Source organism: Giraffa tippelskirchi, chromosome 4 (genome assembly GCF_054371585.1).
Source record: "Giraffa tippelskirchi isolate mGirTip1 chromosome 4, T2T-mGirTip1v1.2.pri, whole genome shotgun sequence".
Lineage (NCBI taxonomy): Eukaryota > Metazoa > Chordata > Mammalia > Artiodactyla > Giraffidae > Giraffa > Giraffa tippelskirchi.
In genome coordinates, this window is record NC_137278.1 from 53,510,553 (window position 1) to 54,083,970 (window position 573,418).

The following is a 573,418-nucleotide window of genomic DNA, read 5'->3' on the forward strand; positions in this document are numbered from 1 at the left end:
GTTTTTGTAGGTTTCAGTCACTGAGATTTGGGGGTTTGTTACTGCAGTGTAACTGACCTTATCCTGATTGATCTAAGAGTACAGAGAAAGGACATCAGGACAGGTTTCACAGAGATGCTTGGAAAGATGAAGCCAAGGAGCAGCAGAAAACAGAGAAAGGGACATTTTGGAGGTGGGTGGGGTGTAGAATCACAGAGCTACACAAGCCACTGAGGTGTGATGTGGCTGTTGTACAGAGAGGAAAGGGAGTAGGGAGAGAGAGGTTGCAGGGAAACATAGCGGCCAGATGGCAACAAATTTTAAAAATACACTAAGAAGTTGCAGAAAATGAGGCTCCAACACAGGTATCATTGAGTAAAACCTTAGTAGGATTATATATATTAGGAAAACAACTAGTTGCAGAATAGAAAGAGAACAGAGTGGGAGGAAGAGCAAAGACCAGTTAGGAGGTAACTGCCAGTTGAAAGTAAAGAATCCACCTGCAATGCAGGAGACACGGGTTTGATCTGTGGGTTTGGAAGATCCCCTGGAGCAGGAAATGGCTACCCACTCCAGTATTCTTGCCTGAGAAATCCCATGGACAGAAGAGACTGGAGGGCTATACTCCATAGGATCGTAGAGTCAGACATGACTGAAGTGATTTAGCACAGCAAAGTTGTGAGTAAAGTGATGAAGGCCTAGATTAGAGATTGACAACATTTTAAGCTTTGTTTACCATGCAGCCTCTGTCAGCACTATTCAGCTCTTCCGTGGTAGCACAAAAACCACCAGAGACAATATGTAACAAATACACATGGCCATGGGTTTCCTAGGCGGCGCTAGTGGTAAAGGATCCAGCTGCCAATGCAGGAAACAGAAGAGAGGCATGTTTGATCCCCGGGCTGGAAAGGTCCCCTGGAGGAGGAAATGGCAACCCACTCCAGTATTCTTGCCTGGAATGTCCCATGGACAGAGGAGTTGGTGGGCTACAATCCAATGGGGCCTCAAAGCGTTGGACACGACTAAGCGGGTACGCGCACGTGCACACACACACACACACACGCACAGCCATATTTCAATAAATCTTTATTTACAAAAAAGGAAGTGAAGTGAAAGTCACTCAGTCATGTCCGACTCTTTGTGACCCTGTAACTATATAGTCCATGGAATTCTCCAGGCCAGAATACTGGAGTGGGTAGCCTTTCCCTTCTCCAGGGGATCCTCCCAACCCAGGGATTGAACCCAGGTCTCCTGCATTGCAGGCCGATTCTTTACCAGCTGAGCCACCAGGGAAGCCAAAAAAAAAGGTAGGGGCCATATTTGGCCTGTGGGCCACTGTTTGCCTAGGCTTGACCTAAAGTAATAAGAGAACAGCTAGCATTGAGATCTACCATGTAGCAGGCAGTTCTCAAATATTATTGCTGATTCTCCCAACCTTGCAGAGAGGGATTATTGGCTCCATTATAAAATGGAAAAGGAAACTGAGGCTGAGAGATGCCCGAGGCTGGTATATGGCAAAATCAGGATCCAAGGTCAGGTTCAACTCTAGAGCCCAGGTTCTCATCCCATGCCACCTAGAGGCAGACAAGAAAGAAAGGGTAGGGGATAAACAGGACTTGTCATTTCTTTGTGCCTGAGAGACTTCATTCACTCAGTCATTCATTCATCCATTCATCCCTTCAATAGATATTTTGCTTTATTCTGTTTGTGAGAGTTCCCTGGACTGCAAGGAGATCAAACCAGTCAATCCTAAAGGAAATCAGTCCTGAATATTCATTGGAAGGACTGATGCTGAAGCTGAAACTCTAATACTTTGGCCACCTGATGCCAAGAGCCAATGCATTGGGAAAGACACTGATGCTGGGAAAGATTGAGGGCAGAAGGAGAAGGGGACGACATAGGATGAGATGGTTGGATAGCATCACCGATTCAATGGACGTGAATTTGAGCAAACTCCAGGAAATAGTGGAGGACAGAGAAGCCTGGCGGGCTGCAGCCCATGGGGTCGCAAAGAGTTGGACACAGCTTAGTGACTGAAAAACAACAACAAAAAATTTGTGAAATACGAGGGATTCGATGATGAATGGGATGTGATTTCTGTCCTTGAGTATCAAAGAGCCTAGCATTTGAATCTATAACTAGATGTGAGTGTGAAGAAAGGGAAGTGTGATTTATCAATAAGATCAAGGAGGTAAAATATCTAAGTCACTTTCATCCCAGGCTTCTTCTTTCCTCTAAGCATCCCGAGAGTCCTCCAATTCTTTGGGATCAGAAACACCCAATATTTTTATATTCTAGCATGAACGTGTAGGTGGTTTACCATGAAACTATCGAACCTTATGCTTTAGGGTTCCTGGCTCCCTAAGACCCTGTGTGTAATTTTGTATTTCTTTCCTAAGAGTCACCCCTCAGAAACAGGTAGGCCTCAGGCTCCAAAATCTGGATCTGCCTTTGAGTGAATGTTTCTCAGAGACAGGTCTATAAAACACTGTTTTTAGCAGCAGCCAAGGATCCTAGTTTGGGCTCTCAGGATTTCTCTCAAGGCAACTAAAAACCTGGAGGCTGCCCTCAATGTCATAGGTGTGGCCAGTTCAAAGTCATTCCTATTACATTCATTCTTCACTTAATACCAGCTGGCTCGGGGCTTCCCTAGTGACTCAGTGGTAAAGAATCTGCCTGCCAGTGCAGGAGACACAGGTTCAGTCCCTGATCCAGGAAGATCCCCCTGGAGGAGGAAATGGCAGCCCATTCCAGTATTCTTGCCTGGAGAACCCCATGGACAGAGGAGCCTGGCAGGGTACACAGTCCATGCGGTCGGTCGCAAAGAATCAGACACGACTTAGCAACTGAACAACAACAGCAAATAGCTGGTCCTGCTCCCTTTGCCTTTTAAATCAACCCGGGGGCGCTGGGGGGTGGGGTAGGCAGCAAGCAGTGGTTTCTGATGGTTCATTGTTTTGGAATTTAAGACACTCAGGAATTAAAAAATCCTCCCAACAACCTCTCAGTGGGCCACTGAGGCAGGAAAGTATACAGACAATCCTATCGGTGCTGGGGGTGGAGCTGAGACTGTGCGGGAACTGAGAGCTACTAAAGCCAGGCTTCTGGCCACCACAGGGCTTACCAGGCCAGGGATATTTGTCCAGCTCATCCACAGGTCCAGAGGAAATCAAACTCTGAAGAATTGGCTGTTTTACACTCATCTGAGTCATTGTTGTTGTTCAGTCTCCTAGTCATGTCCGACTCTTGTGACCCCGTGGACTTGAGCACGCCAGGCCTCCCTGTCCCTCATCTGAGTCATAAGTGGCTCAAAACTAGAATGTTATTAATGTGAGAACAAAAGGCCTAATTGCAAAATAATTGGCTCTGGCCATTTGCTCAGAGTCCTCTCCCCTTACCAGGCCAGTCCACAAAGGGTTCCTAATTACAGGCTGGGAACTGAGTGAGTGAAAATGATGCTGAGACTCTTCAAGGGCAGGTACTATGCTTGTGTTGCCCACTGTTACCTCTCCAGCAGCTGGTAGAGCCCCTGACCCATGGGAAGTGCTCCATAAAGACTTATATAAAAGAAAGTGGATGAGCTGTTATCAGGATATACAGCCATTTCTCCTAAGATGAATTGGCTGTCCTTTGAACAATTCTCTCTAAATGAACAGCTCTGACCAATCAGAGCATCTTTGTCCTTGGACAGTGTGGGAGACATACTATAATTTCTAACCTTGTGGTCACCCTTCTTCTGGATTCCGCAAGCCTTTTGTTATGACTCATTGCCTGCGGAGCACTCACCTTATTAACTGTTACATTCCAAGGCTCTTTTCCAGAGCTTGTTTTAACTCCTTGATGGGTGTGGGGGGAGACAGGTGACACTCTTGAGAGGCCCGGCCAGCGGCAGGGGCTGACTCATCCATTTGGTGTGGATTGCACTCACTTCGCTTTCAAAGGGTCACATTTTCCGACTTTCCTTGCAGCTACTCATTCTCTTTAAGTCCCATTCTTCCCAAGATCTTCCTAGGTGGGTTTGTGAGGTTTTTAGTTAGCATATGATTTTTTGGCAAAGTTGAAGCAGGAAAGGTTCTCATGAAGAATTCAGCGGCCTGTGGGGATAAACTATGATGTGAGAGGGGCAAGTGTGGACCTGGGGATCAGGACACCTGGGCTCGTTTTGGACATATCAGTCATTTCACAAATTAGCACCCCAAACCCTCAGTGGTGGCCAAGTGCAGGGCTGTGCTCACTCCCTCCCAAGGGTGGCAAGCTAGTAAAAGGGAATAGTTTCATTGTAATCATGGAGAATTACAAAATGAATTGGGAGCACTTTGTGGGGCTAGTCTCCAACTGTGCATGATGGCCAGGATCCTCATGGGTGTTCTTTCAAATGCAGATCCTTGGTCCCTACCACTCAGAAATTCTGATCCAGTAGGTCTGAGCAAGTGTTCATCCCCACCCCCACCCCTGCATGAAGGTGATTTTACTGAAAGTGGCCCTAGCACGCCTGAAGGAAGGGGACAGGAAATAGTTCACAAGGGCAGGGGTCTACTGTTGTTTTGTTGTTTTCGGCTGCACAGCAGCATGCAGCTTGTGAGATCTCTGTTCCTCCACCAGGAATTGAACTGGGGGCCTCGGTAGTGAAATCGCAGAATCCTAATCAGTAGGCCATCAGGGAACTTCCTCTTTGGCTGATTTTTAAGGGAAGATATAGAAACTTACTCGGCACAGAGGCACAAAATGGTGTGATGTTACTTTTACCTTTGATTTTGAGAAAATGAAGCCCAAGAGACATAGCTCTACCTAAACTGATTTTAGTTCTTCACTTGGGCTCCTCCTCTCTCCCACTTAGGCACAGACAGGAACACACACTCAACACACATACATCCTATCCCCTAAGCCTCTAAACACACTGGAGTCTCCCCCATCCTCCAGACCATAAGAACCGCCCCTTTCACTCCGGACCCCTCCATTTACCACCTTTTAGTTCCCATTTCTTTCATTTTAAATATTTTATTTATTTGACTGTGCTAGGTCTTAGTTGCAGCATGTAAATCTTAGTTGTGGCTTGTGGGATCTAGTTCCCTGACCAAGGATCGAACCAAGGCTCCCTGCATTGGAAGTGCAGTCTTAGCCACTGGACCACCAGGGAAGTCCCTCCCATTCATTTCAGTGAGAAGCTTCCTTAAACATACAAGAAAAAAAAAAAAGAAACAAACAAAAGGGCAGGAGGCAAACGGGCCCTTCTGATTCCAAAACCAGTACATGTTCACTTTAGAAAATTTCAAAACTCAGGGAAAAAGGCCCTTCTTAACCACATCATAAGCTCTCAAGACACTCTGAACACTTACCACAATGACAATTCAATTTTTTCACTAGAATGTAAAGGCCTTGAGAATAAGGACATGATTTTCTTTTTCATCCTTGTATCCTCAGTAGACACAGAAGAATCCCAATAAAGATGTATAAATTGAACAAATAACATAAATCATTTATATTATCCATCCAGTCTTTATGTATTTGCTTTACTAGAAAACAAAAATGACATCGTGCTATATATACATCATTTAGAAGAGGATCAGTGTATGTTTGAAGTCTGATTTTCTTATTGAAAACATACCACAAACATATTTCTACCTGCTTTGAGTTTGGATAAACCATAATTTATTTAGGTTGTCTTCAACCTTAAATATTAAAAAGAACATTGTGATAAACGTCCTTGTATCTAAAATCTTTGCATGTATCAATCATGATTTAAAGAGACCAAGTGGGTCCAAGTGGGATTGCTGTACCAAAGACTGGGCAAAACTCTACAGCTCTTTGAAATCCTGTTTTGGAATGGTTGTAATAATTTATGTGAATTTCTATTAATAAAATAAACAAGACTTAAAAAAAAAAAAACCTGTGGTGGGAGGAGGACCTTATATCAGATAAAGTGGTCAGGAAAGGATTCCCTAAGGAGATGACTTTAGGTTAATGCTGTTCCGAGAAGAATGAGGTACAGACGTTCCAGGGACAGGAAAAAAAAGGAAACTACTCTACAGACAGATTGAGGACAACCTAAATAAATTATGGTTTATCCAAACTCAAAGCAGCTAGAAATATACTTGTGGTATGCTTTCAATCTGTCTAACACGAATTATATAGTGGAGGCAGACCCTGTCAGGACTTATACCTTGGTAGGAATTTGAGTGATTTTAAGAGATGAGAGCATTGAAGGTAAACCATTTGAAGGGCTCTAAGCTGTGGAATGAAATTAAAAGACGCTTGCTCCTTGGAAGAAAAGTTATGACCAACTTAGACAGCATATTAAAAAGCAGAGACCTTACTTTGTCAACAAAGGTCCATCTAGTCAAAGCTATGGTTTTTCCAGTAGTCATGTATGGATGTGAGAGTTGGACTATAAAGAAAGCTGAGCACGGAAGAATTGATGCTTTTGAACTGTGGTATTGGAGAAGACTCTTGAGAATCCCTTGGACTACAAGGGGATGCAACCAGTCAATCCTAAAGGAAATCAGTCCTGAATATTCATGGGAAGGATTGATGCTGAAGCTGAAACTCCAGTACTTTCGCCACCTGATGAGAAGAACTGACTCAATGGAAAAGACCCTGATGCTGGGAAGGATTGAAGGCAGGAGGAGAAGGGCACAACAGAGGATGATATGTTGGATGGCATCACCGACTCAATGGACATGAGTTTGAGTAAACTCCAGGAGTTGGCGATGGACAGGGAAGTCTGGCGTGCTGCAGTCCATGGGGTTGCAAAGAGTCGGACACGACTGAGTGACTGAACTGAACTGAAGCTGTGGAATGTCTTCCCCAGTAGCTCAGCAGTGAAGAATCCACCTGCCAATGCAGGGTTCAATCCCTGGGTTGGGAAGATTCCCTGGAGGAGGAAATGGCAACCTACTCCAGTATACTTGCCTGGGAAATCCCATGGACAGAGGAACCTGGCGGGCTACAGTCCATGGGAGTCTCAAAGAGTCAGACCCATGCCTTAGTGACCACAGCAACAATAAGCAGTAATATATGATCCATCTGTGACCCTGAACTATAGCTCTAGTAAGAAAATATATCATAATATAACAACATCAGGACTTCCCTGGTGGTCCAAGGTTAAGACTCCATGTTTCCAACGCAGGGAGTGTGGACTCTAACCCTGGTTGGAGAACTAAGATTCTCATATGACATGTGGCCAAAAATATATATATGTATATAACAATGTTTAGACTTCCCTAGTGACTCAGTGTTCAAGAATCCACCTGCCAATGCAGACCAGGGTTCAATCCCCGGGTAGGAAAGATCCCCTGGAGGAAGAAATGGCAACCCACTCCATTATTCTTGCCTGGGAAATCCCATGTACAGAGAAGCCCGGTCCATGGGGTTGCAAAAAAGTTGGACATGACTAAGCATCTAAACAATATAATGGTATTTACCTCTGGCTGGTAAGTTTCTAAGTGATCTTTATTTTTTTCTCTTTACACTTTTCTGTATTGGCCAGAATTTCTCCAATGTGTATGTATTACTTTTGTAGTTTTAGAAATTTAGTCAAAAAAGGAAAAAATAGTATCTAGAAGTGCAGATGGTAAAGAATCTGCTTACAGTGCAGGATACCCAGGTTCGATCCCTGGGTTGGGAAGATCCTCTTGGAGAAGGAAATGGCAACCCACTCCAGTATTCTCGCCAGAAGAATTCCATGGACAGAGGAGCCCCTGGGCTACAGTCCATGGGGTCGCAAAGAGTTGGACTGAGCGACTAACACACACACACACACAAAGTGGCACAAAGGAGAGACAGGAGTATGCATTTGTGATCAGGAGATAAGATTCACTCTGAGGCTCAAGGAGGGAAGGTAGCAGCCTGGAATGGTTTGGTTGCCATGGGAATGAAAAGGGATGAATATGACCAACGTTTAATGGGTAGAATCCACTGGTGACTGATTGGCCATGGGAGATAAAGGGAAGTCTAGATGATGGTTGGATTTCATCTTGGGTGACTGACTAGGTTGATGACGACTCTGCTTAATCCAACAAGGGATCCAGGAAGAGCAGAGACATGGGAGGGAAGATGAGAATAGTGTCATAGGAAATGAGATTGGGCTGCAGCATCAGAAGCCAAGCAATCAGATGAATCAGGTTATAAAGCTGAGGAAGAGGAGCTATAGTTATTTTAAGAAGCTTAGCTACGAAGAGAAAGAAACAATCAGGTGGTAACCAGAGGGAGTGTTGGGTTGGGGTGTTTCTCAGCCAAGGGAAGTAGACTAACCGAGGCTGAGTACTTGAAAGTATATATGTCAAGGAAGTGGCTGAAGGAGTCTGATCTGAGATGTGGTGAAGTGGGATCCTAAGCAGAGGTGGGATTGAACTGGAAAAAGGACCTCTCAGTTCTTCTGGGATGGGAGTGAGAGCATGAAGCAATAGGATAGATATGTACAGATTCCTTTGGGGGTTCACTGTGGGAAGGGGAAGAAGTTCTTATTTTGTGAACTGCACTCCCCCTGTGAATTGGGTGAGGTTATCTACTGGGGTTATGGATAGGTAAGTAGCTGACACCAGCTGGTAAAGGTCTAAACAAATCTGAGAATGACAGATAAGAAGTGCTCAAAGGTACTGAGGTCAAACTGCAGCTGAATCCACTAGATTTTTCTAACAGATTCCCCCCTCCATTGCGCAACCCCTGGCTCCAACTCCATATCTTTCCAGCATATTTTACATTGTATTCTGAATGCCAATCAAACATAGGTGGTGATGGTGTGCAGAATCATTGTGCAATTGATTCAGGATTGGGAGTTTACCGTCTAAAGAGTTGAAGGTCATGAATGAGAAGAGTTTTAGTTGACAACAGGGAATGCACTGGTCAAGAAGAGAATGGGGAGTTTCCCTGGTGGTTCAGTGGTTAAGAATCTGCCTTGCAATGCAAGGAACGGGTTCAATCCCTGGTCCAGGAAAATTCCACATGCCGTGGCTCAACTAAGCCTGTGCAACACAACTATTGAGCCAACATTTCTAGTGCCTGTACTCTGCAACAAGAGAACCCACCACAATAAACCCAGGGACCACAACTAGAGTAGCCCCGCTTACCTCAACTAGAGAAAGCATTTGCACAGCAACAAAGACTTACCGCAGCCAAAAAATAAACAAATCTTTTGAAAAAAAAAAGAAGAGAATGGGGTTAAAAGGAAAAAAAAGTCAAGTGGAAATATCAAAAGATTGAGGGCCTGAAAAAGTAAAAGAATAGCTTTAATTCCAGGATAAGAAAACCCGGTGAGAAGGAAATGGCAACCCACTCCAGTACTCTTGCCTGGAAAATTCCATGGACGGAGGAGCCTGGTGGGCTACAGTCCATGGGGTTGCAAAGAGTCGGACACGACTGAGTGACTTCACTTTCACACTTAAGAAAACCAGAAAAGTAGGCAGTCACAGTAAAACAGGAAGTTGTATACTAGAGTCTGGGTGTGGTCCAGAGAGAGGAATGGGTGGCTGAAGCGCAGGTGCACGTGGTTAGATTGTTAGAAACCAAGGCATTGCAAGGCTGTGCTTGAAAATACTCAGGGTGGCAGAGTCTGAAATGAAAACTGGAAATGAAAAGTTGGAGGCCTCTCTGACTCTTGCCTAGTGACTGTGAGGTCAGTGGAGAGCACAAAGCAGGGACGTACCAGATAGCACCAGCCTTTCCGCCCCTTTCTAGGCCTCTGGGAAGGCGGCAGAAAACTGTTGGCAGCAGGACCTCTGAAACACATGGGGGTTCAAATCCTGACTAGGTACGTGGCCAAGTCAATTAACTTCTCTGTGCCTCACTGGTCTTAGGAGTAAAATGGAGATACAATAGCACTGACAAGCAAAGTGCTTATCACAAGGCCTGCCATGTGTACCAGAGCACTACTTGAATGTCAACATCATTATCATTTCCTACTTGAACAACGAAGGGGTTGTAAGTCTCTAAGGCACAGACTCTCAAACTTTTTGGACTCAGAATCCCTTTATGCTCTTAAAAATTATTGAAGACTCCAAATAACTTAAAAAAAAGCCAAACGTATTATATTTACTGCATTTTAATGAAAATTAAAACTGAGTAAAAATTTGATAACCCATTTCCTAGTATTTTTAAGAAAAAATAATTTTTCAAAGTAAAAAGTATTTTACATCTTTGCAAGCAATATCTTTAATGGCTGGCTTAATTGAAGACACCTGGATTCTCTTAGCTGCTTCTGCCTTCTATTGAGCTGTGCTGTTTCAAGTATTAACATATAAGAAAACCCAAGCAACTCAAGGACCCTTTGAAAGGGTCTTGAAGACCCTGGACCACACTTTGAGAACAGTTACTTTAAGCTTTTATCCAACTTCATTTTTTAAATTTTGTCTGTGCTGGGTCTTTGTTGCAGCTAGTGGGATTAGCTGCCCTGCGGCTTGTGTAATCTTTCGGATCCTTAACCACTGGACCACCAGGTAAGTTCCTTTCTTCTTGCTTTAAACCATTCATTCATTCACCCATTCAACACTACTGGATCCCAGAGACAGAAAGAAATTGTGTGATTGCCTGTTTTGGAGGAGATTAGCTAAGAAACAGATGAAAACTAAAAATTATGCACAGCATAAGTGAGCATGGGGAGGAACTTACTGATGGGACTGAGAGGCAAGGGAAGGCTTAAGAGACTATAGGCAATTTGAATTTGGGCTTGAATTTCTTGTGCTCCGTTTAAGCAGAGGGAACAGCACGTGCACAGGACCAGAGGCAGGAAGCAAAACAGTACAACAAAGCACAGGTTTAGTTAGGTACAATTTACACAGAAGTAGAATGCAATGATCTTTTGTTTATAGACCTGTAAGTTGTGACAAAGGTATACAGAAAACACTAATAAAACCAAGACAATATGCCCATCACCTCAATAAGTTCTATGTAGCCAATGCCCAACCCTCACCTTCTCAGCTGCAGGTAACTATTAATCTGATTTCTGTTTTTAGTTTGTTTTTGTTTTGGGCCATATCACATAGCTTGCAGGATCTCAGTTCTCTGACCAGGGACTGAACCTGGGCCATGGCAGTGAAATCCTAACCACTAGGCAACCAGGATATTCCCTAAGTTTTTACTTTATAAATTTAACTATACACTCACAAGAAGTTGCAGAGAGAGCCCATATACCCTTACCCCAGCTCCATCCAATGGTAACATCTTACAAAACTACAGAACATATCTAACCAGGAAACTGACATTAGTGCAATTAACTACAGACCTTATTCTGGTTTCACCAAAGTTAAGCGCATTAGCTTGCTTTAGGAGAAGGCAATGGCACCCCACTCCAGTACTCTTGCCTGGAAAATCCCACGGACGGAGGAGCCTGGTAGGCTGCAGACCATGGGGTCACTAAGAGTCGGAAACGACTGAGTGACTTCACTTTCCCTTTTCACTTTCATACATTGGAGAAGGAAATGGCAACCGACTCCAGTGTTCTTGCCTGGAGAATCCCAGGGACAGGAGAGCCTGGTGGGCTGCCATCTATGGGGTCGCACAGAGTAGGACACGACTGAAGCGATTTAGCAGCTTGCTTTAAGGAACATAATTAGGCTTCCCTGGTGGCTCAGATAGTTAAGAATCTACCTGCAATGCAAAAGACCTAGGTTCAATCCCTGGGTCAGGAAGATCCCCTGGAGAAGGGAATGGCTACTCACTCCAGTATTCTTCCCTGGGAAATCCCATGGAGAAAGGAACCTGGAGGGCTTCGGTCCACAGGGTCGCTGAGTCAGACATGACTGAGCGACTAACAGCAGGAGGTGATACACGTGTGCTTATCTGGCACAGTGCCTGTAACTTAGTTAAATTCAAGAAATAATTTCACCATTTTTCTTATTATAAAGGGAAATTTGGGTGACCACCCCGACTTGTGAGATTACTATAATTTTTGAACATGCCTGTCATGAATGTTTTGATGTATGCACATTGCTTCCCTGGTAGTTCAGATGAAGAATCTACCTGCAATGCAAGAGACCCAGGTTTGACTGCTGGATCAGGAAGATCCCCTCGAGAAGTGAATGGTTCCTCACTCCAGTATTCTTGTCTGGAGAATTCTATGGACAGAGGAGCCTGGTGGGCTAGTCCATGGGGTTGTAGAGTCGGACACAACTGAGAGAGTAACACTTTCACTTTGAAGGAACATGTGCGGATGTGCTAAGTCGCTTTAGTCTTGTCCGACTCGCTGCGAGAGGTGAGAGGTGGGTTCTTTACCACTAGTGCCTCCTGGGAAGCCCCTAATATGGATTTAGACATGGAAGGAGAACTCAAGGAAGTGCAGGGAAAGGACTGGAGGAGACACTTGTGAAGAACAAACATCATTTGATGAACAACTTGGTATGAACGTCTACATTAATCCTTTGGCAAATGGAGTCTCCTATGTGGCAGGAGAGCAAGCAGGTTGTTTTAATTGAAGGGCTGACTCTAGTTGAACTGAGGATATGTTTCGTCCAGTCATGAAAACCCTGAATAATCATAATATTCCTGCTTACTCTTAACAAAGAGAAAAAACTGTATTTTAATCAATTCTTCATTTTCTTACTCTTGTCTGATTGAAAACAATAACTGTCAAACATCTGATATCCCTTTCAGGTTTAGACAGTCATCTGTATGCATTCCTTAATAGGATTAGCTAACAATTTCCCAAACCGAAACACTCTTACTCCTTCCTGGAGTTCATCAGTTGTATTTCTGTCAGCTCTCCTACCTGCTCCAGCATTTTGTCTGACTATATTATCGATAATGCCTTAATCTCTATCACTTAATATATTTACAGACATCATTTACTTATGACAGGACTATAGGGTGTTGCTGTCTTTTCTTTTATAGCCCAAGGGTACTAAGAGTTTGGTACCCTGGATCACACACACACAATACCCTAAAATGCGTAGAAAGTCACTGGCACGAGACAATCATCAGTTGATCTTAGTTATCCTTGATGGAAGCCCTATTTTTTTTTGCCACGACACAGGGCATGTTGGAAATTAGTTCCCCAACCAGAGATGGAACCATAGTCCCCTGGCTTGGAAGCACGGAGTCTTAACCACTGGACCACCAGGGAAGTCCCTGGAAGCCCTATTCTTTCTATCCCACCAAACCCCATTAGGGCCTTGATGAACCTCTTCAAGCTGTGTGGAACTGGACTTCGGCAAAAGCTCCATACATGCATTGGAAATATTTCTGGTGACAAAGTCCTCATTTAAAGCCCTGTTTGTTTAAACCTTAGTTTGGCTGATCATTAATTACCACCAAACACACACAAGCCCTTGGGTAGAGCTGAGTGACCTAATATTTATTTCCTTGACTTTAAGACAGGCATTTTATATCTTTGAAATCAAGCCGCCTCTTAAATCAGATTTAAGAAATACTGTAACAAACTGCTTTTACTGTGTCCCCTGCTAGTTTATATACACTTCAGCTCTTAATTCACCAACTACTTGCTGTTATTATTATTATTATCATCTGTAATCACGCCCATTTTTTTTTAACGCCCATTTTAAAGATAGGAAAGGCACAAGAAGGCTCTCATTTTCTCCAGATAACACAGCTAGTAATGTTGGAAAGCAATAAGAATAATCCCAAAGCAAGAAGTACTTTAGAATCCAATTTAGGTAGACTTAGCCAAAGGACATAGTTCTGGTTTTTGCACACACACACAAAAGGAATTTCAAATATAAAAGGGTAAATAACAGTCAAAAACCAAACAAAAGACAAGGAAACGGGGACTCAGCAAGGTCAATGAGCTTGTCCAAGGTTATGCAGAGGATATCAGATCCAGAATCCATGGCAGATCTGTCTTGATTCCAAAATGCGGCTTCTTTCCACCAAACCACGCTGCCAACAGACACGTGGTAAGGGGATGCATAAATATTTGATGAATAATGCCTGAAAACAAAGTTAACAAGGATGATGGTAAAAATATAAAAGATAGATTAAAAACGGAAAAGTAGTTCAGGAACTGGAGAAAAAAAAAAAAGAATCACACACACAGACACACACACCCCAGTAGTTTTCAGAGCGGAGCATTCAGGCTGAGCCAAGATGCTGGAACAAACTTTGCGCGGGGGCCGCCGGACACCTGGGCAGGCGGGAGCGGAGTCTTCCCCCGGGATGGTTCCCAAGGAGCCAGCCGGCCGTGGGGCACAGCAGCCAAGCCCAGCCGCCTCCCGGCTGGCCTCCCGGGCCCACGCCCTCCCGACCGCCGGTCACCGGGCTAGGCAACGCGGGACTACGCCCGGAGGCCAGCCGCCTTTCCTGCCGGGCCGCTGGCTTAAACACAAACACGTGTCCCCGGCCGGTGCGCAGCCTCCCGTCGGGGCTGAGGGCAGCAGGGCGCTTCCCGCGGTCGGCCCGGCAGCCAAGCGCAAGAGGGCGGGAGCCTCCCGCGGTCCCAGCTCGCTGCCGGGAAGCACCTGCCGTCGCGGTCGGCCCGGCCCAACGGCGGAGCGCCTAGGGCTCGGTTCCGGGTAGGCCCCAGGCGGGGCTGAGGGCCACGCGGGCCGGCCGTACCGGCGAGCGCCGGCGCCCGGGCGTTTCCTCTTCCTCCCTACGCGAGGCGCGGCGGCGCGGCGGTGGCCAGGCCGAGGCCGGGCTCGGGCGCCCGACCGCGGCCTGCTGGCGAGCGCGGCCAAACGCCGCGCCCCAAGTCGCCGCCGCGGCTGCCGCCGCCACCGCGGCGCCCCCGCCGCGCCCTCCGGCCGCGGGGCTCCGGACAGCTGGGCCCGGCGCGGGCAGCGAGAGGCGGGGCCGGCGTGCGGGCGGCGGAAGGAGGCGGAGGAGGAGGAAGAGGAGGAGGAGGAGGAGGCGGCGGCCGGGAGCCGGGGAAGAGGGGCGGGGGGTGGGCCGGGGGAGGGGAGGAGCGGGGTTTGCGGAGAGCGGCGCCGCAGCCGGGAGCCGGCGGGCCCGAGAGTGACCGAGTCACGGCGGGCGCCGGCGGAGCCGCGGCGTCGGACCCGCCTCCTGGAGGAGCTCAGCCCCGGCCAGGCCCGGCCCCATTCCCGCCCCGCGCCGCCTCTCCGCCGCCGCCGCCGCCGCCGCCGCGGGAGCGCTCCCCTGCCCACCCCGCCCCCGCGGCCGAGCCCGGGAGTCGAGTGGGAGTCGGCCGGCCGGCGCGGGCAGCGCCGGGACCCCACAGGGGACACTGCAGCCGGAGCCCGGGAGGGGCCGCGCCGCCACCGTCTGAACTAGGATGTCCCGACATGAAGGTGAGACGAGCCCCCGCCCCCACCCCCACCGCCCGGGCCTCGGCCTACCCCGCCCGGGCCGGGCGCCGCGGAGGGCGGCCGGGAAGCGGCGGAGACTTCGGCCGGGCCCGAGGCGGGCCCGAGGCGCCGGGTCCGAGAGCGAGCAAGCGAGCGAGGGCGGAGAGCCGCGGCGCCGCCGCCGCCACGGCTGCGGCCCTGAGCTGGGCCTGGTGCCGGAGGCGGGGCGGCCGGGCCGGCCGGAGGGTTTGCACTGTCATGGGGCGGGGGAGGGGGAGGGGAGGCGGCGGGGCCCGTTACCGGCGGGAGCCCGGTCCTCGGGACTGATACTGGACGCCGTGGTCTGGCCGGCCGGCCCCGGAGCCGCGGGGCCCCGGCGCGGCCTAGAGCTCCCGCCGTCCCGGAAGGGCCCGGCGCGGCCGCCGAGCGGGGCTGCGGACGGCGGCAGGAGGCCGAGGAGCCGACCCGGGACCCGGCGGGTGAGTCCGGTCGCCGGGAGACGACGGGGAGTGCCTGTGCCTGCGGGCGACCGCGGGGCGGGCGGGAAGGCTCTGCAGCCGGGGAACGAGAAGCCCCCGTCGCCTGGAGCCCGCCCCGGCCTCGCGGCTAGGCCTCGGCGCGTCCCTGGGCTCGGGTAACCCAAGTTCCCGGGGCGGATCCGGCCCGGCCGGGCGAGCAAACTCACTGCTCGGTCACTGGGTCGGAAGAGGACTCGCTCCTGGCGGGCGGCGGGCCCCTTGCCTGGCATGCACGGTCTCCTGAACCAGGTTTTAGTAAAAGACCGTGGTGAGGTCTGGTAGTGGTTAGGGGGCGTTTGGGACTTTGTTTTGTGATTTTAAAACATGGGGGTACAGTTGCAAATCAGCAGACTGTTCTAGCCCGATCCCAGGGCACAAAGAAAAAAATGTTTAGGGCCGAGGTCTAGGCGTTGAGCTGATAAAAAAAGAAGTTAACTTTAATTTGCTGCCATATGGTTTAGAAAAGGGGGAGGGGGTTGTGTTTTCTTTGTTTCACTACCACAGGTCTTTAAATAAAAAGTCTTACGAGACTTGGCGGAAAAGTTTATCCTGGTAAGGTTAATGCAAGACTGTAGAAGTGGTTTGAAGACATTTTGTACTCTTGATGTTAAAATCCTATATAGGTGATGTAGGAGTGGAGAAAGTTTAGTGAGTCAGATTCGTGTGTGTGCACCACAGCGTTGCAAAGGTATTCTTAGGGAAATATAGGCCTTAGAATTTCAAGATTGAAAAACTCAGATTGATCAAAATTATGTTTAGAGCAAGTTTCAGGATTTGCATTACTAATTATAATGTAATTTGAGGTTGAGTCCAAGAATATATTGTGTCCAAGGATTCTGTATTCTAAAATCACAAAACCAATAGGAAATATACTGTATTTTCTTCACTTACTGTGTACTAGTGTTGGACAGTTTGAAATAATAAGGTACATAGGCTCATAGAAATATTTAGAAGCTGTGCCTATTCCCCCTCCCCCACTTTTTTTTACTTAATGGAAACATTCTTGTCTTGTAATTTAAAATAAGTTGTAATTAAAGTGATAATCAGATTTTAATTTGGGATGTAAAGTTTATCTTAGACTGAAGTCGTGTGTACGTTGACCACCTTCAGGACAAAATGAAAGTGAGCAATGGCTGTAGGCTCTCTTACTCAGAAGGACTGGGAGAGTTAAAGTTACAGAATCATAGCAATGGAAGAAGGGTGTTTGAGACCCATTCTCCTTGCTTCAAGAAAATATCCGGCTAGTTGCAGACTGAGTTTTGTAATTGAATGGTGTCCTGGGAAAATTCCTTTACCCTCAGTAATCCTTTAGAGAAATTAACATCCCACAGTGTGAACATTCTTGAATGTAACACAAATTCTGTACTTTAAGCCTGTTTTCCCCTGTTGGGTCCTGTGGAAAGACATGTGGTCATGAAACTTACATTTACCTTTTAGTTACTTGAATATTACTGAACCCCTCAGCACAGGAGTAGCACACCTTTCCTGTAACTTAGAGCATGCCAGATGTTTCTAAAAAAGGAACATTTTTACCATACATCAGTTGAAGATTTATAGTACAGTATTTGTCAAATGATTACTTTTTAAGGGTCTAGCTAATGGCCTAAGGCAGGAGTGACAGTCTCCTTAAGAATCACATTTAATTCATTAGATATATGGTGTGTGGAATCTTCGTTGGGGCTGCCAGTTATTTTCATTGGTTAGAATTTAACCTATCAACAAATGTAGAGATTGACACCCTTGGTATTGTAGTTCTTTTCTCATCCTTTCTTCTTTGGACCAAACTAATCCCATTTCTTTAGTGGTAGGATTTTTGAGCTCTTTTAATCATCTGTCCACCTCCAAATTCTCTGTAGTTCCCTTTTCCTTTCAGTAGTATGACCTAGAACTGGCTGTAGTAGTCTGGGAAGAAATCTGAACTGTGCTGCCCGCCTATAATGTGCTTGCACTGTGCTTCCATTTCAGTGCGTTCCGTATGCCAGTGCTTTGTTACTTTGTCTTGGGCCCACCCTCATGAGTTGCACTATATTGTATGTAATGATGTAACTTTGGACAACAGAACCCCAAGGTGGACATCTGTCAAGCTTTAGTCTATACCTTGCAAAGCAGTGGACTACCTCAGAGAAACGAGGTGCAACTGGAAGCACAGAGAAATGTTCTAGGCATGTTCTAGGGGTCAGCATGCTTTTCTTCTGTGAAGGGCTGGGGAGTAAATATCATAGGCTTGGCAAGCCTATGCCCCCTCTGCCGTTGTAGTGTAAAAGCAGACAACATGTAATGAATGAGCACAGCCGTGTTCCAATGAAAACTTTCTTTATGGACTGACATTGAATTTCATATAATTTTTATGATTCTTTCTTTTTACCATTTAAAAATGTAAAAACCATTCTTAGCTTGAGGGCTGCACAACACTGGAGGTGGCCACATTTGGCCCATTTTGGCCTGCATGCTATCTATCATTTGCCTACTTTAGCTCTAGACTTTAGTTTTAGAGTTGATTGAACTGGAATTGTGGAGAGTCCAGAAAGGGCCCACTCTGCTTGGTATTCCATCATTTCCTTTGGGGTATGGGGAGTGAGTCCATGGTCTGAGCTGGTTGTGTACCTGTTTCCAGCAGCACTATATAGATTGTGATCAAAGTTATTGTTCCTGCGGCAGGAGAAGCAGACTCCCCACCCACCTTTCCAGACACTGCCGGAGTGGAGTTGGTGGTACTCTACATTGTCTCCTGCTTGCCAGTCGTGACTTTCACAGCCAGAATTCCAGGGCCTTTTAAAATTCACTTTGTAACGCTCTTGTCACATCAACAAACATTTTACAATGTCAGTTCCTAGTCACTTTATGTTCACCCTACCAGCACCATCTAGTTCCATGTTATACACGGTGAAACCCATCATTTTCTATTTCGTTGGTAAAAGTTTTTGTTTTTTTTTTAATGTTTCACTACATGCTTTCTTCTTCGATACATTTAGAGTATAAATATGTTACTCAGAGCTTAAAATCCATTTAATAGCTTTGCAAATGTTTTAAAAAACATATATCAAATTACTCAGTGCTTGTTAGCTAAAATGAAATTATAAATGTTCTTGCATAAAGTGGAGACTAATTGATTACCTAGTTAGGAATATGTTTTATTACCTTAAATCATTCACCCTTTTTACATTTGCTTCTATGTATAAGGCCCTGGGCTAGGTACCAAGGATGAATGAAGCAGAGACAGCTCCTCACCTTAAGTCTAGTGGGGAAGATGGAAGATGCATGTGTGCACAGCTTCTGCAGCACAGTGTGAGACATGCCATAAGGAAGGGATAAACAAATTGATGACAATATAATTATCAACTTTTTTCTTACTAATTTTGCCCAATTTCAGAGAGGGAATCTATTGTGATTTCTAACTACTTTTTCTTGAGTGCCTCCTAGCTTTTTTGTGGGCTACTCTTCATTTTGGATAAAATCATTTGAGCTTTCAAATAGAGTTCCTATTTGAACTAATCTCTACTTGATTTATATTTCCCCTAAGTTTTTGAAGATTTCCATATGTAAGCAATGATAGTGAATAAATGGGCAAGTGATCCTAAAATGTTATTCTCAAAAGCATCTGAGACTGTTTATTTTCAGAATTTTAAGTACAACAATAGGTAGGTCATTACTCTGGTTCTTGAAAGGTGTACCATTTTTTGAAGTTGTATCACTTTTTTGTTAGATTTCTCTTCTCTAGGAGTGCTATCTAATGTTATAAATGAACATGCAGACAGTCCCAGAGGGACTTGCAATAATTTTGCTTTCAGAATTTGGGGACTAGAAAGCCAGGATTGGCAATTAGCATGGGATTTTTAACGTGGTGACTTTTGCCTTCCTGTGGCAAAGTAAATTCACTCCCACTGAAAAGTTCTTTGCTATCATGTCGGACAACTTACTTCACTAAGTGATCTGTTAAAAAGATTATGACATTCTTACCTGACTTTAAATTTCAGTGAATCATTTATTACATTTACTTTGACTTTCCATAAAGGATAGAACATAAATATTTTAATTTCTGGAGTCTTTGATTCCATGATTTTGTATAAAGTTGATTTTGAAGTCCATTCTCCTCATCTGTTGATGTCCATGTGTAAGTTAAAATACAACACAATATAATTTTCTTGTTTTATATTAGAAACTTAATTTGAAAAGAATTTCTGTTAGTCTTAGAATTTTAAGAGTTTATTAACAGCAGTCTTGTTTAAAGATTGAAAACTTTCACAGTGAAAATTAGGAAACTTCTGATGTGAAGTGACCAAATTCCTTCACATCAGGTTTGCAACATTTCAAAAAAGAAATCCATGTCCTTATGAGTCATAACTTAATTTTCAAAACATCAGCTTTATAACATCTAACATATATATTTGCTGAGGTTTGGATTTTTTTAGAGTGGAGGTTCCAAAAATTGTTTTTAGTGAAGATTAAGGTATCATTTAGGATATATTATCCTAAAAATAGTATGTTTTTAATTTCATAAGTACTGCTGTCGGGCTTCTTTCATGAATACGGAAACATTTCCTACCCTTCATACTCATAAAATTTTTTTTTTTTTCATACTCATAAAATTTAAAAGTAGTGCCATTCGTAATTAAAATCTTTGTTGATGAAAGTTTAATTTCACATTAATTTTAGCATTGTGCTAGGAGCCATGATGTTTTTCTTTTCCTTAAAATGGTATGTATACTTTTTAGCCACTGATAGACAGTCCGTGGGGTTGCAAAGAGTCGGACACGAGTGAGCAACTAACACACACACACATACTTTTTAGCCACTAAAGTTATTCATTAAAATTGAGGAAAGAACCTGTAAGAGATATATAGATTAGAGCATTTTTTAAAATGTAATTTTTATATATTATCTGTGTCCTTACTGATGATGGAGATGTTGGATAAGGCAGAAGGTTTCCAGAGGAACACATTGCCTATGTTCCATGGGAAGGAAGTGAGTGTTTTGCATGAAAAGAGGGTTTGGGCGAGGGTGAGGACAAGAGACCAGGAGGGTGGTGGCAGAAGAAAGTTAGGCAGGGTTTCACGAAGCTTGGGAAGGATCTGTACCCACGGAAAGTCAGAAACAGAAAACTCTCATGCCTGATGAACTGGGTACCAGGAGGTAAAAACAGGGTCCTGTGAAACTAGCAAGAGATGAATTGCTTGTTAGGCACCTTCCCGGGTGCCATCCTTGCTGCTTTTCTAACTGCCCTCCCACATGTTTGTGAATCCATGTTTTTAACTGTCTCTCTGAATAGTACCAAAGCAGAGTGTGGGTCCATCCTGTTCACGTACATGGTCTGTTTATCTCTTCAGGGCCATGGTACCAACCAGCAGTCCAGCAGACTTGGCCAGTAGCCACAAGAGGTATCAGGGAGAAAATATGGATGGATTCTTGCAAATCCATCACTGCTGTGAGAAAAATCCAACTGAAGTCAATCACAGGAGTGGGTCAGTCAAGTCACCTTCAGCTTGGAGGGACAGACATTAAGTGGGTGAAGCCTCTTGACATCATGACTAATTAGGTTTGCACATTTTCTTCTGCTGGAATGTGTACGTGTGTATATTTTCCTTCTCTTGCCAGTAGTCAGTGCCACTGTCATGAACTTCAGATTTTTCTGTAGTCAGAGGATCTTCATTCAGAGAGCCACTTTAGAGTGGCTTGATGAGTTGACCATTAGAACAGTTGCAGGTATATTAGACTGTAATTTTTGGTTTTGACTTCTTTTTCCTTTGTTCCCTAGGACTCTGTCACCCTCCCCACCCACCCAGCAAAGATAAGTCCTTCCAATAGCACTCGTGCATCATTCTCCAGGCACTTTTTTATGCTGTAATTGTTCACTTGTCTGGCTGCCCCACATAGGTTTAGTGTTATACTTACACCTTTGTATGCTACCACCTAGCATAGTGTCTGGCCTTTGGGAGGCCCAGTGAACATTTGCGGGTGACTGTTAGAGATGTTTAATACTTGTCTTAAAAAATGGTAGGACTCGAAAGTGCATCCCTGCTTTTATATGGGGGAGCTGGTTAGAAGGGAAAGTAATTATAGGAAAGAGAACTTAGAACTTTCATAAAAGTAAGAGGGAATGAGTAAACTCTGTGTACATAGAAAGAAAATAACTTAGGGTAGCTGACTCCTTGGGGAATGGCCTGGGACTAGACACCAAGGTGCTGTTTTGTTCTCTCTCTGGCTCTGGTTTCAGATGAACTGGCTGTGAAGATCTGCATGTTAATTGCGCTGTGTGTGAGTTTCCTGCTTCATTCAGTCTTTCATTCAGAGAATATTTATGGCTACCTACTCAAGTACCACTCGAAGTCATCTCCAGAGCTGGCCGCGAGTTGTTGACCCTTGCTGCAGGATGATAATATTCAGTGGGTTAGAAACACATGTTGGGGAATTAAATTCTTTCCTGTTGCATAGGTTGTGGCTCTTTTCCAGTGTGCTCGAATTAGTCCTTGAAGTTCATATTTTATGACAGGGTAATTAAATCATGTAAGTGTTTTAATGTTTTGGCAATATTTGCGCCCCCCTCCTTTTTTTTTAAACATTATTTTCATTCAAGCTTCACAATCACTTCTAATTCTGCCCAGCAGTACATTTCTTTCTCTAACAATATTATCCTTAAACTGAAGGTCTCAACACACGTCTGCACATGTTATCTTTTTGATACTTAGCAAAGAGAGCTCAAGGTATTAAACTTTTTATATTCCGTATAGTGGTTTTTTTTTTTTTTTTGTGGCGTCCTTATGGTTATATAGCAACTGTTGGAGTGAGTAACTGGACCCTACTTCCTTCTGGTATTCTTCCTCAACCAGCATTCTCGTTTGGTGTCCTCTGGTATTGTAGAGTTTTGACAGTGAGTGCAAGGAAATGAGAAACTTTCTAAATCAGGAGTTAAAGACACTGAAATAAAATGGGCAGGGATTATATAAAGGAGCTGTTAGAAGTGTGTCCCTTCTCTGTAAGAATGAAATACATGCTGGGAGGTCGGGGGTGGTGGGAACCAGGTAGTTTTCATAGTCAGAGATCATGTTCATTCTTATTAACACTGCTAGCAATTCTAATACAGTTAATTGCAATTTGAAATGAATTTCATGTGTTTGTATAGCTACAGATATGAATATACATAGTAGTCACTGAGAACTTCCCTGGTGGCCCAGTCGTAAAGAATCCACCTGCCAGTGGAGGAGACACTGGTTTGATTCCTGGGTGGGGAAGATCCCCTGAACAAGGAAATGGCAACCCCCTCCAGTATTCTTGCCTGGGAAATCCCACGGACAGAGGAACCTGGTGGGCTACAGTCCTTGGGGGGTCTCAAAACAGTCAGACACAACTTAGCGACTAAACACACATGGACAGTAGTCACTGAGGTGGAACTGATCTTCTTTCCCCTGGGAAAAATGGTGATTAGAACCTCAGGTTACAGTGGATGAGCATCTGGCCTGAGGTGATCCTGTATTAGGCCAGGATCAAAGAGCTTCACGCCATGTCAGACATACTGTATATCTGCATGCTTATTCATTGCTCCCTATCATTTTCTGCAAGCTTTTTAGAAACTACCCAAAGGGAAGAAGAGATAGTAAATCTTCTTGCAGAATTGGGCTGCATGATCACATTGTCTAATAGAAATCTAGTTTCAAGTCACATGTAATTTGAAATTCTCTGGGAGCTACAGTAACAAAACTAAGATGGTGAAATTAATTTTAATAATTTAATGCTTTAACTCAGTATATACAAAATAACAGTTCAGCATGTAACCGATACACAAATTGTTTATGAGGTATTTTTACGTTCTTTTTTCTTTACAACACTAAAAATCTAGGTTATATTCCACACTGAAACTTCTTAATTCAGATGCTCAATTTCCATAAAAAAAATTACTTGGTCTTAGCTGAGAAACACTTTAGACTTCCAGACACATTGGAAGTCTGCTAATTCATATTTTGATCATAATACTGTCTCTTTTTGTAAGTACATGTTGATGCAGTATTGCCATCTACTTAATTGTCCATTCATGACCTTTCTTGATTTCTGTTTCCTGAATTTCTCTCCTAAGAAGTTAGATTTTACCCTATTTTTTGACCTTAAAATTATTTTTAACCTACTTTAGCTACATAAAACCATCAGAGTAGAAACCCACTTTACTAACAGCTACAAATGTATATAAATTCTAATTCCTCTGAGGGCTGTTCAGATTGATGAGGTGTAAGTAATGGCTTTGGGGTGGTTTTAATGTGAGTTTGGGGGGTTATTTTGAAGTCCCTGGAGTTGACAGATGTAGACTTTGCAAAAAATTGTTGCTAGTCCATTTCAAGTTTTATTATGGTGAATTCATCATTTGGAGAAAATGAACTCTAGGCTTGGTCATTTATTGTGCATGTATTTTGCTGGGCTTCCTGGTGGTTTAGATGGTAAAGAATCCACCTGCAATGCAGGAGACACAGGTTCATTTCCTGGTTCAGGAAGATCTCCTGGAGAAGGGAATGGCTACCCACTCTGGTATTCTTGCCTGGGAAATCCCATGGACAGAGGAGCCTGGCGGGCTACAGCCCATAGGGTCTTAAAGAGTTGGATATGACTCAAGTGACTTATGCCAAGGATGTATGGCCTGTGACTTGGCCCACTGCCTGTCTTGGTAAATAAACTTTTATTGGAGCATAGCCACATCTTCTCGTTTCCATATTCTCAAAGTTGCTTTGTGCTACATTGCAGAGTTGAGGAGTTATGACAGAGAAAGCTGAACATATTTACTCTCTGGCTCTTGACAGAAAAAGTTTGTGAATCTCTGAAAAAGACCATAAAAGAATAAATAGGTAGTAGAGTGTTAGAAGGTGACAACTGTTACAAGAACCCATACTGCAGACTGGGAATAGAGAATGGAGGCCTCCTTTAGATAACGATGGTCAGGGAGGGCTTTTCTGAAGATGGAACTTTGAAAGAAAGAACTTGAATTAAGGGAAGGATGTGAAAAGGAGGATCAGCAAGTCCAGAGGCCCGGAGACTTGGAATGTTCTGGAAACAGCACTGAACTCCCTGTGGATGGAGGACCGTGGTTGAGGGGGAAGAGGTAGGAAATGAAGTTGGCGTAACTAGTCCAGACACAGCATACTCTGTATTGTGGCCTGCGGTGAGGATGTTTGATTGTGAGTGCTTGGAGAAATACGCTATAGAAGCCCTTCTTTAGAGGGATCTTTTTGGCTTACATGGCAGAGACTGGAAGCTAAACACCTGATGTAGCCATTCCAGCATCTCTAAGAAACACTGCTTTATGAACTCTCCCCAACACTCTTTACTTCAGGGATGGCCACCAAGTAAGAAAATGGCAGAGAGTAGACTGCAGAGCTGAGAAAACAAGAGCATGTTAGAGGTCTATGGGACAGTACTGAGAAGACCAGGGTTTCTAGAACAGGAGACGCCCATATGTAAGTCTTGACTTCTGAGTCAGTGCGAGAAATTTGTTTTCTGTTAAAGAAGGATGCAACTGCTGTTTTGGCCTCTTTCCAAGGGTCGCTGTGGAGATGAAATACCAGGGCATGTAGGGATATTTTCTAAGTTGGATGAAGCACTGCATAAATATAAGATGATGGTAGTTTTTTATTTTGGGAGATAAGATTAGAAATGAAGACTGGAGCAAGGTAAATAGGGAAGGATTTGATTGCGACACTAAGGTCAGTCTTTCCCTTTTTCCATAGAGATTATGGGATGGAAAAGGGGTCAAAGTTTGAAGCAAAGAAAGAGTGTGATGATTAAGTTTCAGGAAGATTAGTGTGGTAGTGTGTGTGGAGTAGGTTGGTGCTTGTGGCAGAAACCATTCAGAGACTGTTTGGTGACATGAGCTTGAAGTTGAAAGGACTTGACTTTGTCAATGATGGTAGGAACAAAAAGAAAAAACAGCAACACGATTTGAGATAAAGTCTCATTGCAAGAGAGCAAGGACTAAAGTATAATTTCACGATGACCAGTCAACATGCTGGAAGAATAGCAGGTTCTTAATATTATTTAGGGAAGAGAGGAAGGGAGAGGTGGAGAAAAAAGTAATTTTTAGCTTTTGACATTTTGGATTTAAGGTGATGGTAGACCATTAGGTAGGCTCTCCTGGTGGCTCAGATGGTAAAGAATCTGCCTGCAATGCAGGAGACCCTGGTTCAAACCCTGGGTCAGGAAGATGCCCTGAGAAGGTAAGGCCATTAGGGTGAAATCAGGAGTTGAGAAACACTGCACTGGGGCTCAGAAGAGAGAAATCTTGGTTAGAAAAAAGAATCTTATAGCCCCCTACATTGAAGTCTGGGGGTAGGCTAGATTTCTGAGGAAGAAAGTATCTTGAGAAGAGACGCTCAGAGAGTGAGCACAAGGTTGTTATGACCCTCTCACCCTCCCCTTAAGGTGTAATTGCACTTATCATGCAAGTATTGACTTACTCCTTTAGATCTAGGCTTTTTTGAATAGGGATGAGAGGTAGCATAGAAGGGGAGGTGGAAAGGGGAGAAACTACTGCTAAGCAAACATCTGTGCTGTAGTAATAGTAATATTTATGGAGTGCTTACCATCTGCAAGGCCCTGTGCTCAACATTTCACAGGTACCAACTCATTTAATTCTCACAACAGTTCTATAAGATGTATATTATTAAAATTATCCCAGTGTAATGAATGAGGAAATTGAAGCACTGAGAAGTTCTTCATCACACAATCTGTAATGGAGTCGGAATTCAAATCCAGGCCTGGTTTCTCAACATTGTTGTTCAGTAGCTAAGTCATGTCCGACTCTTTGCAACCCCATGGACTGCAGCATGCCAGGTTTCCCTGCCCTTCACCATCTCCCAGAGTTTACTCAAACTCATGTCCATTGAGTCAGAGATACCATCTAACCATCTTATCCTCTGTCATCGCCTTCTTCTCCTACTCTCAGTCTTTCCCAGCATCAAGGTCTTTTAAGCTGCACTCTGTACCAGGCATTTTATAGACTGGTTCCTACAGCAGGGATCTCAGTTATAAGGCTTAGTAAAATTTCAAAACAATCCAGCAAGATATGTTACCACATTCTACAGATTTGGAATTTGAGTCTAAGTAAGAGAGGTTGACACAACTGAAGCAACTGAGCATGCACACATGCAAGAAAGGTTAGGTTATTTGTCGTAGGTCATGCAGGGCTCAGTGGTAAAGACTCTGCCTGCCAGTGCAGGAGATGCAGGTTCCTGGAGGAGGAAATGACAACTTACTCCAGTATTCTTGCTGGGAAATCCTATGGACTGAGGAGCCTGGCAGGCTACAGTCCTTGGGACTGCAAAGAGTCAGACACATCTGAGCAACTGAGTGCATACACGTGCCAGGCAGTAAGTGGTAAAGCCAGGACTTGAACTGAGTTCTGTCACATCCAAACATCTGTGATTGTTTTATTTCATTCAAGTCAGTACACTTTCTATGCAGGACTAGATAGCAAGTATGACTTTGCAGGCCATATGCTCCTGACTGCAACCACTCTACTCTGCTCTCCTGATTTGAAAGCAGCCTTAAGACTAAACGTAAACAGATAAGCTTGGCTATGATCCAATAAATCTTTATTTGTGGATACTGAGATTTGAATTTCATATATTTTTCAGGCATCACTGAATATTCCTTTTAAAATTTTCTTCTCTAAACATTTTTAAATGCAAAAACTGTTCTTAGCTCACAGGTTGGACAAAAACAGATGGTAAGCCAGGTTTAGCCCATGGCCCATGGTTTTCTGACTTCTACTTTCATCCATTCATTTAATAAATATTCACTGAAGACCTTCTCTATGTGGAGTCATTGTGTTGGGACTTGGGACAAAACACAAGGGAATTCCAATTCCAGCTTTCTAAGATGAGACATGTAATTTGAATACAAAGTGTGAACTATAACGTATAGTTCATCGTAGTATGAACTGTAATAAATTTATACTTGCAAGGTACAGTGAAGGAATCTATATGGGAGGGTGCTCAGTTTCATGGGTGAATTCATGAACACATCCCAAAAGGAGTTATGTGTTTGAGTTGTCTCTGATGTTGGGGAGAGTATCCCATGAATAGAGAGATGAGCAGAAAGGATTTTCCTTTGAGGGGAAACCATAAGAAATTTAACATTATTGTAGCAAAAATGGAGGGGCTGATGCCAGGAAATGAACCTTGTCAATAGGGTAGATAAATGGGAGTGAGTTTTTAAGAAATTTCAAACCAGTATGATTTTTGTGTTCTAGAAAGAGATGCTCTGAAGGATGGATTTGCAGAGGGCAGGGTGGGGAGACGAACAGGTAAGTTACCACTAGAGAATTGCTGTAGTGAGTGCAAATTGGATCACAAAGAATTAGACATGACTGAGCGACTGGGCACGCATGTGCACACATGCAAGTAGGAGACCTGTTTGGGGAACAGTGAGGCGTGGGGATTTTGGAATAGTGAAGTGTCTAGGAAAACTCAGGGTTTGGGCTTGATTAGTTGGGCAGTGCCGTTTATCAGAATGCATGCTTTAAGGGTCAAGGTTGGAAGCAAGGAAAAGTGAAGTGGCTTCCATTTTTAGCATGTTTTATTTGTGGTACCTGTGGGACATCGGGTAGAGATATCCAAGGACAGCTGAGCATGTGGATCTGGAATTCAGGTGGAATAAGTCTGGGCCAACATAAATCCATAGTAGTAAGAGTTGATTGTTCAGGGATGGTTAGAACCTATAGATTACAATGGGGAGACTGATCATTAAATTTAAGGAGCAGGAGAGACTGGCTGAAGAGAATACCTGGAGAGTAGAAGGAGAATCAGGAGAGAGTATTGTCATTGAAACTTAGGAAGGTGATTTTTCTGGAAGGAGGATGTGGTCAGTGTTGCTGCAGAAAGGTCAAGAAGATAAGAAGTGAGTGTTCTTTGGCTGTGGCTATTGGAGTGAGGAGGGTTGTAGAACTTAATGAGCATAGGCTAGAACCCAGATTGCAGTGTATTCAATTCCAAATGAACATGAGAAACTGGGAACACTGTTACAGATTTAGCTGTGAGGGAAAGGAGAGGTGTGCCACTCAAGGGTAGATGCTGCAGACTGATACTGAAGACTGGGAAAAGTCGTTCCCTCAATAAATAATGTGCCAGGTACTGGTGTTGAAACTGGAGCTAGAGTAATGAAAGGTAAGAGGAAGTTCTTATTGTAGAGCTTACATTTTAATGGGGAGGGGGTAGAGAAAAGGAACATATAATTTAATTTTGGTTAGTGATAAATATTCTGAAGAAAATAAAGCCTACAGGAGGATTAAGGATTGACTATGATGGGAGGTGAATGGATGATCTGTGGGTTTATTTTTAAAAGCTTGGTCAAGAAAGCCTTCCACAAGAGGTAATACCTCCTAAGCAGAGACTTCAGGTATAAAAGCTCTGGGGTCAGAATAAATCAGGTTATGTGAGGAACAGAGTGGCTGGAGCTGACTCATTGAGGAGGAGGGCAAATGAGGTACAGGTGGGGCTTTGTAGGAGACGGTGGGGCACTGGGGTTTAGTCCTCTGAACGTAGAGCTAACAAGATACGTGCCAGCCCACTGTGTGAGAGGAGGGCCACTTACTGAGATGCAGAGGGGAGGTGCATATTTGGAGGCAGAAGTCAAGAGTTCGTTTTCAGACATGTTAGGTAAGAGATGTCTGTTAGATGTTCAAGTGAAGATGTGTGATGAATAAACTGGAGCAACTTGAGTGAGTGAACAAACACACTCTCAGCAATATCATTCAGTTTAGTTCAGTCGCTCAGTCGTGTCCAACTCTTTGCAACCCCATGAATCACAGCATGCCAGGCCTCCCTGTCCATCACCAACTCCTGGGGTTGAGAGAGATGGCCATCCAGCCATCTCATCCTCTGTCGTCCCCTTCTCCTCCTGCCCCCAATCCTTCCCAGCATCAGGGTCTTTTCCAGTGAGTCAACTCTTCGCATGAGGTGGCCAAAGTATTGGAGTTTCAGCTTCAACATCAGTCCTTCCAATGAACACCCAGGACTGATCTCCTTTAGGATGGACTGGTTGGATCTTGCAGTCCAAGGGACTCTCAAGAGTCTTCTCCAACACCACAGTTCAAAAGCAGCAATTCTTTGGTGCTCAGCTTTCTTCACAGTCCAACTCTCACATCCATACATGACTACTGGAAAAACCATAGCCTTGACTAGACGGACCTTTGTTGACAAAGTAATGTCTCTGCTTTTTAATATGCTGTCTAGGTTGGTCATAACTTTCCTTCCAAGGAGGAAGCATCATTTAATTTCATGTCTGCAATCACCATCTGCAGTGATGTTGGAGCCCGAAAAGATAAAGTCTGACACTGTTTCCACTGTTTCCCCATCTATTTCCCATGAAGTGATGGGACCAGATGCCATGATCTTAGTTTTCTGAACGTTGAGCTTTAAGCCAACTTTTTCAGTCTCCTCTCTCACTTTCATCAAGAGGCTTTTTAGTTCCTCTTCACTTTCTGCCATAAGGGTGGTGTCATCTGCATATCTGAAGTTATTGATATTTTTCCCGGCAATCTTGATTCCAGCCTGTTCTTCTTCCAGCCCAGCGTTTCTCATGATGTACTCTGCATAGAAGTTAAATAAGCAGGGTGACAATATACAGCCTTGACGTACTCCTTTTCCTATTTGGAACCAGTCTGTTGTTCCGTGTCCAGTTCTAACTGTTGCTTCCTGACCTGCATACAGGTTTCTCAAGAGACAGGTCAGTTGGTCTGGTATTCCCATCTCTTTCAGAATATCATTAGGGATCTTAAAATCAAGACTTGATGTCATTCTGCTGCCCTTCTTTCTAGTTTACTGTGGCTTGAGTCCCCAAACCTTTTATTAGGTAAATGTCTGTGTGGGGGCCTGTGAACCTTGTTTTCCTCACCAAAGTGCCATGAGAGAGGGAACACGGAGGTGGCAAGCCCAGCGAGTCTCCTGCGCCAGTGTTGCAGTGGTACCGGTCCAGACCAGGAGAGCTCAGTGTGGGAATTAGGCCAGTTTGGCAGCTGGATAATGAATTAATTTATTTTAGTCTTTTTCTCTCCAATAAAATCAAGAGAGGATAGAATAATAGACCTTTTGGTCCAGAAGGAAATCAACCTCCTTTTTTTTTCTTTTCCAAATAAAATTGCAGTCTAGAAAGGCTGAGTCATACTATTTGAGATCACAGGGCTAAAATTCAGATCTCATGACTCTTATTCCAGACTCCTTTTGTACTGTCTATACTGCTGAAATGAAATTACCCCAAACTTTAGGATCGGAGGGTTTGTTAGTTTATAGATACTTGGAGGCTAGATTTCTTCAGTGGATAAAATTTTCTGTTTACTCAAGTGTTTTCTAAGATGCTGAATAGTAAATTTATCAGTGGGACTTCGGAGCCAGACTGCTGGTGTTCAGACCCAGTCTGGTCACTTACTTTACAAACTGTGACCATGAGTAAGTTGTTTACCTCTGTGTATATCATTTCATGACGAAGGCGTAATGCTAAGGTGGTTGTATTTGATGGTTTTTATATATAAGATGTTTATAATAGTGCCAGACATATGGCAAGCATTCATTGGGCCATCATTATCATTTTCATCTTGGATATACAGAACAGTTGTCTACCACACTTTTAAGTTCTGTGCATATAATTTGAGTGTTAATGTTATACAGAATATATGAGAAGATGCAGGAAGTAAGGTAAGATCAAGTATATAAGGTAAAATATTGTCCCTGCCCTCAAGGAATTTGCATTATAATGGAGGAAGAAGTCTTACACAATCCGGGAGGCATTGTCTATTTAAAATGATTGGACAATGAAAGCTATGAATGGTCTCTTATCTTCTAGCATTCTGTGAATCTGAGTATTCAGAGGAAGGCAGAGGGACTAAGGAGAAGAGGTTTGAGCAAGTTTTGTGGGTGAGGGATTTGTCTGGGTAGAGTAGAAGCAGACATTCTAGACCAATAGGATGGGCAGAAATGAGTATTTAATAAGGCCAAGGTAGGTAAGCACCGGGGAGAATTTTTCAACAGTAAACAGTTTTGCTAGAGAAAAGGCCCGTGAGAGATAATAGTGATTAGGGTACATTGAGGATATATATACCAAAACCATGCATACCAAACTTAACTCTTTTTTGCTTGGGCTTCTAAATTGGTATATCAAAATGTCACCATAGGCCCTGTCTTTCACTCAGGTGTATAAAGACTGTCATTGTCATTGTGGACAGGATATTTGATATATTAGAAGATGATGTCAGAGGAGTGCATCACTGATGGAGTAGCTCACAGAGTGTTGATCCGTAAGTTAGTGGCAACCTGAAGTAAAGAGGGGCTTCCCTGGTGGCTCATCTGGTTAAGAGTCTGCCTGCAATGCAGGAGACCCAGGTTCGATCCCTGGGTCGGAAAATCCCCTGGAGAAGGGAATGGCTACCCATTCCAGTATCCTTGCCTGGAGAATTCCGTAAACAGAGGATCCTGGTGGGCTACCATCCATGGGTTCACAAAGAGTTGGACATAACTGAGCAACTAGCACTTTGAATTTTTCAGAGTAAAGGGAGGATTGGAGATGATTTCTGTGTATCTTTTCTGTTTTGAGTTTTTTTTTTAATTGAGGTTTAACTCATTGGTAATGTATCCCCTGTTCTATTTCCCAGTTTCAGCACATTAGCATTTTGCCATTTTTATATCAGTTTCCTCGGAGAAGGCAATGGCACCCCACTCCAGTACTCTTGCCTGGAAAATCCCATGGATGGAGGAGCCTGGTAGGCTACAGTCCATGGGGTCGCACAGAGTCGGACACGACTGAAGCGACTTAGCAGCAGCAGCAGCATATCAGTTTCCTACTCACTTCCTTTAGGAGGGTTTGAACATTTTTAAAGCAGATCTGAGACCTGTGTTTTATTTTACCCACAGATGTTTCAGTATTTATCCCTAGTTGCTAGGGATGCACTACATAGGCACACAGGTGCCACCACATCATTGTCACTCCTTAAAGAGTTAGTAATTCTTTTATATTATATAATACCCGATCATTCAGTTTTCCCAGTTGTCTCAGAAATGAGTTAGTTTGTTAAAATCAGTATCCAAAAAAGGTCTACATAGTTACATTTGGCTGTTATGTCCTTCAAAATCTCTTTATAACTGTCCTTCCCCCCTTTAAAAAGGCTGTTTATTTGTTGAAGAAACTGAATCATTTCTTTATGGTATTTCCTACATTCTGGTTTGCATTTTTATGATGTCATATTAGCATATTTTTTCATTCCCCATACTTCTTTTAAGTGGTCATCATATCTAGAGGGTTGATTCAGATGTTTGCTTCATAGAATATTTTATAGGTGCTGATTATTTTATAATACTTATTACCATATCCTATTAAGATGACCATAATGACTGGTTGTCTCAGTGGCTTCAAATGTCACATGTCCCTCCATTTGCAGTTACTAATGTAAGCTGGTTACATAGTGGTTGCAGGGTGTTGATTTTTCCATTTTTATTTTTCCTGTGTTTATTCATTGTAATTTATAAAGAACGCTGATTCACATACTTTCAAGAAATCACTATAGGACTTCCTTGATGGTCCAGTGGCTAAGACTCCACATTCCCAATACAGGGGGCCTGGATTCAGTCTCTCGTTGGGGACCTAGAACCCGCATGTCACAGCTAAGCCCTGGTCCAGCCAAATAAATAAAATAAACATTTTAAAAAAAGTAAATAAAAACCATCAATGAGTAAAGTTGTTTAAAAATCACTGTAATGCCTCGTAAAGGAGAAATGAAGTAATTTATAGTAAAATGTTTTTCAAGATGTAAATTCTCAGACATAATTGAATTACAGGAGATAAAGAAGAGGTCAGATACTTGTACCTACATATGACTCACTGAAATGTGCGTGTATGTGTGTGTGTTAGTCGCTCAGTTATGTCCAACTCTTTGCAATCCCATGGACTTTTAGCCCTCAGCCAGGCTCCTCTGTCCATGGAATTCTCCAGGCAGGAATACTGGAGTGGATTGCCATTCCCTTCTCCAGAGAACTCACTGAATACCTAGCTTCAAATGCTGATCCATAGTAGACATGTTGTGTTCCAGATTCACGTTCAACAATGTTGCCATCAGTGTTTCTTTTGAACAACTCTTGGTGTCAAGTTTTAAACAGTTTTCCCAAACAGTTGTATTACTGGTGATTTCAGTGTGTGTATTAAAAATCTTAGAAAAGATACTTTGTAAAATTCAGTTAGCTTCTAAGTTGGGTCACACTCAGTACACTGAGTGTCATTGGTTGAATCATCTGCCTCCTTGTTTCTTGTTTCTGTTTATTAATAAACTTTTTATTTTGTAGTAATTTTAGATTTAGAGAAAAGTTGCAAAGATAGATCCCATGTGTGCTTCACACAGTTTCCCCAAGTGTTGGTGTGTCACCTTGACACATTGTTGTCCTAAGAAACCAACATTGGTATATTGTTACTCTGGAAACTATAGACTTAGTCAAATTTTACCAGTTTTTCCGCTTATATCCCTTTCATGTTGTGGATCCAGTCCAGAATGCAACGTTTCTCTTTGTGTCTCTTGGTTTGGACTTGAGTCTCTCTGTGGAAAGCAGTGGGCTCCTTCTCTGCACTGGATCTGTACAGAGCCAGCATATCCTCTCCACACTGCCTGCACTTTGCTCTTCTGCCCACTAGTTTCTAGACCTTTCATCGTTTTGTCAATCTACTGTATTTGTTTCTCCTTTTATTTTTAATGTATTGGGCTGCATCGTGTCTTAGTTGTGGCACCCAGGGTCTTCCTTGCAGCCTGTAGAATCTTTTGTTGTGTGCGGACTCAATAGTTGCCCCAGGACATGTGCAATCTTAGTTCCCTGACCACGGGTTGAACCCTTGTACCCTGCATCGGAAGGTGGATTCTTAACCCCGGGACACCAGGGAAGTCCTCTCAGTTTAAAACAGGACACCAAGAACTGAGTGCAGTTCTTCACATGTGGTCTGACAGGAGCAAAATGTTGTGGAAATGCTGCAGTTGTGTATCTCACATGGCTGTTAGTGTAGCCTAAGCCTGTTTGTTTATTTCCTGCCTGTTTCTTTTTTTTTCTTAAAGCAACTGCATCCCGTACTGATCTAATACTGAAGTCGAAGATCTGCTTAGTTAATTCACCCAGAGTTTGTTTTTGTTTTTATATCATATGAATTGCTCTTTAATCCAACAACAAGACTTTATGTGAATCCCTTTAAAAATTCATCTCATTTGTTTTGGCACACCCATTCACCTCTTTGCATTTCTATTCTGTCCTCCAATGTTTTAACAGTTTCTTTTATGCAAAGCTTGTCAGTATGCTTTCTGTCATTTTCTAAAATGCTAATAAAAATATCTCATAGAGCAGGGTCAAGTCCAGGACCTTACCATGGCACAAGATGGCAAGTGAAAAGAAGTTATAGCAAGCATTTGACTGTATGAGGAAGCTAAAAAGTGCTGTTACCATAGAGTGAAGGCCTTGATTCAGTCTTCCATGTCAACTGGGGTGGTGTCTAAGCTAGAGAACTCTTGCAGAATGGGAGCAAATGAATTTTTGGAGGGCCAGTTTTACCTTTGGAGAAGCCAGCTGTGATTCATAAGATTGTTAGCTTAGCTTTCATTTAACTGAACATGCCTGCTACTTCTACTTTAAGATTGCACGAGCCTTTCTTGAATTAGGCCTTTTTATGAATGAAATTGAAAATTTTGGAGGGCTTTAGAAGCACTTTTTTTGAATTACCAAGGATGTATTTGAATGATACTTTTCAGTAGAGCCCAAGTCATATATCATTTCCCATATTTCTTTTTTGTTTTTCATGTTGGTCTTTTTCTTAATCTTTAAGAGCCCATTGTTTGTTGTATCTGTTGGCAGATTATCTTGCTCCATCTGTTGTAGTTGACTTTTTTCTGGCTCTTTTTCATTGTTGAAGTTTTGTACTTACCTATTATCAAATTTACATTGTGCTTCTTTGCCCCGTTTATGGTTTCAAGTGTTCCCTGCATTGCTTAGAAAGTTCTCACACACCAAGAGGTAAAAGAAAAGATCCTCTTACAGTTTCTTCTAAGAAGTTTGTAGCTTTTTCAAAAAATTGAAACATATTTGCCATTTTTAAGATATACACCAACCAGTCAGTCCTTTTCTTTGAGAAAGGAATTTTTATGCATGTGTGAGAAATGTGCCATGCATTCAGAAGTATGCAGTATGTCTGTATTCACTAAAAAGACAATAAATAATATCTATGTATATTAAAACATAGACCATCTCACAGAAATGTCCATAACCACTTATGCCTTCGCCTTGATCATCCTCTTGCCTTCCTCTTTAGTTTTACTCCCAGTAAATCTCTTCCTATCTGAGCAGCGTAGTCTTTAGTTATGAAGCACAGAGTAACAGATTCAGAGTGCACTGTGTGAGGAAAGGGCAGTTTGCACCGTTGGACACAAGCTCGTAGGAGAGCAGAAGCTGAGCTCCATCTGCCTTCCGCCTCCCTGGGAGCTTCCTAGAGACCCTTTGCAGAAGTCAACTGGGCGAAGTCTTGAGTGAGCCTTGAAAGCTCAAGACTACCACACGGGGGATTTGCCTGGGCCTTCATGTGGACCAGGATGGATCTCCAGCAGATACGTGGTCAGAGGACAGCTGCTCCCCTTGGTCAACCCCCAGCTCTCAGGAGCAGGTCAGAGCAGAATTGTGGGGGTGAAGCGAGGGTCCTCAGCTGAACCTCCCTCCTGAAGGGGAGAGCAGGAACGTCATCAGCCAAGTCCAGGGGAGCAGCGGAGCCTGGACCAGACTCCCCAGGCATCCTCTGTCCTCATGTCAAAAAGCAAAAGTGTATGATTGTCTCTCTCTCTGTGTAGTTGATTCTTGTTATTCTTGGTCATTGTATTCTCTAAAGTTGCCATGAACACTGAATTAGCAAATACTGAACCAGAGATTCTAATGGCAGTATACAACTGGGTTCCTGTGAGCCTTTGGTCACACTTTCATCAACATATCAATACATAACCTTGTTTTCTGTTGAAAGACACCTTATTTATTTATTTATTCTTTATTTTTTTTGTTTTTTTATTTTTTATTATCTTCTCTTGAAAGACACCATATTTAATGTACAGTTGATTCTTAAACATAGAAGTCATAGCTAACAGCACTGTACCTCATGGCTAAACAGTTTATCTAACACATGTTGTCATGTGGCATTTAGTGGCACTTAGAAACACTAGACAGCACTTCAGTGCTTCATCTGGGGCCATTTTAAACAGTGCAGTCACCTATAAACAGTACAAAAAGTTGAAATGCATGACAGTACATAGACCATGAAAAGGATGTTTATTTGCAGGATGAATTGAAACAGGAAGGCAGAGCAGCCGCTTGTCTGAGCTCAGCTAGGAATGTGCCAATTGGTAACTCAGATGTGCACAAGTGACTGTGAAAGCACTGCAGGTATTGCTTTGTATGTATGCATGTTTATATATATATACACACAAAGCAGGGAAAATTATTCCAGGGTGTTAAATGTCAGGATAGTAGCTTGGGGTGGTTACTAGAGGGGGCATGAGAGAGACTTGTTCTGTTTCTTGATCTGGGTGTTGGTTACACAGGTTATGTTCAGTCTGTGAAAACCAAACTGTGTGTTTATGATTTGTGTGCTTTTCTAAATGGTGTTTCACTTCAGTAAACAGCGTAAAACAAACAATACTCTGGCCCCAGGATCTGGGTGATGACCACTCAGTGTGCATGGCTCTTGAGTGTTAGCACTCCAGTGTGGACAAGTTGTCCTCAGCTGCAGCATGGCTGTCATTCTGGGGGTTCCCACTTTACCATCTTCCTGGTGATTTTAGCTGCTTCTCTCTTATTTTGGATTTCCTGTTTTCCTAGATTCGATCTCCTCATTATTTCCTCCTCTCACTCTTCATTGTTTCTCAAGAAGGGTTCACTGGGAATAATTTTTTTTAAACTTAACATTTGCTAACACTTCATATTTGAATGACAACTTTCCAGAGTGTATAATTTTAATGTGGAAGTTCTTTCCTTTGGAAGTTTGATGACATTAGTGCATTACCTTTTACAGTCCAGTGTTCCTGTTGCACGTATCTGATTCTTGATCGTGTGTGACCTCTAGTCACTCCTTCCTCATTAGTGTCTTCGTTTTGTTCAGCTAAATACTCAGGAGTGGAATTGCTGAATTGTATGATAGTTCTAATTTTAATTTTTTGAGGAATTTCCGTACTGTTTTCCATAGTGGCTGCACCAATTTACATTCTTACCAACAGTACATGAGAATTCACTTTTCTCCCCATCCTCACCAGGACTTATTATTTGCTGTTTGTTTTTTTATTTAATAATAGCCATAGTGACAGGTTTGAGGTGATCTCATTATGGTTTTGATTTCCATCTCTCTGATGATTAGCGATTTGAGTGTTTTTCTTCATGTCCCTGTTGGTCATCGGTATATCTTCTTTGGGAAAATGTCTATGCAAGTTTCAACCAGGCTTTTTTTTTTAAATAATGTTTTGATGTTGAGCTGTATGAGTTTTTGGTGTATTTTGGATACTAACCCTTTATTGAATATGTCATTTGCAAATATCTTCTCCCATTCCCTAGGCAGCTTTTTTGTTTTAGTGATATTGAAAGAAAGTGAAGTTGCTCAGTCGTATCCAACTCTTTGCGACCCCATGGGCTGTAGCCTACCAGGCTTTTCCATCCATGGGATTTTCCAGGCAAGAGTACTGGAGTGGGTTGCCATTTTCTTCTGGAGTGGGTTGCCATTTTCTTCTCCAAGAGATCTTCCTGACCCAGGAATTGAACCCGGGTCTCCTGTATTATAGGTAGACGCTTTACCATCTGAGCCACCAGGGAAGTCCAGTGATATTGATACTTTTCTTTGTTGTGCAGAAAAGCTTTTTAATTTAGCATAGTCCCATTTGTTTACTTTTGCATTTGTTTTCTCCTGCTTGATGAGACATATCCAAAGAAATAAGATTAAGACCAATGTCAAAGAGCTTACTGCCTGTGTTTTCTTGTAGAAGTTTTATGGCTTCAGGTCTTACATTTAAGTCTAATCCATTTTGAATTTATTTCTGTGTATAGTGTGAGAAAGTAGTTTAATTCTTTTGCATGTAACTGTCCAGTTTTCCCAACAGCATTTATTGAAGAAGCTGTCTTTTCTCCATTGTGTATCTTTGCCTGCTTTGTCATAGATTAATTTCCTGTATTTGTGTGGGCTCATTTCTGGGCTCTCTATTCTGTTGCATTGATCTTTGTGTCTGTTTTTTGTGCTAGTACCATACTGTTTTGATTACTGTGGGTTGTTAGTATAGTCTGAAGTCAGGGAGCATGATTCATCCAGTTCTTTTCTCTCTCGAATTGTTTTGGTTATTCAGGGTAGTTTGTGTTTACATATAAATTTTAGAATTATTTTCAGTAGGTCTGTAGAAAATGCCAATGGTGTTTTGATAGGGAATAAATCAAATCTGTAGATTGCCTTAGGTAATGTGGTCATTTTAGCGATATTAACTTTTCCAGCCTATAAACACAGTATATCTTTCCATCTGTTTTTGGTGTCTTGAGTTTATTCCATCAGCATGTAACAGTTTTCTGAGTACATGTCTTCTACCTCTTTAGTTAGAGTGATTCCTCTGTATTCTTTTAGATGTGATTTAAAGTAACATTGTATTCTTAATTTCTGTTTCTGATGATTGTTAGTGTATAGAAATGCCAGAGATTTTTTTTTTTTGTATCCTGCAACTTTACAGATTCATTGATGAGTTGTAGTAGTTTTTCAGTGGTGTCTTTAGGATCTTCTGTGTATAGTATCATGTCATCTTCAAGGAGTGACAGTTTTACTTCTTCCTTTCCAATTTGGATTCCTTTTTTAAAAATTATTTATTTATTCATGGCTGTGCTGGGTCTTTGTTGCTGTGTGTGAACTCTTCTCCAGTTGCAGTGCACAGGTTTCTCATTGTGGTGGCTTCTTGTGTTATGGAGCACAGGCTCTAGGCATGGGGCTTTCAGTGATTGCAGCATGTGGGCTCAGTAGTTGCAGCTCCCAAGCTCTAGAGCACAGGTTCAGTAGTTGTGGTGCATGGGCTTAGTTGCTCCTCAACATGTGGAATCTTCTCGGACCAGGGATCAAACCCATGTCCCCTGCGTTGGTTCAGTTCAGTCACTCAATTGTGTCCGACTCTTTGCGACCCCATGGACTGCAGCACGCCAGACTTCCCTGTCCATCACCAACTCCTGGAGCTTGCTCAAACTCATGTCCATTGAGTTGGTGATGCCATCCAACCATCTCATCCTCTGTTGTCACCTTCTCCTCCTGCCTTCAGTCTTTCCCAGCATCAGGGTCTTTTCCAGTGAGTCAGTTCTTCACATCAGGTGGCCAAAGTATTGGAGTTTCAGCTTCAGCATCAGTCCTTCCAATGAGTATTCAGGGCTGATTTCCTTTAGGATGGACTGGTTGGATCTCCTTGCAGTTCAAGTGACTCTCAAGAGTCTTCTCCAACACCACAGTTCAAAAGCATCAATTCTTCTGTGTTCAGCCTTCTTTATAGTCCAACTCTCACATCCTTACATGATTACTGGAAAAACCATAGCTTTGACTAGACTGACCTTTGTCGGCAAAGTAATGTCTCTGCTTTTTAATATGCTGTCTACATTGGTCATAGCTTTTCTTCGAAGGAGAAGTGTCTTTTAATTTCAGGGCCACAGTCAACATCTGCAGTGATTTGGGGGCCCCCCAAAATAAAGTCTTTCATTGTTTCCCCATCTATTTGCCATGAAGTGATGGAACCGGATGCCATGATCTTAGTTTTCTGAATGTTGAGTTTTAAGCCAACTTTTTCACTCCCTCTTCCACTTTCATCAAGAGGCTCTTTAGTTCTTCTTCACTTTGTGCCATAAGGGTGGTGTCATCTGCGTATCTGAGGTTACTGATATTTCTCCCGGCAATCTTGATTCCAGCTTGTGCTTTGTCCAGCCCTGCATTTTGCATGATGTACTCTGCGTATAAGTTAAATAAGCAGGGTGACAATACAGCCTTAATGCACTCCTTTTCCAATTTGGAATCAGTCTTTTGTTCCATGTCTAGTCTAACTGCATTGGAGGTGGATTCTTATCCACTGTACGACCAGAGAAGTCCTGGAATTCTTTTATTTCTTGTCTAATTGCTGTGGATAGACTTCCAGTGCTATACTGAATAAAAGTGGTGTGAGTGGGCATCCTTGTCTTGTTCCTAATTTTAGAGGAAATGCTTTCAGCTTTTCATCACTGAGTATTATGCTTATGTGGCCTTTATTATATTGATGTTTGTTCCCTATATACCCACTTTGTTGATAAGGTTTTTTTTTTTTAATTATAAATGGATGTTGAGTTTTGGCAAAAGCTTTTTCAGTATCTATTGAGATGGTCATGCCATTTTTATTTTCCAATTTGTTGATGTATACCACATTGATTAATTTGTGGATATTGAGCCATCCTTGCACCACTGGAATAAATCCTATTTGAACATGGTGTATGATCCTTTTAATACAGGAGTCCCCAGACCCTGGGCTGCAGACCTAATAGGAACTGGGCCACACAGCAGGAGGTGAGTGGCAGGTGAGCCAAGCACAGCTTCATCTGCCACTCCCCTTCACCCGAATTACCATCTGCACCATCCCACTTTCCCTCCCCCCAATCCATGGAAAAATTGTCTTTCCATGGAACCAGTCCCTGGTGCCAAAAAGATTGTAGACTGCTGTTTTAATGTATTTTTGGATTAGATTGCTAATGTTTTGTTGAGGATTTTTGTTCATCAATAATATTGATCTGTAATTGCCTTCTTTTGTGTGATATCTTTGTTGGGTTTTGGCGTCAGGGTGATACTAAGCTTGTAGAATGATTTCAAAAGTGTTTCTTCCAATGAAGCTTTTTTTTTTTTTTTGATTAGGTTGAGAAAGATAGTTGTTAATGTTTGGTAGAAATCACCTATGAAGCTTTCTTGTCCTGGACTTTTGTTTGTTGAGAATTTTTTGATTACTGAATCAATTTTTTTACTGATGATTGGTCTATTCATATTTTCTACTTCTTCCTGATTCAGTCTTTGCAGATTGTACATTTCTAGGAATTTGTCCATTTATTCTAAGTTGTCTATTTTATTGGTGTATAATTGTAGTAATCTCTTATGATCCTTTGTATTTCTGTGGTGTTGTAACTTCTTTTTCATTTGTGATTTTATTGATTTAGACTTTTTGTTTTTTCTTGATGAGTCTGGCTAAAAGTTTAACAATTTTGTCTATCTTTTCAAAAAAAGTAGCTCTTAGTTTCATTGATGTTTTTTCTGTTTTTTTTTTTTCAGTCTCTTTCATTTATTTCTGCTTTCATCTTTATGATACCGTTTTCTTCTACTAACTTGTCTTTTGTTTGTTCTTTTCCTACTTCCGTTAAGTGTAAGATTGCTTTCAGGCTAGTGAAACTTGAGTTCCAGTTTTCTTCTCTTTAATTTTCTATTCTCTTTTCTCTTCACCTTCTCCTTCTGAGAATAATTTAGTTATGATTTAACACAAACTATTCTCTTTTCAGTAAACTGCGCATATTACTCTCTTGTCAACAGTGCCTTGAGTTCCCTAGGTCAGAGGCCCTCTGTTTTACCCTTTAATGAGTAAACTTCTTGTTTCCACTTGAAGTAGAGGATGTCTGAAAGGCAATGTACAAATTTAACTGCTTCTGGAAGAGCTTTTTACATCTTTCATCTTCAGACAGGTCTCCTCTCTAACCCAAGTTCCAGCGATACCTGATACTGCCAGTCCTGGACACTTTGTTGAATTTGTATTGAATATTGGGTGGTTTCTCTGCTTTCTCCTTTTCACCCTTTGCTTTTACCTTTTTATGAGGATTCGTCTTTTTCTGGCCTTCTAACTCAGTTACCACTCATCCGTCTGCTTTCCAGCTTTCAGATTTTTGTTGCTATTGTTTACTTTTACTCTCTTTATCCTTATGAAATTGTCTTTATAAGTAAGGTGAAAAGTCAGCCTTCAGAATTGGAGAAAATAATAGTAAATGAAACAACCAACAAAGAATTAATCTCCAAAATAGACAAGCAGCTCATGCAGCTCAACACCAGAAAAATAACCCAATCAAAAAATGTGCCAATGAATTAAACAGACATTTCTCCAAAGAAGACATAACAGCTGGCTAACAAACAGAGGAAAAGATGCCCAACATCACTTATTATCAGAGAAATGCAAATCAAAACCACAATGAGGTACCATCTCACACTGGTCAGAATGGCTGCCATCAAAAAATCTACAATGAATGCTGGAGAGGGTGTGGAGAAAAGGGAACCCTCTTACACTGTTGGTGAGAATGCAAACTAGTACAGCCACTATGGAGAACAGTGTGGAGATTCCTTAAAAAACTGGAAATAGAACTGCAATACGACCCAGCAATCCCACTGCTGGGCATACACACTGAGGAAACCAGAATTGAAAGAGACACGTGTACCCCAATGTTCATCGCAGCACTGTTTACAGTAGCCAGGACATGGAAGCAACTTAGATGTCCATTGGCAGACAAATGGATAAGAAAGCTGTGGTACCTATGCACAATGGAATATTACTCAGCTATGAAAAAGAACACATTTGAGTCAGTTCTAATGAGGTGGATGAAACTGGAGCCTATTATACAGAGCAAAGTAAGCCAGAAAGTAAAACACCAGTATATTAACGCATATATATGGAATTTAGAAAGATTGTAACAATGACACCATATGCTAGAAAGCGAAAGAGACACATATAAAGAACAGACTTTTGGACTCTGTGGGAGAAGGCAAAGATGGGATGATTTGAGAGAATAACATTGAAACATGTATATTACCATATGTGAAATAGTTTGATGCATGAAACAGGGCACTCAAGGCCAGTGCACTGGGATGACCCAGAGGGATGGGATGAGGAGGGAGGTGCTGGGGGGTTTGGGACGGTGGGGCGGGGAGGACCACATGTACACCTGTGGATGATTCAGTGTATGGCAAAAACCACCATAATATTGTAATTAGCCTCCAATTAAATTAATTAAAAAATTCCAGTACTAAATTTGATGTTCAGAAAAGAACAAAATTAGGTCTTACCTTATCTGTTCTAGACCTTATTGTCACAGAATTACAGCTCAGTCTCAAATACCATTGTCCAGTGCACTTTGTGAGACTTTGAAATAAGGCTGTGGAATTCAGTGTGGAACTGAATTTTTATTATTATTATTATTTGGTTTGGCCATGCTGCTCAGCTTGCAAGATCTTTGTTCCCCAACCAGGGATCAAGCCTGCACCCTGTGCAGTGGAAATGTGGATCCCTAAGCACTGGACCACCAGGGAATTGTCTTTATTTGATTTTAACAAATTACATTTAAATGATCACATGCAGCTAGTGGCTAGCATATACTGGACAGTTCAGGTCCAGAGCTGATGATCTTGGAGGTGGAATGTAAGTTCTAGTCAGTGTATGTACTACATGGAAATTTTTTCCTTCTCCTTGACTTATTTATTTATTCATTTATATCAGTATGGATACATGGATTTCTGTACTTGCCAGTGGGCATTATTTTTCTTTATTATTGATTTTGATGCCCAAATTGTCCCAGATTTGAACCATGGAAACCTCATTTAGATTTCTTCTGTGTCCTTTGACATGTCTCCATTGTTCTTCCTGGATCATTCATTCTAGAACTAGACATTATAGCCTCCTTATGAGCTTGCCCTGCTGTAATTCCTCTGGAGTCATCCATTTCTCCAAGGAGCTCTAGTTCCTCCATCCATCCAGTGGAGAATGCTGTTTGGAAACCAGATCTGGTTGCCTGGTAGGCTTGTTACTGCTGGACCAGCACTGCTTCTAATATTCTGTAAGCTGACAAGGGGTTTTTACAGATTTTATAGAGCCTGGTGGCTGTTATATTGGACAGTACAGATAAACAGATATTTCTGTCATTGCAAAAAAGAAAAAGATGGGGGTACTAGAATTTTAAGAGTTCAGAGACCCCTACTTCCCTGGGCTTAACTCAGCACAGTTGGTACTTGGCGTCTGGGATATAGCTTGTTGGTGATGAGAATGCCAGAGCAATTGATGCTAGAACCCGTCTACTGGTGGAGGGATGCTCTGTCTCCCTCTCTAACCTCCCATTGGCAGATGTAAACCGGGAGCCAGCTGCCAAGGGGATATGAATAATTGACATTACAGACCCTAGATCATTGCTCCTCAGCCTCAGCACCATTACATCTTGGGCCAGGTGGCTGTCTCATGCTTCATAAGATGTTTAGTAACATCCCTGGCCTTTACCTACTTGATTCCAGTACCCACCCCACCCCTAAATGTTTCCATACGTGGCCAGATATCCCCTGGGGAGGCAAAATGACCCCATCGAGGACAACCTCCTGGGCCAGTATTGTAGGAAACAATATAGAACGGGAGGCTTGGAGCTGAGAAACAGTAGTACTGACCAGCACGCTGCTTTACTTCACACAACTCTGGAATGTGAACGAGGGGAAGAGAAGTTAACACTCGCATGCTTGTTACAATCCTGCAATACAGAGATTAGTATGTGCTTTTTTTTCTCTGGTTGATGAGGAAAGCAAAGACCAGTTAAGTAGTTTCAGGCAGGATTCACATCCTTGCTGATAAAGTTATTTATTTACATCCTCTTGAAGTTTGCACTTGAGTTTTTAGCTTGTAAGGCTATGCCTTATTGCCATCCTTTTTAAGTGGGGGAACTGTTCTTTTGAGTGTTGCATTTTCAAGTCATTATGGATATATTGTCAACCTGGGTACATCTTCTGAATGTTGCCCTACCAGAGTCATGCTCAGAACCATGGCTAAAAATGTTCACAAGTGGAGGGAAGAAGAAACATGAATATTTGTGAGGGAATTTTCTAGTGGTCCAGTGATAATGCCCTCTCACTGCCGAGGGGCCTGGGTTCTATCCCTGGTCAGGGAACTAAAATGCAGCAGCATGACGCGGTCAAAAAAAATTCATGTTAAAGCCAGTGTTTGGTTTTTTAGTTTTGGATACTTTGAGTACTGTTTAACTTGGTTTCCTAGAGATTTGCTTCAAGCTGTACATGCACTGCTTATTTTTCTCATTTGCTTTTATGCTTAGTCCTTTACTTTCTTGTGTTCCATACGGTTGTGTATCACTCTCCGTAACAGAAAGACATGTCCTCTCTCAAAGGAAATCTCCCAGAGATCAGCCTAACAGTTTATAGTATCTTTCCTGTCTCATCATCACTTCAGATCTAACATCCAAAGTTAGGCTAGTGTGTGCTAAGCCAGGCATAAACTGCTTCTCTTCCATTGCTGGAGCGTCTCTGTACTTTGTATTATTCCTAGTCCTCTCCAGAGTTTCATATCTGTTATAGGTCCCTTGGGTTCAAAATCAGTGAAGGAACTAGAGCAGACATAAACATAACCTAACAGTTGAAGGCAGGATTTTTGAAGACCTATTAGGTTTGAAATTGGTCCACCAAGAAAAGAGGAGGCAGTGACTTGATTCTTGTCTTAAGCTACGCATGGGTTTCTGAGAATGGATTTAGAGTAACTGCTCTGTATGGAAGAAACGTGGAACAAAGGGACCTGAAGTTGTTCTTCAGTGTTTTGAGGAAAAGGTGCTCAGGGCCTGGTTGGTATGAGCATTGTGTCAGGGTGGTGCTAACTGTGGGGCTCTGTTGTACCCTCTCACCAGAACAGATCATCTTGTGTTGCTCTTATCTGTTGATGTGTTCCCATAGTTCTCTGCCACTCACTCTTCATACTGTATTTTAATTGCCTGTTTACTTGTCTTCCCCTTTAAACTTTAGGCACTAAATGGGTATTGTAGATGCTCAGAAACTTGTGTTCATTGAGATAATGTTGTTATAGTAATTTAATGCAAAATTATCTCCTAATATCCATGCAGGACAAATCCTTTACACTCTAGTAGATCTGTCACATACAGACCGGGAATTTATCACAAATAAGTGTGCAGACATTTCTAGCTCAAATAACCATTAGGTAGTATGTTTTCTGCTCCCTCTCTATTCATTTAGTGGTTTTCTTCCGCTTACCCTAAAACAGTTGCAGAAAATCAGATTTAAAGGGTTTAAACTGTTTTACCCAAGGCGGGGGGCACAAATCCCATTAAGCATGTTTCACCCTTTAGTTGTGACATTCTTCTCTCTAACAAATATGTGTAGTCTGTCTTTCCAGGAAAGGCAGAAAGTCCCCTACTGCTCCTTGTACTGCGTTGGCCCTGTGTGTGACGGGAAGGCTTTCTGAATGGCAGCATGGCCTCGTCACTGCCCTCTAGTAGGCTTTCCGTGTTGTCTGTGTGGGGTCCAGCATGCCCAGATGATGCACTGTGCTTGGGAGAAGTCCTTCTGTGAACGCTTAGCTTGAAACTCAGTGATGAGTTTATACTTTAGCAAAAATTAACACGTATGGGATACAGAATCCATCTCTGGGGCCAAAAAGATGTTAGTTGTATTCTGTAATTGCACTGGGTCAACTGTTTTACCCATTTATACCTCAGTGTAAAACCAGCCATCGTGACACCTTCCATGCTCCTGTACAAGTTGAGATGGGATGGTGGAGTTTTGTCTATATTAGGTTTTGGTGATTTTTTCTTAATGAAACATTGAAAACATATAGAAAGTGCTGATGTGGACAGCTTCCACTTTGTACCCTTTCTTGATTCCATTCTGTTTCTTTCCTTTTTCTCCCTACCTCTCAAAGGTCATTGTTTCTTGGGAGTTGGTGTGTATCCTTTCCATCCACATTTCAGCACACTTTCTACATAAGTATGTGTCCACTCAGTTCAGTTCAGTCGCTCAGTTGTGTCCGACTCATTGCGACCCCATGAATCACAGCACGCCAGGCCTCCCTGTCCATCACCAACTCCCGGAGTCTACCCAAACTCATGTCCATTGAGTCAGTGATGCCATCGAGCCATCTCATCCTCTGTCGTCCCCTTCTCCTGCCCCCAATCCTTCCCAGCGTCAGGGTCTTTTCCAATGAGTCAACTCTTCGCATGAGGTGGCCAAAGTATTGGAGTTTCAGCTTCAACATCAGACCTTCCAATGAACACCCAGGACTGATCTCCTTTAGGATGGACTGGTTGGATCTCCTTGCAGTTCAAGGGACTCTAAAGAGTCTTCTCCAACACCACAGTTCAGAAACATCAATTCGGCGCTCAGCTTTCTTCACAGTCCAACTCTCACATTCATACAGGACTACTGGAAAAATCATAGCCTTGACTAGACGGACCTTTGTTGACAAAGTAATGTCTCTGCTTTTTAATATGCTATCTAGGTTGGTCATAGCTTTTCTTCCAAGGAGTAAGCGTCTTTTAATTTCATGGCTGGAATCACCATCTGCAGTGATTTTGGAGCCCCCAAAAATAAAGTCTGACACTGTTTCCACTGTTTTCCCATCTATTTCCCATGAAGTGATGGGACCAGATGCCATGATCTTAGTTTTCTGAATGTTGAGCTCTAAGCCAACTTTTTCAGTCTCCTCTCTCACTTTCATCAAGAGGCTTTTTAGTTTTTCGCTTTCTGCCATAAGGGTGGTGTCATTTGCATATCTGAGGTTACTGATATTTCTCCTGGCAGTCTTGATTCCAGCTTGTGCTTTTTCCAGCCCAGCGTTTCTCATGATGTACTCTGCATATAAGTTAAATAAGCAGGGTGACAATATACAGCCTTGACGTACTCCTTTTCCTATTTGGAACCAGTCTGTTGTTCTATGTCCAGTTGCTTCCTGACCTGCATACAGGTTTCTCAAGAGGCAGGTCAGATGGTCTGGTATTCCACTATAGAGCATTGTGTTGTGTAGTTTAAAACTTACATAAGTGCTTCCATGTGGTATGTATCCTTTTACGACCTGTTTTTGTAGGGACTTACACATGTTAATAGCAATTTATTGGAGCACACTGTTCTAGAATTTCGTTATACAATTATGTCATGTGTGATAGGCTGTTGATTCCCTTGTCTAGAAATGTATGTATGTGTATTTCCTTATACATTTGACAAAAACAAAATTAAAAATAAATTATATATTTGAGAATCACATTGATATTATGCTGTGATTTGAAAGAGTGAGGCCTGACATGTTTCTTGCTTACTGAAATTTTAAACAAAGGAGATAGTAACGTTTTCAAATATTTACCACTATACGACATGGATTTTCAAAAAGTTAAGAGAACAGTACTCTAGAATAAGAACTTCTAAATCACTGACTTCAGGTGGAGCTGTGTTTGACTGATTATCAACCTCTGGAAATAAATAAGCAAATATCTATTAACACCTGCCTTGAAAGTAATTCCTCACACTCAGAGTTTCATTTTAGAGAAGTTATATAATTGGTAAAATTAAGCTCGCTTAGAAAATAAAGAATTAAGAGAAGAACAATAAACGTGATATTAAGTGTGTATCTCTGTGCCATAGTAAATAAAAAGTTCTAAAGACATCTATTTCTGAAACAGACACACAAATAACAGATTTGCTGTTATCAGAGGCTCCGTTTGTCACTTCCTGACTGTTTGCCTTTGGAGCAGGTCACTTAGTGCTTGTGGACCTCAGTTTATTCACATGTAAAAGAGCAACAGTTCAGTGACAAGCCCTTCGCAGGTGCCTGGGACATCAAGTTCAGTTAAACACTAATTGGTTAGTGAAAGATCAAAGCTGTGTGGAGATGATCTGAAGGAGAGTCTCCAATGGCATTTTGTACCTGTTTTAAGGGTTTAATTTTTCAGACCGGCCCCAATTGGTTTGAAACGTTAATATATTTTTTACAGGTGGTGCTAGTGGTAAAGAACCCACCTGCTAATAAAGAAGACATAAGAGACTCGGGTTTGATCTCTGGGTCAGGAAGATCCCCTGGAGGAGGGCATGGCAACCCACTCCGTATTCTTGCCTGGAGAATCCCATTGACAGAGGAGCCTGGTGGGCTACAGTCCATAGGGTCGCAAAGAGTTGGATACAACTGAAGCTATGTGCAAAATGCTTGTGTGATCACTAGATATTTTCTTAAAAATCACCACCCTCTCCAAGGACACTTGTCTTTTGGGAGGGCTGGAGCTCTCTGCCTTGCCACATAGGCCTTCCTGGAGGGTCTTTGATGGGGAGGTAGGTGGGATGGGAGTTCAGGATGGGGAACATATGTAAACCCGTGGCTGATTCATGTCAATGTATGGCAAAAACCACTGCAATATTGTAAAGTAATTAGCCTCCAATTAAAATAAGTAAATTAAAAAAACAGGGCAGTGATTCTGATTAGTGTGCATTGTTTCAAGCAACTTAAATGGAGATGCACACATATTTCAAACTACTGGAGGTTTTATTTTCAGCTTTTACTTGTGAAATTGTCAACACAAAATTGTGGCTGACAAAAAATGTGTTTCTCAAGAACAACCACGTCGCTTATATGGCTGGCAGCCAAGTCTTCTGGGCTGATGCTGCCGAATGGGGGCTCATGCCTAGAAGTATTTGGCAGAGCATTTTTACTGACTTAATTTTGTTTTCTCCTACGGGAAACAAGTACCTGTTGTTCAGTCCTTTCTTTTCCCCCTACTTTCATCACTGAGTCATTCTTATATCAAGAAGTCTATTATGGACACGCATTAATCCCTGTTTCCCTTCTCTCTTTTTAGCTCTTAACTAATTACTCTGGGAGAATGTCCCTTTTTCTTTTCATCCACTTCATTCATTCAGCAGATGCCCACTGAATTCCTACTTTGTCCCAGACATTCCTTACACACCTCTTCTTCCTTCATTTTATGTGTGAGTCAGAAAATAGCTCTAATCATGGCTGAGTATAATAGTAGATTGAAGCTTCTCTATTTCCAGATAAGAGGTTCTGAAAGACTATTCCTTACTAAGCTTGCTCATGAGCAAGTTCATTGTTACTAAGATGGGTTTCTGTTCTCAGGCCAGTATTGCATTTCTGTGAAATAAGAGCATGAAACAGGTCTTTAAAACTAAGCAAGATATCCAGTTGTTCCAAAATGGAGCAAATTCTGCTACACTAAAAACTTTTAGAAATGAATTAAACTTCCCTCTTTGACAGAATGCATAAGGAAGGAATGCCTTAAATACAATGTCCAGCCCCTGACTTTCTGTCCAGTTTGTTGGGCAGATATGAGCCAGCTTTGAATCATCCATAACCATGAAAGAAGTTTTATCATATTTTCCAGCTACCTCATGACTTTGATGTGAAAATTAATGCAGTAATGAAGAGAATTCTTTGGGCTACAATAAGTAATGATAGAAATTGCTGCCAATACCACTGGAGTATTAGCTCTGTGTGGCACAGGCCTTTACTCAGTGCTGTATCTTATACATAATGGAAGGATAGATGGATGCTCCTTGTTGTGACATTCACCACACTCATGGAATTCCACTTGAAAACAATAAAGTAAAAAAAAGCTAAATCCCAGTACAGAAAAGGTTGTTTTAAATGCCCAGCCAGGTAAATGTATCACAGGTTCAAGCAAGTCTGCTAAGTGTGAAGAACACACTGCACAATCTATTTACCAAACTGTTCCATGTTTTCCCGTTTTCTAAAGTTCCCCTCCAGCACCCAGGCCTCTTTCTTTTGAATCGTACCCTCCCCAGCTGTGTACTGTTTTTCTCATTTCTCTTTCTCGGCCCCTGGAATCCCTTTAACTATAGGTCTTTTCCTGAATGGTATATTTGTATGGGTCTCTGTACCCAATTTTCTCTACTTTTGAGTTTGCCTTTGTCATATGACATTAGTTGTTTTTTTTTTTTTAAATAAACATGTATAGAGTTATGTGTATATTTAATTGGCAGGGGAAGATTCTGTTCCTAAGTCTAAAAATAAGTAGGGATTTTTTGTGTTTTTTTCTTCAAAAAGGAATGAACTCCTAGAGTTACTTTACCTGTGCAATGCATGGTTGAGTGTATTTCCCCCTGTACTTCTTAATAGAAGGGGAAAAGCTTTCTACTCCTGAACTAGGCTCCCAGCTTGGGAAGCATTATAAAATTTGTCTTAGGTTCCAGTGGTTTTCTTTCTAGTAATATCCCTTGATCATTGTCTTTAATTCTGGCTGCTGCTGCTTTTCACTGAGTTACCATAGTTCATTTCTTTATTTGCTTCTGTGTTCACCTGAGAACCTCTTCAAAAGATTGCATGATTTAACCTCTTTGGGAATATAACATATAACACACACACATTCATTTTTTAAAAGTCACACTTACTTAAACATCCATAGGCCCTGAAGAGATGATTGACTGGAGTAAAAGGAGGACCTTCACTCCAGATTGTGTGGCATCTGGAATTCAGGATAGCTTGTCAGTGGCAAATGCTAACTAATCCCAGGGCTTCAGATTAGGGGTAGAGTCTCTTCCTGTTGTGTTCTTTTCACTGTTTATCTTAACAGGTAGCTTTCCCTTTATCGACCGTCTCTTCACACTACTTCTCTATTAAGGAAAAGCTAAATCAACTTCTGGGTTTTTCTTTTAAAAGATAAATAAATGTATGTGTAATGTACATGTTATATATATATATGGAAATAAACCTTTATTTTAGAAAATTAAAGAAGAGATGACTTTACTATTTCAGTGGCTTTTTAAACATCTCTTCCCTCTAGAGGGCATTCTTTCCTTTAATTTTAGTTGATAGGTTTTATGTATTTATTTTATAGAACTGCTAAATATAAAAGTGTTGAGGATATGAATGTGTTTAGATACACCTTTTATAGATAGGAGTCATCAAATATACACCATTCTTTTTATGTAAGTTTCACATGTGGCAGTGTCAAAATTGAGGTTAAGCTATATATATATGTATGTATGTATGTATATGCATATATTTATAGGTAGGGGTCATCAAATATACACATGTTTCACACATGGCAGTGTTGAAATTGAGGTTAAGCTATATTTCCCAGCATTTTTTTTTTTGGCTGTGCAATGCAGCATATGGGATCTTAGTTCCCCAACCAGTGATTGAACTTGTGTACTCTGCATTGGGAGCATGGAGTCTTAAACACTGGGCCAAAGGGAAGTCCCTTACATTTCCCAGCATTTTTGTTTGTCTTGTTAGGTGAACTTGATCAGATGGGAATCACAAATATCCTACCATAACTTTAAGATGTGGCTTGTGCAGGTGTAGACATGGGGGGGGGTGTTTGTACACAATGGAATATTACTCAGCCATGAAAAAGAATGAAGTAATGTCATTTGCAGCAACAAGGATAGACCTAGAGATTATCATACCAAGTGGAGTATGTCAGAGAAAGACAATATGGTATCGTTTATATGTGGAATCTAAAATATGACACAGATGAACTTACCTATGAAACAGAAACAGACTCACAGATACAGAGAACAGATTTGTAGTTGCCGTTGGGGAGGGGGTTGGGGAAAGGAAGGATTGAGAGTTTGGGATTAACAGATGTAAACCATTATATATAGGATGAATAAACAACAAGGTTCTCCTGTACGTCACAGGGAACTATATTCAATATCCTGTGATAAACCATAATGGAAAAGATAGGAAAGACTATGCATGTATATAACTGAATAACTTTTCTGTATAGCAGAAATTAATACAACATTGTAAGTCAACTATACTTAAAGTAAAATTTTTTGAAAAAAGATGTAGCTTGTTGCTTGTTTCCATTTTACAAAGTAATAATTGTCCGAATTTGTTTATGATGGTATGGCTAAAGCCAGATTATTCAAGGGTGAATATTTTATTATTACATTTTTTATTATTTGGTTAACTCAGTTTTTGCAGGGTGTATATTGTATAGAGTCCCTGGAGAAGAAAATGGCAACCCACTGCAGTATTCTTGCCTGGAGAATGGCAGTACCACCGTCCACAGTTGCCTTAAGCTTTTTAACATTAAATAACTGTTGCCCCTTCAAGGAACTGGGGTTCAGGCTTCCCTGGTGGCTCAGTGATAAAGAATCCAGCTGCCAATGCAGGAGACACGGGTTCGGTCCTTAATCCAGGAGGATCCCACATACTGTGGAACAGCTAAGCCCGTGTGCCACAACTGTTGCTCTTGCGCTTCCTCTAGAGCCTGGGAGCCACAACTACTGAGCCCTTGCGCTGCAACTATGAAGCCTGTGCACCTAGAACCTGTACTCTGCAGCAAGAGAAGCCACTGCAGTGAGAACCCCGTGCACTGCAACTAGAGAAAAAGCCTGCCCAACAATGAAGACTCAATACAGCCCCCCAAAACACAAACAAACAAAAAAAAACCACCATTAAAGAAATGGAACTCTTTTTAAAAAATTACTATTTTTGAGTCATTTTGAAAATGTATGTTTTCTGGGAATTCCCTGGCAGTCCACGGTTAGAACTTGGTGGTTTCATTGCCATGGGCCTGAATTCTATCACTGGTGGGGAAACTAAGATCCTCCAAGCCTCCTGCCCACCCCACCCCCACCCCCAAAGTATATTTTTTAACTTCTTAAACACTGAAAGACATGTAACAACTTTTGTGATTCAAGATCACTGTTTTAAACAAAAATATATATTTCAGTCAGACCATTAAATGTTATGTTAGGTAAATTCTCAGCAGGGTTTCTCACAATACAAGTAAAAGTAACTATAATTATCCATGGTGGCAAGTATATTATATGGGATGTGTTTTGGTGATGAGTGTACTATGAATAAGAAGTCAGGGAAGTAAAAATATTTTCTCACATATAGTTTTACATATATCCTGCTACCCCTTCTCGTTGTTAATAGCTCTGCCAATTTAACACTTCTAATTTGTCATCATAAGCTTTAGACAGTATTTGACTTGAGAGAAGATTCCATACCACCTCTCTTGATAATAGCTCAGTTCAGTTCAGTTGCTCAGTTGTGTCTGACTCTTTTCAACTCCATGGACTGTAGCACACCAGGCTGATAGTAGCTCAGAGTCTCTAAAAAGCATGAAAGGAAGCATGCATAGACTTGCTACAATTTCTCAGTAGCAATCCTATCTCTCTCTGCCCCCACCTGAAATGATTAAATCTCATTTAGCTTAGAAAAGGACCCCAGATTTCTCAGAACAGAATCTCTTTTAAGTATATCTGTCAGAATGCACTTTATAACACACACTAACAAAATTTGCTCCCTTCCTGTCTACCCCAGGTGCTTTCCTAGCAGGGAAAACAAGCCAGCTCTTCAATGCACAGTTCCTTGGTTAATAGCAGTGTTCTACCTGGTATCAAGAGGCTCAGGAAATCTGAAACAGAGCATACATGTGGCATATGTAGAATGATCAATTCCTTGATAGGAAGAATGAAATTACTTCTGGTGATGTTGATAATATTTACAACGCTGAAAACCAAAACTCCTATAGAAAAAGTATCATGTTATAATAGAAACAAGAGTTCAAATGTTGTCAAATAAAATATCACCTTAAGAGCCAAGGCTGTAGGGCCACTAGATGATAGCACTGAGGTCTCCTGGATTTAAAAAATGTTAGGTTTCGTTAGCTCTATGCAATATGCATGCATACTAACTCCCTTTGGTCACGTCCAACTCTTTGGGATCCCATGGACCATAGCCTGCCAGGGTCCTCTGTCCATGGGATTCCCAGGCAAGAATTCTAGAGTGGGTTGCCATGCCCTCCTCCAGGGGATCTTCCCAACCCAGGAATCGAAGCCATGTCTCTTATGTCTCCTGCACAGGCAGGAGGGTTCTTTACCATTAGCGCCACCTGGGAAGCCCTTGTGTCAGATGGGACACTCCAAAAAGTTAATGTTCAAACCTGAGCTTACCTTTCTGGCACCCTAAAGAGATGTAGCTTAGTTCACGCTACATTTTATTTGGCAAAGTTGTTATATCATGTTAAATTAAACTTTCATTTGTGAATCTAAATAGGTGCTTGCCCCTTTTCAGTATCTTCAGTGTTGTGCATTGTCATGCTTGGAAGCTGCTTTGAATAGGCAGATTTCGAACTAGTCCATCTTTTTGCTCATCATCCTTTCAGTGAGCTTTCTTTGTCCACAGTTTATCCTTTTTTACTTCTTTTTCTCCATGGCATGTATCTTCTAACTTGTTTTATAACTTAGTTTGCTTTTATGCCTGTCTTCACCCACTGTTTTAGGCTGTCGTTCATTATTCTTTTTTTTTTTTTTTTAATATTTATTTGTTTTGGCTGCACTGGGTCTCCTTTATAGCTCGCAGAATCTTCCTTGTGGCAAGGAGGCATCTTAGTTGGGACATGCCAGATCTAGTTCCCTGACCAGGAACGAACCAGATCCCCTGCATTGGGAGGTTGGAGGCTTACCCACTGGACCACCAGGGAAGTCCCCATTATCTTTTAATTCATTCCATAATGAACTGTCTGATGGGCCTTTGGGTTGTTAACAGCCTTTTTATTCAGTTAAAAAAACCACTGTGAAAATTCTTTTACATTCTTCTGATTCTCCTGGGCAAAAGATGCCCCAGGGAATGATTGAATTGAATTGCAGAGACGTAGTAATTGTACACATTTAACTTGACTAGAATGTGAACAAAATTTGCAAAATGGTTTTGGTGATACATGTCCCCACCAGTAGCATAGAGCATAGTAGTCTGTTGCTCCTTGTCTTCACTAGCACTTGATATCAAGAGGCTTCTAGGATTTTGCACAGTGGATGTAAAATAATGGCTCATGGTGTTTTTATTTGCACTTCTTTGATGAGTAATGAGATTGAGTGTTGTTTCGTGTATCTATTGGTCAATTTTGCTGTTCTTTATAGTGCCCATTGAAGTCTTTGCCCATTTTCCTATTGGATGTTGGTCATTTTCTTCCTAATATATTTGAGTTCCTTAATGTATCCTGTATACCTAACTCTTGTCTGTCGTGTATGTTGTATCTATCACCAGATTCTGGGCCTTGACTTTTCCATCACTCTAGGATATTAAAAGTGAAGGAAAAGTCATAATTTTAATGCGGTTGAATGTATCTCTTTATTGGGCTATGTGTGTGTTAAGAAAATGATTTCCTACTCTGAGTTTATAAAAATATTCAGAGATTTATATTGTCTTCAGAGATTTTTCTCACTTCCCTTTCACACTTATCTTTAAACCATCTGGAATTGATTCTTGTGTGTGGAGTCTGTGGATGGAATTGATTCCTGTGTGTGGAATCTGTGGGTGAGATCCAACTCTGTTGTCCCCGTATATGGCAGGGAGATCACCTGTCTTAGTACCATTTACTGTCTACTCCCTCTTTCCCCCACTGATCTCTAGTGATCTTACTGTTGTGACACAGATTTCAACATGTGTGCATCTGTTTGTGTGTGTGTTAGGTACTCAGTCATATCCAACTCTGCATCCCCTTGGACTGTAGCCCATCAGGCTCCTCTGTCCATGGGATTTTCCAGGCAAGAATACTGGTCCAGTTCAGTTCAGTCACTCAGTTGTGTCCAACTCTTTGCACCCTCATGGACTGCAGCACACCAGGCTTCCCTGTCCATCACCAACTCCGGAGCTTGCTCAAACTCATGTCCATTGAGTCGATGATGCCATCCAACCATTTCATCCTCTGTCATCCCCTTCTCCTCCCACCTTTAATCTTTCCCAGCATCACGGTCTCTTCAATGAGTCAGCTTTCACATCAGGTGGCCAAAGTATTGGAGTTTCAACTTCAGCATCAGTCCTTCCAACGAATATTCAGAACTGATTACCTTCAGGATTGACTGATTCATAGGAAGCATCACTACAAACAAAGCTAGTGGAGGTGATAGAATTCCAGTTGAGCCATTTTAAATCCCAAAAGACGATGCTGTGGAAGTGCTACACTCAATATGCCAGCAAATTTGGAAAACTCAGCAGTGGCCACAGGACTAGAAAAGGTCAGTGGAATTCATTCCAATCCCAACGAAAGGCAATGCCAAAGAATGTTAAAACTACCACACAATTGCACTCATCTCACATGCTAGCAAAGAAATGCTCAAAATTCTGTAAGCCAGGCTTCAACAGTATGTGAACCGTGAACTTCCAGATGTTCAAGCTGAATTTAGAAAAGGCAGAGGAACCAGAGATCAAATTGCCAACGTCTGCTGGGTCATCAAAAAAAGCAAGAGAATTCCAGAAAAGCGTCTACTTCTGCTTTAGTGACTACGCGAAAGCCTTTGACTGTGTGAATCACAACAAACTGTGGGAAATTCTTCAAGAAGTGGGAATACCAGACCACCTGACCTGCCTCCTGAGAAATCTGTATGCAGGTCAAGAAGAACTGTACGTGGAACAACAGAACGGTTCCAAATCAGGAAAGGAGTACATCAAGGGTGTATATTGTCACCTTGCTTATTTAACTTATATGCAGAGTATATCATGCGAAATGCTGGGCTGGATGAAGCACAAGCTGGAATCAAGATTGCCGGGAGAAATAGCAATAACCTCAGATATGCAGATGACACCACCCTTATGGCAGAAAGTGAAGAAGAACTAAAGAGCCTCTTGATGAAAGTGAAAGAGGAGAGTGAAAAAGTTGGCTTAAAGCTCAACATTCAGAAAACGAAGATCATGGCATCTTGTCCCATCATTTCATGGCAAATAGATAGGGAAACAATGGAAGCAGTGACAGACTTTATTTTTTTGGGCTCCAAAATCACTGCAGATGGTGACTGCAGCCATGAAATTAAAAGACACTTGCTCCTTGGAAGAAAAACTGACCAACCTAGACAGCATATTAAAAAGCAGAGACATTACTTTGCCAACAAAGGTCCATCTAGTCAAAGCTATGGTTTTTCCAGTAGTCATGTATGGATGTGAGAGTTGGACCATAAAGAAAGCTGAACGCCAAAGAATTGATGCTTTTGAACTGTGGTATTGGAGAAGACTCTTGAGAGTCTTTTGGACTGTGAGGAAATCCAACCAGTCAATCCTAAAGAATACTGGAGTGGGTTGCCATTCCCTTCTCCAGGGGATCTTCCCACCCAGGGATCAAATCTGGGTCTCCTGCATTGCAGGCAGATTCTTTACCATCTGAGCACCAGTTTAGGGGCTTTCTGTTTTGTTGCTTTGGTCAGTTTGTCTCTAAGCCAGTATCCTACTATCTAAATTACTGTAGCTTTATAATAGCTCTTGCTATGTTAAGCAAATCCCTCCATCTTGTTACCCTTCAGGAATGTCTTGGCTATTTTTACCCTTTGCAAATTGTGTAAAGATTTGAGTCAGCTTATTATGTTCCACAAAAAATTCTTTTGTGATTGTTTTTTTTTTTATTAGAATTGTATTAAATCCACCGATCGATTTAGGGAGAATTGGTATTATGGTGAACCTGGTGTTTTTATTTTTTTTAAAGCTATTTAATGTCTTTGAACACATTTTTACTAATTTATTTCATAAAGGGCTGCATGTCTTTGGTTAGGTTTATTCATAGGCACTTTTCAGGAATACTACTATAAATGACGTAATTTTTTTATTGTGGTAAAATATGCACAACATAAAATCTGTCATTTTAACCCTTTAGCATACAGTTCAGTGAGTGGAATTAGTATATTCACATTGTTGTGCAACTATCACCACTGTCCATCTCCAGAATTTTTTCATTATCCCAAACTGGGATGAAACCATTAAACAGTACTCCCCTCTCCCCTTCCACCCAGCCTCTGCTAACCACTGTTCTGCTCTGGGTTTGGGAGGGACTTGTTTTGTTCTTTGTGAATTTGGCTAATCTGGGTACCTCATATGGGAGGAAGACATGGCAACCCACTCCAGTACTCTTGCCTGGAGAAATCCATGAACAGAGAAGCCTGGCGTGCTGCAGTCCACGGGGTCGCAAAGAGTCGGACATGACTAAAGCGATTTAGCACACAGCACATGAGTACCTCATATAAGTAGACTCAAATGGAATTTTTTTTTTTTAATTTATTTATTTGACTACACCTGGTCTTAGTTGCAGCTCGTGGGATCTTTGGTTGTGGCATGCAAACCCTTGGTTGCAGCATGTGGGATCTAGTTCCCTGACCAGGTATTGAACTCAGGGCCCCCTGCATTGGGAGCATGGAGTCTTCACCACTGGACCACCAGGGAAGTCCCTCAAATGGCATTTTTAAAATATATTTGTCTTTTTGGAATGAAAAATCAATCAGTATTTTATTAAATTGGTGTTTGTGTTTGGCTAGCTTGTTTAAAATACTTAATTCTAATAATTTAGCAGGAGTTTTCTACATAAACAGGCATATCACATGTAAATAAAAGGCTTTCTTGCTATTATACCTGCCCATTAAGTTTCACATTTTGCATATCGAGATATTTGGTTCATTTTCAAATATGTTGGTTGCCTCTTCTTTTCAAGCTCCTCTTTGTTTTAAACTGTTAGTATTTGATATTCAGTTCTGCTATCAACTTTTTGCCATTCTGATTCTGCTGCTTGCTCTTACAAGCTTCTTTCTGGTGGTATCTAGGTTTTTGTTGGTATTTTGTGCATAAACTGTCATTCCTTGAAATTTTATTTCTGTCTGATGCTTGGTGCCAGTGCTTATTTAGGACTACTCTAAATTCTTGACCTAAGAACCATTTGGAAGTCTGAATTTGAAATTTTCACTTATGTGAAATCTGGACTGGTTTCTTCTGATAGTTATAACTTTTCAGGGTGGTGGTGGTGGTGTTTTGTGCAGAGGAGATTTCAGGGGGCAAGTTTTGTAATCCCCTAAGGATTGCTAGCTCACACGTATAGTGAGGGTGTATTAGGGTCTCACCTTTATGAGAAATTGCCTGTTCAGACCCCACCATGGGAGACCTGGCAGGTCTTGGCTACCTGTGCTTTGTCCTGCAGTGCTATGAACATATAAGCTCAGACTTTCCCAAGTTGCCCACCTCCCTAAGTGAGGCCAGTTACTCACTCCTCTTTCACTTGACTGTTGCCCTCTTGCTAGTTCATCGAAACGTTTTAAAAGTTTTCAAGTTACTCCTATGAGAAGAGTAAATCGAGGAAACAGAAATTCCTATATGATTTTACATTGTTGTATTCAGTCAGTTTGGAAAAGAAATCTGGGGTTATATGTGCATCTTTTTATTTATAAAAATGAAATGAAGAGTGGCCATTTATAACTGCTAATTAATGATATTTCTTTTTTTATAGGTGTCAGCTGTGATGCATGTTTAAAAGGAAATTTTCGAGGTCGCAGATACAAGTGTTTAATTTGCTACGATTACGATCTTTGTGCATCTTGTTATGAAAGTGGTGCAACAACAACAAGGCATACAACTGACCACCCAATGCAGTGCATATTAACAAGGGTAGATTTTGGTACGTATTTAAAATTTTAGTGAATTATCATTTAGAACTTTGTGTACGTGTATGAAAAAGTAAAGGCAAAACGTTCTAAAACTATCCCCATTGCATAGGGAGGCTCCAAATTCATTAAAAATAAAGCAAATCTTACTTTTTATTCTAAGTAATTTTTTCTCTTATAGTTTGCTTATGAAAGCCATTCAGAAATAAATATAGCTGGCAAAGTGTGAAATGAAAGAGTGCCTCAGTAAAGAAGGAGTGAAGTTTAAATTGACTGTTCTTGCTAACAGTACAGAAATCTTCATGCTGTAGTTATCAGGAAGCAGATTATTTGTACAGTTGATTAGAAGGCACTGTTAGTGCATAAGAAAACCTTTAAATGTTTCATGCTATAATTTCTTACCTAGTCAACACTTGTTATTATCTGTCTGACTGTAGACATCTTAGTGGATGTGAAGTGGTAGTGTCTCATGTGGTTTTGATTTGCATTTCTCTGGCCAGTGATGCTGCTGACTGTCTTTTCTAGTGCTGATTAGCCACCCGCATATCTGCTTTGCAGAAATGTCTGTTCAAATCCTTTGCCCATTTTTTAATTGAGTAATACGTCTTTTATTATTGAGTTTTCATAATTCTTTGTGTATTCTGTATACAAGTTCCTTACAGGTGAATGATTTGCAGAAATTTTCTCCCATTCTGTGGGTTGTCTTTTCACTTTCTTGATGATGTGTTTTGAAGCACATAAGTTTTGATTTTGATAATGTCTAGTTTATCTGTTTTTTTTCCCTTGTTGTGCTTCTAATGTCATATATAGGAAACCATCACCTAATCCAAGATCATGAAGATGTAAAAATATATTTTCCTCTAAGGTTTTATGATTTTAGTATCGACATTTAGATCTTTGATCCATTTTGATTTAATTTTTGTGTGTGGAATGAGGTAGAGGTCCAACTTCATTTTCTCGCATGTGAATATCCAATTGTCCCAGTGTCATTTATTGAGAAGATCCTCTCCCCAGTGAATTGTCTTGGCATTCCTGTTGCAGATCAGCTGACTAGAGGGAAGGGGATAATGGGGTGTTGTTAGTCAAAGAGTACAAAATTTTGTTATGCAAGATGAGTAAGTTCTAGAGATCTAATGTAGCATGGTGATCATCAGTTCAGTTGCTCAGTCGTGTCCGACTCTTTGTGACCCCATGGACTGCAGCACACCAGGCTTCCCTGTCCATCACCAACTTCTGGAGCTTACTCAAACTCATGTCCATTGAGTCAGTGATACCATCCAACCATCTCGTCCTCTGTCATCACCTTCTCCTCTCGCCTTTAATCTTTCCCAGCATCAGGGTCTTTTCCAATGAGTCACTTCTTTGCATCAAGTGGCCAAAGTGTTGGAGTTTCAGCTTCAGCATCAGTCCTTCCAATGAATATTCAGGACTCATTTCCTTGAGGATTGACTGGTTTGATCTCCTTTCAGTCCAAGAGACTCTCAAGAGGTTTCTCCAGTACCACAGTTCAGAACCATCAATTCTTCGGTGCTCAGCTTTCTTTATAGTCCAAATCTCATATCCATACATGACTACTGGAAAAACCATAGCTTTGACTAGATGGACCTTTGTTGGCAAAGTAATGACTCTGTTTTTTAATATGCTGTCTAGGTTGGTCATAGCTTTTCTTACAAGGAGTAAGCGTCTTTTAATTTCATGGCTGCGGTCACTATCTGCAGTGATTTTGGAGCCCAAGAAAATAAAGTCTGTCACTGTTTCCATTGTTTCCCTATCTATTTGCCATGAAATGATGGGACAAGATGCCATGATCTTAGTTTTCTGAATGTCGAGTTTTAAGCCAACTTTTTCACTCTCTTTCACCTTCATCAAGAGGTTCTTTAGTTCTTCTTCACTTTCTGCCATAAGGGTGGTGTCATCTGCATATCTGAAGTTATTGCTATTTCTCCCGGCAATCTTGATTCCAGCTTGTGCTTCATCCAGCCCAGCATTTCACATGATATACTCTGCATATAAGTTAAATAAGCAAGATGACAGTATACACCCTTGATGTACTCCTTTCCTGATTTGGAACCTTTCTGTTGTTCCATGTACAGTTCTAACTGTTGCTTCTTGACCTGCATACAGATTTCTCAGGAGGCAGGTCAGGTGGTCTGGTATTCCCACCTCTTGAAGAATTTTCCACAGTTTGTTGTGATCCACACAGTCAAAGGCTTTCGCATAGTCAATAAAGCAGAAGTAGATGCTTATCTGGAACTCTCTTGCTTTTTTGATGACCCAGCAGATGTTGGCAATTTGATCTCTGGTTCCTCTGCCTTTTCTAAATCCAGCTTGAACATCTGGAAGTTCACAGTTCACATATTGTTGAAGCCTGGCTTGGAGAGTTTTGAGCATTTCTTTGCTAGCATGTGAGATGAGTGCAATTGTGTGGTAGTTTTAACATTCTTTGGCATTGGAATGAAAACTGACCTTTTCCAGTCCTGTGGCCACTGCTGAGTTTTCCAAATTTGCCGGCATATTGAGTGCAGCACTTTCACAACCTCTTTTAGGATTTAAAATGGCTCAACTGGAATTCTGTCACCTCCATTAGCTTTGTTTGTAGTGATGCTTCCTAAGGCCCACTTCACTTCACATTCCAGGATGTCTGGCTCTAGGTGAGTGATCACACCATCGTGGTTATCTGGGTCATGAACATCTTTTTTGTATAGTTCTTCTGTGTATTCTTACCATCTCTTCTTAATATCTTCTGCTTCTGTTAGGTCCATACCATTTCTGTCCTTAATTGTGCCTGATGGCTCATATGGTAAAGCATCTGCCTACAATGCGGGAGACCCGGATTTGATCCCTGGGTCGGGAAGATCTCCTAGTGAAGGAAATGGCAACCCACTCCAGTATTCTTGCCTGTAAAATCCCATGGACAGAGGAGCCTGGTGGGCTACAGTCCATGGGGTCACAGAGAGTCGGGCATGACTGAGCAAATTCGCTTTCACTTGCATGAAATGTTCCCTTGGTATCTCTAATTTTCTTGAGATCTCTAGTCTTTCCCATTCTGTTATTTTCCTCTGTTTCTTTGCATTGATCACTGAGGAAGGCTTTCTTATCTCTCCTTGCTTTTCTTTGGAACTCTGCATTCAGATGGGTATATCTTTCCTTTTCTCCTTTGCTTTTAGCTTCTCTTCTTTTCTCTGCTATTTGTAAGGCCTCCTCAGACAACCATTTTGCCTTTTTGCATTTTTTTTTCTTGGGGATGGTCTTGAGTGCCGCCTCTTGTACAGTGTCATGAACCTCCGTCCATAATTCTTTAGGCACTGTGTCTATCAGATCTAATCCCTTGAATCTATTTGTCACTTCCACTATATAATCGTAAGGGGTTTGATTTTGGTCATACCTGAAAGATCTAGTGGTTTTCCCTACTTTCTTCAATTTAAGTCTGAATTTGACAATAAGGAGTTCATGATCTGAGCCACAGTCAGCTCCCAGTCTTCTTTTTGCTGACTGTATAGAGCTTCTCCATCTTTGGCTGCAAAGAATATAACCAGTTTGATTTCAGTATTGACCAGCTGGTCATGTCCATGTGTAGAGTCTTCTGTTATGTTGCTGGAAGAGGGATCATAGTTGTATGGTGTATGGTGTTGTATGGTGATCGTAGTTAACAATATTGTGTACTGGAAATTTTTGAAGAGGATAGCTCTCAAATCTTCTCAACACATATACATACACACACAATGGTAACTGTGTAGAGGTGATGGAAACGTTAATTAGCTTGATTGTGGTGATCTTTTCACAGTATACACATACGTCAAAACATCATTGTATACCATAAATATATACAATTTTTATTTGTCAAAGTATATCAGTGAAGCTGTTAGAAAAGAAAATCAATTGACCATAAATGTCACTTTTAATTTCTGGACTCTCAGTCTGTTCCATTGATTTGTATGTCTACATGCCAGTACTATAGTGTCTCAGTTACATAATAAGCTTTGAAATCATAAAGTATGAGTCTTCCAACTTTGTTCATTTTCAGGCTTACTGTGGGTATTGTCAATCCCTTGAATTTTGTGTGAACTTTACAATCGGCTTGTGAAATTTATGCGAAGAAACCAACTGGGATTTTGATAGGAATTGTTTTGTATCTGTAGATCAGTTTGGAAAACAATGATAGTAAGTCTGCTACCCTGTTAATGCAGGATGTCTTTCTGTTTATTTAGGTCATCTTTCATTTCTTTCAACAAAAGTTTATAGTTATCAAAGGATAAATTTTACACTTCTGTTGTTAAATGTATTTCTAAATGTTTTATTCTTTTTGAAATTGTAAATGAAATTTTTTAAAATTTTTGTTCTGGATTGCCCACTCCAAGTTACAGAGAAACAATTTGTGTCTGTCATAGATCTTTTATTAAAAAAAAAAAAACTAACAGAAGTTTGGTAACATGTCTACCTTCTATATACATGGGTGATGCCCAGGAAAACAGTAACTCCCTGAAATGGCCCAAGCCTTCATCTTAAATACCATCTCTAGCTAAAGACAAAAGATTTGGGGGAGCTGGGTGGGGAGGAGGCCATTTATGGGAGGTAAACAAGGGTAACTTTGTTTTGCAGAGTTAAGTTGTTATGTGAATTCAAGTCCTTGCCTCTCCTTTCATAGAGGCTTCTAGAGGTTTAGCGCTGAACCTCTTCTCTTCCTGGTACAGATGGAGGTTTATCTCATAATGTAGATATCTCTTACAAAAGGTAACTTCTCAGTTTTCAGCGCTTCTCCTGTGTCTGCTGTTTTGTTTGTTTTGTTTTTATTTTTATTGAAGTATAGTTGATTTACAGTGTTGTGTCAGTTTCAGGTGTACGTCGATGTGAATCAGTTAAGCGTATACATATGTCCACTCTTTTAGATCCTTTTCTATATAGGTCGTTACAGAGTATTGAGTAGAGTTCCCTGTGCTATACAGTAGATCCTTATAGGTTATCTATTTTGTATACAATAGTGTGTATATTAATCCTAGTCTTCCAGCCCTCCCACCGCAGGTATAGATCTTGTAACCTGTAATGTCACTGAGCTCGTTTCTGAGTTCTGCTAGTTTTTTAGTGGATTCGTTAGGATTTTCTATATGCAGGATCCTGTCATCTGCTAATAGAGTTTTACTTCTTTCTTTCCATCTGGATGCCTTTCATTTCATCTTCTTGCCTACTGTGATTAGATTCTCCACTAAAATATTGAATAGAAATGGCCAGAGTGGCAATTCTTGTCTTGTTCCTGGTCTTAGGGGAAAGCATCCACCCTTTCACCAGTAAGTATGATGTCAGCTTGGGGGTTTTGTAGGTGCCCCTTATCAGGTAAGGAAGTTCTGTTCTTTTCTTTCTTTCTTCTTTTTTTTTTTTTTCAAGTACATTTATCTTCACCTACCCCAAATTCACCTGGCAAGTCTTATACATATAATAAATGGTCAATATATATGTAATGGGTTTAAGTATTTTTAAGGTAGTTGAAATCGCCCAAAGAATGAAGAAATCTGTCATGTAATAAACACTTTCGTTCATTTTCTCTTCTCACAGAAATGATCCTATCCTCTTAAATTGGGAATTTGTTTCATGTTAAATAATGAGATGTTTGTAATGAAGTGATATACTAAAAAAATAGGTGTATGTGGTCGTTGTGTCTGACTCTTTGCAACCCCATGGACTGTAGCCTGTCAGGCTTCTCTGTCCATGGGATTTTTCAGGTAAGAATACTGGAGTGGGTTGCTATCTCCGTTTCCAGGGGATCTTCCTGACTCAGGGATTGAACCCAGGGAGAATCCCATGGGCAGAGGAGCCTGGCAGGCTGCAGTCCATGGGGTTGCAAAAGTGTCAGATATAACTGAGCTACATTTTTCTGTATTTTTAAAAAATCGGTAATTATTTCTCAATGCAGATCCGCTCTGTTTTTCAGATTTGTACTATGGTGGGGAAGCTTTCTCCGTAGAGCAGCCACAGTCTTTCACTTGTCCCTATTGTGGAAAAATGGGCTATACGGAGACATCTCTTCAAGAACATGTTACTTCTGAACATGCAGAAACATCAACAGAAGTGGTAAGTGAAGCAGCCTTATCTGTAAATCATCCGGTAAAGTACATTGTTTCTAACACAAGACAAAGCCCTGTCACTGTTCTGCCTCCTGCTAAGTGTACTGATACTGTCTGCATGATAATTGTTAAAATTATCTCTTAACAGCAACTTTTACACATCCTGGGAAGCTGCATGTGTACAAGATAGTGCTCCCTTCTTGTCCCCACTAGCCTTTCTTTCCCTGTTGCTGCTAAAAGCAGTGTGGCATCTTAACCAAATTCAGGAGCCTTTAGTAAACGCTTGGTGAAAAGGCTCCAATTTGCAACAAACAACTCTCTCTCTTTTTTAAAAAAATTTACTTATTTATTTATTTATGGCTGTGTTGTGTCTTTGTGGCTGCGTGGGCCTTTGTCTAGTTGCAGCAAGCAGGGGCTACTCTCTAGTTGGGGTGCTTGGACTTCTCAGTGCAGTGGCTTCTCTTGTGGAGCACAGGCTCGAGGGCTCTCAGGCTTCAATAGTTGTGATGCATGATCCTAATAGTTGGCAGCTCCTGGGCTCTAGAGCACAGGGCCAGTAGTTGTAGAGCATGGGCTTAGTTGCTCTATAGCATGTGGGGTTTCCCAGTCCAGGGATCAAACCTGTGTCTCCTGCATTGGCAGGTGGATTCTTTACCACTGAGTCACCAGGGAAGCCCAGCACATTGCTTTTTATAGTATTCTTGCTACCTGGTTGATTTCTTTTCTCTAAGGAAACATTCATAAGGAAATTTTAAAATCTTTAGTCACATATTAAGTAGTAATCCACTGTCACATCTCACTGTAACATATCATTGACCTTACTTGGTTTTCATCAGACCACATCTCTTGCTTCATAGGTCAAAGCTTTGAGCCCCTAGAAGTTCCTCCTACTTTGTCTTTCCCAGTGGCCAGGGACTCAGAATAACACACCGAGTCTTGCCTTGAAAACATTGTAGATATTTTACCTAACATCTGAGTCAGCATATTTCCAACTTCAGGAAATGATGCGTCACTCCCAAAGAGTCTGCTTCCCTCATTTCTCATTGGTACCAGTAGATAGAGTGAGCCGGGAGAGCTGGGTGTGTGGGATGGGACTTGGAGAGGTTGGCATAAACAGCTGCACACTGCTTTAGTGCAGAAGCCCCTGAACGTACTCAGAACAAATTAAGTGAAACTTAAAGGCAGAACCAGATGTTTGAGCTCAGCCAGAGCCCCTCTGGGTTGTAGAGTCCCTACTTAGCCACTGTCGTATTCCATCTCTGCTACAGCCCTGCTGTTATAGCTGTGAGGTTCACTCTTATTGCCACGTACACTGTTAATTTGATGCTAAAGTTGTTATAAGGTTTATAGTCCAAACAGTTGGTAAATTTCCATTATGTAGTTCTCAAATCAAATCTTACTAACAGCTCATAAGTGCTCTTCCATCTACACCTTGCCTAACCTCAGAACACTATTGTCACATTTGACTTAACTTGTTCTTTTTATTCTGCAAGGTGATTTTGCTTCCTTCTGGAACAGTCCTAGATAACAATGGGAAGGATGATGATTTGACTGCGTGTCTACCCTGGTTGTGTGGAAAAGTTAGAATAATTTCTCTTTGGTTTAAATTCTGTTATGTTTGAATATTTATTTGTCATAAGGCAGGATTTCCCGGTTGTAAACCAGGCATTCTAAAAATCATTGTGTTAGCCAATAGACCCTGATATAGTACTGTACTTTCATCACCCCACTGGGACAGGACAATGTGTCCATTTTCCATATCTAAAATTGGAGAGTCTAGTGAAAATTCAAATCCCCTCCATGAGTGAAAAACTAATTGTTCATTTTTAAAAATTAGAATTAACCACCAGCAGCTTTGCCTTTTATTTTTTCCAGAAAGTAAATACAATTTATTTATAGTCCTTTGTACCTGATACACAGTTTGAAAATTAAATACCATCTACACAATGGTTTTGTGGTCTCTCTCTCATAAGTTGTATTCAATCATATGCCTTGCTTTAGTTCCCCAACTTTGGGAACATAGCTCAAGGCAGTGGCCATACTATTTTTTTCATATTTGTATTTGTGGAATACTTTAAGGATTTCTCCCTCCTCATCAGCTCTTAGTCTACATGAACACTGCATCTACCTCTGTTCCCATTCATAGAATACCAGACATTTCAAAGTGAAAAGTAGCAAGCAGACAAGAATCTTTGGTACAGGCGTGCTTGATTCTCTGAACCAAGTAGGTCGTGTCCCAGATTCAGGGCTGCGTTCAGCAGGTATACCACATGTGGCATACTGCCGGCGGTCTGTGCTTAGGGATCACTGCTGATAACATGCCAGTCAGGTATTTTGAATGCCTCTAGGTAAATATGTGAAGCATGTTATGAGCTCTGATGTGTTACAGTTATATGTAAATATCCACCTGATTTTATTATGTGTCCCCTCGCAACACCCTCCCTCCCTCTCTTTTGCCAAATCATGGTAAATCAGACATTTTTGAATTCTGGAGTTCAGTAGTGACTCATGTCATTCTGGTAGGTAAGGAATTAAGAGTCACATAATAACTGTATCTCCTTTTCTATTCCTGCCTATATTTTTCTTTCTAAATGCTCAATATGCTGTCCTCCTTTGCCCCTGTATTTATTGCACCTGTCCTCTGCACCACCAGCTTGTACCATCCTCTGGGACCTCACTCCTCTAACCATCATCCCTTTGGAACGTTTAGGGGCAGGAGGGTATATCACTGCAAATGTTATTGTCATCATTAGTGAGTGTTCACTGATACCTGGCATAGCTAATACGAAAGTCTGTGGAAAGTTAATAGCTTTGTAGTCCTTGTCTGTATTTTTGCCTCGTTTTTTTCAACTTAGGACCTTAAGGACCTCACCTAAGATTCGCCTCCCTTCTTAAGGTTAATTTCCGATTACTTGAGCTTTTGATGTGAGGATATGGAGGATTCTTCAAAACTAGGTATCATGAAAAACAACACCTGACATAGAATGCATAGAGAAGCTGATTAAAATTTTAGAATTGGATTGGGTATAATCTCAAGAGTCTTTTTATAAACACCAAATCTGATAAACAGTGTGATTTTTGAAGTTAAGTGCAAGTTCTTAAAAACCCTCATAGTTATGAAATCAAGTAGATTGGGACAACTAACTAGTTTTTGATTGTGGGAAGAAGTAAGAACGGAAGTAGTATGTAATTATCAAACTCTATCAGCTGGTAGTAGAAGTGAGCACTAGAGGTCAAATGGGATTGCAAACGTGAAGGATCTGCTGAGGAGGTGGTCAAGGAGTGTGGAAGAAACGTGGTAGGAAAGCCTTGAACATAAAAACGTTAAGTGTGATTCCTGATAGTTTTCTTAAGTCTTACATTTGCTGACTAGCACTGCAGCTTATTAGAAAGCCTTCAGGGATTTTTATTGTTGTTGTTTAAGTAAAATGTACCTTTACCTCTAATTAATGATATATAATTAATCTTTCAGTTCTTTGTTTAATAAATTCTTGCAATTTTATATTAAGAATGTTACTTACATTTTAAAAGGTAAAAGTACTTTTGGATTCACCAAAGTTTTCTTCTCACTTCTAGAAATCTGTGTTGCAATATATTACGCTGTTCATAGTCACGTCAGTTCTCTAGTATTCCCTGCTGCAAGCTTTCTGATTTTCATTTGGTTTACTGTTTGTTTTCTTCATCTTCAGAAAGGAGCATAGGGCAGTCTCCAGCTTTGAGGTGCTCTTCATGCATGAAAGTGATACAGTCCCTCGCTTTTTAGTGAAGACCTAGATATTTTTGTAATAATAGCATGATTGTATTGTGTTCCATTTATATCAATTTGATAAAAAAGTAACAGTCAAGGAAAAAGAATGATTTCAGAAATTTTCCATAATCAGACTTTAGACAGTTTTATTCTTTGGGGGAAACATGATGACATAAAAGGTCTTTTAAATCTTTTTTAGTCAAAATAATCTGTTTTAGCTGATAATTTATTTAACATTTAGACAATTGAATGTCAATTAGAAGGAATCATAGAGCACAGAACAGAAATTATCCTCATCATTGTGGCATTTTATGTATAAACAGTTAGATGCATTTGATTCCTAAATTAAACAGGCAGGAAAATATTAGATGAAATATACTGCAAACTGAAACAATGTGACAGATATGGTTTATACATCAGAGCTATGAGAAGTTACATATTTTTTAGTTATATATGAGACTTTTAAATTTTGACCATCAATGTACTATCTGTATTTCATTGAAAGGCCATTTTAATATGTAGACATATAGAGCTGATAACTTCCCAACACAGGTATTTCCTTATTAGGAGCAGTAATAGTGATGTAAGCCATAATTTTTACAAATCTGCTGATACAATCTTGTATGTTTTCTTAAATACTATAATTGACTGTTGACTCTTATAAGCAGGTAATCAAGAAAAATAAGGATTTAAAAGCCAAATACACTTTGTTTTAAAAATAGGCTTTGACTGACTGTTACTGCTTGTGTAGTCTGCTTTTCTGTGAACTAACAATGGTATTTTATTGAATTAACAAAGCACTTGAAAAATACCTCTGCTGCAGACAGCTATCTTGCTGCTGCTCAACTGCATTTAGATAGATTACAGAAGACTGGTATTTGGTACTTTTACCATTTGTGCTTTTCATTACCTTTGATGCAGAACACTTTCTATTTTATAAATCACTTTTTTCTCTCTCTAGTATTTGGCTAACTTTGCACATTTTTAATAATAGTTATTTTGAGCACATTTACTTGTTTAAAATCAGACAGTAGTGATATTCTCGCTTATTAAGGGTGGTATCTTTTTGCCTTTTCATACTATTCATGGTGGTCATGCATGGAAGTGCATGCATGTGCACTTCTCAAGTGCAAAAAATGGACTTCTCAAGGCAAAAAATTTGGAAAACTGCTCAGCAGTGGCCACAGGACTGGAAAAGGTTAGTTTTCATTCCAATCCCAGAGAAGGGCAATGCCAAAGACTGTTCAAACTACCACACAATTGCACTCATCTCACATGCTAGCAAAGTAATGCTTAAAATTCTCCAAGCTAGGCATCAGCAGTACGTGAACCACAAACTTCCAGATGTTCAAGCTGGATTTAGAAAAGGCAGAGGAACCAGAGATCAAATTGCCAGCATCTGTTGGATCATCGAAAAAGCAAGAGAATTCCAGAAAAACATATACTTCTGCTTCATTGACTATGCTAAAGCCTTTGACTGTGTGGATCACAACAAACTATGGACAATTCTTCAAGAGGTGGGAATACCAGACCACCTTACCTGCCTCCTGAGAAACCTGTATGCAGGTCAAGAAGCAACAGTTAGAACCAGATGTGGAACAACAGACTGGTTCCAAAAGGAGTACATCAAGGCAGTATATTGTCACCCTACTTATTTATTTAACTTATATGCAGAGTACATCATGTGAAATGCTGGGCTGGTTGAGGCACAAGCTGGAATCGAGATTGCCAGGAGAAATACCAATAATGTCAGATAGGCAGATGACAGCAACCTTATGGCAGAAAGCGAAGAAGAACTAAAGAGCCTCTTGATGAAAGCTGAAAGAGGAGAGTGAAAAAGTTGGCTTAAAATGCAACATTCAGAAAACAAAGATCATGGCATCTGTTCCCATCACTTCATGGCAAATAGATGGGGAAACAATGGAAACAGTGACTGACTTTATTTTTGGGGGCTCCAAAAGCACTGCAGATGGTGACTGCAGCCATGAAATTAAAAGACACTTGCTCCTTGGAAGAAAAGCTATGACCAACCTAGACAACATATTAAAAAGCAGAGACATTACTTTGCCGACAAAGGTCCATCTTGTCAAAGCGATGATTTTTCCAGTAGTCATGTATGGATGTGAGAATTGGACCATAAAGACTGAGCATCGAAAAATTGATGCTTTTGGACTGTGGAGGAGCCTCTTGAGAGTTCCTTGGACTGCAAGGAGATCAAACCAGTCAATCCTAAAAGAAATCAACCCTGAATATTCATTGGAAGGACTGATTCTGAAGCTGAAACTCCAATACTTTGGCCACCTGATGCGAAGAACTGATTCATTGGAAAAGACCCACATGTTGGGGAAGATTGAAGGTGGGAGGAGAAGGTGACGACAGAGGACGAGATGGTTGGATGGAATCACCAACTCAATGGACATGAGTTTGGGCAAGCTCCAGGAGATGGTGAAGGACTGGAAGCCTGGTGTGCTGCCATCCATGGGGTCACAGAGTCAGACACAACTGAGTGACTGAACAACAAAGGGTGATATAGCCATTGGTTTCCCAGTAGATTTTTGAGTTGATATTGATAGCAGGGAAGGAAATGATAGGAGGCGTGTTGGGGATTCTAGGTTGTTCTAGGATAATTCTATTTATATGGGTGTCATGATACTTTAAAAGATATTTCTGTGAGAAATTAGTTTCTTTAGGTGATGTGAAAACCAGAAGGGGAGTCATTTAAAATATTATGAGAATCAGATGATGATAGCTTTTCCAAGAAAGTGTCATGCCTAATATTTCAGAGTATGTTGTTTCCGTGGGTAGGGTTTTTTTTCCTCTGTACCTTCCTCTGTGTTGAAATAAACTCCCATAGGGGAGATGAGTAGGCTGTTTTCAGAATGGGAAAAGCACCCAGTATGAAGGGGAGGGCTGGTAAGAGAACAGTGCGTGTAGAGACATTAGGTTTGAGTTCTTTTTTTCTTTGGCCACTGGTTTGATTTTTTCTTTGTCCTGTGAAACACTGGTTTGTCTAGTTCAGTGTCCAGACAGCTAATTTCAAGGTAGTGCATAGTAATGGAGCTTCTTTTTGCAAGGCATGCGGAAAAATTTGTAGAAAGTGTGGTATAAATTAAAGATGGGAGCCCCCTGACAGCTGTTGGCAAATTGTAAGGTAGCTTAGAAGTTCCTTAAGTACTTTTCCACCTTGTCTCTTCTTCTCCTGGTACCCCTTTTATCCCCATTGTGCTCCTCGGGTTAAAAAAAAAAAAACTGGTTAAGAAAATTATTTGAAGATGCCAATCTTGGTATTCACGGCTGAGGTGATTTTTTTCTGGGAAATCCTACCAGACTCAGCCTCACTTAACATCATTAAGCTCTGGAGAAGAGGAGCCTACAGAGCTTCTGTCATTGTCAGACTCTTAATTTCAACTCATTATAAGCAATATAAACCCTAACTAACTTAGGTAGAGTCATTTGTGAGTTTTCACTAAAATTGCCTCTGGCTTTGGGTCCAGCCTCCCTATACCTGTCCCCCTGTGGCTTAAAGGTGCTTACCAACACCACTCAACAACACAAGATGCCTCTTTCCTTTTCTTTCTCTAAGCCTGCAGGTGAAATATGTAGCTTACCCCAGGATGGATGGAAACAGTAAAGCTTTGTTGTTGTTTAGTCGCTAAGTCATGTCCAACTCTGCGACCCTGTGGACTGTAGCCCACCAGGTTCCTCTCTCCAGGAATTTTCAAGGCAGGAATACCTGAGTGGGTTGCCATTTCCTTCTCCAGGGATCTTCCCAACCCAGGGATCAAACTCAAGTCTCCTGCATGGGCAGGTGAATTCTTTATCACTGAGCCACCGAGGAAGCAACAATCAACCTTTCATTGGGGTTTTTCTTCTAAGTGTTCATGGACATAATTGCTCACATTCAGAGTGACCTGTGAACAGGATAAAGAAATAGGACTGCTCTGACCACTTTGGAATTATTTTTCATTATGGCTAAATTGATGTTTTTTCAAGTTTTATGAGTTCCCAACACATCAGTATACACGTAGAATTTAAATTAATGTCAGGAAACAAGTTTGAAACCAAAACTTTAATTATTTAGTACTTTTAAACCATAGATAAAAATGTAGGGGAAAACTGAAGTTTTTATGTTCAACAAAAACTCCCTAACATTCTAAATGCTGCTCTTTGGAAGCAGGCGACAGTCCCAACCCAAGCATTAAAATGGGAAAATGGAACTGAGGAGAAAAATAAATTCACTATGAAGTAGCTCATACTTAATTATAAGTTAATTTGAGTGTTCCAGTGCAACAACAGAAAGCGAGATTATAATTGAGTTAAACAGTATGCTCCCTCAGCTCTTGAAAGAATCTGTATCTGTGTTGGACAGATGGCTAAGGTGCACGTAGCTACAAGCTAGATGCTTCTAGAGAAGGGCCCAGAGGTTTATTGCCCATGTAGCACAGATTTTCCACTTTTTGTATCTTCCCAAAGCAAAACTTCACCCTTCAGTCTTATTTTCATTATATATGCAATTTTGAAAAGATAAACTACTTTTTAACTTGGCAAGAGAGCCAAAACCCTGGAGTTATCAGTTAGCCTTAGCAGTTGTTAGCTCAGTAGAATGTCAATTCTGTTTTTTCTATGAGGATTAAAATGTAATGCATGTAAGGGGTTTTGTGTGTCATGGTTTTAAATTCTAATAGTTTCTCCAGGATCATCACTTTTCAGTAAAAGAAACTTTGTTAAAAACACCCCCACTGGGGACTTCCCTGGTGGTCTAGTGGTGAAGACTCTGTGCTCCCAATGAGGGAGCCAGAGTTCGATTCCTGGTTGGGAAACTAAATCCCACATGCATCAGTGAAGATCCTGCACAGAACAATGAAGATCCTGCACAACGAAATAAGTAAAAACAAAAACAGAAACACCCCCATTGTACTGCAGATGACCAGAAAATCTGCCTTACAGAATAAGCCTAGGTTATTTCTAGAGGTGAATTTAAGAGTCCCTTAAAAAGGAAGACACGAAGTGTGTCCCAGACATGCTGCTCAGATGCTTAGTCGTGTCCAACTCTTTGCGACCCCATGGACTGTAGCCCGCCAGGCTCCTCCGTCCATTGGGATTCTCCAGGCAAAAATACTGGAGTGGATTGTGTTGCTCTTCTCCAGGGGATCTTCCCAGCCCAGGGATCGAACCTCCATCTCTTACATCTCCTGCATTGGCAGACAGATTCTTTACCACTATCACTGCCTGGGAAGCCCCAGACATAAATTGTACCTGAATATTTACTCAGTAAATACTTAATTAGCTAATCCATGTAGCAAAACTGTACAGTATAACAAATATAACCAGTCAGAACTTCAACTTTACCCGCTTGTCTGGACTTCACAGCATAAGTCCTTTAACTTAACGGAAATTAGGACCCAGTTGAAAAGAGGAGCACAGAAAGAAGTGTGCTTAATGTGCTTCCAGTAGTTGGCCCTTTTTAAACGACACACACAAGGCTTTACTTAAATGTTTTATTGGAATTTACTACATAATCTGTCTATATATATTTTGTTTTAAAAAAAGGAAGATCCATCCCAACTTTTAAAAGAGACTATTTTTGTAAATGTCCTTTAGACACCTAGTTTGGAACTCAGAGCATGATAAGCATATAAGTTGGCAGAACACATCAAGTGGTGAACTTTGTTTTTTGTTTTTTTCACGCAGTGAACTTTGATTTCAAAGCTAGCTTGGGAAGGCCTAAGTACTAAGTAACCTTATGCTAAAAAGCTAGTGTAGTATTAACACAGGAGAATTATGTGTTCTTTCTTGTCTTATTATTGGAAGGAAAAAGCACATTCACATAAAGAAGAAATAGGCAGAGCTTTTCTGAAGACAGTAGAGTTATGGCAGCAGACAGTTTCTTCACTGCACTTTCATTTTGCTTTAGAACTTGTAAATCCTCAGGGACAAGGGTATTACTTGTGATCTTTTCAACCATGATTAACTTCATAAGTTGACTCACCGCTGTGATAAAGGAATGAAGAATGGAAAAGGAGTTTTCAAGAAATGACAGGGAAACATGGGGCAGGGGCTGCAGAAGGCCTTGTGTATGAGAAAAAGTGGGGGCGCCTGAGCAAAAATTAACTGAGTTGTTAGCTCTAATTGAGGAAACCGATAGAACACAGTTTTTACTTTACTCCACTTCTTTGCCCCCAGACAGATAATGTCAGAAGAAAGGCTGTTCTAGGTCATGCCTGGGTCACTTATTAAGGACAACTTGGACAGGGAAGCATTTGCTGGTCTTTCTCAAGACAGTGTATGTCCTTGTATGTTCTCAGTGTGTCTCTCCAAGCATTAACCAGGAGCATTGCTTCTTATATGTCATATGAAGTAGCGCTTTTTGAAGTCGTCAGATTCTGGGAGTATAAAGCACGATGGCTGTCAGCATAGTAAACTTAAAACATGCACCTTATGGCATGTCTAAAAAGCAAACTGACTTTTCTGACACAACTGGAGAAAAATGCCAAAAGGAGCCAGGGTTTTGTGAATTGAGGTAGCCCTTGAGAATGGGTGTTATTTCAAAAAGTGGACAGAATGGGAAGGAATGGCATTACTCGGAGGGAAGGGACCTGAACCAGAATTCAGGGATAGAAAGAACATGGTAGGTGGAGAGGATAGAAAGTCATTGATGGTTGTGGACTGGGGTGGGAAACAAAATCAAATGTACCAAATGGGGCCAGATAGTAGAGAACCTTTAAAACCAGAGTATTTGTCCGCTTGGTCTGGTGGACAGTGAGTAGAAGTGTTTGCCCCAGTACAAGGAACGACCTTTCTCCACCCTCATGCCATCTCGGCTCTCATTTGGGAAGAAAAGGATAGTAGGGTTTGAGTGATTCTGTAGTTCTTTTGAAACATGATGAACTTAAACATAATGATTATGTGAATGAACATGAATCCAGAAAGGGCAGAATTTACCCCGAAGCATTTGCTCCCTGTTATAGGAGCATAATCGTCAGAGAAATGATGCCTCAGACATCCAGTGTCATCAGAAAGTAACAGTAGAAGATGATGTAGGGAAATCACAGCCTTTGAACCCGTATCCTCAAAAGGAAAATGTTTCTCATGGATCTAAAATTAGAACAGAAAAAGAAATCAAGCTTGTGATCCAGAAACCTAGTCAAGAAGTGCTGATTGCCAAGGCAGTTATTTCACTTAAGGCATTTGCTGTTGAGAAGAAGGATGGTGTCCCAGGATATGAGATGAAGGGCAGAGTCCAGGGGTCTGGGAAGATGGTGCATCAAAGTGGATCGTCCGGCTGGTGAAGAAGCAGCCTGGCTCCTCAGCGGGTGCTGAGTGATTTGGTGAAAGACCAGTTTCTCTAATGCTGCAGTCTAGGTTCCAGACTGCTGGATCATAAGCATTTTTTTAAAGTGCATTTTTCTGTAGCAGTAAACAAAATGGGCAAAAAACATATTGTGAAGTCTATCCAAAAAAGGGGAGGGAGAGAGGAAGAGAACTTGCCACATCATGGGAACTTAACTCTTCCTCTCTTGTTTTAAAGCACTGAACAGAGCCAGACAGAGAACACCATCTGGAGGGGGTGTTCTAGTTCAAGAAAGAGGCTGGGGGAAATCCAAACTTGCTTTAGACTGGTTGCTAATTGTAGTGGGGGCTGGCTTAAAAGCAAGCTGATTTTATATTTTTTTTTATGCACATAACCTGTCATAGGGAAAAAGGTCTTGTAAGTTCAGTAGTGACTTATAGCATTTTACCTAGTGACTTCAGGAGGTGTGTTCTAGACACTGGTTACACAGGTGACCACCCATGTTAAGGATCTGCACTGACTGGTTGCTTGCTGGCCATCATGTACTGGGACCATATGGAAAAATGGAAACTCCGTTATGTTTTTGGCATGGGGTCTTACCTCAGCACATTGGTAAAGACTCCCACAGGTGCTGCAGATAAAAAGCAGGACTGATGGTGACTCTCAGTGGCAGGATGAAGCGGAGGGGGAAGACTTGAGGGAAAGCAGACTGAGAATATCAAGGACGATTGTGAATAAGGAGGTGGGGGGGTAGCAGGGGACAACATTTGGTGTTTCACACAACAGGGTAAGTATTATTTTGCAATACCATTGTATATTTAAGCAGTGTTTACCAAGCTTTCTAATTATAAACTAACTGGGATCCTTGTCAAAATAGAGATTCTCAAACCTAGAATCACTTTCTAGGCAGGGGTCTAGGAAACTCTATTTTTAACAAATGCTCCAGATGAATGATATATCCTTAGCCAAGTTTAGGAAACACTTAGGCCAATTCAATCAGCCTTAATGTCAGCAAATTGTTGTGATTTTTTAAAAATTGTATTTTATTAAAGTATAGTTGATTTACAGTGTTGTCATAATTTTGAGTTAATGTAAGTTAATGGACTTTTCTTGTCCTAGTGATAGATACTTCTGTATCATGTGGCAGTAGAAGTATGATAAATATCAGTGTTGACAGACTCATAATTTTAGGGTCAGTAGCTTATCCTTTGTGTAGCATTTGCCTGTCTTGTAAAAAATATTAGGTGCTGCCTTGGGGAAGTAAAGATGCACTCAGAGGTATGCTGCATTTGTGCTCCTGGGTGCACAGTGGTGTCTGCTGCTTTCCATTCTCACCTCATCTCTGTTCCTCTTGCCCCACTTCACTCTTGTTTTTGCCTCTTCCTCTAGTTCGCTGCATTGTCTCAGAAAGTACAACCTTGGGTTACCAAAGTTTTTATCCTGAAATATGAGTTTGCTTGCTCAGTATAAAATGTAAAAACTTGCAAGGTGACTGGGCCTCTGGTCCCATCAACACTTCATTTTCCCTTCCAGGTCCTCATTTGAGTTAGCTTCATGTGACCCAAGGGTGGCAGCATCTTCCACTTGGTTCTCATCTAGTCTCCTGATTCTCCTGTGCCGGCTGCCGAGCTAGGTGGCCCTTCCACCCCAGTGATTCTTTACCCCTGATTACTAGGAAGTGTTTGTTTTATTTCTCTCTGGATGGAGCGGTTTGTATACCTTCATCTTGCCTTATCACTATAGTAAAATCTAAAAGATTCTAAGTCACATAACTAAAATTCACAGTAATATGTAGAAGGATCTTGATTTTTCTTTCTGTTTTACATCTCTAACTCAAGGGTGCTTTTCTAGTTTGCAGGAGATTGTCAGTCTTACTAGGACATTCCTAGTATGTTTGGTATCTGTGCTTCCCCATTCTGTCTTCCTTCCAGGAATGCATGTTTTCAAGGAGACTTGACTCAGCTGAGTCCATTTACTTGCATCATCAGAGGACTGTAACTTCTGTAGCTGTCTTCCTTGTGCAGTTCAGGTTATGCGTAGATTTTATCCAAAGGCCGATCTAAAGGGAAGTACCTTAGAAGGAAGATGCCTTCCTTTATTTTCTCTTTGGATAAAAATCTTATATGTGCAACTGGATATTGTTTTTGCTTGTCTAAACCATGTCAATCTTTTTGCTTTTAACAAATCTGGTCACAGTTCCCACAAAGAAAGAAATCACACTGTCCTGCATTTCTCAAAGAGTTTACAATCTATAGACAAGGCAGAAACATGTGAAAAGTAAAATAAGTATATCAGACTCTACCCCACAGTGTCACACAGCACAGGAAGCTACACAGTAAAAGCCAACTTTCTGGTAAGGAGAGAGTTGATTATCTATAATCATCAACAGATCCAGTTGCTTTTCTCTCTGACACAGAGAAAATGACCACCTTTCTGGCATCTTTTGGAAAAAGCATAAGCATGTCTGCCTGCTTCTTTCTCTCCTTTGCCTCAGAGGTACATCCCATCGTTACCTCTCTCCTCCTTTTGCACACTGCCGTGCTTCAGTGTTTTTTTCCTGAGCATCTTTAGGTCTTCTTGAGGCTGTTTCTCAGAGTCCTGAGGCAGATCATCAGGACAGCTGGTGGTTTGCATATTAGGAGGAACTGGATCACAACAGTCTCCGGGACTTTCGATTTCTAGTCATTAGAGACAGGGATTTGTGTTCGCTCAGGCTCTAGGAATCAGACTAGTTTGTCTTCCACCCATATCCTAGTACTTTCTTTTCAGGTCTCACCTTTCTCCTGCCACCTCCTCTCCAGTGCCTCTCCTTTGCCACTCTACTGTGAGCCTGCAGTAAGGTCAATCAGGTGCCTGGTTTTACTCCCAGTGAAAGAACTTAGGCATATGACACATAGAATGGCAAAGTTGAATCTCGTATCCTCCCCTCAGCTCTCCTGTCCGTGGAGGGGCACAGGCCAAAACCTTCCACCGTCCAGATCCTGGGGCTCCGTTTGGTTGTGCTTCTTAGCTCAGACCTTCCTTCTTGGCTCTGTTCTTTAAGGTTGAAGTTCATACTTCAGGGCTTGACTCCCACTTTTAGGCCAACATCTGTCCAGTTGGATTTCTGAAAAAGGGCCTCAACCCTGAAAAGTCCACGTTCCTTCTGTCCTTCCCTTCTCCTGCCTCCTATTTCACCACCTCTGTTGAAACTACTGTTTCAGAAACCACACTCCCAACCTCTCAAGCCTCCTCTGCTCTGATCTCAAGCTTTTGTCCTACCTCCCATCCCTCTGGGAAATAAAGTTCTAAAAATTATCTCTACCCCCTTTCCCCCGGTAGAAGTCCCATTCATGAACTAATAGAGCATATATGCATATTGTCAATTGTCATTGTCTGTCTTACTGTACCACATTCAGAGTCTTTAAGTTTGTACAGTTGCATTTTTAATAAGAGCTGTGCTGTCTTGTTTGGTGATTGGCCTTCAAGTCTAGGCTACTTTAGGGAAGATTATGTCTCAGCGTTTACCAGTCAGTCGGGACTTAGACATGAACGTGCACTAAATGGCACGCTGGAAAACTTTCTTCTGGAAAATATTTTGCTAGACCATGCAGATGAATTTGCCAGAGCTCCGATTTGACCTGTGTGTTTAGAACTGTCTGTCTGACCCTGACAAATGGTCTGCTTCAGTGGAAAGTCACCGCATTCAGGCCTGCGGCTCTTGTTCAGCCTCCACGCTGTACACTAGTTCAGGATCTGCTGTATTTTTGCCTGGTTAAAACCTGGTCAAGGTAAAAATTACAATAAAATATTCATCCAGAAAGATGTCTGATCAGTGTTCATTGATAAGTAAATCTGCTTTCTCTGCTTTCATTTCAGATTTGTCCAATATGTGCAGCGCTACCTGGAGGCGATCCTAATCATGTCACGGATGACTTTGCAGCTCATCTTACACTTGAACACAGAGCCCCTAGAGATTTAATATCCTTTTGAGATGCAACAAGGGAAAAAATTGTTTGTAACAGTTGTCACTGTGATGATTTTTAAGGGCAGTATCCCCAAGGAAAAAACTAACCTCCGAATTATCTTAGTTTATTTGACATTTTCCTAAAAGTGATACAGTGTTGAGGTGCAATTTCTTATTTCTCTTTTTCCACGCTGTGACCATTACATGAAAAGTGCTCAGTAAGTGAAATTCACTTGCTCATTATCTTCAGTTCTTTGCCATCAGGTTTATTATTTTTTTAAGCCAATTTGACCAAGTTACAAGTCTTCAGGGGGGTGTTTTCATACAAAAGCGGAAAATGCTAATCCAAATTAAAATCTCGTTAGTTCATTAACTGTATGGATGATGTACTTGCTCCCCATCCGTGTTCTCTGTTGCCGTAGTCTCATAGGCTGGATGATGGGCAGGTGTGCCCTGTGGGGCTTCCTGACCATCTGAGTAGGACATCATAAGGTCAGATCCAGTTCTAAATTTCTTTCCCACTTTCATTTCTGCTTCCCCTCCCAAGCCAGTCTCATGATGATTCCTGACAGTATTCTCTATGCTCTCCAAGAGATTACTGGCCCAGAGTACATTTATTTGTAAACTCGGTGCTTCACGTTTCAAGTTATGAATTGTTTTTCTAAAACTATCACCTATTAACTTAGGGCTCTGTGCTCATGGGAAGGAAGTGTTCATTGCAGTCTGAAGCAATCAAGAGCTAATCACAACCTTTCTCCTTGCCAGACTCCATTCTGATACCTTTGCTTACCTCCTGGCAATCATAAGACAACCTTAGACTTGGTGTTCCTGTCCTTCAGCTCTCAGCCCTTGATCACAGAACGTAATTTTCTTATTAGAAATTTGACCCTTTAGAGTTTGGGGGAAGATAAGTGGAAACTAATGGAAAGCTTCCCTGGTGACTCAGATGGTAAAGAATCCACCTGCAATGCAGGAGACCAGGGTTCAATCCCTGGGTCAGGAAGATCCCTTGGAGAAGGGAATGGCAGCCCACTCCAGTATTCTTGCCTGGAGAATCTCACAGAGGAGCCTGGCAGGCTGCAGTCCATGAGGTAGCAGAGAGTCCATGACTGAACAACTAACACTTTCACTTTCAAATGGAAACTAATGGAAAAATAAAGCTATGGGAACCTTCCTGAGAAATGAGAAGATCAGCCTGGTCTGAGCCAGTCTGGGGCAAGTACTGAATGAACAGAGGAGCCCACTCTTCCTCCCTCCTAAGTGCTGCTGCTAAGTCACTTCAGTCGTGTCCAACTCTGTGCGACCCCAGAGACAGCAGCCTACCGGGCTCCTCCGTCCCTGGGATTCTCCAGGCAAGAACACTGGAGTGGGTTGCCATTTCCTTCTCCTCCAATACATTTAAGTGAAAAGTGAAAGTGAAGTGGCTCAGTCGTGTCTGACTCTTCGCAAGCCCATGGACTGAAGCCTACCAGGCTCCTCCGTCCATGGGATTTTCCAGGCAAGAGTACTGGAGTGGGATGCCACCTCCTAAGTGCAGGGGACACTAAAAGCAAAATGAAGAAAGCAGTGCTTACTTATTTTTTGTTTCCCCCAGGAGAACATGAAAATCCAAGTGGGCCAAGAATACTTTTAGCCTGTTAGTTACTTCCCATTTTGTATAAAAGAATTCTATAACAATACCCGGAAGAGTTATACTTGATCCATTCTTCACTCCATCTTCATGGAGAAGCTAGGCAAAAAATTTTTTAAAACCATGCCATTATCCTGCACTTCTCCAGCAGGTTCAAGGGCCTCCAGTGAAATCAGCATCCATTCAGTAGAATGTTCCATGTCATCCACATCCATTTTTTGTAGATGTGTACGAATCTTTCATTACCAAGAAAAAATAAATTATGTAAAATATGAGAATAAGAGAAGTCATATGCTGCATTTTAGATTACTAACAACTATTATCTTTAAATTCTAGAAAGTAAAGTATTGTCATAGCAGTTTTCCTGGAAATATAACTAATTTGTCAAGTTCTTCAATTATCACTATGTGATAATTTTGTTTGACACGAGAGAGTGACTTGTTTCTACGCCTTTTTGTAACCAGGCTTTTTTTTGGCTACTTTGATAGAACTCTTCCTAAAGTGTACTTTTTATTATTTTATTTTTTATTTTTTTAAATTTTCTATTTATTTGGCAGGGCTTCCCTGATAGCTCAGTTGGAAAAGAATCCGCCTGCAGTGCAGGAGACCCCGGTTGTGTCGGGCTCAGTAGTTGCGGTGTGGGCTTAGTTGCTCTGAGGCATGTGGGATCTTAGTTCATCAACCAGGTATTGAACCTGTGTCCCCTGCACTCCAAGGCAGATTCTTAACCACTGGACTACCAGGGAAATCCCTAAAGTGTACGTTTTATACTTTTACAAATAAAGTGTGATGATCACAACATCACTTTCTGTAGAGCCCAAGCCTATGTCATGAATACCATGAAAGAGTGTGCATTATGGATGCCCCCCCGCCCCGCCCCCGTCCCCACATGACTCCTGAACTGGAATCCAGCACAGAAGTTAGCCTGTATTATGTAGCTGTTCTGTTGGCTGCTTTTTTTGTTTCTGTTTTGTTTTGGGAATTTTTTGTTTTAATTGGTGTATAACTGATTTACAATGTTGTATTAGTTTCTGCTGAATAACAAAGTAAATCAGTTATACATATATCCCCTCTTTTTAGAATTCTTTTCCTATATATTGGCAGCTTCAAAAGAAAATCTCTTCTGCTATAACATGTGGCTCCCCCGGTCCCCCCTCCCCTCCCTCCTCCTTGTACATTCACACTTGCCTGTGTAGAGACGCAATGTTGTCTTCACAAGTTTTGGCTGCTGTTTGCTCCTCAGGGCTTTCTTCAGTTTAACTCACACACATGTGTATAAGATGGTTTGACTTCTTGATAAATGTGCTGTTAACTCTCTGTGTGTCCACTTAACACAAGAAATTCACATCTGGTTTTCTGCTTAACAGCAGTATTGGGAAAAAACCAACAAGTTGACAGATTAAAACTGATAGCTGAAAGGAATCTTTGACTCCTGAATTTAAATTATTTGTACTATTCCTTTCTTGTTACAGATGGTCACTGAGATTTGATTAGCCTGTATGTTAGCATAACTCTCACTAAATATAAAAACTGATGGTTATTATTTGTGGTTACTGTGATATGAATGTATATGGGTAAGGGAATATTTCCCTCTGGGTATCTGACCAGGTGGCACCTTTCACCTTGTCAGGTGATGTTAACTCTGGCCCTTGTAGCTGGAACCTAGGAAGAAACTTCTTCCCATCTGGAGAAACTTTTTTTTCTCTTTGAAAACACACACACATATACAATATACACACACAGTATACACATATGTTGCTTTATATTCCAGTGTCCATTTTTAGAGTTAATAGCCTTCATAGACATGGTTGTGCCATTTGTATTCTAAATGTGCTGTTTTAAAATGCTTACAATTTGGGAAATCTGCATGCTTATCTTGCAAGGGCTCAAGTGATTTCTTCTATATATGTATTTTATTCTTACTATGAAATACCCGAGTCCTTTTCTTAACTTTGGAGTTATGATGAGTCGAGCGGTGTCCGACATGTACGTAGAATGTTTCACCCTGGCCGGGGGTTAGGAGGTCCTCGTGCACGCAGATCAAACATGCACTTTACTAGCAGTTCTACTGGTGGACTTTCTTCTTCTCAGAGTTCATATTCTCCAAGCAATAGGGAAGCCATGGATCCTATAGCTGGTAAGTTAGTTTCACATCCTTAAAGGAAATGGCTGGGTATGGGGGGCTCCCTTTAAATTTGGGGAGTAGGATTTATGTTCTCAGTCTCTCATCATACTCCTTGTTCCTTGACAGAATTCTCTGAAATTCTGTAAGTGTAAAATATGTTTAAAGTAGACTGTATGAGGAATTCCCTGGTGGTCCAGTGGTTAGGACTCGGTACTCTCACTGCTGAGGGCGCAGGTTCGATCCCTAGTCAGGAAACCAAGATCCTGCAAGCCACATAGCAAAAAAATAAAGATACTAAAGGTCGAGTAGACCATGTAAAGTAGTTCATATTATTCTGGCATTTCTTTAAGTACTTAGAGGTTTAAAATGATAAGGAACATCTGTGTTCTATTTGTGACCTCCAATGAAACCCAAGAAAAGCATAGAAGATTTTAGAGTTGAAAGACCTCCAGAATTCTGTGGTTCAGCCTCCTTCATAAGCACACAGATAAGAAAACTAATTGACAAGACTAAAGAAATAAACTCTTCTCATGGAATGAAGTCAAGTAGGAATGTTTTGTACTTGTCTTAGTTTGAGAATTATATTGTTATGAAACATTCATGTTCTAATAGCTTGGGAAAGTCTTACTTAAAAAAAATCATTTGAACATGTAATTTGTACCTGGATCGAATGCATGGGCAACCGGCAGAATAGCACAAGGTTTGACAGTCAAAATGTCAGAAGTTGTTGTAGCCTAAGACCCAGCACGGGCAGGCAGTAAGAGTCCAGGAGCCTGTGCAAGACCAAAATGTATGCACACAGTGGGATTTGTACCTGAAACGTGCTGAGTGTAAATCTGTCACCAAAAGTAGGAACAGTATTACTCATAGAATCTTCTCTAAGTTATGAGATATTCAGGGTAAAATCTAATTCCAAATGTGCTTTGGGCATTTGAATGTACAAGAAGCCCCAGAAAAACTTGAGTTTGGAGGATTTTAAAAAACACTGCTTCATCCAAAAGGAATATATTTACCTGCTGTCTTTGGTAGCAGGCTCTAAACATTAAGTGATTTCTGGGGGCAAAATTCAAAATTGAGACATTTTCTCTAATCAGTTTTTTTCTGTCAGTGAAAATTATGTTAGTAATGGACTATATGAAAAAATGGTGTTAAGAACCTCAGGGATTAAACAACAGTGAGCAGTAAGGCAGAAACCTGCCCTGGAAATGAGTTTTAATGATGAAGAGCTTTGCCAGCCTGGGAATGTCCAAAAGGCAGCCAGCCATCAACTCCACACAAGCCATTGGGAGAAGGCAGGTGCTGCACCTCCCTTAGCTGACAGGCTCCCAGTGAGCACAGCCTTGTGCAAACAGGAGTCTAAATAAAACTGGCTATGCGGTTGAGAGCCAGTCAGCCTCAGCAGTCGTCACTGCAGCAGTGCCCTGCAACTCTGAGAGAGCAGTCCCAGAAGGTTCGAGAGAAAGAAGGCAGAGCGACCACAGTGAGAAATGATGCCAGTCTCTCTCAGATTTAATTCTGAGAGTCATTCAATCATTACATCAATATTGGAGTGCCTGCTATGTGTCAGGCACTGTTCTAAGAACCAGGAAAGCCATGAGCAGTAGACTTGATCCCTGCTTTCATGGAGGTCATATTGAGAAGGTTTATATTTGCTTGGGCTAGTGGATGGAACACCTTAAATACTAAATACCAGGAGAAAGTATAACTAAATCAGCCCATTATGCAAACAACTGAAAAACCAGTTTGCTGTGTTTTACTTAGAAAGAATTATATGTGAGCTAATAGTCATACGTATGTTTGCATTTCCCTCATGCAACTCCCACCTCCAGAAGGCATCCTGAAAGGTAGTAAGCTCCAAGCTGAGACTGTATGTTGCCCCAGGTTACCTTCTCGTTGATGATCGCTTTGAATGTTCGTCTGGTAAAAGGATGATGGTAGCATTTTGTTTTCCTCCTACTGCAGTGGACATTAATGTCTTCATTTCCTCTGACAGAGCTTTTGTCTCAGTTATCGGGAGTGAGACGTTCTGCAGGAGGACAGCTGAACTCCTCTGGCCCTTCCGCTTCTCAGTTACAACAATTGCAGATGCAGTTGCAGCTCGAACGGCAGCATGCCCAGGCGGCACGGCAACAACTGGAGACCGCACGCAACGCAACCCGGCGCACTAACACAAGCAGTGTCACCACTACAATCACGCAATCCACAGCAACAACCAACACAGCTAACACAGAAAGTAGTCAGCAAACGATCCAGAACTCCCAGTTTCTTTTAACAAGGTAATTCATTCATTAATGTGACTTGGAGAAGTACTTTGTTAGCACTGCAGTCTGAGATGACCTTTGCTTTTTTGTCCTTATGTGTGTTCTCGACCTTTGCTCAAACCTTTAAAACTCACAGAAATCTAATCAAATTCTGTATTCAGTATTGCCTCAAAAATAAGAAAAATAATTGTTTACTTTAGATCAACTGGGCTTCCCAAGTAGAACTAATGGTGATAGCCCAGCTGGTAAAGAATCCGTCTGCAATGCAGGAGACCCTGGTTTGATTCCTGGGTTGGGAACATCCCCTGGAGAAGGAAATGGCAACCCACTCCAGTATTCTTGCCTGGAGAATTCCACGGACAGAGGAGCCCGGCAGGCTTTACAGTCCATGTGGTCGCAAAGAGTCAGACACAACTGAGCAACTTTCACTTAGATCAGCTATGAATGCTGATAACCTTGTTCTAACAATATGTCATCATCTGATAGGAATTTCCTTTCCCACATTGCCCATAAAACGTAAACACAGTGTCATTACATATATGGGACATATTAGGTATAGTTACTGTCATAATTAACATTGCTTTCTTTTTATAGCCAGTTTCAGTCTGCTCTGAAATATCCCAAAGTACAAGAGAAGATTTTATAGTGTGGTTTTCTTCTGAGAATTTCTAAAGAAGTGGAATTTAAATGTTTGTGGTTAGCATACACAAAAGTAACTGTTTTAAAAAATGGTTTAGCACAGTGTAAAATATACTTAAAACACACAGTAAATGGCTCTGCTGGATGGAATAGAGTTCACATTTGTTCTGAAAGCTACCATTAGCAACTGAATATGTTCCTCTGCCGAGACCTCATGGGCATTTTATGTCTTTTAAAAATAAAAGAATTTTAGAAAGACCAGTGATGAGTAGACACAGGGTCAGCAGATAATGAGCCTGGTTCTAATTTGGACTTTTAATGAAATAGATAGGAATATAAAGTAAAAACTGTAGAAGGAAGAAAATTAGTGGAATATAGCAGTTACCTCCAAAAAGTAATGTATGTGACAGACAGATGTTAGAAAGATGTGACAGATGAAGAAAACATTATTTCCGTGTATATTTCTTTTATCTCATGCTTTTAAACATCTCTTGTTAGTATAATGGCACATGTGTATAGTTGTAAATAACATATTGTGGATGCAGAATAAAAAATATTTGCCAATTCATGCAAATAGGACCCCTGTCAAGAGCCCTAGCTTTTACCAGTTTGGACTTTAGGCAAGTCACTTTACTTCTCCGGACTATAATTAAGTTCTATCTTAATATCCCTTGACTTTTGCCTCATTTGAGTGAGAATTGTTTCAAGGATGAAATGGGAGCACTGGTATGTGTATGCTCTGGTTCAATGTCTGGCATATAATAAAGGCCCAATTAACAGTACTTATTATCATTTGTTACGGATCTAAGGAGGAAATTTCAAGTGAGAAATTTACCTCTGGATTATTTCTGCAAAGTGAGTAACTATGCCTGATTATTATCAGAAAATGTTGCTTCAGCATAGAGCAATCACAGATCCACAGGTGGATCTGTCTTTCTGCCACATAACTTACCAGTAGGGACTGACAGACTACAGGCTTCCAGCTTGCCAGGTTGGGTACCGGCCTCTGAAAGGAACCCTACCAGTGTGTTGTCTGATGCAGGTTTACTGGCCTATGGGTGGAATGAGTGTCCTGTCCCACTGCCCTTCAGAAGAGACATCTTCCACCTCTGTTCCACTCTGGTTTCATTTTGTTTTTGGAGCTCCAGCCTCAGTGAGCTTGATCTGGGACTTTTCTCTGTGCAATTATTCTGCACCACCCCCACCCCAGCAACAGGGAACAGTGCAGTGGCCTCTGAGTGCTCTCCTTAGATCCTGGTGGTAGCTTCTGGAAGGCCCCCTAATGTCATGTGATACTGTGCATTGCATTGTACCTAGCAATTGATAGACCACTTTCCACATCTTTCATTGTGTCATTAAATTCTGACTCATAAGGTTTATCTAAGGCAGCATTTCCTCCAAAATATTCCCTGGAACTTTGTATAGTCTAAGAAATATAAATAGTTATTTATGTTCAAGTTTTTTTCCTGGCGAATAAGCTTGGGCAACACTTAAGTAAAAAAATAGTTTATCTACTGTTGAGCGTCTTCCAACTTCAAATATATTAATGTGCACACTGAGAATCTTCAAGGCCAGGAGAATGGCTGTGACATTTCCAAGTGGAAATCTTTGTCACTGGCCCACAGCTGTAATGTGATACATGTGGGGCTCAAGCCTTGTCTTTGGTCTCTTGACTTGGGGGAAATTCCTGTTCCCATTGTCTTGGAATTGATGGTGCAACACAGTTTCTTTGGGATCCAACAATGGTGGACCTTTCAGAAACCAACTGTGTAAGTGCCTGTGTCAGATTCCAGTCTCTTGGCAATGGAAACAGCTAGTTTTGCTCACCCCCAATCTGAAGCTTCTTACAAGCTTTGCAATTACTTCCAGATCCCAGATGAAGATTGGCCCACCAGGAAATCTAGCCCTAGTGCTGTTTTTATCTCCCCCGCCCCTTCAGGAGTAAAATATATTCTCAGTTATTTCTTAAAAATCAAAACTGTAATATTAGAATTACATGATTTCCAAAGGTTTGAGGGGCCTCAGCCTGCATGTTTCTAGTTTGCCTGTTTGCTATGTAAATAGTTGTCTGTGCATCTTTTCTCTTGATAATAGGTTTGACTTCAGTTTATTTTTCTTTTTAAGGCTTTTTCCAAAACTAAGAATGTGGAATGTACTTCATTTCTTAGCAGTTTCAAAGTTTTGATTGAGAATATGTAGCTTATTGCTCAGTCTCCTCTTTCAGTATATACTCTCTTGTAGCTTTAATTTGATTTTAATTATAAATGTCATCAGTTGTTTCCTTTCAGTGTGAATTTAATGTACTTACTTCCAGATCCTTCTGTGTTCTTGCAATTCTGAAATTTAGATCTTTTGTTTTCTGAGCCATTAATCTAATGGTTGAGTGGTTTGAACTTGATAGCTGTGAGATTTTTGAGCATCACTTAACCTCTTCAGTTTCTTCTTCCCATAAATTGATAATAATGAAACCTAACTTGTAGGGTTAGAAGAGATCATTCATACAAAAAACACTTAAAGCCCATAGTGAGTGTCCAGCACATCTCCTCCGTTGCTACTTTGAGATGCCCCCGTGCCTTCCAGCCTAGGTGGGACTGCAGACAACAGGGGCTGGGTGCAGGTGGGCATGGGCTCCAAGTGCACCTGGCCACGCCTGGGGGTCACACGTGCCTGTTGGACCTCCCTTCGCTGTTACCGTCTTCCTGTTTGATACTTTTCCTACCCCAGTGCTTCAGTCAGTTTCCCTTTCTTTCTTGGACACTAAAAAATGTAGATAAATAGAATTAGCAATGAAACTAACCAGGATATTGCATAAGTCATTTAACAGGTTAGTAATAAGAACATGCTAATATCTGTCCCGTCTCCGTGTTGATGAACCAGGTTTCCCAGCATGACACAGGTCTCAGAAGTATATGTGTCAGTTGAGCATAGTGGGCCATTATAAGTCTCAGGTCAGCCTTGTTACAAGGTCCTTCGTAGGAGAAGCGTAGGTGCACACATCCATGCTCGTGCACGTGTGTGTTTGTACATGTGTGTTTGCACGTGTGTGTTTGCCCTCTCATGCTCCTGGATTTATCTTTATTTCAGAAGAATTAGGTAGAAATAATAGAGAAAGGCCAAGAGAACTAGGATTTATTTTCAGTTGACTATTCTAATCGCTATAGATTTTGTTTTTAGGACCAATGTTGCTACTTTTCCTCTTTTTACTACCAACTGGTGACATTCTGGTTAAGGAAATTACTACTTCCCCGAGCATCTAATCTGTTAGAAATTTTGTTTTCCTAGGAGGTTTTTCACCCCGATTTTCTCTGTAGGGAGTATGAAAAGTCCAAATGTGTTTTTTCTCATTGAATCTAATTGAAGCATAGATTTGCACCTCAGGGTAACAGTATTGTTACAAGTGAGGGGAATTCACAGCCACATAATTAAGGAGGTAAATTAGAGCAAGGTGTTCCAATAATATGTCTTAGACTCTGTGGAGCTCACATAACATAGGACATTGTAGAAACTGACCATGCCATTGTTCCTTGACTTTTTACCAATGAGATCTTTTCTTTTTAATTTACGCAGGTTGAATGATCCTAAAATGTCTGAAACAGAGCGCCAGTCCATGGAAAGTGAGCGCGCAGACCGCAGCCTCTTTGTCCAAGAGCTCCTTCTGTCCACTTTAGTGCGCGAAGAGAGCTCGTCCTCAGACGAGGATGAACGGGGGGAAATGGCAGATTTTGGTGCTATGGGCTGTGTAGATATTATGCCTTTAGATGTTGCTTTAGAAAACCTAAATTTAAAAGAGAGTAATAAAGGAAATGAGCCTCCACCACCTCCTCTTTGATGACATCCCAATTCGCAGACAATGTCCTCTGTGCTGTATTTGCCAATGAAAGTGGACAACAACTATCTTGGGTTTGTTTGGTGATTGTAATTTCAGGTCTGTCACTCTTGTTACATTGTGTACATTCAAAAAGGAAGAGAGAAAAATATATATGATAATCATTTCCACTTAACTAATTTTTACTTCTAGCAGGTAAATGTAGGTAGCAGTGCAGGGGGGATCTCTGCTTCCTGCACCCTGACATGCAGAAGGCTCTCGTAATACTCCACATTCAAACTGAAGAGGAAAATGGAAATCTCTAATGAAGCTGCTGTGTGTATTTATGAATATTAATGAATAAAAACTGCTTGGATGGTTTACCTTAACTACTGCATGAGGTTTTTTGCAGCGTGCATGAGTTTTAGTGACCTTGTTATTTAAGAAATTTAAATACAAGGAGTAAAACTTAAAACAAACATAAAAGCCCAAAGCTTTCCCAAACATTATTCAATGGTTACCAGGCAAAAGAGTTCCTTGACGAAGTAGCTTTTGAATAATGTCTGCCTGAATCACCTTTCTTTGTGTGCCTCCTACGCACAAGCCAGCTCTGCAGTGGAACCTGGGGTCGTAGCCAGTGTCGCTCCGCCCTGTGTGACTGTCCCGTCGCCCTGTCAGTCATCTTGCGTGTGGAGCTCAGCCTGTCTAACTCATCCATAGAAGATACACCAGTACAGCTGCTGTGGGAATCTGCTGCAGGCGTCTGTGTGTCCTGAAAACAAGTCCTGTTCTCTTTGTTTAAAAAGTTCTTTTTGTGGTTGTTGAAAATTTTTTTCAATTGTTAAATATGTTCTATTCAGGTGTAGATGAATTTCATTTATTCACTGTTCAACAAAGTTAACTTGGATTATGTTGTCTTTGTTTTTGAAAATCTCACCTTCTCAATCATATGTTGCGTTATTTATGTATTTGCTTCATAGTTTTGCTGAGACAGATCAGTATCAGGGGAGCTTTGAGGATTTGCCTTCCCAGACTTTGTCAATGTATTACAACCAAATTCTTAATGCTAACTTTAGCACCTTTTTATTTATTGGGTTTTTTTTCAAGCATACAAAGTAAAGCCTTTTAATTGAATCATGCCACCTATATGCCTATATTATTAATCCTATGTGTAAAAAAAAAAATGTACAGCTTTTTTGGGTTTGTTTTGGGGTTTGAAGGGGCCGGGATATTTTTTATTTTCTGTTCCAGTTTTTGTGCATAGACTTTCACAATAGCTCCAAGGCAGGGACAGTGGGTTTGGGGGTTGGGGGGGGCAGTTTTTGGAATGTAAATTTAGGACTTTTAAAAAAGGTGCGCACAGCTTCTGATAAATTTATAACTAGACTTAACCTAATCATGTCTTGTTCCAGTGCTTTCTCTCCTCCAAGCCCTTCCCTCCGTCTCCCCTCTCTCCTCCCATCTGTGTTTCTCTGTTTCTTCAACAAGCATACAGACTCGAGCACCCTCCGGTGTTCTCCTGAGAACTGTGACGTCCATGCTCATTCAGATGTAACCAAAAAAGATGTCACCCCACATTTCTTAAAAAAAAAAAAGCAAAAAAAACCCTGTGGCTTCTCCTCCTCTGAAACTTCAGCCTCCAACAATTTCCAGATAACCCTAGCTTTGTTTTCTTTAGTCTCTGTGATGGAAAATGTTTTAAAAGGAAAATTTTACATAGGCTTCTGGTTATACTAGAAGTCCAGTACAGTAGGATTTTTTTTTTTTAATCGGTTGTTAAGACGTTTCCAAAACCAGTTTTCAAGCTGTGGTCTTTTCACACACATCTTCTGCACATACGTCACACATTTCAATAAAGCATTTTCAAGACTGTTGGCCACTTGGATTTCTTTGGTGTTGGTGAACTAGCCTAACCATTATTCAGAGATTATATATCTCTAACCTAGTTTTTTGTTTTTGTTTTTTGTTCTCTTCATGCTTGACTTTGGAGGTCCTGATTTTGTATGAATGCATTACTTTGGATGTGAGAAATAGAAATTGTCAATTATGTGCTTTCCCTTTTCTGCACAAATTCTGGGAAAATGTAAGATCCTTCCTTTTTTTAAACATGGTTTGAGGGAACAACTGTTAAGTCTAGTCAGGGCAGTTTAATTTAACTTAGACGATCAATTTGACACTTCAGAAGACCTAAAGGTTCATAAAATTCCATCTCATACAGAATACTGTATATTATTTTTTACCAGATATTTTACAAATACCTCACCTCATCCTGTATGTAATCAATAATAATGTATTAGGGTAGAAAGACACAGATATCAATATAAAAAATATATTTAAGCCCTTCAAATTCTTGTGTCCTTTTCTTTAGTTTCTTAATTAACATCGTATTATTGGAATTACTGAATAAAAATAATTGCGAAGACTGTGATGTAGAGGAGAGAAAATCAATATACCATTGTTTATCTTGGCTATGGCTTCAGGTTTCTAAGAACTAGATCCTGAGTTTTGAAAGGTTTTGGTTTGGTTGAGTTTTGAGTGAGTTGTCTAGCGTATGAGTTTGTAAGTGTTCTGCAGTACTTTACTTCCTGTATGGAAATAATTTAAATCTTTCTGCTCAAGATATTCTGGTAGAAATTTAATATCATGACTCATATAGAACACCTTTCCTCCCCCATCCCCCCAAAAAAACTAGTGAAGAGGAAGACCTGCAGGGGATGTTGAAACTATATTTGTTTCTATTTCTGTGTAATATATGGACTAGAATATACTGTGTTTTAAGAATCCAGAAGTAATTCCTGTTAAATTGTAACTGTGGGTAGGGGTTCGTGGGCTTCCCACTCCTGGATATTTAATCACAGAGAACAACAGAATTTTGAAATTTGACTGAAATTGTAGAATCTACCTCATGATGTCCTCAGGTGGTTTTCATTCATTTAGTTTTCTAAAATACTAAAGCTCTCTTGAACAAATAGAAATGCCTATTTTTTTTATGGCCATGGTCATAAGATATGAGTTCTATGATTGGTTACAGTGAAATATTTGGATTTGTATTTAGATTGTATCGGTCTTTTGTTTATTTTCTTTTTAAACCATAGAGTTGAAGCCTAGGTTATGTAGTAGATTCTTATTTCATGTATAATTAGACTCAGGCAATATAAGAGAAGGCCCCTTTCCCTATGAATGACCCACAAAGAAATGTAGTTTAGGAAAGCAGGTTTGATTACTAGACTAACAGAAGCAATACAAAAATCCATCCGTTCCATTATCCTCCCTCCAGTTTTTTCCCTCTTGATACTTGAATTTTCAGTGACATACAAAAAGATTTTATAATAAGCCTCTTTCTGGTCTGTGGGCCATAGTTAAAAGTAAGGAATTTACAGAGCTCTCTCGATGGCCCCTCATAGCAAGTGAGCCACTTTACTTGTGTGTTTTATTCCATGGCTCTTGGGAGCCTTACACACTTCAAAATCTCATAACTCTTTTTAAGGCTATATAAGGAAAGGTGGTCAAGAGGAAAGATAGTGGGAGGAAGTGGTTGGCGAAAGGGGTTCTTCTGAATGAAGTCCCAGCCACTGAAAGTGTCCGATAAAACAGGTAAGTTTACTGTAGCTGGAGTCTCATATGGTTAGCACAGTAATGGGTAAAAAAACTATCCAAGTGTAACAGGAGTGGGTGCTAGAAGCTGTTTAACAAGTGTATCTGTAGTAAAAAGCCCAACATCAGGGTTTAATGTATGAGAGAGCTGCCATGTCTCCCTTATTTGCAGACACAGTTTGGGAGGTACATGCAAAATTGATTTCATGTGCAATAAGTAAAGTACCAGGTTTGAAACTTTCCCAGAATTATATGCTAAAGTTGGTGTTAATTCTGGCACAAGGGTCATGCTTTTCCATGCTCTTTATTTATTTTCAGAGGGCAGGGGATCGGGGAACCTTTGCCATGCGGCTTGCAGGATCTTAGTTCCCCAACCAGGGATTGAACCTGGGCTCCGGCAGTGAAAGCGGTGAGACCTAACCACTGAACCGCCAAGGAACTTCCTCCATGCTCTTTTTGAAGTGCCACTGGGCACTTAAAAACCCAAAATAGCACTCTCCCTGAGACATGGTTAACTGAAGCCCCTGGCCCAGGCTGAGGTGGGGAGAGGTTGAAGTTGGAACATAAGATGGAGCAGCAGTTTGCAGACTTGCCGGTCATTTGTAACAATGTTATGAGATTCTTTGGCTTTTAAACATGGCCTTAAGTTCATGCCAGTATCCCAAAGCCAAATTTAGATGACTTTGTTTCTCAGAATAGTATAAAAATCTAATTCCTTGTGCCCATTGACCTCAACCATGCCTAAGCAATGCTTTGTCTTTGTTTCTGATTTGTACTCTAATTTTCAACCCGTCTTTGTCAAGTAATTGTTCTATAAATAAATACATGAGCTTGGGAAGTTCCTTCTTTAAGGAACCCTACAGCAAGCCTTGATAACTTGGTTAGCAGATTCAAATATGAGAGATTATTCATCTCAGAGAGGCTGGTCCAGAACATGACATCTTAGTTGCCATCAAGTGGGTAGTGCCTTGGCTAGCCTCCTCAAATTACAAAGAACAATGCTCTCCTCAAGGTTTCAGGTCTCATAAAGTCAGTAGAACTTCACAGCAGAAGTAAAAAAGATGATTCGAAAAAAGAAACCCTTGAGTATGATTTTGTATCCCTGGTTAGCTGTTTTTGGTGTACAGATTGTGCACAAAAGTTGAATGTGTGTGTCTGACCTGAAGCCCTGTGGTCCAAGTGTGCACACACCTCCTAGAGTTGCTTTCCTCAGGCCTAGACTGATGAGTTCTAGTCTGAAGAATTCACTGATCCCTTACGGACCACCAGGAACCTAGTACTTCGGCTTTGCAGACAGTGGGTGTGGCCTGCTCTGTCTCCATAAACCACCATCACCCCTGTCTTCTCATTCATACATGCTTACTGAGCTCTCAGTGAGTCCAGAGCTTTGGTCTAAACCTAAGCATAATTTACAACTTGTAGTTTTTACAGACGTTCCCCCTATAAGAGGATTCTTCAGAAATGATCCTAGAAGAGACTTCTACTTGGGAGTGTTTTCAAAGGTCACCAAGCCTGTTGCATTTGGTAGAAAATGTGACCAGTCTGATCTGGTGAGTGAGCTACTCCTTGAAATCTTGTTGTCAGACTGGAGTGAGTGTGTTTAGAATCCTGCTTTAGACATGAAATATTAGTCTGCATTTGAAAGCAAAAGTGTTGGTCACTTCAGTCCTGTCTGACGCTTAGAGACCCCGTGAACTGTAGCTCACCAGACTCCTCTGTCCTTGGAATTCTCCAGGCAAGAATACTGGAGTGGGTTGTCATTCCCTTCTCCAAGGGATCTTCCCAACCCAGGGATCGAACCCGGTCTCCTGCATTGCAGGCAGATTCTTTACTGTCTGAGTCACCAGGGAAGCCCTTTGATAGCAAAGCTGCACAAAAACAGTTGGGACATCCTATTCTGTAAGCTTGGATGAAGTCCCAGCTCCCTCCTTTTAGATCTTCTGCTTGCAAATATAAGAGATATAAACACTTGAGGTAGAAGCAGCAATATTCTTAAGATTTTGCAGTACTCCTAAATCAGCAAGTGTGCCAGACCAACTAGGAAGCAGGCCTCAGCCATGCTTTCTTTGAGTTGAAGATTTCATAGATTTTATACACCCTAGTCACATAAGCTGTTCTAGCCAAGCACGACTCTTTTGCGACCATATGGATTGTAGTTCTTTACCATTAATGCCACCTGGGAAGCCCCAACAGGACACTAGTTTCACCAATAAAAACATTTTGGGATATACAGCATGCTAATGAAAGTTTGCTGCATCGCAAAAGAGCTTGAATGGACCCAAATGAATGGCAGTGACCGTGTTCACTGACAACTCTGAATTAAAGTTTTTAAGTAAATTACATTGTAACATGCTCCCAGACTAATTTACACTGAATCCTTACATGGATTATCTTTTATAACATCATCACTTGGTCACCCAGCTTATCTGTGTTCTGATTTGAATACATTTTGGGTTACATATATATATATAAACAAACTTCCCATTTCATTCATGGTGGAGCTTCAGCGGGTGTGTTGCTTCCATCTTCAAGTAATGCTCAACAACAGACATTGTGGCATCAGTGTCTTAACTGTTCTATAGGGAACTTTTGTAGTTTAAAATGCCCCAATGGATCTCTTATTCTTGGCCCTCTCTGCTTCCTCTCCTATCGCCTCTGTCTTCCATCTGTGTGTGTGTTTTGTTAGTGTTTCCAGTGACACCTGAGGCTTTAGCTCCATTTGCCTGCAGAATTTTCAAGGACCCACCCAAGTTAGCCTAAGACCCATTCCTGATGGCACTTGGGATGACCATGAAGACTGCTGAGCCAGAGAGGGGAAGGTGGGGCCTCTGCTCAGTCCAGACAAAGACCTTGGAATAGTTACCTACTCACAGCCTCACAGGACAAGTGAGACTACAGAGACAGAACTGGGGAGGAGACCCCAGAACTTTATCTGCAGAGCACAAGTCCCACCACCAGAGAGAAGGTTCAAAGCTTGCTCCTCATCAATTTTTCCCCCTTCAAACTCCCTATTGGCTTTATATATATATATATATATATATATTTACTTATTTTTGGCTGTGCTGGATTTTCGTTGCTGAGCAAGGGCTTTCTCTGTTGCAGTGAGTGGGGGCTACTCTTCCTTGCAGTGTACAGGCTTGTCATTGCAGTGGCTTCTCATTGCAGAGCACGGACTCTAGACGCATGGGCATCAGTAGTTGCAGCACGCAGGCTTAGTAGTCACGGTACACAGGCTTAGTTGCTTTGCAGCATTTAGGGTCCTCCCAGATCAAGGGTCAAACCCATGTCCCCTGCATTGGCAGATGGATTCTTAACCACTGGACCAACAGGGAGGTCCCCTGTTGGCCTTTTGGTTGCTGTTGGCTTTTCCCTTTTTGAACAGCCACATGATGTTCAGCCTCCAATGAATAAAACTGAATTGAAAGTGATTGGTGAAAATCATAAAATTTTGGCATCTCCCTGAACAAGAGCCTTTCACTTTAGCCTAGGGTTCTAGGGGTTGAGACTATTGGCAGGGGTAGGAGGGTCTCTGGGAGGGAAGATGGAGTGTATCTTTTAAGAACACCTTCAGTATATTTCAATGAGTCTTTTGATTCTTTGTAGTGTTTTTTCCAAGTGCTCACCATTCTATGGTTGTTTGTTGTTCAGTCACTCAGTTGTGTCCTACTTTTTGGAACCCCATGGACTGCAGCACACCAGGCTACAGAGCACCAAACAGGCCCATCTGATTAAACCATAACCCACTGCATAGATTTCTAGGTGTTTGTCCAGTGACCATGGTGCCAGACATTCTTTTCACCCTGCCCAATCTCAAATTGCCTTCCAGGCACCCAAGGATTGGCTAAGATTTGTTAAAAGTTGCGACAAAGATTACTTTTCACACCTTACTATGCTGTTATAAGGTAGACATTGTTATAGAGCATTTCACTTAGAATTTAGGGCAGTTTCGATGAAGTATTTTGAAAATGCTCAGCTTTTAGAGGGCTTCCCTTGTGGCTCAGTTGGTAAAGAAACCTCCTGCAATGCAGGAGACCTCGGTTTGATCCCTCAGTTGGGAAGATCTGCTGGAGAAGGCAAAGGCGACCCACTCTGATATTCTGGCCTGGAGAATTCCATGGACTATACAGTCCATGGGGTCGCAAAGAGTTGGATACTTTTCACTTTCAGCTTTTAGATGTTTATAAATTCTTTAACTGCCATAACAGATGGTAGTTAAGAAAAAGAATGGAATAAGATTGGTGGAAACAAAAAGTGTTGGAAAGATTGCAATGAACAATAAGAATGTATATGAATGTTCAGGGGATTAGGGTTCAGGACTCTCCTGGTGGTACAGTGCATAAGAATCTGTCTGCCAATGCAGGGGACATGGGTTTGATCCCTGGTTCAGGAAGATTCCACATGCCTTGGAGCAACCAAAGCCCACAAGCCACAACTACTAAGGCCACATGCTGAAGCCTGTGCACCTCAACAAGAGAAGCCATGCAATGAGATGCCTGTGCATTGCAATGAAAGAGTAGCCTCTACTCTCCACAACTAGAGAAAGCCCATGCACAGCAACAAAGACCCAGCACAGCCAAAAATAAATAAATACTTTTTTAAAAGAGAAGAAACTAGGGTTCAGTTCATGACCTGAATTTTCTCTCTCCCACCTCAAAAGTACCCAAGTCAGGGAATTCCTTGGCAGTCCAGTGGTTAGGACACAGTGCTTTCATTGTGGGGGTCCAGGTTCCATCCCTGATCAGGGAACTAAGATCCCACAAGCTGCGTGATATGGCCAAAGGGAAAAAAGTACCCAAATCATGACTGGACTAGAAGACAAGTCCTTGGCAATCATTGGTCAAGAGTCTGAAATTTGGGGGGATTCCTTGGATTAATGATGTTGCTAACCTCGAGGGTGTGGGGAGATGATGGTGTTCCTTAATCAAAGGCTAGAACTTGAAATTCACCGCATGGATTAAAAGATGCATCCTTTCAAATCAAGAACAGTGGGTGGGGCTTGAAAGGGAGTTAAGTTAAAAGTGAAGTTTAAACCTGGAGAATGGACCTGTAGGATTAAAGTTCAGAGTTGGAAAAGTCCGATTGCCCTCTGAATGCAGGAGTTCCCATGGAAACACACCTTAAAAATGACAGGGAGTGGAGAAGGAAATGGCAACCCACTCCAGTACTCTTGCCTAGAAAATTCCATGGATGGAGGAGCCTGGTGGGCTACAATAGGGTCCGTGGTGTTGCAAAGAGTCTGACACGACTGAGCGACATCACTTTCATTTTCACTATACAGTTAAAGGATATAACAAACCACGGCAATAAACAGTATGGCTTTTAAAAAAAGTGACAGGGAGAAGATAAACTGCAGTGGGTACAAGCACAGATGTGGGTTTCAGTTCTAGATCCACCACTAGCTGTGTGAGCTTGGTTGAGAGAATTAACCTTCATTAAACTGTGCCAGTTTCCTCACTATTAAATGAAACTAATAATATTATTAAATAATGTGCTCAGTCAGTGCCTGGCACAAAATAATCACTCAATAAATGTAGGTGATCAGTCAGGTGACAGAGAACAGCATGAAGATTCCCCTGAGCACATATCCCAGACAGAGGAAAACATGAGCCTCTGCAAAGGCAGCACATTGGTTAACGCTTGGAAGAGATTCTAGCAACCATCTCCATTGAAGCTCAGTGACCTAGTAAAAGCCACAAAAACTCAAGAGTCTTTAACTGAAGAGTCTGCGAGAGGATGGAGGTATCCCTCTCGGTCAGGTGACCACAGGTCTAAAGAATAAGATTAACCAAGACCCTCCTAAGCACCCTGCCACCTGTCCATTGACTCAGTGTGTTGAGCCCTCTCACACACAGTGTATGTGAGATCTTATTTCCCGGACCAGGGATCGAACCCGTGCACCCTGCAGTAGAAGCTCAGAATCTTAACCACTGGTCCACCAGGGAGGTCGTCAGTCTGCTTTCTCTTCAGTTGCTTAGGGCAAAATCGGCTGGAATCATTTTCTTCTCTTTGTTTCCTTGTATTTCACATCCATTTATTTTTCCAAGTGCTTACCATGGCACTTGAGGTGCCATGAGGCTGCCATAACAAAATACCACAAACTCAGTAGCTTGAAGTACCAGAAACATACAGTCTCACACTTCTTCCTGAAACCAGTGTCAGCCACCACACTCCCTCTGGAGGTGCTCTGGCCCCTTCCTCGCCTCTCCCAGCTTCTGGGGGCTCCAGGCATTCCTTGGCTTGTGGCCGCGTTGCTCTAGTCTCTGCCTCCGCCTTCACCCTGTGTGTCTCCACAGCCATTTCATCTGTAAATCCTGCTGACTCTAATCCCACAGCTTGCCCAGGAACTGACCCTCCCTCACCATCTCCACGGCTGCCTGGGCCCAGGCCACCACCATCTCCCGCGAGGCCATTGCCGTGGTCTCACCACCAGCATCCCCATCTCCTCAGGATCAGTCCTCAACGCAGCAGCTGGGCCACCTTGTTAGAACCAGGGGGGAAGATGCGGTCCCTTCGCCTCTCAAATCCCCCCCAAGGCACCCTTCTCTCCCAGAGTTCTTGCCGTGGCCCCCGGGCCCTGCAAGATGTGGTTAGCATCACTCTTCTGTGCTCATCCCATGCTGCTCTCTTTACTCCCTGGCCTCAGACTTGCTGGCCACCTCCATGTCCTCAGGGGACCTTTGCATTCATAGTTCCTTCTCTTGGGAGGTCCGCATTCCCTCACTTCCTCCTCTTTGTCTGTGAGACCTTTCCTGATCCTTCAGTGATTCCCACACCCCAGACTCCCCCAGTCCCTGCCCTGCTTCATTGTTTCCCCAACACTCCTGTCACCATCTCACTCCCCCTCACACACACACATATATATACACACACATATACACGTACACATATGCACACATGCACATACCTAAACACACATATATTAGGTTAGTACAAAAGTGATCACAGTTTTGGACTGTGAGTTTTAAAATCATTATAACTAGGCTCAAATACATCTTTATTGATCAAAATAGGAACCATTAAAATCAACACATTTTTGCCAATAAGAAATAAGTTTGCTTATTCCTGTAGTGTAAAAATCTATGCTTTGGGATTCAACAAACTCTTGGAAAGCATTTTCTGCCTCCTACTAGTTATGGAAGCATTTTCCCTGCAAAAAGTTTTCCAGATGCTTGAAGAAGTGGTAGTCGGTTGGCGAGAGGTCAGGTGAATACGGCAGACGAGGCAAAATTTTGTAGCCCAATTCATTCATCGTTTGAAGCCTTGGTGTGTCACATGCAGTTGGGCGTTGTCATAGAGAAGAATTGGGCCCAGTCTGTTGACCAATACTGACTGCAGGTGTTGAAGTTTTTGGTGCATCTCATCAATCTGCTGAGCATACTTCTCAGATGTAATGGTTTCACTGGGATTCAGAAAGCTGTAGTGGATAAGACCGGGAGCAGACCACCAAACAGTGACCATAACATTTTTTTGGTGAAAGTTTGGCTTTGGGAAGTGCTTTGAAACTGCTTCTCGCTCCATCCACTAAGCTGGTCATCACCAATTGTTGTAAAAATCCACTTTTCATCGCACATCACAATCCAATCAAGAAATGATACGTTGTTGTTGGATAGAATAAGAGAAGACAACACTTCAAAACAACAATTTTTTTAATTTGCTGTCAGCTCATGGGGCACCCACTTATCAAGCTTCTTCACCGTTCCAATTTGCTTCAAATGCCAAACAACCACAGAATGGTCAACACTGAGTTCTTTGGCAACTTCTGTAGTTGTAGGAGGATCAGTTTCAGTGAGAGCTCTCAATTGGTCACTGTCAACTTCCGATGGGCGGCCTGCGCTCATCTTCAAGGCTCTCATCTCCTTTGCAAAACTTCTTGAATCACAACTGCACTGTACGTTTGTTAGCAGTTCCTGTGCCTAATGCATTGTTGATGTTGTGAGTTATCTCCACTGCTTTACAACCCATTTTGAATTCAAATAATAAAATCGTTTGAATTAGATTTTTGTCTAACATCATAAATATAAAAAAACAGCAAGTAATAAGTCATTAGCAAAAAAACATAAAGCAAGAAATGCACATTAAAATGATGTATAACATCACATTTATTTAAGACTATATTCCAATATCAAACAGAAAAATTCAATAATGCAGGGCCACAATTACTTTTGGTCCAACCTAATGTATACATACACATGTGTATATACATACATATACACACAGATATTCATACACACATACACACATATACAGACACACATGCACATAAACATACACCCATATATATGCATGTGTATATACACACACATATATACACACACACATACCCCTATGCACATACATAAACACATATACATGCACACACATGAGTCCCAGCTTTATGTCAATATTATTTGTCACTAAATCCCTACATGTACAATGATGTTTGGGACATAGTAGTTGCTCCATAAATATTTATGGGATGAAAGGATGACTCGTGAGGGCCACATGCTATTAAGAATGATTTTTATTATTTTAAAGGTTCACACCATTATAAAATACTCAGCTATTGTGGTTAAGAGTTTGGTAGTTTCTCAAAAGATTAAACATAGTTACCGTTGTTGTTGTTTAGTCACTCAGTCGTGTCTGATTCTTTTGCAATCCCATGGACTGTTGCCCACCAAGCTACTCTGTCCATGGATTTCCCAGGCAAGAATACTGGAGTGGGTTGCCATTTCCCTCTCCACATGACTCATTAATTCCACTCCTAGGTATATACTCAAGAAAATTAAAAACATTTGTTCACACAAAAACATATACATGAGTGTTCAGAGCAGCATTACTCATAATAGCAAGAAAGTAGAAACAACCCAAATGTCCTTTAAGGGATGAATGGATAAATAAAACAGGCTATATCTGTGCGGTTGAGTATCATTTGACCATAAAGAAGAATGATGTTCTGACACATGCTACAACTTGGATGGGCCTTGAAAACTTTAAGGCAAATGAAAGAAGCTAGACTCAAAAGGCCATATGTTGTAAAATCCCATTTAAATGAAATGACCAGAATAGACAAATCCACAGAGACAGAAAGTGGATTAGTGGTCACCAGGGGCCAGGGAGACAGGAGAATGGAGAGTGACAGCTAATGAGTGCAGAGTTTCTTTTTGTTTTGTTTTGTCATTAATGTTTGTTTATTTGGCTGCATCGGGTCTTAGTTGTGGCATGTGGGCTGTTTGATCTTTGCCACGAAGGCTTAGTTGCAGCATGTGGGCTCTAGTTTCCTGCTGCTGCTGCTGCTGCTGCTAAGTCGCAATTTCCAGGGATCAAACCTGGGCCCTCTGAACTGGGAGCACAGAGTTTTAGACACTGAACCACCAGGGAAGTCCTCAGAGTTTTTGAAGTGAAGAGAATGTTCAGAACTAGGTAGTGGTGATAGTTGCACAATTCTGTGAATGTACTAAAACACTGAATTGTATACTTTAAGATGGTAAACTGTATGTGAACTTTCTCTAAATATATATATATATATATATACCTGTGTTAGATATTCTTTTATCCCTATCTTACAGATGATGAAACTAAGTGCCCAGCAGAAGCTCTGCCCTGGTACCCCTCAACTGTACTCCAACCTGCGTCTTGCAGGACCATCCTGCAGTAACTTAGGTCAACAGGAGGTGAGTTGCCTAGAGAGTTGCTGCCCTAAGGCCCTTTCTAACCTCTTATTGTTATTTAGTCCCTAAGTCATGTCCAACTCTTTGCAACCCCATGGACTGCGGCCCACCAGGCTTCTCTGTGCATGGGATCTTCCAGGCAGAGTACTGGAGTGGGTTACCATTTCCTTCTCCAGGGGATCTTCCTGACCCAGCAATCAAACCCTGCATCTACTCCTGGCGGGCCAGTTCTTTATCCCTGAGCTACCTGGGTCTCCCTACCATTCAGGAGCCTGCTGTGAGGCCATTTCTCATCCACGCCCTGGTTCCCACCTGTCTCCTTGGCTTTCAGAAGGATGTGTCTGCAGCCCCTGAGTCAGTCCATAAAACTGCTTGGCTCAAGCTGAGACTGGGCTTCTGCACAGCAGAGCAGCCCACTGCCCCTGCCATCTGTCACTCAAACCACCACCTCACGGTTGTCCTGTAGGGACACCAGTTGCTGACAACATGCTGATTTTGCTTTTGCTGTCCGTGTGTGTAACTTTTGATCTAAATCCACATGGGCTCAGTACCTCCTTGCAGCCCAACCTGTGGAAGTGTGGCCGGCCAGCCTGGCAGCTGAAGCGGTGATCCTCATTGCCCTGTCAGCTACCATACTGCTTTCTGGGGAATGCTTGACACTGAAAAGCAAGGATGAAACAAGTTTCCCCAGGCTCCACCACTGCTGGAGCTGAGAAACTGACCAAGTGGTCTGACTCGAATTAGACAAAGGAAAATTCATCTGGCGTGACAGCTAATGAGACATGCGTGCATGCTAAGTCACTTGAGTTGTATCCAACCTTTGAGACCCCATGGACTGTAGCCCGCCAGGCTCCTCTGTCCATGGGATTCTCCAGGCAAGAGTACTAGAGTGGGTTGCCATGCCCTCCTGCAGGGGATCTCCCTGACCCAGGGATCGAACCTGGGTCTCCTGCATTGCAGGCAGATTCTTTACCATCTGAGGCACCAGGGCTATTGCCTCTCAAATTGCCCTTGATGTTTCCAGAGGCTGGAGGTCATCACCATGAGGAACACTAAGGTCATGACACGTCACCTAGGCCTTCTTCATTTGCCAGACTGACCTTTCGGCTCCCTCTTCCGTCCTCGAGATGGACAAGCTTGCCTCATTCCTGTGAAGTTGAGGCAGCAGATCTTGCAAAGTTTCTGCTTGTCCATGGTGGAAGGGATCAATTCCACAGCCATGGGAGGGATGGAGGTGGTGGCAGGGCTGCAGGGCCACTGTGAATGGACTCCAAACTGACGAAGAGGCAAGGAGGGCTGGGAAGTGCCCTGTCGGGGAATGAATTCCAGTGCTGGATGAGGCTAGGATTTCACAACATCTTTCCTCTGAGCCTGACTCTCCTGCTCTGTGAGATCTGGGGATGAATAGCTTCCTCACAGACCAGCTGTGTCAATGAGCAGGCATCAAGTCTATGAAGTCACCTGGCAGTTTCACAGCAAGAAGCCCCAACAATGGGTCCAGTGAGGAGAGGTCTGGGGCAAATGGATGCTTCTATGACCCCACCCATGGAGAAGTCTGTCCTTCCGGCTTTAAGAGCAGGCAGGCACTATCTGATGAGAGATTTTTTTTTCATATATATATATTTATTTATATTTGGTTGCACTAGATCTTTGTTGCTTGTGTGGATTTTCTCTAGTTCTGGCGAGCAGGGACTGCTCCCTAGTTGTGGTGCACAGGGTTCTCATCGCAATGACTTCTCTTATTGCAGAGCACGGTCCCTAGGGCTCAGCAGTTGTGGTGCATGGGCTTAGTGGCCCATTACATGTGGGATCTTCTCCGGCCAGGGATCGAACCCGTGTCGCCTGCACTGGCAGACAGATTCTTAACCACTGGACCACCAGGGAAGCCCTGGTGGGAGATTTCTGAACAGTCTCAAAATCAGCTCTGAGCCAAGTTTTGCATCATTTGAGCAACTTTTATCCTTTTACTCAACTCTGTGTTCCAGTCGAGCTAGCAAAAGAACCAAGCAGAGTGACTTCCCTGATGGTCGAGTGGTAAAGAATCTGTAAGCCCCTGAGCCACAACTACTGAAGTCACACTCCTAGAGCCCCATGCTCCGCAACAGGAGAAGCCACCGCAATGAGAAGCCTGTGCACCACAACGGAGTAGCCCCCGCTCGCCACAACTAGAGAACGTCTGCCAGCAGCGGCAAAGACCCAGCACAACCAAAAATAAGTATAAGTAAATAAATAAATATTAAAAAAACCCGAGCAGAACATTTTTCAAGGAGCCTTGAAAAGGGAGTGGCCTCATGTTGAATATGGATTCTGCAGAGGTATCTCCCTATTTACAAAGAAAAGAACTAAGCTTGCCAGCACCATGCATGTGTGCTAAATTGCTTCAATCGTGTCTGACTCTTTGCAACCCTATGAACTGTAGCCTGCCAGGCTCCTCCGTCCTCCTCCTCCATCCATTCTCCAGGTAAGAATACTGGCATGAGTTGCCATGCCCTCTTTCAGGGGATCTTCCCCACCCAGGGATTGAACCTGCGTTTCTTACACCTACTGCACTGGTAGGTGGATTCTTTACCACTAGTGCCAGCTCATGTTTATTGCATCCTTAGTTTGTGCTCAGTTGCTTCAGTCGTGTTCAACTCTTTGAAACCCCATGGACTGTAGCCTGCCAGGCTCCTTTGTCCATGGAATTATCCAGGCAAGAATACTGGAGTGGGTTGCCATTTCCTTCTCCTTTAAACCAGGAATTTAGTTGTATAATTTCATCATCTCATTTAATTCTCATATCATTACCCCATTTTACAAAGAACCTAACCCTGAGACCCAGAAGGGTTACATAACCTGCCCCAGGTCACACTGGCCAGTGGGATGGGGTATGTTCCAGCAGGGTGAGGTTGGAGGTTCTTCAGGCAGATGCAGAATCTGGAGAGCCAACCTGCATTCAAGAAATAAGGATGAAGTTCAGGATATGGCCACCTGGGGGCAGTGCATAAACACCAAATGGAAAAGCTACCCCCTGTCCAACCCTCTTGGAGGCCTCCAGGGGGTCCCTTTGTATACTTACTTTACAAATTTCTGGAGCAGTAGTGGGAATCTTTCCTCCTGTGCAAGGGTTCTCTCAAAAATGGGCCAGGAAGGACTACAAAGCAACAGAGAATAAGTGGCAGCACTTACCACCTGAACCCCAGGGGTTGCAATAATCCCTGCAAGCACCACGGTTGATGTGGCAGCCAGCAATGGGTCAGAGCAGAAGGGAGCTATGGAGATGGTGATTGAAACATTTTGGCATAGCCACGGACAAAACAGTTGGTTAGCCAGCAAGAGCAGTACTCAAACTGAAAAATCCAGGAAGACGCTGATGAAGTCACATGCGTGCTCAGTTGTGTGCAAATCTTTGTGACCCCATGGACTGTAGCCCACCAGGCTCCTCTGTCCAAGGGATTTCCCAGGCAAGAATAATGGAGTGGGTTGCCATTTCCTCCTCCAGGGGATGTTCCTGACCCAAGAATCAAACCTTCATATCCTGCGTCTCCTGCATTGCCGTTGGATTCTTGACTGCTGAGCCACCAGAGAATCCCTGATAAAGGCACACCCTCTTGCCTATTTCTACACAGAGCCAGTTTTTGAACCCAGAATCCACTGACTAAAGAAGAGGCTGGAGGGAACCCTGGCAGTCCAGTGGTTAGAACTTGGCATTTTCATTGCCATGGCCTGGGTTCAATCCCTAGTCAGGGAACTAAGATCTTGCAAGCACTGCAGCATGGCCAAGAAATAAAAATTAAAATATAAAAGAAGAGACTGGAACTCCAGGCGGATGGCCCTGGTGATGAATGGCAATTGAATATGGTAATGATTCCTTTTGGCTTTCTCCCAAATGGGATCTATGGCTATTAACCTGGGTAATTAAGCATTGGGAAATACCTAAAATTTGGAAAAAATTTGCCCACAGATTCCAGTTGGCTTTGATAACCTGAGATCCATGGCCCCTAAAGGACAGGAGCCTGTAGGGCAAGGGAGTAAATGGGAATCAATGGAGTTCTAGCCATTGTTCACTTTGGAGCAGGTCCACTGACGTTGGTAGAACCCCACGGGCATTTCCTTTGTCCCTGCTGTGTGTTGGAAATACACTTGATAGTTGGCTTAATCCCAAGAGTTCTTTTAATTATAGTGATTTGAATGGGGATATAATGGCCTCTCAATGTGGTTTTAATTTACTTTTCCAAATTGACTAATGACATTCAACATCTTTCACATGCTTATTAGACACTCATATATCTTCTCTGGTGAAATGTTTATTTTGCCCATCCATATCTTGACTGGTTTGTTTGTCTTCTTACTGGATTTGGTTTCCCATATATTCTGGAAACAAGTCCTTACCACATTTGTGTAAATAATTTCTTCCAGTCTGTGGTTTATCTGCTCATTCTCGTAATAGTTTCTCTCACAGAGTGAAGGGTTTTATTTTGATGACATTCCATTTTTATTGATTTTAAATTCACATAATATAAAATTAACCATTTTCATTATTTTCCACAGCAGCTGCACCATTTTACAATTGCAGCAACAATGCACAGTGTTCTAATTTCTCCACATTCTCGCCGACACTTGTTATTTTCCATTTAAAAAAAAATCCATTTTAATTTATGTGAAGTGGTATCTCATACTGGGTTTGGTTTACATTTCCCTTATGGCTAGTAATACTGAGCACCTTTTCACATGCTTACTGGCTAACTGTATATCTTATTGGAGAGATGTCAAGGTAAGCCCTTTGCCCATTTTTAAACTTGGTATATGATTTATATGAAATATTTTCTCTCATTCTGTGGGTTGTCTTTTCATCCTCTTGATAGTGTCCTTTGATGTACAGAAGTTTTTAGTGTTGTCTCTTAATCCATTTGACTTAACTTTAAAATATAAGGCATGAAGTTCATTTTTTTTGCATATGGATATAGAATTATTCCAGTATCATTTGTTGGAAATATTGTCCTTCCTCCACTAAACCAATGTCAAAAATCAAACCTCCGTTTTTCTTTCTATCCCATTTCATTGATCTGTGTATCTAAATGTTCACCAATAGCACGTTATCTGGGTTATTTAGGGCTTCCCTTGTGGCTCAGCTGGTAAAGAATCCGCCTGCAATGCAGAAGACCTTGCTTCAATCCCTGGGTTGGGAAGATCCCCTGAAGAAGGGAAAGGCTACCCATTCCAGTATTCTGGCCTAGAGAATTCCATGGACTGTATAGTCCATGGGGTTGCAAAGAGTCGGATGCAACTGAGTGACTTTCACTTTTCATTTTCACTGGGTTATTTTAGCTTTTTTTTTTTTTTTGTCTTCACCACAGAGCATGTGGGATCTTACTTCTCTGACCAGGGATCAAATGCATGCACGCCCCCTGCATTGGAATCGCAGAGTCTTAACCAGTGAAGCACCAGGGAAGTCCCTATTTTACACTTTAAAATGGGTACTGTAACTCTTTCCATTTCATTCTTGTTTTTCAACATTGTGCTAGCTATTTTTTGCCTTTATTTATTAACTTTAGAATATCATATCTATGTCTATAGAAATTCTGCTGGGATTTTTTGTTGAATTGAGTTTTAATGAATTTGTTGTTGTTGTTGTTCAGTCACCCAGTTGTATTCAACTTTTTGCGACCCCCTGGACTGCAGCATGCCAGGTCTCTCTCTCCCTTACCATCTCCCAAAGTTTGCCCAAGTTCATGTCCATTGTATCGGTGATGCCATCCAGCCATCTTATCCTCTTGACACCCTCTTCTCCTTCTGCCCTCAATCTTTCCCAGAATCAGGGACTTTTCCAATGAGTCAGCTGTTTGCATCAGGTAGCCAAAATACTGAAGTTTCAGCTTCAGCATCAGTCCTTCCAACACGTGTCCAGGGTTGGTTTCAAGATTGACTGGTTTGACCTCCTTGCTGTCCAAGGGACTCTGAGGAGTCTTCTCCAGCATCACAGTTAGAAGGCATCAATTCTTAGGCACTCTGCCTTTTTTATGGTCCATACGTGACCCTACGTGGCCACTGGGAAGACCATAGCCTTGACTAAACGGACAGAGAGTAATGTCTCTGCTTTTCAACACACTGTCTAGGTTTGTCATAGCTTTCCTGCCAGGTAGCAATCATCTGATTTCAGGCTGCAGTCACCATCTGCAGTGATTTTAGAGGCCGAGAAGAGGAAATCTGTCACTACTTCCACCTTTTCCTCTTCTATGTGCCATGAAGTATGTGAATGGAGGAGGATAAACGCGTCTGGATATGGGACCAGATGCCATGATATTAGTTTTTATAATATTTAGTCTTAAGCTGGCTCTTTCACTCTCCTCCTTCACCGTCATCAAGAGGCTCTTTAGTTCCTCTTCACTTTCTGCCATTAGAGTGGTGTCATCTGCATATCTGAGGTTGTTGATGTTTCTCCCGCCTATCTTGATTCTCGCTTGCAACTCATCCAGCCTGGCATTTCTCATGATGTTCTCAGTGTACAGACTAAACAAACAGCAGACATCCCTGTCGTACTCCTTTCTCAATCTTGAACCAATCAGTTGTTCCATACAGGGTTCTAACTCCTGCTTCTTGACCCATATACCAGTTTCTCAGAAGACAGGTAGATGGTCTGGTATTCCCATCTCTTTAAAAACTTTCCACAGTTTATTATGATCCACACAGTCAAAGGCTTAAAGAATTTAGGGAGAATTATTATCTGCCAACTCATGAACATGGTATGCCTTTTTATTTAGATCTTCTTTGATGACTTTCATTAGAGTGTTATAGTTTTTAGCATAACAATACTGTACACATATTAGATTATGCCTAAGTATTTTATATTTTTAATATTAAAAATGGTATTGATTTTTTAAAATATTTATTTATTTGTGTTTGGTTTTAGTTGTGGCATGCAGAATCTTTGTTACATCATGCAGGACATGAGGGATCTTAGTTCCCTGACCAGGGACCTGCCTCTCCTGCACTGAAAGTCAGATTCTTAACCACTGGACCACCAGGGAAGTCCCGGTATTGATCTTTCTTAAAATTTGAGTTTCCACTTGCACAGTGGTAACAAACAGAAACATAGATTTGTGTGTGTGTGTGTGTGTGTTGTCCTTGTATCCTGTGACTTTGCTAAATTCACTTATTAGTTCAAGGAGTTTCTTCTGGGGCGACCCTTAGATTTTCTATGTAGACAATCACATCATCTGACCATAGAAAGCTTTATTTCTTTTTTTCCAGTCCTTGCCTTTTATGTCTTTTTAAAGCTGTTTCCATTCATAACATGTCTAACACCAAATTTGTACATTTTTCCATGTCAACAACCAGCTCTCACACCAACTGGGTATCCTACAATTCAATTCAGTTCTGACACTTTCTACTGTAAGTTAGCACAGACCCCACAGGTTAAGGGCTCAGTCCCACAAGACTGTCCTCCTTGCCCCACCCCACAGATGCCAGTCACAAGTCCCAGCATTGTTACCCGTACTTCTGACAAACCTGATAAATTCTGATAAATCATGGGTTTCCATGGCCTCCTTATCAGGTTCACATTTTGCTAGAATGGCTCACAGAACTCAGGAAAATACTGCACTTATTATTATGAATTTATTATAAAGGATACAACCCAGGAACAGCCAAGTGGAAGAGATGCACAGGGCGAGAGATGGTGGAAGGTCTCAGAGCTTCCGTACCTTCCCCAAGTGCACCACCTTCCCAACACCTCCATGTTTTCATCAACCTGGAAAGCCATGATTTTGTGCTTTTATGGAGTTTTCTCTCTTTTTTTGCACTGTGCTGGCTCTTCCTGGTGGTGCACAGGCTGTTCATTGCACTGCATGGGCTTTCTCTAATCGTGGCACACATGAGCATTTCTTGTTGCAGAGCATGGGCTCGAGAGCACACAAGCTCAGTAGTTGTGGTACACAGGCTCTCTAGCTGTTGTGTGTGGGTTTAGTTGCCCTGCGATGGTGCAGAAGAAGACTCTTACGAGTCCCTTGGACAGCAAGGAGATCACAAGGAAATCAACCCTGAATTTTCATTGGAAGGATTGATGCTGAACCTCCAATACTTTGGCCACTTGATATGAAGGGCTAACTCACTGGAAAAGACCCTGATGCTGGGAAAGATTGAGGGCAAGAGGAGAAGAAGGAAACAGAGGATGAGATGGTTGGATGGATGGCATCACCAACTCAACGGACATGAGTTTGAGCAAACTCCAGGAGACAGTGAAGGACAGGGAGGCCTGATGTGCTTCAGTTCATGGGGTTGCAAAGAGTCAGACGTGACTCAGCAACTGAACAATGAATGTGTGGGATCTTAGCTTCCCAACCAGGAAATGAACCTGCGTCCCCTAGAACCTGCATTGAAAGGTGGATTCTTAATCACTGGACCACCAGTGAAGTCCAGCTGAGGTTTCGTTATGTAGGCATGATTAATTGAATCATTGGCTATCGTGATTAGCTCAGTCTCCAGCCTCTTCTTCCCCAGAGACTAGGAGGATAGAGCTGAAAGTCCCAACCCTCTAATCATGCCTCTGTCTTCCTGTGACCAGCAGCCACCCTGAAGCCATCTAGGGGCTGCCAAGAGTTGCCTTGAAAGAAGAAAAGGTTGCTGTTTCTTCTACCAGAAAATTCCCTGGAATCTGGGAACTCTGTGTCAGGAATCAAAGACCAAATACATATTTCTTATTGTATCACAGGTTACACAACAATTCTGACTTCCACCTTGCAGGCACCCCCTGTCTCTCTCACTTGCTTGTTCTAGGGAAAGCCAGATGACACATTGTGAGCTGCCCTGTGGAGAGGTCTCCATAGCAAAGAATTACAGTAGACTTCTAGCCAACAGCCAGAGGAGACCTGAGACCTGCAGGACAATAGTCTGGAAACAACTGCTTGAGAGAGTTTGAAGCAGATAGTTCAGCCATAGCCAAGTAGTGAATGAATCCTTGAGTTCATCTCCATCTCAACAGCAGCAGAGCGGGGCTGAGAGAGGATAATGACAGAATCGGGCCCTCAAGAGGGAACCATGGGCTTCACTGTAAGAAAGAGTGGTCTCCACACCAAGCAAGGCAGGGGGACTGGGACTTGGTTAGGACTTGGTCCTCAACCATGCCCCATAGTGAGGGGTCAGCAAGCTGGTTGGGCTAAAGACCTGGCGTGATGCTGTTGGAGGACCAGGAGGTTACAGTCAAGCTTTGGGGTCAGGACAGTCCTACAGTGGCCCCAGAGGGACAGGGAGGGGAATTCAGTGACCCTGGGAAGTCAGGTGGAGGAGGATGGCCTGTCCACAGGCCCTGAAGGTCTGCAGCACAGTGCTCATGGGCAAAGGATAAAGGTGGTAAAAGCTGCACAGGACCTGAGGGGCCTGAGTGGTGGGCCATGTCCTGAGCCAATAGTTTGGAGTCATAACCGAAACTAGCACCAATTCTGACACCTGGGCCTGGGGAGATGCGGCCCCAAGTGGCTTGAGAGAGACAGAAGCAGGGGCTGAGATCCCAACCAAGGATCAAACCGAATGCCTCTTGCATTGGAAGCGCAGAGTTTTAACCACTGGGCCAACAGGAAAGTTCCAAGGCCTTCTTGAAAATTCGAAGGAAAGAAAATAGTCTGATTGTTCAGGGGCCCTAACTGTCCTAGGATCTTCATCCTCTCGGCGAGAGGAAGCACTGGGTCCTCCGCAACGTTGTTAATCTTTAGTCACCCCTCTCCTGGCCAGACCTGCTGCAGCTATGCTCAGCATCTCTGCTCACCAGCCTCTTCCATAAGATAAAGTTTGGGCTGGGAGCCAGTATGATTGACAGCTGGAGCTCCTATGGGGCTCATTAAGAGAACTGGATGAGGGAATCCAATAGAGTTTGCCCTCTCTTGCCAACCCCAGACCCATCAGCGGTCTGGGAGCATGGAGAAGAGTTCTCCTGGGCTAGATGCTGTCTGCATCTTGCCAGCTCAAATCCACTGCCAAGAGTGGCTCTGCTCTTGCCCAGCAGCTGGCCTGGAATATTCCTAAGTACCAAAACTTCCCATCCCTGGGACCGGGGATCTCCTCAGACCCCCAGCATGCCCCTCACTGCTTTCCATTCTAGGGACCCCATGAGCTACTTTGGACCACTCCCAACCCTTCTTCCTCCCCAGCCAAGTGCTTTTCTTCCCTGATTTCCGAGTCTCATGACATCCTGAGCTGGGTTGTCATGTTTCTGATTGGCTAATTTCATTTCCAAAGACCTGCTTATGATACAGAGTGTTTAAAACCTAGCTGTAGACTTCATGCCCACATAACTATGTCCAAACGTGGGCTAATTTTCCTTTTCTGTTTATACTCTGCATTGTTCTAATATTTTTATGGCTCTTTTGTTACTTGCAACCTCTGGCAGAACAAAAGATACTTCCAGTTTGGAAGGTCATTATTTTCTCTCCAGGTGATCAAGAGCAAGGACTCTGGAGGCTGTGGTATTTGAATTCCTCACCTGGGTGAATCTGGGCAAAAGACTTCATCCCTGTGCTTTAGAATTCTCACCTGTGAAGCAGAATCAATAACCATTCCTTCGGCAGAGGATTGTGGTGAAGATTAAATGAGTTAATGGGTATAAAGTTCTGACTGTTATACACTACATCTTATAAAGGGATTTTTTTAAACAATATTTTTATTTGGCTGTGTAGGGTCTTAGTTGTGGCACATAGGATCTTCTGTCTTGATGTGGATTGGGGGATCTTTAGCTGAAGCACGTGAACTCTTAGTTGTGGCATGTGGGATCTAGTTCCCTGACCAGGGATTGAACTGGGGCCCCCTGAATTGGGAGCAAGGAGTCTTAGCCACTGGTCCACCAGGGAAATCCCCACAGCATATTCTAAATAAATATTTTTTAAATAAAAATTTGAAATTCAGCTCAGCTGTCACTGAAAGCAGGTGAGTCACGGGGTCCAATGGCTCCCATGTCAACCCCTGCTTCTGTCTCTCCCAACCCACTTGGGGCCCCATCTTATCCTCTCTCAGCCCCGCTCTGCTGCTGTTGAGATGGAGATGAACTCAAGGATTCATTCACCACTTGGCTATGGCTGAACTATCTGCTTCAAACTCTCTCAAGCAGTTGTTTCCAGGCTGTTGTCCTGCAGGTCTCAGAGAATAAAGAATCTTCCTGCAATGCAAGAGTCTTGGGTTCGATCCCTAGGTTGGGAAGATCCCATGGAGAAGAGAATGGCAACCCACTCCAGTATTCTTGCCTGTAGAATTCCATGGACAGAGGACGCCAGCCTGCTACAGTCTATGGGGTCACAAAGAGTCGGACATGACTGAGTGACTAACACTTGTTAGAATCAAGGAACTAAAAAAAAAAAAAAAAAAAGAATCAAGGGACTGTGTCTAGCCCATGTTCCGTGGGACGTTATTACCCAAAGATATAAATTGGGAGCCATTTCAGAAGCTGCCTACCAAGCAAGCATTCTTAAAATTCTCTTCTTCTGAGGATTTGTAAACACCACACTTGCCAACTCCTCCCCCTTGCTGCCTTCAGAGATGTTGGTGGACCTCAGCTGTCTTCTGTTCTCACACCACACCTTCTTCCTGACTGAACTCAACAATCTCATTACCACTGGAGACTCTGGGGTTCACTCCATTAGAAGTACTCAGAGGTACATGGCTCAATGACAAGACAAGACTTGTAAAAAAAAAAAATACAAAGAATAATAGAGTGAGCAGTCATGTATTCATCACCTAGTTTTGGAGAAGGCAATGGGACCCCACTCCAGTACTCTTTTGCCTTTGTAACATGCAGGATCTTTTCTTTTAGTTTGGCATGTGGGATCTAGTTTCCTGACCAGGGCTCAAACCCAAGCCCCCTGTATTGGAAGCTCGAAGTCTTAGCCACTGGACCACCAGGAAGTCCCTTCAACCTACCTCTTAGAAGCAGCGGCTGTTCTCAGTTTGGTGGTGTATTACATATTATGTGTTTCTTCATACTCCTACTTATTTATGCATTCCTAAGTCATACTTGCTGTTGTTCTGCATGCTTTAGTCTTTATGCAAATGTGGGCTCCAGAATCACTGCTGATGGTGACTGCAGCCATGAAATTAAAAGACGCTTACTCCTTGGAAGGAAGGTTATGGCCAACCTAGATAGCATATTTAAAAGCAGAGACATTACTTTGCCAACAAAAGTCCATCTAGTCAAGGCTATGGTTTTTCCAGTGGTCATGTATGGATGTGAGAGTTGGACGGTGAAGAAAGCTGAGCGCCGCAGAATTGATGCTTTTGAACTGTGGTGTTGTTATTGGAAGGTCTGATGTTGAAGCTGAAACTCCAATACTTTGGCCACCTCATGCGAAGGGTTGACTCATTGGAAAAGACCCTAATGCTGGGTAGGATTGGGGGCGGGAGGAGAAGGGGACGACAGAGGATGAGATGGTTGGATGGCATCACCGACTCGATGGACATGGGTTTGGGTAGACTCCGGGAGTTGGTGATGGACAGAGAGGCCTGGCGTGCTGCAATTCATGGGGTCGCAAAGAGTCGGACACGACTGAGTGACTGAACTGAACTGAATCATATTATGTGTATTTTTCTGCAAGTCACTTTTTTTGCTCACATTATATTTGTGAGATTTATCCATATTAATACATGTAGCTCTAGTTTGTTCATTTCCATTGCTTCCTAGTATTCCATTGTTTCCTAGTATTCCATTGTATACATATACCATAATGTATGCTTTTAAATGAACATGGTTTCCAATGAGTTCTCTTATAAACAAAGCATGGTGGATGTTCTTATACTTGTCTATTAGGACATGTGTGGAAGAGTTTCTCTAGAGTATATACCAAGAATAGAATGTGAGATATGTGCAACTGAATTTTTCTAGATAATAACTAGCTCTCTGATGTGGCTGTCCCAATTTATGCTCCAACCACTAATGCATAAGAGTTTAACTTGTTCATGTCCTCAACACATGAAATATCAGGTATTGAATTGTTTGCCACTCTGATAGGTGTGAAATTGGAATCTAATTCGGCTGTCAGCACTGTAGTGGACTAGAAATTCTTAGATGACCTCAAACAAATACAAAAATCATTGTTTGTACTGTTTATCTGGGTTTGCAAGAAGCAGAGAGAAATCTTCAAGGGGAAAATTCCTGAAAAGCAGAGTTGCCTGGACAGGAAATGCTGACAGCCCCGCAGTCAGGAGATCAGACCATCAATAAAAGGGCTGGATGGGGAGCTGGGCCTGAAACTCTGATGGGAGGGTATAAAGGGGGCTGAAAGGGACCCAGGAGACTGGTTGTCTGACCCCACAGCATAAAGAAATGCAATTTTACTTGGAGGAAATCTTCCCTAGTGTAAACCCTTGGGATTTCCCCCAGATCAAGATAAGTCAAATATGAGCTCACAATCTCTTATCACTACAGAAACACAAAAATGAGAGAGCAACAGGAGATTGTCAGTTACATGGCAGTTTTTGAAGCAAATTAAGTAGAATGTTTGCAAATTTAAAATCTAATTGGGGGAGAGAGAAATTAGGAGTTTGAGATTAACACATATACACTACTATATATAAAATAGATAACCAACAAGGACCCGCTGTAGAGCACAGGGAACTCAATACACTGTGATAACCTATATGGGAAAACAATCTGAAAAAGAATAGATATATGTAAATGTGTAACTAAATTGCTTTGCTGTACACATGAAACTAACAACACTGTAAATCAACTATACTCCAACATAAAATTAAAAAATTCTGAAGTATAATGGTTGAAATAAAAACTCAATAGGTAGACAAATATCCCCCATGAATCCAAATGTAAAATCCTTAACAAATATTAGCAAATAGAATTCAGCAATACATAAAAAGAATGATGTCCCATGACCAAGTGGAGTTCTAGGAATGCAAGGCTGGTTCAATATTCAAAAGTCAATCAATGTGATCTACATGTTAACAGACTAAAGAAGAAATATCACATGATCAGATCAATTGATGCAGAAAAAACACGTAAAAAGTTCAACATCCATTCGTGATTTTTTTAAAAAACACTCAGAAAAATAAAGGGATGAATCTTCAGATAATTATGCTGAGTAGAAAAAGTTGATTCACGAAGAATATACACTATATGATTCCATTTATATAACATTCTTTAAATTCTTCTTAAAAAAATTAAAGAAGGAGGATTCGATCCCTTGGTCGGGAAGATCCCCTGAAGGAGGGCATGGCAACCCACTCCAGTATTCATGCCTGGAGAAACCCCATGGACAGAGTAGCCTGGCAGACTGTAGTCCATAGGGTCACAAAGAGTTGGACACTACTGAAGCAACTGAGCATGCACACAGGCATGTATGTTATTATGTAGCTTCAGTTAACCACCATGGAGGCACTTGAAATGATCCTCTAACTTCAGTGTCCATCACAATCCCTCAGGAGTTTCTAAAAACTGCATTCACTCCCTCCCATACCCAGGTGTGCTGATACAGTGGGTCTGGGACAGGGCTCAGAAATGCAGACTCTCAAGGCATTCACACCTGAGTGACTCCCCTTGGAAGGGGTCCTGCCACTGAGTGTCTTGGAAATGAAGTCAGATTATAATTCTGGCTCCATCTCACACCTGCAATTCACTTCACCCCTGTGGGCCTCAGTTTCCTGGTCCTCAAAGCAGAGATAATAATGTCTGACTGCCTTCCTCATCCTATGTTATGTAGACCAATAGAGATGACAGCTCAGAAAATCTTGGTAAACAACCAGGCACCCTCAAGATATAAGGAAGGACAGTGATGAGTCAAGCTGCATAATCAGTGGCAGTGTGTGTTCAAGTCCTATCACAGGCCATGTGATACCGCATGGCAGAGCATCTCAGATAATAAGATATAGGGTTTGGACTGAGTGGTTCTCAACCTTGTCTGACCAACAGACTCACCTGCCGATGACAGGGGCCACCTCCGGAGTTCTGATCTAATAGGTCTGGAGTAAGGCCAGAGCATCCGTGTGTTTTAAGACACTTGCTGCCTGATTCTCATGCAAAGCCTAGGCTGGACCACAGGCTAGGTGATCTGAACAGCCTCTGCCAATTCTAAAAATGATCCAGGGCCATCTGGGGCTTGCCAAGCCAGAGAAGCAGATGGTGGTACTGGATGGGCTGGGGCTCCACTGCAGTCCTCAGCTTCCCCATCCCTGCTCAACTCCAGTACGACCCTCTTCCCCACCAGCCAGCCCCTCAATTTGCCAAGGCAAGAGCAGCTTAGGGTGTAAGGGATCACAGTTGTGCACTGGGCAGGCAGCCCCAAGACACAATCCCATGCAGTCTCTGGGGGGAGGGGCAGGCAGCTGTGGGGGCACAGGGTGAGGGTGTCAGGTGTCTGGGGGAGGGCCAGCTTGTGGTGCTGAATCATTTGCCGATCTTGGGGAATGAGGGCTTCCAGCTGGGGGGTGCTTCATTTTTACAAACTGTTTTAGAGTCTTTTCATTTCATTAAAGTAGCACTTGATCATTATCTTAAAAAAAAAAAAAGCCTTCAAAAATATATAACAAGGAAAGAAAAAAAGGAAAACTCAAAATCACATGTAATGCTATCATCTGGTGATAAACTCTGTTAACATTTTTGAATATTTCCAAATGTCGGTTCATGTCATGACCCTGACAGTGATGTGTTTACATTACAGTAGGAGAAAGCTGGGCCTCGTGTGGATTATCTCATGAGATCGGAACAGGACACAGGGGTCAGTACTCCTGTGACTCCATTCTCACAGGTAGAGAAATGGCTAAGACACCTGCCTAGGAGCTCCAACACTTGACTGCTCACTCCTCCCAATCACTAAAGCAGATGCAGTGCACAGTAAAGGTATCCTTCAAAAGAGAAAGCCTGTGTCCTTCTTTCCCTTAATATCTTCTGACATGTCCCCCCAAATCATTGAAATGCTTCTTTTGTTTACCAATAACCAAAGAAAAGCAGGGGAGGGTGGGATGAACTGGGGGATTGGGATAGACATATATGCATTACCATGTGTAAAATGGCTTTCCTGATGGCTCAACAGTAAAGAATCTGCCTGCAATGCAGGAGACTTGGGTTCAATCCCTGGGTCAGGAAGATCCCCTGGAGGAGGGCAACCCACTCCAGTATCCTTGCCTGGAGAATTCCATGGACAGAGGAGTCTGGCAGGGCTACAGTCCATGAGGTTACAAAGAGCTGGACACGACTGAGCAACCACTAAATAGATAGCTAGTGGGAAGATGCTATAATGCACAGGGAGTTCAGCTCAGTGCTCTGTGATGAACAAAAGGGATGGGAGGGAGGGCCGAGAGAGAGGGGATATATGTATACATATAGTGATTCACTCTGTTGTGCAGCAGAAACTAGCACAGCATTATAAAGCAATTATATTAAAAAAAAAAAAAGATTAGACATACAAGCAAAAATAAAAAAAAGCAAATCAAAGGAAAATACCGTTTTCACATAGAACCCTGAGAACTTTTTGATGTATCACACACATGCATATGTTCAAATGCCTTGATTCAGTAATCTCATTTCTAGGAATCTATCCTAGGGAAATGGAGATGTAGTGGAAGGTTTTGTTACTTTCAATGCAGCATTATTTAGCGCTGTGAAAAAGGCTGCGGGGACTTCCCTGGTGATCCAGTGGTTAAGAATCTGCCCTGCAATGCAGGAGACTTGGGTTCGATCCCTGGTCAGGGAACTAAGATCCCATATGCTGCGGAGCAACTAAGCCCGAGTGCCACAATGAAAGATCCCACGTGCCCACAACTAAGACCTGATGCAGCCAAATAAATAAAATTTTTTCAAAAAGGCTATGGAAAATTATTTGAATGTATACTCTGCAGACTTTTCTTTCAGAAAATTAAGCTACCACTAAAAATCATGTTAAAAGTGTATTCACTGGCACGTGAAATTATTTTCAGGATATATAAAGAAAAAAAAAGGGATATGATCTCAATTTGTTAAGTTTGCAAAATGCGTGTGTGGTTAGTTGTTAATTCGTGTCTGACTCTTTGAGACACCCTGGACTATAGCCTGCCAGACTCCTTTGTCCATGGGCTTCCCCAGGCAAGAATACAAGAGTGGGTTGACATTTCCTCCTCCAGGGGATCTTCCCAGTCCAATGATGCAACCCACGTCTCCTGCATCTCCTGCATTGGCAGGCAGATTCTTTTAGCACTGAAGCTCTAAGTTTGCAAAATGAATCCATATGAAATAAGCAAAAGTTCGGTCTTCTTGTTACCCCACTCCCCCCAAATTAAAAGGGTGTGGGGGGGTGCAGAGTCTCTCCAAATGTGTAGGGTATGTTTAAGATGAACTGAATTCAGATATAAGATCATGGCATACTCACAATTCCCTTTGTGGGTGTGAGGAACTGACAGTCTGAGCAGAGATAGACAGCTAGATAAGTTGGAGGGGACACCTGTATGAGAGCCAGAAGGGACCTGCCCGGGTAAAATCCTGAGTCAGGGCAAAAAAACTGGTTTCAGACATGTAACCCAAAGCCATGGTGCCAAGGACAGAGCCTCCTTGTTGTAGATGCCAATTTGCAAGCAAGTTACTTCTCCCATAGATAACCGTGAGGTTCGGCTCCTCAGAGAGTAGCAGAAGGCTGTGTTTATGTAATGATGGCTAATGACACCTGAGGAATGCTGGATGGGCCAGGGTTTGCAAACATGAATAGGAACAGCCCAGAAGAATGGTTCACTGTTACTAACTGTATCTCTGAGTGGTGGGATTAACCAATAATTTTATATTTTGGCTATTTCTGTATTTTCTACATTTTTTATCCTGAATAAGTATTACCTAAAAGATTCTTCTTAAGGAAAATTTCAAATATACCAAAAGCAAAGAAACTACTAACATGAATTTTCGTCTGTCTATTACTCAGCTTCTACTATATTCAACATTCTGCCAAACATCTCATCTATTTACACCCTAACTTGGTTTCTTCTAGAGGAATTTATTATTTTATTTTTTGGCCATGCTGCACAGCTTGAGCAATCTTAGTTCCCCAATCAGGGATTGAACCAGGACCACAGCAATGAAAGTGCTGTGTCTTAACCATTGGACAACCAGGGAATTTTCTTTCTGGAGTATTTTAAAGCAAATTCCATTGTTCTATCTTAGGCCAGTGGAAGCCCCGAAAGATTGTCTCCTGTGCCCTTTTAAAGTGGCTCCATTAGTCTTTGACAGTTTCTGTGCTTTCTGACAGAAGATGTCCCCACTTATGGTAGACTTAAAATTGGTCATAAATTCCTTCCATTTCTGTATGCATGCCCTTTTGTTTATTTATCTGTTTTTGGCTGCCCTGAGTCTTCATTGCTGCACGTGGGCTTTCTCAATGCAGTAGGGGACAAAAGACATAAAAAAGTACAGTTTTGTGATGAGAAACACTTAGGAATGAGTTTTACATGGACTGGTAATTTGAGGTGTTCTGTTCCTTTCTGCACTGTCTGCACCGAACTGACACATTCAGCAATGGCTCTGTCTTAGTCCATTTGGGCTACTATAATCAACAATCAAGGGCTTCCCTGGTGGCTCAGTGGTAAAGAACCTATCTGCCAATGCAGGAGATGTGGGTTCGATCCCTGGGTTGGGAAGATCCCCTGGAGAAGGAAATGGCAACCCACTCCAGTCTTCTTGCCTGGAGAATCCCATGGACAGAGGAGCCTGTCAAGCTACAGTCCATGGGGTCACAAAGTTGGACACAACTTAACGACTAAACAATACCAACAATTGACTATCATAGATCAAGTGGCTTACAAACAGCAGAAATTTACTTCTTACAGTTCTGAAGGCCGGGAATTTTGAGATCAAGGCACTAGCAGACTCAGTGAGACCCGCGTCCTGGTTCACAGAGCCGTCTCTTCACTGTGTGGAAGTGAAGGGGCAGGGGAAGGATCTCTTTTATAAAAGTAGTAATCATTCATGAGCGTCCTGCCTTTGTGACCTAATCACCTCCCAAAGGCCCCACAGCCAAATGCCATCACATTGGGCATTAGGATGTAATGCATGAATTGTTAGGGAACACATTTAGTCTAGCTGACTCCAAAATTTAAAGACACTTACCTACAAACATGTAGATAATGCTGTGAAAGTCCTGCACTCAATATACCAGCAAATTTGGAAAACTCAGCAGTGGCCACAGGACTGGAAAAGGTCAGTTTTCATTCCAATCCCAAAGAAAGGCAATGCCAAAGAATGCTCAAACTACCACACAATTGCACTCATCTCACACACTAGCAAAGTAATGCTCAAAATTCTCCAAGCCATGCTTCAACAGTATGTGAACAGTGAACTTCCAGATGTTCAAGCTGGATTTAGAAAAGGCAGAGGAACCAGAGATCAAATTGTCAACATCCATTGGATCATTGAAAAGGCAAGAGAGTTCCAGAAAAGCATCTACTTCTGCTTTATTGACTACGCCAAAGCCTTTGACTGTGTGGATCACAACAAACTGTGGAAACCAGTAGTCATGTATGGATGTGAGAGTTGGACTATAAAGAAAGCTGAACGCTGAAGCATCGATGCTTTTGAACTGTGGTGTTGGAGAAGACTCTTAAGAGTTCCTTGGACAGCAAAGAGATCCAACCAGTCCATCCTAAAGGAAATCAGTCCTGAATATTCATTGGAAGGACTGATGCTGAAGCTGAAGCTCCAGTACTTTGGCCACCTGATGCGAAGAGCTGACTCATTAGAAAAGATCCTGATGCTGGGAAAGATTGAAGGCAGGAGGAGAAGGGGACAACAGAGGATGAGATGGTTGGATGGCATCACTGACTTGATGGACATGAGTTTGAGTAAACTTCAGGAGCTGGTGATGGATAGGGAGGCCTGGTGTGCTGCAGTCCACGGGGTCGCCAAGAGTCAGAAACGACTGAGCGACTGAACTGACTGACTGACCTACAAACAACAGCTATTTGACAAGTAAAGGGGCTAATTACTGTACATGGCTACTAGAACCTTCAAATAGGTCTTCCCTGGTGGTTCAGTGGTAAAGAATCCACTGGCCAATGCAGGAGACATGGGTTTGATCCCCGATCCAAGAAGATCCCACATGTGAAAAAGCAACTAAGCCCAAGCGCCACAGCCATTGAGCCTGTGCTCTAGAGCCCGGGAGTTGCAAATACTGAAGCCTTCGCACCCTAGAGCCTGTGCTTTGCAACAAAAGTCATCGCAATGAGAAGCCTGCCCACTGCAATGAAGAGTAGCCCCCACTCTCTGCAACCAGAGAAAAGCCTACACAGCAATGAAGACCCAGCATAGACAAAAATAAAAAATTAATAGATAAAATTTTTTTAAAAGAAGAGATTAGTAGTTACCTTGGGCTGGGGTGGATGGCGGTGGGGGAGGGGGTGGGTTATAGCTAAAGAGTATTGAATTTCTTCCTGAGATGATGAAAACTTCCTAAAGTTGACTGTGATGATAGTTGCGTACACTTGTCAATATACTGACAATCACTGAATTCTACACTTGGAGTAGGTGAAGTGCATGGTATGTGAATCATATCTCACTAAAACTTTAAAATTTTGTGCAAAGGAAAGAAACCAGTTAATTTCAAAAAAGCTTAGCTAAGCTTACCTTATTTTTTTTTTTCAAGAATGTTTAGGGCCTTCCCAGGTGGTCCAATGGCTAAGACTCCGAGATCCCAAGGCCTAGGTTTGATCCCTGGTCAGAGAACTAGATCCCGCAGGCCACAACTAAGAGATTCTACAGGCCTCAATGAAGATCCCGAGTGCTGCAACTAAGACCCAGCACAGCCAAAGAAATAGATATATAAATGAATAAATACTTTTTAAAAAAGAATGTTTGGCTAGAAAGTAATTTTTACTTTTCAGTGGGGAAAAAACCACACATACACATATCACATCTCATTAACATCTAGTATAGTAGAAATTTGTAGTAAGACTTCAGATCTTTTTGTGTTGTGTGCTAAGTCACCACAGTCATGTCTAACTCTTTGTGACCCAATGAATGGTAGCCTGCCAGGCTCCTCTGTTCATGGGATTCTCCAGGCAAGAATACTGGAGTGGGTTGCTATTCCCTCCCCAGGGGATTTTTCCCAATGCAGGATCGAACTCGAGCCTCTTACGTCTCCTGCATTGGCAGGCAGGTTCTCTACCACTAGTGCCATCTGGGAAGATCTTTTTGGATAATGTTAAATACTCATGTAGGAAACTTTTTTTTAATGAAGGTTAAAACTTCCCTTACCTACACTAGTGATTTGCACTGGAGTTAATATTCTTTGTGACTGGAAAAACCACAAAAGAAGATTGTGCTAATAAGTTAAGCAAAATGCACACTCCCCAGGGCAGGGGAAAATAGTATTCTCTACTCAAAAGAGCAGTCAATTATTATTGGGCGATTATATGTACATTTTACAAGCAAGCTAATGTACCATGAGCTGTAGGTATAATTTTTATGCAAGGTCCCCTGGGACCTAAAAATAATTGTAAGAGTTCCTCTGGAGTAACAAGACTGGCAAAGATTGCTCTATAGTAACAATTTATGCTTTCATTTTTTCTTTACAAAAATATCACCAAATACATTTGCATACTCATATTTCCATATTTTTCTTACCCAAAGGACAGCATTCTGTGCACCGATCTGTACCTTGTTTTTTTTCTCATTGAGCAATATATCCTGGGATCACTGCATAGAGGTAGGTAGGTATCTTAAGCAGCTTGGACTACCACAACAAAGGCACTTCCCTGGTAGTCCAGTAGCTAAGACTCCAAGCTCCCACTGCAAGGGGCCTGAGTTTGATCCCTGGTCAGGGAACTAGATCCCACATGCCATAACTAAGAGTTCACTTGCGGCAACTAAAGATTCTGCATGCAGCAAAGAAGATAGAAGATCCTGTGTGCTGCAGCTAAGACCCAGCGAAGCCAAATAAATAAATAAATAAATAAATATTTTTAAAATACTATAGACTGGGCGGCTTATACAGAAATTAATTTTCTCACAGTTCTAAAGGCTGGGAGTTCAAGATCAAGATACTAGCATGATGAGTTTCTAGTAAGAGCTTTCTTCCTGGCTAACAGAAGGCTGCCTGATCACCGTGTCCTCACATGGCAGGGAGAGTAAGCCCTTCAGTATCTCTTCTCATAAGGGCACTAATCCCATAATGAGGGCCACACCATCATGACCTCATTTAAACCTAATTACCAAAAGGCTCCATTTCCAAATATTAATATTATCACAATGGGGGTAGGGCTTCAACATAAGAATTTTGAGGGAGGAACACAATTTAGATCATAGTAGTGGAGATTGTTCTCATTGCTTGTTAAAACTGTATAGTACTCCACTTTTACAGAGGCAATATTCAACCAGATATTTGCATTGTTTACAGACAGTGCTGCAATAAACTCCATGTTTGTATGTCATTTCACAGCTTTACCTGTGACTCTCCAGGTGGCACTAGTGGTAAAGAACCCACCTGCCAATGCAGGAGACAAAAGAGACACAGGTTAAATCCCTGTATCAGAAAGATCCCCTGGAGGAGGGCACAGAAACTGACTCCAGTATTCTTGCCTGAGAATCCCCATGGACAGAGAAGCCTGTCTAGCCTGTCCATAGGATCGCAAAGAGCTGGATACAACTGAAGCGACTGAGCAAGCATGCACTCTGTGATAGATTCCTAGGGTTGCTAAATCTAAGAGTAAATGTATATTTAATTTTGCTAGATATTGCCAAGTTGCCACCCATTAAGATTATATCACTTTGCATTTCGTGAGTAATGGGCGAGCCTCACTTCCTATATCTCACCATCAGAGTATGCTGTCAACTTCTGGATTTTGCCAATCTGATAGGGGAGAAATATTATCTCAGGGTAATTTTAACAAGCATTTCCCTTATTAACAAGCATTTCCTTCAGTCTATGAAATAGGCTGAGCATCTTTGCCATTTGCATTTCTTTTTCTACTATGTATATTTTTCTTGTTTTAAAAATCAGGAACACTTCATATATTAGAAGTATTAGCCTTCTGTGATGCAAGCTGTAATACCTTTTCCCCATTTGTCAATTTGTCTTTTGAAAATGTATGGTTCTCTCTCTCTCTGTGTCTCTTTATCTAATTTATCTCGCACAAAGCATGTTTATGTTTTTTCAGTGAAAGTTATCAATTTTTTTCTCCTACTTCTTCTGATTTGTGAAATTATGAATGTTTACCCCACTCCCAGGCTATAAAGAAATGCTCTCAGATTTTCTTCTAGTATTTATGTGTTTTCATTTTTCATAGATAGATCTCTTATTCATTTACCATTTATTCCAGCTTATCAAAAGAATGAATCTCATGTTACTTTTTTCCATATGGTCTCAATATCATTTGTTAAAAGTTTTTTCCCCACTGATTTGAAATACAACCTTTTCTTGTATGCCAAATCTCCTTTTGCACCTAGGTCTATTTCTGGATTTCTATTCAATTCCAGTGGTCTGTCTGTTCATGTGTCACTTCTATGCTGTTTTAATTGTAACATTTAGTTATAAAATTTTAATGTCTTTGAGGGCTAGACTCTACTTTTCTCTTAAGGAATTTTACTAGCAATTCTTACTTGTTTATTCTTTCCTTTTGGAAGAATAAACTTTGTATAATAAACTTGTTCAACCCTACAAAATAAACAATCAAAACCCAGTGATAATTTCCACTGAGATCATGACTAGTAAGTACATCACTTAACTGACAGAGAATTGACAACTTTACAAATTGAATTTTCCAATCCAAAAGGGAGATGCATCTATTTGTTCCAGTCCACTTTTGTGTCTTTCATGTGTGTTTCATCGATTTTACTCATAGAGGTTTTTCACATGTCGTTTAGATCTACAGTAGATACTTTATTTTACTTTTGCTATTTTAAATGTATCTTCTCTTTCATTATATCTTCTGATTGCTTAGTATATACATGAAGGCTACTGATTTCTACATGTTAATTTTATATCATGTTACTTTACTAAATTTTTTTATTGTTTGTGATAGTTTTTCCTTCAATCCTTTTGGGTGTTCCAACTAAACAATTGTCGACAAAGAGAGATAGGGCTTTTGTTTGTTTGTTGCTGCAAAATATTAATGTTTCCATTTGGTCTAAGGCTTGAGAGAAGATTCCAGCTGCCTAGTGGCTACAGATACAGGATCAGGCTGAAGCTCTGACATTAGGTGGGGAGGAGAGAGACTCCTCAAAGGCTGCTGGACTCCAGTGACTCCTGGTCCTTCTGGAAGGTAAGACTTTTCAAGAGATACTCTCCCAGCCCAGACTAGAGCTGGAGAGCCTGCAGAAATTAGTCAAGTGGTGGTCCAACTACTTGATGATGAGTTTCGATTGTTCATCCAGGAAGTAGTTCTCCAGGAGGTCACAGAGATGGGGTGGGGGTTGTGTGTACCAAGCCCAAGGCATGAAAATCCCCACAAGCCTAGTTCAAGTTCTTCTCCAGGGCCATAGAGTCTTCCATGGTGTCCAGGGTTTTACACTTTTCATTTCGAGACAGCTTTTGCAGGTCCTGAAGAGGGTGTAGTCATTGTGCTGATTTTCCCTCTTCAAGAGGCATGAGGTACCCTGGTGCTTCTTCTGGTCAACACTTGGAAGAAGGATCTTCTACCTTCTAGAGCCACATCCTTGTGGTCAGAAGTCCAGAAAGAAGTGGGTATAAGAGGCCAGCAGATGCAGGTTGACCAGGCCATTGACAATGGCCTCCATCTCAGTGGAATAATCCTGATGAATCTTGGAGCTCCTGGTTGGTGGGCAACAAAGGGCTAACCTCAGGGTTGGTTGGTTCCAGAGGCAGGGAATGGCCAAGAAGATGGTCTCGGACTTGTGGCTGGAGAGGAGTTTGGAGGGTGGTCAGAGCATGGGGCCCTAGGTCTGTTCCCTCCAAACAGTGTTGAAACAAGGGACAGATCGACGGGACCACTGGGCACGCTGCTAAATAGAGATTGTTTTATCTCTTTCTTTTCAATATTATATTTCTTTTTGTTGTTGTTTTTACTGAAAAAGAGTCAACTTTAATTGTAACTGACCAGCCTGTACCCAGGAATGTCTCTGAACAATTGAACAAAATCAACACGATAAAACTGTCCTGTTGAAGAAACCAAGAGCTTCTGTTGGCCCCAGAGGTTCTGAGGGCTAGGCCGAGAGCAGCCCATTCCCTTTCCTGAGGCTGGCTCTGTGCCCCACAGAAGTTTCTCGTCCCACAAGGAGGGTCGGGGTGGGTGAGGGACCAGTCCCCTCCTCCAAGCATGCAGGGGTCTCTCAGAGTCACCGGTGGGGCATGCCTTTCCCCCCACCTCTGTCCTGTCCTAAGGTAAAAGGAGACCCTTTGGGCATTGCTGCCAAAGCCAGGGAACAAGGTGAGGCAGCTCAGGTGCCTTCCTGGACTCTCCGCCAAAGTTTTACTCCAATCTGCTCGGTTGGTGCCGGATGCCCAGGGTGCGGATTAAATAAGATATGTGCTAGAGGAAAAACTCACATGCCCCATCATCTCCACGGTGCAAGTCACAGAGCAGAAGAAAGAAAACCAAAACCATGGCCCTAATGAGAAGCAACAGCAGCCGGCCTCAGAAGACGCGCTCAAACACCGTCTGGTTGGTGGTGGGGATTCCGGCTCTGGTTGGTGGACTGCTGGGTGATCTGGCTGCCCTTCTGGCGTGGAGGGGCCAGGTACTCGAACATGGAGGTCAGGTGGGTGGACAGCAGGCCCTTGAGGTCCGAGGGCATGGGGTCAGACCAGAAGAAGTCGTGGTTGAGGGCGTCTTCACTGTTGATGCGCTGGGCGGGATCCAGCACCAGCAGCTTGTCAATGAGGTCCAGTGCGTAGGGGTCTCACACGTAGGCCTTCAGCCTGTCCTTCACCTTCTGCTTCTGGCCCTTGACCAGTTCCAGTTTCTTAAACAGCTCGTACTTGTCCACATTTGGCCACACGTCAGGGGTGATGGAGCTGCAGAGCTGGCTGATGAGGGCGAGCTGGTGCTGCTCCGTGTTGCCCTGCATGATGGGGCTGCGGGTCCACATCTCCACCATGATGCACCCAGCACCCCACAGATCAATGAGAGGGCCATAGTCCCGCTCCCTGAGCGACAGCTCTGGGGGCCGGTACCAGAGGGTCACCACACGGTTGGTGTAGCGGTTGGGCTGGCTATTCTTGGCCAGGCTGAAGGCCCAGGCCAGCTCAAAGTCTGCCAGCTTCAGAACCCCATCACGGGTGATGAGCACGTTAGCCACCTTCATGTCCCAGTGCAAGATCTTGTTCCTGTGGATGTAGTAGAGGCCGTTAAGCAACATCTGCATGACCCTCTTGATCTCAGGCAGTGTGAACTTGACTAAGATGTTGCTCAGTAGCCCGGCAAGATCATGCTCACAGAAGTCAAACACCAGGTATATACTGCCTTTGCAGCGGTTATAGGGGGAAGCTTTGGTTCCACAGATCTCAATCAAGTTGACCACATTCTCGTGTTTTAGAAGCTGGAGGATCTTGATCTCCCACAGTGCTGTAATGGTGAACCCCTCTTTCTCGTTCTCCATCAGTACCTTCTTCAGGGCCACCTTTTGGCCGGTCTTGCGGTGCTTTGCCTTAAACACCTCCCTGAAGGTGCCTTGGCCGATTTTAGCGAGCTTCTTATATTTGGTCACCTCATCACAAAAAGGGCACTCCACCAAGCTGTACTGCTTTGCCATGGCTGACTCCAGTGCGCCGCCGCCACCACCTCCAGCCACCCCCACCGCCGCTGCAGCTCCCAATCCAGGTCCTGCTGTCGTGCTCCAGGCCCCTTGGCCTCAATATTATATTTCTTATCTAGTATGCTTGCCCTCGTATAATATGTGTTGGCTAATTCAGCCAAAATGATGTTAAACCATAATGAAGATAGTAACACTGTTTCTAATTTCAATATTTCTACATTAATAAGATAAGATGCTAAATACTGGGTAGTTATATATAAAATCAAGTTTGAATTGTGTCGAGTGCCTTTTTTACATTATCTTGTAAGTTTCCCTGAAAACAGACAAAGGAATCTGTGAAAATAGCTTTGGGGGAGGGCAATCCCAGGGGAAGAGAGTGAGGACTAAGAGTAAGTGAAACAGGTGGACTTCCTTGGTTGTCCAGTGGTTAAGAATCTGCCTGCCAGTTCAGGGGACATAGGTTTGATCCCTGGCCCGAGAAGATTCCATATGCCCCCAGACAACTAAGCCTGTGACGCATGACTACTGAAGCCCCCACTCTCTAGAACCCAAGCTCTGCAAGAAGAGAAGCCACCACAATGAGAAGCTGCCCTGCAACACAGGGTAGCCCCTGCTCACTGTAACAAGAGAAAGCCCTCATACAGCAACAAAGACCCAGCACAGCCAGAAATAAATAAATACTTTTAAGTTTAAATATTTACCTGTAGTTTATTTTGGTTTTCTAAATAGACAATCTCACCCAAAGGCTTTTTTAATTTTAATTGAAGGCTAATTACTTTACAATATTGTGGTGGTTTTTGCCGTACATTCACGTGAATCAGCCATGGGTGTACATGTGTTCCCCATTCTGACCCTCCCTCCCACCTCCCTCCCCATCTCATCCCTCAGGGTCATCCCAGTGCACCAGACCTGAGCACCCTGTCTCATGCATTGAACCTGGACTGGCGATCTATTTCACATATGATAATATATGTGTTTCAATGCTATTCTCTCAAATCATCCCACCCTTGCCTTCTCCCACAGAGTCCAAAAGTCTGTTCTTCACATCTGTGTCTCTTTTGTTGTCTTGCATATAGGGTCATCATTACCTTCTTTCTACATTCCATATATATGCATTAATATACTGTAACAATAGGATTTTTGTTTCAACCCCAACCGCCAATTCCTTACAACTTTTTGTTCTCACATACTGGCTAGAACTGCCATTGCTGTTGTTGTTTAGTTGCTAAGTCATGTCCAACTCTTTGCGATGGACGTAGCCTGCCAGGCTCCTCCATGGGATTTCCCAGGTAAGAATACTGCAGTAGGTTGCCATTTCCTTTTCCAGGGGAAAAAATAATTTTTAAAAAAAGAGTAAGTGAAACAGAGAAGAGGGACAGCTAGTACATGGATGCATTAACAAATTGGTCACAATTATCTCCTGCAAAAGGGAATGGCTACTCATTCCAGTATACTTGCCTGGAAAATCCCATGGATAGAGGAGCCTTGCAGGTGACAGTCCATGGGGTAGCAAAGAGTCAGACACAACTGAGTGACTAATATTTTCACTTTTACTTTCATAGGTAACTAACACTTGATTCTGTGGGACCATCTGAGAAGCCATATGAAATGTGCTTCAGAACCATTTACCAGGTAAATAAAGAGAGAAGCTTTTATCCACTGGCTTTTATCCCCCATTGACCAAGATACCTCACACTTCAGGGCTGTAGATGCATGAATGCTGAGAAGGTTTCTGCAGGTATCCCATGGCACTATGTCACAAAAACCCTGCAGCAGACAGTAATATTTATTATCTCACAGTTTCTGTGGGTCAGGGAGCAGGAGTAATTTAGCTGGGTTGTTCTGGTTCAGTATCTTGCGAATGGTTTCAGTCAGGATATCCACAGACCCTGCAATCACTTGAAGTCTTAATGAGGGTTGGAAGATTCACTTTCAAGATGACTCATTCATGGCTGTTGACAGGAAGCCTCAGTTCCTTATCACATGTGCCTCTCCATTGGTTGTTTATGTGTCTGCTCACAAGCTGGCCACTAACTTCCCTGAGAACAAGTGATCCACAAGGGGAGAAAAATTAAGCTCCACCTCCTGGAGCAAAAATATGAATGAATCTGAGGACATATTTTAAAGTCTGCACACCATCATAATATAGGCCAATTAGATTAGGACTGTCTGGGGGACTTCCCTGGTGGTTCAGCAGCTAAGACTCTGAGCTCCAATGTGGAGGTTGGGGATGGGAGGAGTTGAGGGGCAGAGGCGGTTCAATCTCTGGTCAGGGAGTTAGATCCCACATACTGCAACTAAGAGTTTGAATGCTGCAACAAAAGACCTGTATTATTGCAACTAAGACCTGGTTAGTTGCAGAATAAAAAGATTAAGATTATCTGAATATCCTGAAGTGCACCACATTGGTCCATCATGTCAATAACATCATATTTATTGGATGAAGTGGCAAGTATGTTGGTGCCTTGGTAAAAGACACACTCTCCAGAGAACGGGAGATAAATACTAGGAAGATTCTGCAGGCCTATCACATCAATTAAGTGTTTAGTGATCTGTTGAGAAGGCAGCACAATACTTGGTAGCTCCTTTGGGTTCTGGAGCTAGTAAGTCTTATCCTGGGGAAACCTGCTCTGACCTGTTTATTTGGTCACATGGAGGACTGACAAATTTGAGTGGGGCCCAGAGCAAGAAAGGGCTCTGCAACTAACTGATTCACGTGACATTACAAGCAACTCTGCCACATGAGCCATGTAATAAAGAAGATTGTGAAAGTAGAGATTTCTATAGTGAAAAAAAGATCTATAAGGGGTATAATATGGCAAACTCAAGATAACTATATGCCACTGAATAAACAGCTCCTGGCATGCTCCTGTATCACCATAGAGATGCAACTGTGACTGTGTGATATCATGTGACCAAGTGGCCTACTGTGAGCTTGATTTCTAGAAGACTTACTAGGTTACAAGGTTGAGTGAGTACAGCAGCAATCCTATATAAAACTGAAGTATTGGGACTTCCCTGGTGGTCTAGTGGTTAACAATCCACCTCCCAATGCAGGGGACACAGGTTTGATCCCTGGTCAGGGAACTGAGATTCCACATGCCAAGGGGCAACCAAGCTCATGTACTGCAACTACTCAGCCCGCATGCCACAGCTTAGAGAGAAGCCTGTGGGCTGCAACGAAGGTCGCGCGAGCCACACGTAAGACCCAAAACAACCAAAAATAAATAAATACATGTTTTTTAAAATTGAAGTATTGCATAGCACAGAGGGGCCAAAGACAAAGTAATCTGCACATGCAAGTGGTCTAAAACACTGTGTCATCGTCCACTACTGCACTCACGCCTCTTCCTGAGTTTGCTTGCGGGGTGGTGAGACAAAAGTCCAGGACTGACTCTGGGGTGAACTGTCTGGATATCCCGGTGCAAGCCAAAAGTGGGTTGCTGATACTGTACACTGTCACTCAGGGGTGATCCTCAAAGAGGATTGAAGGGAAACCCTCCCAAGGGTCAGAGTTTTGGGTGGTATATCTGGTCATCTACTTTGTGTGGAAAGACAAATGGCCCAAGAAGAAAATGCATACAGACTTAAAGGCAGTGGCACATTAGATCAAGGACCTGAAAGGAAGAAGATTGGAAGATTGTGGACAGGAGATATATGGAGGTATGGAGATCAACAGCCTGGAAACTTTTTCTATAAATGGTCAAGGAAGTATTTTAGACTTACTGGCCATATGGTTACTGTTGCCACTATTCACTCTGCTGTTGTACAAAAGCAGCCATAGGGATGATATGTAAATGCATGAGCATGGTTTTGTTCCCATATACCTTTTAAAAAAATGTATTTATTTATTTGGTTGCACCAGGTCTTAGTTTCGTCATGCAGGATCTTTTAGTTTCGGCATGCAGGGTTTTTTTTTTTTAAGTTGAGCATGCCAACTCTTAGTTGCAGCATGTGGAATCTAGTTCCCTGACCAGGAATCAAACCTGGGCCACCTGCATTGGGGGTGCAGAGTCTTAGCCATTGGACCATCAGGTAAATCCTCTCATAAACCTTTATTTACAAAACAGGCAGTGGTGGTTTTGGTCTGGGGGCTTTAGTTTGCCAATTCCTGGTACTGATGAACCTAAGGAAGGGGGCAAAGAATGTGAATGTCTTTGTACCACATTTCAGTATCTATCCCTAGAAGAGCCATCAGACAGAACACTTCGATCAGTGGACGTCAGTCAGCCCCTGTTTTCACCCATCCCAGTGCTGGCACAATCAGCTCAGGGTTGGAATAGTCATTGTGGAAGGGTTGGTGGCTATAAATGAGCCCAAAAGCATGAACTTGCATCCACCATAGCATTACTCTATGCGATGCCCTGTCTACCAGCAGCAGAGGCCTATGCTGGGTCCTTGAGATAGCACCATTCCTCAAGGAGACCAACCAGCCACTTGGAGCCAAGCTGACAACTGGACCCCTCTGGAAGGTGCATTGCTTCATCTTGATGGGAATTAACATTTGTTCCAGATTACAGTCTTGCTTTTCTGCCTGCAGTGCCTTTGGAAGCACCCTATCTGATGACTTAAGAGTGACCTGCCAGTAGGCAATTCTGCATAACATCCCCTCTTCACCTCTGACCAAGAAACCTAACTTATAGCAAGGGAGGTGTAGAAATCACTATGTAACAATGGGACCCACTAATCTCATATAACACACACTACAGCACTCAGAAGTTTCTGGACCCCTAAAGTGATAGAATAGCATTCTGAAGTTACAGCTGAGGTACTAGCTTAGAGATGATACCTGACAGGAATGTGACATTGTCTTCCAGGATGCAGTATATACCCTAAATCAATATTCATTACATAGTACTGTGTCTGCAATAGACAGACTACAGGAGTTTGGAAACCATGAGATGTAAGTAGCAGTGGTCTCACCTGCTCATCACTCCCATTGGCCCATTTAGGGAATTTAAGTTTCCCACTCCCTCAATTAAAAAAATTTTTTTTTCATTTATTTTTAGCGGGGCTGGGTCTTTGTTGCTGCATGGGCTTTTTTCTAGCTGCAGAGAGCAGGGACTACTCTCTAGTTCTGGTGTGCAGGCTTCTCATTGCAGTGGCCTCTCTTGTTGCAGAGGACGGGCTCTAGAGCTTGCAGTCTTCAGTAGTTGCAGCTCCTAGGCTCTACAGCACAAGATAAATAGCTGTCACTCATGGGCTTAGTTGCTCTGTGGCATGTAGGATCTTCCCAGACCAAGGATTGAACCCTTGCTTCCTGCATTGGCAAGCAGATTCTTTACCACTGAGCCACCAGGGAAGCCCCACATCCCCTCAGTTTTCAGTCCCAGAGATCTGGTTTCCAGGGGGGATTGCTTCCACCAAAGGACTTGGTAAGAGTTCCCTACACTACTGTCCATCATTTTGGGCTCCTCATGCCAAGAAACTAGCAAGAAAGGAAAGGAATAACTATACTGTCAGGAGTAATTAAATGTTTGTGATCATCAGAAGGAGGTAGGGTTACTGTTACTCAATGGAGGTGGGAAGGAATGCATTTTGCACCCAAGTGAGTGACGAGAAATCTTTTGGTACTCCTTGCCCAGTATTTACGTAAATGGACAGGGATGCTGCCAAAGTCTAAGAAAAGTAAAGTAACTGTGGGCTCAAACCACCCAGCAAAGAGGCTCTGGGCCACCCATCAGATAAGCTATCTAGACTGAAGATGACAGAAAGCTGGAATTTGAGACTAGAATGTGGCTAGACTAGAGATTATGGCTTGAGATAGCTGAAGCAGTGAGGGGTGTATTTCGTCCCACTAACCTTTCTCTCAAAGGTTTCCCCAGGAAAGAAGATAACTCAGAACCCTGGAGCTGTTTCCAGATGAAGCAAACTGACTATACAAAAGAAGCAAATCCAAGTGGTGCGAGGTATAGACTGTAGTGGATCTGTGGTGTGTCACACAAAATTTCCCCTTTAGGACTGAAATGCTCTTTTCCTCAGCTGCTAGAAGTATTGGCTACCAGTGGCTCACAGCTGACTCTTTCTTGAGAAACTTCTCTGGGCAAAAGAGAGATATCTTGCCCAAGATTGTGCCCCTACTCTTTTGGCAGTCCATATTCAATGACTTCACTGCAGCTTCCCTGGTGGCTCAGATGGTAAAGAATCTACCTGCAATGCAGGAGAGCCAGGTTTGATCTCTGGATGGGGAGGATCCCATGGAGAAGGAAATGGCCACCCACTCCAGTATTCTTGCCTGGAGAATCCTATGGACAGAAGAACCTGGTGGGTACAGTCCACAGGGTCGCAAAGAGTTGGACATGACTGAACGACTAAGCACAACACAACACAGCACATTCAATGACTAGTCAGTATGAGAGCACAAAGCCTGGCCTCTTACCTCATCTAGGGGCAAGTCTAAAGGAATATTCCAGCTCGAGGGCTCCAGATCTAGAGATCAGCTGAGCCCTCTGTTGCAACTGCTTTGCAGTTCAACATTTCCATCTGACTCAACTCTGCCTCCTTCCCTAACTTACAGATGTTGCGCCTGAGATTATTGCCCAATGAACCAGCACACAAATCACCTTCTCAGAATCTATTTCCTGAGAGCCTAACCTAAGACTGCTCTTGTTGCTTTCACTCTCCCAGTCTCCCTTGCAGCTATGATACAGAATATACAAGTTGCGCTTTGACAAATAGACATGTCCACTTTGGAACTGAAATGAAGATGAAGGCAAAATTAAGGAAACTACAGAAAACCAAAAACGGTGAGAATTTATTGCCATCAGACTTTTTCTGGAAGAAACGTTAAAGCAAGTTTCTTCAGGAAGAATAAGAATGATCCCAAGTAAGAGCATGATGAAACAGGAAGTAATGAAAAGCATCAGCATAGATAAGGATATGGGCAAGTAAATATAAATGACTACTGATTGTTTGGAACAATAATCTAATATTTTATGTGGTTTAAAGTACATACAGAATTAAAACATATGACAACAATAGCACAAAAGGCAGATAGCAGATAATGGAATTAAACCGTACTAGGATTGGGACTTCCCTGATGGTCTAGTGGCTAAGACTCTGTACTTTCACTCCAGGGGGCAAAGGTTAGATCCCTTTTGTGTCACAGCTCGGTCCCTCCCACCCCCCAAAAATAACTATACCAAGGTTAGCTGAGATATTGTAAAAGTATTAATTTAAGGTTTACTCTAGTAATTCAAGGATACATATTATCTTCTTTAGGATAACACTCACAGAATAATTAAGGAACATGTTACTAAGAAAGTGATGAGCAATAAAGAGGAAAAATATTAAAGAACAAATGGGAAAATAAAAGTGTTAAGATGGTAAATCAAAACTAAATGTATTGGTACCTCTATTAAATGTGAATTATTGGGCTTCCCTAGTGGCTCAGTGGTAGACAGTCTGCCTGCTAAGGCAGGAGACATGGGTTCAATCCCTGGTCTGGGAAGATCCCACATGGTGTGAAGCAACTAAGCCCATGTACCACAACTACTGAACCTGTGCCCTAGAGCCCTAGAACCTCAACAAGAGAAACCACTGAATTGAGAAGTCGGACAACTAAAGAGTGGTCCCGCTTGCCACAATTAAAGAAAAGCCTGAACAGCAACAAAGACCCAGCATAGCCAAACATAAATAAATAAATAAAATCTTTATGTAAATTATTAAAATACTCCAAATTTAAAGATAAAATTCTTAGATCATATTTTTAAAAGGCAAATATACGCTGCTTAAAATACCTGTACTTGTAATCTGAGGGTGTAGGGAATTGAAAGTTAAAGGATGAAAGAAGATAAAGGTGAAAACACTAAAGAAAGATGATTCCTCTATGCTAACATTAGAAGGGCTTCCCTGGTGGCTTAATAGTAAAGAATTTGCCTGTGATGCAGAAGATGCAAGAAACGCCTCGGGTTCAATCCCTGGACCAGGAAGATCTCCTGGAGGAGGGCATGGCAACCCACTCTAGTACTCTTGCCTGGAAAATCCCATGGACAGAGGAGCCTGGCAGGCTACAGTCCATAGAGTTGCACAGAGTCAGACACAACTGAAGCGACTTAGCATGCAAGCATACAGAAGCAGAAGATATTAAGAAGAGGTGGCAAGAATACACAGAAGAACTGTACAAAAAAGATCTTCACGACCCAGATAATCACAATGGTGTGATCACTGACCTAGAGCCAGACATCCTGGAATATGAAGTCAAGTGGGCCTTAGGAAGCATCACTACAAACAAAGCTAGTGGAGGTGATGGAATTCCAGTTGAGCTATTTCAAATCCTAAAAGATGATGCTGTGAAAGTGCTGCACTCAATATGTCAGCAAATTTGGAAAGCTCAGCAGTGGTCACAGGACCGGAAAAGGTCAGTTTTCATCCCAATCCCAAAGAAAGGCAATGCCAAAGAATGCTCAAACTACCACACAATTGCACTCATCTCACACACTAGCAAAGTAATGCTCAAAATTCTCCAAGCCAGGCTTTAGCAATACGTGAACCATGAACTTCCAGATGTTCAAGCTGGATTTAGAAAAGGCAGAGGAACCAGAGATCAAACTGCCAACATCTGCTGGATCATCGAAAGAGCAAGAGAGTTCCAGAAAAGCATCTACTTCTGCTTTATTGACTATGCCAAACCCTTTGACTGTGTGGACCACAACAAACTGTGGAAAATTCTGAAGGAGTTGGGAATACCAGACCACTTGACCTGCCTCTTGAGAAATCTGTATGCAGGTCAGGAAGCAACAGTTAGAACTGGACATGGAACAACAGACTGGTTCCAAATAGGAAAAGGAGTACGTCAGGGCTGTAGATGGTCACCCTGCTTATTTAACTTATATGCAGAGTTCAGTTCAGTTCAGTTCAGTCGCTCAGTCGTGTCCGACTCTTTGTGACCCCATGAATTGCAGCACGCCAGGCCTCTCTGTCCATCACCAACTCCTGGAGTCTACCCAAACCCATGTCCATCGAGTCGGTGATGCCATCCAACCATCTCATCCTCTGTCGTCCCCTTCTCCTCCCGCCCCCAATCCTACCCAGCATTAGGGTCTTTTCCAATGAGTCAACCCTTCGCATGAGGTGGCCAAAGTATTGGAGTTTCAGCTTCAACATCAGACGTTCCAATGAACACCCAGGATTGATCTCTTTTAGGATGGATTGATTGGATCTCCTTGCAGTCCAAGGGACTCTCAAGAGTCTTCTCCAACACCACAGTTCAAAAGCATCAATTCTTCGGCACTCAGCTTTCTTCACCGTCCAACTCTCACATCCATACATGACCACCGCCTTGACTAGATGGACTTTAGTTGGCAAAGTAATGTCTCTGCTTTTAAATATGCTATCTAGGTTGGCCATAACCTTCCTTCCAAGGAGGAAGCGTCTTTTAATTTCATGGCTGGAATCATCATCAGCAGTGATTTTGGAGCCCAAAAAATAAAGTCTGACACTGTTTCCACTGTTTCCCCATCTATTTCCCATGAAGTGATGGGACCAGATGCCATGATCTTAGTTTTCTGAACGTTGAGCTTTAAGCCAACTTTTTCACTCTCCTCTTTCACTTTCATCAAGAGGCTCTTTAGTTCTTCTTCACTTTCTGCCATAAGGGTGGTGTCATCCGCATATCTGAGGTTATTGATATTTTTCCCAGCAATCTTGATTCCAGCTTGTGTTTCTTCCAGCCCAGCGTTTCTCATGATGTACTCTGCATATAAGTTAAATAAGCAGGGTGACAATATACAGCCTTGACGTACTCCTTTTCCTATTTGGAACCAGTCTGTTGTTCCATGTCCAGTTCTAACTGTTGTTTCTTGACCTGCATACAGATTTCTCAAGAGGCAGGTAAGGTGGTCTGGTATTCCCATCTCTTTCAGAATTTTCCACAGTTTATTGTGATCCACACAGTCAAAGGCTTTGGCATAGTCAATAAAGCAGAAATAGATGTTTTTCTGGAACTCTCTTGCTTTTTCGATGATCCAGCAGATATTGGCAATTTGATCTCTGGTTCCTCTGCCTTTTCTAAAACCAGCTTGAACATCTGGAAGTTCACGGTTCACATATTGCTGAAGCCTGGCTTGGAGAATTTTGAGCATTACTTTACTAGCATGTGAGATTAGTGCAATTGTGCGGTAGTTTGAGCATTCTTTGGCATTGCCTTTCTTTGGGATTGGAAAGAAAACTGACCTCTTCCAGTCCTGTGGCCACTGCTGAGTTTTCCAAATTTGCTGGCATATCGAGTGCAGCACTTTCACAGCATCACCTTTGAGGACTTGAAATAGCTCAACTGGAATTCCATCACCTCCACTAGCTTTGTTCACAGTGATGCTTTCTAAGGCCCACTTGACTTCACATTCCAGGATGTCTGGCTCTAGGTGAGTGATAACACCATCGTGATTATCTGGGTCGTGAAGATCTTTTTTGTACAGTTCTTCTGTGTATTCTTGCCACCTCTTCTTAATATCTTCTGCTTCTGTTAGGTCCATACCATTTCTGTCCTTTATCGAGCCCATCTTTGCATGAAATGTTCCCTTGGTATCTCTAATTTTCTTGAAGAGATCTCTAGTCTTTCCCAATCTGTTGTTTTCCTCTATTTCTTTGCATTGATCACTGAGGAAGGCTTTCTTATCTCTCCTTGCTATTCTTTGGAACTCTGCATTCAGATGGGAATATCTTTCCCTTTCTCCTTTGCTTTTTGCTTCTCTTCTCTTCCCAGCTATCTGTAAGGCCTCCTCAGACAGCCATTTTGCTTTTTTGCATTTCTTTTCCATGGGGATGGTCTTGATCCCTGTCTCCTGTACAATGTCACGAACTTCTGTCCATAGTTCATCAGGCACTCTGTCTATCAGATCTAGTCCCTTAAATCTATTTGTCACTTCTACTGTATACTCATAAGGGATTTGATCTAGGTCATACCTGCATGGACTAGTGGTTTTCCCTACATTCTTCAATGGGAAAACTTAATATTGTAAAAATATTAATTCTTTTCCAATTGATCTATAGATTCAGTATACAAAGCTAATAAAAAATTCCAGATGTTTTTGTAGAAATTAACATGCTGACTCTAAAATTTACATGTATACTAATCATGTTTTTTATTTTCTGTATTTTATGATGCTTTCATATCTTGGGGGCCTTGCTGATCCCCAAGGAGAGACTGCCCCTCCCAAGGCAAGCTAATTTCTAGAGATAGCAAATGACCATCCCCATGGATGAGCCTTTCACATGCAAATTAACCAACCCAAAGCCCCCTCCCCCTTCCTCAACTACCATCTTTACTAGGTTCTCACTGGCCCCAGAGAAGGGAATGGCTACCCACTCTAGTATTCTGGCCTGGAGAATTCCATGGACAGAGGAGCCTGACAGGCTACAGTTCATGGGGTTGCAAAGAGTTGGATATGACTGAGTGACTTTCACTACACTTTCACTGGGCTCTTAAACTCTACACAATAATTCTCTGTCTTATTCATGCATTGGAGAAGGAAATGGCAACCCACTCCAGTATTCTTGCCTGGAGAATCCCAGGGACAGAGGAGCCTGGTAGGCTGCCATCTATGGGGTCGCACAGACTCGGACATGACTGAAGCGACTTAGCAGCAGCAGCAGCAGCAGCAGCAGCAGCTAATCATCCCAGAGCCAGGAACCAGATAGCTCAAGACAGATTATATAGTCTGGAGCTTGCTGAACTTATTCAAACAAGCCAATCCCAAACCTGCTTAGCTTGCTTACCCTGTCTCAGCTGTTTTTTTTCCCATGAAAAACCACAATAAGTCTTCCTGCCCATGGTTTCTCCTTGCTCCTTCTGCCTCCTAATCAACCCTGGTGCTTCTTCATGTGGCCCTGCATGGCCTTGCCTGCCCCACCCCCTTGGAACTTTGAGTAACAAACTATCTTTTCAGAGAAAGTCATCTCTTGATCTGTTGGCCTCACTATGTGAAGTGAAAGTCTGTAAGTCCTATTTGACTCTTTGTGACCCCTCCCGGACTGTAGCTTGCCAGGTTCCTCTGTTCATGGATTTCTCCAGTCGAGAATACTTGAGCGGGATTGCCATGCCCTTCTCCAGGGTACATCAGTAATAATAAAACCTACATTTTGAAACAATATGGTGGGACTTCCCTGGCAGTCTGGTGGTTAAGATTCTGCTCTCCCACTGCAGGGGGCATGGGTTCAATCCCTGGTCTGAGAACTAAGATTCTGCATGCTGTGCTGTATGGCCAAAACAAAACAAAAAACCAACATGGCCTTTAAAAGCCCCAAAATAAGATATATGATCTTGAAGAACAGTCAAAGGACTTGTACTGACAGATTTCAAGACTTTTTACATATCTATAACATGTCATTGGTGCTAGTTTAGGCAGATGAACTAAGGGAAAAGTCTAAAGACAGACCCACAATTACACTTTAGATTTATGATAAAGACTCCATGGCAATGAAAGGGAAAAGGATGGCATTGGCAACCATACATATGGAGGGGAGGACCTTGACTTCTCATTCAAGCCATACACAAAGATGTGTTTCAGATGGATTGTAGATCTAAACTTAAAGTAAAACAACAAAGTTTCTAGGACATAATAGACAATTTTTTATGATTTTGGTGTGAGCAAAGATTTCTTAAATAGGAGCCAAAACACTAACAATAAAAAGAAAGAATGATAAAGCAGATTATATTAAAATTAAGATTTTTATTCGTGTGACATCATTTGTAAAGTAAAATGGCAAGCCACAGACCTGAAGAAAATATTTGTATTAGATATATCTGACAGGATCCTCATATCTAGAATATACGAAAAGAAAGAAAGTGTTAGTCGCTCAGTCATGTTCGACTCTGTGAGACCCCATGGACTGAGTCTGCCAGGTTCCTCTGTCCATGGGATTTCCCAGGCAAGAATGCTGGTGTGGGTTGCCATTTCCTTCTCCAAGAATATACAAAGAACTCGTACAAATAATCCGTAAGAAAAAAATTAAACAGTTCAAGAGAAAAATTGATAAAAGACTTGAACAAGTACTTCATAAAAGAAAATATCCAAATAGCCAAGAAGCATGTGAAAAAATAGTCAACAAGATTAGTCATTGGGGAAATATGAATCAGCAACCATAATAAGTTTCTAATATACACCCACCAGAATGGCTAAAGCTAATAAAATATATATTGACAGCACCAGATATGGAAGAGAATGTAGAGTGATAGAACTATTGTATACGATTAGTAGGATTGTAAATTGATATATGGTCATTTTGTAAAACTCACTGGCAATATCTAATAATGCTGAACAAATGCATATTCCATAACCCAGCAATTATACTTCTAGGACTCAAGAGAAGTGAATATCCAATGAGATAGAAAACAATGTTCCTAGCAGCATCATTTGTATTGGCCAAAAAATGTGAAACTACTCAAACATGGACATCACCAGATGGTCAATACCTAAATAAGATTGATTATATTCTTTGCAGCCAAAGATGGAGAAGCTCTATACAGTCAGCAAAAATAAGACCAGGAGCTGCCTGTGGCTCAGATCATGAACTCCTTATTGCTAAATTCAGACTCAAATTGAAGAAAGTAGGGAAAACCACTAGACCATTCAGGTATGATCTAAATCAAATCCCTTACGATTGTACAGTAAAAGTGACAAATAGATTCAAGGGATTAGATCTGATAGACAGAGTGCCTGAAGAACTATTGACAAAAGTTTGTGACACTGTATAGGAGGCAGTGATCAAGACCATCCCCAAGGAAAAAAAAATGCAAAGAGGCAAAATGGTTTTCTGAGGAGGACATACAAATAGCTGAGAAAAGAAGAGACATGAAAGGCAAAGGAGAAAAGGAAAGACATGCCCGTTTGAATGCAGAGTTCCAAAGAATAGCAAGGAGAGATAAGAAAGCCTCCCTCAGTGATCAATGCAAAGAAATCAGTTCAGTTCAGTCGCTCAGTCGTGTCCGACTCTTTGCGACCCCGTGAATCGCAGCACACCAGGCCTCCCTGTCCATCACCAACTCCTGGAGTCTACCCAAACCCATGGCCATTGAGTTGGTGATGCCATCCAACCATCTCATCCTCTGTCATCCCCTTCTCCTCCTGCCTCCAATCCTTTCCAGCATTAGGGTCTTTTCCAATGAGTCAACTCTTCACATGAGGTGGCCGAAGTATTGGAGTTTCAGCTTCAACATCAGTCCTTCCAATGAACACCCAGGACTGATCTCCTTTAGGATGGACTGGTTGGATCTCCTTGCAGTCCAAGGGACTCTCAAGAGTCTTCTCCAACACCACAGTTCAAAAGCATCAATTCTTTGGATCTTAGCTTTCTTCACCGTCCAACTCTCACATCCATACATGACCACTGGAAAAACCATAGCCTTGACTAGATGGACCTTTATTGGCAAAGTAATGTCTCTGCTTTTAAATATGCTATCTAGGTTGGCCATAACCTTCCTTCCAAGGAGGAAGCATCTTTTAATTTCATGCCTGCAGTCACCATCTGCAGTGATTTTGGAGCCCAAAAAAATAAAGTCTGACACTGTTTCCTCATCTATTTCCCATGAAGTGATGTGACCAGATGCCATGATCTTAGTTTTCTGAATGTTGAGCTTTAAGCCAACCTTTTTTCTCTCCTCTTTCACTTTCATCAAGAGGCTCTTTAGTTCTTCTTCACTTTCTGCCATAAGGGTGGTGTCATCCGCATATCTGAGGTTATTGATATTTCTCCTGGGAATCTTGATTCCAGCTTGTGATGCATCCAGCCCAGCATTTCTCATGATGCACTCTGCATATAAGTTAAATAAGCAGGGTGACAATATACAGCCTTGACGTACTCCTTTTTTCTATTTGGAACCAGTCTGTTGTTCCATGTCCAGTTCTAACTGTTGCTTCCTGACCTGCATACAGATTTCTCAAGAGACTGGTCAGATGGTCTGGTATTCCCATCTCTTTCAGAATTTTCCACAGTTTATTGTGGTCCACACAGTCAAAGGCTTTGGCATAGTCAATAAAGCAGAAATAGATGTTTTTCTGGAACTCTCTTGCTTTTTCGATGATCCAGCAGATGTTGGCAATTTGATCTCTGGTTCCTCTGCCTTTCCTAAAACCAGCTTGAACATCTGGAATTTCACAGTTAACGTATTGCTGAAGCCTGGCTTGGAGAATTTTGAGCATTACTTTACTAGTGTGTGAGATGAGTGCAATTGTGTGGTAGTTCGGGTTCCCTTGGTATCTCTACTTTTCTTGAAGACATCTCTAGTCTTGCAAGACTAGAAAAGGTGGCAAGAATGCACAGAAGAACTATCTAAAAAAATCATGACCCAGATAACCACGATGGTGTGATCACTCACTTAGAAACATTACCCAAAAGAAGATAAAAAATACTGTAAGATTCCACTTATATATAGCTCAAAAACAGGCAAAAGTAATCTCTCGTGATAAGCATCAGGATCTGGACTACTTTTGGGGAAAGGTAAAGATGAGAAGAGCATGAAGTTTGTTGTTAATCTTAATCTTGGTGAACACCATGTTCCATTGGTGAAAATTCATTCAACTGTGCACTTACACTGTTTTGCAGTTTTGTGTATGTATGTTTGACATGTTGTTAATGAAGGGAGTTCAAACCATTGTTCTGTGACAACCTAGAGGAGTGGGAGGTGGGAGGGAGGTTCAAGAGGGAGGGGACAGAAGTACACCTATGGTTGACTCATGTTGATGTTTGGCAGGAACCAGCACAATATTGTAAAGCAATTATCCTCCAATTAAAAATAAATAAATTTTAAAAATAGGAAAAAATTACTTAATAAAAGATCTTCCCTCTTTACCTATAACCCCAAAGTCCCTCCTGGTTTCCTTATATTTATTTATTCAGTTTTAATTCTTTTTTGGCTTTGCTGTATCTTCGTTTTTTCTCGCAAGCCTTCTCTAGTTGTACAGAGTGGGAGCTACTCTCTAGTTGTGGTGCACAGGCCTCTTATTGCAGTAGCTTTTCCTGTAATAGAGCACGGGTTCTAGAGTGCAGGCTCAGTAGTTGTGGCGTACGGGCTTAGATGCCCCTTGTCATGTGGGATCTTCCAGGACCAGGGATTCAACCCGTGTCCCCTGCATTGGCAGGCAGATTCTTTACGAGTGGACCACCAAGGAAGTCCCTGTTTGTCTATCTTACATACAGTAGTGTGTACCTCTTAAAGAGGTACAAACTCCAAATTTATCCCTCCCTTCTTCCTCTTGGGGAACCACAAGTTTGTTTCTTGTGAGGTAACCCTCATTCTTACCTTCCTCTTCCACATGCAGTTCAATAGTCAACCCCAGGAAGACCTGCCGGCCTTCACTTCATGTTAAATAAAATAAATAAAAATCAGGTTAAGAGGATTTTATTTAACATTTCCCTATTGGGGGACCTTGAGGTTGTTTCTAACTGTTCACTGTGATAATGACAGTTCTACAGGTTTCCTCATGTACCTGGTTATTTCCTAAGTATAAAATCCTAGAAAACAGAGTTGAGTCAAAGGGTTTACACTTTTAAAGACTTTTTTCACAGGTATTGCTACACCTCTCTTCAGAAATATTACACAAGGGCATGCCCAGGAGGTGTATGTTTCTCAGCACAGGGGCCAAAGCTGGGTGTTGTTATTCTTTTCTACCTTTGCCAAATGATAGATGATAAATGTTTGCTGTTTCAATTTGCATTTCTTCGAGGTTGATGGGTGTGGTAGGTTGATAATGGCTCACTCTCAAAGATATGTCTATGTACTAATCTCTGTAACCTGTGAATGTGACCTTATAAGGAAATGGGGTCTTTGCAGGTGTGATTAAATTAAGGTTTTTTTTTTCAGTTAAGGATCTTGATGGGGAGATTAATCAAGATGATCTGGGTGGGCCCTAAATGACATCACAGTGTCCTTTCTTGTAAGAAGGAAGCAGAGAATGAGATTTGACAATGACAAATGAGAAGGCAACGTGACCACAGAGGCAGAAACTGGAGTGATGAGATGGCAAGAGCGACAGCAGCTACTAGAAGCTGGAAGAAGCAAGGAGTACCTTGTTCCCGGAGCTTCAGAGGGAATGTGATCCTGCCAACACCTTGATTTTGATTTAGTGTAACTCATTTTGGACTTCCAGCCTGGAGAACAGTGAGAAAATACATTTCTGGTGTTTTAAGCCACCAAGTTTGCAGTGACTCGTTATAGCAACCATGAGAAACTGATGCAATGGGTTTTTCATATATTTCTGGACCACATGAAAAACCTTCTGACTTCTAAAAACTTGTAAAAGTGAAATATCATGCAGTAATATGAACCATATAATTCTATTTTCATGAGAGTAAACATATACAGTATGTTTGAATATGTGTTTGCATGCGTATATAACTGCTTAAGAAACTATCTGGGAGGATATACACCAAACTAGTAACAATGATTAACTGCAGGGAGGTGTGGGACGGAGGGAAAGACTAATTTTAACTTAAAAAAAAATTTTTTTTAATGTTATTTATTTGGTTTTGGCTGCGCTGGGTCTTCATTACTGCTCAGACTTTTCTCTAGTTGCAGCGAACCCAGGCTACTCTTTATTGAGGTGCTTTGGCTTATTTGAGTGGCTTCTCTTGTTTCGAAGCACAGGCTCTAGGTGGGTGAGCTTCAGTAGTTGTTGCTCAAGGGTTTTCTCTAGTTGCAATGAGCAGAGGCTACTCTCTAGCTGAGGTGTGTGGGCTTCTCACTGTGGTGGTTTCTCTTGTTGCAGAGCACAGACTCTAGGCCCACTGGCTTCAGCAGTTACAGCTCTTGGGTTCTAGAGCTCCAGCTCAGTAGTCGTGGCCCACCGGCTTTGTTGCTCCTGGGCATGTGAGATCTTCCCCTAACAGGGATCAAACCCATATCTCTTCATTGGCAGTGGGACTCTCAAATATTGGACCACCAGGGAAGTCTGAAGTCTCACTTTTTACTCAAGACACTGCTCATAGATGTAGCTCTGTTGTTTGAAGAAGCTTTATCCGACTATATTTATGTATTAATTGTGTGAAAATATAGGTAAGTCATATCTGCTTTCTGTATATAATAAAATATGTAGAAAGCAGAAAACAAAACTGTCCCTCTTCTCTCACTTACCCTTTCCCAGAAATATTTATTGATAATAATTTGGTGTGCATCTTCTCACAGTTTTGTCTATGAATAAACAAATGCCAGTATGTCATTTTTCAAGAACAAAAATGAAGAGGGGGTACCATATACATTTTTACTTAAGGGTGTTTCTTCACAATCATTTCTGCATCCTTACCTGCTTCATTCTCCGGAGCTGGTTTTTGCACAGCTTTTCACTGTAATAAAGACCCAGAACTCTTTATAAACCTTCCTGATGGTTTCAACTTCCCAGGTGGCACAGTGGTAAAGAATCCACCTACTAATGCAGGAGATACAGGAGAGGCGGGTTGGATCCCTGGGTCAGGAAGATCCCTGGGGTAGGAAATGGCAACCCACTCCAGGATTCTTGTCTGGAAATCCACGGACAGAGGAACCTACTGTCCTTGGGGTCGCAAAGAGTGGGACAGGATTGAGCAATTAAACACACAGAGCTGCTTGGAACTTTCTTGTACCTGTGACTTTGACCATATGTGTACACGTCGTCGCTGGAGAAAACGCCTCTCAGTCGTCTTCAGAATTGTTTTAAGCATTCCCATTCTGCCTTTTAAAACAGATGCTCTCACCAATAGTTCCCTACTGCGGAAGACACAAGATTCACTTTTTCAAACTTTGCTGAACGGGGTGGAGAGACGATACTTGAATGTTACACAGGAGGCATCTGGCATTTCTTTAAGCATGAGGCCGGCTGGGCATTTTTCATACGATCACTGGCTCCCAAGGCAGCTTCGTGAACGCTTCAGAGGTCACTGGGTCATTTTCCTTCACAATGAATCAAATCCGAATTCTTTCTGAACCCAGCACCGCGAATTACTCGATTAAGCACCCGGTCCGGAACTATGGGGCGAAGGTGATTTTGGGGATTTCAGCCTGGGTGACTCTGGACACCTGAACAAAGCTGAAAACCTGAACTGGGGCGGGGGGGGGGGCGCGTTGGAACCCCACAAGAAAGAGAGGAGCGGCAGACCGCCGGGCATATTCCGGGGTGCCGTACGTTTCCCTAATCCTCTGCCCTAGGCAGGAGAGGGCGATCAAGCCGGGAGGGATCCAGCGCTTCGAGGACTCCAGGCACCGAAGGTCCCGGCGGGTCTGCGGGTCCGAAGCTTTCCCGCAGGGGGCAGTGCCGCCCGCTAGCGCGCGGATCCGGTGGGAGGGGGTGTGGAGCTGCTGCGGAGTTCTGGGGGTTCTCGGGAAGAAAGTTAGGGGATGCCTAGGGGTGGGGGCGGGACCTGAACGGTCGGCCCAGAGCCGGGCGGGGGGCAGGCCCGCGGGAGTGTGGGATGGGGCTCGGGGAAGGGGTCCGGGTGAGTCTGGGGGCCAGGGCGTGCGCGCACTGAGGGGAGGCGCAGCCCGGGAAGGTGTGAGCGAGCGGCGTGCGAGTGTGAGGGCGAGTGTGTGCGCGCCGGGGCTCTCCGCGTTCCGCGAGGCGCGCGGGTGTCAGCTTGCAGCCGGGGCTCCTCCCTCCGGCCCTCCGGCCCCCCTGCCCCGCGCGCCGTTCCCTCCTTCCTTCCCGGCTCGCCCCTCCCCAGCGGGCCAGGCGCTGGGACGCCCCGGCGGAGCAGGCGGCGGCGGCAGCAGCGAGTTGGGGAGCCCCGGGCTCCGCGCTGCCCTAGGGGCCCGAGCCGAACCGCCCCCGCCCCCGTCCGGTCGCGCCGGCCCCGCTTCCCTCCGGGCCACGCCCTGTCAAAACTTTGTTGCTGCGGCCGCCGGGGCGGCAAGCGGAGCAGGCCGGCGAACGGGAGGGAGGGAGGGGCGGGCGCCGGGCCGGGCCGGGCGCGGGCGGCGAGGGGCTCGGAGAGCGGCGGCCCCGGCCCGCGGCCCCACCATGCCCCAGCTCGGCGGCGGTGGCGGCGGCGGCTCGGGAGGAGGCAGCGGCGGCTCGGGCGCCGGGGCAGCCGGCGGAGGGGACGACCTCGGGGCCAACGACGAGCTGATCCCCTTCCAGGACGAGGGAGGCGAGGAGCAGGAGCCGAGCAGCGACAGCGCGTCGGCGCAGCGGGACCTGGACGAAGTCAAGTCGTCCCTGGTCAATGAGTCGGAGAACCAGAGCAGCAGCTCGGACTCGGAGGTGAGGAAGCCCCCGCGGCCGACCCCGGGGACCCCGGCCCGGCGCCCGCTCACCCGCCCTCGCCTTTGTGTCTCCTTCGCAGGCGGAGAGGCGCCCGCAGCCCGCCCGGGACGCTTTCCAAAAGCCACGGGACTATTTCGCCGAAGGTACGTGCGGGTCCGGGCTGCCCCCCGCTCCCGGCCCCGCTGCGCTCGGCGCCTCGGCTCGGGTCGCCCTCGGTCCCCCTCGCCCCGGTGGCCGTGCCCCTGCTCTTCGCCCCCCGTTGGCCTCAGCCGTCCTGGGGCGCGCGTGGGGGGCGCTTGGATTCCCGGTCCCCGCCCCGGACCCTTACAGCGGCCCTGTCCCGAGGGCGCCGGCCTCACCCCCGCCTTGGTCTTACCGGCAGTGAGAAGGCCCCAGGACGGCGCGTTCTTTAAGGGGCCCCCCTACCCTGGCTACCCGTTCTTGATGATCCCGGACCTGAGCAGCCCGTACCTCCCCAACGGACCCCTGTCTCCCGGAGGAGCGCGCACGGTGAGTGCCCGTCCCGCCGCGCCCAGGCGCACGGGCGGCCGGGGCTCGAGAGATGCGCCCCCGGGCTCGGCGACGGGGTGGGGGATGGGGCCGTCCCGGGAGGATCCCGGGCAGAACTTGCTTACGGAGTTGAACTACTCCGGCAGTGGAGGGTTAGGCTGCGCTGGGAGTGCCTGGAACGTTCGCTTACACTCTCCGCTTTGGCTGAGGAGCCGCTTTGGCTGAGGAGCCGCTTCGGGGTCCACTTCTGGCGTTCTCCTTGGTGTCCAGAATTCTTTGCTCGCGCTAAAGAAAAACTTGGATTTGTGCCGGTTGGGCGGGAGTGTGTGTTGAGCGGGCCGTGGAGGCGGGGGGTGGGGGGGTGGTCTTGCTTTCTTCCTGGAAATCGGTCCGCTTTCCCTGGCAGTTGGGCAGTGGGGCCTGGGGAGGTGGGTTGGCGACGCTGCCCCGCGACTCCAGCTTTGCTGGGCGGCACTGAGTCGTTTCCTAAGAAACCCAGTATTCGTGGCGGGTTATTCACACACACACATACACACACCCCCTCCCCACCCCCATCCTTCGAGCTGGGGCCTCAACTTTTCTGTAGAGGTCGGGATTTTAAACTCGCCGAGATGATTTCGAGGGCGAATCGAGGCTTTCTTCAAGTTGAGGAACTTGGCTTTTTCCCCTTTTGTTGCCGGCTTTTCTCATTTAAAGCGAGCGCTGCGACACTTTAAACCTGTTAATGGGCGCGCATTGTGTGCTGTGCGCTGGCATTTAGAGCGGTGATTAAGCAAATTGACCGGGCCCCAGACGAAGTGCAAATGAGGGCGGATTCCTTCGCCCCCTCCCAGGCTCTAATTCCCGCCCCCCGCGTCGCGAGGGCTGCAGCCCCTTGGGCTGGCCGGGTTTTGTGTGTGTGTGTGTGCCCTGAGCTGCCACCCCACCCGAGGGCCCCCAGCCCAGGTGCTAGGTCCACTGGCAGATCTTGGGTGAACGCCTACCTACTACGTGCCAGGCTCTTGCGCGCTGCTTGGGCGCCTCGCACAGCACAGTGGTTCTCTTTGCTTCCTGCCCAATTTCCCAGCGCCTGCCAGTTCGTGCTTGATTCGGGGTGGGAGGTGTTTGGCTCCTTAAGAGCTGGCCGGACAAACTCACTTTATGGTCAAGCTGCCCTTCAATGACGATCACAATTAAAGGGCTGCCTGGGAAATGCTGGTGCTGAATGGACCGTCTCTGCTGTCGTGGTCCAGCGGTCCGTGGAGAGCGGAGACGTGCGGAGGTTCAGAGGGATCGCTCAGCAGGCCCCTGGGGCGTGCAAGTGGAGGCTGAGGACTCGGACCAACCGAGAGCGGAGTGGGGCCACACAGCTTCCCCTTTCAGGCAGGGAAGACCCTGCATCCTTGGCCCTGCCTTGGAGCATCCTGGGACTTCCCAAATATAAGTCCTGACTATGAGCTGAAACGGGGCATCTGGCTGTTGCTTTTTCTTGTTCATACAGAAAAAAAGAAGGTGTGAGTAAAAGTTGAGCAAAACAAGCCTTTGTTTAGGTTTTCACAGATTCTCGTCGGTGTCCGCAGATGTAGTTCAGTTCTGAAGGTTTTAGTAGGGTTTCTGTGACTGTGTGTGAGGTCACACTACCGCAGTCCCTTTTCTCCCTTTTACCTTTAGATGTCTGGGAAAAGGAGTTTGGCATTTCTGTGAGTCAGCACCAATCCAGATCCATGTCCTGATGCAGATAAAGTCACCAGAAATGTTCCAAATATGACCAGTTATTTGACTGAATCTGGCTCTTTCTTTCCCCTTTGTCACTTCATGCTAAGTAGCTTCATTCGTGTCTGACTCTTTGCCATGGACTGTAGCCCGCCAGGCTCCTCTGTCCATGGGATTCTTCAGGCAAGAATACTGGAGTGGGTTTCTGGTGACAGAATGATGACAGCTCCCTGTTTTCCTATGCTGCTCGTCCCCTCCCCCTCAAGAGGCCAAGTGGGACAGATTTTGTTTGTGTCAGTCCCCTCCTTCCTGCTACCATCTTTTACCACCCTTCTTTCTTTCTACCATCTTACGTCTTCTTTTACTAAGAGTTCCCAAAGGCTGCTTCTTTTTGGTCCTGGGGCTTCCTGATTACTATATCCAGACCTGCATGGGACTTCTGGAGTCCTCCTTAACAGAAGCCAAACTTTCCCCTCTGCATGCTTTTGACTTTTCCTGCTCATCTCTTCAGCTGTTCCTTGCCTGACCCCATGTTGCCATCCTGCTTTTTCAGCCTCCAAGAACACTCACCCTCTCCCTGTTACCCTTCATAAGAGACTTGGTATGTCTCATCTCACTCTTCTGTTTCTATCTTGCCTCCCCGGTGAATTGCCCTTGCAGAAGTAAGTTCAATGCCTCCATGATTCTTTGCCCCTTATGTGTCTGTCATTGGGCTTTGACCTGCCTGGTTACAGAGTTCATTGAAGTTTCCTGCATTTATATCAGCTCAGTAGAACCTGCTAATTTGATCCTATCTTTGGGCATCGGTGACTGTTAGTGACTGTCGGGACTCTAAGACTGAGATGATGCTTTTCCTCTGAATGATTATATTAATGAAATTAATGTGATTCTCACTGTAGGCAAACTATAGGTGCAGACAAAATGGCCCTCTGTGGGGATCCCTGCCTGGTAAAATGTTTTAGGTGGATATTGGGAGGAAAGAAGTGCGAGGAAGGTGGCTGAAGGGTGAGGGGAGTGGTGCCTGGAATGTATGACCTGTTCTCTGGTTTAGCAGCTTTGGTCTTTTTTGGTTTCACCTCCAAGTTTCACAACCCTGGGCTGGCTGCTCTAAGGTCTATAAGTGGTATAAAATCAGGCGACCTCAGGTCTCTTCTGCTTGGAAATACCAAACCAGAGGCAAAAATGAGATTTGGCTGGAGTGTTTTCTGGGTATTAATTGACCCTAGGAATAGCAAACAGCAGGGCTGCAGCACCCTCACCCACTGGCAAAATTCCTTCTGGGACAACTGGGGGCCAGCCAGTCCTCCAGTCTGGCTGTCTCTTCCCCACACGTTGTTACCTTTGCCCTCCACTCTGGCTTGGCTGGGAAGTGGCCTCTTCCTGAGCCTCTTTAGAGAAGAGGTCCCCTTAACCTGGGGCGTGTGCCAAGCCTCCGAGCCGTGATTCATTCTCCTCTGGAGCCCGGGGGACCCTGTGGCCTGTGAAGAGAGGACTAACTGCCGCAAACCACCTTTCACTCCTTCCAAGAGTCACCCAAAATTATACATTCATTCATGAAAAGACTTCACCAGTTTACTAAACCACCTCGGAGCTGTTGACTAGAATTTTGTTAGGAAAATATAAGTCAACACAGAAAAAAGCAGACGTCAAAAATAGTCTGACGAGTCAGAACCAAAGAGAAAACGCAGAGTGTGGTTCGGCGAGCGAGCTACAAAGTGATAGAAGTTTTGAGTGTGACCATAGTGTGAGTGCTAATGACATTTTGGAAAAGAATGGTTGCAGGTAGAGTCGCTGAGGAAATCGATAGTTTGGGGTCCTATTTATAAATTTTAGAACTACTGTTGTACAGCTCAAGCTCCAAGCTATTCATAACATTTCTCAGGCCACCACAACTCAAATTTCTGTATGCAATTCCTCTGTCTTCTAAACATGGGCCCATTTTTTAAGTCCTTTGCATCCCATTGCGTCCCATGGGCAATTGCTGATATCTGATACAGAGAAACCCAAGCAAAAATCTTTGTGTATGTATAGAGAAGTTTTCTGGGTTTTTTTGGAGTTGTATGTAAAAGCCCAGTCAAACTTTTTCTTTTGGAAGATCAGTATAAAAGATCAGTATAAACATGCTGCTTTTGGGAAAGTTCTTTTAACCCATTTCATCTAAATATAACTTCTGTTCCATTTTTTTCTAAATATAACTCAGGGTTTAATGAGGGCTTTTCACATGGAATGAGCATTTACGAGGGCCCTATCTGTGTTGCTGAAGTTTTGGCACTTAGATAGCTGGGGTGACAGTTGGTGACAGACTCTGTGGAGGGACTTTTCTTTGGGTGGGTGGATCCAGCAGGGAATACCTGCTTGCTCTGTTATAATTTTGGAAAGTTTTAGGTTGGTTTCATTCTTCATTGATCTCACTTCTAGGGAACCTTGAGGAGAAAGTAGGTTAGTGCCTATACACACACACACATCTAACCTACAGTGCAAAGTGTCCCAGGCTTTACAGTGATGTGCAGAGTTACCCCAAAAAATTGTGGCATAAAAAAGGAATTTAAATGATTATCTCACTGGAAAATTCATTATGCAAAGATCCTACTTATATTCCAGGTTAGAGTCCATTTTTACTGGCTAAGCTGAGATTGGCATCCTTAAGATAAGGGCGTAACTCCTCTACTTCATCTGATATTTATTGAGGACTTATCATGGGCAGTGACTAAGGGGCTGTGAGAGTTCGGATGGATTAGAACCAACTTTGCCCTGAAGGACTTAAAAAGTGAGTTAGGAAGAAGTAATGTTAGTAAAGACCATTAGGAAGGTTCTTGTTAAGAGTCAAGATAGCTCAGGGGAAAATTTGAAGAATAAAAACAGTAGAAAAAGTGTTTTGGGCTGGCATGGTCAAGGAAAGCAGGTAAAGCAAATTGTTTTAAATTGGTCCCTGTCATTCACCATTCTTTAGTTCAAAGTAGTTCTTGTTGAGGGACTTCCCTGGTAATCCAGTGGTTAAGACCTCACCTTCCAGTGCAGAGGTCATGGGTTTGATCCCTGGTCAGGAAGCTAAGATCCCATATGCCTCCTGGCCAAAAAAACCCAAAACATAAAATAAGCAATATTGTGACAAAGTAATTCTTGTTGATAATAAAAAACTTAAAAGTAGTAAGGTGGTTAGAATGAAAAGTGGAAGTTCTGCACCCATGTCTTGAGGTTGAAGACAGCACAGGGAGAGCACAGGCATGGAGGAAGGGAAAGGTCAGGGCCATTTGGGCAATGCAAGTTCTTCCATTGGTCTGGAAAGATAAAGGGCCAGACCTTGAAAGCCAGTGAAGGAATCTGGTCTTATTTAAGAGGCAGCAGAGAACCATCCAAAGTTCTGCTGGGAGGCAATGTGACTTGTACTTGTGCTTAAAAGGATAATAGTGATTGTGGGGAGAGGACCTGGGAGGAGCTAGAATGCTTGGGACACTCAGGGGAGTCCAGGGGTGAGGTGAAAGGAAAGGAAAGGAAAGTCGCTCAGTCGTGTCCAACTCTTTGCGACCCCGTGGACTGTAGCCTGCCAGGCTCCTCCGTCCATGGGATTCTCCAGGCAAGAACACATTTCCTTCTCCAGGGGATCTTCCCGACCCAGGGATCGAACCCAGGTCTCCCGCATTGGAGGCAGACGCTTTAACCTCTGAGCCACCAGGGAAGTCCGGGGTGAGGTGAAAGGGGCTTAAAATATTTGAATGAGAAGGAAGGGTAGGATGTGGGAGACTGGCATGGTTGCTTGAATTTGCGCTTGGAGAGATGGTAGATGGAAGGATGGAAAGGAGGGAGGGAGGAAGGGAAAGAGGGAGGGAGGGAAGGAGTGGGTGGCTGATGTCACAGGTAACTGCTAATGTCTGAGCCTGGATGACCTAGGGGGTGACTTGGAGCAGGTAGGGCCCTGCTCTCCCATCTTTGCCTCCCCAGTGCTGGACAGATGCTTATAGTGAACTGTTGGAACAATGAAAGCCCACACGAGTTTATCAGAGGCTCTCACTTGGAGGAACTGCTTAGTCTTATTGACGACACCTTGAGTTTGAGGGGATATTAAGGGAATAGTTGAAACTGAAGCGATAGGATGATGCAGGGGGTGGGAGAAGAAAGGAAGGGAAATATCAGAGCAGAGGAGTCACTGAGGGCAGATGGAAAGGAGCGCTTGCCAAGGAGGGAGGAGAGCTTAGGTACTGTGATGGCACAGAAGCTGGAGGGAAGAGAGAGGGGAGGGGGGTGTCCTCAGGGTCGGATGCTACTGAGAGAGGCGATAGATAAGAGGACTGACAAGTCAAAAGGAGCTTTAGGAAGTCACTAATCGGGAAGTAACTGGTGCCCACAGAGAGCAGTATTCAGGTGTGTGGTGATGAGAAAGGTAGGTAGGGGACTTCCAGGGTCCAGTGGTTAAGAATCTGCCTGCCGACGCAAGAGACATGGGTTTGACCCCTAGTCCAGGAGAGATTCCACATACCAAGGAACAACTAAGCCCGTGTGGCACAGCTACTGAAGCCCGTACACCTAGAGCCTGCGCTCCACAGCAAGAGAGGCCACTGCAATGAGAAGCCTGTGCAACGCAACTGGAGAGTAGCCCCCACTTGGTGAAACTAGAGAAAGCCCAAGTGCAGCAAGGAAGATCCAGTGCAGCCAAAAATAGAGAAGTTAAAGAAAAAAAAAGGTAGGTAGTCAGGGATAGATACTAGCTTCAGGCTTCTCAGTCAGGCGTCCAGGTGCTATCACCAGGACTGGTCATGCAATGTGGCCCATCGCTCATCCCTCAGCCAGAACCCACACCAGACTCTCTGTGTGTGCGCACGCGCGCGCGCGCACACACACACACACACGAGCAGCCTTCTACCCTATACATTTCACTTCCAGTCTACCATACCTGGAAGGTGTTGGAAAACCAGACCCTGGACAGATGCGCTGTGGCAGATAGAGGGGAAGAGCTGCAGGCTGTGGAGAATCCTTGGAGGATGCTGGAGAGGGAACTTGTTTGTTCAGGGTAGGGTGGAGGGTCAATGGGAGAGAAGAGGAGGAAAAGATGAGACTGAGAACTTTGAGAAGAAGGCAATCTTCTTCCCTCATAGATGAAGGATGCTGCGCAGCTCCATCTACCAAATCGTAGGGGTTGTCCTCCTGACTTGGCAGGCGAGCCCAAGAGTTGAAGAGGATGTAGAAAAATGCAGAGGTGGAGTTGCAGAAATTGAGGACGGAATGCATTGGTTGGCTAGATGGCTTTGAGATTCTCAGAAAAACCAAGGGCAGGTTGGCTGGGGTTTTTGTTGGCAGTAGGCAAACCACGGGCCCTTTCTCTGTACCCAGTTATAAAGGCAAACTTGTTGGGAACCTTTTAGCTACATGTTAATAATGAAATGTTTGTGCACTGATTGAAAGATATGACACACACTTGGGTAATTTTTCCTCTTTTTATTGTCTGGAGCTGGCTGACTTTGATGGGGGACAGAGGTGGGGGACCAAAACCCAGCTCATTTGCAGTCAGGGCCAGATGTTGGGACGTGATAAGTAATTGGGGATGGGAAAGGACTGACCACATAAAAGCTTGTAGAAAATTGCCCCATGTTGGCTAATCTAATAATGTATTTTTAGAGGAGGTTTTTATATGTTCCATGTTTTATTGTCTTCTCCCAAACTGGATTGGATTAAGGGAGCAATGAAATAATTGCAGTTTCCAAAACCTTGGCATTTGGGAATGAGGGAACATGAGGGCGGTAAAGGGGGCTTGCCTTTTCCTAGATACTGTGTGTGCTGCCCAGGGAACATCTCTGGGCTACGGGGCAACTTCTTTCTGACCTACTCTGAGTTTTCCCTCAATTTTTCAGGCACTTTAAGGTTCTAAAGGCTTTAGGTTCAGAATCCTAAATCTTTTCTTTTCATTAGGTGTATTGTTCAGTCACTAAGTCATGTCTGACTCTTTGTGACCCTATGGACTACAGCACACCAGGCTTTCCTGTCTTCCACTGTCTCCTTGAGTTTGCTCAAACTCATGTCCATTGAGTCAGTGATGCCATCCAACCATTTCATCCTCTGTGATTGCCTTCTCCAGCCTTCAATCTTTCCCAGCATCAGGGTCTTTTCCAATGAGTCAGTTCTTCGCATCAGGTGGCCAAAGTATTGGAGCTTCAGCTTCAGCATCAGTCCTTCCAATGAATATTCAGGGTTAATTTCATTTAGGATTGACTGGTTTGATCTCCTTGTGTATAGCCTTTAGATTTTCAGGGGGAAAATGACCTCTTAGTTTAGAAATACACTTCAAAATTTGAAAGTTAAATCATAAAAATGTTTCCCAGAACATGGCCCTTTTCATGAGTTTTTGTGGAAGTAGTAAGGGATGAGACCTAGTCACCTGGAGTCCTCAGGACAGGAAATGAAGTCACAGGCACACTTTCAAACCATGCTAGCAGTTTAGAAATCTATTGAAAGTGAAAGTTGCTCCAACTTTTTTCAGCCCAATGGATTATACAGTCCACAGACTTCTCCAGGCCAGAATACTGGAATGGGTAGCTGGTCCCTTCTCCAGGGGATCTTCCCAATCCAGGGATCGAACTGGTGTCTCCTGCACTGCAGGTGGATTCTTTACCAACTGAGCTTCCAGAGAAGCCCCTTAGAAATCTATTGGATTGGCCAAAAAAAATCGTTTGGCTTTTTCCGTAAGATCGTACAGAAAAAGCCAAACAAACTTTTTGGTCAACCCAGTGTTTCATTCAAAAGGAGGAAGAAAACTCCAACTTTTCATCCCGGTTGAAGAAAATAAATATAAAATAAGTATAAACAAAAAATTCAGAGAAGAAATGTTGAATGTCTACTAAATTTGTGAATAGTTAAAAAAAAACACCATTTTTTGGCCACCAGAATAACAAAGGTTTTGTCTTACTAGGACTGTTAAATGGCAAATGTGTGGTGAAGTGGGTGTTCTTAGTTGCTGTTCTTGAAGGCTGTTGACAGCCCACCCACCAGGAAAGCACTTGGCAACGGTTGCTAAAACTTGAACACTTGTCACTGCTTCTGACCTGCTAAGAAATAAATACTTGCTCTTCCCATTTTGCTGCTGGGCAGACAGATTTGTAGAGGTCAAGTGTCTTGCTAAGGTCACACAACTGGTCATTGACAGCACAAAGATTTGAACTTGGTTGTAAGTGCAAAGTCTGGGTCTTTCCATTCCACCCTTGTGACTTTCTACGCATGCCTGATGCCACTAGCAGCTCCTCCTCTTGGAAGAAGGGCAGGTGACCTTTGTCTCGCTGTTCAGGAATCGGTGAGTTACCAGTTCGAGTGGAGGGCGGGTAGGTTTGTTCCAACTTGGACCTGAGAAGGTAACTTCCCAAATAAATAGTTGTATAAGTGAGTGAGCAGCTGTGGTTCAAATTCTTCCTCTAGTGCTGTTTATGTTCCACAGGTGTTAAGCAACCTTTAGAGGGCAACCCCAGGAGCTTCACTAGCTTGTTACCTTCAGAGAAAACAGTGGCTATCTGCTAATATAGACATGAACTTTTCTGAACGGGGTTGGGGGACTGTCTTTTCTTGTTGAAATCAGTTAGGCTTGGAAGAATACACAAGTGTGTCTTGCAAGGAAGGAGGCGGGAGGAGCAGGCTGGCTCCTACCCCTGCGATTTGGATTACAACATAGTTTGGTTAACAAACCGAGCTCTGGTGAACCGAGTATGCAAATATTATTTTCTTATTGTGCATTTTGTAAAATATTTTGTAGATTGATTGCTTTTAAACAAGTTCTTTAGAAATTAAAAATCCCCCCCAATCACTTATAACTCTTGGAGTAAATTAACTGTGAAAGAAGTAAATGCTAAATATTTACACAGAGATTTGCAGACAATGTGTTAGTCCCCATCACCACCCCTTTTCTGTGTGTGTGTGTGTGTGCGCGCGCGTGCGTGTGTGTGTGTGTAAGATGGTTTAAAATTAGGAATCAGGTAATCTGATACATTTTCATTCGCTTCCCAAATTTACCTTCTAGGCGGTCTCTTTCTGACAACAATAGCATGGTGGAAAGAGTAATAACGGGCTTCCAGGGGTTGCAAAGAGTCGGACATGACTGAGCACTAACTGCAGAAGTATGGTTAGTTGGGGAGGCTCCCGAAGTCCTAGCTAAGCCCTCCTGGGAATTTGCATATTACACGGCACTAATCTTAGTGAGATAAATGTCTTATATACTTTGTAAAGTAAACAGGGCCGTTATTTGTAGAAATGTCTATAGAAAGTATGTTGTGTGGAAGAGCAGAGATGTAAATATGAGATAGTAACTGTGATTAAGAAATAGATGGATCTGGTGATAAGGAAGAAAAACAAAAGAAATAGGAATCGTGGTATGAAAAGTTCAGTTTGGGATTGACGTGTACACACACTGCTGTATTTAGAATAAATAACCAACAAGGGAGAGAAAAGGGAAAAGAAAAGCTGATCAATTTATGAATCCAGATTTGTTGGCAGTAGTGATTTCTGATGTTTGGGACTATACTCTTCTCTGTAAATTCCAAAAAGGATATACCAGAGTCACTAGAATCCGATGGATTTATAACACACCCCTTCTAGGAGTGCACTGAGATTCTTGTGCAAAGACTCTGCTTGGGTACCCTGCAGCCCTCTGAGCTAGGAGGGACCATCCCGCTCTCCCAGTGATATGCAGCACAAGCTCAGGGAGATGGTTGGCTTGCCCAAGATCTTGGACAGTTATGAGCGTTGAAAACAGGATGGGGGCTCAGCTGTATCCCCTGGAGTTTCACCCTCTCCCCTACTCAGGGAGATCCACAGCAACTCTGGTGGAAAGCAATGCTGTGGAGAAAATGCACCTCAAAATATTTCTTTGTTAAACTTGAACACCTGACCCATGATGCATAATTCATAGACATGTGTTGAATGTTGACAGCATGAATATTTAAACCTCAATATTTTTAAAAAGCAGCCTGTAGGCACCTGTAAGTGTTGCAGGGTGCTCTGTTATACCATTTACAACTGGTACCACGTTTGATGGTACAATCTCCGTTTTATGCACGAGGATGCTGACACTGCGAGAGTAAGTAGAAGAGTCCAGAGTCACCTCTCCTGAAGGTTGTAAAGCCATCATTCCAGCCACAGTGCTGCCATTTCCCCTCTGCTGAAAGTGGACAGCCAAATTAATGTAAAAATGCCATTTGGAGCAAGATACAAAGAAATGGCGTACAAGTGAAAAAATGAGTAATAAGCAATGCCTCTACATTCATTCTTTTCAGTGGCATCCCCAGCCCTTTAAGAGGAGGAATTGTAATCACTGCTTCTGCCTGGGGTAGAGTCAGAGCCTTAATGGTTGGTGTCTTCATAGTTTCAGAGACGATATTCATTGCAATCTTAATCTTTCTTTGCTTGTCTTTGCTGTGCAGCTCCATGTGATCCGCTTTTTTTCCCTTTCAGTTTCCCTTGTGTTTTGCTTTGACATCTTGAGGAGGTAAACTTGGGTCCTTAGATAGCGCAATACACGGTATTGGTCTGTACATCTGGTGACTTGGTCTACTGCCTACTGCCACTCCTGACCAGCCCCCCCTTGCTTGTACATGTGTGAGTATTTGTATGCAAATTAGATACAGCCATTACTTATTAATCATATCATCTATTTAAACATTTCTAGGTGGGTTGCATAAAGGAGAGGTATAGTGGGAGTCTTAGGGATATGTGAGATGAAAACACATCATATTTAACTTACAGCATAACGTTTCTGTTAATAAAATGCTTGTCAGGGAGAGAGACATTGGTCTGAAGCTTTGAAATGGGAAAGAGATCTTCACCCATGTGTTCCCAGGCCCTCCTAAGCAGAGTTAATACAGGAAGGGGAGGAGAGGGTACAAGAGTCTACAGTTAGCCAGAGTCCCTTAATAAGTGTTCCTTTCACCTTGCACTGAAAAGAGAGAGGACCGGTGGAGAGAAGCCCAAGGATTGAAGGGTAGAAAAGCATACTCCAGTGACCGGCGGTGTATGTGGCTAAGGGGTCTGCGACGGGGTTTGGCTGCAGTCAGACCTTGGACCCTAGCCCAGCCATGGTCTGGCTCTGTGCCCCTGTGCCCCAGGGCCCTCTTAGGCAAAATAGGGTTAGTGGTAGTATTTGAGAGTCACTGAATTAACATTTTGGCTGAATGGACTACGTTTTAAAACCAGGATTTGTTCAAGGCTTAAATTAAATAGCAACATCATAGAATGAGTCTCGGATATACGAAGAAATGTCAGTATTATTACAATTTTATTAATATGTTTAGTGACCAAAAATTTTAACTAATATTTTAATACATGGATACTTCCTTGCAGTATTTTTAAATGTTTTTTAGGAAACGATGAAATGGTATCATCAGGGGAGAACCAGAAATGCTTAAACAAAGTAGTTAGTACCTCAGCTTCAGTACTTAGTGCCGGGTTTTGAAGTTTACATGGTTATCAGTTCCCTTTGAAAAGACTTATATATCACTTTCAAAGGATTATGGGCTTGGGGACTTCCCTCGAAATCTGAAGTTAAAGCTTACCCCGCTTTCAGTGTAGAGGGTGCGGTTCAATTCCTGGTTGGGGAGATATACCTTGTGGCCAAAAACCCAAAAAGTAAAATAGGAACAGTATTGTAACAAATTAAGTCAAGACTTTAAAAATGGTCTGTATCAAAAAAACAACAAAACAGATTAGTGCTTTGTGTGAGTTCTTCATCTAGCAATAGGATGATGTGCATACAACTAATTCATACACACACGCAAGTTTTAACTTTTTATTTTGGAATAATTTTAGACATAGGAAAGGATGCAGACTCATACGGAGAATTTCTATATACTTTTCCCCAGATTTCTCCAAATGTTAACGTTTATTACATTTTAAAAATCTTTCTTTCTGTAACTTTTTTTCTGAATCATTTGAGAGTAAGTGACAGACTAGATAGCTTTGTGTGTTTGTTCTAAAACCAAGGACATTTACCATGATATAATTTTCAAAATCAGGAAATTAACATAAAGACAGCCCTGTTGTCTCAACCAGAGACCTTATTCAGATGTTGGCTGATTGTCTTCCTAATGGCTTTTGTAGTAAAAGAAAATGTTAAAAATTTTTGGTGGGGAAGGGAGGTGTCCGGAATGTGCCTAAGACCGTTCGCTGTACTTAGTTGTCATGTATTTTTAGTCTCCCTCAGTCTAAAATAGTTTTTTTTTTTTAATAATTTTATTTTTAGTCTCCCTCAGACTAGAAAAGTTTAAAAAAATAATAATTTTATTTATTTATGGCCCTGCTGGGTCTTCATTACTGCACAGGATTTTCTCCAGTTGCAGCGAATGGGGGGCGTTGCTCTTGGTGGTGGTGGTGCTTGGGCATCTCATTGCGGTGGCTTCCCTTGTTGCAGAGCACAGGCTCTAGGACATGTGGGCTTCAGTAGCTGTGGCTCTGGGGCTCTAAGGCATAGGCTCTGAAGTTGTGGTGCACAGGCTTAGTTGTTCCACAGCATGTGGGATCCTCCCAGACCAGGGATCCAACCCCTGTCTCTTGCACTGGCAGGCAGATTCCTTACCACTGAGCCACCAGGGAAAACCCTAGAACAGATTTTTGAACTGTATCTTGAGAATACAAGCCATTTATTTTGTAGGACCTTGAACTTTTTTTTCCCCTAATGTTTCTTCAAGTAGATTTTGGGCAAGAATACTGCAAAATTGATGTCCTTCTCAATGTCCTAAGAGGCACCATCTATTTTTCCCATTCATAGGTGGTGTTAATTTTGATCATTTGGTTAAAATTTGGTCTACCAGATTTATCCAAGAAAGTTACTGTTTTTTAATGTTTCTTCTTTATGTGTGTATATGTGTATTTTAAATTTATTTTTAATTGGATGATAGTTTCTTTACAATGTGAAAGTTACTATTTTTACTGTTTGTGATTATGGGTATCTTGTAAGGAGATACTTTGGGACTATGTAAGTATAGCATTGTTTATCACTTTCAACTACTGGTTTTAGTATCCACTGATGTTTCTTACCAGAAACAGTTATCACTGTGATAGTGGCTAAATTTTTTGTTTTATTTATTTATTTTTATATTTTTGATGAAAATTGTATGGTGGTTGGATTTTTAAAGTTTGTTATTTTAACTCAGGAACAGTTTCTCAGCTCTGTAAGTTGCTGAATTGTTTAGCATATTTGTGAATACTAAGATGAAGGAACAAGATGACTTTGGTCCTTTTTAAAAAATACTAGTTTGTTCTTCATAGTTTTTATGAACTTTATTATGTCAACATCAGTGATAAATCAGTGATTTACCAAGAACTTAACGGCTCACGATTTTGAGATCTTGTGAAATATTGAGGTAGCAGAGTTGACATTTTGTTCTTCGTTCTTCATAGAATGTAAAGAAGTTCCTAATTGGGATTTTTAGGTTCTTATCTGATGACTGGAGTTTCTCATAGTCTGTCTATGATATTCTTAAATGCAACCCCAGGGGTCTTTAAACCTGTTTTTCTGTCTCCTGTATTTCTTGAAAATCGTTAGCTGGATTTAGATTCTTGATCAGGCTCCAAGGTTCTCTCTCTCCTTTTTAAATTTATTTTATTTTTTAATTTTTGGGGTTCTGTAAATTGACCTTCATAGACTTTCTTTTACTTCTTACTTTATTTTTGCACGACTCTTTCATAAATGTCCTTTCACGGAGAGGCACTGAAGGTCTGCCTGTCTCTCTGTGGTATTAGCAACCACTGATGATCATCACCCGTATCACCTGTGAGCAGTTTCAAAATGGCCATAGTCTGTTTGTGTTATTGCTTCTCCATCTATCAGCTGTAACATTTTTAAAAAGAGAAATTACCTTTCATCAAATACTAAGTTACCTTAGATCAGAGATCAGCAAACTAAGGTCCACAGGCTAAATCCAACCCAATGTTTATTTTTGTAATTAAAGCTTTATTGAAACAGCCATGCCCATTCATTTGCATATTGTCTATGGCTGCTTTTGCACAGTTGAGCAGTTGCCACTGGGGCCATAAGTGGCCCATGTGTGCATGTATGCTCACTCAGTCGCTAAGTCATATTTGACTCTTTGTGACCCTATAGACTGTAGCCTGCCAGACTCCTCTGTCCATGGGATTTTCCAGGCGAGAATACTGAAGTGGATTGCCATTTCCTTTTCCAGGAGATCTTCCTGACCCAGGGATCAAACTTGTCAGGCACAAGTTTGATCCTGCTTGTCAGGCACATTCTTTACCACTGCGCCTCCTGGGAAGCCCTGTAAGTGGCTCACATTGCTGAAAAGATATGGCCCTTGACAGAAACAGTTTGCTGACCCCGGCTCTAGATCATATGGAAAAAGCAATTTAAATGTTTGATCCTTTCTCCAGTTTTCAGTTGTTGTCCTATTATCCTGCAAAGGTGACCACTGAAGTTTTTGTTTTTTGTTTTTAATATTGTTACAGATTCATGGATGTAAACCTATTTGGTATAGTTCAACTGACTTACAAGTATTATCTTTATTGAAACTCAAATTGCCACATCTTTAGCCAGCGGGAGCCTCTTCAAGTTGGTTCCTGAGTTTTTGTATATACAATCTTAGCGGTCTTTGATGCTTCCGGGATTACTGGTATGGTTCCAGGTTCATCTTGTGGATTTCCTGCCATAGACCTGGGGCCAGATATTTCTAGGACCTCTGCTTCCTTTCAGTGAAAGATGTTATTTAGAGACCATAGTCTGAATGCTAAGGATGCATATATAAAGCTCCTAGAGGATGTTCTGTTTAATGTTACGAGTGCATTAACTAATCCATAGAATTTGAAAATAGAATGTAATAGCTGTGATTTTAAAGCACATAGTCACTTTTTTGTTCTAAAAGTATGTAATGTTCTCTATTTTTTTTTTTTGGTATTTATTTATTTATTTGGCTGTGTGGGGTCTTAGTCATGGCATGGGGGATCTTCCTCATGGCATCACGCAGGATCTTTCCATGTGGCACATGGACTCTAGTTGTGATGCTTGGCTCAGTAGTTGTGGTATGCAGGCTCTCTAGTGTTGGCTTGCAGGTTTAGTTGCACCTTATCATGTAGGATCTTAGTTCCCCTCTGCAGGGATCGAACCTACATCCTCTGCATTGGAAGGTGGATTCTGTACCACTGGACCACCAGGAAAGTCCTAATGTTCTCTATTTTTAATGTCTTCCTAATAAAATTGTTAATAACCCTCCTATTAGTAATTGTAGTTGTACATTAGAATTGTTTTCTATCTTTCATGCTTATATTATATTCTTTCAGTAAAATATATGCTTATCTATTTCTGCCAGCCATTAGCATTTCACTGGATAAAGCTCACAAGGAGATTTCCACTCAGATTACATGTAGAATGCTTTCCTGTTTTTGAAAGGGTTTGTTCAGATAATGACAGCAAATCCAAACATGCTTCATTTCTCTGTTTCTCGCATTGTGACACTAATTAGATATATTGGTCACCTCTGTGACCACATGCTCATCCATCAGGCAGAAGTACAGGTGTTCTGAAGACTGAAGCTGAAACTGTACAACAGATTTACACTGAATGTTGAGGCTGAGGCCATATTTTTATATATTCCTAGGACCTACCTCATAGTTGCAAAGATTAAATAAAGTTTTTCAGGAGCATGTAGAACAATATTGAGTACGTAGTAAGGACTTTGTTGAGGTAACCTCGTTGTCAACTTTGGTGGCCTTGGCTTTTCAAGTCTCCCTAGCCCCTATGAAATTTAGTCTCTGTGTTGTACCATTCCTTGTATGAACTTGTGTTCAGTTTTGGATTGCTGGTTTTCTAGAACCCATATTCTTAGCAGTCCTGGCTGTCATATTTCCCTTTTGATCACCGTCACCCCTAGCACAGTGCCTTGTACACAAAATCTGTACTATATGGTTATTTGTGTAATTGCACTTCCCTCATTTTAACACAACCCACTCCAGTACTCTTGCCTGGAAAATCCCATGGATGGAGAAGCCTGGTAGGCTGCAGTCCATGGGGTCACTAAGAGTTGGACACGACTGAGCGGCTTCACTTTTCACTTTCACGTGTTGGAGAAGGAAATGGCAACCCATTCCAGTGTTCTTGCCTAGAGAATCCCAGGGACAGGGGAGCCTGGTGGGCTGCCTTCTATGGGGTCGCACAGAGTCTGACACGACTGAAGCGACTTAGCAGCAGCAGCATTTTGACACATCATGTATAATAAAATAAACAGCAAAAATCTGGCTTCCTGCTGGACATTGTTAGGCTAACAAGGAAAATTTATCATTCACTTTTGAGAACTTTCAGGTGTGATCTTTTTTTTTTTTATTAATACTTGGTATTATCTCTAATTAAGTACAAAGGCTTTTCCAGACACATCACATAGAGATCATTTTATCCACTGCTCGGTTTGGCTGCCAGTCTCTTGTCTCTCTCCTCAGCAATGGTTAAGGCAAATACCCTTTCCACGGGGAAGAGAGATCCACAGTTTGTTGCCTTTGCCAATAACGAAACTGTTCGAGAGCCGTGTGGCAAAGCTGTTGCTGTTCGCATCTTTCACATGAACTACATCAAAAGAGCCTGGGTGTCTCTCCTGGTTTGTAATTGCACCAGTTCTTCCCAGGTTAGCACCTCCAGTCACCATGCACAGGTTACCAGTGTCAAATTTGATGAAATCAGTAATCTTGCCAGTCTCCAAGTCAATCTGAATGGTGTCATTCACCTTGATGAGGGGATCGGGGTAACGGATGGTACAAGCATCCTGGGTTACCAGATGAGGGATTCCTTTTGTCCCCACAAATATCTTTCTTTGCACAATTTATACTTGGCCTCCTCAGGTGTAATACGATAAATAGCAAAGCGACCCTTGGTGTCATAGATCAAACAAAAATTCTCTCCAGTCTTATCAATGCTGATGACGTCCAAAAAACCAGCAGGGTAGGTTATATCTGTGCAGACTTTGCCATTGATCTTAATGAATCGCTGCATGCAAATCTTCTTTACTTCATCTCCTGTTAGGGCATAGTTAAGTCTGTTCCTTAGGAAAATGATTAGGGGTAGACATTTCCTCAGCTTGTGGGGGCCGGCAGATGGATGAGGGGCAAACACACCAGTCAATTTATCCAGCATCCAATGTTTTGGAGCTGCTACGAGTTTCAGGTGCTTCTTGGGACCCTGAGCCATGGCTGTGCTGGACACAAAAAGAGCTCAGGTGTGATCTTTGTTTTTTTAAAAAATATTTATTTATATTTATTTGTGTCAGGTCTTAGTTGCAGCGTTCGGGCTTTTCTAGTTGTGGTGTGTGGGCTCTGGATTTGAGCCATGAGGGCTCTCTACTTGTAGTGTGTGGGTTCTAGAGCAGGGGTCCCCCACCCTCGGGCTATGGTGCCAATGGGGGGCCCATTAGGAACTGGACTGACAGCAGGTGAGCAGCAGGTGATAAAGTGAAGCTTCATTTATAGTTGCTCCCCACCCCTAGCATTTTCACTTGAGCTCTGCCTCCTGTCAGATCAATAGTGGCATTAGATTCTCATAGGAGCACGAATCCTACTGTGCTTGAATCATCCCCAAACCATTCGGGATGGGTGGAAAAATTGTCTCCCGTGAAACTGATCCCTGGTGCCGAAAAGGTTGGGAACCGCCCTCCGAGAGCACAAGGGCTCTCTCTAGTTGTGGCTTGCAGACTCAGTTGCCCGCGGCATGTGAGATCTTAGTTCCCTGACCAGGGATCAACCCCGCATCAACTTTTATTGAACTTGTTACAGTATGGCTTCTGTTCTGGTTTTTTGGCCACGGGACCTGTGAGACTTTGTTCCCCAACCAGGGATGGAACCCACAGTGCCTGGGTTGGAAAGGGGAGTCTTAACCACTGGACCACCAGGGAAATCCTGAGGGAGGTCTTGTATGAAGACTTCTTCCCTCAAACTGTACTGCTAGTTAAACACATTTCATCCCCATTTTCCCTATGAACAAACCAAGGCAAAGAAGATAACTTACTTTTAGGCCACAAAACCTGTAAATGGAGGAGCTAATTCAGACCCACTCGTGACAGAATTTGCAATCCTTGACAGCTTCTTAACCACTGAACCACCAGGGGAGTCCTGGGTGTGATCTTTGATACGTTGATCACTGGTGGTTGATCGTTTTAATTTTCCTTTAAAAAAAGTTGTTTGTCTGCACTGGGATCTTCACTGTGGCACTCAGGATCTTTAGTTGTGGCATGTGGGAACTAGTTCCCTGACTAGGGATTGAACCCCGGCCCACTGCATTGGGGGCATGGAGTGTTAGCCACTGGACCACCAGGAAAGTCCCTTAATGTTACTTTTTATGAAGATTTCTTCAGTTCATCCCAGTTTAAGGCTGTACATTCTTTTAAAAATGAAGCAGATATCTGTGCTGGAGACAGAGTTCCCACTGGTATGTAGCTGTGGACATTCCTTCATCTGTAATACTGGGGGTATGTTAGCAGTTGTAGAAGCCATATGTTTTCATAGGCCTTTGCCAAGGAAAATACTTTAGAATTACATTAGCAACTCCAAGGTATTTTGGCTGTTCTGAGAGGACACATGGTAGTTTTCCAATTATACAAACAAGAGCTTTTGTTTTATGCTGAAGTTTCTTACAGGCTATGGGAACAATAGAGCCTCTATCAGCATTTTTCAGAGTAACATCCTAGGGATGTTAAGAGGTAGTACTATTGCTTCATTTCTGCAAGACTTTAACATGCCGGTGTGGTCTCTTAGCGGGGCCTGGTGGGCTGCCGTCTATGGGGTCGCACAGAGTCGGACACAACTGAAGCAACTTAGCAGCAGCAGCAGCACTGGTGTCTTAGAGGGGAGTGTACTATGCAGGATTCCTCTGGCTTATTTGACCAAGGCTTTCCTTGTGTTTGGAATACTACCATCCACCCAGTGTCCCTCACCCCATGCACACATTTCACTTCATAGTCCCTGGCTCCCAGCCTTAGAAGTGGTCCCTGATGCAAATGCTGAGCTCCCTGTACTTGAGCACATTGCTCTGCTGGTAAATATGTGACTTAACAATGATCCAATAGGCGCTTGTCTTCTCTGGAGCCTAATATCACTGAAGAACTTGGGGAAGGGGCCTGTTTTCTATGTGATTCTAGCACCAGGCATTTATATTTTTTCATTTATTTATTTTTGGCTATGCTGGATCTTTGTTGCTACACAGGCTTGTCTGTTTTGGTGAGTGGGGGCTACTCTCTAGTTGCGGTGCTCAGGCTTCTCACTGCAGGGGCTTCTTTTTGTTGTAGATCACAGGCTCTAGAATGTGCGGGCTTCAGTAGTAGCGGTTTCCAAGCTCTAGACCAGGGCTTCCCTGGTAGCTCAGATGGCAAAGAATCTGCCTACAATGCAGGAGACCTGGGTTCGATCCCTGGGTTGGGACGATCCCCTGGAGAAAGGAATGGCAACCCACTCCAATATTCTTGCCTGGAGAATTCCATGGACAGAAGAAGCTGGTGGGCTACAGTCCGTGGGATTGCAAAGAGTCAGACACGACTGAATCACACACACACACACACACACAAGCTCTAGAGCACAGGCTCAATGGTGGTGCATGGGCTTAGTTTCTCTGCAGCCTGTGGGATCTTCCCCGACCAAGGATCGAACCCATATCTCCTGCTTTGGCAGGCGGATTCTTTGCCACTGTGCCACCAGGGAAGCCCAGCACCAGGCGTTTAGAACGTTCTTCACAAATATTTGTTGCATGAGTGAAGGGTCTGTCGATCCCTTCATTTTGAATAGGATCTCATGGGACCAGAGCTCTAGCAAACCCACTTTAGGAATCATAGCTTGGTCTTCACTTTCAGTGTGAATAACTGGAATTCTGGTAGACCTTCATAATGCTACTGAATGTCCTCAGTGCATCCACCTAGCAAGGAAAACTGTCAGTATTTTTAAAGATGATGCTCAGTCTTTGAAATCTCTTGTCTCAGCGGCACATAGTAAATCAGCTGCGATAGGAACTTTCATTTCCTGATACCTGTCCCTGGGCCCATTATCCCCAGACAGCCTGCAGCCCCCTCTCACATTATTAGTTACATAAATGGGAGTTGGTGTTCAGGCCATGGGGGAGGGAGAAATCAGATGCCCCTTTGTGTACTCATTAACGCAGGCAGAACAAAAGGCCCAGCTTCGTTTTCAAGTTCAAGTTTGGCTCACATGTGGTTCTCAGTAGAGATTATGATCTCAGGTAAATTAAAAACAAATGTTAAAGAAGTCATAATGAGGTAGACGGAGTTCAGGATTCTTGTTTTTCAGCACTGGGGTAAACAGACCCCTCTCTAAAGCAGACATTCACCTCCCCTCTTCCACTTTATCTCTCTGCCCATCATTATGATTACTGTTCACTTTTACTTCAGTTAACCAGACAGGTAGGTGTGTTCATACGGTCTCATTTCAGTGTACTCAAGTTTGTTCACCCATCTCCTTGTTTTTCTGAACCAGGCAGGTAGACATTTAGTTCATTCTACTATCGCATCAAGTAAAAAGGGAATTGCACATTTGACAAAATGCCCCCTTCCTTGGGCAAGGCCCCCAGTGGCCTGCTCAAGGGAGCTCAAGGCCAGCACGTGAGGCGAGAGTACCCACAGGATCCCCCTGTGTTCTCCTCCCCCAGGCCGAGTTCCCAAGCATATTCTTGACTGGAGCTGGGGAGTCTTGGGGCCCGGTGATTTTACGCACTAAATGAGACTCTGTATGTCTGTGCCAAATTAAGTCTGTGGGCAGTCTTTACGAGCACAGTAACCGTTTTTACAGATGTAAAGAAGCTCAAAAGTACTGTGTATGTTTGTAGTCTCAGTCCCTGTAAAGTTTCCATGAGCACACTGCAAGGGCTCTGTCCACGGAAATTTAGTTCTTCTGTTCTTACCCTGCCTGCCTCGTCACTCTGTCAAAGCACATGTCATATGAATGTGTGTGTGTGTGTGTGTGTACACGTTTAATTCTCCAGTGGGGGCAGTTTTGTCCCCCAGGGGACAGTTGGCAATGTCTGGAGACATTTTTGGTTGTTACGACTTGGTGGTGGGGGCGGCGGGGAGTTACTACTAGCATCTCGTGGGTAGAGGCCAAGAATGCTGCTTAACATCTTAAAAGGTACAGGATAGTTCCTCACAGCAAAAAAGTTATATTGCCCCAAATGTTCATAGTGCTGAGGCTGCAAAACCCTGGTGTACAGACAACATAGTATATCATACATGAATAAACCCATATGCATGTGTGTGTATGTTCATAAACATATGTGGCTATGTGCATGTGCATATGTGATTATATGTGTATATGCGTATACAAGGGCTTCCCAGGCTCAGTGGGTCAAGAATCTGCCTGTCAATGCAGGAGCCAAGTGTTCGATCCCTGGGCTGGGAAGATCCCCTGGAGGAGGGCATGGTAACCCACTCCAGTATTCTTGCCTGGAGAATTCCATGGACAGAGGAGCCTGGTGGACTATAGTCCATGGGGTCGCAAAGAGTTGGACACGACTCAAGTGACTGAGCACTCACACACATGATGCATATACATGCCGCACGGCATGGCCAATAAAAGGAAAACATAGCAAGACTTGTACCTGAATTTCTCTTCTTTCTGAGCAGTACTTTTTCGCAGAGATAGGAGTCTATTTTTGAGGGTGTTCAGTGTCCCAGAGGAGTATTGCATACATTAACTCACTTAATCCTCAGAATGACCCTACAGGTGGGCACTGTGGTTATTCCTGCTTTACTCTGGAGGAAATCAGGGCTCAGAGAGGTCAAGATCTTTGCTTTAGGCCACTCAGCCTTCCACGGGCGGGGAATGATTTAGAACCCACTTTTGCTGCCTCCTCCCACAGGGCACCACCTCCCACTAGGCCATGTGGTGGTGGGAGGGGCTTTGTGAGTCTGAGGGACATGGCCTGGACACGGCCTGTACAGTGGAGACGCTGAGCGGGATGGCCTGTGGGGCTCCTTCCAGTGGTTGCATTCTGAGGTTGCAGTTTGGAAATGGTCAGTTGTGCCTGAGCATTGTCTCTGAGAAGTCCTGAACCTATGAACCTGAGACACTATGAAACCTATAGGGTTTTTTGGACCCACAGCCCCCTGCTGGGCCCATAGCACTGGCTTGGAGGCTTCTGGTTGGGGGCAGGGGAGAGTAGGAGGGATAGTGGCAAGTCAGCCTGCCTGGGCCGGGGGAGCTGGATGGGGCAGGACTGGAGAGACCCTGCTGGTTTTCCTGCCTTCCCCTCCTTTGTCCCTCCTTTCCTGCTCAGGAGAGGCCTGGGGCTTCATAGGAGGTGAAGGGGGGCGGGCAATTGGTGGTAATTACTCACCATTTGCACAGACAGTCGGTGTGGCCTGGTGCCTCCAGGGATGGCTGAAAAGCTAATATGAGACTTCCCTGGTGGCTCAGTGGTTAAGAATCTGCCTGCCAATTCAGGGGGTGTGGGTTCGATCCCTGGTCTGGGAAGATTCCACATGACGGGGTGGGGGGGGGTGGGGGGGGAGGGGACGGGGGAGGGGACGGGGGAGGGGACGGGGGGGCGGGGGACAGCTAAGCCCATGGGCCACAACTACTGAGCCCTCGCTCTAGAGCCCAGGAGCCGCAACAGAAGTCAGTGCTCCGCATCTGGAGAGTAGCCCTGGCTCTCCAAAACTAGAGAAAGATTGCACATAGCAATGAAGACACAGCACAGACAAAAATAAATAAATAAAAAATTTAAAACAAAGTGTTAGAGGAAAGCAAGCGTTCCGTGGGAAGTAAGGAAGGTGCAGAGTAGCCTCCTAGGGGAGGGGGAGTTAGAGGTACATACTCTAGTATCCAAAATATACAGTAGTCATGTACTGTTGTGCGAGTAGGACCGTAAGGAAGGCTGAGTGCCAAAGAATTGATGCTTTCAAACTGTGGTGCTGGAGAAGACTCTTGAAAGTCCTTTAGACAGCAAGGAGATTTCCTAAAGGAAATCAACCCTGGATATTCATTGGACAGAATGAAGCTCCAATATTTTGGCCGCCTGATGTGAGCAGCTGACTCATAGGAAAAGACCCTGATGCTGGGAAAGATTGAGGACAGGGTGAGAAGCGGGTGACAAAGGATGAGATGGTTGGATGGCATCACTAATTTAATGGACATGAACTTGGGCAGACTCCGGGAGATACTGAGGGACAGGGAAGCCTGGCATCCCATAGTCCATGGGCTCACAAAGGGTCGGATGTGACTTAGCGACTGAGCAAGAACAATAACAATCCAAAGTATAAACAAGGAACCAGCCACACTGCCATTTAAGCGCCTGCTTCGTGGGCAGCAGCTGGAAAGCTGGCAGCCACAACATCTACCCAGAGGTTCCCTTAGCCTGGCCTCAGAACCCCAGGAGCTGAGCAATGAACAGGGTGTGTTTTGCTGCCTTGTCCCCTCTGGCATGGTTGCTTTAGAATATAGGCACCCATTGCCCTCTGTCTGGGACCTCTCTGTCTTTCTGGGTTTGGTACCCGAAGACCATCTGCAGACTCCGTGGGAAGCTGAAACCCACCCAGACCTCCAGGGTCCAGCTTTCCTGAGGGCTATTTCAGCACTTTTCAAATGTATTTTGCTGTGGGAAGATAAGAACCTGTTTAAAAATAAAGTCTGGGACTTCTCTGTTGGTCTAGTGGTTAAGAATCCACCTGCCAATGCAGAAGACATGGATATGATCCCTGGTTCAGGAAGATCCTACATGCCACAGGGCAACTAAGCCCGTGTGCCACAACTACTGAACCTGTGCTTAACAGTAAGAGAAGCCACCACTATGAGAAGCCCTCGCACTGCAACAAAGACTGGTCCCAACTTGCTGTAACTAGAGAAAGCCCACGCGCAGCAACAAAGACCCAGTGCATCCAAAACTAAATTAACAATTAAAATTAAAAAAATAAAAATAATGTTATCCAAATCCTGTGCTCAGAGAAGTTTGGGTACAGAGAGAAAGCACCACCTTGCAAGTCCTGAGAAAAATCATTGTGTCTGGATTGCCAAAATCACTCTAGGTTAGGTTAGAATAGTTTTGGGAGATGATAAAGTTTCCTGTCTCCTTTCGGGGGAAAATAAAAAAACAACAACAAACCACAACACTCTGGGGTTTTCTACTCTTGATGCATCTTGCATTTGCATGTCCTGCTCTAATGAAATGTTGTCATGCCTCTCTGTAAGTGGGTAATTGAGTAGAGCAGCATGCTAATTTCTCTGTCAGTCAGGCCTGCAATGAGGCCTGGCTCTTTGGAGATGGTCCAGAACCGAATAGCCGGAGCTCACCTGCCGAAGAGCCTCCTGGCACCAGAAACCCCCCGCCACACCTTCCTGTCTGTCCTCCGAAGGTGGTTTTCCACCCTAAGAAAGATCTCCGTTATTGAAGGACCGTGCCTTTAAATCTGCCTGCATCTCCATCTCTGGTACAAATTGTCTTCCCTCCGGGCGAGTTTCTGTCTCCAAGTTGGCTGTGAGGAGGTGGAAGCACAATCGGGCTTTGTGTTGGAGGAGGGCTCTGCAGCGCCCTGGAAGGTGGGATTCAGCCTTGTGTAAATAAATAGCAGGAGGCACCCGCATAAGGCCAAGGGGATTCCTGGAACGGGAGAGAGGCTTGTGCCGGAGACCAGAAACTCTTTCTGGTGTTTCTTCTGCAGCCTCTGTAGCCTCTTCCGCCCTCAGGAGCCTTTCAAATGGTCTCTGGGAAGCCCTGGAGCCCATTCTCTTGGAACCACTCTGGACTCCTGGAGCTCCTGGACCAACCACTGACCCTCAGGACCCCGGTCTGCACCCCTTTTGTGGTCCAGAGAGATGTGCCTTGCCCCTCAGGTTCACTCTGGGCTGCTCAGGTTTCCTACGGAACCAGTGGGCAGACAGACGCCTTCCCTGCTTCAGCTTTTCCTCAGCTTTATGCGTCGGTCATTGTGCGCATGCCCAGTGAGGTCCTCTGCAGAAAGAACCCTGGAGGCTGAGACAGGCACCAGTAGCTGCCTGCATTTTGGAGCTCTCATGGGGTGGGAATGGAGGCAAGTTTGGCCATTATACCACTTTCCGTATCGGGGCCTGCCCTCTTGACTGGTTTGGGGGCTGGGCCTTTTGCCATCTGAGAAGGGAGAAGCCCTGAGAAAATTAAAGGTCTTATTCAGGCTTTCTTGGCCCACAGCCCATGGAAGCCTTGATGAAAGGGATGCCTGGGGAGAAGTGGGACATCTGGCTCCTCTCCAGGACCCCTCACAGCAGGCCTGGGCCGGGACCAGGCATCCCCCTGGCCCTGCTGCCCTGGCAGCATCCTCCTGCCACGTCGGCCAGTTTCCTTCTGCCCTCCAAGTCCTTCTCTGCTTCCTCTCTCCATCTGCCACTTAGGGGGCCAGCTTCCTCCCGCAGCATCTCTACTGCTTCCCTGGGATCTCGGCGCTCTGAGCGCTGGTCACTGGGTTGCTGGGTTTCCGAGCCTGCCTGCCACTCTGACGAGAGCTTTGCTTAGTATCCACACGTGCTCGGAGGGATCCGGGGATCCCAAATGGCTCTGTGGTAAAGAATCTGCCTGCCAGTGCGTGCCAACTGGAAACGTTGGTTCAATCCTTGGTCAGGGAAGATCCCCTAGAGAAGAAATGACAACCCACTCCAGTATTTTTGCCTGGGAAGTCCCATGGACAGAGGAACCTCGTGGGCTACAGTCCATGGGGTCTCAAAGGGTCCGACGTGACTTAACAACTAAACAACAATACATTTCACTGGTACGAGATACAAGCATGACAATGAAGTCTACTCAACACCTCTGCCTTCTTTTGTACTTTATTATAATCGAGCTGAGCCCTGAGCACTTCTCTAAGTCAGCGTCAACCCAGCCTTCCTCCCCATTCTCAGCTGCCTCTGTGCATCAACATTTTTTATCTATTGCAACCCTGTTTTCCTGCTCATCGTAAAAATGCCTCCCTTAGCCCAGTGCTTCAAAATTATGTGTTATAGGAAGAAATAGATGAAGTCTAAGTTGAAAAGAATGTTGTGTGTAACAATAACCTTAGACTGGAGATTGCCCAAGGGAGAAAGACAAGTTGAAAAAAAAGTGCGCAGGAAACTCTTGACAGTGGATTTGAGCTCATCTTTTTGACGTCTCGGTGCATTTTTTTTTTAAGTTAAGAGGCTTAATTTTATTCCAGAAGATCGTTTGCTAGTCATTTGTATCGAGAACCCACAAATCATTCCTGTTTAATTGGAGTAAGACAGGGTGTGGTTGTCAAGGGCTGTCTGGGCTCCCCAAGCCCGTGTAGAAGAATGAGCGCCACAGACGTGTTCCATCAGCTCGCAGACGTATGAATGCCTTTACTAGGCTGACTTTGGGGAACATGCCAGCATCCTTCCAGCTAAGGATTTGCCAACCACCTTACCCTCAGAAAAAACACCCACTTCCCCTGCCCGCATCCTTCTTAGTACTGTGACAGCTTTGACTCGCAGAAATTTTTCTCATTTAATGAAGTGCTGATTCCAGAGTCTCCAGGAGAAGTTACAGTTGCCCAATTTCCTGGTAAATTTCCAGGTTCCTTGGTGGTTTGGAAGCAGGGTATATTTTAAGGTAAATAAAGTCTATAAAATGTGATTTGGGTGCTTGGTTTTCAGTGCCAGGGCTTGAAGTGATTGGCCTTTGTGAGACAGGAACAGAAGACAGTCTGAAGGCTGTGGTCTTCTCTAAGTCAGGTTCTGAGCTGTGAGTGAGGGGAGGTGCGCCCAGGTGGATGGGGATGGTTCCCTGCGCTCCAGGCCCTCCTTCCAGCCCAGGACTTGCCCACCTTCTGGGATGCCTGCCTTCTGGAATGGGATGGTTGACCACCAGGGAAGGAATGACTTCCATGTACAAAGAACCCTACACCCCTGTTATCCTGGTCTTTGTGGGGAGCCCTGTTAACACATGAAGCACATGGGACATACAACAAGCCCCCATTTGTACCCTCGTGTGTGCATGCATGTTCAGTCGCTTCAGTCGTGTCTGACTCTTTGTGACCCTATAGACTGTAGCCCGCCAGGCTCCTCTGTCCATGGGATTCTCCAGGCAAGAATACTGGAGTGGGTAGCCTTTTCCTCCTCCAGGAGATCTTCCTGACCCAGGGAGCAAACCTGGGGCCCCTGCACTTGTGCAGATGCAGCTCATGTGAAAGGCTGAGAATGAAGTTCCACACTGCGGGTTGAGGGTTTGTGGTGATGAACTTGGGCAGGGGGCCTGCACTTTGGGGCAGCCCCTTGGCTAGGTTGGTGCTGGACTCTGGCCTGAGAGCAGGAACAAGACCTGGAGGGGGCCTGGGCCTGGTGGGGTCCTTCAGGGAGAACCCCAGCTCCTGGATCAACCTTCCGGGGTGGGGGCCAGGTGAGCACCCCTTGTGGGAGACGGAGACCGAGGATCTAAGTAGGCAGGCCCAGCAAGGCAAACCAGTGGTGGACCACAGGCCTGGCCGACTGCCCTCAGAAGCAGGTTTGGAGCTCAGAGCCAGGAGTGCCCCTGAGGTTAAGAATTACCCATCAGAGATGCTAAATTTATAGAACTGCTAATCTAGAATCAAGCTTATCCACTACTCCTAGGTGTTTATTAAAAGAGAAGTTCTTAGGGAGTCTGGGATGGACATGTACGCACTGCTATATTTAAAATGGATAACCAACAAGGACCTACTCTATAGCACAGGGAACTCTGCTCAATGTTATGTAACAACTTAAATGGGAAAATAATTTGTAAAAGAATAGACACATGTATATGTATAACTGAATCACTTTGCTATACACCTGAAACTGTGACAATATTGTTGATCAACTATATTCCAATATAAAATAAAAAGTTGAAAACAAAACAGAGTTACCCATCAGAATTCCAGGGAACCCGTGGTAAGTTCACATGCCTAATACAGGTGCCCGGAATCTCTAGCTTGTGGAGCTCCGAAACATGTACTTATTAAGAGCTCCCTTTTAAATGTTGGTGCGTAGAACATATAGAGACCCCCCTGCCTCGGGCACACATGGGATCTGGAGGCTGCTCTGTGGGTACAGAGAGAGCTGGGCCCAGGTGGACAGTGAGTGAACAAGGAGATGGGGCAGTGCCTTACCCAAACCAGGCCACCCCTTCTTAAATCCCTGATTCGCAGAGCAGTGGTCTCACATTTTCTCAGTCTCTGCAGATGTGTTATCTCCTCTATTTCTAGCTGAACAAAATCATTTCAGCCTAGCACGGATCAAGCCTTTCCATGCTCTTTTGTCCTCGTGGAAGACACTCTTGTTTCTCCTTTAAGATCATCTCTGGGGTCACCTTCTGTTGCTTTAGGGGTGATGTCTTGACCTCTTGCTCCCATATACACCGCAGATGGGGTATTCCCACTTTAGCAGCTGTCTGTTTATTTCTGGAATGAGGCTAGGCTTCTGGAGGTCTAGATACTGGTCTCTATTTCATCTTTGGGTTCCTGGCATGTAGGAGCTTCATTTATTGTTGTTAAGTCATGTCTGACTTTTTTCGACCCCATGAACTACAGCGTTCCAGAATTCCCTGTCCTTCACTACCTCTCGGAGTTTGCTCAAACTCATTTCCATTGAGTTGATGATGCCATCCAATCATCTTATCCTCTGTTGCCCCTTTCTCCTCTTGTCCTCAATTTTTCCCAGCCTCAAGTCTTTTCTAATAAGTGAGTTCTTCGCATCAGGCGATCAAAGTATTGGACCTTCAGCTTCAGCATCAGTCCTTCCAATGAATATTCAGGAGCTTCATAACCAAAGCTCATTGAATTAATGTTTTAATGAAGAGGCAAAAGTCTTTTTAAATTTCCTCCCCTCTTTGTCACCGTCCCACTGTTCATGAGAATTACTCATTCACCCAAACCCAGTAAAGGCGGCTGTGGTCTGGACCTAGAAACCAGCCCCAGGCAACCCCCAGCACGCTCCTGAGAACCACTAAGATAAACACGGAGTGCACTCTCACCGAATTCTGAGAAGGAAAGGCCTTCAGAGGTCATAGGGTCCAGAGGCTCTCAACCCGGGCTACACATTAGAATCATCTGGGGAGCTTTTAGAAATTGCTCTGGCCCAGCCCCCACCCTCAAGATTTTGATTCGGCTGGTCTGGGGTGGGGCTCGGGTTTGGGTGGAATTTTCTTAAAGCTCCACAGGGGCTTCTGTTGTACAGCCAAGTTTGTGAACCACTGCCCTAGGCCAGAGTTCCTCACTGAATATTTGAATCAAAGGATTAAAGCACTCTCTGCCTGGTGAGTTGATGGTTCCTCCAAAGCCCGTGGGCTGGAGGTAGGTTCACCAACAGTGACCCCTGGATTCCCCGAGCCCCTCCATCATCTGGTCCTGTCCTTCTTGATGACAGACTTGGCCTCAATCATCCTTCCTGCCCAGGGACCAGAAACCAACTCTGATCAGAATGTAATTTCAAACTGATGAGTGGCACATAAGAAACAGAACTGGATGGGCTCTGAGTGAAGGCCTTCCTGTTTTCAAGCCATATATGTGACTTTGAATGTTATTAACTTGCCAGGGCAGCTGTGAAAAAAGTGCCATGCACTGGTTGGCTTAAACAACTGTGTCACAGTTTTGGGGACTAGAAATCTGAAACCAAAGTGTTAACAAGGCTGATTCCTTCTGAGGCTGTGAAGGAGCATCTCCCTGGCCTCTCTCCTTGGCTTTCAGATGTCTTCTTCTCTCTGTGTCTTCACAGCTTCCCTGGGTATGCGTCCGTGTCTAAATAGCCCCCCTTTAGAAGGATACCAGACATACTGGATTAGGGCCCACTCCAACGACCTCTTATTAACTTGATTCCCTCTGGAAAGACCCTATCTCTAGACAAAGTCATACTCTGAGGTCCCACTGGTTGTAAAGAATCTGCCATGGGTTTGATCCCAGGGTTGGGAATGTTCTCTGGAGGAGGGCATGGCAACCCACTCCAGAATTCTTGCCTGGAGAATCCCATGGACGGAGGAGCCTAGCGGGCTACAGTCTGTGGGATCGCAGAGTCGGACACGACTGAGTGACTTAGCGTGCATGCCTCTTCAGCTGACTCAATCAACGTGAGTTTGAGCAAACTCCGGGACATAGTGAAGGACAGGGAAGCCTGGCATGATGCAGTCCATGGGGTCATAAAGAATCGGACTTAGCAACTGAACACACCTCTTCAACCTTGAACTACTACTATCCAAGCTTTCCACCTTAGCTGCAGCTGTTTTTTTAAAATTTACTTAAATATTTATTTATTTTTGGGTGCATCTTAGCTGCAGCAAATGAGATCTTTCATCGAAGAGCGAGGGCTTCTCTCTAGTTGTGGGGCAAGGGCTCAGTATTTGTGGCACACAGACTTAGTTGCCCCGAGGCAGGTGGGATCTTAGTTCCATGACCAGCAATTGAACCCCTGTCCCTGCATTGGAAGGTGGATTGCTAACCATAAGGAAAGGGACCACCAGGGAAGTCCCTTAGCTGCAGCCTTTAATCTGTAAAGCTGATAGTGTAGTTTTTCTTTATATCTATTCCCACTCTCAAATCACACAGAGCATGAAGCCCAGGGCTGGTGATTTCTTAGCATCTAGCACTAACTTGCCAGGGTCCTAATATCTGGTCCCCTGGTTCTGGGTACACTTGGAGTATGATGGTTTACGTTCAGGCTCCCCCAGAGATGGTGTATTTCCTCACAGTGGCAGGAGCTAGTGAGAAGCTAGATGAAGAGGTGAGCTATGTGGGGTGGGCCTCCCAGCCCCAGGTAAAAGCTGGAGTCAAGTGCTGGTGTTAAACATCAGTTTGAGTGGATGCATGAAAATTCATTGGATGGAGGCTCTATGTTGGTGGTGGGATGTCTTTGGAATGTACATACGTCATCATGTGTAATGTATGTAAATGGTAAATGGTGAGGGAATGATGGGGGTGTGGATAGGAAATGTGTTTCATGGCCCTGCAAGTCATACATCAGCTGCTCACACCTGAGGTTCTTTGTCTGTTTTTTGTTTTTGGATTTTAAATTTTTTAATTAAAGAATTTTTTTGGTGTTAGTTGATTTTCGGTATAATTCAGTTATATACATATGTATGTATATGTGTATATGTATTCTTTTCCATTATAGGTTATTGTAAGATACTGAGTATAGTTTCTCGTGTTGTACGATAGGTCCTGTGGTTAATCTATTTTATATACAGTACTGTGTTTCTGTTAATCCCCAACTGCTATTAATTTATGTCTCTCCCCACTCCTTTCCCCTTTGGTAACCATAAGCCCGTTTTCTATGTATGTGAATCTTTTTCTGTTTCTTTAAATAAGTTCATTTGTACCATTTTAAAGATTCCATATGTAAGTGATGTCATATGATATTTGTCTTTCTCTGCCTGACTTCATGTGGTATGATAATCTCTAGGTCCATCCATGTTGCTGCAAATGACATTCTTTCATTCTTCTTATGGCTGAGTAATATTTCATTGTGTATATGTACCCCATCTTCTTTATCCATTTATCTGTTGATGGACACTGAGGTTGCTTCCATGCCTTGGCTACTGCAAACAGTGCTGCAATGAATATTGGGCTGTATGTATCCTTTTGAACCATGATTTTCTCGGGATATATGCCTAGGAGTGGGATTGTGGGATCGTGCTAAGTCTCGTTTTTTAAGGAACCTCCATACTGTTCTCCAAAGTGGCTGTATCAGTTTACCTTCCCACCAACAGTGTAGGTGGGTTCCCTTTTCTTCACACCCTCTTTTGCATTTATTACTTGTCGACTTTAATGGTGGCCATTCTGACCAGTGTAAGGTGATACTTCATTGTAGTTTTTGATTTGTATTTCTCTAATCATTTGTAATGCTGAGCATCTTCCCATCTGTATGACCATCTGTATATCTTCTTTGGAGAAAAGTCTGTTTAGCTCTTCTGCCTATTTTTTAATTTTTTTAAAATATTAAGCCCTATAAACTGTTTATACATTTGGGAGATTACTACCTTGTCAGTTGTGTTGTTTGCAAATATTTTCTCTTATTCTGTAGGTTATCTTTTCATTTTGCACCCCTGAGGTTGTTAACATGAGGCTACCCATGGACAAAATTCAAGGGTGGCTCCAAAAACTTTGATAGAAAAAAGTTACATTTTATTTTCACTATCTGAAAGTTTGCATTTCCTTCGATTGGGAATGTAGACAGCAAACCTTGGTGATGTTAGCGGTATCATGATTGCCACCAGTAGGAACTGCTGAGATTTTGTTTTAATGTTTGAGATACTTCAGATACTTTGAATCTCTTGATGTATCATTATCCTCATTGGTACTTCAAAATTAAGGTGGCTGTGGTACTCACCACATATTTATTTTTTAATATTTATTTTGCTGCCCTGGGTCTTAGTTTTGGTACTTGGATCTTTGATCTTCATTACAGCATGCAGAGGGGCTTCCCTGGTGACTCAGATGGTAAAGAATCCGCCTGCCAGTGCAGGAGACTTGGTTCGATCCCTGGGTCCCGAAGATCCCCTGGAAAAGAAAATGGCAATCCACTCCAGTATTCTTGCCTGGAAAATCCCATAGACAGAGGTCGGTCTACAGTCCATGGGGTCACAAAGAGTCAGACACGACTTAGCGACTAAACAGCAACAACAAGGGCATGCTAGATTTTTTTTTGCAGCATGTGGGATCTAGTACCCTGGCCAGGAATCGAACCTGGGCCCTGTGCATTGGGAGAGTCTTAGCCACTGGACCACCAGGGAAATCTCTTACCATTAGGTCTTATTTAATGTGTTAACAACCATAGCACAATTTTGAAATATTTTGATAGCTGCGTGTTTCTGTAATCGGTTTCCTGGGTAATGCCATGTATTTAGTTTGTGCACTTATTATTCTGAGGAGGGTCCACAGGCTTCTCCAAGCTGCTGGCGAGGGTGGGAGTCTGTGGCACTGAAGAGGTTTAGAAACCTTGGTTTGTGTTTGTCATAACCCCTCATGGTCCCCAGTGGGTGAGTAAATCCTATAAATGGAAATAGTTCTAGCTACAGTCTTGACAATCACTGACTTAGGTAGTATTTGTAAACTTTATTTATGGCTTCTTGGGCTAAGCTGTGTATACACATGCACTCACATGGACTTGGACCCATCTTCCTTTCAAAGACATCAAGGATTAGGAAGACATTTTAGAACAAACCCAGCCTTAAGTTTGCCCTTCAGTCCTGTTGGGTCCTGCTTGGGGAAGCCGGTCCCTGTCTCTTGGGAATGGGACTGAGAGTGGCTTTTGGTGAAATAACCATCTACTCTTCCCAGAGCTAAATACACAGGGGCGTGTTCTTCTTGGTCACTCTGGAAATGCACCAGCTTTGCATTCATGCCTGAGCTGCCCTTGTTGGAGAAGAGACCTGGCCTCGGAGGACCCGTTCCAGGTCACCTGGAAAAACAACATGGTGCCAGCTCACAGACCCGGGGGGTGTGAAAATGATCTGATCAAAGGTGATTAGGGTTATGGGGTTCTGGAGTGTTTTTTTCACTTTTTACTTTTCTTTCAAAATAATTAGACTCACAGGTAGTTGCAGAAAAAGTGTATAAGGGTCCTGGGAACTCTTCCAACAGTTTGTCCCTGGATAACATCTTAAAAGGGCTTCCCAGATGGTGCAGTAGTAAAGAATCTACCTGCCAATGCAGGAGACACAGGTGATGCAGGGGTCGGGATCCCCGGGGTCGGGAAGCTCCCCTGGAAGAGGACATAGCAACCCACTTGAGTATTCTTGCCTGGAGAACCCCATGGACAAAGGAGCCTGTTGGGCTACAGTCCATGGAGTTGTAACGAGTTGGACACGACTGAAGCAACTTAGCACGCATGCACAACATCTTATATAGCTCAAGTTCAATATCAAAATCAGGATATTGATTTTGGGGTGTGTGTTAGTCGCTCAGTCGTCTGACTCTTTGCAACCCCATGGACCGTAGCCCACCAGGTTCCTCTGTTCATGGAATTCCCCAGGCAAGAATACTGGAGCGGGTTGCCATTTCCTTCTCCAGAGGATCTTCCTGACCTGGGGATCAAACCCGAGTTTCCTGCATTGCAGGCACATTACTGTTAACTAGATTACAGACCTTGTTCAGTTCGCACCACTTGTAACACATCTTTATGGTATGTGTGTGTGTGCGTCTATACAGTTCTACGAGGTTTTATAGATTTATGTAACTACCCCAACAGTCATGATACAGAACAGTTTACGAAGCATGTGCTAGAACTTGGTTGTGCAGCACATAGTGAATTATTATCAGTTGTTCCATTAATCAGAGCACTATCAGTCTCAGGACTGGAGGTAGTAATTTGACTTGTCCAGAGACCTTTGGAGCATTTGGACTCCAGTGCTAGGTGTGGTTACCATTTACAAGGCCCAATCTGGGCCTGGAGCCCTGCAGCAGGAGTCCTGGCTGGCAAAGTTGCTTGCACTATGTTGACACAGCTCCCCGTGTCTTGGGGATCAGAGTGTTTCTCTGGGCTGGGGAGAGGGAGTAAAGCAAGAGAGAGTCAGGATAAAAGGGCAGGCAGATGCCTGGGGAGACATGATGCAGGTTGTGGGGAAAAGCCATCGCTTGGTGGGTGTGGGGGTGCCCAGGGGCCCTGCTCATCCTTTCCCTGTGCCCCTCAACTGACTGTGCTGAGCACCTGCTCTGCTGGGCATGGCTTCTGGAGGCAGGATGAGAATGTTAGTCACTTCACTGCTGGTGCATTGTGATGTCATGGTAGAAGGAAAGATACTTGATACAAATTCCAGAGTACACTGAAAACAAAGATGGTAACTTTTTCCCCAAAGCCAGTCATGTGTTTATTGTAACTTCGGCATTTCCCAGCTACAGGATATCTGATTAAGCGGAACACTCCATTCTCCAACCACGCAGGACAACAGTGCTTACTGTGTCTGTGGGCTTCCCAGGTGGCACTAGTGATAAAGAACCTGAATGCAAATGCAGGAGATGCAAGAGATGCGGGTTCAATCCCTGGGTTAGGAAGATTCCCTGGAGGAGGGCATGGCAACCCACTCCAGTATTCCTGCCTGGAGACTCTCATAGACAGAGGACCCTGGCGGGCTACAGACCATTGGGGTCGCAAAAGAGTCGGACATGACGTAGCAACTAAACAACAACAGTAACTTAATCTTTAGAGTCAGAGAGGATACCCTTCTCGAACCCTGCAGCCACAACCTCTGGAGGATGATTCTGGCAACATGGAGCTGCCTGGGGGTAAGAGCTAGTACACAGTGCAAGACCAGCTCCCGAGAGTGAGTGCTGGGAAGCTAGATGGAAAAAGATTTGGAGAAGGTAAGAGAGGGCAGGCTGGTTCAGACAGGCAAGCCCCACACAGACACTGAGAGGCTCCAGGAGCCCAGGCAGAGGTGGTGCCAACGCCCAAAGGAGGAGGGTAGCTCAGTGCCAGGGAACCGGGGGAGGCTACATGGCTGCCAGCATAAGCACCAGCTACTGATTGGCAAAGCAGGGGTTTAGGCGGAACCCAGGAGCTGAAGCCACACGCACGTTGTCAGAGGAGGGCCTCAAATGTTTTTGTAAATATAATTTTTGAAACCAAATTTGGTGGAAGACTAAGGTCGCTACCATCCCAGGAAGGAAATCTGATGGAGATGATGTCCTGCCTCTGTACCTTTCATTCAACACACCTGCCCTATACTGTCAGATCCATCTTCCTAAACCCTGTCATCTCATATACCTTCATTTCCAGGAAAGCAGCAGTTGCTTCCTTTCCCTTCCACATCTGACCTCACCCCATCAGGTCAATCTTCTTTTTGTTTGGTTGCATTGGGCTTTCTCTAGTTGCTGAGAGCAAGGGCTACTCTTCACTGCAATGTGAGGGCTTCTCATTGAGGTAGCTTCTTGTGTTTCAGAGCATGGTCTCTAGGGCAGGAGGGCTCAGCTCAAGGGGTTAGTTGCCCCTTGGCATATGGAATCTTCCTGGAGCAGGGACCAAACTTGTATCCCTTGCATTAGCAGGAGGATTCTTAACCGGTGGACTACCAGGGATTCCTTACTGGCTCAGATGGTAAGGAATCCGCCTGCAATGCAGGAGACCTGGGTCTGATCCCTGGGTCAGAAATATCTCTTGGAGAAGGAAATGGCAACCCATTCCAGTATTCTTGCCTGGGAAATCCCATGGACAGTGGAGCCTGGCGGGCTACAGCCCATGGGGTCACAAAGAGTCAGACACAACTGAGCAACTAAGCATGCATGGACCACCAGGGAAGTCCACAACCTGTCATTCATCAGTCTCTGAGCCCCACCCCTTCCCCACACTTAAAGTGTCTCTGCTTCCTTTCCAGATTTCATCCCATCACATCCTGTCCCTTTTCTAACCCTGCCTGTGATGAGCTGAACTCCAGATTAGCCCAGTACCACATTTTATTCTTGTGTATCTCACAATCAAACACAATTGGTTTGTGATATCCTGGTAATTTATTTTCATAGCTTCTGTATGTTACTTATGTCTATATGATCAGTGAATAAGACAAAGCATATTGTGTTCTTCCCTAATTTTTGCCTATGTAGGCCATGTCTCCCTAAGTAGGGGGAGGGCAGGGAGCCTATGCAGTATATTTTGTTCACCTTGGGTACAGCCAGCTCCCATCATGAAGTGCCTGACAGCTCTGGTCTGGGTGCTTATCCTGCAGGCTCTAACAAAGCAAACTGGAATTTATAACTACTGGCTGTCTACTTAGTAGTCATTAGCCTGGAATGCAAGGAGCTGGCAATCAGGATATTTTAGGGAATGGTTAGGTTTTGTTTGAGTATGAGATAGTCAGCTAAAGTCTTTTGGAGATAACTGAAAGATCAGAATTGGAAAGAAAATATTTTCTTGGAGTTGAAAGTTGATGTAGCTGAAACCTGATTTCTGCAAACTCAAATCTAGAGCAAATCTAGGGCAAGTAGACTTGGGGGATAAGAATTTCAGAGGGTGAGAGATGAAATCCCAAGGGCCAAATATTTGTTGACTCTCCTGAAGGCTCCCTCAGCTCAGTGAGGGGCGATGTCCACACTACCTTCCCATCAGTGTGGAGAGATGAGCTGACTTCATTATGCCGTGTCATCTTATGGTTGGGGCGGAGACCATATATTCTGTACACGAGCCTTATTTTCAGAAGCAGCAAGTCTAGCGTTTTGAACAAAGTGAGCCATATCTGACTGTAGAATTAAGTCAGTTTGTGGAGAGAAAGTCATACATATTCATCAGAAGGGAATTTGAGCCATAGAGAAAATTGAAATGTTAAAAAAAAAAAATGAGAAGCAAATAACTCTGCTTCTGGTTTGGAGTGCCTCATCATGGGTTGTTCCAGCCACCATCACACTCTGTTCTAAAACCCGCCAGGTGACCTTCCTGGTTGCCCAGTGGTTAGGACTCTGGGCTTCCTCTGTAGGGTCGTGGGTTCCATCCCTGGTTGGGGAAGTAAGTTCCCACGAGCCGCTCAGTGCAGCTAAAAAATAAATAATTAAAAATAATTAATGAAATTTTAATAAATAAAATAAAACACTCCAGAATTTCCAGTTATAGCCAGTTGTTTCTTCTTTGTCACTTTTCCCACCATCTTTCTGCTGCTGTCCAGACTTTCCTTATAGTGAATGGAAGTTCTATCTGATTCTTTCTACCTGTCTGTCTGTTAACTGGAGCAGACAGAGCTTAGTACTGAACATCTCAGGAAAGGAACGTGGTGCCCGGGAAACACACCCAGAGTGGAGTGTTGAAAATTAGTTTTTCCCGTCTGCCCAGGAAGCCAGGAGGTGTGAAGGTCTCACTCCTTGATGAGACCCTCAACTGGAGGACGTGCAGGTGGCCTCTGGACAGAGAACTCCCTTGGGTTTTCCTGTCTAGGAACTCTTTGGAAAAGGCACACTTTGAAGTTAGTTTCGTTTCCATTTGCCAAAAGAATACTGAGGCAGTTGGGTTTTCAGACTTAGGGGGAAGAATTGTGTCAGGGTGATGGGGAGCAGCTGCCTGGACTTGGCCCCAGGGTGTTGTGATTCAGGTAGGCCTGGGCTGGGTGTCTGGAGGACTCCTAGGGTGACTGTGATGACAGTTGTTGTTGTTCAGTCGCTCAATCATGTCCAACTCTTTGTGACCCCATGGACTGCATCACAAAGGCTTCCCTGTCCTTTACCTTCTCCCGGAGTTTGCTCAAACTCATGTCCATTGAGTCAGTGATACCATCCAACCATCTCATCCTCTGTTACCCACTTCTCCTCCTGCCTTCAATCTGTCCCAGCATCAGGGTCTTTTCCAATAAGTGGGCTCTTCGCTTCACATCAGGTGGACAGAATATTGGAGCTTCAGCTTCAGCGTTACTCCTTCCTCCTGAAACCTTGTGATGTGTGCTCCCAACTCACAAAGGCTGACAGTAGACTTGAATGAGAAGTGTTGTCTCCTTCAAGAACCTTCAGCATTTCTGTTATGAAGTGCCAGGCCTCTCCATATGAAACTACCTTTCTTATAATTCAAAAATAGTTGCTGATCAACAATTCCCTATGACTGGACTGAGAGAAAGGCCCCAAAAGGAGGACCACCTGGGGTTGGAGCCAAGCATCCCCCTTCTCCTAGCCTCCTAGCTTTGGGCAGGTCGTTTGGCCTTTCAGCATCTCTGTCTTGTCACCTGGAAGATGGGGCTTGTAAGGTGTGGAGATCATGCGTATGTGTTGAGGGGCTCTGTTAGCAGTAGCTCTGCTTTTATCCTCTCGGGATAACTTCACCCACTCCTCACTCTGAGGCATGTCCTGTGCTTAGGTCCCAACGGTACCTTGGGGAGACCAGTGGTCAGTCTCCCCAGCTCCTATGTATTCCCCTGGACTATCCATGGAAATGTCTCCTGATGTTGCCACATTTGGTCTATCCATTCATTCACTGGTGAGCATTTCCAATCTTACTACTTTTTGGCTGCCACTGAGCCATGTTGAAATGTCATGAAAGGCTTGATGCTGAAGGGGCTTCCTTGCTCCTACATTGGAGGGATGTGGCCCACCTCCCAGGTGGGTGTGAGGATCTGCAAAGGTGTAGACATCTCGTCTAGCTAGGTTGTTGTCCACTCTGAAAGTGAACCTTTCCCACTTCTGTGGATTTTCTGTGCTGGTGTATGATGTGTATGATTATCACAGTGTTCCTCTTCTTTGACCTGTGAGTCAAATTTGGACTCTCCTTCCTACCCTCCAGTCTCTCTACTTCTGCCCACCTGGTTTCTCTACAGTCAGCTCCAAGGTCCCAGCGCTCCCCAGCTGTGCCCTCCCCTGCCAGGCATCCTGGGCTACTACTACAGCCACCACAGGTCTTTTTGACATTACTACCTCAAACTGTTATTAGTAGTAGTAGTAGTAGTAGTCAGTCAGTTGTGTCTGACTCTTTACAACACCACGGACTGTAGCCTGCCAGGCTCCTCTGTCCACGGAATTCCCCAGGTAAGAATACTGGAGTGGGCAGTCATTCCCTTCTCTAGGGGATTTTCCTGACCCAAGGGTCAAACCCAGGTCTCCCATATTGCAGGCAGATTCTTTACTGTCTGAACCACCAGAGAAACCCACTTCAAACTCTTACCTGTGTTTAAATGTGTTTTCTTGTTACTGTGTATTTTTTCCCCCTTTGGTGTTGTTGTCTTGTGTCATGGCTTCCACTAAACCATAACTGCTACATGGCCAGACTGTTTTGTAGCAGCCTTGTCCCCAGCATTCCCCAGGCACAACTCACAGTGGGTTCTCTGAATGCCGGCTGCTTGGGTGTCTAAGAGTTTCAAGCCCTTTGCCATGTAACTGGAGAGGCTGGAAGGGTGAATGGAGGTAGCTGCTCCACTGTACAATGATCTTTGGAGGGGGGATCAGGTTCAAATCATTGCAAATCCTGCCATTGTTGATTCCTGAAAATGTGTGACTGAACTCGCTAAAAAGTAACCTGGATTTTTGTCAATACTTTTCTTGGTAACCCTGCCCATCTGCATAAATTCTGCAAAACTGCAGCCGCTACCTGGGCACCATTCAGTGGGACCTTTGATAACTCCTGTTCCCTTCCTTATTGGCCACAGATGGGAGCATTTAGTTAGGCTTGGGGGTCAGGGGGTGACTTGAGATAACTGCAGCCATAACAATGAGGTCCGCCCGCTCTTTGTCCATTCCCGTTCTCTGTTTTCCACATGGCTCAGGTAATCCACATTAGCAGGTAACTTGGTTTTTTCACTGCCCCTCTGTTCCTCTGTTGTCTGATTTCATTGTCCGCTGAGATAATAGTGAACAGAATAAGAACAACATTAAAATAGGAAGCTGGGAAGAGCAGGAAGAGAATCTGTAGGCCCGGTAAACAAACGTTGGCTGTAACAGAAGCCAGGATGTGGAAGCCGTGACCAAGTACTTCTGACTGTCCGGGCACAGGCCCCCTGCACTTTCATTCTGGTTGGCTTCTTTCCTGTCTCTCTGTTACCAGGCCTGTTTAGGTCAGCTCTTTTGGAGGGCAGAGGGTGGGGGAGGTGGGGAGCTGCTATTCTTGAAGAACAGGGAAGATGATCAGATGGATCACTTAAAATCGGAGTTAGAGACTGGACAGCTAGATGGGGCAGTTCCAATGAAAACAGATTTCATTCTGATGAAATATTGACCAGCTTTTGTAAGAAACCATCTCTTCCTCTTTGCCTCTAGTGAGAGGCACTCTCAACCTTTCCCTCTCATGGGAAGGGTATAACATGATGATATTTGTAGGGTGTACTGGGATGAACAAAAAGGCTGCAGCCAGCCAACCCCAGAGGCTCAATTGCCTCAAGTGTACCTTAGCCCATCATGAGGCCAACAGGCACCAACTGACCGGAAGCTCTGGTGTGTTGGTCCAGGCCCTGTGAGATCTGGTTTGGGGCTCTGATCCTCCTCTGACCGTGTGTTTACCTAGAAGCAGACAGTGGTAAGAACCGAGGCATGGAGGCAACTGAGCCCACCAGTTCCCACAGGGAGATGATTGTGCAATGCCTTCCTCCCCACACATCTGCATGGTCAGGGGACCAGGGTTTGGCGGTAACTTCCGCTGTTGGACAGCTCCATTTCTGGGGGAGTTTCTTCCTTGTATTCAGCTGTTATCTTCTTACTCTGGAGTCCCTCAGTGTAGATCCCACCTTCCTCTTTATCCCCATATGTCAGACTGTGGTGTCTCAGGGTGGCTTGTCTTTACATGGGCTGTGCCCTTCTCACTCCCACACCATTCTGTCAAATACAGTTTTCTGCAAGTTACCTGTTACAAAGGAAGATCAGTGGATCCTGGAAGCCTGATATGTCATGTATATATATGACATATCATTGTCTACTGAGATAATAGTGAACAGAGAAAGAAGAGAATTAAAATAGGGACATATATAGGAATATTAAAATAGAAATATGTGTATATATGGACTTCCCTGGTGGCCCAGCCAGTAAAGAATCCGCCTGATCCCTGGGTCAGGATGATCCCCTGGAGAAGAGCATGGCAACCCACTCCAGTATTCTTGCCTGGGAAACACCATGGACAGAGGAGCCTGGCGGGCTGTAGTCCATTGCCTCACAGAGTTGGACACGACTGAGCAACTAACACACACACATACACACACACACACACACATGTATCTGTATATTTTAAGCATGGGGTCAATATCTACTACATTGTAGAAAAAAAGGATGATAATTCCATCACCTAAACCAGCCTGTTTTCATTTGAGTATTTCCTTTGTCTTTAGTCTGATGAATCAAAAAATCACTGCAGATGGTGACTGTAGCCATGAATTTAAAAGACGTTTGCTCCTTGGAAGGAAAGCCATGACAAACCTAGACAGCATATTAAAAAACAGAGACATTACTTTGCCAACAAAGGTCCGTCTAGTCAAAGTCATGGTTTTTCCAGTAGTCATGTATGGATGTGAGAGTTGGCCCATAAAAAAGGCTGAGCATCAACGAATTGATGCTTTTGAACTGTAGTGTTGGAGAAGACTCTTAAGAGTCCCCTGGACTGCAAGAAGATCAAACCAGTCCATCCTAAAGGAAATCAATCCTGAATATTCATTGGAAGGACTGATGCTGAAGCTGAAACTTCAATTCTTTGGCCACCTGATGTGAAGAACCTACTCATTAGAAAAAACCCTGATGCTGGGAGAGATTGAAGGCAGAAGGAGAAGGAGACAACAAAGGACGAGTTAGTTGGATGGCATCACCAACTCAATGGACATGAGTTTGAGCAAGCCCTAGGAGATAATGAAGGACAGGGAAGCCTGGCATGCTTAAGTCTATGGGCTCGCAAAGAGTTGGACACAACTGAGCAACTAAACAACAACAACAAATCAGTACAGTATACACAGCTTTGGTGGTTTCTTCATTCACTGTATAATAATTTCCCCCACAGTTCTAGGCATTATAAAACCAAGACTTAAGAACACAAATGTATTGCAGCTGCAATGAGCATTGAGATGGGTGCACCTCATTCAGAGGAACAGACCCAGAATCATGATACTGCCTAGAGAACAGTTAAGTTGGGGGCCCCTGTACCTAGGAGGAAACAGGGACCTTAGAGGCAGGGGAAGAATCGGTATGAGGTAGGGCTACTTTCGTGGCTTCCAGGAGCATCACCACATGTAGGGAAAGGAGCATGTTTGGGAACCATTTTAACCTTTTAGAAGAGAGGGAAAAAGAAAAACAGTGCCCTTTTTACATACTTTCTGGAATTTGCTGTGTTCATGTTAGGTGGTTACTGTTTTGGCTTCTTTCCATGATAGTAAGCACCGTCTGTTTTGTTAGCAATTTCTTTTCCCTTCAAGTACCGTTCCTGATCAATTCTGTTTGCCTGAGTCATATATAATCGCAAGGCTCTTTGCTTCCATCTCTCTCCCCTTAATTTATCGAATTCCCACTGTGCACTTAAGGTTCCAGAAGGGACTATTATGGGGGGTGTTGAGGGACAGGGGGCAGCCTTGTAGGAGGGCAGTGGGTGCTGGAATCCTAGCATCCCACCCTCTCAGAGGGCTGCTCTCTCCAGGGCCTGAATGCTGTCATATAATGAACTCTTCCTAGACAGTACTTTTTCCATTTTATAGATAGGGAAATCAAGATCGAGTTACTCACTAGAATCAGAGGTCGGCATGGCCTCGCTAGAGCCTTGGCTCAGCTGTGGCTGCCAGCCCTTCTGTCTGAGCTCTGAGAGCCCCAGAGACAGATGGTGTGGGCTGAGGAAGGGGTCACTGTGGAGGTTCAGCCAGCTCTGCTGGTGTCTATTGTGGGTGAGTTGGGCTTGGGTAGAGGAGATAGTCAAGGAGAGGGTGGAGGGACCTCCATGGCGGTCTGTTGGTTAGCTTTCACCTTCCAATGCAGGGGGCACAGGTTCAATCCTTGGTTGGGGAGCTAAGATCCCACATGCCTTCTGGCCAAAACACCAAAACATAAAACAGAAACAATATTGTAATAAGTTCAATAAAGACTTTAAAAATGGCCCACATCAAAAAAAAAAAAAAAGAAAAAGCTTAAAAAAAAAAAACCCAGAAGAGAGCAGATAGGAGTAGATAGGGGCCAGTTAACCCAAGATGAGAGAAAGTGGCCACCCACGGGGTGAGGCCTTTCAGAGGCCCTCCTGGGGAAGAAAGGGATTCTGGCAGGCTGAACTGTTATTGGACAGACACGTGGAGCTGCCTTCCCTCCAAAGCCATCCGTGTTCTGCAGACATTGTTGTCTTTTGCTCTGTAACAGCAAAAAGAGAGTAAGTAGATTTTGTGCCTGCTCAGTCGTGTCCGACTCTTTGTGATGCCATGGACTGTAGCCTGCCAGGCTTCTCTGTCTATGGGATTTCCCAGGCAAAAATGCTGGAGTGGGTTGCCATTTCCTGCTCCAGAGGATCTTCCCAACCCACGCATTGAAGCTGCGTCTCCTGCATTGCAGGTGGATTTTTTACCTGCTGAGCCATTGGGTAAGTCCCTTGCTCCCATCTTCACACCCAAAATCCAACACAGTCAGTGTGGTAGAGAGCCATGGTCTAAACAAGAATTTATTTTCTTGCAACATAGAGTAGCCAAGAGACTGGCTGAGTTCCCTGCACCCCAGCCTGTCCCTCCCCTGAGGCTGAGCCCCTCCCGTAAAGGTTAGAGAGGGCTGAGCGAGCCGGTGCAGAAAAGCTCACCGTGGCCATAGCTCCTCTTAGCATGTGAAATCTGATGATCTAAGCATTTTCTGTGATAAGTGCATAAAAAAGATTTCTTATCCTTTTTGGAAAGAAAGAAATATGACATTTCTCTTGAGTCATAACTACTGTTAGATGCTGAATGAGAAAAGACAGTTAATGCTCTGTTCTTCTAAACAATTTTCTCTGACTTTCTTTTGCTCTTAGAAGATCTCGCGAGTTAATTTTTAAAGACCTCGAGTGTGTGTGTGTAGGGGGAGGCCCACTCTTCTGTTGAAGGATGTCACTGGTCAGAACGCGCTGGGGAGAGGGTCAGGAGACCTCCTTCGGGGCAGGAGGAGAGATGTGGGGCTGGGAATTTCGTGTTGAGTCCTGAGGCTTCCAGTTTGCAAAGTGCTCTCTTTGGTTCACTTTGGAGCCTCAGTGTGTAAGCCACAGGTGTCTCTGCCAGTAGGGTGTTTGCTTGCCCGGCCCTCAGCCATCTCAACCTCATAGCCAGAAACCCAGCTTGTTAGCATCTCCTCTCAAATGTGCTTCGAATCCCCATCCAGGTCAGTCTTCTCACTTGTCCATGCCACTGTCTTCCTTGGCCCTCACAATAGTGACTCTCCAGTCTCTACAGAACACCGTTTGTATTCATGCCTCTGCCACCTCCTTAGGTTGCTCTTGTGTCTTGCCTGGATAATTATAGTAGTTTGCAGCCAGTCTCCAGTTTCTCTCCCTCCCTCCCTGCCCTTCCTACCACCACTGTATTGCCATCCTAGCACCTTCTGGGTTCAGGCTGCTCCCCATGTCCCCAGGGAATGCAAAACCTTTGATGGCTCCCCATGGCCCATGAGAAAATTCCAATGTCTTTGGCATCTTAGCTTTCCTATCTGGGTCCGTCCTGTCTGGCCAGAGTAACAGCATGGATGCTGCTGAGGGTCTTGACAATCCTGATTGCTTCTGGATATTAGTTGCAGTGCACATTGCGGTGGTTTCTCTTGTTCCGGAGCTCAGGCTCTAGAGAGTGGGCTCAATAGTTGTGTTGCATGGATTTAGTAGCCCTGCTTATGGAATCTTCCTGGACTAGGAATCGAACCTGTTGTCCCCTGTATTGGCAGGCAGATTCTTAACCACTGGACCACCAAGGAAGTCTCATTATGTCATTTTGATAGAGAACATAGGAGCTTCCCCACATCTATCTCACTTTTGTAAATAACAATCCTGAAACCAGCACAGAGGGTCCAGGTCTGGGTCTGGGAAGACTTTTGGAGGGACCCCCAAAGCACTCTCTTGCCCCATTGAATCACTTGGAAGAATACTGAGTCAGGGTCACAACTCAGACTTTAAAAGGGTCTTAGACAACTGGAGGTTGCCTATGGAGGGGTGGTCAGGGTGTCATGGGTCTAAATCCTTACCAGAAAGAAGATGCTTTGCTTAGTTCTGGAGGGAAGGAAGAGAGAGAAGGGACCACAACTGAGTGTTGAGGTTTAAGGATGTTGCAGTGTGCAAATCTGGCTTTTTATAAGGATGACCAATCCAAAGATCAGTCTGTCCAAAGGTAGACTAATAGCCCAGTATCAATAATAATAGAACCTTGTTTCTTGTGGGATATTTTACAGTTTGCAAACTGTTTGCATGAGAGGCAGCAAGCCCTTCTTCTCTGGAAGGATTCAAGTTCAGGAACGGGTGTTGTTGAGCACATTCAGGCCCTTCTGAGAGTTAGTTGCCTCCGGATGGATGTTTTCCACATGTGCATCAGAACTATGTGGGGTGCTACAGATTCAGAGAACAATCTAGTGTTTACCAGTGGGGAGAGGGAAGGAGGAGGGTCAAGATAGGGCTAGGGGATTAAGAGATACAAACTATCATATCTGAAGTAAACAAGCTACAAGGATATATTATACAGCACAGGGGATATAGCCAATATTTTGTAATAACGATAAATGAGGTATAACCTTTAAAAATTGTGAACGTCTATGTTGTATACTTGAAATTTACAAAATACTGTACTGCGACTATACCTCAAAAAATTTCACAGTGAAAAAGGAAGAGAATTATGTGGGATGCTTTGAAAAGATCCTGGACCCCGGGGCTTGCTCAGACCTGTTGGGTCAGCATCTTTCAGGGAGGGACCCAGGCAGCCAGTGTGCCCGGCATTCCTAGGAGAATGTCCACCACACATGGCAGGGACCCCTGCCTGTCATGTCCATCATGGAGTCCCCAGGGCCTGCCCCACAGCAGGAGCGCGACAAATGTTTGCTGAGTCCATGTGCTGACACTAGTTAATGTAATTGCCCTGACCTCACCAACTGCCTTTTCACCATGTCATCTACAGTGTGTCTACCCCAGACTCCTTTCTACTCTTTGAACAAACACACCACACACGTCCACTTTGCCCAGCCTTTGCTCACCCTGTGTTCTCAGCCTGGATCACTCCTCTGCTTATTTGGCTACAGAAGCTGCACGTTTTTGCTGCATGCGCTATGCGGTGTGTGTATATATTAGTTGCTCAGTTGTGTCTGACTCTGCGATTCCATGGACTGTAGCCCATCAGGCTCCTCTGACCATGGGATTCTCCAGGTAAGAATACTGGAGTGGGTAGCCATTCGCTTCTCCATGGGATCTTCTTGACGTGATTCTCCCATATTGCAGGCAGATTCTTAACTAACTGAACCAAACAGGGTAGCCCCATGTGCTATGCTAGGTGCCACTAAGCCTTCTAGCCAGCCCACCACATGTACTTGCCCTTTGTCCTTGAAACCCACTCCCTTCAGTTCAGTTCAGTTGAGTCGCTCAGTTGTGTCCGACTCTTTGCAACCCCATGGACTGCAGCATGCCAGTCCGTCGCCAACTCCCGGAGTTTACTCAAACTCACGTCCATCAAGTTGGTGATGCCATCCAACCGTCTCATCCTCTGTGATCACCTTCGCCTCTTGCCTTCAATCTTTCCCAACATCAGGGTCTTTTCCAATGAGTCAGTTCTTCCCATCAGGTTCTGCTTCAGCATCAGTGCTTCCAATGAATATTCAGGACTGATTTCCTTTAGGATGGACTGGTTTGATCTCCTTGAAGTCCAAAGGACTCTCAAGAGTCTTCTCCAACACCACAGTTCAAAGGCATTAATTCTTAGGAGCTCAGCTTTCTTTATAGTTCAAATCTCATATCTGTACATGACTACTGGAAAAACCACAGCTTTGACTAGATGGACCTTTGTTGGCAAAGTAATGTCTCTGCTTTTTAATACGCTGTCTAGGTTGGTCATAACTTTTCTTCCAAGGAGCAAGCGTCTTTTAATTTCATGGCTGCAGTCATCATCTGCAGTGATTTTGGAGCCCAAAAGAATAAAGTCTGTCCCTGTTTCCACTGGTTCCCCGTCTATTTGCCATAAAGTGATGGGACCAGATGCCAGGATCTTAGTTTTCTGAATGTTGAGTTTCAAGCCAACTTTTTCACTCTCCTCTTATACTTTCATCAAGAGGCTCTTTAGTTCTTCTTTGCTTTCTGCCATAAGGGTGGTGTCATCTGTATATCTGAAGTTATTGATATTTCTCCCAGCAATCTTGATTCTAGCTTGTACTTCATCCAGCCCAGCGTTTCTCATGATGTACTCTGCATATTAGTTAAATAAGCAAGGTGACGATATACCGCCTTGTAGTACTCTTCCCGATTTGGAACAGTCTGTTGTTCTATGTCCAGTTCTAACTGTTGCTTCCTCACCTGCATACAGATTTCTCAAGAGGCAGGTCAGGTGGTCTGATGTTCCCAACTCTTTAAGAGTTTTCCACAGTTTGTTGTGGTCCACACAGTCAAAGGCTTTGGCATAGTCAATACAGCAGAAGTAGATGTTTTTCTGGACCTCTCTTGCTCTTTTGATGATCCAGCAGATGTTGGCAATTTGATCTCTGGTTCCTCTGTCTTTTCTAAATCCAGCTTGAACATCTGGAAGTTCATGGTTCACGTACTGTTGAAGCCTGGCTTGGAGAATTTTGAACATTACTTTACTAGCGTGTGAGATGAGTGCAATTGTGCGATAGTTTGAGCATTCTTTGGCATTACCTTTCATTGGGATTGGAATGAAAACTGACCTTTTCCAGTCCTGTGGCCACTACTGAGTTTTCCAAATTTGCTGGCATATTGAGTGCCGCACTTTCACAGTATCATCTTTTAGGATTTGAAATAGCTCAACTGGAATTCCATCACCTCCACTAGCTTTGTTCGTAGTGATGCTTTCTAAGGCCCACTTGACTTCACATTCCAGGATGTCTGCCTCTAAGTGAGTGATAACACCATCGTGATTATCTGGGTCATAAAGATCTTTTTTGTACAAGTTCTTCCATGTATTCTTGCCACCTCTTCTTAATATCTTCTGCTTCTTTTAGGTCCATACCATTTCTGTCCTTTATTGTGCCCATCTTTGCATGAAATGTTCCCTTGGTATCTCTAATTTTCTTGAAGAGATCTCTAGTCTTTCCCATTCTATTGTTTTCCTCTATTTCTTTGCATTGATAGCTGAGGAAGGCTTTCTTGTCTCTCCTTGCTCTTCTTTGGAACTCTGCATTCAAATGGGTATATCTTTCCTTTTCTCCTTTGCCTTTCGCTTCTCTTTTATTCACAGCTATTTGTAAGCCCTCCTCAGACAACCGTTTTGCCTTTTTGCATTTCTTTTCCTGGGGGATGGTCTTGATCCCTGCTTCCTGTACAATGTCAGGAACCTCCTCTGTCCATAGTTCTTCAGGCACTCGATCAGATCTAATCCCTTGAATCTATTTGTCACTTCCACTGTATAATCATAAGCAATTTGATTTAGGTCATACCTGAATAGTCTAGTGATTTTCCCTACTTTCTTCAATTTAAGTCTGAATTTGGCAATAAGGAGTTCATGGGCTGTACCATAGTCAGCTCCCGGTCTTGTTTTTGCTGACTGTATAGAACTTCTCCATCTTTGGCTGCAAAGAATATAATCAATCTGATTTCAGTGTTGACCATCTGGTGATGTCCATGTGTAGAGTCTTCTCTTGTGTTGTTGGAAGAGGGTGTTTACAATGACCAGTGCATTCTGTTGGCAAAACTGAGTCCCCCTAGGAGCCTTCCCTCATACTTATATGTAAAGAATATTTGCAAACTTATAAAAAAGAAATCTATATGACTGTATATACACATGCATACTTTTCCAAAATAAAGAAATCTGCAAAATTGAAATGTGTTGAATTAAATTTAATGTTTAATTAAATGACTTCTAAATGTAAAGTCTTCATTGACTATGCTAAAGCCTTTGACTGTGTGGATAATAACAAACTGTGGAAAATTCTTAAAGAGATAGGAGTACCAGACCACCTTACCTATCTCCTGAGAAACCTGTGTGCTGGTCAAGAAGCAACAGTTAGAACTGGATGTGGAACAACTGACTGGTTCCAAATTGGGAAAAGAGTACTACAAGGCTGTATAGTGTCACCTAGCTTATTTAACGTCTATTCAGAGTGCATCATGCAGAATGCTGGGGTAGATGAATCACAAGCTGGAACCAAGATTACCCGGAGAAATAGCAACAACCTCAGATATACAGTTGATACCACTCTAATGGCAGAAAGTGAAGAGAAACTAAAGAGCCTCTTGATCAGAATGAAAGAGGAGAGTGAAAAAGCTGGCTTGAAATTCAACATTAAATAAATTAAGATCATTGCATCTGGTCTCATCACTTCATGGCAAATAGAAGGAGAAAAAGTGGAAACAGTGACAGATTTTATTTTGTGGGGCTCCAAAATCACTGTGGATATTGACCGCAGCCAAGAAATTAAAAGACATTTGCTCCTTGGAAGGAAAGCTATGACAACCCTAGACAGTGTATTAAAAAGCAGAAACATCACTTTGCCGACAAAGATCTGTATAGTCAGAGCTGTGGTTTTTCCAGTAGTCATGTACGAATGTGAGAGTTGGATCATAAAGTGAGCTGAGTGCCAAAGAATTAATGCTTTTCAAATTATGGTGCTAAAGTAGACTCTTGAGAGTCCCTTGGACTGCAAGGAGATCAAACCACTCAATCCTAAAGGAAATCAACCCTGAATATTCGTTGGAAGGACTGATGCTAAAGCTCCAATGTTTTGGTCACCTGATGCGAAGAGCCAACTCATTCGAAAAGACCCTGATGTTGGGAAAGACTGAAGGCAGGAGGAGAAGGGGACAGCAGATTATGAAATTGTTAGATAGCATTACTAACTTGATGGACATGAGTTTGAGCAAACTCCAGGAGATAGTGGAGCACAGAGGAGCCTGGCATGCTACAGCCTGCGGGGTCGCAAAGAGCTGAACAAAACTTAGCAATTGAACAACAACAAATGTAAGATCATCCTTGCCAGCTTGGTCAGTTATTACTTGACTTAACTCCACGGTGTGGTATCAAAAGGATTGAGCTTCACTCAGCATCATTCTTGTGGAGTTCTCCAGATGCTCTTCCATGGAGGTCAGGAGTTGTAGAAGGTTATGTGGTCATGAGCTCCCCCTTGGCCTTTATCATGGTCTCTGCTCCTTGCCTTGTGCATTTTTTAGAGGTTAGTGACCTCCTGAAGTGAGGCTTGAGGAAATAGTAATAACCATAATAAGAGTAAGAGCAGGCCCCTGAGGAGCACTTTCTATGCACTGGGAGCAGTTTTTATGTATCAGGTGCTGGTCCAGGTGTCTGTAATTCCTTCGTGTAATCTCTGGCGCAGCCCTAGGAGGTTAGTATTACAGCTGGGGAAACTGAGGGATTCTTTGGGATTTGTTCAACGCTTGCAGCCAGCAGATAACAAGCAGCTAGACCGCCTGTATGCTTGCAAGTCTGAAGCAACTGTATCCCACACCCAGCTTGCTGAGAGCTCCTAGCCACCCTTCCCCTTCTGCCTGCATGTGGCTGCTCAACTGGGGCAGTCAACTGTTTCTCCTGATGGAAAATGAGAGGAGGAGGCTGGTGGTTTCAAGTTTCATAAATTTCCGAGCGAGCAGTGTGCCCTGAGGCCGAGGGGCTTGGCTCTGAGCTTCTTTGGGGGCAGGGGAGGGTTGAGGAGGAGACTTGCAAAAGAGAGATGTACTGTGAGCAGGGGGCCCCTAAGAGAGACCTGGATCACCCAGTGAGCAGACCTGCCCAACAGGAGTAGCCAGCAGACATTCGGGTGGGGGAGGTTGGAGGGAGCACATTCCTTGTCCAGTTTGATGGGTGGCCAAAAACCCAAGTGTAAGGAAGGAAGCCACATCCTTTCAGATTGCCCAGGGAAAGGCCCTGCTTTGGAAGGTAGAGGATGGATAGGAGGCTCGCAGAGGTATATGTGCTTCTGCCCTGGGCCTGGGAAATTAATAGCTCGTAGAGAAAAAGACTAGATGGCAGAGAGAGTTTTCAGTACAGCAGGGAAGCCTCAGACAGATCCCAATCTTTTATGGGATTGAATAATCGTAGAGGAACATAGAGGCCGACTGGAAGAGAAAGTCCGGGGCCACAGTGTGTGTGCCCCCAGCAAAGAAGCCTCGTCTGTCTGTGTCCGTGTATCATACATCTAGGTTCCTTGATCCTGCGGGTGTATATACATCATCATGGGGTTCACCTGGCATGGCCATTCTCCCCAAATCTTACCCATCAGTCAGGAAAGTGTGACAAGAGCTCTGTGTCCAGTACCAAGTCCCAGGGTACGTGGGAGGCATGCAAACAGGATCCCCCTCTCCAAGAACTGAGTTTTAATGGGAAGACACAGAACTTGGTATAAAGCAGTAAAAATGGCATGAGTGGGCTCAGCGAGATCAAGGGCCACAATGAATGTCAGATATAGAGGGTCTAAGGACACAGGAGCAGGGAAAGCCAGCTGATTTGTGGATAAGGCAGGATGTGGGGGAGACATTGAAGAATAAATGGGGTTCTCCTGGAGATGAAAGGGGAAGATGGCGAGGAGAGACCAAGTCTCATGTGTCATGGATGGAAAGACCGCCATCCAAGCCTCTGAAGACAGCCTGGGACCCGATTTGTTCTTCAGCCATAGCTGCTGGCCTTGCAGGGGCTGCAGGCACAGTGTCAGTGTGTGTGTGTGTGTGTGTGTGCCAAATCGCTTCAGTCATGTTCAACTCTTTGAACATGGATTGTCTTTGAGACACCAGGCTCCTCTGTCCATGAGATTCCCCAGGCAAGAATACTGGAGTGGATTGCCATCTTCCAGGGAGGAACTCCCGACCCAGGGATCGAACTCGCATCTCATGTCTCCTGCGTTAGACGGGTTCTATACCGCTAGCACCTCCTGGGCACAGATGTGGGGTCTGAAACCCCCTTAACGGATGAACAGGTGGATGCTGGCCTGGTTGCCAGGCAGCCTGTGGCAGTCAGGAGGACAGCAGGGCGGCAGGAATGTGTTAACTCCAGCGGATGGCTGCTATCTGATCCTGGCCCGGCAGCGACTTCCGCTTCCCCCATTGTTAACATACCAGCCAGACTGTGAATGAATGAATGAGTGGGTGGAAAGGGTTCCAGTGCAGGCTCTCACAGCCAACATAAAATAGCCTCCGCCTGCTGGCTTACCAGCCTTTGACATTGGAAAACCCCAGGTGACGTGGACAGACTCGCAGCCTGGGGATTGTAATTGTTTTAATTGGGACAGAAAATCTACTTTACAAAATAACTTCCCAAATGGCTTAACACAACATTGGTATGAAGGTTTATTCCTATATCCAGCACAAGCCCAGAGCTTCCCGTCTAAGAGCTCAGCCGTCTTCTGGAACTGTGATTTCCCACTTTGAGTGTGTATCTAAGTCCCCTGTGTCTTCAGTTATGTCTGACTCTTTGCGACTCCATGGACTGTAGCCCGCCAGGCTCCTCAGTCCATGGGATTTCCCAGGCAAGAATACTGGAGTGGGTTGCCATTTCCTTCTCCAGGGGATCTTCCAGAATCTGGGATCAAACCACGTGTCCTGTGTCTCCTGCATTGGCAGGCAGATTCTACCACTGCGCCACCTGGGAAGCCAGAGGGCTTATTAAAACACAGATTGCTGAGCCCCTACAACACAGTGGGGAGCCTGAGAATTTGCATTTCGAACAAAGTCCAACTGCTGTTGGCCCAGGGACCACACTTTGCAAACCACCGTTCTAGGGTGTCCATTGAAGCTTCTGCATCCAGCCAGGAGCTGAGGGATGAGAGGGAGAAGAATTCAGTCACAGCGGCTGCACTTAACTCAAAGAGAGCCTGAGAAACAGAGTCATCCTGTGGGCCCAGGAGGAAGGTAAGATGGCATCGTCTCTGCCACCATCAAAAAGGGCAACACAGATCCTGATCTCATTGGTCTCTGCTTAGAACAGTAGATTTCAAAATGCTTTACAGATGCGTGGAGAAGGTCAACTAAGATTCGCAGTTAATCATGGCTCCAGGCTGGAGAGGGAAATAGCAACCCACTCCAGTATTCTTGTCTGGAAAATCCCATGGACAGAAGAGCCTGGTGGGCTACAGTCCATAGGGTCGCAAGAGTCGGACACGACTGAGTGACTAAATAGCTACCACCTCCATGGCACCAGAGCCTTTCAAGAAGGCCAAACCTTCATGGAGCTCATTATTGAATGTCTAACTGGTTCCACTGTGTGAGTCATTTGAGACTCAGGTTCCTGTGTTGGATGGTCGTTGGCATCCCCAGTCCAGCCTTTATAGCTTAGGCCTATGGAAGCAAGCTGCAAACAGGAGCCAGCTTGTACATGGTGGGCTTTTTTTTGCATCTTCCCAGTTACTGCTCAATGTCTAGCTTCATTTTTATTGCCTCATGACTCTCAGAGCCTATAACCCTGTTGGCTTGTATAGGGCAGAAGGTGTTGGGTGTTTTGTGTACAAAGATGTATGCTTAGTTTTTTTTTTTTTAATGGTTGTGCTGGGTCGTCGTTGTTGCACATGGACTTTAGTTGCAGCGAGTGGGGGCTACTCTCTAGTAGTTCCGGTGCTCAGGCTTCTCATTGTGGTGACTTCTTTTCTTGTGGAGCACAGGCTCGCTTTACCGCTCTTGGGCTCAAGAGTTGTGGCGCATGGGCATAGTTGCTCCGCAGCGGAGAGATGGAACCTGTGTCTCCTGCATTGGCAGGTTGTTTCTTTACCACCAAACCACCATGGAGGCCCCAGCGAGTGTTTTGTAATCAGAATTTAGCCATGGTGAATAGGCATGTTATGTAGTTCAGGCCCTATTTGGGATAAAATCAAAGTGAGTGAATCAGCAGGTGTTACATACCTGTCCGTGCTGGAGGATTCAAGAGAACATGCTCCAGGCCATTCTTGATGGCCTTATCTCTTTGTAGAGCCCAGAGCAATGCAAATACAGGCATTCCTCATTTTATTGCACTTTGCAGATACTGGATTTTTTTTTTTTTTTTACACATGGAAAGTTTGTGTCCACCCTTTGTCAAGCAAGTCTGTTGGTGTCATTTTTCCTACGACATTTGCTTACTCTGGGTCTCCGTGTCACATTTTGGTAATTCTCACAATATTTCAGACTTTTTCATTATTGTTACAGTGTTCTGTGATCTGTGATCTTTGATGCTACTATTGTAATCATCTGGGGGTACCAGGAATTGTGTTCATATGATGGCAAAGTTAATCCACAAATGTCTGTGTTCTGACTGTTCCACTCACTGGTTGCTCCCTCATCTCTGTCCCTCTCCTTGGGCCTTCCTATTCCCTGAGACATAACAATACTGAAATTAGGCCAGTTAATGACCCTACACTGGCCTTTAAGTGTTCAAATGAAAAAAGGAGTTGCAAGTCTCTCATGTTAAATCAAAAGCTAGAAATGATGAAGCTCAGTGAAGAAGGCGTGTCCGAAGCTGAGGGAGGCTGAAAAGTAGGCCTCTTGGTCCAAACAGTTAGCCAAGTTGTGGACTCAAAGGAAAGGTTCTTGAAGGAAATTAAAACTGCTACTCCAGTCAACACATGAATGATAAGGGAGTGAAGCAGCCTCATTGCTGATATGAGGAAAGTTACAGTTGTCTGCAAAGAAGATCAAACCAGCCATAATGTTCCTTTAAGCCAAGGCCTTATCCAGATCAAGGCCCTAACTGTCTTCAGTTCTGTGAAGGCTGAGAGAGTTGAGAAAGCAGTAGAAGAAAAGTATGAAACTAGCAGAGATTGGTTCATGAGGTTTAAGCTAAGAAACCATTTCTATAATAAAAAGAGCAAGACAAAGCAGGAAGTGCTAATACAGAAGTTTCAGTAAGTTATCCAGAAGTTCTAGCTCAGATAATCAATGAAAGTGGCTACACTAAACAGCAGATTTTTCAGTAGACAAAACAGCCTTCACTTGGAAGAAGATGCCATCTAGGACTTTCATAGCTAGAGAGGAGAAGTCTGTGGCTGGTTTCAAAGCTTCAAAGGACAGGCCAAATCTCTTAGGGGCTAATGCAGCTGGTGACTCTTAAATCAAAGCCAGTGCTTATTTACCAGTCTGAAAATCCTTAGACCCTTAAGAATTATGCTAAATCTATTCTAATTGTGCTCTATAAATGGAACAACAGAGCCTAGATGACAGCACATCTATTGACAACAGAATACTAGATAGTTCAAGCCCACTGTTGAAACCTATTGCTTAGAAAAAAGATTACTTTCAAAATATTACTGCTCATTGATAATGCACCTGGTCATCCAAGAACTCTGGTGAAGATTTACAAGGAGATTAATGTTGTTTCCATCCCTGCTAATGCAGCATCTATTCCACAGCCCATGGATCAAGGTGTCCTTGCAACTTCAAAGTCTTACTCTTTAAAAAATATATTTTGTAAGGCTATAGCCATGATAGATAGTGATTCCTCTGATCGACCTGGGTGTAGTAAGTTAAAAACCTTCTGAAAAGGATTCACCATTCTAAATGCCATAAGAACACTTGTGATTCATGGGAAGAGGTCAAAATATCAACATTAATAAGAGTTTGGGAGAAGTTGATTTTAACTTTTATTGATGACTTTGAGGAGTTCAAGACATCAGTGGGGGAAGTAACTGCAGATGTGGTGGAAATAGCAAGAGAGGTAGAATTAGAAGCCTGAAGATGTAACTTAATTGCTATAATCTCATGAAAAAACATTAACGAATGAGGAGTTGCTGCTCATGGATGAGCAAAGAAAGTGGCTTCTTGAGATGGAATCTACTCCTGGTGAAGGTACTGTGAAGATTGTTGAAATGACAACAGAGGATTTAGAATATTACATAAACTTAATTGATAAAGCAGTCACAGGATTTTAGAGAATTGATTCCAATTTTGAAAGCTCTCCTGTGGTCAAAATGCTGTCAAACAACATTGCATGCTACAGAGAAATCAGTTATGAAAGAAAGTGTCAGTCGACGTGGCAAACTTTATTGTTGTCTTATTTTAAAAAATTGCCATAGCCACCCCAACCTTCAGCAACCACCATCCTGATTAGTCAGGGGCAGCCATCAACACTGAGTCAAAAATCCTTTGCCAGCAAAATGATTATGATTTGCTGAAGGCTCTTATGGTGCTTAGCTTTTGTAGCAATAAATAAAGTATTTTAAAGGGCTTTCCTGATGGCTCAGTAGTAAACAATCTGCCTGCCAATGCAAGAGACATAAGAATCACGGGTTTGATTCCTGGGTTGGGAAGATCCCCTGGAATAAAAAATGGAAAGTCACCTCAGTATTCTTGCCTAGAAAGTTTTGTGGACAGAGGAGCCTGGTGGACAGTCCGTAGCGTCACAAAGAGTCAGACATGACTGAGCATATAGCACACACACAAAACACAAAAGCATTTTAAAATTAAAGCATGGAGACTTCCTTGGTGATCCAGTGGTTAAGAATCTGCCAGCAAATACAGGGAACATGGGTTCCACACCTAGTTGGAGAAGATCCTACACGCCACAGAGCAACTAAGCCCATATGCTACCATTACTGAGCCCATGTTCCACAACTACTGAAGCCTGAGTGCCTTAGAGCCTGTGCTCTGCAACAAGAGAAACCACCGTAGTGAGAAGCCCAAGCACCACAACTAGAGTAGCCTCCACTCTCTGCAACTAAAGAAAAGCCCACATGAAGAAACGAAGACCCAGCGCAGCCAAAAATAAGTAAGTAGATATTTTAAAGAATAAATAAAAATGAAAGTATATGCATTGTCTTGGGGGTTACATAATACTATTGCTCGCTTAATAGACTCCTGTAGAGTGTAAACATAACTTTTATATGCCCAAGAAAACCAAAAAATTCATGTAACTTGCTTTATTACAATATTTGCTTTATTACAGTGGTCTAGAACCAAACCCACAGTATCTCTGAGGTCTGCCTATGAAATAAGGGAAGGCTCAGTGGGGGCTACGTGTGTCCACTGGTCAAATCAGAGAGCCCAGCTCAAGGTGGAGAATGGCCCTGACCACTCGGTTCTGCTCAACCTACTTCTAGAGCTTCCAGCTCAGTTCTGGAATTTGCAGTGCCAGCAGGACTGAGACAAATAGATGATCGGGAGGGATCTGTGGGAGGCCCTGGCCTGGGGAAGATGGAAGGTGATGGAGCAGGTCAGCTGTCATGACCCGTGTAAAGTTGGGCTGTGGATATGGGAATAGAGTTGACAGAAATGTTTGGTTCCTGGGGGAGAACTGGAGCTAAGTGGGAGCTCAGCAGAGTAAGGGGGGGAATCTTTGACTCAGGGTGTGGAAGGAGAACTTTTGCACTGTTGTGCTGGTCTGAAAGCACAGGATGCTACTGCCTTACACAGCACTGGAACTATTCACTTGGGCAGATTTCACGTTCAGACAATTTCTTCTTTTTTAAAAAATATTTATTTATATATTTTGGCTGTGCTGAGCCTTAGTTGTGGCGCATGGGACCTTTGTTGTGGCATGCAAGCTTCTTAGTTATGGCGTGCTGGATCTAGCTCCCCAACTAGGGATTGAACCCAGGCCCCCTGCACTGGAAGCATGGAATCTTAGCCACTCAACCAGCAGGAAGTCCTCCTAGGCGATGTGTTTGGGAGAGAAGTTGAATTAGAAGAAAAATAAAATGTCTCTGGAGGCTGGACATTTGGAAGGCCTTTTATTTTTTTGTGGAGTTGGTCTTCAGCCAAGCTGTGAAGGCCAGGCAGGATCTGGGTGGATAGAAGGAGGGGAGGGTTTCAGATATATATGTCAATCACATCATTGCATTGTACATCTTAAGCCTATACAGTATGTCAATTGTATCTCAGTAATGCTGAAGGGAAAACGAGGAGGGGCTGGGCCTTTCAGTCGGCAGACAGGCGTGGGTGGGCCCAGAGGAGAGGGCCCGAGTAATGGGCCAAGCTGGCCTGGACAACAGAGAAGCAGGGCTGGATCAGGCCTGGCGGAGCCAATGTTCTGGAAAGTGGAATCTGACTGTGGGATTTTCCAGGGTGAAGGTGACCTTGAGGTGGAAGTTTGGTGGTGAATGTCCAGCTTGGGTTTTGAGAGAGAATGAAAGGGACAATGGGCAAATTTAAGAGCCAGCTTTCAGGGGACATAAGTCTATAGTGCTTGGGAGTTCTAGTATCTTCGTGATGGTGATTATGAAGAGGGCTCCCTGCAACTCTGTCCCTCGGAGCATGAAGGTTGTGAGCCTGGTATAAGTGATCCCATCAGCATATCCCTTTCTTGGCCTGTCCTGGCCATGTGTGAGGACAAGCCTGTAGTACTTGAACCCTCTCTCTGGGCTTGGACTGAGAGGGCGGTCCCATTGATGCTTCTGTTCTGGGGGATGTGGGGCGGGGCAAGGTGGACTCTCAGAGGCTGTGTTCTGCTATGTAAGCACCCAGACCTGTGCTCTCCTACATGAGCCTACCTGTGTCAGGAAGCTGAGCTGTTGCCCTCTGATTCAGCCCAGGAGCTCTGCTATGGCCAGGGGTGAGGGCTGTCACATGAGTCTTCCTTCTGATCCCCTCAGCATCTCAGAGAGGTCAAGGGCCTGCCCCCAAGTGTCACAGTGCAGTTGAGTGACAGGTCTGCCTGTGTCTCGGTTTCCTGACCTCACATCTGGAGTTCGTCCCAGGGCTCAGCATCCTTCACAGCCCTGGATGAAGAATTTCACGTTCCTTAAGAATGCAGCTGCTGTAGCAGGGACAAGAGATGCCTGAGAAATCAGCTTTAGCCAAGTATGCATGAAGGTGGGAAGTGAAGTCACAATCACCGGCTTGTACCAAGGGCCATCATTTTGCCGACAAAGATCCATATAGTCAAAGCTATGGTTTTTCCAGTAGTCATGTACAGATGTGAGAGTTGGACCATAAAGAATGCTGAGCACTGAAGAACTGATGCTTTCGAACTGTGGTGCTGGAGAAGACTCTTGAGAGTCCTTTGGACTGCAAGGAGATGAAACCAGTCAGTCATAAAGGAAATCAACCCTGAATATTCATTGGAAGGACTGATGCTGAAACCGAAGCTCCAAAACTTTGGCCACCTGATGCAGAGAGCTGACTCTTTGGAAAAGATCCTGATATTAGGAAAGAGGGCAGGAGGAGAAGGTGGCTACAGAGGATGAGATGGTTGGATGGCATCACCGACTCAATGGACATGAGTTTGAACAAACTCAGGGAAATAGTAAAGGACAGGGAAGCCTGGCATGCTGCAGTCCATGGAGTCACAAAGAGTCAGACACGACTTAGCGACTAAACAGCAACAACACGAGGGCCTAGGCCTGCATATTGACTTGTGAATTTGCATCACAGTATTTTACAGAGGAGGCAGCTGAGGTTCAGAAGGGCTGGGTGGGTTGCCCAGCCCCAAGCAGCAGCCACATTCAGGAGCCTTGCACTTAACCTCAGGCCATCCAGGGCCCTCACCAATTAGCTTGCTGGGCTTAGGGCAGCCTCAGCTCTGGAGAGCGTTGACATGTCTGTGCTTGTGAGTTTTCTCTGGAGCCTGCCTTGAGGGAGAGAATGACTGTGTCTCAGCCTGAGGTGCCACCTGCATTAAGGTGTGGCAGAGCTCATGACCTGGTGGAAGGTGGGCGTTTGTGACTTGTTGGTGGAAAGAAAGAGAATCAGACTGGGAGACCCCTCATGGTGCCTGTGGCCCACGTTGGTTGGGGTCCTGACTCCTTGTTTGTTTTTGTGTTCTATCGCTTCATTTAAAATATATATATTTATTGCATTTATTATTTATTTATTGGGTTGCCTCGGATCTCAATTGTGGCAGGTGGGATCTAGTTCCCTGACCAGGGATCCAACCTGGGATCCCCTGCCTTGGGAGCACAGAGTCTTGGCCCTTGGACCACAGGGAAATTGCTCTTTGCTCATTTTAACTTGAGGATCATATCCTCTGAGGAGAGAAGTATCTACCTGCCAATCAGGAGAGAACACAGGGGAAATGGCTTCAGGGTCCATTCAGAGTGGCAGGTTAAAACCTAGGGCTTGCTCTAAGCCAGTGGTCCCCAACCTTTTTGGCACCAGGGACCAGCTTTGGGGAAGACAGTTTTTCTACAGATTTGGGTGGGGAGGATGTTTTGGGGGTGATTCAAGTGCATTACTTTTATTGTGCACTTTGTTATTCTTTGCTGTTGTTCAGTTGCTAAGTCGTGTCTGACGCTGTAACCCCATGGACTGCAGCATGCCAGGCTTCCCTGTCCTTCACCAACTCCCGGAGTTTGCTCCAACTCTTGTCCATTGACTCAGTGATGCCATCCAACCATCTCACCCTCTGTTGTCCCCTCCTTCTCCTGTATTATTCTTACATTGTGATATACAATGAGATAATTATACGACTCACCATAATGCAGAATCAATGGAAGCCCTGAACTTGTTTTCCTGCAACTACATGATCCTATCTGGGGGTGATGGGAAACAGTGACACCTGAAGTGTGTTTTATGTCCTCTCATCTCCTGCTGTGCAGCCTGGTTCCCAACAGGCCATGGACCAGTCCTGTCCTTGGTCCAGGGGTTGGGGAGCCTGGCTCTAAGTGACTGTGGCTCCTCCTTGCCTTCAGGGGGCGCCATCGAGACCTGCTGCCTTCTCTCTGAACATTCTTCCCAGGTTGATGGGATAGCAAGCAAATGGCAGCTATAGCTCCCATGGACCGCATATCCTGGATTTAAGTTTTTCATAACAGTTATATGCATGTTACTCAGGTATATGAGGTAGATTTATGGTTTGATTACATGACCCTATGGCTTTTATGGTGCCTTCTGAATTAGCATAGGTGAAAATTTTGTTTCTACAAAGTTTTAGGGTTGAAAGCACTTGATTGTTTTTGATTCTTTGGAAGTTGGTGGAATACCCACTGTATCTGTAATGAGAATTCTCCAAGAACAAGTCCCTCAAAGGGCATTTGCCTAAGTAGTTCTGTTAAATAGCTACGTAAAGAAATAAGAAACTCAGGAAGGAAAATACTAGATAGGAAATAAATACAACTTCCTTACTGTTATCTTGATTGGAATATAAATTCTTTGTTTTGCCCTAGAGTTGTGCTTATATTAATGAGGGAATATCAACCCCCTCCCACAATCCCCTGATACCTATATACACACTCTTCTTGTCTTTGCATATAAGTTGGTCGATACCTTGGATGGATGTCTGCTCATGTTGGGTAGGTGTAATTTGGTGAAAACCCATGATCACCACTACTGTTGCTAGTTAGGTCAAACCAGATAGATTTTGGGAGAAATGACCTTGGCATTATCAAGCAGGTGGAACTTGTCAGGATGCTGTCTTTTTTCCTCTGACTCTTTTTCACCCTCCTCTATTCTCCAGGTGCTTAGTGCTTTTTTCATTTTACATCCTTTCAGAGCCCCCTCTCAGCTCTCAGTGGAGATACTAATTCACCCCACGATTTAAAGCTCATGTCTTATCTCCCAAGGGAATTTTGTAGATGAGCTTCCAAGCCAAAGGTATGACTATCTAATAGTGGAATTTCAGTCGTTTGGAAGAGAGCAGAGGAGAAGATGTAATGAGAGGTATTTCCTGGTGTTGTGTGAATAACTGAGCTCAGATATCTCCATGTTTCCTGCTTTTTTCTAAAAGTTTAATAGTTTATGTTTTAAGTCTGTGATCCATTTTGAGTGACTTTTTCTATCGGTATGGAATTTTCATGTGGGTGTCCAGTTGCTCCAGCATCATTTGTTGAAAAAGTCACCTTTGTCATTGAATTCATTGCACAGTATAAAATATCATCTGGGCATATTTGTGTGGGGCCAATTGTGAGTTCTCTATTCTGTTAATCTATGTGTCTAGCCTTCAGCCAATACCATGCTGTCACAATTACTGTAGCTGGAGAGAAAAGGGATAACTTTCAAAATTATTTGGTCTCTTTTAGGGCTTTTCACTTATTTTTACAAAGAAATTTGTACACGAATGATCATAGCACCATTATTCAAAACAAGCACAAAATAAAAGCTACCCAGATATTCTTCAGTGGTCAATGGTTGAACAAACCATGGTATATCTTCATGTACATGGAATACTATTCAGCTATAAAAAGGGACAGATGATCAATACATGCAACAATGTGGGTGACCCTCAAGGAAATTATGCTGTGTGAAAGAAACAAATCAATCTCCAAAGGCTACATACTGTAATAGTTTGTTTATATAAGTCTTGAAATAATAAAATTGGACATAGAGAACAGCTTAGTGGTTGTCAGAGGTTAATGATGGGAGTGAGTGATTGGTGTCCCTAATAAGGGATACCCTGAGGGAGTCTTGTGATTGTATGGTGTAGTATCTTGATTGGTTACACAAAGTTGCATGTACACGCGCGCGCACACACACACACACGAGTACTTGTAAAACTGGTAAAATCTCAATGAATTCTCTGGGTTGTGTCCATGTTGGTATCCTGGTTCTGATTGTGTTGTTGTTGTTTTCTTGTTGTTGTCGCTGAGTTGTGTCCGACTCTTTTGTGACCCCATGGACTGTAGTCCCTCAGGCTCCTCTGCCTATGGGATTTCCCAGGCAAGAATATTGGAGTGGGTTGCCATTTCCTCCTCTTGACCTTCTTCCTGACTCAAGGATTGAACCGGGTCTCTTACATGGCAGGCAGATTCTTTACCCTCTGAGCCACCAGCAAAACTAGTAATTACGCCAAGGGTGCATGTCTATCTCCATGTTATCTTGATCTATTCACTGAATTAGTCTTCACATTTAATATTTCCGTAGTATAACTACTCAGTCACAGATGTATCACTTCTTCCCATGAATTAGTAACTCTGGGTCAGGAAACCTAAGAACGCAATTCATCTTTTTTATTATGACAAGCTAATTTAATTTTAATTGCTCATTATAGAATTGTATTATGAGGAGGAAACTATCTTTAATTATCTTTTTGGATGCTAGTTTCTGAAGTAATGTGATGTGGGGAGCTGAGAATCATCCTTTCCCAAGTGGCCATCTGACAGTGGGCTTAAAATATTTGTGCACAACAGTGTAAATAGACTTATCTGCCCCCCATGCCCACCCCAACTCCCAGCACCCCCCTCTCCCGCCCCCGCCACTGTCAGAGCCTGCCCTCCCCTTGAAGCAATTAAAAGAATTCCAGGTGGGTGGCTCCCCATTCCTGGTCCTATTTAAAAATCCAAGTGTCATTTCAGAGATTTTTTTTTTTTCCGTTCCTGGAAAACACCTACCAAGTGACACAAGAATGGGAGACCAGGTTTCTCCGATCCTCATTTAAATATTGTCCATGTCCTTTGGAGGTAATTTTTCTTGGTGACATGTTCAGCGATCTCAGGTCAGCTGGAGTTCTTGAAGGTCACTGTGGGTATCAGGAATGCAGTGCTAACCAATGTACATGACAGGCTTGTGGAGGCACCCTATACAGCATCCCTGGCCCAGAGCCCCATCTTGCTCTTCCAGAGAAATGGACTCTGTTAATTTGTTGTTTGCTGGATTTTCATTTCGACCTGTATCTGTCACAGCTTTCTCCACTGAGTGCCATCCTCTGCTGCCTTCAAGGTCTTGGCTGGAGGGGGCGGGGGCGATGCTTGGCCATTGACACCCAGAGGATGCCATTGAAAACACAGAGATGTCTTCACACTGCTCTTTGTGGTGGGACGGCCTCCCTTCCCGTGGGCAAACCCTTGGGGCTGGAGCCCTCCCGGCTGCCCAATGGCTTTTGTGTGTGTGCAGCTTTCAGCTCCTGTCCATCAGCCTGAATGGGCCCATTCAAGGGCATTCATGCGCCTCGGAGACCCCGGCCGCCTGGACACAATCAGCTGAGAAGGGCGCCGTGGGCCCCGCACATGAGAACGAGCTGGCTCAGCCTGCCTCCAGGAGCCCCCGATTGTTCCACCGAGCCCGGGGCCCAGGAATGAGCCCAGAGGGGTGATACTGGGCAGCCATTTGGGGCTCATTCATTTGGTGCAGTTGGGGGCTGGGGAAGCAAGCAAGGGGAAGGAACACCTTGCCACGAAGGAGGAATGTGCAAGCTTGGGCTGGCTCGAGCTTATCTCTGGCTCTGACCTTCGGCCTTTATCTGTGTACCACCCATCTGATCCCCTACTTAAGAATGGAGACCTTGTCTTTTTAACCATCACAGCCCTGCATACCCGAGGGTATTAAGGTACGTGCATGCTCAGTTGTATCTGACTCTTTGTGACCCCATGGACTGTAGACCGCCAGGCTCCTCTCTCCATCAAATTTTCCAGGCAAGAATACTGGAGTGGGTTACCATTTCCTTCTCAGGGAATCTTCTCCATCCAAGGATTGAACCTGCATCTCCTGCATTGCCAGGCAAATGCTTTACCACTTAGCCACCTGGGACGCAACATACCCGAGACAATAAATGCTTGTTGAAGATTAAACTTCCATTTTGGCACAGGGCACGCGGTGCTTTGGTGTGTTCTGCCCTAGAGTGCGGGCAGCCTACTGGAAGAACTGGGCTCACTTCATGTTTGGAAGGACAGTAGATATGAGACCCTGAAAGGACATAGGACATTTTCAAGGTGGGATATGGCCACAGCAAAGGGCCCTGTGGCTGCCAGGTACCTGCATCTGGAATTGGAAAGGTTGTGTAAGGAGTGCCTGAGGCCCCTGCAGAGATCAGCCTCAGGCCCTTTGCAGAAAGGGGACGTTCCTTCGGCTGGTTTGGAACCAGTTACAGTAGATGTGAATTTGTGAGCTTGGACTTAATTGATTCTCTGTAGCTTGTACTGGGCTTCTTGAGTGGCATTAGTGGTAAAGAACCTGCCATGGATTCTATCCCTAGGTGGGAAAGATCCTCTGGAGGAGGGCATGGCAATCTACTCCAGTATTCTTGCCTGGAGAATCCCATGGACAGAGGAGCCTAGTGGGCTACAGTCCATAGGGTTGACAGAGTCAGATACAACTGAAGCAACTTAGCACACACAAGCACACACACACAGCTTGTGCCATATGGAGCCAATACCTTCAAAGACTTGCTCTCATTTCTGGCTTGTGCCCTCACTGAGGCTCAGACATCCTAGGACAATGCTGAAAACATTCAGGGAATGAAAAGGACTAGCCAAAATGCCAAGGAGGCTTAGTGCTCCCCAACTTTACAAAGCTGTCCAGTATAAACTGCAGACAGTTGCAGCAGTTAGGCAAAGAAGTGGTACAATCTTCTATGTACTGGGAATTTACTGAGCTAAGTACTTTGTATATAATACTTCATTTGACTTAAGCTGTTATGCTGTTGTGTATGCACCCACCCATTTGTAAAATGTATACATTGTGTGCATTTTAAGTACTTTAAGATTATTATTCCCATTTACAACTGGAATAAGTGAGGCTCAAAAATATTGAGTACCCAAGGTGAGCAGCAGAACTTCAGTGGAAACAAGAGCTCAGTACAGCGAAGGCAATGGCTGCTGCAAGCGTTACTCTGGTGCAGCGAACCAAGTTATCATCATAATTTTAACCTCTGATTTAAGTGTTAATCAAAAAGGAAGAAAAGAAAATAACATACTTTGATTAGAACCATGATACTCAAGAAGTAGACATCTTAAAAAATCCCATGGACAGAGGAGCCTGGCAGGCTACATACAGTCCATGGGGTCACCAAGAGTTGGACACGACTGAACAACTAACACTAAGAAGTCTTGAGATTTAGTTGGAGAAATGCAACACACAAACAGAAATACTTTCCAAACTACCAGCAGCTGGGGTGGCAGCTGCATCTGTGCCAAGGACATGAAGGGACACGCGTCACATAACCTTGGGAGGTGGTTGAGAACCCACTAGGACAAACGTATGGTCTTTTCCTCCTGGGGAAGGAGAAGATTTGCTCCATGGCTACTGGAGGGGTGTGGACCTGCTTACCATGATGCCAACTTCAGAACATCTGGCCCCAAAAGCTTGTTCTGAAAGGCGCAGGTACTCCGTGAGGGTTCCCAGACCTGGGTCCAAGATCAGCACAGCCTGGGGTAGGTCAGAGAATCTGGCTGTGAAATGCGAACCCTCCTACGGTCAGCAATGGAGTCAGAGTATGTGGTCAATTCTCTAATATTTAGTACCTTTTGTGCATGCTAAGTCACTCAGTCATGTCCGACTCTTTGCCACCCCATGGAGTGTAGCCCGCCAGGCTCCTCTGTCCATGCAATTCTCCAGACAAAAATACTGGAGTGGGTTGCCCTGCCCTCCTCCAGGGGATCTTTCCAACCTAGGAATCAAAACTGCATCTCTCATGTTTCTTAACATCTCCTGGATTGGCAGGCGGATTCTTTACCACTAGCACCACCTGGGAAGCCCTTAGTGTTTTAGAAAAGTCCTTTCTTTGTTGAATGTGTCTCAGGAAGGGACAAGACTTTATATTCAGCTCCATAAGGAAAAGCTCTTCTTGACAAGGGGACAAAAATTCAGCCCCACGCCACCAAGAGAAATCATCTTGCAGCATGGAACTTGGTATAGTTTTTTTTTTTAAGTATATATTTTGACATATTTTTAAAGTTAATTAATTTATTTGATTGTGTTGGATCTTAGTTGTAGCACTCAAGGTCTTTCATTGTAGCACATGGACTCTGTAGTTGTGGCGTGAAGGCTTAGTTGCTCTGTGGCATGTAGGACCTTAGTTCCCCAACCAGGGGTCAAACCCACATCCCCTGTGTTGCAAGACGAATCCTTAACCACAGAACCACTAGGGAAGTCCCCATGGTACAGTTTTGTTTCCACTGAGGTCCCCTCTTCCTAGAGGATTCTGTGCTGTATCCAAGGCTGCTGCAGCCTTGGAGATTTGGCTCCCCTCTAATCTAGGGCAGGTTTCCCTGGTGGCTCAGTGGATAAAGAATCCGCCTGCAACACAGGAGACGCAGGTTCAATCCCCTGGTTGGGAAGATCCCCTGGAGGAAGAGGACACGGCAGCCCACTCCAGTATTCTTGCCTGGAGAATCACATGGACAGAGGAGCCTGGAGGGCTACAGTCTGTGGGGTTGTAAAGACTCGGACTGAAGTGACTGAGCATGCAATCTAGGGCACTTATTTCAGCCTAGGGAAGATTAGTCAGATTGGGAATGACAAGGTGTGTTTTCTTCCCTCCTTATTTTTGAGTTTAAGTATTGAAAGACCTTGAGTAGATTAACTCCTACAAACTCAGTTTCTTCATCTGCAAAAGGGGCGTTAACAGTGGAAATGGGCAGGAAGGGGGCTTAGGTGAGATGATGCACTTGACAAATAACAGCACTGACACCTAGTAAAATTACTAGTAAAATCACTCAGTAAAATTAGCTTCTCTTTTTTCAATTGGTTGAATCATGTCCTTGCCAGGGGAAGCGGTGACCTCACTGGTTGATTGCCTTTAACATACAGAGAAGTCACTAAAGTTCCCGTGGCTTCTTTGACCTTTTATTCTCATGGGTGAGGAAGGGTGGAGCCCAGAGAGGAAAGGGCTTATCCAATCTGGATGGACATGTCTAGAAACTGGCAAGTCCAGTCTGAGCATTGTTCAGTTAGGATTGATTCCTGGACCATGGGTTTGTTCTATTTCTCTCTCTCTCTTTTTTTCTTGCTTTAAAGGACATTATTGGGACAATTGGCAACATTTGAATGAAGTCTGCAGATTGGATGATAGCATTGTATCAGTGTTAATTTCCTGACTAAATAATTAACCTGGTAATGGAAGAAAATGTCTTTTTAAGGAAATGCACGCTGAAGTATTTACAAGCAAAAGGGTATCTTCTGTGCAACTTAGACTAAAGTGTTTCTGAGGGAAAAAAGCTCTATGGAGAGAGAGGAGGATAAATGAAATGTTAACATTTGGGGTATTTAGGTGGAGGGAGTTTATTTTACTATTCTTGCAACTTTTCTGTAGGTCTGAAATTATTTCAAAATTTTAAGTTAAAAATAACCCTCATGTGATTAGGGCTCATGTAAAATAGTAGCACTTGGGTGTCAGAGTTTTTGCAGAATAGGCTCACTCTTTCTAGAAACGTTTGCCCTGTGTTTGGTGGGGGTACTTAGCAGCAGCAGCAGCAGGGTATGCATATGAACGGATAGAGGGCCCAGGACCGTGGCCTTTAGGAGTGGGGGGATGAAGACTATCTGAGTGATGCGAGAAGAGGGTAAATAAACTGAGAGAGAAATGGTCATTGAACATGGGCACTTTCCACCAAAATAGGAGGGACCAGAGTCTTACTCTGAATATTTTTATCACTAGGGTTCTTAGTTGCAAGCAGTAGATATCAACTGACTGATATCAGCAGAAGAGGCATTTCTTTAAGGGACCTCAGGGTGGTTCCCAGACTTGCTAGGAAGGCTGTGGATTCAAACTGTGGAAACTAGACAGCAGCCAAGGCAGTGGCTACAACTATGCCACCAAACCGGAATGGTGAGGACACTGCCCCTGTCTATTTGCAACCTTCAGGGTGAGAGGTGGATCCTGCCTCCCACCAGGACTCATAAAGGCAGCAGGGATTCCTAAACGTGGGAAGGGAGTTTAGATGCCAGGGGGCCAGATTTCTCCCTGAATAGTATTATTCATGCATGTCAGCACCCCCAGAGACAGCTCATCTCATTCTTTTTCATGGTTGCATAGTATTCCCAAGATGGTCTCTGGCTCATTGGACCATTCCCCTGGTGACAAACTTCTAGGTCGTTTATGCTTTTTTGCCCTATTGCAACATGCCTCGCTGAGCATATTTGTATCTTTACACTAATGTGACATTTCTGTCAGACAGATTCTTAAAAACAAAAAGGATAAATGTATTTTTCTCATTATTTTTCAAGTTAATATTTCTTATATTCTGTGGACACTGAAAGACATTGTGAATATAAATAAACAGTATTTTATTTTTTAATTTCAATTTTTTTATTACTGTGCTGGGTCTTCGTTGCTGCACATGAGCCTTCTCTAGTTGTGGTGCATGGGCTTCTCGTTGCTGTGGCTTCTCTTGTTGGGAAGCACAGGCTCAGTAATTGCCTCACGCAGGCTTTAGTTGCTCCGAGCCATGTGGAGTATTCCCAGGCAGGGATTGAACCCATATCCCGTGCATTGGCAGACAGATTCTTAACCACTGGACCACTAGGGACATTCAATAAACAGTATTTTAAGCAGGTTTTTAAAAATTGTGGTAAAACACCCATCACATAAAATTTACCATCTTAACCATTCTTAAGTGCACATAAGTTAGTATAGTTAAGTATATTCATTGTGTTATTTGACCGTCATCACCATACATCTCCAGGACTTTATCTTTCCACACTGAAATTCCACACCTATTAAACAATAACTCCCTAAGGCAACTCCCCACCTACCTTGTGTCTCTATGAATCTGGCTGCTAAACAGTTTTCAAAGTTTTATCACAGAAGTCATCTGCACAGGGAGGCTAAAAGATATTTCTGATTGGGAGCTTGAGCATTTTTAAAGACAGGTAGGAGGAAGGACTGGAGACACCAGTGGTAACAGCTTGTATTTTTTGAGCACATCCCTTGGGCCTGGCATTCTTCCAGTGCTCTGCAGGCAGTGGTTCTCAGTCCAGCTGTGGGTTAGAATCAGCTGGGAGCTTTGACAATCCATCACCTGGTGGTGGGACCCAATCACCAGGACTTGAAAAGACTCCAGGTGATTCCAGCATGTAGGCAAAGTCAAGAACCACTGCTTCTAGATGGCAGTTCATCACCACCCCCACCTGGAATCGGCATTGTGATTATTCCTAACTGACAGACAGGAAGCCAAACCACAATGAGTGAGGCCTTCTCATCACCCAGCACACATCCCAACGCAGTGATTCCACTGCTGCCTTCCTGGATGGTCATGATGGGAGGTGGGGGGAGCAAGCCCCTCCACAGAGGAACCCCCACCTCATCCTCAGCCCTTCATGCTCCCAGCCTCATTAGCCTGGTTTCAGATTGTCCAAACCCCTCTGTTCCTGGCACTCAAGCTTGGGATTTGCTTTGCCTAGAAGGTTATTACCCTCACTTCTCACTTAGATAACTGATTCCCACTTACCTGCCCCCCACCCCGTTCTTTTTTCTTTGGTTGTTCAGTCTCTCATTCATGTTCACCTCTTTGCGACCCCATAGACTGCAGCACACAAGGCTTCCCCATCCTTCACTATCTCTCAAAGTTTGCGGAAACTCATGTCCATTGAGCTGCCATCCAACTATCTCATTCTCCGTCACCCCCTTCTCCTCCTGCCCTCAAACTTTCCCAGCATCCGAGTCTTTTCCAGTGAGTCGGATCTTCACATCAGGTGACCAAAGTATTGGAGCTTCAGCTTCAGTATCAGTCCTTCCAATGAATATTCAGAATTGATTTCCTTTAGGATTGACTGGTTTGATCTCCTTACTGTCTTTTTTCTTTTTAACACTGGAAGCAACACATGAATATGTGCATATCTGTTTTGATTTCCCAGCTGCTGACACTAAGTAGACATTCAGTATGAATGGAGAGAAAGCAGTGATGAGTAGGAGCACACTCTCAGGTGGAAAGTCAAGAGAGCTCGTCCCCTCCTCTGACAGTGGTGAGGAGTAAGAACAGACATTCGAGTGGTGTATTTTCAGGTACACTTGAGGGAATGGAACAGCTGAGCATGATCCTGCTCACAGTTGGGTTAACTTCTGAAAATGAGACGAGCAGGATTAGAACTGTGGGTCTCAAGCCCACCACACGTTGGAATCACCTGGGGAGCTTAGTGGGCTTCTCAGGTGGCTCAGTGGCCAGTGCAAGAAGTGCGTGAGTGGTGGGTACGATCCCCTGGAGGAGGAAATGGCAACCCACTCCAGTATTCTTGCCTGGAGAATCTCATGGATGGAGGAGCCTGGTGGGCTACAGTCCATGGAGTTGCAAAGAGTTAGACACAACTGAGCAACTGAGCATGCGTGCATGGAGAGCTTAGGGGCCAGTGATGGTGGGTCCCTGCCCCCCGACTCAGATTGAATCAGGTCTTTGGTGGGAGATGAGGCTGAGAGACATGACTGGACTATCAGAGGGACCAGAGCTGGGAAGCCATATCAAGACCTGGGTTCTGGGACCTTGTGGGAGGCTGGATTTTGAGACCAAGAGCCTTGCAGGGTCATCTCATGGTTCAAATTCTTCTCTGTGGGTCTGGTGTTTTGAGAGTTGCTCAAACATTGGACTGGATTTTTTTTTTTTTTAATTCTCTTTTTACCAAGTAATCAAAATAAAACATGTGTGATTAAATATTCCACATTTCAATGTACTGGAGACCACCAGTGTGCTGATGGAGCTGCCAGGGAGGTTCATGTCAGGGTAGGGGAGACCCCTGCCACTTTCTGTCGGTATTGGAATTCCTTGTAAATGTTGTGTTGGTTAGGATGCTTGTAGCTCAGCCCCAGTTTCGTTCAGGGTTCAGGCATGTGCAGTTTGCTCTCTGGCCGTCATCTAGACGCTCACACCTGCCATTGGTGAGGTTGGCTTGTGCGTCTTCATGGTTCAGTGGCCAGTCTGCTAAGTGTGGTATGTTGCCTTGTGTAATTGTCCCCTGATGGATGGTTTCAGGCTTGTGGCAAGTTTGGGGTACATCTTATTTGACTTTTGTATGTCTAATGAGGAAATAAGCAGTTGTTGCAGTAGCACGGGAAGCCAGCCTTGCGTGATGGTTCAGGGTGTGGAGACTGGGCATGAGTCCCTGTACCACTTGTGTGGTCTTGGGCAGGTCACCTAACCTCTCTGTGCCATAATTTCTTCATCTTTTAAAATAAGGAGGGACATCCCTGGCGGGCCAGTGGATAGGAGTCAGTGCTCTTGCTGCCCGGGCTCCTGGTCGGGGAGATAAGGCCCCATAAGCTGCACCACCAAAATATAAGGGTGATAGTAATGATATTACAAGGCTTAAACAAGTTTATATATATATGCGCTTAGAACAGCATCTGACAAATAATAAATACCACATAAGAATTTTCCATTGTTGTCTCTAATATTATTAACGACTCTTTGAAACAAAAATTTTCTATTGTTATTTCAAGATTTGGATCCAGGGACTTCCCTGGTAGTTCAGTGGTCAAGAATCCGCCTTGCAATGCAGGGGATGCGTGTTCGATCCCTGGTCAGGGAACTAAGATCCCACAGACTGCGAAGCAGCTAAGCTCTCTTGCTTGCCCACATGCGCTAGACACCACGCACCACAACTAGAGAGTCCATGTGCCCCAACTAGGACCCGACACAGCCACATAAATAATAAAATAAATGAATGAATGAGTAAATATATTTTTTTTAAAAAAGAGATTTGGATTCATTGAACTCATGCATTCTCAACCAGAAAGATATTATCCCTGAGGAGATGAAGAAAATTTAGCGATAGTAATGGCACATGGCCCTCCAAAGGGTCGCTGTATGTAAACAGATGCCCAGTGTTTCATGGAAGAGGGAAGGGCACAGTGAGACAAAAATGTCCACCACAGCTCCTTAGAGGGGTGGGCAATAATGAAAGAAAGGCTGAGAAACACTGGTTTAAGTAAAGACCTTTTTAAGGTCCGAAAGCAGTCTCCTAAAAGCCTGTTAGCATTTGCTACCACTTATCTGTGGAAATCAAGATTTTTCTCAACACTCTTCCATTAAAAACAAGAATCAGAAATAAATTACTAGGTGATGTGACTGATAGAAGACAGCGCCCAACCTTATAACCATGGATGTCAGGACACAGAAAAACACACTTATCCTTCTCACTGACTTATCTGGTTTTCATGTAGAGGATTTGCATTCCTTAACCAAAAGGTTTCCTTCCCTGCAGGTTTGGCAGCTTCCTGGTTGGGTGGAGTGGCCAGCTTTGGGGCAGGGGGTCCCTCTGGCTCTTGTGGAGGCGGCTGCTCAGGTGAGCAGAGCTGGGGACCTCCACCCAGAGCCCTGGTGGGGTCACAGGCCTAGAGAGGGGCGTGCAGTGGTCCTGGGTCTGCAGGACTCCTCAGAAAGGTTCAGGCCCTTATTTGCTGCGAGGAAAGACAAAGATTTTCTTTATTGAACAAAGGTGGATGGGGGAACTGAGGCCCCCAGATGGTGTACAAGCTCAAAAACCCAATCAAGTTGACCAACAACCTCAGGTTACAGTCACGTGGCATCTCCATGACTCCTGGATTTCCCGTTTGGGGTTTTATTAGCTTTTCGTCAAAGGCGACATTGTGAAGAAACCCAGATTAGCATTCAACTTATAAAACAGCTCAGTGAGAGAGAAAGAAGGGCCAGAGAATCATCGAGAGCTTCCTCAGCAAGATCAGAACCCAGACACCCGTTGTGTGTGTGTCTGTTTAGAGCATAGGGGAGGTGGAGGCGGCCGCCTCGTTCCTGGTCTCAGGGGTGCCTGGTGGGTTCTCGGATCAGGGAAGAATTTCCCACAGGTGGGGGCTGGATGGGGGCCCGGACAGCCTCCCACAAATAGACTAATGAACAACACACACTGGCTGTGACGTTGCCAATTGAAAACAGCTTTGGGGCTTCTAAAGAAACATAGAGCCTTAAAGCAGACCTGACGTGGGTTTCACCAGCTTAGGGAAAAAAATGAAAATCAGACAAGCAGTGTTCTAGGTAGATGAGCACTTGAGAGGTGGCTTACCTGGGATGAGGAAGTGAAATAGCCTCATCTTCCCAGCCTTTTAAGAAAAAGGCTTTGTTGTCGGGGGAGGCAGAAGGGTGGCTCCATTTAACCAAATCCAAAGGTCAGGTTGGTTGTAGTTTTCTCAGACTGAGGCTCCATCCATCCTCCATCCTCCTGGGCCAGCAACACCAATGCCGAGTGGATGTTCCATCCGAGTCACTAAAAGAAGTAAGTTAAGTTCCCAGGGACTCAGCTGTAATTCAATCTCCACCCCAGCTCACTATGGTGACGTTGGTGTGTGTCTTAGCCATTTTGTACTTCAGATTCTGTCTGTAAAATGGCAACCTGCTGATCTTTTTTTTTTTTTAATATAGAAGAGACAATAAAATCCCAGCTCTAACAAGCCAGAAACTGTGAGCCATTTAAATTTTTGTTTGTCTCATGTTTATGAGAAAGGATTAAATAACAGATATCTAAACCAACACCAGGGACTCTTTTGAAAGCTCAAATTCTAGGGCAGCCAGTTCTCAGTTCTGTCTGTGCATTAGAATCAACTGGGGAGTTTTTTGAGAACCAGTAGTCCCTAGGCCCCACCCCAGACCAATTAAATCGCCACCTCTGGGGAGAAGGTTCAAGCATTGGTGTGTTTTTAAAAGTTCCCTGGGTGATTCTAATGGGAGGCCAAGATTGGGGAGCATTGTTTTGGGGTATGCCAGTTGGTTGTAAAGATTCAGGCTTATTTCCAGAAATATTGTACAAGATATTTTATCTCATTCCTTTAATGGCTTGAAAATCCTATTTATTTACTTTATTGAGATATAATTTACATACCATAACAGTCACCCTTTTATTAAAGTGAAAAATTTCATGGTTTTAGTATGTTCACAGAGTTGTGCAACCATCACCGCTATCTAATTCCAGACCATTTTCATTCCTCCAAAAAGAAACCTAACCCGTTAGTAGTCACTCTCCCTTGTCTCCTCCCTCAAAGGCAGAGAGGGGAAAGGAAATGGCAATCCACCCCGGTATTCTTGCCTGGAGAATTCTATGGACAGAGAAGCCTAGTTGGCTACAGTCCTTGGGATCGCAAAGAATCGGACTCGACTGGGTGACTAACACTCCCTTGTCGCCTCCTTCAAACCTCTGGCAACCACTCATCTACTTTGTGTGGAGCTGCCTATTCTGGACATTTTGTATAAATGGAATCATAGAACATGTGACCTTTTTAACTGGCTTCTTCCACTTAGCATAATGTTTTCAAGGTTTATTCATATTGCAATGTCAATCAGTATACATTTCTTTTTTTATGGCTGAATAATATTCCTTTGGAGGAATATACCCCATTTTGTTTATCCATTCATCAGTTGATGAACGTTTAGATTATTTCCACTTTTTTGTACTTTGAATAGTATTATGAATACTTTGAATATTCATTGGAAGGACTGATGCTGAAGCTGAGGTTCCAATACTTTGGTTACCTGATGTGAACAGTCAACTCATTGGAAAAGACCCTGATGCTTGGAAGGATTGAAGACAAAAGGAGAAGAGGGCAGAAAAGGATTTGATTGTTAGATAGTATTACTGACTCATTGGACGTGAATCTGAACAAACTCTGGGAAGGATAGGGAAGCCTGGTGTGCTGCAGTCCACAGGGTCGCAAAGAGTCGGATACAACTTAGCGACTGAACAGCAACAATTATGAATACTTATGTTTGTGCAGGGCTTCCCTGATGGCTCAGTGGGTAAGAATCCACCTGCAATGCAGGAGACAAAGGAGACTGGGATTCAATCCCTGGGTTGGGAAGATCCCCTGGAGGAAGAACTGGCAACCCTCTCCATTGGGGTTATATTTGTGTATAAGGTTTTGTGTGTTTTTAATTATCTTGGGTATATATCAGTGCCTAGGAGTGGAATTGCTGGGCCATACAACAGCTCTCTGTTTAAAATTTGAGGAAATGCCAGTCTGTTTTCCAGAGTGGGTCTACCATTTTACATTATCAGCAGTGTATGAGGATCCCAATGTTCTGCATTCTCACCAACACTTGTTACTGCCTGTCCCTTTGATTATGGCCACCTTAGTGGGTGTGGGTGGATATCTCATTATAGTTTTGATTTGTATTTTCCTTGTGGCCAGTGCTGTTCAGCATCTTTTTATGTGCTCCTTGGCCACTGGCACGTCTTCTTTAGAAAAATATCTGTTCAAATCTTTGATCTTTTAAAATTGGATTATTTGTCTTTTTATTATTGAGTTATAAGAGTTCTTATGTAATCTAAATGGGCTCAGATTCTCAGTCATGTCTGAATTTTTGCGACCCCATGATCTGTAGCCTGCCAGGCTCCTCTGTTCTTAGGATTCTCCTGGCAAGTATCCTGAAGTGAGATGCCGTTTCCCAACTCAGGGATCGAACCTATGTCCGCTACATTGGCATGCGGATTCTTTATCGCTAGCACCACCTGGGAAGCCCATGCACTGTAAACAGTAGATCCTTATTAGACTTGTGAGTTGAAAATATTTTTTCCCATTCTGTGCGTTGTCTTTTCATTTTCTCGATAGTATTCTTTGAGGCACAGAAGTTTTAAACATTGATAATTTATTTTTTTCTTTTGTCATTTGTGGTTTGTATGTAATATCTAAACAACCATTGTTTAATCCTGTCATGAAAATTTATGTCTATGCTCTAAGAGCTTTATTGTTTTAGCTCTTACATTTGAGGTCTTTGGTTAATGTAGGGGGTAGATTTTTTATCCCATGAAGGAGGGCATGGCAACCCACTCCAGTATTCTTGCCTGGAGAACCCCATGGACAGAGAAGCCTGGCAGGCTACAGTCCGTGGGGGTCAAAAACAGTTGGACACAACTGAGCGACTTAGCAGGCAGACAGGCAGGTTTTTATCATCCCCAAAAGTTAGGGCTCCAGCTTCCTTCTGTGCAAGGCAGTTTGATAATCTTAGAACAGTAGAGCAGGCCAAGGGACCTGAGGGCTTCACCCTCCTACTGTAGTGGCAAGAAACTTAAGGTACTGAGTTATTTTAACGGAGAGGCAAATATGGACCTTAGGATGTTATAGAAAGCTAAAATCCTTCCTTACTCTTATGAAAGGGCAATAATGAAAGAAAGTTAGTGTGTATTCTCCAAGATCCGTGAGTTTCAATAGCATTTCTCACATTTGAAACCTAGCACTCTGCCTCAGGTACTGTGTCCATCTTAATATCAGATTAACTAAAATGACCAGAACACTGCAAGTCACTCTACCACAGATGAGACACTAACTCAGTATCATATTTTTAAAGATATTAATTCTTGGACTTTCCTGGTGGTCCAGTGGTTAAGAATCCACCTGCCATTGCAGGGGACATGGGTTTGATCCCTGGTCCAGGAAGATCCCACATGCCTTGGAGCAACTAAGCCCGTGCGCCTGGACTACTGAGCCCACATACCCTAAGAGCACATGCTCCGGGACAAGAGAAAGTGAAAGTGAAAGTCTCTCAGTTGTGTCTGACTCTTTGCGACCCCGTGGACTATACAGTTCATGGAATTCTCCAGGCCAGAATACTGGAATGGGTAGCCTTTCCCTTCTCAAGGGCATCTTCCCAACCCAGGAATCGAACCCAGGTCTCCGTAATTGCAGGTGGATTCTTTACTAGCTGCGCCACAAGGGAAGCCCCCGCAACAAGAAAAGCCACTTCAATAAGAAAGCGGCTCATTGCAACTAGAGATTAGCCCCGGCCTGCCACAACTAGAGAAAGCCTGAGCAAAGCGTGAAGACCTAGTGCAGCCAAAAATAAAAATAAATAAATAGCATTTAGAAAATGAAGATATTAATTCTTGAGTAGCTAGACAGCCCAGAGTCACTGAAATGCAAGTTCACATTACGGATAGATCAGATTCAAGACTAAATAGGAAATGAAGAAAATTCCAAATGGATTAAAATGTTAGAAGTTTAAAAGAAATTAAAAGGTACTTTTTAAAGTATAGTAAAGGATGTTGAAGTGTCTGTAAAACCACAGCAAGTGATAATGATGTGATAATGGACTAAAGAACTCAAAGAGGCTGAAGCACATAGAGAGAAAAGGACGCCTTGGAAGGGGGAACTAAGTCCCTATGTCATGCTAAAATCAACTATATATGAGGTACCCCTAAAGAAAGATCATTGTAAATGAAATAAAAGAATCAACATCTAAAAAAAATAAAATAAAATAAAATAAAATCAACTATATCAACTGGATTAAAGATTTTGTTTCATCATTTTTTATAGATTTTTGTAAAAATATTTATTTATTTATTTGGCTGTGCCAGGTCTTATTTTTGGCATGCAGAATCTTAGTTGCAGCATGTGGGATCTAGTTCCCTGACCTGGGATCAAACCCGAGCCCTCTGCATTTGGGAGCACGGAGTCTTAGCTACTAGATCACCAGGAAAGTCATCATCATTCTTTTTTACATTTATAAGAGTCATGCATGCTAATTGAGGTAAAACATTCAAACAATACAAGGGAAACAAAATTCTATCTTGACCTCTTCTTCCTTTTTCTCTCTTTCTAGTTTCATTTTACTCCACACTCTGGGCTTCTAGGCTGGTTTGAACACATACATACAGTTGTTCTTCTGTTATCTGTGGTAGGTTTGTTCCAGGATCTCCTACTGTGGATCACAAAATTGGAGGATGCATGAGTCCTTTATATAAAATGACATACAGGCTTACCTTGTTTTATTGTGCTTTGATTTATTGCACTTGGCAGAGTTTTCACAAATCTTGTTTTTTGCAAATGGAAGGTGTGTGGCAACCCTGCATTAAGCGAGTCTTCTGGTGACCTTTTTCCAACAGCATTTGTTCACTTTATGTCTCTGTCACGTTTTGGTAATTCTAGCAGCATTTCAAACTTTCTCATATTTGTTTTGGTGGTCTGTGATCAGTGTTCTTTGATATTATTGTTGCAAAAAGATTACAACCTGAAGGTTCAGATGATGAGCAATAAAATTTTGTTGTTATTGTTGTTGGTTTGGCCGTGCTGGGTCTTCAGTGCTGCTCAGGCTTTTCTCCAGTTGCAGAGAGCAGGGGCTACTCTCTAGCTGCTGTGCTGAGGCTTCTCTTCTTGCAGAGCACAGGCTCTGGGTAGGCTCAGGAGTTGCAGCTCCTGGGCTCTAGGGCACAGGCTCAATAGTTGTGGTGCACGGGCTTAGTTGCTCTGAGGCACGTGGGATCTTTTTAGACGAGGGATTGAACCTGAGTCTCCTGCATTGGCAGGTGGATTCTTTACCACTGAAGCCAGAGTAGTTTTTAATTAAGGTATGTACATTTTTTTATAGATAAAATGCTATTGTACACTTAACTGGACCTCAACACAGCTTTTATATGAACTGGGAAACCAAAAAATTCATGTGACTTGCTTTATTATATCATCTGCTTTATTTATTGAGTGATCTCAAACTGAATGCTTAATATCTCCGAAGGTATGCCTGTAATATTTGTGTATAACCCATGTGCATTCTCTCTTATACCTTAAATCATTTCTAGATTACTTATAATACTTACTACAATGTAAATGCTATGTATAGGACTTCCCTGGCCAGTGGTTGAAACTCCACGTTTCCACTGCTTGGGGCATGGGTTCAATCCCTGACCAGGGAACTAAAATTTTGAATACCGAGTGGCTTGGTGAAGAAAAAAAAATTCTTTTAATGCTGTGTAAATAGCATTTGCTGGTGCGTGGCAAATTCAAGTTTTGCTTTTTGGAACTTTCTGGAATTTATTTTTTCCTCAGAATATTTTTGTTTTGCAATTGACTGAATCCTGAGATGTGAAACTCAAGGATATGGAAGGCCAGTTGTACATAGCTAGTATGATTATTTCATAATTTTTTTTAACACAAAGAGAGTCATATTATTCATACTCAGTAACGTCTGTGTGTGTGGTTCCACTTAGTGTATCTCAGAGACCTTTCCAGATCAGTACATATGGGTCAACCTCATTCTTCTTAGCTGCTGTGTTACATTCCACAGTAAAGATTACCTTGGAACCATTCCCGTTTTGATAAACATTCAAAAAAAAAAAAAAAGAAAAAAACCTCTTGTACATGTCTCTTTGTGCCCATAAGTTAGTCTTTCTCTAGAACAGTTCCTAATAGCAGGTTTACTGGGTCTAATGGTATGTGTGCATTTTAAATTTTAATAAATTTGGCCAAAATGCCATCTAGAAAAAGACTTTCTGTAAATAGACATGTGAATAGAAATTATACTTCTGTTAACAGCATGGCAATGACTTTCCATACTCTCAACAACTTTTTAAATTTAAACTAAGTCAACGGGCAGAATTTGTACCTCATTTTTTGGTTTTCTTTATAACAAGGTAAAAACATCTTTGTTAAAGGTATGCTTTAGGTTTTTTCTTTAATCTGTACATAGAAAACTACCTGGAAGTTCATGGGGTTTGGAGAACTTTTCATTTTCTAAATTTGCATCATGTTTCAGGTTGTTTTAAAATAATAATAATATACATATTGCTTTTGTAAATTGAAATACAAGAAAGATGTTTTTAAAAACAATATCCGACAATGGCCCCTGGCCCTTATAGGAAGTTTACTGCCCATTTCCCTCTCAGTACAGTGCTTGCCTTAGAGCTGAGGGCAGCGGGAAAGGTGTGTATTAAAAGTCTTTGTTTTCTGGCAGCAAAGATACCACACATCTGTAGAACTGATTGTCAACCAAAGGTTGAGTATTTCTAGTCTTGAAGTGATAGATTCCTGTACAGATAAGTTGTCATGAGCCTCTACACTCGGAGGCGATGAATATATTGATAGAAGACTTTGGGGGCAGCAGACAGGAGTCCTTGTCAACTCCCATCCTAATGACTTCCCAACTCTAATGGATTTTAAGAACAATGGAGGCACTTCCTTCATGGTTCAGCATTAAGACCCCGCTTCCAAGGCAGGGGGCACAGGTTCAATCTCTGGTTGGGGAGCTAAGATCCCAAACGCCTTGTGGTCAGGCCAATAAATAAATGTTGTTTAGTCACTAAGTTGTGTCTGATTCTTTTGTGACCCCATGGACTGTAGCCTGCCAGGCTTCTTGTCCATGGGATTTCCCAGCAAGAATACTGGAGTGGGTTGCCCTTTCCTTCTCACAGAGATCTTCCTGACTCAGGGCTAGAACCTGTGTCTCCTGCATTGGCACATGGATTCTTTACCACTGAACCACTTGGGAAGCCCCAATCAATCAAACAGTGGACAGTATGTAAAAATTAAATGTTAGCACTTTAATTGGATCCTGGGATTGATAAGTCATTGATAAGGACTATCACCTACTTTGATGTTGTTGTTTAGTTGCTAAGTCATGTCCGACTCTTTGCGACCCTGTAGATTATAGCCCACCAGGTTCCTCTGTCCATGGGATTTTCCAGGCAAGAACACTGGGCTGAGTTGCCATTTCCTTCTCCAATCACCTACTTAGAGGCTTTCTTTTCTTGGTATGCTGTCTACAGCTGACCTTCTATCACTGACAGAGAAGGACATTTCCAACTGAAGGTAAACCCCTAGGGGCATTAAATCCCTCCTGTTGGGCTCCGGTACTCTGGCCAGAGAGTCTTGGGGCAGGGGCCATGGTAGAAAACGAGAGTGTATTGTCCAAGGGTGACCTCTCCGTTGGGATTGCCTCCAGCTTGCGGGAAAGTTGGTGCCCTTTCTCCCACCCATACCACACTGACTTGTCTTGTTGGTGGCCCTTTTATCACTGAGACCTTTTGCATTAGTTTTTAACCAGACTGGCTGCATTCCTCCCTGACCCTATGGGGCTATGTGACCACAGAATGTGTTAGTGGGGTTTAGGGTTGTGTGCCAAGTCAAGATTCTGGTGGACACTTAAAATGACAATGCAAAAGCTACATGAACAATCATGGTTCTGTCTGCATTTTAGGGACAAAACAGTCACCCCTGCCACTTACCAATTGACTGCCAAGCTAGCCCCAGGCTTCAAAATGGATGCTGTTTGTAAGTTATCATTTCATTTAATTTTCTGGAAAATCAGTTCCAGAGCCTGAAATCCTACAGCTAGCATGAGGCAGACACCAAATTGAAAATAGGATTTGTGCTAAACCAGACCAGGCAGAGTCTTTAAACTGAGGCTCTTTGATCTCATTAAACTTGCTTTAAGGCTCTTTTCTGGGCCAGCCACTATTCTTGGTGCTGTGAATCTAGAGTTAATATCTCCCTTCAAGGAGCTAATAGTTTAATAAGGAGATTCTCATTCATTTTATGCAATGAAAATTGTAGCATGTATTGTAATTTTAGGAGGAGAAAATAAACCCCAGGAAACAACAACAACAAAAATACAAGATATTTTGCCCTAGTAACAGAAAATCCAGTCTTCTAAGGATTTGTCTTTAAGACTGAATACTTGAAACCCAGTCCCTTGAACCTGAATGTGGACTTGACTGTCCAGCCAGAAACATCATTCTGAACGATGGTGTGAAGGGTGGTAGTCTGTCACCAAAAAAATGTTTAGCTACATTACTCCTCATTCCAAGGTTTTCTCAAACATTTAAGAAGCACCTTCACAGATACAGAAACAAATGGGGATTTCAGCCCATATTTTGATAATGAATTTTAGTACTCATTTATGGGCTTCCCAGGTGGTGCTATGTAGGAGACGTAAGAGATGCAGGTTCAATCCGTGGGTCGGGAAGATCCCCTGAAGGAGGGCGTGGCAGTCCACTCCAGTATTCTTGCCTGGAGAATCCCATGGACAGATGAGCCTGGCAGGCTACAGTTCCTGGGGTCACCAAGAGTCGGACACGACTGAAGTGACTTATCTGCATGCACACACACACGTATATGGACTGATGGGCAGATGGACAAGGGTCCTTCACTGGGTACATTGACCTGTCAAGCACTTTCAAGGTACTGGGTATATAGCAGGGAAGAAAATGTCAGCTTTTAAGTTGCTTACCTTCTGGTTGAAAGAGAGACTGAATAAATAAAACAGTGTGTCAGGTATTGATGAGGAAAATAGAACAGAGCAAGAAACTGAGAGTAAAGGTTGGGATGCTGTTGTATGATAATGTTAGGAAATGCCTCACAGACGTGACCTTTAAGCAGAGACCTGGAGGAGGTGAAAGTGTGTTAGTCACTCAGTCATGTCTGACTCTTTGCCACCCCATGGACTGTAGCCTGCCAGGCTTCTCTGTCCATGGAATTCTCTGGGCAAGAATACTAGAATGCATGCCCGTTCCCTTCTCCAGGGTGTCTTCCTGACTCAAGGATTGAATCCAAATCTCCTGCATTGCAGGCAGATTCTTTACTGTTTGAGATAGCAGGGATGGCCGAAGGAAGTGAGGGAGTGAGCCATATCTCTTTTGTGGTTGAAAAGCTAAATTCTTACCATTGCAGATTTTCAGAGTGATTTCTAGATATGCGTTTATCTGTCACACAGGCAGTTTTAGTTTTTTCACATATCTGGGGCCAAATACAGTTTGCTTTCCATATCTGCAGGTTTTGAATCACCAGTTTGACCAACTACAGGTTAAAATATTCAGGGGGAAAATTCCAGAAAGCCCTAAGAAGCAAAACTTGAATTTATCACACAGTGACAGCTTTGTATATAGCATTTACCTTGTATTGAGTATTGTAAGTAATCTAGGCATGGTCTAAAGGATACAGTAGGATGTGCCTAGGTTATCTGCAAATTCAAAGCTGTTTCTTATAAGGGCCTCAAGCATCCATGGATGTGGCTCATGAACCAATCCCCTGCAAATACAGAGAGAAAGATTCTGGAATGCTTGGAACTCCCTTTTTTTTGTGGAAGGGACAATTCCAGGAAGAAAAAAAAAAATGTTTATAGGCTACATTTTTGCTATCTTCAGTTCATTTTTTTATTATCTTGAGGAAGTGATAGATTTTAAAAAAATGAATTTTTTTCTTCTTCTCCATGGGAGTCAATATGAAATTAATAAGAAATTGCTAAAGGTTATTTTTTTCAAAATATTCTGAGCTTGGCAGGTTCAACCCCATTTGTATGTCATCGATTTCTTTTTCCTCCATATCTTTCGTAGGTTTTACAGGAGTCATTGAAAAGCAGGGTTAAATATTTCTCTTAATCTAAAAGGTGCCACAGGGTGAACAGGTAAAGAGGGTGCTCTGGTTAGGAGAGTTTTCTCCAAGCGGGACAGATGAATGTGTACATCCAAGACCCGTGGGAAGGGCCTGGGTGTGAATAAGGAATTCAGTCCCCAGGCAGCAACCCAGAGGAGCATGGTGATTGGGGGACCCCAGTGTAGGACCCAAAAAGGCACAGAAACCCATGGGACATCTCCTTCCTTTGCTTGAGGCTGTGACCACAGGTGCACGTGAAGCCAGTTGGCACTTGTATGAGTTGGAAGAGCTTCGTTGGATGTTCTGTAGCCCTATCCATCCTCCGTAATTGGAGATGGGAGATGCAATGTCTGGAGTCACTGGTCAGCCTGCTTCTTTTCCTGTGGTCTGTCCACTGACTGGGAGCCTGTGCTCCTGAAGGGAGCTGCTCACAGTTGAATGTCTGGGAGGGCCTCCTGGGTCAGAGGAGGGAGTGGGGATGTACATGGTCAGGGGCTCTGAGCCTGCAGAACCCTCAGGACAGTGATTCTCATAGTGTGGTTCCAGACCTCTGCTCCAGAAGCACCCTGGGTGCTTGTTGAAATGCAGATTCCTGGGCCATCCCAAAGAGTAGAAGAAGATACAGCACTGAGATGGAAGGGCCATCTCCAGGGCTGACACAGGGTCTCGGTGATACGAAGCAACACCTTTGCCCAGAAACCTTCAGCTGCAACTGTTCTGTTTCTAAATTATGAGATGATTCCCGTCACATATATGACCGATATGTCCAGTCCTTGAAGGTTAGTAGACCTAGGGTGGTCCTAGACATGGAAATCAGTGAGATTGGTTTTGGGGTTTTGTGTGTGTGTGGGGGGGTGTGTGTGTGTGTGTTTGTTTTTGTTTTGGCCACATTATGCAGCATGCAGCATCTTAGTTCCCCAACCAGGGATTGAACCCACGCCCCCTGCAGTGGAAGCAAAAAATCTTACCACTGGGCCACCAGGACAGTCCCAGTAAGATTGTTAGTGAGTTAGGAAATTGTTTACCTTCTTTAATGGGATCTCCCACTTGAGACAGGGTTGTCTCTTGTTTTTGTTTTTGTTTTTTTTAAAGGCATTTCCATCTCCATATACCTAAAATCCTGGAGGGAGAGATCATGTAGAAGACCTTGTCCTAGGTGGTGTCTATGGGGACAGGGCGTAATCTTCACAGGTCAGTGCTGATTCAGCAGCACTTTGGGTCCTAGCCCTTTGTCAGGTCCAGTAGGGGACACTGCTAGCCACAGGACCATTATTGGGTCCTATAGTGACCTCAGCCCTGGCTCTCCTCTGCCTCCCGAGAGTTTCCCTTCCTGCCTATCCCCTGCTCCACAAGCCCTGAGTGTCCTCATTCAGGGGTTGAATTCCTACTTTTCTGGGGAGCTGCCCACCCTGCTGGGGCAACCTTCAACCTAGCACAGCTGCAGCCAGTCCCTTACTGAGACCTCCAATTTCTCCCCCTGGCAAGCATCTCTAGTGGTGACCCCAGGTCATTGCCAAGTAGGGCTTTCTCCTTTGAATAAATGACAAATGTGAAGAGCTAGGAATGGAGAGGGGTTGCATTGACACAATAGCCACGACAATAAAGATGGTACGTAAAACGATCCCTGTTTGCAAATCATCTACCTGGAAAACCCAAGAGGATCGCGCAAAACCCGCCATAAAAAATGAGACCCAGCTGAGACCCATCCAGAGAAAGTTCTCTCTAGACCGTGGAAGGGAGCATCTGATGGCAGTGCGAAGGGCTGTGTTCATCCAGGCTCTTCCTGACTCTTTGACCGAGTCTGTTAGGACCTGTCCCTTCCATGGAGGGTGGCAGAGGTACCTTGATAGGGGTTCTATATACATTTATATTTAAGTATTTATTTATTTTTGGCTGTGCTTGGTCTTTGCTGCTGCCTGAGGGCTTTCTCTTGTTGCAGTGAGCAGAGACTACTCTCATTGGTGTGGCTTCTCTTGTTGCAGAGCACAGACTCAGTAGTTGCAGCTCATGGGCTCTAGGGCTTAGTAGTTGTGGTGCATGGGCTTAGTTGTCCCGCATCATGTGGAATCTTCCCAGACTAGGGATTGAACCCAAGTCCCCTGCATTGCAAGACAGATTCTTGACCACTGGACTACCAGGGAAGTCCTGACATGGGGTTCTAAATACTAACACCACTCTAGAGGTTTGCCACATGTCAGTTATGGCTATAAACACAGATTTCAACTAATTTAACCCTCAGAACAGCCGTGAGTTAGTGAGCACTATTAGTTCCAGCCTCATCATCCCTGTGTTGTAGGTGGGAAGCTGAAACGGGGAGGAGGCAGAGACTGGCCCAGATCTCATGGTGCACGAGCTGTGGAACCCAGGATCCACCAAGGCTCTGTCTGCACCGGGCTGCCTCTGGCCACACGGCGTGAGGGGTCTATCCCCTGAGACACCTTGCTTTTCCACTTTGGGACCCCTAACCCCCACCCACCAAGGGGTTTAGCAAACACTGCTGAGTAATATTGCTGAATAAGCCTTTATCTCTATGGCAGTGTTCAGTCTTCAAGGCAGACAGGACGGCCCCCCAGACTCTGAGAATTTAGGTATCCAGGAGTCGGAGTACTTTATTTCTTACTGAGAGCCTTTCAAACATAAACAGTCCCCTCAGTAATTAATTTAAGAATTTATGGGAATTCCCTGGCAGTCCAATACCCTGGCCACCTGACGTAAAGAGCCGACTCATTGGAACAGACCCTGATTCTGGGAAAGATTGAGGGCAAGAGGAGAAGAGGGCAACAGAGGATGGGATGGTCAGATGGCATCACTGACTCAATGAACATGAGTTTGAGCCAACTCTGGTAGATAGTGAAGGACAGGGAAGCCTGGCATGCTGCAGTCCATGGAGTCACAAAGAGTCAGATACAACTTAGCGACCGAATGACAACAACTTTGGCAGTCCAGTGGTTAGGGCTCTGAGCTTTCACTGCCAGGGCGCGGGTTTGATCCCCTATTGGGGAACTAGGATCCCACCAGCTGTGCACAGCTCAGTCAAAAAGAAAAAAATTAATTTCTTTGCCGGAACCATGGAGATAGAACACATCAACAGTCATTTACAAGTGTTCCCTGAGCTGGAGGGAAGCATGCAAGGGGTTGTCTCTAACGCCCGTGCCTTTAGCTGAGAAACCAAATGCCTCAACCATTCACCATCTGCCTCTGTTTAAAAACAATAAAAAAAAGCTAGGTCAATATTACCACCCCAACAGGTGAGGACTACATGAGCTGCTACGTGGAAAATTCTAGAACAGCGTTGGCACCTAGTGGGATTTCTATAAGGGCAAGTCCATCTCCCCCCCGCCACCCCGTTCTTCCCAAGAGGCCAAGAGGCTATGGAGGATTTCACAAAACATGATGAATTCTAAGCCCAGCTCCCTCTCCTCACTTAGCTTGTAAATTTGGGAAGTGCCAACTGAAACCACAGACACAGAAACGAGGATTCCAGTCCTGGAAGGCAAGACCCCACAGGGCAGTGCCTGGTGAGGTGCAGGATGCGCTGTTCTCAGTGGGCATGGCCTGTGCCCTCTGGCCCAGTTCCATCTCAGACGCAATTTGGGGCTAGAACAGTGATTTTACAAAGTTTGAAAATATGTAACATTTTTTGAAAAATCCACCGCCTAGCAGGGCTGGCCTCAGATTCCTGCAAGGTAACAGGTGGCGGCCCCCCTCCAATGGTCTGTGCCCACTCCTCCAGTAGAGCCTTGTTGTGTTGGGGCTTCAAGAGCAAGGCTGGATTCAGCACTGACCCCTCCACTTGGCTTGGGCTGTCCAGGTTGCACTAGGGGTAAAGAACCTGCCTGCCAATGCAGAAGACATAAAAGACGTGGGTTTGATCCCTGGGTCAGGAAGATCCCCTGGAAGAGAGGGCACAGCAACCCACTCCAGTATTCTTGCCTGGAGAATCCCATGGACAGAGGAGCCTGTTGGGCTACAGTCAATGGTGTCGCAAAGAATCAGACATGACTGAGGCAACTTAGCATGCACAATACCATCACTTAGCAGTGGCATGACCATGAGCAGGTTACTTGACCTCTCTATGTCTGGGCAGTGGCAGCGTCCACCTTGTAGGATTGCTGTGGGCTTCAGTGCTTAGTCCATGTGAAAGGCCTGGGCTCAGGGCCCACCTCACAGGAAACACCAGACAATGATTATTGTGGCTTTTATTATCAGGACTACCCTGTGCTTGGTCTTAGGAAGCATTGATGAGTTTGACCCGTGGTTCCAAGGAAGGAAAGCTCATCACAGTCGGGGGTTTTGATTTTTCTTTTCTTTTTTTTTTTTTTTTTTTGAGTTGTCTTTTGACTCAAGTCTGAACTTGGAGAGTGAGGAGAGGATACCAGACAGGGGAACAGCAAGGGTAAAAGCTTGGAGGTAGGACGGTGCATATTGCTTTGCTGTTGTTTAGTTGCTAAGTCCTGTCTGATTCTTTAGACTGTGGCCCGCCAAGCTCCTCTGTCCATGAGATTCTCCAGGCAAGAATCCTGGAGTGGGTTGCCATGCCCTCCTCCAGGGGAGCTTCCCGACCCAGGGATCCAACCCACATCTCCTGCTTAGCAGGCACATTCTCTACCACTTAGCCACCATTCAGCCTTCTTTCCATCTGCTGAGTTTTCTCACCTCCTTCCGTGTGCCTTGTTCAAGGTTTGGGGCCAGATGCACCTCTGTACCCTCAGGTCCTGGAGAATGATATGCTCAGTCACAGGTTGGCCACAGACACTCCCCCTCTGGACGACAACACCACCCGCTCAGCAGATTGTGCTCGGGATTACTGTTGGGGTCCCAAGAAAGGTATGGGAAGAGTCAGAAGACTCTCCCATGTCAGTTGTTATTGTCAGTTGCTCGGTCATGTCTAACTTTGCAACCCCATGGGCTGCAGTACAGCAGGCTTTGCTGTCCTTCACTATCTCCCTGAGTTTGCTCAAACTCATCTCCATTGAGTTGACGATGCTATTCAACCATTTCATCCGGTCGCCCTGTTCTCCTCCTGCCCTCAGTCTTTCCCAGCATCAGGGTCTTGTCCGATGAGTCAGCTCTTGGCATCTGGTGGCCAAAGTATGGGAGCTTCAGCTTCAGCATCAGTCCTTCCAATGAATATTCACGATTGATTTCCTTTAGGATTGACTGGTTTGATGTCCTTACAGTCCAAGGGACCCTCAAGAGTCTTCTCCAGCACCACGGTTCGAAAACATCAGTTTTTCAGCACTCAGCTTTCTTTATGGTCCAACTCTCACACCCTTGTCAGTTACCAGATTAGGAAATAGACCGGCCTTTAGAACTCCAGAACTAGAACAGGACAAAACTCATCTCCCAGCCCAGGAGAATCTGTTTGATTCCAGGAGGAGTTCTGGCAATTGGTGGGGAGGGGTAGGTGATGAGGCAGAAGGTAGTTGTATAGGCTGACACTGGGGAGCTCAGGAAATGCCTCAAATGGGAAACCTCCAGTTTTTCTCATGCCAGGGACCAGGGAGGGCTTTTAGGACAGGGAGTGGCAATGGGCCCCAGCTCCTTTTTGGACCAGAGCGCTATCATAGAAGACTGCATTCAAAATGCTGAACTTGGGAGTGGCCTGTGTTTTTGTCAATTTCAAATTCTGACCTTCTCTAGCAGTCCTCATCACAGATAACCAGATATAGGCCTACCAGTCAAGAATATACTATAAGGGAATTCCTTAGCAGTCCATTGTTTAGGGGTCCATGTTTCCACTGTTGGGGGCCCAGGTTCCATCCCTGGTTGGAGAACTAAGATCGCATAAACTGCCCAGTGCCACCAAAAAATACACAGGAATGCTAGAATTCCACTATTTCCATTTCTTCAATTATTTGTTGCATGTAGAAGTCATACCCCAAAATATCCTTTGTGGCATTCTGTGCTCCACAGTTCTATTTGGAAGATAAGCCACTGTCTTTATGTGTCAGCCGTAAACACTCGGATGAGAGCATGAATTCCTGAGGATCTGCCACTTCCGGCTGTTAGCACAAGCTCCTTTGGAAGTGTCCTGTGTCATAATATGCCAACAGATTTAGAATTTTAAAGCAGTCATGGAAATAAACAGGTGCTCCGAGTAGCTAAAAATAAGCACCCTGGGAAGTGAAATTGGGGCAGTGCCAAGGAGTTAAGGTGAGCACCCCTGTGCTTTGGGCCAAGGTCAAGACTCTGGGGAGAATGCCAGCAAAAGAAAATCCTGCCCCTCTCAGCGCTGTGCTCAGGGCACGTTCCGGTTGCGCTGGCCTTTTTTGCATCACCTCCACCCCACACTCACCCTGCCTAGCTTTCCTGTCCAGGTTTCTAAGTGGGAGGCCCACACCTGCATGGGGCCCATGTGCATGGATGGTGAATGGGCACCTCCTCTTGCCCAAGTGGGAGACTACTCCCCTCTCTGCCCCTCCCCTTCCCCCGCCAATCCAGGACCTCCTGGACTAGTGAGAGGGTGAGGAACAGCTCAAAGTGGAGGGCGCTCAGAGCCCAGACATTCCGACTGGGTAATCCTGCTCCTCGCCTTGAGAGCCCCCAGCCACATCCTCCCTTTCCTCCTGCACTTCCTGAGGGGTGAAAGATGTTGGCTGTCACCGGGTGAAGGATGAAGGGTGACAAGTGGGGTAAACACAGCCTGTTACTACCAGATTCAGTTACCAGCAGTGCCCGAAGACAAATGGCCGGGGGCTTTTCCACCCCTTGAGGACAGGGCATCTTAGACACCATGAACAGGGCACTAAGAAGAGGAATTCCAAGTGTCATGGAATCGGCTTGCACAGCTGGTGTAGGGGAGAGCACTCATCGTGTAACCTCAGGTTGTGACTGTTGATAGTTTTGAATTGGGAACCTGGGTTTGACCCAGAGAATAACTAAAACTGCACAGAAGACATGCCTTTACATCAAAGACACACTGTGTGAATCCGTGTGCTCAAAATCAAGCAAACTCTCTATGGTGATAAAGATTAGAACACTTGCTATCTTGGGGGCAGAGGAATATTGGCTGGAAGGGGACATATGAGAACCTTCCAGAATGGGTTCTAGAATGTTCCATAATTTGATCTGGTGGCAGTGACACAGGTTTATACAGATGTAAAAATTAATTGAGCTGTACATTTAAGATGTGTGCATATCATATAACTGCATGCATGTTATCTGAATAAATAAGTTTAAAAAAATTTAGACATGCATTAAAAAGGACGGCTACGGAGAAAAGTACCTTGGCAACATTTGAATTAGCCTAGCTTTTACCACACTTGGAGTTTGCTGTTCCATGGCCCCAAGTCTTAATAGTTTGACTTGGTTCAATCTAGAAATTTAAAACGCCAGCCACTTTGGAGGAATAAAATCATGACAAGTCTCTTCCAAGCTGATAGTCGAGAGAATAATTTGGAAACTGCCAGCCCCTCCTCCTGAATCAGAGTCTCCATCACTGCACAATTTAATGAGATTGTTGGGGCGTCAGTTTCAAGCTGACTCAGCTGTGGAGTTGCTATTTTGCCTCCTACCAGCCCTGGAACCTTCTAGAAAACCATTGTCCCCTCTCTGAGGCTCAGTTTCTTGGTCTCTGCTGATCTCCTAAGAGTGTTCTTCAGTGAGGGAGAACCTATAAAGGATCCACTGGGTGCTCAGTACTTCACAAGTGATAATGAAGGTTAATGCTGATGGTGATGATTGTTTTTGTCGCCACTGTCACCAAACTGTGCAAAGTTCTGGAGAGCTCGGGGAGGCACAGGGCTCACCAGCAAGAGCACCGGGCACCTCTGCAGTGGCTCCTAACAGACAGTTCCCACACGACCCAGCTTTTCATACAGTTGGGCTGGCTCCAGGGCGCGAAGGCCCCCTCTGGCTTGGCCGGATTCTCTGGCTGGAGCCTCTGCCGGTTCTCAGAGGAGGAGCGTGCTCGAGTTGGACAGCCTTGTACCCATGTTGAAGCAGCTGTGGCGAACATCTGGCTCTGATTATCTGGCTGGGAATGGCCGGGGGTGGGAGCCTGGTGATTTATAGATTGCTCCCCTGGCTGTAAATCCCATCTGTAATTGTGACTTCTCTGTCCCTAATTGTTTGCAGAGAAGAGCGGAGTTCCAGGGCCCACAGTCCCTGGCAGGGGGGGGTGAGGTTTGTTGCTAGGACACCGCCGTCTTTGTTTTGGTCCCTGCTCAGCAGTGTTTTTAAGGCCCTGTATACATTTCTCTGTATTGTTAATGTAATTTGTTCAGGCAGTGAACAGCCAAGTTCAGCCGAAGGAATCCGATACTCATAACAGAAACACCAGAGGCCAGGTTTTTGTGGTCAAATTAGGGTTTGGAGGCCTAGGAAGAGAATGGACCGCTTGAGCCGGGCCAGGGGGACAATCTGCCTTTCTTTCTCCTGTGTTCATGCTGGCCGGGGTTCAGCTTCCTTGCCGAGCTTGGCCTGAGGGGCTTCATCATATTCAGGGCTGTGCTGGGTGGGGAGCGGGGCTGTCCTCCGAGAAAAGGAATGCAGACTTTATTCAGACAGGGATGAAAGGAAACTAAAAAGTATGGGCAAGTTGGACCCCTCTCTGCCCAGCCTTCCCCTCACGCAGGTCTCCAGGCACCTTCATCTCCTGCCACCACCCCCGCGGACCCCAAGCCCTCCCACCCCTCCCTCCACCCGCCGCCACCCTGCTCCCGCCCTTGGATTATTTGACTGGTGCGGAAATCCTAGTTGGGATCCGTTAGGAAGGTATGTGACTGTGCAAAATGCAATTTGCCCGTTTCCGTTGCCCGTGAAGACCCACCAGCCCACTTGCCATCTGGGAACCTCGCGTCCTGCTGTGCTTCGAGTTTTCGGAAATGATGGATTCCAAACGACTTCCAGTGAGTGGTTAGTGATGTTAACTCAGTGCGTTTTTACCCTCTTCACTCTGCCTCGGAGAATAAAATAAATCAAAACAAACATACCAGCCCACAAACATTTTCCATGCTTTCTTCTGCTTCTAGAACGTGTACATGTGGTGAAATTAATCAGGCCAACATTATCAGCCCCCTTGCTTCCCACCTGCCTTGGAAGAATGCCTGGTGTGCATGCATCCGTGCATCCATTTAACAATTACAGAACACCTTCTGGGGTTACCAAGTAGAATCTGATAGGGTCCCAGCCCATGGGACCTTGAAAGGCAGGGGGGACAAACAGGAAAACCAGTCCTTACCGTAAAGCAGAGTGAAACGTCACCTGGAATATGTGTGATAGGAGCGGCTCAGGCTTGGAGGGGTAAAGGGGGCCCTGATAAGGAGGTGTGTGAGCCGAGCCCTGCAGAAGAATACTAAGTATCAGTTCTAGTTGTAGCCAGGGTCCCCTGAGCCTGCTGCCATTCCAGTGACAGGAACACCCTGGGGAGGGGAGGGAAGAGAGCTGCCTTCTTCTTAGTGGCCCTGTTGTCCCTAGAGAATACTGGGGATTCACCAGCCATTTTCAGAGGCTAACCGTTTTAATTCAGAAGGTGAATCTCATGACTCATGTAGACACCTTCTGCCCTAACTACTTCCAGACACTGACATTATCTTAGAACAAGCTGATGCATTAGGGGCATATTCACTCAGCAATAAGTGTTCATAAATGACAGGGCCAGCTAAGCCAGTGAACTTCCTATTCTTTTTTTAAAAAACAGTTTTTATTTTGTATTGGGTACAGCCTATGAATAATGTTGTGATGTTATGATAGTTTCAGATGGATAGCGAAGGGACTCAGCCATACATATACATGTATCCATCCTCCCCTAAACTCCCCTCCTATCCAGGCTGCCACATAACATTGAACAGAGTTCCCTGTGCTACACAGTTGGTCTTTGTTGGTTATTCATTTTAAATATAGCAGAGTGTACATGTCCTTCCCAAACTCCCTAACTATCCCTTCCCACCCCACCGCCCCATCCCTTCCACCAGCAACCATAATGAACTTCCTATTCTTGATGGTTATTGACTTCTGTACCCCTCTCCACCATTGTCTATACTAGCATCAAATAGCACCAGTCAGTTTATATTAAAATCATTGTTTTCTTATTTGTCTCCTTCATTAGATCATTAATGCCTTCGTATCAGAAATGGTCTTCTTCTCTCCCCATGCCTAGAAGTGTACCCAAGAGGTGTTCACTGTGTATTTGTGGGGTAAAAAAAATTTCATGTATATATGTCTTTTATTCCTTAAGGAATTTGGTTTTCTAGACAATAAATGCTTGTTTTTCAAGACAATAAAATCAGCTTTAGCCAATTTTTGATGGGAATATTCTAAAAGACATCCTACACTCCTCTAACTTCTTAAATTTTGTTTCTGATGACTCAGGATCAGCCCTACAAATCTTAGTTTTGACTAGGACCAATGTAAAATGAATTTTTTACTGGCTTTTATGGTATTGTAGAACCATAAAGCAGAGACATCTCTTCGCCAACAAAGGATAAGATGTCATGATATCCTCACAACCACATATATACAGAGGAAGGTAAACATAAAGCAAAATTTGAAAACATGGTAATGATGATTAACCTGGTTGAAGGAGGAATGGATTTTCATTCTTCTTCTCCTACTATTTTCTTGTAAATTTAGAGTTTTTCTAAATAATAAAAAGTTGGAGAAAACACTCAAATTGAGTCTATAAATTGTGGATAATAATAGTATATATGTAATGAGTATAGAAACATGCAGAGGCATGATAAATAGCACACTGGGACAATAGTTATTTCTGAGAAGGTGGGGAAATAGATGGTTGAGGTTGGGTACTTTAGCTGGGTATCAGTGACACTTTATTTCTTTAGAAAAAAAGTCAGGAGAACTCTGAGAGATCATTATGAGAAACTGTTAAATTATTCAGTATGAGTAATGAGTCCACTGATGTTTCCAGTTATTTTCTCGATTAAAAAAAATATCATTTATAGATAGTTCCATAACTAAAAAGTTATGTTTTTTCCAGAGACCTAGGTAAATGATATAGTTTTATCTTTAATGAAGAATTATTGTAAGAAAGTGTTTTGTGCTTAAAGGATTGTGGACTACCTCCTTCTCTCTGATAGACACCTGTCGAGCATCTGCCTAGTTGTCTCCTCACGGCACACTGGGATTTCAAAAGTTCCTAGGGCAAGATGGGCTATGGACATGACCGCAGGAAAAGCCCAGTCAGCTTTAGGCCTGGCCCCCTTGAGAATAGCCATCCACCCAAATCACTGCCAAAAGGGCAAGGCACACTCAGTTTCCATCCCATCCCAGACCTAAGCGTGTCTGAGCACGCAGTATTCCTGGACGAGCAAAGTAAGGTCAGATATCTGCTGTGGATGATGCTACCTTTTTGGTTTGCTTTGATCCAACTCAGGATTGGAACTGCCCCAGAGTAGACAGGGTGTCATGCCTCCAGCTGAGGGCTGGACAAGCTTAAGTCCCAGGGACAGAACCAGACTAGAAATCAGGAGATCTTGGCAGAACCCATTGGTTCAAACACAATTATTTATATATCCCCGTGTGTGAAAGTGTTAGTCACTCAGTCATGTCCATCTCTTGGCGACCCCGTATATTGTATCCTGCCAGGCTCCTTTGTCCATGGGATTTTTCCAGGCAAGAACACAGGAGTGGGTAGCTGTACCCTTCTCCAGGGGATATAACCAACCCAGGAATTGAACCCAGGTCTCCTGTAGTGGGATATAACCTGAGAACACGGAATCCTAACCACTAAACCACCAGGGAAAAGATATAACCTGAGGAGCTAAAGAAGAAGGTATATACCCCAACCTCCCCCCCCCCCCCCCAAAATCTTGAACTGTTTTCATTAACCAGGTTGATGCAGTGGTATTAGTATTGTTATTCTGAGTATGTTGTGTATGTATTATGAAAGGAGTAAATGAGTAATCATGTTGGTGTCACTGAGAAAAGAATTTTCAATGTGCTGAAAAGAGGTACAAATGGAAGATCAAGAAGGCTGAGAAAAAATTTGTAATTCTGAATGCAAGTTGGAAGGACTAGTTATAAACTCATCATCTATTTTCATTAGATTAAGAGAAAATTTCTTTCCTAACCTCTTCACTGAAAAGTCCTAGAAATAATCATCGTTTGAATAGCAATGACTCTCTAGTGCTTAAATTGTGACCTCTTAATACTATTTCCCCCTGAAATACTAATAGCCTCCTACAAGAGACTTGGGTACTAGGGCCACTAGGTCAAAAAGGCTCAGGAGTCATTCTGAACAAGAGAGAAAAGAGGAAATAGTTTGAACATCAACAACATATTTATTTAAAGCTTTAAATTAATGACTTGAAACTAAACAAAAACTCTGATCTCCTGTGGAGGATTAAAAGGAGCCGTAGTCAATATTTCAAGCCCGATATATGAAAGGAAAAGATCAGACTTTTCTCCCACCTGTGCCATATGCTGTCTGTTATTGGTGCACCCAATAGTAGTGAGAAAGATTTATCTTTATAGAAGTATCCCAGCTACTAAGGAAAGAAGAAGTAATTTTGTTTCCTCTCCCTAAGATAAAATAATACTAAACCTCAATTTGATGAAGCCTCTAGATCTCGTTATTAGTTTACAAGAAATACATAGTTCAAAGGAACGTGGTAAATGACATCCTAAGGACCCCCTGGACTGCAGCACACCAGGCTTCCCTATCCATTGCTACCTCCTGGAGCTTGCTCAAACTCTTGTACATGGAGTCGGTGATGCCATCCAACCATTTCATCCTCCCATCACTGCCTTTCTCCTGCTGCCTTCAATCTTTCCCAGAATCAGAATCTTTTCCAATAAGTCGGCTCTTCACACCAGGTGGCCAAAGTATTGGAACTTCAGCTTTAGCATCAGTCCTTCCAATGAATTTTCAGGGTTGATTTCCTTTAGGATTGACTGGTTTGCTCTCCTTGCTGTCCAAGGGACTCTCAAGAGTCTTTTCCAGCACACAATTCAAAAGCATCAATTCTTCAGCGCTCAGCTTTTTTTATGGTCTGACTCTCGCATCCGTACATGACTACTGGGAAAACTGTAGCTTTGATATATGGACCTTTGTCAGCAAAATGATGTCTGTGCTTTTTAACATGCTGCCTAGGTTTGTCATAGCTTTTCTTCCAAGGAGCAGACATCTTTTAATTTCATTTCTGCATCACTGTCCACAGTGATTTTGGAGCCCAAGAAAATACAATCTGCTACTGTTTCCACTTTTTTCCCCATCTGTTTGCCAAGAAGTGATGGGACTTGATGCTTTTATCTTAGTTTTCTGAATATTAGGTTTCAAGCTAGCCTTTTCACTCTTCTTTTACTCCCTCATCAAGAGGCTCTTTAGTTCCTCTTCACTTTTTGCCATTAGAGTGGTATCATCTGCATATCTGAGGTTGTTGATTTATCATTTATAGGAATTTTATATTTATCATTTATACTCATTTTTTAAATGTCAGTCTTCTTGAGATACTCAGTGTAATACTTATCGACGAAATGTTGTGTTATTTGGGCTCTGCTTCACAGTAATTTGGCTCAGGGTGGGTTGGCCCTGGAGTGGATGGGGTTAGATGAGCCAAGATGGACCATGGCCTAGTCATGGAACATGAGTGAGGGCTTGACCAGCTTCATCGTATTCTCTCTCTACTTTTGTATATGGTTGACATTTTTCAAAATAAAAAGCCTTATATAGTTTATTTTTATTCACCTGGAAGTATCCAAGATAAGAGTTGGAGTGCCTGCCAGACAGTTGAATGTTTGATCAGGACCAGTAAAAATGAGGGAAGGAAGAGAAGGGCCAGCAGGCAGGCTCAGGAGACCTGCAGGAGAAGCGTCTCCAAGAAACCATGCAAGGGTGTGGACTTCTCCACGAGGACTGGATTTGGGTGTGCCAAGAATGAGAAGGAGGGATAAGAAAAAAGGGAAGCAAAAGCTGGGGGAAAGTGCACAAGAGACTGCCAAATATGGGAGGCTGTGCAATTTCACACAGCTCGCCAAGTAAGAAGTCCTTTAATCCTTAAAGCTAACCCCCTTGTGAGGAGCATGATATTCTTTTTTTTAATGATAGATTTCGTTTATTTTTTATTGATGTATGGTTGGTTTCCGATGTTGTGTTTATTTCTGTGAGTGATTCTTTTTCTTTTTTTTTTGTGGCTGCACTGGGTCTTTGTTGTGGCACGCGGGCTCAGTAATGAGGTGTGCAGGCTTAGTTCCTCTGCAGCATGTGGGATCTTAGTTCTCCGACCAGGGATCAAACCCACGTCCCCTACATTGGAAGACAGATTCTTAACCACTGGACCACCTGGGAAGTCCCAGGAAATTGATTCTTGATTCTTGTCTTAAGCTTGATGAAACAGTCATAGATAAATTACTTGCCTAAGGTGACCCATGCCTGTCAAGGCAGGAATTGAGCCTGGACAAACCTGGAACCTGGGCTCTTAACCACTGTGCTCTGCTGCCCTAGATCAGGTCAGTGCCACTGTAGTGTTTTGGCGAAATCTATGACAGTAAATGTTTCCCTTCCCAGCTTCTCTATTCTCCCATAGTTGCCGTTCTCCCCATCACCCAAGCTCTCTGTCTTCGGATCCTCATTCCTTCATGTTCCATAAACACCATTCAGTCTCCAGGTCCTGTTGATTCTGTGAAACTATCCTCCAACCCCAGAGACACCCCAGAGGACATGGTGTGGACATCAGGCCTGGCTCACTGCAGTGGTGTCCTGACTTCAGCTCTTGCCTCCTGTTTATAGCCATGTTTAAAAAACCTTTGATGGATACCACATTCTTTATATCATTGTCCTGCTCAGAAACCTTCAGAGCATCCTCATTGACCATACATTAAGTGTCGGGGCTTGTTGCCAGGACAGTGAGTACAAAGGTGATAGAGGTGGACCTGGATTCGAAAAGCATCTCTGTCACTTTTTACCCTGAAACTTATCTGTGTTATCTTCTCTGCAAAATGGGGGCTTTGAGATGATCAAACATGCAAAAAAATACAAAACATCAAGTGCCTGGGACAGTATAAGCTCTTGGTCTCCAGAGTGAAGGAATGCTTAAGTCTTCGCTCCTAAGCTCTTTTGCTGTTTTTCCAGCACCTTATGATTTAAAATGTTAGTCGTTCAGTCATGTCCAATTCTTTGCAACCCCATGGACCATAGCCCACCAGGATCCTCTGTCCATGAAATTGTCCAGGCAAAAATACTGGAGTGGGTAGCCATTCCCTTCTCCAGGAGGTCTTCTCTACCCAGGGATTGAACCTGGACCTCTTGCATTGCAGGTGGATTCTTTACCATCTAGCCACCATCTTATGACAGCTCTCTACAAAAAATTACCTACTGAATATCTTTGGACTTCTCTTACCTGCATCCTTTAGAGCTTTCAGCTCTCATCACTGACTTGGTCTCTCTGCTTTCAAAATTCAAACTCATCCTCAGAGATCAACTAACAGAGCATCCCACTCAAGCTGGGGGTTCGTTCTTCCCACAAAGTATTAGAGTCTTTACCACCTGGATCCTACTCCTGGGTTTGCAGGACAGTCAGATTCCAGAAAACTTGGGTAGGGGAAGGGGTTGGCAGAACAACATCAGCTTGTATTTTTACCAAGTAAGGGTATTAAAAGAAACAGCTATCCCCTACTATCTCATTTCAAAAAGAACAGTTTAATAACAATAACCAAAAAAGAGAATAAACTCACCCCAGACTAAAGGACAGTCCTTTAAATTGTATACATTTAACTTCTCTCAGTCCTTTTTTTTCCTACCACTTTGACAGGAACCACTGGTGTGTGCCATGCCTTTGAAAGCACATGTGTCTTATTTCCCATTTTCATTATAACTCTTTGAGTTCTTGGACTCTCTCTTTATTGAGAAGTTATTCATTCAACATTTGATACTTGATTGGCTTCAAAATCAGTCATAAATAGTTCGATGGTATCTGGGCATTTCTTTTCATTTCAGTAGGTAATCATTGAGCAGCTCCTTGCAGTCTAGCTATGTTTTAGGGACTGAGATATTAAAAAAAAAAAAAAGATAGTGTCCCAGACTTGGAAATACTGCATTTTAAGGGGGCAAGTGGTCCATATCAGTGTCCATTTACATGTAAGGTCTTCATGCTGGAGAAGGGCAGCCCAAGTGAGTGATGAATCCTTCCTGCCTTCTAGGAGAACTTGAAGGGAGAAGGTTGGGAGGAAGTCGCTCGGGACATTCTTCAAGGTTCACATCTTGACTTGAGGCTCCTGAGGGGTGCAGGATGGTTTGAATTTAGTGAGAGCACGTAAGGAAGGAAAGGTTGAAATGGGCTGCCAAGGTCACAGAGATCTTAGAAATGAAGACCTTATTTTAAAGGAAGCTGAGGAACAAGTGGGAAAATGTGATATAATCCCACGCTTGTTTAAATTTTTAAAAAGAAGAAGAAAAAGGAGGAGTCATGTGTGACATGTATACACTGCCTTATTTAAGATGGATAACCAACAAAGACCTACTGTAGCACACAGGGAACTCTGCTCTGTATTCTGTAACACCCTAAATGGTCAAAGACTTTGGAGAAGAATAGATACATGTGTATACATAATGTGAAACTGACACAATATTGTTAGTGAACTGTACTCCAATATAAAATATAAAGTTTAGAAAAAGATATTTATTAGACAGCTAAGCCAGTCAACTATGAAGAGTGTCCCAGATGACCCAGGACAAGGACACTTAGACTTGATTTACTGAATTAGTATTTGTTGGCTCTTTGACTTTTTTTCTAAAGTAAGTTAATTATATGTTTTTTAAAAAATTAAAGCCAAAAGTAACCCTTTTAACTACATTGAGTTGCATTATATTTACACATGCCAACTGATTCTGTTAATAACATTTGCTAGAATGTAACTAAGCTGTTAGAAAAGACCTTTGTTAATAAATAAAAATTTGTATTTCCAGAAAGAAAAAAAGAGGAAGAAGGGGGAAGAGGAGGAGGGAAGAGTCAGAAAGATGCGAACTTGTGCTTGTTTGTTTATACATGGCCGTGCATTCTTTTTTTAATATTTCTTTACTTACTTGGCTTGCTCATGTCCTAGTCGTGGCAGTGGGGCTTCTCTCTAGCTGTGGTGGTATGGACTCAGCAGCTGTGGCTCTCGGGCTTAGTTGCCCCCAAGCATGTGGGATTTTAGTTCTTCCACCAGGGATCGAACCCATGTCCTCTGTGCTGAAAGACGGGAAGTCCCTGACTGTACATTTTTGAAAGAGGATGGGAAAGATTGACACCAGACGATGGGGAAGCACATAGAGAGAGAATATTTCCTTGTTTTAGTTGTGTTACTCTAAGAGAGAGAAAGGGAGAGAGAAGCATGTTTATGAAAGAAAATACAGAACTTGGGACAAGATTTTTTTTTAATGCCCCCTTAATCCTGTCACCCAAGTATAATCATTTAAATATATTGGTCCAATTTCTGCTGGACCTTTCTTCTGATGCGTAAATTATGTACTTGCTTCTCTTTTCAAACATCTGCATCTCCATACTGAGGGAGATTTTGATGTCTTGCTTTTTTCATGTAATATTTAGTCACAGGCTTTGTCTCCAGCTGATAACACTTAACCATTCCCCCGTTTTTAGAAACTCGGGTTTTTCTGGTATTTTACTCTTATAAACCGTAGTCCAGTGCAAGTCTTTTGTGTGTGAAGATTTTTATAAATTTAGGATTATTACCCTAGATTCCCAGATGTGGGATCAGGGAGTAGAAGTTCAGAAAACATTTCAAAGTTCTTCATCATGTTGCCGAAGTTTCTTACAGTGGACTGAACCAGTTTATACATGGAGCTGCCTTATTTCTCCCTCACCCCTGCATGGCACTCCAGTTCTTTGGAACAGAATCAGTAGGATTACAAAGCCTTTAAAAAAAAAAAAAGCTTCAAGTTATCTCTGTTTTCACTGGTTTTCCCAGGTCATCCACCCTATACAGTCAACTTGATTGTATTGCCAGAGGAAAAGCTTAAGAGGTGGGTGAATATCACTCTTTAAAATTTTTTCAATTATTTATTTTTGGCTGCACTAGGTCTTTCTTGCTACCAGAGGGCTTTCTCTAGCTGTGGCCAGCGAAGACTCCTCTCTAGTTATGGAGCACAGGCTACAGCACCGGCTTCAGTAGTTGCAGCTCATGGGCTTAGTTGCTCCGAGACATGTGTAATCTTTCAGGACCAGGAATCAAACCCATATCCTCTGTATTGGCAGGCAGATTCCTAACCACTGGACCACCAGGAAAGTCCCTGGACATCACCTTTTAATTTGCTGTCTCATGCGTGCTAAGTCGCTTCAGTTGACTCTTTGCTACCGCATGGACTGCAGCCCGCCAGGCTCCTGTGTCCATGGGATTTCCCAGGCAAGAATACTGGAGTGGATTGCCATGCCCTCCTCCAGGGGAGCTTCCCAACCCAGGGATTGAACACATGTCCCTTTCGCCTACTGCATTGGCAGGCGGGTTCTTAACCACTAGCGCCACCTGGAAAACCCTAATTCACTTTTAGTTTGTCATAAAGGAACAAATGTCTTAAGCTTTCCAAACCTTAGTCTTAGCTTGACTTTTGAAATCTTGGGGATTAATGCTGACCCATTATAAGGTATACTGAAAATTCTTTGAAACATTGGCAGAAATCTTGCCGATGGACCAGGTGGCTGAGGCAGCCAGAAGGAACAGCCCCTGCCAGTTGCCCACCCTTGGGTAATGTGGGATCTGTCTGGGTTCTCTGAGGAATTGCATCGCCGACTCAGGCCCTCAGGACACCTCTCCCCAGCTCTCTGCCACCGCCTCCCAGCAGCCTGGTTTGCATTTCTTCTTTGAGTTAGAAGTGGGCTTTTCCATTCCCCACTTGATCTCAGAGACTTAAGCATCATTTCGCATCTGAGAATAATCCCTCATTGGCTGAGAGCAGAAAGCTGTCTGGTCCAACAACTTGTTGTCTGGCCTCTGCCTGGACACCTGCAGCGATGAGAGCAGCGCAGAGCAAATGAAATTCCTCCTTGTCCACATGACAGCCTGTCACTTTCAGAAGACAGCCTGCCTGTGTTGTCTTCCCTTCACCTTGACCGTTTTCCAGACAACAAAATTTTGAATGACCTTGGCCTGCCACTCCACTCTGGACCAGAGCATCATTTTCTGGGCACTGGAGAGGACCCTCAAACACTGAAGCAGCTTCCTTTCTCGAGCACCATGGGGAAAAATTGACCCACTTCCATGCCCTTCCTACCCTTTGCCTTGGGATATCTATGAATGTAGGGCTTTATCTCTGTGAACCTTTGTCTTCGTGGGTTTATCTCATTTTTTCCAATAGTGTAGGGGTTATGCATGCAGACTCTTGGGTCAGGATAGGTTTCAGATCCCACTCTCGGCTAGTTGATAGCTTCCTGGTGCCTCGGTTTTCTCACCTATAAAATGGGACTAACACTTTCCGCCACAGATGATTGTCTTGAAGATAAAGTGAATTAGGTATAGTAAACTGCCTGGATGTGTGAGACAATGGAAATATTTGACTTGTTGAGATGCTTTGAGATCTTCACTGTGTTCCCTTCAGGTTGGCCTGGGGAGCCTCTGAGTTCCTACCTCACACGTATTCATCACTCACCAATACTGACTATGGTATTGTCATATGCACGTGGGTGCCATCTTGTCCTGGCCACTAGGGCCACCACAGTGCTGAGTGCTGGTGACACTGCCATTCCAGGGATCAGGATAGACATCTGTATGCCTGATCTAAGGCTGAGGGACTTCTGTGAGGTCTCAGGGACCCTCTGTGCAAAGAATTTGAATTTGTTCTTCCTTGTTCCGCTTATAGACACTAACCCACTTGAGACCGTAACTATTTTCTTTTCATCCTCTTTCCACTGTTTTCTCTCCTACTTACTAAGCACTGTTTCTTCCACTATTATTTTTTTCTTCCCAAATCATACTCAGGAAGAGAAGGCCTCAAAAAACAGCAACAAGACTTCACTCGCCCAATGCAGTCAGCACGGGCTTGATCCCTGGTCGGGGAAGATCCCACATACCATGTGATACGGCCAAAAAACAAACAAAAAACGAGACGTGCTTCAGTTCCTGAATATATTCCCCTTTACCTTCACCTGGTTAGAGATAACAGCAACTGGGATTATAAAGAGTGGGCTGCACTTAGAGCTCGGCAGGTCTTACTTAGAACAGAGCAGATTGTTTATTGTTTTATCCTAACCTGGAGAGTCGGTATATACTGTTTCCTTACTTGTTCTCTAAAAGACTCAATTCAGATTTTTTTTTATAATTTTGTTTATTCATTTATTTTACTTTTGCCTGTGCTGCATCTTTGTCACTGCAAGGACATTTCTCTAGTTGCAGTGAGCAGGGGCTACTATCTAATCGTGGTGTGTGGGCTTCTCATTGCCGTGGCTTCTCTTTTTTCAGAGCATCGGCTCTCGGGTGTGTGGGCTTTAGTAGCCGCGGCACACGGGCTCAGTAGTTGCACCTCCCAGGCTCTAGAACACAGGCTCAATAGTTGTGCTTAGTTGCTTAGAAGCATGTAGGATCTTCCTGAATCAGGGATCGAACCTGTGTCTCCTGCATTGGTAGGTGGATTCTTTACCACTGAACCACCAGGGAAGCCTCAAGTTTGTTTTTTTTAAACATACTATAAAATTCACTCTTTGTGGAGTACAGTTCTATGGGTTTTGACAAATTGTACCACTAAAGTAACACAATAGAACAAGTCCATTCACCACCAGATTCCCCATGGGCATCCCCTTGTAGTCAACCCCTGCCCTGTAATCAGTCACAAATCCTGGGAACCATTGATCTGTTCTCCATCCCTATGGTTTTCCCTTCTCCAGAATGACATATAAGTGGTTTCATACAGTGTGTAGCCTTTTGACTCTGGCTTCATTCACTTAGCAGATTGCATTTGAGAGTTATTCTTGTCACTGTCTGTATCACCATTTCCTTTTCATGACTGCGTAGTATTTCACTGCATGGATGAGCCAGTATTTGCTGATCCATTTACTTGTCAAAAGATATTTTGATTATTTCGAGATTTGGGTGGTTATGTATTAAACATTCACCTAAAGTTTTTGTGTGAGAGAATACTTTTTTCCATAGGACTTTTTAGTCATTTAGTCATTTTATTTTTCACTTCTATTGTTCCACTCTGACTAAAAAGACTGTGGGAGTTTTGATAGAATCTATGTCTGATAATTTGCAGATGGCACTGCATTTTATAGAGGAATGTGCTCCAATTCTTTTGGGAAAAGAAAAAAAAAAAACAGGATTTCAAGAATTCCCAAACAAATGCTGAAGAATTTCTCGCCTCTAGGAGGTACTGGTTTTGAACCACATTCTCCATCCACTGGAATTTATTTTATGCTCCAAGTGGATCCATTCTTTGCCTTTGGGTTGATATATTTCTAAATCACAAAAATGCAGCGATGCTGAGCAAATGATTGAGATACTCAAATTCCGGGAATCTCAGATTGAGGGTTTGTCCTCAGCTTTGGACACATGGGAAGAAAAGCGAGGTGAACAGGAGGGTGTGGACGCTGCCATTATCCTCGTACAAGGGGGAGGTGATGGGGGCGGATTTCAGTGAGGCTTGGAGATTTAACTTGCCTCTGAAGGGCATCCCCAAATCCTGCTCTGTGATAATTCCCCAATACCATTTAATCAGCTCCATTAAACCCTGCCCTGTCTAGTGCACTGTGCTCCAGACAGAGCTCTCCTGGGCTCTCAGTAATAGCTCAATTGTGTGTAAGTGGCTATGAAGAGGCTCTGTGTGCTGGATGAATAGGCCCCATCTCCATGGAAACCAGCTCTAGCTGAGGGGCTGACCTTTGACCCACTTGTTGCCACCATACTGTTAACTACTGGTGCCTCTTGGGTGGAGAAAGAATGCAAGGAAATGACTGTCAGAGTTGTTTTCATTTTCCCTTAGTTTGGGTCCTGGGTCCACATGAAGTTGACATAACACACCAATATTAACTCAGAGCTCTTGGATGTTAGGAGATTAATTTACCGACAGATTCTGTCTGTCCTTCCCTTGCCCTCCCCTTAGCCTTTTCCTTATCCTATGATGTAAAACTCAGCCGCAGTGGTAGAATTGGCTTGTCATCCCCGCTTGGGGAGTTGCCCCAGAGTATAGTTCCTAAGGGAAAGGCCCCTGTGCTGGGAGTCACTTTGGTGGGACCATGGGCAGAGTCCCTCATCTGTACAACAGAACTCACACCCAGGACTGTGTGAAGCTCAGATAGCCTCTCTACTAGCTCAGGCATTAGGACCTCAAGCACAAGGGTAAACCATGCACCTTTTTGGCTACAAGGCAGCCTTGCAGATGGGCCAAGATGGATTTCGAAGCACTACAGTGATTCTTCACCTTACGCTCTGTCTATAATGGTAAACACTTTAGTTCCCGTGGCATTCTGAGTACAAGCAGGTTTTTTCTCAGCCTCCATCTTCTGCTCTGAGCTGACTTGGGTTGTCATAGTTGCCCTGGACCCCATGAAGACATCACAGACAGAATCAGGCTTGGCATCCACAGGTTTCCCTATAGGGAGGGCCCCGGATGGGGTCAGACCCCCAGAGCTCCTCTCCTAGGTATGTGGCAGAGGCTTCTAAATGGGACAGTATAAACATGCTAGTTTGTCCCTGGAGACCACAGTGTAAAAGTGAATATTTCAAGAAAAAGCTGACTTGTCAGGTTTCTGGCTAGGGCTCCCCCCATCAGACAAGTTAGGTCATCCCTTGAAAAAGAATCTTTTTATTCCGTAAGTGGAAAAGGAAAGCGACCCTTGATTCCTGCAGTACTAAGATCTGGCATGAGGTGAATTCGGGGTGGGGGGAGGTTGTGTATGTTTATCCCTCTGAGAATGTGTCACCCTGGAGAGTAGTGGAAACGCAGGAGGTAACAAGAGCTACAGACCAGTTCCTTGGAGAAAGTTAGTCAGAATGCAGAGTAATAATCCTTTGTAAGAGACAGAAGTTCCATGGCTTTCCAGGAATTACAGGAATTGTATTCTTCAGACCTCAAGTCACTATCTTGAATTCTTTTATTTGTACTTTGATCTTGTGTGATACACACTGGTCTGGAATACCTCCATTACTACAGAGGCTAATGAGGGGGGTGCTTTCGAGATGTTTCTAATTTGATTTTCCCATCTGGCTTAGAGCATGGTCAAGGAGGCAATCATTTGGAGGCACCTTTTAGGATTGGAGAGGTCCAAAGTACTTAACCGGGATTTATTTATTCAGTTAGTTAGTTTGTTGTTGTTGTTTAGTCGCTAAGTTGTATCTGACTCTTTTGCCACCCCATGGACTGCATGCAGCCCGCTGGACTCCTCTGTCCATGAGATTTCCCAGGCAGGAATACTGGAGCAGGTTGCCATTTCCATCTCCAGGGGATCTTCCTGACCCAGGGATCGAACCCACGTGTCTCCTGCATTGGCAAGAGGGTTCTTTACCATTGAGCCACCAGAGAAGCCCAGTTAGTTAGTTTAGTTCCAAGATATTTGGACAGTTTGTCTAGTGGGTCTTTTTTCTTTTTTTTCCTTCAACTTGCCCACAACTTGGTCAATCCTTGGGTCCTATGATACTCAAACAAGGATGCCATTGCAGTTGTCCCTGGATGGACCCCAGGTCACCTGGAGGTCTACGGTATGCCTACCTTTCCATTGCTTATTTCACGGCGCTCAGGTGGTGCGGAACAGCTGCTGCGGTCTTGGGTGGTGGAAAGGCAACCTGAGTGGGCTGGTGTCTGCGAGCTCATTTACTGTAAGCGGTTCCTCGTTTATTTCCAATCCTTCGAAGGTGCCGTCATCAGCGGACTGACTATTTACAGGAGCCTGGGTTGGGGTAGCAGTTCCATTGCCCCAGGTTGTGGGGAGCCGGAAATCTACATATATTAACCCTGGGCTTGGGGAGCAGAGAAATGAGCGTCCCTTCGTTCTGCAGCTGTGTAAACAGTCCAGGGGGAGAGGGGGAGCTGAGGATAATGGGAGAGGAGGGAGGGTGCCCCATCGAGGGGCCTCCCTGGGGGCCCTGGGAGGACTCTGAGCCAGGTGGGGGAGGGGCGGGTAAGAGTGTGAGGCATAAAGGCGGGTGTACACGAGCTCTGGGCTTTTTCTCATGCGGAGGACACAAGTAGGGGTGATGAGAAGTCATGAAAAGCCCAAGTGGTCTGGGCCTCCTTGAAGGAGAAGGAAGGAAAGGAAAGTGAATGGGAATGGTGATGGGGGAGGGGGAGGGGCAGATGACAGGCCCTGCGCCTGGGGTCAACGTCTGGAAGGGCTCTCCTCCGATGGGTTGTTTGTTCCAGCCACCAGTGATTATTAGGTTCCTGCTGTATACCAAGAACAGTTCTCAGGACAGTTCTGTGCAATGGCAGTGGGCAGGGGGTGGAGACTCCTTTGTAGTACTTGGGCTCTATTCACAGAGAGTCCATTAGCTGGTGGGGAAGAAAGGCCAGCACACAAATTACTCCCCTCCTGGCCTTTTGTGTCCTTGGAGGGGGTGTCGGGGAGAAGGAGGGAGCAGAGGCTTCAGGGAGCTGTGGGGGGAGGGGCGGGGAGAGTTAGTGCCTTGCTGGGGCCTCTCTTCCAGGTATGGGAGGAAGAGCTGGAGCAAAAAGGCAAGAAACAGTGGCAGTGCTGGGAGGAGCCAGGTGTAGAGTCAGGTCTGGATTTAAACCTGGCTCAGTGGTAAAGAATCCACCTGCCATGCAGGAGCCACAGGAGACCTGGGTTCAATTCCTCTGTTGGGAAGATCCCCTGGAGAAAGAAGCGGCAACAGGCTCCAGTATTCTTGCCTGGAGAATCCCGTGGACAGAGGAGCCTGGTGAGCTACAGTCCATTGTGTCACAAAGAGTCAGACACAACTGAAGCAACGTAGCATGCATGTCTCACTAGGCACTGTCCAATCCGAACTCTTGCATCTCCTCTGAAATGCAGATGATGGCAGCTCCCAGGGTGCCCTTAGAGACATCACATTCGGAGTAGATGGGGGTGGGGGGCAACACAGATAAAACACCACCCGTCAGTAATGACGTGCTGGGCAGAGAATAAAACTGGGCAGCACATAGTGTTTGAGGAGCAACTCTAGATTGGAAGGAGGAAGGTTGTTGAGACACCAAAGTTGAGATGATGAGATGATGGATGTCCCAGACATCCACGTAAGAGTGTCTCTGGCAGAGGGAACAATTAAAAAGGCCATGGGAGGCCATGCAGTGGGAAGTAGGAGGCAGAATCAGAGAGGAGGGTGAATGTCAGATCAAACTGTCGAGTTTGGATTTTACTCTGTGTGCAGAGAAATGGGTTGGAGAATTTGAAGTGGGAAGGTGTGACTTCAGCATCAACATAAATTTCAAAACAGTTCTGCAGCTACTGTGTCAAAAGGGTACGGAAGGAAGGGACAGGAGTTGGGTCCTTTAGAGGTGCCTATTTTGGAGGTGCATGTACCCCAGCTCCTTCATTGGATCCAGGCTGAGGTCCCCTTGTCACCCCTGTGCAGGCTCTGACCCAAGCAGGCGGTCAGCCCCCGCCCCTCCAGGCCCTTGTATCGTCTTCCCCCTGTGCCTCCGACACACACAGACAAAGGGCATCCTTCCCCTCCTTCCTGGGCACAGTGCAGGCCATCTTCCATCTATGTGCGAACACGTGTTAGTTACTCAGTCGTGTCCTGCTCTTTGCGACCCTATGGACTGTAGCCCAACAGGCTCCTCTGTGCATGGGATTCTCTAGGCAAGAATACTGGAGTGGGTTGCCTTTTCCTTCTCTGGGAGATCTTTCTGACCCACGGATCGAACTCAGGTCTCTTGCATTGTAGGCACATTCTTTACCATCTGAGCCACCAGGGAAGCCTATCTATGTTCAAAGCTCTCCCCAATTCCTGAATCCCTAGGAAATTCTGGGCCTCCCAAATGCAGTAGGAGGTCTGCCCTTGTTCCAGTGGATGAGTTTGCATGGAGCTCTCTAAGGCAAAGCTGCCCAATAAAAATACAAGTGAGCTCTAGAGGTAATTAAAAACTTTCTAGTAACCACATTAAACAAGAATTAAAAGGAAACAAGTAAATGGACTTGAATCATGTATTATATTTAACCCAGTTTATCAACAATATTATCATTCAAGGGCTTCCCCCGTGGCTCAGTGGTAAAAAATTCACCTGCCACTGCAGGAGATTCAGGAGATGCGGGTTCGATCCCTGGGTTGGGAAGATCCCCTGGAGAAGTGAATGGCAATCCACTCCAGTATTCTTGCCTGGGAAATTCCATTGACACAGGAGCCTGGAGGGCTACAGTTGGCAGGGTCGCAAAGAGTCTGAAACGACTTAGTGACTGAGCACACATATTATCATTTCAAGACATACTCAGTATAAAAAGTTATTCCCAAGGTACTTTATACTCTTCTTCCATATTAAGTTTTTTTTCTTTTTTAAGTTTTTAAATTTTATGTCAGGTTATAGCCAATTAGGGTTTCACAGACAGCACTAGAGGTAAAGAACCCACCTGCTAATGCAGGAGATGCAGGAGACTGGAATTCAATTTCTGTGTCGGGAAGATCCCCTGGAGGGGAGGGCATGGCAACCCACTCCAGTGTTCTTGCCTGGAGAATCCCATGGCCAGAGGAAGAGGAGCCTGGCGGGCTGCAGTCCATTGGATCGCAAAGTGTCAGACACGACTGAAGCGGCTTTGCACACACTCACGCACACATAGCCGATTAACAATGCTGTGATAGTTTCGGGTGCACAGCAGAGCGACTCAGCCGTACGTCACACTGAGTTTTTGACGTGTGTTTTCCAGGAGCACCATCATTTCAGGTGCTCAGAAGCCACATGTGGGAGTGGCCTCGTGGCTCTGGGAGCCTCCCTTTCCTCTTCTACACAATGGAGATGAGTCCCTCCCTCAGGAGGCTGTTGTGAATACAAAGGGGAGGAAACCTGAGGACTGCGATGGAGATTTAGGATCTTATAAAGGTGTGGATGGGAAAGCCAGAGTAGGAGTAAGCGGGCCGATGTGGGACTCTCCCTCCTGATTCTAACAGTCACCGTGTTAGTAGTGAGAAAAAACAGAAGCACACATGGACGATTAAAACCATAAATCGCCTAAAATAGCACATATACTTAAGGACTAAAATTACTCAAGAGACAGAATTTAGCTTCTCACTAAAATCTGAAAAAGCAGTCTTTCTGCCAAAGAAAAAAGGTGTATTTTTTTCCCTGCACCATGGTAACAGTGTGTGTGATGCTTTTTGTTAGGTTGTATTTTAATGGAAATATTAAACCTGCGGCTTTTGTTTTTGTTTTTAAGGAAATGGAGAAAGGAAGGAAGCTGGGAGCTTTAAATTCGTTATGCTAGCTTTGCATTCTGCGGGATCAGGAAATCAGAAAGTACAAGTTCTCAGGGCAGCGACATTTAACTTGATTGGGAAGGGCACACCCAAGGTCACCCCTTTAAAGGATTTGTCTTCCTTTTCAACATTTTTCACAGTGTGTCTTTTGGAGCTCAGCATTTTTTTGTTGTTGTTATTCTTTCTTTGGCAGTGTGGGAACAGAAGTTGAAACACTAGGGTTTTCTCACTTGACTCTGCCAGTGCCCTGTCCCCCGTGCCTCCTACTTGGTAACTCTCAGCAGAAGTGTGTTGAGTGACTCACAGACCAGGCCTCAAGGACCAGCAGCACTGGGGAGGGTCCGCTTCTCCTTCTTTGGCCCAGAGGACTCATGTGTTTATAAGTAGTCCCTGTTCATAGGAGATAATTCAGGTTCCAGGTGTATTTTTATCTTATTGGTTCCTTTATAAACTTAAAAAAAAAGTTAAATACAGTCACTGTTTTTAGTATTTTAGTATTTCATATTTTTAGTATTTTAACTGACCTCTCCTAAGCTTTAGGAGCTGGATAACTACATGAGTTTTGGGCTTCCCAGGATGGCACTAGCAGTAAAGAACCCTCCTGCCAATGCAGGAGATACGAGAGACTGCGGGTTCAATCCTTGGGTCGGGAAGATCCCCTGGAGGAGGGCATGGCGACCCACTCTAGTATTCCTGCCAGGAGAATCCCCATGGACAGAGGAGCCTGGGAGCAAACTCCGGGAGTTGGTGATAGACAGGGAAGCCTGGCGTGCTACAGTCCATGGGGTTGTGAAGAGTCAGACACGACTGAAGCGACTTAGCACACAAGCACAAGGAATAGTTTGCTTCTATTTCTCTATAAATATTCCTTTCAGGTTTCTTTTTGTTTTGTTTCTTTCTTATGGCCAGGGAAGGTTTTGAATCGCCCAGAGTCTAAAAACATTTATCTTTTAAGAAAATGAAGAGAAATCCTCCACTATTTATTTCAGTTCAGTTCAGTCGCTCAGTTGTGTCCAACTCTTTGAGACCCCATGGACTGCAGCACACCAGGCTTCCCTGTCCATCACCAACTCCCAGAGTTTGCTCAGACTCATGTCCATTGAGTCAGTGATGCCATCCAACCATCTCATCCTCTGTCTGTCTGCTCCTCCTGCCTTCAGTCTTTCCCAGCATCATGGTCTTTCCCAGTGAGTCATTTCTTCATATCAAGTGGCCAAAGTATTGGAGCTTCAGCTTCTGCCTTCAGTCCTTCCAATGAATATTCAGGACTGATTTCCTTTAGGATTGACTGGTTTGATCTCATTGCAGTCCAAGGGACTCTCAAGAGTCGTCTCCAACACCAAAGTTCAAAAACATCAAGTCTTCAGCACTCAGCTTTCTTTATGGTCCAACTCTCACATCCATACATGACTACTGGAAAAACCAGAGGTTTGACCAGACAGACCTTTGTCAGCCAAGTAATGTCTCTGCTTTTTAATATATTATCTAGGTTGGTCATAGCTTTTCTTCCAAGGGGTAAGCATCTTTTAATTTGAATCACTTCACTATTTGAATTGCTTCAAATCAAAGCAAACATTTATCTACAGGCTCCAGAGGGAGGGAGACTTACATGTCTCCCAGCAGGTCTTCTCCATCTCTGACACTTATGCTTTCACAGATACCATAAGATTTGACAACCTTATGGCTACTAGCTTCTCCAGAGCATTCCTGCTACCCCTGGGCTGCCAAATGCAGCCACAGAACCCATGTCACCTAAAGCGCAAGCCCAGTACAATGCCAACAACTGTCCAAATCCACACTAGTCCATGTCTAAACACATGCATGTAAGAATTCCTTTCCCTTCTGTTTCTGCGGAATGCCTCAAAGAACAGAAAGGACGGTGCTACACTGCCTTGAGGATTTGTCAGCTTAACTTTCTTCTCCAAAATCGACCACGCCGTTATAACAATAAGAACCCAAACCCCAAGTCTCGGGACCTCAGAAGGTGCAGTGGACTCTGTGTCCTTCTCCTTAAATGGGCTCTGTGTTGCAGCTTGTAGATGGCAAGCATGAAGCCTTGTCCCTGGACTCATGTTTCTTGGAGACATTCCCCTTGAGCCTCCTGCTTGCAGCTCCCCTCCATGTGGGATGTTTGCTTCATGCCATTTCTTCTCTTTGCAAATCTCTAGTTCTCTGTCTCCTGCAAGAAATTTCCCCAACACCTCTCTCTCCCTCTTTCTTAACCTCCCTATTGTTAGAAGCAGCTATTTTGCCTCAGACTTTACTGATATGCTGTTGCAGTTTTTTTAAAAGCTCTTGAATGAAAGTGCATGTTTTCCTTTCTCCATTTACATGACCGATTTCTCCAGGTAAAGCCTCCTACAAGCCTTACAGACTTCAGTGTGGCCAGATATCAGCACACAGTAGTCATTCATCAATAAGCTGGGGCTTCCCAGGTCACATAGCAGTAAAGAATCACCTACCAATGACAGAGACTCGGGAGACTTGGGTTCTATCCCTGAGTTGGGAAGATGCCCTGGAGAAGGAAATGGTAGCCCACTCCAGTATTCTTGCCTGGAAAAATCCCATGAACAGAAAAGGCCACAGTCCATGGGGTCACAAAGAGTCGGACACAGCTGAGTGACTGGGTAAGCACACACAAAAGTACATAGCTTGAGTTGGCCTGCAGCTGAACTTCATGGGTCTTGTAACAGGGCAAGACTGGTATGCATTCAGTTCCAGGTTTTCTACCTTCAGCTTTTTTCAAAGTTGATTCATAATCGCTTGGCATATTATTGCAAAAGACCTGATTCTAGAAAGCATAATGGTTATCCCTCGGGGTCATGAGGCACTAGAGATCCCCTTAGTGTCTCTTCATGTTTTGATGGAGGGAACGTTGAACCTAGATGTCACCCAGAGGTGAGTAAAGAAGACTGAGTGTTTGTAGCTCATTGCCAGGGATGGTGACTCCAAGTGGAAGCTTCTCAATAGCTCAGATGGGTTTGCTCTGCTTCATTCTGAGTTCCTCAAGGGTCAGTTTATACCTTACTCATGAGGAGGTAATTGTGACACAGCACCCACCTCTGCCAATGTTTAGGATAAGGCAATAGAAATGAGCGAAGGGCCTCTATGCGGGGAAGCTGTGCTCACGGGCTCGTCACAGGGGACCCAGGTGTTTGAATAGAAAGACAACCCATTTCTCCTGTGAAGCCGTACTGGGGGGTAGTTTTTCAGTAAAGATTGAAGGGAGCCAAGTGTCTAGCCACATGGAGAGAAGGGTATTCCAGGCAGAGGGCACAGCAAATGCAAGAGTCCTCAGGCAGAGCCTGGACGACTTGTTTGAAGACGCAAGGGAACCAGTGTAGCTGGAGCAGTGAGGACAGGGTCAGTGGGTGCAGTCAGAAAGGCAGCAGGGGGACTTCTCTGGTGGTCCAGTGGTTGCACTTGCCAATACAGGGCACACGAGTTCGATCCCTGGTCTGGGAAGATCCCACATGCTGCAGAGCAAGTAAACCCATGCTTCCCAACAAGAGAAGCCACTGCCGTGAGAAGCCCATACACCACATCTAGAGAGTAGACCCCACTCTCCATAGCTAGAGAAAGCCTGCACACAGCAACGAAGACTGAGCACAGCCAAAAAGAAATAAATAAAAGCCTGCAGGGAGCCAGTCGTGGAGGCTCTGTAGAAGGTGGCGAAGACTGGAGTCTTTTTACTCTGAGACGAGGAGTGTTGGAGAGTTTGAGCAGAGAGGTGACATGATCTGATCTAGGTTTCAACAGAGCTCTAGAGCTGCTGTGATAAAAAAACTGAAGAGGGACAAAGGTGGAAAACTGGAGACAAGTTAGGGGATCAGTGTGGTTTGGATGGTGGCCGTAGAAATGGGGGTGGGACAAGCTGTTGCATTCTGGATCCGTGTTTAAGGGGAAATGTCGAATTTGCTGGTAGGGTATGAGAAGAGGAAAATAGTCAGGGATGTCTCCTGAGCGACAGGAAGGATGGAAATGCCATTAACCAAAATAGGAAAGACTGTGGGATGAGCAGATGTGGAGAGGAAATCACCAGGAGCTCTGTTTAGGAAACGTTGTATTTGAACTGCTTTGGGGACAGTCAGTGGACTTCCCTCATAGCTCAGTTGGTAAAGAATCTGCCTGCGATGCAGGACGGAGAAGGCAATGGCACCCCACTCCAGTACTCTTGCCTGGAAAATCCCATGGATGGAGGAGCCTGGTAGGCTACAGTCCATGGGGTCGCTAAGAGTCGGACACGACTGAGCGACTTCACTTTCACTTTTTCCTTTCATGCACTGGAGAAGGAAGTGGCAACCCACTCCAGTATTCTTGCCTGGAGAATCCCAGGGATGGCGGAGCCTGGTGGGCTGCCGTCTATGGGGTCACACAGAGTCGGACACGACTGAAGCGACTTAGCAGCAGCAGCAGCAGCGATGCAGGAGACCCTGGCTCAATCCCTGGGTTGGGAAGATCCCTTGGAGAAGGAAAAGTCTACCCACTCCAACATCCTGGCATGGAGAATTCCATGGACTGTATAGACAATGGGATTGCAAAGAGTCAGACACGACTGAGCAACTTTCACTTGATGAAATAGTGATGGGCAGTAGCATCACTGATTTCAGGGAGGAGTGCCTGCGTGTGTACTAAATCACTTGGGTCATGTCCAACTCTTTGTGACCCCATGGACTCTTTGTAGCCCACCAGGCTCTTCTGCCCGTGGGATTCTCCAGGCAAGAATACTGGAGTGCGTTGCCATGCCCTCCTCTAGGAGATCTTCCCCACCTGGAAATCGAACCTATGTCTCTTATGCCTCTTGCATTGGCAAGCGGGTTCTTTACCAATAACGCCACCTGGGAATCCCTTCAGGGAGGAGGCCTGGGTTAAAGAGAGAGAGAGGTTCACAGTCATCGGCACAACAGTGGTACCCAGACAGAAGATCTCTGGGGTGTGAGGGCTGAGATAAAAACAGGCAGAGGGCCTAGCCCTGGCACGGCAGCTTTCACAAGTTGGAGAGACGAGCAAGAATTAACCAGGGAGACTGAGGGGAGCAGCCAAAGAGCTAGGAGGAGAGCCTGGAGAGTCTGGAGTCCCTGAACCTAGGAAAGGAGTGTGTGGACGAAGAGGGAGGGATCACTCAGGTGCTGCTCACAGGCCAAGTAGGATAGAGCTTGAGCTGATGGAGTCAGGTGCCGCTCATAGGCCAAGTAGGATAGGGCTTGAGCTGATGGAGGTCCTCAGGAGCCTGGTTGCCATGGAGTTCACAAGATGGACGTAGCACCCTGCTGGAAAGCAAGACAGACTCTAGAGTGGGACATCCAGGCAGACACCGGGCAAAGGAGGCTCTTCCCCCAAATCCCAAGCCTGACTGGCCACTGAGGAGCCTCAGGAGAGACCCTGGAATCTGCACTGGACTCCCTGATCCGGGGAGGTTGGTGTCATCCTTGGGTGAGTGTTGGACTCCCACAATGGAGAGGACTGAAGCTGCTTGTCCCAACTGGTGCAATGGTGAAGACCTCACCTGCCAATGCAGGAGACTTATATAAACATGAGTTCCATCCCTGGGTCAGCAAGATCCCCTGGAAGAGGGCATGGCAACCCACTCCAGTATTCTTGCCTGGAGAATCCTATGGACAGAGGAGCCTGGCAGGCTACAGTCTATAGGGTTGGAAAGAGTCAGACATGACTGAAGCGACCTAGCATGCTCTCATGTGGTCCAGGACTGACTTAGGAGCCTCGGATCTAGGGGACTGCTTGGAGGGTCAGCCATCCCTCCCCGTGCAGTCTTAGATGGAGTGAATGGCTAAAGAGGCTCCTGGCTGGACACAGTGCAAACGAAGAGCCCCAGCTAGGAAACTAGGAACCACAGTGAGAAATCTTTGAGCTCTAGGATCAGGCCCAAGGTGGCCTCTTTAAAACAAACCAGCGACTATAATACGCTGAAAGGGATTTGTCAGATGGGTTCTGTTGGAGGACAGCCATGCCCCTCATGGACAGAGCAGTGCTGGCCTTGGTTCTCGAGTGACTAGCCAGCTCAGCTGTCTTTCCCCTAGAAAGGTCTCCATCTGAGAGATAGCCAGGCATTCTTTCTGACCAGAGGCTCAGGCAGGACCATCCATACTGCTGAGTCGATGCAATAGTATTATCTGAGGTGGTGCTAGTGGTAAAGAACTCACCTGCCAATGCAGGAGACATAAGAGATGCAGGTTCAATCCCTGGGTCAGGAAGATCCCCTGGAGGAAGGCATGGCAACCCACTCCAATATTCTTCCCTGGAGAATCCCATGGGCAAAGGAGCCTGGCGGGCTATAGTCCACAGGGTCACAAAGAGTCGGACACAACTGAAGCAACTTAGCACGTGCTGCCACTAGTGAATGAGGTTGGCTTGGCTCTGGCCTCCAGATGTAACAAAGCTGTGCAGAGAGCTTAAGTCATGCTTGGAAGAAAATTGATGATGAGCTTCTCAACACAAGTGAGTGGGGTGGAGTTCCAGCTTCCAATTACTCATAAGCTTCACAGGCTTAGAGAAACCTTAAGCTGCCCTCAAAAGGAAATTCAATTAGATGAAAACTGGATTTAGTTACTTAAGAATCCTAAATATGTTAAATGTAAAGGCAAATTTGTCTGAGGGCCTGGGAGGGGGAAGTACTTTGAGGAGCATCACATGTCTTTTCTGACATGGAAGAAGAAAATGCCCCCAACACACCCAACCTCACCCATGGAAGTGCCAGATTATCTCCAAGGTGCTTGGATTCCTGGCTAACTGACTTACCCAAGGACTCACATCCATTATCTCATTTGATCCTCCAAATAGTTCTAAGAATTAATCAAAGCTGGTGTAATCACTCCTGTTGAATAGGCGATGAGCTGAGGCTTATCCAGCTGACGAATTTGCCCCTGGCAGGGCCAGACCCTCCACCTGGGGTCTCCTGATTTCCACATCTGGTGGGGAAGGATGGATGGGGAAGGGGAAAGGAAGTAGCCCCTCTGACAAGTGTATTCACAGATATTGCCACCGGCATTTATTAAGAACAGATGGGGCAAGGCTTCAGCAGAGTTGCAATGCTAAGGACTCCTCAGCATTTAACTCGCAAGATTTTTTTTTTTTAATCTCATGAAATCATGCCATCCTAGTCATAGTCTGATACATGCAACCCAAGCGCATAGGATTTGACCCATATCTACTTGGTGGATGGGGATGAAAAGCAACCTTCCTTCCTTCTTGGTCACGTGTAGGAGCGGATGGTTGCCCTGTGGCTGTTGTCACCATAGGCCCTGACTACCCACCATTCTCTGTAAAGAGTGAATGCCAGTAGCTTTCAATGAGATATATGCCATTTGAGTGGGAGGGTTTCTTAGTTATTTCCTTCATAACTGAGACAGTTTTTTAAACTTGACTGACATTGCTTTCAATGTAGTGTTAGTTTCTGCTGTACGGTGAAGTTTGTATACGTATAAATACAAATATAAACTGGAGCTGAAGCTCCAATACTTTGGCCACTTGATGCGAAAAACTGACTCTTTGGAAAAGACCCTGATGCTGGAAAGATTGAAGGCAGGAGGAGAAGGGGACAACAGAGGATGAGATGCTTGGATGGCATCACTGACTCAATGAGCATGAGTTTGACATGAGTTTGAGCAAGCTTTGGGAGTCGGTGATGGACAGGGAGGCCTGGCGTGCTGCCGTCCATGGGATCACAAAGAGTCGGACACAACTGAGCGACTGAACTTAACTGAAATGCAAATATAAATACGCCCCCTCCCTCCTACCCCCCACCCCCATCCAAACCATCTGGGTCATCACAGAGCACCAAGCTGAGCTCCCCGTGCTATATACAGCAGCTTCCCACTAGCTAGCTATTTTACATGTGATAGTGTATATATGTCAATGCTACTCACTCAGTTCATCCCACTCTCCCCTTCCCTCCACCCCTGTGTCCACAGGTCTGTTCTTTACATCTGCACCTCTATTCCTGCCCTACATATAGGTTCACCAGTGCCATTTTTCTAGATTCTGTATCTGTGCCCGTAACTGAGACGATTAATTGATTTCCTCTTACCAATTCTGTTTGCCACACAGGGTTTGGCTTCCCTGGTAGCAATGTGGAATACCCAGGTTTGATCCCTATCTAGAGGAGGGCACAGCAACCCACTCCAGTATTCTTGCCTGGAGAATCCCATGGGCAGAGGAGCCATGGGATTGCAAAGAGTCGGACACTACTGAAGCGACTTAACACACAAGGCAATATTTGGAGACCCTGCGTCAAATCTATTGCGATCTTTGTTTTTAACTTACAGAACTTAAAAAAATGGATTTTGTTCCCCTATTGGCAGTGTTTCAGGATTCACAGTAAATAAAATGAAATTCAATCTCCTTCTCAAGCAGCTAAATTTGAATTTTAGAAAAAATCATGAGGGGTTGAAAATTGACCTTAAGTTTAGAGCATGCCCATGGTGAGGTTTGCGAGTCCCTTGGCTCTGTAGAATGAAGCATTAAATGTTGTAGCCGGATTCTATTCCTTTGTGAACATGCAAATTAACACTCTTTGGTGGCTCCCTCTGCCTGCATTCTTGTATTCCAGTCCCCAAACATGTTATTTGTTATTAAAATCACCATATTTATGTGTGGGGGTTTGTGGTGACCTCCCCAGATGTACAGACCCTAATTGTAACCACACAGGTTATTCAGACATACTTAACTATTTAAAACCAAAGAGAATCTAGGCTGGCGTGTGCTGTTTGGTGGAGAGTAATGTAGAAGTGAGAGTGCCTTGTGATCTCTGATCATTTCTGCTCATCTCCAAGAAGGTATCTTCCAGTGTTGATTAAACAAATGTGCAATCGACCTGGATTTTCCTGGGTGACTTTTTTTCTTTTCTTTGGCCATACCCTGTGGCATGCAGGATCTTAGTTCCCTAACCAGGGATTGAACCCGCATCCCCTGCATTGGAAGCACAGTCTTACCCACTGAACCAACCAGGAAAGTCCACCAGGTGACTTATTTGTAAGTCAGGAGTTACAATATCATTACCGGTCTTTAGGCTTTCCTAATACTTGCTTTTTTGTGAACGAAAAATCTAGGGAGCCTGCTCACTGGCCCCCTGCAGTATGGAGGACAAGTGTTCCCCGAATGTGACTTTAAGGGGAGCCTTCAGGGTTTAATGACAACTGTTTGGGCTTCCCAGTTGGGGCTAGTGGTAAAGAACCTGCCTGCCAATGTAGGAGATGCAGGTTTGATTCCTGGGTCTGGAAGACTGCCTGCAGGAGGGCATGGCAACCCACTTCAGTATTCTTTCCTATAGAATTCCATGGACAGAGGAGCCTGGCGGGCTACAGTTGATAAGGTTGCAGAGTCAGACAAGACAGAGCACGTGTGGTTAGCACGCATGCACGTGTGGTTAGCACGCACGCACGTGTGGTTATCTGGTTGATGCATTTCAAACTTGCATGTGCATGGGGATCTCCTGAGGAGCTTGTTGATTTCATGCAGGTCCTGCTTCCATGGGGCTGGGGTAGCACCTGACACTCTGAATCTCTAACATAATTCCAGGTGGTGATGATGCTGCTAGTCCATGGAGCTCACTTTAAGTAGCAGGGCTCTGTGTGTGCGTGTATGCTCAGTCACTTCGTCTCAGCCTCTCTGCGATCCTATAGACTGTAGTCCACCAGGCTCCACTGTCCATGGGATTCTCCAGGCAAGAATACTGGAGTGGGTTGCCATGCCCTCCTCCAGGAGATCTTCCCAACCCAGGAATCGAACTCAGGTCTCCTGCATTGCAGGTGGATTTTTTACCGTCTGAGCCACCTAGAAAGCCCCAAGAGCCAAGTAAACGCAACCCAGTTTCCAAACTCGAGAAGATCAGGTCCCCAGAAGACTGTTTCCATCGGCCCTAGATTTTCCTAGCCTCTCCCCTCTGGTGCGTACACATTGACTTTTGCAGAGGAAAAAATGGTGAACATCTGACAACATTTGTTTAATTTTGATTGTTGTGGTGGGAGTTGAGGGAAAGGAGAGCATCCCAACCAGCCCCCAGTCCCCTCCCCAAAGTCATCAAGATTGTGTGCATTGTGCCTGTATTTTTCCAAAAATGTGCATGATTAGGGCGGACCCACCCATTTTGGCCTTATGATAACAAAGGCCACTCAGCCAGAAGGGAGTGATTGGTCCAGAATAAACCCACCCAGGGTGGCAGTCAGTTCTTCATTGCTCTGTTTAGACCTGGCCTGAGGATTGACATTTCCTTTTACTGTCTCGAGTGAGTGCTATCCTGGGCTTCTTCCAGCAACCCAAGTCTCCTCCCAGACCCTGCAATCCTGTGGTCACTCCATAAATAGTTGTTGACTGACTTGACTCATTCCCTGGGCAAAAAAAAAAAACAAAACCAGGAGGAAGTCAAGAAAAGGGGAGTTGACTTGGTTTTCTGTCTTTCCTAAATATCCTAAGGAAAGGCCCAGCCCACTGTCTGATTGTTTGCAGGATATGGCTATTTTCATCTTCTGAAACAGTGTTAAGAAATGTAATTTCTGTTATTCACCAATTGCAGTTGCTTTCTTTGGATGCTTAAAGGCAGAAAGCGGTTCTCTCCAGAATTTTCAACTGGGAACCCAGCAGGAAAACCCACTTCCACCATCACCACCACTGCTTGGAAAATAGGGCCCTTTACTGTCCTGTGATGATGTGGGCCCTGTTTCTTGCAGTCACGCTTGCGAGGATGAACAGAGACTTGAAAGTGTGTGTTTGCTCTGGCGCCTCCCAGGTTCTGGACGCTTTAAGGCTTGGACTTTTCCCTGGCTGTTCGGCTGTGAGAATCTAAGGATGTGTTTGTTCTCTCATAATCGCACACGGTGCCCTCTTCCTTTTTTCTCTTCCAGACTTGGAAGGGGTTTCCCTGGCTTGACAAAGTGAGCCAGGAGAAGGGGGCTTTGTGACAAGGGGCCTGTTGTATTGCAGACACCCCTCTTCTCAAGCCAGCCCAAACTGCCACTCCACTGACTTTCCTGGGGTCTCTGGAACCTTCCTCAGAGCTTACATAATTTTTGTCACTTCCAAGAACCTTTCCTGACCCAAAGGCCTCCATAAAATTATTTGCTTTTGAGTCTGAACTCTGCTGGAGCCTTTCTCTGAGTTTTTTTTTTGCACTTGAGGGACACTTAGGCCTTTTCCTGGGACAATAGAAAACCCTTGGGCTCCAGCAGGGGAAGGAAGAGAGCTCAGTTTCCTGCACTGAGAAAAGGAGAAGATAAGAAGATAGTAGTTCTTGACTCACACTGTTGTCTTAAGGATTAAGTGAGTTTGCATATGCAAAGACTTAGGGCAGCGCTGGATGCAATAAGTTAACTGTTATTATTGTGGGTTTTATGGCTTTACAGGTGGCTCAGTGGTAAAGAATCCACCTGCCAATGCCTCAGATGTAAGAGACTCCAGTTCGATCTCTGGGTTGGGAAGATCCCCTGAAGAAGGAAACGACAACCCACTCCAGTATTCTTGCTTGGGAAATCCCATGGACGGAGGATCCTGGTGGGCTATGGTCCATGGGGTTGTAAAGAGTAGGATATGACTGAGCACACACATACAACACACACTGTGGGTTTTGTGTGGCATTATCAGTGTTATGAGCTTATTTTTTTTTCTGTATTATGAGCTTATTCCACTCATCTGGGTTCCAGAGTCTAATGTAGTGGAAATTAATGATGGGAGGGATGGGTTACAAGCATGATGGGCTGGTAGATGTTTAACAACCTGCCCTGGGGGTGAAGGGAGCCCTGATTTGTAGTGTCTGTCATTTTCCATGGTGTTAAAACTCCCACCATGACTGATTGCAAGCTCCCAGAGTGGCAACAGTGAACCCTGGGTTGGGAAGAGATGATAATAACCCAGGGCCAGCTGACTGTCTCGCACTGCTGGGAGGTGTCTATGACAGACAGAAACCACAAGGCTGCAGTCGCCCATGGCCTCTTCCCTCTACCACATATAGGAGTTGGGAATTTGGCCTTTTTAGAAAGTACTCAGTGATAAGATCTTAAAACCGTAATTTAAAGTGAGATTAAAAAAAAAGTTTTATTTATTTGTGCTCGTGCTCAGTTATGTCTATCTCTTTGTGACCCCATGGATTGTAGCCTGCCAGGCTCCTCTGTCCATGGGATTTCCCAGGCAACAACACTGGAGCGCGTTGCCATTTCCTCCTCCAGGGGATATTCCTGACTCAGGGTTCGAACCTGCATCTCCTGCACTGGCACTGGATTCTTAACCGCTGAGCCACCAGAGAAGCTGTGCTGGGTCTTCGTAGCTGCAAGGGCTTTTCTCTAGTTGTGGTGAGCAGGGGCTACTCTCTAGATGCAGTGAGAGGCTTCTCACTTCAGGGGCTTCTCTTGTTGCGGAGCACAGGCTCCAGGTTGTTCATGCTTCGGTAGTGTGGCTCCAGAGCACAGGCTCAGTAGCTGTGGTGCACAGGCTTAGTTGCCCTGCAGCATGTGGAATCTTCCCAGACCAGGAATCGAACCCAGGTCTCATTCATTGGCAGGCTGATTGTTTACCACTAAGCCACCAGGGGAGCCCTAAAGTGGGATTTCTAATAAGCCTGTGCAACTTCGTATTACACTGCTTTTGTGTTCTGTGTTATGTCCAGAACCCCCAGGTTGTGCCGTGGTCTCCCAAAGGAAGCCCAGCATGCACAGAATTCAGCAATCTGGGGGACAGATAAGTAACCTTTTAGAGACCTTTCTGAGCAGACTTAGAAAAGGGAAAGCAGAAAGAAGAGGCCCTGGAGGATACAGAGTGTTCAGCCTGAGCAGCAAAAAGGTGGTAAAGGAGTAATTAGCACATTTCTAAATAGCAGCTAAGAGTTAGGGGCCAAAGGCGAGAGAGCATGGCCTGAGGCCACCACAGGGGTAGGGAGGGAGGGAGAACCACCAGCCCCCACTCTCCCCCCACCCCTCCGACCCCCCCACCTCCCTCACCCCGCACTGCACTGCACCTCCCTGCCCCATGTGGGAGTGAAACAGATGCTGGTACCCAGGTCCTACTTTGTCTTTAGAAGTTTTGTTTGGTTTGTTTGTTTTGGGGGCTTGGGTCTAATTGAACAATTTAGGAGTGGAAAGAAAAATGAAGCAATTTCTCCTTGCTGTCTGAATAATGTTTTGGAATAACCAAGAATAGGTTAGTGTAGCAAGTGGGTAGGTCATGGCCCAGCTTAATGACCCATATCTGGATGGGATTATTGTCTGGAGTGATGACCAGCCCTCGTTCTCACCACACACAAAGAGCAGGCTTACCGGGAAGAAATAAAAAGGCTCCGCCTTTTATTGTGCACACAGCATATAGTGTAAACAGTGGGTGCTTAATACATGTTTGTCTCAATTAAGGCTTTTTCTAGCAGCTGTGCTCAGCGAGGGGTGGGACCCGCCTGAAGTCACACTGCTAGTGGGGCAGAGTTGACCGAACCTAAGTCTCTGGCCCCGGCCTGATGCTGTTTACTTCTCTCAGCACCTCATAAGGGACCAGCTGGACCTAAGAGGCAGTGGAGGAGAGGACCAGACAACAGCTTTGTATTAGATGCCTGCCCTCCATCTCTAGAATCACTCTGGCAGGTCTCTGCTTCTAGACTGTTCCCTGTGACTGGCATTTATGTCTGCTGGCCCCTTAAACTATCAGACAGTTTCCCATTCTAGTTCAGACTGCAATTAAGAGAAATTCTGAAAGTTTCCCTACGGGAGATGCTCTGTGTGTGTGTGTGTGTGTTGGCAGGAAGGAGATAGTATAACAGAAAGGAATAAAAGTGATTGATCATTTACAGAAACAGGAAGCCCCAGGTTCGTTCACACACACACACACACACACACACACAGGTTCGCCTGTGCCTCTGGTATTCAGTGATTCTCAGCTAAGAAACACTCTCTGCCTGCTACTGAAGCCATAGCCATGGGCGTGAATTGGCAGCCACAGGGTCTGACCCCTATACAGTTGCAGGACTTATAGAGAATTCACAGACATGGTCACAGACACATCCTTGTTGTAATGTGCAGACAGCTCTCCAGGCAGGCCCCACAAGCAAATGTGCACTGCCTGTCTCCTTGCTATTTCACCTGAACCAAGCCTCAGGGGAACCCCTTGGCAGGACCCCTCCAAAGGAGGTCTCCGCTCGGCACTGCCCTTGCCTGCGGGTTTGGGGAGTCCCTGGCTCCAGGGAGGGACTGGTGGAGCAGAGACAAGAGGGGAGAGAAAAAGCCATGAGAGAGCATATGTGTAATGGAGCTACTGGTCCCTCTGACCAGAGTTCCAGAAGTGTCTACACACAGTGTCGCCTGAACGAGCATGTGGTTCCTGAGCCGCCTGCCCCACAAGCTCCCCCAGAACTGTGGGCATCTGCCTGCCCAGCCCTGCCCTACCTGCTCAGCCACTGGTATCCAGCTCTACAGGAAGCTTTCCTAGTGCTAGTCCTGCTGCTCTTGGTGCCCAGAAGAGCAGGCTGAAACTTCAGGGCCCAATGGATGACAGCTCAAACCAACGCAGAAGACACCGGTTCGATCCCTGGGTCAGGAAGATGCCCTGGAGGAGAAAATGGCAACCCACTCCAGTCTTCTTGCCTGGGAAACCTCATGGACAGCAGAGCCTGGTGGGCTACAGTCCATGGGATTGCAAAGAGTTGGACATGACTGAGCACGCATTCAGTGCAAACCAACAGAAGTGCTTACTGATTTTAAAACCTCAGAAAATCTAAAAACTTCATCTTTGTTGCCTACTCCAGGAAGTTAAGCTTGGGGAAGACAACACAGCAGTTTCTCAGGAGGCCTAAAATTAGACCAACGCCACCCCAGAAGAGATCATCCTGTCAAAAAAGTCTGTCACAGCCTAGGAGAAGGTGGTCCCTTATCTTATGACCCATTTCTGTAAGAACAAAGTAGTATAGGGACAGTGCAAAAAGACTATTAAATGATGCATTCTGTGTCACATTAAACATAAACATTAGAGGTTCATGCTTCTGAAGAAGAATCAGCAGGCCTCTGAAACTACAGAGATTTATAATTACTCATTGTGTGACTGACATATCACTTAGTGTTTGATTTTTTTAAAAAAATATGTTTATTTATTTATTTATGGCTGCACCATGTCTTAGCTGCCACACACAGAATCTTTTAGTTATGGCATGTGGGATCTAGTTCCCTGACCAGGAATTGAACCTGAGTCCCCTGCATAGGGAGCACTGAGTCTTAGCCACCGGACCACCAGGGAAGTCGCTCTTTTGTGTTTGATTTTAAAATACAGTGTTGGTGGTCATATGCATGAAGAATTTGGCACCAGATCAGAAGTGCAATTCCTCTTTGACAGGTGTTTTTAAGGACAGAAATAGCACCTGCTTACAGTGGAAGGGAGGTCTGATCTGCACTGCCACTAGGCCCACCTGGTTATGGGGTCCATACTTCACCCTGTGTTGGCTGATGCTTGCTGGAAAATCAGCCATAAGTACCCAGCAGCTTCGTACTGCCTGCAAGCATTGAATGGAACATCACAGGGAGTCCAAAGATGAGGAGGACTGTGACCTTAGACTTCCTATCTGCCTAACTCTCCGGGAAACAAGACTAGTAGCAGAACTGACCTAAAGGCAGAGAAAGGTCAGTGTCTCAAGGGAAGAATGATGTGTTTTGAGGGTCAAAGAAGAAAGGGTGTGAGACTAGCCTCCCACCTTAAAAAAAAAAACAAGATTCCATTTTTTATTATCGTTATAGGAGCCAGACTCTATGCTTGCCAAACTTTAACGCAGTTATGCCCCAACACAGGGACTTCCCTGGTGGGTCCAGTGGCTAAGACTCCATGCTCCCAGTTCAGGGAGCCCAGGTTCAATCCCTGTCCAGGGAGCTAGAGTTCTCATGCCACAACTAATAAGACCTCTCATGCCACAACTAAAAAGATTCCACGTGCCACAACTAACACCTGGTGCAGCCAAATAAATAACGAAAAACAAACAAACATGACTCAGGGAACTAAAACCAGGGCTCGATAACAGCCTAGAGGGATGGAATGGGGAGAGAGGTGGGAGGGATGTTCAAGTGGGAGGGGATATGGGTAAACCTATGGCTGATTCATGTTGACGTTTGGTAGAAACCAATGCAATGCTATAAAGCAATTATCCATCGATTAAAAATAAATAAAAAACAAAAAAACCTCAACACAACCTTATGAACTGAGTTATAGTGATATCTTTTTAACAAGTGGGAACCAAAGCTAAGAAAGGGTAGCTTTAGACCAAGGTTCATGGGCTTCCCTGGTGGCTCAGCAGTAAAGAATCTGCCTACGAGTGCAGGAGATGTGGGTTCGATCCCTGGGTCAGGAAGATCCCCTGGAGAAGGAAATAGTAACCCACTACAGTATTCTTGCCTGGGAAATCCCATGGATAGAAGATCCTGGTGGGCTACATTCCATGGGGACGCAGAGGTGGACACGACTTAGCAACTAAAATTCAACAACAATACAGTTCATAAGGGGTGCAATCAGGATGCATTTTTATCACAGCCAGACCCTGCTATGGTCTATGACCTTTAAGGGGGTGGGGGTGTCCGCAGGATCCCTGGGGTCTTTGGGACATTTAACCTTTAGAACAGCCTCTTGCTGTTAGGAGCCTGGAAGAGGGCTCATGGGTTGGAGCAGGTGGAAGGGCAGAAAGCGGTGTGGAACACAAGGGCGGCCAAATGAGTGCTTTATTTGAGGTTGCTTTTAACATCATCTTGTTTGGGATAATCATTTGCCACTGCAAATCATAAGCCCTGCTCAAATTTCCTCTGCAGCAATGACCACGAGGTGACTAAGGTACTGCTAAGGGATTAGCAGTACCCAGGAGCCAGGGTGGCACTGCCTGGAAACATAGTTGGTTTGGTCTCAGGGTGGAGGTCGGTGTGAATTAGGGAGTCTAATGAATTATAAAGTTCTTCCGAGGTGGCTCAGTGGTGAGAGGAGACATGGGTTCGATCTCTGGGTCAGGTATATTCCCTGAAGAATGGAGTGTCAACCCACTCCAGTACTCTTGCCTGGAAAATCCCATGGACAGAGGAGCCTGGTGGGCTACAGTTCATGGGGTCGCAAAGAGACCCAACTGAGCGACTGAGCATGCTGATTAGAAAACCTTTCCAATGGAGCACAGCTTTACTGAACTTCACTAGGAATTTGAGCCAGGCTGGCAAAGGCTTCCCCAAGGAAGGATCTATGTGTGTCCGTTGCAGGTCAGCGGTTCTTCCGCCTGCATCTGGGGAGTGCAAAAGTTGTTTCACAGCCTTTTAAATATCCCCCATTGCAGGCTTGTTTGCAGTTAATTTATACTATCTGTAAAGAAAGGGTTTGCCCAGTGAAGGTAAACTGCAGCACCTCGACCCACACTAATGAGTTTTTGCCTGTGTAAACCCTGTTAATTGTGCCTGTTGCCTTTTAATTGTCCTTAAATTTCTTATGTGTGATCTGCCCCAGGGCTGGAACTCTGGTTTCTGTTTCCGTTGGGGGCTCTGTTCTCACTCCAGTCCCCAAAAGTCTCACCAATCTGCACCCTGCCCCCACCCACCCTCTGTCTGGTATTAGTACTATGAACAGAATGAAGGTCAGAAAAATAGTCTTGCTGGCCTGGACTAGGAGCCAAGGGCCTGCAGGGAAAATAGGAGTGGAAGCCAAATGGTTTTCTCAAGAAGCCCAGAAACTTCCAGGTCAAGAGAAGAGGGACTGGATTGTCACAGTATCGTTTCCATGTAAGGAAGGACTGGGATGGCTGCCTTAAGAGCAAAGGGCTCAAACTGGGGACTTCCCTGACGGTCCAGTGGTGAGGACTTCGTACTTCCACTGCAGAGTCCACGGGTTCAATTCCTGTTCAGGGATCTAAGATCCCACTTAAACTAAAGCCAGGTAACTAACTGCTCAGGGTTTGGAGAAGAATCAACCTCCTGGTGGATATGGCCATCTTAGTGCCTTGGACAAGCATTTCCGAGGAGCTCCTTAGAAATGGAGTGTCTCAGGCCCCACCCCAGACCTACTGACCCAGAATCTGCATTTAATGAGATCCCAGGATGACACATATTAACAGAGGTGCCGCTTTTCAGGACAAGGTGACATTAGAATCATCTGGAAGAGAATTTTTGCATCCTGAGGCCAGGCCTTTATCTTGTAGTGTGAGCTGAGGAGCCACAAATTTTAAGAACCATTTCCACACCTAATGGGGCTTCCCTGGTGGCTCAGATGGTTAAGAATCTGCCTGCAAAGAGGGAAACCCAAGTTCGTTCTCTAGGTCGGGAAGATCCCCTGGAGAAGGGAATGACTACCCACTCCAGTATTCCTGCCTGGAGAATTCCATGGACAGGGGAGCCTGGTGGGCTACAGTCCATGGGGTCACAAAGAGTCAGACAGGACTGAGTGACTAATGTTTTCACTTTTCCACACCTAATACTCTTGTTCTCTCCCCTACCCCTTCCCTCCCCTTCTGCTTCTCTTCCATGTTCATGCAGGTGCACCTGCACGTGAACATCGGAAGATGGCTTTTACATGACAGTGTCTGCTAGTCGCCTTAGTCAGGGCTTAAGGAGAGGACAGGCAACCTTCCCTGGGAGCCTTGGGGCAGGGGCCAAAGTCATCTGCTTTCTGCTGCTGCATCCCCCGAGAAACCAATTTTGCCAGGAGAAAAGCTTAACTTGGTGAGCTGGAGAGCCAGGCCTGCCAGAGGGCCCCCATTCCCTGGTCGCTGCAGGCCTCTCCTATAAGCAGGGGTTTCCTTTCAGACTTCAACTCAGTCTCACCAGGCCAGCACATCCTGATAGGATTGGATGGGGGTACTTCCCAGCTTCTTTGTTGTTTACTCCTTAAGTTGTGCCTGACTCTTTGAGACCCCATGGGCTTCCCTGTCATTCAGTATCTCCTGGAGTTTGCTCAAACTCATGTCCATTGAGTCTGTGATACTGTCCAATCATCTCATCCTCTGTCATCCCCTTCTTCTTTTGCCCTCAATCTTTCCCAGCATGTGGGTCTTTTCCAGTGAGTCTGCTGTTCGCATCAGGTGGCCAAAGTATTAGAGCTTCAGCTTCAGCATCAGTCGTTCCAGTGAATATTCAAGGTTGATTTCCTTGACGATTGACTTGTTTGATCTCCTTGCAATCGAAGGGACTCGCAAGAGTCTTCTCCAGCTTCTTAGGCCCTTGCTCTAGCTTCTTAGGCACAAGCTCCGAGTGGTGCCTGTCTGGGAGCCCCACCCTATGTAGGCAGTGGTTAATGGGCAGTGATTGACTGGGCCTGGGGCCCGAGCCTTTGTTTGGGCCCTTGCCTGAGCCCCTTGCCTCCCTCCCTGGAGCCCATTGTCTGGGTTAGTGGAGGGTGTTAATCCATAGCCCCTGAGAAGCTGCCTGGCAAATGGAAGGTTAATGTGCAAACAGCAGGGAGTGTTGTCAGCTTGTGAAGCTGGACAGCAAGTGGGAGGGAAATGGTTAAATCTCCTATTCACGGTCCCAGGGAGAAGGGAGGGGTGGGCTCAGGAGCAGGCCTGGGCCTTGTGCTAATCTGGCTGGAATGTAACCAGTTCGGGCGGTTTCTGGCTTAGGCGTGCCCCCACCTCAGGGCTGGCGCCCCCCTCTCCCCCGCCCAGTAGTTCCCTCCACCTTGTGTAGACCCAGGAGCCCAGGCACCCAGGGGCCTCTCTTTGTCTGCAGCAGCTAAGCTTCAGAGGGGTCCAGGTTAGGCTGCTTTAAGACCGGAGGATGGGGAGAGGTCCCCGCAGCCCTCTCGGCCCCCTACTCCTCTCGGCCCCCCACTCCTCAGGGCCGCCTACTCCTCAGGACGGCAGCTGTGCTGTCCTCCATGGAGGAATCACAGGCTCTCTATCCCTTGCAGGAATTGGATGGGGGTGGGGTGCGCAGGAGAGAATGTTCTAGGAGAAAGACCCCAAACCTGTTTGGTCAGGCTGTTTTGCTGCCTGAAGGCCTGGGAAGGCTGAGTAGGGGGGAGCCCCCCGCTTCCGGACACACTGAATTATAACAGTGGGGCCTTGTGTGTGGAGGGGGATGCTGGGAGAGGGGGGTCAAAGGGGGGTCAGCTTACACGTCCTGTGTGAATGCTTTACAAGGAGAATGCGTTCATGTGTTACTTCTGCAATTTACAAGCAATTTTTAAAACATTATCTCGGTCTGGGTGGTGGTTACATAATATTATACCTATTAAAAATTCATTGAGCTACACACAGGTTTTGGGCACTTCCCCATATAAGATGTATGTGTGCGTGTACATGCGTGCTCAGTCGTGTCCGACTCTTTGCAACCCCCCAGACTGAAGTCCTCCAAGCTCCTCTGTCCATGGGATTTCCCAGGGAAGAATACTAGAGTGGGTTGCCATTTCCTTCTCGCCAGGGGATCGAACCAGCATCTCCTGGGTCTCCTGCATTGCGGCGGATTCTTTCTTGCTGAGCCATTGGGGAAGCCATAAAATGTATACCTTAGTTTCAAAAGTTTTAAAAAATCAATTTTGAAAAAAAAAAAAGAAAAATCTTCCTTCCTGACCTGCAAGGCCTTGCCAGGCTGGCACAGGTTCGATCCCTGGGTTGGGAAGATCATCTGGAGGAGGGCATGGCAACCCACTCCGGTATTCTTGTCTGGAGATTCCCATGGACAGAGGAGCCTGGCGGGCTCCGGTCTATGGGGTCGCAAAGAGTTGGATATGACTGAAGGGACTTGGCATGCACACAGGATATTGTATTCATTATCTGGGGATGACGGTTAACTTCTAGCATTGTCATAACCACAGGACGCTGTGTCTCATCCATCGTCCAGCAAACTGAATTCTTCCATGTACCCATTGTCACTTTTAGGCTGGCCAGGAGGGACCCCTGCCATGGCTCCCCAGGAACCAGGGGAGTTCCAAGTCCAGGGCCAATTCCAGTCTCTTGCTTAGGTCCCTCCTCCTGTGTGTGCCCTGAACATGGTGTGTACACCCCTAGATTGAGGGGGTCAGGGTTTTCCTAGCTTGCCTGAGGCTGAGATGTCTGGAGGTGTTGCCATGTGTGGTCCTGAGATCTCATGTTACAGGTTGGAACTGGGAAGTGGAAGAGAGAGGAGGGGTCTTGGGTTAGGCCCCTCTCCACCACATTCTGGTCCAGAACTCAGAAGTCTAGGAGGTCTAAATTTTAACCCAGCCTTTCATAACATTTGGAGAAAGAAATGGCACCCTACTCCAGAATTCTTGCCAGGGAAATCGCAAGGACAGAGGAGCCTGACGGGCTACAATCCATGGGGTCGCAAAGAGGCGGATATGACTGAGCGACTTAACACAAGGCTTTTCATAACATTAGGAAGGCATGTTTGTCAAGGCAGAAGGATGGAATATATTTAACAGTTTGTTAGCCTGAGTTTTCAGTTTTAAATGTTACACATGGGTTTTCCTTTACATGGGCTTTCTTGTCATGGGCCCCGAGATCTTAGAGCTGGCCCTGCCTGTGTGCCCCCTTTTCCGCAGTCACAGCTAGTGACCTCTGAGACCCCCTCCATAGCTGTCTTGAAAAAGACATTGTCCCAGATCCTTCCCATTCAGAAGATTTGCATATTTTTTAAGACACTAGGTCTAGAATAGAGCCCTGCTCTGTATAAATTGTCCAAGTGGCAACCTGTACTCTGCATGCTTCAAAGTCTAGGTCAAGTCCTACCTCTTTGCCCGCATTACTTATTGACATTTATCACTTGGGGCACAAGTCCTGTCTTCTCTACTGGGCTGACACCATCCCAAGCCACGTTGTCTCTCTGTCCCCATGTCCCCACACGGGGTGCATGAGCACGGTAGGTGCACAGCAAGTATTTGTGGAATGAAAGGTGAGCTGCCTGCAAACTAATTAGTGTTCTGTGGGCCTGTGTTGATTTTTCTCAAACTGCTGTGTCAGTAAGCTCCCCCTACCCCATGTCAACATATTCAGACCCTAAAGAAAATCAGGCACCCAGCCTCTAACAAGCCGAATCAAACCCAACCCTCATTTTTATTATCTTTGGGGTGGGTTTGCTTGGGAATTTGTATCTGCTGAAAATCTTAGCGTTTCGCCGCTGGGAGGCAAATTTTTTGCATTCATTTATTCTGTCAGTGGTTTGGCCCTATAAAGTGGAGGGCCAGCCTGAGGGAGAATTGTGAAAGAGCCCGAGTTAGTCTTCAGTGGTAGGAATTAAATGGCTTCTCTAGGCCTTGCCTTCCAACTTCAGCCCAGTTTACTATTGAACATCGTGTCTCAAGGGGGTTAAAGAGAGCCGTGGGATCATACAGACTGAAAATTTTTGAGATGTATCCATTTTGTTCTCTCTCTCTCTCTTTTTTTTTTCTGTTGGAGAATAATCTTTTGGGAAAAACTTGGATGGAGATCTTTAGAACCGCACAATTTTTTTAAGTTGAACTCAAGCCTCAAGTCCTGGCTTGATTCATTTTTTTCTGAACAATGGACAATAAATGCTGGTGGAGAGGCGTGAAATGCCGGGAAGAGAAAGGAGGCTGGGTGTTCCTGGGCACAGACTGGGTCACCAGACGTGTGAGGGAGGGGCCTCGGGGGGGACGGCGCACCCCCAGCAGACCTCTGGAGCCTGCCCCAAGCTGCAGGATTATCTGGTTTCTACATTTCTTGGACTATACATTGAAGTACCTGGAACTAAGTCGTCCACAGGAATTCCTTGGCTGTCCAGTGGTTAGGACTTCAAGCTCTCACTGCCAAGGGCCCAGGTTCAATTCCTGGTCTGGGAACTAAGATCCCTCGCGCTGTGTGGTCAAAAAGGTAGGGGAAAAAAAATCCCCCAGGACAAGCCTTGCAGACTCAACCATTATTTATTAAGGCAAACCCTGCTCTGTCCACAGTGCTATAGTAACATCAACAAGAAGAAATGATACTGGGACTTCCCTGGTGGTTCCCTGGTGGTCCAATGGTTAAGACTCGGCACTTCCAATGCAGGGGGCACGGGTTCAATCCCTGGTTGGGGAACTAGGATTGCACATGCCTCTCGGGGTGGTGAAAAAATTAAAAAATTTTTTTTAATTAAGAAAAAAGAAGATGATGCTGGTGGCTAATGGCTGTTGAACATTTACAAGGAACCAGCACTTGACGTGCCTTTCCTCATTTAATCCTCAGTATAACCGTGTGCAGTAGGCAGTGTTACCATCCTTGTTTTACAGGTAGGGAGGCTGGACTTAAACCGAAGAAAAGAGGTCCATGCTTCTGATTCATCATGTAAAGATGATGTGATGGGCCTGGCCATTGTCAGCACCTGTTTGAAAGATGTTTCAGTGGTCGTTTGGTAAAGATGTGTTGAATATCATGCTGTGACCTGTACCACAGATACAGGCACATCCAAGTAGTGAAACCCTGAAATAGCAGTCCTCAACTCCAGGATGTGGAAGTAGCTCTGTTGGGATTTGGAGATTTCATTATAATCGCTAAGCATTTGCTCACTCTCAGGTATCCTGTCTTCTCGTGACAGGCCCTGTTCACAATCTTCTGAGCTCCTTCTTGCCTGTAACCTTTCTCCCATTTCTAATTAGTACCTTTGTGGTTTATAGTTACTGTGTAGTACTTGAATGTATACTCAAGAGCATCGTTAGAGTTTTTAACTACCTATGGAATTACTGCTGGTGTGTGTGTATTTATGTGAGGGGGTGTATTCCAAAGCCAAAGCTATAAGATGTACTTATAATAATATCAGTACGGGCTTGGTGGCTCAGTGGTAAAGAATCCGCCTGCAATGTGGGAGATCTGGGTTCAATCCCTGGGTCGGGAAGATCCCCTGGAGGAGGGCATGGCAACCCACTCCAGTATTCTTGCCTGGAAAATCCCCATGGACAGAAGAGCCTGGTGGGCTGCAGTCCATGGGGTCGCAAAGAGTCGGACACGACTGAGCAACTAAGCACAGGGTCTTCCCTGGTGGCTCAGTAGTAAAGAATCTGCCTGCCAGTGCAGGGGATGTGGGTTTGATCCCTGATCTGGGAAGATCCCACATTCCTCAAAGCAACCAAGCCTGTGGGCCACAACTATTGACCTCCTCCTCTAGAGCCCAGGAGTCACAACTGCTGAAGCCTGAGAACCCTAGAGCCTGTGTTCCACAACAAGAGAAGCCCATGCAATGCAACTAGAGAGTAGCCCCCACTCTCCGCAACTAGAGAAAAGCCCTCACAGCAACAAATGTCCAGAACCTCCAAAAATAAAATAATAAATAAGTAATTTTAAAAGTGATAATAATACCAGTAGAATTATTTTGTCCCCTCAAACCCACCATGAAAATTAACTAGAATACCTAACCATGATGTTAACTATAATGCCTATATATGAAGACGTTTTGATTTCTTTGTGAGATGTATCACAAAGGCCAGTCCTCTAGATTTCCACTCCTGTGGCCACTCTATATTTGTGTGTGTTAGGAGCTCAGTCGTGTGCAACTCTTTGCGACCCCATGGACTGTAGCCCTCCAGGCTCCTCCATCCATGGAATTCTCCAGGCAAGGATACTGGAGTGGGTTGCCATTCTCTTCTCCGTGTGGCCACTCTATGCAGGCGTTTAAGGAAGGGGCATTTTCAGTGGGTTTGGGATTATGAAGCATTTGAGGTTGGGCCCACAGCCATCCCCCTGACAGTGTGGAGAGGATGTTGAAAAGCCAGAGCTGTATATGATTCCAACAGCACCCAAATGTCTTACCAGAGTTTATAAGGAAAGGGCGAGATGGTTTAGTTGTGACCAAAGCCAGCCTGAGCAATCAGGGTGAGTTGAAGCCGGCTTTTTCAAAGCTACAAAGAGTATGCTGTGAGCTCAGGGCTTTCTCTCGGAAGACGATCTCCCTGTTCCCTGGAGCCTCTGATGAGCCTGGTGCAGCAGGGGCTACTCTCTAGTTGCTGTGCATGGGCTCTAGGACACATGAGCTTCAGTATTTGAGGCTCACAGGCTCTAGAGCTGTGGCTCTTAGTTGTAGGGCACCAGCTTAGTTGCCCTGAGGCATGTGGGATCTTAGTTCCACGACCAGGGGTCGAACCTGTGTCCCCTGCATTGGCAGGCAGATTCTCAACCACTGCACCGCCAGAGAAGTCCCCCAAAAAAGACAATAAGGGAGAGATGGCAGCACCACAGGGACTTGCCCAGCTGTGGGACACTGGCCAACTGCACTGATTTTCCTGCTTTGGGGAGAAAAATGGAAATTGAGAAGAAGAAATTAATGACCCATTTAATGACCCATTTCTTGCAGTTTCATTCAGTTGGTGTTTAAGTACCCAGACCTCAAGGAACTGATAAGTAGTGTGGGGCATTTAGGAATGTAACACAGAAAATAAAGGTGGATCAAATAGAAACTTTGGCCAGCAACCTACCAAAATCGTTCAGAAGAGCTGAAGTTAGCCAGTCTGGCTCTGTGCATCATAGATCCTGGGACATGGAGATGGCGCTGTCACTCAGTTCAGTGATTGCCTTTCAGAGTCAGTGGAGCGGAACCAGGGCCTCAGGAAGGAAGTGGCAGAAATATGGAATCTTGGGGTCATCAGATGCAGACCCTGAATGAAGCCTGATCGCCTCCCAGCCCCACTCCCTAAACAGCTGTAAGCAGCCTCACGCCCGGGCTATGCCTAGAGTCGGTGTGCTGCCGGGTCACTTGGGAAATGACATGTCATTCGAGATATGTTTCTAGGGCTTCTGTGCGCTGAAATGCATCCCCCTGCCCCAACCCAACTCGCCTAGCCCAGATACTTGAAATTCCATAAAGACCAAGCCCTCGATTTGGTTGGAGTGGTCGGGGAAAGTGCTACAGCCGCTCTCCCATCTCAGCACTAAGGCACGTCTAGTGCTGAGGCCAGTAAGAATGTTAAAGGATGCTGGCTGTGACAGTGAATTTGCCCAGTGACATCAGCCGGAATCACAGTATGGGTGTCTCCTGTCTAAACTTCTGATGATTAATCTGTTAGACTCTGCAGTGGATGCTTTCAGGTTGAGGAGTCTCCATATTTTCCAGACACTTCCTCTTTAAGCTTTATCCATATAATGGTTTCTCTGTAGCAAAGGTATGTTCTGGGTAAGGATATAGGCAAAGGTAAGACAAGGTACCTGGCATACAGTTCCGTTAAGTTCAGCCGCTCAGTCGTGTTCGACTCTTTGAGACCCCATGGACTGCAGCATGCCAGGCTTCCCTGTCCATCACCAACTCCTGGAGCCTGCTCAAACTCATGTCCATTGAGTCGGTGATGCCATCCAACCATGTCATCCTCTGTCATCCCCTTCTCCTCCTGCCTTCGATCTTTCCCAGCATCAGGGTCTTTTTCAATGAGTCAGTTCTTCACATCAGGTGGCCAAAGTATTGGAGTTTCAGCTTCAATATCAGTCCTTCCGATGAATTTCAGGATTGATTTCCTTTAGGATGGACTGGTTGGATCTCCTTGCAGTCCAAGGGACTCTCAAGAGTCCCAACACCACAGTTCAAAGGCATCCATTCTTCAATGCTCAGCTTTCTTTATAGTCCAACTCTCACATCCATACATGACTACTGGAAAAAACCATAGCTTTGACTAGATGGACCTTTGTTGCAATACAGTTCAGTTCAGTTCAGTCGCTCAGTTGTGTCCGACTCTTTGCGACCCCATGAACTGCAGCACACCAGGCCTCCCTCTCCATCACCAACTCCCAGAATTTACCCAAACCCATGCCCTTTGAGTCAGTGATGCCATCCAACCATCTCATTCTCTGTGGTCCCCTTCTCCACCTGCCCTCAATCTTTCCCAGCATCAGGGTCTTTTCAAATGAGTCAGCTCTTCACATCAGGTGGCCAAAGTATTGGAGTTTCAGCTTCAACATCAGTCCTTCCAATGAATACCCAGGACTGATCTCCCCTAGGATGGACTGGTTGGATCTCCTTGCAGTCCAAGGGTCTCTCAAGAGTCTTCTCCAACACCACAGTTCAAAAGCATCAATTCTTCGGTACTCAGCTTTCTTTATAGTCCAACTCTCACGTCCATAAATGACCACTGGAAAAACCATAGCCTTGACTAGATGGACCTTTGTTGACAAAGTAATGTCTCTGCTTTTTAATATGCTGTCTAGGTTGGCCATAACTTTCCTTCCAAGGAGTAAGCGTCTTTTAATTTCATGGCTGCAATCACCATCTGCAGTGATTTTGGAGCCCCAAAAAATAAAGTCAGCCACTGTTTCCCCATCTATTTGCCATGAAGTGATGGGACCGGATGCCACTATCTTAGTTTTCTGAATGTTGAGCTTTAAGCCAATCTTTTCACTCTCCTCTTTCACTTTCATCAAGAGGCTTTTTAGTTCTTCTTCACTTTCTGCCATAAGAGTTGTGTCATCTGCATATCTGAGGTTATTGATATTTCTCCCAGCAATCTTGATTCCAGCTTGTGCTTCCTCCAGCCCAGTGTTTCTCATGATGTAATCTGCATATAAGTTAAATAAGCAGGGTGACAGTATACAGCCTTGACGTACTCCTTTTCCTATTTGGAACCAGTCTGTTGTTCCATGTCCAGTTCTAACTGTTGCTTCCTGACCTGCATACAGATTTCTCAAGAGGCAGGTCAGGTGGTCTGGTAGTCCCATCTCTTGAAGAATTTTCCACAGTTTATTGTGATCCACACAGTCAAAGGCTTTGGCATAGTCAATAAAGCAGAAATAGATGTTTTTCTGGAACTCTTTTGCTTCTTCGATGATCCAGTGGATGTTGGCAATTTGATCTCTGGTTCCTCTGCCTTTTCTAAAACCAGCTTGAACATCTGGAAGTTCACGGTTCACATATTGCTGAAGCCTGGCTTGGAGAATTTTGAGCATTACTTTCCTAGCGTGTGAGATGAGTGCAATTGTGTAGTAGTTTCAACATTCTTTGGCATTGCCTTTCTTTGGGATTGGAATGATAACTGACCTTTTCCAGTCCTGTGGCCACTGCTGAGTTTTCCAAATTTGCTGACATATTGAGTGCAGCACTTTCACAACATCATCTTGTAAGAAGCATGAAAAAAGTGTTTAAAGGGTGAGTGGGTGAATGCTGCCTCTGAGGGTAAGAAGAGTGTCAAAGGAACAGGATCAGATCCTCAGGGGTCATCTTTTTTTTTTTTTTTAATAAATAAGTATTCATTTACTTATTTATTTCTTTGGCTGTGTTCAGTCTTAGTTGCAGCATGAGGGCGCTTTAGCTGCAGCATGTGGGATCTAGTTCCCTGACCAGGGATCAAACCCCGGCTTGCTGCATTGGGAGCATAGAGTCTTTGCCACTGGACCACCAGGAAAGCCATCTTTGAACTAGAAGCTCAGTGAGTAGAAACTGCTGGAAGTTCTTAGGGGGAAGGGGTCGTTAACATCTGAGGATTACTTTGAGCTCACTTTAGCAGCACCTGGGGAGCTTAAAGAAAGAGGAGGGGATGCTCAAGCTCTACCCTAGAATAGATGGGATGGGGGACAAAAATCAGTGTTTTCAAGCTCCCCCAGGCAGGTCCCAGGGAGGTCTGAGTTCCAGTAGACTGGGGTGTCTCCAAAGCCCTTTCTCTCTGGCCGAAATAGAACCTAAACTTGACCCCTCTGGGGCACCCATCTGTGTTCAGTCGGGGAAGGAAAACAGCTGGAGGACATGTCAAGGGGCAGGGCCTGTGGAGTGGGACGGAGTGTGCAGCTGGCGGTCACCACTGGCCTAGCACATCTTGCTCTGAGACAAGTGGAGATTCTCAAGGGGCTGAGATCACCGCTTTTATACCCCAGTGGGGATGGTGGGGGAGAGTTGTCAGGGGCAGGATCCGGTTCAAGGAAAAACAGCCTTTAGGAATTCGGAAATGAGAGACTGGAGATTTGAATGTAGACCTTACTGATTGTTTGGGGGGGGGGTGTCAATTTTATTTGTATCTAAAATTTCTAATTAAAAAGCAATTCCCTTTGCCTCTAGTTGTTTTTACATTTTAAAATCAATATATGTGTAACCAAAAGAAGAAGCTTACAAGACCCATTATCTCGTCACCCAGAGCTAAGTTCAGCTCACCTCCTGATGTATATATATCCTTCCAGACTTCTTTTCAGCACATATATACTTTTTTCAAAACTAGGATGCTGTACCTGTTTTGTAGCCTGCTTTTTCATTTTAACAGCACAGATGCTTCTCCACGTCTGTGGAGATACTTCTCCATTCACCTACTTCATAAGCTTGGATATCATATTTGTAGCGTAAGGTACTGAATATCCTTCAGCTATCATAAATAGCTCTTCAGTGCACATTCTTGAACTATATTTGCTCACATCCTTCATTATTTCCTTAGGAGTCATTCCTAAAGGGTGGTAAGCCTTTGGAAAGCTGGGTACATATACCTCCAAATTGCACAAGAAAGCTTTACTAATTTACTCTCCCATCAACAGGGTATGAAAAGGTGCCCATGGTAATTAAAGAGGGAAAGAGCCTTAGCCGATTTCACAGAGAGTATTTAACTCATTAGGAGAAGGCAATGGCACCCCACTCCAGTACTCTTGCCTGGAAAATCCCATGGACGGAGGAGCCTAGTAGGCTACAGTCCATGGGGTCGCTAAGAGTCGGACACGACTGAGCGACTTCACTTTCACTTTACCCTTTCATGCACTAGAGAAGGAAATGGCAACCCACTCCGGTATTCTTGCCTGGAGAATCCCAGGGACGGTGGAGCCTGGTGGGCTGCCGTCTATGGGGTCGCACAGAGTCGGACACGACTGAAGCGACTTAGCAGTAGCAGCATTTAATTCATTATTGAGTTCATAACGTCTTTATCTCAAATTCTGCATACAAATGGAAGTGGAACCCAGAGATTTCCCTTAACTTTGGGTTAGTTTGGGTAAGTACCTAGCCCAAAGGAGCTTTACTGCCTCTGGGATTTCTGAGGCTTTTGCCTGATGCAGTTTTCAGTGCTTACCACATGCTGCTAAGTCGCTTCAGTTGTGTCCGACTCTGTGCGACCCCACAGATGGCAGCCCACCAGGCTCCGCCGTCCCTGGGATTCTCCAGGCAAGAATACTGGAGTGGGTTGCCATTTCCTTCTCCAGTGCATGAAAAGGAAAAGTGAAAGTGAAGTCGCTCAGTCGTGTCCGACTCTTAGCGACCCCATGGACTGTAGCCTATCAGGCTCCTCCATCCATGGGATTTTCCAGGCAAGAGTACTGGAGTGGGGTACCATTGCCTTCTCCTCATAGATCCCCATCAAAGCCTTTTTTTCAGGCTCCTCCTTATCCTGGCCGGCTCCCAGGAGTGCCTGGGAACCACCAGGGGGCAGTGGGGAGCTACCGCCACACTAGGAATGTCTGGATTGGCCAAAACACAACCTTGAATCATACAATTATTCCTTTGTTATGTGTTATATCACTTCTGCTGATTGGCATTCATAATATTTATTTTTTCTGCATAATACTTCATCCCTTTCCAATTATTTTTATATTTTCCTCTATTGGGTTATATGTTGGTTGAAAAAAAATAAATAACCTGATCCATATAAGCTCGTCTGCATCTAAGGGTCAGGATGCCTGGGTTGTTCTAATCCCAGCTCTTACAGGGCACTTATCTGAGAAATGCCAGGAAGGGCTGTTAAAGTGGTGTGTTTTATTTCTTTTCCAACATTAGTATAATGAAAGGGTTAAGAATATGGCCTTTGAGGAATAGGACTTTAGCAAGTTACTTAAAGTCTTTGTTCTGTGAGGATAATAATAGTATCAGCTTATAAGGCTATAAGGGTTAAATGAAATAACACATGGAAATAGCTTGTTACAGTGCCTGGTACAAGGTAATGTTATGTTTAAAGACATCGATTTGCTCTTCCGTGGAGTCTGCTGTCCATAGGCTTTTGCACCTACTTGCCTGCTTATGTGAATGGTAATATCAGACAGAATATGAATTCCAGAAATGTATTGCACAGCAACACTGGGCAGGACAACCCTGTGTCATCCTCCCCTACAGAAGAACTAAGATATACCAGGTTATTTTTTGTGATCAGTGTATAAAATCTAGAGGGAAATGTTAAAATATTTGGAAGCAGATATATCAGTGAATTTTTTTTTATTTAATCACTCTTATTGTATTAAGAAAATGGAGTCTTTATCAACTGGTAGATCCAGGTGGCTCAGTAGTAAAGAATACGCCTGCCAATGCAGGAGAGGCAGGAGACTCAGGTTTGACCCCTCAGTTGGGAAGATCCCCTGGAGAAGGAAATGGCAAGCCACTCCAGTATTCTTGTCTGGGAAATTCCATGGACAGAGGAGCCTGGTGGGCTACAGTCCGGGGGGTCGCAAAGAGTCAGACATGACTGAACCCAGGACCACCCACTGCCAGTGGATGGACCCACTGGCTCTATCCACTGTCTTCCCAAAAGGCTGTGGTTATCCTTGCTCTTGTCCTAGGCCAGCAAGAGTAGGGTCTTCAACTTCCACCTAGAACTGGTTGGGGAGCAACACTTAGAGGGTCAAAGCACATGTGTGTCTGATTCTGTTAACTCTGAAACACCCTGCAATAACCATCAAGCACCTCTCAAATGACGTGCTGTGCCAAGGACTGTGGCCACCCAGAACACAAACAAGTTTTAGTTCCTGAGCTCTAGAAGCTTCAGGGGAGATCAGGGAGCATCCAGGAGCCTTGCTATCAGCAGAGAAGTCAGTGAGGGTGACAAGGTGTGCACATGACTTGCAAGAGGGGCTTGGAAGCCATCGCAAGGTCTGGGATGGTAGAGATGGAAAAAGTACTGAGGTGGCCCATGAACAGAGCTTAGCCAGCAAACAGTGAGGAAGAGGGTGGAGGGAAAGATTTCTGAGGTTTTGACCTGGGAGAGTACAAGAGGATGGTGGGCCTGGGTGAGAAGCATTTGGGAATAAAATAGTGGTGTGTCTTGGGCCATGTTGACTCCAGGGTTTGTGTGCAGACCTCTGCCAGTTCCTAAGGTTGCTGCTTGAAACTTGGTATAACCTCTGGATGCCCATAAACACGTGATTCTCCATGCGTTCCTCAAATGTCCCTTATTTGTATAATCTTTACCACATAGCACCTATGGCATTTACTTAATATTTTTCTTTGAACTGACTCACTTTATCTGTACTTTTTAAAATGGAATTTTGTTGAAAGCAACCATGTCCAAGAAACCAGTTTTCCATATCTATATATTGGGCTGGCCAAAAGTTCCATTGAGGTTTTTCCATAACATCTTAACGAAAAAAACCCAAACGAACTTTCTGGCCAACCCAACAGATATATATATGTATATATTCTAATGTCTATTAAACTATTCATTTTAATAATAAAAATAGAGGTTGGAACTTCCCTGGTGGTCCAGTGATTAAGACACTGCAATTTCACTGTCGGGTGCTGGACCCCTGGTTTAGGAACTAAGATCCCACATGCCTGCGTGCAGCCAAAAAATAGGAAAAAAATGTTGTTGTTGTTGTTCAGTTGCTCAGTCATGTCTTACTCTTTGCTACCCCATGAACTGCAGCACACCAGGCTTCTCTGTCCATCACTATCTCCCTGATTTCCTCAAACTCATGTCCATCGAGTCAGTGATGCCATCCAACCATCTCATCCTCTCTTGCCCCCTTCTCCTCCTGCCCTCAAATCTTTCCCAGCATCAGGGTCTTTTCCAATGAATTTCACATAAGGTGGCCAAAGTATTGGAGCTTCAGTTTCAGCAACAGTCCTTCCAATGAATATTCAGGGTTGATTTCATTTAGGATTGACTGGTTTGATCTCCTTCCTTTCAAGGGACTCTCAAGAGTCTTCTCCAACACCACAGTTTGAAAGCGTTAATTCTTCAGTGCTCAGCCTTCTTTATGGTCCAACTCTCACATCCATACATGACTACTAGAAAAACCATAGCTTTGACTATACAGAACTTTGTTGGCAAAGTTAAGTCTTTCCTTTTTAAAACTGTCTAGGTCTTTAAGAATAATAATTAAAAAAATAAGCAATTTTTTAAAATAGAATTGAGATGGGAATTGGGAATGAGGTGCTATAGTCTTTCATGAAGTGAGGAGGAGGAGGCATGAGTTGGGTATTGCGATCCTGTGTGCCTGCTTAGTTGCTGAGTCGAGTCCCACTCTTTGCAACCCCATGGACTGTAACCCACCAGGCTGGTCTGTCCATGGGATTCTCCAGGCAAGAATACTGGAGTGGGTTGCCATTTCTTCCTCCAGGGGATCTTCCCAATCCAGGGATCGAATGCGTCTCTCCTGCACTGGCTGGTGAATTCTTTACCACCGAGCCACCTGGGAAGCCCTGTGATAACGCACATGAAGTATCAAAATACAATATACCCACCAGAAGCATTACTTTCTTAGCCCTCCCACTATCCTGTTCTAATTTCCTCCACCTTTGCTTCCATATGAATGTGAAATCATTTTTGGTTCCCTCTACGTGACTAACCCACTCAAGCACACACAGCAGGGTCAGATGCAGGAGCCGGCCTCCTGGCTCCTTTATCAGGAGTCACTGGGTAGAGGTGGCTGATGTGGCCTTATTATTCTCAGCATCCTCTCTTGCTGGTGGGGTCCGACGTCTCTCCCAGAGCTGCCTACCTATTTAGGGACCTCCTCAGACATTTCCCAGTTCCTGGTGCCCAGGAGTTGTTGATTTTGGCCAGCTGCTGGGCTTGCGGGAGCCAGGGAGAGGACTTCTGGAGAGAGGCCCTTGGAGCTCAGTGCTCTGGGAGGCAGCTCTGACCCGCCTGGCTGTGCCTTTGTGTTGTGTGCTTTATTGGCCCCAGATAAGCACTTCCTGTTCCCCATTGATTATCCGCAGATCCTGCTTCCTGTCTCCTCAATACCTGGGATGCCTTCCAGCTTCTCCTCCCACAGGGAAAATCCATAAACTTCAGAATTCCCAGGCCTGCTTTTGGTCAATGGGCTTTGCAGTCTTTACTGGTCTTGCTGTCCAGTCATATTGTCTGTGGCTCCTTCCCCTCTGTCTAGGAACTTAGTTTCTCATTGTGCCAGCCAGGAGGACAATGTTCATGAGGCCTGGTCCCACCTCTCCCTCTTGCCAGCCGGAATGTCCATGTCTACCTTCAGGCTTAGATCAGAATAAACAGACTGCACCTCACAGATCAATTTTAACCAAGTGTTAGTGGAGAAGGCAATGGCACCCCACTCCAGTACTCTTGCCTGGAAAATCCCATGGATGGAGGAGCCTGGTAGGCTATAGTCCATGGGGTCGCTAAGAGTCGGACACGACTGAGCGACTTCACTTTCACTTTTCCCTTTCATACACTGGAGAAGGAAATGGCAACCCATTCCAGTGTTCTTGCCTGGAGAATCCTAGGGACGGTGGAGCCTGGTAGGCTGCCGTCTATAGGGTCGCACAGAGTCGGACACGACTGAAGCGACTTAGCAGCAGTAGCAGTGGCTGCCTGGTGTACTGGGTTGAGGATTCTGAGGTCTTACCCAACATTAATTGGGAAGAGTGACATGATCTATTAACAGTGTCTGCCATGGGTTTGCGAGGGGTGTGGCAGCACCCATGTCCATATTTGCTATCCCAAGATTGTTGTTGTTTAGTCACTAAGTCGTGTACGACTCTTTGAAACCCCATGGACTGTAGCCTACCAGGCTCCTCTGTCCATGGAATTTCCCAGGCAAGAATAACAGAGTGCATTGCTATTTCCTTCTCCAGGGGATCTTCCCAACCCAGGGATGGAACCTGTGTCTCCTGCATTGGTAGGTGGATCCTTTACCACTGAGCCACTTGGGAATCCCAAGATTCCAAGACCAAATGGAATCCTCTAGAGGAGAGAGAGCATTCCCTGTACTCTTGGAGTTGTATCATAAAAGTCCAAAGCCCCATATTTCCCATGCCAACTGGACCAGCAACTAGTTTATGACCTTGAGTAGATCCAAGAGTGTTCAGCAGGCTCAGTTTCCCCCTATTTATTTTTTTAATATTTTTTTATGTGGATCATTTTTAAAGTCTTTATTGAATTTATTATAATGTTGCTTCTGTCTTACCTTTTGATGTTTTGGCCAGAAGACATGTGGGATCTTAACTCCCAGACCAGAGATCAAACTCGCACCCCCTGCACTGGAAGCCTAAGTTTTGGGGTGTTTTTTTTTTTAATTTATTTTTTAATTGAAGGATAATTGCTTTACAGAATTTTGTTGTTTTTTTGTCAAACCTCACTATGAATCAGCCATAGGTATACATATATACCCTCCCTCTTGAACCTCCCTTCCATGTCCCTCCCCATCCCATCCCTCTAGGTTGACACAGAGCCCGTGGAGGCTAAGTCTTAAGCACTGGATTGCCAGGGAAGTCCCAGGAAGGAAGGGTCTTTTTTTTTTTTCTAACAAAATAAACAAGTGGGACCTAATTAAACTTAAAAGCGTTTGCAGAGCAAAGGAAACTACAAAGAAAAAAATGAAAAGACAACCCACAGAATGGGAGAGAATAATAGCAAATGAAACAACTGACAAAGAATTAATTTTCAAAATACACAAGCAGCTCATACAACTCAATACCAGAAAAACAAACAACCCAATCATTAAGTGGGAAAAAGACCTAAGCAGACATTTCTCCAAAGAAAACATACAGATCACTAACAAACACATGAAAAGATGCTCAATATTGCTTATCATTAGAGAAATGCAAATCAAAACTACAATGAGATACCAGCTCACACCAGTCAGAATGACTGTCATCAGAAAGTCTATGAATAATAAATGCTGGAGAGGGTATGGAGAAAAGGGAACCCTCTTGCATTGCTGGTGGGAATGTAAGTTGACACGGTCTTTATTGAAGATGGTATGGAGATTCCTTTAAAAAAGAAAACTAGGAATAAAACCACCATATGACCCAGCAATCCCACTCCTAGGCATATACCCTGAGGAAACCAAAATTGAAAAAAACACATGTATCCCAGTGTTCATTGCAGCACTGTTTACAATAGCTAGAACATGGAAGCAACCTAGATGTCCATCGACAGATGAATGGATAAAGAAGAGGTGGTACATATACACAATGGAATATTACTCAGCCATAAAAAGGAATACTTTTGAGTCTAGAACCTATTATACAGAGTGAAGTAAGTTAGAAAGAGAAATATAAATACCGTATACTGACGCATACATATGGAATCTAGAAAGATGGCGCTGATGAATTTATTTTTATGGCAGCAATGGAGAGAACAGACCTATGGACACAGCGGGAGGGAGGAGGGAAAGGGTGAGATGTATGGAGAGAGTAACATGGAAATTTACGATACCATATGTAAAATAGCTAACCAATGGGAATTTGCTGTATGACTCAGGGAACTCAAACAGAAGCTCTGTGAAAATCTAGAGGGGTGGGATGGGGAGGGAGGCTCGGGAGGGAGGGGACATGGGTGTACCTATGGCTGATTCTTGTTGATGTTTGACAGAAAACAGCAAAATGCTGTAATTATCCTTCAATTAAAAAATAAAGTAGCAAAAAAAAAAAAATTGGCAGTACCACATAGCATGCAGGATCTTAGCTCCCCATCCAGGGATTGAACCCTCACCCTCTGCATTGAGAGCTCAGAGTCTTAACCACGGGATTGCCAGGAATGTCCCTCTCCATCTTTAAAATGAGAATGATAATATCTGCTTTATCCATGTCCAGGGGTCAGCAAGATCAAATGAGTTAACTATAGTACTTTCGCAAGTAAGTGACTGCAGAAGTGTATTCTGCCTGCATGCCCCAGCTCACATGCTGTCTCCTGTGTGAAGTCTTCAGTGTTTCCATGAGAATCCTGCCCATTGCAGTCCTCCTCTCTGAACCTGTCATCTGCTGACTTATATTCCAGTTGTTTATACGCCTTTAAAAAAAAAATCTCCCCTGTGACATATCATGCACGTAAACCCACCACCTGATAGAGGAGGTACCCATTAAACATTTATGGAGTGTTTTGCACAGAGCTTTTGCTGCCCCTTGGTCAGTTTTATAAGTACAAATAGGCAGTTCTGTAAGAATGAGAAGCCACCTGCTAGTTTGAAATAGCATAGTCTTATGTTTTAGAAGGTTTCCGTGGTGGCTCAGACAGTAAAGAATCTGCCTGCAGTGCAGGAGACCTGGGTTCAATCCCTGGGTCAGAAAGATCTCCTGGAGAAGGGAATGGCAACCCATTCCAGTATTCTTTCCTGGGAAATCCCATGGATAGAGGAGCCTGGTGGGCTACATACAGCCCATGGGTTCACAAAGAGTTGGACACAACTAAGCACACACGTATGGGCACTGAAAATGTTTTAGAAAGATGTTTCTGGAGGGCCAATGAAGGGTGAGCTGGAAGAGATGGGTAGAGAGACAGAAGCATTGGTGACACTGTGGAAGAGGACTGGGACCCCTTAATCTCCATCCAACAACCTGTTCCTTTATGTGGACAACAGACATTTTTGTCATTCTGGGGCCAAATGACCTGGAGCCCACACCACACCCCTTTCTCTGTCCATGCAATTATCCTGGCAGGAATATTGGAGAGGGTTGCTGTTTCTTACTCCAGTGGATCTTCCCGACCCAGGGATCGAACCTGGGTCTCCTGCATCCACAGCGGGGTTCTTTACCACTGGGCCACCTGAGAAGGCCCACCTCCTAGATAGTCGAGCAAACACTGTACAGGAACCAGGAGACCAGATGCAGATCCTGCAGTGGCCTAGCTATGAAATAGGGAGGACCTGAACCCTAGAATCTAGAAAGATGCTCAGGATCCATAGAACTTGGTGGCCAACAAGAGATGGGGGAGGTGGCTGAAGGCGTTAAGGTGGTGGATTTGGGAGTTTCTAGTTGGGAAAACTGAAGGTGCAGTTTAGGGGGATGAAAATAATCTAGCGTTGCTATTATTTTCATAGCTTTGCTTACTATTTCAATAGTAGACTATATGCTGTGTGCTGTGCTGTGCTTAGTTGCTCAATCATGTCTGACTCTTTGCGACCCCATGGACCACACCTGCCAGGCTTTGTGGAAATGTCAAATGAGTAAGAAAAGCATAAAGAAGAAAGTAAAATTGCCCAAAATGCTAAAACCCAGTGAGAACATTTCAGTGACTCTCCTTCTGGGTTCCACAGCTGGCTTTTCTCACTGAACAGTTTGCCCAAGACATTTATGTAGGTCAATAAGTGTAGACCAACCAGGGGCCACACAGAGCCTAGAACCACAGGAGCCAAAATGGGAGAGGGCCTACGGGCAAAAAATGTGTTTCCCCAGAGATGTCCATAGGATTTGGCAGATAAAAAGCCAGTCGCCTTTATTTTCTTTCTCGGGTCATCAGGGGCCTGGTAGTAACGAGATGGGTGGGAAGTGGAAGTGGCAGTGGCTTTCTGGGCTGCCCTCTGCCTTTGCGCATGTCCACAGGCCACAGACCACACCCTCAGCTCCCATCAGACCTGCCCTCCTCCCTCCCTAGTGGAAGTTGAATACGACAAAGACTGCACAGTTCTCTAGAATTATGAGGAACCCCAGAGACCCCTCTCCTAGGCCTCCTCCCACCTGCCTCTACACCTGCTCATTTCGCACTCTCACCCTTCCTCTGCCTCTGCCCCACCCCCGTAGACTCTAAAGCCCTTTTTAGCTGCACACGTTTTTTCTGTCCTTCAAATCAGTACCTGTCCATATGACAATTCCCAGCCTCACTTATAAGAGAAATGCAAATGGAAACTATGGTGAGCTCCTGTTTTTCACCTGTCCATCTGGCAAAGATCATTACATTGAATAACACTATGTGGGCAGGGGCTTGGTGAGATGAGCTCCTTTGTGCATTGCTGGTAAGGGTGTAGACAGGGAGGTCTTTGGTAATACTCTCCAAAAGCCAGGGATCCAGGGACTTCCCTGCTCGTCCAGTGGCTAAGACTCTGTGCTCCCAATTCAGGGGACTGGGTTTCGATCCCTGGTCCAGGAACTAGATCCCACATGCCACATTTAAGAGATCCTATGTACTGCAACTAAGATACGGAGTAGCCAAATAAATATTTTTTAAAAAAAGCCAAAGGTGCATACCTTTGACCTAGCAGTTCCCTCACAACTGGAAATAGGTCCTACAACTGTACTCAGACATGAGCAATGTGATGAAGATATTCATGGTGGCAAAAGACTGGGAAGCACCTGTATGTCTATGACTGTGCAGCTGGCTAGAAGGTTGTGTTACCTTCATTCTGTGGACAACATGGGCTGTTACCAAAATGAAGCAGCTCTGCATGTGCTGATGTGTGATCAGCCCCAGGTACGCATGATGGTGGTGCAAGGGCAGAGGCCATAGCAGGGCCGTGACAGATGATTGTACCTGGAGGCAGGGATGTGCTGTCAGTATATACCAGACATGGCCACAACAAGACCAGAGCCAGGAGGGAGAAGAGAAGGGGTCAAGCAGGGGCCCTCCCAGGGAACAGATGGCCAGGTCTTCAACACAAATCCCTGTGAAGAAGCTTCTTTCTCTATGATTGTCAGGAAGTGAGCACAGATACTGCCTGGGCCCAGCAGCATGCATGCATCCTAAGTCGCTTCAGTTGTGTCAGGCTCTTTGCCACCCCATGGATTGTAGCCCGCCAGGCTCCTCTGTCCATGGGATTCTCCAGGCAAGAATACTGGAGTGGGTAGTCATGCCCTCCTCCAGGGAATCTTCCTGATCCAAGGGTTGAACCCACATCTCCTGCGGCTCCTGTGTTGCAGGTGGATTCTTTACCGCTGAGCCACCGGGGAAGCTCCTGGGCCCAGCAGACCCAAGGTCAAAACCACCGCAAGAGGGTACATAGGACATAGGAGGTGCGTAACTCCAGACTTGGAAATGAGGACCCAAAAGCAGTTTGACTTTTCTGGAAAGCCCAGGTCTCCACCCAAGAGGCCCCTTTACCACAGAGTGGGAGCCCCCACAGCTCTGGACACAGAGTTCCCCTGCTCCCTCCAGAAGGAGGACACTGTAGTCAGGAAGACGTGCCTGGTCGAGTGTCCCGCTCTCCCTCAAGACCACTTCAGCTGAGGACCATGCATGGCAGCCTCCCACCACCTGTGGACACAGCCAGCAGCCCCAGCCAGTTGGGGCAGACCTGAGACTCCCTCAGCTTCTCCTGCCCACAGGCCCTGTTGTTGCCCCAGCCAGTCATAAGCATGTCTTCCCCACACTGTGGTCGGCGACTCACCGTGGGAGCTCACAGTCAGCCACAATGGGAAGATTTTCACCATGAATACCAGCAAGTGTTGCAAAGCAGGCTTTATCTTTCTGTTTTCGCTTAGACAGCCAGTTGTTAAACGTTTACCTGTACAGGATCTCTCCCCACGGAGCACCCGGAGATGAATAAGGGGCTGAACCCTATTAATTAGCTCTTCCCTGCCCCTGGGAAAAGTGTGGGTAAGAGGCTTATTGCACAAAAATTACTACATTTTAGTGACTAAACATGTATTTCCTGAGAGCTTGTCATGTGCCCGACCTTGGTCCCCTCCTGGGTGACCATTCCTGTAAATAAAAAACCCTTTATTCCCATTTTACAGGAGAGAAAGCAGAGGTTATTCAAGGTCAAGAAACGTCCTCAGGATCATAGCTCGGAAAGCGGGGATCAGATTACCCGAGTTCTGCATCCATTGGGCCCTTCAACTCAGGCTCCTCTCCCGGGCACCCCCTGTGCTTTAGACAAGCATTTGATTTCTCTTCCATAGAAGGCCATCTGGTTTGGGTCCCAACACTCAGGCTGATAAACTGAAACACTCTCATTTTAAAAGGGGAGATGGCCTAGTTCAGACAGGTTAGAGAGAGCCTGGAACCCTGCTCTCTCACCTTTTGTGCTCTGTCCTTTCACCACTAGAAATCGGCCTTTGGTGGAGATATTTTTTAAAACAACTCTTTCTTCAGCTCTGGTGTTGATCAGTTGCTAGGTTCTGTCTGCCTCTTTGCAACCCCGTGGATTGCAACACGCCTGGCTCCTCTGTCCTCCACTATCACCTAGAGTTTGCTCAATGTCCATTGAGTCGGTGATACTATCTAACCATCTCATCCTCTGTCACCCCCTTCTCCTCCTGCCCTCAGTCTTTCCCAGCATCAGGGTCTTTTGCAGTAAGTCAGCTCTTCACATCAAGTAGCCAGAGTATTGGAGCTTCAGCATCAGTCCTTCCAATGAATATTCAGCGTTGATTACCTTTAGTACTGACTGGTTTGATCTCCTTGCCCTCCAAGGGACTCTCAAAAGTCTTCTCCAGCACCACTGTTCGAAAGCATCAATTCTTTGGCGCTCAGCCTTCTTTATGGTCCAACTCTCATATCTGTACATGACTACTGGAAAAAATATAGCTTTGACTATATGAACCTTTGCTGGCAAAGTGATGTCTCTGCTTTTTAATACGCTGTCTAGGGTTGTCAAAGCCTTTCTTCCAAGAAGCAAGCATCTTTTTATTTCGTGGCTACAGTCACCGTCCACAGTGATTTTTCAGCCCAAGAAAATAAAATCTGTCACTTGGGAGTTCCCTGGCAGTCCAGTGGTTAAGAATCTGTGCTTCCAATGTCGGGGGCACTGGTTTGATCCCTGGTTGGGGAACTAAGATCACACATGGTACAAGATGTGGTCAACAAAGGGAAAAAAAAATCTGGTAGGCAAAATGGCCAGATTCTCTGAATTGGGAGGGGAAGATAATAGTTTGAGGCCATCCAGGAAAGAAGGGGAATTATTGGGGGAAAGGGCAGGATATGGATACTTATGGGGAAACTAAAACCCAGCCAGCCCACTCTTATTTTTGAGTTTACTCTATAGTCATGGAATGTTCTTGGAGCCCCTCTGCTGCCAGTGCACAGAGGGGCTCCAAAAATATTTATTGACTAAGTTGCTGTGACAGGTGCTGGAGAGACAAAATTCCCTTCCATGGCTTAAAACACTAGCCAAATGTGGTTCTAAATAACTTTTCCGAGGAAAATTGGGTCTGTCATACTAAATTGAAAAGTCGCTTATAGGGATTTATAGATTTATTAATTGGATTTATTTGTAACAACTCACCTATTAAAAAAACTTCAAGAAGGAACACAGCCATCTACACTTGAGCAAAACCAAAAAAGGTGATTGTATTGGGGGTTTAGTGCTATTCAGAAAATTAAGCAGATGCAGAAACTACTCATCTATAGATAAATAAGGGATAAGAGTGTAAACCTTGTTTTTTATACTTTTTCTCCTGTAACTGTGTCTAATCCATCAAGTTTGGGAATCAGTTCTTCTAATGCATGCTCAGTCGCTCAGTCGTGTCTGAATCTTTGCAACCCCATGGATTGTAGCCCACCAGGCTCCTCTGTCCATGGGACTTTCCAGGCAAGAATACTGGAGTGGGTTGCCATTTCCTCCTCCAGGGGGTGTTCCAACCCAACAATCAAACCTGGGTCTCCGGTGTCTCCTGCATTGCAGGCATATTCTTTACCACTGAGCCATTGGGGAAGCCAGTTCTACTACTTTCATTTATCTTTTTCAGTGACTTTTTTTTTAAATTGAGCTGTGCCAGGTCTTAGTTGCAGTGCTCAGGATCTTTGATCTTCCATTGTGGTGTGTGGGATCTTTTTTAGTTTTGTTGTTGTTCAGTGGCTCAGTCATGTCTGCTCTTTGCAACCCTATGAATTGCAGCACGCCAGGCTTCCCTGTCCTTCACTATCTCCTGGAGTGTGCTCAAACTCATGTCCATTGAGTCAATGATGCCACTCAACCATCTCATCCTCTGTCACCCAATTCTCCTCCTGTCCTCAGTCTTTCCCAGCATCAGGGTCTTTTCCAGTGAATCGGCTCTTCGCATAAGGTGTCCAGAGTACTGGAGCTTCAGCTTCAGCATCAGCCCTTCCAATGAATATTCAGGGTTTATTTCCTTTAACATTGACTGGTTTGATCTCCTGCTGTCCAAGGGATTCTCAAAAGTCTTCTGCAGTGTCACAATTTGAAACCATCAATTCTTCAGCACTCAGCCCTCTTTACAGTCCGACTCTCACATCCATACATGATTACTGGAAAAACCATAGCTTTGACATATGGACCTTTGTTGGCAAAGTGATGTCTCTGCTTTTTAATACACTGTCTTGGTTTGTCATAGCTTTTCTTCCAAGGAGCAAACGTTTTTGGCTGCAGTCACCATCCACAGTGATTTTGGAGCCCAAGAAAATAAAATCTGTCACTGTTTCCATTTTTTTCCCCCATCTACTTGCCATGAAATGATGGGACTGGATACCATGATCTTTGTTTTTTGAATGTTGGGTTTTAAGCCAGCTTTTTCATGCTTCTCATTCACCTTCATCAAGAGGATCTTTAGTTCTTCTCCGCTTTCTGGCATTAGGGTGGTGTCATCTGCATATCTGAGGTTATTGATATTTCTCCTGCCAATCTTGATTCCAGCTTGTGCTTCATCCAGCCCAGCATTTCGAATGATGTACTCCTCATGTTAAGTTCAACAAGCAGTCAATAGCCTGGATGTACTCCTTTCTCAATTTGGAAACAGTCCATTGTTCCATGTCTTGTTCTAACTGTTTCTTTACCTGCATACAGGTTTCTCAGAAGGCTGGTAAGGTGGTCTGGTATTCGCATCTCTTTAAGAATTTTTCCACAGTCTGTTATCCATACAGTCAAAGGCTTTAGCGTAGTCATTGAAGCAGAAGTAGATGTTTTTATGGCATTCTCTTGCTTTTTCTTGGAGAAGGCAATGGCAATCCACTCCAGTACTCTTGCCTGGAAAATCCCATGGACAGAGGAGCCTGGTAGGCTGCAGTCCATGGGGTTGCGAAGAGTTGGACACGACTGAGCAACTTCACTTTCACTTTTCACTTTCATGCATTGGAGAAGGAAATGGAAACCCACTCCAGTGTTCTTGCCTGGAGAATCCCAGAGACATTGGAGCCTGGTGGGCTGCCGTCTGTGGGGTCGCACCGAGTCGGACACAACTGAAGCGACTTAGCAGCAGCAGCAGCAGCTTGCTTTTTCTATGATCCAGCAGATGTTGACAGTTTGATCTCTGATTCCTCTGCCTTCTCTAAATCCAGCTTGTATTTTTTTTGTTACAGCATGCAAACTCTTAGTTGCATTGTGTGGGATCTAGTTCCCTGACCAGAGATCAAACCTAGGCATCCTGCTTTGGGAGTGCAGCATCTTAGCCACTGGACCACCAGGGAAATCCCTATAATACAATTCTTGTTGTTAAAAATCACCTTTAAAAGGAATCGGAGAGTGTTCTGCATGGTGTCCTTGTTGCTGTAGGGTGGATGGCCATCTGCCTTCAGGGTTGGGTCTCTGGCCTGTGTTCCTGGGTGGCTCACCCACCATATGATCTGGGAGGGAGGCTTGGGAAGGTCTTTTCTGTATTAAAAGGGGCCCAATTCTAGTGTCCCAGAATCTTCATTCACCATGAGGGACCAAAGAGGCAGGAAAGACTGGTCACCTAAGCTGGTGAGCTTCTGCTCCAACACATGAAAACCATGAGACAGGAAAGGTAGGGACAGGGGCCCTTTCTTTCTGTGCCAGGTCTGTCCCTCCACTCAAGGAGAAGAGGAGGGATTCTGTGGAGTGGAGCTGACTTGCCTTCTGGCTTCCGGCTGTAAGGAGCCCCTAACTGGGAACACTGATGTTGCGTCTGTACCATGAGGCTTTGCTTCCTCTCTTGCCTGGCCCTGCTTACAGGGTTTTCTGTGAGAACACTTAGATGGGGAGAATGTGGGCGTTGCCAAGAGTCTTGGAGTGTCTTTTCTCCATTACAGCAAGTTTGGAACTGGGGGGCCTGGCTGGGGAAGGGGCTGTCCCTACCTTCTGGGAGGCAGAGGGTTAATCTCCAGAGCTCATTGGCAGTTCTACCTCTGGACAGGGCATGCTGGGATTTCCTCCCAGCTGTTTTACATCATGAAGATTTGTGTGCTGGGGAAATTCCAGGGCACAGCTGCAATTAATCTGCTGCACAGTCTCCAGGCGCAACATGGTTCTGCAGACCCAATGCTCCACCTCCCTCTAGGAGGAGGGCTCTGGTTTTCCAGTGAGAGACCCTACACAGGGACCCTTCCCCAGGCTGGACCTGAGCGGAAACTGCCCAACTGTGCTGTGCTTAGTTGCTCAGTTGTGACTGACTCTTTGTGACCTCATGGACTGTAGCCCACCAGGCTCCTCTGTCCCTAGGATTTCCTAGGAAAGAATATTGGAGTGGGTTGACATGCCCTCCTCCAGGGAATCTTCCCAACCCAGGGATATAATTCAGGTCTCCCACATTGCAGGTGGATTCTTTATTGTCTGAGCCACCAAGGAAGCCCCTGCCCACCTGGCCAAGGGCTATCCCCACGGAGGGGGCTGGGGAGGGGCCCGAGATACTGAAAGGATCCCAGAACATTCAGAAAAAGAGCAGGAGCACCTCTTATAAATAATAAGGCCAAAATAACACTGATAGCGGGGCTTCCCAGGTGGCACTAGTATTAGAGAACCGGCCTGCCAATGACCTAAGAGACGCAGGTTTGATCCCTGGTCAGGAAGGTCCCCTGGAGAAGGGCATGGTGACCCACTCCAGTATTCTTGCCTGGAGAATTCCATGGACAGAGGAACCAGGCGGGCTACAGCCCATGGGGTTGCAAAGAGTCAGATGCGACCAAGCCCGCAGGCAGGCAGTGCTGATAGCAACATTTGATAAAGACGTCAGCAAGGAAGGAAGAAAGGAAGGAAGGAAAGAAAACTGTTCAGTCTCACTTAAGAATATAGAAGTAAAAATCTGCAAATATTCATGTTTAGCATTGCACAATACAGACAAGTACAAACAAGCCACTGTGATCGAATAGGATTTACCTGGAGAATGCGAGAGTGCTTCAGTGTAAGGAAATCTGTTCTAGGTACAATCTCCAGTCTGAGTCAAGTAAGAGAAACCACCTCTTCAGTAGATCCTAAGAGAAGTCAACAACTGTCCCAGTGAAAGAGATTTGAAAATAGGAATAGAATCATCCTTCCTTAACAAGGTAAAGACACATTCTTAACCACAGCCTCACTCTACTTAACTGAACCACAATACCACAATAGCAGATCTTCCTATATACATATATATATGTATATGTATGTGTGTGTGTATAAGTGAATCACTGTGCTATACACCTGAAACTGGCGCAACATTGTAAATCAACTATAAAAAGTAGAGACAGGAAACTTCCCTGGTGGTCCAATGGCTAAGACTCCACGTTTCCAATGCCGGGGCCACCGGTTTGATCCCTAGTTGGGGAACTAAGATCCTACATGCTGCACGGCCTGGCCAAAACAAAAGAAAATTTTTTTAAAAAACACTTTAAAAACTTCAAGTGTGTTCCATGGAACCCTCACACCCGGAAAAGAGTTTCCCAGATTCAATAAGATTGGGAAACTGCCTACCCGGCCTGTCTCAGAGAGTCACCGCACACAGCAGCATGTTAAGTAGCATTTGTAAATTGAGGGTTAGCAGTCCTCACCATTGGGGTCCTCACCATTCTTTCTGTTTTTTTGAGAATCAAAAGAGAGTGCTTATCCCATAAGCAGTGGCTCTTGCTATTGCTTGGCCATCGATGCATTGAGGCCCCACAGGTCCCTTGTGTCCCATCCCAGTGAGCATCCCCTATTAGGGAGGTGCTGAAGTCCGACCATGATAGACTGGTCAGGAGCCAGCTGTGGCCAGTTGGACGGAGCCTAGGCTGGGCTTGGAGAAACCAGCAGTTTTCATTTGCCCACAGGCCATCACTATGCAGAGCATCTAGGCTCAGCCACACATCTCTTAATCCCCAAGAACATGTTCTCCACCAATGAGTGATGAGCCCCGTGGGGCTGGCCGCTCGCACATGAGAATTACAGCCAAGAGAGATTTATTTCCGCTGAACATCGGGCTGAGCCTGACTTAGGAATTCAGAAGTGCACAGCCACCTCCAAAGGTCTGGGGATGCGGTTGGGAACGCTTACAAGGGGATGTTGCTGGCTCCTTCTGTCCCAACCGGTGGTGCTGGGGAGCTCAGCTGTCCCTTTAGAATGCTCCTTTCCTCAGAATTATGATGCAGAGATATTCCATAACACCAAGCTGCAGGGGCTCCAACTCTTACCGGTCTCTCCCCATCCCTTACCATCACCACTGGCTTCAAAATCTTAAAAAAAAAAGAGTAGAAAGAATAGAAAAAAACATCCAAAGAGTAGAAAGAGGGAAATGACAGCCCTCCATTTCCCTACCTTTTGGGGATGAGATATTTCTGAACACAGGCACACACCCATGTGCCACACCCTCAACCTTCATGGCTGGAACTGGAAGTGTCCTGGGGAGATGCATGCTATTCCTGGAACCCCCTCTCCACGCCTACCTGACTTATCTGTAAGGAGCCAGACTTCAGCGGTGGACCAGGCTAAAGATCTTTAGCCACCCTCCAAGCTTCCAGGTTTCAGTTTTGATTAGTGAGTGAGAGTGGACCCTGTGTGCAGGAAAGAGATCCCTCCTACACTGTTGGTGGGAATGTAAGTTGGAGCAGCCACTCTGGAAAAACTAAAAACGGAGTTACCTTATGATCCAGCAATCCCACTCCTAGGCAAATATCTGGAGAAAACTGTAATTTGAAAAGATACATGCAGCCCCGTGTTCATAGCAGCACTGTTTACAGTAGCCGAGACACGGAAGCAACCCTAACATCCACTGACAGATAAATGGATAAAGAGGATGTGGTACATATACACTATGGAATATCGTTGTTGTTGTTTAGTTGCTAAGTCGTATCTGACTCTTTTCGTCCCTATAGCCCACAAGGCTCCTCTGTCCATGGGATTTTCTAGGCAAGAATACTGGAGTGGGTTGCCATTTCCTTCTCTGGGGGATCTTTCCAACCCAGGGTCAAACCTGTTCTTCCTTCTTGGCAGGCAGATTCTTTACCCGAGCCACCTAAGAAGCCCATGATGAAATGTTACTCAGCCATAAAAAATAATAAAATAATGCTATTTGCAGCAATATAGATGGACCTAGATATTATCATAGTAAGTTAAGTAACTCAGACAAAGACAAATACCATATGATATCACTTATGTGGAAATCTAAAATATGATACAGGGCTTTCCTGGTGGCTCAGCTGCTAAAGAATCCACCTGTAATGTGGGAGACCTGGGTTCAATCCCTGGGTTGGGAAGATCCCCTGGAAAAGGGAAAGGCTACCCACTCCAGTATGGCCTGGAGAATTCCATGGACTGTATAGTTTATGGGGTTGCAAAGAGTCAGACTCTTTGCAGATTAAGTGTCCACAAAAAATAAATAAATAAAATATGATACAAATGAACTTACTTACAAAACTAAACAGACTCACAGACATAGAAAATAAACTTATGGTCACCAAAGGGCAAAGGGGGTGGGAGAAGGCTAAATTAGGAATTTGGGAGTAGCCAATACAGGCTGCCATGTGTAAAATAGAGAGCCCTACTGTATAGCACAGGGAATTGTATTCAATATCTTATAATAACCTATAATGAAAAAGAATGCACACACACACACACATAGATAGGCAGTTTTGCCCCTCCCAGAGATATTTGGTGAAGTCTGGAAATTTGGCAAAGTCTGGAGACATTTTCGGTTATTATAACCAGGCAGAAGAGTGAATGCTACTGGCATTCAGTAGGTAGAAGCCAGGGATGCTGCTAAACAACTTCAAATGCACAGGACAACCCCCACAACAAAGAATTTTGTAGCCCCAAATGTCAATGGTGCCACAGTTGAGAAACTGCAAGAATCCTACAAGCTTGCTATGTCTACCAGCCCATAAGGTCAGCAGATACTATTCTTAAAGAGCCCAAACTCCAGCACTGTCCCAAATTAGGATTCAGATCAATTCCTCTGGACCACCCCAACATGCATGTCTAAGAACATCCCTGGAAAGCAACAAGAGTGAAGAGTGTTCAGTGTTGACCCTTGTGACTATAGATAGGGAATCAGATGCTGGAAGAGTTGATGGATTTTAGGAACACTGGTGTTTCACGTGGCAGGGAGTAAATTTGGAATACTTCACCCGGTATTTGTGGTTGTAGAGAAACAAATGTGATAATTAGTACTCACATGCAAGCTCTGGCCACCTCAAGAGTCCCTACAGTAATACATTGCTATGTATGTATCCATTCAGCTTCTGGGTGGCCAGCCCTGTTCGAGACATAAAAGGAGAGGGAAAAACCCATCAGAGCAAAGAAAAGGCTGTGGGGGGGCAGTGGAATGTTCCAGAAGATGGTGTTAAGAAAAGCTTTATGACTCATGTTGTGGTGAAGAGTGTGGGATTTGAAGTCAAGAGACCTCAGCTCCAGCTCTTCATAACGTGGGCAAGTCATCTACCCTGAATTTACTTCCATTAGCTGGTCTTGCAGATTAGGACAGCCACCCTAACATGTCGTAGCAGAGTTGTCATGGAGATTAAACTGGTTTACATATGTAAGTCTGCTGTGAAAACTGTCAGGGTGGCACAAATGTTGTTATTCACTGAGGAAATGAGTTTTTACTAATGATACATTTGTCCAGTGCCATTGACTTGCCAAAGGCATTTAAATCGCAGTTAGGGCATCTAGGAAATGCAGTCCCTGAGAAGGGAAATAGATGAGTGGAGGTGATAAGATCGACAGAGGGTAGGGACAAGAGATGACACTCAGTTGGGGGAGAGGCAGGGTACCCGAGGGCTCAGAGTGGACCTGTCCTTATTCATAAGGTCCCCATTCATTTCCACCTCCCACAGCCGGGCCCACTTGGCCCACCCCAGCTGCTGTCTGTCCACTCCCTGGGCCTCGGCTAATGTGTCCTTGGGCTGTGATTTCTGCCTGTGGACACCTTGTGGCAAGTCCAGCCCCTGCCCTCTCAGTCATATTTTTGTGGTTGATGGAGAGCAAAAGGGTACTGCCCATCCTCCTTTCCTGACCTGTGCTCAGAGCTCAAGGCCAAATCATGATTTTATTCCCCAGTCCCAAAATTGAAGCAAGGGGATAATTCAAAGACTTCTTTCGTCTCCCTGGGGAAACACTTCCTGGAGCCATCACTTCCCATGAGAGCTCAAATTTTCAAAGTAACCTCAAGAATTCTGCAAAGAGCCTGCATGGCTGGTCTGCTGCCCAGAAGCACCGTATCAGTGTTGACACTAAGCCAGCATGTGTGTTTTGCTCCCGGCAAAGATTAATGGTTTGCTTATGAAAATAATAGCTGCCATTTATCAAATGCCATCCATGGGCACAGGACTGTGTTCAAGACTTGGCATTGTCCCTAATCCTTCCAACAACCTGTCAAGTTAGTGATAATCGCCTTGCTCTATGGATGAAGAAACTGAGGTTCAGAGTTGTCAAGACACTTATCCAGGGTTACACAGCATCATCAGCACAGTGAGAACCTGAGCCCATGGACACCCGACTCCAGAGCCCCTCACTGCCTCTTTACCCACTCTCTCCCAGGCTCTTGCCCAAGACTGTACTAGGCTGGCGTTGAGAAGATCACTTTTCATTTAAAGTGTGTGTGTGAGTGTGTGTGTGTGTGTGTGTTAGAGACGGTTTGGTTGGCGTTTTTGCAGTGATGCATGGGAGAGGGCAGGATACTGGAAAATCTTTTCAAGATCAAGAAACACTACAGCGAAGTCAAGATCCACATCCTTGAATAAGGACAGATATTCCCCGTGACCCTGGAGGTGTCAGGCAGATGGTTTGTATTCCTTCATTCCCCAGATTGCTCTGGAGAGGCTGTTTCCTGGGGAGTGTTGTGTGTGATACTGTGAGAGATGGAACTGAACAGGCAGGATCACCATCTTGGAGCCCTGGGTCCCTTGATGAGTCTTGCTTGTCTCACACCTAATGACTCTCACCAGTAGGGTCTTGAATATTATACTTTGGTTAGTTGTGCTGTCATGCGTTTACCCCAAAATGACGGAGAGGCTGATGGTGGTAGTGGTGTCGATGTATTGCTCTACTCTGTTCCGATCTCTGGACATTGACCCAGTAAGGAGCATGCAGGTCGAATGAAGCTTGGTGTCTGCCCCCTGACCCCTGGCCCTGGCTCACTTGGAGCTCTTGCGAGGCCCCCTCTCACCAGCCACATTGTTTTCTGTCCCCTGTGTAGTACCTGCAGATGAAATGGCCTCTCCTGGATGTCCCTGCCAGCGCCACAGTCAAGGACGCCAGGTCACCGTCCCCAGCACACTTGGTAAGTCTGTTTCTTCTTAAAGTGCAGAAGGGACACTCTCACTGACCTTGTCCCATATCACTGCCTCCACCTTCCCAAAGGTCTAGCAGCATTGCCCCAAGTGTGTGAGCCAGACGGTCAGGAGTGCAGCAATTAGAGTGTTGCCTTTGCATGTCCCCACCGCTACCACCTCGGCACATGCACACACCACCCAGGATGTCTGTGATCAGAAATGCCAGCCCTGCCCCTGGCTGGTGACCTTGGTCCTCCCCCACAGCCCTTCCACCTTCGCAGCCTAGTTCTTTCTCTTCCACTAGAGCTCGGTTCACAGCCCTCACTTCCTCTTCGGAGCTGCACAGCAACAGTTGAAGAGGCTGTTCTGTACAGGATGTTATAGGAAAGAATTAATTAAAATATATGCAAACAAAAATCCCCAAGGGCAACTGAGGTCTTTCTACTAATGTCCGAGGCAACACGGTCACAAAGGAAGGTCTGGAAGGTCCTGGGAGGAGGCGCAATGGGATCTGTCTCCTCACCTCAGGGCTTGCGACAGACTGAAATTGATAGGATAGGAGATGCTCCCAGCTAAGACCCTGTATCCCTCTTTCCTGGGCTTTCTTAGGAGCTTGGGGCAACCCACATGCCCCACAAGCTGACTAGTGTTGTTCCAGTGCAGTGAGTCTCAGAAACACAGAGCACACAGGTAGAAGGGAGACCTGGGAATATATGATGCTTCTAAAACTTAATTCTGTAAAATTTCAGTGGTTTTCCTCACTCACGCCCCCGCCCTTCCACCACGCTGGGCAGTTTACAAGCAAATCCCAGATGTAGAATTTCATCTCATTCATATTTTATCTCCTCTTATTTTAAAATCTCCTGACAGTCTTTTTTCATTAAAAGCTTAGAATCCGGTGCAGGAGATGCAAGAGATGTGGGTTCGATCCCTGGGTCAGGAAGATCCCCTGGAGGAGGAAATGGCAACCCACTCCAGTATTCTTGCCTGGGAAATCCCATGGTCAGAGGAATCTGGCAGGCTACAGTCGATGGGGTTTCAAAGAGTCAGACATGACTAAGCAACTGAGCACATAGCACACCTATCAAGTATACATCAATACAAAATAATAATTTTTTTAAAAAGCTTAAAAAAGAATTTAGAATTTAGTTGAGGAGAAGGAAGGTATCTCTAGAGAGATAAGTCATGGCACGGTGAGCTTGTATGATTTCCAGTAATCGTGAGACCAACTTCCAGTGTCTGAGCCCTTGGTAGTTTACAGACCAATGTCCTGGGTAGTTCTCAGGTGACTGTCGCAGCCATCCGGAGCAGGCTGCCCTGAGAGGTTCTATGGCCCATCACAAAGTCCTGAGCAACCTAAAGAACACGCCCCACGGCGGGGGCAGGCCTGGAAGTTGCCTGTGACCCTCTAGAGTCCAAGACAGCTGTTGATGGCCAAGAGCGAGCTGCAAGTGCCCACTAGTGGTCAGTCGAGGACTGGGCATCCCAACCACCCCCATCACCACCACAAAGCTGGCTTGTCCCCTCCCAGCACAGACATCTGTCTTTATTTCTTTCTAAAAAAAATTTGTTTTCGATTTATTTGTTTGTCTGTGCTGGGTCTCCATTGCTGCACAGGCTTTTCTCTAGTTGCAACGAGCGGGGCTGCTCTTTAGCTGTGGTGTTCAGGCTTCTCATGGCAGTGGCTTCTCTCGTTGCAGACCACAGGCTCTCAGAGCATTTGGGCTTCAGTAGTTGCAGCTTCTGAGCTCTAGAGTGTAGGCTCAGGAGTTGTGGCGCACGGAATTAGTTGCTCCGAGGCATGTGGAATCTTCCCGGACCTGGGATTAAACTCGAGTCTCCTGCACTGGCTGGTGGATTCTTTAGCACTGAGCCACCAGGGAAGCCCTCTTTGACTGTTTCAAATCCTTGCTCATGCCCCCCACCCATCCTGTGGCACATCCCCATCCAGCATCCTTCACATCCTGGCTGCATATCTTCAAAAATCTCCATCTGCATTCAGAGGAGGTGAATTATTTTTAAAACAAGCACATAAACTCTTTGAGTTTGCCATCCCTCCTGCTGCACAGAATGATCCAGCTCTGAAAAATAAAACAAAAAGCCTGCCACCAGCCCTCCTCTTCCTCCTGTATTTCCCTTCTAATATTCACCACCCAACTTCACGCAAGAGCTAGACCTTCCACCTTCATCCCTGATCTGTTTGCCATCTAATACCTAACAGCATTCATTTGCCCACCTTTTCTCAATCCTCTGCGTCGTATAATTCTTTTATTGGCCCCAGGAGACTGTATTAATTGTTGTTGTTCAGTCACTATGTTGTGTCCAACTCTTTTCGACCCCATGAACTGCAGTGCACGAGGCTTCTCTGTCCATCACTATCTCCCTGAGTTTGCTCACATTTATGTCCATTGAAATCAGTGATGCCATCCAACCATCTCATCCACTGTTACTCCCTTCTCCTCTTGCCTTCAGTCTTTTCCGATATCAGGGTCTTTTCCAATGAGTCGGGTCTTTGCATCAGGTGGCCAAAGTGTAGAAGCTTCAGCTTCAGCATCAGTCCTTCCAGTGAATATTCAGGATTGATTTCCTTTAGGATTGACTGGTTTGATCTCCTTGCAGTCCAGGGGACTCTGAAGAGTCTTCTCCAGCACCACAGTTTGAAAACATCAATTCTTCGGCACTCAGTCTGCTTTATAGTCTAACTCTCGCATCCATTCATGAGTATTGGAAAGACTATAGCTGTATTAATATACATTACCAAAATTTTTTTCCCTCTCTATGATTCCATTTTTTTTTTCAGACCCTTTTTCTCAAATAAATCAACTATTCATCCTCACTTATTATCTCAGTGTAAGTGACATAAAAATACATGAAATCCCTAAACTCTCCACAAGGTTCTCTACCCATAGCATCCACTGCCAGACAAACCTGCAGCCACTGAGAGACATCTGAGCACAGCTGGTGGAGCAGGGACTCATGTTATGTCTGAGAGTGGAAAACCATGAATAGTGGATACATTACGTTGTAGATAGAAAAATAGATACTTTTCTAGGAAGCTGTTTATTATCACACTCTGTACTCTTATACAGAAAAGCAGAAAAACAGGCCTCAAAAGCTGAAAGAGAACTTCATGGGAGAAAACCTTAACTTGATATTCTAGAAAATGGAAGGGGACCACCGTTTTCCATTTTCAAGTCAGAGCTTCTCATTCTATTATCTGAGATACACGTGTGTGTGAATAGGAGCCAAACCTGAAATGCCCAGGGAGGACGATGTGTGTTGGAGGTTGTGTGATAAAGTGGGTTTGAACCCCAACTCTGCCTCTTCCTACTTGTGAAGCTTCGGGAAATTACCTCATCTCTCTTTGCTTTGGTCTCCTCGTCTATAAAATAGGTATTAGAAGAGGATTTGACCTCAGAGTTGTGTGAAAATGAGCCCATGCATTGTAATGAGTTTAGAATTGTGCCTTGCACAAAATAAGCCTCAATAACTGCTAGCTTGCTACTATTACCACCACCACCACCTCTCAGTTCAGTTCAGTCACAACTGAGTGGACTTTGCCACCCCATGGACTGCAGCACACCAGGCTTCCCTGTCCACCACCAACTCCTGGAGCTTGCTCAAACTCATATCCATTGAGTCGGTGATGCCATCCAACCATCTCATCCTCTGTCATCCCCTTTCTCTTCCTCCCTTCAACCTTTCCCAGCATCAGGGTCTTTTCCAATGAGTCAGTTCTTCGCATCAGGTGGCCAAAGTATTGGAGTTTCAGCTTCAGCATCAGTCCTTCCAATGAATATTCAGGACTGATTTCCTTTAGGATGGACTGGTTGGATCTCCTTGCAGTCCAAGGGACTCTCCAGAGTCTTCTCCAACACCACAGTTCAAAAGCATCAATTCTTCGGGGCTCAGCTTTCTTTATAGTCCAACTCTCACATCCATACATGAATACTGGAAAAATCATAGCTTTGTCTAGACAGACCTTTGTTGACAAAGTAATGTCTCTGCTTTTTAATATGTTGTCTAGGTTGGTGATAGCTTTTCTTCCAAGGAGCAAGCATCATTTAATTTCATGGATGCAGTCACCATCTGCAGTGATTTTGGAGCCCCAAAAAATAAAGTCAGCCACTGTTTCCCCATCTGTTTGCCATGAAGTGATGGGACCAGGTGTCATGATCTTCGTTTTTTTGAATATTGGGTTTTAAGCCAGCTTTTTCACTCTCCTTTTTCACTTTCATCAAGTTGCTCTTCTGTTCCTCTTCACTTTCTGCCGTAAGGGTGGTGTCATCTGCATATCTGAGGTTATTGATATTTCTCCCAGCAATCTTGATTCCAGCTTGTGCTTCATCCAGCCCAGCATTTCTCATGATGTACTCTGTATATAAGTTAAATAAGCAGGGTGACAGCCTACCGCCTTGACGTACTCTTTTCCCAATTTGGAACCGGTCTGTTGTTCCATGTCCAGTTCTAACTGTTGGTTCTTGACCTGCATACAGATTTCTCAGGAGGCAGGTAAGGTGGTCTGGTATTCCCATCTCTTGAAGAATCTTCCACAGTTTGTTGTGATCTACACAGTCAAAGACTTTGGCATAGTCAATAAAGCAGAAATAGATGTTTTTCTGGAACTCTCTTGCTTTTTCTATGATCCAGCCGATGTTGGCAATTTGATCTCTGGTTCCTCTGCCTTTTCTAAATCCAGCTTGAACATCTGGAAGTTCACGGCTCATGGACTGTTTAAGCCTGGCTTGGAGAATTTTGAGCATTACTTTGCTAGTGTGTGAGAGGAGTGCAATTGTGCGGTAGTTTGAACATTCTTTGGCATTGCCCTTCTTTGGGGTTGCCCACCACCTCTAGCACTGCTATTAATAAGAGAGGGAAAGAAAATTAAAATACTATTATGGGAAGCTGCTATATAGAGCACAGGGAGCTCATCACAGTGCTCTGTGATGACCCAGAGTGGTGGGATGGGAGGAGTGTTTGGGGAGAGGGGTTATATGTATACATGTAGCTGATTCACTTTGTTGCACAGCGGAAACTAACACAACGTTATAAAACAATTATACCTCAATTTAAAAAGATAATAAAATAGGGACTTCCCCTGTGGTTCAATGGCTAAGACTGCATGTTCCCAATGCAGGAGGCCCGGGTTCGATCCCTGCTCAGGGAACTGGATGCCACATGCCGCAACGAAGCAGCTGAGACCTGACACAGCCAAATAAATAAATAAAAATATTTTTAAAAAATAAAATCTGAAAGAAATTAAATAAAATATTGTTGGGATTTCCCTGTTAGTCCAGTGGTTTAGAATCCACCTTCCAATGCAAGGGACGCAGGTTCGATCCCTGGTCAGGGACTAAGATTCCATGTGCTACAGGATGGCTAAACTCACATGCCCCAGCAAAGATTCCTTGTGCCTCAACTAAGACCCGATGCAGGCAAATAAATAAATAAGGATTTTAAAAATTAAAAATAAAAATACAATTTATTTAGCAGACTAAGAGGTGATGAATTTTGAAATTAGACACCAGACCAAACAGACACATTACACAGATAATAGAGATAACAAGCCTATAGAATTTAGCATCAGTGCTCCCAAGAATATGATTAAACTGGTCTGGGGTGGGGCTAGTATCTTAGTTTATCAGCGGCAAGCCAGAAGATTCTCTGAAAGATTCCCAGCAGCAGCCAGAATTGAGAATCACTGCCCTCACTGCAAACCAGAGGCAAAAGAGAAGCAGGTTCTCAGTGGCAACCAGAATTGAGAATCACTGCCCTCCCAGGGACAGCAGAGCCTGGTGGGCTGCCGTCTGTGGGGTCGCACAGAGTCGGACACGACTGAAGCAACTTAGCAGCAGCCCTCACTGCAAACAGAGGCAAAAGGGAAGTAGAAACCAGAAAACATTCTGGTCTACTGTCGGCTAGGTTTTCTAGGCTGGAAGTGTCAGCAGGTAACCAGGTTACCAGAAGTAGTTGGAGGTTTGGACACTTTTTTTTTTTAGAAAAATGAAAACACTTGATTTTGAAATTTCTTTTGGAATCATAAGTGAAATATTTTAAGATGAGTTTGGCCCTGGGGAAAGGGCAAGTGAAGGAAACAGCCTGCGTACTTGGAGAGACGGAGTGAGTCATGTCGAAGCTGCCTGTCAGGCAAATGCATATAAACAAGCCATCATGGGGCCAGGCTGGGGATGGAGTTAAGTGTTATTACCACTTGAATTTGTGTGCCTTCAAAACAAGCTCTAATAACTAAGTAGTAATGTCTGATTATTGCATGTGGACTGTTATCCTGACCCCTCACTGTGGCCCCACATACATGGTCCCTTCTCAGGCCCTCCACTCTCTCTATGGAACATGGTGCCCAACCACACAAAGCAAATAAATTGGCTTCCAGTGTATAACCAACTCAAGATAAAAACAACTCTCTTTTGTTCATGTTTGTTTACACAGCACCTGTCATAATGCCTGGCAGAATAGGTTCTCAGGGAGCATTTATGAATGGTTGTAGAATCAACGATCTGGGGACAGGTAGATGCCCACCTCTGAACCCCTCTCTGCCCGAGTCCAGTTTCTGTTCGCATTCGGGATTTTTAAGTGAATCTTTTTAAAAAATCTTTTTTATTTTTTGGCCCTGCAATGAGGCATATGGAATCTTGAGTTCCCCAACCAGGGATAGAACCCACGGCCCCTGCCTTGGAAGCGTGGCGTCAGTTCTAACTCCTGGACCACCACAGAAGTCCCTAATTAAATTATTTTGAAACCAGGAAAGTAATGTATGTGTGTGTATAATGGGGGCTTCCCAGGTGGCACTAGTGGTAAAGAATCTGCCTGCAATGCAGGAGACCTGAGTTCGGTCCCTGTGCCCTGGAGGAGGGCACAGCAACCCACTCCAGTATTCTTGCCTGGAGTATTCCATGGACAGAGGAGTCAGACATGACTGAGCAACTAACACACACAATTTATTTTGTGGATTATTATCTAATTCACAGTATATATTCAAATTTTGGTAAATGTCCCAGTAATTTCTGTTGAGTTGTATGTTTTTCTTGGTCCAGAGTTGGATCACAAATTACATCTCATTGACATGTCTTTTAGTCTCTTTTAATGTCCCAGAAAAGAAAGCCTTCCTAAGTGATCAATACAAAGAAGTAGAGAAAAACAATAGAATGGGAAAGAATAGAGATCTCTTCAAGAAAATCAGAGATACCAAGGAAACATTTCATGCAAAGATGGGCACAATAAAGGACAGAAACAGTATGGACCTAAAAGAAGCACAAGATATTAAGAAGAAGTGGCAAAAATACACAGAAGAACTATACAAAAAAGATCTTAATGACCCAGATAACCACGATGGTGTGATCATTCACCTAGAGACAAACATCCTGGAATTCAAAGTCAAAGGGGCCTTAGGAGGCATCACTACAAACAAAGCTAGTGGAGGTGATGAAATCCCAGCTGAACTATTTCAAATTCTAAACGATGATGCTGTGAAAGTTGCTGCACTCAATATGCCAGCAAATTTGGAAAACTCAGCAGTGGCCACAGGACTGGAAAAGGTCAGTTTTCATTCCATTCCCAAAGAAAGGCAATGCCAAAGAATGTTCAAACTGCTGCACAATTGCACTCATCTCACACTCAGAGTAACACTCAAAACTCTCCAAGCTAAGCTTCAACAATACGTGAAACGAGAGCTTCCAGATGTTCAAGCTAGATTTAGCAAAGGTAGAGGGGTGGGGAGGGGGGAAGGTAGACGAACCAGAGATCAAATTGCCAATATCCGTTGGATCATAGAAAAAGCAAGAGAATGACATAAAAACATCTACTTCTGGTTCTTTGACTACGCTAAAGCCTTTGTGTGGATCCCAGCAAACTGGGGAAAGTTCTTAAAGATGAGAATACCAGATCACCTTACCTGCCTTCCTGCGAAACCTGTATGCAGATCAAGAACCAACAGTTAGAACTGGACATAGAACAACAGACTGGTTCCAAATTGGGAAAGAAGTATGTCAAGGCTGTATATTGTCACCCTGCTTATTTAACTTATATGCAGAGTACATCATGTGAAACACTGAGCTGGATGAAGCACAAGCTGGAATCAAGATTGCCGGGAGAAATATCAATAACCTCAGATAATCAGATGACACCACCCTTATGGCAGAAAGTGAAGAAGAACTTTAGTTCTCTTTAGAGCCTCTTGATGAGAATGAAAGAGGAAAGTGAAAAAGTTGTCTTAATACTCAACATTCAAAAAACGAAGATCATGACATCTGGTCCCATCATTTCATGGCAAATAGATGGGGAAACAATGGAAACAATGACAGACTTTATTTTCTTGGGCTCCAAAATCACTGCAGATGGTGATGGCAGCCATAAAATTAAAAGATGCTTGCTCCTTGGAAGAAAAGCTATGACCAGCCGAGACAGCATATTAAAAAGCAGAGACATTACTTTGCCAAGAGAGATCTGTCTAGTCAAAGCTATGATTTTTCCAGTAATCATATATGGATGTGAGAGTTGGACCATAAAGCTGAGCACCGAAGAATTGATGCTTTTGAACTGTGGTGTTGGAGAAGACTCTGGAGAGTCCCTTGGACAGCAAGGATATCAAACCAGTCAGTCCTAAAGGAAATCTATCCTGAATATTCATGGTAAGGACTGATGCTGAAACTGAAGCTCCAATACTTTGGCCACCTGATGCAAAAAGAGCTGACTCATTAGAAAAGACCCTGATGCTGGGAAAGGTTAACGGCAGGAGGAGAAGAGGACGACAGAGGATGAGATGGTTGGATGGCATCACGGACTCAATGGACATGAGTTTGAGCAAGCTCCAGGAGTTGGTGATGGACAGGGAAGCCTGGCATGCTGCAGTCCGTGGGGTCACAAAGAGTCAGACACGACTGAGCAACTGAACTGACTGAACTGAATCTCCCAGACTTCCTTAGCCTTTGTTTTTCCTGACGTTGACATCTTTGGAAAAGTACAGACTAGCTGTTTTGTGGAACATCCCTCTATCTGGTGTATCTGAGATTTCCTCGTGGTTGGATTCCGTTTGTGTGTTTTGGCAAAAACACGACCACATTCAGATATCCCTCTCAGTGCCTCACATCGGGAGGCAAGTCTATGATGTCTATTTGTCCCAATGTCGGTGATGTTGGCTTGGATCATTTAATTAAGGTGATGTTTGACATGTGTTTTCTCTTTGAGGTTATTCTTTCCTTTTGTACTTAATAAGTTGCTCTGTAGGCAAAGGCTTGGAAGCTGCATAAATGTCCTGTTTCTTATTAAATTTGCACCCACGATTCATGGCATGCTTTGGTAATTATCTACCGCCATCATTCCTTTATTAGTTTCTGCCCTGAGATTTAGCTTGGGGAAAACCTTATTCATATCTCCTGGGCTTCCCTGGTGGCTCAGTAGTAAAGAATCCATCTGCCAATGCAGGAGATGCGGGTTCAGCCCCTGGGGCGGGAAGATCCCATAGAGAAGAAAAGGACAAACCACTGCAGTATTCTTGTCTGGGAAATCCCATGGACAGAGGAGCCTGGCAGGTTATAGTCCATGGGGTCACAGACTCGGATATGAGTTAGCAACTAAACAACAAGTCATATTTCCTACTTCATTACTCTTAGTGTAGAGCAAAGTGGACACTGTGGCAAGTCAAGTCTGTACATTGATGACACAAAAGTAAAAGAGGCGACAACTGAAAAACAGTCTGCAAATAGTGTTCCTTAAGAGGAGACCACAACCAGTAAAAACAACAGGCAATAAGAGAAGAAAGCAAAGCCGGGCTTTAAAAGGAAAGACTAGGGACTTCCCTGGCAGTGCAGTGGTTAAGACCTCCTCGATTCCATTGAAAGGGTATGGGTTCAATTCCTGGTTGGGGAACTAAGATACTGCACTGCACAGCCCAAAAATAAATAAATAAAAACTCAAGTGTATAGCTTGAAAGTGCTCGCCTGAATTCTACAAAGTAAATGAAAATTCACATGAACTTAGACACATCCTGGCAACAATCAGAATTGTAAGGGTTTAATTTTTTTTTCCCTTGTAAGCATCTATACAGGGCTTCCCTGGTGGCTCAGATGGTAAAGAATCTGCCTGCAATGCAGGAGAGCTGAGTTCGATCCCTGGGTTGAGAAGATCCCCTGGAGAAGGAAATGATAACCCACTCCAGTATTATTGCCTGGAGAATTCCATGAGCAGAGACTGGAGGACAACAGTTCACGGGGTCACATAGAGTCAGACATGACTGAGCAACTTACACTTTCACTTTCATCTATGCAGCAGGGGGAAAGGCCAGTATCAAAGGAAGAAAAAGAAAGGTAAATCCAGGGTTCTCTTTTGCTGCCTTTAATGCCAGCAAGCCATAGGTAAGTTTTGATAAGAAAAGTTTTTTAACCCAAGAATTTTGTGCCCAGTCCAATTTGCAAAGTCCTCAGAAATGTGCCACTGTTTCCAAGAAGGACCTGAAGCACATTCTAATTCCCCAAAGCATTTTCTCTCTGCTGCTGCGCTCCAGAGATCCTGGATTTATGTTCACATCTTTCCCAGCTTGCAGTGCACTACTTGCCACCTGCTTGAGAAGTTCAAAATGTATGTGTTAGTACATTAAGACAGACTTTCATCCCCTTGTTTTCTTCCCTGCGCTCCAATCCACTGTCTTCCGTGGAGTTGCTCAAACACACCTATCTTCCTGTCCACCTGGGAGCCACTACACTCTGGATGCCTTCTGCCCAAATGCCCTTCCCTCTCCTGCCCACACATCTCACTTCCACTGCTCTCATATTTTCATTCAAGAGTCATTTTCTGAGGATTTCCCTGGTGGTCCAGTGGTGAAGACTCTGCGCTCCCAATGCAGGGGGCCTGAGTTTCATCCTTGATCAGATAACTAGATCACATATGCCACAGCCAAAGATCCCACGTGCTACAGCTGAGACCCTGTGCAGTCAAATAAAGAAAAATCAAACAAGTCATTTTCTCATCGAGGCTTTCCCTGGTTGGCCTGTGTAACTTGTAACCTACATCTGCTCACATCTTTTTTCTTTTAATACTATTTTGGCTGTTCCAGGTCTTAGTTGCAGCACACAGGATCTTCAGTCTTCATTGTAGCATTCGAGATCTTTAATTATGGCATGTGCGATCTAGTTCCTTGATCAGGGATTGAACACATGTCCCCTGCCTTGGGAGCACAGAGTCTTAGCCACTGGATCACCAGGCAAGTCCCCCTCCTTGCTTCTTATCTGCCATCCCTGGCTTGATTTTTCTCCTTAGAGAAATGTATCACTATCTAATATTTTAGTTATTTATTTGTTTGGATTATTGTCTAGATAGACAGATTTTCTAGTGCATTCACAATACCTAGAACAGTGCCTGGCACGTAGTAGATACAGCATGAATACTTGTTGTGAGTCATGTTTTGTGCCAGGCCAGTTAGTTCAACAAGCAAATGATGCCATCGGAGACCCAGGTTCTTTCCATTTCTGCTGTTGGCCTCCAGCCCTTTGGCTACCCAACTCAGTGCCTGCTGTGTAGACAGTCTTCACAGACAGTTACCCAATAAATCAATGTGTGAATTGCCAGGAAAATTCTGTATAGAAGATATACATGCAAATTTCCTTTCTTTAATAGGATATGATGACAGAATTAGCAAAGAACTTATATTTTTCCTTTTAAGTAGTATTTGTTAGAGAGCGGTGGGTATGTTTACTTAGAATTAGAGTTTTCCCCCTCAGTTTTCATTAGGTTCCTATTTGCCTTTGCTTCTATTATATGTTAATCCACCACTGTGAGTATACTGGTACTTTTTTTTTCTTGGCTTGCTGTGTGGCTCGTGGGATCCTAGTTCCCTGACCAGGGATCAAACACATGCCCCCTGCAGTGGAAGCCGGGAGTCCTAACTACTGGACCACCAGGAAAATCCTGGAGTGATACTTTAGGAAAAAACCAACTTCCTTTTCTCCTAAAGTCTTGCATTTAAGCATAGTCTCTTGAGAACAATTTTAAGAGAAGATTCCCTCAAGCAGTCAACAGACAATTGATTGTGGGTAGAGCATATTTTTTAAATATATAAAATCAGTTACGGTTAGTGACCCAGTGCAACTCTGAAGATCTTTGCTGGGCAGCCTGTTGACTGGTCTGTGTCTGCTTTGTGGAACATGGATACCACAGTTAAGGCTCCCCTTTACCTGACCTGAAAAGTCTTATCTTTCTGATCTCTGAAATTCAGATCAAGAAGAAAAGGAGATAGTGATCAAAGCCTAGGAGGCAGGAGGCTTTGTAAAGGCCTCAAACCACTGGCTTCCCCAGTGGTTCAGTGGCAAAGAATCCGCTTGCAATGCAGGAGATGCAGGAGATGTGGGTTCGATCCCTGGTTCAGGAAGATCCCCTGGAGGAGGAAATGGCAACCCACTCCAGTATTCTTCCCTGGAAAATGACATGGACAAAGGAGCCTGGTGGGCTACAGTCCATGGGGTCGCAAAGAGTCAGATACGATTGAGTAACTGAACATGCCTGAATGCAATGCAGTTACTGAGAGAAGCAGCTTTTGAAGAGGTGGCTGGTTCATCTGTGATGGAGCATTGGCTTTACTTAAAACTTAGAAGAAAGTCATGAACAGTAGAAGGGAGGATACATTGCTTCCTGGAGACCAGGAGTTTCCAGAACTTTAGCTTGGACCAACCCTAGAAAGGGGCTTCTCTGGTGGCTCAGCAGTAAAGAATCATCCTGCCAGTGCAAGAGACACAGGGTCGATCCCTGGGTTGAGAAGATGCCCTGGAGAAGTAAATGGCAACCCACTCCAGTATTCTTGCCCGGGAAATCCCATGGACAGAGGAGCCTGGTGGGCTACAGTCCATGGGGTCACAAAGAGTCGGACACGACTGAGTGACTGAACAACAACAACCCTAGAAAGGGAATAGACAAGGAACACATGAGTTGGAAAAAGGGTCGAGTCTGTGCGATGGGATGGAAGGATCCGAGCACAAGGTAGGTCTGAGGTGCTCTGCTTTGGGTAAAACTAGACTTGGCTAGTTTCTGTGCCCAGGGAACACCTGCGTCCTGGCTTGTGTGTGCTCTCTGTATTGTACAGCAGGAATTGTCTGCTGGTTCTCCACATCCCTACCCTTGACCTGGCTTCATGCTGCGAACATCATGTCCCTGGAGGACAGCAAAGGAGAGAAATCAGCAGGAAACTTTTCTTGGGATGATAGCCTCCAAGGAGAGCTTTCCCTGAGTCAGCCCTAAAGAAGTGATCTTTTAAAAAACAATTTTGTATGTTTATTTCTGGCTGTACTGGGTTTTCACTGTGACACGGCTTTTCTCTAGTTGCGGCAAACGGAGGCTTCTTGCTGCAGTGGCTTCTTTTGTTGCAGAGCATGGGCTGCAAAAAGCAGGCTCAGTTGATTGCGGTGCTAGGGACACGTGGAATCTTCGTGGCCCAGGGATTGAACCCATGTCTCCTGCATTGGCAGATGGACTCTTTACCACTGAACCTCTAGGGGAGCCCGAGAGAACGAATTTTGCTAATCATCTCCAGAGGCTGCATATTCCCAGCCTGATAAGGAAAAGTCTACCTTCCTTTTTGTTTCTGTGAACTCACCACCTTCCCATCCGTTTTCTGGACAATGATGCCACCTAATGGGAACCAGTAATAACTCACAGTGTTTTAAGTGAGGAGATTGCATTTTCCAATATAACTCATGTTTCCCTGCTTTGTGCTTAACTCTGACACCTATTCAGTGCGGTTTGCCAGTTTCTGATGAAGACAGCACATGGCCAGTCCTACTTTTCATAATACCGTTAAGTATCTTAGGATGACTCTGTGTACCTATATTCAGTTATCACATAATACACGTTAAATATATTACAATCTTGTTTGTCAGTTATATCTAAATAAAGCTGAAAATTTTAATTTAAAAAAGATGGCTATAAATGATATAGATAACAGATGCACAAGAAGTCCAAGTGAATGGAGATATGTCAAAATGATAATAGGTACTGGGTTATGCTAGTGTGACTGTGGGTGTAGGGGGTTTGTTGGGGTTTATCGTGCATGTGATTGTGGTTTCTAAATGTTTTATAATATAGCTTGTATTTTTTTTCTTAGGAAATTTGCATTCATCATATGTATATTTTTAATAGATAATAAAGTTGGAAAACACAAGAAAAACAAAATCATTTGTACTCCCACCATTCAAATATACTTACTGTTTTCATTTTGGTATGCTTCTATTTTTCTTTTCTCTTTTTGGCCATGGTGTGCAGCTTGCAGGATCTTAGTTCCCCAACCAGGGATTGAACCCAGGCCGTAGCAGTGAAGTGCCAAGTCCTAACCACTGGACCACCAGGGAATACCCACTAGTCTTTTTAATTTTTTTATCATAGAATTTACATGTTTTTAAAAAACTGTAATTTTTAAATTACACATTCATTCTGTGTATTTCTTTTATCATTTACTATCACTCTTAGTAATAATTCTATTGGTTTTTATAATATAAAAATCACTCTTTATTGACTTCCCTGGTGGTCCAGTGGCTAAGATCCTGTGCTGGCAATGCAGAGGGCCCCGGTTCGATCCCTGGTCTTGGAACTAGTTCCCATGTGCTTCTAGTAAAGGTTCGAATATCGCAGCTGAAGATCGTGCATGCCACAGCTAAGACCTGTCACAGCCAAATAAATAAACAGTTTTTAAAAAGAACCTCCCAAAGCTAAATTACGCCTTGGGAAGGAAAAAAAAAAACACCTTTTTAAAAAGTTAATAATAAGTAAATAAAAATTAAAATCGTCCTTCAGACAAAGCTGCTTCCATGAAACCTGAATGCATCGTTGGTTGCATCAGGATCCTGTTAATAGAAATCTGACCTTAAAATAATCTTTTAATACTCTTATTTGTGCTATGTGTTCTTGTACGTGGAGACCTATTCAAAAGCCAGTACGGGAACAGGTGAAGACAGTAAGAAGAAAATAATTTTAGAATATACCTGCAACTACATGCAATGCCAAATGAGCCCACCAAGGGAGGTGATAGGAAGCTGTCCAAGAGGAGATACCGGCAGCCCAGCCGTGCACCAGCGCCACCTAGTGGTTGTGATTGAGACCGTCTGAAATCTCGGTCTCACTTCTGTAGGTCTAGGAGCTGGGCCTCTGAGTTCCAGGCCTTGCTCCAGGACTCCCTCCTCTCATCTCTGCTTAGCCTACTGAAAACAGAGCAAGACTACTGTCAGTGCACGAATACTTAGGAGATGTACATATCATAGCTTGAATGATGAGCACCAAAGGGGCACCAACTAAAAGGCAAAATGGGCTCATGGAATATATGAAATGAAACATTCAACCAGAAAGACAGAAGTTTGGAATTCTGACCCCTGAGATGCCATCAAATTATCATCCTTTTTACAGATCTCTTTTTCAAAGACATCTCTCTTCCACTCGTAACTCATTTACCTTATTATCCAAAAAGATGAGTATATGCCCTTTCTCTGACAGATGTTTTGATTGGGCTGTTGGGTTGGCAGGTGATGCAAGAGGAGACACCCTGGTTTGTTAGCATGTAAAGGGTTGATATGAATCCAGTTTTGTGACTTATTAGCTCTGTGACTCAGGCTACATCACTTCATCTTTCCGTGCTGTTTCCTCATTCCTCAAGATAATTATAGCTCTTTTAGTAGGTTATAATAAGAACGCTAGCCGTTTTTGTAATAAAAATCCTTAGTGTTAAGTGAGATTAGGTTAAAACTATTAAAAATTCAGTTTACTGATTCCAGGGCACACTGGTTTCCCCCCTTTTTAACATTTCTGAAATCATGATGTGTTGGTGACATGCATGAGTTTTTACTTTCTTTTTTTAAAAATTTAGTGTTTATTTATTTTATTTACTTAGCTGCACTATGTCTCACTTTTGGCATGCAGGATCTTTTAGTTGTGGTATGTAGGATCTAGTTTCCTGACCAGGGATCGAACCCAGGCCTCCTGCATTGAAACGTGGAGTCTTAGCCACTGGACCACCAGGGATGTCCCTGTTTTTGCTTTCTTAACAGTTATATAAAATGTGCTCCTTACATTTGCTGATGTTTAAAATGAAATGTGATAATTAGGTCAGCAGGGTGTTTGATACGCTCCAGGGAGAACAGTTCTAAGTGCCCTTGGTAGTGTCTGTAAATGTAAACCTTGAACATGACAAGTGGTTATATGAGGCCTGGTGGTGACCATTCTCTCACTGCTCTGTTCCCAGTCTCAGACTTGAGCCCATGAGCTACTATTTCTAAGAAGCTTATTTGGCAAGCATGTGTTGAGCCTTTCAAAATTCACTGAGATTACACAGAGCATGGTTCATAATTCAGCAGTCTGTACCATTTAGCACACAGTATACATGAAGTGAGTGATGGTGGGCTGTTTTGAAGAGGGTATGTAGGAGGCTGGGTGTAATCCCTCCTCTAATTCTATTGATTCTTTTTCTGCTGTATTTGTTGTTCAGTCATGAAGTCTTATCCAACTCTTTGTGACCCCACGGAGTGTATCACGCCAGGTTTCCCTGTCCTTCACTATCTCCCTGAGTTTGCTCTAATCCATGTACATTGAGTCGGTGATGCCTTCCAACCATCTCATCCTCTGTCGTCCCCTTCTCCTCCTGCCCTCAGTCTTTTCCAGCATCAGGGTCTTTTCCAACGAGTTGGCTTTTCATATCAGGTGGCCAAAGTATTGGAGCTTCAGTCCTTCCAATGAATATTCAGGACTCATTTAATTTAGGACTGACTGGTTTGATCTCTTTGCAGTCCAAGGGACTCTCAAGAGTCTTCTCAAGCACCACAGTTTGAAAGCATCAATTCTTCAGTGCTTAGCCCTCTTCCAACTCTCACATCCATACATGACTACTGGAAAAACCATAGCTTTGACTAGACGGACCTCTGTCAGCAAAGTGATGTCTCTGTTTTTTAATACACTTTCTAGGTTTGTCATAGCTTTTCTTCCAAGGGGCAAGTAGACTGCTACTTTCTCTTAAGTTCTCTACAAGGGCTCAATGCGATGCTGCATGGAAAATACCTGGCACATATTCAACTCAGTAAATAACCACAGATTTTACAGGCATACCTCATTTTATTGTACTTTACTTTCCTGTGCTTCACAGATACTGCATTTTTTTATGAATTAAAGGTTTATCCAGCAAGTCTATCAGCATCATTTTTCCAACAGCCTTTGCTCACTTTGTGTCTCTGTCACATTTTGGTAATTCTTGCAACATTTCAGTACTCTTGCCTGGAAAATCCCATGGACAGAGGAGCCTGGTAGGTTGCACTCCATGGGGTCGCTAAGAGTCGGACACGACTGAGCGACTTCGCTTTCAGTTTTCACTTTCATGCATTGGAGAAGGAAATGGCAACCCACTCCAGTGTTCTTGCCTAGAGAATCCCAGGGACGGGGGAGCCTGGTGGGCTACCGTCTATGGGGTCGCAGAGTCGGACACGACTGAAGCGACTTAGCAGCAGCAGTAGCAGCAATATTTCAAACTTTTTCCTTATTATTATATTTGTTATGGTGGCTTGTGATCAGTCATCTTTGATGTCACTGTAGCAAAAAGATTACAACTCACTAATGGCTCAGTTTATGATTAAGTTCAGTTCAGTCACTCAGTCATGTCCGACTCCTTGCGACCCCATGAATCGCAGCACGCCAGATTAGCACCTTTTAACAATAAAGTGTTTTTTATTAGAGTATGTATGGGTTTTTTTTGCCTTTTCGTACTATTCATGGGGTTCTCAGTATAAAAAGGCAAATATGTATTTATCATATATAATGACACAGGATGAAATGGTTGGATGGCATCACCAACTCAATGGACGTGAGTTTCAGCAAACTCCGGGAGATGATGGATGGGGAAGCCTGGTGTGCTGCAGTCCATGGGGTTGCAAAGAGTCAGACATGACTGAGGGACTGAACAATAACAACGAATTTATTTTTTTTAGACATAATGCCATTGCATACCTAACACTGCATGTGCTCAGTCGTGTCCAACTCTGCGACCCAATGGACTGTAGACCACCGGGCTCCTCTGTCCATGGGATTTCCTAGGCAAGAATACTGGATTGGGTTGCCATGCCCTCCTCCAGGGGATCTTCCCAACCCAGGGATCAAACTCGCATCTCCTGCATTGCAGGCAGGTTCTTTACTGCTGAGCCACCAGGGCTTCCCCATACTTAACATTATAGAATAGTATAAGCGTAATTTTTATATGCACTGGGAAACCAAAATCATTGTGTGTTTCACTTTTCTGCAGCGGTCTGAAAGCAAACCTGCAGTATCTCTGAGGTCTGTCTGTAGGCCATCTCCTTGGCAACTGGCCCTAGTCTTTTTCTCTCTGTCTTTCAGTCTAATAAGGTTCCTGTTGTTCAGCATCCGCACCATGTGCATCCGTTGACGCCCCTCATCACCTACAGCAACGACCACTTCTCTCCCGGCTCCCCTCCCACACACCTCTCCCCAGAGATCGATCCAAAGACAGGTGAGTTGGCTGCCACTCAAGCTGGCCCAGGTAACTCATAAGAGAACTGTCTTAGGAGTCACATGTGCTGACAAAAGCAAGTCTTGATTGGGAAGGGGCACCCGCGTGGAGAACAGTGTGATAAGGGAATCCAGGAGGCCTGCTCTGCCATGTGGCTCACAGACGTGGCGTTTATGGTGATGGGGTTAGTTTCTGGGTTGTCTTTGGCCAATTGTTCTGACTCGGTCCTTCCTGGTGGCGCACACATTGCTCAGCCAAGATGGATGCCAGCTAGAAGGATTCTGGGAGGTGGTAGGATACATGGCATCTCATTTTGACCTTTCCCGAACTCTTCCAGTTGGTGATGGCTTATTAGTTCCATGTTCCTTGCCCGGGCCTCCTGTCGTAAAATAACTCACGCAAATGGTTTCTATGATACCTGGCCAGGGTGGGCAGTTTCAGTCAGTGTGTTTCCCGTAACAGACTTAGAAGTATAGATACAAGGCAGGAGACCGAGTTGACTTTTTTCTTAACTTGCTCACCCACACTGTTCATCCCAGAGAGAACCATTGTTTCCATAAAATTCCCATAGAGTTGCTGTGGCTCAGAGCATTTTTGGAGTCCCTCTTTAGACAGCTATTACAAGTTACAGATAATAAGGAGGATAAATGTGGAACAGATGTCACCGATCCAAGCTCAGTCTGCTCACCACATGACAGGCCTGTAATTGGGAGGCAAGGGATAACAACTTTATTCAGAAAACTGGGTATCCGAGAAGATAGCGGACTAATGTCTTAGAGAACTATCTTTTCGCAGTCTGGATGCCAGTTTCTTTTATAGAACAGAGAGGGGGAGGAAGTGAGGAAATAAAATAAAAAGGCCATAAGTCTCCTGGCTTGGCCTGCATCAGGGCAGGGATGTGTTAATTTCTTCTTTGCAGCCAGTCACAGATGGGCCAGGTCAGAACAGTCTCCCTGTGAGCTGAACAAAGGCACTTTAGTTTAACTCTCCAACAGAGGGGCAGGGTTCCCTGAGACAGACCAGTATGTATGCTTGCAGCTTATAGACAGAATCTTTTCAACAATTATAGTAACAAGAGCATGGAGAGCAAAGGTTAAAGTCAAAGAAAAACAGATCCAACGTGGAATCAGCTACTGTTCTTCCCTGTTACACAGAAATCTGAAGTTTATTTTTCCATGAATGAAACAGCTTTTCCAGCTGATGACTCCGGAGATAATCTTGGGTTTCTCAGTCCAAGATTTCCTGTCTGTGTCTTGGACACCTCCAATATGAGCAGTTGGAAGTTACTGGTGACTGAGGGCAGAAACAGTGAAAGAAAGGGCATTGCAAGCTGCAGAGCATCTGGGAACAAAGGGTAGCCTCCTGTTTGATGTGACTTTAAGGTGTAGGGTCAAGGAACTGTCTGACACATCTCTCCTTGGAAGCAGGAATCCCCCGGCCCCCTCATCCATCCGAGCTGTCTCCATATTACCCACTGTCTCCCGGAGCTGTTGGGCAAATCCCACATCCCCTCAGCTGGCTCGTCCCACAGTAAGGAAACTTACAGCCTTTCTTATCCCTCCTTCCTTACACTGAGCTCTGCCTCCTGTACCTCCAGCCTGTTCTTGGGGTCCACATACAGATGCCCCCCACCTCCTTCCCCATCCCCACAGTGGAGCCCTCTCACCAAGCCTGGAACTTCCCCAGGGCATCAGAACAAGTTCCCCAGGCAGCATCTTCCCAACTGCCACTTCCTCCTTCTTGCCTTTTATTTATCATCCTGTCTTCCCAACCCCTTCTCCGTCCCTATGAACGTTCCCATTTCAGCCAGCTTCCTGACCAGATTTCCTTACTCCTGGCCCTTATAGGCAAGGACAGCCCATGTACTCCCTTCCTCCCGGTGGCTTCAGGCACCCCTACCCTGCCCTCGCCATGAATGCCTCGATGTCCAGGTGAGTCCTGGGGCTGCGGCTGTGAGCGGGGAAGTGGCAGCGCGGGGAATGCTTGTCTACTGGCTCCCCTGCAGTTTCTGACCATTACATGACACAGCTTTCTCTTGGCAGCGAGCAAAGAGGCAGGTGCTCACCTTTCCTCCCCGCCTCTCTGATTAGTTGTGGAATGGAGACAACAGGCTCTGCTCCCTCTTGCCCCATCTCTCTCTCTCAAGAGGAGAATTTTAAAGCCCTCGCACTCAGTCCTCCTGCACGTTCCCCTATGGGCTGGGCAGGGCTTGGTGGCACTGAAGCATTTTGAATATGTCAGACTGAAGCCAGAGGCTGGGAGATTAATTGTTCCTGAAATGATGTCAGGAGAAGGGAACTATGAAAGAGGATTTCCATCTCAGGGGCCAACCTACCTGACAATGATACCACCAATGACAAAAAAAAAAATACAACCCACAGCATAAGCCTTTTCTTTCCCTTCCCCTGTGTACCTGGCCTCCGACCTCCTGCATCTCCTGTTTTTCATCCCATCTGCTTTCAGCACCGGATGTAGGAACCCTGTGCGTTTGTGGGGGAAGGGAGGTTTGCTGGCTGTTTCCCAAAATGAGTTCCTTCGAGGTCAGTCAATAGCCTTCTCTTGCTCCAACTCTGCCATGGCAGAGATGTTCACATGCCTCTGCCATCAAGGCTGGGTTCCACCACGTCCTCCGCAAGTAACAAGCATTTAGCCTGAATCCCTCTGTTGTTTTTGTTTCCCCCTGGTGTGCAGCCTGGTTTCCAGTCGGTTCTCCCCTCACATGGTGGCTCCGGCCCATCCTGGTCTGCCCACCTCAGGGATCCCCCACCCCGCCATTGTCTCCCCCATCGTCAAGCAGGAACCAGCGCCCCCCAGCCTGAGCCCGGCTGTGAGCGCGTGAGTAATGGGCAGCCTGGTGGCAGGTGGCCAGTCTCTGAGCAGCAAGTGCCATTGATTCTTCTCCTGGGGACCTTCAGCCGGCAGCTCCCTCGGCCACATCCTCCCCTCTTGCAAACTGTTCCCTTTGACTCCTGGAATTCCCATCCTCTCAGAGACACCATGCATCTTTTCTCACAGTAAGGGAAGCCCTACAATCAGGACTTTGAAAGTGAAAGAGAAACTGAGAGAGCTTTTAGCTTCCTTCCCTGTCCCCCTATACACATGAAAATTGCAAGGGGAGTTTTCTCAAGGTCACATGGTTGACTTGGGTCAGAGTTGAGTCCAGCACCATGGCCCACGCTTTATCCACTGAAAGTCAACGTCTCATGGCCAAGGAAACCTGGCCCTGCTCTGTTTCTGCCTACAGTGCTCTGCCCCCTCCTCTTTCCCACCTGGGGCCAGTCCATCTTAGCTTCCCACCACCACCCTCTACTCCTTTGTCAGGAAGTTGTCCTCTCCTAGAATATGGCTGGAGGTCAGTCAGAGACTAGGAACTGGGTGCTCAGGTGCTGAAAGCAGCCCTGGGCAACTTTCATTAGCTGCCAAGTGGCTCATCCCCCCCTGCCCAGAGGCAGCCAGCCCTTAGCCTCCTTGAGAGATGACAGCCAACAAATGCTAACCTACAGCCTTGTGACTTCCCAGGAAATCACCAGTCACAGTGAAGAAAGAGGAAGAAAAGAAGCCCCACGTGAAGAAGCCTCTTAATGCCTTCATGTTATATATGAAGGAGATGAGGGCCAAGGTGGTGGCCGAGTGCACCCTGAAGGAGAGTGCAGCCATCAACCAGATCCTGGGGAGGAAGGTAAGGTCTGCCCCTGTGTTCCAGGCTGTGCAGCTCAGCGTCCCTCATGCTCACCACTCTGTCCTCGCTGGTCCTCTCTCTACAGTGGCACAACCTGTCCCGAGAAGAACAGGCCAAGTACTACGAATTGGCCCGGAAGGAGCGGCAGCTTCACTCACAGCTCTACCCGACCTGGTCAGCCCGGGACAACTATGTACGTGCCCACTCAGACAGCAGGGGCAGCCTCCAAGTGAGGATTTGGGGGAGAATGAAGCTGACTCCAGTGATAGAGGACCCTTAAGGCCAGGGAGAAGTCTGTATTTTTAATTCTCAGGAGGGCCACAAGGACATGGTTTTGGTGTCCTGAGGACAGACTTAAATTTGTGCCTGTCCCATTGCAAGTGGGGCATGCACACATGCTAAGTCACTTCAGTTGTGTCCGACTCTTTGCAACCCTGTGAACTGTAGCCCGCCAGGCTCCTCCATCCATGGGATTCTCCAGGCAAGAATACTGGAGTGGGTTGCCATTTCCTCCTCCAGGGGATCTTCCGGACCCAGGGATCAAACCTGTGTTTCTTAAGTCTCCTGCATTGGAGGGCGGGTTCTTAACCACTAGCGCCACCTGGGAAGCCAATTGGAATTGGAAGTGGACTCAGCCTTTAATTCCATAATTCAGGGTGTGGTGTCAGCTGTGTGCTAGTTCTGATGATCAGTGTCTCTAGCAAAGGGCTCCCAACCTGGGGTTCACAATGCCATGAGCTACTGCCTACATTTCTGATACCTCCCTGGAACTGGACAGGTTTTTTAATTTTATTTTTTAAAACTTTTTTGGTGGGGCTGCACGAGCTTTCTCTAGATGCGATGTGCAGGGGGGCTCCTCTCTTGTTGCAGTGGGAAGGTTTCTCACTGCAGTGGCTTCTCTTGTGGAGCACAGGCTGTAGAGTATGCAGGCTCAGTGGTTGTGGCACACGGGCTTAGTTGCCCCACAGCATGTGTGATCTTCCCAGACCAGGGCTCAAACCCATTGGCAGGTGGATTCTTAACCCCTAGACTGCCAGGGAAGTCCCTGTATGTATGTTCTTACTTGCTCTTTTTCTGCTAAAAGTCTTCATAGCTGAGTTAGTTTTTTCTTTCCCCCCTTTGGTGCCAACTGAGCCCACACCTTCAACAGTGAAAGCATATAGTCCTAACCACTGAATCGCCGGGGAATTCCAGCTGCATGAGATTTTCAGTGAGACCTGGGATGCCTCAATAAAGATCAGGATCCTGACACTGTTCTAGAGACAGAAATAGAAAACTAAGCCTGCAGGGCAGGGAAAGAATGAGACCTTCCAAGAAAGTCAGGACCTATCCGACCTGAGGGGAGGGAGGTGGCCCCCCAGAAAGGCTCACCTTGCCTCCTCATGGGCCTGCTGCACAGAATGTGACCTGGGTGCCTGGTACAAAAAATATCCTGTCTCCCCACTTCATAACTGAATCCATCAGAAAAGCCGTTATTCTGTCCCTGATTATTACCTTTTCCTTTCGCCATATCTTTCAGGGTAAGAAAAAGAAGAGGAAGCGAGAAAAGCAGCTGTCCCAGACACAGTCCCAGCAGCAGCAAGTCCAGGAGGCAGACGGTGAGTCTTCAGGAGGGAACTGTGTCTTTACTTCTTTTTCCCACTGTGCCAGCTACACCTGCTGGCACCCTGTGGGTGGGTCTCTGATGGACACCATGTCAACGCTGTGTTTTAATATTAATAGCTGCCATTTTCAAGGCCTCCGCCTCATGTACACTTGTGCGTGCATGCTAAGTCGCTTCCATCATGTCTGACTCTTTGCAACCCTAGGGACTGCATCCCGCCAGGCTCGTCTGTCCATGGGGATTCTCCAGGCAAGAATACTGGAATGGGTTATCATGCCCTCCACCAGGGGCTCTTCCTGACCCAGGGATCGAACCTGCATCTCTTATGTCTACATGCATTGCCAGGCGGGTTCTTTACCAGTAGCACCACCTGTTATTACCCCCCTTTTGGAGATGATCAGTTCAGAGGCTTAGAGAAGTGAAAGGACTTTCCCGGTCACACTGCTTGGTAAATGGAGGGAGGATTTGGTCCAGCACTTTGTCACTCGAAAGGTGCTCTTCAATTCAGTTGAGTTGCGTCTTATTTGAGGGTTAGGTTCTAAAATCAATGCAGTAAAAGTAAAAACTGAATGTTGTTGAAATGAGTCTTGAAATTCCCTTAGGAACCCAGCCCCTTAGAGACTTGGATACCACCTTTCAATGAATCCAGTAGATTCAGGTTTTCCTTCAATGTTTGCTTGGCCGAATATCAGAAATAATTATTTGCTTGGATTAGGAAGGCCCCTTTGTGCCACAAACGTCTTTTTACATCAGAATCTCACCCAGCACAGACTAGCCCATACCTTGACCAGTATTTCAATCACACCTCCCATCTCAGGCTCATTCCAGGATAAGGGTAGAACTAGTTTAGTTCCATCTAAAGGGCTTCACAGGTGGCTTGGCTGGTAAAGAATCCTCCTGCAATGCAGGAGAACTGGGTTTGATCCCAGTGTAGGGAAGATCCCTGGAGAAGGGCATGACTACCCACTCCAGTAGTCTTGCCTGGAGAATTCCATGGACAGAAGAGCCTGGTGAGCTACAGTCCATAGGGTTGTGAACAGTGAGACGTGACTGAGCACCTAACACACACACACACTAAGTGCTTTTTATCGCCTTTCCTTTCACTTCCTTTCCTAGCTTTCTAATATCTCTATAATTTGTGTATTCATCTCCATAGGCGTACACTAAGTTAACTGTGTATATGACGCAAAATCTGTTGAATTGGTGCTTAGCAGGCGCTGTACTATCTCTAGGAGGATCATAATCCAAAGATTTTAAAGCAAAATGAATGGAGATCCATCCCCCAAATGATAAGATTTAGGCAGGAAGATGATAATTGCTAGAGAAGGAAATGGCAAACCACTCCATTATTCTTGCCGGGAGAATTCCACCAACAAGAGAAGCCTGACGGGCTACAGTCCATAGCGGCGCAAGGAGGCGGATATCACTGAGCACAGCACAGCATGATAATTTGATAAGCTCAGCTATTTTCCCTCCAGGCAGATACTGAACGGGGTCTTTGGCATGTTGGCATTGGCCCTTTTCTGTGCTCTAGGGGTCCTGAAAGCTTTAGGCGTCATTTCAGGGCCCCACATCCCTCCCTGTACGCATGCTTGTTTCCCGGGTCATATGTACTACTTCCATCTTTCCCAGCGTTCCTAGCGGCTGACTCTTTCTTGTCGTCCGTCCCCCCCCCCCCCCAGGTGCTGTGGCCTCCAAAAGCAAGAAGCCATGTGTCCAGTACCTGCCCCCCGAGAAGCCCTGTGACAGCCCTGCTTCCTCCCACGGCAGCATGCTGGACTCCCCAGCTACCCCCTCCGCGGCCTTGGCCTCCCCGGCTGCCCCGGCCGCCACCCACTCGGAGCAAGCCCAGCCCCTCTCCCTCACCACCAAGCCAGAGACCCGGGCTCAGCTCGCTCTCCACTCGGCTGCCTTCCTGTCATCAAAGGCTGCCGCCACCTCCTCTGGCCAGATGGGCAGCCAGCCCCCTCTCCTGTCCCGGCCCCTCCCTTTGGGGTCCGTGCCCACAGCTCTGCTGACGTCCCCCCCTTCCTTCCCCGCCACGCTCCACGCCCACCAGGCCCTCCCCGTGCTCCAGGCCCAGCCTCTGTCCTTGGTCACCAAGTCTGCCCACTAAGCTGCCCCCCCTGACCTATGCAGGCTGTCACGTGACTCATCGAGTAGTAAGGATGCAGAAGGAAAAAAAAAAGGAAACTTTATTGGTCAATATTTGACCACTCTGGACTGTTCTGTAAAGTGACTGATAACAGCAGCACTTTACGTTTTGTAGATGTAACCAGTAGCTGATCTTAAGGCTTTTTTAAAAAAACAAACAAACAAAAATCTTAAAAAAAAAAAAAGAAAACGAGAACTGAAAAGTAGTGTGTTATTCTTCCTGTATGTGCAGCGGTGGATGGACCTGGGCAGAAGGTACCCCTCTCTCTACCTCCTGGACTCTCTGCCCTCCTTCCTCTTCCCATCATCCCCGCACATCCAACTCCCGACCCCCTGCTTCCTGGCTCCCCTCAATCCAGCTTACACGTTGGCCCTTGTTGCCGTTTCTAGCCTCTTTGTCTACAACCCATTCCTTGACATTCCCTTTTACTTGGCCCACGTTTTTCTCCTATGGGTTCATGCCTTCATCTTCGTCCTCTGCCCAGTGTAAGGCTGTCACCACATGAGAAGACACCTTAGCCTCCTTTGTCTCCACCAGCGCACCTTTCCCTCAGTGGCCCTAAACCACCACCCCCACCCCCCAGCCTCCAGCTTTCTGTGGAGGAAGAGGTCCTCTAAAATGGTTCTCCCCTGCATTTAAAGGGACTCAAGGTGCCTGCCACTTCCTCAGCGAAGAAGCCTGTGTTCCACCCCCTTACCAGTCAAGATGTTCCCTCACAGCCCCGGAGTGGCAGACAGGACTTGGTGCTGAGGTCTGGCTCCTGTCACCTGGGAATGTGCTAGCACAATCTGCCAAAGCTCTGAGACCCTCCTCCCTCCCCAATCACCTCACATGCTTCTTCTGTGTGTATTTCTTTTCATTTTTATGGGGTTTTTTGGAGCAATTTAAACTCCCAGTTGTTTATTTTCACAAAAGAAAATAAAATTGCAGTTGCAAAACTTTGCTGAGTATTTTAGTCCTTTGTTGACTCAAGCCCCTTTCTTCACACCAAAGACTGTGTAACATTTTTACAGAATGCAAAGGAGGAATGCCTCTATTGGAAGGGGATGTAAGTCATGCCTGACAGAACTAGAAATATCTAATCCCGTTTTCAGCCTCGAATGTGCACAGACCAGTCGGTATAGATAACTGAGATCCAAAGGGATGAATCTTTTTATTTTCATTTGTCTTCATTACCTCAAAAAGAAACCCCATACTCTTTGGAAATTACCTTCCACTTCCTCCTTCTCACACCACCACCTCCAGCCCCGGACAATCATGAATCTGCTTTCTGTCTCTGTGTTTGTCTGTTCTGGACACTTCATGTTTTTTAAACAATTATTTATCTAACTTATTTTTGGCAGAGCTGGGTCTTCATCACTGTGTGTGGGCTAGTCTCTAGTTGTGGTGCACTAGCCTGTTGGTGCAGTGCCTTCTCTTGCTGTGGAGTACAAGCTCTAGGTGCACGGGCTTCAGCAGCTGTGGCACAAGTGCTCGTCAGTTGTGGTTCCCAGGCCCCAGAGTGCAGTCCCAGCAGCTGTGGCACACAGGCTTTAGTTGTTCCATGGCATGTGAAATCTTCCTGGACCAGGGATTGAAACCATGTCCCCTGCATTGGCAGGCGGACTCCCATTCACTGTACCACCAGGGAAGTCCTATTTGTGTTCTTTTTGATGATAGCCATTATGGCAGGTGTCAGATGATCTCGTAGTTTTTATTTGCATTTCCCTGATGCATTTTCCTATTTTTTTTTTTTATTACAGCTGCCCTAGTAAGTGTGGAGTGGTGTCTCATTGTAATTTTGATTTGCATTTATCTAACTAATACTAATGATGGTGAACATCCATACATTAGTGAGTTATCCCAACACCACTTGTTGAAAGACAAGATTCTTTCCCCCATTGAACAGTCAGCATCGTGGTTAAAAATCAATTGACCACAAATATATAGGTTTATTTCCATACTCTCAATTCTATTCCATTAGCCATATGTCTTTATGCCTGTGCTACACTGTCCTAATCAATGTTGTAATTAGTTTTAAAATTGGAAAATGAGAGTCCTCTAATTTCATTCTTTTTCAAACCTGTTTTAGCTATTCTGGGTCTCTTGCATTTTTATATGAATTTTAGGATCAATTTATTAATTTCTGTAGAGAAGCCACCAGGAATTTTAATAGAAATTGTACTGGTAGATCAATTTGGGAAGTACAGCCATTCTAACAAGTACATCTTCCACTTCATGAATATGCGATGTCTTTCCATTTATTTAGGGCTTCTTGAGTTTCTTTTAATAATATTTGTAGTTTTCAGAGTATAAGTCTTGCATTTCTTTTGATAAATTTATTCCTAAGGGGTTTATTCTTTTTGATACTATTGTAGATGGAATTGTTTCTTAACTTCATTTTTAGATTGTCTGTTGAAAGTATATAGAAATACTGTTGATTTTTATATATTGATCTCACTTCTTAAATCCTTGCTTAACCTGTCCTAATAAATTTTTAGAAAATCCTCAAGATTCTGTTTATGCAAGTTCATGTTATCTACAAATAGATATAGTTTTACTTCTTTCTTTGAATCTGGATGCTTCTTATTTTCTTTTCTTGCTGAATTATCTTGGCTACTTTCAATATAAAGTTGAATGAAAGTGGTAAGAACAGTCATGCGTGGTTCTTTATCTCAGAGGGTGAGCATTTAGTCCTTTACCATTACCGTTGTGTTAGTAGTAAGGTTTTTGTACATGCCTTCTTCAGGTTGAAGAAGGTCCCTTCTTTTCCAAGTTTGTTGAGTATTTTTATATGTAGAAATGCCAGGAAATTTAAAATTTATTCAAGCTATGGCCCTATCATTCCCTTAAACCAGTACTGGTGTGAGTAAGGAGTTAGTTCTAAAATCTACCTTCTCTACTCCTATTCCAGGCAGCAGCACTTCCTGGAGAAAAAACACACACCTGCAGTAGGTACCACAATAGACACGTGCCTAACATAAGCTAGGCCCTCAACACCACTCACCAGTTACTGCACTCAGCCTTTGTCAGTTTCCTGTATTAATCCCCTCAACAACTCTTCTCTCTACCATCCTCAAGCCCTCAGGTTAATCCGCACCTTTTCTCTCTCAAAGACTATGTTGCCCCTTAGAATATCAAGAAAATTGAGGCCAGCTAAAATGTTGTATTTGGGGGACTTTCCTGGTGGTCCACTGGTTAAAATTCCAACAAGATTCCAGTTGAGGGGGCACAGGTTCAATCCCTGGTTGGGGAAATAAGATCCCACACAGCCAAAAAACGTTAAAAAAAAAAAAAAATTCTATTCTGATCTCCCACATCCCTACCTAAGTATCCACTCACCCTCCAGCCATTCTAACTGCTTTTCCACAGGTCTCAAGGTCAACTCAGGGTGAACTGTCCCCTGAATCCCAGCCCTTCCAGCAGTCATCATATCTCTCTGTCTTGTAATCTTGGTCTGTCTAATAAATTATTCCTCTCAGTCAGGTAAAAACACTCAGTCCTCTTCCATATTAGAAGCTCTCTGTTTCACATTCAGATTTCCAGAAAAAGTTAGCTTCCACTTACCTTCCATCCACTACTTATCCCACTGCAACCAGGTTTCACTCCCTCTACTGAAATATCTAATAACTCCTTATCTTACTTCAACTCTGTGCTGTCAATTTGATTATCCTTCATCCTTCTGAAAACAGTTCTATGACAATTGTGAGCCCTCAAGGGATGCTGAGTAAAGAAACTGGAAAATAAGGAGATGTTAGTGTCCCAAAAGAGGTGACATGACTAGTTGTCACTAAAGTGACAAAGAGACCTGCAAGATGAGAATTTCACTTGTGGTTCTGTGACTTGCTTGGTTTCCAGTTAATAATTGATCATATGCATGTAGTTGCCTATAAAAAAGGGAGAACCAAGAAAGTATTATTCTTAATAATAACTCTGGGTCCACTGGAGAAGGGAATGGCAAACCACTTCAGTGTTTTTGCCTTGAGAACCCCATGTACAGTATGAAAAGGCAAAAAGATAGGACACTGAAAGATGAACTCCCCAGGTCGGTAAGTGCCCAATATGCTACCGGAGATCCGTGGAGAAATAACTCCAGAAAGAAGGAAGGGATGGAGCCAAAGCAAAAACAACACACAGTTGTGGATGGGACTGGTGATAGAAGCAAAGTTCGATGCTGTAAAGAGCAATATTGCATAGGAACCTGGAATGTTAGGTCCATGAATCAAGGCAAATTGGAAGTGTCAAACAGGAGATGGCAAGAGTAAACATCGACATTCTAGGAATCAGCAAACTAAGATGGACTGGAATGGGTGAATTTAACTCAGATGACCATTATATCTACTACTGTGGGCAGGAATCCCTTAGAAGAAATGAAGTAGTCATCATAGTCAACAAAAGAGTCCGTAAGGCAGTACTTGAATGCAATCTCAAAAACGACAGAATGATCTCTGTTCGTTTCCAAGGCAAATCATTCAATATCACGGTAATCCCAGTCTATGCCCCGACAGTAATGCTGAAGAAGCTGAAGTTGAACAGTTCTATGAAGACCTACAAGACATTCTAGAACTAACACCCAAAAAGATGTCTTTTTCATTATAGGGGACTGGAATGCAAAAGTAGGAAGTCAAGAAACACCTGGAGTAATAGGCAAATTTGGCCTTGGAGTACAGAATGAAGCAGGGCAAAGGCTAATAGAGTTCTGCCGAGAGAACGCACTGGTCATAGCAAACACCCTCTTCCAACAACACAAGAGAAGACCCTACACATGGATATCACCAGATGGTCGACACCGAAATCAGATTGATTATATTCTTTGCAGCCAAAGATGGAGAAGCTCTATACAGTCAGCAAAAACAAGACCGGGAGCGGACTGTGGCTCAGATCATGAACTCCTTATTGCCAAATTCAGAGTGAAATTGAAGAAAGTGGAGAAAACCACTAGACCATTCAGGTATGACCTAAATCAAATCCCTTATGACTATACAGTGGAAGTAAGAAATAGATTTAAGGGACTAGATCTGATAGACAGAGTGCCTGATGAACTATGGACGGAGGTTCATGATACTGTACAGGAGACAGGAATCAAGATCATCCCCAAGATAAACAAATGCTAAAAAGCAAAATGGCTGTCTAAGGAGGCCATACAAATAGCTGTGAAAAGAAGAGAAGTGAAAAGCAAAGGAGAAAAGGGAAAATATTCCCGTTTGAATGCAGAGACAAAGAATAGCAAGGAGAGATAAGAAAGCCTTCCTCAGCGATCAATGCAAACAAATAGAGGAAAACAACAGAATGGGAAAGACTAGAGATCTCTTTAAGAAAATTAGAGATACCAAGGGAACATTTCATGCAAAGGTGGGCTCAATAAAGGACAGAAATGGTATGGACCTAACAGAAGCAGAAGACATTACTTTGCCAACAAAGGTCCGTCTAGTCAAGGCTATGGTTTTTCCAGTGGTCATGTATGGATGTGAGAGTTGTACGATGAAGAAAGCTGAGCTCCGAAGAATTGATGTTTTTGAACTATGGTGTTGGAGAAGACTCTTGAGAGTCCCTTGGAATGCAAAGAGATCCAACCAGTCCATCCTAAAGGAGATCAGTCCTGGTTGTTCATTGGAAGGACTGTTGTTGAAGCTGAAACTCCAATACTTTGGCCACCTCATGCAAAGAGTTGACTCATTGGAAAAGACCTTAATGCTGGGAAGGATTGGGGGCAGGAGGAGAAGGGGATGACAGAGGATGAGATGGTTGGATGGCATCACTGACTCGATGTACACGGGTTTGGGTAAACTCTGGGAATTGGTGATGGACAGGGATGCCTGGCATGCTGCAATTCATGGGGTCGCAAAGAGTGGGACACGACTGAGCGACTGAACTGAACTGAACTAACAGAAGCAGAAGATATTAAGAAGAGGTGGCAAGAATACACAGAAGAACTGTACAAAAACGATCTTCATGACCCAGATAATCACGATGGTGTCATCACTCACACTTATCCACAGCCAGACATCCTGGAATGTGAAGTCAAGTGGGCCTTAGGAAGTATCACTACAAGCAAAGCTAGTGGAGGTGATGGAATTCCAGTTGAGCTATTTCAAATCCTAAAAGATGATACTGTGAAAGTGCTGCACTCGATATGCCGGCAAATCTGGAAAACTCAGCAGTGGCCACAGGACTGGAAAAGGTCAGTTTTCATTCCAATCCCAAAGAAAGGCAATGCCAAAGAATGCTCAAACTACCACACAATTGCACTCATCTCACATGCTGGTAAAGTAATGCTCAAAATTCTCCAAGCCAGGCTTTAGCAATATGTGAACTGTGAACTTCCAGATGTTCAAGCTGGTTTTAGAAAAGGCAGAGGAACCAGAGATCAATTTGCTAACATCCGCTGGATCATCAAAAAAGCAAGAGAGTTCCAGAAAAACATCTATTTCTGCTTTATTGACTATGCCAAAGCCTTTGACTGTGTGGATCACAATAAACTGTGGAAAATTCTGAAAGAGTTGGGAATACCAGACCACTTGACCTGCCTCTTGAGAAACCTGTATGCAGGTCAGGAAGCAACAGTTAGAACTGGACATGGAACAACAGACTGGTTCCAAATAGGAAAAGGAGGACGTCAAGGCTGTATATTGTCACCCTGCTTATTTAACTTATATGCAGAGTACATCATGAGAAATGCTGGGCTGGAAGAAACACAAGCTGGAATCAAGATTGCAGGGAGAAATATCAATAACCTCAGATATGCAGATGACCCCACCCTTATGGCAGAAAGTGAAGAACTAAACAGCCTCTTGATGAAAGTAAAAGAGGAGAGTGAAAAAGTTGGCTTAAAGCTCAACGTTCAGAAAACTAAGATCATGGCATCTGGTCCCATCACTTTGTGGCAAATAGATGGGGAAACAGTGGAAACAGTGTCAGACTTTATTTTTGGGGGCTCCAAAATCACTGCTGATGGTGATTGAAGCCATGAAATTAAAAGACACTTACTCCTTGGAAGGAAGGTTATGACCAACCTAGATAGCATATTTAAAAGCAGAGACATTACTTTGCCAACAAAGGTCTGTCTAGTCAAGGCTATGGTTTTTCCAGTGGTCATGTATGGATGTGAGAGTTGGACGGTGAAGAAAGCTGAGTGCCGAAGAATTGATGCTTTTGAACTGTGGTGTTGGATAAGACTCTTGAGAGCCCCTTGGATTGCAAGGAGATCCAACCAGTCCATCCTAGGGGAGATCAGTCCTGGGTGTTCATTGGAAGGACTGATGTTGAAGCTGAAACTCCAATACTTTGGCCACCTGATGCGAAGAGCTGACTCATTTGAAAATACTCTGATGCTGGGGAAGATTGAGGGCAGGAGGAGAAGGGGACGACAGAGGATGAGATGGTTGGATGGCATCACAGACTCAATGGACATGGGTTTGGGTGGACTCCAGGAGTTGGTGATGGACAGGGAGGCCTGGCGTGCTGCAATTCATGGGGTCGCAAAGAGTGGAACATGACTGAGCAACTGAACTGAACTGAACAGGGCCTTTTTATTCTCTTACTTTGGTTTATCTTTATTTTTAAAAATTTTTCCATAGTGAATGTATTAATTATAACAATTTGGAGGAGCCTTAATTATATGCTAGATACTATTAAATACTCTGTATGAATTATCTGACTCTCAACACTTTTATTCCCATTTCATAATGAAGAAATTGACACCTAAAACAATTAATTGCCCAAAGTCAGGTGAATTATTTGTGCAGTAAACATTAAAGAATAACGGGTTTCCTTGGTGGCTCAGTGGTAAAGAATATGCCTACCAATGCAGGAGACACGGATTCAGTCCTTGGTCCAGGAAGACTCCACAAGCCTTGGAGCAACTAAGCCTTCATCACAACCATTAAGCCTGTGCTCTAGAGCCTGGAAACCACAAATACTGAGCCCACAAGCCTCAACTACTGAATCCTGCTTGCCCTAGAAGCCTGTGCTCTGCGACAAGAGAAACCGCTGCTTTGAGAAGCCCGTGCACTGCAACGAAGAGTAGTCCCCACTCACTGCAACTACAGAAAAGCCTGTGCGGCATTGAAGACCCTGCACAGCCGAAAATAAACAAAATTTTTAAAAAATTAATTTCAAAAAGAATAACAGGGACTATTTTTCTCCTATCAAATTAGCAGATTAAGCACAGTCACTTACCAAGGATGGGTAAAATAATAGCATGACTTAAACAAGCTGCTTAAGTTATTTGAGGTTCTGTCTCAGGCACCTAATAAGTACCTGATTATAAATGGTAATCACTAACAGTAGAAAATCGAAAATAATTCAGAACTCCCATAATAAGGAAACTGTCACAAAATCAATGATAAATATAAATTTTTATGAAACCGTTAACAGTCATGTTTGACAATATTTAAATTAATTAGGGGAGAGTGCCCTTGAACTCACGTTTGATGCTCACGTTTCCAACCACCTCCTGTTATTTCTACTTGACTGTCTCACAGGGAAGAATAAATTCACTTTTAGTGCCCCAATCGTATTAAATCTGGTTTTCCACACCTTCCTCACATCACACCTCCCTCCTATAGCCAATCTATCTCCAAGGCCTGTTGATATTTCCTCCCATTGAGTCCAACCACTTCCCTCCATTCTCACTGTACCTATCCTAGTCCTTCTAGGACTACTGCAACAGCCTCCTAAATTTTTGACTCCTAAACACACTATTTTCTTCCCATCATCTGTATGAAGACAACAAAAATTTTAAACAGCATGATACAAAACTATATGTGCAATAACTGCAATTTGAGAGAAAATAATTACAAAATAAAAGACTGAAAACACACTACTTAAGAATCAGGGGGCGGGAGTATATTTGCATTTATCCTACTTGTATTTGTTTTTAAAAATCACTGAATAGGAACTCGTGGAGGAGGGCTAGAGAGCAAAACCATTCTTTTATTATTATTATTTATTTATTTATTATTTGCTGCTCAGGCTTCCTCTTGTTGCAGAGAACAGGGTCTTCTCATTGCCATGGCTTCTCTTATTGCACTGGCTCTAGTCACTGGGTTCAGTAGTTGTGGCCCACCTGCTTAGCTGCCCCATGGGACCAAGGCTAGAACTCATGTCCTCTTCATTGGCAGGTGGATTCTTAACCACTGAACCACAAGAGAAATCCCACAAGAACTTTTTGAGGTTTTTAATTTAAAGATAATTGCTTGAGTAACTTTCTAATGTGAACTTATCAAAAAATAAATCCCATTTTGATTTTTCAACCGTTATATTACCTAATCAAAAATATTGTTTGCAAGACAGAAATACACTAAAACGTTGACAGTCACTACTCTGGAAGCGTGGGGCAGAGATTTTGTTTTCTACTTGTACACTTTCAGTGAATTTTCTAGCGTGAATGAGTGATTTACACGATCAGAAAACAAATGAATGTTTTAGAAAAGATCTTTGACACTGTTTCCATGGGAGTCAAAAGAGCGGGGAGCAGGGTTGCGAAGGCTCCCGCTACAAAGGTGACAGGGTGGGTTTCTGTTTCCAGATTTCCATACGTCTGTGCGTTGCAGGGAAAGAACCATGAGGGAGGGAGAAGGTAGAAAGGCAGGTAGAGGATGGGAGCGAGCAAGCGCCAGGCCCCAACGACGTCACTCCCGTGGGTAGGTCCGTGGGCCAGGGAGCTCCTGCTCCGCCAGTATTGTCTCGTAAGTACGAGAGCAAAGAAGAAAGGGGGACTAAGTTTGTAGCGGCCGCTGCGGAGCTAAGAAAGCAGGAAAAGACGAATACGCCTTCTACACTCAACAATACAGCCCGGCCACCAGGAAAAGCAGTCACACCTCGGTGGAAATAGCGGAACACCAACTTGCCGGGATTTTTTCCAATCCCTGCCCCTTGCCTGGGTGGGGCTGCGGTGACGCACACAGGAAGGGGCGGGACATAACGCTAAGCCCCGCGTGTTGATCTCGCGAGAGCATTAGGGGGCGGAAGCGCAGTAGGTGCAGGATGCGGTTCCTGGTTGCGTTCGTGTTACTGAGCGTCGCGGTAGCGGGTAAGAACTTCCCCCCGCCCCTACCCCACCGCAGTCCCAAGACCAGCCCCCGGTAATCCTACTCTCGACCCCGAGCCCGTCATCTTCACCCTGGCCTGTCGCCCCCTGACCTCACTTCTTGCCCGAACCTCGCCACCGCTCCGCTCGCCAGCACTCCCCTCCCGTTTGCCCGTTGCAACGTTCTGAGGAGTCCTTTCTCCCCGACTGCCTCTCTTCAGCCAGATAGTTTCTCTGTTTCAGAATTGCAGCTCAGTTCTGCTCCAGTTGCCAGAGCAGCCGCTCCGAAGGAAGATCAGGGTTCTGCAGGAAGCTCCAAGCAGCACGTCTTGATCGCTCAGTCTGAGCAAGAACACAGTAACCAAACCTCTCTAAACCAGACCGACACGAAAACCGACCTTGGCAGTTCCGGAGCCGACCAGCGCCTCGAGAAAAAAACTGACCCTGACAATGTGGAAGCCGAGCAGCGCCCCACGAAAACTAGCCCTGACAGTTCGGGAGTTGAGCAGCACCCCACGAAAACCGTCCCTGAAAATTCGAGAGCTGAACAGCGCCCCGCGGAAACCCGCCCTGACAATTCGGGAGCCGAGCAGCACCTCGCGGAAACCGGCTCTGACAATTCCCCCAGAGACCAATCCAACAAGTTGGTCTCCAGCCCCTCTTCTGATAACAAGGAGTCCACCAAGCATCATGTAAACACAGTAGCTGGCAAAGCTCTTCAGACTTCCAGAACTGAACCTGGGGAAAAAGTATTGGCGGACCCCTCTTCTCCCCAACAAGAGGGAGAAAGTAAGTCCTTAGAGCTAACTGAAGATGTGGAGCCCAAGGAGACTGAGGAAGGGGATACAGAGCCAGAGGAAGACGCACCACCCAAAGAAGAGAAAGAAATGGCTGGCCCTGCCTCCAGGGAGAACCGTGAAGGGACACTTTCCAATACCTGGAGTAAGAAGGATGACCTTTATAAGGATAACCCTGGAAATGCCAGTGCAGAGAGCAGCCACTTTTTTGCATATCTGGTGACAGCAGCCATTCTCGTTGCTGTCCTCTATATCGCCTACCACAATAAGCGGAAGGTAAGGCAAGAATGGCCTTAAGAGGAGGAGGGGGATTTTCTCGGCCCAGAAAGCCTGGTGTGTGAGTATCCACCACTCATCAGCCTGTAAGCCCTGGGAATTTAATAAACAAACTTCCGTTTTTTTTTTTCTGAGATCCTGCCAGAGTTCTCTATTGGGTTTTCTAGGGTTCTTTTTTTTTTTTCCCTTTGTTTTAGAAATCATTTATTTTCACATCTGTTTCCTCTGAGTGCCCTCTGCTGTTGCGTCAGGTGTCAAGCTTAGGACGTTATTATGATTTGACCCAAATGAAGGTCTCCTCCGATAATCTTGGAACTTAGAATCTTTCACATCATGAGAGAGGACCTGAGGACCTGATAGTTTGTATGTAGTTAAAGCAGTGATTTTCCCTGTTTTCAGTGCTTCCTGTCTTCTTGTTTCTAGCTTCCTCTCCCAAGCATTTGTCTTGCATCTGCAGGAACAGAAAGAATGGTTACAGAGTCTTCAATACCAGCAGCAGAGCGCCCAGGGGTCTATGTTCTGCAGCTGAGTTTCTGATTAGAAGAAAGGCCAGAAATTGCGTGAATACACTCATCTTTTACTTCAGCAGGGTTTGTTGTGTTGCTTAGTAACCACTCCCAAGGACAAAATGATTGCATTTCTTTTTTTGTTTTTAACTGAAATGTAAAAAAACATGAAGTGTAGTTGATTTACAATGTTGTGTTAGGTGTACAGCACAGTGATTCAGTTTTTTATATATATATTCATTTTCAGATTCTTCCCCAAATGATTGCATTTCTTATGAGCCCTAAGACTTTAGTAGTTTCTAACAGTCTTAACTAAAATTGAAGGGTTCAATTCATGATAGTCAAAAGGCCTAGGGCTGTGAGAAATGAGAGAAGACATTTAGTAAAAGTGGTACATTCCTGGGAATTCCTTGATAGTTAAGGGGTTAAGACTCCATGCTTTCACTGCAGGGGCCACAGGTTTGATCTCTGGTTGGGGCTCTAAGATCCCCAATGCCATATAAATGTGGCCATGAAAAAAAAAAATTTTTTTTTAAAGGTACATTCCTTATTCTACATCCAAGTGCTTATCATGGAGAGTAACCTTAGTATAAAATGAGAGTGGTAAGGTTCAGATGAAGTAAAGTGTGGGGTGAAAGAGTACATTTGCAGATTAGAAGTAATTATTGCTTAATATTGAGATAAAAAGAGGGGGACTTGCTTAGCCTGGAGGAGTCTCAGTTGGGGAGGAGTTGGCAGTTCTTTTCACTGTGTTGTTGTTCAGTTACCAAGTCCCATCTGACTGTTTGCAACCCCATGGACTGCAGCATGTCAGGCTTCCCTGTCCTTCACAATCTCTTGGAGATTTCTCAGACTCATGTCCATTGAGTTGATGATCCCATCCAACCATCTCATTCTCTGTCACCCCCTTCTCCTCCTGCCCTCGATCTTTCCCAGCGTCAAGGTCTTTTCCAGTGAGTTGGCTTTTTGCATCAGGTGGCCAAAGTATTGGAGCTTCAGCTTCAGCACCAGTCCTTCCTGTGAATATTCAGGGTTGATTTTCCTTAGGATTGACTGGCTTGATCTTCTTGCAGTCCAAGGGACTCTCAAGAGTCTTCTCAGGCACCACAGTTCGAAAGCATCAATTCTTCAGCACTCAGCCTTCTTTATGGTCCAACTCTCACATCCATACATGACTACTGGAAAAACCATAGCTTTGACTATACAGATCTTTGTCAGCAAAATGATGTTTCTGCTTTAAATAGGCTGCATTCTCTTGAGTAAGTCACACAGACTCCAGCTGACTAGAGCCTGGAACAGCTGTCCTGCACCTGTCACTTCCTGTTTAGCAATATAAAGAGTTCTGATGTAACTAGGCCCTGTCCTCCTTATAATTGTCAATAGGGCCTTTCTGTGAATGGCATACTCTTTTTGCTGTCAAGATCATTAACAAATGGGCCGCCAGGTGATTACCTCTAATTTCAGAGACTGAAATTGTCACCATAAAGTCACTTGTTAATCACTCTTTTGTTCTTTTCCCCAGATTATAGCTTTCGTCCTGGAAGGAAAAAGATCCAAAGTTACACGGCGGCCAAAGGCCACTGACTACCAACGTTTGGACCAGAAGGTAAGAGAGGAGGGAGGAATATACAATCTCAGATAGACCCAGCCATGGGCTTGTGTTTGGTATAGCGGCAGCAGCTGATTCTGGGGGTGCTGTTTGCCATTGCCTCTGCCCTTCTCAGACCACAGCATACAAACATCCCTGTAAACATGTCTACAGTGTTAGTGCTAGAAGATTCTCAGGACCTCTGCAACATCTTCTTCTTTCAATAGATGAGGAAGCTCAGACCCAGAAACACTGTGATATTTATTTTTCTAAAAGTCTTTATTGAATTTGTTAAACAATGTTGCTTCTTGTTTCCTTTTGGTTTTTTTGGCGGTGAGGCATGTGGGAATCTTAGCTCGCCAACCAGGGATCAAACCTGCACCCTTGCATTGGAAGGCAGTGTCTTAACTATTGGACCAATGCAATCCCACTGGGAAGTCCCAAAACACGTGATCTTTTCCCCCTTAGTTTCTGGAAAAATCGAGACCTCAGAGCAACTCCCTCGACTCCCTGCCTATACTTTTCACACTCAACCAGCACTTCACAAGTTTTCACAGGCATTTAACTCACCCTGAGAGTTGGGATTAAAAGCTTTTATTTTATCCGTTGCTCTTTGTACAGTGAGGGTCAGTTTGTCTTCATTTTGAATTTTTCCTCTGAACAGAAAATTCTAGGAGATTTCTTGCCCTCAGCCCCAGCCCCAGCATCCCAGCAGTAAGATAAATTCCTCTGAAAACAGATGAAAGTTACCAATGGATTGTATTGCTCTCGTTTCAGATTTGATCTTTTCTGTTCTTGAGAACCTTGTCCTCCCTGCTGATTTGTCTCTAAATCAAGAAGAATGAAGAGAAAAACACTGTGACCTAAGAGAGACCCCCTCCTCCAGGGTTTGGTGGCAAGTCAGGGCTAGCAGAGGTGGTGGGGAAGGGGGGTTGCTTTAGTTTTTGCACCTGCACTTTGGTGACCTTGTCCTCCTGTGTTCCCGTTATTTATGCTGGTGTCTTCCAGGCTGTCCCCCTCTGAGTGTGGAGGAGCATGTGGGCACCCAGCTGTGACCAAAGGGAGATCCTGGCCCTGAGTAGGTGCCCTGCCGGGGCCCTTGGCTTGAAAGTGGTTAGCCCTTAAAAACACCATTGCACTCAACACTATTTACCTTTGAGGGCCTAGGAGAAAACTGCAGGTTAAGGCCCATTGTTACCAAGGCCTTTTCCTTTGCGGGTATGTATACCCCACAAAAGATATAGAAAGTGATAACTGCTGATGGCCTGAGAGCTCCTGTGAACACGATTCTCTTCAAAGTCTCCAGCAGCAAACCGAAACAGCAGCTACAAAATGGGCTTTCTTGCCCTCGAGTCCAACCTGCCTAGTGCAAGCTCTTCATGCTCTTCTGACAGTTTCATATCACTTAAGTCAAAGTGAATCTACTTGCATTTGGTTGTACTGAGCAGAAAACTGAGCTCGGGATTCTGGGAGGAAAGCTTAAAGCCACTGTTCCCTGTCACAGATGTTTTTAAAAATAACAGTTAACAATTATCGAAACATTGTGTTTATGCCTCCTTACCATCCTCACAGGAACTTTCTGAAGTAGAGTGAGTTCATGCTTTGAGTCTGCGTTTTTTTAAAGGACTTTTAAGAAACAGGATTCCTACAAATTCTTATTTTGCCTTTGTTGCCTAAAATATTTGTATTTACTTACATTTACAAACTGATTATACTCCCTGGTTTACCTAAGTCTAGTTAAGGGTCCTCTTATCTGATATAAAATGGCAAGGCTAATTAGTAAAAATTCCCCCTCTGTCCCAAGTCAGGGGTTATTGAAGTTTAAGAAATTTAGAGAATTCTCGGGGGGTAACCGAGGGTAGCCTCCTAGATTGGACCGTTGTTTGAAGTTTCATTTAAGTGTTGCGCTACCCTGTTAGAGAGAGCCTAAAGAGAGTTGTTTCTGCAAAGAAGAAACTGAAAGGGAATAGCTAATCTCAGGGAAATTCTAAGAAAGTGGGAAGTGAGAGGAAGAGGGTGAGTTCTGGGCTGTTGAAGAAGTCTGGTGGAAGAAGGGGCCATAGTGTTTGTCATGGTATCTTCCACCTCACTTAAAACAGCCCATGACTGAGTGGAGATTTTCATCCTCTCCAGGTGACATTTGTAAAGGTGAGGAATGAAGACTCGTGGCATCATCCCCTAAGACCATGGTTATTTTATTTCCTTCTCTGTCTTCCTCTTCCCTGCCTTTCTTCCTCCCCTCTGATGTCTTCTATTTCTGCCTGTCTCCACTGGCACCATTTTCCTTCCACCTATGTGTGTGCCCAGATTCTCTGCTCCCATCCATCCTGTTTGTGGTCCATTCTGCTGTTCAGCTTCTCCAGAAAGCATAGCTTCCGTTCCCTTGCCGTTCATCCTCCCCATAACCTTTACAAACTCATTAGTCCCTGTCTTTCTGCCAAGAATGTTTTCCCAGAAGTTCAGATCACCAAATCCAGTGGCTTGTTCTCAAAGCTTAGTCTTGTCCTGAATAGAATTGGACACTTAACACCATCCAAATTCAACCTCCCCTCTTGTGGTCTCTCTGCCCTGGCTTTTGAGAACTCCTTTGCCTTTTCCTGTGCTGGTGGGGGAGAATGCCTGCAAAGACAGGTCTATCCCTTCGTCTCCTCAGAAACTTATTCATTCTTTAGCCTCTTGGATGAGTGACTCCCAAGTTTCTATCTTCGGCCTAGTTCCCAGAGAACCGTGTCCTGCCGTGTGGTGAACATTTCAGCTTTTCATCCTGTTGTCATTGAAACAGAATTTCTCTTCTACACATTAAGCTGCCCCTCTCAATTGCCCAGTCTTTTTAATCATCTCAACTCCAAGCTGACATTTTTATCTCTTGGCACAAAAGTCCTATCCATTAAAAAGAAAAATATCTCTAGCTAGTCTTTCTTTCTATTTTCTTTGCTTCCCTGCCCCACACCCCCACCCATTTCACTACCCTTCTGGATCTTTTTTTTTTCCCCCTAGGAGCCACCTTCATTGATCTCTTGTCCGTTTCCTCGTGTGTGTGTAGAGACCAGAGTGATCTGAAGCTTCTGTCTCATGGCTCTGAGAAGCAAGCTCATGGACCCTGTTGTTTACAGCTCTGCAGGCTGGTGCAGTCCTGCCTGTCTTTCCCTGCATCCTCCCGGGGCCTAAGGCCCCTCTTGTCAGGCAGCCATCAGGCCTCGACATCCTTGCTACATTCTCCAGTCCCTGGCTTCTGGTGGCTGTTTTTCAGTTAGGGCACACCCCCTTCTCTTCTTTCCTTTGCCTCCCCAAAAACCTGTTTTTTTCAGGCCCCAGCTCCAGTTTGCCCACGCACCTTCCTAATCTCCCACCCCACGTGATCAGCTCTTTCTGTTTTACTCCAGTAAACAGAATGCCACTTGTGCATTTTGGAACTAGAGCAGAGCAGAGCAGTCAGTATCTGACATCTCTGTCTGGTCTCCCCGAGAAAATGAAGCTCCTCGCGGGAGCGCCCGTGGCGCCATCTGCATATCTGCCTCGCATGGGGCAGTCCCTGGGGACCTGAGTTCAGTTTCTCCTCACAAAGGAGACATGTTCTTTCTTGAGGACATCTGGCTGTGACCTTACTGACCCCTCACACACCGCTTTCTGGCTGCCAGTTGCTGCCCTTATTGATGGATTTTGCTAGGAAGGAGGAGAGCAGAAAGCAAGATTGGTTTCAGGCACCGAGATCAGGTTGGCACCAGGTGGATGCATACGTATTGTGGAGTCCATGTAGCTTCACTTTTTGAGCCTCTGAGCAGGACAATTTCTTGTGTGAAAGAATACAGTTGAATTTAAGTTTCACTTTAGAAATTGCACTGAAAGAAATCTCCCACACCAAAGGAAAAGTTGTTTTCTGGGTCACTGTCGTTTTGAAGATAGACTCTTTTAAGCGTGTTTTCCTAGAGATTGTGTAGATGAGGGTGAGCTGGTGGTAGTGGGAGGATCTCTCTAGCTGGGGGTGGAGCATGGGGCAGGCAGGAGAGGTGCCCTATCCAGTCAGCTCTGTGCTTGCTTTGCCTCCCAGTTTTTGGTTGAAGAGTGGTTTCTATTTGGAGGAATCTGTGTTTTAGAATCATTTGAAGAGTCTACCTAAAAAGGCTGTTAACTCGGAAAGACCTGACAACTAGCTATGTACACTCACATTTCTTGCCACATGATGGCTTTTCGTGAAACTTTTAGTGATAGACCCCTAAACTGCTCAAATTCCCAATAGTGATTCTCATTTCCTCCTCCCGTTTCACATCATTTAATTCACAAGGCTGCCCCTCGTTTTGGGAGGGTGACTTGATATGGAATGCTGCTGCATGTGAGATGAAAGCTGGCAAACCTTGCACATGTTCTGAATCATTTGAGCAGGGAGGAGAGTACACTGCAGACCAGACCCTGTACTTCTGCCAGCTGTCTCCTAAACATTCTGGGTGGGACTATTGTGTCTGGCCTTGCCTTGCTTAAGAAGAAAACCTGGGGAGAGATTTCTCAAATTTAACTGTACATCCAGGACCAAGACTGAATCTTAGCCCAATTCCATGAAGTCACATGTGGATTTCCCAAATACCCCAATCGTGAAACTCCTCATAAAGGCATTGGGGTCTGAGCTTTATCAGGTTTCAAGCTGCCAACAAAGCCAGCTTCCTCACACTCTTTGGTATTCCTTTCATTCAGAACTCTTAAAGTGTTCAATAAATGGTTGATTGCTGAAGTTGTTTCCTTTCTTTTTTGTTCATCCAATTAGCAGAATACCACTGTTTTGCAATGTTTTATTTTTCTAGCTTGTAACTTAATGATGATTTATTTCTTTAAAGCTTATTTGGTCCAGTGATAAGTATTTTTCCATATAATGTTTTACTGAGCTTCTGTGAATGCCATCACTACGTAGTTGTGTATCTCTGCACAGAAACTGAAATAAATTTCAAATATTAAAGCTATAAAATTATTAAATTTAATTTTTTCCTCTTTTTTAAAAAAGTATAGTTGATATACGTTGTATTAGTTTCAGGTGTACAACATAGTGATTTGACATTTGTATACATTACAAAATTGATCGCAGTGAGTCTAGTAACCATTTGTCCCCATATGAAGTTATTTTAGTATTAATGATTATATTATACCTCTTAATCCCCCTCTAAATATTAAGGTTATTAGTACTGCATTAAAATTGACTGAAATAAGGCATGTTAGTAAGGAAAAGGACTTTTTTTTTTTTTTTAACCTTTAGCACCTTCACTCACCTTCCCACCCGATCCCCATGTAAGTTCCAACACACTGGAAATGCATTCCCAGGCATTGCACACATTCTGTAACTTTCCATGACCTGATCCTTACTTCCAACCCCATTCCTCCACCAGGCAGCCCTGGTTCTAGGTCAGAGGTAACTGGGCTGCTCATCATAATACACTCATTACCTCCCAGTGTTTGTCCTTTACTGTACCCTTGGCTGGAATGCTTTCCTCCTGTGTCAACCCCAGTGAAGCTGTCTTTCTAGGCCTCTGCCCTGACTGCTGTGTATTTTGGGAAGCTATGCCTTGGGGCTCAGGCCCTGAGGTCTGGTAGGGTATCCTGGTGCTGACACGGTAAGAACCTAGCGTGACCCCAATCATAAGGAAAACAAGCCTAGGCCCCAGCTGCCTACGAATTGGATGTTTTCCGATAACATTTACACCTTGCTAACTAACGCTCCTGTCCACTGCCAGCCCCCACATCCACGTGGACCATATCACAGGAGCTTCCCCACACCCTCGGAAGAGCCACTGGAACCAGAAAAATAGGATCTGCATCCTTTGAGCCTGTGGAACTACAAAGCCAAACCATGCTCACCAGACACCTTCTCTCTGTTGTGTAGAACTCCTGCAATGAGGCACTAAGGGGGAACGGGAGGAGAAGCCTTAGGCCAACGGGAACCCCCTGCTTCAGTCTACCCATGCTCTCAAGGGTTCTAGCCACCTGATGAGAATATTCAATGTGATGGCTCAGACTTTGGAGGTATGGGTTTGGGATGCAGAGTGCAGCTTGATGGGCCATGAAAGCCACCCATGTCAGTAGCCCACACTGGGTGTTCTGTAGGAACAGCATGTTCTAAAAGGTGTGAAAGAGCTTCAGTTTAAGAACCACTATCTATGCTAGACCTGTGTGTTGGACCTGTATCCAGAAATGAGAAACAATAATTAGAGTGCTTTACGTGATCAAGGAACTAATGCAGAAAAACACAGGTGAGGCAGGGGATGTGCCAGTTCTCTGACTCCTCCCTGAGCCAACTAATTCTTCTTCTTCTGGGCCTGGATCCGCGAGCCAAGCTTCTGAAGGTCTGAGTACAAGTTCCGCTTCAGGATGGCACTGCTGCACAGCAAGGCCCCTTGCAGGGCTCCCATCAACCCACAGGTGAAGATATCTTGGCCTGGGAGACAAGAGTGGAGGCCTGTGAGCATCCCCCCGCCCCACCTCCAAGCAGGGTAGTGGGGAGGACGGGTCCCTGAGCCAGGGCCACAGAGATGCCTTCAGACTAGCACCAGGGTCCCCAGCCACCGAGGCAACAGAAACGGAGGACTCTAAGTGACAGTGAGGCCCAGGGTCCCAGTTTTCCTGGCAGGATGGAGCCTTCAGCGTACCTGTCAAGTAGAGGTTCGGGATGGGGCTCTGGGCCCTCATGGAAGCCATCGTAGCAGGATGCAGGCGGCCCAGGTCATGGTCAGCCCCGTAGCAGGCCCCCTGGGGAGCCGCCAGGTAGAACTGAGTGCTCAGTGGGGACCCTCCAGTCACACTGTCCACCTGAAGAGGCAAAAGAGGTGGCCGAAGGTGAGAGGTGGGAGGGGGACCTTGTGAGACCCTCACCTCTTCCTTCCCTGCCCCTGCACGAGCTGCCAGCCAGCATAGGCTCCCCTGGAGCTCAGTCACCCCGGGCCTCATTCCCAGCCCCACAGAACGGGCGGAGATGCACCGACCACCTACTCTGCCCTCCTACCTTCCCCTCCAGATGTGGGAACTGCTTCAGGAAGACCGACACAGCGGCTTCAACAAAGGAGCTCTTGAGGGTCTCGTAGGCACTGTTCCGCTTTCCCGTGGGCTCATCCCGCCACTCCTTGAACCACTCGTATGAGGTGGGCACTAGCACGATCGCTGTCGACCTGTCTGGGGACACAGAGCCGGGTCACTGCTGCCGCCCCTCCCCACCCAAGCCCCAGCCCCCAGCACATCAAGCCTCACCTGGGTACCGGTCCTCCCAAGATGGGTCCTTGGCAGACGAGAAGGAAATGAAGACAAGGGGCATGTGTGCAGCGGCCTTGTCCCCAGGCAGAGAGACATAGTGCTCCATCCTGGGGAGGAGAGGGGCTGTTGGTCCCGGCCAAGTCCCCCACAGCCACCAGCCCCACCCCGAGCACAGCTCATCCCCAGGGACCCCAAGGGATGAAGCCAAAGCACAGCCCAGGTGGGAAAAAATCCTTTTGGAGTAGGTTCTGGCCCATCTCCTCCCATCCTGTATCCTGCTGCTTCTCCCCTAGCATCTGTGGCTCTGGGGGACCAGGCTGCTACCCTTCCTGCACGTGTACACCCATGCCTTACGCCTTGTCCATGTCTTTGTCAAAATAAATATAGTAGTTGGTGGTCGGCAGCCCCAGGTCCTTCTTGGTGCCTCGGAGGCAGATGAAGACAGAGAATATGCTCAGGCCGGGCCGAACCATCCCCAGCTGCCGCTTCACACCTGCAGACAGTTAGGAGGGCCGTGAAAAGGAGACCACTGAGATTTGCTGCCGCCCCAGGAGCCAGCAGATACCTGCTCGCCTCATCTGCAGCCTCAGCTGTTTGGACAACTTGGCCTGCTCCTCAGTCTCCTGCCTGTGATGGCCATGGCCCCAGACATCTGCTCTGAGTGCCTTAAGAAGCAGAGATGCCTAGCTCCCTGAGCCATTCACAGCATCTGTGTGATGGTCCCATTGTCACCTTAATGTCTAAGTTAAGAGTAGGGACTTCCCCGGTCGTCCAGTGCTAAAGAATCCGTCTGCCAATGCAGGAGATGTGGGTTCAACCCCTGGTTGGGGAAGATCCCATATACCTCAGAGCCCTTGTGCCACAACTACTGAGCCTGTGCTCTAGAACCCATGCTCCAAAACAAGAGAAGCCACTGCACTGAGAAGTCTATGCATCACAACAAAGAGTAGCCCCTGCTCACAACTAGAGAAAGCCTGCATGCAGCAACAAAGACCAGCGCAGCCAATAAATAAATGTTATGAGCAGAGGATAGGGCTCCACATGACAAAGACCACGGCTGTGAACAGTAGTCTGTTATAAGCCTTGGCTTCAGTATTAAGTTGAATACAAACCATCTAATGAATAAAAGTGAAAATGTTAGTCCCTCAGTCATGTCCAACTCTTTGCAGCTCCATGGACTGTAGCCTGCCAGGCTCTTCTGTCGATGTAACCTGCAGGTTACAGTCCATGGGGTCACAAAGAGTTGGACAGGACTGAGTGACTAATTTACCCCTCCACACACACACACACATAAAATAACTAATGAGAACCTACTGTATAACACAGGAAACTCGACTCAGTGCTCTGTGGTGACCTAAAGGGGAAGGAAATCTAAAAATGAAGGGATATATATGTACGTATAACTGACTCACTTTGTTCTACAGCAGAAAGTAACACAACACTGTAAAGCAACTATACTCCATAAAAAAATCAATTAAAAGAACCTTGGGTCTCAAATCAGTCACACAACAACGAGACCAAACCCTACTGCTCCAGACCAGCCTCAGCTCCTTTACTTATTTTGTCAATGAGTCTTCCTCACTCAAAAAAATGTCCTCTTCAAAACATCCCCAGTAATCTCCAAGCTCAGCCCCAGAATTTAAGAAAGGTACTCCTATACACAAAGACTCCCTCGGTCTGACCACCTCACCTCCACCCTCGACCCCAACCAGCACTGCCTTGTCCCCAAGGCCACCAGATATCCTGTTTCCATCTCTGAGACAGAGACAAAACTGTCAGAATCTCTACCCCAAACAGCTGGAAACATCAGGAATCCCAGGAGTCTCTGGGGCCTCTAGGTTGAGCATCACTGCCACCACTGTCTGAAATGTTCTCAAACTGGGATTCATCCAACTCCCACTCGGGAGGGGTGGCTGGTCCTTCAGGCAGGTGAAGGGGGGAGGGTGCTGGCACAGGGGACTGTCTTCAGGGCTGAGATACATAAGAACAGTGGAAGCTGTACCTGCCAGTGAAGGAGGGGCAAGCTCCCTTTTTTGTTTTTGCACCCAGCACCATGTGACCAAAATAGAATTTAGGGGGTGGGAAAGAAGGCAGGAGTGGAATAACCAAGTCAAAACCATGTACTGTCTTTTGGGGGGGACAGAGGTTGACTAAGATGGAGCTTCCCTGGTGGCTCAGTCGGTAAAGAATCTGCCTACAATGCAGGAGACCCAGGTTGGATCCCTGGGTTGGGAAGATCCCCTGGAGAAGGAAATGGCAACCCACTCCAGTATTCTTGTCTGGGAAATCCCATGGAAAGAGGAGCCTGGTGGGCTACAGTCCATGGGGTCACAAAAGAGTCAGACACAACTTAGTGACTAAACAATAACTAGCTGGAACAAGGAGATCCCACAAATATAAGACTAATCTTCCCTTGTATCTCTAAACACAGAAAACAATTTCCAGAAAATACAGAACTCCCTCATAGGGTCCTTTCCTTATTCACTTAGGTTGTATGAACATTAAGTGTAAAAGAAATTACGTTCTTTACACATGTGGCTTGGGGTAAAGAATCCGCCTGCCAATGCAGGAGACACAGGAGACTCGGATTCGATCCCGTGGTGGGGAAGATTCCCTGGAGGAGAGCATGGCAACCCATTCCAGTATTCCTGCCAAGAGGATCCCATGGACAGAGGAGCCTGGCAGGTTATAGTCCGTGGGGTTGCAAAGAGCAAGACACAACTGAGCATGCACACACAAAAAACAAAGTATGTTCTTAACGCCTCTTAGATTCAAAGGGGACTAGGAATCATTCTAGGCAGGAAAATACCTTCGCTTTTTTTTTTTAGGTGTCTCTCCAATAACTCTATGTCATTTATTTGCATTCCCTTTCTTGTGGATTTTTTGTCACCTGAGGAAGTGCACTTGATGAGCACCTGGGGCCCGTCAGGAGACAGTGTCAGGGTTCAAAGGTCCTGGCAGAGAGGGAAGCTGGAAGTATCAAAGGCCATTGGGCGGTCTTGGCCTCACCCCATGCAGCTCACCCAGGCTGAGAGAGAGGAGGCCTTCGCTGGCAGCAGACATTGGCCGAGGCCCAGTGAAAGGAGGCAAAGGGCTGAGGGCCTGTTTCCCAAGTACACGTCCTGTACCCCAGAGACAGTCACAGCAGCCGCCGACCCTCTCCCTGACCAGGAAAGCCAAGACCTCACTTTTCTACTGGGCCTCCTTCCCCGGTTCCCCAAGAACAGCTGCAGGCCCACCCTCCAGGGTGGATGCTCCTTGTACTGGGCTCTAGGCTCCTCCTCAGGTTTCCACCAAGGTTTCCACCCCAAACGCATCTTGGGCTGCTCCTTACTCTCCACCTCCTGCCCCAGCCAGAGGCCTGAACACAGACCCCTCTCTCTCACCCTCCTAGATCGCTGGCCCCTCCCGGCCAGTGGCTTCCTTCCCCCAATCACATCGGAAGCTGCCAGCTCCATTTCCAAATGGTGACACCCAGCTAACCTTGGCTCAGCCACTCTGTCCCTTGTGAGCTGATCCGCTCTCCTCCTCCTTCTAGTAAGGCCTTCTCTCTGGAAGCCCCACGTTTCCCAGCCCAGAGGGGACCAGGAGTCCAGGCTTAGGAGTCAGAAACATCAGCCTCCTTCTCTGCACTTGGCTGCCTCCAGCTGGATGGGCCTTGGGTAGCGATTCACCTGTGTGCCTCCACTTCCCCTGCCATCAACATGAGCTCTCTACCCACCAGCTGAGGATCAAATGCAAGGACAAAGGTAAAGCTCGCACACAGACATGCCTCCCCACCCAAAACCACAGGCTTTTATTTTTGGACACTGCCTGTCAGTGGAGATGACTGGCATGTATGTGCGTGCTCAGTCATGTCCAACTCTTGGCAAACCCATGGACTATAGCCCACCATGCTCCTCTGTCCATGGGATTATCCCAGCAAGAATACTGGAGTGGGTTGCCATTTCCTCCTCCAGGAGATCTTCCCCACCCAGGGATTGAGCCTGAGTCTCCTGCATCTCCTTCACTGGCAGATGGATTCTTTACCACTGAGCCACCTGGGAAACCCCAGAGATGACTGGATTGAGGCTTATTTCTATCTGGGTCCCAGGTTTTGAGAGTAGGGCTCCAGGAGAAGAAGCCAGGAGGGTACCCCCAGCAGCCTCAGCAACAGTACAAAGCTGGTTCCTGCAGAGGCAGGAAAAGATAACCTTAGGTCCCAAATAAGGCCCATAGAAATGATATCAAGAACTTCGTCTCCACGCCAGCCTTCCCTTCTGTTAACAGCAATGTCAGACCAGAATTCCCAACACCAAACAAGTGCGAAATTAAGGAAGGAAGCAGAATTCACATGGCAACCTTAGTGAAACACCCAGGAAACACTCCTTTAGGACTCAATCCACCATCTTTAACTATCAGGGAGATGATCTAAGGTCATGGGAAACTGGAAATAGGCAACTGGGACTGGAAACTTGAAAGAGGAAAGGGACACGCAGTTGAGGTTATCAGGGGAAAAGGTGTAAATTTGCCAAAGATGAAATGAGAGATAAAAACTAAAGGGTCTTTGGGGAGGATGCAGTACAAAGGAAGTTAATCCCACCCCCTAAACAGAGGCCTGCTGGGGATGGATGTTATTCATAGAAATTGGTGTGCTCACCTTTTCTGCCTAAGGAGGGTCAAAGGGCAGCCCTGATGCTGGGGGAAGCATCAGCCAGGCTGAGTCAGCTGGAAGCAGAGGGCAGGTCCAGGGCCCTTGAAGGAGAGCCACGCAACCCATTCGTTTACCTGGCAGACAGCGGGCCTGCTCTGGCAACAAGCGCTCGTAGGTGTTGAACAACCCCGCATCGGAGATCACGATGGGGCAATAGATGTTCACCAGGTCCTCACCCTTCTTCACAGTGACACCTGCAGGCACAAGAGCTTAGCTGAGGTTCTGTGCACTCCAAGAAGACAAGAAAGGCTGCAATTCCTACCCCACCCCCATCTCTCCCACACTGACCCAGGCAGGTAGGCCCCAGCTAAAACTGCAGGGTGAGGGATCAGCCCAAAGCACTGCCTACAAGACCCAAAAGGCCCACAGTCCCCACATTGGCTTTCTAGTTCTCTCTCTACCTGATAAGGGAGCTCTTCTCTTTAGCCACCAGCCAACCTCCACACTAACCCAGACAGAGCCCGTGAGCTGATAGCCTTCATTAGAATGCCTGGTCTTTCTTTACTGTTGCCAGAGTTTTTGGTTCCAACACACTCTCTTTTAAACCCTCAGTGACACCTCAACCTCTAATTAAACTCCAAACTCTCGTATCAGCCTTCTGTGATGTGCTCCCTTCTGTGCATCCAGCCTCATCTCTGACCATCTGTTTTCACCAAACTATTAGATAGGACTATATGCAAATAGCATGTGTGTGCATTCATGCTCAGTTGTGTCCGACTCTTTGCAACCCCATGGACTGTAGCCTTCCAGGCTCCTCTGTCCATGGGATTTCCCAGGCAAGAATACTGGAGTTGCCATTTCCTTCTCCGAGGATCTTTCTGACCCAAGGATCAAACACACATCCTCTGCAGCTCCTGCATTGCAGATGGATTCTTTACAAACTGTGTCATCTGGGAAGCCCCCAACAGCTGACAGTCAATCATTTTTTTAACCTAGAAATGTGACAGTCTCTTATGATTCAACCTAACATTTTCAGATGCCTAAACATATTCAGCTTATGGGACTTCCCTGGTGGTCCCGTGGCTAAGACACTGAGCTGCCAATGAAGGGGGCCCAGGTTTGATCCCCAGTCAGGGAACTTGATCCCACATGCCACAGCTAAGAGTTCACATGACACAAACAAGACCAAAGATTCCATGTGCCGCAACTGAGACCCAGTGCAGCCAAAAAAGAGAAAAGAGAAACTCAGCTCTTTCATGTCTCTGTGCCTCTGCACATTCTGTTCCCCCTGCCTGGAATGACCTCCTCTCCCCTCTGACCAGCTTCCTCTCAGCCATCACGACCTCCCTCTGAGACTCCCCATCCCACCATCCTGTGCCACCTCCAGCCTCAGTGCATGCCTCCATGTGGCACCTTGATTATATCTCAGTCATCTGCCCTCTTAGACTGGAAACTTCTTGAGTTAGAGATTAGAGATTTACTTATTTTTTATCTCCATCTTTTATCACCTAGCATGTGAAAAACATAAATATATCCAGAACTGAATTTAATTCAACTGATAAACCCTCCTTGGTTCACAGACTGCCTGACGGCTGGAAGGAAAACTGGTTTGTGACTGTGAGAGAAAGTCTTGCACAGCTGATGGCCACCCCTGTCTCACTGCTGGGAACTTTCCAGTCTCTTCTACACATACGTCCTCAAAGATCACTGACGGCCTTTTCTCCCTTGACTTTTGGGTGCCTTGGGCCACCCACTCACCACCTTCTCCTTGAAAGCTTACTCTGGTGAATTCACCATCACACAAGCCCTGTTTCCTTCAGGCCTCTCTCTTCTCCCTTCGCTGAGGCTTCTAAAGTTACGCCAGATGGCCTGTCTGTTTACCATAGCCCTTCCCTGCATAGACCCTCTCCTCGCAGAGTTTATCCTTGGTGGAATTTTGACTTTCTGCACAGGTGACAGCAAATACTTGAGCCAGGGTAGAGTCTGAGCCCCACTCTGCCATTTACAGGGCATCCTGGTGGCCTCCACACCACCCTATGGAGCACCCAGGTTACAACTCACTCCATCAGTCACTGAACAAGCATTTACTGGGATCCAGTATGTGCTAAGGTCTATAGACATAAAGATAAAAAAGACACCACTTCTACACTCAAGTTATCCTTTAATCCTGGATTAAAGGATAACTACTTGTCTCTATTGAATAAATGATGAAATACTGTTCTCTGGGGACCATACCACCCTTTATCCTTCCTGTGTCCTTTTCACTTCCAGACCAGGTCAATTGCTATTCCCAGGTGGCCCCAGCTTGAGGCAGATTCCAGCCTGTAACCCCCGACTTGGAGGTCTCTGCCCTCAGTGCTTTCTTTGCTCTGCACCCCCAGTCTCTCCCACCCGTGCCAAGGACTGTGAAGACAATGCAGGGCTCTCACCACAGGCTTTCCCAGCTGAGTCGAGCAGGATGCTGTGCACAGGGGCCCTTGTGAGGACAGCGCCCCCGGCCCGCTGAATCACAGGGATGGTGTGGAAGGCAATCTCAGTGGAGCCCCCTCGGGGATAAAAGGCCCCTTTTAAGTAGTGGTCAACCAGCAGAGCGTGCATGGAAAAGGTGGTGTGGCTGGGGGTCACACCTGTAGAAGGAAGGAGGGGGTGATGAGGCAAGAGCAGGCAGTGACACCATTCAGAGTAGAACATGGGAGGGGAGGGAGGCTCAAGAGGAAAGAGATACTTGTATAATCATGGCTGATTCACATTGCTGTACAGCAGAAACCAACACAATATTGTAATTTTCTTCCAATGAAAAAATAAATTTAAAAAAGGAACACGGGTTCCTGTCAGAAAACATGCAGCCTTTGGGAATTCCCTGGTGGTCCAGTGGTTAGGACTAGGTGCTTTCCCTGTTGCAGGGGGCCTGGGTTCAATGCCTGGTTGGAGAACTAAGATCCTGCAAGCTGCATAGTGTGACCAAAAAAAAAAAAAAATAGAAAACATGCAACCTGAGTCTATGCCTCCCAGGATCTGAGTGATTCTCAGGGCAGCCTCTTTCTATCCAAACAGGCAAACAGGGAGCGTTGCAGGTCTTGGGCCAATGGGAATGACCTCCCTGTGAACTGCCATGCTGCCAGGGAGGAGAGTGTGGACTGGAAAGAAAACCATCCAGGACGTTGGTGAGGGGGATTTTTATCAGGGTATCCAGCAGGGAGGAAGACAGGCATTTCTTCCCTAAGCTCCAGAGGACCTGGAGTGTGTGCAGCTCCACTTCAGTCAGCTAGGCAGGCTCAGGGTCAAAGAATTGATGCTTTGAACTGTGATGCTGGAGAAGATTCTAGAGAGTCCCTTGGACAGCAAGGAGATGAAACCAGTCAATCCTAAAGGAAATCAGTCCTGAATATTCATTGGAAGGACTGATGCTGAAGCTGAAGCTCTAATACTTTGGCCACCTGATGCAAAGAGCCAACTCACTGGAAAAGACCCTGATGCTGGGCAAGACTGAAGGCAGGAGGAGAAGGGGGCAACAGAGGGTGGGATGGTTGGATGGCATCACTGACTCAATGCACATGAGTCTGAGCAAACTCCAGGAGACAGTGAAGGACATGGAAGCACGGCGTGCTGCAGTCCATGGGGTCGCAAAGAGTCGGACATGACCGAGCAACTGAATAAACCAAGCTCAGGAAGAAAGACTAAGAGCTAGGGGCTGCCCAGGGCCCAAGGCCAGGACCCACCGTAAGTGGGAAAGATGTAGCTGAGCACGGCCTGGAGCTCCGAGGAGGCGGGGAGCTGCCGCAGGACCTCAGCCAGGCTCTGGGTGGACGCGCGAAGGAATGGAGAGAAGTGGGTGAGCAGCCCATACTTGCTGAGGATCTGAGCCACGGGCAGCGGGAGGATCTTCAGCAGGATAGCATGAATGGCTCCGTGGGATACCGCCTGGGAGGAGAGTAAGCAGGGAGGAACAGGGCTCACCTCCAGACCCGCTGTGACAGAATTGCCTGTCCAACAGCCTGCACAGTCCAAGGGCCTAGCAACACTTAGTGGTGGTGGTTTAGCCGCTGAGTCATGTTCAACTTTTTCCATGCTATGAATTGTAGCCTGTCAGGCTCCTCTGTCCATGAAGATTCTCCAGGCAAGAATACTGGAGTGGATTGCTATTTCCTCCTCCAGGGGATCTTTCCGAGTCAGGGATCCAACCTGCGTCTCCTGCATTGCAGGCAGTCTCCTGCACTGGATTCTGAGCCTGCTGAGCCACCAGGGAAGCAGAACTTGGCTAAATTTGGATCATAAAACTCTGTACTCTAAGTTTTCTTTTTTTCCCATTCTCCCCCTCAAGTGAGTCCTTTTTTGCTTTTCAGTTTCCTGCCCAAATTCCTTTTGAAAAATTCCAATCTGGTCTAAGATGAAGTGAAAAGGGGTTAGAAATGCAACCACATGGAAGCCAGCCTGGTCAGGTCAGAGTGTGAGTGGCAGCTGCTGAGCCCAGGCTCCAGAGAGAGGGCCTGGCCGAGCACAGAGGTCAACTTGGACCAGGTCTGAGTTCCAGACAAACATGTCTGTTCCTCCTTCCTGCCTCCCTCACCCGTCACTCCACTAATGAGGAAGGTGAGCCTTATTGGGAATAACATATGTCCGTGTTACCTTAACCAGCTTCATATACTTGTCAATGGCAGCTTCTTCCTGGGGAAACTTGTCCTTGAGGCCCTGAATGTAGGCTTTCATCCCCGTGTACATGGGAAACTCTTTTCGGCCATCAGGCCCTTCTAGTACCATGATGTCAAAGGGAGAGGACAAGGCAGCCCAGTCTAGCTGCCCCTCAGTGATCTGGTCCAAGATAAAACGGTTAAAGCTGCCCTCCTGCATACGCCCAATGTAATGGATTCCTGTTGAGAGACAGAAAAACAAGGTGTGAGAGGGATAAGGGAATTGAGCCCTGGAAAGGCTCCAACAAGGAAGCAAGGTGAAAGAGGTGTCCTACAGGGCCAAGTCCACGCCCACAGAGGGGGCACCCACCCTTTCTGTAAAGGGGAGTTGCAGCAGAAACCACCAGATCCCCGCCCAGTTCAGCAGGTACAGCTGTCAGACCATGGAGATACATGTGGTGTGTCTCTAACTCCTTTTCCCTCCATCTGAGGTCAGCCTGGAATTTTTCAAAAGGAATTTGGGCAGGAAAGCTGTCAGATCAACAGTGCTCAGGGAGAAGAAAACCTGGGCCTCCAAAACCACTGAAAAGCCCAGGATCATTCCGCTACGGCTGCTCCAAACCTCCTGCTCCCATCCTTTGCCTTGGCAGCCTTACCCGTGTCAAATTCAAGGCCATTCTTTCCAAAGGTATGACAACAGCCTCCTGCCTTGGTATGTTGTTCCAGAACGAGAACTCGCTTGCCACTTTTGGCTAGGATCGCAGCTGCCGCCAAGCCCCCGAAGCCACTGCCAATCACCACCACATCCAGCTTCTCCGGCACTCGGCTGACCGAGAAAGCTGCAGCAAAGGAGGAGATAGAGAGGGCAATGAAAGGACAATGAGGTGGAAACCAAGGCAGAATGTTCTAGCTTATATGATGCTCCAGAAAACTTCTAGAGCAGTTTGGCACAGGGCTCCTCACTAAAATATCTGAAACACTTTACCTGGGAAATACTCAGGACCCGTTGGAGAAGTTTGAACAAAGTGATTTAGGTTAATCTGAATTGCTTCAACCAAAACCACTACGTAGCTGAGGATTTTCCCTACTTGCAAAGAAAGAATAATTCATAAACTATCACACACACACAAAAATGCTGACTGTGATCCAGGCTGAGAATCCTAAGTGCAGTCAGAGACCGAGCTAGGGAAGAAAGAAAACAAGGAGGTGGGGGACAGGAGAAGAGTGTCATGGGGCTGGATGGTGGTTCATGCAACAGTCCATTCACAAGCAGGTTATCTTCAGAAAATGCAGGATCTGCGGGCGGTAGTGGTGCAGCCCACTCAGATCATGGTTCTTAAAGATCTTGATACAGAGGCAGGACAGAGCTCCTCTGAGAAATCACAGCACCACCCCTTCACACTGGGGAAGCCTGGATGTGGGATTGAGGAGGAAGCACCTAAACAAGACAAAACTGGACAGCCCGTGGTGCCGTATGGGCACTTTCTACACAAGATCTATTCTTTCAAGATCACTCCAGAAGAACTGAGATTTGGAATTTTTCAAGCTGCCAGAGAAGTCGGTAAACTTTGAACTTTTCAAACATTTTTTAAAAGACCTACAGTGAAAAATAAATTTCATAATCCAGAACATACATCAGTATATAATATAAAGAAGTTTCACAATACTTACCAGAATTATGCAGGATACACTGATATTTTCCATTCGACTGAATTTTAAAATGCTAGTTGCAACTCACTAAATTGATTTCATGACCCACTAAGAGAGATCAAAACCTGATTTGAAAAACAAACTAATCATCTTATCTTTAGACCAATCCAGATAAATGGAGTGATTTGCTAATGGTTACACAGTAAATCAGGCTTCCCTAGTGGCTCAGACAGTAGAGAAAGTGCCTGCAATGTGGGAGACTGGGTTTGAACCCTAGGTGGAGAAGGTCTCCTGGAGAAGGAAATGCCAACCCACTCCAGTGTTCTTGCCTGGAAAACGCCATGGACAGAGGAGCCTGGAGGGCTATGGTCCATGGGGTCGCATAGGGTCGGACAGTGACTAACACTTTTACTTTCACTTTTTTCACAGAGTAAATCAGAGTTGTTTGTTGTTCAGTTGCTCAGTCGTCTTTGACTCTCTTCGACAGAGACAGTGACAGAGTCCAGTTAAAACTCTGATCTCAGAAATAATAGGCCTTCCACTTACAATACTGTCTTTATTTTATTTATTTTTTAAGCAGCTAAACTCGTTCTTTAAACTCTAAAAGAAACCCACAAATACTTTTTAAAAGATGACAGTGCAGATCCTCCGTAAACAAACAGCTCTGAGCCCGAGGCACCCCACTGAGCATGGCTTCAACCACAAGAGATGGGACCAGCCTAATCAGTCACATCCCTTGATGAACCAAATGCAATTTCCTACAAACATTTCTGTGCAGCTCTCCCACGCCTTTGAACCCCTGGGGAAGATAATTGAAAATATTAACGGTCTTAAAGCCAAAGAGGGGGAAAGATCTCTTCTTGTTTAAACCGTTAGCCATCGCTATACCAAGTGGCAGGGTCTGAGCGTGGCTATGACAAGAACTCGGCTCGCCGAGGACGGTGCCCGAGACCCAGAGGCCACGATTTCCTGGGCCTGCGGGGACCAAGGCTCTCGCCAGGAGTGGATTCTAAAGCGGGCGCCTATACATGCAAAGATGCCGTCCCAGCACTTTGAATCTGGGAAACGCTAACCCGTGAGGATGCTCGGGCGCAGCCTAGATCCCCGGAGTGTCTCCCCGCTCACCTTGCTTGAGAACCTTCTTCCTGGCCTCCTTGTCGGTCACCAGAGGCGCGGGTGGCCGTTTGACATCCTCCAAGAAGGGGTTCGGGCAGCTGCCTGAGAACAGCCCCTTGTAAACTTTGCCGAGGATGGCCAGGAGCAGCGCAGCCAGTAGCAGCAGCGAGACCCACATCGCGCCGGCGCCGCGTACGGGGAACTCGTTCGCTTGGACGGCGCCTGGGGTCTGGGCCGCAGCTCTGCCCAGTTAGATAGTCCTCCCACTAGGGAGGCGGAGTCAGCCTTGCCCACTGATCAGCCCGCGGAGAAGCGAAGTCGCCCGCGGAGATTGACCCTCGCGGCTCTCCGTACTCGCCTCTGCCGCGGCGCGGAGGGCAGTGCTCCTGCGCGGAGGAGGCCCGGCCGGGCTGCGAGACCCCAATAGCAAAGAGCTGGGAACTCGGGGACTCGGCCGGCGATCCCCGGGCGGGGGTCAGAGGAGGAAGAATGTGGAGCGGAAATGGTCGCCCTGAGGCGAGACAAGGCTGAGAGCGGTAGGACCGAGAGAGACTCCGATCCTGGCAGACAGGAGACCTGGGTTGTGGTCTACGCTCTGCCGCGGACTCGCTGGATGACCGGTGGCAAGTTGCTTTCCTGTTTTCCCCGCCGAACAGTTGAGAAAGTTTCTGGTCAGAGTCCCCACGCAGGCCCTGTCTGGCTGGGTGTCTCGCTGGATTGAGATCTCCCTTGACATCCGCGCATCGCAGCCGGCGAGCACCGGATTCTGGGACCCTCAAACTGGTCAATAGTTTTTGACTCGGGCGCCCTGGGATGGCGACGCCTACGGCCGGCGCCGAGCAGGGGCTGGAAGGGGCGGGGAGTGCCCAGCGGCAAAGCCGATGAAAGGACTATCCTACCTATGTGTGTATTTATACTTAAGGTGTGGCCCCAATTTCCAGATTAAATATTTAGCGTTTCAGCCCCAGCAAGCTTAAACTCAAAATCATTCCCTTTAGCTCGTTTCCTAAAGTGGGTGCACCATAAAAATTAACAACAAGGATCTACTGTATAGCACACGGAGCTATATTTAGTATCTTGTACTAACAGAGGATGAGATGGTTAGATGGCATCACCGACTCTATGGACTTGAGTTTGAGTAAGCTCCGGAATTTGATGATGGACAGGGAAGCCTGGCATGCTGCAGTCCTTGGGGTCGCAAAGAGTCGGACACGACTGAGCAACTGAACTGAACTGAATAATCTGTAATGGAAAAGAATCGGAAAAAGAATGTATTCAGTTTTGTAGATAGATAGGTAGATAGGCTCAGTTGTGTCTGACTGTTTGCGACTCCATAGACTGTAGCCCGCCGGGTTCTTCTGTCCATGGAATTTTCCAGGCAAGAATATTGAAGCAGGTTGCCATTTCCTGCGCCAGTGTCTCTTCCCCACCCACAGGATCAAACCGATGCCTCTTGCATCTCCTGCATTGGCAGGCAGATTCTTTACCACTAATGCTACCTGGGAAGCCCATATATGTGTTATATATCTGAATCACTTTGCTGTATACCAGAAAATAACACAACACTGTAAATCAACTATATTTCCATTTTTTTAAATTATTTATTTATTTGGCTGTGCCAGGTTTTAGTTGCCACATGCAGGTTCTTTAGTTGGGGCATTCAAACTCTTGGTTGCAGCATGTGATATCTAGTTCACTGGCTAAAGATTGAACCCAAGCCAGCTGCATTGGGAGCGTGGCGTCTTAGCCACTGGACCACCAGGGTAGCCACTACTTCCATTTTTTTAAAAATTTTAATTAACAAAATACAGAGGGTGCACCATAAATACTTAATTTCAAAAGGACCCATCTTTATAGGAAAGCCATTTCCTCAGGCCCAGCCATAAAGAACTTCCCTAATATTGTTAGGAGTGATGTTATAACTTCTAGTACTTGCTCATTTGACAGTTTCTGCTCATTTCTTTCTCTAATACAGATCGTGAATGTCCCTCTTGGAGTCCCTGGCAGGGCTCCAGCCAGAACTGAGGCAGTAGCAGGCATGCAAAGCTGGTCATGATTCAACACTGCTGGATTCAATTCAAGCTCAGTAATAGAAGAGGCTCCCTGAGCTTGCGGTCGCCATACGTGCCAATCATCTTCCCAAGGTTGGTCAATGTGTGAGTGTTTTGTCATATGCAGAACACTTGAGAAGGTCAAGGGGGAAGGAGTGGAAAGGGAGGCAGATGCTGAGGCGCCAGAGGACACAGCGAGAGTTGGTTCCTGAGCTGCTATGTCTGCGGGGCACTGCCCTCCCTCTGTTACAGTGAGCCAGGTGTCCAGTCCAGCAATCAGGAGGTATTCCGGCTCTTGGTGTTAGGAACAGTCAGTGCTTCCAGCTCCCTGACAAAGAGTCCATCTTGTTACTGGCCTCCAGTTTGTAGGGAACCCAAACTGTGTTCTCTGAAGAGCTGACCTCAGAGCAATGCCACCTTTCTTTCTTAGTCAGCCTTTCTTAGTCAACTGGGGAATTCCCTGGTGATCCAGTGGTTAGGACTCCATGCTTTCACTACAGAGGGCCGGGGTTCGATCCCTGGTTGGGGAATTAAGACCCTGCAAGCCATACAGTGCAGCCAAAAAAAAGGTAAACCAAGTCTGTGAGGTATGACTATCCGTCACCTGCCCGCTTACCCAGATTCTTGTTGTGACAGGCACTCATGATGTACAGTTCTCCCATGGTGAGGTGTGGGCCTGCCCAACTCACTTCCTGAGGTGGACTCATGGGACGAAATACTTAGAGTTAGCTTCACTGGCCAGGAAGCTGCCACATGTACAGTACTGGTGCTCACTGAGGAAGGGGAGGCATTGTGTTGCATTTTGAGATTCTGTTAATACCATCATAGGAACTGAATTGAGTGTTAGGCCCAGAGAGGTCTGAGACCTGAGTAAAGCCTGAACACTTCAGCTAAGACCACCCACCAGTGTGTCTCCCTAAATTATCCTCACCCGTTTGAGACACATGGACTTTGCTGGTGGCTCTGACAGTAAAGAATCCGCCTGCAATTCAGGAGACCTGGGTTTGATCCCTGGGTCTGGAAGATCCCCAGGAGGAGGGAATGGCTGCCCACTTCAGTATTCTTGCCTGGAGAATTCCATGGACAGAGGAACCTACAAGCTACAGCCCCTGGGGTCACAAAGGGATGGACAAGACTGAGCGACTAGCACTTTCACTTTTAGATACTCCCCCAGATCTCAGTAACTTCATTGTCAAAAACAGATCCCTGTAAAGCAGTTATCCACCAATTAAGAATAAATTTAAAAAGCAAATAGAAAAACAGATCCCCACCACTTTCAGTGGTGCTTCCTCCTGGACACTGAGAATCCAGCCCTTAGATTCCTGCAGGGAACCCCCTTCTTTCTGTCTCATTACATGGATAGTAACAGGCAGGCATTCTCTAAGGCAGCCTGTTTATTCAGCATAAGTTTACAGCTGCTTGAAGATTTTTTTTTTTAATGATTTAAAATGCCATAATCATTTTATTTTTATTTACTTGGCCACAGATCGTGGCATGTGGGACCTTAGTTCCCCAAGCAGGGATCAAACCAGTGCCTCCTGCATTTGAAGAGCAAAGTCCCAACCACTGGACCACCAGGGAAGTACCTGCTTGAAGATTTTTCAAGTCAGAGGCATAACTGAATGATGAAACTAGTTTTCTTCTTTAATTATTTTTTTTTCAGGGCTGAGACTCCAGAGTCCTCAAGGACTTCTTTCAGGACTCACAGAAACCTCCACCCTGGTGATGGCACACAGGGACTGTTTTCTTGTTCTTAGTCTGAACAACTGCCAAGAAGGAGGGCAACGGTAGAACAGTCAAATCCCGGGCTCTCCCCGTAGCTTCTGATCTCAGACCTTGTTGAACTCCTTTCTGAGCCCAAGGACAAAAGTCATTTGAACAGATGAATTTGAGTCATGAATGAAAACTCTCACTCTTTCCATGAGAAAGAATTAAGAGATGGACAGGTAAGCAAGCATATCCGTTTGGGAAAGAAGGTGTTGGTAAGGGGTGTATTGTTAATAATAATAAGAGAGAGCATATATCAAGAGGGTGTGGGCCTTTAGAAATGTGTAGGAAAAATTCTCTTTACAGTTCTCTTGTTCTTTTAGAAGAAGCTCCTAGTCACTTCTGGGTCAATTGCCTTTCCTGACGGCTTGCTTTCTAAGTAGGTTATAGGATTTGGGTTTGGATTTGCTTGGGTGGGAGGAAAGTTTCAACTGGAATCTCCCAGGAAATATGTATTTCAATCAGTTTGGGTTGTTTACTGGCCCTTTCTCTCTCAAATGCTCATTTTGACCTCAGGATCCCTGGTTCCATGTGTTATGTCTCTGTGTGAGCCTGGCAGCTTACCCTGTATTCCCCATCTTTCTCCCTACCTTGCCCAGAAATGGTCTTAAATGGAGCCTTTGGGGTTCAGTGGCCAGAATGGGGACAAAGCCTGTGATTTGGGAGTCGAGGGAGGTTTTCTTCACTGTCCTAAGACAGGTGAACTGTTCTTCCAGAGAACATTTATCTTTGGACACTAGAGGGGAGAGAAGGATGCGATGAGTCCTGAGCACAGACTCGTACAGGGAGTTGTGCAGCACGGTGAATGACCAGATATTATTGAGAACGTATCTTGAGCCTGTGAGCATGCGTGCTTAGTCGAGTCCGACTCTTTGTGACCCAATGGACTGTAGTCCGCCAGGCTCCCCTGTCCATGGAATTTCCCAGGCAAGAATACTGGAGTAGGTAGCCATCCCCTTCTCCAGGAGATCTTCCTGACCCAGGGATCGAATCCGGGTCACCTGCATTGCAGGCGGATTCTTTACCATCTGAGCCACCAGAGAAGCCCATCTTGAGCCTAGTGCTGTGCAGATGGTCTGAGAAATATAAAACAAGTATACGAGAAGGTCCCTGCACTCAAAGCAGCAGAGTCTGACTGGGGAGACGGGTCTTTTGCAGAGGACCTTGTGCCACATACAGAGGGGCTATGAGACTTAGAGACGTGAGGAAACCATCGTAGCTCAGCCACCCTGAGGAGATGGAACTGATCTTGAAGGGCCCAAAAAACACTGAGAAGGTGGAGGTGGGGGCGAGACGACATGACCCAAGGGGCTGGAGGTGAGAGGAATTGCAAGTGTGTTCACTTTAGCTAAGTGGGAAATAATGGTGCTTAGACATCAGGAGGCCAGTTGTGGAGCAGTATCTCTGCTGTGGTGTGTTTATGGGTTCATTCTTCTGGCAAAAATGAAGGCAAAAAGAAGTCAAAAAAGCAAAGTTGTGTCTAAGGAGTGTTAGTTGGCAAAAATATGTAAGCAGGATTAGAGTAACAGAACAGTCTGGGATTCCAGGGCCTTGACATAGCAATGATACCTTTATTAGTTATTTTCCCTTAATTATTATTATTTTTCTTTTATCTGCCTTAGAGAAAGTAATACTGCACATGGTTCAAAATCCAAAAGTATGGAGGATGTACATATAGTGAAAAAGCTATCTTCCACTCTTGTTCCCCAGCCACCCTGTTTTCCTGCTGAGGCAAAGTTAGTACTTCCTTGAAGATTATAATTCTGGAAATAGTCTCTGTAAAGACAAGCAAATATATTTATGTGTTTGTTTTTTTTTTTAGAAAATCCAATGGTAAAGTATACTCTGCCCTTTGCGTTTTCACTTAATATATTAATATCATGCAGATTGTTCCAAATCATTTATAAAGTACTTTCTTACTCTTTTTTTTAATGGCTGTATAGGATCTCATTAAGTGGATATGCTTTAATTTATTTAAAATTAGTTCACTAGTGGCAACTAGATTTATCATGATGATCATTTTGAAATGTATAGAAATATCAGATCACTGTGTTGTGCACTAGGAACTAACATTATGTTGTAAATGAATTATAACTCAAAAACAAACTCATAGAAAAAGAGATTAGATTTGTGGCTACCAGAGATAGGGGAATGGGGGAAGGGGGATTAGATAGTGAAAAGGTCCAAACTTCCAGTTAGAAGATAAATAAGTACTAGAAATATAATGTACAACATGATAAAGGTAACACCGCTATATGTTAGAATGAAAGTTAAGAGAATAAATCCTAAGAGTTCTCATCACAAGGAAAAAAATTTGTTGATGTAGTATCAGTAGATAATGATGGATGATCATTAAACCTATCCTGGTCATCATTTCATAATGTATATAAGTCCAATCGTTATGCTGTGCACCTTGCATCTTATACAGTGATGTATGTCCATTATATCTTGGTGAAACGGCGGGGGCAGGGGGGCTATAAATAAAGTAAAATAAAATAAGTCCATCAATGGACATGCAGAGTTTTTCTAGCCTTTTGCTTTTATAAACAGTACTACTACGGATTTCCTTCATGGTCTAGTGGTTAAGAATCTGCCTGCTAATGCAGGGGACACAGGTTCGATCCCTGGTCCAGGAAGATCCCACATGCCACAGGGGCCGCTAACCCCATGTGCCACAGCTACTAAAGCCCATGTGTCCTAGAGCTGTGCTCCACAACAAGAGAAGCCACTGCAGTGAGAAGCCCTCGAACCACAGCTAGAGATGGCATGGCAACAAAGACCCAGTGTGGCCAAAACAGACAAAGAAACACAGACAAACAAAGCCATGAATAACACTGTAAGCATGTCATTTTGCACATGGATGAGTATATATATTATGTAAATTCCTCAAATGCAGTTGCAGGCTCCAAATAGGCACAGCATACATGGTTGTGTCAGATATTATCAAGCCGGAGAGGTGGTAACAGTTCACTCTCCAGTGTCTGACAGCTTTTGGTCCTCTAGCCAGCACGATGTTACCACGCTTTTTGATCTTTGATAACAAGGTAAGTGAAAAATGTTATTTCAAGAGTAGTTTTAGTTGATTTTAGTTGACATTTCTCTTGTTATGAGTAAGGTTGAGCATTTCCTCACATGTTTAAGAACTGTTTGTGTTTCCTTTTATGCAAACCATCTATATCCATGCCCATTTTTCTACTCGTTTCTTTTTTTTTTTTTATTGATTTGTAGGATATTATTTTATTTTTTAACATTAAGAGCATTAGAGCTTCCCAGGTGGCTCAGTAGTAAAGAATTTGCCTACAATGTGGGAGACCTGGGTTTGATCCCTGGGTCAGGAAAATCCCCTGGAGAAGGAAATGGTAACCCACTCCAGTATTCTTGCTTGGGAAATCCCATGGACAGAGGAGCCTAGTGGGCTGCAGTCCATGGAGTTGCAAAGAGTCAGACACAACTTAGCAACTAAACACCAAAGACAGGAAAATTAGCCTTTTGTTTTGATATGAGTTGCAAAAGGTCTGGTGGGTAGTTTTTAAGCTCCAGCATACGAAAGATTTGGCTGAGCAGAAAGGCCGAACATGAGGAAACTGCCTCACTCAACTTTACTTACTCAGAGGCCTGAGACTTTGAACGGGGCCAAGAAATCTATATGAGATTATATTATCATTAAGCTTTTTGCAGACCAGGTTAAACAGGAGTTGTCCTTACAGTATTACCTGTAGTTGACTTCTCGAGGGTTAATGCATTGTGTGTGTGTTAAGGAAAAGGGTGTGCTGTTCAAGCTCTCATCTCTGGGGAACTGATATGTGCCTGAGAGACTGACTCCCATTTGCCTTGCAGGTTGAAAGTGTGTCTGCTGGGTCCTCTCCACCATGTGACAAGGACAGCAGCGCTCTTCTGGCTTTCAGAGGAATTTCTGTACGTACTGCCCACAGCCCAGTGCCTCCTGTCAGTAGACGCTTGTGTAACATGCCGCTATGTGGTGCCAGGTGCCGGGACACAAGATGGCACAGACCTTGCCATCCATTAGTACATACTTTGGGGGTAGGAGTGGGAACAGACATGCAAAACAACCTCTGCCTAATCAGAAAATTGTTGTAATGAAGCAGAATATAAAGTGCAGTGGGGATATCAACAGCTCACCACTATCTCGGTTGAGTAGATTTTTATCCATATACTCTTCAAGGAGGGCATATACTTGTCCCCACATCGCCCAACTTCTCCATCATAGTTGGTATTTTCCAGGTGCCTCTCATTAAGATTGGGCTTCCCAGTTGGCTCAGTGGTAAAGAACCCACCTGCCAATGCAGGAGACGTGGGTTAAATCCCTGTGTAGGGAAGATCCCTTGGAGGAGGAAACAGCAACCCACTCCAGTATTCTTGCCTGGAAAATTCCATGGACAGAGGAGCCTGGCAGGCTACAGTCTGTGGGGTCTCAAAGAGTCAGACACAACTGAGCGACTGAGCGCGCACTCATTAAGATTGGCTTTAACCAACCCATCTGGGAAGACAGATTCTAATGGTCTCCAGTTTCAAGAATATTTGGTACAGTGGGCAGTATGTGTTTGTGTGGATAGGAGGACGTGAACTCTGCCCTCACACCAAAGGTCACCTGCCCCTACAGATCTCAGAGTTGAAGAACCACGCCGTCCTCCAGGCCCTGACAGCAGAGGCAAACGGCTGGGAGCCCGGTGGTAAGGTCCCCTTCAGGGCCCATAGAGCCTGGGTGGGACTCAAGGCAGAGCTCGTGGGTCTTTCCTTTCCTCCCTTGAATTTCTCTCACTACTTTTCCTATATAATTTTATAGATTTATCCTTCTTCAAGGGAAATTAGAACTGACACTGGATTAGGAGTCAAGAGACCTGAGTTCATTCTTTCTTTTTTAAGGGTTTTTTGTTTTTTGTTTTTTTTGATGTGGATCATTTTTAAAGTCTCTTATTGAATGTGTTACAATATTGCTTCTGTCACATATTTTGGTTTTCTGGCTGCAATGCACGTGGGATCTTAGCTCCCTGACCAAGGATAAAACCCACACACACGCTCTGCTTTGGAAGACGAAGTCTTAACCACTGGACTGCCAGGGAAGTCCTGAGAGACCTGAGTTCTAACTTGGTCCCCGAAGCCCTGCTAGTGCCTTATTTGCCTTTTAAGAAAATCATACGATCTCTGTGTCTACAGTGGAGATATCAGTATCTCCTCTGTGCTCTAAAGGATGTTGTGATACTGAAATGATACAGAGTAGATGAAAAGGCTTTGAGAAGTTAATCTTATTTTAGCTGCTTGACATGGCGCTTCCCATATTCTATTTAAAGCTCACTCTGCCTGCTAATATACTGCACAAGAAAGCACACTCCACCAATTCAGAAGGACCACTTCTGGAGTCAGATGTCTCTGGCTTAAATCCTGGCTCTTTCACCCACCAGCTCCGTGACCCAGAGCAAGGAACTTAATCTTTCTAACCCTCACTTTACTTTCTATAAAACCAGGGTTGTATCAGAACCTGTATGATAAAAATTTTATAGAGATTAAACGAGATAGTGGAAAGTGCTTAGCACACAGAATCATAGCGAGCACTCATTGGTGTGTTTTGTTATCATAAAATTTTGCAAACTGAATGTGTAATGTCCAAGAATATGGGAGTCTATTAAAACTATTCCAGTGTAGAAAAATTGTTTGAAGGGCTCAGAAGTTTCTTTTTTTTAAAGAGAACCATTTTTTAAATTTTATTTTTAATTGGAGAATTAGTACTTTACAGTGTTGTGTTGGTTTCTGTCACAAACAACATGAATCAGTCACAAGTATACATATATCCCCTCCCTTTTGAACCTCCCTCCCCTGCCCTACCATGTGGATATTAAGTTTGTTACAACATTGCTTCTGTTTTATGTTTTTGGTTTTTTTGGCCTTGGGGCATGTGGAATCTTGGCTCCCCAACCAGGGATCCACCCCACACCCTTTGTGTTGGAAGACAAAGTCTCGATCACTGTGATGGCCAGGGAAGTCCCCTGTGAAGTTTCTTTTAATTGAATTTTGTCTTTACCACGTGTTGACAAACCTAACATTGATTAGAGATGTTGCCTTAAATGCCAAAATATCTTCTGTTTCAGTAAAACTGGCAGTTATGTGCCAGGTATTTTGATCATATTGAACAATTACACTGGACTTCCCAGGTGATAAAGTGGCAAAGAATCCACCTGTCAATGCAGGAGACTCGGGACACTGAGGTTTGATCCCTGAGTCAGAAAGATCCCCTGGAGAAGGAAATGGCAACCCACTCCAGTATTCTTTCCTGGAAAGTTCCATGGACAGAGGAGCCTGGCACGTTACAGTCCTTGAGGTCACAAAGAGTTGGACATGACTGAGCATGTGCACATACGTGTTTGAACAATTACATCTTTTTTCCAGACTGCACTCAGCTAACTTAAATTAATAGACTGACTAAATCAGCAGTGCCATTTACTATGTGAATAAAGAGAAAAGGGCTTAAGTAAAGGAGGTAACTGACAAAAGGAAAGATGACAAAGAGCCATACTAACATGAACTGGCTTTGTCTTCCTGGAGATTTGGGTTTTGGCTCTACGCTTTTCTGTTCGTGTGGGGGAAAACACTATTTACCTCAGGATTGTGTGCAGAGGTGGGAGTCGTCTCCTTGAGTCCTAAAGGAACTGGAAAAAGAGCAAATATGTTCTTACGTGGGTTGGATGTTTGTCTCTAGTTCGGGCACCAGATTGAAGTTGCCCCTTGAGACCGTGTGCTTCCTCTTAACTGCATTGCTATCACAGTAAACTCCCACACCCTTGCCCATGAAGTTCCTATTCCTGGTTCACAACCTTTGACCAGCTTGTTTATAGGCAAGGATGCACAGGGTAAAAGGTTAATTGCATTGTGATGATCTGAAGGTTGATGAGTTAGTGAGGCTGGATGTAGATGAGGGGTGAAGGGTGGGGGAACTCTTATCATCCTGATAAACTTCCATGACTGCCATTCCACTCTTCTTGTTCAACCCCTTTGTCCTGGTAGCTCACCTCCCAAGGGTCCAGCGTGCTGGACGTAAGTCTTTATTTTCCTCACTGTCCCAGGTTGAATATCCTGTGTTCTGTTGAAGTTACCTAGTTTGGAAGCCCTGTTGTACCATCTGCTACCCCAAGCAAGGACTAGCAAGATTGAATGTCCTAGAGTACAGGTCCATCTCATCTGCTACCACCATCCACAATCCTGTTAGACCTGAGTCCACAACTGGATCGGCCATGCTAGCTGAAGTGTATTGAGCAAGTGATCTTGGGCCACATGCTCCCCTAGATGCTATTCTCATAGTAATCCCAAGAGTGATTACAGATGGTTGAGTAACTTGCCTGAAGAAGCACAGCTCGTGAGGGAGCTAAAAAGTTCACAAGCCATTTGGCTCTACAGGGTGCTTCCGCTGTGGTCCCCTCCTGCTCCCCAGCAGCCTCCTCATCCTCATTATCCATTAGTGTTTTGAGTTTGCGGTAGGTTTTTCTTTAATTTTGCAAGTATGTATTAGTCGCTCAGTCATGTCTGACTCTACGACCCCATGCACTGTAGCCCACCAGATTCCTCTGTCCATGGAATTCTCCAGGCAAGAACACTGGAGTGGGTTGCCATTCCCTTCTTCAGGGGATCTTCCCAACCCAGGGATCAAACCCAGGTCTCCTGCATTGCAGGTGGATTCTTTGCCATCTGAGCCACTAGGGAAGCCCTTTTGCAAGTGTACTTCCAAAACAGTTCACTGTCACAGGAAGTCCTCATCCCTGGTTGCAAGGCAGAGGGGAGCTATCCTAACCTGCTTACACTGTCCAGGCTGGAAGGCTCACCAGTTTGATTTGAACAGAAGCCTCCCCATCCTCCCCATCCTCCCCACTGTTTACCTGTGTCCTCTTTAGCAAAGGGGAAAAGCCAGTGATAGCCATGACATCAGAATTCAGTCCAGAGAGTGGCAGCTGTGGTGTAGAGTAAAGGGCTGTGCAGTGATTATAGAGAGCCTGTCCTGCTGCTGTTTTTTTCTTCTGTCCCCCCTCCTTTCATTGTGCTTTTCATTCATTCATCAAACATTCATTATGAGGACTTCCCTGGTTGTCCAGTGGTTAGGACTCCATACTTCCACTGCAAGGGGCACAGATTTGATCCCAGGTAATTGGGGAACTAAGATCCTGCATGCCAGGTAGCGTGGCCAAAAACAAACAAAAACAGCAACAAAAACATTCATGGTGCACCCATTGAACCCCAAGAACCCTGCCCTCTATAGCTCCCAGTGCAGCAGGCAGGACAGTTACAACACTGTGACAAGAACAGGGTGTCGGGGACTCTCATGGTGCTGCTCCTAAAAGCAGATTCCAGAGGCTGAAGAAGGTGCCAGGGGAGGGTGGTGCTGGAGTTGGCTGTAGGCTGAGATGGAGCTGTGCCAGGAGGGTTGGAGCTGAAGGTGGGTTGGGGTTTCATTGTGAGAATTATGAAGAGTCCATAGAGGGTTCTGTGCAGCAGGCTGGCGTCAGGTCTTGCCTTTCTGAAAGCTCGCTTTGGCAGCTGTCTGGCAAGACAGGCAGATAAGGCCAGGGGCTATGACAGTGATCCAGACACACCTAGATCTCAAAGGCTGTCCTTGTCCCGCTATTGCAGTTGTGAGTACAGAAGTCCTCCAAGCCCAAGAAGAATGGGAAGCTGTGGACAGCATCCACCCAGAGACAGGTAACTAAAGGAATGGCACCCTCTCCACACAGCCCGCTGCTGCTAAAGGCACTGTCCACCCACGAGACTGATGCTCTGTTTGGGATTAGGAGACAGAATTCCTGAGTGTTCTCATTTTTGATGTGGCATAAAATAAAACCTCTCTTCCCAATTCAAAGGTGATGCCCTCCGACCTCCGGAGGAAAGGGAGATGAATGCCACGGGGTCTGAGAGAAGATGAGGAGGACCGTGGTCAGGGTCAGCTTCTACAGGGTGATGATATCGGGCAGAGGATGGAGGTGGGCAGCCAGGACCCCTGCATCAGGTTGAACAGATTGTTCACTGTACAAGGAAACCTCTGGAGACGGATGTTGAAGCCATCTGCTGGAAGGCACTGAGGGCTATGTCAGAACTGTGTCTCGTTCCTTTTGGGAGGTTTGGATGGAGCTGTGGGAGGGGAGAACTGAGACCCAAATCTAGCCTGAGCCCCACTTGAGCACCTGGAGAGATGTTACAGGGGCTGTATCAGCCATCACCTGAATTGCTGGTTGATGAATTAATTCCCTGGAACAAAGGCTGGAAGAGAGATCATTCATCTCCAGGGCGTGAGAAGGGGCAAAGTAGAAACCGGAAAAGGCCCCTAGACAGACCTGTCGCATGCTTCTGTGTGGGTACCTCCTCCAGGCAGTGACGTACCCCATTCACGGATGAGTGGACTTGGGGGCTCCTACAGATCAGCTCCTACTCTGCAGGACTCGGCCTGGCCCACCTCTACCCAGCCACCTCTGAAAGGGGGTCCGCCCTGTGAATAACACCAGCCCCCTGACACCGGGTTGGTTGTAGCTGTAGGTGTCTGACACAGCTGGAAGCCTGTGCTAGGCTTAGAGGTGACAACCAGAAGGCCCTTGGTACATATTTGGTGATAGAGTGGTCCTGTCACAAGTCCTGGAGTGTCTCCCCTTTTGCCATAGGGAGCCAGGCCAGCATGGACCAGCCTGGACAGCTCATCTCCTTCAGTGAGGCCCTGCAGCATTTCCAGACAGTGGACCTCTCCTCCTTCAAGGTATGACACCGGAGGGGCGCTGGGGTCTTGAGCAAAGCGCTTTCTTTCCCCAAGCCAGGTTTCTACCCTATCAGGATAGGCCACAGGAAGATCCCCTGGAGAAGGGCATGGCAACCCACTCTAGTATTCTTGCCTGGAGAATCCACATGGACAGAGGAGCCTAGCGGACTACAGTCTGTGGAGTTGCAAAGAATTGGACACGACTGAGCAACTAAGCACAGGATAGAGCACTGGGCAGGCAAGAGGGAAGCTTCCAGTCTAGGGCTCTGTCCTAACTGAGAAATCTCGGGGTATAGGATCACGGGTGGCCGAGGACCCACGTGTCGTGCGGTCTCAGGGACTGTGTCCCCGGAGCTCTAGTGGTCCTGTCTTATGGGGGTCTGTGGAGCTGCTCCCCACTCTCCCATCCTAGGAATGGGGGTGGGGAGGGCGTCTGGAATCAGATGCTAGGAAGTCCCTCAAGGAAGCAGGGTAGCCTGTCCAGAGAGCTGAGTGATTCACGGCCAATATAGGAAAATTTTCCATATCCTAGAGGAACTAGAAACTCTTCGGGAATTTAAAAAATATGTGGGGTTGGAAAAAGAGTGCCGAGGAAATGAAAAGCTGGCAGACATCTTGAGTGCCTAGTGGTAAGTTTAGAGGACTGTGAATTCAAACGTTCAACCTAAAGCTTGGCTCGAGGAGAGAGGCTGAAGGAATCAGACTGATCCCAGAGAGCCCAGAGAGCCGGAAGCTGCTGAAATCAGATTGTCCTAAGCCCTGCAGCAGTGGCTCTGAACACACAGACGTCAGCAGGAGGTGGTGTAGCTAGTGCTGCTGTGGTGTGGACAGAAGGCACCAGCTACCCCTCAGGGGTATCCAGCTCCAAGAAAGTGCCCTAGACTCCCCTTCTCACCAACCATCTTACCCTGGAAGTTGAGAGGGCTGTTAGCCTGTGTGTCTTTTACAGAGAGAGACAAACAGACATACAAAGGGTGGAAGCAGCCCTGCTGGGAGACTTGGCCTGGCGTCCATCTGTCTGTCTATCAGATGCCAGTCCCCATAGCCAATCCCCTCTAGCTTCCTTGGAAGTCAGTAACAGAGCCATTTCTGGAAAAGCCCAGAGGCTAAATACAGACTGATACAGGCTAAATACAGGCTGATTAGATCTGGGCTCTGGGCTTAGGGACATCTCTTGGAGAAGGCAATGGCACCCAACTCCAGTACTCTTGCCTGGAAAATCCCATGGACGGAGGAGCCAGGTAGGCTGCAGTCCATGGGGTCGCTAAGAGTCGGACACGAGTGAGCGACTTCCCTTTCACTTTTCACTTTCATGCATTGGAGAAGGAAATGGCAACCGACTCCAATGTTCTTGCCTGGAGAATCCCAGGGACGGGGGAGCCTGGTGGGCTGCCGTCTGTGGGATCGCACAGAGTCGGACATGACTGAAGCGACTTAGCAGCAGCAACAGTAGGGACATCTCTTTCTGCTTACAAAGAACTTGAGAGCTGGAAGAACCTGTCTCTGGAGATTTTTTTTTTTTAATCTTTATTGAATTTGTTACACTATTGCTTCTGTTTTATGTTTCAATTTTTTGGCTTGGAGGCATGTGGGATCTTAGCTGTCCAACTAGGGCTCAAACACCCCAACCAGGACCCACACCCCCTGCAATGGAAGGTGAAGTTCTAACCACTGGACTGCCAGGGAAGTCCCCTGGAGATTTATTAATAGCAGATGCTTCACAGCTTCTGCCCTGTTTCCCTGGCTCAGAGGCCAGCCAGTTAGTTGGGAACCATTCGTTTCTACAAGACCAGTCCTGTACTGAGCCTCATGGTAAGTTCATGAAAGCAAATGAACTCAGCACTCTGCCCACTCCTGCTCCTTTCTCCCCAGAAAAGAATCCAGCCCACCATCCGAAGGACCGGCTTCGCTGCCCTCCGGCACTGCCTCTTCGGGCCTCCGAAGCTCCACCAGGGCCTCCGTGAAGAAAGGGACTTGGTCTTGAGCATCGCTCAGTGTGAGTGCACGGCCACAAGGCAGGTGCTGCGTGAGCAGTCAGGCAGAGAGAACGGTTTGTCCATCCTGTGGCTGAGACTAAACCGAGGCTCTTGCATTCACCATGTTGTGGGGAGGGCCGAGTGTGGGCGTCCAGGCCGGGTCTGTCTTGGCTGTATGTTCTCTGGGAAGCACTCAGTCCTCCCCTGAGGGCCAATCCAGCAGAGCATGGATGTGTTTTGGGGCAGGTGGCCTGGATAGCCAAGACCCCATGCATGGCCGAGTCCTCCAGACCATCTATAAGAAGCTGACTGGCTCCAAGTTTGACTGTGCCCTCCACGGAGACCACTGGGAAGATCTGGGCTTTCAGGGTAAGAGAGAGAAACGGTTCATCTTCTCCCTGACTCCTTATTCCAAGACTAGTGTGAGAACCCAGACAGTCCTCTTCCCGTTAAGCCAGCACCACGAGACGGGATATCTGGGGTAAAGCATTCCAGGAAGAGGGGACAGCAAATGCAAAGGCCCTGAGGTGAAATGTGTGTAACTCTTTTTGAGAAATAGCAGTGGCTGAAGTGGACAAGAATAGTTCACTTGGGGCCTTGCAGGCCAGTGTAAAACATTTACTCTTAGTGGAATGGAAAGCATGGGAGTGATATGATTTAGAATCCAGTGTTGTTGTTGTTTTTTCAATTAATTAATTAATTTGGTTGCTCAGGTTCTTAGTTGCAGCACGTGGAATCTTCAGTCTTGCTTGCAGCACACAGGAACTTTTAGCTGTGGTATGTGGAATCTTATTCCCTGACCAGGATTCCAAGCCAGGCCCCCTGCATTGGGAGCTTGGAGTCTTAGCCAGTGGACCACCAGGGAAGTCCTCTAGTGTTTTCTTTCTGTTCTTTTCTTTTAGTGTTAATGAAAATTGTGTTTTACATTATTTCACTTTTTGAGTGAAACGAAATGATTTCACCTGTTTTTGAATTGTCCGTTTTTTTTTTCTAAACCATATATAAAATCACATTTGTATAAAACAGGAAAACATCTTGATTTGAAAAGGAAACTTTATATGCTCAAAATTTATTGGTGCTCTGTTGGTATTGACAGTGTGTTTAAGTCCCTTTACCCTCCCTCGTCTATAATATAATTGACTTGTACATGGAGAATCACATCAGTGTTATGATTTTTCTTTCAACCATTAATTTAAATAACTCGAGAAGGAAATTCTGTTGTATTTACCCATATGTTTACTCTATCCCTTATTCTTTTTTCCTTTCTATTCTTCTAAGATACCTTCTTTTTTTTACTACCCTTCTGTTTCAGGAACTTCTTTAGCCATTTTCTAAAGTAGGTCAGCCAGCATAAATCCTCTTAGCTTTCCTTCATCTGAAAATGTCTCGATTTCCCCTTTACTCCTGAAGGATAATTTCTCTGAATGTAGAATTCCAGGTTGACAGATCTTTTCTTTCATCCCTTGAAAATAAATAAGCTGCTTCCTTTTGGCTTCCATAGTTTCTGATGAGAATTCTGCTGGCACTTGAATTATTGCTTCTTGGTAGATGAGGAGTGGTTTCCCTCTACTTTCAAGGTCTTTTTTGCTCACTTTTTTTCTTTTATTTGTAGGAGTTTGACTGTGATATATCTTAGTGGAAATTTCTTTGGGTTTATCCTATTAGGGTTTTGCTCAGTTTTTTGAATCTGTAGGTTTATGTCTTTTGCCAAATTTGGTAAATTATCAGCCATTATTACTTTGAGTGCTTTTTTTAGCCCTTCTCTTTCTCCTCTCATATAATTCCAACCACACAGATGCTAGATCTTCTGTTACTGTTCCTCTTAGTCTCAGAGGCTCTGTTCGTTTTAAGGGGATGTCTGTATAGCCCAGAAGTCTCCAAGGCTCTGTTCATTCTGTTTTGTTTTTTCTCTCTGTTGTTCAGAGTGGGATGTTTATATTGTTCCATCTTCAAGTTCACTGGTTCTTTCCTCTGTTGTCTCTATTCAGTTGTTGAGCCCACCTAATGAGTTTTTAATTTTAGATATTATATTTTTCAGTCCTAAAGTTTCTGTTTGGTTCTTTACATCTGATATTTCTTTACTGAGACCTTTATCAAAGGCATTTGTGTAAAAGGCATTTGTAAGTTTCTATTATTGCTGTAGAAAATTACCACAAATTTAGTGGCTTAAAACAATACGGGTGACTTCCCTGGCAGCTCAGCAGTTAAGGCTCTGTGCTTGCAGTGCAGGGGCCACAGATTCGATCCCTGGGTGGAAACCTCAGGTCCCACATGCTGCACAGTGCAGCCCCAAAAGAAAAAAGACCCACAGATTTACCACCTTCTAGTTCTGTGGTTGAGAAGTCTGACACAGTCTCTCAGAGGCAAGATCAAGGTCATAGCAGGGCTGTATTCCTTTTTAGACTCTCCAGGAGAAAATCTATTTCCTTGCCTTTTCCACCTTCTAGAAGCCTCCCACATTCCTCCTCCTTCAAAGCCAGGAACACAGCATCTCTCAGAGCTGAAGCTGTCCTCACATCCCTCTTTTTGATGCTGTGTTTCTACCTCCCTGTCACACATTTAAGGATTCTTCTGACTACATTCAGTTCAGTTCAGTCGCTCAGTCATGTCCGACTCTGTGACCCCATGAACCGCAGCACTCCAGGCCACCCTGTCCATCACCAACTCCTGGATTTTACCCAAACTCATGTCCATTGAGTCAGTGATTCCATCCGACCATCTCATCCTCTGTTGTCCCCTTCTCCTCCTGCCCCTAATCCTTCCCAGCATCAGGGTCTTTTCAAATGAGTCAGCTCTTCACATCAGGTGGCCAAGGTATTGGAGTTTCAGCTTCAACATCAGTCCTTCCAATGAACACTCAGGACTGATCTCCCTTAGGATGGACTGGTTGGATCTCCTTGCAGTCCAAGGGACTCTCAAGGGTCTTCTCCAACACCACAGTTCCAAAGCGTCAATTCTTTGGTGCTCAGCTTTCTTCACCGTCCAACTCTCACATCCATACATGACTCCTGGAAAAACCATAGCCTTGACTAGACGGACCTTTGTTGGCAAAGTAATGTCTATGCTTTTAAATATGCTATCTAGGTTGGTCATAACTTTCCTTCCAAGGAGTAAGCGTCTTTTAATTTCATGGCTGCAATCACCATCTGCAGTGATTTTGGAGCCCAAAAAAATAAAGTCTGACACTGTTTCCACTGTTTCCCCATCTATTTGCCATGAAGTGATGGGACCAGAAGCCATGATCTTAGTTTTCTGAATGTTGAGCTTTAAGCCAACTTTTTCACTCTCTTCTTTCACTTTCATCAAGAGGCTCTTTAGTTCTTCTTTGCTTCCTGCCATAAGGGTGGTCTCATCTGCATATCTGAGGTTATTGATATTTCTCCCGGCAGTCTTGATTCCAGCTTGTGTTTCTTCCAGCCCAGCGTTTCTCATGATGTACTCTGCATATAAGTTGAATAAGCAAGGTGACAATATACAGCCTTGATGTACTCCTTTTCCTATTTGGAACCAGTCTGTTGTTCCATGTCCAGTTCTAACTGTTGCTTCCTGACCTGCATACAGGCTTGTCAAGAGACTGGTCAATTAACAATGTTGTGATAGTTTCAGATGAACAGCAAAGGGACTCAGCCATACATATACATGTATCCATTCTCCCCCAAACTCCCCTCCCATCCAGGCTGCCACATAACATTGAGCAGAGTTCCCTGTGCTATACAGTAAGTCCTGGTTGGTTATCCATTTTAAACATAGCAGTGTGTACATGACCATCCCAAACTCTGTCCCTTTCCCCATCCTTCCCCGAGCAATGTTGCTGTCTATTAATTGTCTTTTGTCATTCAAGTTGAGATTTTCCTAGTTCTTGGTGTAATAAGTGATTTTTTTATTTTGTCCTAGATATTTGGGGTAGTATATAATGACACTGTGGATCTTCTTTAAATCTTCTGTTGTAGCAGGCCTCCTCTGACCCTGGGCAGTGGGGGAAAGGTGATGTCACCTCATTACTGCCAGGTGGGGATAGAAATCCAAGTATCCCACTGAGCCTCCACTAATACTACTGGCTGGGAGGGGCAGGGGTACCTCATTGCTGTTCCCATGTCACCTCCCCTGACATCCCATAGAGAGTGGTGGGCTCCTTACCACCAGGGAAGGATAAAAGTCCCTTCCCTGAATCTCTGACTGCCCTGGCAGAGCTGAGGGCCACCTCGTTGCAGTCAGTCAGAGGAAGTCTAGATTCTCCACCTGGGCTGTGATCAAGGTCATTGACTCAGGGAGCAGGGATTTCATTGTTGTTGCTCAGTCACTAAGTTGTGTCCAGGTCTTTGCGACCCCATGGACTGTAGCACCCCAGGCTTCCCTGTCCTTCACTATCTCCCAGGTTTGCCCAAGCTCATGTCCATTGAGTCAGTGATGCCATCCAACCATCTTATCCTCTGTCATCCCAGAGTTCTCCTTTTATCTTCAGTCTTTCCCAACATCAGGGTCTTTTCCAGTGAGGCGACTCTTCGAATCAGGTAGCCAAAATACTGGAACTTCAGCTTCAGCATCTGTCCTTCCAGTGAATATTCAGGGTTGATTTGCTTTTGGATTGTCTGGTTTGATCTTGCTGTCCAAGGATTTCATTAAACTCCCTCAGTTTTCTCTTGGTTTCTGTCTCAGGAACAAATCCAGCCACAGACCTCAGAGGAGCAGGCTTCCTTGCCCTCCTGCATCTCCTATACCTGGTGATGGACTCAAAGACTTTGCTAATGGCCCGGGAGATTCTCCGCCTGTCTCGTCATCATATCCAGGTTGGGCTTTGGTGAGAAGCCAGCAGAGAAGGCTGCAGGGCTAGGACCTGGGCACAGGGCTGTCCTGAGTAGGGGGGGACAGCTTCGCGGGCAGATCTCCAATTGCCGAGGGCCCTCAGGACAGCTGAGGCAAACAGGCATGGGCACCCCCATTTCCCTGACCTGGCTGGAACCTGAGCTCCACCACTCATTAGTGTGTATCTCAAGCCAGTGCCTCAACTGCTCAGAGCCTTGGTTTCTTCATCCATAGAGACGAGAGCATGGAAACTTCAGCTGTGTAGTTGGGGAAGTTAAATGAGGTAATGTACACAAGCACTGGACGCAACCCTGGTGTCAGTGTTGCAGCGTACTGCCCTCCCGACACGCATGCTCTCCTGACCCTGGCAGAGGGGGCATTCAGCCTTTACATGCCCAGAGGAGAAGTTTTGCCTCCCAGGGCTGGGTGACACACATGGGCTTACTGAAAGCCCAGAAGTGGCTCCTGTAGCCCTCAGGTTCTGTCCAGGCCTCTCTTCAGGGTTCTCCCCTGTAGTAAAGGTGGTAGTCCCTCAATTTTAGACAACAAACTTGACCTGTCTCCTGCCATTCGTCTCTCCCAGATTCATGGGGCCTGGAATTCATTCATTTACTAAACAGATCTTTATTCAGCATTCCCTGTGCTAGTTATTGTTCTTGGTGCTTGGGATGCATCAATGAGATCCATCTAGCAGGGAGGACAAGACAGTAAATCTAATACATAGATAAATAATAAGATATGTTAAGTGCTGAGTAGGCAAGGTTGGGAGAATATGGGTGGATTACAGTGGTTTTTTGTTTTGGGGTTTTTTGGCTGCATTGAGTCCTCATTGCAGCGTGGGGCTTTCTCTAGTTGCGGCGCAGCTTCAGTAGTTGCAGCTTACAGGCTCTCTAGTTGCAGCACTTGGGCTTTGTTGCCCTGTGGCACGTGGGACCTTAGTTCCCCAACCAGGGATCAAACCCACTTCCATCCCCTGCGTTGGAGGCAGATTCTTAACCATTGGACCACCAGGGAAGTCCTGGGATTACAGTTTTCACTGGGTATTAGGGTAGCTCTCATGAGAGGGTGAGACTTAAACCATACCTTGAAGTTGGAGGGATGGATGTTAGCCACGCTGGTATTTAGAGGAAGAACATTCCATACAAAGGAAGCATCGAGAGCAGAGGTTCCAGGAAGGAGTGTGTCTGGCATGGGAAGGAAGGGCAGGAGGCCAGCTGGAGCAGAAGGAACAGGGAGGGCAGTGGGAAGGAGGTGATTTGGTAACAGGGACCAGATAGACTGTGATGAGGAAGTTTGCTTTTACTCTGAGTCAAATGAGGGTTTTGAACAGCCTGGAGTGACAGGGTCCAACTTACATTCTTGAATGCATACTACCAGCCAGTGGGTTGAGAGTGGTCTCCCGTGAGGACTTTCACAATCAAGCTAGAGGTGATGGTGGTTTGGACAGAGTATTTTCAGAGGAGGTGGGAAGTGATCAAATCCTGGGTATAGAATCTTGAGTGTATGGGCTGTAGAGAATACAGCCAGCATATTTTTTGAATGGATTGGATGCAGGTGTAAGAAAAAGAGAGGAGTCAATGGTGCTTTTTAGCTTGAGCAGCTGCAAAACCAAAGTGGCAACCAACTGAAATGGAAAAGAGCAAGTGTGGGGCGGGGGTTCCATTTGCCATATGAATTTTAGATTGAGCTTATGCATTTTGGGCAAGAACCCTATGGAAGTGACAGCGCTCACGTCAGGAGCACCCATGTCAGTGTGTCTTACTACTGCTGAGGTTAACCTGAAGCACATGGTTAAGGAGGTACCAGCCAGGTATCTGCTCTGTAAAGTCATTATTTTTCCCTTTGTAAATAATCACTCTTGGGGGAATATACTTTGAACGCGAACATGTTAGTCGCTCAGTTGTGTCAGATTCTTTGCAACTCCATGGACCATAGCCCACCAGGCTCCTCTGTCCATGGGATTTTCCAGGCAAGAATACTGGAGTGGGTAGAAGATCCCTTCTCCAAGGGATCTTCCCAACCCAGGGATTGAACCTTGGTGCATTGCAGGCAGATTCTTTACCATTTGAGCCACCATAATTAATCACTGCCTTGGAGGATGATACCTTGAAACTATATAAATATCCTGTTTTTCCTCAGACTTGGTTCTAATGGTGATTTTCTGTTTCCCTCATTCCCCTTAACGTTTATTAGTTGGAATTCTTCTATAAGAAAGAAGTATCTGTGCTATTTATTTATTCAGGTACTTTTTATATTAGATATTTATTTTATCTATAGGATATAATCCAGTACTATCATTATGTATTACATATTTTGTTGCTCACATTGCTCCAGCCATGCCCACTTTAAGAGCTTTTTCAGGTTGGTACCTGTGCCCTTTGAACATGCCCTGTCCTTTTTTGAGCACTTTTCTACTTTCTAGATCCGAGAAGACACCCTCAGCTTATGTTTTATTTTGCCTGTGTGATTCTCAGCCCTGAAACCAAACACTTCTCTGCGGAGCTTTTGTTCTTTAGTTGGAGAATGGTATCTGAAAACCAAGATCTGAATGCTGGTGTTCCCACTGCCATTACGATCTCCCTGCTTCTAGGCCCTCTCAGCGGCCAGAGCTCAGGAGATATCTATGTGTCACTGATTCCCTCAACTCTAATAGGAATGGTCTCCAGGGGTAAGTGGACCCACCCAGCCACCAGCACACTTCACAGAGAACAGGAAGTAGGGTGTAATGCTACCTGAGAGAGAGGAGCTGAGAATGAGTAACTAAAGGTGAGACTTGCAGCATTTTCATCAGATCACTGTGTCTTAGAGCCTGGGCAGGCCAGCCTGTGCTGCAAGAACAGACTGCTCCAATAACCATGTTGTTGGTCATTATTACTTAATTCTCAGAACCTCAGCTTCTTCCTTTGTAACATGAGAAAATAATTCCAACCCTATAGATTTATGCTGAGTTAGAGAAAAAGTGTATAAAGTGCTAAGTACATTAGTCACACAAGGAATGTTAGTTATCATAGTAACTTTTGATTTCCATGAGTAAAAATACATTTTTATACACATCTTATGGATAATATATACATATGTAATACATAATTGTGTTTTCAAAATTGTATCTGTACTTAAACAAGCATACACAGACACATACACAACATCATACACACACACATATATATATACAGCCATTGTAAAGTAAAGTAGATCCATTTGAATCTAAAACTTCTTGTGTGTGTTTACTCACTCAGTTGTGTCTGACTCTTTGCGGCCTCATGGGCTGTAGCCTGCCAGGCTCCTCTGTCCATGGGATTCTCTAGGCAAGAATACTAGAGTGATTTGAGGCAAGTCACATATGGGCTTCCGGGGTGGCGCTAGTGGTAAAGAACCCACCTGCCAGTGTAGGAGATGTAAGAGACTCGGGTTCAATCGCTTGGTCTGGAAGATCCCCTAGAGGAGGGCACGGCACCCCACTCCAGTATTCTTTCCTGGAGAACCCACGGACAGAGGAGCCTAGCAGGCTACAGTCCATAAGGTCGCACAGAGTCAGACACAACTGAACGACTTAGCACGAATGCACTTACCCTCTCTGGGTATCAGTTTGCTCTTTTATGAAATAAGAGATTTGGCCTAATGATCCTAAGGTCCCTTCCACCTTTATAGTTCTTTGAACTCTTTAGTCCTTCAGTGTCTTAAAACTTCACTTCAGTCCCTTATGAATCTTGAAAATAAAGTTTTCCAGGAGGCACGTAGGCAGCCACAGTAACAGCTCAGAGACACAGCCCTGCCAGCAGCCAGTCCTAACTTTGGACTGACTTTTGATAGACCTTTGACTGCCAAGAGTAAAGAAAACCCGAGACCTAATTCAGAGGCTGAAACTACAGCTGGTAAATATTTGGGGGGAAAGAAAGTGCATTAGTTTAAGGGTTTGACATTCAGTTTTGGAAGAACTTACCCTAAGGCCAAATACAGTTAGCCACAAGATGGCGCTAGTAGTAAAGAATCTGCCTGCCAATATAGGAGACTTTTTTTAAAAAAAAAAATTTATGTATTCTTTAATTGGCTGCATGGGGTCTTAGTTGTGGCATGCAAACTCTTAGTTGAGGCATGTAGGATCTAGTTCCCTGACCAAGAATCAAACTTGGGTCCCCTGCATTGGGAGTGCAGAGTCTTAACCACTGGGCCACCAGGGAAATCCCAATGCAGGAGACTTAAGAGACGTGGGTTCAATCCCTAGGTCAGGAAGATTCACCTGGAGTGGGAAATGGTAACCCACTCCAATATTCTTGCCTGGAGAATCCCATGGACAGAGGAGCCTGGCAGGCTACAGTCCATAGAGTCACAAAGAGTTGGGACATGGCTGAAGCAACTGAGCACAGCATAGTTCCCTAAGGAGAGAGCTGAGGCTTCAGGTACCTGTGATACATCCTGCTAAAGAGGAATTGGCTAGACACTACAAATGCTGGGGGACCCTGGGACGCCGTGGAAGCGTGTGATCCATGCTGTGCTGAGGAGGGGAGTGCTACAGTTCAGATGGCGAGATGCAGGCTACATCGGGCTGATTGCTGGCAGGCAGAGAAGCAGCTCACCACAATAGTTACTCACAGTCAAAACAACTGGTATCATCTTCCATGCCATTTCCATCTGATATTGTATTCCATCAACATGATGAGCCTGCCAAGAGGTTGGGCAGAGGTGATCCTTAGAAATCTTCATTTCCCAGTGAAGGTACATGAGAATCACAGAGGTGACATGTGTCTACACAAAGTTGGACAGCTAGGAAGTGGTGAAGCTGGCGTGAGGACCCCTGTCTCCTGATAGCTTGCCCAGCAGTGTGCTCCTTACAGTGGGGATCTCGGCCAGCAGCCCACCTCACAGTCACCTGGGGGAATGCAGGTGCCCAGGCCCCTTCCTCCATGGAACTACTGAACTGGAATCTCCAGGGGGTGGGGCTGTGTTGGCGGCAGCTGCCAAAAAAAAAAAACACCAATCTGGATTTGGTCTTCCTGCTTCAGGGTTCAGAGGTGAGGCATGAAGAGAAATGAAATTTCATATGAAGACTCGAAAGTGTCCAGGTCTGATTCCCTCTGTTGTTCTTTTAGTCAGTTCCCAAAACACCACCTCAGTGTAATGTTTTAGCTCAAAGCCACACTTTTCAGGTCCAAGGGAACTGCTGAAGGAAAGCAGATATTTCGATATGAATTCTAGCTTTTCATGGCTTTTTAGTAAGTTTTTATAAGAATGTTCCCGAGGGAATAACCTGGTGGTCCAGTGGTTAGGACTAGTGCTTTCACTGTGGGGGTGGGGGCTGTGTTCAAACCCTAGTCGGGGAACTAAGGTCCCACAAGCCACACAGCCAGGAAAAAAAAAAAGATATTGTATAAAATAAAGTACTTTGAAAAAAAACAAGAATGTTCCCAAGAGTGAATGAATGCTAAGTTCAGATCCTGTGTTAACTGTGTTGCTACATGTTCTCATTCCCATATTTATTTTTAGACTGAAAGAAATCAAGGGAAGCCATGATATTATACAAGTATTGTGATAATTAAGTAGTCAATACCTGAATGTACAGATGTACCGCTGCTGACCTCAGCTATGGATAATTATGAACATTTGTTAGCACCTCCTCAGGCCAGCGCTGCCTTTAGCATTTTGCCCGTGTGATCTCAATGACTCCTCAGAGCAGCTCTGTGAGGCAGGTTGTGGGCTAGTAGAAAATGTAGCCTGTGGATCATAAAAGCTGTCTCAGAGAGTTTGTGTAATGGTTAACAAATTGACTCCACTCAGCATGGCCCTCATGTCGAGGTTCCCAGGACTACCGCCAGGTTCATCGGTTCACTGAGAGGACTCTCAGGATTTGGCCTATAGTTGTTCTCTCAGCTGTGATTAACTGCAGCAAAAGCAAGATCAGCAGAGGGAAGAAGTGTGTGGACAAAATCCATCGGACACCAGACACAGGCTTCCAGGAGCTTCCTCTCCCTGTGGAGACACATGGGATGCACGGACTTCCAGCAGCATCGAATTGGCCAACACGTGGAATGTTGCCAACTAGGGTCTGAAAGGTTGTTGCTGAGCCATGAAAGACACCAGGAATTCTTGGCCTCCAAAGGAGAGAAATTCAATCTGGGGCCAGTGACAAGGCTTGATCGCTCAGAGCTTTTGTGTAGTAAAGTTTTATTGAAGTATAAAAGAGAGAGAAAGTTTCTGACATAGACATCAGGAGGGGGCAGACAGAGTGCCCCTGTGCTAGCCTTTAGCAGTATGTTATATACCTATCAGCAAGCTGTTAATTAGAGAAAGGAAATGTCTCAAAACTTAGAGTGGCACCAGGCCCCTCACCCACAACATGCATTTTGCGATAACACTGGCACGAGGTGGGTCATCCCAGGCCGTGAGACAATTGGCATAAACCTTGAAAAAAGGCAAGTTTCCAGGTAAATATAGAGTTTCATTAACATAGATTAGGAGAACACTGTATGAGTAAAGCATCCTGGTTTGTTGAACCCTCATGGGTTCTGAGTCTTAAGCAGAACCGACCTGGAGAAAGACAGTCTAGGGTAAATACATAGTTCATTAACATACCTTAAGAAAAACATTTCCATAAGAAAAATGCATTGGTTAGCTCAAGGTTTGAGAAAAGTTCAGGTGGAACCAGGTGTCGTCATGGCAACACAGAATTTTAATAGAAACCTTTTAATTTTGTATAGAGAAGGGAAAAAAATCTGACACTTGTTTGTTTCCTCCTGCCGCTTAAGAGAGAAAAAAAGTCTGACGCTTGCAGCCTATTTCCTCCATTTGGAGACCTGTGGCCTTCCTGCCTGTTACCCTCTCAGGTCCTCACTAGTGATTCAGTATCTGAGGTTTCTACTGGGAGCTGGTCATGCAGGCACCATCTGTGTGTGTGTGTGTGTGTGTGTGTGTGTGTGTGTGCGTGTGTGTTAAGTTCCTTCAGTCATGTCCGACTCTTTGTGATCCCATGAACGATAGCCCACCAGCCTCCGCCGTCCATGGGATTCTCTAGACAAGAATACTGGAGTGGGTAGCCATATCCTCCTCCAGGGGATCTTTCCAACCCAGGGATCAAACCCACATCTTTTATGTCTCCTGTACTGGCAGGTGGGTTCTTTACCACTAGCACCACCTGGGAAGCCCACCATCTGTGTAACATGTACCAGAATTCCAGAATCGGATGGAAAGCAGGTGTTCAGCATAAACCATATGGTTTGCACAAACAGATTAGGTACAGTGAGTCAGCCTGGGGGAGTGGTGGGAACCTTCTCAAAATCCAGGTTCCTAGATGCCAGCCTTCAAAGCCTGCTTTTCTAAGGAGGGCAGCCACAGGTCTGCTTTGTTCACTGTTTTCTGCACAGCACTCAATGCATTTTGTTTTGTTTTGTTTTTTCCTAATTTATTTGTTTATTTTTGGCTGTGCTAGGTCTTCATAGCCATGAGCGCTTTTCTCTAGTTGCAGCAAGTAGGGGCTACTCTCTAGTGGCGGTGTGCAGGCTTCTTGCTGTGGGGCTTCCCTGGTGGCTCAGATGGTGAAGAATCCGCCTGCAATGTAGGAGACCCAGGTTTGATCCCTCGGTCAGGAAGATCCTCTGGAGAAGGAAATGGTAATCTACTCCAGTATTGTTGCGTGGAGAATCCATGAACAGAAGAGCCTGGTGGGCTATAGTCCATGGAGTTGCAGAGTAGGACACCACTGAGTGGCTAAGCACACACACTCTTGTGGAGCATGGGCTCTAGGCACACGGGCTTCAGTAGTTGCAGCTCCCAGGCTCTAGAGTGCAGGCTTAGTATTTGTGGTGCTCAGGCTTAGTTGCTACGTAGCATGTGGGATCTTCCCGGATCAGGGATGGAACCCATGTCCCTTGCATTGGCTGGCAGATTCTTTACCACTAAGCCTTCGGGGAAGCCCCAGCACTCAATATTTATTTCCTTTTTGGCTTTGAGAGAAGAGAGAGTCTCATGGAGTTTCAGTGGCCTTCCTGAGGATACACAGCTCACAGATGGCCAGGCCAAGATCTGGAATCCAGGTGTCATGAAAGACCCTGAGAAAAATCCTTGTGGAGCCAAATGACCCTCTACAGTCAGTGTGTCCACCAGAACTTTCTGCAGTGAAGCAAGTATTCTGTTTGCACTGTCCAGTGTAGCAGCTCCTAAACACGTGTGGCTGTTGAGCACTTGAAATATGGCTACTTTGACTAAGGAGTTGAATTTTTAATTTTACTTAATTTTCAGTTAATTAACATTTCAATAGCTTCAGGTGGCTATTTGCTGTGGTTCTGGACCGCATGGTTCTACATCATAATGTAACAGATTTTCTTTTGGGGGGAAGCAGATGGAATATGTAGATTTTGGTTCTCGTTCTAAACTAAGGGACACGCTGGTCTATGTGTTGCTCTCAGCCAATGTCCTTGTGTGGGTACTATGGCGGAAACTAACATGTAATATTTGCAAATCCTCTGGGAAAAGCCCCTTTTCATTTGGTTGGGTTTTTGTTGTTAAAGAATAGGAAAGGGGCTTCCCTGGTGGCTCAGTGGTAAAGAATCCACCGACCAATGCAAGAGATGCAGGTTCGATCCCTGGTCCAGGAGGATCCTGTATGCTGTGCAGCAACTAAGCCTATGCACCACAACTATAAGCCTGTGCTCTAGAGCCTGGGAGCTGCAACAGCTGAGCCCATGTGCTGCAACTACTGAAGCCTGCAGGCTTAGAGCTCCATGCTCTTGAATAAGAGAAGCCACTGCAATGAGAAGCCCATGCGCTGCAACTAGAGAGTAGCCCCCACATGCTCTAACTAGAGAAAAGCCCACACAGCAATGAAGACCCAGCATAGCCAAAAATTAAATACATAAAATTTTTTTTTTTAATCTTTTAAAAAAGAATAGGAAGTGGCCACTCTAAAAATACAGCATTCACATGGACCCCACGGGGGATTCTGAGGCCCTTTTTGACGAAGCACCCTGGTGGACCCCAGCTGCCCCTCTCAGGAGTGTGACCTGCATAGCCCGTTCTCAGGCCTCTGTGTTACCAAGAGTCAGGGTGCACCCCAAGTCAAGGCTGACTCTGCCTACTTGTACTTTCTCTGTCAGCTTTTGGGTGAAGAGCTTATGAGCAGTCAAATAACCGGAAGCCTACAGAAGGGAGAAGAGATCTTAAGAACCTACAGAATTGGTTAGATAACTGCACCTCACCCTTCCTGTGTCCATCCAACCCCAGTGGGTAATGTGGTCTGCAGGCAGCACACAGGACGGGTCTGATGAAGACCAAGGAGAGCTGGTGGGGTGGGATGTTGAAGAGGCTGAGAACTAGCACAGAGGTTTGTGCACCAGCTTTGGAGTGCATTGACCTCAGTAGGAATCCTGGTTTGGTGCCTTAGGAAAGTTACTTAAGGTCATTAGGCCTCAGTTTCCTCATCTGTAAAATGGGAATATTATGGTGAAAATTAAGTGTAAGCATCAATAATGCTGGCTGCTTGCCTCTGGCTGTGATTGTTGTCATCTTCCAAGGGCCAGACTAGATTATGGGCAACGGGAAGCACAGAAGGCGAGAGCCTGGAATGCCACTGACCTGGTACCCCATCCATTCCAGCAATTCCCCTTCTGTTTGATGTCTGTGAATATCACACGTATTGCCATCCAGGCCTTAAGGGAGGAGTGTCTCTCCAGGTGAGTCCTCACGCTGCTCACTGCCCTGGCTGCCAGAGCCTGGTTCCTTCACTCCACCACCTCATCCCCCCACCATCTTATCCCCCCAGCTCTCTTCCAAACCTTCTGGCTCTGGGGAACCTGGACAGACTACCCCTGCACCAGCCTCCCAGCCCCTCCCTCCTACTCAACCCTGACCTCAGATGTGAAGGCTGCCCCAGGAAGGGCTCCCCTGGGGGACAGGGTGAAGGCGCCCCCAGGTGTCTGTCCACTGCTGAGCAGGTGCCCATCCTCATCCTGCAGGGAGTGTAACCGGCAGCAGAAAGTGATCCCCGTGGTGAACAGCTTCTATGCCGCCACCTTCCTCCGCCTGGCGCACATCTGGAGGACACAGCACAAGACCATCTCAGACTCGGGCTTTGTCCTCAAGGGTGCGCTCACTCTTCTGGGGGTGCCTGGCTCCTGCACTCCTAGTGTCCCTGGGTTCAGGGAACACAGGTGGTTGCTCGACTGGTTTTGGCCAGTTTTCCCCCAACCCCCATTCATACCTTCTCAAGTTTCAGCTTCCCCAAGTCTCCATCACCCCACCCTTGGAAGCCTGCTGCTCTCCTCCCTTTCTGGCCAAACACCTCTGGTGACCGTATTTTCTGAATCAAAAGCTGGGCCCAACTTTTGGGTCAGTTAGACTGACTATTCAAAATTGAGATTGTCCCAGACAGGGTAGAGTGTGTGCCTGAGTCTGGTGTCTTGGTTCCCCTCTCTGGTGAGCTCTCCATCTTAGAAGACTCCTCTCCCCTTCTCTCCAGAGCCTCTGGGTTGTGCATCCCGGAGCCCCCCCCACCAGCCTTCTGTTCCCCAATCCTCTCTGTTCCAGATTTGGAGATGTCGGCCAAGAAGAGCCCCAGACGGCTGCTCAAAACCTTGGAGATCTACTTGGCTGGCGTGTCAAAGGGACAGGCCTCCCTGTTGGGAACACAGAAGTGCTCTGGGCCACAGGCCCCTCACTCCAAGGATCTCACTTTCACAGGCGTGTGTGACCTGCCGTCACACTCGTCCGAAGGCACGTGGCTGATCTGACCAACCCCGGTGGCCACCGGCCAGGAAGCCTTGGAGGGGCTTTCAGAGGGCGGACCCTGGCTAGGCCTCGCCCCTGGCCTGGTGGGTGGAGCCAAGGGCCCTCACCTGCTTGAGACATCAGGGGCCATTAGATTAGACTCACTCTCTGGAGCCCTGCTTTCAGGGCGAGGAGAGCTTTGCCATATTACTAGTTGGGCAACAGCTTCCATAGTCGGATTCCAGGTAATATCAGTGACAGCGAATGGATCATCAGGTGAGAGACCCCATATGCGTGTTCCACACAGTCCTTCATCAAAGATGCTCCCAAGTAGAAGCGCCAGAACCTGGCAGTGGGTCTCTTAGGCCCTGGGGTCCACAGGACAGGGACCAGATGGGAGCTGAGTAGTTAGAATGTGAAGGGAGAGGGTAGTCGCGGCAGCAGCCGACAGGGGGCGGTGTGAGCCAGAGAGTGCATGCCTTTTCTGGTCTGGCGCTCACCCCATCCTCATCTCTCCCCATCCCTCCTCCCACTGTTTGTGATAGGGAACCAGGCCCGCAGCTGGGCTCCCCCTATGGAGGCTGCACATGTCCCATCAGGGCTGGTTTTCTGGCCTGGTTGAAGGAAGGAGGAAATTCACACACCAGCAGTTTTTGAATAAAATAATTCTGTGTTTAGGATCTCAAGTGTTTTCCTTCCAGACACAACTTTGCACCATCCTGTGGCCATTATCCCAAGGTTCCCCGTTAGAGCCAGGCACTCTGGCCGGCTGACGGCCTGGTTGTTGTCGGCACTGGTCACAGGCCCCGGGAGAGAAGGTCACTGTGCCCTGCCCACACTCCTGCCACGTTCACAGGCCATCCAGCCTCATCAGGCTGCACTTACAGACCCAGAGACTCTGCACACTGTAGCCACTGGTCGAGGTGGCCCTGGCTGTTCTTAAGGGTGGCTGTTATGAGGCATCCACACAGGGTTTTTCCCACATTTGCTTCTGGGGAAGCTACTTGTCGCTTTTCACTCGCAAAGGGGCCTCCAGGGCTTTGGAGCTAGGGAGCAGGTGCGAAGCGAGAGCCCCACCTGGCTTCTCTCCTATCCTCTGACCTCCCCCAAGTAGAGTCATGGAAGATAGCTGTCCAGCCCCCACAGGCATCTCCAAGTCTGACTGGGTGCAGGGGGACCCATCACAAAGGTGAAGATGACAGACGGCCACCCAAGTATGGAAGGAACCCCTGTCAGCAGGATGCCTCAAGGGTAGGGCTGGTAACAGATCTGCTCTTTGCTTTGTGTCATCTTTGCCTGACCTGAACTAATCCTGTGCCCTCCTTTATCTTGACCCCCAGAGATGGCAGCAGAGAGATTACTGGGCCTGGTGGACTTAGAATGTAGCCCTCCCCCCACCCCATCCCACCTTTGCAGTGTCAAGTTTAGTGATTCCTGCAGATTCCATTCCCTTGCTCTGAGACCTGGAGGCCAATTCAACAGACCTTGACCATTAGTGTTCAGCCCATGGCACGGCAGGGACCAGCCCAAGAGAGCCTCTGACTGGAGAGGAAGCCAGTGGCCCCTGCAGAAGCCTATTCTGTGTCACTGCCAGTGGGATGCTCTCCATAGAGCTTAGGACCTGGAGACATTAGCAATAACTGTCCAGGGATTAAGCTGCGATTCTGTGGATGGACAGAATTCTGTGGTTGTGGAGGGATGCCTAAACCCTCTGAAAATAGATAACAAAAATCTTAAATCTGTGCATTTTTCTTGGGAAGAACCTTCCAAGGCTTTTCATGAGAGACCCAAAATACTTTACAATGCTAAAAATGTCAGTTTCTAGGGAAAACATCCCTCTTTCCCCTTTGAAAATTCACCCCTGGCATGTGCTCTTTGCATAGGCTGGCCAATGATCGTCGGGATGTCTCTGTGTGGAGAGAAAGTTGGAGAACAAGGGGGATATGCAAAGAGCTGATTTTTCTATGCTTCTCAGCACAAAACCACTAAGATGAAATTGATCAGAATTTATGTTTGTGATAGGCTTCCCTGGTGGTTCAGATGGTAAAGAATCTGCCTGCAATACAGGAGTCCCGGGTTCGATCCCTGGGTCAAGAAGATTCCCTGGAGAAGGAAATGGCAAAGCACTCCAGTATTCTAGCTTGGAGAATTCTATAGGCAGAGGAACCTGGTGGACTGCAGCCCATGGGGTCCCAAAGAGTCGGACATGACTGAGTGACTAACGCTACTACTACTACCACTGTTTCAGATGGAAGATCCAGTGTGTCAGGGCTTTAAAGCTATACAGCTCTGAGGGCCTGGAGTGACCGTGGGTCAGGACGGCTACAGCCCTGCCAAGCCTCTAGGACTCTGGTTTGTCCAGTCCAGGCTTACCCAGCTCCCACCTTGCTCCTGCCCCCAGGTCACACTCCAGGTGGGACTGTTTTGGGGCTACTCCATTCTCCATTTAGCTCTCTAGTTTCTCTGCTAATCCAGTCACCACCCCAGTACACAAAAGAATGAACTAGGGAAACTTCCCTAGTATTCCAGTGGTTAAGACTGCAGACTTCCATTGCAAGGGGTGGGTGTGGGTTCGATCCCTGGTCAGAGAACTAAGATCCCACATGCTGTGCAGCATGGCCAAAAAAAAAAAAACTAGGACCTGGATGAGGAAAAGCAACTTGCCCAGGCTCAAAGAGAGGCAGGTGAGAGCCTGAACCCACAACTCCTCGACATTAGCCTGATGCTTTTCCCGTGACCCTACATGGCCCTGAGCCCATGCAGTGTACTTAGGACGTGACAAGCTGACCTCCTGCGTGGATGTGAAGAGCTATGCTCTTGCTTGGTAAACATACATCATTTGGAAGCTGCCTGGCAACGGTTCACTGGAGCACCTGAGGAAATACCAGCTTGCATAGAGGCGCATGCCCGCTGCCACAACCTGCCCCCAGTCGGGAATGTGAGACTGAACTGAACCTCGGGCTGAAAGTGATCCCAGCCCTGGCCCCATGCCACCTCCCTACTGGGTTTGCAGTAGTGCCAACCAGGCCCACTGGGAGCGCCTGGCCCCTTCAGGAGCTGGCCCCTCTGCAAAGCCACCGCTGGCCTCTCACAGGCTGTGGAATTGTCACCAGGTGGCGCTAATGGCAAAGAACCAGCCTGCCAATGCAGGAGACAACAGGAGAAGCAGGTTCAATTCCTGGGTTGGGGAGATCTGGAGGAGGAAGTGGCAACCCACTTCAGTATTCTTGCCTGGAGAATCCCATGGACAGAGAAGCCTCACCGGCTACAGTCCATGGGGGTCACAGAGTCATCCACGACTGAAGTGACTTAGCACACCTAGAACACATCTACTCCGCCCAACATGGGGCAGAGCTGGGTGACTAGTGGGGCAGGAGGTATTAGCCCAGGGCAGGCAATGAGCAAGAAAAGCACTGGTCTCCTTTATTGACCATGGGCAGGGGCACCTCAGAACTGACCAGGAGGCCCAAGGAGGAGCAAGTGGGTAGGAGGTAGGGGCAAGGGAGACGCCCGACCTCATTTCCAGTCCTTGAAGAATTGCTTGAAGATGGCACTCTCACGGCCCTGGGGCAGAATCTCCACCTGTAGGGACGGCAGGGGAGAGTCTGGCTGACAAAGCTGCCACTGCTGCCTCTTCCAGAGCCAGGGAGGAGGGTGCTGGGTACCAGGCCCGAGTCCACAGGCCGTCCAGCCAGTGATGCTCTTCCAGATAAGCCAAGAGACAAGAAAGATTAGAGGGATGTGGGCTGAGAAAACAGTGAGAAGGGGCAGAACTAGCTAGAAGCCAGAGGAACCTCATGAGTCATCCAGAGGCACACCCGGCTAGCTGGGCTCCCAGGGGAGCACTGCCCATCATCCTCTTAGAAAAGAACATGTGTTGTGGAATATTACTCAGTCATGAAAGGGAACGCATTTGAATCAGTGCTAGTGAGGTGGATGAACCTAGAACCTGTTATACAGAGTGAAGTGAGTCAGAGAAAAACAAATGTAGTATAATAACGCATATATATGGAATCTAGAAAAATGATATTGATGAATCTATTTATAGAGCAGGAACAGAGATGCAGACAGAGAGAACAGACTTGTGGACACAGCAGGGATAGGAGAGGCTGGGACAAACTGAGAGAGAAGCATTGACATACATATACTACCATGTGTAAAAATAGCTAGTGAGAAGTTACTGTATAACCCAGGGAGCTCAGCCTGGGGCTCTGCGACAACCTAGAGGGGTAGGATGGAGCGTGGGGAGGTGGGGGGGGGCAGAGGGTGGGAGGGAGATTCAAGAGAGCAGGGACATATGTATACTTATGGCTGATTCACATTGTCGTATGGTAGAAACCAACACAACACTGTAAAGCAATTATCCTCCAATTAAAAACAAATTAAAAAAAATCTTTTTTAAAGAAGTACATTAACAAGTTTGAAAAAACAGAAAGAAAATAACATGCACTGTAAAACTCTGAAGGACTGAGAAGGGCCTTCCCACTGGGTGGTTCTGGGAGGGGAGGCCTGACTGCTCCTGACTCTGCCCTGGGCTTTCTCACCCTTCTTGTCCAGTCCAAGGGGCAGGGGGCCAGGGAAGAGTCCTAGGAAGAGGGTGTGCTGGCACAGGGAGGGCTCCTCACCTGAGTGTTTGGGGCATACCGCATGCGGGTGATAAAGTCCTCGGCCACTTGGAGGGCCGCCTGCCGCTCCTTCTCATTAGCTTTGCGCCCTGGATCATAAGGAGGAGAAATTTTAAAAGATCAGGGACCCTCTCTAGCCCATATCCCATTTGTCTCCAGGGGATTTAAGGAGGTCCAAATTCCATGGACAGAGAAGCCCGGTGGGCTACACAGTCCCTGGGTCACAAAGAGTCAGGCACAACTGAGCAACTGAGCACACACACCCACACAATAGCTGGCCCTTTTAAAATGAATGGACTAGGAGGCACGAAGAACACCCTGAGGGAGCTCAGTAAGAACTCAGCCTCTCCCAACTCGAAGCTCCAGATGAAAACTGCTCTCTGCCCACTCCAATCATCAAAGTCTTCTGCTCAGGCCAGGACCCCACAGATATTTAGGGAGAACTAATGTCGCCCTCGCATGAGACACTCAGGCCCCTCTCTCCCTCTCCCAGGGCCCCTCACCTTTTGAGTCTGTCAACTGTACTGTTATCAAGCCTTTCTTGCAAAATTAAATTGGACAGAAAAAAAGGGCATGATTTACTGCAGTCTTACTCCCACAAAGCTAGATGCCAGCATCAGCCTAATGGTTATACCAACTAACAGTCAGTAAAAAGGAACAGCAGTGCCCTCCCTTCTAGCCTTTAACCAAACCCTGCTCCACCTGGAGGCATTTTTCCAAGGAAACAATGTCAGCTGTGGTTGGCTCTTCAGCCAGGCTATTAAAAACTCTAGTTAGCCACAGTATATCTGAGATTAATGTGCTGTATCCTTCCTCTGTGATTGCCTGAAGCTTCTCTTCCCAGCTCCCAAGTTTCCTGTTTCTCCCACTGGTTTCTCCATTCTTTGCTTGGGGCTAAAGACACTTCCAAACCAGATCAAACCGGTTAATCCTAAAGGAAATCAATCCTGAATATTCTTTGGAAGGACTGATGCTGAAGCTGAAGCTCCAATACTTTGGCCATCTGATGCAAAGAGATGATTCATCGGAAAAGACTCTGATGCTGGAAAAGACTAAGGGCAGGAGGAGGATGAGATGGTTGGATGGCATCACTGACTCAATGGACATGAGTTTGAGCAAACTCCTGGAGATGGTGAAGGACAGGGAAGCCTGGTGTGCAAAGATAGCCCCAGCAGCACAATCCTCTGCACCCCCACCACCATCCTCCTCACCTCTTAGAAACCTGCCCTGCGGCTTGCCACTCCCGGTCCTTCCCTGAGGCAAGAGTGTGATGCCTAGTAGCTGCCAAGTTACAACCCCTAACACTTCTCCACCATCCTGGCTGGAAATTTCTCCTGGCCCTGGTTCATGTCACAAATACTTACTGAGCAAATGCTATCTCGTCAAGGCACTAGATGCTGCTGCTGCTGCTGCTGCTGCTAAGTCGCTTCAGTCGTGTCCGACTCTGTGCGACCCCATAGACGGCAGCCCACCAGGCTCCTCTGTCCCTGGGATTCTCCAGGCAAGAATACTGGAGTGGGTTGCCATTTCCATAGAGACAGTGCGATTCCTTTCAAGAGGTTTATAATCTGGGCAGTTGAGACACATTCAAGAACAAGAAAAGACACAGGACTTCCCTGGTGTTACAGTGGATAAGAATCCATCTGCCAATGTAGGGGACACAGGTTTGATCCCCGCTCTGGGAAGATTCCATATGCCTCAGAGCAACTAAATCTGTGCGCCACAATCGCGAGCTGCAGCTACTGAAGCCTATCCACCTAAAGCCTGTGCTCCACAACAAGAGAAGCCACCACAACGAGAAACCCAAGCATCAAAACGAAGAGTAGGCCCCTGCTCACCGCAACTAGAGAAAGCCCGCATGCAGCAACAAAGACCCAGCACAGCGGAAAAGAAAAAAGTTCAGAACAAGAAAAGACAAGCACAGAGAATTACTCACAGACTCAGAGCTTTGTTACAATATTTTCAGAATCTGATCTAGCAAACAGGCTTCTGCCCAAGGATGTTTCATTTCCAGCCAATACAACCTCTTGGAAAAACAAGTTCTACCAGTTTGCTACCCAGTGCATAAGGTAAGATTTCATATCTAGAATTGGTCACAGTCAAGGCAGACAGGCAGAAGCAGGGATCCCAGTGGCACTGAAGGCCTAGGAGAGCTCTGTGGCAAGTGTCCTCAACACATAGTCAGCAGCAAGACCTGGGAACACAATAGATGGTTCCCAGAGCCTGCAAAGTCTCATGCGTGCTAAGTCACTTCAGTTGTGTCCAACTCTCCGCGATCCCATGGACTGTAGCCCACCAGGCTTCTCTGTCCATAGCATTCTCCAGGCAAGAGTACTGGAGTGGGTTACCCTGCCCTCCTCCAGGGGATCTTCCCTACCCAGGGATTGCAGCTGCGTCACTTATGTCTCCTGCATTGCCAGGCGGGTTCTTGATCACTAGCACCACCTGGGAAGCCCAGACCTCGAGAATCAGAGACTCAGGGGTGTGGTTCGCTCTGGGTCTTAACAGGGCCCTCAGGTAATTCAGAGGTGGGCTGAAGGTGCAGAACCCTTGCCAGGAATTAACCGTCAGCCACAGAAGCTCACTGAGCCAGCTGTCTATGGGCTGGCTGAGCCCTCCCATGGGAAGCCTTCCTGGTCAAAGTGGCCACAGGGGCCTCAGGCTGGTGTGGAGAAGCCACACGGACCCTTCCAGATGTAGATCTTGCCACAGAGTCCGTTGTCCAGCACAAAGCAGTCGTCGGGTATCAGCAGCTCGAGGGCGAAGGGGCTGGAATCGGTCAGCTTGGTTAGGTTCATCTGTCCAGTGGCGTCAGAGACCTGGGGGAGAGTGGGCAGTGCTGTGTCACCCTTCTTCCCACAGTTCAAAGCTCTGACCTCCACCAAGGAGCAGCCCCCCTCCAGCAGAGGTCCGTCCCATTCACCGCCCCAGGCTGAACAGCAGACCGGAGGTAGGGGAAGAACTGACAGCTGATAGGCAAATCCCAGACAACCCCTACCCCCACTTCAGCCTCAATCACCGCCTCCCAGAGCCCCTGAATCTGTGGAAATTAAGTAGACTCCAAATTAACAAGTAAATGCAAAGAATGCAAAAAAGGTACAGTTCAGGGACTTCCCTGGTGGCTCAGATGGTAAAGAATCTGCCTGCAATGGAGAAGACCAGGGTTCAATCCCTGGGTCGGGAAGATCCCCTGGAGACGGGAATGGCTACCCACTCCAGTGTTCTTGCCTGGAGAATTCCATGGACAGAGGAGCCTGGCGGGCTACAGTCCACAGAGTTGCAAAGAGTTGGACATGACTGAGCAACTAACACTTCTTTTCAGTGTGCAATGCAGGGGATGCAGGTTTGACCCCTGGTTGGGGAACTAAGATCCCACATGCCATGGGACAACTAAGCCCAAGTGCCACAACTAGAAAGAATACTGTGGGCTGCAACTAGAGAAGCCTGTGCACCACAACTAAGACCCAACGCAGCCAAATAAATAGATATTTTAAAAAAAAAAGTCAAGTTCAGCATTGGCTTGTTTCAAACCTCCATATCTAAGAATGGGCTGGAAGGGAAGTGACATTCACCTCCCCAGGAGGGCCGAGCATCCGTTCACTTCCCATCCTCCCCTCACTCCACGCCCTGATAAACCACCCTAGGGCCTGGCCCCACCTGCCCACTGCTTTCTCCTCTCCTCTCAGAGCCACAAGCATCAAGATCACACCCCTGCCTGGTCCGAGGCCAGGCCCGGGACACCCACCTTATACAGAGCTGCAGCCTGCGCGTTTGTCCGGTCAGCTGTGAGGTCTTCCTCAGGGTTACCCTCCTTCAGAGAGGACTTGGGACCCAAGACCTACAGGGACGAGGACAGGCCACATTTCCAAGGCTTCCCGGGCACCTATCATGCCCAGGACCACCCCCTCACTCCCACTCCCACACCCATGTCTGCACAAGGGCGCCGGGCAGAGCTGGGGAGGGCTCAGTCCCCGGAAACCAGTCCCTCCATCCCAAGGGGTACTTGACTCTGAGTCCCACCAAGGCACCTGATGAGCCAGCCAAGCCCTAAGCAGGGCCCCAGATGCCCCTACAGCCCTTCTGCTGTGATCACTGCCTCCCTTGGTGGCCTCAAGCAGAGGCCACCCTCCCGCTACCCCCACGTCTCTCAACCTGGATCATGTCGGCAGGCTCCTCCCCATCGGTGACGATCTCCACGTGGGCCTTGCCCTGCCGCTCGCTGTCCCGGATGGCCAGTGCCAGGTCCCGTGCCTTGTTCCGCTCCAGGATGTTGGACTTCGCACCACACCACACAAAGATGTTCTGGAAGGAAGTGGGGAGGCTCAGGTTAGAGCCACTTGCATCCTGTCCTCTGCAGAACTGAGGCAAGACGATCAAAGACAAGCAAGAAGGCAAGGAAAGCAAGGCCTCTGGGGACAGGAATGGCAGTCTCAGCGAGAGCCTTCCTCTGCCCCACACCCCCATCTTCCACAGACTTTATTTTTCTCCACATCACTTGTGCCATATATTGAAACATCTTTATCTTATTTATAATCTATCTTCCCTGACTAGAAAGTAAGCCTCGTTAGGGCATGAGGGTTTTGTTTTGTTTGGGATGACTTGACCCACTGCTGTATGCTCCGTGCCAAACAGAAACAGGCACATCTTTAGGTCCTGAATAAATATTTATTGCATGAATGAATTGGGTGAATGAGCGAATGAAAGGGTGAATGGGTGAACAGGTGAATGGCATCCCTGGGCCCAGTATCTCAGATGCCTCTGCTCACTCGCCAGGCATGGCCCTCATCACCTCTACTGAGCAGGTCCCCCTGCCTCCATCTCACTGCTTCCAGTCCTCCTTCTAAACAGCATCCAGGTTCCTCTTCCTGTTCCAAATCTTTAGCACAACAGGTGCAGTCCAGACCCTCAAAGACTCAATTCCTCCTGCCCTGTCACAGCTCCTTAGCACTTTCCACTCCCACTGGACCTGTCCTCACCCTGGATCCAAGTCAGGCTGCATCCTTCCTGGCTGTCGACAGGCACATCTGTGCCCTTCTCCCGCTCAGTGCCTCAGCTCACCCATCACCTTCCCCTGGAACGGCATTTCCCCTAGTCTAGGCAGGGAATCCCTGGTGGCTCAGACGGTAAAGTGTCTGCCTGCAATGCAGGAGACCTGGGTTTGATCCCTGCGTCGGGAAGATCCCCTGGACAAGGAAACCACAACCCACTCCAGTATTCTTGCCTAGAAAATTCCATGGATGGAGGAGCCTGGTAGGCTACAGTCCATGGGGTCACAAAGAGTCGGACATGACTGAGTGACTTCACTTTCTTTCTTTCTTTCTAGCCTAGTCAAATGGCACTTTCCTGGGGCAGTGGCTTGGCCTAGAAGGCCCCTCACTGCCATAAGCTCCCCCAGCCCATGCCACTGCCCCTGAGAGGACCCTCATCACATCTTGTCATGGGTTATAATACAGCCAGTGACAGGCCTGCCTTAGCTGCCTGCCCTGGGCCAGCAACTTGTGGTCCCCAGGTGGCGCTAGTGGTAAAGAACCTGCCTGCGGATGCAGGAGACATATGAGATGCGGGTTCAACCCTTGGGTCAGGAAGATCTCCTGGAGAAGGGCATGCCAATCCACTCCAGTATTCTTGCCTGGAGAATACCATGGACAGAGGAGCCTGGTGGGGTACAGTTCATGGGGTCACAAAGAGTTGGACACGACTGAAGCGACTTAGCATGCACCCATGCTGGCTCAGAGTGGGTGCCACAGATTCACCAAGGGAAGAGATGAATGAACTGATTAATGCATGGGATGGGAGGCAGCTAACTCAGAGCTTCAAAGGTTCCAGGAGCACAAGAGAGTAGACTCAGTGTTAGAGGCCAAGACTAGACAGCAGAGAGAGGTTTCTGTCCAAACAAATACAGGGATGTCTTCTAACAGCCACAGTGACCCCACTTGGAATGGGCTTACAGCTTCTCAGCCTCTTTCCCTCTGCTCTGGCTTCCTAGTCCCTGTCCTTTAAAACAGCGCCAAGGAGTTCCCCGGCAGTCCAATCCTTAGGACTCAGCGCTTTCACTGCTGTGGCCCCCATTTCAGTCCCTGGTTGGGGGTCTAAGATCCTATAGGCTGTGTGCACAGTGTGACTGAAAAAAAAATACAACCCAGTGACTTCCTGGGCAGTCCAATGGTTAAGACTCCGGGCTCCCAACACAGGAGGCTCCAGGTTCGATCCCTGGTCAGGGAACTAGATCCCTGATGCCACAACTAAGATCCAGCACAGGCATAAAAAAGAGAGACACACACACAGTGCCAACATGAGTGGGTGCTCAGTCAGCCTTGCCCACCCACCTGGCCCAGGTCCAGGATGAAGCAGTCCCCTGTGTTGAAACTGTCCCAGCTCAGCACCCGCTCGGTGGCACGAATGTTCTTCTTGCCCTTCACCTGGTAGAGTTTCTTGATGGCAGCCGAGGCGGTCCCTGGAGAGGTCTTGTGAAACGCCGACTCCACACCGCCTTCCTGCAGCCCGGATGGCCAGCCTGAGTGGGCCCCCCGTCCCCCCCTCCCACTGGGCAGGAAGGAAAGCAGGCAAGCAGGAACCAGGTTGGGGGAGGCCCCAGCCCTGAGTGGCCTTCGGCCTTTTGCAGGGTCACGACCAGCAGGAAAGGGACCCGGCTCAAGGAGAAGCCCCAGGAGAGGGTGTGGGCGGTGCGTTCTGACCTGGTACTTGAGGCCGCGGGGGAAGTAGCTCATGAAGAGGTCGGACTCGTTGCCCTGTGACTCTCGGTGCTGCACAGGCCGCTCTCCGAGCAGGGTGTTGAGGTGCACGGCCAGCATGGCACAGGCCCCCTGCTCGTCCCGGGAAGACTGCTGGCCTGGGGTGGGGAGGTGGCCGGTGAGACCTAGGCCAGCCCTGACCCCCGCCACCAGTCCCCCCAGCTCCCTCCCTTACCAATCCACAGGTGCAGATGGGAGAGCTCTTCTGGGCCATTGTGCAGCACCAGGTAGGAGTCTCCCGAGAAGAAAATGCCGTGGTTCTCAGGGGCCACCGGCACCGGCTTCAGCTTCTCCACCCTCCATATATGCAGGCCGGGGAGCTGCACAGTTGGTGGGAACGGAGAGCCACTGCGGGAGGGGAGCAGGTTGGTGAAGGCCGAGGCCCATATGCGGTGGAGACAAGCAGAGAGACCTGGGGCAGCCCTGGGGACTGCGGTGTGGGGGAGAGGAGGGGCCGCCCTTGGAAGTGAAGAGGAGAGGGGTGAAAGGGGAAGGGGTGCACAGCCTACCTCTGGGGGATGGGTGAGTACATGCTGTTTCTGGATCTGCAAAGACAGAATCAAAGCCATTATAATTACAAATGTCATGAGTACCAGCCTTCAGGTAGGTCTAGGGAGGTCCTTCAGGGAGGCCAAGTGCTTCATTATTCATCAACTAATTCATCTCCAAGAGCAGATTTCTTTGCCTGGCTTCATTACTCAGGCAAAGAAACTGAGGCTCAGCGAGTCTAAGTCCCAAGTCACACAGTGACTAGTGAGTGGCTAGTGAAAGCCAGGTCTTGGGCTCCTTGGGCCAGGGTCTTCCCCTTGCTGTGACCTCTCCTGCTTCTAGACAGGAGTCCTAATTCTGGGCATTGCATGAGGCTGGGATATGCCTCTCTAAGCAACAACGGCTTATATTTGAAAAGTCTAAAATCAATAACTTAAAATCAATGGATAGGAAACCAAAAAAATAGAGAAAATCAAGGAAGCTGGGTTTTGGAACCATCGAAAAAATTGGTGACCCTTTTGACAAATTGACTAAGTAAAAGAAAAGACACAAATTTCCAATACAGAAACAAGAGAGATGACCACCATTACAGATTCTACAAGTATTAAAAGGATAAAGAGAATATCACAAAAACTTTATGCCAATATAGTCAACAACTTATACAAAATGGGCAAAGTCTTTGAAGGACACAAATTATGCAAGTTCACTCAACAGGAAGTAGAAGGACTTCCCTGGTTGTCCAGTGGCTGAGGCCCTGTGCTCCCAATACAGGGGGCCTGGGTTCTATCCCTGGTCAGGGAACTAGATCCCACATGCAAAACTAAAGATTCCACATGCCGCAGCTAAGACTCAGCACAGCCACATAATATATAATTTTTAAAAAACAAGAAGAAATAGATTATTTGAAAGGTTCTAATATCTATTAAAGAAACTGAAAGTGAAAGTGCAAGTCACTCAGTCATGTCCAACTCTTTGTGGCCCCATGGACTTTACAGTCCACGGAATTCTCCAGGCCAGAATACTGGAGTGGGTAGCCTTTCCCTTCTCCAGTGGATCTTCCCAACCCAGGAATCGAACTGGGGTCTCCTGCATTGCAGGCGGATTCTTTACCAACTGAGCTATTAGGAAATCCCAAAAGAAGCTGAAACGGAACTTAAAAACTACCCACCCCCAAATTTCAAGTACAGATAAATTCTACCAAAAACTTAAGGAAGGTATAATGCCAATCCTTCACAATCCATCCCATGCTGCCACCATTTTCCTGATGTAACAAAATCAGATAAAAATATTATAGAAAAGGAAATTAGACCAAGATCCCTCATGAACACAAGAAAAAAACCTGACAAAATTTTAGCACATGGAATTCAGAAATATATAAAAAGATGAAACATTATGACTAAACAGGGTTTACTCCAGAAATGCAAAGTTGGTTTAACATCTGAAAATCAATGTAATCCACCCTATTGACAAGCCATATAAACAAACATAAAATCATCTCTATAGATAAAGACAAACCATTTAGAAAAATTCTACATCCATTTTTGATTTAAAAAAAAGCTTTCAGCAAACTAGGAATAGAAGGGAATTTCCTCTTTTTTTTTTTTGGCCATGCTGTGGGGCATGTGGGATCTTAGCTCCCCAACCAGGGATCAAATGCAGCCCCCTGCAATGGGAAAGAAAGTGAAAGTGAAAGTCGCTCAGTCGTGTCCGTGTCCCACTCTTGCAACCCCATGGACTATATAGTCCATGGAATTCTCCAAGCCAGACTACTGGAATGGGTAGCCTTTCCCTTCTCCAGGGGATCTTCCAACTCAGGGATCAAACCCAGGTCTCCCGCATTGCAGGCGAATTCTTTACCAGCTGAGCCACAAGCGAAGCCCAGTCTTAACCAGTCTTATCCCTGCAATGGGAGCACAGTCTTAACAATTAGACCATCAGGGAAGTTCCAGAAGGGAATGTCCTTAGCCTAATAAAAGGCATCTACCAAAATTGAACAAAAAAATCCCAGAAAAAACAGAAAAACTTACAGCTAACATTAGACTTAGCCTTCTCGAATTCTAAACTCCCTACCTAGGGAATTTCCTCCATCCCTAAGCATTAGCTATCATTTCTATACGCCCAGCATTCCTCAAATACCAGGATGATGAATATCATATTTATTCTGTAGGACAGTAAGAGCAACCTTTTTTGGACAAAAGTTATTTAGGGAAAAAAAAAATCCTCAAGGCAAGCATTTTAAAAAATATTATCTTCTGGATTCCTTGGTGGTCCAGTGGTTGAGACTCCGCCGGCCAATGCAGGGGACACAAGTTCGATCCCTGGTCTAGCAAGATCTCACATGCCCCAGGGCAACTAAGCCCATGGGACCCAACTACTGAGACTACACTCTAAAGCCCGGGAGCGACAACTACTGAGTGCTCTAGAACCCTTGCTCCATAACAAGAGAAGCCCATGCACCGTAACAAGAGAAGCCCGTGCACCGCAACTAGAGTAGCTCCAACTCTGCAACTAGAGAAAGCCTGCATGCAGCAACAAGGACCCAGTGTAGCCAATAAATACATAAATAAATTTTTTTTAAATGTTATCTTTTTAAAAATTAGCAACTGCAGTACCTATAGCTTCACTCACTCTCTTTCCTATGTGCCCAATTCTAGAGGATTTCTTTGACTGAAAATGCAGAGCTCACACAGTCAAGAACTGTCACACAGTTTATGCTGTGCGATTGAACAGGGAGCCCCTGTGGTGCAAGAGAAGGATCTGGAGAATTTCAGGGTTGAAAGTCACCATTAGGAGACTCTTGCAGGGCTGGGGAAGCAGGAAGTACAAAGAGTACTTTTAGGAAGAGCAGAGGGTGTGGAGTCTGAGTAGGAAATAAAGAAATAGGAGCAGTGGGCGTGTGTGTAAAATACCATGTGAATAATGACTTTGCTTTTCTTTCCTAATTTACAACATAGTACGTGCGTGCTGAGTCGTGTCCGACTCTGCAGCCCCGTGGACTCTAGCTCACCAGGCTTCTCAGTCCGGGGGATTCTCCAGGCAAGAATACTGGAGTGGGTTGCCATTTCCTACTCCAGGGGATCTTCCCCATCCAGGGATGGAAGCCACGTCTCCTGGGGCTCCTGTACTGGCAGACAGATTCTTTACCACTGAGCCACCGGGGAAGCCCTACTCAAAACACAGCTGAAGGCATTTTTTTTGGAATCACACTTCCCCAAGGGAGGGGGGCAGGCAGTGAGGGGGAGGTTTGGGGGAGGAAACATCAATGATTCTCAATCCCACAGAAGGTCACATGCTGTGCCCACATCCCCTGCGACAGACAGCTCAGCCTGTGACTCAGGCCCCAAGCAGTGAGGTGGCCGCCCCCAAGTACAAGCCAGCGGGGGAGAGCCACCGCAGCGTTTTGTTGAGAGGGGCTGGCTGCCTGCCCCTCATCCCTCTGGCTTTCTAGCCTGGCCACCCATTAGAATTACGTTGCGAGTGCGTGTGCTAAGTCACTTCATTCATGTCTGACTCTGCGACTCCATGGATGGTAGCACACCAGGCTTCTCTGTTCATGGGATTCTCCAGGCAAGAATACTGGAGTGGGTTGCCATGCCCTCCTCCAGGGGATCTTCCCCACCCAGGGATTGAACCCATGTTTCTTGCAGCTCCTGCACTGCAGAAGAACTATGTTGGGATCTTACAAAAACTTCAAAGCCCAGTCCTGGAGACTTAATTCCATGGGTCTGGAGTGGGGCATCGGCATTTGAACTATGTCCCAGGTGGTTCTGATTCTGCCAGTTAACTGTGTCCAGAACAGCATCTCTATCTGCCTGCATGTTAGAGTCATCTGGGGGTTTTTAAAAAATCCCCATGTCCAGGCCAGTTAAAACCAGACTCTCCAGGGTGGAGCCAGAGTATCAGTGCTAGAGAAGTTCTAGGTGACTCTAACGCTGCTCCCTGGCCTCCACCAAGTGCCCATTGACATTGGCTTGTCACTTGTCCTCTCCCCACAACCCCTCTGCCGGAGCCCACAGCCCCTCAGCTTCCTTAGTGCAAACCTCAACCCTTAGGACCATCAAAGCCCTGCCACTCCTCCAGACCCATTTCAAGCCTCAGCTGTCATTTGGCGGCTTTGTCCTTCTCTGGGAGTTCACTCAGCTCCCTCACCTGGGAGCATAAACTTCACTTCTTGCTCACAGGCTGTCTTATAGTATGACCTGATAGCTCTGTGTCTCAAGTAGAGCAGTGGACACGCCTAGCACTTCTGCATTCCTCAAGCAGCCCATGACAAGGTCTATTCAGTTCCATTCTAGGTCTATGCTGGGAGCTTGGCATTGGGAAGGGGCCCAGAAATGAAGAACAACCTGCAAGTCTCATGGTGTCTAGAGGATGGGGCTGTGAAGCAGGAAGCCATCACTTCCAGGGGACCACAGCAAACTTCCCCTAGGTGTGGAATGTCACAGAATCAGATGTCAGCATTAGAAGGAGCTTTATTTAATACTCGGGTTTCCTTGTGGCTCAGACAATAAAGAATCTGCCTGCAATGCTGGTGACCCAGGTTTGATCCCTGGATCCAGTAGATCCCCTGGAGAAGGAAATGGCTACCCACTCTAGTATTCTTACCTGGAGAATTCCATGGACAGAGAAGCCTGGCACACTACAGTCCATGGGGTCACAAACAGTCGGACACGATTGAAAAACTAACACACACACACACAATCTAGATCTGCCTCCCAACACATACCCAGACATGCACACAGCACAGAAATCCCTACATCCCTCACCATTTTCTTCTTGAATACTTCTCCTGGTGGGGAACCCACCACCTCACAGGGGAGCCGCTTCTACAATTCTTATGTTAAAACCTTTTACTGTTTCCCACTCCGCCACAGCGTGCTGAGTTACAGGCCTGGCCATCTCCCCGACTCGACTATAAGGGCCTTTCAGGAAGGAACCATATTTTGCCTGGAACCTCGAGCTGTGCCCAGTAGCCTGCGGGCACTCAGGATTAACTGGACTGGTTTAGCTCCAATGATTAGACCAGATGGCGCCTAAGAGATAACCCAGGATTTCAATAGGGAGGAGCAGCCCTGGAGGCAGAAATCAGGGGTCAGGGATGGAGGGGAGGATGGGTGCCCTGCTGGCTGTCCCAAGGTCCTGACTTAGGAAGGAGCTGGCCTTTGAGGACACACTGGGAGTGGGGGAGTTGGTTATGCAGAACTTTCCAGCAATGCCTGTCAGCTGTAAGGATGACAGGTGCTCGATGCTGTCTGCACCCTTCTCAGATTCCGATTCCACTGATTCCCAACAGGTCCCTTCATTGTTTGCCCTTAGGTGTAAAATGCCAACAGCTCCTACCCCTCTCCCCAAGAAAGGGTCAGGGGTGAGAGTCAACACTAGAGATGACACCAGCTATTCCCAGCTGGGAACCTGGGCTTTCACAGGAGCTGCAGGGTCTAGAAGCCTCACCCGGGAATCCTCAGTCAGTGCTCCCTCCCCAGACACCAAGCAGGACTCCCACCCTTTCCTAAGTGCAAATTGGTGGCACAGCTGGTAAAGAACCCGCCTGCCAATGCAGGAGATGCAAGAGACGCGGGTTCAATCCCTGGGTTTGGAGGATCATCTGGAGTAGGAAATGACAACCCCCTTCAGCGTTCAGTGTTCTTGCTTGGAAAATCCCATGGAGAGAGGAGCCTGGCCAGCTACAGTCCATGGGGTCACAAAGAGTCAGACATGACTGAGCATGCACATAAACACACACACACCCTTTCCGGGCTCCACCTTCACCTCTCCCTGCCCAACCCTAGGCAGCTGGCCAGACCCCCATCAGGGTTCTTCTTAAATTTGCAAAAATAATGAACCCTGAGGCATAGTTTGGTCTGAATTCAAATGCTACGCCTTCCCCCTCCCCCATTCCAGCCCACCCATCTGTTGTCACACCACCATCCTGTCTTAGGAACAAGTATCATCAAAGCTGAATGCATCTCTGGGCTGGCTGAGGGCCTTCAGGAGTCTGGTCAGGTCACTCGGTGTGGTGGCCTCTGTTAGTAGGTCACACACCACCTCTCCAGGACAAGCCCTGGCCCAGGAGTCCCTTATCCCACCCGGGGAAGCCACAGGGCTCCAGTGACTGGACAGGACAGCAGCATCTGTGTGTGTGTGTGTGTGTTGCTGGTGTCCAGCACACCAGTCCTGGACAAAGCAGCTTCCAGAAACGTGAGTCTCTTTGTCTGACCTCATCTGCCCACCTAAGAAGGTCCCGGCCAGCCCACCCCACACCAGACCTCCCTCGGCTTTCCACTTTCACCTGTTCCGCGCAGCTCTGCTTCCTCCTGCTTCTGCTTTTCAGGCTCCTCCAGCCCCACCTCAGTCTCTCACTTCCCTCAGCGCTTCCTCCAGGTGGCCCCACCCATTAGCCCCACCCCTGGGCTCCTGCCCCAGCTAGTGCTGAGGTCGGTCCTCCACAGGAAGGGGTGGACTGTGCTGGGCAGCCAGGCAGGGCCTGCCAGAGGAGAGCAACACTGCAACCACGCTGGCTCTTCAGAGACCCTCCCCGCCACTGGCCGGAGGCTGGAAACCCACCCCAGCTCCGAGCCTCCCCATCACAGTGGCCTCTGCCGGTGGCGGCAGGCCAGGGCTAGCAGCTCTGAGACCGGGGCCTGCAAGGAAAACCACAGGAAAGCCGAGGCTGGCCACATTCCCCCACATACCAGCCTGGGGCAGGCATGACTGCTTGGCCTTGGCTTCAGCTGAAGTAGTCACATTTCCTGGGTGGGGTCACTGCCTCCGCACCACTTTTTCCTCCTCCCTGGCTTGTCTTTCTCCTTGCCTGAATGACTACATTTGACTTTTGTTGTTGTAGTTGTTGAAGCTCAGTTCCCAGGGAATGGCAGAGGTGGATGACACAGACTTTGCGATGTCCTGCATGCTGGTTTCCTAAGTGGCCCTAGTGGTAACGAACCTGTCTGTCAACGCAGGAGACAAAAGAGATCCTTGGGTAGGCAAGATCCCCTGGAGGAGGGCATGGCAACCCACTCCAGTATTCTTGCCTGGAGAATCTCATGGACAGAGGAGCCTGGCAGACTACAGTCCATGGGGTCCCACAGAATGGGACACGACTGAAGTGACTTAGCACGCACGCAGACATTGGGAACAAGCAGTGAATCTGAATCTTTCTGAACTGAGTGCTTAGGTCCCTGGTCAAATTCCTAATGAGTCAATAGTAATTCTAAGGGTGAAAGTTAGGAAAATGAAGGGTCTGTAATGCCCTATAGTCACTAAGCCTTCCCAGGTGGAGCTAGTGGTAAAGAACCCACTTGCCAATGCAGGAGACATAAGAGATGCGGGGTCGGGAATATCCCCTAGAGGAGGGCATAGCAGCCCACTTCAGTATTCTTGCCTGGAGAATCCCATGGACAGAGGAGCTTGGTGTGCTCCAGTCCACAGGGTGGCACAGAGACAGACATGACTTAGCACGCACTCACGCATGCTGGGTGCCTCTCAAGTCTACCCTTGCTCAGCTTCTCATTCAGCAGATGTCGACTATCACACATTCTCAGCCTCAGGCGCTCTGAGGGACAGCAATAAAAATAATCATGGTTCTGGCTCTACCCAGAGGCCATCTTGCCTTCAGCACATCATAAGGCCCTGGAGCTAGTTTGTCCAGCTTGCTTGTTTGCTTTCCAGAGGAGGCTAGAGGGGCCCTGAGAGCACAAGTGACTAGCCCACGATCACACAGGGAGAGGCAGGCAGAGCAAAGGAAGAAGCTTCCATGCCCTCCTAAATCTGTATGGGAGGATGCAGCTAGAGTCTGTACGCGCTCCAGAAGGAACTAGGGCCTTTCAGCCCAGGACTCTGGCCCATCTGCCCTAGATACAGGCCAGGCCTGGCCCAGGGCTGATCAAGACTAGTTTGAGATAAGATTCAGCCTTCAGGGCCCCATCCAGGGAGTGGCAGTGGAACAGAATCAATCCACATGTTAGAATTTCTGGACCAGAACAAGATAAGAAGTTAAATGTTCTCTTCAAAGAACACAAACTCTAGCTGGTACCTGAGTGTCTCCAGGTCCTTAAAAAGAGGGTCTGGTGTAATGGAAAGACTGAACAGTTTGATTACTATTAATTCTGCTTCGTCTTCCTGGCAGGCTGCAGTCCATGGGATCGCAGAGTCAGATACGACTGAGTGACTGAACCACAACTGCTTCCTCTTGCAAGTGACTTAACTTTCTGCAGCCTCCCTGTGCCCTATCTGTAAAATGGACATAAAGATAAACAAGCAGATAAAATGAGATGGTATAATTAACGAGCAAATAATAGATGATGGCTCAGTGGTAAAAGAATCCGACTATAATGCAGGAGACTTGCAGGAGAAGCAGATTGGATCCCTGGGTTGGGAAGATCCCCTGGAGAAGGGAATGGCAACCCACTCCAGTATCCTTGCCTGGGAGATCCCATAGACAGAGAAGCCTGGCAGGCTGCAGTCCATGGATTCGCAAAAGATTCGGACATGACCAATCGACTATGCAACAACTAAACAAATAATAGATGCTCAATAAACCTAGATGGCGTTCTCTGGCCAACAGAGAATTTATCCTGGGACCCCAGTTCATGTGCCCAGCATCTCTGGAAGCAATCCTCCTGCTTCCTCCCCCAGTTCACAATTTAGCAGAGAGATGGGAAGTTAAACCCCAGATCACTCCTGGGGATTGACTTTCCATTATCGCCCTTCTGGGACATCGCCCCAGCAAGGCTGGTCCACTCTGGTGTGCACCAGTGCAGAACCTGAGTGGCTCTGGGGCTCTAGACTCGGCAGTGACCAAGGGCACAAGGATAAATCCAACTCCCTGCTCTCTCTTTCTACACTGGAGCCTCACCTGGCTGAAAAAAAAGGTGGCCCCATCACCGAGGAGGGCGGAGGAGGGTTTGCAAACCAACAAGGAAACAAAAGAGCAGATCATTCAAAATAATTTAGGAGTCTCAAACGTCTTGGAACTCTAACAGTGCACACGCTATTATTGACATTATCTGGTAACCAAACACTAAAACTTCTTTTTAACATACTCATATTTCTCCTCCCTCTCCGGTCTCCCCGTCAGAGATGCTCAGTTGGTCCCAAATGGAGTAAAATAAACATTGCTTTAGCACAGCCTGCTCCCTCCCGCCCCTCCTTAGGGGAAAGGAGGAGAGGTGATTAGACACACGGGTGCACCCCTAAGAAAAGAGAGGGGAGCAGGGTGCCCCGTGACCAGCTGGGCCCCTCAGAAGCCTACAGGGGGAACTCAGGCGCTTGCTGGTCAGACCCCAAGCGCTACTTGCCTGGCTGCGCTCTGTTGGGTTGCTCCGGCCACTGTCTCTGCATGCCTCCTCCCGGGCCCCAGCCCAGCCACCGCCCCGGCCCCGCCCCCGCCCCCGACCCGAACGGCTGGAAGGCTCCCCGCCTACCCGAGTGAGTCAGAGGGGAGGGCCGGGTCCTTCGCAGTAGTCCCTCCAGTGGAGGCTCGGCACTGAGAGGGACTGAGAATTTGGCCTGGTTTTAGGGAAACTAACAACCTTACTATGTGGTAAACTTGGCCAGAGCAAGGCTGTGTTCACATCCCATTCAACTGTTAGATCCTTGAGCTGGATTAAGCTGGAATAGCTACTTCTCCTTTAGTGCCTACTTTTTACTCCATGCTTTAAAATCTTTTATTTATTTATTCCACCACCACCTCCCCTCTCAGCGCCCCGCACCGCACCCGCATTTGGGATTTTACTTCCCCACCAGGGACCGAACCCATGCCCCCTGCAGCAGAAGCTCAGTGTTTTAACCACTGCACTGCCAGGGAAGTCCCTGTAATCAGTGCTTTAAACGTGACCTCGTTCAGTCCTCACAACTATTTGTCGTTATGCTGCCTAATAGATAATCCTCTGAGAGGCTCAGAGAGGGTGGGTCACAGATCCAGGGTCACACTGCCAGTTCAGTAGTAGAACTAGGATTCTAATACAGGCTAATGTGGCTTCAAACTGGTGTGGGAGATGCAACACCTCACCCTTCTTTTTATTCAGAGGAAAACAGCCCAGCCAGTGTCCATACTTGGAAGCCAGGTCTTCTTTAAGTGAATGGCCAATGGTCCACACTCCCACTTTGGCTTTTGAATGAAGAGAGCCATGCACAGCAGGCCAACTCCCCCAAGATGTCAGCTGACCAGAGGCACCAGGATTAGGGCATGGCTCCTTGACTCAGAAGTAAGAGGACTTTTTCAAGCAGCTCGGAAAATTGCAACCAGTATGACTTTCTCCAAGGCCCACTGATGGGGTCTGGTTCAGTTCAGTTACTCAGTCGTGTCCGACTCTTTGAGACCCCATGGACTGCAGCATGCCAGGCTTCCTTGTCCATCATCAACTCCCGGAGCCTACTCAAACTCATGTCCATTGCATCAGTGATGCCATCCAACCATCTCATCCTCTGTCATCCCCTTCTCCTCCCACCTTCAATCTTTCCCAGCATCAGGGTCTTTTCAAATGAGTCAGTTCTTCGCATTAGGTGGCCAAAGTATTGGAGTTTCAGCTTGAACATCAGTCCTTCCAATGAATACTCAGGATTGATCTCCTTTAGGATGGACTGGTTTGATCTTCTTGCTGTCCAAGGGACTCTCAAGAGTCTTTTCAAACACCACAGTTCAAAAGCATCAGTTCTTCAGTGCTCAGCTTTCTTTATGGTCCAACTCTCATATCCATACACGACTACTGGAAAAACCATAGCTTTGACTAGATGGTAAAGTACTTTGTTGGTAAAGTAATGTCTCTGCTTTTTAATACGCTGTCTAGGTTGGTCATGACTTTTTCCCCAAAGAGCAAGTGTCTTTTAATTTTCATGGCTGCGGTCACCATCTTCAGTAATTTTGGAGCCCCCAAAATAAAGTCCATCACTGTTTCCATTGTTTCCCCATCTATTTGCCATGAAGTGATGGGACCAGATGCATGGGGTCTGATATGTGCATGCTAAGTTGCTTTAATCGTGTTGGACTCTATGCAACCCCATGGACTGTAGCCCACCAGGCTCCTCTGTCCATGGGATTCTCCAGGCAAGAATACTGGAGTGGGTTGCCATGCCCTTCTCTAGGGGATCTTCCTGACCCAGGGATCGAACCCGTGTCTCTTACATCTCCAGCAATGGCAGGTGGGTTCTTTACCACTAGTACCACCTGCCTGGCGGGGTGTAAGGGAAACAATTCAAAGCCTGGTTTTACCCGCTTCTATCTGGGCAACACCAAGAGACTCCACTCCACTCCTGAGGAATGCTTAGACACTATCCTCCCTCCTGGTGTCCACCCTCTTCTGGCTCTTCTGACTCCAGTTCAGAAGAGCAATTCAGGCTGAACTGTTGCATTTCCTCAGCCTGGGGGGATGGCAAGGTTCTATCACAATACCTAAACATTCTATATCACATTCTCCCAAAGTGTTCATTTGAAGAAACATTGACTCAGGATGCTACTAGCCTTTAAATCTGATCAGCAAGGAAGTTTTCTAGATCATTTCAGCTGCTCTGAGGAATATCCAGGAGTCTGGATGGTTATCTTTTCTGAATGTGCATGCTAAGTCACTTTTGTCGTGTCCAACTCTTTTCGACCCTATGGACTGTAACCCGCCAGGTTCCTCTGTCCATGGGATTCTCCAGGCAAGAATACTAGAGTGGGTAGCCATTCCCTTCTCCAGAGGATCTTCCTGATTCAGGGTTCGAACCTGGGCTCTGCATTGCAGGCAGATTCTTTACCGTCTGAGTCACCAGGGAAGCCCATTTCCTGGATAAAGCTCACAATTTAAAAGTTTGTTTCGGGGACTTCCCTGGTGGTCCAGTGGTTAAGAATCCGACTTCCAATACAGGGGACATGGGCTAGTTCCCTGGTGGCTCGACAGTAAAGAATCCGCCTGCAATGCAGGAGACCCGGGTTCGATCCCTGGGTTGGGAAGATCCCCTGGAGAAGGGCATAGCTACCCACTCTAGTATTCTTGCCTGGAGAATTCCATGGACAGAGAAGCCTGGCAGGCTACAGTTCATGGGATTGAAAGGAGTTGGACACGACTGAGCCACTAACACTTCACTTATTTCACTTTCAGGGAACTAAGATTCCACGTGTTGTGGGAACCTAAGCCTGCATGCCGCAACTACTGAGCCTGCACGCCACAAATAGAGAGAAGCCTGCACCTCAAATGAAAGATGCCACATGATGCAATAAAGATCCCATGTGCCAAAACTGAGAATTGACACAGCCAAATAAATAGATATTTTTTTTAAAAAGTTTGTGTTCAAGCACTGAAGGGTACTCAGAGGCTTCCTGGATGGTGACATACCGAATTTCCTTGGTGACCGGTTGAGAAAATGGGACTGTTCAATACAGCACAGATGAGCAGGTCAAGAGAAGCTCAGGTGGAGCACTGTGCCCGAGACAGGACAGGTTTGTCCAGGTAAGATCACACTGGATCCTCAGCACCACTCTCAGGTCCTGATAATAGCTAACACTCTTTTGAGTGTTGGCACTAAGTGCCAGGTGCTGTCTTTCGTATGGGTTTCTCATTTAATCCTTCCATTTACCCTCTAAAATAGATCCTCTTTTTCTTAATCTATTTTTAAAAAATTATTTTCTTTTTGGCTGTGCTGAGTTGTCATTGCTTCGAGCAGGATTTTTCTAGTTGTGACAAGTGTGGGCTCCTCTCTAGTTGCGGTGTGTGGGCTTCTCTTTGCGGTGGCTTCTCTTGTTGAGGAGCACAGGCTCTAGGTATGTGGGCTTCAGTAGTTGTGGCTTGCTTGTGGGCTTAGTTACCCCGAGACATGTGGAATCTTCCCAGATCCTTGTCCTCTGCACTGGCAGGGAGATTTTTATCCACTGGACCAAAGGGAAGTCCTGAACTAGATCCTTTTATTATCCTCATTTTACAGATGGGGAAATGGAGGCAAAGTGCTGTTGAAATAACTTGCCCTAAGACACCCTTAGTAAATACAGAGCCAGGTGGTAGGACCCCCAGCCTCCCTGATCTTCTGAGGTACATCTGGACCTCCCCCTCTCCTCCCTGCCTGGCCCTGCTCTCTCTACTCCTCTCCCAAGGCCTCTCTTGCTCTCAGTATTGAATGCTAGTGCCAGCTCTGAGTCCTTCACACATAAAGGGCTACCTCTGCTCATCCTCTAGATAACGTGCTTTAAAAGAAAAGAAGTTTTATTTCAAAATAATTCTAGACTCACAGGAAGTTACAAAAGTAGTACAGAGCACTGATACGTGTTACAACCTGAATTTTTAAAGTATCATGCTAAGTGAAAGAAGCCAGTCACGAAAGATCACATATTATATGATTTCATTTACATGCTGCTGCTGCTGCTGCTGCTGCTAAGTTGCTTCAGTCGTGTCCGACTCTTAGCGATCCCATGGACTGCAGCCTATCAGGCTCCTCCATCCATGGGAGTTTCCAGGCAAGAGTACTCGAGTGGGGTGCCACTGCCTTCTCCGTTAATTTACATGAAATGTCCAAAACTGGCAAAGCTATAGAAACAGGAAGTAGATTAGCAGTTGCTTAGCATCCCAGGGGATGGGAACTTTAGGGGGCAACTGCTGATTTCTTTTAGGGGTGATGAAAATGTTATAAAGTTACATTGTGGTGATAACTGCACAACTCTGAGAATATACTAAAAAAACACTGAATTGTACACCCAATAAAGCTGTCACCAAATGAAAAGCAAAAGGGCTTTGTAACCTTTGACTGGTAAGACCAGCCTCCACCCATTTACACCCCACTTAAAAAAACTGTATAGAGAGGTTCCATGTAACTACCACCCAGCTTTTCCTAACGGTGACATCTTACTTAACTACACTTAAGTGTGAAAAGTGAAAGTGTTAGTCGCTCAGTCGTGTCCGACTGTTGTGACCCCGTGGACTGTAGCCTGCCAGACTCCTCTGTCTATGGAATACTCCAGGCAAGAATACTGGAATGGGTTGCCATTCCCTTCTCCAGGGGATCTTCCCAACCCAGGGATCGAACCCAGGTCCCCTGCATTGCAGGCTGATTCTTTACTGCTGAGCCACCAGGGAGTCCACACTAAGTGTACCTTCCCCTTTAAAGCAAGCCTTCTGAAACCCCAGCACCTTTTCTCCAGTACTTCAGAGTGCAGAGAACACCTCACCCAGGCCCTAGGCTTTACAGTTTACAAAACACCCTCTCCACACACAACCCCCATCCCCCAACTTGATCCTCAAACCAAACCATTTCTTGGTTTTCATGGTCAGAAGAGCCCTGCTCCCTCCCTGGTAGCCTGTTGTTTAGTTGCTAAGTCCTGTCCAACTTTTTTGCGACCCCATAGTCCGCCAGGCTCCTCTGTCCACGGGATTTCCCAGGGAAGAATACTGGAGTCGGGTTGCCATTTTCTGGGCTCCTGTAGGGTTGCTAAATTTGGCAAATAAAAATTTTGATCTGTCAACCCTGTAGGGTAATCAGCTCTAATGTGCCCAGCCAGTCCTGGGCGGGTCTAGTCATCATTTTGGGACACCGTTGATGACAGACTCTCTAAGTACTGAAAGGGCCCTCATCGCCTGCTCCAGCAGAGCTGGGCTGGGGCTCCCGGGCCAAGTCCTCACTCTGGCTTTCTCTCCGGGCTTTCCACCCTTCCCAGACCGCGCCCCTCTTCGTGCTTTGGTTTGCGAATCTGGCGGCTGGTCCCTTAGGCGCCTGCACAAAGGTCGAGCTGGTGAACCGGGAGGTGGGGGTGGTGGGGAGGGTGGGAGGTGGAGGCCGGTAGGAAGGACCAGGGGGAGCTTGGCCGAGATTGCGACCCGCGCCAGGTCTACTATCCAGATCCAAGGCCCGCTGAAAAAAGCAGGAATAAGGACGGCACCAGGCCGGGCCCAGGTGGGACTCCAGTTCCCGGCCCCACCGAGGCCAGATCTCAGCCCAAACTACAAATCCCAGCAGGAGTGTGAGGTAGGGCAGGTCCTTGGGAGCGCCGGCCTGCGGTCTTTGCGCCTTGCCTACGTGCAGTGAGCCCTCGGGGGCGAGGTTAAAAGGATGGGGACGCCACAGCGGACCTCGAGACACGCTCGCGCGCGCACGCGCACACACACCCCCCCACCCCCACCCCCACCCCCACTCCCCCCACCCCCACCCCCACTCCCCCCACCCCCCCCACTCCCCCCACACACCATATACGCGCGCCTGGCCTGTTGGTCCCGCCTCTACGAACTACAAATCCCAGCAGGCAGTGGACGTGGGGGCGGAGCCTCGGGAGGGAGGTGCTCCCGACCGGAAGCGAGTGTCAGGAGCGATGGGATTCCCCCGGCTCTAGGTGGGGGTACCCCTTTTCTCGTGTGGAAGAGGTCCCTTCTCTCCCCGAGGCTCGGCTCCCCGGCCCTGCACACGCTGCTCCACCGTGGGGTCGCCGACCTCAGCCGTTCTCCGAGATCCTGAGCCCCGCCCTCCTGACCGGGCTGGGGCTGCCAGGGAAGCGGATGGCGGGTGGGCGCTTGGGCCAGCAACCTTGGGTCGCAGAGTCTGCCTCCTTAACCCTCTCTCCACCGCCTGGAGCGAGCTCCCTTTTCCCGGAGGGAGGAGTAGCCCGGACCCTGAGGCCGGACTAAGCCTGTTGGGGGTCTGTGTGTGGCCTGCACATCTCATGGAGCAGCCCAGGGAAGGCCAGGGTTCCCCGAGTTCTGGGATGTAGGTCCGGATATTCGGTCCGCGGTGTCTGACCGCTCTCAGCTCCCTGCGCCCCGGCATCAGCTGTATATGGCAGAGCCAGATAAGGCCGAGGGGCTGCCAGGAAGTAATAACCAGGGCACTTTCCTTCGGTATGCTCGCTCTCAAAGTGCTCAGCTCACACCTTAGCGTCTAGCGGCAGCACTCCCCTCCTTACATAAAGATCCGGTGAGACACTATAGCAAGGACTTACCCAGGCCCTTCGGTGCCAGTCAGGAACTCAAGGGTCCAGCCTGTCTGGTGGGATGAAGCCCTACTTCATCCACCTTCCGGGCCAGGGCAGTCTCTCTCCCGAAGCCTCTTCTAGGCTGATTTCTGGCTCCCAAGTGAGGGTTCAGGTTACACCTGTATCGAGAGCACTGACACCACAGTGGCCAGCAACACATTGGGCTTTCTGTCTCCAACCCCATTTTCAGCTTTTACACTTTCTGATCTGGCCATATACTGCTGTTCCCTGATCATCAAGGTGGAAAACACCTAGTTTATGAAGGTATTAGGGTTTCCCAGGTGACGCGTGGTAAAGAATCCGCCTGGCATCCCGGAGACCCAACAGTCTTGGGTTCCATCCCTGGGTCTGGAAGATCCCTGGAGGAGGAAATGGCAACCCTCTCCAGTATTCTTGCCTGGAGAATCCAATGGACAGAGGAGCCTGGTGGGCTACACAGCCCATGGGGTCACAATCAGTCGAACAAGACTGAGCGACTAACACACACACACACGAAGGTATAACCATGATCCTGTAATGTCACAATGATATTTTATTCTTCTGTAGTTAGGTGAAGACTAGCTGCTTTCTATAAATATTCCATTTAATCTTAGAACAGTTAGAAACAACTCCAGAGAGGATATTGAAAGCAAAACGCCCAGGTTCCTTTTGGTAACTGGAGTAGGAGTCATATTAACTGTGGGGTGGTCTCTAAGCATGCCATTGCTGCCTGGGAAGTTCTTAAATATTTGGTTTTCCAAGTATTTCTGTTAAAGTAGCATTTTTGCCCCTTTTCTTTTTTTCATTTATTTATGGCTGCACTGGGTCTTTATTGCATTGCACAGGCTTTCTCTAGTTTTGGCAAGTGGGGGGCTACTCTTCCTTGCAGTGTGGTGGTTTCCTACTGGGATGGCTTCTCTTCTTGAGGAGTTTTACTCCCTGGCTCTAGGCACACGGGCTTCAGTAGTTGCAGCACTTGGGCTCACTAGTTGTGGCTGGAGGACTCTAGAATACAGACTTAGGAGTTGTAGCTCACGGCCTCCATTGCTTTGAGGCATGTGGAATCTTCCCAGTCCAGGGATTGAACTCATGTCCCCTGCATTGGCAGGGGGATTCTTAATCACTGTACCATCAGGGAAGTCTCTAGCCCCTTTTCTGTTTGTCCATTTCTGTTACCCTCTTAACTTTGTGAGAGTGTCAGTGGCTCAGTGATGTCTGACTCTGTGACCCCATGAATTGTAGCCCGCCAGGCTCCTTTGTCCATGAAATTCTCCAGGCAAGAATACTGGAGTGGATAGCCATTCCCTGCTCTAGGGAATTTTCCCGACCCAGGGATCAAACTCAGGTCTCCTGCACTGATTCTTTACCATCTGAGCCACCAGGGAAGCCCACCCTCTAACCTTTTAAGAACCTAGTTACAGGAATGAGCTCTCTGAGCAACTGAAACTAACTCCTGACTTATGCTCTAACCTGTTGAGTCTTTTCCTAGATAAAATAAGATTAAAGAATTAAGCAGTTTAAAAATGACTAAGCTCTTTACCCCCAAAAGCCCCCTTAGCAATCCTGCAGGCAAATCACCCAGGCAAGATAACATCTGAAGACAGAGTCAACCAGTCTGTACACAATGGAAAATGATAGAGAACCCAACGTCCAGCCTGGACGATTCACTGAGATTCTTCCCCCACATTTTTCCCTTTAAAAACTGTCATGTGGATGTTTGGCAGAAACCAATACAATTCCATAAAGCGGATTAATCCTTCAATTAAAAATAAATAAATTTAAAATTAAAAAAACAAAAACCATTATGGCTAAGCAGAATCTTTGGTGTTGGTCTCTGGACACGAGTCCATCTTCTCCCCAGATCACTCACTTTTCCTTTCTACTGACTCTTCATGCTGCTTGTTCATGCTAAGTCCCTTCAGCTGACTCTTTGGGACCCCATGGACTGTAGCCTGCCAGGCTCCTCTGTCCATGGGATTCTCCAGGCAAGAATACTGGGGTGGGTTGGCATTTCCTCCTCCAGGGGATCTTCCCGACTTGGGAATCTTGTCTCGCTTGCTTTGGAAGGTGCGTTCTTTACCACTAGCGCCACCTGGGAAGCTTGCCTCTGTAATAATTGGCTTCTGATCAGCGAGCAGCCAAACCTGGGCTCAATAACAAGACAAGCAATCTTTTGTTGAGTAGCCCCTCTGCCCCTAGATGAAAGATAGGTGCCATAGAAACTTGGAGACAGTCCTTGGGACTCTATAAGAGCCCATTCTCTCCTGCATTCCAAGACTTAGCACCAGACTCTTGAATCAGTAAGAGCCTGTGTGACTTGCCAGGGATATGCCAAAGCCATTTAACGCCTAACCCTGCTTCCTGAAGATCCAACCAGCAGGGTACAGTTAAAATCACAGGGCAGTATTATTAAGTCATTACGGAAAATACATCTAAGGATAAGATGCACCAAAAGCTGGGTTCTTTTGGGCTTCCCTGGTGGTCCAGTGGTTGAGACGTGTTCGATCGCTGATGTCCAGGGCACACGGGTTCAATCCCTGGTCCAGGAAGATTCCATGTGCTGTGGGGCAGCTGAGCCACAACTACAGAAACCCATGCACCATAAAGCTCATGCTTTGCAACAAGAGAAGCCACTGCAATGGGAAGCCTGAACACAGCAAATAGAGAATAGCCCCTGCTCTCAGCAACCAGAGAAAGCCCACGTGCAGCAACAAAAACCTAGTGCAGCCAAAAATAAATAAATAAAAATTAAAAAAAAAAAAGTTGGGTTTTTTCCTCCTCAGGGCCTTGGGAGCAACTCAGAAACATACATATTCTGTACATGAAAGTACTTTGACCTATCCTGGTTACACGTCCGGGTGCAACAGCAAGATTCCCATTTTGGCAGATATCCTTGGCACATGAATAAAAGTATGTTTCAATAAAAGTGTATTTAAACTAGCATTTAAAAACCATAAACAGGGACTTCCCTGGGAGTCCAGTGGCTGAGATTCTGCACTCTCAATGCAGAGGACTCAGGTTCGATCCCTGGTGGGGAACTAGAGCCCACATGCCATAACTAAGACTTGGTGCAGCCAAATAAATAAGTGAATATTTTTTTAAAAAAATAAACAAATTCATTATTTTAGTAATATCTTCCACTTAGAGTGGAATTATAGTTGAATTTATCTTTAAGGTTTTGAATACGGTTTGTATGTGTATATATACATATGTATATATTTAATCTTGCATTTGTATAGGACTTCAAAAATTTCTGTTGATTTTTCGAAGCAAAGTCCTTGCACCAACAGTTGGTTGAAGACCACGTCTGGGGTCCTGCTGGCCATGCCCTTTCCTCTGTCAACCAAGGGGTGAGGGACAGACTGCCATGCCTCTTATCACCACCAGGAGTCGTCCTTTGCCATGGAACAACTGCTCAGGTCCCTATGGCAGGCAGGGACAGGGTGGAGGGCACTGAGGGCTTTGGTCTTGTGTACACAATCAGATGGCTTTGGCCCAAGGCCCAGCATTCATCTCCGCTCTAGTCTCAGCTTTTCCGTTGGTAAAGGTGGGGAGTGTGATCTCAGGGCTCTCCACACCCATCAAGGAAGGATGTGTGACCGGAGACACATCCGTGAGTGGCAGCTCCTGGTTTCTCCTGAGGGGGAGATTGAAGTCCAGGTCGGTTTTCCATACTCTTTCTGGCTCATCAGTCATGGGCGGAAAGAACAAGGAAGCAATGCCAACAGGAGATGCCTGGCTGTCCAGATAGGAGCTGAAGTAGGAAGCCTAAGTAGGGCCTTACTATATCTGGCCAAGGAGGGGGTGCAGGTGGGGTTGGGGAATGAAAGGGGTGGAGTGTAGGGAAAGTGGGGCAGAAATAGATGCCCTGCCTCCACTTATTAAGGTAAATAGAGGAAAGGACCCAGTAGGGTGATGGCAGGGTCAAAGGTACCCAGAGAAGAGTTGTTGGTAACCATTTGCATTTAAAGAAGCAGATACACAGAGAATGGAAAAGGAAATGGCAACCCACTCCCGTATTCTTGCCTGGAGAATCCCATGGACAGAGGAGCTTGGTGGGCTGTAGTCTGTAGGGTCACAGAGAGTTGGACACGACTGAGCGACTCTGCACCCACATAAACAGGGAAAGGGCTGCTGGACACTGTGCTGAGCCTAGGCCTGTGGTTGGTGTCCCGTGACAGGAAAGGAGCAAGCCATGGGCCTTTCAGGGAAGATGGAGGCTGTTTGCAGGGAGGCGCGGGGCTTTGAGCAGGCAGTGAAGAGTGAGTAACATTTGAATGTGCAGCTACAGCAAATGTTTTTGAGAGCCTGGTATGTGCCAAGCTGTGGGCCAGGCACTTGGGATTCGGCAATGAACCGGACAGACACAGTTGCTACCCGCGTAGAGCTCTTAGAGTTGAGTGGGAGTTCACAGTCTAGCCCTGAAACATACCCACAGATTTAATTACAGTGGGAGCCCCAAGAATGTGTGTGTGGGACACACTACCCTGGTCTGGGACCCCTGCTGAGAGTCACAGAATCTGTGGCCTGAAGGAAGGGAGGCAAGGGGCAGGAGTTGTTCCTGCAGAAGAAAGACAAGTGCACAGCCCCCAGGTAAGGAGCTTGTTTGAGACTAGAAAGGGATGAACCAAGCCAGGTACCATTATACGTGTTGGCAGCCACCCTGAGTGTGAAAGTGCATCTTAGGTGCTCAGTTGTGTCCGACTCTTTGCGACCCCATAGATTGTAGCCCGCCAGGCTCCTCTGTCCGTGGAATTCTCCAGGCAAGAGTACTGGAGTGGGTAGACATTCCCTTCTCCAGAGGATCTTCCTGACGCAGGGATGGAACCCAGGTTTCCTGCATTGCAGGTGGATTCTTTACCGTCTGAGCCACCAGGGAAGCCTCCCTGCCCCCACCTCATCCAGGCTTCCTTCTACTGGGACACGGGCTGGGCTCTCCCACAGGCAGAATCTGGGCAGTGGGTTAATGCATCAAGTTTAAGGACAGCTAAAGGAGCTCTGGTGATCTGCATGATAAGGAGTTGAGGAGGGAGAAGGCTGGAGTCTGGGGGGAGGGACAGGGTGATTATACCATCTGTGAAAGTGGCCAGTTGCAGAGACGAGAGTGGATTTGGGGGGGATGGTAACAATTCTTGAAGTAGAACATACATATGAGAAAGTCCTTTTTTCTTTCTTTAAATATTTATTTATTTATTTGGCTGTGCTGCATCTTAGTTGTGGCATGTGGGATCTATTTCCATGACCAGGGATCAGACTCGGGCTCCCTGCATTGGGAGTGCAGAGTCTTAGCCACTGGACCACCAGGGAGGTCCCTCTTCCTTTCTTTCTTTTTTAAACTGCATTTAAGAGTGTCCTCTCTTCTCCCCACACCCCACCCTGCACTGTGCAGCACGTGGGATCTTAGTTCCCTGACCAGGGATGGAACCCATGCCCCCTGCTGTGGAAGCTCACAGTCTTAATCACTGGACAGTCAGGAAGTCCCTAGAGTGCCCTCCCTCTTTGCCATATTCCGTAAGGACAGTAAAGATCTAAATTTCTTCCAAATGAAATTTCCTTAAGTCAACAGGGTGCAGCTGGGGCCACCTGGGACCCAGTCATGGTGGAACCACAGACAGAAGTTGAGTGAAAGTGCATCCATGGGGAAAAATGGAAAGGCTGGGGCTGGAGAGGTAGGTGGGGCTGGAGAGGTAGGTAGGGCTGATCTTACAAGGCAACAGGAAGCCTTTGTCTCCATTCAAGGGATCAGAGGGTGTGGGAGGGTCGCACAAGGGTTTCAGGCAGAGCTGGGTCATAACCAAATCTGCTGTGAGTTAGTGATCCAGAACAGGGAAGTGCAGGGTGGGTGGTACAGAGACCTGGCTTTACCCTAGATGCCAGAGAAAGCCAACCTCAGCTTTCAGCTGCAACCCTAACTACTGCTGAATCTGTAGAAAGCTAGTGCTCTGCTCTCTAGAAAAATACCAACTGAACACCGAGTTTTGCATCTACTTTCAGGGAGATGGAGGGAGGGCTGGTCACAAAGCTCTGAAGCTGCAGCAATAAATGAAGGTGTGTCAGGGAGGGATAGGGGCCAGAGACTGCTCTTAGGAGGCCGGTCTGTGTGACATCGGTCAGCCTCCATCACGTGTCACAGCTGCCACCAGAGTAAGCTGAGTCAGCAAGCCTGAGAGGGTGGCAGCCAGGAGTGGGCTGAGGGGGTAGGGGGAGGGCTTCTGCCAGCTGTGCTAAACCAGCCCCCACACTGCCCTCCTCTCACAAGCCCAGGAAAACGCCTTTTCTCCCTCCTGCCAACCACCTTCCTTCAAGATTGCTCCCGACCAACGTTAACTTTAACCCAACTGCAGACAGTTCATTTGGCCTAACGCCTCTTCCTACTTGCTTCTTGGGCTTCTAACTAGACCACCCGCTCAGGTAAAAATATCCTTGCTGCTGCTGCTGCTGCTAAGTCACTTCAGTCGTGCCCAACTCTTTGCGACCCCATGGACTGCAGCCTACCAGGCTCCCCCGTCCATGGGATTCTCCAGGCAAGAGTACTGGAGTGGGTTGCCATTTCCTTCTCCAAAAACATCCTTAGGAATCCTTAAGACTCATTCATTCTCCCTTACCCCTCAGAGGTCCTGCTTCCCTCCTCACTTCCCCCTCCCCATCCTCTGCCACCCACGTGGTCCTAACTCATGGTCAGAAAGTTCTTTCCCTCTTTCTACCCCACCCTCTTCCACTTGCCCTGATGGATTCCTGTTCTCCCGGGAGAAGAAACCTTGTCTTATCACTATGCTTTTGATTTTTCCCACCTGTCCCCCTACTTCCCTGGCTTAAGGGACCTTGGCTGTCCGTAGTTCCCCCCAGAACCTCCCCCTGGCCTTGTCCCCCACTCCCAGGGCCTTCCCTTCCCCTAGGCTATCCTCCCGGTGCTTCCTCATAGCTGAAATCCAGGTCATCCCTCCCTCCTTTGGTTCCTTCTTTTTATTTTTTGACCTGTATTGACTGATTTTTTTTTAAAAAATTATTATTATTTTTGGCTGGGTTTGTGTTGCTGCACACTGGCTTTCTCTAGTTGTGGCAAGCAGAGGCTACTCTCTAGTTGTGGTGCATGGGCTTCTCATTGCAATGGCTTCTCTTGTTGAGGGGCATGGGCTCTAGAGCACACAGGCTTCAGTAGTTGTGGCACATGGACTTAGTTGCTCTGAGGCATGTGGAATCTTCTTGGACCAGGGATCAAACCTGTATTCCCTGCATTGGCTGGTGGACTCTTTACAACTGAGCCACCAGGAAAGTCCATTAGTTTTAAAAATTAGAAAGTTAATTAATGCTTGTCATATAAAAGGCCCAAGAAAAATATATAGAAATATAAAGTTATGATAGAAATATAAAGCTATGACACTTATTTCTACCTTGCCTCCTATTCTCATGAGATACCTGGATGCGGCCCTCCCAGTTTGGGACTTCTTGGTATTCCTGTGGTGATCCCACTGATGCTCCATCTGTAAATCAGAGTTCTTCACTGAAAGGAAGAGAAACCAGCCCTAGCTAGTTTAGACTGGAAAATAATTTATTAAAAATATTCTGTAGCTGGTTACACTACCAGGAGGACCAGGGAACCAGCCAGGAACAATGTCCCAAAGGCCATGGCCAAGCTGATCCCAGCCCTGGTTCCACTGGGGTCTTAGCCTCTCTGGCCTCTGGAAACAGGATATAGCGATCACCCCCTCCCTAGGGTAGATGGCCCTGGGGTGCCAGCTTTGGTTACAAAGCCCAGCGTGGGGGCACCTGGCTGGCAGAATGCCTGCACCCCAGCAGCTAAGGAGGCTGGGGAAAGCCTCAACTGGCTTCTGTGATTGGAGGCAAGAATTTACATGGAGGCGGCCCCAAAAGCAGGAAGTGCTCCACAGCCAGTGGGAATGGCAGACCTTCAGCCTTTAGGGGTCCACAGTTCTCAGCATCTCCTGCTCCGTAGCCTACACCCTCCCACCTCTGAAACTTCTGACCACAGCCCGCTGACCTGTCCTCCATCAGGTCCTCAGAAACCACCCCCTCCTGCTCACAATGCTTCACACACGCTGGGGACCCCAGCCAACCTTGGCCACACTCCCTGTCTGCTGGCAACAACGCCATGGACCTCAGCACCACCTCCTCAGGAAGAGGTGACACTTACTGCACGTGTGCTGTGTGTTTCATGTAACTCTCTCAGTTAGTCACTCAGTCATGTCCAACTCTTTGTGACCCCATGGACTTGCAAGAAGCCCACCAAGCAAGAATACTGGGGTGGGTTGCCAGTCCCTTCTCTAGGGCATCTTCCTGACCAGGGATTGAACCCGTTTCTCTTACATTGCAGGCAGATTCTTTACCACTGAGCCACCAGGGAAGCCCAATGTGTGTTTCATGTGCTTCATCTTATTCAGCAGAAGCGCCTACACCACAAGGAATGCCATGTCCTCATCCCCATTGACACAGAGGACAACTGTATCCTAGTGAGATGGAATGTCTCCTGGGTCTGTCCTCTCTATCACTGGGAGGGACCTCTGGAGGGCGGGGTCTGTGTCACGTTTCTTCTTTGCTGGTGACCCCCGTGTTCCCAATGAGCTAAAGGCTGTCTGTGATCCTAAAGATGTCCTAGGAGTTGCATCTTCTCAGAATGTTAAGCATTTCTTTAGACCAGCATTTCTCAGACTTGAACGATTATAAGCATCATCTAGGATGTTTATTTAAAATAATATAGATTCCCACTTCCCTCCTGGAACATCTGATTCTTAAGATCTCAGGGAAGGTCTGGGAACCTAAGACTTTAATAAGCCTTCCAGTGATTCTTGTGATCATACAAATGGGGGGAACACCGCTCTCCAGAGCTGTTTGTTTTCTTAGGGTGGGTTTAGACTATGTTGCGCCTGAAGATGTTGGCCTCTTATCATTGGAGATCAGCAGCTGAGATCTGGAATATGCAGAGAATCACCGGGAGCTGTGAGAGGACCATAAAATTGACACTCAGATGCTGCCAGACAGTGGGGCACTGGAACCTTTAAAATGCGAGTTTCCAGCAATTCCATTTCTAGGAATTCATCCCAAAGGAATAGCTATAGTTATGTGCACAAGACAATGCTGTGCCAAAGATGGAGAAAGAGGCTGTCCAAATCTGCCTGTGCCATCAGCGGAAAGCGTGGTGCTACAGGCCTGGCTGCGGTGACACAAAGCCATGAGACACCCTCTGTCTGTCCCCCACTCCCTGATCTGCCGAGCCAGTGCCCCCACCCAGAAGGCATGGATTCCACCCTCCTTCCCTCACCCAGGCCCTGGCATTTGCCTATGCAAAACCCTGAACAGGAGAGGAGGTGGCTGAGGCCAGGGCTGTCTGGACTGGGAAAACCACTCAGTTTGGGGTTCGCATCAGGATAGTGTCTAGAGAATCCTGTTGGGTTGTGATCCTGTTGGACCTCACAGGAGGTCCCTTTGGGGTGGGGGGGAAGTTGCCCCCTGCCTGATGGTCCAAATATAGAACAAAGGTCAGCTGGGGAGGGGAGGTCAGGAGGAAACCCCTATCCCAGACTCCAAGCCCGGATTCTTTCTTGATTTTCTTTTTAGTTTTTCCTACAACACCAAATGGGCACCTCTCAAACCACCCCAATGACTTTCCGTAACTTCTTTTTTATTGATGTATAGTTGATTTACAATTGTATTAGTTTCATATATATATATATAGTGTGCATATATGTGTGTATATATATACATATACATGTATACATGTACATATTTATATAACCAAATCACTTTGCTATACATATATATGTATACACATATACACATATACATACACATATACACACATATACATACATATATACACACATATATGTATACATATATACATGTATATATGTGTGTATATATACATATTCTATATATACATACACATATACATATATACACATATACATACACATATACACACATATACACATATACATATATACACACATATATGTATACATATATACATATATATGTGTATATATATATATACATATTCTATTTTTTGGATTCTTTTCCATGACAGTTTGTTACAAGATATTGAATATAACTCCCTATGCTATGCAGTAAATCCTTGTTGCTTATCTATTTTATATATGGTAGTGTATATCTGTTAGTTCTCTACTCCTAATTTATCCCTCCCTCCTCCTTTAGGGTTTTCCAGGTGGCTCAGCGGTAAAGAATCTGCCTGTCAAGCAGGAGATGTAGATTCAATTCCTGGGTCAGGAAGATCCCTTGAAGAAGGAAATGGCAACCCACTCCAGTGTTCTTGCTGGGAAATCCCATAGACAGAGGAGCCTGGTGGGCTACAGTCCATGGGGTTGCAAAGAGTCAAAAGCGACTGAGCATGCATACTCCTTCCCCTTTGATAACCAGGAGTCTGTTTTCTATGTTGGTGCATCTGTTTCTGTTTGGTAAATAAGTTTACTTGTACTATTTTTAAAATCTTTATTTATTTATTAAATTTTTTTGTTTTTGGCCACACCACTGCTTACAAGATCTCAGATCCCTGACCAGGGATTGAACCCAGGCCACAGTAGTGAAAGCCAGGAATCCTAACCTCCAGGGCACGAGGGAATTCTCAATTTGTACTATATTTTAGGTTTCATATATAAGCGATATCACATGATATGTATCTTTTACTATCTGACTTACTTCATTTAGTATAATAATCTCTGGGTCCATCCCTGTTGCTATAAATGGCATTATTTCACCCTTTTCTTTCTTTATTTGGCTGTGTGGTGTCTTAGTTGCAGCATGTGGGTTATTAGTTCCCTAACCAAGGATCAGACATGGGTCCTCTGCATTGGGAGCGCAGAATCTTAGCCCCTGGACCACCTGGGAAGTTCCCTATTTCATCCTTTCCTATTGCTGAGTTCATAGCTTCTTAGTGTCCTTTTGCTTGCAGGTCCCAACAATTATCTGGTCTTCCTGTCTATTGTCTGTGGCCGGCTCCAACCCCGGGCCCTCTCCCCAGTGCCTCCAGCCTCCAGAGAGGCAAGTCCATGGCCTTCATTGTTCCTTTGAGCCAACAGCTAGGATGTCACCAAAATAAAAACCACAGGAAAGTTACAGTGCCCTAGAAAGGTCTTACTTTGACGATCCTCATCTGTGTCCCCTCATTTCCTGTCTAAGCAGAGCCCAACACAAGGCCTGGCCTGGCCTTTTCTTTTTTGCCTCAAAACTTCTCAGAAGTTAGATTTCCAAAGTTCACTCAGGTTAACAGAGCACTGGGGCTTCCCAGGTGGCTCAGTGGCAAAGAATCCACCTGCCAATGTAGGAGATGTGGGTTTGATCCCTGGGTCAAGAAGATCCCCTGGAGAAGGGAATGGCAACCTACAACCTACTGAATACTCAGTATTCTTGCCTGAGAAATCCCATGGACAGAGGAGCCTGGCGGGCTACAGTCCATGGGGTCACAAAAGAGTCAGACATGACTTAGCAACTAAACAACACAGCACTAGGATATTATGGGCGTCTAAAGGAAACATGTGACTACTGACGTTTCTAATTCTGTCACAGGAAAGGAGGATCAAGACCCAATCCTAGGTGATGTTCAGGATGCTCAGTGGCTAGTGCATAGGCTCTGGCTTGTGCAAAGCTTGCATTGAATCCCACCTCCAACACTTACCAATTGTATAACCTTGGAAAGGCCACTTCATTTCTGTGTCTCAGTGCTCTGGACTGAATTGTGTCTCCCTCCATATTCATATGTCAAAGGCTTAACCCCACATGTGATTGTATTTGGAGACTGGGCCCTTAGGGAGGTAATTAAGGGCAAATGAGAAAATTTTTTTAAAAAAGGGTAAATGAGATTGTAAGGGTGGGGCCCTGGTTCAATAGGGCTGGTGTCTTTATTAGAAGAAATCAGAAATTTCTCTCTAGGGACTCCCCTGGTGGTCCAGTGGTTAGGACTTTGCCTTCCAGTGCAGGGGATGCAGGTTTGATCCTTGGTCGGGGAGCTAAGATCCCACGTGCCTTGCCACCAAAAAACAAAACTTAAAAGAGAAACCATATAGTCAAAGCTATGATTTTTTCCTGTAGTCATGTACAGATGTGACAGTTGGTCCATAAAGAAGCCTGAGGGCCAAAGAATTGATGCTTTCTAACTGTGGTGCTGGAGAAAACTCTTGTGAGTTCCTTGGACTGAAAGGAGATCAAAACCAGTCAATCCTAAAGGAAATCAACCCTGAATAGTCACTGGAAGGACTGAGACTGAGACTGAAGCTCCAATACTTTGGCCACCAGATACAAAGAGCTGACTCATTGGAAAAGACCCTGATGCTGGGAAAGATTGAAGATAAAAGAAGGGGTTAGTAAGGATGAGATGGTTACATAGCATCACTGACTCAATGGACATGAATCTGAGCAAAATCTAGGACATAGTGGAGAACAGAGGAGCCTGGTGTGCTACCGTCCACAAGGTTGCAAAGAGTCGGACACGACTTAGCGACTGAACAACAAGGACAAAACAGAAACAATACTGTAACATATCAATAAAGACTTTTAAAATGCTCCACATTAAAAAAAAAAAAAAAGAAACCTCTCTGTCCAGAATTCTCTCTCTCCCTGCATGCACAGAAGAAAGGCCATGTGAGGACACAGCAAGAAGTTGACTGTCTGCAAGCCAGCAAGAGCGCTCTAGCCAGAAATCAACCCTGACGCCACCTTGACCTTGGTCTTCTAGCCTCCAAAACAGTGAGGAAATAAACTTCTGTTGTTTAAATCACCCAGCCTGGGGTACTCTGATGGCAGCCTGAGCTGACTAATAAGCTCATTTTCCTCATCAGCAAAGCAGGGCTACAATTAGGAACCGCATCACGAGGCTATTGTGAGACTCCAGTAAGGAAATGTGTGTGTAATGCCTGCCTATTCAGCTTGCCTGCAGCACCTTCAGCGCCTGGAATGGTGCCTGGTATGTAGTGGACGTTCAATAACTACCTACCGAATGAATAACTACATCCATCAAGAAAGGAATCGGGGACTTCCCTGGCCGTCAGTGGTTGAGAATTTGCCTGCCAATGTAGGGGACACAGGTTCAATCCCTGTTCTGGGAAGATCCCACATGCCAGGGAGCAACTAAGCCGGTCTGCCATAACTACTGAGCCTGTGCTCTAGAGCCCAAGCTCTGCAACAAGAGAAAGCACTGCAATGAGTAGCCCTTGATCCCCACAACTAGAGAAAAGCAGGCACAGCAAAGAAGACCCAGGGAAGCCAAAAATAAATTAGTAAATAAATCAAAAGAAAGTAGTCAAACTAAATACAACTATGTATTTCTGAGCTTTTCAGTAACTTTCATCTCCTTGATCATCGATCACCAGTCACCAGCAAATGACAGCAGGCACAAAGGATTTAAGAAGAGTGTCTGCAGGGATCGTTTCCTGTTTTGTTTTGGTTTTTTTTTAATTTTTAATGTATTTATATGTTTTTGGCTGTCCTGGGTTTTTTATTGTGCAGGTTTTCTCTAGTTGAGGAGAGTTGGGGCTACTCTCTGGTTGCTGTGCACGGGCTTCTCATTGCAGTGGCTTCTCTTGTTGCAGAGTATGGGCTCGAGGGCGCTCGAGCTTCATTGTTGCAGCACATGGGCTCAGTAGTTGGGGTTCCTGGATTCTAGACCACAGGCTCAATAGTTGTGGCTTAGTTGTTCTGCTGCATGTGGGATCTTCCCGGATCAGGGATCAAACCATTGTCTCCTGCACTGGCAGGTGGATTCTTTACCACTGAGCCACCAGGGAAAGCCCATCTCCTGTTTTTAATTGGATCTAATGCCCTGTCTTCTGTGAACTGGGAAAGGGTGTGGGCTGGCTGACCCTGAGTGGAGTCTAAAACTCTAGGAGGAGGGGAACATCGATCAGGAAACTGGGGGGCCCTTGGTCCAGCGTTGCGGGCCAGGGCTTTGAAGAGAGAGTTCTTCCTCCCGTTTTGGGGGGGGGTGGGCAGGGCAGAGGGGCTAGAGATTCAGCTGTGGGAGGCAATGAAAGGGAGGCGAGGGGAAGCTAGGGCTGGGCATGGCAAGGGTGAAGTTGGCCTGGGGTTGGAGGCCACAGCAGGTCCTCCTTCCTGGTGCTTGCGAGATGCAAATGATAGGAACAATAGGGCCCCTGTCCCCAGGCCATTTGTGGTAGAACCCGGGCTCTGGGGAGGCAGAGCTCCTTTACCCTAGCCATGGTGAGACTTGGTTCTGGGGCAGCCCCTGATATACAGACCTGCCCACCCTGGGGCCCCAGGACTCGGGACATGGAGAGTCATCCTAGATGTACTGATCCTTTACTCCCCTCCCTTGACCCTTTGCAGGAGAAGCTCAGCAGGAGAAAGGCCAGGTGAGTCCTCGGGCTCCTCTCTTTTCTCCACCCTCCTCTTGTTTCCACCTTGCTGCACCTTTCCTGGGCACAGCCATCCTTAGAGTGGTGCTGATTCTGCCTGGTCCTTCCATGCCCTGCGAGATCATTCATGTGCCTCCACTGCCCAGGGAACACAAGGGCTCCCCTGCTGCCAGCTTCCCTGGAGCACCAGCTCCTCGAGCTGTGCACCCAGGGGCATGAGCTCTGGCCCAGACTCTTCCTCCCACTTCCCTGGTCCCAGGCTGCTGTTGCACAACTCCAGGGGGCGCCATTCATGCTGTCGTGTCTGTGAATGTCCCCGGGCTGTGCGAGGTCTGGCCCCTCGGGCAGAGCTGACTTGAGTCCAATTGCAGGTCGGGGCCACCGCTTCCACCTCCGAGATGTGCACGTAAGTGATCACCCCCCCAGATGGGTAGTGTGTGTGCGTGTGTGTGTGCACTCAGTTGTGTTTGACTCTTGGTGACCCCATGGACTGTAGCCTGGGATGTGCAGGGGTCCCTTCAGAGTCTCCCCTGGGGGTTCGAGATACCTCCTGCCCATTATGGTTCAGCGCTTCTAAGTCACTGGGCCTAGTTCTTTCATCTGTCTGGTTTAGAATTAGAGCTGCATGGGGTGGAGGACTGGCAGGCTTCCCAGGTGGTGCTAGTGGTAAAGAACCTGCCTGCCAATGCTGGAGATGTAAGGCACGGGTTTCATTCCTGGGTTGGGAAGATCCCCTGGAGGAGGGCATGGCAGCCCACTCCAGTATTCTTGCCTGGAGAATCCCATGGACAGAAGAGCCTGGCGGGCTACAGTCCTTGGGGGTCACAAGGAGTCAGACACAACTGAAGTGACTTAGCACACAGGCACACATGGGGTGGAGGACTGGTATAGGTGGAATAGGCCGTTAGGGCCCCTTATCTCCAAAATCCCTCACTGGTCCTACTGCCGTGTTGGAAAAGCCCATCATGAATGGTTCCTTTGAGGCCTCTGGAAAGGTGCAGACAGTTTTTTATATCTGGGAGAGAGAGTAAGTCTTTCTGCTAGAGAGGGGCTGGGCGGGGAGGAGAAGAGGCCAGTCTCACCAGTCTCCTGTTCAGACTCCCAAGCTTGGAGAAAAGATGAACCCTGCCCATCTCCTCTGTCTGTCCCAGGGACCTGGAGACACAGGGTAAGTCCAGCTGCTGAGCCGGAGCTGGTGGGTGGGAGGAGGCAGCGGCTGCCGCCACTGCTCCTGTATCCCTTCTGTCCTTCCTGTGCTCAGCATCCCTTCCTGGAAGCCCCAGAGGAGGAGGAAGAGGAAGAGGATAAATACGAGCTGCCCCCCTGTGAGGCTCTGCTCCGCCACCTTGCCCCTGCTCACCTTTCTGGCACTGAGGAGGACTCTTTGTACTTGGGTGAGGGCTGGGAAGTTGAGGCAGAGAGGTAGGAATCAGGCAGAACGGGAGGGTCCTCACAAGGGGAGAGGGCCCAGGTTTTGCTTCGTCCCCTTGTTTGGCCTGGGGCAGTGAGGAGAGGTATCAGCTGGCAGTCACTGAGGCCTCTTGGCTGGGCAGAGAGGGATGGTGGAAGGGGGGGTAGTGTAACCAAGGCAACAGCAGGAAAGCAGAAGGCCTGCCAGGGCCCCTGGGGCCTGGCGACCCCCCCTCCGAGATCCCTGTACATCTTGGAGCGAGGGTAGGGATGCCAAGAGAGTCCCAGTCGCTGCTGGCATCCCACCCCCACAGCTCCCAGCTCGGCCAGGTGGGGGCAGGGAAGCTGGCTGCCTCCAGTTGCCATGGCGACCGGGCAGTCGGGAAGCCAGAGAGCAAGGCAGGGGAGGGACGGAGGAGGGAATAGAGACTGGGGGGGGGGGGGGCAGAGGAAAACAGGAACCTACGTGGGAGGAGCCCACGGAGTCACAATGTTGGAGTGTTTTCCAGATCACTCGGCTCCCCTGGGCCCTCCCACATCACCACTGCTACCACCACAGCCCCAGCCGGAGATGGTACATAGCCTCCCCGCCTGCCCCACCCCAGCGAACCATTTTCCAGTGAGTAAATCTAAGAGGCATCCCATATGCAAGATTCCCCCACATCTGCATTCAAGAGGCCCCTGAAAAATTAGCTGCGTTGGAAGCCAGAACCCTGTTGAGAGTGGGTCCTCCCACCTACCTGGTCTGGTCCTTGCATCCTCCCCATCAGCATCACCTAAGACTCAGCCTTCTCGCCTGGGCTTGAGGAGTGGAGGTGGGGCTCAAAGGATCAAGCTTGGGGAGTGGAGGTGGGTGGGTGTGTTGAAACTCCGCTACCTCTCGAAGCTGAAAGCTCCTCAGGACCCTCCCTGCCTGTGGAGTGAAGAAAGCTCTCGCTCAGCTGCCAGTCACTGCCAGCTGTCATCCCTCTATGATCCTGGGTGTGGGCTTTGAGAGCTGCCACTTTCATCCTATATTGTATGGGAATAAAAAGAAAAAGAGGTTCACAACAAAGAAAGAGCCACAGAACAGAGGCAAAGAGGAGAGCCGCCTCCTCTGCGCATTAACACTTGTGTTGTAGTTTTCTGGGGCAGGGGCTTTCCTGGTAGCTCCATCGGTAAAGAATCTGCCTGTCAATACAGGAGACCTGGGTTCAGTTCCTGGGTTGGGAAGATCCCCTGGAGGAGGGCATGGCAACCCACCCCAGTATTCTTGCCTGGAGAATTCCATGGACAGAGGAGCCTCATGGGCCAGTCCATGGGGTCACAAGAGTCGGGATTTTGTTTTTTTAAGCTGCATACATATACACAGTCCTTCTGCATCCCACCCTGCTAGTCTTGCCCTCCTGAAGCTGCTACTCCCTGACCCCCATTCTCCCTCATGCCACCACATTGTGCCCACAGCCCAAGGTAGCGCCGAGCCCACTGGAGGCCCTGAAGCAGAGCTGGCCCTTTGGAAGGCGAGGTAACAGAGATTTTCAGTCTTGTTCCGAGGCCCACCCATTCCCTGCCCTGAGAAGGGGAATCCTGGCTCCTATGAGGTTGGGGGGGGGAGTGGAGCTGGCCTCACACTGGTCTCACGCTTTGCCCAGTTGCTGCATCCCCCCCAAGTTGTTCCTCATTTTTACCTGCTGATCCCCCCAGGGCAGGCAGTTTGGGAGGAGGCTGAGGCCCTCACTCAGAGTCCCTGACTCCTGGCCCCTTATGCACCTGCTGAGGTCTTTGGGTCAGGTGAGGGGCACCCTGGGGTATGAAGTAAGGCGATTAGGGGTGAGGAGGGCTTTCTCCTGGGACTTCAAAGCTGGCTCTGAGGATCCCCCCAGAGAAGCTCCAAGGAAGCTCTGCTCTTCCAGCCTAAGTTTCACTGAATTCCTTTCTCCTTGCTGCTCCTAACTGGTGGGTCTGTCCTTTTTCTACCAGAGCTGAGTGAACCGGCCCGAGTGGTGAGTAGCCCCTTGCTCTAGGACTGTGGCTAGGAAGTTGTTGGTGGTCGTGGGGTGGGGTGGGAGGGCCAGGAAATATCCCTAAAACCAGGGGAAAAGGCCTGGAGCAGGACCCCTCCCTTTTGGCCAGAGGCTCTGGCAGGGTGTCAGCTAGTGTCCCGGGGAGGTGTGTGCCCAGAGCTCCTCCTGGACTCTCAGGCTCTCTGAGCCCAGGATGGGAAGGAGGTGCTCATGAGTGCCCTCTTTCGGGCAAAGGAGCACTTTTAATTATTCTGGTTCCACCTAGGATGGGGGGTGGGGTGGTTGACGTACCAATAGCTCCCCCAAGTGATGGCTTCGTCCTCCTTCCCACTCACTGGTCAAACCTGGGTACCATACTCCCTCCCTATCTTAGGGGCCAGGCCCTGCGAAGGAGCCCGATGAGGACATCTATGTGGAGTGTGAGCCCAGTCCAGGTGAACCCCTCCCTCAACCCCACCCTGCCCCGCCCTGAGGCCCTTGGCTGCCCACCAGCAGCACAGCACTGTCTTCTGGCTCCATCATCTGCCCCATCCTCTCTCAGTACCCCACCAACACATATCTGCCTTCAGACACACACACACACAGATGCCTCTGGTCTAGAGTGACCCACACTGTGCCTGCCAAGGAGGGGACCCCCTTAGAGCAGGGGCTGTGGGGGCTTCCCAGCTGTTGTGGCCAGGACAGCGCTCTGGCTGGTTGGACAGACTCCCCAAAGGTCAGGCTGCAGAGAAGCAGAGAAGACTCTGCAGCTGCCCCTCAGCCCGGCCCCAGCTGCCTGGAGTTCCCTGCTTGATGCTCAGCCCTGCTGTTTTAGTTCCAGCCTTTACTCAGACTCTGAGTTCCCCAGTCCTGACAGCCCCAGTCCCTCTACCAAGGACATCCGTGGGGCCCAGGTGAGTGCCCCAAGTTTGTGTGTGTGGGGTGGAATGGCCAACCCAGGCTTCCCCAGCCTTGACCCTGAGATCTCTGGGGTCACTGAACCTTTTCTTTTGAAGGAGGTAAAGGTCCTCAGCTCTTGTTTCCCAATTTGCTCCCCACAGGCCCACCATAACCCCCCAAGAAGCTCAGAATGTAAGAGGCTGGGGTTGGGGTGCAGTTGGGGGGTGGCGGATGTGAGCTGGGAGTGAGGGGGACAGGGAGGCTCAGGGTGGGACTTCCTGCCCAAAGCAGCAGGCCTGACTCAACATCCTGTGTCCTAGGGAGCGTCAAAGGCCACCTCTGAAGGTGAATATGGGCACTGCCAGCATGGACCCAGGCACTCACGTGGGGTCCTCCCTAGCCACAGCCCTGCAGGCCACAGACTGCCTCCCAGCCCCCATGCACCCTACTTGGTTGAGGGGGTCCCTGCAGCTCTGACTCCAATTGAGAGGAGGTCTGAGAGGACCCCCCTGGGCATTTTCCAGGGTTTGCACCAAATCGGGAAGCTCCCAGCCCATACCTTAACATCACTCCTCACTTGGAGGTCAGGCGTGGCCTAGCCGGTGGGTCCTACCGGGAGCCCTAGGAGGGGAGGGATGAAGCACTGGGTGTCCCACTTTGGCCGTCAAGCCTTTGCACACCTCCTGGGACCTCCCCCACCCTCGCAGCTGGGCCTGAAGCCTCCCTGGCCAGCCCTAGGGCTATAATCTGCTTCTTCCGGCAGAAAGGAAAACCTCTCTTTCTTCTATAGCCGACACCCAGAACACCTCAGCTGCCCAGGTGAGGAGGGGCTGGGAGTGAGCTGAGGGACAGAAGGGAGGCCCTCAGGAGCAGAGCCCAGGTCCACACCCAGGAGCCCTCTTGGGCTGGATATGTGTGCGCAGCTCTAGACAGGACACGCTCTGTTGAGCTTGCATGGACTCAGCCTGGGGAAGACCGACAGGAACACAAATAACTGCACCCTGCCGGGGTGTTCTCTGCTCCCCATCCCCAGTCCGGTGCCCTGGCGTATCACTGATCTGCTGGGTGTGTGTACAGGAAGGCAATCTGCTGAGTCAGCCTTGGTATTCAGGGAACTGTGACCGCCATGCTGCTGAGAGCGCCCTGCTCCGATGCCAGAAGGTGGGCCACCCACTGCAGACCCTCGGGGCCTTCTCAGAAACCCCTTCTGCTCAGGGGCTGTGGCTGGCAGGTGGGAGCAGCTGGGCAGGGATTGGAGTTGGGGCTGCGGCTGGAAAGGTGAAGCTAATGGATGGGCGCTCCTCCCCAGGATGGAGCCTACACCGTGCGCCCCAGCTCAGGCCCTCGTGGCACCCAGCTCTTCACCCTGGCAGTACTTCTCCATGGCCGAGTCTTCAACATTCCCATCAGGCAGCTGGCTGACGGGCACCACTATGCCCTGGGCCGGGAGGGCAGGAACCATGAGGAGGTGGGTGCTGAAGTGGTGAAGCTCAGCAGAGCAGCCCCTGGGCCCAGCGGGGAGCATTTCCCTGGGGAAAACCCCACATTTTGTCTTTTTATGGAGTGGGTGATCAATTAGTTCAGTTCAGTCGCTCAGTTGTGTCTGACTCTTTGCGACCCCATGGACTGCAGCATGCCAGGCTTTCCTGTCCATCACCAACTCCTGTCCATCGAGTCAGTGATGCCATCCAACCATCTCATTCTCTCCAAGGGTGATCAATATCCTTGGCCCTAAGTCTGAACTCTTTCCCAAAAGCCTGCACTTTGAGAAGAGGCTCACTCTACTCTGGAGGAGATGCCCCCTCCTGCAAGGCCCAGCCTGCCTGGGGCCCAGGTCGGGGCATTTGTACCTGTATGAACCCAGCTGGGAAGAGGTAGTCCAGATTCTTGTCTGTACCAAGAACTCAACTTTGCACCCAGCATTTGCTAGGCTGCAAACCAGAGATAGTCACTCCTCAGGTCCTCATACCAGAGCTCCCGGGCAGAGGCCCCAGAGTTGTTTGGGGAAATTTGCACTGGTGCCATCATAGGGAAGGCCTGGAATGGGGCAGCAGGATGCAGTGGAGCTTCATGGGGCAAACAGGAAGGAAAATATGTAGAAAAATGTCCAAAAGCTCCCTTGCCAGAGCCCCCCAGCTCCCTCAGGAAGTTTCTCCTGGCACAGGGCTCAAGGGCCTCACTGATGTCCTCCCCTCCCTGTCTAGCTCTTCTCCTCCGTGGCCGCCATGGTCCAGCACTACACGCAGCACCCCCTACCGCTCCTGGACAGACAGAGTGGCAGCCGGCAGCTCACCTGCCTGCTCTTCCCCACCAAGCCCTGACGCCACAGGACATGTGCAGCCTCACCTCTGGACCCATAATTTGCCCCTTGGACTGTCTCCCTCTCCTTTTCCAGTTTTCCACCCCTCTAGATCCCCCCATCCTTTGTCCCAGTCCCTCCAGGCCCCTGGGAAGGATGGCCCAGAGACAGAAAGTGTTCCCAAGTCCCCACTCCATCCTCACCCAAAGCCTGGCACTGCTACTCCCTGCTCCCTCTCCACTGGGAAGCAGGGGACAGGCAGCGACCCCATTCCCAGCCCCCAGGCATGGCCTCCCAAGCTGCTCCGAATGAAGCCCTTCTGGGGGAAGCTGAACCTCACAGGGGAGAGTCTGGGCAGTCCTGCTTGAACACAAGGAGAACCCACCCGCATTCTGTAGGAGGTTTAACAGGGAGCCGGCCTCTGGGAGAGACTTGGTGGCCCTGCACATAGTTTTGCTTTCAATAAATATTTGTTGAATGAATTCTTGAATTCTGTTGAGCGAAGCAGAGACAGCCTCCTCCGTGAGGCGCCGAGGTTCTCAAGTGTCCCAGGGCACAGCCTGGGCCTGGGAGCGCTAGAGCGGTGGTGGCAGGCCAGGACAGAAGGGCCAGCCCCTTTTCTGCCCCTTGGCTGGGGTTTTGGCCCTTGGATGGTCTGTGACGGCCGCCCTGGGTGGGCTGCGTTTTGTTTCTTTTTGTTTGTGGGAGTCAGGGTGGGGGCAGGAGAAAGCCTCGGTGCTGCTCGGCCACCCCATGAAATGACGAGAACAGAGTTCAGTACTTGTCCACCACCCATTTACCGCCTAGCGTTCCATCCGGGAGGGATGCACCCGATTTTGCGCGCTGGGTGTTATCTGGGGGCAGACGGGCGGACCCCAGGAAACATCTGGGTAAGGACCGCGCCAGGCCGCCATGAAGGATCCACGCGTTGTTCAGAGAAGACAAGAGGCCATAGGAGCTGAGCTGCCCACAGGCGCACCCCCGGGAGGGAGGCTCCAGGGATGGGGGCTCTGAGATAAGCCGGCGGCCCGCGGAGAGCGGAGAAGGGCGGCCCCGCGCGGGCTGGGCCGAGGGGCGGGCAAGTCCCCGGGCCCTGGCGCTGCGCCCGGAACACCCCGTGCCGGAAGCACATGTGACCGTGACTCCGCAGAAGCCGCGAAACAAAAGGCGGCTGAGCGGTCTCCGGCGGCTCTCAGGCTGGCACGGAGGGCTCGGACCCCTGCACCTAGCCGTAGCCCGAGCTCTGCGCCCACAGACCCTGCGCACCCGGGCGGGGCGCCTCCTGATCCCCGTTCTCCCGCCCCCGCCCTCGCCCTCCAAGGCTGGGGCTCCGGGGCGGGAGCCAGGGGGAGGTGGTGAAGGAGGGCATGCGGTGAAATGCAAACACGAAGCTGGGTGGGCTTCAGGGGTTCCAGGCTAGGCCTTCAGGAAAGCGTTGTTGCCTTCACCACAGCTGGCTCTGGCAAATTACCCCTCCCAACCTTAATTCCTCTAACGGAGGTGAAGATAATCCTCCCTACCAGTTATCCCATGGTTGGGAGGTTTGAGTGAGGTGGACCATGTGGAAGATGAGGACCGCACAGGGCCCAATGGGCTGCACTCTGACCCTTCTTTCCTATCAAAAACACGCGTGTGAATACGGGTCAGTGAACTGCCACTTTCAGTGTTCACTACAGCACGGATGTAATTTCTGTCCAGGGCACCAGGAGGAGGAGCAGGATGGGCAGAGGGCGCAGGCCAAGGTGGGGGTGGCTGCTGCTGTGCATGCATGTGGGAAGGGGACTAGCAGCTGGGCTCTAGTAGAGCAGGGGGATAATAGTGAAAGCTTTTACCACAGATTGGGACTTGAACTCACATGGCTGGGACTCAAACCCAGTCAAAACCTTGCTTGGGACTTAAACCCACAAGGCTGGGACTTGAACCCAGACAAAACCCTGCTTGGGACTTGAACCCATATGGCTGGGACTCTAACCCAGCCAAAACCCACAGTACCTGGTTTTAGGACCTACTGAAGCTCCAGTTGTTGATGTCGCAGAAAGAATTCAGTGAGAGACAAAGTGATAGGTGAGAAATGAATTTATTCACCTACAGAGGGAGGCACACTCCACAGAGTGTAGGCCACAGCAGAGGGGGAGTGCAGCAGACAAATGGGGCGTGGTTAGTTTTTATAAGCTGAGTAATTTCATATGTTAATGAGTGGATTACTCCAACTATTTTTGGGAAGGGGCAGAGATTTCCAGGATTTGGGCCACCGCCCACTCCTTGGTCTTGACAGTGCCTTGGAACTGTCATGGCACCTCTGGGTTCATCATTTCACTTGCTGATTGAGGATTAAGGTCTAGTCTTATCTGCCATCTTGGTCCCATTTGAGTCTAATCGGTTTATGTCGTGTCCTTGGGCTGTGTCACTCTTTCAAAAGCTGTGCCCTCCCCCTTTCCCTCCTGTTACAATAGGACCCCCAGGTGAGCCTCCCTCTGCTGTTAGCCAGCCCTGGCTCCCTCCAGACTGTGGATGGGAGTGGCCGCTCCCTACACTTCACCCAGCCTGACTCAGGCAGGAACTCAGGGCTGGAGAGGGTGGGGACCCACCTTAGGGTGGGCAGGATACTAATGGGATCTATTAGAACCCTGCAGTGGCCCCACCCTTCCTTCACCCCTCTCCCTGTACCAAACCAAGCAGTTACTGATGAGGACAATAGAGTCACAGACTCAGTGTCTGATGCACGTTCCGGAGTTGTTTTACAGATAATGTAACTGCCAACAGAGGGGAAAAAACCCTAACTGCATAATGACCAGACTGTAGCCATGACATAAGCTGCTCCATCTTGAGCAGTACTGAATCCATGGCTAGCACAGTTCTAAGAACTGGCCTCAAGAGAACGGGATTAACGTACATCTCTCAAAATAACCTATATCTTTGTGGCATCAAACTGACTGTAGTTTACTCTGCCCATATATGTCAGCAGGCAACTAAAATTGTCAACAAAGACAGGCTACAGACCCATGTTAACATTTTCCACTCTGAGAATAAATACTGTGCCCATTGTCAGCTAAAGAAGTTACAGAAGATGGATCTTTGCCCCCTAGTCCCATAGATATGAAATGATGTTTGGCAGCGGGTAATTGAAAGCAGCTCTTTCACCCCTTTCCTGTTGGCCCACTTCTGTTCCTCTCTACGTTTAACAGAACCCAATTATAAGAATGAGATCACTAAGCAATTGAAACTTACTCCTGACTTAGCTCTCCTGAATGCACTCCATACTTGCCAAGTCGCTTCAGTCGTGTCCTGCCAGGCTTCTCTGTCCATGGGATTTCCCAGGCAAGAATATTGGAGTGAGCTGCCATTTCCTCCTCCAGGCACTGAACCCGTGTCTCTTAAGTCTACTGCATTGGCAGGTGGGCTCTTTGCCACTAGTACTACCTGGGAAGCCCAAACCTTGTCTAAACCGTTGATTATTATGAAAAGAAGTAAGAATGAAAAATTAAGCAGTTAAAAAATAAGTAGTTCTGTGGGGACTTCCATGGTGGCCCAGTGGTTAAGATTCCTCGCTCGCAATGCAGGGGGTGAGGGTTCCATCCCTGGTCAGGGAACTAGATCTTGCATGCTGCAACTAAGACCCATCGCAGCCAAATAAATTAAAAAACAAAATGAGTAGTTGTCTACCCCTGATAACCCACTTAGTAATCCTGCAGGCAGATCATCTAGGCAAGATAGCATCTGAAGACAGAGTCAGCCAGTCTATACACAATGGAGAATGATGGAGAACCCAACCTCCTGTCTAGATGATTCACTGAGCTTCTTCCTGCCAATTTTTCCCTTTAAAAACTGGCATGGCTGAGTAGAATCTTCACAGCTGGTGTCTGTACAGAAGCCCACCTTCTCTCCAGATTGCCGGCTTCTCTGATTAAAACACCTTTCCTTTCACTGACACTTGCCTCTCAAATTATTGGCTTCTGAGCAGCTGAACCTGAGTTCGGCAACACATAAAGACTCTGTGATGATATGAACATTCTATAGTCGCATTGTCCACTACAGAAGCCATTAGCCACAATAACACTTGAAATGTGACTGTGACCGAGGAGCTGAATTTTTTAGCAATAATGTAATTAACTTTTTTTCAAGATTTTTTTTTGGGGGGGCCGTGCCGTGTGGCTTGTGGGATCTTAGTTCCCTAACCAGGGATTGAAGCCAGGCTACGGCAGTGACAGCAGAGTCCTAACCACTGGACTGCCAGGAAATTCCCTATAATGTAATTAATTTTTAATTAATTTAAATTCAGATAGCCACATATAGTTCATGGCTATCCAATTATTCTATGTATCTTAACTTCCCGAGTGTGAGGGGCAGTGGTGAGAGAGAAATCTGGAGAAGGTGGTGGCGGCTGGGTCCTCCGTAATGAGTGTGAGCAAAGGGGAGCCACTGAGGCTCTGAGCTGGGGGGTGGGGGTGCTGGAGGGATGGTATTTTGGGAGGATTGCTTCAGCTGTGAAGTGCTGAATGGGTCTGAGGGCAGCACGGATGCAGGGAGAACAGTTTGGGGCTGCACATATTTCTGTGATCCGAATGAGAGATGACACTCCTTGTTTTTCACCATGCCAGTCACCCTCCAAACACCCCCTTTCCATTTCCCCTCATCCAGTGAACCAGACTCTAGAAAATTCTAAGCACAGTCACCAACTGGGGGATCAAGTCTTGGAGAAATGCCATTTGGTGAGGAAGCTTGTGAATTACCCAGAGTGCTTTGCTGTCTTTAGTGGCTCGGAAGGGCCAGTAGGGCACAGGGTGTGGCGTGCAGGCGTGCAGCTGGGGAGGGCCTGAAAGTATGACTGCTGCCAGACAAGCCCACGCTGTGGGGCTCAGAATGTGTTCTGTGCAACCTGCCAGCGTGCTTTTTCACTTTGGTTTCTAAAGAGGCACTCTGGGTATTCCCTGGTGGTCCAGTGGTTAGGACTTGCTGCTTTCACTGCTGAGGGCCTGGGTTCAGTCCCTGGGGAACTCAGATCCCTCAAGACATGCAGCACGGTTATAAATAAATAAATAAAGAGGCAGTCTGATCCCTGGGAAAGAACATGGGATTTGGGGGCTAACTTTGAATCAGGCTCAGTTGCTTTACGTCTGTGTGACCTTAACCTTGGTCTCTTTACTTTTAAAATGGGGCAAATAATACCTACTTTTTAGAGTTGTCGTGAGAGTAAGAAATTTTATCTATCTATCTATCTAATGTATACTTAGCCTAACACACCCTGACGTGTACTAGAGTCAGATGATTACCTAATAACAGCCCGAACAGTGAATATGGGCTTCCCTGGTGGCTCAGATGGTAAAGAATCTGCCTGCAATGCAGGAGATGAGGGTTCGATCCCTGGGTTTGGAAGATCTTCTGGAGAAGGGAATGGCAACCTACTCTAGTATTCTTGCCTGGAGAATTCCATGGGCAGAGGAGCCTGGTGGGCTAATGTCCATGAGGTCACAAAGAGTTGAAAACTGAACAACTAACACTTCCACTTCACTTTCAACTGTGATTCACAGTTGAATAGGTCAAGCCTGGTTGCATTCCTGACTGCATGCTCCATTTTCAGGGGCTTCCTGACTTGTTTCCTCAACACACACACATAAATATACACGTGACCTTTAGGCATCATTGGTATTATAATTATTGTTCTCTCTGCCTACCTGGGTTTCCTATCCCCCTCCTCTTTGTAATACTGGCTACCCACTCCAGTATTCTTGTCTGGAGAATTCCGTGGACAGAGCCATAGTCCATGGGGTCACAAAGAGTCAGACACAACTGAGCAACTAACACTTTCATGTGGATATTGAGCTCATTAAAAAAAACCAAACTCCTTATTTATCTATTTCTTATTTATTTATTTTGTTTTGGCTGCACGGCTGGCAGGATCTTAATTCCCTGACCAGGGATTGAACCTGGGCCCCCCGCAGTGAAAGCACGTAGTCCTAACCACTGGACATCCAGGGAATTCCTGCTGAAATCATTTTGGAAGTGTTTTTAAGTTCTCCCAGATGTTTCCTTTCTCTACTGTGCAAATCTAGTGGAGGAGAGAGAGGGGTGTTGGGAGCAGAAGGATTTTAGGAAAGTCTGGTCTTCAGACACAGATGGACCATGATGAGGATGTTACAAGTGGGTGACAAAAAAGGAGAAAAACACCACCTGAGAAGTGAGTTCTTCCTGAAGCAAAATGATTCCATTTCATTGTTGTCTTTGTTCAGTGGTTAAGTCATGTCCGACTCTTTGTGACCCCAAGGATTGCAGTCTGCCAGGCTCCTCTGTCCTCCACTATCTCCCAGAGTTTGCTCAAATTCATGGCCGTTGATTGAGTCAGTGATGCTGTCTAACCATTTCATCCTCTGGTGCCCCCTTCTACTTTGCCTTTAATCTTTCCCAGCATCAGGGTCTTTTCCAATGAGTCGGCTCATCAAGTCAGGTGGCCAGAGTATTGGAGCTTCAGCTTCAGCATCAATATTCAGGGTTGATTTCTTTAGGATTGACTGATTTGATCTCTTTGCTGTCCAGGGGACTCTCAAGAGTCTTCTCCAACACCACAGTTCCAAAGCATCAATTCTTCAGCGCTCAGCCTTCTTTATGGTCCAACTCTCACATCTGTATTTGACTACTGGAAAAACCATAGCCTTGATTAGGTGGACCTTTGTTGGCAAAGTGATGTCTCTGCTTTTTAATATGCTATCTAGGTTGGTCATAGCTTTCCTTCTAAGGAGCAAACGTCTTTTTATTTCATGGCTGCAGTCACCATCTGCAGTGATTTTGGAGCCCAAGAAAATAAAGTCTGTCACTGTTTCCATTGTTTCCCCATCTATTTGCCATGAAGTGATGGGACCAGATGCCATGATCTTAGTTTTCTGAATGTTGAGTTTTAAGCCAGTTTTTTTCACTCTCTTCTTTCACTTTTATAAAGAGGCTCTTTAGTTCCTCTTCACTTTCTGCCATAAGGGTGGTGTCATCTGCATATCTGAGATTATTGATATTTCTCCTGGCAATCTTGACTCCAGCTTGTGCTTCATCCAGCCTGGCATTTTGCATGATGTACTCTGCACATAAGTTGAATAAGCAGAGTGACACTACACAGTGTTGTCATACTCCTTTCCCAATTTGGAACCAGTCTGTTGTTCCATGTCTGGTTCTAACAGTTGTTTTTTGACCTGCATACAGATTTCTCAGCAGGCAGGTAAAGTGGTCTGGTATCCCCATCTCTTTAAGAATTTTCCGCAGTTTGTTGTATCCACATATTCAATGAAGCAGAACAATTTAATGGACCACCTTTTAAGAAAAATCAAGTTTCTCTTTCTTTTTTTGGTATTAAATTATACTTTCTTTCCAGTCACGTGATTTTTGGAGTAGGAAATGACAACCCACTCCAATATTCTTGCCTGGAAAATTCCATGGACAGAGGAACCTGGTGGGCTACAATCCATGGGGTTGCAAAGAGTTGGACATGAGTGAGTGATTAACACATTATATATTATTATCTTTAAAATGGGGTGGGAGGAGCAGGGAGGTTGGCCTAGATAACTTCCAAGGGCTTTTCCAACTTTGATAGTCCCAGCTCCCCCGGGCCTGGGGCCAAGTACACACTGCCTGGGATTGTGTCTCTGTTACCGCCTGGCCTGCCTCCCCCGCCCCCTCTATCTCCTCACCAGCCCACCCTGCTCAGCCCCACCAGGTTCGACCTCCCGCTGAGCTTTCCTTGTGCTCCTTGGGGAGAAGCGCCCCATCTTCAGTGCAGTCTGGATGACGTGATAACCCAGGAGACACAGTTTGTAAAAGGCAAACGTGAGTTTTGAAGAGCCTCATGTCCATCCCGAGATAATGAGGGAATCAAATTAGAAGGACAGAAGACAAGGAGCAGAAAAACCAAGAACAAGGCCTGAGAAGTGGGCCGAGAAGGGAAGAACATCATAAGAAATAAGTTCTGGCTGGAGGATGACGTCCTAGACACCTGAACTGGGAGCTGTAGCCCACCTTGTCTCGTGTCCTCATTCTGTAGATGAGGAGATTAAGATCCCAGGAGGGCAGAGAGGTCTGTGACTGGGGGGATGGGAAGTGGAGAGGATGGATGGCAAGTAGCAGGAGGCGGCATGTTTGTTTTTCACTCTAGCACCACGTCATTACTTCCCTGGTGGCTCAGACGGTAAAGCGTCTGCCTACAATGCGGGAGACCGGGTTCAATCCCTGGGTCGGGAAGATCTCCTGGAGAAGGAAATGGCAACCCACTCCAGTATTCTTGCCTGGAAAATCCCATGGACAGAGGAACCTGGTAGGCTACAGTCCACGGGGTTGCAAAGAGTCGGACACGACTGAGCGACTTCACTTTCACTTTCTGGCACCACGTCAGCCAGAGATAAGGCCTGGAGAGAGAGAGGAATTGAGGGAGAGAGACTTGGAAACCAGGTCCAGAAGAGACTAGAAGCACTAAGTCAGGGCCGATTCAGGGCCCCCACGAGCTCTTATGTTCCTGCTCCTGCCTGTGTCTGCTCTGGCGCCTGCTTGGGTCACCTTTCTTTTGCCCATAGCCCTCAGCTTAGCTCTCTGGACAACCCAGAAGTGGGCCCCAGCCAGGCTGGCCACAGGAGGCTGGTAAGATGGCCACAGAGTGAGGAGGACTGATCAGTGCCCTCCAGAGGACCCCTAAACTCCACCCACTCTTGTTGAGAAACTCTTGGAATCGGGGAGGTGAAGGGGGGCTGTTGTGGTGCTTACACATAGAACCGACTCCTGGGACTTCCCTGGTGATCCAGCGGTCAGGAATCTGCACTTCCACTGTTGGGGGCACAGATTCGATCCCTGGTGGGGGAACTTAGATCCCGCAGGCATCATGGTGCAACCAAAAAAAGAAAAAAAAAAAAAAAAAATCCCGGACTCTTGCCCCCCAGGCAGTACATTTTTGCACCCCAAAAGGATCCAGGGACAAAAGCTGCCAGCAGCTTTCACATGCACGAGTGCAAAGTCGCTTCAGTCGTGTCCGATGCTTTGCGACCCTATGGACTGTAGCCTGCCAAGCTCCTCTGTCCACGGGATTCTCCAGGCAAGAATACTGGAGTGGGTTGGCATGCTTTCCTTCCAGGGATCTTCCCAACACAGGGATCAAACCTGCATCTCTTACATCTCCTGCATGGCAGGCGGGTTCTTTACTATTAGTGCCACCTGGGAAGCCCCTGTGCAGCTCTCACTGATGCATTAAATCCCAAACAGTGGAGCTGGGTCCTGGGAAAAACACCATAATCAGGAGTCCCTCTGTGAATCTCCTGCATAATTAACTTGAGATGAATTATTAATAGAGCAAGGGCAAGGTGAAAGGCCACGCTGAAATACACATCCTGCCCATGTTTGTAGTACCTGCTGCTGTAGGTAGACGGTCATTTTTAAAGCATGGATGTTGGAGATCAGAGAGAAACCAGCCCCAAAGTCCCCAAATCTACTTGGAAGATGCCACCAACTCTAGGAGACCTTGGGCAGGTGGGGTGAGCCTCTACAGCCCAGAGCTGTGTGTACTGTCCTTGATCACATGGGCCATTCACGGCCTGGGAAGCTGGGAGCTGGGGCAGCTGGGTGACCGGGAAGTGGAGGAGACCCAGGCTGCCAGCTCCTCCTTGCCACCCTCTCCCCGAGAGTGGGAGGCAAGGCCAGGAATCTCCTGGGTGCCTCCTGACTAATTCCCAGGGCCTGGCAGCCAGCTCAGCTGCTGACGCAAGGCGAGGGGTGGGTGAACTCAGCCTGTCCCTGGCACACAGAGCTTCCTGTGCCCCACCCGCCCTGGGAAACACACCCATTCACTTCCCTCTGCTCTGGCTTTCCTAGGTCTCCAGCTCCTTTTCTCTGGAAGCAGAGTAGGGCCCCCTGAGGATCTGGGAGCAGACCCTACCTGGGGCTAGGGTAGCATTTCTGATTCAATCCTGCTCCTCTACATGGATGGCCTGTGAACGGGGCTGGGACCTGGACCTGCCCAGTGCGAAGGCAGGGCCTGGGCACCCCTGGGGCCTCAGGTTCTGTCCCTACCAGCAGCCCACTTCTTTAGGAAGAAGTCTCCAGCTCTTCCTATTTCTTTAGAAGGGTGGATTTTCCTCTACTTGCCCTCACCTCTCACTTTCAGAGCCTAGGCCCATGGGAAGAATGCTGGGGCCCACCTGCCCTCTTAGGCACCCTCAAGGCATCATCAGCTCAAGATGAAGATTCATTAAGCATCTGTTTAGGACAAGCATCCATTTACAACAAGCATCCATTTACAACACGCATCCCCATGAGCCAGTAACAGTAATCTAATATGCAATAACATAACACAGATGACCCGTTTGCCTCATTTTACAAAGTGCTTTCAGGATGAATTAGCGCCTCAAGGGATCCTGGTGACAATGCTGTGACATAGCGAGGCCCTCAATGAAGAAGCCGAGGCCTAAAAAGTTAGGTGGCAGAACCAGGAGTCCTGCCCACAGGGTGTCGCCACATCCTCATGCTGTCTTTATCCTGTCTCCCAGGTATACACCCAAACAGGAAGCAGGCTTACTGGAGACCCAGTTTATTTTTTTTAGTATTTTATTTATTTATTTGGCTGTGCCGGGTCTTGGTTGTAGCATGCAGGACCATCAGGGAAGTCCCTGGAGGCCCAGTTTAGACAGAGGGAGGGACTTGTTTCAGGAGGAGGAGGAGCAGGTGGAAGAGGCAGGAAGAACAGGACTTGGGGGGTCTGGGGTAGAGGCACAATGGGAAGACCTGGAGACCTCCTGGGGAGCCCTGAGATCTGGGGGAAAGGGGCACAGGAGTTGCAGCTCCTGTACCTCAGCTGCTCATTCAGACTGAGGCTCACCGGCCATGCTGACCAGGGGCTGGCACCTGCTGGGCTGGGGCTAATGGAATGAGCCCTCCAGGTTTGCCCCAGGAGCAGTGGCAGTGGCCATCTCCGGCTTCCCCGTTGATGCCAGGGTTGAATGAAGCTGTGTGCATCATCTGCCCCATTCTACCTTGGTCTGCCCTCTCCCGTCAGCCGTGCCTGACCTCCCTGGGTGGCCACACGCCCACCTTCATGACCCTCCCCACCTTCCCAGTGGCTCTCGTCGCTGACGCAACTTCTGAGGCTGGTGCACTCAGACTGCTCCAGCTGGTGGGTGGTGAGCACACAGTGCCCTGTGTGGGAGGGTACAGCCTGTGCCAACTGCCCCACCCCCCACCCCATCTTGGCCCTCGGGCCTGGCAGGAAGGTCTGTGATGGATCCGGAGGGGAAAAGGGAGGCAGGTGTGCTCTTCTCATTGGCAGCCCTCAGTGATGAGACACCCGGCTCCAGGGGCCACCTGAAGCCTGGCCTGCGGACCCTCCAAACCCTTCACCTACCCCCCTATCCCTTCACCTACCCCTTGTGGTCAGAGGAGGGGGATCTAAAGGAGAAAACCCCAGGAAAGCCAGTTCCTGGCTCTGCCCAACCTTGAACTGGTTCCTGGAACCACTACAATCGCTTTCAAGTTTGAAGTTTATTTATTTTTTATTGGATATTATGATCACATGGTATTACATGAAAACAGTATAAAACGATATAATCCAGAGAAAAACAAGCCTCCCTCCCCCACCCCTTTCGCTCAGCTGCCTTGTTCTCCCCAGAGGAAGGCAGTGCTACCAGTTCCTTGTGTATCTTTCCCGAGATAGGCTACATCACCCATTGGAGTTTTGATTATTGGGGCTCACCTAACAAGGTCACATCCTGCTGAAATTTTCTGCTTGGGAGGAGGAAGGATCAACTGCCCTGCTTTTTAAAAAAATTATTATTAATTTTTATTGGAGTGTAGTTGACTTATAATTTGTTAGTTTCAGGTGTACAGCAAAATGAATGTGATACATATACATATGTGCGTACATGCTAAGTCGCTTCAGTCTTGTCCGACTCTGCAACCCCATGGACTGTAGCCCTCCAGGCTCGTCTATCCATGGGATTTTCCAGGCAAGAATACTGGAGTGGCTTGCCATTGCCCATTCCAGATTTTCCCAACCCAGGGATCGAACCCTGTCTCCTGCATGGGCAGACTGGTTCTTTACCACTAGAACTACCAGGGAAGCCCACATATATTATATCCACTTTTTTTTTTAGATTCTATTCCCATATAGGTCAATATAGAGAATTGTCAACTCCCCAGCTTTGAACAGTCCTGAGAACAGACAGCAGGTGACCAGAGAGAAACTCCCATAGGGGCCCAGGTTCCAACTGGGTCTCCCCTTTCCCACCCTCCACCTGTGCTATGTGGATGCTCAAGGCCGAGGTGAGGAAGGGCAGATGGCCTTGACCTCATTTCTTAGAGAGGAAAGCTGAGGAGCCTGGAGACTAAGAAGACTCAAGATTGTCTTGTAAAGCTGGGGCACCCCAGTATTCCTCTATCGTCACCCCACCTCCTTAATATCTTCCCTTTGTCTTCCAAACAACCTTGAGTTCCTATCTCATTGGCACAACTAGACTATGAACATCTCCAGGGCAGGGGCAAGGACTCTTCTTCTGCCTCTTCCAAGATGAACTCTGAGCTGGACCCTGTGAGGCCCCTCTGCAGCAGCTGATGACATTGCCTGAAGCAAGTGAGAGAGGCAGAGGGCGTGCTGTTCTTGCAGGGTCACTCCAAGGCCCTGCAATCTGCAGCCGGACACACCCACATCCCTACCCACCACACTCCCTGACCCACAGGCCCCGCGCCTCATGGGTTTTCTTCTTACGCAGTTGTCTCGGTTAATGCCACTGCTCAGAAAGCCAAGGCCGTGGACTGGCTCCCCAGGGATGGAATCATCCCGAGAAGGAACGCTGTGTTCCATGAACTGTAGAGAGTATTGCAAATTACAACTGCAAGACCAAAAGAGACTGTTCTTCCATGAAACGGGGTGCACAGTTCTCTGGCTGGAGACAGGTGACTTCCTCCATCATCTTCTCTCCCCTTTCCTCCCCACCCCACCCCTGTGATCCTCAGGCTTTCTCTGGGATTAGCCCAGGTCCACCCTCCCACCTTTTATGTAAAAGTTCACTTAGGTAAACCAGGTCTCTCTCTCTCGAAAGGTCACAGAGGGACTCCCCTGGTGGTCCAGTGGCTTATACTCCACGCTTCCAATGCAGGGGGTGAGGGTTTTATCCCTGGTCGGGGAACTAAGATCCCACATGCCTCATAGCATAGCCAAAAAAAAAAAAAAATTTTTTTTTTTTTAAATAAAGAAATAAAGGTCACAGAGTGCCCAGAGGGATTCTGTGCTCAGAAAGCAGGATAATAAGAAGGGCCAGTGGCTTCAGAAGGTATGAGTTGTGCCTGTTTAGTGACACAGCAGGAACAAGGGGAGACATTATTTATTTTAGAGAACAGACAGTATCTGCTGTGGCTATTGTATGAACTCAGGCTCAGCTCTAGGGTGGGTGTGAGACTGCGGGGTGAAGGACTCTGGGGACTGGGTGGTGGCAGAGAGGCCCGTGGACCAGAGGGCCTGCTGATTCGAGAGGACTGGAAGGCCTTGCTGCCAGAGGGAGAAAAACAGATGGAGGTGGGGCAGGTAATAATGGAAATCAGAGAGGGGATTCCTGCTCTGGGAGATGGGTGAGGAAATGGTGACTCCAAGGTCTAGCGGGTCAGGGGTCACAGAGAGGGACTCTTGGTGGCTCAGATAGTAAAGAATCTGCCTGCAATTCAGGAGACTTAGGTTCAATATCTGGGTCGGGAAGACCCCCTGGAGAAGGAAATGGCAACCCACTCCAGTATTCTTGCCTGGAGAATTCCACAGACAGAAGAGCCTGGCGGGCTACGTCCATGGGGTTGCAAAGAGTCAGACGTGACTGAGTGATGTGACTAACACCAAAAATCAAAGGACTTCTCTGCTCTGAGATCTGGCTCCCCTTCCTGCTTCCTCATTCTAGCTCAAGGCACCACTATCCTGAAGGGCCAGGGCACTCTGTCTGGGCTCATATCTCATCTGAGTCTCACCAGGCTCCCAGGAGACCAAAGTTCTATCATGGGATCTCAGGCCCCAGCTGCCTTCCTGGAATTCCAACCATGGTCTCCTCCACCAAACCTGCTCCCCTCCACCTTCCAGTGTTTCTTCTCTCTAGATTTCCATCACTGTGGCCGTGGGATTAGGGCATGGCTAATTAAAAAAATGGTTGAGTTTAATTTAACCATTAAATTAAATGGAATTGGTTTGTTCATCCACTGATCATTAAAAATGATCATTTCTTTCATGTAGCCATCATGACACCACTCCTCTGAGAAACTGTGGACAAGGTGCTAGTAGAATCACCCATGTGTATTTATGTATTTATTTTGGGCTGTGCTGGGTCCTTGGTGCTGCACAGGGGCTACTCTCTAGTTGCAGTTTGGGGGCTTACTGCGATGGCTTCTTTTGTCGTGGAGCATTTAGAAGAAAAGTTATGATCAACCTAGACAGCATATTAAAAAGCAGAGACATTACTTTGCCAACAAAGGTCGGTCTAGTCAAAGCTATGGTTTTTCCGGTAGTCATGTATGGATGTGAGAGCTGGACTACAAAGAAAGCTGAGTGCCGAAGAATTGATGCTTTGGAACTGTAGTGTTGGAGAAGACTCTTGAGAGTCCCTTGGATAGCAAGGAGATCCAACCAGTCCATCCTAAAGGAAATCAGTCCTGAATATTCATTGGAAGGACTGATGCTGAAGCTGAAACTCCAATACTTTGGCCACCTGATGTGAAGAACTGACTCATTTGAAAAGACCGTGATGCTGGGAAAGACTGAAGGGAGGAGGAGAAGGGGACGACAAAGCATGAGATGCTTGAATGGCATCACCGACTCAATGGACATGAGTTTGAGTAAACTACGGGAGTTGCTAATGGACAGGGAGGCCTGGCATGCTGCAGTTCATGAGGTCTCAAAGAGTCGGACACAACTGAGCGACTGAACTGAACGGGCTCTAAGGCACACAGGCTTCAGTAGCTGCGGCTCAGGGCTCTAGAGCACAGGCTCAGTAGTTGTGGTGCTGGGGCTTAGTTGCGCCATGACTTGACCCATGTATATATTGATAGTGGGCCTTTGTCAATGATATGAGCAACAGCTGGAGTTCCCTGGTTGCCTAGCGGTTAGGATCCTGGGCTTTCATTGCTGTGACCCGGGTCTAATCCCTGGTCAGGGAACTGAGGTCCCGGAAGTCATATGGTGTGACCATAAACGAAACAAAATGTATGAGTAACAGTAACACAAGGGTTCACAGCCAGTGAACACACTCTCATTTGGCCTCTGGGTCTTCACTCTTCCGTGATTTCCCATTTGTATCACTGGCCCTTCCTTCTCTGTATATTTTTCTGGTTCCTGTTCACCTTCCTGACATCTAAACATTGGAGGGCCCAGGATCCAGTCCTTCTACCTTTTTCTGTCCTTATTCACACCCAGATGACCTCATTCAGGTTCACAGATTTAAGGTTCATCTATGTTGACAGCTTCTAAATTTATATCTTTAGTCTTTGCTGTCCCTTGAACTCCAGGTTGGAGTACCCAACTGCCTACTCTAGGCCTTGACCTAGATGTCATAGACGTGGCCATGATAGACAAGGCCAACATACTCTCCAAAACCAAAACTTTATTTCACCCCCCAAACCTGCTCCTTTCACAGCCTTTTCCAGATCAGTAAATGGCTACATGGCACCTTCATTCTTCCAGTGCTCAGGCCACAACCAGTTTAAGATTCTTCCTTGAGACTTTCCTGGTGGTCCAGTGGCTAAGACTCTGCCCTTCCAATATAGAGGGCCTGGGTTTGATCCCTGGTCACGGAACTAGATCTTACATGCCACAACTAAGAACCAGTGCAGTCAAATAAATATTTTTGTGTGTGTGTAAAGACTCTTCCTTGATGTGTTTCTTTTACTCACACTCCACAGCTGATATATCAGCAAATCCTCTTGGCTCTGTGTTTGAAATATATCCACCACTACCCCTGCTGCCACATCCCTACCCACTGATGTCTTCTTAAAATATATTTTAATGAACTTTTAAGTATTTATGTATTTATTTCTGGCTGCTCTGGGTCTTTGTTGCTGCTCAAGGGCCTTCTCTATCAGCAGTGAGCTCGGGGGCTACTCTCTAGTTGCAGTACGTGGGTTTATTGTGGTGGCTTCCCTTGTTGTGGAGCATGGGCTCTAGAGCACAGGCTCAGTAGCTGTGGCACTCAAGCTTAGTTGCTGTGCAGCATGCAGGATCTTCCAGGACCAGAGATCAAACCTGAGTCCCCTGCTTTGGTGAGCAGATTCTCAACCACTGGACCACTAGGGAAGTCTACTACTGATGTCTTAACCATGACCTACCAGGCTCTATGTCATATGGCTCACTGCCCCCGGTTTCACCTCCTTGCCCCGCCCCCTTCCTGATCCCCAGCCCACTCCTGCCTTGATGCCTTTGCACGTCTGGAATTCTCTCCCTCAGCACTAACTCAAGCTGGCTCTCTCATTTCCTTCTGGTCTCTGCTCAGATGGCACCTCTTCAGTGAGACCTCCCCAGACCACTTGATTTAAGACAGCCAGCTCTTGGGACTTCCCTGATGATCCAGTGGTTAAGATTCCATGCTTCCACTTTAGTGGGTGGCATGGGTTCAATCCCTGGTCAGGGAACTAAGATCCCTCATCCCACATTTTGCATGCCATTCAGTCAAAAAACAAAAATAAAACAAACAAAAGAAGATAGCCAAGTCTCCCACACTCTACACTTTGGTGGTTGGTGGTTTAGTCAATAAGTCATGTCTGACTCTTGCAACTCCATGGACTGTAGCCCACCAGGCTCCTCTGTCCATAGGATTCTCCAGGCAAGAATACTGGAGTGGGGTGCCATGGCCTCCCCCAGGGGATCCTCTGACCCAGGGATCTAACCTGTGTCTCCTGCATTGCAGGGGGATTCTTGAAAACTGAGCCACTGAGGAAACCCATGTGTGTGTGTACACATATAAAAATATTACTTATTTCTGGTTGTTCATTACCCATGTATCTCCTCTAGAATATAAAACTCCATGAAAGAGGAGAATCTGAACTGTGTCCTGCCAGACTCCAGCATCTAGAACTGTGTCTGGCACAGGAGTTCCACAGTTATTAAAGCTGTTGAACAAATCAGGCTTAGAGAAGGTAAATTTGCTGCCCAAGACCACACAACTAGCAAATGTAGAGATTCGGAAGGTTAACTCATTTGCCCCGGGTCACAGAGTGTGGAGGGGTGGGGGCAAGTTTAGGACTCCTCTGAATTAACCACAGTGTCTAACACTGTACCTTCTACCTCTCCATCCTCCTAAGGGCAATCATCCAGATTGTCCAACCGCTGCCTTCCAGAACAATCTCCTGCCCTTCCGCCTCTCCCTGACTTCAGTCTATTCTGTAGAAAACATAATAAAGTTTATATTCTTTGTATAATCATAGTACATAATACATGACCAGCTTAGAAAATAGGAAACTCTTTTTTAAAAGGAAAAAAAAATGTACCAGTTGTCCAGAATCCAGAGACCACCATAGTTGCTATTTTATTCCAGTCTTTTCTACGACATTTTTGCATAACAGCGATCATTGTTAACACTGGGGCCACTAGTCACAAATCCCCGAGTCCACATTCAACATAAAAGAAGTGAGAAAAAAAAAAAAGGGAAGGCATATAATGGGCCTAAAAAGAGAGGTCAGTTTTCATTCCAATCCCAAAGAAAGGCAATGCCAAAGAAAGCTCAAACTACTGCACAACTGCACTCATCTCACATGTTAGCAAAGTAATGCTCAAAATTCTCCAAGCCAGGCTTCAACAGTACATGAACCGTGAACTTCCAGATGTTCAGGCTGGATTTAGAAAAGGCAGAGGAACCAGAGATCAAATTGCCAACATCCATAGGATCAATCGAAAAAACAAGAGAGTTCCAGAAAAACATCTGCTTTATTGACTATGCCAAAGCCTTTGACTGTGTGGATCACAATCAACTGCAGAAGATTCTTCAAGAGATGGGACTACCAGACCACCTGACCTGCCTCCTGAGAAATCTGTATGCAGGTCAGTAAGCAACAGTTAGAACTGGACATGGAACAACAGACTGGTTCCAAATAGGGAAAGGAGTACGTCAAGGCTGTATATTGTCACCCTGCTTATTTAACTTATATGCAGAGTACATCATGAGAAATGCTGGGCTGGATGAAGCACAAGCTGGAATCAAGATTGCTGGGAGAAAAATCAATAACCTCAGATATGCAGATGACACCACCCTTATGGCATAAAGTGAAGAAGAACTAAAGAGCCTCTTGATGAAAGTGAAAGAGGAGAGTGAAAAAGTTGGCTTAAAACTCAACATTCAGAAAACTAAGATCATGGCATCTGGTCCCATCCCTTCACGGCAAATAGATGGGGAAGCAATGGAAACAGTGACAGACTATTTTCTTGGGCTCCAAAATCACTGCAGATGGTGATTGCAGCCATGAAATTAAAAGACACTTGCTTCTTGGAAGAAAAGTTATGACCAACCTAGAAAGCATATTAAAAAGCAGAGACATCACTTTGCCAACAAGGGTCTATCTAGTCAAAGCTATGGTTTTTCCTGTTGTCATGTATGGATGTGAGAGCTGGACTATAAAGAAAGCTGAGTGCCGAAGAATTGATGCTTTGGAACTGTGGTGTTGGAGAAGACTCTTGAGAGTCCCTTGGATAGCAAGGAGATCCAACCAGTCCATCCTAAAGGAAATCAGTCCTGAATATTCATTGGAAGGACTGATGCTGAAGCTGAAACTCCAATACTTTGGCCACCTGATGCGAAGAACTGACTCATTTGAAAAGACCCTGATGCTGGGAAAGATTGAAGGTGGGAGCAGAAGGGGATGACAGAGGGTGAGATGCTTGAATGGCATCACCGACTCAATGGACATGAGTTTGAGTAAACTACGGGAGTTAGTGATGGACAGGGAGGCCTGGCGTGCTGCAGTCCATGGGGTCACAAAGAGTTGGACATGACTGAGTGACTGAACTGAACTAAACTGAAAAAGAGAGGCAGGCTTTGGTTAGAAGACACAAAGACAGGAAATCTCACTAGGTAGAGGCAGACCAGCAGAAATGGACAAGAAGGATCTGAGGGAGGGGAGAGAGGGGAAAGGGTGGCCAACTCAGCAGGAACACTGGGGCAAGTGAGACGTAGAGTCAGGTGGAGGAATGTGTGGAGGGCTACTAGCCACAGCTAGGTTGTGGTATCTGGAGTCATCGAAGGAAATCTCTAAGACTGCTGTGTAGAAAGTGGGGATACTGAAGGTAAGGAAACCATATTCAGATAGAGTGTTCTTAGAGATAATTCACAGCAGAGGTAATTGAGTTAAATGTAGAGGTCATAAGAAAGGGAGGAGTCAGGGATCACTCCCTAGGTGAGTGGTTGAGTGACTGGGTAAAAGGTGGTGGTTTTGGACTTCCTTGGTAGCTCAGTGGATAAGAATCCATCTGCCAATGCAGGAGACATGAGTTCAATCCATGGAAGATTCCCTATGCCGCGGAGCAACTAAGCCCATCTGCCACAACTTTAGAGCCTGTGTCTAGAGCCTGGGAGCCCCAACTACTGAGTCCGAGTGCTGCAATGACCAAAGCCTGCATCCTCTAGGGCCCTCGAGCCACAACTGATGAGCCCCTGTGCTGCAACTACTGAAGCCTGAGCGCCTAGAGCCTGTGTTCCGCAACAAGAGAAGCCACGGCAATGAGAAGCCTGAGCACCACAGAGAAAGCCCACATGCAGCAAAAAAGACCCAGCACAACCAAAATAAATAAATAAAATTTAAAGGTAAAATAAAAAAGGGTAGTGGTTTTATCAAGACTCAGAAAGAGGAGGGAGGTCTGATGGATGCAAATCTAGATGCCGAGAACTGGCAAGGAGCAGTTCTTGTTGTTCAGTCGCTCAGTCATGTCTGACTCTTTTTGATTCCGTGGACTGCAGCATGCTAGGCTTCCCTCTCCTTCACCATCTCCTGGAGTTTGCTCAAACTCATGTCCATTGAATCGGTGATGCCATCCCACCATCTCATCCAGCTGCAAAGTCCTAAGAGAGAAGTAAACATAGAAGTTTCCCTGAGAAGGGGAGACTGGTGACAGCAACAGAGGATAGAGAAACAAGCAGGACATTCTCAGGCCAAGACCCTCCAGACGCTGCCTGGCAGACTGATCCTGCACTCCCCTGCCTGGTCTGAAGGGCCTTCCGCACTCTAGGCCCTTTTGCTTCCCCTCCATCTTCCTTCTGCCTCCACTCAGGATGATCCACTCCCAGTGGACTGGTACTTTCTCCAGCACTAACTGTCCGGTCACATCACTGAGCTCACCCCCAGGTGCTGGGCTACAATCTTCTCTGATGGGTTCCCATGTCTTGCTCCCCAGTCACACTCAGCTCCAGGGCCTCCTTGCTATGTGTGTCTGGAGCCACAGCTGTGGGTACCCAGCAGAACCTCCACAAATGCCCTTCAGCTTGACTTCCTCTTTCCCCTCTTCTTTCACCATCCAATCCCCGACCTGGTCAGTTTCACTCCCAGCCAATGACGGAGCTTGACCCAGAGAGTTGCATGTAACCTTGTCCTATTTGTGTCAAACACTGCTAACTGGGGCTAATTTAGCCATGTAAAGCTATTTCCAGTACAAATTCCTCCAACAACCACCAGGCTAGAGAATCCCTGGGTCTGGGAGGAGAGGTTTTCTTAAAATGCAGATTCCTATCGGGTGGCCTAGGTGGGCCCTGTCGACAAAGTCCCTATAGTCAAGGCTATGGTCTTCCTAGTGGTCACAGACAGTTGTGAGAGCTGGATCGTAAAGAAGGCAGAGTGTCAAAGAGTTGATGCCTTCGAACTGTGTTGCTGGAAAGATTCCCAAGAATTCCCTGGACAGCAAGGAGATCAAACCAGTCAATCTTAAAGGAAATTAACCCTGAATATTCACTGGAAGGACTGATGCTGAAGCTGAAACTCCAGTATTTTGGTCACCTGATTTGAACAGCAGGCTCATTGAAAAAGTCCTTGGTGCTGGGAAAGATTGAGGGCAGAAGGAGAAGACAGTGTCAGAGGATGAGATGTCTGGACGGCATCACTGATGCAATGGACATGAACTTGGGCAAACCCTGGGAGATGGTGAGGGACAGGGAGGCTTGTTGTGCAGTCCATGGGGTCGCAAAGAGTCAGACACGACTGGGCAACTGAACAACAACAAGGTGGGTCCAAGATTTTGTGTTTCTAACAAGCCCGCAGGTGATACAGATGGGCTAGACTTGGAGTCACAAGGACCTGGGTGCCTTTGGGTCATCAGTTTAATCCCTCTGGTCCCAGTTTTCTCATCCACCAAATAGAGCTCTGACAACTTCACTAGGTTACCACAGCATTAAATGAGTTAGTGTTTGTGAAAATAAAACAAAAACCAGAGGCATGGAACAAATGTCAGGCATTGCCATCATGTGTGGCTGCCAGGATGAATATGATAAAATACACAAAGGCCTTGGCAGGTGTGCGGTAGATGTTGTGCTCTTTCTCCAGAGGCTACAAAGCATAATGATCTGATGCCAGGCAGAGAAACTGTTCCCAAATTTCAGGCAAGTGGTGCTGAAGCTGAAACCCCATCTGATGTGAACAGCTGATTCATTGGAAAAGATCCTGATGCAGGGAAAGATTGAGAGCAAAAGGAGAAGAGGGCAGCAGAAGATAAGATGGTTGGATAGCATCACCGACTCAATGGACATAACCTTGGGCAAACTCCAGGAGACAGTGAAGGACAGGGAAGCCTGGTGTGCTATAGTCCATGAGGGTCTCAAAGACTTGGACACAACTTAGCAACTGAACAACAAACAACAACAACAAACAGATTGCTCTGAGCTGGGGTTGGGGCAGGAGGATGGAAAGGAGGGAACTGACAGGTGCACACAACAAAGCTGAGAAAGTGCAGACCTGGACCTCTCCCAGGGGAACCCACTCTCGGCCCCCAAAGCAAACTCTGTCCCTAGAAGCCAGTGAAAGCTCCTATGCTCAGTCCTACAAGCCCCACCAACTCAGCTCCTGGGTCTGCTTTTGGCTCATGACTTTTTTTTTTTTTTGGCTGCACTGGGTCTTCGTTTTGGTGTGCAGGCTTTTCCTGCTTGCCGTATGCAGGCTTCTCTTGTGGTGGAGCCCTGGCTCTAGAGCTTGCAGCAGGCTCAGTAATTGTAGCATCTGGACTTAGCTACCCTGAGGCATGTGGGATCTTAGTTCCCCGACCAGAGTTGGAACCCATGTCCCTTGCATTGGATGGGACCCACTGGACCACCAGGGAAGTCCCTCCTGACTTCAATTTTTATGCTTGCCCTGATTGTCGACCCCTCTTACCCTAGGGATCTGGTATTGACCTTGACCACATTCCTCTTTCTCCTCCCATTGCCCCAGTCCTCATCTCCCCTCCCTTGCCCCTGTCACACACCACTTCTGATGTCTGTAACAGACTTCTATAGTGACACCAGCCTATCCCAGGTGCAGACCCATTCTGCTGAGTCTGTGTGAAAGGTCGCACACCCACAGCTTTACAATGATGAGCGTGAAAGCCAGTAGCAGTAGGGGGTGACTCCGCTGTGGTGACTAACTGTGCCAAGGGAGAGGCAGGAGTGGAAAACAGTTCCTAGATTTCAAGCCTGGAAGAATGACAAGGTCAGTTTGGAGCGCTGAACTCTGGGGCCAGCGTTGGCCCGACAGCAAAGTGGAACTTTCTCTCAGGCAGGTGGATGTGTGGGTCTACAGTCACCGGAAAGGTCAAGGGGGATTGGGGCTTCAAAGGCACCTACATGGATGTAACAGCTGAATCTGTGCAGAGAGAAAAGAGCAGAAGACTAAGGACTAGACTTTAGGAAACATGACGCAAAAATAATTCTCAGGAGGAAGTTCCCTGGAGGTCCAGTGGTTAGGACCCCATGCTTCCACTTCAGGGGACACAAGTTCAATCCCTGGTCAGGGAACTAAGATCACACATACGATCTTAGTGGTGTGACCAAAAAATAAAAAATAAGACCCTCATTTTTTTGCTGTGTTTACTAGGGAAACGCACTTTGGAGGATGGGAACGTTTTTAAAAAATAAATAAATAAGGAAAGCATGCTTGATTCTGTCACAGATACATTTAGCAAAAGTGGAACCATTGGAAGCCCTGCTGCCATACTTTCTTCATTTCAGACAATCTCATAAGAACTTTAGGTGTCACAGTACAAACTTCTCAAAGTCGGCCTGAGCACATGCCATGTGCAGATTCTAGTACTTTCCTAACCTTCTTGGTGTAAAGGTAAACGATTCTATTGCTGGGGGAGTAGTTGAGTAGGATAGCCTATGATGATATGTCAAATACTAGACCCTTCTGAATGCCTCCAGACCATGCACCCAGGGGAAAAAAATTATATATATATATATATATATATATATATATGTATATGTATATTTATATATAGGCCATGCTGTGTGGCTTATGGGACCTTAGTTCCATGGCCAGGGATTGAACCCAGGCCCCTTGGTGGTTCAGAGAGTAAAGAATCTGCATGCAATGTGGAAGATCCGGGTTCAGTCCCTGGGTCAACAAGATACCCTGGAGAAGGGAATGGCTGGCTACCCACTCCAGTATTCTTTTTTTTTTAATTTAAATTAAAAATTTTATAATTTTTATTTAAAAGTTTATTTTACATTTAAATAAAAATTATAAAAATTTATAATTTTTTTTCACTCCAGTATTCTTGCTTGGAGAATTCCATGGACAGAGGAGCCTGGCTGCCTACAGCCCATAGGGGACACAAATGATCGACTAACACTTTTATTTTCCCTACAGGGAAAGCACCAAGTCCTAACCACTGTACCACCAGGGAATTTCCCCCCCAAAATATTTTTCATTGTGATAAAATAACACACGTAATATAAAATTTACCATCTTAGCCATTTTTCAAGTGTACAGTTCTGTAGTGTTAAGTACATTCACATTGTTGTGCAACCAATTTCCAGGACACTCTTCATCTTGCAAAACTAAAATTCCATACCCATTAAACAACAGCTCCCTGGCCCCTCCCCTAGCCCCTGGCAACCACTCTTCTAGTCTGTCTCTATGAAGTTGACCACTTCAGGAACCTCATATAAATGGCATCATACATTGCCTTTTTGTGACTGATTTATTTCACTTAACATAATGTCCTCAGGATTCATCCACATTGTAGCCTCTATCCTTTCATTCAAAGGCTGAGTAATATTCCATTGCATCCGTATATTCACCATATTTTGTTTATCCATTCATCCACCAATGGACACTTGGATGGCTTCCACCTTTTCACTATTGTGAACAATTCTGCTATGTACATAGATACACAAATATTTCTTCAAGACTCTGCTTTCATTTCTTTGGGATATTGGAATTGCTGTATCACATGCTAACTCTATTTTTAATAGTTTGAGAAAGCACATACTATTTTTTTTTTTTTTTGAGAAAGCACATACTATTTTCCATAGTGGATGCACTATTATATTCCCACCAACAGTATATGAGGATTCCAGTTTCTCCACATCTTCATTAACACTTTATTTTTTTTTATAGTAGCCATCCTAATGGGCATGACGTGGTATATCATTGTGGTTTTGATTTGCATTTCCCTAATCATATTCCTAGTGATACTGACCATCTTTTATTTATTTTTTTCTGCTTCGAATGGCTTGTGGGATCTTAGTTCCCCAACTGGATATTGAACCTGTGCCCTCAGCAGTGAAAGTGTGGAGTCCTAACCACTGGACCGCCAGGGAATTCCCATAAGCATATTTTCATGTGCTTACTGGCCATTTGTATATTCTCTTTGAAGAAGCGTTTACTCAAGTCCAGGGTTCTTTTTTTTTTTTTTTTTCCAGTTCTAATATTTTCTTAATGAAGAAGTTGATTGATAATGTTAATTTCTGCTGTATAGCAAAGTGATTCAGTTATATATATTCTTTTTTTTTTCCATTGTGGTTTATCAAGGGATACTGAATATAATTCTGTGTGCTACAGTAGGACCTCGTTGTTTATCCATTCTATATATAAAAGCTTACATCTGCTAACCCCAGCCTCCCACGCCAGTTCTCCCCCAGCCCCTTCCCCCTTGGCAACCACCGCTTGGTTCTATATGTCCATGGTTCTGTTTGATAGATAGGTTCATTTGTGTCATGTTGTAGATTCCACATAGAAGTGATGTCATGTGGTATTTGTCTTTCTCTGACTTACTCCATATAGTATGATAATCTCTAGTTGTGTCCAGGTAGCTGCACACAGCATCATTTCGTTCTTTTTTCTCTAGTGTTTATTAATTTGGCTGCACCGGGTCTTCCTTGTGGCACGCGGGGTCTTCTAGTTGCAGCATGCAAGATCTAGTTCCCTGACCGGGGATCGAACCCAGGCCCCCTATGTTGGGAACACAGAGTGTTAGCTGTTGGACCACCAAGGAAGTCCCTCATTCTTTTTTATGGCTGAGTAGTGGTCCCCTGTTTGTGTGTATACCACATCTCTACCCATTTATCTGTTGATGAACAGTTAGGCTGTTTCCATGTCCTGGCTATTGTGAATAGTGCTGCTATGAACACAGGTGGTGGTGGTGTTTGTTTAGGTGCTGAGTCATGTCCAACTCTGTGCAATCCCATGGACTGTAGCCGCCAGGCTCCTCTGTCCACGGGATTCTCCAGGCAAGAATACTGGAGTGGGTTGCCATTTCCTTCTCCCAGGGTTCATTTTTAAAAATTTATTTATTTTTAATTGGAGGGTAATTGCTTTAAAATATTGTGTTGGTTTCTGCCATATATCAACATGAATCAGCCATAGGTATACCCTGGTCCATTTTTAAATGGAATTGTCTGTTCTATTTTTTGTTGTCAAATTTTAGTTCTTCATATACTGGATATTAACTACTTATCAGGTATCTGATTCGCAAATAGCTTCTCCCATTCCATAGCTTGCCTTTTCACTCTGTTGATTGTGTCCTTTGATGCACAGATGTTTTTAATTTTGGTGTAGTCGCTATATATTTTACTTTTGTTGTCTGTGCACTTAGTGTTGTATCTAAGGAATCACTGTCAAATCCAACATCATGAAGCTTTTAATCTATGTTTTCTTTTAAAGTTAGCTTTTAAATTTGGGTCTTTTATCCATTTTTGGTCTTTTATGCCATTTAAAATATGGCATAAGGCATGGCCTCTTCTGTTTCAAAAGCACACTTTTTGTTTTTCTCAATTATAAACTTCATGTTCATTGTAGAAAACTTAGAAAAACATACGCAAAATAAAAAAATCCCTAGTCAGTGATCTGCAGATAAAACTGCTTAATCTATAGTGTTTGTTGATTTCTGTGGTGTAAATATTGCCCCTGTGATCAGTTTCAACAAACTTCAAAATGCAGAGTAGGAAAGAGATAGGGACAACTGGCTGTCACACCACTGCTACTAATCCATCACCTTGCCATAGCCTGTAGCTCATGTATGCAGCAGTCCTTCAAAGGTATACAGTGGCTTTAGCCATTTCCATTGCAGCGGGGGTCAAGTGACTTAGTGACTTACTGCTGGCCAGTGAGATTGAGTGGAATTTTCAGTGGAATTTGGGGAAATTTCTCTGATAAATTTAAAGAAGCATGCAAATGAGACTCTTCACTGCCTCCCTATTGTTTCCTGCCTTTGGATGTGATATTGTATGTGATACTTGGAGCTAATGCAACTATCTTGTGACTATGAGGGAAAGACTATGACAATTTTAGAGATATCAATTCAGCACCTGGACTTTGTGGAACTGCAGAACTAAATCTTGGAAATGCCTATGTTCAGATTCTTAAGTAAATAGCGCATTTTTTTTTTTTTTTTTTTTTTGGTCAAGTGAGGGATTAGCATACTCTTTCAGGGCCAGATAATAAATATTTTGAGGTTTGCAGACCACACAGTGTCTTTCACACCAATTCAACTAGACTGTTGGAGCATAGACAACATGGAAAGGAATAAACATCACTGTGTTTCAATAAGACTTTATTATGGACACTGAAATTTGGATTTCATATAATCCTTCTTTATTGGAGTATAATTGCTTTAAAATGTTATGACAGTTTCTGCTGTACAAGAAAGTGAATCAGCTATAGGTATACCTATATTCCCTCCCTTCAGAGCCTCCCTTCCACCCTTCAGCCCATTCCACCCTTGAAAGTCATCACAGAGCACTGAACTGAGCTCTCATACAATCTTAACATGTGACAAAGTCTTACTCTTCTTTTAACTTTTGTTCAATAATTTAAACATTTAAAAGCTATTTTTAGCTCTTGCACTCTACAAAAACAGGTAAATCCAGACTTTGCCTGCAGGGCATAGTTTACTCACCCCTGGGTTAAGCTCCATTAGTTGGGTATTCTGCTATTGCAACTAAAAGCAGTCCTAATGCTAGTTTATAAAGGATTGTCCTTAAACACACGTGATTGTCCTCATCCATTTGCAATCCCAGGGGAGTCAGAGATGCAGACCTGGATTCCCCCTTAGTTAGTTTTCCCTAATGCTAATCAACACACACTAGAAAACACATTGAACATATTGAGACTGGGATAACCTAATTTGGAGCTAAAACTGGGACTCAGATATGCATGAGTGTCTCTGGCAGCTTTTTTGCCTGAGTGACTGAACAGACTTCTGGGAAAACTCTCATCCCAAAATACCAATGAGTTATTAATTTATGACCGTCTTGGCCCATAGAGGAAAAAAAACTCTGGTCATGGGAGGAGATGGGCACAGTGCATCTCAGACTAGAAATGTAAAAGTAGAAAAACATTTTTATTTTGCAAATTTTGGTGTGGCCAGAAGTAGCTTTAGGGCCCCTCCAACGAATGTAATACAATAGGGATGAACCAAGTCTTTCCTTTTTCTGCAATAGAGCATTTTGCTGTGTTAGCATAACAAAGCACCAGCATTTTCCAGAAGCTGCTGATCCCAGAAGATCCTTGGTGGGGGCCTCAGGACAGTCCTAATGCCAGAGAAGCCCCCACATATTCCTAAGTCTTTGTGAGCCACCTCAAAAGACTCCCAGAAATTCTTGATGAGCACTTTGCAGGAACTGGTGTTGCACAGCTAGTGTATAACAGAGAATCAGGCTTGGGCATTAGGGCCAGGAGACAAAGAATGTATCTCAGCCTTCTTACTCGAGTCTCTCCTTGGAGAAGCCACAGTGTCCCTCTGCCTGCTCCAGCTTGTGTGCATAAACTGTCTTCTCCCTCCTCTAACCCAGTAGCAGCAGAGAATCACAGGTTTCCTGTGGGCACTCAGCTCCTATCCCAGGAATTGTGAAGGGCCTTTTCTCTCCTGTCCTATCCCTCTGGTTTCTGCCTTCATTATGACTGACAAACAAGATAGGGAAAATAAAAAAACTCCCATATTCCAACCTTCTATTTTCTATCTGTGTGTATGTGCTAAGTCACTTCAGTCGTGTCTGACTCTTTGCAACCCCATGGACTGGACTGTAGCCCACCAGGCTCTTCTGTCCATGGGATTCTCCAGGCAAGAATACTAGAGTGAGTTGCCATGCCCTCCTCCAGGAGGTCTTCCCAACCCAGGGATAGAACCCACTTCTGTCTCCTGCATTGACAGGAGGGTTCTTTACCACTAGTGTCACCTAGGAAGTCCAGTGTCTATCTATAGTAGATCCTAAGGAACTATCCCTCTGGAGCCCCTTTCCTAGGGACTGCTCCTGCCCATCTCTGGGACTATGGGAGTTGCCATGTTAGTAAAATATGACTCCACCTCCTGTCACACTATTGGTCCCGGTTGGGACAAGAGTCTACTCCCAAGCCACTCGTGGTGCTTCACTCTCCTGGGCAAAATCAATTGGTCTGAGAGGTGTGTGCTTAATCGCTCAGTCGTGTCCAACTCTTTGTGACCCCCAAGGACTGTAGCCCGCCAGACTCCTCTGTCCATGGAATTTTCCAGGCAAGAATACTGGAGTCTGTTGCCATTTACTTCTCCAGGGGATCCTCCTGACCCTGGGATTGAACGCGTGTCTCTTACTTCTCCTGCACTGGAAGGTGGGTTCATTACCACCAGCACCACCTGGGAAGCCTGAGGTGGGGGGGACACCTGACTAATGCTCACTTCCTTAGGTTTTTTTTTTTTTTTTTTTGGACCACACTACAGGGCATGCTGGCTTAGCTCCATGACAGAACCAATGCCCACAACAGTGGAAGCTCATAGTCTTAAACACTGGACCACCAGAGAAGCCCTTTCCCCAGGGTTTCTGGACCAGGTTTGAGAGAATCAAATGTATTTCTCTATATAAATTTAAAACAACTAGGTAATCCTCTGGTGGTTCAGTGGTTAAGACTCTGAACTTCCACTGCAGAGGGCATGGGTTCAATCCAAGATCCTGGCTTGCAGAATCCCTACACTTTGCGGGCAGACAACAATAAAACAACAGAAGGACGGATGAAATGTCTGTTTAAGAAGCAATCATTGGAAAAGACCCTGATGCTGGGAAAGATTGAGGTCAAGAGGAGAAGGGGGAGACAGAGGATGAGATGGTTGGATGGCATCACTGACTCAACAGACGAGAGTTTGAGCAAACTCCAGGAGATAGTGAAGAACAGGGAAGCCTGGCGTGCTGCAGTCCATGGAGTCACAAAGAGTCAGACACGACAGAGTGACTGAACAGCAACAATAACAAAGAAGCAATCAAAGGATTTCCCTGGTGGTCCAGTGGCTAAGACTCTGTGCTCCCAGTGCAGGGGGCCCAGTTTGATCCCTGGTCAGGGAACTAGTTCCCACAACTAAGAATGTGAATGCAGCAACTAAAGATTCCATGTGCCTCAACAAAGATCAAAGATCCTGAGTGCCACAACTAAGACCCAGCACAGCCAAATAAATAAATAATTTTTTTTGAATGAAGCAATCAGACCCCCCAACCCGCCCCTCAACCTTAGTGAATGCCTGTCTGTCCTCCATCCCAGGAGAAGACATTAAGAGGGTAAAACAGTTTTTCTGGACTGGGAGCCCTTGGTCACAGCTGAGGGCACAGGAGTTAGGAGGTTTAAGGAGAGACATCCTGCCTTCTAAACAAGACCATCTCTTTTTCCCCATTCTGCAACGAGACTTATTCCTTCTGGGCAAGAGGTGGGAAGAAACTTTTCTGGGAAATCTGACCAAGCCAAGAAATAAGACCTATTGAAACTGACACTCAGAAGTTTCCTAGTGAATCAGCCCTTGCCAGATCACTCTACAGTGAAATCACCAGTTGACTTGCACCCACCTCCCATAGGCACATAAAATATCTAGTTCTCTTCTCTGTGTCCCACTCTTAAATATGTGTGCAATCAAAACATGCTCAGGATGCTGGCCAAGTGAGGCCCCAAGGCCACCCTATAGAGCAGCCCTAAAGAGTAGCCCATCAGACGAGCTCAGATCAAAGGCACTGGGAGAAATTTCTTCCAGGAGATGAACTGATGGAACACCATGTGTTTGAACACACTGGGAGATTCAATACCACTCTGATAGGAGTGGGGAGTTTGGGAATAAATTAGCAATAACTACACTGAAAACTCAGTTTGATCCCTGGGTCAGGAAGATCCCCTGGAGAAAGAAATGGCAATCCACTCCAGTATTCTTGCCTGAGAAATCCATGGACAGTGGAACCTGGTGGGCTACAGTCCATGAAGTCCCACAAAGAGTCAGACACAACTTAGCAACTAAACAACCAACAACAAAAACATTGAAAACCAAGCAAACAAAAAAGAAGACATTTAGTAACTCTGGGGATGATAGAATTGTGCCATAAAAGGAAACTATTTCCTTGGGTTGACTGAGAGGTTAGGGAGAAAGGAGTGGCAGTCAATTTTCACCCTCCATAGTGAGGGGTCAATATAGGGAGCCTAGAACTCTTTTGTGGGTTCCAAGTGCAGCATCACTTGATTTCTAATGAATTTTCCACATTCACTTAAGATCGTCAGAGTTGTCTTCTGTTGCTTGAAACTGAAAGAATCATAGCTAATAGCCACTGATCTCTGGTGAGTCACTTCCCATCACTGGTCCTCAAGCTCCCCAACCCTATAACAAGTCCCACTTCTTTGATTCTACACACTTAAAAAAAAAAATTTCTTTTTACTGTTTTAAAATTTATTTATTTATTTTTTGGTTGCACTGGGTCTTCGCTGCTGCGAGGACTTTCTCTAATTGTAGCAAGCGGAGGCTACTCTCTAGGTGTGGTGCACAGGCTTCTCACTGCAGTGGCTTCTCTTGTGGAGCACATGAGCTTCAGCAGTTGCAGCTCTTGGGTTCCAGAGTGCAGGCTCAGTAATTGTGGCACACAGGCTTAGTTGTGCTTCAGCATGCAGAGTCTTTCTGCACCAGGGATAGAACCTGTGTCTCCTGCTTTGGCAGGAGGATTCCAAAACACTGTACCACCAGGGAAGTCCTGATTCTATACATTTTTCAAAAGTCACTTTCTTCACCTCCTCTATTCCCTACTTAGCCTTCCTCTAGTATCTTGCCACACCCATTAACCAAAACTAAACTTCCTTTGCACAGGGAGGGTGGTGGGGTGCCCTAGTCTGTGTTGCGTCACAGTGGAAGATGTTGGGAAACTCTGAATGGAGGGAACCTGCCCAGGCAATCCCTGGGGGAGGGGATGGGGGAACATGGAACTCTGAGTTTCTTGGGTTTAGGTGTGATTCTACTGTTCCCCCATCTTGGACTTTCTGCTTGGATTGCCCACTCTTCAAATTGCGAGTTGATTTATTTATAAGTTTTATCTCACCTACATTTTAGACAAATTGGAATCAAGTTTACAGAATTAATACAATCTTAATTTTGCAATTAACTAAACACAATTAAAAACTATAGACAAAAGACTCAATTAAAAACTACAGACCAGAACTCAAGTCTAAAAGTCAAAGAAATGACTGTTTCAAGGAACCTGTGATAATTAGTTGATATAATGAAGTGCTAACTTTTGTTTCAAGTTTGTTGGTAGGTGGGACAAAACAGAAATCACATACTTTTGGAGATGCTCCATATTCAAAAAGTACTCACTGACTAATTGAATCATTCTTGATTATATTTGGCTACATTTGGAAGGAAAAAAAAAGCTAATAACAATATATTTCTTTTGAGGGTATAAGAAGTCTGAAGTCGGGAAATCAGGGCTAATAGGGCAACTTTCTGGTCATCAGAGACCCAAGATCCCCGTTGTTCGCTATGTCTGTTGAAGCTACAGATACCACATTCTAGGTAGAAGTAACAACAAAGGGTGAGAAGGGTATTTCCCTTCTGTGTTTAAGGAAACTTCCAGGAAGCCACTTAAATTTTAATGTGCTGGAACTTCCCTGGTGGTGCAGTGGATAGGAATTCAATTGCTAATGCAGAGGACAACACAGGTTTGATCCCTGATCTGGGGAAGATTCCACATGCCTCAGAGCAACTAAGCCCTTGGGCCACAACCACTGAAGACTGCACGCCTTGAGCTTGTGCTCCACAGCAAGAGAAGCCACTGCAGTGAGAACCCCAAGCACCACAACGAAGAGTAGCCCCCACTCGCCACAACTAGAGAAAGCCCACGCACAATAATGAAGACCCAGCACAATCAAAAATAAATAAATAAAATTATTTTAAAATTATAAAAAAATTAATGTGCTGAATGTAATGACATGAACACACCCAGCTACAAAGGAACATAGGAAAGTGTTTTTGCTGGGTACACTGCTACCCCAATTGAGATGTTGAAGGATTAATGAGGTAGGCACCTAGCAATTTCTGCTACAAATATTATGTTTCAGGTGCTTCTGGGCCCAAGAACTACAAAGATGAAGATGATACAGTCCTTGACCTTAAGGAACTCACAAGATTTTAGGAAGGCACTAATATCAACCAAATATTATATAGGGTTTCCCTGATAGCTCATTTGGCAAAGAATCCGTCTACAATGCAGGAGATCCTGGTTTGATTACTGGGTTGGGACGATCTGCTGGAGAAGGGATAGGCTACTCACTCCAGTATTCTTAGGCTTGCCTTGTGGCTCAGCTGGTAAAGAATCCATCTACAATGCAGGAGACCTGGGTTTGATCTCTGGGTTGGGAAGATCCCCTAGAGAAGGGAAAGGCTACCCACTTCAGTATTCTGGCCTGGAGAAATCCAGGGACTGTATAATCCATGGGGTTTCAAAGAGTTGGACATGCTACAACGTAAAAAAACATTTTTGATGTGATTATTTTGTAAAGCTCTGTGGGATGAGAAATGAGGTTGCAATGAACTCTGTCTAGAGAGACAGGGAAGATTCCTCGAGAAGATGACAATTGAACTGGCCCTTATTTATTTACTTTTTCTTTTGTTTTCTTTTTTTCTGGGTTTTGTTTATTTGTTTGTTGTTTTTGAGTTGGTACTTAAACAGAATAGAAATCCAGAGCAGCAAAGCATTCCAGGGGCAAGAAGGAGCATGTTCAAAGAGAAACATTAAAACAGATGGATTCTTTGGGGGTAATTTTGATTCATTTTGCATGTCTTTAAAATAGGGTTGGGGTCTTCCTCAGTGGTGCAGTGGTTAGAATTTCACCTTCCAATGCAGGGGGTGCTGGTTTGATCCCTGGTTGGAGAACTAAGGTCTCATGTGCCTTGGAGTGCAGACAAAAACTTAAATAATAATAATAAAAAATAAAACAGAGTTGTCAGAGTCCTGATAGAAGATAAGGCCAAAATAAGGTGATGAAAGGTCGCCAAAACTCCATAGAGTGAAGGTTGGTCTTTGTGGAGAGAATAAGAAGCCATGGAGGTTTATAAGCAGGGCTATCATGAGATCAGACCCTATGTTCAAAAAAGAACAATGGAGTGAGAGAAATAATGAGCTAAAGTAGGGTCCGGTGGGGGGGGCGGTGGCGGGACATGGGAAGCACTGTGACCAATTTAGGGCCAAGCTAACAGTTCAAGTGATCTGTATTACGGACCTGAGCTAGGCAAGGGATCACATGGGGATGGGAAGGAGAGAAAGGCTTAGAGAGACTAAAAGCTGGCTTATCATAGTTTAGATGTGGAATGAGGAAAAAGCAGACAATCAGGTGTCTGGTTAATGGGGTTTATATACAAACATACAGACAAAAATAAAAATGAAAGAAAGTGTAGTTTGTTTTTGTGTTTGGAGGTGAGAAACAGAAAGTTTCACAGAAAATGGAAATACCTACAATAGCATTACAAAAAGTAGGATCACATTTTTCTTTTAAACAAAGCATGACATTTATCAGGAGGAAAAACTTGAAGGAATTCTTGAACTTCAGAAAATGCTTCTTGATACCAAGATATGCAGCTTCCTAAAAATAGTCCTTTTTCTTAAAAAAGGATAACATTATGATTTTAGACTCATTTTTAAAAACATGTTTCAGTTTTAGACAACTGATTGACTTCCAGCCAAGACCACATGAGGAAATCAACACATGTATTTTCTTCCATCTCCTCTCCCCTCGCCTCCTCCTTTTATTAATAATTTTGTTGGTTGTATCATCACGTAGGAAAGATGAATGATATTTATATTCCATTCTTTTGCCACAATTCCCACAGCTGTTTGATTGGTTCTGTATTTAAGTGGATCTGGTGCTCATTACTGTTCTTTTACCATGACTTCCATTTCTATTTTTGGAGTCAACCCTTCATTTTGTCATCAGGTAGTCTTTTTTTTCATATTGGTCTCATGGATTCTTGCATGTTTCAAAGGGCTTGTGTTTTTATAGTTAAAGGGCAAACTGGGTAAAAATTCTTGGCTCATTCTTTTCCTCAGATCTTTTTAGATCTTGCTTTTTGTTTTCTGACAATGAGTTTTGCCTTGGGAAAAGCTTAAAGATAACTGACCTTACTCTTTGTACATGACTTGCTTCTTCTACTTGGACATACTTAAAAATTCTTTATCTCTAAGTTTTAGCAACTTCATCAATACATACCTTAATCACTGTACTGTTTAGGATTTAAATTCAGACAGAAACTCAAAGTAACAGTGGTTTTAAGGGAGAATGTATTTGTTTCTCATTTAATGATGTAAACTGATACAGCAGCAATGCTCTAATGAAACTGCTAGGGACTCAGGCTCTTTCTGTTTTGTTGTTCTACTGTCACTAGGGTGTGGTCCTTTTCCACAAAGACCAACACGAATATTCCAGCCAGTAGTAAGAGGAAAAAAGAAAGGGAAGAGCACATTCCTTCCCTTTAAGGATATACCCAGAAGTGTATGCATGCATGCTAAGTCGGTTCAGTCATATCTGACTCTTTGTGGCACTATGGACTCTAGCTCACCAGGCTCCTCTGTCCATGGGATTGTACAGGCAAGAACACTGGAGTGGGTTGCCATTTCCTCCTCCAGGGGATCTTCCCACCTCAGGGATTGAACTTGGGTCTCTTTTGTCTCCTGAATTGACAGGAGGGTTCTTTACCACTAGTGCCACCTGGGAAGCCCAGAAGTGTAAATATTAATGTTTCTCACATCCCATTGGTCAGAACTTGGTCATATGACTCTATTTAACTGCAGGGAATACTGCAAAATATAATCTTCATTCTCAATGACTATATATTCAGCTAAAAAAAACTATCATTATGGAAGAAGGGAGAATTAATACTGTAAAAAACTAGCAATCCTTGTTATGATCCATCTGTAGCAGTGTTTCCCTAGGATATGGTCTGTCCTTTCAATCTGTAGATGCAAATCTTTGTTTCAGGAAATTTTTCTTCTACAGCATCTGTGAATATCTTTTCTATTCTATTTTTAGAGTCTTCTACCTTAGGAATGTGGGTCTTTTTTATTTTAATCTTTGTGTTTATATTTGAATTCTTTGTACATGTCTTCAATTTGAATAATCTTTCCTCCAGATATTTTTACAAGGCTTTTTTTCTGTTTCACTTTGTTTTCATTTGTGTTCTCAATTGTATTCATTCAGAAAACCTTTCAGTTCTATTTATTCCAGTTTTTATTGCTCCTAATATAATAGTTACCCTGATGAAGCTGTTTTTTAATTCCTTTCTTTCTAAACTAGGCCAGTCTGCTTTTCATCTCGTTCTGTGCCCTTAGAATCTCTTCTCTGCACTCTTGCATCTTTCCTTGAGTGCTCCTGTCAAGGACAGACTATTTCAACTACATTCTTTGAGGTCATGGAGAATTATTCACTTGACCCTGCTTCCTGAAGTAATCCCTCTTCTTTTGCTTTTTAAAATTTCAATTGAATTATAATTGATTTACAATGTTGTGTTACTTTTTGCCGTATAGCAAAGTGAATCAGTTATACACACATATATATGTTCTTTTTAATATTCTTTCACATTGTGGTTTATCCCAAGATATCGAAAATAGTTCCCTGCGCTATACAGTAGGATCTTGTTTATCCATCCGATATATGATATATGATATATGATAGTTTGCATCTGCTAATACCAAACTCCCAACCCTTGCTTCCCCCAACCTCCTCCCCCTTGGCAACCGCTAGTCTGTTCTCTATGACTGTGAGTCTGTTTCTGTTTTGTAGATAAACTCATTTGTTGTCATATTTTAGATTCCACATACAACTGTTATCACATAGTATTTGTCTTTCTCCTTCTGACTTATGAAGTAATCCCTCTTCTAGCGTATGTTTTTCATTTGCTTTTCGCTTACTCGTCTTTCTTCTGGGAGGAGGTAATGGCCACTTAAGATCTATGAGCAGAGTAAGGAAAGGGGACTTGAGAGGTTCCACCATTAAAGAGACAGATTTGATTTTTTTGGTCCCATTTTTAACATTGTGATACTGCCAGATGGATATATACACAATTTTTCCTTACAATATGAGATGACAATATACATACTATTTTGTACTCTGTTTCCTTCATGTCATACATCACAAAAATGTTTTTATGTCATTAAATATATTTCTCCCACATTATTAAAGTAGTTTCATTGCATTCCATTGGCATGATATATCATATTTTTTAACCCAATCTCTATTGGTAGACAATAGAGACAATCCCATTGTTTCCAGTAACTTATCATTGTAATCAAATTTGCATAATTTAAAATCTCTTATTTTGACTCTCTAGATTTAAAGCTAAAGTTGTGAAGGATCTCCTAGGTTCTCACTCTGTCTCTTTTTTATTGAGATATAATTCAGTTCAGTTCAGTCACTCAGTCCAACTCTTTGTAATCCCATGGACTGCAGCACACCAGGCTACCCTGTCCATCACTAACTCCCAGAGCTTGCTCAAATTCATGTCCATCGGGTCAGTGATGCCATCTGACCATCTCATCCTCTGTCATCCTCTTCTCCTCCTGCCTTCACTCTTTCCCAGGATCAGGGTTTTTCCAATGAGTCAGTTCTTCACATCAGGTGGCCAAAATATTAGAGTTTCAGCTTCAGCATCAGTCCTTCCAGGACTGATTTTCTTTAGGATTGACTGGTTTGATCTCCTTGCAGTCCAAGGGACTCTCAATATTCTTTTCCAATACCACAGTTCAAAAGCATCAATTCTTCGGTGCTCAGCTTTCTTTATAGAAATAATTCACATGCCATTAAACCTATCATTTAAAAGTACACCTCTGTGGAGTTTCCCTGGTGGTCCAGTGGTTAAGACTCCATGCTTCCAATTCGAGGGGTGCAGGTTTGACCTCTGGTCAGGGAACCAAGATCCCACATGCTGTATGGAGCAGCACTGAAAATCATAAATAAATAAATGTACAACTCTGTACTTTACAACTGTATAACTCAGTGGATTTTAGTATATTCACAGAGTTGTATAACTACCACTATTTCCAAACATCTGCATCACCCCAAAAAGGAACCTCATATCGATTAGCAGCATCCTTCCCATTCTTCTGTCCTCCTAGCTCCTGGCAACCACTAATCCACTGTCTGTCTCTATTTATATGCCTATTCTGTACATTTCATATAAGTAGAATTATAAAATAAGTAGTCCTTTGTGACTGGCCACTTTCATTTAACATAATGTTTTCAAGGTTCCCCCACATTGTAGCATGTATCAGAGCTTAACTCTTTTTATGGCCAAATAATATTTTACTGTATTAATATACATTTACATTTTATTTATCCATTCATCAGCTGATGGACATTTGGGTTGTTTCCACCTTCTTGGATATTATGAAAATGTTGCTATGAACATTTGTGTACAAGTTTTTGCAAGGACTTTAAAAAAATTTTTTATTATAGTTGATTTACAATGTTGTGCTAGTTTCTGCTGTACAGCAAAGTGCATCAGTTTTACATCTACATATATCACTCTTTTCTTAAGATTCTTTCCCCATATAGGTCATTACAGAGTATTGAGGGGAGTTCCCTGTGCTATATAGTAGGTCCTTATTAATTATCTATCTTGTATTAGTAGTGTGTATTTGTCAATCCCAGTCTTCCAATGTATCCCTCCCCTCCCCTGGACATGTATTTTTCTTTGTTTAATTTTTATTAATTTATTTTTGGCTGTGCTGGGCCTTTGTTGCTGCTCAGGCTTTTCTCCAGTTGCAGCTAGTTGGGGCTATTCTCTAGGTTTGGGGTTTCTCATTGCAGTGGCTTCTTTTGTTGCAGAGCATGGGCTCTAAGGTGCATGGACTTCAGTAGTTGAGGCTCCTGGGCTCTAGAGCACAGGCTCAGTAGTTGTGGTGCACAGGCTTAGTTTCTCCAAGGCATGTGAGACCTTTCCAGATCAGGGATCAAGCCCGTGTCTCCTGCATTGGCAGGTAGATTCTTTACCGCTGAGCCACCAGGGAAGCTCCAGACATATGTTTTTAATTCTCTTGGGCATACAGCTAGTAGTGTAATTGCTGAATCATACGCTAGGGCAGACGTATTCTTAATCTCTGTGTTTCTAATTCTACAAGACATCAGTAACATCTTTCAGATTTAGTTTCTATACACTGAATCTACAGTTTCCTGCTTGGTCTGGTAGTCACTTTGCTTTAAGGGGTGGAGGAAGGGGCCTTTGATCTAACTTAATGTTCAGCTGTATTCACCCTACGTCTCTTGACCCACTTTACACAGTACCGCTTCATGGGGTCAGCAGACAGTTAAAACGCAATCTTCCTCCACTGGGCTAATTTAGGTGCCTCTGTCTACTCCATCTCTGTCTTTCAAAAACTGGTTGAAATCTCCCCTCTCCTGATATCTCCTGACTCCTGTGGGGGTTAGGCCCTTTTATATTCCTTCAGTATCATTTTAGTAGGGTTTTGGGAGAGGGAAAGCTATAAACAAATTTCCAGTTTGTTTAACCATGTCTTTCTGGTAATGGCTCATTTTTTAAAGAGACCAGCAATTTGTTAAAAATTAGTTTAGAAAAAGATGAGGCAAGGGATCTGGACAGACCACAGTTTTAAACTGACCTTTTCTCTTAAACACGGTATCAGCAAATTTGTTTTCTTCCCGGTTTTCAAGATTAAGGGACTCAGTGTGGTAACACTCCCTAAGACAGGCTTTGTCTTAGTCTGTTTGGGCTGCTACAAAAAATATATATATCATAGGCTGGGTAGCTTAACCAACAAACATTGCTCACAGGTTTGGAAGCTGAGAAGTCCAAAATCAAGTCACCGGCAGATTTGGTGTCTGGTGAGAGCCTGCTTCCTGGTGTACATACTGCTGTCCTCTCACTATGTCTACACAGGGCAGAAGTAGAGGGGGAGCTCTGGGGTCTCTTTTATAAGGGCACTAATCTCATTCATGAGGGCTCCACCCTCATGACCTAATCACCTCCTAAAGGTCCCACCTCCAAATATCAGCACACTGGGGACTGGGTTTCAACACATGCACTTTGAGGGGACACAAACATTCAGTGTAGAGCAGACTTTCTTATACCATTCCCTCATTCCCCACTCCCATCTCCCCTCCTCCCAGCAGGTCCCCTCAGCAAAGAGTCAGGGACATGAATAATGAATATGGTGCTTATGCATGGCTTCTCCATTACTTCCACTTCCCCAATTTGTATGTCCTACAGGGTGGAGTTACTTCTCTGGAGTCTTTCCAGCTGCTTGCCTTATGGTTCTAAACAATGAGACCATTAAGATGAGCCTTCCAGAACAGTGTCCTTGCCTTTACTTGGCAGTATACAGCTTCCTTATGTCACTGAAGCTGGAGATAGGTACAAGAATGTTCAGTACTGAATAGCAAAAAGCTGGAAATGTACAAATGACCCATCCCAGGAGGATAAATAAGCACACATATTCATACAATCATATTCATACACATACTCCTACAATTCAACACAACTGTTGAATTCATACAATTCAACACAATCTGTCAGTAAAAAATGAGCGAACTATAAGTGTGCACAGCAGCATAGATGGGTCTCAAAAACATACTGTTGAGTGAAAAAAAGTAAGTCACAAGAAGAATATATACCATTTAAGTTCAATAAAATGCAAAACTTTTCCAAATTAAAATATATTGCAAAGGAATATGTTCATAAAGAGTAAAACTCTAAGAGGTACAAACTATTATGTGTAAAATAAACTGCAAGGATATATTATACAACACATGGAATAGAAGAAATATTTTATAATAACTATAAATGGAGCAAAATCTTTAAAAATTGTGAATCACTATATTGTACAGCTGTAACTTAAGTAGTATTGTACAACTATACTTCAATTTAAAAAAGGGAGAGAAAAAACTTAAAAAAAAACTTAAAAAAGAGAGGAAAAAAAGAAAAAGAGTAAGCTTTTAAAGAAAACTAAGGGAATGATTAAGTAAAAATTCAGCAAAATAGTTACTGCCTGGAGAGAGAAAAAAAGGGGAGTGACTGGGGAAGTCCACACAGGACCTTCTAAAGCACTAGTTAAATTGGATTTTTAAAGCTGGTTGGCAGGTACATTTTATTGTCATTCTTAAACTGTACATATATGTTAAGTCCATTCTTTTGTTAACATGATATTTCATAAAAAAATGGAGAGATTGCTTTCCTCTATTCCTTATCATGTAAAAATGGAGTTGCTTCTCTTCACTCTTTGGAGGGTTTTAAGGGTAAGGAGAGAACTAAAAAATGCTTCCCCCACATGTTTTATCAATGACTCCTCTCTCCAGGGATCTGAATAATTCACATACACAGTGTGTGAAGGCACAGGGCATTATGGACCTTGGATTTCCATATAACACTCTAGACAGAGTCTATGGAAAACTGACATCAAGACGTTTCTGACTTCCAAATGGTTTAGTTTTGAAACCCTTGAAAGGAAAATGGCTTTCGTTGGAAGATAGCTTGTGTATTTGTTTGGAGGGTTGATGCAACAGTGACAGAGGAAGAAGCTAAGAGGACCTCACCTCCACCTAGGGCTTCCCTAGTGGTTCAGATGGTAAAGAATCTGCCTGCAGTGAGGGAGACCTGGATTCAATCCCTGGGTCAGGAAGATCCCCCAGAGAAGGGAATGGCTACCCACTCCAGTATTCTGCCTGGAGAATTTCATGGACAGAGGAACCTGGCGGGCTACAGTCCATGGGGTCACAAAGAGTTGGACATGACTAAGCAACTAAACGACAAATGACGACAAGTGACTAACACTTTTTACCTCCATCTGGGCCTTGCTGACTCCCAGAGGGAAAGGGGTACAGAGAATGGAACAGGAGCCTGGGAGAAGAGGTGGTCTGTGGAGAACTGACTGACCCAAGGCAAGGCCTGCTTGATCCAGGGCCCGAGTGGACCCATAACCACCCCAAAATGACATGACGCCTGTGGGAAGGGTCAATGATACCTTTCCCTACTCAGAAGCTGGATCTGTTCTTGCCAGAACAAGTTGTGAGTTGAGCGCCAAAGGCTCTAAGTTGTGGCCCGGAAGAGCCTGCATGTCAGAGCTTGGCAAATAGACAGGGGTGGGGGTGGAGCAGTTACCAAGAGAGGTCGGCAGGGCAGTGATGGGGAGGGAATGTGAACTTTATGCTGGGCAATGAGGAGCTGTTAAAGGGTTTAAGCCAGCAAGAGGCAGGATAAGATTTGATTGAGAAAATACATAATGAAAAAAAATGCTAGTAAGGCTTCAGGAATTCACTTTAAGCAATCTGTACTGTATGAATCACATCAGCATCTATAATTACAGTAATGTCCATAGGTGGGCACAATATGTTTTCATTCTACATAGAATACTTGATGTGTATCAGGGTTCAGAGACCATTTGCAAAATTCTGTGCCCACATCCTCTACTCCCAGGGCTAGGCTGTGGGGCTTCCCTGGTGGCTCAGATGGTAAAGAGTCCACCTGCAATGTGGGAGACCTGGGTTCAATCCCTGGGTTGGGAAGATCCCCTGGAGAAGGGAATGGCAACCCACTCCAGTATTCTTGCCTGGAGAATTCCATGGACAGAGGAGCTTGGCAGGGTGCAGTCCATGGGGTTGCAGAGAGAGTCAGACACAACTGAGTGACTAACACTAGTTAATGTTAATATTAAAACTGTTCTTCCTGACAGCAATGAACAGCTAGTTCAGCTTCTTTCCTTAAGTTGGGGAGACCATGTCCCTAACACTAGGAGGAATGTTTGCCTTCCCATTTCCTGTAAGGGTAACACACATCTAAGTCACGTAGTAGCTGTTACTTCTAACCACTTAAATATACACCCCTAAACAGGAGAGGAACTAACACCCAACACATATTTACACTAATTAGGATTGTTAGCAAAACTAATAACTAGTATTATGACATCAGTCTTGAATTTGCCCGACTGACTCTTTTAATCCTCATAACATCTGCTGAGGTAGTTGTTATTGCCATTGGTAGTATATAATCTTAATATAAACTTAATTATACAATCTTTCATTCAGTATTCACATGCCGTGATAAAGTCAAGGAGAGCAGACAGTACGTCTGTCATGTTTCTCATGGAGCCTTCCCTGGTGCCTAGAACAGTGCCTGGCATGTGGTAAACATTCAAAATGTGTTTGTTGAGCAAATTTTGAGTCCCCCTTTTACACAACTGATGACACAAAAGCTTAGAGATGTTAAATAGCTTACCAGCTATTAGGTCAGCAGCTAATCCCAAATCACATCTGTTGGGCTTCATCTTCTCACTGGCTCCCAAATCGTCAAAGGTTTTATAAGGATCACATAGTTTGTCAAGTTCCCAGCAATTAAATAGAAGGCTATTGAAAGATTAACTGCCACCTTCTAAAAAATCTTAACCATTTTGAGAACATAAGGTAGAATTTAGAGGTGAGCAGGAGGAGAATGGCTGTGTTTAAACTTGCCATGTTTTAGAAAGATCTTACATTGAGAAATTCACACCTGGCATTTGAGAACAAAAGCTGGCACAGAACTCGAAGGAAGTATTGTTAGGAATTTTCCCAACTAAATCTTCCTAAGCTTATTATCAATAAAGAGGGTGTTTTCATTTAAATAGACATCATTATGGCTTTATAGCTCTTTCTCCTCAACTGAAACCTCTATTGGGCCAGGGTTCCAGTTTTCATGGGCCACTTGGTATTCATCATACCTTACTTGCTTGAAACAGCTGGCCAAGAAAGTCTGGGTCCTGATTCCAGCCCTTTCCTCACACCCAGATTGGCTTGGGAACAAATTCTCTTATAAATTTCTCAACAGTCCACGGGGCCTCTGGAGGAAGCATAGAAAGATAAGATTACCTTTTCCCATAGAAAGGGTATTGAAGCAACTTGTGCAGGCTACCTCTGGTGAGAGAGGGAAGTTAAGTCTCTGAGAAAAGGCTCCATTGGGAGTAACAAGTCCTGTCCTATTCCCACTCCAATTATTTCTAGGCAGGAGACCAGCCCAGGCTGTAAGGCAGACCCTCAGCCAGACGATGCAAGAACAGCTGATGTGTGAACGGACAGGTATTAATATTTACCCCAATCAAGAGAGAGTCCAGACCCTTTCCTGGTTCTGTCATCCAGAACGTGCCTAGACAGGAAACTGCAGAACACTGGCCTGAGACAACTGACATTCTCTCCTCGCCGCAATGTGGGTAGTGATCAGAACGCAAAGGTTTCAGAAACTTGAATTCTCTGTAGTTTCAGTAACTAACGTTGCATAGCTTTTTGATGATCTCGGAGCCATTTCTTTCGTTTTTTAAACTGTATTTATTTATTTGGCTGTGCTGGGTCTTCATTGCTACCAGCAGGCTTTCTCTAGTTGCGGCAAGCCGGGGGTTACTCTCCAGTTGCGGTGCACGGGCTTCTCATTGCGGTGGCTTCTCTTGTTGCAGAGCACGGGTTCTAGAGCATAGGCTTCAGTAGTTGCAGCTCACAGATCTAGTTGCTCTGAGGCATGCAGAATCTTCCTGGACAGGGGTCAAACCTGTGTCCCCTGCATTGGCAGGTGGATTCTTAACCACTGGACCACCAGGGAAGTCCCTCTGAGCCATTTCTGATGTGCAAAGTATTTTCACATGCACCTTCTACTGAGGTAAGCAGACCAATATTATTATTCACAAATTAGAGATGGACAAAGAGATTATGTTATTTGTCCAAAGACATGTCATTCTCCCCAAAACCAGCCTCCTGGTGGACTGTTGCCCAGTCATGGTGTTTGGCTTTTCTCCCTCTTCAAGTCAATCATCTACTACTTTTACATCATGAGTTCTCAATCTTTGGTGTACCATCACTTAGAGAATCTAATCTACCCTCACATTTGCAAGCATGTGCGGGCACACACACAATTTTGTATTAACTCTCAGGAATCTCAGAGATCCCCTGTAGACCATGGACACAAGGTTGAGAATCTTTCTCTTAGAATTAATACGTATGAGACCGAAAGGACGTAATTACCAAATGTAGTAACAAACTGTATTTTCTTGTTCTGAAATTCAGCTACAGAACACATCTCAGGGACTGCTAGAAAAATTTGAATATGGAATATATATATACGAAATTTCATTAAGGAATTTTCTCAGGTGATATTAGGATAATATTCTTTGATGTGATGATGGTGTTTATTTATGAGGATGCTTAAGTATTTTTAGGAGATATTTAAGTTTTTTTCCTGATTTTTATTTATTTATTTGGCTCATGATTATTATTAATTTATTTATTTAATAATCCTGATTATTATTTATTTATTTATTTGGATCTTAGTTGCAGTGCACTGGTTTAGTTGCTCTGCAGCATGTGGGATCTTAGTTCCCCAATCAGGGATCAAACTTTGCCCCCTTCATTGCAAGGTGGATTCTTAACCACTGAACCACCAGGAAAGTCCCAGTGCTTAATTATTGAGAGGTGAAATATCGTGAAGTCTGCAACACATTTTCAAATGGTTCAGAAAATATATAAAAAGATACAAGATTTAATAATATGACATTTGCCAATATTACATCATTTTTAATCTATAAGAACAGCAATTACATTTGATTTAACCTAGTTTACAAAGAACATATAGCAAACTAATATGCAGAGTACATCATGAGAAACGCTGGGCTGGAAGAAGCACAAGCTGGAATCAAGATTGCCGGGAGAAATATCAATAACCTCAGATATGCGGATGACACCACCCTTATGGCAGAGAGTGAAGAAGAACTAAAGAGCCTCTTGATGAAGGTGAAGGAGGAGAGTGAAAAAGTTGGCTTAAAGCTCAACGTTCAGAAAATTAAGATCATGGCATCTGGTCCCATCACTCCATGGGAAATAGATGGGGAAACAGTGGAAACAGTGTCAGACTTTATTTTTTTGGGCTCCAGAATCACTGCTGATGGTGACTGCAGCCATGAAATTAAGAGATGCTTACTCCTTGGAAGGAAGGTTATGGCCAACCTAGATGGCATATTTAAAAGCAGAGACATTACTTTGCCAGCAAAAGTCCGTCTAGTCAAGGCTATGGTTTTTCCAGTGGTCATGTATGGATGTGAGAGTTGGACGGTGAAGAAAGCTGAGCGCCGAAGAATTGATGCTTTTGAGCTGTGGTGTTGGAGAAGACCCTTGAGAGTCCCTTGGACTGCAAGGAGATCCAATCAATCCATCCTAAAAGAGATCAATCCTGGGTGTTCATTGGAAGGTCTGATGTTGAAGCTGAAACTCCAATACTTTGGCCACCTCATGCGAAGGGTTGACTCATTGGAAAAGACCCTGATGCTGGGTAGGATTGGGGGTGGGAGGAGAAGGGGATGACAGAGGATGAGATGGTTGGATGGCATCACCGACTCGATGAACATGGGTTTGGGTAGACTCTGGGAGTTGGTGATGGACAGGGAGGCCTGGCGTGCTGCAATTCATGGGGTCGCAAAGAGTCGGACACGACTGAGCGACTGAATTGAACTGAACTGAACTGATTAGTAGTTTAACCTCGGTGGTGATATATGCATGTTCACTGAAGAGTTCTTTCAACTTTTCTGTACAATGGAAAGTTTTCATAATAAAATATTGGGGTAAAAAGTTTCTGTTTGTGGTATCTCTCAAATCTGCTCCTCTATTAGTTATCTATTCCTATGGAAGAAATTACCCCCAAATTTAGTGAGTTAAAACTACAAATATTTCTAGGTAAATACCCAAAAGAATTGAAAGCAGAGACTCAAAGAGATATTCACAGATCCACATTCATAGCAGCATTATTCACAATAGCCAAAAAGCAGACACAACTCAAGTGTCCATCAGTGGATGAATGAAAAAAGCCAGGTATGCTATACCTTCAGTGGAATACTGTACTTCAGCCTTAAAAAGGAAGAAAATTCTAACACATGCTACAGCATGGATGAACCCTGAAGACACTGTGCTAAGTGAAATAAGTCAGTCACAAAAGGACAAATAGTGTTTGATTCTAAGTGTACCAGATAGCTAGAGTAGTCAAATTCATAGAGACAGAAAGTACAATAGTGGTTGCCAGGGGCTGGATGGGAGAATGAGGAGTTAGTATTTGATGGATTTGAAGTTTCAGTTTAGGATGATGAAAAAGTTCTGGATATGCATGTGCTGTTGATTGCACACTATAAATATACTTAATGACAATCAACTGTACATCTAAAAGGGTTACATTGGTAAATTTTATGTTATGTATATTGTACCACACACATCATCAGCCCACAAACATGATATATATCATCTCACAGTGTGTGCGTGCCTAGTAACTTCAGTCATGTCCGACTCTTTGCGACATCATGGACTGTAGCCCACCAGGCTCCTCTGTCCATGGGATTCTCCGGGCAAGAATACTGGAGTAAGTTGCCATGCCTTTCTCCAGAGGATCTTCCCAACCCACAAATCGAACCCATAGATCTACCATATTCTTTTTCCATTTTTTTGAAACAAAACAAGCCTCATTATTTGAATATTTCAATAAATAAATCCACAAAGGTAGCAAATCTCAGGACAAATTACATTTCGACAAAAAGTCCAGTGCTCTGAATCGGGATAAAATGGCCAATTAACAGTTGAACCAGAAGCCTACAACATTCAAACTTATTTTACTTGTTGCTGTGTGTATGTAAATAATATAAAGAAAAACTCTAATTCAGAAAAATAATAAAGTAGGAAATGGTAAACTAGAAACAAAATAATTTAAACCATTTAAAGACCCAGTTTACAACATAGGAAGAAAAGCATCACATTTCTTAATATAAACTGATTAAGAACTAAGTATTCCATTTAGCTGTCCCCCTGCTCTGAGTGATGTCTTCTTGCCCATCTGCTTTGGATGCCCACTGATCCATTCATCAGAACCTTCTCTAGTCCTTTCCCAAGTACTCATGATCTAATAAATAGGCCAAGTGGATAACTTTCTTTTAAAAGAGTACAGAATTTCTGCCCTCTTCGTCTCTACTTTCCAAATATCTTTGGCTTGAGCTTATCTCATTTTTTTGCAGCTTAATGGCTCAGGAAAAGTTGCCCATAAGGGCACAGGTAGGATCTCCCCGCCTCTGTGAGGTGACTCCTTGTGCCTTAAACTGGATGAACCGCTGGATAGAAATACACAGTTCCTCCCATTCAAGGAACAGGAAAAGAACCTAAGAAATCCAGTTCCAGCTTCCCTTCCCATTTTCAGATCACTTCAGCGATTCCACACTGCACTAACTAGGCAAGAACTTATTTAGATCTCTGAGTTCTTTTCCACACCAAAATTTCATATTTTAAATTGTTATATAAACTGTAAGCCTGTCAACTTCATCCTTTCATGCTTTTTTGTATTTTCAATTTTCTTTGGAAAGAGCTTTCCTAATCTCAAGATTAAAGCAAAAAAAAAGTTCTCCTGTATTTATTTCTAGTACTTTCATATGGCTTAGTTCCTCAATCCATCTGGAACTTATTTGGGGTCTTTTCTCGAATTTATGGATGAATTAATCCCTCCAGCAGCATTTCCTCATTTATTTGAAATGTTTCCTTTAACAAGTAAAATATTCTTTTATTCTCATAGCTATTTCTGGATCGTATTCTGTCCCAATGTTTTGTTCTACTGATTCTACGTGTGCACATGTTGTTTTTATTACTACAGCTTCAAGGTATATTTTGATATCTAAAAGGACAGCCTCTCATTTTTTTTCTTTCCCCAGCTTTTCTTGGCTCTTTTCTTCATAGGCCATAGGTTTTACAACCTGAAGTAAGTCTGAGTCAGTTTTCTCATCTGAAAAGATTAAGACTATGGGCTCTAGAGTCATTTTGTCTGAATATCAGCAAAGATCCCCTCGGGCAAATGCAAAGTCTTCTATTTGAGCAGAGGGGATTTAATACAGTTACTGGTGACATGATATGGAAAGATTAAGTATCTTAATGCAAAAATAGGAGGCTAGGGACTTCCCCGGTGGTCCAGTGGTTAAGAATCTACCTGCCAATGCTTTTGAACTATGGTGCTGGAGAAGACTCTTGAGAGTCCCCTGGACAACAGGGAGATCAAACCAGTCAATTCTAAAGAAAATCAACCCTGAATATTCATTGGACAGATTGATGCTGAAGCTGCAATACTTTGACTACCTGATGCAAAGAGTCGACTCACTGGAAAAGACCCTGATGCTGGGAGAGATTGAAGGCAGGAGAAGGGGGTGACAGAGGATGAGATGTTTGGATAGCTTCATCGACTCAATGAACATGAGTTTGAGCAAACTCTGGGGGATGGTGAAGAACAGGGAAGGCTGGCGTGCTGCAGTCTGTGGGGTTGCAAAGAGACGGACACAACTTAGAGACTGAACCACAAGGGACTTCCCAGGTGGTCCAGTAGTTAAGATTCCCCGCTCCCAATGCAGTCCGCTGAGTGTATTTAGTACTTTATCACTTATTGACATTGCCCCATCTCGTTCTCCCAACAAGTGTTCTGATGCAGACAAGGCAAGCTTCATTATCTCTGCTGAACAGCAATGGAATCCAAGACTTCAAGAAGATAAGTGATAGACTCAAAGGCCCCCCCGGAGGCTTGGGACAAAGCCACCTCACTCACGTTCAGGATTCTTCCTACTAATACCCCAGGTGGCCTCCCACAAACATGTGTGAGATAATGAGCATATACATACATGTGTGCATTATACACACACACACACTCACACACATATACAATAGGTTCAAATCTCTGAAGAGAAGGTTCATGTCTTATCAATCTTAATATTCCTGCCCCAGATAAAGCGCCTGGAAGCTAGAAAAGAAGTGATTGTTGGCCTTAATTCCTGAGTAGAACCCTCCTGGGGGATGGAATAGAGAACATACGTGAAGATTACAGCCAGAGCCAGGGTTCAAGATCAGCGTGACCAAACTCTACAAGGCTCTGGCCCTTGGTTCCAGCTTTACCCAGCCCTTTCTCAGGTCATCAAAGAGCAGAGGCCATGGTCACCAGGAGGGACTGAGATGATCAGGGAAACAGATCTGCCCACTGGCTCTGCATGCCCCTGCGCCCCGGGCATGTAACAGCTTCTTGTGGGCAGTGGGGTCCCTGACAGGCAGGAGCTTGCTCTAAACCTATAGTAGTAATCACCCCAGGGCTGCCCACCCAGGGCCTGGCATCCACACTGGTCCCTGACAAATCAGTTGGAGCAGGAGCCTCATTCATGTGCGTATGGACCACTGACAGGAAGCATGGGACACTAGAGATTAGAAGACTATGCTAATAAAATGGTTGCCATTGGACATCAGTGTTTGCCAGGTACTTTCTACATAGATATATATGGTTCTATTCTTCGCTCAGCCAAGGCAAGGCATGGGCACTGCTGGAGTCTGACTCAGCCTGTTGCACTGGCTTCAGCTATGAATTTGTTCTCCTCTGATATGTCAAGGATGCTGCATCCTTGATTGATTTGGCTTGGCTCTGCATCTGTGCTTTTTCTCCTTATCCTGAAATGGGGAGCCACTCTCTCCTGTCAGCCTAAAGACATGTGGAGCAGGGGCACATGGACAGGCTTGGCACAGGTGGTCCAGGCAGCTGCCCAGGCCACTGCGCTGTGCTTTCAAGAGCGCTGCTGCCTGCCCCATTCTCCTCTCTGCCCACAGATGTCTCAGCACCCTTGAGAGTCGACAGGAAAAGACAGGCTCATGAATTAGACAGTGGGCAGTCAGTGGGAAGAATAAAAGCCAAAGGCCTGGTGGGGGGTAGTGGTGGGAGGAATTGGGAGATTGGGATTGACACGTATACACTATTGATATTGTATAAAAAATAGAAAACAAATAAGGACATATTGTATAGCAAAGGGAACTCTACTTAATGCACTATGGTCACCTGAATGGGAAGGAAGTCCAAAAGGGAAAGGGTATATGTATATGTATGGCTGATTTGTTGTACAGCAACTATACTCCAATAAAAATTAATTCAATTTTTTTTAAAGCCAAAGGCCTACATGGCAACTCTGAGGCTCCATGCCCTCTGTCCCAGTTACCCCTCAGGACTCATTTTTTTCTTCCTCTCTCTCTTTTTAAAAAATATTTATTTATTTGGCTGCCCTGAGTCTTAGTTGCAGCACTGGGGTTCTTTAGTTGTGGCATGCAGTATTCTTGGAGGCTTCCTAGGTGGTTCAGTGGGTAAAGAATCCACCTGCAATACAGTAGACAAAGATTCGATCCCTGGATTGGGAAGATCCCTGGAGGAGGGCATGGAAACCCACTCCAGTATTCTTGCCTGGAGAATCCCATGGACAGAGGACCCTGGTGGACTATAGTCCATAGGGTCACAAAGAGTAGAACATGACTAAGCACATACACAGTATTCTTAATTGTGGCATGTGGGATCTAGTTCCCTGGCCAGGGATTGAACCCAGGCCCCCTGCATTGGGAGCAGAGTCTTAGCCACCGGACCACCAGGGAAGTTCCAGGCTCATTTCCTCTTCCTCTCTATTCACATCACTCTTCACTGTTCCTGGAACATGCCAGGCCTACTCCTACCCCAGGGCCTTTGCACTACTCTTCACCCAGACGGCCCTGTGCTCCCTCCTGCTTCCTGTTCCACGCTCTGTTCTGATGTCATTTTCTCACTGAGGCCTTCCTTGACCACCTTCCTACAATTGCAAGACCCATTCCCTACACCCTTGCCTCTTCCCTGGCTCCTCTCACCTTCCCTGGCTCCTCTCACCGCCCACCTTACTTATCCAGTTGATCGATCGAGCTCCCCACCTCCGAAGTTTGGTCTGTTTGCTCACTGCTGTGTCTGCAGCACTGAAGCAGCACCTGACACATAGCACAGGCTCAGTGATATTTGTGAAATTCTTGCATGGACGAGGCTGGCCTGTGAGCTGATTCCAGGCAGCCTTGGGTTTGGGTCAGCTCCGCTCTCTTCTGGGCCTGACTCAGTTTCTCTAACGACGAGGGCGCATGTGCTGCTGGGCAAGCTGCCTTCCAGTGGTAATAACTGATGAGTCTGGACAATATCCTCTTACCACCCAAGCAAAAACCAAACAGAAGGCAACGAGGGCAGGGAGGCAGGAAGCAGCTGCCAGTATGACTAACTGGAATCTTAGGTCATCATCCCCCAGTGCCAATCCTTACAAGTCTCAGCATGGCTCAGGATTACTGAGACTCATGTGGCCTCGTGGCCAGACCCGGTTCAAAAGGGCCACAAGGAGCACTTGGAAAAACAACTCCATTTTAGGGAGCTGACACACAGGCCTGGAGGAGGAATCGAGATTTGATGAACTTTATACAAAAATTTTGCAAAACCAGACTTGATTCAGTTCTTTGGGGTTTTTTGGCTTCACTGGGTCTTCGTTGTGGCACTTGGGCTTTCTCCAGTTGCGGCTAGTGGGGCTACTCTTTGTTGTGGTGCACAGGCTTCTCTTAGTTGTGGTTCATGGGCTCTCTAGTTGCAGTGCTCAGGCTTAGTTGCCCCATGGCATGTGGGATGGCATCCCTGACCAGGGAGTGAACCTGAGTCCTCTGCAATGGAAGGGGGATTCTTAATCACTGGACCACCAGGTAAGTCCCTTGATTCAGTTCTCATTCAAGCAATATTTATAAGGGCTCCCTCGGCACCAGGCACTTCTCTAGGGGGGAATAGAGTTGTGAACCCCATGAGTGAGGTCCAGCCTTGATCTGTACGTTGATTTGTGTCCTGGCATGCCATCCCTCGCCAAGGCCTGGTGCCATCTTCCCTGCAACTTCCTGCTCCCAATATCTTAAGTCTTCCCAGATCTACTGGCTACATCTAGATAGATGCCCTTTATCTCAAAAACAACAGCAGCAACGACTCTGACACCTCTGACAGGCCAATGAGACAACAGCACTCGATCCCCCGTAATCCTCTCCGGCATCGACGTCACGTCAACTCTGTATTCTGCCCCCCTTCTGGGAAACTCTAACTCTCTTCCTCATTCTCAGCACCTTCCTATCTTTGGTCCTACCACTCCCTGACAAAGTCACCTTCTCTACCTGTTGGGTTAATTGCCCCAGTGGCTCCCAAACTAATTGTATGTCTGCTGTATTCAGCGCCTTTGTGCATTTATCTGCATCTGAGCTGTCTCTCCCCTCCCTTTTCTCTGCCTCTTCAGCACGGGCCACCACATCACCCTCTCACCTTCAAGGGGAGGCAGACTTCTCTCAGTTCCCAACGCTTGATAAACTCTCTACCACCCAGAACTCCTGCTTTCCATGAGGGCATCATCATCTATACATACACCCATCTTTTCATGTAATTACCAGCTGTTTCCTGTATGTATGTCTTATTTTTCCCTAAGACTATAAACTCCTTGAGAGCAAAGACAAGTTTCTTTTTTTTTTTTTGGCCTTGAGGCATGTGGGAATCTTAGTTCCCCAACCAAGGGTTAAACCTATGCCCCCTGCATTGGAAGCACAGTCTTAACCACTGGACTGCCAGGGAAGTCCTGAGGGCAAGAACAATTTCTATTTTTCGGTGTCCTATACAGCTCAGTACCCACTCACTCAGCTATCAATCAGTGATAGATCTGACCTGGATTTACCAAATGGTGATATTTAAGAAGAATGTTGTTGTTGTTCTTTAGTCGCGAAGTTGTGTCCAACACATTTGTTACCCTGTGGACTGTAGCCTGCCAGGCTCTTCTGTCCATGGGATTTCCCAGGCAAGAATACTGGAGTGAGTTGTCATTTCCTACTTCAGAGGATCTTTCCAACCCAGGGATCGAAACTGCACTGGCAGGTGGATTCTTTACTACTGAGACACACCAGGGAAGCCCTTAAGAAGAATACATTTGTTGAAATGTGTATTCGTTTTTAGATGTTAAGAGGAAAATATAGAATACAAGATTATGTTACGGTTTGATGACCACAGTATAAACTATACACTCATAAAGGTAAACTTGGAAGGAGATCAGTAAAAAATAAAAAGTATTTTGTCAGGGTTGTTGGATTATGAGTGATTTGTTTAACAATCTGTAAATTTTGTGAATGTGTTGCTTGTGCATTTGAAAAGAGGTTTTGTTTTTTGTTTTTTAAAAAATGAAGGGCTTTAAATGTCATTGAAACATTCCACTCTTGGGTACAAATTATTTAAGGCTTTCTTAGGAAAGAAGAGAGGATGGGAGCAGGGTAGGTAGGGTTGGCAGTTCTTCAGAGATTTCACTCAAGTCATATTTATACACAAATAGCTAAGTGAAGTGGCGGGGGGTGGGGGGGAAGCCAAAGTCCAAGTTTTGCCTGCAAATGTTTATTCCCTGAGGATGGGACAGAAAAATAAACAGTTTAAAATAAACCACGAAATCACGTGAGCTGTAGAGATTTTTTTTTTTCTCTCCCCCAGAAGAAGAAATGTGTTCTCCTTTAGTTTCCTGGTGTTTTGTGCTCTGAAGCCCCAGCAGCAGGGGGCACGATTGGGGGAGGGAGAGGCAAGGTATACCTTCCTTGGTGGACGGCTCTGGGCACAGGATTCCTCTGATTCCTTAACCTTTTTTGACATGTGTATTTTATTCATATCAGACTGCAGGCTCTCAAATATGAGGACCATGTCTTTTCTGGTGTTTTTTTTTGGGGGGGGTGCAGCCCCATTCCACCTGCTAGATCTTAGTTCTCAGACCAGGGATTAAACCCGTGTCCCCTGGAGTGGAAGCAGAGTCCTAACCACTGGACCACCAGGGAAGTCCCTAGGACCATGCTCTTTCTGTCAGAGGGGTGGCCCCACAGCACTCCTAATGTAAGGGGAGCCCAGGAGATCATTTGTCCAATGCCCTCATCAGACCCAGGAAGACCAGACACAGAATGAGGCCTGTGCAGAGGCCATACAGCCTGGGACTCCTGGGGGAACTGGTTTTAGAGAGCTCTGGAGTGCACAAGCCCAGCCCCCACAGTGTTGCTCAGGTGTTTGGAACATTCCTCTGACAAGTGTGGGTTGAGCCTAAATATACCCCAGCCCAGAAACATGGCAGAAGGGTGACAATGAACAAACTGTGCTCTTAACACTGAGGAGCTTAGGATTTAGAGAGAGAGAGATGGGGCAAGTTCGCAGATAACCGGAATACCAAGCAGAAAGGAAGAAGCATTGCAAGAGGCACATGCGAAAGAGGAAGGAGCCTCTGACGAAGTGGGCTGAGAACGTCTCTGTTGGCCTAAAGCTGGCATTAAGGGGTTCAGGATGATGCAAATGAGGTCAGAGGCACCAAGACAGTTGCATTCATTTAACAAATCCTTGCTAATCACCAACTACTGGTGCCAAGTAAGGTTTTAGGCATTTGGGAAGAAAATCTCTCCCCTTGTGAAATTTACATTCAAGTAAGAGTAGAGACACTACACAAGATAGAAAAGTATTATAAAAGTCGGTTAGGTAGTAGGCTGGTGTGTGTGTGTGTGTGTGTGTTCAGTCATGTTCAACTCTTTACAGCCCCATGGACTGTGGCCCCACCAGACTCCTCTGTCCATGAGATTTTTCAGGCAAGAATACTGGGGTGGGTTCCCATTTCCTTCTCCAGGGGACCTTCCCGATCCAGGGATCGAACCCAAATCTCTTGCATCTACTGAAGTGACAGGTGGGTTCTTTACCACCAGAGCCACCTGGGAAGACCAGTAGGCTGATGAGAATGTAAAACTGCAGCTGCTGTGGAAAACAGTATGGTAGCTCCTCAAAAAATTAAGCATAGAATTATCATTTGATCCAGCAATTACACTTCCGGCTATATACTCACCCCATGCAGAAAACTGGGATAAGAGTGGTCCAAAGAGAAGGATCAGCAAGTGCAAAAGCCCAGAGGCAGAAATTGCCAGGAGACCCCTGTGCCAGAGCCACTGCCATGAGAATCCCTTGTTTTACTTCTGTGTCTCTTGGGTCAATTCCAATGGTACCAGTATTGTGGGAGTCACTCAGTCATGTCAGACTCTTTGTGACCCCATAGACTGTAGTTCACCAGGCTCCTCTGTCCATGGAATTCTCCAGGCAAGAATACTGGAGTGGGTTTCCACGCCCTCCTCCAAGGGATCTTCCTGACCCAGGGATTGAACCCCAGTCTCCTGCATTGCAGGTAGATTCTTTCCCGTCTGAGCCACCTGGGAAGCCCTGGTACTAGGTACTAGTAGCAATGGTACTAGGGAGACTGCTAATAGTGGAACTGGGAAAAACTTTCCTCAGCTCTGAGGGGCAATACACAGAGCAGAGGGTCTTATTTGGGTAAGGGGTAGGAGGAGTGATCTGGCTTTACTGAACTCAGCAAAGTCACTGTAGACTCTAGCAGTTATACTTCTATGGGGAACGTGATCACTCAGACCATAGGGCTGAATGTGATCATTAATTCATTTCTCTGGAAACAATTCTGTTAGGACAGGAACTGAGAATTCTTTCTCCATGACTTGTGACTGAGTTTGTGTTCTGTGAGAACACTGGGTTTTGCATTTCTCATTACACTGCTCTCATAGCTCCTGGGTTTGGAAGCAGTCGCTGCCATTAAATTCTTTTATGGCTTTCACCCCCATCAAACCAAGGATAAAGGTGAATGAAGAACTCATCCAGAGTAGACTGCTCCAACACCCCAAGATAATTCCTTTTCATAAAACCTAGAGTTTCATGCCAGGGACATTACATAAAAATAAAGCCAGAGTAACCAAGTGCTAATTACATTGTTATGGACAATGAGTCCATAACATGCTATGAGATGAAATCTTTCTTTCAAGATATTTTAATTGCCAGATGCAAAAGACAGTAGACTCTTTGCTTGTTGAAATTTTTCCAGCCTTGTGGCTAATGCCCATTGTAGCTGCATTAAAGGCTCTAGGGCATCTCTGCCCAGATGTGATGGCCAAGAACCAGTGATGACTTCAGTGTGAGCTTTCTCCACCTGCCAGCTCCGCCATCTTGGCCGGGCCTGCATACCAGCTGCCTGACTCCATCTGACTAGGAGGTCTCATTGGATTGTGTGTCCTTGTGTAGAGGCCAATACTCACAGTGAGGTTTTTTAGGAAACAAGCTCCAAGTCTAAGGCTGAGGGATGTTGTGGGCCTAAGGGTGGTCTTTGGAGGGATCGTCTCTGAAATTCTCTGCTAAGACCCGGTGTGTCTAAGCCACAGTATTGTGGAAAGAGCACAGGAAAGAGTAGAAGACAATAAGTCTGAGGCTTAACCACGGTTTTCATATCGGTGCTGGTTATCTCCGGCTTGCTGAACTCACCCCAGAGCCACACCCTGCTCAACTCTGCTCTGCTCTGTGCCCCTGGAGACTGACCTGTACAGACATCCATAGACTCCCTGTGCTCTGGCCTAAGGAAAGCCAATGGGGATCTCTAGGAGGAGAGGGAGGTTGGGTGTGAGTTCCTCGACTCCTTCCTGGGTCTCCGCGGGCTGTAGTCTCCTTCTCCTGCAGGTGTCTCTCTACAGGTTCTGGTAACTGCATCCTCTTCTCTCTTTTGCGGGCCCAGGTTGCTCCCCCAAACTCCACACTGTCCCTTGCAGTTCCCCCACTTCTGTAAAGAGTTCCTTTATTGAATTCTGCTGAAATGATCCGGTTAGAGTGTGTCCTCTGTCCTCCTGCCAAAACCCTGACTGATGAAGCCGTGAATGAGCTGGGTGGCCCTGATCATACGGGCTGACGCCTTGGTTTTCTCATCTTTATAAAGGAGATGAACAGGCCAGTTCTTCCACACTCGTTTCAGAGTTTTCATTAAGTTTATAGTAGATGTAAAGCACTTAACCAACATGTCTTAAAAATAAATATGTTAAGTTTCATGATTCCAGGAATGCCTAAAAATAACATGCTATCTTTAAAAAAAATTTTTTTTATTTATGTATTTTTGGCTGTATTGGGTCTTTGCTGCTCAGGCTTTTCTCTAGTTGTCAGACATGTCTTGACTTTATTTTTTTTTAAGTTTTACAAAATTTCATTTTATATTGGAGTATAATTGATTTATAATGCTGTGTTAGTTTCAGGTGTATAGCAAGTGATTTAGATATATATATATATACATACATGTATGTATTTTTTTCAAATTCTTTTCCCATATAGGTTATTATAGAATATTGAATAAAGTTCCCTGTGCTATACAGTAGGTCCTTGCTGACAATTTTTTAAGATTTTTTGATGTGAATCACTTCTTTAAAAGTCTTTCATTGAATTTGTTACAATATTGCTTCTGGTTTCTTGGTCCCAAGGCTTGTGGGATCCTAGCTCCAGGAGCAGGAATCGAACCCGTACCCACCCCACACCACCATTCCCTCCCACACTGGAGGGTGAAGTCTCAACCCATAGACCTCCAGGGAAGTCCTTCTATTTTATATACAGTAGTGTATGTATGTTAATCTCAAACTCCTAATTTATCCCCCCTCCCCCACCTTTCCCCTCTGGTAACCATCAGTTTGTTTTCAAAGACTGTGAGGCCATGTTTGCTTTGTAAAACATGTCCTGACTTTAAATGCCACTTCTGACACACCCTATACATGTGACCTTAAACAGAGCATTTAATCTCTCTGTTTTCATCAGGTCTGTAAGTGGGGGTTGTCTGCCTTACTTACGCGTACAAGATGACAGCGAAAATCCCTTGTAAATGAAATTGAGCTCTTGGCAATTGATCCCCCAAGGCTTCTTTAAATACATCATCTGAATTATTCACCATCTGATTAAGAGGGGGCAGTGAGAGTTACCCTGATTTGAGACTTAGAGGAACGGTGTAGGTCTTGTGCTCAGTCGCTTCAGTTGTATCTGACTCTGCCACCCCATGGACTGTAGCCCCCAGGGCTCCTCTGTCCATAGGATTCTCCAGGCAAGAATACTGGAGTGGGTTGCTATGCTCCTCCTCCAGGGGATCTTCTCAACCCAGGGATTGAACTAGCATCTCCTGCATCGCCTGCATTGCAGGTGGATTCTTTACTGCTGAGGTCTCGGGAGAAGGCAGTTAGGGGGCAAGACAGATGAGGGCCAGATGTTCTGACTACCTAGCATGAAAGAGCCACCCTGGGCTGGCAGCAGTGTCCAGACACAGAAGCTGGGCTCACAGGCGGAAAACACCAGTCCTTGTCCTGAAGGACTTTACCCTTTAACCAGGGAGCTAAGTGTAACCCACAGAAAATCGTTTAGGGGGGTTATAATCGCCACGTTGGGTGCCTCACAGGAAGCTCCAAGCTTGCCATGCACGGGAACACCTCCATCAGGCTGCAAGGAAGATCTGCGCCTCCAGGGGAGCTGGGTGCAGCCGCTAAGCAGGGGCACCCAGCAGGGAGAAGGTTGGCTGTGGGGAGGGGGAGACAGCTTTAGAAGGTAGGAAGGGGCCAGATTTTGGGGCCTCGGGGCGGGGATCGATAGTGTTTACATTCATGCAATAGGAAACAGAAAACCACCATACAGTTTTCAGCAGAGTTCCAAGGTGAAAGTGGATTGTTTAGAAAGATGCATTTTGCACAGATGGGCAGGATGAAGTGATGAAAAGGCTACAGAAAAAAAAAAAGAGAGAGTTTTTTTTTCACTCTTTTAAAGAAACTTCAGTATTTGCAATGGGGCTTCTCTGGTGGCTCAGACAGTAAAGAATCTGTCTGCAATGCAAGAAATTCTTTTTCTGGGGTTTGATCCCTGGGTGGGGAAGATCCCCTGGAGAAGGAAAAGGCGACCCACTCCAGTATTCCTGTCTGGAGTATTCCATGGACAGAGGAGCCTGGTGGGCTACAGTCCATGGGGTCACAAAGAATCAGACACGACTGAGCGTCTAGCACTTTCACTTTTCAATATTTGCAATATAACCCATGAATTAGTATAGGTGGTTCTACCTTCGGCCAAAGACAGACCCCTCCCAGCATATTTGCTTTCCCTTTAAATGAGGTTTATTTACCCTTCCAAATGAGAAGCTTATACTAATGTGAGGTGACCAGCCCTGCAGGTCCCAAATCAGATAGGGTTCTCTGCTTGAGGTCTTGTGGATTTCAACCACATTTTCCCCACTTGTCACACTCCAGTGACCAAATGTGTGTGTGTGTATTAAAACAACAGACAGGGACTTTCCTGGTAGTTCAGTGGTTCAGACTCCAGGCTTCCACTACAGGAGGCCTAGGTTCAGCACCTGGTCAGGGAAGTTCCACATGCCACTTGGTGAAGCCAGAAGATAAACCCCACATTGTGCCTACACAAAATTGCATGCTCAGTCACTCAGTTGTGTCCAACTCTTTGCAACCCCATGGTCCTCTGTCTATGGGATTTCCCAGGCAAGAATACTGCAGTGGGTTGCCATTCCCTCCTCCAGGGGATCTTTCCAACCCAGGGATTGAACCCCAGTCTCCTGCATTGCAGGCAGATTCTTTACCGTCTGAGCCACCAGGGAAGCCTACAATTAACCTATTGGTTATTTCAGAGATGACCGCTCAGGTTCAATTTGGCACTTTTGGGGGGTTTTGTGATCAGCTTTCCCTTATTATCAACTCACTTTGCAGACTCAACTCAGCAGTAAAAACATTTTTCACTATTCCCCACCCCATGCTCTCACTCCATCCCCCAAACCCCCACTCCACCCCCCACCCGGAGGCTTTGCTCAGCTTAGATTCAGAAGCTCCTGGACTGCTTCTCTCAGTAGCCAACAACCTTTTGTCTCAGGTCCAAGTTGTTTATTTATCTTTCCTAGGCTATTTGAGTCACTGAGAGAAATGTATCAGTTTGCTTTTGAGGTGGGGCCCCCAAAGGACAGGTGGGACCGGAGAGACCCAAGCCGAGGAATGGGTTCTGGGTGGGGAGAAGTCCCAGGAGAGGATGCAGAGGTCACCATGGGCTGGCTGTATCCAACAAACTTGGCACGTAGGATACACTGGAGAAGAGAAGGGGCAGAGGGAACAACAACTCTGAGTCATCAGGGTCCTGTCATGGAGAAGGCACTCAGAACCCCTGGTCTGTGGCTGGTTTCAGGGGCCCTGAAACCTGAAGGTGTGCTGCATTTGGGGTGTGCTTGTGCAGGCTTCAGCAGAGATGGTCATGAGTTTGGGGAGTTCAGTTCAGTTCAGTCGCTCAGTCGTGTTCGACTCTTTGTGACCCCATGAATTGCAGCACACCAGGCCTCCCTGTCCATCACCAACTCCCGGAGTTTAACCAAACCTATGTCCATTGAGTCGGTGATGCCATCCAACCATCTCATCCTCTGTCGTCCCCTTCTCCTCCTGTTCCCAATCCTTCCCAGCATCAGGGTCTTTTCCAATGAGTCAACTCTTCGCATGAGGTGGCCAAAGTATTGGAGTTTCAGCTTCAACATCAGTCTTTCCAATGAACACCCAGGACTGATCTCCCCTAGGATGGACTGGTTGGATCTCCTTGCAGTCCAAGGGACTCTCAAGAGTCTTCTCCAACACCGCAGTTCAAAAGCATCAATTCTTCAGCGCTCAGCTTTCTTCACCGTCCAACTCTCACATCCATACATGACCACTGGAAAAATCATAGCCTTGACTAGACAGACCTTTGTTGACAAAGTAATGTCTCTGCTTTTAAATATGCTATCTAGGTTGGTCATAACCTTCCTTCCAAGGAGTAAGCGTCTTTTAATTTCATGGCTGCAATCACCATCTGCAGTGATTTTGGAGCCCAAAAAAATTAAGTCTGACACTGTTTCCACTGTTTCCCCATCTATTTCCCATGAAGTGATGGGACCAGATGCCATGATCTTAGTTTTTTGAACGTTGAGCTTTAAGCCAACTTTTTCACTCTCCTCTTTCACTTTCCCCAAGAGGCTCTTTAGTTCTTCTTCACTTTCTGCCATAAGTGTGGTGTCATCTGCATATCTGAGGTTATTGATATTTCTCCCGGCAATCTTGATTCCACCTTGTGCTTCTTCCAGCCCAGCATTTCTCATGATGTACTCTGCATATAAGTTAAATAAGCAGGGTGACAATATACAGCCTCCGACGTACTAATTTTCCTATTTGGAACCAGTCTGTTGTTCCATGTCCAGTTCTAACTGTTGCTTCCTGACCTGCATACAGGTTTCTCAAGAGGCAGGTCAGATGGTCTGGTATTCCCATATCTTTCAGAATTTTCCACAGTTTATTGTGATCCACACAGTCAAAAGCTTTGGCATAGTCAATAAATCAGAAATAGATGTTTTTCTGGAACTCTTTTGCTTTTTCGATGATCCAGCGGATGTTGGCAATTTGATCTCTGGTTCCTCTGCCTTTTCTAAAACCAGCTTGAACATCTGGAATTTCACGGTTCACGTATTGCTGAAGCCTGGCTTGGAGAATTTTGAGCATTACTTTACTAGTTTGGGGAGAGCCTTTGGCTAAAGCTTCGGGATTTTGCTCCATCGAAGCGAAGGAGTTTGGGAGTTGAAAGCGACGAAGCAAGGGGAAAACAGTTAGCTGTGTATGGGTTTTGTCACTGTTGTTTGGTTTCCATTTTTTAAAGCTTAATTCAGTTGGCAGTGGTGTGTTAGAATGAGGAGGAACTCAAGCAGGAAGATGACTTTAGTCTCTTACGGTTCAGGCATGAGGTAAAAAAGGCCCAAACACAATGATGGGAGGGGGAGGAGAAACGTTATTCAAGACAACTTGGCAAGAGTTTGTGACCACATGTGATGGGAGAAAAAGAACGTATTAGTGAATCAAAGTGACCAATCAGCCCAAGCTAGGTATAACTAGGTTTACACACAATACTAGTTTACTTCTGTAGCCTTTTAACAACAGATTTGGCCTACAAATTGACCCAAAGATCATTTTCTTGAAAGCTGAATGTGCCTTTTCCAAAGGAGACATGAGTGAGCAATGAGCTTTGAACTTCTTCCTAGACAGAGAAACTGGGCCAGGGCACTGTACTGAGCTGACAGCGGCCAAACATGAAAGGATTTCCAGGAGAAAGTCACGACAGGCCCTAGTGATTCATCAGGTCTTGCTGTTGCATCTTTTTTTACTTCATAAAAATTATTTATTTTTTGGCTGGGCTGGGTCTTTGTTGCTGCCCATGAGCTTTTCTCTAGTTGCGGTGCTCTGGCTTCTCATTGCAGTGGCTTCTCTTGTTGCAGAGCACAGGCTCAAGTGTACGTGGGCTTTAGTAGTTGTGGCTCTCAGGCTCTAGAGCACAGCCTCAGTATTTGTGGCATATGGGCTTTAGTTGCTCCACAACATATGGAATCTTCCCAGACCAGGGATCGAACCTGTGTCCCCTGCATTGGCAGGTGGATTCTTAACCACTGCACCACCAGGGAAGTTCTCTTTTTAAAAATTATTATTATAAGGACAAAAAAAAAAAAATCAAAAAGTAATCAAAGGGCAACAAAAATAATCAAAAAGAGAAATCAAGGATTTCTCTTTTTGGCTTTGGTAGTTACATGCCTGATTAATCTTGTTGACCAACAGGGCAAATGCCCCAAATAAAAGTCCGTATTTGCGGAAAGCCTACTACACTCAAGACACTTTGGGATTTTAAAACTAGTAAATTCAAAGGTAACCTGTAACAAGGAAATTAATGGGGGTTTTTTTTGGTACCACTTTTACTTAATCAAAGAAGTATTAAAGCTTTTGTTATCCTGAGAAGAAATGGGTTAGGCAGAATGTTGAATCCAGACATTTGTTTGGTTTTCATTGGCCTTTTTGGCTTTGGGTCAACAGAGTTTGTTCCTCTCCGTATGGCTCTCTGAGTGGTGCTTGTGAGCCAGAGACCCCAACCAAGCCACCAGGGGAGATTTCCCAGGTTTCCCAGGCCAGCCTGTCACCTCTTATGCCCAGAAGTGGGAGTCACTGCAGTACAAGCTGACAGGCTTCTCTCTGGCCCTATTGCAAAGCTCTTTTCCAACAGGTCTGCTAGAACTTAAGGATGAACAGAGCAGGGACTGAGGCTTGGGACCAGATGGGAAGCTGGAATCCCTCTGGAAAATCAATTTAGCATTATCTAGACATGCTGAAAATGTGTAAACCTTAAGTCCCAGAAATAACCCTAGAGACACTCTTGACCATGGGCCCCAGCAGTCACATGCAAGAACGTTCATAGCAACACTGCTGGTGATAGCAAAAAAAAGTTGCACATAATCCAAAGATCCATTGAGAGTCAAATGGAGGGGGAAAAAAAAACAAACATGGCAGAGTATTCATGTAGCAGAATATTATACAACTACAGACCACAGCAGAAAGGAACATCACATATATCATTTTGAGTGGTGAGAAAAGCAAATCAAAGAATACACACTGTGGGACTTTCCTGGTGGCTCAGTGATAAAGAATTCACCTGTCAATGCAGGAGACACGGGTTCGATCCCTGGTCTGGGAAGATCCCACTTGCCATGGAGCAACTAAGTCTGTGCACCATAGCTGCTAAGCCTGTGCTCTAGAGCCCAGGAGCCACAACTACTGAACCCTACATGCCCTAGAGCCTGTGCTCAGTAACAAGAGAAGTCACTGCAATGAGAAACCTGAGCACCACAATTAGAGAGTAGCCCCTGCTCACCACAACTAGAGAAAAACCCGTGCAGCAACAAAGACCCAGCACAGACAAAAATAAATAAAATCATTTAAAAAAATTAAAAAAAGAATACATACCATATGATTTATTTTATATAAAGTTTAGAAGCATGCAAGACCAGTATACTGTTTAGGGATGGATATTTTAGGGTAAAATTATGAAGACACGCAAGAGAATAAGTAACAAAAATTTAGCGGGGAGCTAGGGATGGAAAGAAGTACACCAAAGGGGCTTCAATGGTACAGGTTGTAAGTTCTATCTTAAGCTTGGTTGTAGGTTCAGTTCAGTTCAGTCGCTCAGTCGTGTCCGACTCTTTGTGACCCCATGAACTGCAGCACGCCAGGCCTCCCTGTCCATCACCAACTCTCAGAGTCCACCCAAACCCATGTCCATCGAGTCAGTGATACCATCCAACCATCTCATCCTCTGTCATCCCCTTCTCCTCCCACCCCCAATCCTACCCAGCATCAGGGTCTTTTCCAATGAGTCAACCCTCCGCATGAGGTGGCCAAAGTATTGGAGTTTCAGCTTCAACATCAGACCTTCCAATGAACACCCAGGATTGATCTCTTTTAGGATGGATTGATTGGATCTCCTTGCAGTCCAAGGGACTCTCAAGAGTCTTCTCCAACACCACAGTTCAAAAGCATCAATTCTTCGGCGCTCAGCTTTCTTCACCGTCCAACTCTCACATCCATACATGACCACTGGAAAAACCATAGCCTTGACTAGACGGACTTGTTGGCAAAGTAATGTCTCTGCTTTTAAATATGCTATCTAGGTTGGCCATAACCTTCCTTCCAAGGAATAAGCGTCTTTTAATTTCATGGCTGCAGTCACCATCAGCAGTGATTCTGGAGCCCAAAAAATAAAGTCTGACACTGTTTCCTACTGGTTGTAGGTAGTTGGGTCTTAATTTTTTGTTTTCTCATATGATCTGTTCTTTTATACGCATTTAATATTTAATTAGATTTTGGAAAACAAGATAGGGGCAGAAGTCTCCTGCAAAAGACGTGATTACAAAGCCTTACCTTCATACTTCCAGAACTCACAACTCATCAGCTCTTTCTTTGTTTAACAGTCAGACAAACAAAATGAAAAGGCCAAGTACATATACTGAGCAAATGAAGATGGAGAAAAATGACCCAAGAGCCCCAAGTTGCTCTGTTTTCTGGATCCCATTTGCCTTTTAGCATTTGTTCTTTTTTGTTTTTCATTTAGTATTGTGGTCAAAAACATTTCTTGGGGGTTAGTGGGAGGCATGAACTACTGAGTGTAAGATAGGCTGAGGATGTATTGTATAACGTGGGGAATACAACCGAGACTTCGTAATAAACTATAAATGGAAAGTAACCTTTTAAGACTGTATTAACTTTTTTTTTTCTTTTTTTGGTTGCACTGGGTCTTCATTGCTTCGCAAGAGCCTTTTTTAGTTGCCACAAGTGGGCGCTACTTTTCCTTGCAGTGTGTGGGCTTCTAGTGGTGGCTTTTCTTGTTTCAGAGAACAAGCTCTAGGTGTCCAGGCACACAGGACACAGGCTAAGTAGTTGTGGCTCGTGGGCTCTAGAGCACAGGCTCAGAAGTTGTGGGTCACAGCCTTAGTTGCTTCACCGCACGTGGGATCTTCCTGGATCATGGATTGAACCTGTGTCCCCGGCATTGGCAGGTGGATTCTTATCCAATGCACCACCAGGGAGGTTCACATTTTTTAAATTTTTTAAAGAAAATAATAATGCAGATAGTGAAGCCTATGGTAAGAAGATTTTTTGCATGAGAGTATAAACCAGCCAGTTTGATAAGAGGTAGACAGTACAATGAATCGTGAAAAGCAACTTCATGTATGGATAAAATTGTTATTGTTGAAATACAAGAAATAAAAATGAGAGTTGAAATTGTGAAACAGTTGGTTTTTTTTTTTTTTTAAAAAAAAAGGAGCTAAAGAATAACTCAAAAACAAAGCAAAACCACACTACATTTCTTAAGTATGTCATAAGCTGGACAGGTTTAGATTATGAGGACTGGCCAGTGAAAGACATGCTTCCTGCCCTCCAGGAGAAGCTGCTGCTGCTGCTAAGTTGCTTTAGTCGTGTCCGACTCTGTGCGACCCCATAGAAGGCAGCCCACCAGGCTCCGCCATCCCTGGGATTCTCCAGGCAAGAATACTGGAGTGGGTTGCCACTTCCTTCTCCAGTGCATGAAAGGGAAAAGTGAAAGTGAAGTTGCTCAGTCGAGTCTGACTCTTAGCGACCCCATGGACTGTAGCCTTCCAGGCTCCTCCGTCAATGGGATTTTCCAGGCAAGAGTACTGGAGTGGGGTGCCATTGCCTTCTCCCTCCAGGAGAAGACAGTTACCTAATTAAGCAATAGCTATAACCGAGGCCAGGTGCTACACTGACGTACAGGAGGTGAGGAGCAGGGGTGGAGCGGGGAACACAGGGCAGCAGCAGGCAACCGAGCCTGGGGAGATGTGCCTTGGAGGTTAATAAAAGCAGATGCCACTGCATACTAGGCTATGTTCTAGGCATTTTACATATTTTTTTCTTTTGAACTTTTTGTTTTGTATTGGGATATAGCTGATTAACAATGTTGTGATAGTTTCAGGTGAGCAGCAAAGGAACTCAGCCATACATATACATATACATGTATCCATTCTCCCCTAAACTCCCCTACCATCCAGGCTGCCACATAACACTGAGTTCCATGCGCTATACAATAGGTCCATTGTTGGTTATCCATTTTAAATACAGCAGTGTATATATGACCATACCAAACTCCCTAATTATCCCTTGCCCCTGGCAATCATAAGTTCATTTTATGAGTCTGTGAGTCTCTTTCTGTTTTGAGAGTAAGTTCATTTGTATAATTTCTTTTTAGATTCCACATATAAGGGATGTCATATGATATTTCTCCTTCTGTGTCTGACTTCACTCAGCTTGACGCTCTTTAGGTCCATCCATGTTGCTGCAAATGGTATTATTTCATTCTTTTTAATGATTGAATAATATTCCATTGTATATATGTACCACACCTTCTTTAACCATTCCTCTGTCAATGGAAATTTAGGTTCCTTCAATGTCTTGGTTACTGTAAACAGATAGGCACTTTAGATATTCTATCCCCATATATGAATTCACTGAGTCCTCTCAACAATCCTAATAAGGTAGATGCTATTACTATCCTCATTTCATTTACAGATGAGGGAACCGAGGCACAGAGAGGTTAAGTGACCAGCCCAGGGTCACACAGCTAGGAAGTGCTGAGCCAGGATTTTTTTTTTAATATGTGATTTGTTCATTCTTTAATGCAATGCTATTTTATTTGTTTTTGGCTGTGTTGGGTAGGGGGAGTCTAAGTGTGGGATCTTTGTTCCCTGACCAAGGATGTAACCCGAGTCCCCTACATCAAGATGGATTCTTAACCACTGGACCACCAGGGAAGTCCACTCAGCCAGGATTTAAACCCCAGCATGCTGGCCCTCTGCTGTCCCTCAGAAAGTGACATCCTGAGTGAGGCCTGAGCGAGGAAAAGCAGCCAGGCAGGAAAAAAGCACAGGGGGATGAGTGTTCTGAGCAGGGCCCATGTATGTATCATTCAAAGGTGACACAAGGAGCTAAAATAAGTATTTAGCCACAAAAAATGTGAAAGACCCTTCCTGCTGAGAGCAGTCCTCTTTCATCGCTCTTTTTTTTCAGACCTTGGCCTAGAAGCAGCAGTGCAGGGATGAGATGAGGTCTGAGGGAGGTGATCCAAGCTCCTTCAGTCTCTCTGGGCGAGAAATAGACTTTGGTGCCAGGGCTCCAAGGCTTTCCAAAGGCCCATGGCAACAACTGCCAGGGCTCCTGGGAACAGCCTCAGGCATCCGGGATCCTGCTGCCTTGCTAGTCTCTCTGTCCCCTCTTGGCCTCATTTCCCAAATGGCCCCAACATCAATCAAGGACAAGACCTAAGGCCCGACCTAGCAAACAGCTGGCAAACTATTTTTAAAATCCAATTTAAAATTGTATATGTGTAAGCCCCAGTGTACTTCTCTGGGGGATTCTATCTTTCAAATGGAAATTTTTTTTTTTTTAAGTCAAATAAGGTAATCTCTGTTTTGATTCCCATCAAGCCCAAGTGCAGGGCCCTGCAGCCTAGCGGAAGTGCTAATCCACTTTAAGCACAGGAGAGTCGGAGCCTGGGAGTCAGGGTGACTCCAGGACCCAAGAGAGAAAGGTCAGAGCTGCTGATATTTATCGTGTTAACACTGTTAGTGTGTGCTCAGCTTTGTCTGGCAGAAGAGAAGAAATAGAAGATGTGAATTATGGCCGTGGACATGGGGGAGAGCGAGGCCTCTGGGGATCTGCCCATAGGTTGTACAGCTTCCTAACTCTCGGACCCCCGAGAGACCCCTTCTGAGAAAAACAAAGAATAGAGCACTGTGTAGAAACAGGAGGGAGAAGACAGCAGGGTGCTGGGCAGAGAACAGAATGGAGAACTCGAGAGGGAGGGCAGGGAGGAGTGGGGACTTGAGTCCTCAGCCCTTCACAAGGCCTGCTTGTCTAACCCAGGCCACTGTCTTTTTGGTGATTCTGCTGCTGCTGCCAGGCCCCGGGCCTCAGGCGCCAACAGTGAGATAAAGCATCTTGTCCCAGGGCCAATGGCACGGCTTATCCTGTGAGGATAAGCAGTATTTTTCTTCTCCTGACAAAACACCTTTTGCATTCAGCCTCCCAGATTTATTTGTCTGGGCTTTTCTTCTTTCAGAGACCTAAACTGGACAGCTACGCCTAGAAAAAGGGTTTCTGTAGCATTCTTTTTTTTTTCTTTTTTCCAGATACGTTCTAAATTTCACTGCTCCTACCTCACTGTTTTGGACTCCAACAAACTTTAGGGTAACTCAGAATGACCCTCGGCTGCCTGAAGGGTCAGGCCTGAGGTGGCCACAGCCCTGGCCAGAGTCATCATCCATGCAGGTGAGAGTTCTGAGTCACTGGAAGGAGAGACATCCCCGGGGTGGAAAGAAGAGGGCCCTGGCCAGGCCAGGTGGGCTTGGAGTGGAAGGAAGCTCCTGGCGGAAACACCTAATAATTTGTTTGCTGTGAGGGGACCCACAGAGGGGCTGCAGGAGGCTGGTCTCAAGAAAGAAGACGGTTCTAGGAAGAAGGAAGGGGGCAAGGCAGGGAGACAAGTCAGAGGACGGCTTTTCAGTAAAACTGTGAGCCTATAAATATAACTTCCCAGGGCTCATGATCACTGGTGTCTGAAGCCATGACGTCATCATGGTTTCACCAAGCAGCTCATGCTCAAGTCTCATCCTATAAAAAGCCATTTGGGGGACTTTCCTGGGTGGTCCAGTGGCTAAGACTCCACGCTCCCAGTGATGAGGGCCTAAGTTTGATCCCTGGTCGGGAAAATTAGATCCCACTTGCTGGAAGTAAGAGTTCACATACTGCAATGAAAAGATCCTGCATGCCGTAAAAAGAATTGAAGATCCTGTGTGTCGCAACTAAGACCTGGTGTGCCCAAATAAATATATATTTAAAAATAAAAAGCCATTCTTATATTGAACTCATGGATACCAAGCAAGCCCTCAGCACATTCCAGGGTCTGGTTTATGGTAAGTGCTTTCTATATATGAGCCAATATCATGATTATTATTGAGCAGAAAGCTGCCTCTCTCAAATATTTAGCCATTGGCCCAGTTCTGTCTTTAAAAGCAACCAGGTCCACGTCTGATTGCCTTTGTTCTCGTTTCCATAACAAACACTTCCGGTGGCTGCCACTGTGTGGCTTCCAGACAACCACCATGGTTGTCCTCAATAGACAAAGAAACCTATCAATGGGCCTGTAAAACATTTTAAACTTGGTACCCAGGCTTGACTCTCATATCTCAGGTATTATCATCTGACCACCCAAGAACACAGTGGAAAAGTACTCCTTGAGCTCTCTCTAACCTGCTCACACGCAAACTATTATACTAAGCATGCATGAAATGCTGGAGATGCAGAGATAAATAAAACACAGTGCCTGCTGTTCGCCAAGTGCCCCAAATGGGGCATTTGAATGGATCAATAAATTGTCGTCTAGTCACACAATAGAATATTATTGGGCAATGGAAATGAACTGTCTATGACTGCATGCAACAATATGGATGACTCTCATGGATGTGATGATCAAAAGAGCCAGACCAAAAAAAAAAAGAGCCAGACACAAAAGAGTACATATTATTTCAGGTCTATTTCAAAATTTTCAGAAATAAAGCTAATCTATGCTGTTTAAAGACTGGACAGCGGGGGTTACCTGGTGGCTCAGTGGTAAAGAATCTGCCTGCCAATGCAGGATAGTCAGGTCTGATCCCCGACCCAGGAAGACCCAGCATAGCCAAATAAAAATTGAAAAAAATCGAAAGTAAAGACTATACACTGGCTCCCCTGAGGAGGGAGATGGAACATGTGAAAGAACACAAGGAATGCTTTGGTTGCTATAATGCTTGGTTTCTTCACCTGGGGACTGATTGCATGAGTGTATTCAGTTTGTGGAAATTCTGTGAGCTATACATTTAGAATATGTGCATTTTTCTGCTTGGATGTTATATATTAATACAATGTTAAGGGGGGAAAAAATCAGACTTCCCAGGTGGCACTAGTGGTAAAGAATCCACCTGCCACTGTAGGAGACCCAAGAGACTTGGGTTAGATCTCTGGGTTGGGAAGATCTCCTGGAGGAGGAAATGGCAACCCAGTCTACTATTCTTGCCTAGAGAATCCCACAAACAGAAGCGCCTGGCGGGCTACAGTCCATAGTATAGCAAACAGTCAGAAATGACTGAGCAACTGAGCACAGCACAAGGGGGAAGAGTATTATGAACAAGATCAAGCTAATTGGAGGAGACAGGGTGAGATAACTTTATTCAGCAAGGTAAATTTCATGCTACTGAAATAAACAATGTTTGTTACAGCCATACAAGCAGAAGAAGGAGGAAGTAGCCGAGGCTCAGGGATGGAATACGGTCAGTGAAATGTCCTGGAGGGACTCGAGAACTAAACAGGAGCTGAACATCATTCTCTTAGATGGAATACTTGGGAAAGAAGGTAAATCTTGTTTTAGATACACTTATAGAGAGAGGGCTGAGATGTTAAAGGCACTCAACCCTGAGCACCTCGTTTGTCCCCTGAAGTAGGAAGGCAAGAGAGGCCACATAGATGACAGTGGGAGTGAAGTGTGAGAAGTGAACATGGTGAAAATTTGGAATAACTGGGGAATGAGAGCCAGAGCCAACCAAGGATAGGTAGAAATAAATCGATGGGTGGTACAGGAAGAAGCCAGCAGAGCTATGAACCATGATCCTGGAGTGGCACGTTCTCACTGGTGGGTGGCCTATTCCAGACCATAAACAGAAAACCCAGGGTTGGGATGTTGTTGGGCAGATGTGGCAAAAGCAAGGCACTTGGCACTGGTGAAGGATCAACTTAAAAAAAATCAGCCAAGGACATCCTTGGTGGTCCACTGGTTAAGAATCTGCCTGCCAATGCAGGGGACAGGGGTTAGATCCCTGGTAGGGGAACTAAGATTCCACATGCCACACAGCAACTAAGCCCATGAGGCAGCAACTGGAGTGTCTGGCGCCTGAACAAAAGATCCCGCAAGACGCAACAAAGATCCTGAGTGCTGCAACTAAGACCCGACACAGTCAAGTAACTAAATATTTTTTTAATAAAGACTATCAGCCTCCCTTTTTAACAGCTCTCCTATTTGAAGCTGTCTTTCCACCTCCACCATCACCTCCTCAATTTGAACCCCACTCTTTTGCAAAAACTTTTGACCAGTCCCCCTGACTCTAGTCATACCTCCCCTCCACCCTGCAGCTTACTGCCCTGGAGGTCTTCCTAAAACCCCAATGATGGGTCACAATGTTTTCACCAATAAGGAGAAAACAAGTTTGCCCTGTATCAGGAAAAACCATAAACTCCCACCTAAGGGATCCTTCTTCTCTCTCTCATTTATCCCTTCATGTCCCTAGTCTGCTTGTAAAATACTTACTTTTTTTTAAATCTTACATTCACGTGACATTAAAAAAAAATAGTATAGAAAAGCATCAAACAAAAGAAAAAAGTTATCTTTCCTCCTGTCGACCCCTAAACCACTCTCCAAAAGTTACCACCATTTCTTATGTACCATTCCTGAAAGAAAAGTCTATGTAGATCTATTTTTCAATTTAACACACAGGAGATCACATGGCTGTGCACACTGGTTTATTTTTTTAAACAAAACACATTTAGATCCTTCCATATCAGCATATACAGTTCTATCTCATGTTTTAAGATTGTATAATTTTTCATTACATGGGTGTATTTAACTGGTCCCTTGTTGATGGATGTCTTTGTTATTACTGACAATGTAGCCGTGAACATACTGGTACATGATTTTGGCATAATTTTGCCAGTATATCCCGAGGGCAAATTCCTACAGTAGAATTGCTAAGTCACTGAGAATAAGCATTCAAAATGTTGCAGACGTTGCTAAATTGCCCTCCAGGAGAGTTGAATCTGTTTATACTCCCAGGAATAGTGTATGAGGGTGCCTGTTTGCCCATAAGCTTGTGAACACTGGGCATTACCAGATTTTGCTTGCCAATCTCATTGCTGTGTGATGCATTTTTTTAACTATGAGTGAGGTTGAATACATGTCTAGGCTAGGCTAGGCTAGGTTAAGTCGCTTCAGTCGTGTCCAGTGCTTTGCAACTCTATGGACTGTAGACTGTCAGGCTCCTCTGTCCATGAGATTCTCCAGGCAAGAATACTGGAGTGGATTGCCATGTCCTCCTCCAAGCGATCTTTCCGACCCTGGTATCAAACCTGCATTTCTTTGTCTCCTGCACTGGCAGGCAGGTTCTTTACGAGCACCAAGAGCACCACTTGGGAAATCCGAATACATGTCTATTCGCTATTTCTTTTTTTTGTAGATTCATATCCTCTGCCTATTTGCTGGTTAAGTTTATGAGTCTGGGTGTGTGAACTACTGTCTCTCCTGGAGAAGTTAACAGATTGATAGAATTACATGAATTTCAATTTTGCCCAAACAGGAGCCTCAACCAATCAAAGATGATGGGGTGGTTCCCAAAAGTTTAAGTTAGAATATACTCTTGGAGCTTTCTGTCCACTGATGCTTGATCAGCTGACCACTCCTTACTTCTTGTGCAACTATCACCCCCAAAAGAAGCCCACTATCTACTAGCAAATCATTTCCATTTCCTTTTCCTCTGTCTCTGGACACCATTAATCTACTTTGTGAATATATAGATTTTTCCTATGCCGAACATTTAATACAAATAGAATCATAATACGTGATCCTTTGTGACTGGCTTCTTTCACTTTGCATAATGTTATCAAGGTTTGTCCACACTGAAGTATGTATCAGTATTTCATTCTTTTTTATGGTCAAATAATATTCCATTGTATGGATATATCACATTCTGTTGATTATCGATAGACATTTGGTTTGTTTCCACCTTTTGGCTGTTATGAAAAAAACTTCTATGAACATTCGTGTATAAGTTTTTGTGTATATATATATATATATATACCCAACTCTCTTGGGTATATATCTGGGAGTGGAATTGCTGAGTCACATGGTCATTCTATGCTCAACTTTCTGAGAAACTACCAAACATTTTCCATAGCATCCGCACCATTTTACATTTTCACCAGTAATAATATATGTTCCATATAATGGAGTGTTTCAATTTCTCCACATCCTTCTCAACACTTGTTATTATCTGTGTCTTTTATTGTAGCTTTGCTAATGAGTGTGAATTGGTATCGCATTGTTTTGATTTGCATTTGTCTAATGACTGATGATTTAGACCATATTTTCATTTGGAGAAATGTCTATATAAACTCTTCACCCATTTAAAAATTAGATTTCTTGTCTTTATTGTTGAGTTGTAAGAGTTCTTTGTGTATCCTGGATGCTAGACTCTTGTCAGATATATAACTTGTTAATATCTTCTTCTATTCTGTGGGTTGTCTTTTCATTTCGTTGACAAGTTTCTTTTAATGCAGAAATAATTTTAATTTTGATAAAGTCTAATTTATCTATTTTTTACTTTGATTGCTTGGGTTTTTGGTGTCATATCTAAGAAACTATTGCCTGGTTAAAGACCACATAGATTTACTCTTATGTTTTCTTTCAGGAGTGGTGTAGATTTAGCTCTTATATATTGATATCTTTGATCTATTTTGAGTTAATTTTTTGTATATGGTGTGAGGTAGGGACCCAACTTCATTCTTTTCCATGTAGCTCTCCAGCTGTCCCTGCACCATTTTTTGAAAAGACTATACTTTCCCCATTGAATGATCTTGGTACCTTTGTCAAAAATCAATTTACCATAGATATATGAGTTTATTGCTGGACTCTCCATCCTATTCCTCCAAATTTTCTTTAATGTGTTCTCTCTCTCTCTCTCTATATATATATATATATACACACATATACATATATGTATATATATCCTAAAAAAATGACTGTGAAGAGGAAGGGATAGCTGTATCCATGTTCAGCTCCCAAAAGTAAAACCTACAAAGGGTCCATATACTATTAGAAACTATCTTTGGTGATTTGGCTGTTTGTTGTTGTTCAGTTGCTAAGTTGTGTCTGACTCTTTGTGACCCCCATGGGCTGCAGCACGCCAGGCTTCCCTGTCCTTCACTGTCTCCCAGAGTTTGCTCAAATTCATGTCCATTGAGTCGGGGATGCTATCTAATCATCTCATCCTCTGCCACCTCCTTCTCTTTTTGCCTTCTTTCTTTCCCAGTATCAGGATCTTTTTCAATGAGTCAGCTCTTTGCATCAGGTGGCCAAAGTATTGGAGTTTCAGCTTCAGTCCTTCCAATGAATATTCAGAGTTGATTTATTTTAGGATTGACTGGTTTGATCTCCTTGTAGTCCAAGATTGTTTAGAATAAAAGTTGAGTGTTACACAAGAGTCTAATACACACTGCCTTCACTGTGCTCCAAGTGTTTCTGAGGGAATGTCGGGATGGAAGCATGGCCAGAGGCCAAGGGGAGATGGTCAGAGCCTGGCAGTGTCATTGGTGGCAGCAACGGGCCTGGCATGGGCAAAAGTCCAAGGAGAGGGCAGAGTCTGTATGTACCAGGCCACGTTTGCAAGGCTATCCCTGGGGTGTTAGTGAGAAGTGTTTCTTAAGGCCCAGCCAGAGTCCAGAAACCATGAATTCAGTCCCATCTCCAAGTTAAAAAAAATCTTAATTCTCAATCCAAAAGAATGCCTAGGGTAATATCTCTGGAATAGGATATTAGAATACTGTAACTTAGCCTGGGACTGTGGGCAGTATCCAGGATGTGTGTGTGTGTGTGTGTGTGTGTGTGTGTGTGTGTGTGTGTGTGTGTGTGTGTGTGTGTGTGTGTGTGTGTGAGTGTGTGTGTGTGTGTGTGAGGTTGGGGGGTGAGGAGAAAGGGAGAGAAAAAGATTGGAGAGGTCTATTTTGGACAGTATTTTGTAAAGTTTGTATATTTAAAAAAATTTAAATTCAGTGGCCTCCCTAGGAACAAATGACTTCAAAGAATAAATTAACGGAGCATGAAGGGGCCTGTCCTTTTCACAGAGGGCTCTGCAGTGGCACTGACACCTCAGAAGCAGGTTGTCTGGTATCTGGAACCTTCCCACGGGAGCTGTGCCATAGAAAATGGCTACTCAGCCTGGGGGCCTGACAAGACGGAAGCAGGTTCATCCACCACACTCCACACCCTAGAGATAACTCACTTCTGTTCGTTGTTGTTAATCTTTTTTTTTTTTAACTTATAGAAATAATTCTTGCAAGTTTTTACAACTTCAAACAACACAGGAGTGAATACAGGAAAAGAGTAAATCTCACTCCACAGAAATAGCTGCTATAAATTTTGTGCTTAGATTCCCAGAATATAGTCTATGAAACCAAAAATACTGTATATATATACACACACATATTTGTACTTACACATGTGCAGTAATTTTTACAAAGACAAGATGATACTCTATATTGTTTCAACATGTTTGTCTGTTTGTCCTCCCTGCTCGGCTTGAGGGCTCTCAGTTCCCTGACCAAGGACTGAACCTCTATTGTGATAGTGAAAGCTACCGCAAATTCAGCTACCACTGTATTTAAATTTTTTTAAATATACAAACTTTACAAAATACTGTCCAAAATAGACTTCTCACTCCTCCAAATCTTTTTCTCTCCCTTTCTCCCCATCCCCAAACCACACACAAACACACACACACACACACACACACACACACACACCCTGGATAATGCCCCCAGTCCCAGTGAAAGTCCTAATCCCTTGACCACCAGGTAATTCTCTCAACATGCTTTTTTTTATACAGAAGAATATCACAGATCTATTTTCAATCTGTACTTATAGTTCTACCTCAGTCCTTTTAATAGCTGTGTAGTATTCCATTATGAATGAATGAATGAACAATATTTCAATTTCCCTGCTAGCATCCATTTAAGCTCTTTCTATATGCTATTTCTTTTGCTATTATAAAAATGCTGTTATAAACACACAACATATTTGCACATCAAATGCGAATATTTCTTCAGACTAGGTTGCTAGAGGTGGGTCTGCAGGATACTAGGAAACATGAATTTAAATTCATGAGATATTATAAAGGATTCTTAACTTTTAATATACGATTGAGCTTCAGAAATTATGTACAGAATTGTGTGTGTATATATATGCTGCATGTTTCTAGGGAGAGATCCCCAGCATTCTGCAGACTTACAAAAAAGGTTATGAATCACTGAGCTGCAGGGAGCTGGCATTTCCCTGTGGCTCTAGAACACAGTAGTGAATTTGCAGGTTTTAAGCAATTTTATTGAGCAAAGACTTGTCCAGCAAGGGTTACTTCTTGTCCAGGTCCAGGGCCACCTACAAGAAGAGCAGTTAGTGGCACAGATGAGAATGTCTTGGCCCTAAAATAAAGGTGGAGTGCCACAGACACACAGTCATGGCCACAGGCGCTTCCTGTGTGTCCAGATGGTTAGGGCTTCCCTGGTGGCTCAGTGGTAAAGAACCTGCCTGCCAATACAGGAGACTCAAGTTTGATCCTGGGGTTGGGAAGATCCCCTGGAAAAGGAAATAGCAACCCACTCCTGTATTCTTGCCTGGGAAATACCAGGCAGTCTACAGTCCATGGTGTTGCAAAAGAGTCGGACACAACTTGGTGACTAAGCCACAACATGTGTGGTTGGCTGGTGTTCTTGGATCTCAGGTTGGAAGGCCATCTCCACAGCACCTACAACTTCGCCTCTAGGCAGTGAGGGCAGTGGGCAGCCTCCAGTCTGCTTCACCACCACTCCTCACCCATGTGGCTCCAACATCCAGGGTCCAAAAGCCTAGCCAAATGGGACTATTCCCTGTCAGACTATTCTCACACTCAAGTCAATGGTAGTCCACAGATAAGGGCCTTCCACCCCACAGGGCTGTGGGCTTCATCAGGGAAGACTTTTAGGGACTTACAAGTTCATCCCAATCCTCAGAGAATGCAAGCAAGGCTGCCTTCCAGACAAAAGAAAGAAAGAGAAGTGTTAGTTGCTCAGGTCGTGTCCAACTCTTTTTGGTCCCATAGACGGCAGCCCACCAGACTCCTCCATCCATGGGATTTTCCAGGCAAGAATAATGGAGTGGGTTGCCATTCCTTCTCCAGGGGAATGTTCCCAACCCAGGGATGGAACCCAGGTCTCTCACATTGTGGGCAGACTCTTCACCGTCTGAGCCACAGGGCACAGATAATTGGACCCTGACTTTAGAACTTCAGCATCAACCTACCCTGCAACGTTTCCAATAGCTCAGTAGTTCTCAACTGGGGAGCCCATTTTCAATCGTCATAGCAATTGGGGGAGGGGGTGCTACTGGCATCTGGGCTTCCCAGGTGGCTCAGTGGGTACAGAATCTGCCTGCAATGCAGGAGACACAGGTTTGGTCCCTGGGTTGGGAAGATTCCCTGGAGGAGGGTATGGCAACCCACCCCAGTATTCTTGCCTAGAGAATCCCATGGACAGAGGAGCTTGGCGAATTACAGTCCATAGGGTCACAAAGAGTCAGACATGACTGAAGCGACTGAGCACACACACACACTACTGGCATCTGGACGGTAGAGGCCGGGGATAGTGCTACATGCCCTACAGTGCACAGAATAGTTCCCTAAAATAAAAAATTCTCCAGCACAAATAGGCACTGACACCAAGGTTGGAGAAACTGCAAAATATCTGATCAGCAGCATCTACACACTATTTTGGACTAGAGAGTCACCACACTTTTTTTGATGCTTCACATCCTACCTGGACCTGGCTCACATGAAGTTTATGCTTTACAATCACTTTTACACAAACTTAGAGAAATCTCTTTCTTTTCTTTTTCTTTTAAATTGAAGTATAGTTGATTTACAATGTTGTGGAGAAATCTATATCTAAACAATTTGAGGATGAATTCTCAGAATATCCTTTCTTATCAAATGTATCTAGGTAGGTATTCTTTTGGAGAAGGCAATGGCACCCCACTCCAGTACTCTTGCCTGGAAAATCCCATGGATGGAGAAGTCTGGTAGGCCGCAGTCCATGGGGTCGCTAAGAGTCGGACATGACTGAGTGACTTCACTTTCACTTTTCACTTTCATGCACTGGAGAAGGAAATGGCAACCCACTCCAGTGTTCTTGCCTGGAGAATCCCAGGGATAGCGGAGCCTGCTGGGCTGCCACCTATGGGGTCGCACAGAGTCGGACACGACTGAGGTGACTTAGCAGTAGCAGTAGCAGGTATTCTTTAAATTTCTGTGGCCTTTTGACTACAAAAATAATTTTTAAAAATTATATGCTACAAGCATGTTTTTAAGCAGACATCTAAAGTTTTCTTTCCATCATTAAGTAATGGCTGAAAGATTGTAACTTTCAGCATATTGTAAATATTGGCATTTAAAATATAATACGCCATCACTCTTAAATAGATCCAATGAAGTCTATATACCATAGAGAGTTAATACCCACAATCATTCATTTAAAAATAACACACAATAGGGAATTTCCTGGTGGCCCAGCGGTTAGGACTCCATGCTTTCACTACCAAGGGCCTGGGTTCAATCCCTGGTCAGGGCACTAAGATCCTACAAGCTGTGTGGTGCAACCAAAAAGTAAATAAACAAATAAATAAAAATAATGAACAGTTAATAAATAAAAATGTAAAATACATGAACAAATTCTTCTTTAATAGTGTAAAAATTTGTATTATTCCTTTTTCTCTATGAATTCCAATCTGCTTCCTCAGAATAATTGTATACTAATGTAATATATTTTATATTTTTATCTTGAAAGTCTTTTATTGATCACCTTATCACCTATTCTGTACCAAAATATGCATATAAAATGAAAAATGAAATATATATATTACAAAGTGTTTATTATAACTGTAAGTCTCTCAGAGTTGGCAGAATTTCCTTTGGCTTGATTTATTAATATAATAATCAGTATACAACTGATCAAAATAAATATTAATATATTCTTTTATAATTATCCATCAAAAAAGGAAAAATACATAAACATACATATGTATATGTATTGATACACTAGTTTAAGATCATGAAAGAATATTACTTATTGCTAGGAGGGACAGGATACATTACTGATCTATTTTTCATTTTTATAGGTATAAACACTAAGTAACCTTGTTTATATAAACAAGTAAATAGGGAAGGGATTTTGTTAGGGCAATTTTACTACGTATCTTCAATTCTTTTTGAGTTAAATGCCCCCAAAATAAACAATCAAAAACCACATAAGGATATATTATCTGGAAAAAACCTGAAAGCTCCACTAAAGGCCAAACTAAGGGGGCAGTTAGAGACGGAGCTTCCTGTTATTTAGATTCCTCCTTCTACCTTCTCCTCCTCCACGCGGCTTGTTTGTCCCAAATTCACTATGCAAATGAATTAATCCATTTCTCTATCAATGAAGTTGAACATCTTGTCTTATGTCTGCATTTCCTCCTGGGTAAATTACTCACCTATACTCTTCTTCCTAGTTTTCCTAGCCATTCCAAAATGGCTGTTTGTAGTTTTCTTATCAGTTGGTGCTAACTTCTTGTCTGTCATATGTGTTACAAATGTTTTTTTCTTCTATTGTTTGTCTTTGAAATTTACTTCTACAGTAATTTTTAATTTTTATGTAGTTGAATCTATCAGTCTTTTCCTTGGTGGTTTCCAGATATTCTCTAGAACAGTAGGAACGTCAGTTTCGACAGCCACTTGGAAAGTAATCTGGCTGTAACTACTAACCTGTAAAAATATACATATCCTTTGTCTCAGCAATCCCACTTTTGAGATAATTTTTTCACAAAAACAAAAATACTGCTTCACAAAGGTATATGTACAAAGATGTTACTTTCATCAGAATTTTGTGTAGGGCAAAATTGAGAAACAACTTGAACGTCAACCAGTAAGGCAACAGCTGAATGAATTATATGGTAGACTCATACTAGAGTATATTTCATTGTTAGAAAAGAATGATTTTACAGAACAGTGTGAATATTCTTAATTCCAAAGAACTGCATGCTTTAAAATGTCCGAAATAGTAAATGTTAAGTTTATTTTACCAAAAATTTTTAAAAAGAGAAAAAAATTAAAAATGATTTCTATTTTTACATAGTGTCCTGGAGAAATGGCCATGAAAATTGTTAAGGAAAAAAATCCATGTTTCAGGTAAAATGTGCGTGTGTGTGTGGTGTGTTCAAAGAAATAGGTATGGATGGATACAAACCAAATTTTATGGTTAATTACCTCAGGGAGTGTGAAATATCTATCCTTTGACATGTAACAAAGAGCATGAATTCAGAGCTCAGATCCAGGCTCAAGTCCACTACCTGGGTGAATTACACTTCAGTTTTTTCATGTATAAAACAGGAAAAGAAATTGCATCTGCTTCACTGGAATTGTAAGGCACAGAATTGGAATTCCTCATTGGAATTGTAAGGCACAGAAAAGATGCTAGAACAGTGCTTGTCACAATAAATTATAGATGCTGTCATCGTTAGAGTATTGTCTCCATCAGTGTCTTCTCCATTGTACCCTATGCATTCTTCCATCTCTCACTACTTAATAGGATTGTCAAAAGATTTGATTATCAGAAGAGAAAAACAGAAACAAAAACTGGTTACAAGAAGCCTCACACTGAGGGGAGTCACATAGTATTGGACTGGCCAAAAAAGTTCATTTGAGTTTCTCTGTAAGATGTTACAGCAAAATCTGAATGAACTTTTTGGCCAACCCAATATTTGTTTCAGAACCCATTAGAGTTTCCCAGGTGGCGCAGTGGTAAAGAATTTGCCAGCCAATACAGGAGATGCAAGAGACACGTGTTTGATCCCTGGGTCAGGAAGATCCCCTGGAGTAGGAAATAGCAACCCACTTCAGTATTCTTGCCTGGAAAGTCCCATGGACAGAGGAGCCTGGCGGGGCTGCAGTTCACAAAGTCTCAAAGAAATGGATGCAACTGAGCACATGAGCAGAGCAGAGTTAGTTTGCTTCTGAGGCCATGTCTGAGTTTTGGTCCTAAAGAACTGGCACAATTTTGGAGATAGCTGGCCTAGATTTCCTTCTTCTTTGCCTGTTATCACATAGAAGGTAGTCTGGAGCTCTCGTCTCAACATCGCACCTTCAATATTGCTTTTTGATGCACAGTGTCATCTCCCTCTCTTTTCCTGCCAAATCAACAGCTTCTTGCACTGCAAATACTTTCTCTTCCTTACTGGTCCTCTCTCCTTGACTGGCAGATGGATAAGACCTGGAGTTATTATATTTGCTGTCTAGGTTGTCCACCCACCAGTTTTGCCTCTTTCATCGAACTCCTGCTACATTAATGTTCTTGAGGTTGAGATCTAGAGCCTTTAGGTGATTAAATTTTTCTATGTGCTTTACATTTTACATTCAACAAATCTCATTCACGTTGAATATGAAATAAACCAACAACTCCTAGTTTATTTTAGCCTTGGAACACTAATGTATGCATGCATACATGCATGCCCAGTGGCGTCCAACTCTTTGGGACACCATAGACTGTAGCCTGCCAGGCTCCTCTGTCCATGGGATTTCCCAGGCAAGAATACTGGAGTGGGTTGCCATTTTCTCTGCCACGGGATCGACCCAACCCAGGGATTGAACTCGTGTCTCCTGCAGCTCCTGCACTGCAGCCAGATTCTTCACCACTGAGCCACCCAGGAAGTCCACTAATGTATAGAATCAGAAATTTCATTCCTCTCAGAACAGGATGGCAATGAGCTCCCCTGTCAGTAAAGAGCTTTCAGTGTTATTAATTACAATTCTGGTGACTAAAAGAAAGCAGCAGCTCTTTTCATTGACTTTACGTGATCCCTGGGTTTTTCATTTCCCCACCTCTTTGTGCCATTCCTTATATTTATCCTTTCGTCTCTTTCTCTTTCTCCCTCTCTCTCCTTTTCCTCACATATACATTCTTAAACACATTCTGTGAATCAGACTCTCAGTGATAAAGCCTGAGCAGAACCGACCTTCTTATTGTCATGGGGCTTATAAATCTAATTGGGAGTTGAGACATTCATCATATAATCCCCAAATCTGTAATTTCAAACAGCACTGAGTGCCATGTAGGAAAACACAGGACCCTGTGAGAAATCTGTGGTGAACATTTCATCCAGAAAGAGGCAGCTGAAGGCTACATCCAGGAAACAGCAGCTGAGCTGAGATGGGAATGATGGGGAACAATTAGCCAGGCATCTCCCCTCATTTAGAGTTCTGGGTGGGCAGAGACCAGGACTGTCAGAGCACCAATCTTGGGTCCGCTAGACAGAAATGCTCATAAATATTTGTGGGAAGAAGGGACCGTGTGAAAAATGTAGATCAGTGAAAATGTGCTCTGCTTTGTTCTGAGGGTAATCAATTAAGAAATTTAACTGTTAATAGTTCAAAGAAATTCAAAGCAGAAGAGAGGAGAAAGTGGCACAAATGAGGTTAAAGAAAGAGCAGCTAAATCACACTGAGGCCTGTAAGGGTAGGTAGGGATTTGGGTCTTTATCCTCACACAACAATTGGAAGCCACTGAAGGGTTATTTTTTTTTTACTGCTGTGCTAAAGACTTTACTGGCATGATTTTGTTGATGCAATTCTATGATAGTACAATTATTATCCCAATTTTACAGTCTGAGGACCCTGAGGTACAGAGAAGGTAAGTTGTTTGCTCAACACTGTTAATAAGTGGCAGAGGCTTGACTCCCAAACCCCTACTCTTAACCATTAAAGTACAGATGCTAAGAACAAGAATAAGGAGGTAAGCAAGTATGAACAGCTGATTCTAATCTCCTTGGAAGGAATAGTCTCACTGTGGAGTTGGTAGCATAGGGGTATATAAAGGCTTAATGACCTAATCACTGAATTTAATCCCCTTGTTCTGACTCCATATTAATCAAATAACTTTCTAATTATATTCTGGATTCCCCTATAGATTCTTCTGCTGGAAGATCATGCACTGACCGGCCTATACAGGCAACTTGCTTCCGTTGGAAATTTTATTACACATTGTAAGCTAACTGGCATTCTGCTTTAAAAAAAAAAAAGGTGAAATACTCTAAAACAAACAACAAATTATGAAAGTCTTAGTTTCTTTTTTCCACGAAGTTAGTCTGAAAAATATAAACCAATAAAACAGCATATATATTGCCTCTTTTGTGATTTAGCCTTTTCTTGTTCCCTGCTTTGAGGGACCATGGATGTGGTCACAAAGTCTAAAGATGAGCCCTTTTTTTAAGTTCTTTGTCAGAACCCCTAGTGCTTCCATTGTTTCCCAATCAGCAAACCGCCCCCCCTTGCCTCTCGCAAACCGAAGATAGGATTGTTCTTCCGAATTTCCCTAATTCTCTGAGCCGTAAGCAGCTGGAGCTGCTGCAAGGGGTCTTATTCATCTCCCAGGGGTAACGAGCATCCTATCCTAGGAGCAGGCGGTTTCCTAATAACATCATTAAACCCAATGTTCACGCGCTCGGGGCCACCGCAACAGCAGCAGTACCCCCATCTTCGGCCCCCTCCCGGCCCTGCACCGTGTCCGCCGCCCCAACGGCGGGATGAAGTGACACGGGCCCACCCGCCACTTGTGGGTCCTTCCAAACGGGAGCCATGAAGCCGGTCCCCGACTCCCTGCTCCTCGCTGGCTCAAGTTTGGTTTTGTTCTTTTTGCTTTCCCTAGAATTCCTTTAATGGGCAAAATTGGCACAACACGCAGGTGGACATTATATAAAGTGAAAGCTTCGGGAAACTGACCATTCGTTTCACCTTGATCTGCTGAATCACATACAAGGGCTAAACCGACTCCCCCCGTCCCCCTACACCGCCCCCCCACACACCGATATTCAACAATCTCTTGCGCAGAAAACTGAAACGACCCTCTAAACATCGACTCTTTTTGTCCCCTCCAAGACATTAAAGTCAGCAAGTGCAAGGTCAGCCTCGTGAGCAGCCTCCTTTCTCGAGGGACAGGCTGGAGCCCAGGAGGCCGAGCGCAGCCTCTGCCGTAGGGTCTGCAAAGGGTAAGGCCTCTCTCTGAAACTCTAGCGCGGGGGGCGGCAGTCGTTGAACTCTCGTTATTCCGTTTTTCGGCCATTTTCATCACAGAACCATTAACTAAGACATTGCTAGCAACTGGATGGCCCCCCGCAGGACTGCCAGCCGCCGGCAGCGCGCAGGGAGGGGAGGCACAAGGCCGCGCGAAGGCTCGTACGCTAACCGGCCAAGATGGCCACTTTCACGTGGCTGTGGGCCACCGGGCTCCCCGTCACCCGGGCATCCCCAGGCAGGGCAGCCGGAAAGACCCTCGGGCAGAGCCAGAGGACAAAACCCCCGTCGATTCCCTAGGCCACCGCTGGGAGACGCGACCTTGCGGCCAGACAGCCGGGCCAACGGTCGGGAGGGAGGTGCCATGTCACAGCACAGGGGAGCAGGCCCATAAAGCCCTTGTCTGTCTTCCTCCCCCGTGGCTCACGGAAGCGTACAGCGACCCTGTATTCTTGTCTTTCCCCTTACCCCTTGTTATTAGTGCTTAAGATGGCGAATATCCGCAGGAGGGGCGCGTTACCCCCGCTCCGTCCCCCTGCCCAGGACAGTGGTTCGGCCCGAGCTCCTCTGCGCCCCGCCCCTTCCCTCTTCCCGCGTCCCCGCGCGAGTGGCGCATTGGCGCCGGGCGCCGAGGGGCGGGGCTCGGCTCGGGCGCGCGCGGGCCCCGTGTATAAATACTGGGCCGCGCCGCCCGCCGCCTCGTTCGCTCCGCGCCGCCCGCCTGAGCTAAATAGACCGCTGTCTTCTGCTCGCGCACTTCGCAGACGCCTTGCCGCTCCCTTTTCTCCTCTACGCCACTTTCACTTACCACCACCACCATGAACGGGCAACTCAACGGCTTCCACGATGCGTTCATCGAGGAGGGCACGTTCCTCTTTACCTCTGAGTCCGTGGGAGAAGGCCACCCAGGTGAGATGACGGGCCCTGGAGCGAAGCGAGGGGCGGGGCGCGGGATGGCTGGTAGGACCCGCTAGCCGCGGTGTCCACGCCAGTGACCCTTTCCCGGCTGGTGGTGGGAAGAGCGGCGGCCGCGCGCGTTCCTCGTGGCGCCGCTGGTGCCGAGCGCGTGGCCGCCGCTCCCTCCCCCGCTTCTCTTACCCTCTTCCCATCCGGCCGCGCGCCCCGGCATGCGGAAGATTCCAGAAAACGAGAAGGGCGGGGGCCGCGGCCGCTCGTGCTCCTGCCGAGGAGGGCACTATTTCCTCCTCTCCGCCCTGCGCGCAGAGCCATCTCGAGTGGGCGACCCGCCCCGCGTGCTCGCCTCCGGCCCGCGGGAGCGCGCGCCCCGCATTGCAGCCGCAACCACGTGTCTGCCGCATGTGGCTTCTGGGCGAGGGAGCCGGCCGGTTTGCAGAGCGCGGCTCGGGCCTTGGGGCGTCCGCGCTCCCCATTAATTCCTTGGCTACGGTGAAGGAAACGACATGCCCTTAGCCGGTATATGGTCTGGCGTCAAGGTGACAGCCTCCAACTAAATATAGCGCTTGTCGGAGGAGCCCAGCCTTATTTGGATCGCGCGTGAAAAGGACAGGAAGCATGAATTGAGTGCGAGGCGCCATTGCAAAGGGGCTGACCGTTAAGCAGGGTTTTAACTCCACACGTCCTACGGGCTTTGTCCAGCGGTCCGCCATTACGGGGATCAATTTACACGTGAACGAGTGAAGCAATACCAAGGAACTTTCGGTCTCAGCCTGAAAACCTCGTATGGTGAAGATCACTATTTTACTAGTCTGATCCAGACCTTTCTTAGGATGACCATAATGACAGATGTCGTCTGATGGCTTAAGGAGCCATTTCTTTCTAGTAAGCCTACTGTGCCGATGGTGAAACCCCACGAGCAACCTAGTGGTCTACGAGAGACAGACCCTGAGGTCCTAGTGAGTGACGGTCAGATATGGTGTGGTGGTTTTGTTTGTATTCTCCCAGTGCTGAGAGCGTGTGTGTTTGACCCACCTTTTATTAAGTTAGAGCCGCAGGCGGTCGGAAATGTTTAGATTGTTTTGGCCTATGGCATGAGTGCGGTACACGTTTTACTTAAGATTTTTTTGGATGGTTGTAGAAAATTTAGGAAAGTAATATTTGGGGAGCTGTATAGATGAGGGGAATATCAAGGATTCAGAATACATTTGGGTATTTTCCAGCCTATTCAGCTCTTGATCCTGGATTACTCAACACAGAATCAAATTGTTGCCGATAATCAAATTGTTATCCCCTTTGTTCCTGAAGTGTCCTTGTTTTCATCATTTAACTCTTTAAGTGACATTTTCTCTCACTTCCCTAATTGGTGTTCCTTAGAGGATCATGGAGAAATTGATAAACAGACCACACTTTCCGTTAGATTTATAATGAGAATTTTAAACTTGGGGTATAAAATGTAAGTATTATTGTCTTTGAAAATTAATACGGTAAAGGTAAATGTTCCTTGTTTTGCTTTTGGTTGGAAGAAAGCCACTGTTTCTACTTTAATTTGAATCTCCATTATGTGGCTGTTCTGTATAACAATGAAAATTGGTTTTGCCTGGGAACTTTAGTTTTTCAAAATGTTCTGAAATAGTGGAAAGATGGGACTGATGTCCTTGTAAAAAGGTGTAAAGTGCATGTATCACAGTGAGCTTAAATGTATCTAAACATGCTAGGTGTTCTGCTGGCTTACCTGAATTGGTGATCTTGTTGTATAGCTCTATTAAAAAGCCAAGGTGTCAAGTTTGGAAACATGTATCACTATGTCCAGCATTCTTCAGGAAAATGGTTTCTGCAGAAGGAATGCTTTACTTAGATGGCAGTTAGGTATGCTGTTGAAAATGGTTAAATTGATAAATTTTTATGTTATATAGGTTTTGCCACAACTTGTCGGGGGTGGGGCAGGGTGCTGTGCCAAGCGGCATGTGGGATAGAGCCCTTGCCCCCTCCTGTGGAATAGTGGAGTCCTAACCACTGCATGGAGGGAATCCCTGCCACAATTTTAGAAGAAAGCATTCACAAAGATCTTAACAGCTGTAGTTATAGGGAGGGAGGTGTGACATACTTATATTAGTAGTAAATTAAAGAAATTGAGCCAGGAATTTTTTTTCCCCCCAGATAAGATCTGTGACCAGATCAGTGATGCTGTCCTTGATGCCCACCTTCAGCAGGACCCTGATGCCAAAGTGGCTTGTGGTAGGTTCAGAACACTTCTTTCTCACCTGATGAAAAGATAGCATGAAAATTAACTTTATAAAGTGATGTTTGAGTGTGAACATCTCTTTCATTAGAAACTGTTGCTAAGACTGGAATGATCCTTCTTGCTGGGGAAATTACGTCCAGAGCTGCTGTTGACTACCAGAAAGTGGTTCGTGAAACCATTAAACACATTGGATATGACGATTCTTCCAAAGGTATGTTTTAATCAGTTGACTTTCTGACCTCGTTTTTCCGGATATTTTCTTAAGTCTTCTTTAGCTCTATTTTCTAGAGTGTTCCCAGGAGTATTTAATTCCACCCATATACTTTTACTGTCCTTTTGTTCTGGCCCTATGCTTTTCTCTAAAAGTACTACATTTAGGTATATTTTATTTCTTTAGCAGCATTTAGAATTCCATATAATTGTTGTCAACTTTAAAATATTGCTGTGGTCCTTAAAGAAAAAAAACACATTGTTTTGTTTATAGGGTTTGACTACAAGACATGCAATGTGTTAGTGGCCTTGGAGCAACAGTCACCAGATATTGCTCAAGGTGTTCATCTTGACCGAAATGAGGAAGACATTGGTGCAGGAGACCAGGTATCTTGGTAGACATCTGTTTGCATCTCTTCTAACAATAAATTTTGAAGTTTGGATTGATTGCATTGGTGACTTTTCCTTTTATAGGGTTTGATGTTTGGTTATGCCACTGATGAAACTGAGGAATGTATGCCTTTAACCATTGTCTTAGCACACAAGCTCAATGCCAAACTGGCTGAACTACGCCGGAATGGCACTTTGCCTTGGTTACGCCCAGATTCTAAAACTCAAGTAAGTGATGAACATTGTAAACCTACACCCATTACACTGGCACAGGACATCAGTAAGGTTGTTTGATTAAAGCTAAGAGAAGAATAGCATTTGTTTTCTGTACTGTAATGTAGGGTAGGGAACCAAGAACAAAGCTATTGTTTAGTAGACTGATGTTCTGATGTTTGGCTTTCAAGGTGACTGTGCAGTATATGCAGGATCGAGGTGCCGTGCTTCCCATCAGAGTCCACACAATTGTTATATCTGTTCAGCATGATGAAGAAGTTTGTCTTGATGAGATGAGAGATGCTCTAAAGGAGAAAGTCATCAAAGCTGTTGTACCTTCAAAGTACCTTGATGAGGACACAATCTATCACCTACAGCCAAGTGGCAGATTTGTTATTGGTGGGCCTCAGGTAAGGCCTTACAATTCCAGTTTAATTTGCCTTTTTTTTTTTTAATCTGTCATGGTTACTTGGAAAAACCTGGCTACTTTCCACCTTTTTCCTAGGTTTTTTGAAGCCTGCGTGTGAATCTTCTGAGGATGTTTGCCAAGTGATACTGAATAAGCATTTAACAGGCAGGCTTGATCTAGAACCACTGGGAAGGATTGGGCATGAAGTAACTTAAATTCTGTAATTTCAGGGTGATGCTGGTTTGACTGGCCGGAAAATCATTGTGGACACTTACGGTGGTTGGGGAGCTCATGGAGGAGGTGCCTTTTCAGGAAAGGATTACACCAAGGTGGACCGTTCAGCTGCTTATGCTGCTCGTTGGGTGGCAAAATCCCTTGTTAAAGGAGGTCTGTGCAGAAGGGTTCTTGTTCAGGTATATATTTTTCTATTACTGGGTTGACTAAAAGGCGTGTAAGTGGGAGGATGTTTAGCAGTTAACTAGTCTTTTTTTTTTTTTATACCAGTCTGTTACACAGTGTGGGTCTTTTGCTCACTGACTCTTAATGATATTTAAATTCTTTTAGGTCTCTTATGCTATTGGAGTATCTCATCCATTGTCTATCTCCATTTTCCATTATGGCACCTCTCAGAAGAGTGAGAGAGAGCTATTAGAGATTGTGAAGAAGAATTTTGACCTCCGCCCTGGGGTCATTGTCAGGTAAAGATGGTAAAGCCTATTGCTAGTGAAAAACATTGAGGGTGTGGGTGTGTATATATACTTGATATATTCACATCTCAGAAGGCGAAGGTGTGAAGGAAGACTGAAGTGGGGAAACATCTTAATTCCCAGAATGTGTTGATGTCATCTTAGAAAACTGCCTTCAGTAGAGGCTTAAATTATTAGAAAGAATCTAAAATTCTAGTGCTCCATGGCTTAGACTAACCACCCTAGAAAAATTCTCCACATTTGATACAGACTTGTGCTCCTGTTACCTGAGGGATGTTTACTTAAAAGAATTTTTAGTACAGATAAATGGGATGTACGTGGCTGTTATAAAGAAAATAACCATGGTAGGGTGTGGGCATGGGACCTTGGTAAGTATTTCATGACTTTAGATGAGCTTTTGACACTTGAAATTTCTCCAAATAATGACAAGTTTTCATATTTGTTGAGCCAGGGACGGAAAAACGAGAACTATAGTTACTGATAAGGACTGTGCAAGGAGTTTTGGACACCAGGGAAGTAACACTTTTGCCACAAACTTCTTTCCTAGCATATCCCAGAGAACTGAACTCATTTGCCAGAAGTCTTGAAAATGAGTCTTGCTGATTGTTTTGCTTTGCTTTAATTGAATGCTACATATTAAGTTACGGACTTGTATATTCCAGGGATCTGGATCTGAAGAAGCCAATTTATCAGAGGACTGCAGCCTATGGCCACTTTGGTAGGGACAGCTTCCCATGGGAAGTGCCCAAAAAGCTTAAATATTGAAAGTGTTAGCCTTTTTTCCCCAGACTTGTTGGCGTAGGCTACAGAGAAGCCTTCAAGCTCTGCGGGAAAGGGCCCTTCTTCCTAAATTTTCCTGTCCTCTTTCAGCTCCGAGTTGCAGTCACTCTATAGTCAATGACATGAATTTAGCTTGTGTGGGGGACTGTAAGTTGGGCTTGCTATTCTGTCCCTAGGTGTTTTGTTCACCATTATAATGAATTTAGTGAGCATAGGTGATCCGTGTAACTGCCTAGAAACAAATCAACAGCATTGTAGTAAATAATGCTTTGAAATTGAACCTTTGTGCCCTATCACCCAACCTTCTAAAATCCTAATTGCATTGACTTTCCCACCAAATGCTGAAAATGTCCTTGTAATGTGCACGTAAAGTACTTGTAGTTCCATTATAGCTTCTTGTCTGGCAATGCCACAGCCCTGTCAGCATGAATTTGTAATGTCTTGAGCTCTATTATGAATGTGAAGCCTTCCCTTATCCTCCCTATAACTTGATCCACTTCTAATTATGTAGCTCTTTGTCAGGGAGTGTTCCCTATCCAATCATTCTTGCATGTAACGCAAGTTCCAGTTGGAGCTCTAGCCTGACATAAGAAAAAAAAAAGGCAGTTACCATTAAACCATCTCCCTGGTGCTTATGCTCTTAATTGCCATCTCTTAAACAGCACCAAATCAGAATCTCTCCACTTTCAGCTGTCTTTTGGAGGACGTACGTAATAAGGTTTTTATTTAGTAAACCAATCCTATGCATGGTTTCAGCACTAGCCAAACCACCAATTCCTAGCTCTAGAAAAACAGGCACTTGGCACCCTTGTGATGTCATACAGAGAAGTCACAGGGCAGTACCTGAGGGTCTGTAGGTTGCACACTTTGGTACCAGATAACTTTTTTTTTTTTCTTTATAAGAAAGACTGAGTACTCCACACTGCACAAGAACTCCTCCCAGGGTTTTAACTTTGTTTTATTTTCAAAACCAGGTCCAATGAGCTTTCTGGACAGCTGGTGTAGCTACAGAGAAACCAGCTTCCTTCAGAGAGCAGTGCTTTTGGCGGGGAGGAGGAAATCCCTTCATACTTGAACATTTTCTAATTGCTTATTTATTGTATTCTGGGGTATGGCGTAAGTACAGAGAAGCCATCACCTCAGATGGCAGCTTTTAAAAGATTTTTTTTTTTCCTCAACACCATGATTCCTTTAACATGTTTCCAGCATTCCCAGGTAGGCCAAGGTGTCCTACAGAAAAACCTTGGGATAGACCTACAGGGGTTCTGGCTGGTGTCAACAGAAGGGAGGGCAGAGCTGGTGCAGCTGGCCATGGAGAAAGCTGACTTGGCTGGTGTGGTACAGAGAAGCCAGCTTGTTTACATGCTTATTCCATGACTGCTTGCCCTAAGCAGAAAGTGCCTTTCAGGATCTATTTTTGGAGGTTTATTACGTATGTCTGGTTCTCAATTCCAACAGTTTAATGAAGATCTAAATAAAATGCTAGGTTCTACCTTACCTGTGTCCATTATCATTATTTGTATCTGGTGGTATGTGGGATGGTTTCCCAACCAGGGATTGAACATGGACCTCTACAGTGAAAGCACTGAATCCTGACCACCAGGGAGGGAACTCCTCCTTCCATTATTAAGTGTTTCAGTATGAGTATAAATTAAACATATTTTAACCCTGAGTAATTGTAATCCCACCCATGGTTTAGGGAAATCACTTCAACCTTGACTATAGGCCTTTAAAAGGTTCATAAATCATATCCCAGACACTAACTAAGAAGAAAGTTCAGGGTTTGTCCAGCACTGCCTTTTTTGGCCAACACTGGGCAAAATTCACATCTTACTACAACAGCCATTTCTACACTATCAGCAGTGCTTTAAAAAGCATAAAACCCATTAAAATTAGTATTGTGAGAAGAGTGATATTTTAAATTTTAAACCAATTTTCGTTTTGAAAATGTAAAAATGGTTCAATGCCTTAAGTTCCCCCTTCTATATAAATGGGTTAAAGGCTACAAGTTATGTACTACAGTTTGAAAAGTTTTTAAACAGTAGTGAGGGCCCAGTTTCTCATACAATGGATAAACTAAAGTTTAAACAAAATTGCAATGAGGATGTGTATTCTGAATTTGGGGCAGTTATGTAGAATACTCATCAACCAGCTCTTCGTCCTTTCTTGAGCTACATAGCCCATATTTACACCAGCAAATATGAAATCAAATGGTTGAAATGCAAATGAGGCCCAAGCAATGCCTGCTTGTATCTGTTTGCCTGGAGGGTTAAAAGTTTAGAAACAGGTTTGGGAGGAAAGGCAAGGTTAAATCTTAGGGGAGTATGAACTCTTTTGACCTGCTGTGAAACTTGAGAACTTCAACTTTTCATGACATTGAAAAGCTCCAGAATACCAAAAAGATTTTAGATGGCCAAGATACTGCTGTCTAACCATGTTCGTCAAATAATGAAGGTGAGGATGAAGCATCTGTAGGCTGGTGAAGCAGCACCAGAGAAATAACGGCCTTGAGGTTTGGTTCAGCATTTACTAGGATGACGCCTGTTAAGGAGCTTGCAGACTAAAGAGAATGACAAAGGTGGCTTGTCCTCTGCCTAGACCTGGGGTACAGGTTGGGGATTAACAAGCCCAGGGAGGCTAGTAGGTGCAAAGGCATGAAACTGACAGTGGTTACAGCTTGAGAATCAAAAGCAAAGTGCTAATGAAAAAAAATGTGAAACATGTCACGTTTAAGTTGAAAATCACTTCTATAGTTTCAAGGGGGATGACACTGGTCAGAGACAGAAGACCTAAATGCTGGCCTGTGGTAGGAAGCAAAGCCTGGCTAAACATTGATTACCAGGGTCTGAATACTGAAACCTGGAGAACCCAGATTTTCTCCAGTGAACAGCTTTTCTTAACAGTATTAGGTACCCACAACATTGTCACTTAGAAAATGAGACAGGTGGTACACTAACAGTTGGGGAAAAGTAACATCCTTGCCTGTATCAAGAAAAATACTTCTGTAAGAGTTCCTTTCCAAAATGAGCTACTTTTATTATTTTCACCAAGTAAAAAGGGTGGGGAAGGACACAGTGCCAAGGTATATTGTGTCACTGAGGGGATCTGCAAAAGGACTGAAAAGCAGTGTTTCCCACACACGGTTCTTAGCAAAGTGCCCTGTGCCACAGCCATCTCTAACTCACAAAATGCCTTATGTGAATCACAGGCTCCACTTGGATCAGCTGAGTGCACTTAGGCCCAACCTGCACAACTCCCTGGCAGCCCTGCTCTGATCTGTCTCTAACTGGATTCCAGTATAAAGGCTGAAAGGACAGAGGTAGGAGAGATGAATTCAACAGGTCCAAAAAGTAAGAGGTAGAACTGATGGGCCTTGAAATCTTAAGAAATGGAAGGAAAATGGAAGAATCAAAAAAAACAGCTGCTATTCAGTAATAAAGGAGCAGGTCTGAGTTGTGGATGAACGCATCTTCTGTTTATGACAGTTAAAAACTCTGGGATAGCCAGGTGGAGCTAGATAAAACAGCTCTAGAGCACAGGAAAGAAATCCAAGCAGTGGCTCCCTGGAAACCATGGAGTGGACATAATCATCCCAAGTGTGTATGGTGAAAAGGCAGCCGCCTAGGAAAGAACCCTGAGATTGGATGGAGTGGAGCATGGGAAAAGAAGACTGAAAACAAATGCGATCCTTTATCAAAGTAACGGACTGCAAGCCTGCTGCCGCTGGTCTCTGCCTCCACAAAGGGTTCCCAATAGGGTTCCCAAACAGGGCCTGTTTTTTGTTTGTTTCTATTGCTAATTATGTATTCTCATTTCCTAGCCCAGTGCCAGGCCTTTGAATTTTCACAGAATTGAGGCTCTTTCTGAATCACATCCAAACCTTATACATCATGACTGTAAACATCCCCTGATTTCATTACATTTGGTTAAATCTCACTTTACCTCACCTCCTGCTCACTGAAAGCTAAAATAATGCTAAATACTAAGATTATTTTTTAGATATATAGCACTATTAATCATCTAAATTCTGTTATCAGTTTAACTCTGCTATTCTATGCTCATAACACCTAGTGAAAAACTGGCTGTATAAGTAATAGGAACAAAAAAAGAATCAAAATTGCAGTGAAAAGAAAATTACTCTGCATCTAAAACCTGATCACCATCCTAATCACACTTTATAATCAGACAAGTTTTAAGCTACGTTATTTCAAAATTACTGTCAATGATTCTGAAAATTTTAAGAGGCAGGGTGCAGGACCTTAAGCCAAACGGACTTGAGGTTCGGACCATCAGTCAGTCCATCCCTTATTAGGTATATGTCTTTGAGTGAATTATACTACCCCTCAGCCTCAGTTTCCCCAACCACAAAATAGGGCTTATGGCTCTTAAGGAATAAGTGTAATAATGTTGGCACAGAGCTTCACACAGTGCCTGTATATGGCAAGCACTTAAGAACAGCAGCTATTATTTTCATGGAATATTAACTCTCTTTTGGCAAGGAGCAAGTCACTTTAAACCTGATTCTTACCACTTGAAAGACATTTTCACATTGTTTTCTAACCCCACTGCCCAAGCCCCTCAACCTTGGAATTGATAAATCTTATCCTTGCTTTATTTTCTTGGTCCCTCTAATCTATCCTCTCTGAATTTATTACAGCTATGGATATGGAGGAAAAACAAAAAATCTGAAATAGTTGTTTCACATGTCCACTGCCTAGGTAATGGTCCTGTGACTGGCTGCTGCCACATCTGTACTCCACATCTGGCCTCCCTCAGAACTCTGAGTGGACAGGGTCAGAATCCAGCTTGGGAGGGTCAGGATTTGAAGAATCTGTGTTTACAGGACTCGGCTCTCCCACTGGCTCAAAGGGTCGCAAGTTGGCGTAAGTCACCTCTTGGGCCAGCTGCTCCAGGGAAGGGCGGCCTAATGCCAGATTTCGAAGTGAGATACAAGTCATGAGAAAGCTGAAAAAGATGAGGAAAAGCCAGCTGTTCAAACTCAGGCAATACTGCCAGAGCCCTCAGAAGACACCTGGTCATCTGGCCTCTCACCCACAGATAAGAATCTCCCCCCAGACACCCGCCATCCCAGCTGGAAGGGCACCCCACTCTTTACAAAGTCTGATTGAGGATTCCAGGGTGGGGTAGGAATAACCCACAGGAGATAAGCTGAGTCAGAACAAGACAGCGCCCATCAGACACACCATTTACTCTCCCAATCAATCAGGGAGAGGAGCAAGGAGAGAGGAAAAAGGGAGAAATTTAGCACTGGACTGTCCTCTCCTGGGAAAGAGTCCCTACTGTTACTCTCACCAGAGAACAGTGACCCACCCTGCAAACATCTGATGACAAAGACATGTACTATTGGGTAAAGCTTACCTGCGGCGAAAGATATAGAGCTTTCGCAGCAAGAAGCGGACAAGTCGCTCGTGGAAAGGGGCATTTCGCCGGCGTTCAATCTCCTGGAGCCTTTGCTGGCGTCTAAGGAAGGTCTGGACCAGTGGTGTTGGCTCAGGGCCGCCTTTGACTTCCCCTTCAAGCAGAGGTTGCAGCTCTGGAGGCAGAGGCCCTGTTTCTGTCCGGAAGAGAGCAAAAAGAGGAATCACTGAGAAGGAGCATTCTCTCTTCTAGAACCCCTCTTTCCCCAGCTAGACGCTTCAAGTTCATTCATTAAGTGGGCAGATCCTCGATCATGACCCCGACTTCCTGTAAAGTGGGCTCTCTTAGCACAAATCTTCAGATACTCACCACTTCCATTCTCCACCTTCTCCTTCAATTCTTGCAGATACGCCAGGTCTTGCTCCAGTGCAACCTCTGTAGTGTTGACGTAGATGTACATGTAGCAGGAAGGACTGGACGACACTGTGTACACCTTATGGTACTCACCAGCAGGCAACTGACAAGGGGGAAGAAATGGATCTCTCATCTTCTAGCCTTTCCCTAGCCAGCCTATGGCCTCCCTCCACTTCCCCACCTCCATCTTTTTTCTTGTATTTTGGAATCCAATGGAACTGACCTCTAGAATCCTGAATGAGGCTATTTGTAGCCCCCAGGACCCTTGCTTTTTCAGCCCCACTGCATTGTTGTTATTTAGTCGCTAAGTCGTGTCCAACTCTTTCGTGACCCCATGGACTGTAGCCCACCAGGCTCCTCTGTCCATGGGATTTTCCAGCAAGAATGCTGGAGCAGGTTGCCACTTCCTTCTCCAGGGGATCTTCCTGACCCAAGGATTGAACCTGCATCTCCTGCCATTGGCAGGTGGATTCTTTACCAACTGAGCCACCAGGGAAGCCTCCCACTATGTTACTGTTACGTTAAAACATTTTGCGTTTATACTAAATCAACTGCACTCGTTGAAAATTTTCTATCATTGTTAATTCAAGCCAAACACCTGCATTTTTTCTCCCTCCTGAAGAGTCTGGTTCTTCTGTTCTGCCACCAGTTCCACGGTCACCTCCCCCTGCAGCAGCTGGATGCTAGTGTTGCCCAGGTCTTCACTCACGAAGTTCTCCAGGTGCAGCCCTGCCAGGGGCAAGAGTTCCCATCCCACCCCAAGGTGGTGTGAACTCACTCCCAGTCAGAACAGAGAAATCACACCTTCACCATCACCTCCAACTTGGGTTTCAAAAACCAGCCTCCCACCAGGAGCAGACCCTCCCGGCTCCATCACACACTGTGGCCCTGGCCTAGGAGGCCAGGAGGGAGACAACAAAGCCTTTGTGCTTTCTTCCATACCAGGGAAATCTGCAATGAAGACCACTTCAGTGTGGTTGTCCAGGCTGCTCTTGATCTCCTGTAGTTTAGTTCTCCAGGGAGACAGGTCCATCAGCAGTGGCTGCAGCCAAGGTGTACGCTGGAAGGGGGACCAGGCAGCCTGCACGATGTCCACACGAGGGTCAAAAATCCTTAGGGAAGAAAATCACGTTCTAAGGAGGCCATAGCCACCTACACACCGGAATTTCCAGTTCTGTTCATCACTGTTCCCGGATAGAACAAACAGGGTTTTCCAGAAAGAAGAAACAGCCTATGTCAGCATGTTACTGACAGTTGGGGACAGAGAGACAGAAGAGGAGAAAGAGATTCTGGAGCACTGGGAAGAATGGGGGTTAGTGGCCACCTGAGGAAAGTTAACAGCTTCTAAGAGAATGAGTTCCCTTTTCTTCGGGATGACGGTGCCCTCTGCTGGACGCAATCAGCTATTCCCACAACCAGGTCAACAGGGACATGCACCAGAGGACAGCCTTGCAAGCAAGACAACACTGAGGAGCACAGGCTAGTCATCTTGGCCAAAAAAAGCTGGACTTCATGTTTTCCCCCTTCTCTGCTCCCCTTGCCCACCTCTGCTGGAAGCGGTCATTGATGGAGACCCAAATATCAAAGTAGATCTGGGGCTCAGTGACATTGTACTTGGGCAGCAGGCGGCTCAGGCAAGTGGCATATTGCTTCAGCATGTCTGCATGGTCCTTCCAACGCCGGCTCTGTGTGAATACCTGCCCCAAACCCCCACATTAGTCCCACCTCGTTGTTATTGAGCTCCCAGACAGGTCATGCAGTGCCGATGGCACAAAAAGATCCCTGCCTGCTGCCAGTTTTGACAGGGAAGAAAAAAAAGAATGAGAACCAAAAAACTTCGTGGAAGAATTTTTTTCATTGCTGGGCTAGCGGTACTCACCTTTCCTAAGTCTCATCTCAGTTGAGGGACGTGAATGATACTGCCCCATTTCAACCCCCACAAAAGAAGGTTCCACCTAGCTCCAAAGAAAGGGCAAAGTGGACCCACAGAGACCAGACCCCAAAGCTCAAAGGGGCCTCTGAAGGCCAGGAAGTTAGTGGCATCTCACCCCAGGGTTGAGGTAGCCCAGCTCGCCGGTACGGCCATCACGGTAGGTGATCTTCACGTGCTGGTGGGAGCGGGAGTGCACCATCATGTCCCAAGAGTAGCCGTATAGCCCGTTGGTCCAGTTGTTGTACCCCTGAGGAGGCAGGGCAGTGGGAATCAGCTCCATGCTCCTCACGCTAATGCCATCCTCTGCCCAGAGAGGTTTCCAGACCTGCCTGCTTCTCTCCTGAGCACTGTCCCCTCCGCCACTATCCAAGCAGACCCCCAGCCCGCACGCACCTGGGTGAGGAAGTGGGAATAGGGCAAGAAGAGCTGTTCCAGGAGGTAGAGCAGGGTGAAGGCAGTGCTCAGCTGGTGGCGCAGCCCTGGCTTCTGACTGCCTCTGGCTCGGCTCCTCTTATACACACAGGAAGTGCTGGGCTGAGGGGCAGTCTTGAGGGGCAGCAGCTCTTGCAGCTTTTTCGGGCAGTGAGCTACCAGCTTCCGAGGCCACTCAGGAGAGCAGAAGAGAGGGCTGCTGGCCAGCATGACATAGGGGAACATGCCTAGAACAGCAGGGAGGAAACCAGCACTTCAGGAGTTTGGATGGAAAACGCGGCTCGTCCCCTCCACCCCTCCCCTTCTCCTAGGCAGCCTCTCCCAGGTATTTCACTTATGATGAAAGAAGTTCTCAACTGGAGCCTATTACTTCCCACAGAAACTTATTACAAAACATACTAGCTGAGCCCAAAAGCCCTGGGCCGCCTTCCCATCTGTTTCCATCTCTCAGAGATGACATCTGGCTCAGCTTAGCTCCTGTTCCTATCACCATCTCCCCCTGCCACACGGGCTGCTGGTCTGTCCCTCCCCTGCACACCTGTGGCTTCGTTTCCCACCAGATTATAGGAACTGACCAATGCTGAAAAGCTGGGAATTCATGCAGTGGAAGTAGGACACGAAGACGAAGCCGATGGCTCTTGAAGCATCAAAGAAGAGCAGGAAACCAGCTGAGAGGTCGAGCAGCAGTCCGCACCAGTGTACCACCAGCAGACTCGTCATCTCCTCGGACAACACAAGTCTGCAGACACCAGGGTCGAAGCTCAGGCACTAGCACGCAAGGAATACTCACAGTTGAGGGACCTCTGCTACCCTCTCCATGCTGCATGATCCACCCCGGCAAGTGGGTAGAGAACTCCACACAAAGACATCCTCTGGCAGGGTTTTCCAACCCCTTTTCATTCCCACATAATTTAAGAGTGTTAGTCACTCACTCGTGTCCAACTGTTTACGATCCTAGGGACTATAGCCCACCAGGCTACTCTGTCCATGGGATTTTCCAACTCAGGTATTGAACCCGGGTCTCCTGCATTGCAGGCTGGTTCTTTACCATCTGAGCCACCAGGGAATCCCACATGCTTCAGGTGTCCAATTTCTTTCAACATGCCCTAAGTAATAAGCAAGGGCAGAGCTCCCAGAGCAAAATTTGACTGAGCAGTGTGTGTGTTGTGCAGGGCAGGTTCTTCCTGGAGGTACACCAGAAGAGAAACTTTAAAAGGGGAACGCTTGGCCTATATAATGATGTCAAACTTTCGGAACTGGGAGGTGTCAGGGCAGAGGGAAAAGTACAAAGTAAGACAAGAAGGGGGTTCCCTGGTGGTCCAGTGGTTAAGAATCCGCCTGCCAGTGCAGGGGACACGGGTTCGATCCCTGGTCTGGGAAGATTCCACAAGCCATGGAGGAACTCAGCCTACTCGCTGCAACTACTGAGCCCACACACCTGGAACCCGTGCTCTGCAACTAGAGCAGCCACAGTAATGAGAAGCCCACACACCACAGCTAGACAACAGCCCCTACTTGCCACAACTAGAGAAAGTCTATAGCAACAAAGACCCAGCTCAGCCAAAAGTAACATTAAAAAAAAGAAGGCAAAAGGAAGAAGAGATGGGAGGAAGAGAGAAGTCAGAGAGGAACAGCTCCGCTTTGGGAAGAGTTATTAACAATGGTTTTGTTGGGAAAGGGGAGCTGACTGTCCATCTTCTTGGCACGCCAGTTGAGGAATCTGGGCAAGAGGCTGGGGCAGCCACCCAAGGACAGATGCCCCACCACAGCAACTGCTGGGACAGTGACTCATTTTCCAAGTCACCCAGTGCTGGCACTTCTCTTTCCTTTATTTTTTTTCCCTTCGTTCCCGCCCATGCTGTAAGTCTCCCAGGGGCAGCTAAACCTAGATCTTTTGACATCATCAACTCTGCCTTCTGCTGAAGAGGAGATGAGTGGACAGAGTGAAGCATGCAGCAAACTTAGGCAAAGTGGGAGCAGCAGCTGTAACCGCAGACCTGAAGGAGGTGAGCACACCAAACCCCGCACCTGGCCGCTCTAGGCCTCTGCCCTGCCACTCACTTGAAAGGGCTGAAGAGCCAGTGCCGCGACAAGTATTCCATAGAGTAGCCTTCCACCCAGTCTGCGTCCAGCTTCTTTATGCCCGCAATGAAGTACACGATGAAGATCTGCAAACATGATATACAAAACGAATATTCAAACAAAGTCAGAACCTCATCTTCCACAGTCACAAATCAGTTCTGACCTCAGTCCAGGGCCTGGGAGGCGAGATCCACTCTATTCATTCATCTCAGATGTTCACTCACCTAACATCCTACAGATGTCAGGCACAGTATTAGACAAAATCAGGACAGAAAAGTCAGGCTTCCCTGGTGGCTCAGATGGTAAAGAATCTGACTACAATGCAGGAGACCTGGGTTCCATCTCTGAATTGGGAAGATCCCCTGGAGAAAGGAATGGCAACCCACTCCAGTATTCTTGCCTGGAGAATTCCATGGACAGAGGAGCCTGGTGGACCACAGTCCATGCGGTCGCAAAGAGTCAGACAGGACTGAGCAACTAACACTTTCACTTTACTTTCACTTTTGAAGGAAAAGTCATGAAGGAAAAAGGAAAGTCATGAAACACAGAGGTTACTCTTTCCTCATGAGGATTCTAATCTAGTGGGAATAAAGCTCTATTCTTTCTCTGTATGACAAGGTGAGAGACCCCAGAGATTAGGAAGTAGATTAGATTAGAAAACAGGGAGAAGCCAGTACAGCTTTCCAGCAAAAAGGGAAAAAGAGGGATGTCCCTCGTGGTCCAGTAGATGAGAATCTACCTACTAGTGCAAGGGACATGGCTTCAATGCCTGATGTAGGAAGATCCTACATGCTGAGGGGCAACTAAGCCCACGCACCACACAACTAGTGAGCCCACGCTTTAGAGCCCACAAAGCTCTCTTGCCTAGAACCCATGCTCTGCAATCAGAGAAGCCACCCCAATGAGAAACTGGGGCACAGCACTGAAGAGTAGCCCCTGCTCTCCACGAGAAACTTGCATGCAGCAACAATACCCAGTATAGGCAAAAATAAATAAGTAAAAAATTTTTTAAATAGTTGAGTTTCAAAAAGGAGTGGGGAGGAGAAGATTCAGGGAGGCCAAGCAGAGTGAAGTCTCGCAGTGGGCGGCCATGCTGCCAATGGCTGTGAAGAACACCCCCTCTCTCCTGAGATCTGCTACCTGGCCACGCAACACAGCATAGTTCCAAAGGGGCACATGGGCGTTCCGCTTCCGGGCACTCAGCAGGCCATCCATAGACCTGCAGCGAGAGGGAGAAGGATGGAGGACGGGTTCTTAGTCTGGTCCCATTTCTACCTTGCTTTTTAAACGTAATCATCTCTCTATTCCAGGATATCTCTGTAATGATCTCTCTATTCTAGGATGTCTCCCACATCTTCTCAGTTCTCTGAGCTATTCTGAGGCCTTTTGAATTATTTGAGCACCCTGTAACAATGATTATTTCAAGTCATAACAGAAACCTCTAGTTGTAACTACTAGTGAGTTATAACAACAACAACAAAAAATTCAGTGAGTGTTTAACATCTGTTAGTTAGCAAATTAGTTTTTCCTCATAAAACAAACTGGGAAAAAGACTACAATGCTAGCCCCAGAAGAAAGGGGCTGTAGACCCTCCATTCCCCATCCCATGGCCACAGGGCAGCTAGAAGTAAGACTAGTATACATTGACCTCCTGTTACCTGCATGACGGAAGGTGTACTTCCCCCCGCTCCACCTGCCGCCCCATCCACTGCATGGGAGAAGGGCATAAAGAATCACTGATATGCAAAAAAAAAGATTATAGTGCTAAAATATGACTAAATTTGAAAAAGAAGGAATTTCAGGGAATGTTTGAAAAGCTGGTGTATGAAAATATATATAGTGCATTTAAAGCAAAGTTTCAATTTTCGAGACAAACTGACATTTCACAAACCTGGATGCTATGATCTAGGACAAGAGAGTATCTGTTAACAGCTTACCTAGGCTGAGAACTGATAAAACCAGGCTACTAAGATTAGATGTATTCTGGGGAGGCAGAAGCAAAGCAGGTTTTCAAGAAGACACAGAATGAGCAGAGAAGCCAGGAAAGGGGCAGGTTATTATACTTGTGCTCAAGAGTCTCATTTATGCCTCTTAACTGCTCGGTGACCTCAGGCAAATCCTTTATTTCTGTAAGCCTTAATTTCTTCATTTATAAAATGGTAACAGCACTATGGACCTCATGGGGTTATAACATGGAAAAAGCAAAAGTATTTAGCGTAGTGCTTGGCATGTGGAAAGCCTTCAGTGAATGATCAGTATTTTTTCAAATTGTGCAAAAATCACAAAAATGAGAATTTCTGGGGTATTCTGTCAAAGAGTGTTAATCACTCAGTCATGTCCGACTCTTTGTGACCCCATGGACTGTAGCCCATCAGGCTTCTCTGTCTATGGAATTCCCCAGGCAAGAATATCAGCCATTCCCTTTTCCAGGGGATCTTCCTGATCCAGGGATCAAACCTGGGTCTCCCGCATCGCAGGTGGATTCTTTACCATCTGAGCCACCAGGAAAGCCTAATGAATTTAAAGGTTTACAAAAAGGGGTTATCTGCATAGGTGTACTGACGATTGACATGTAATTAATGACTGATAAATCACTAACGAATCCAGTGTTTGAGTTTTTCTTCCCATGCCCATGTTACTGATAGCTCATACTTGCTTTTCACTTAGTAATAGAAGGATTCCTTAAAGATCATCAGCTCTGCCACCCTGTCTCCAAATCCTTTTTCCACCTCCCCTGAAAGATGGTCACATAAGCCAGAGGTGGGGGAGGGTTACCTCCTCCAAGTACAGCACTGCTGAGCAGCCCTGGTGGGCCCTCTCCTTCTGACATGCCTCTGCCCCACAGCAATGTCTACTCTTGGCTCTAATTCTGTCCCTCACAGAGAAAGTCTGCTCCCTCTTCCACATGACCACCCTCGAAGTATTTGAAAACAGCTATGTCTGGCTTTAGTCTTCTCTTCTTCTAAGAGGATTACAGGAAGTGGACAGATCAAGGCACCTGGGGAGATAGGGAAAGAGTGAAGGGGTGGGAATGGAGCCATTCCACTTGTGGTCACCCTCAGAGTTCCCACCTCGCGACCCTTGCCCCTCCCAAGTCCATCCAAGTCACCTTTACTTGTTTACAAGTTACCTTTACTCTGCAAAGCATGGTTGAAGATATGCTTGCTGGGACAAGTGCTAGGACCTTACTGGGCCCCTACCTCTGGTGACCATCCTGACACAGCCAATCCCTCCCTCATTCCCCCTAGACTCATACCAGTAGTGGTGTGCATCCACAAATGTCAGCTGAAAGGCCAACAAGCCATACAGATAGGAGTGGTTGTTCCACGATGTCTTGTCCAGGAGAAACACATACCAGTATGGCAGCAGGAATAACACACAGCTTATCCGGTAGCACAGGCCCAGCATCATGCCCAGTGCCCCTAGGATTGGTAGGGGAGAGGATTAAAAGGTCAAAGGGTCACCACAGGACCAGCTCCCCTGGGACAGGCTATGGGTGGGGTTAAGAAAATCATCATTTTATAGTCAGATAAAAATAAATTTTAACTAAATGTTATTTCAATATTTTAAAAAGAGTTAAGGGGTCACAGCTCAGATGACATACAGGTCAGCAGGATGAAATTGTAAGTTATAGAAGAAATGAAATAAGAAAACCTAGAGAATTCCCTGGCGGTCCAGCGGTTAGGACTTTGTGTTTTCACTGCCAAGGAACTAAGTTCAGTCCCCACTCAGGGAACTAAGATCTCACTAACCATGTGGCACAGCCAAAAATAAAAACGAAACCAAGACCCTGGTCATTCATCAGCATGCTTCAGATTTCTGGGTTTTAGGTAGGCTAGTCCATACTCCCATCTCTCCTGCAGTTTCTCTCACCCAGAAACATGACGGTGTAGACCAGATACATCCAGTCAAGTGGCAGTGGCTGCAGGGCATCCAGCAAGGGGAAGCGACACACCTCCAGGCCATCCAGGTATCTTCGGTCCAGGGAGCTGAGACCCCGCTCCTGGGGAATGTCCAGCACCATCATCAGCCCTGAGAAGGCAGAGGGGGAGGGTGCCGATAGGCCTCAGCAAAGGCAACCATAGAACATACTAGAATACAGTTGAGCACACCCAGCTCCAGAAAGAATTCATTCAACAATAATCATGCTTGCTAGGTCACTTCAGTTGTGTCTGACTCTTTTTAATCCCATGGACTGGAGCCCACCAGGCTCCTCTGTCCATGGGATTCTCCAGCCAAGAATACTGGAGTGGGTTGCCATTTCCTCCTCCAGGGGATCTCCTGACCCAGGTGTCGAATCCACATCTCCTGCATTGACAGGCAGGTTCTTTACCACTCGTGCCACCTGGGAATTGGTTGAGTGCCTACTCTGTGCTAGGCATTATGCCAGTTGTGGGATGTCAGCCACTGCACCGCCCTGAGCCAATTCCCCATTTATGAGAAGGGGCTCATCATATTTTGCAGGGTCTCAGAGATTAAATGAAAGAAGTGCCGATAGGCCTTCTTTCATTTAATACAAAGTGCTATCAAAGCTATTCAGGTTTTGATAGTCATGTTTGTAAAAAAGTCTGTCCTCTTGGCTACACAAAAGTGCTCTGGGGTGACACGCCCTCAACCTCTTTTACTTCCTGGCAAAGCAGTATCTGGCCAGCACACTGGGGTAAACAGAAGGGCTACTCAGGTCAGGAAGCCAGCCCCAAATTGAGGCAAGATTTCTCAACCCCAGGACAATTCAGTTTGGCCTGGTTAATTATTTGCTGGAGGTCTACCCTGTGGTTCACAGGTCATTCAGTGGCATCCCTGATTTCTGTGTAGATGCCAGTAACCACCTCTTCCCCACACAACACACCTAGTTGTGACAAATACAAACGTCTACAGACATTGCCAAATGTCCTCTGGAGAGCAAAATCACCTCCAGTTGAGAACCACTGGGTTAAGGAGAGTAATATCTCGGTGTGTCTGTAACCCATTCCAACATACATGCTGTGGCCTATGAGTTAGAAAGGTCTGGATCAGGGAGTCACAGACTAAATGGCTGTTCTGTCAGCCCTGCCACTTCTCTGAAGTCTAGTCCTTAGCATAGTTACTGGAAAACTCCATTCCACAAATAAAATGGGTTCCTGTTCCTCTGTCTCTGTATTTCTTGTAGCCTCGGATCAAAGTACTTATGATCTCTAAGCCCTAATCAGAGGAGACAAAACTGGGTTACAAAGAGTTCTTCCAGGATATTAGTCACTTCAGCTCTTAGAAGAAGGAAGGTTAGTCCACTAAGCAAGTAAGTATCCAAGAAATGGACAAGGGACCATTGTCATTCTCACCCTCAACCACGCTGGCACCTCCCAGACACTGGACTTACCGAAGAGAAAACGGAAGACTGCCAGGCTTGCAGGATCCGTGGGTCTATTCAGCAGGGTCACCAGCCTCTCCCAGCTGGACACATCTGTCCACTCAAAACCCAACAGTTTCCCCATTCGGCTGCCCTGACGGGGCCCCGAAGTCTGTGCAGCCTTGTCTTTCTTTACTTTGTCTGCAACCAATAAATGGAGAAAGTTGCACGTGCACGTATGGGAATGGAGATGTTTTAAAACTGACTCCTCAAATCAGAGAAATCTCCGTCTAGGGCTTCTGCCTACCTGGGTTCTCCCACTGATCTCTGACTGCTCAAAACATCCCTGCAGTGCAGCCCCTCCTCCAGGACCCCCAATGCCCCAGAACCTTTTTCAGACTGCAGCCCCCTAATCGCAAAGCGCCCTGAATGTCATCACCTACCCGGAAACCGAAGACTGCAATCTGTCTCTAAAAGACCCTTCCCACCCGAGGCTCCCTTTCCCGGGTCCCGCAGGGCATCCCGCCCCAACCCCTCTGAAAGCCGCGCCCCTCTCTGTCCGCCACAAGGCGGGGCTCTGAGCCTACCTGAGCCCCGCGGGGCCCGCGCGGGCCGAGCAGAGACCGCCATGGCCTCGGGGAGGTAGATGTGCCACTGCACCAACCTCCAAGCCCTGGGGCGTCGCGAGGGGCGGCTACCCTAAGCCCCGCCTCCTCGACACATCGGCCCGCGCGAGGCCGGCCGGAAAGCGCCGAGACTGTCGTGAAGGGCCCTAGTCGGACGCGCCGGACTCCCTGCTTGGCGGTAGGGGGCGGAGCGAGGAGTCTGGGGGCGGGACAACGAGGTCGCAAGTGGGCGTGGTCAGGCCCCGCCTTCCCTGGTGACCGAGGAGTGAAGACGTACGTGGACCTGTCTCTTTTCTGTCAACTACCTAGTCTCGTCCCTGAGGCCTCCCGAGCCCTCTCCGCTCTATCAACCTAAAGAAGACTCTGGGCACCCACAGCCTCTCTGGGTCCCTTCCCGCCTCCATTAGGTCGCTGCAGATGTGTGAACAGTGCGCAAAAGTCAGACTCTTCCCAGAGCGTTTCCCGCCCAGTTGAGGATGCACCTGGGAGGGCTGTCCCGGCCTGGAACCAGAGATTTGAAAGCGGCAGGAAAACCGGAACGACCTGACTGCAGAAGGAATGCAGAGTAGGGGCAGTAAATAGAGTATGTTTGGTTGGGGAAGGTGAGCCTTGAACAGCTTTGTAACATTATTTCTCTGCCCTGGAATTGACAAGCAGAATCAGAGGAAGGCATCTTAGTGCAGGGGTTCTCACTCTTTTTAGTCTCAGGACTCCTTTATGTTGCTACACACATTTTTGAGAACCCTAAAGAGCTTTTAATGAATAATAGGTTATATTTTTCCATATTTACCCTATTGGAAATTTACCCTGAGAAATGTTTGAAATATGCATTGATTCACTAAAAGGAAAAAAAAAAAGTAATGAACCCATTACATGTTTACATAAGTAACATTTTTATGAAAAAACATATTTTCCACACTAAAAAGTACATGAGAATAGTATTGTTTTACATGAAGATCTCTTTAATGCCTGGCTTAATTGAAGAAAGCTGGATTGTTATTTCTGTTTCTGCCTTCCATCTGTTGTGATTGAAGTATATGAAGGAAATTGGTCTCACAAATACTGTTGGTAAAAAGAGAAGTATGTTAATAGACTCTTTAGATAATTGTGGCTATTCTTTGATACTACACCTAAACTTACAAGTGGTTGTTTTTTTAAAAGTTAGTTAGATGTGGGGGCTTCCCAGTTGGCACTAGTGGTAAAGAACCTGCCTGCTAAGGCAGGAGACATAAGAGACAAGGGCTCAATTCCTGGGTTGGGAAGATCCACTGGAGACGGGCATGGCAACTCACTCCAGTATTCCTACCTAGAGAATCCCATGAACAGAGGATCCTGGCGGGCTACAGTCCATGGAGTTGCAGAGTCAGACACGACTGAGGTGACTTAGCATGCATGCAATCAGATGTGGGATTGGAAAACATATAATGAACTTTACACTCTACTACATTAAAATCGAGCTTCCCTGGGTGGCTTAGACGTTAAAAGAATCTGCCTGCAATTCAGGAGACCAGGGTTTGATCCCTGGATGGCCAAGGATCCCTGGAGGAGAAAATGGCAACCCACTTCACTATTCTTGCCTGGAGAATCCCATGGACAGAGGAGCCTGGCGGGCTACAGTCCATGGGGTTACAAAGAGTCGGATATGACTGAGCGACTAACACACATGTTAAAATAATCGGTATATCTTGCAGAGGGAAAGGATGAGTGGAAGGACAGTTAGCGACTTTGGAATCAACATGTACACTCTGCTATATTTAAAATGGATAACCAATAAAGGCCTACTGTATAGCACAGGGAACTCTGCTCAGTATTATGCAATGACCTAAATGGGGAAAGATTTTGAAAGAGACTAGATGCATGTATGGGCTTTCCTGATAGCTCAGTTGGTCAAGAATCCACCTGCAATGCAGGAGACCTGGGTTGGATCCCTGGGTTGGGAAGATCTCCTGGAGAAGGGAAAGGCTATCCACTCCAGTATTCTGGCCTGGAGAAATCCATGGACTCTAAAGAGTCAGATACGACTGAGTGACTATCACTTTCACTTCACAGGTGCATGTATAACTGAATCACTTTGCTATATACCTGAAACTAACGCAACACTGTTAATCAGCTGTACTCAAATATAAAATAGAAAGTTTTAAAAAATTACTGGTATATCTTGCACTTGAATGGATCTTTTACTCCTGACAATTTTATAAAATCATAGAGATGTCATTTGGAAAATACTGACCATCTAAAAACTAAGCTGTGTAGCTCTTCTAAATGTAAAGTTTCTTAAGTGTTGGGAAGCTGCCAGGTACACAGTGGCAAATACAAGTGTTCTCAAATTTTAATTTTCACTTGAAAGCTCAAATTTTACCATTGGCAACAAATATCATCTATTGTTTTCCTTGAATGGACAGGTTCCTTTCATTTTTGATAAAGTATTTGCTAAAAGCATCAGTTTGAATGATCATAGTTCTTCTGTCCAATGTCCTTTCAAGTAAAATGGTACTTCATTTTAAAAGAAAAAAGACAGAAACAAAGATGCTTGACATCTTATTAGGATATTGCAAATTTGGCAATTCCCTGGTGATCCAGTGGGCAATTTCACTTTCATGACCTGAGTTCAGTCCCTGGCCTGGGTACTAAGCTCCACAAGCCTCACAGCATGGCCAAAAAATAAAAACAACAGTGAGATTCTAGAAATCCAAGGCGCTGAAAACAACAAATGCTGGTAAGGAAATGGAGCAACAGAAACTCTGCTTACATTGCTGGTAGGAATACGAAACAGTTGGAAGACAGTTTGGCAGTTTCTTTCAAAACTCAACATACTCTTACCATATGATCCAGCAATTGTGCTCCTTGGTGTTTACTCAAATGAGTTGAAAATTTATGCCCACGCAAAACCTGCACAGGAATGTACCTCAGCTTTATTTATAACTGTTCTAACTTGGAATCAACCAAAATATCCTTCAGTAAGTAAATGGCTAAAATAAACTAGCACATCCATATGATGGAATATTCAGTGATAAAATGAAATGAGCTATCAATCCACAAAGACATGGAGGAATCTTAAATGCATATTGCTAAGTGAAAGAAACCAATCTGAAACGGCTACATACCCTGTGATAACCTGGAAAAGGCAAAACTTTGAAGACAGCAAAAAGATAGGTGTTTGCCAGAGGTTGTGGGGGAGGAAGGGAGAGATGAATAGATGTCGCACAGAGGATTTTTAGAGAAGTGAAACTATTCTGTATGATACTCTAATTGTGTCATGATGAATTCATGTTGCTATATATTTATCAAGACCCATAGAATGTATAATATAAAGAATGAACCCTAGGGACTTTTCTGGTAGTCCATTGGCCAAGACTCCCAATGCAGGGGCTCTGGGTTTGATCTCTGGTCAGGAAACTAGAATCCATACACTGCAACTAGGAGTTAGCATGCTCAACAGAGATCAAAGATCCAGTGTGCTGCAACTGAGACCCAGCAAAGCAAATGAAAAATAAATTAAAAAAAAATTTTTTTAATAAAATTTAAAAAATAGTGAACCCTAATGTAAACCATGAACTTTGTTATTAATATCAATATTAGCTCATCAGTTGTCACAAAAATATCACACTAATACAAGATGTTAATACAGGAGAAACAAGGAGAGCATGAAGGGTGTACAGAAACTACTACTCAAAAAAAAAACTATTAGTTTGAAAACAAAGGTGAGTTGAGTTCAGAGTTTAATTGCACAAGTGTTCTTTCTTAGAACAACTGTGAGAAGCATTGTATTCACATTTTCCAGTTCTTCACACAAAATAGTAAAATGAGCTGTACACCAGTGATAGGAATTTATAAAATTAATAATTTTATACTGCTTCACTAATGGCGTTCTTTTTATAAAACTTTTTTTTCCCTTTTTCTTTAATTTTTTTTTTTTTTTTTTGGCTGCATCTCCTGGCATGAGAAACTTCCCCAACCAGGGATCAAACCTGCACTCCCTCCAGTGGAAGCACAGAGCCTTAACCACTGGACCGCCAGGGAAGCTCCAAGAGTGTTCTTACTTGACACTGGCATTTTTTTTTTTTTTAATAAATTTATTTATTTTAGTTGGGGGCTAATTACTTTACAATATTGTAATAGTTTTTGCCATACATTGACATGAATCAGCCATGAGTTTACATGTGTTCCCCTTCCTGGACCCCCCACCCACCTCCCTCCCCATCCCATCCCTCTGGGTCATCCCATTGCCCCGGCCCTGAGCCTTTGTCTCATGCATCGAACATGGAATGGTGTTCTGTTTCACATATGATAATATACATGTTTCAATGCTATTCTCCCAGAACGTCCCACCCTCACCTTCTCCCTCAGAGTCCATAAAATTGTTCTATGCATCTGTGTCTCTTATTCTGTCTCGCATATAGGGTTATCGTTACCATCTTTCAAATTCCATATATATGCATTAGTATACTGTATTGTTGTTTTTCTTTCTGGCTTACTTCACTCTGTATAATGGGCTCCAGTTTCATCCATCTCAGTAGAAACGATTCAAATGTATTTTTTTTAATGGCTGAGTAATATTCCATTGTGTATATGTACCAGAGCTTCCTTATCCATTCGTCTGCTGATGGACATCTAGGTTGCTTCCATGTCCTGGCTATTGTAAACAGTGCTGCGATGAACATTGGGGTACACTCGTCTCTTTCAATTCTGGTTTCTTCGGTGTGTATGCCCAGCAGTGGGATTGCTGGATCATATGGCAGTTCTATTCCCAGTTTTTTAAGGAATCTCCACACTGTTCTCCATAGTGGCTGTACTAGTTTGCATTCCCACCAACAGTGTAAGAGGGTTCCCTTTTCTCCACACCCTCTCCAGCATTTATTGCTTGTAGACTTTTGGATAGCAGCCATTCTGACTGGTGTGAAATGATACCTCATTGTGGTTTTGATTTGCATTTCTCTAATAATGAGCGATGTTGAGCATCTTTTCATGTGTCTGTTAGCCATCTGTATGTCTTCTTTGGAGAAATGTCTGTTTAGTTCTTTGGCCCATTTTTTGATTGGGTCGTTTATTTTTCTGGAATTCAGCTGCAGAAGTTGCTTGTATATTTTTGAGATTAATTGTTTGTTGCTTCGTTTGCTATTATTTTCTCCCATTCTAAAGGCTGTCTTTTCACCTTGCTTATAGTTTCCTTTGTTGTACAAAAGCTTTTAATTTTAATTAGGTCCCATTTGTTTATTTTTGCTTTTATTTCCAATATTCTGGGAGGTGGGTCATGGAGGATCCTGCTGTGATTTATGTCAGAGAGTGTTTTGCCTATGTTTTCCTCTAGGAGTTTTATAGTTTCTGGTCTTACGTTTAGATCTTTAATCCATTTTGAGTTTATTTTTGTGTATGGTGTTAGGAAGTGTTCTAGTTTCATTCTTTTACAAGTGGTTGACCAGTTTTCCCAGCACCACTTATTAAAGAGATTGTCTTTTCTCCATTGTATATTCTTGCCTCCTTTGTCGAAGATAAGGTGTCCATAGGTGCGTGGGTTTATCTCTGGGCTTTCTATTTTGTCCCATTGATCTATATTTCTGTCCTTGTGCCAGTACCATACTGTCTTGATGACTGTGGCTTTGTAGTAGAGCCTGAAGTCAGGCAGGTTGATTCCTCCAGTTCCATTCTTCTTCCTCAAGATTGCTTTGGCTATTCGAGGTTTCTTATATTTCCATACAAATTGTGAGATGATTTGTTCTAGTTCTGTGAAAAATACCATTGGTAGCTTGATAGGGATTGCATTGAATCTATAGATTGCTTTGGGTAGTATACTCATTTTCACTATATTAATTCTTCCAATCCATGAACACGGTATATTTCTCCATCTGTTTGTGTCCTCTTTGATTTCTTTCATCAGTGTTTTATAGTTTTCTATATATAAGTCTTTTGTTTCTTTAGGTAGATATATTCCTAAGTATTTTATTCTTTTTGTTGCAATGGTGAATGGTATTGTTTCCTTAATTTCTCTTTCTGTTTTCTCATTATTGGAGTGTAGGAATGCAAGGGATTTCTGTGTGTTAATTTTATATCCTGCAACTTTACTATATTCATTGATTAACTCTAGTAATTTTCTAGTAGAGTCTTTAGGGTTTTCTATGTAGAGGATCATGTCATCTGCAAACAGTGAGAGTTTTACTTCTTCTTTTCCTATCTGTATTCCTTTTATTTCTTTTTCAGCTCTGATTGCTGTGGCCAAAACTTCCAAAACTATGTTGAATAGTAGTGGTGAAAACACTGGCATTTTTTAAATGTGGTAAGCGCATGGCGGAGAGAATGCAGTGACTACTACTACAATTGAGTACCATGGTCTTGCTCCTGCTAAGTTGCCAGTAGTTTTGCCCATTTTTCTTCGCATTATCAGTTCAAATGTTAACACAGTTAAAAAGGCAAATAACATCTCAGTATTATTATAGTAAGTTTTGCCTCTAAAGACTTCAGGGGTTCACGAACCATGTGCTGAGAACCACTATCCTAAAGGAAAAAAATTGGCAGGGGTAGATGTAGTAGAGATTATTGGGTACAGATGTGTCTGGCAGTTGGATTCACCAAGTGTTCCTGCTGTTGAAGTCTGGCCCACTTCTAGATCATCCTGATACAACATTTTGGAAGTCATAGATCTATTAATATTTAGGGGATGCATCTCTTAATCCACTGTCAAATCCCAGTCCAGGTGAATACATTGTGGATTGAGAAGTTTAGGCCAGATTTTCTAGGATCACTCAAAATTAGATGGCTCTGGACTTCCCTGGTGGTCCAGTGGTTAAGAATCCACTTGCCAATTTAGGGGATATGGGTTCGATCCCTGGACTGGGACGGTTCCACATGCGTCAGGCAACTGGGCCCCAGCGTCACAGCTACTGATCCAGTGTGCTGCAGCTACTAGAACCACTACTAGAGAGTAGCCCCTCCTCTCTGCAACTGGAGGAATTCCGAGGGCAGCAATGAAGACCCTGCGAAGCCAAAAACAAATATATAAAAATTAAAAAAGTACTAGATGTCTCCATTTTTGTTTTATTTATTTATTTTTAACTATTTATTTTTATTTATTTACCATCTGAGCAACAGGGGCTTCCCTGGTGGCTCAGATAGTAAAGAATCCACCTGCAATTCAGGAGACTCTGGTTCAAGCCCTGGGTTGGGAAGATCTTCTGGAGAGGGGCATGGCAACCCACTCCAGTATTCTTGCCTGGAGAATTCCATGGACAGAGGAGCTTGGTGAGCTACAGTCCGTGGGGTCGCAAAGAGTCAGACATGAGCAAGTGACTGACACTTTCACATTTTTATTTTGGCTGTGCTGCGTCTTCCTTGCAATACCTGAGCTACTCTCCAGTTGCGTGCACAGGCTCTAGAGCACAAGGGTCAGTAGTTGCATGTGCGGGCTTATTTGCCCCAAGGCATGTGGGATCTTAGTTCCCTGACCAGGGATTGAACTCATATCCCCTGTATTGAGAGGCAGATTAAAAACCACTGGACCACCTGTTTTGTTTATTTTTTAATTTTTGGCTGCACTGTGTGGCATCCGGGGTCTTAGTTCCCCAACCAGGAAAGTCCCGCAATGGTTCCATTACATTCAGTGTTGATCATATGTTATGTGCGAAGAACTGGAAAAGTTACAGAGGAGGAAACAAATGATTCAATTGTGGCCTCTGCCTAAAGGAGTGTAATAATAAAAATACATGGAAATAATAAAATAATAATAGAATATAGGAAATCATAAGTTTTAAATGAGGTTCAAAGTGCTACAGGAGCACTGAGGAAGAAATGAATTACGACTGGAGAAATCAGAAAAAAATTTTTTGAAAACTTGGGCCTTAAAGAATGAGTACAATTTTGAGAGGAGAGGGAAGTCAAAAATTCTGAGTAGTCTGGGTGAACTGAGAGCATTCTATGTAGAGAAATGCAGTTAATAAATGGGATGTATTAACTCTTCACCTCTCCATCCCATGATTTTAACTTGTTTTTGTTCAAGCTGTTGATTTCTGGTTTACCCTTTCAGGACCAAAATTTGGAGACTCATATGGCATTTAGCATTCATTTATCCAAAAATACTCCAAAATTTACAAAAGGGCTTTCTGGTGGCTCAGTGGTAAAGAATCTGCCTGCAATGCAGGAGATGCAAATTTCATCCCTGGGTCAGGAAGATCCCCTGGAGGAGAGCATGGCAACCCACACAGTATTCTTGCCTGGAGAATCTCATAGACAGAGGAGCCTGGCAGGCTCCGGTCCGTGGGGTCGCAAAAGAGCCGGATACCACTTAGCAACTAAACGACAAACAAAAGGAATTTCTTTATGGTTCTTTCCTAATGAAAAATTTTATTTCTGTCTGCACTGTAGAGAAAGAAGCCCCCTTTCAGATTTTTCAACTCAATACCCTAAACTTTTAGTGAGTGCCTACTAAGTACAGGATATATGTTATTTTCTACCAGGGGTATCAAGGTAAAGACATAGTTCCTGCCTTCACAGAACTTAAGAGTCTCGGAAAAGTCAAATTGGGAGATTGGGATTGACACATACACACTACTATATATAAAATAGATAACTAATAAGAACCTACTGTATAGCACAGGGAACTCTACTCAATACTCTGTAATGACCTATATGGGAAAAGAATAAAGAATGGATATATGTATAACAGATTCACTTTGCTGTATGGCAGAAACTAACAACATTGTAAATCAACTATACTCCAATAAAAATAAATTTTTAAAAAATGTGTATGCAGGGGACTTCTCTGGTGGTACAGTGGATAAGAATCTGCCTGCTAATACAGGGGACACCAGTTCGATCCCTGGTCTGGGAAAATTCCAGAGCAACTAAAGCCCTTGGGCCACAACTATTGAACCCAAGTGCTACAAATTGCTGAAGCCCTTGTGCCTAGAGCCCCTGCTCCACAACAAGAGAGGCCATCTCAATGAGAAATGTCACCACAACAAAGAGTAGCCCCCACTTGCCACAACTAGAAAAAGTCTGTGTGCAGCAACAAAGACCCAGCACAACCATAAATAAATACATAATTTTTTATGTATTTTTAAAAAACCACCTTCCAATGGGGGGACTTAGGTTCAATCTCTGGTTGATGAACTAAGATCTCACATGCTGTGGGGCAACAAATCCCTTGCTGCAACTACTGAACCTACAAGCCATAACTAGAGAGAAGCCCTTGCTCTTCCAGGAAGATCCCATGAGCCAAAACTAAGACCCACCACAGCCAAATAAATATTTTTTAAAAATGTATATGCAGTTTATGAGGCTTCCCAGGTGGTGCTAGTGGTAAAGAACCTGGCTGCCAATGCAAGAGGCATAAGATACTTGGGTTTGATCCCTGGGTGGAGAAGATCCCCTGGAGGAGGGCATGGCAACCCACTCCAGTACTCTTTCCTGGAGAATCCCATGGACAGAGGAGCCTGGCGGGCTCAGTCCATAGGGTCGCAAAGAGTTGAACATGACTAAAGTGACTTACTGCATGCAGGTCAGGAAGCAACAGTTAGAACTGGACATGGAACAACAGACTGGTTCCAAATAGAAAAAGGAGTACGTCAAGGCTGTATATTGTCACCCCGCTTATTTAACTTATATACAGAGTACATCATGAGAAACGCTTGGCTGGAAGAAACACAAGCTGGAATCAAGATTGCCGGGAGAAATATCAATAATCTCAGATATGCAGATGACACCACCCTTATGGCAGAAAGTGAAGAAGAACTAAAGAGCCTCTTGATGAAAGTGAAAGAGGAGAGTGAAAAAGTTGGCTTAAAGCTCAACATTCATAAAACTAAGATCATGGCATCTGGTCCCATCACTTCATGGGAAATAGATGGGGAAACAGTGGCAACAGTGTCAGACTTTATTTTTGGGGACTCCAAAATCACTGCTGATGGTGATTGCAGCCATGAAATTAAAAGACGCTTTCTCCTTGGAAGGAAGGTTATGACCAACCTAGATAGCATATTTAAAAGCAGAGACATTACTTTTCCAACAAAGGTCCGTCTAGTCAATTTTATGGTTTTTCCAGTGGTCATGTATGGATGTGAGAGTTGGACGGTGAAGAAAGCTGAGCACAGAAGAATTGATGCTTTTGAACTGTGGTGTTGGAGAAGACCCTTGAGAGTCCCTTGGACTGCAAGGAGATCCAACCAGTCCATCCTAAAGGAGATCAGTCCTGGGTGTTCACTGGAAGGACTGATGTTGAAGCTGAAACTCCAATACTTTGGCCACCTCATGCGAAGAGTTGACTCACTGGAAAAGACCCTGATGCTGGGAAGGATTGGGGGCAGGAGGAGAAGGGGATGACATAGGATGAGATGGTTGGATGACATCACTGACTCGATGGACATGGGTTTGGGTAAACTCTGAGGGTTGGTGATGGACAGGGAGGCCTGGCGTGCTGCGATTCATGGGGTCACAAAGAGTCGGACACAACTGAGTGACTGAACTGAACTGAAAGTGACTTAGCGCACACACATGCACATGCAGTTAATGATAAACTTATTGTAGATTTTATAAAAGATACAGTGTGATGGTGATCAGAAGAGGAAGAAATTGAATTTCAGTGGGGAAATCTGGAAGACTTCATGGAAGCAATGATGAATGAAGCAGGATATTCACTTGTCTCAATGACACAAGTCCACTTGAGCAAAGATATAAAAGAGGATGGTTTGTTTTGGGAAGGATAGGTAATTTAGTATGGCTGGGGGCTGGAAGGTGAGTCTCTTGAGAGATAATCTTCAAAAAGCAGGTTTAGAACAATCTTGGAATGCTAAACTAAGGAGTTTAGGCTTTACCCTGGGGGTAGGGTGCAGCATTCTCAAATTGGTGTTTTAGGAAGATAAGGAGCAACCACAGAAGGAATGGATGGGAGAAGATAGTCAGTTTGGAGGTGGATCAGAGAAGAGATCATCCTGGCATTACCTAGGAAGCAGAAGCTGGTATGAAAAGGATGCTGTGTATTTGAGAGACATGACTAAGACTTAGTGGTGTCCCAGATATGTAGATGACACCACCCTTATGGCAGAAAGAGAAAAGGACCTAAAGAGCCTCTTGATGAAAGTGAAAGAGAGAGTGAAAAAGCTGGCTTAAAACTCAACATTCAAAAAACGAAGATCATGGCATCTGTTCCCATCACTACATGGCAAATAGATGGGGAAACAATGGAAACAGTGACAGACTTTATTTTCCTGGGCTCCAAAATCACTGCAGACAGTGACTGCAGCCATGAAATTAAAAGACTCTTGCTCCTCGGAAGAAAAGCTATGACCATCCTAGACAGCATATTAAAAAGCAGAGACATTACTTTGTCGACAAAGGTCTGTCTAGTCAAAGCTATGGTTTTTCCAGTAGTCATGTACGGATATGAGAATTGGACCATAAAGAAAGCTGAACACCGAAGAATTGATACTTTTGAACTGTGGTGCTGAAGAAGACTCTTGAGAGTCCCTTGGACTGCAAGGAGATCAAATCAGTCAATCCTAAAGGAAATCAGTCCTTGATATTCATTGGAAGGACTGATGCTGAAGTTGAAGCTCCAATACTTTGGCCACCTGATGTGGAGAACTGACTAATTAGAAAAGACACTGATGCTGGGAAAGACTGAAGGCAGGAGGAGAAGGGGACGACAGAGGATGAGATGGTTGGATGGCATCACCAACTTGATGGACATGAGTTTGAGTAAGCTCTGAGAATTGGTAATGAATAGGGAAGCTGGGCGTGCTGCAGTCTATGGGGTTGCAAAGAGTTGGACATAACTGAGCAACGGAACTAACTGAACTAATTGTGTGTATAGGATGGCTTAGGGGTTCCTAACTTGGGACAGTGGTAGAATGGGAGTACTATTCAGGAGAAGGAACATGGGAAAAAGGTAAAGGGTTTGGTTTGGCTGTTGGATGTGTCTGTGGATTGTCCAGGACATTCGAGAGGCAGCAGTGGCAATTAGAGGGCATTTGGAGGGGGGCGGTACTTATCAGGTGGCTCAGGGCTTCCCAGGCAGCACTAGTGGTAAAGAACTTGCCCGCCAATGCATGAGACTAGAAGAGATGAGGGTTTGATTCCTAGGTCGGGAAAATTCCCTGTAACAGGGCATGGCAACCCACTCCAGTATTCTTGCCTGGAGAATCCCAGGGAGAGAGGAACCTGGTGAGCTACAGTCCATAGGGTTTCAAAGAGTCAGACATGACTGAAGCGACTTAGCATGCACTCATAGATTTGGGGATCGTCCTTAAATGGCTGTTGAAACTGTAAATGCATTGAGTACACTTCCTTAGGGAGAGCAAGGTTTCTAAACCTTGGCAGTATTGACATTTGGTCTGTATATTCTTTGTCTTTGGGGTGGAGGTCTTGGGCTATCCATGACATTGTAGGAAGTTACGCATCCTTGGCCTCTACCCACTAGATGCCAGTAGCACCGCTCCCCCCATCAGTTGTGTCAACCAAAAATATCTCTAGATATTGTCACATTCCCTGGAGGACAAGATCAACCCCATAGAGAACTATTGCTCTAGGAGAGAGGGTGGAGTCAGAAAATGGCCAAGGGCAGAACTTTCCACTTCTAAGGGCAAGGTCAGAAAGAAAGAGAGCACCTTGGGAGAGATGGGGGTGACTCGTTGTGTAACAGTCTATAAAGAGGGGTTTGGAGACAAAAGAGACCTTGGCAGCGGTGAGAGGTTTATGATCTTTCAGGAGCAATTCCAGCTGAGTCTCCTGAATGTGCTTCCTCCTTGTTCTCTAGCCTTTCCCCTGAAAGGTACAGGA

The 573,418-nt window shown here is 45.3% G+C and overlaps 9 protein-coding genes, 7 long non-coding RNA genes, 2 other non-coding genes and 2 pseudogenes across 43 annotated transcripts; 11 read left to right on the top strand and 9 right to left on the bottom strand.

Moving 5' to 3' along the window:
* Nucleotides 1-7,892: 7,892 nt before the first annotated feature.
* LOC145547418 (uncharacterized) lies at nt 7,893-13,189 on the top strand. The gene is made up of 2 exons (XR_014083821.1): nt 7,893-8,501; nt 10,346-13,189. It is a non-coding gene; the product is annotated as an uncharacterized LOC145547418 (long non-coding RNA).
* Nucleotides 13,190-14,817: 1,628 nt separating this feature from the next.
* KCMF1 (potassium channel modulatory factor 1) lies at nt 14,818-94,228 on the top strand. 3 transcript variants are annotated; one of them, XM_081596924.1, is made up of 7 exons: nt 14,818-15,173; nt 60,700-60,867; nt 66,777-66,916; nt 81,807-81,908; nt 85,487-85,661; nt 87,643-87,925; nt 92,117-94,228. In XM_081596924.1, exons 1-7 carry the CDS (start codon nt 15,158-15,160, stop codon nt 92,376-92,378), a joined length of 1,146 nt encoding a protein of 381 aa, XP_081453050.1. In that variant the 5' UTR covers nt 14,818-15,157; the 3' UTR covers nt 92,379-94,228. The 3 variants fall into 3 exon arrangements, with proteins under 3 accessions (XP_081453050.1, XP_081453051.1, XP_081453052.1); XM_081596925.1 differs by having other exon boundaries at nt 81,807-81,897; nt 85,476-85,661; XM_081596926.1 differs by lacking the exon at nt 14,818-15,173 and adding an exon at nt 15,204-15,649.
* LOC145547417 (uncharacterized) lies at nt 71,516-73,237 on the top strand. The gene is made up of 2 exons (XR_014083820.1): nt 71,516-71,855; nt 71,970-73,237. It is a non-coding gene; the product is annotated as an uncharacterized LOC145547417 (long non-coding RNA).
* On the top strand, nt 85,832-85,904 carry TRNAE-CUC (transfer RNA glutamic acid (anticodon CUC)). The gene has a single exon. It is a non-coding gene; the product is annotated as a tRNA-Glu (tRNA).
* A 14,116-nt stretch (nt 94,229-108,344) lies between the features above and the next one.
* Nucleotides 108,345-152,869, bottom strand: LOC145547423 (uncharacterized). Of its 2 annotated transcripts, XR_014083827.1 has the most exons (4): nt 152,766-152,863; nt 150,774-150,897; nt 108,654-108,728; nt 108,345-108,524 (listed from the first exon to the last, which is right to left on the bottom strand). It is a non-coding gene; the product is annotated as an uncharacterized LOC145547423 (long non-coding RNA). The 2 variants fall into 2 exon arrangements; XR_014083826.1 differs by lacking the exon at nt 150,774-150,897 and having other exon boundaries at nt 152,766-152,869.
* On the bottom strand, nt 128,487-132,218 carry LOC145547421 (cyclin-dependent kinase 9 pseudogene; annotated as a pseudogene). The gene has a single exon (XR_014083823.1). The product of XR_014083823.1 is annotated as a cyclin-dependent kinase 9 pseudogene (transcript).
* Nucleotides 151,511-342,686, top strand: TCF7L1 (transcription factor 7 like 1). Of its 5 annotated transcripts, XM_081596930.1 has the most exons (14): nt 152,144-152,168; nt 152,223-152,386; nt 152,469-152,536; nt 152,776-152,899; nt 315,746-315,829; nt 319,107-319,109; nt 334,179-334,311; nt 335,739-335,841; nt 336,159-336,242; nt 337,015-337,146; nt 337,831-337,990; nt 338,076-338,183; nt 339,510-339,562; nt 341,295-342,686. In XM_081596930.1, exons 1-14 carry the CDS (start codon nt 152,144-152,146, stop codon nt 341,707-341,709), a joined length of 1,656 nt encoding a protein of 551 aa, XP_081453056.1. In that variant the 3' UTR covers nt 341,710-342,686. The 5 variants fall into 5 exon arrangements, with proteins under 5 accessions (XP_081453054.1, XP_081453057.1, XP_081453053.1 ...); XM_081596928.1 differs by lacking the exons at nt 152,144-152,168; nt 319,107-319,109 and adding an exon at nt 151,511-151,622 and having other exon boundaries at nt 152,264-152,386; nt 152,469-152,532; nt 152,772-152,899; ... (1 more) ...; nt 339,510-339,588; nt 341,276-342,686; XM_081596931.1 differs by lacking the exons at nt 152,144-152,168; nt 319,107-319,109; nt 337,015-337,146 and adding an exon at nt 151,537-151,622 and having other exon boundaries at nt 152,264-152,386; nt 152,469-152,532; nt 152,772-152,899; nt 339,510-339,588; nt 341,276-342,686.
* LOC145547456 (small ribosomal subunit protein eS4, X isoform-like) lies at nt 169,950-170,738 on the bottom strand (annotated as a pseudogene).
* On the top strand, nt 204,995-210,662 carry LOC145547427 (uncharacterized). Its single transcript, XR_014083830.1, has 2 exons — nt 204,995-206,425; nt 207,070-210,662. It is a non-coding gene; the product is annotated as an uncharacterized LOC145547427 (long non-coding RNA).
* LOC145547425 (uncharacterized) lies at nt 234,247-239,648 on the top strand. Its single transcript, XR_014083828.1, has 2 exons — nt 234,247-234,570; nt 236,680-239,648. It is a non-coding gene; the product is annotated as an uncharacterized LOC145547425 (long non-coding RNA).
* LOC145547422 (uncharacterized) lies at nt 243,391-259,983 on the bottom strand. Of its 2 annotated transcripts, none has more exons than XR_014083824.1 (4): nt 259,858-259,983; nt 254,536-254,798; nt 246,340-246,453; nt 243,391-246,025 (listed from the first exon to the last, which is right to left on the bottom strand). It is a non-coding gene; the product is annotated as an uncharacterized LOC145547422 (long non-coding RNA). The 2 variants fall into 2 exon arrangements; XR_014083825.1 differs by having other exon boundaries at nt 246,328-246,453.
* LOC145547426 (uncharacterized) lies at nt 311,500-313,805 on the bottom strand. Its single transcript, XR_014083829.1, has 2 exons — nt 313,724-313,805; nt 311,500-311,786 (listed from the first exon to the last, which is right to left on the bottom strand). It is a non-coding gene; the product is annotated as an uncharacterized LOC145547426 (long non-coding RNA).
* Nucleotides 342,687-351,687: 9,001 nt separating the features above from the next.
* Nucleotides 351,688-359,647, top strand: TGOLN2 (trans-golgi network protein 2). The gene is made up of 4 exons (XM_081596951.1): nt 351,688-351,760; nt 352,001-352,830; nt 354,859-354,942; nt 355,702-359,647. Exons 1-4 carry the CDS (start codon nt 351,715-351,717, stop codon nt 355,705-355,707), a joined length of 966 nt encoding a protein of 321 aa, XP_081453077.1. The 5' UTR covers nt 351,688-351,714; the 3' UTR covers nt 355,708-359,647.
* Nucleotides 359,648-359,864: 217 nt separating this feature from the next.
* On the bottom strand, nt 359,865-374,443 carry RETSAT (retinol saturase). Its single transcript, XM_081596932.1, has 11 exons — nt 374,185-374,443; nt 372,066-372,248; nt 371,408-371,649; nt 370,501-370,702; nt 369,211-369,408; nt 366,916-367,035; nt 362,503-362,641; nt 362,146-362,255; nt 361,904-362,070; nt 361,551-361,710; nt 359,865-361,339 (listed from the first exon to the last, which is right to left on the bottom strand). The coding sequence occupies exons 1-11, from the start codon at nt 374,351-374,353 to the stop codon at nt 361,200-361,202; spliced, it is 1,830 nt and encodes a 609-aa protein (XP_081453058.1). The 5' UTR covers nt 374,354-374,443; the 3' UTR covers nt 359,865-361,199.
* A 97-nt stretch (nt 374,444-374,540) lies between these two features.
* ELMOD3 (ELMO domain containing 3) lies at nt 374,541-405,886 on the top strand. 9 transcript variants are annotated; one of them, XM_081596942.1, is made up of 13 exons: nt 374,541-374,798; nt 376,151-376,331; nt 377,890-378,172; nt 381,831-381,908; nt 382,615-382,684; nt 386,625-386,693; nt 387,644-387,735; nt 389,608-389,731; nt 389,958-390,080; nt 394,368-394,498; nt 404,097-404,173; nt 404,456-404,583; nt 405,027-405,886. In XM_081596942.1, the coding sequence occupies exons 3-13, from the start codon at nt 378,122-378,124 to the stop codon at nt 405,227-405,229; spliced, it is 1,146 nt and encodes a 381-aa protein (XP_081453068.1). In that variant the 5' UTR covers nt 374,541-374,798; nt 376,151-376,331; nt 377,890-378,121; the 3' UTR covers nt 405,230-405,886. The 9 variants fall into 9 exon arrangements, with proteins under 9 accessions (XP_081453068.1, XP_081453064.1, XP_081453067.1 ...); XM_081596938.1 differs by having other exon boundaries at nt 376,151-376,319; nt 377,713-378,172; nt 394,368-394,509; nt 404,015-404,173; XM_081596941.1 differs by having other exon boundaries at nt 376,151-376,319; nt 377,713-378,172.
* Nucleotides 398,620-398,692, bottom strand: TRNAG-CCC (transfer RNA glycine (anticodon CCC)). The gene has a single exon. It is a non-coding gene; the product is annotated as a tRNA-Gly (tRNA).
* Nucleotides 405,887-408,604: 2,718 nt separating the features above from the next.
* Nucleotides 408,605-426,407, bottom strand: CAPG (capping actin protein, gelsolin like). Of its 5 annotated transcripts, none has more exons than XM_081596949.1 (10): nt 426,369-426,407; nt 417,093-417,128; nt 416,759-416,931; nt 416,527-416,681; nt 416,158-416,325; nt 414,029-414,133; nt 413,577-413,669; nt 412,518-412,650; nt 409,832-409,920; nt 408,605-408,788 (listed from the first exon to the last, which is right to left on the bottom strand). In XM_081596949.1, exons 2-10 carry the CDS (start codon nt 417,113-417,115, stop codon nt 408,723-408,725), a joined length of 1,005 nt encoding a protein of 334 aa, XP_081453075.1. In that variant the 5' UTR covers nt 417,116-417,128; nt 426,369-426,407; the 3' UTR covers nt 408,605-408,722. The 5 variants fall into 5 exon arrangements, with proteins under 5 accessions (XP_081453075.1, XP_081453073.1, XP_081453074.1 ...); XM_081596947.1 differs by having other exon boundaries at nt 413,984-414,133; XM_081596948.1 differs by lacking the exon at nt 426,369-426,407 and adding an exon at nt 423,765-423,814 and having other exon boundaries at nt 413,984-414,133.
* A 12,386-nt stretch (nt 426,408-438,793) lies between these two features.
* On the top strand, nt 438,794-454,388 carry SH2D6 (SH2 domain containing 6). 4 transcript variants are annotated; one of them, XM_081596933.1, is made up of 17 exons: nt 438,794-439,384; nt 443,147-443,406; nt 447,287-447,312; nt 447,687-447,721; nt 448,577-448,709; nt 449,235-449,344; nt 450,169-450,229; nt 450,685-450,707; nt 451,102-451,162; nt 451,543-451,621; nt 451,769-451,799; nt 451,928-451,952; nt 452,132-452,209; nt 452,371-452,426; nt 452,685-452,768; nt 452,917-453,075; nt 453,812-454,388. In XM_081596933.1, the coding sequence occupies exons 2-17, from the start codon at nt 443,240-443,242 to the stop codon at nt 453,926-453,928; spliced, it is 1,245 nt and encodes a 414-aa protein (XP_081453059.1). In that variant the 5' UTR covers nt 438,794-439,384; nt 443,147-443,239; the 3' UTR covers nt 453,929-454,388. The 4 variants fall into 4 exon arrangements, with proteins under 4 accessions (XP_081453059.1, XP_081453060.1, XP_081453061.1 ...); XM_081596934.1 differs by lacking the exon at nt 452,132-452,209; XM_081596935.1 differs by lacking the exon at nt 452,132-452,209 and having other exon boundaries at nt 452,398-452,426.
* Nucleotides 454,389-539,296: 84,908 nt separating this feature from the next.
* Nucleotides 539,297-545,961, top strand: MAT2A (methionine adenosyltransferase 2A). 2 transcript variants are annotated; one of them, XM_081596954.1, is made up of 9 exons: nt 539,297-539,504; nt 541,671-541,748; nt 541,844-541,966; nt 542,240-542,352; nt 542,440-542,583; nt 542,760-542,978; nt 543,208-543,390; nt 543,542-543,675; nt 544,232-545,961. In XM_081596954.1, exons 1-9 carry the CDS (start codon nt 539,414-539,416, stop codon nt 544,269-544,271), a joined length of 1,125 nt encoding a protein of 374 aa, XP_081453080.1. In that variant the 5' UTR covers nt 539,297-539,413; the 3' UTR covers nt 544,272-545,961. The 2 variants fall into 2 exon arrangements, with proteins under 2 accessions (XP_081453080.1, XP_081453079.1); XM_081596953.1 differs by having other exon boundaries at nt 544,347-545,961.
* A 1,514-nt stretch (nt 545,962-547,475) lies between these two features.
* Nucleotides 547,476-560,715, bottom strand: GGCX (gamma-glutamyl carboxylase). The gene is made up of 15 exons (XM_081596952.1): nt 560,618-560,715; nt 560,061-560,231; nt 558,578-558,736; nt 557,961-558,126; nt 555,845-555,923; nt 554,684-554,790; nt 553,198-553,361; nt 552,584-552,849; nt 552,306-552,437; nt 551,803-551,954; nt 551,200-551,369; nt 550,856-550,986; nt 550,213-550,360; nt 549,844-550,039; nt 547,476-549,429 (listed from the first exon to the last, which is right to left on the bottom strand). The coding sequence occupies exons 1-15, from the start codon at nt 560,658-560,660 to the stop codon at nt 549,237-549,239; spliced, it is 2,277 nt and encodes a 758-aa protein (XP_081453078.1). The 5' UTR covers nt 560,661-560,715; the 3' UTR covers nt 547,476-549,236.
* Between the last annotated feature and the right edge of the window lie 12,703 nt (nt 560,716-573,418).

Excerpts from the sequence above, each read along its gene's own strand:
- KCMF1 (XM_081596924.1), top strand. Across the intron at positions 60,868-66,776 it reads ATTAACAAGGGTAGATTTTG|ATTTGTACTATGGTGGGGAA; the intron begins GTACGTATTTAA and ends TCTGTTTTTCAG. Across the intron at positions 81,909-85,486 it reads ACAGAGCCCCTAGAGATTTA|GATGAGTCGAGCGGTGTCCG; the intron begins ATATCCTTTTGA and ends CTTTGGAGTTAT.
- TCF7L1 (XM_081596927.1), top strand. The coding sequence starts at position 152,144 with ATGCCCCAGCTCGGCGGCGGTGGCGGCGGCGGCTCGGGAGGAGGCAGC. Across the intron at positions 337,147-337,830 it reads CTGAGCCCGGCTGTGAGCGC|GAAATCACCAGTCACAGTGA; the intron begins GTGAGTAATGGG and ends GTGACTTCCCAG. Across the intron at positions 337,991-338,075 it reads ACCAGATCCTGGGGAGGAAG|TGGCACAACCTGTCCCGAGA; the intron begins GTAAGGTCTGCC and ends CTCTCTCTACAG.
- TGOLN2 (XM_081596951.1), top strand. The coding sequence starts at position 351,715 with ATGCGGTTCCTGGTTGCGTTCGTGTTACTGAGCGTCGCGGTAGCGG. Across the intron at positions 351,761-352,000 it reads ACTGAGCGTCGCGGTAGCGG|AATTGCAGCTCAGTTCTGCT; the intron begins GTAAGAACTTCC and ends TCTCTGTTTCAG. Across the intron at positions 352,831-354,858 it reads CCTACCACAATAAGCGGAAG|ATTATAGCTTTCGTCCTGGA; the intron begins GTAAGGCAAGAA and ends TCTTTTCCCCAG.
- RETSAT (XM_081596932.1), bottom strand. The coding sequence starts at position 374,353 with ATGTGGGTCTCGCTGCTGCTACTGGCTGCGCTGCTCCTGGCCATCCTC. Across the intron at positions 369,409-370,500 it reads CTACATCTTTCCCACTTACG|GTGTGACCCCCAGCCACACC; the intron begins GTGGGTCCTGGC and ends TTCCTTCTACAG. Across the intron at positions 362,071-362,145 it reads TTGGGAGGACCGGTACCCAG|ACAGGTCGACAGCGATCGTG; the intron begins GTGAGGCTTGAT and ends CTGTGTCCCCAG.
- ELMOD3 (XM_081596938.1), top strand. The coding sequence starts at position 378,122 with ATGAATGAAAACTCTCACTCTTTCCATGAGAAAGAATTAAGAGATGGA. Across the intron at positions 381,909-382,614 it reads TGGCTTTCAGAGGAATTTCT|ATCTCAGAGTTGAAGAACCA; the intron begins GTACGTACTGCC and ends CTGCCCCTACAG. Across the intron at positions 389,732-389,957 it reads GGTCTTGAGCATCGCTCAGT|GTGGCCTGGATAGCCAAGAC; the intron begins GTGAGTGCACGG and ends GTTTTGGGGCAG.
- CAPG (XM_081596947.1), bottom strand. The coding sequence starts at position 417,115 with ATGTACTCACCCATCCCCCAGAG. Across the intron at positions 414,134-416,157 it reads TCATCCTGGACCTGGGCCAG|AACATCTTTGTGTGGTGTGG; the intron begins GTGGGTGGGCAA and ends ACTTCCTTCCAG. Across the intron at positions 412,651-413,576 it reads AGGCTGCAGCTCTGTATAAG|GTCTCTGACGCCACTGGACA; the intron begins GTGGGTGTCCCG and ends ACTCTCCCCCAG.
- SH2D6 (XM_081596933.1), top strand. The coding sequence starts at position 443,240 with ATGGCAACCCACTCCAGTGTTCTTGCTGGGAAATCCCATAGACAGAGG. Across the intron at positions 451,163-451,542 it reads GGAGTGTGAGCCCAGTCCAG|TTCCAGCCTTTACTCAGACT; the intron begins GTGAACCCCTCC and ends CTGCTGTTTTAG. Across the intron at positions 452,210-452,370 it reads GGTCAGGCGTGGCCTAGCCG|AAAGGAAAACCTCTCTTTCT; the intron begins GTGGGTCCTACC and ends TTCTTCCGGCAG.
- MAT2A (XM_081596953.1), top strand. The coding sequence starts at position 539,414 with ATGAACGGGCAACTCAACGGCTTCCACGATGCGTTCATCGAGGAGGGC. Across the intron at positions 542,584-542,759 it reads GCCCAGATTCTAAAACTCAA|GTGACTGTGCAGTATATGCA; the intron begins GTAAGTGATGAA and ends TTGGCTTTCAAG. Across the intron at positions 542,979-543,207 it reads TTGTTATTGGTGGGCCTCAG|GGTGATGCTGGTTTGACTGG; the intron begins GTAAGGCCTTAC and ends CTGTAATTTCAG.
- GGCX (XM_081596952.1), bottom strand. The coding sequence starts at position 560,660 with ATGGCGGTCTCTGCTCGGCCCGCGCGGGCCCCGCGGGGCTCAG. Across the intron at positions 551,955-552,305 it reads TGGGCTACCTCAACCCTGGG|GTATTCACACAGAGCCGGCG; the intron begins GTGAGATGCCAC and ends GGTTTGGGGCAG. Across the intron at positions 550,361-550,855 it reads AGGAGGGAGAAAAAATGCAG|TTGCCTGCTGGTGAGTACCA; the intron begins GTGTTTGGCTTG and ends CCCCCTTGTCAG.